The sequence below is a fragment of the Cyanistes caeruleus genome, chromosome 4 (assembly GCF_971803275.1).
Source record: "Cyanistes caeruleus chromosome 4, bCyaCae1.hap1.1, whole genome shotgun sequence".
NCBI classification, from domain to species: Eukaryota; Metazoa; Chordata; class Aves; order Passeriformes; family Paridae; genus Cyanistes; species Cyanistes caeruleus.
In genome coordinates, this window is record NC_141704.1 from 53,324,347 (window position 1) to 53,811,933 (window position 487,587).

A 487,587-nucleotide genomic window follows, 5' to 3' on the forward strand; every position below is an offset into this window, starting at 1 on the left:
TATAGGCTGAGACCCCCACATACCATGGATGACTAAGTTAAGAAACTTGTAAGTGTCAATGTTTATGTTTGACAGTGCTGTCCTGTGCTCTCCCTGGCATGCCTTTTCAAGCCTCAGTGTCCTGTTGTGGTAGGCTTTGTGGTTCTGTGAACCCTTATCCTAAGTCTAATTGTGGCTTTTGGTTGAGACTGAGATCTCAGGTACCATGGCTAGCCCAGACCAGAAAGATGTGGAGAGAGCAATATTGGTGCAGTGAATGTTCTCCACGTCTCACCTTTTTGAGACCTGGAGTCCCTGGGACTCTTTGTGGTTCTCTGAACCCTAACCCTACCCTTTGACCCTAATGGCAACTTGGGGTTGAAGCCAATGTACCAAGTACTTTGAGTGGCCCAGACTACAAAATGTGGAAGGAGCAGTTTAGGTGCAGCATCCTGCTCACCATGGTATCCCTTTCCAAGCTCCAGTGTCTGTAGAGCTGTATGCCTGCTGGTTGTCTGAACCCAACCCGAAACCTAATTGTTTAGGTTAAACCTTAGGATGAAGGTTCCAGGTTCCATGAGTGGCCCCAGGTAAGAATGATTCCTTCAGGAAGAAGGAATATTGCTGTAATGCTGTGTTCTCCTTGGCATGACTTTTTCAGGCCCAATGTCCCTGGAGCTGTGGGCTCTGGGGCTCTCTGAACCTTTTTCCTTGCTAATTAAAAATGAAACATACCACACAGCAAAAGTAAAGTTTCACCCAGACCGTCTTATGGAACTTATTGTCTCTTGCTTTTAATTCCCTGGATTTCCCACTGTCCAGGTATAGCTGTGGCATGCTCATATGATCACTGATGTTCCTACTATTCACTTTATAGGGGTAATATTAGCTTTACAATACTTCCCTAAAGTGTTATCTTTGATAACACTGGAAACAGACATTTTAAGGTTGCTTCTGAACTCAGGTTTTGTATAGCAACACCATTCATCAGCACATCTAAGACACTGTGATTCAACTGTCCAGAAATAATTCTTCCAAGCTCTTTACTGAGGACTTCATACTGATATGGCTGCATGCTGTTAGAGATCATCCTAACTATGCCTACTATGACAACCCTTTCTTACAACTTTTGAACATCAGAGAATGCTTATATAATCTGTAAAATCATCACCACAGGTGATTTTTTTTTTCTCTCAGTTTCAGACTTTCAATGTACTGTAAGGAACATAGAGTACTGGTGTGATTCTAGTATGTGTCTTCATATAGAGATCTGAGAGAATGATTCAAAACTTCTTTGCTTTGTACATATCAAAGTTCAAGATCCTTTTGTATGGATTGTAGGATGCATCACCAAGGATGTGTCATAGGCTGCATTACCTATCCTTCAAGTACAGCACTTTTTCTGACAATTTACTGATAAAATGTTTTAACTAATTTTTAACTTAAAATAGAAAGCAAAAAAACCTAAACCAGTCACTTCAAAAACTTTAATTTGCCAGTCTCTTATTCCACATCTCTGCTAGAATCGTACAACCATTAAGGCTGAAAAGACCTCCAAGATCATCAAGCCCAACCATCACCTAGCACCACAACAAATTCACCAGCAACCCATGTCCTCAAAAGCTGTATCCACATGGGTTTTCTGAAAATTTTTACCCAGCACCTATCCACACCATGGGAAGCCAGTTTCTGCAGGAGAACATTGGAAAATGATGTCCAAAATTGTACTAAAACTTTAGGTAGACAACATCTGCAGCCTAAGACCTGGCTGCATGTTTTTGTGGAGCTCTGTCTGGGTTGCCACATCCTTTCTGGTGCATGCCGAGGATGCAACTTTTTTGTTCATTATTTTGTTCAATAATGTGAAAATGTAGGAGCATGCAAACTTTCCTTTGTGTTAAATCTACTGAAATGTCACATGTAGGTTTCATATGGAGGACATACATTAATAGTATGGTATTAACAACTGCTATGGAAGCTGCTATAAGCAATAAGCAGGTGCAGATCTATACCTTAGTGTATATATGCATCTCTGTAGATGTATCTATACACATACACCTGGAGATAAGAGTCGAGTGTCATGCTTCCTCACTTGCATGATCAGCTTATCTGGGCAAAAGCAACTGGGGACATTGGCCTCATCTGTTAATAGCCCTCCCTGACAACACACATGGAAACCACCTGGTCCCCAAGGCCACTCTTGTGAGCTTGTCTGTGCCTGCCTGCTGGTCAAATGATGAGCAGTCTCTGACTGGTGATAGTTCACACAGTAATGCAAAGCAGCTGATCAGCAGACCTGGCCTAACTTGTATCTCCCTTTGCCTTGGTACATAGCAGCACAAAGACAGTGCCCACTGATGAATCTGGCTCAAAACTTCAGGTGTTTTTCAGCTGAGACAAGATTCCACATTTATATCTTCAAGTTCTGTGAGGTATTACAGTATCTTTATTGTGTCTTACTGGGTTTCCTCACAGACTTTCTGGTTAAATATTCTGGATTAATAAACCAGAATATGTAATATTATTAATTTATTTCTGGTTAAATAAATAAAAAACTTTGTGAAGAAATTATTAGACGAAAAAAAAAGTTAAATTGGAGTTAATATTAAGAATATATATCACTATTATAACTGAAAGTAATCCTGGAAAAATACCAACTTCAGCCACTTATGGCTACTCTTATCAAAATCGGACTCACTTTTTCCCAGATTTGGTTGTATCTGCAACCAATAAACTGAATGTCAGGTCCTTAATGAACACTACCAATGAGACTACAAGTAAATCCATATTCTTACACTGAAGTCTACTAGGTGTTTTATTTTTGTGAGTTGATATCTCAAATGTAAGAATGCTTTGAATTGTAAACTGAATAGTCTGTTTTGTTTCTATACTATCCTATGATCAATGGATTACAAATATTGTTAAGATACACAAATCTAAAAATCTCTTAGGTTGCATTTGTCTTTTTTATTGGTCTTAATAAAACAAGCAGTTTGTTGGCAATTACAAACTGCTTATTTTAACTAAGCCTATATTCAGTCATGCATATCAAGGCAAGCTGATGATTGAAAACTCCTGTATGTCCATCCCTTGTCCCAGTCAAGCCAACTGAAAAATCCCAGTGCTTTGTCCATTACCAGCATGCTAAATTGAACTTCAGCTTTTATGTCATGTTACTCTTTGAAGCTATACCACCCTTTGATTGTTACAATGTCTAAAATAAAAATTGTAAGGATGATACTTACTGTGGAACACAACCAATTCTATAGTTTCAAAGATTATGGATTATGTAGATTTGTTTGGAAGATTGGTTTATCAGTAATGTTAGCATTAACAAAATAATACCCTTCTGCCTTATAATGGGCTTTCTTCCATGTCTATTCTGCTGTCCTTCTTCCTCATACCTAAGAAAAAGGCTCCAAACATCAAGAATTCCATATTCCAAATTCCATTTAAATAATTTATTATCAATGCTATTTTGAATGCTTGTTTTTGAAGCATTCCACGTTTTCTCTGCCTTGAGTGTTACAGCGCCCTTTATTCTTTTATATTAGTCCAAAGTGCTTGCTCAATACATTTAAGTGCTCTGCCAGAATATCTCATCCTGGCAAATATCCAGCTGGTATTTCATTTAAATTTACACAACAGAAACCATTACAATTTGAGCTCCCTTCACTCAATTCTCATCACACAAACCCACGTTTGTACCCCAATGCCAATGCACAACCTTCTCACAGCACCATTTGAAATTAAGGGATAGTTAGCTTAAGGACATGCCATCAAACTGTAATCCATCTTGAAGCTACAACTTGAATAAAACTCAGTTTGGCAGACCAGAGAGATTATGATTCATGCTTTAATTTTATCTGTCAGGTGCTGTTGTAGTGCTATTCTGGCTAGTGTCCCAGGCAGACTCCTAAGAAGACAGATCAAACAGCTCTTAGAATACACACACTTTTTAGACTTTGAAGCTTCACGACTTCTCTTGTGTTTGACCTCCTGAAGTTACCACATGAAGACAAAGTCAATCCATTTTTTCCTGACACTTCTCTGTGGAACTGCTTCTTTCCCATGTCTGCTATACAGTTAGCTACCTTCTAGTTACACAAGGACAGAGTCTTACCTGGAATTGCCTACAGTTTGAACGGCTCACATAAGGATGTGATGGTTAACCCAAGCACAGTATTTACTGTGTTCTACTGCACATTAATGAGAGACATGACTAAAGAGTTTCAGATACACGTCTCTCTTCTTAACTGTGCTACAGATTTTTTCCAACAAATAAATCTGATTACAGGATTTTTTTCTTGCAAACAATTCCACTACATCTAAAATGCCTGAATTTGTTTAAAATCTTATATGTTGTCTTGGGTTGCAATGCAAGATGTAACCAAAAGTATGTATTCTATTACCATCTGTTAAAACCTGGTGAGGCAGTGTTCTTTTTCTCTTCCATGACCTATCCCTCAGAACTCCAGTGGGATGTCTTCTGTTAATGGGCCAGCTGTTAAAACCAGGTGGGGCAGTGTTCTTCATCTCTTCCATGACCCATCCTCCCTCCAGGGGGATATCTTCTGTTAATGGGCCATTGAGTCTCACTGCATGACTGATAAAATGACATCATCCCGTTGTGGGATGCTCCACCCAGGGGGAGGAGCCAAGCATTCCTACCTGGATATAATCTGAGACTTGGAACACCACAGCAGCCTTTCTCCACTGGATTCCCAGGGGAGAGACCAGACCCATCTACACCACCACTGGACCTTCAGAGAAAAACTACAGCATCACTGCTTCAGCAGAACCACAGCTGTCACTCCAGGAGGACTGCAGCCACCATTTAATCAGACTGCTACCAACACCCTGACCAATGGGGCGTCAGGCTGTGTTCTGACTCTGTCAGTGGGTTGGTTTTTCTGTACTACTGCATTTTTGTTTTAATTCTCCTACTAAAGAACTGATGTTCCTATTCCCATATCTTTGCTTGAGAGCCCCTTGATTTCAAGATTATAATAATTCAGGGGTGGGGGTTTACATTTTTCCATTTCAAGGGAGGTTTCTGCCTTGCTTAGCAGACACCTGTCTTTTCAAGCCAAGATATATGTGCAGCTAACAAATATTCTGTTGTTAACATATGAGCTAGTATCTCACGTTATTAATTACTTTATCTGCTTAAGTACTTCCTCAAGGATAATGGAAATGCCTTTACTATATATTCTACTGAAATGGTAAAAAGGATATTCAACACTTCACTCTTAGAAATATTTATCAAGGTTTATATTAAAATGATAATAACTATATAGATTTGGTGAGAACAAATTTGGATATTAGAGTTGTCTGGAATGCTACAGAATATTAAATTAATTAAAAATATAAGATTCTAGATAGTCTTTTCATAAATTCAATCTTCAGGAAAGAACAGTTCTTCTCTGAAATATGTAATTTAATAGATATGTATAAAGACTTTATTCTGGAGGAGATACATTAAGGCAATGAATGTCCTTATTTATTTTGCAAGTGGTAATGAACAAGCTGAGACAGATCTGGTGGGTATGTTTGAAACCAAATCACAAGCTGTCACTCAAAGCTGACTTAAAGCTTGTGCTTACACTGCCTTGATCTCAGGGTTTCTTTGAAGATTTCTTTGTAGGGCTGTAAGAGAGCATTCTGAGGGTAAGTCAAGAGTGTGTAACAGCTACATATGATGATAACTCTGATGTTAACTCTAAATACAGAATTAATCATAGAATACAAGGATTTGTAAGGGATCCATCAGGATGATCAAGTCCATCTCCTGTCCCTGCATAGGACACCCCAAGAATCACAGCAGGTGTCTGAGAATGTTGCTCAAACATTTCTTGCACTCTGTCAGACTGGTGCTGTGACCGTGTCCCTTGAGAAGGGTGTTCCAGTGCCCAACCAGCCTCTGGGTGAGAAACCTTTTTCTGATATCCAATCGAAACCTACCCTGACTCACCTTCAGGCCATTCCCTCTTGTCCTATCAATGGTCATAAGGGTGAAGAGATCAATGCCTGCCCCTCCTTTTCACCTTCTGAAGAAGTAGTGATTGTAGTGAGCAGACTGCAATGAGGTCTCCCCACAGTCTGCTCTTCTGCAGGCTGAACAGACCAAGTGACCACAGTCGCTCTTCAAAAAAGGCCTCAAGGCCTTTCACCATCTTTGTTGCTCTCCTTTGGACACTCTCAGATAGCTTTATATTTTCCTTGCACTGTGGCACTCAAAACTGCCCCCAGAAATCAAGGTGAGGCCACCCCAGAGCAGAGCAGAGAGGGACAATCCTCTCCTTTGTCCTGGCTGATGATGCTGCATCAGCCATGCTACATGGTTGGCCCTCCTGGCTGCCAGGGCACACTGTTGACTCATATTCAACTTGTAATAAAATTTGTCATTTTTCAAACTCCCTTTTGTGTAATTATGTTAATTACGTGTACTTTTTTTCTTTTTTTTTTAATAGCCAGAGGGCAGCAGTTTATCTTGGGAACAGAGCTTTTGCATCAATGGTGTGCCTTTGCAGCATTAGCCATGCAGCATCATGGTCATCTCCTGGCTTGACAGCCCTAGTCAAACACCGTGGAGTAGCTACTTTGTGAAGATATCATCTTGTCTTAGTGTTCAACTTCCAGTGATGGTGATCTGTGATGATCATCTTGCTAACTGCAGTATTTTTTTTCCATGGCATTTTTAAAGGTTTGAGTCAAAAACAGCAGCACTACAAGGTTCAATCGTCTTTTATACTGATACATTTTTTTGAATTCTGAACAACTTGGAGAATCTTCTACATGAGCAATTACCTAACAGGAGGAATCAACACTGATCTGTGTCAACTGACAGGTTCCTCTGGGAGATTTCTTCCAGCCCTAGATCACCTGTCAGTGCAGTAGGCTCACTGTAAACAGTGTTCTAAACCTACAGGAAAAGCCTGAGTGCATACTCCATATTAATTAAAGAACCTCATTTATCTTTCTTTCTTTCTCTCATTTGTATACTAATTTTTAAATTAATATTTAAAATTTATTTTGAAAAATAATCTCTGTAAGATAGTTTTATGCAATATTGAGTCTACACAGTCCAGCCCTGCACATGGCAACAGTACAAGTCCAAGCAAAAAGATGGGAAAACAGGCAAAAGGATAGGAAGAAGGACAAAAGGGTGGTAAGATGCAGTGCACAGTTATTTAGGGATACTGGCATTGCCAAACCAACAAAAAATGGAAATATAACACTGGAGCAGGAGGCAGAGGATACTGATATAGATTATGTCACAGGGGGTGTAAGCTTTGGCAAACTGAGACCAAGCAATTAATTCCAAGCCAAAAAAGAAAAGTGAGATCCTAACTAGCACTCCTGCATTATCTTCCTCACCTAGAATAATATGGAAATTGGGAAAAAAGAGACTTGTGAGGATGGAGATCTCTTACCTCAGAATATTTCACAATATTTCATAATGAAAATGTAGTGAGCTGATATGGAATACCTTTCAAGAAAAATTTGCAATTCTCTTGAATGTTTAAGTACCCATGTCTCTGTGTTTGTATATGTGTATATATAATTATAAGCAGTGAAATATGCTTTTTACTACAGACAGAAAAGGTACGCTTCTCAAGGAATAATCATCTTTGTGTGTTTTTTTGTGACAGAAGGTTGGTTTGTTCATTCATTACTTCTGTTACATCTGAAAAAATCAGTACATCTGCAATATATTTTTTTCCTACTGATCCCACAATGCAAACACATTCACCCTTTTCCCATTGTTAGTCAAAGATAATGCCTGTAAGTCAAATTCTGATCTCAGAGTAAATCTGAAGGAATTCATAAAAGAGATTTATGGTGAGAAAAATTGAACAGCACTTTTGATCCAAAGGCAGCTTATGGCATTTGTAAATCCAGACATTGCAGTAGGTGTTTGAGTGCTGTCTTGAAACGATGTTGGAACACTGAACTAAGCATGGAACTGGCTTAGAGGCTTTAGTTCTAGTATTTCATTTATTTCTCTGACAGCCTTTAAAAAATGCTATGTAGGACCAAGAAGCTATGTGACTTTTAGCCATATTCCCTAATCAGATTCAAAATGCTTTAAATATTGATGTAAACTGTGAAATCTCCTTTGGGCTGCTGTTCTTCCTTTGGCACTAATTCCATGGGAAGCCTGCTACCTGCGTGACACAAAAATTGGAAACTCAACCTCCTGTCAAATTTTAACACTTTAAAACAACTTCTAAAAGAGAGAGCATCAGTGCAAGTGAAAGTCAAGCAAAAGAAGAGTGAGACATGACAGAAAAGAAACTTGAAGGATGGACCATGCAGAATTAGTAATGCAGAAGACCAGACAGAAAGACAAATCTCAGACATAAAGACAAGGAGCAAAAGAAAACAGGAAGGAGAATGAAGTAACACATAAAGAAGAGATGAAAAAAACACAACCAGGAAGTTGACAAATAGCAGAAAAGGAATGAGGGAGCAGATTAGGAGGGATCAAGGCACATGAAGAAATCAAGGAGCAGACATGAACAGATAGCACGGAGAGTGGGATTTTTTTTTTCTCTCCTATAGGCCCGAGAGAGCTTGACCTGTTAATTGAGGTATCTATGTGTTCACACCTGTAACCAGCTAGATCTTACCCTGAAGTCAGCAAGAGATTTTTTCTGTTTAAAGGAGCCTCAGCAATATATACTTAGTCCTCCTCAGGAAACTGGCTTTGCCCAAATAAATCCCCCTTTGGCACAGGGTGTATGGGACACTATCTCAATTCACCTTGATGGGAGCAGATAGGGAAAAATTCAGCCCCAAATTTAAATAGTTGATAAGAGCAGTTTCACCTGGGGATCCAAATTCACAGATGCTTGTGAGCCTTGTCTTCCTCTGCTTCCTTTATAGATGGTTCAAAGCAAAATCTGGCTTTAGCACTTTGAACGATTTGCCCTGGAGGAGCCATTGTTTCACCATTTCTTGGGTTGAAAACTTCCACTGCTTCCTCAGGTCCAGACAAAGGGTGTGAAGACTGTTCCAGTGTTTGAAGTAATTGCCTGGCATACCATCAATTTAACATTCACAGGCAGTTTTTAGCAAACCTCTTCTGCATGAGGTATGATAGAATTAAGTGTCAGTATTATTTATTAAGTCTGACCTACCCAAAATAACTTCTTTTCAGTCTAAAAGACTGCCATGTGTGCTACCAAATCCCAGCAGAAGGACCAGAAATATTGAGTGAATGTTGAGAATGTTCTTTCATTCCTACCAGTGATCTTTCACATCTTGAATTACCTCAGGGAGAGGCTAAATAGAAAAAGAAGGGAAACTTGTACTTTAAGAGTTTTCTTTGATGAAGCAGAGGATTTAAAGAAACTATAGAGCTGAATGACTTTAAAATTCACTACAAAATCTGAAAGGAAAAAGGCTAGGCCTGAACAAAGAGAGTGAATGACAAATAAGCAGTTACTGAAATAATTAGTTGATAATTACCAAGTACCTGAAAGTAAGTGGTTTGATAATTTCATCCCAGTTCACAGAGGGGCAAATATAAAAAATAACCATTATGATCAGATTTTTATTGATCACATGTAGCTACTGCTGTGCTGTAACCTGCAGGTGTTCTGTGTACAATCCTCTGTCATATGAATTTGGAGGCTAATTTGCATAAACATGCAGTCAAATTATGACCCTAGAAAGACTCCTGGACTTAATTACCACCATGTTACTCAAGGTTCATGACAGCATATCCCTGCTGATGTCAGGGCCATTCTAACAGTGTGAAACCTGAAGGATATGGTGATGAATCAACTCTCATAAGTGCTATAGTTCCCTAAAAAATACACAGTATGTTTAGGTCAGGCTTGTACATGCAAGGAAGTGAAAACTCTTTTAAAATAGCTTTTAGGCTCTCTGATATTATGAAGTATTCTAGGTGTCATCCCTCTCTGTTGTGGCCCCTTCTAAAGCAGAATTTCACTCTCCTGTTTCCACATACTAGTAAGAGGAGCATGAGTTGTCAGGACCCACTGATACCTTTTGATAGCTTGGGCTGCACCCGAGGCTGAGCAAACTGGCTGAGCAAAATTGCTGGAGGGGCAATGCTTGCTGTCATCAATCTTATTGTCTTTATTATCAAGTCTGCAAGCAGCTTTCACTTTTCACTATCTCTGATTTTTAATTCCCACACCCAGGATCATATAGAAACCCAGACAGGATTCAGACCTTATTATACCTAATATATCAAAAAACCCTTGCCAGTCAAATTCCCATTAATTTATTTAATTGTATTAATTTCATTACGTCAGTGCAACCCAAGCAAAACAGATACACCACGGTGGAATAACATGCATTTGTTCTAGTACAGTTTTATACTTACGTAGTATTCTTTTTCATGAATAGGGATTAAAATGTGGTTTATCTACAACATAATGATAATCACCTTTATGGAGAGCTTTTTAAGCTCAAACACTGACAAAGTGATTACTTAATAGCACAAGATGCTGATAATGCTCCTGCATACTGGGGTAGGTTTGATGTGCACAGGGATGGTTCAAGTATTGACTAAATGGCAAGCCTTTGTATAGATTTACACAGCACCAGCTTGTTCTTAATAGCCTCTTACGTGAACACCTTTTTTTGGGAACAACTGTAATTTTCTCTACAGTAGGAATTTTTACACAATAGGTATTTAAAAATTGCTACTCTTTCACATCCTCTTCATTACGACAGACTTTTAGCTGAGAAGTCATGAATGCCAGAACATTTATACCATATATTGAAATAAATAACTTCCACAAAGCTATCAGCATACATAATTTTCAATATCATAATCATACTATGAGCATTTCCCTTGTACAATGCTACAAAAAAAGGTTCATTTAAAGATAATAAGAAACCAAACACTATCTAGAGAGTGATACCTGATGTAAAAAGATACAATTATATTGCCCATTCCTTCTGCCTTAAATATGTGTTTACTTTAGCTCAGCTGAATTAAAGCAGGGGACAAATAATAGCTCTGGAACAACTGCACTAGACAAAGTCAAAATTTAAGGGTGTTCAAAATTATAGTTCATTCGTCCCTTTTCTTTCCCAGAAATATTTTTTACAAGACTGCTAATACTGATACCATTAATTTTGTCATTCAATCTTTCTAGATCATGTGCCATAGAAATATTTAGCAAAGACAGATGAGTTTTCTGGGTTCACATGAATAGAACTGGATGACAAAATATCTGACTATGGAATTCTTGACTTTTTCAGTTTATCAAAGTCCCACTGAGTCTCTTCAGTATCTGACTATTACACACACCTCTTACACGTGCTCTTCAGCATTGCTGCTACATAATGCCTTCCATCACTCTTTCAGTTGCAGAGATGACATGGGATGCCTTGATGCTTTAGGTGGTCTCCTCTTGTGTTCCTATTTGAGGACAGAACAAGGATGCAAGGAAAATAGTATTTCCTTCCTTTTCATCATTGTGCAAGAATAAGACTCACACTTGCACAAACCCATGCGACTATGAGTTGCATCATGACCCATACACCTGAACTTTTGAATGTACCATCCAAATCACATTTCAGCTCCCAAAATGAGGGTTAGCTGGAGCTCAGGGGAAACAGGCCCAATGCTGCTGGGAAAGCATGATGATTTTTAGGCATGGTTGGTTGGGTGATGACCTTGAAGCAGAAGGTCTGGAATGCAACAGCCAGAAAGATTACTCTTCTGTTAGGGATAACATTTATGGCTGGCAGTTGCATTTCCTTCTCCTGATTAGAAATGGTCCTCTCCAAGAACGGTTCCTGAGGGATTACAACATATCTCGGCATTTTGTAACCATCAGTGGAAGTTCTGTTTCCCACAATCAGTATGGAGAAAGGAGGCTGTGACAGGGGAAAGGCCAAGAGAAAGCAGTTATTTCAAAACAATTACTTTCTAAAAGTGGGGAAATAATGTTTATTTATACAGTAGAAAGAGAGTGCTGTGGAAAAGGGCATAAAGAGATAGGTTTCTTCACTGCTTACCATCAAGAGATTTCTACATACTGTCAGGTTCAAGCACAGATGAGACACCTCATTTAATTCTGTCACTTTAAACATCCACTTTTGGACTACTGGTGCAAAGCACTCTTTATAGTCAATGGAAAGAAATATTCTACTTAAAGAAATAAGTGAGAAAATTGTATTCCTGTCTTAGTATCAGATCAACCACCTTCATATCATGAAGGGGTGAGCTTGTTTCTCCTGCTGAGAGCTGAGTCCAGGCTCCTAGTTCATGCAGATGTCTAACAAAATGCAAATGAACTCAGGCCAGCTGTCTGTGTGTGGCATGCCTTGCCCTCAGACGAGCAATCCGTACATTTTATTCATAATTTAAAGAAGACTGCATAAGAACCATAAAGAGATAAGGGAGAAAGAAATTGCAATAGAGGAAGAAAGGAATAGGTCAGGCAGATACAGAAAGAGAACTGTAACATGAAGAAACTGGCAATACTGAAAGCTGGATGTGAATGCAGAAGGAATTCAGGATAAATGGCCAGCCACAAGTAAATCCTACACAGGATTCCAACCGTTGACACACAGCATTCCTAGAGAGACAGAGAATATTGGGAATATTGTAAAAGTGTTAGTTCTTTTGCATAAATGTTACGTTCCAATTAAGGGGTCTTTAATTGCTTCCCGAATTATTAATCCCTCTCTATCCCAGTATTTTTAGCTGAAATTTGTCTTGACAACTATGCCTTCAGAATCAGAAAGTTTCTCTGTTGTCTAGTTGATTAATTTTTAAACGCGTCTATCTATGTCTTCACACACTTCGCTAAAACTCCCCTTGGGTGTATTTTGTTCTAGAAATCCCATCATTTCTTGGCAATGCATCAGTAATAGCTTTGGCCGCTGAGATGCTGACCGGTATCATTTAATTGTCTGCTCGCATTCTGCTCTCTACCTGTGTCTAACTGCTGTCTTTGTTATGTACTTAGGACATGTGCTCTTTGTTCTGTTTGCACAGCATCCTGCAAAATGGCATCCTAGTCTGTGACTGGGGTCTTGTGCACTCTGATAATTGAGGTGATAAACAGCCGTGTCCTTTCTGAGATTGCTACGATGCATGAGAAAGAACCACGCTGTACTTGCAAGCTTTTAAGTGCAAAAGTAGCGCCCTGCACGCGGGTACAAGGTAACACCACTCTCTCCTGGTTTTGTATTGGTACCCACGGTGTTCTCCCTTGGCCTCAGGCCAACGGGATGCTTTAGACCAAGACTTCTAAGCAGAAGTTCGTATTCAGTTTATTCCCGTTTGTTTCTTACTGTAAACCACGGCCTGGAACAGTTTTCTGCGGGAAGAAGCACAAGGCAATCCGGGCGCTAGCGCGAGCAACCCCGGGAGAGAACAGAGGGGCGGCTTTAAGGCAGGAGCCGCGCAGGCCGGCCGCAATCCCTCTCACTGCCGCTCTGCCCGTCCTGCCCGGCACCGCCTCCCCGCCGGGGCCGCCCCCCGGCGCCGGCACCGCCCCCGCTCCGCCCGCCGCCCCCAGCAGCCCCCGCGTTGCCCCGGCCCCGCCGCCGCCGCTCGCAGCGCCCGAGCCGCCGGCGGAGCGAAGGTGCCGCCGTGCGCGGCCCGCCGGGCGCCGCGGCCTGCGGGCGCCGCTGGTTGGCGGCGGGGGGACACGTGAGCGGGGAGGCGGCGGCAGCGGCGGCAGCGGCGGCAGCGGGAGTTTCCCCGACAGCTGGAGGTTGCGGCGGCGGCTCCTCCTCCCCGGGTCCCCGCTAGAGCCCAGAGACCCCCCGCGCTCCTCCTTATTGACAAACGCACAAAGGGCCGCGCCGGGGCCGGGCCGGGACGCGTCTGGAGCCGGCATGGGAGACAAGAAGAGCCCGACCAGGTAGGGGCAGCGGCGGCGCTTTCTCGTTCCCCCGGGCCCTCCGGGAGCGCGGGGCCGGCGGCGATGGCGGCGGGGGCGCCCCGGGGGCGGCGGGGGCGTCGCGGCCGGTGCTGCCCCTGGCGCGCGTGTGTCTCCGCAGGCCGAAGCGGCAGCCGAAACCCTCCTCGGACGAGGGGTACTGGGACTGCAGCGTCTGCACCTTCCGCAACAGCGCCGAGGCCTTCAAGTGCTTGATGTGCGACGTGAGGAAGGGCACCTCCACACGGTGGGTCGCCAGCGGGGGCGGCGGGGGAGCGGCTGTGCGGCCGTGACAGGAATCGGGGCCGGGGGAGCCGCGGTGCATCCCCAGGGTGTGAGGGAGGGGCGGCCGTGACAGGCATCGGGTCTCGTTTATCAGGGGTGGGGGCGGGAGCACACAGCCTCCCCCGGCCCGGGGCTCCTCGGTGAACCTGACCCAGCGGTGCGCTGGCGTGTGTAGAAACAGCAATAATAAATACCAGGAAGGGCATAACTGCCTGCACATCCTAACCCTGGAGAGATGCCCCTCTCACGGAGAAGCTAGGGTGTGCCTGCTAACTTACCCTCTTTATTTTTTTATTTTAAATTATTTTTTTTCTACGAGTTTAACTTAGCCTCGTACATATCCCCTTTGTGTGATTAGCATTAGTATTATTTTAATTCGCTTTTCATCACAGAACATCGCCGTGCAGGTTTCCGAGGGCTATAGAGAGGGTGGATTATAACCCTTCAGTGTTTAGGGAGGAATTGTTTGCTGAATTGCACTTTATGGAATTGCCTCCCTGTGTAACTGTGACTTCCCAGGAGGACCTTTTCTCTGTACACCAGTCGCAAAGCTTGCTGTGGATTAACTGGTTCCTGTGCCTGCCAGTGGCCTAAACATGTGTGCTTGGGGAATGGAGGCTTTATACAAACGAACTTGAGTGCACTTGTAGCCGTGCATGCTAACGGAAGAGAATGTCGCTCAAGAATCCTTTCTTACCACCACCATACCTGTGGGTTAATCCCATCAACGAGAGAAGTTTAAATGGCAGTCAAGTTGCAATCCTATCAATCAAAAGCTGCACGTAAATTATAGATATTGGTCAAAGCAGTGCTGAGTATGACTTGCAATAAATGTTACGTGTTTGAAATTTTACGTGCAAGGTTGGGTCCAATTACTTGACAAAAATGATTATTCTTTATTTCTGGAATTGGTTTCCCTGACTTCTGAAAAACAGAATGGATATTGGAAGGACTTCTCATAACTTCAGTTGTGAATATTAGTTGAATGTTTTGGTTCAATTGTTTGGGGTTTTTTTTTAACAAAGGAAATCAGTAAGGTAAATGTGACGAGAGGGAATTGTATCTGTCACATATATTATGATTTCCAGTTATAACAATGGCATTATGTTTGTGTCACAGAGAGGTGTGTACAGATTGGTAATGTTCAGCAAAGTAAGACTGCTGAATTAATGAAAAAGGTCTCCTTAACATCCAGTCAGTTTGATAAGAAAAGTCAATTTAAAATTATGTTTTACTGCATTGGAAACTCAGCTGGATAAAGGCTTTGAAAGTTAACAAACAAAAAATTGAACTTCTGAGAAACAAATATTTTCATTGTCTTCTAGTCTCCCTACTTGAATATTTCATATTTTAAATAATTTTGCAACAAAATGTCTTTTTTCTTTCTTTGGTTTCCACTTTCTCCCTGACAGTAACCTGGTATGCCAACTGTAGTTGATTGGTTGATTTTTGTTTCTCTACTTAAAACTCTGTTACAATGTATCCCTGAGTAGGTTTTTGGGACTCTTTTTTCCCCTAAGGTTTAGATGGATTGCATCTTCAGATGATTGCAAAATCCAGGTTTTACACATGGCATGAGGTAGATAAAAGTTGAGGTTTTAGGCCAGGCAGCTTTTGTCTGCAGTTTTGATATATGATTTGAGCTAGCAAGTAGACCTTTGTGTCCATGAGGAGAATCATTAGGGTGCCAAAGAAACACAAAAGGCCAGCTGGGTGGTTGTTTTCTGTTTTTTCTTTTTCCCAAGGACCTGGAGTCCAAGTGGCCAAATTATTACGTTGTTGAAGAATTTGTTGTTGTTTTCTATAGGACAGAATGGTTTTCATCAATGTGGGACAGGATAACAATACTGCCATGTTTCAATGGCACTGAAAATGCATTATTTATTTATTTCAGTCTTCCATTTTGAAGCTCAATGTTAGATTAAGTTGATGCATCAGCATGGTTGTTGCTGTGCAGTAGTTCTTACTTAGAAGCTTTAACTGTTTTTTCTGGTTTTTTTCTTTTTTTTTTTTTTTACTGATTAGAGCTTTGTCTGTAAGACATTGTATTTTTTTTTTAAATTGAGAGAAATCTCTTTCTTTGTGTTGAAATGTATAATACCTGATTCTGCATGTTAAACTTCACTAAACGTGACCAAATTTGTAGGTGGGAAAACAGGCAATTGTATTGAAGCTAAGTAGGTTTGAAGGACTCTGGAAATCAGGTGCAAAGTTGATTAAAACTTATTTTTTTAATTATGCACATTTACCTTTACAGAAGTATTTTCAGATACAGGTAGAGTTTGTTTTCACTGTTGAATAATTTCTTCTCTCTGAAAGAGTTATCTTTTGTGCTAGAGGCCAGAAGTGGATTTTGTTCTGTAGTTACTGATAGAATTGTTAAGAGTAGTGCAAATAAATTTTGCAATTTCTTTATTATATTTTATTTCTAGACTGAATTTTCAAAGCAGGTTAGATTATGGAGTTAAATCAACTTTTTGTCTATGGCAGTATTGCATTGAGTGGTTAAGCTGAGCTGTCCTTGGAGGGTGATGTCCCGAGGGAAATCCTGGATGCTGCAGGAAATGTGTAACTGATTCCCAAGGTGGCACTCTTTGGTTTAGTACTGAAGCAGTGCCCCAGCATGGTGCCAGTCGATGTGCCACAAGTCAGCTGTGAAACTAAGATCCTGTCTGCTAGATGGAGATCCCTCTACCTTTTACTCTACAGCTATTGTCAGATGTTAGCTTGGTAATGTCACTGACCCTGTACACGTGACTTTAGTATTTACTTTCTAACCTAAATTATTTTTTTTTTGTTCCTTGGGTACTGAGAAATTCATATGTTCCTCTTCATAGGAGACTGCACTGTGTGTAGTAATTTTCTACATGTGACCTCTAAGACATCTTGAGATTTTTCAAGATGAAAGATGTATATAAATGTAAGGAACATAGATAGGACTGTAATAATTACTCCTTTCTTGAACAAATCCCCTGCTGAAGTTAATTAGAAGCACAAGTAAGGAGTACTGAATAAAACCCTAATGTACTCTGTTATAGAGGGAACTGGTAGCAACCTCTATATTTAGGTTGCCTAATAGTTTCCATTATAAAGAAATTGTATGACCTTTTTGAGAAGGTTTCTTGATTGCAAAAGCCATTGTAGTTAGGCAAGAGGATAAGTTCTTGGGCTAAATTAGTGGCTTGATTTTCTTGCCCCATGAAATTGTTGAAGTTTTGCTGAGACTAAATCACTTGAAAATATTCATTTCCCCTCTGTCACTCATGTTGTACAGAAAAGTCTTTGCTAGAACATTGAAAAAGCCCAGGCTGGAACTGTGTAAAAGCAACAGAGGCAATGATGGTATGCTGAAAACATGGAAGAGAATATTGTGGCTCCTGGAGAGGTTATAATGGGCTTGTTAAATTTGGTTTGATTCTCACAATTACTGCTTTGTCAAAAGAAAGTTGTCTCCATTGGCAATTTCTTTCTTTCCTTCTGTTCTTCATGGCACTATCTGAATTGGGAGCGAACCAATACTGGTTGACCTTCAAGAATTGGGCTGGATCCTTGGACAGACCTTATTGGAGCGAGTATTTGCTCCCAGTTTGTCTGTCCTTCAATAGATGTTTGGATTTTGCTTTCTGTGCCAGCTAGCACCATTAGTCACTGTAATTTAGATGAGTTGTAAAGCTGAAGATTAAGAGTTTGTGTTGCTGGGAAGAAGTACACAAGAGGTTTGGCAATCCCTCTAAAGGAGTGTGTGTTTCCTACTCTCTGCTGCCTTCCAGGAGGCTTTGTTTACTGCCCTGTTGTTACCTCTCTGCTTTAACTTCCTCGAGTGTTGTTAATGCTCTTCTTATTCAGTTAGCAGTAGCATCTAGATTTAAAATTACCTGTTGCTTTGCTTTCCTTCATGTGGATTTTATGCATGTGGTCTGATCTTTAGTTGCAGGATCCTATTCTTTTTTCCACATTGTTACAAACCACTTCTCCTTTCAGTGTGAATGATGAGCATCCAGGGCAGTGTAGCGAGAGCTACAGGAGGAGCTGCAAATACTGGCTTTGTAAACATTGAAGTGCTTGGAATGTTATTCTACTGTGTAAACAAGTGAAAAAAGGATGCAGGGGCATGCAATCAATTTCCCCTTTTCAGACTTGATAACATTCCATTTTATTCTTAAATTAGAAAAAAGGACCAAATTCCAAAGGATATTTTTTCTAACAGTATTCTCTTAGCTAGTAATAAGGGAAGATTAGTTATACAAACTTATATTTTATGATTGTTATGGTTTTGTTTTATTTTTAAGAACTATTTTCATTACTTGCTTTGGATTCAATAAAAACTTAGTGTTGCCAATGAATCTGGTTCTTAGTAGGTGCTGTTCAATTTCTTTTGTGTGGTTTTTTTTGGGTTTTTTTTGTTTTTTTTTTGTCTGGGGGAAAGGGAGAATAAAGAAAGGAGACAGGTACAAATTACTTCTGTGAAGTTTTGTGGGTTTTTTTTTTTTCATAACTTGGATTTAGGATGGTTTTTTAAATTATTCCTATTTGATACACATGTTGAGTGAGCTCTTATATGCACTGTAATTTATAAAATAGCCGCTGAAATTTATAGCCAGAATAAGAAGGTAAGGTTTAGTCAGGATGAATTTTTGTGGATTTGGGATCTGTACCTCTTAATGTCCTTTACTGCTGAAGTAGAGATAATATATAACCAGCCAAATGAGGGCATGGCTTCTGTGTTCTGTGATCTATTGATCTTCATCACTGAATCATTCCTTTTGTCACAGGCTAAGGTATGAAAAGCCCAATTTAAATCCCACCAGATACCTAAGAGTGTGAGATACAAAGAACTGGGATAGAATCTTTGTACATTTCCTTGGTATTTGGTCTATATTCCTTGACTCTGCCTGAGAGTTTGGCTGTGTAATGTATTTTGTAAGCATATCTGATCATCTCCTAAGTATGAGATACAGGTCTCTACTTGGACTGCCATGAGTTTGTTTTGTGCCTTGAGACTCATAAATAAAATGTTTAATTTTTTAACTTGGATAACAAGGTCATTTTTCTTCAGAAAACATGGGCAATGTGTTTAGTCATGTACCATCTGGATGTTTATAAGCACAAATCAGTTACATTTAATCAAATCTGGTATTTGTATTTCTGTTGAAATGCGTACTGCTGATGACAGAGAGTTGGTACTTCTCTTGTATATCTGGTTTAACATATCTGTTTCACAACAGCTTGTTAAGGACTCTTCTGCTTTCCAGAATGCAGCCTCTGTGTGTGCACATGCGCGTGCATGTCAGGGGGAAGGTTGGGAAGGAGAAAAAGAGGAAGAACTGCCTGTCATGCTGATTTTACAAATACGTGACTGACTCAAGCTCAACAGACTCAAGAGCTTTTGTTTGTTACTTGTGGTAGTTTAGAGAAAGAAATATCTGCAGGAATGAAGTGAGTGGAAAAGTCATACAGAGCTTCATAAAATATGGGTTACATATTACAAATTTTATGGTTTAGTGTTCATATTAAATTATGAAGAGGAGCAAGAATAAATAGTTCTCTTGCTCTGTAGATGGCCATTGAGTAACCTAGTCATTCTGTACTTCCAGTCTTACTTTTAAAAAGAGTTTGCAAAAGTAATATTTGAAATTGTTTAGGAATTTATTTAGGCATTGTTTTCTCTGAAAAATATAGTGAAACTTGAGAGTTCTGCACACATCAATTTCAATGTTGTTATAAAACAACAAATGAACTTTTATTGATTGGATGGCTCTGTTGGATGTTCCTCATGGGTGTAGCTTGTATGGGTAATAGAGAATGCGATGGACTGCCAACCAAAAGAAAAATCAAGTCTGTATTTTAGAAAGGAGTAAGGGGAGTGTTGTTAACTTTTTTTTTTTAAGGTTAAATCTCACATTAAATCTTCATAATTTTGAACCTGACAGGTATTTTAATTAGTTACTCTGAGAAGCTCATAAGAAATTATAATCTATTTGATCCACTACAGTCTGATGTCCTTTTGTATCTTGGTACTTAAGTAGGGCTTTTTTTCCCGTAGTTGTGGGCCTGCTGTGCTTTGTACTCTTTTTTGGAATTCATAATTTTCATTCTGAGTCACCTTCATGCAAGATTGTTTTGTCAGATAGTTCTCACCACCTCTCAGCTTGATTCTTGTTCTATTCCTTATACCTTTGTCCAAAGGGAAATTAAAAATATTAAATAGTATGCCTGTAGAATCTCACTGTAAAGGCTGTCCCACAGATACATGTAAATATATCTACAGCTGGTTGGTTGGAACTATTAAACAAGCAAACCCAAATTTTGAACTTCATTCTGCGCAACTTTGTCCTCATCATAGTTTAGCATAAGTGGGAGAATGTATTTTTGACTGTGTTGCATGCAAGTCAAGACTGGCAACATGTATTTCTTTTCTCCTAGTCAGCAGGGCTACTAGTCCAATAAAGTAAGAAACTGTCTTGACACAGAAGACTGTCAAGTCAATTGGCTTTATGCTTTAATGCTCCCCATTCTTAAATAATTTCATTCTAGTATCTTTCTGAAATCTTAATTAGACTGAGGTTTTTATTTGCCCATCTTATGATTTTTTTCCATTTTTTTTATTTCTGCAGTACTTGATGACTTCTTTCACCTTTCCTGTAGTTCTCTAAACATTTTTTTCTGAGGATGAATTTCATTAGAAGCTGTTGACTGTCATAAATAACATTCAGTGGTCTGTTTATTTTTTTTAATACTAACTTGAACTCATACTCCCTTGTTTAATTTGGTTATATGGAATTAAACTTTTGTGTGGGTACTGAAGCAGAGAAGACTTTATGCCATCCTGTATTTGCTTTCTTTCCACGATTAAGTTTTTTCCTTTGGGGCATAAGTAGTGGGGGTTGTTTTCTGGGGTTTGTTTGGGAGTTTTTTGTTTGTTTTTTTGTTTGTTTTGTGGTTTTCTGTGCAGCTTTTTTGGGCTTTGGGTGGAAATGATCTTTGTTTTTTAGTGCCATCAGTGTTCTGAATTCTTATTCTATGCATCTTTTCTAGGGAAAATTGTCTGTCCTAGACTAAAATCTACCAGGATGTGAAAAAATACCTAAAATCAGATGAAGTATTTGAAAGGGAAGATTAGCTGCTAAAAAGAAAGCTCTTGTGTCACTTGTAAAGTGATGAGAATTTGCATTTTCTGCCCCTAATTTTTTATCCAATTTTCCCTTGGTTGCTGTGACAGCCCACTATGCCTGTTCCTGTTTAAAACTTAATAGAAATATCTGCACATTTCATCTTGAAAGTCAGGTTAGGACAGTATGCTTTGCAGAACATTTTCTCTGAGTATCAAATGATGTCGTCTTGGCTCATACAGTCTAGCTACAAGATACTTTTGAAGTAGGCTAGTTAGAACAAAATAACTAAGTGTTCAATTTTTATACTTTCACACAGTAGCTTATCCTGGTTTAAGTAGGACAGAGAGATCCTGAGGATTGTCTGTTCTCTGAAGTGCATTCCACTGGTATGTGGTGCACTGATGTAGAGCAGGCTTGAACTTGGAGAGTTCAGCTGCAGAATGTTGTTGGGACGCTTTTGGCTGGCAGACTTTCCATCAAAATTCAGACTGAAGACTAGAAGATATGACCTTGACATCTGCTACAAGTTTTTTCTTGTTTTCTTAGGAGTTGAGGGGTGGGGAGGAGATAAGCAATTGAAAGTTTTCCCATTCTAACTTAATGAAGATTTGAAACTTATCTTTAAACTTTTCCAAAATGTTTGAATATACTTTCTTTGTACTCCATAGCTTGTACGACAGTGCCTAGTAGGAGAAAACAAAATGTGTGAATCAGTAGGGGTTTGAAAATTCACTATGGAAATGGAGTTCCCAACTCTAAAAGCTGAAGAATGTTGATTTGGCACATGCTGTGAAAGGGAAGTTATTTTTTATGGCTATCATTGAAATCTGTGTTTAGGGTCATGCACTAGAAATTCTGTAATTGAATAAGAAGGATAAAAGAGAATGTGAGGATTCATTCTGTAGCATCTTTTTAGATTAATATACATCTTAATGGAGGACATTATGGAGATTTGAGTTTTTTAGGGAAAGTGTGTAGCCTTTTCTCCTACTTAAGATGGACATCTTTGTGGGGCTGGCTCTGAATGGAAGAAGTTTCTAGATTGCTGCCAGCTGTTGAGAAGATGACACTTGCAGTGCAGAGAAAGTAAGATGGGTCAGAAGCAAGCTCCTTCAGTTTGATCACAAAACCAGCTGTACCAAATGTTGGCCGTGTGCAGTGTAACAATGACTGTGCTGCTGCATTAGTGTGATCCTCATATTTTACCTGTTTTTTTGCATAGGTGCAAGAGGGTTTCGGTTTCTGCAGGAAAGAGAGAGAGGAGCAGTGTGAAGGATTGTGGGGCATTTGGAAGAGGTCACTTCCCCATGAATCCTAAGGATCTAGGCGTCTAGGAGACTAACCACTCCTCTTTCTGTAAATACTTTCTCAAACACTGCCTCCTTAGAGGAAATTGAGCTTCCTGACCCCTGCTCATATGTAGCTCATCATCATCTAGGAAGCATAAATTAGTTGATGCCAATATGTTTCTCAAGCAGAGTATTTTCAATATAGCTTTCACACTGAGCATCGGTGCACCACAGCCTGTGGCATATGGGGAAGAATTCTAACAACAGTATGCAAGAAGTTGGAGCTTTTTAACTGGTTGTTGGAGAAGTAGTGTTTGATGGCTGCTTTGAAAACTATCCATGGAGATGAACTTTGTCTTTCTAAAGGTCCTGATACAGATATTTCTTAGAGCAGGCTGTTGTGAACTGTACCAGTTGTCTTCAGGAGAGTTGCTGGCCTCAGCTGTTAAATGTCATCTGGAAAATAGGGCATTCCCTTTAAGGGAATGATTAAATAGGGACATTGCCTCAAGGGGTACTTTTCTGCACATTTTTACAGTGACTGATAAAACCATATGGGTCATGTGAGTCTATTCTAATTGAATCAGCTTTGATTGAAAGATGGAATTGCTAGAAATGCACTGAATGGATGAATTCCAAGTAAATGATTCATGCTGTAAAACAGCTAAAAATATGAAAGCAGAAATCAGAGCTGTCTGAAAGTTAGAATTCAAATATAAATAGGATGTGTAGAAATTGCATTGCTACTCTGCTATATGCAGATGGATCTGTATAATGTTTTCTCATACAGACCACTAGCTCCATTGTTTGCACTGTGGTTATTACTCAGTTGCATTATTTCAGAGACAGTGAAATGGCCAGTTAACACTCTAGTATATGTCAGAAGTAACAATAATGAGAAAAAATAGTTTTGGATAGCAAAGTGTTGAAGTTCATATAATCATGAACTGCTTCAATGTAGCAATAAAGTAGTTTTTCACAAAATAGCTTTGTGTGGTGATTAGTGAGGGCATATTCATGTGACATGGAAAGCTAAACATAGTTTAATCTGATAGTTTTTATTCGGTGAATAGCTTTATAGAGTGCTGATGACTGAGGGAGAGTGAGCTGATCTGTGTCAGAACCTAAAGACTGCTTCTGCTGCTAGTGATTTAATTTAATTACTAGCAGCTTATACTTGCATTACAAGAACTGGCAGTAAGAAATATTTTTTACTTTTCATAGGACTTAAACTGTTAAAAATCAGGAGTGGCATCATTCGGTGAGCTGCTTGCTTCTGTGTAGGAGAACGTTTGCAAGATCTAACTGGCCACACCATTTGCAATACTACTTAGTATACACAGTGTCCCTGATTATTTACTGTTCACTTTAAATAATATCACATCAGTGATATTTTAATAATCACTGATGAGAACATATTTTTTTTATTTTTTTTTTTTTTTAGTAGGAGGTAAGCTGGGGCTTACTGGAACTTGATCTCAAAAATCAGCAATAATAATGGAGCAAAGGTTTGTGCTGGGTTTAAAGTGAAGTTGAAAAAACAACTTCCTTTGTTATGGAATGTCGCTTGGCAGAACCTAAAAGCTCTTGTATAAGGTACTGCAGGAAGGGATTTTGGAGTAGATAAAAAGTTCAATGTAATTTTAAAAAGCAAATTTTCTTATGTTTGAAATCTAGAAGAAAGTGTTAAGTTAGTTGAAAAATTGCCTGATAGAAGAAAATAAAATCTGAAAATGTTGTAGCTACTAGTCTGCAAATATATGCAAGGATATATTAAAAGCTGTTGTGCATTTTGTGCGTATAAATGCTTAACAATTCTCTAATTATTTGGGAATTAATGTTTTATATTTGACAAAAATAGTGTCTTTACTATTGAATTTTTAAAAATACTGCATGCTTTTAAGTGTTTACTGTCAAGCTAACGCTTGAAAATTTCATTGCCTTGAAGCACAAAGAAAGATTGGTAAAAAAGGTAGGGAATTTTTTTGCTTGATTTCTGTGCAGCCAGATTGCATATGCTTACACCATAATAGTACAGATTTAAGCATGAACTTGAATGAACAACCTAAAATGTAACAGTTAAGCTTTTGCCTTCTTACTTGGAAGTTTAATAAGACTCTGCCACTCTCTATATATCACATTGGGTGTTGACTGCCAGCATTATTACATTAGGACAGCTGCTGCAGTGCCTTAATACATGTATGTGTGTCTTGGTTGTAGTTATTTCTTTCTGTATTATAAAGAATTCAGGTAACAATTTCTTGACTCATAGGAAATTGTTTTGTATTTTAAGACTTGATAAAATTATGGTGCAAAATTTAATTTGGTCCTGTTTATTTTATTTAACACTGTCAATACTATTTCAACATCTATACAAATGTAGGCCTCAACCTTCCTACATTTTTTGTGAGTTCCTAGTCCTGAAAAGCAGTCTTTTTGAAGTTAAGCTCTTCTTACCTCGAAGGAAGGAAGGGTCAGGTAGCTATGGATGTGCTTAATTTTTAGGTGAATGTTTAGGTGAAATTGCTTACATTTTTTTTGTCCTTAAAACCAGCTACACTGGGAGGGAAAAGAGACTCTGAAAGGGACATAGATATAAAAATCACTAGTGTCAGTGTTAACTGTTTTGCAGAAAGAATTCTGAAAAAGTGAAAACATGCCTGAGGAATTGGGAGTGTTAATTGCTTGATATAGTAACTTGTTATCAGTATATGGGGGTGGGAGAAGGGAGGTAACCCTCAAAAAAACCTGGCTAAAGCGTGGGAGGAAAGTTTATTGACTGCTTAGTAAGTTTTACTTCAAGGTAACGTGTTACTTATTGCAGAAGCTAAACTTGAAATATCTTTCTTTTGTTCTGAAGCCGTTTAGATGTTCTGACATCTAAATCTACATCATCCATCCAAAATGGAAAGTCACATTCCAAAGCTGCTGGTTGCAGCCTGTTCTGTGATCTGCTGAGTGAAAAGCTGTCTGAGCTCTATTATGAAGTTAGTGTTAGATCTTTGCATAATTGTCTTTCTGAAAATGCACAGGAAGTTTACTTTTTATACGCTAATATTGCTACAATACTCAACTACGGATGTGCCTTGTAAAAGTTACTGAAGTAAATGCTGTAAGAATTGCTCAAACAATTCATATCTGTTTGAAGGTATTCTAATTAATATGTGTTATTCATTCACATATTAATTCCTTAGAAAATCTTCTACTTAAAACCACTTTTTCACATCCTTCAATTTGTTTAAGAAGCTGCTTATTGTAAAATCATGCCTTTTTCTATTTTTCTCCCTGTATATATCTGCTTGCTTTCAAGATTAGGAACAACCTTTTATTTTTAAATTAATTGCTCTAGTTACTGTATTAAGAGATACTTGAGAATGTGGGCCTTGGAGAAATGAGGACATGGTGGAGATTTGAGTAGAGACTAGCTAGAATATGATGATGAAGTAGAAAATATGTGAAGATAATTTCTTGAGATTCCAGTAATGACTGGAAAAATGGACATTAGAGTATTAATGTGGATATCAGATTAGCTTCTTGAGACATTAATATTTAGGATAGATGTGAGTGGAAAATGATCTTCAAATAAATTATAAGATATTTAAAGCCTGTACATTTGTACTGTGAGATGACCCAGTGTAGTAATGAAAGAACAGAGTAGAATTTGAATGATTCAACTTCATTCCCAACAAGATTTTAATGCCTTTAACTGTATTCTGTTTCAATTTTTGAAAGACATGTATGAAACAAACATCAACAAATCAGGATTTTTATCAAGGTTTGGAGTGTTTATGAGGCATTTCTGAAAGCATTACTAGATGAGGGAGTAGCAAAAGCTGGTGAAGGAGGAATACTAGTATATGAATGATGCTGGAATTCCATTTGGAAAAAAATAATAGGTGATTTATCTCAGTTAGAAACACAGGAGCAGATGGAAAGGAGATAGATAAGTCTGTAGGGCTTGAATGAGAGAGGGATACGATCATCTATTTGCAGAAGGTTGCTTTTTAAGCAACTGTCCTTCATAGGCAGTAAATGAAGAGGAAGGTGGGATTCAGGAAAACTTGAATGGTTAGTTGGAGGACCTGATTGACTTTCTCTGAAGCCCAGTGAGTAGTTCTAGGTATTTTTTCCTGCAAGCTGGTTGACCTTGTTCTTTTGTGCTTTGCACAAAGATACTTAATTGGGAATGCCTGACACTTTGATTTTAGACTTTCTGTTACATTAATCAGAACTGTAACACGTGTTCTAAGTTTAATCCATAATACATCAGCATACCCTTTGTTTACAGTGCAGCTTTTGAAATAATCTTCAAGTCTTTCCCAAGGAGACACCATGAAAAAAGTCGTGGAAACTGTAAAGGCAAAAGCATTTCTTTTTTGTACTGATTCTATTCTACAGCAGCCAGCTTCATGAGTTTGACCATAGGTGACTTATATAAATAGATTTACTACTCATGAGACCTTTTGATTATAGCAATTTTGCTAATTCCTGTAAAACCCTGGAGGATAAAATTCAGGGTGCTAATTGACTAGGCTATGGGTTTCCAAGGAATGAGTCCTGTCATGCCATGGTGGTGGAACAGAAAGAAGCTGATGTTCAGAAACATGCTGAACTCATTGCCTAAGCCCTGTGCAGTGAGGGCCTAAAAGCAGCAAGAAGTTGAATAGAAGATGTGGGAACATACATTAGCTTGGAAGCATTTATTCTGTCCTTCTGAATCACCTGAAAGGGAAGAATACTTTAAATATAAAGATTTTTCTTTTTTAAGGAAAGGATTCCATGACCAAGGGTAAGATGAAATCAGTCAGGTTTCTGTTCCAGATATTTCTTCTTTTTCTTGAGGAATGAATCTGCTGTCTTGAACAAAAAGTCAATGTCTCCCTGCAGGGAAGTGAAGTGTAGATAGAGGGTACTGGCTAAGGATTAGGGGTACCTTTGAATAAAACCTCTTTAAATCTCTGAAGCCCGATTTGGTTTAGTGGTGGGTTTTTTTTCCTAAGAAGTGGAAAAAAGGATGAAATTAATTTGCAAACTTGAAATTTTTAAATGTATGATAGACCATGTAGAGATGTTACATTAAAAAAGGTGAAAAATTATGAAGAAATAACACAGGCTTTGTTTTTATTGGGAGCTACTTTTTTTTTTTTTTTTTTCTGGGAAGGAAAACATGGTAGGAAATAAGATGTTGCTGATCAGTCTTGAACTGTTCTGATGAATTGACAATTCCAGCTATGTAATAGTTGCCTCTTCTGTTTGATAGTATCATCATGATCATAGACGTCTTTTCCAATCTAAACAATGCTTTGATTCCATGATATTGCCTCTCTCATTGAATCCTGCTGTCATTCCAAAGGTAGTGATTAGTATTTGCTATAGAAACTTGAGTTCATGAACCCAGAATAAATCAACAACATCTTGGGCAGCTAGGACATACCCTTCTGTATCAGCTTTTTGATAGCTAAGTAGTACTGTACTAGAGTATTCTCTAGTTATCAGAGGAAAACTGGCAGGTAAGTTGACCAGAGCTCAGTAGCAGACCTAAGTATCAGGCCTAATGTGCTATTTTAAAAGTTTTAGATAAGCTGAGTGTGTCCATAGCTTTAGGAAACAGATAATTCAATCCTTGAGACAGGATTATTCTCTGGCAAGAGATGTTGGCCTGAATTGAAGCCAGGAGGTGGTTGGACTTAAGAGGAACAGGAAGGAAAAGATTGCATTAAAATGGAAGCTCTGCTTGACTGATGTTCTGGATCCAGGTTTTCTGCTGAAGAGCATCTTTTTGATTGAATGCTGAGGAGACAGCATTTCTGTAATCTAGACCCATTGTGTTTCAATTGGGAAATTGTAATTTTAGTACTTCTGCAGTAGTAAAATAGACAAAACAGGGGATAGAACTTCAGGAAAGAATGTGCCTTTGAGTAAGTTGCCAATTCTTCAGGATGTCTGAAGCCTCTGAACTGCACATTATAGATGACAATACACTTCCCTCAACAGGTTGGAGAAAGCACTGTGCTTTCAGCAGTCTCACTTGCTTGGCAGCACTGTGTGCTACTTGGCAGTCTTATTTGCTGGCTCTGGCCATGCAGGATATGTGGCACCAAATGGACAAATCCTACTCCGAACTTTACATGCAGGGGTGCCTCATGCTAACGTAGGACTCTCTTGAGAAATAGGTATGTTTGGGGTTGGTTCATGGAAAAACTGTCACAGTTGGCCCTGTAATGTTCCTTGTTTCCAGACTGTAGCAGATGAACCCTAAAGCTGATTGACTGATAAGTAGTTCAGATCTGTCAGCATTGGAGCTTATACTCTGAGAAGTGCAGAAGACATTAGATGCTTTATGGACCTGTGATGGCTGCAGAAGCAGCACTGTGCATATGTAGTTGTGCTCTATGTAAATTAAATTCAGCTAAACACCAGGATGTTTCAGCATTAAGCCAGTTAGGTAATCTGCATATTTGAAGCACAGCTCAGGCAACGGAGAGTTTACTGTTCTTCTGGTGTATGTGTTGTTCATCGGTATTGTATAGATATTTTTTGTTTATTTTGGTTCTCAAAATGGATCTGTTTTGCTGTAATGAGACCAAGTTATTCATTGTATCAAATTAGTCAAAATACTGTTAACATAGGTTATTGGTGAATAGTAGGTGAGGGAAATCAAGGAAGCATGTGAGATTTCCAAAATTATTTATGTGCAGGAAGGTATTGTGTTGATCTCTGGGTCATGGGAATAATTCGGGGCAACAGTTCCAGATTCCATGTGGTCTTGAGTATTTTTTATCTCTAGGCATTTAAATTGCTGTGCTATAAAATTTTTTTTTAAAGGATGTCAACAATGAAAACCAGTCCATGCTTCACAGTATTAAATACTTCCTTTGAGAGTATCAGTACTGAATGTCTGCACAACAATTGCTAAAGCAAAGACAAGTTTCTGCAGCCTGTATAAATATGTTTTCTAAACCAGCAGCTAGATCAAACCTGATAAGATAAAATGTAGTTACATCCTGCAACAAGAATATTAGCGTTAAAATGATGCATCCTTGTTTTTGAGCATTTATGGAAATTTTAGGGAAGACAAAGACTTGTATGTTTGTCTTAATGGCTGTTGGCTGTTTAAAGATTGAAAATGTTAGTTTTCCTAGTTTTTTAAAGGAGACTATGAAGTGCATATCAAGTAGGACCTTGTAAACAACGTTAGAATTAGGTAATAAACAAAACTCTAATGAATGAGATTGGAATAGAAGTGTTGGTAGAAGTATGGCTGATACCAACTTAGAAGAAAGCTAACTGTCTGAAAAGGAAAACTAGGTAGTAGAGAAGGGGAGGTGCAATATTCAGAGATGTGATGTTTAGAGATCTCTTGGAAGCTCAGTAAATCAGTTTTTTAGTATGGCTAGAATGCTTAAACTGTGAAGTTCACCTTTGGAAAGAATTGCTAGCTCTTCTGTAATAGTGTATGCGTTTCTTAGTGTTCTCCTTCAAATGGCTAAAGTGGAATTACAAGGTAAAAATACAAAGCTTTTAGGGGCTGGCTAAATAATAGGTATTGTTTTTATGAACATTTCTGCTTGTAGTTCTGGATTGTTCAGTTGTGGTAGTCCAACAGTGGTCAAGTGATTGAGACAAAAATGTTTGTAATCTTAATGCAGAAGATTTTAGAGCTTCTTTCTAAACATCAGTTAGTTCAGGTGCTCTTGAATATTCTTAAAGATTAAATTACTATAAATACCAACAAAAGGCAGTGTTAACATCGTGTCTACTTAATCTGTAGCAGCGTATTAAAAGAAGTGTTTAACTAGGTTTGAAAACAAGTAATTTAAAATGTAATTTGGCAAATCATCACAATCAATTTCCTGTTACAGGGATAGTTTCTCTAACTTTTATATTCTCTGAAGTAGCCTTTTCTCTATGAACTTATTCATGCTTGAATGACACGATTCAGCTGCCACTAAGCAGGAATAATTCTATCAGGTTCAAGCTTCATGGACACAGTGGAGTTATCTCCTGACACCTGCATGGCTTGTGAAGTGCTTGGTTGCAGTTCATTAGCCCCTTTTGAGTACCTGGGGAAAAAAATGAGCACTTGAAAGGCATTCCTAGTGTTGAGAGATGAATTACTTTTTTTTCTCAATATTTTTAATAACAGGAACCTTGAATACCTCATTTAATAAATTGGGACATGAGAAAGCAGATAATAAAATTTAGAACAGAGATACAACTGATAGCTATAGAAAAAAGTGACAACAAAAAGGATGGCTAATAGATGGATTTAATAGGGGGAATATCTTGTCACAGCAAAGCCACATAGAACCTCTTGATTAATTTTTAGTGCATCTTCCAAAACATGATTTCTCTGTTTTTTTTCTCTTTAGTGACTTCTGTTCCTTGTTGCAAGGTTATTTTTTCAGCTTCATTTGTTTTATGGCATTAGGAAAAAAGTTCCAAGTCCAGGATTTAGAATTAAGCTTAATTTCCCAGCTGTACTCTAATAGAAATTATCTAGTTTGCCCTCAGGAACCGAAATTGTTATAAATTGAGAATTTACTTGTCTAAGATTGTTTTTTCCCCTCTCTACTAACCCTATTTAACAATTTTCCATAATCATGGTGTTGTCCACTCTCCTGGGAAACAATTGTGTGTCAAGTTCACTAGTGTCCTAGTTCATAAGTAACATGTCCAATCATACTCTCGGGTCACTGTGTAGTAATGATGGGATTGTCACTTGACTGTCAGGATAAACTGTATCTCCTATCCCAGAGCAATCTTCCAACTCAAGACAGATCATCAGTTTTCTTTATGCATCACAGCTCTTTTCCACCTGAAATTATAAGCTTGTGCATCAATTGCACCTTGATGGTTCTTGCTCTGTTATGAGCTACATAGGTGACAAAAGGTTGAAAAAATTCTGAGATAAGTTTTCTTAAAAATGTCTTAAGTACTGTGTTAACCTAGACATCTGTAGTCCATTGAGTCCATTTGAGTTGTGCACTGTGGGCTCAATACAGGGTGTGCTTTGCAAGGTCCTATTCTATAAGCTGGGTAGTTTTCACTGTATTGGTTTGTTCCTGTTCTTAGTCCCTCCATGAGTCAGCATAGGCTCAGTTCCTGAGTGGGTAAGGGGTAGTCTGGTTTTTATCCCAAAGTTCTATTGTGTTGACAATTTATTAATAGTCTTTCTTTAATTTGTTTTAATTCATTAAGGACATACTGTGAAGATGCATGAAATACCAGCTGATTTATATTAACTGTCTTTCCCACACTTTATGAATTCTTTTAATTCGGCTGTCACTCTGTAACTTGAACTGTTGCAATCATTACTGAAAATATAACTTGTTAATGGTAGCTGCCTTGATTTTCTGCATTTATTTTTCTCATCTCCTCACCCAAGTAAGAAGTGCCAGTAGTGTGATCCTGTGGGTTGGGATAAATAAGTATGTGTGTGAGCTGATAGCTTCTGTTGCTTTAATAATGGTTTTGTATTTTCAGAGTATCACAATGCATATAATTTGTGCTTTTTCTAGTTTAAAAAGCTTAACATCACAATCCAACTAACAAAACCCAAGAGCTTGGCAGGGTAAGCATTCTTGTGGAGAAGAAATTTAGATCTTCAAAGGCTTAATAACAGAAACTTGTTTATATATTGTGACTTGAAATTTCTTAATTCCAGAACTGCAGAAGAAGTAAATACACTTGCAATGGAATGAGTAAAATGTTTCATTTCACACTAGGATCACTGTATTCCAATACAAAACAGAATAAAAAAATTAATCAATTTCAAAATAATATTTTGGAAAAAGTAAAAATAATAAACTGTTGAAATTCTTTCACCTGCCATTGCTCTTCTCACACTGGTTTCTAGTTTGGATCAAAACTTGGAAACCTGCACTGTGTATATACTAATGGAATGTCATCTTATGTTTCTGTTGCCAGCTTCCAAAGTATATGTATTCTGACAGCTATAGCATACTAATATTAATTAGCAGTGTATTTTTTTCCAGTGGACAACATGATAAAAATGATACACAGCAGGATTTATTATTGCCTCCAATAAATTCGTTTGAGCTGAAAACGCTTAAGTTCTATTCTATAAGGCAAACAATAGTTCTAGCTCCCATACCTCAAAGGTCAGCTTTTTCCTTTTTGTGATATGGATTGTCTGCTTCTGTATTAGAGTCAAACCAGACCATTTCAGCATTTGAAGGGGCTGGGAGTGGGTGGTAAAGTAGAGTCTGGAAGAATTGTCATTTGGAGCTTACTCTGAGGTCTCTGTCTGGATATGACAACTGTGAGAAGAGGGCACATTGCAAATATGGTCTCTAAATCCCTATAAAATAAAAAAAAGGGAATCTCATTTGTTGATAATGCAAGTAAGTGAAACTCAAGGCTATAATGGGTTTAAATTTTATATGCTATCTTAATGAAGTATTAGCATCAAGATATGTTTAAACAATATTTCTTCTTACAGTGATGGTTAATGTTGATAACTGAAGTGTAGACAGTTTGAGACTTGCAAAGTCTAAGCATTATGCATGTCTATATATATGTGCACACAGGAAACCTCGACCTGTCTCTCAGCTGGTTGCACAACAGGTTCCTCAGCAATTTGTGCCCCCTACACAATCAAAGAAAGAGAAAAAAGACAAAGTAGAAAAGGAAAAAAGTGAAAAGGAAACAACAAGCAAAAAGAACAGTCATAAGAAAACCAGGTAAAAAATTTAGAAACTTTTTCAGTAGTGGTAAAATGTAATTTACAAATAAAACTAAGAAAATGTTCTTTGATTTTTTTGCTTTCCAAGTACTGTGGCAAACAGATTATATATTGGTGCGAAGTTTTATTGGTTCAGGCTATCTATAAAATATGAAGACCCGCAGTGTGGAGTTGTGGCCAGAAGATGGAGATGAGCTGAACAGAGAAAGACAGACTGTTTAAGGGTTATTTCGGATATTGTTTTAAGGGTTCAGACAAGTATTTTTCATACCATACAGAACTGTTGATAGGCAAATTGATGATATTAATCTCTGGGAAAAAGAGGGGATGGGTGTGATTAGTTTCTGTGCAAAACAGTAGTGGGAGGAGAGAGAACCAGTACCAGACTGCAGATGAGGAGGGAAAATAACTTGGTTATTGATAGCCTTGTAGAACCCTTCAGCTTTGAAGGGCTGAGCTAGCGCATAAATTAATGTGACAGGATAAAGTATGTGTATTACCTAGTGATAGAAATCTCTTTGCCACATCTGGGATGCTGAAGGACTCTTAACACTGAAAACATGAAATACTGCAGTACAGACAAGCAGTTGTAAAAGCCTTGGTCTTGCTGTAAGGAAGGAGGGTGCAAATTGCTAAACAAAAGCAGCTGGTTTAACCCCTAATTCATCATAATCTAAGCATAAAGTTATTGTGGCAAGAATGCTGTGTCAAAAAAGCTGAAAGTGTATAAGACATGTAAACTAAGCAAATGTGGGAGGAACTTTTTTTTTGGAAGCCTGCCAAAATAGCCCAGCCAAGAAATATCCTTTGGGATTAGTTATGCATAGAAGCAGCATATGCTTCTGTTGTGCCTGAAATAGCATCATTAGGATCAGAACAAGGGAGGGACTGAGAGTCAGTAGAGAGCAGTCATTAAGAAAGTCATAGTTAGGATTAAGGACACTGAAGTGTTATTTCCTTTCCTTTTTTGTTTTTTAAATAGTCAAATTTACAAGCTTACCTCATACAGCTGAAGTCCTTCAGTTATGAAGCATTTGATGTTAGCACAGTGAGCTTTAGTTATGTCAATTAAAATTATAAATTGAAATATTAATGGATAAATTGCAATAATACAGTAAAAATGCAAAAAGCAAGATAGAAAAAGAGTAAGGAAATTTGAAAAATAAGTAAAATAAAATCTTGGGCTGAAATACCAGTATTATCTTGCATTAAAAATAGCTTTTTTTTTCTTTTTTTTAATGCTTCAAACATTCAAAGTTAATTTTTTTCCAAAAATTGTTTCACTAGGTGGAATGGTAAGTTAAGAATGCTTGATTAGTTTAGACATACTTCTTCAGCATTCTTTGAGAAAAGGATATCCTCTTCTTTTTGCTTTTAAATATGTATATTATTGCTGGAAACAACTATAAAAATCTTCATGCACACTTACCATAATTAATAAGCTCCAGGTACATAGCACTTGCACAAGTTGATAATTCTCAAGTTTTTCTCTCTATTCCCATGATGCAGATCAGGAGATTCTCATTCTTTTTCTGAGGTGCTTCAGTCATGCTGCTTCAGCCTCAGGGGGAGCATGATGTCAAAGCCTATCTCAGTTCTAGTGGAGAAAAGGCATGACTTATTTCAGCTGAGGTGAATGGGACCCAATTCTACATCAAACAAAGTTGATGATAGGGTAAAGTTTATAACTTTACTATTATCACACCTGCAAACATGTGATGTCATTATTTTATTGCAGCTTGTGCCAGTGGTAGCTGTGGAGACAGTTAAATGCACAAACTGTGCTGTTTATGACTGCTTGTATGAATTCAACTGTCTGGTACCAGTTTTCATGGTGATTATAGGAAAGGACTAAATTGAAAGTACTTTATGCATGTCACTAGCAAAAATATAAAGGCAAAATAGAAGTCAAATTGTTCTTTAGTTCTTTTTGTTGTGAAAAATCAAATAATTGAAAGATTGAATGAAGAGACTTACCTGTCAACACTGTGAACACAAAGTCCAGTTCAAATAGTATACTAGTGGTCCTGGCGAGGTTCTGAAATTAGGTAACACCTGCTGCAAGTTAACACTGTCATTGAATTCAAAAGACAGACACCAACATCTTCATTATAGAACATAATTTTCTACTTAGAATTGTTGCTTCAGGCTGTTGCAGAGATGGACATTGCCCTGGATCAAATTTATTACTTTGCATAGTCACAATAAAGGCAGACTTGGGTTTTGAAAGTAAATACCTTCACATGTGCAGCACATACATATTGCTGCACAGTGACATTAAAAAATGTCAACTTCTAAATAGTTTTAGGATATGGTAATGTGTTATATTCAACTCTTTCAATGTAAAATATACTAGGAAACACTCCATCGTTAATACTTCTGGTACATTGTTTTCCTACATATTACAGGTTACAAAAAGAAGTCATATATACACATTTGTTCTCCAGAGCTTCTAAAAAGTAGGAGTGAGACAAGATAATAAGATTATTTGTGTGCTTTTAATATGATTATTTGCTTTATTTAGGCCAAGGTTGAAAAATGTGGATCGAAGTAGTGCTCAGCATTTGGAAGTTACCGTTGGAGATCTGACAGTCATTATTACAGACTTTAAGGAGAAAACTAAGTCACCACCTGCTTCCAGTGCTGCTTCTGCAGATCAACACAGTCAGAGTGGTTCTAGCTCTGACAACACAGAGAGGGGAATGTCCAGGTCATCTTCACCCAGAGGAGAAGCGTCATCACTGAATGGGGAATCTCATTAAAGTTTATTTCCTCCTGTTTCTTTAGTCTCTTCAAAACATGCAAATACATAAGTTCTGTCACTTGTTACCACATTTTCATGACAGATTAGTCATGCATAATTAATCTGTCAACTTGAACATATAATGCAGTTTAAAAAAAGAAAGAAAAAAAGTGCAGTGGTAGAAACAATAACAGCATGAAGCTGAGTCAAGGGAGGTTTAGGTTAAATACCACAAAAGGTATCTCCCCCAGAGGGTAGTTGGGCACTGGAACAGGCTCCCCAGGCAAGTGGTCACAGCACCAGCCTGACAGTGTTCAGGAAGTATTTGGACAATGCTCTCAGGGCTCGTGGTGTGACTCTTGTGGCTCTCTTGTGCAGGGCCAGAATTTGGAATTGATGGTCCTTTTGGGTCCCTTCCAACTCAGCTTATTGTGTGATTCTGTAATAATTTAAATGCCGTCTACAAATGCTTATGAAGCATCTTCAACTTTTTAATCTACATTTGTAAGGGTGCCATGAAAATGTGGTTTGAATGTTCATTATGCAGTGTTATTGGTATGTCCATTTTCACTTTTAGTTTAGTGAATTCTAACACAACTCTTGGAGTCTCTACTATTGGCATGTACTGAATTTAAATTTTTATAACATAGTTCAAGCTGCCTAAATATGTATTATTTGAGAATTGTGAAACATAGTTATATGTATGCAAGTCAGAGATCAACTTAATCAATTATTGCTGCAACAGAATTTTCATAATAATAATTATCTTCTTAAAAACACCTGCTGGTACTTGGTGTGGTTAAATAGGAAAAATGTTATTAAAGAAAACATTTGTATGGATTTTTGCCAATGTTTGACACATTTTACTAGATTACTGTTACTGAATTATGTTGATGGTTTTACCAATATTTTTTGACACTTAAAACACTTATTGTAATGTTTACAAGCAAAATAGAAAACACATTCTAAGCATTGATTAGTTAACCTTGCAATTCAGGTAAAGTACTGCTTTGTCGCTGTACACTGGTATTTTGTGTTGTGTAATGAATACTGAACCTCAGATGGTGATGCATTTGGCAAAAACTATTTGAAAATATGAAAGTTTGGAAAAGCTTTAAAAAGAACAGAACTACAGTTCTCATTTTTGCTTAGTGCTGTTTCCTTGCCCCAGTTTTTTCTAGTGTCACATAGTCGCTTATCATTTCAGTACAGGAATATCAGATGTTGCACAAAGATAAGGAAATAACAATGCTATTGGTTTTTTTTTGTTCCTGAATCAGTTTCTTTAATATTGAATTGGCCTATTAGAATATATTATGTCATAAATAATTTGAAAAAGACTCATTATCCTACTTTATGGCATAAACTGACAACATTTACGCACTTAGCAATATACTGATCAAGAGCAGAGCTATTTACAGTACCATCTGGTATTATGTAAAATTACCAATAAAATATTTTTGTGAATACAAATTTTGCATTTTTGTTTACAACCAATAAGTGTTTTGATACATACATACAATTCATGTATAGATTTTAAATTATATACTCTGGTTCAGTACAAAAGTCCATTTAGCTCCTTTTAGTGAGGTAGGGCACTTACACTCCCGTGAGCCTTTTCTTTTTCATTCAAAGTAAATATATTTTTAAGCCTATGTGAAAGTTGGATGGACCTTCTTGGTAGTGAATCCAGCCCCAAATTATTACCCACATATGATATGTCTTCTTAAAGGCTTAAAAACAATGGATTTTTGTAGCCCCTGACAATTGTGATGTTTGGTGGTTTCTTGTAGTAATGTATTTTTCTGTTTTTAATGCAGTACTTCTACAGGCACAATGGTACTGTTCTATTTTGTAAGATGCTAGTTGTGAAATACAGTTAGTTGCATAAAATGAGAGTCTGATGTGATATCTGAGAACATACATACCTCATTCCTTGGTGTTGCTGTTTAAAATTTTTAGACATCAAATGTTAATTATAGGCTATTTCAGATGGATAACTACTGACCTGTTTATTATGTATTCTGCTTTATCTTACTAAATAGAATGTCTGTTCATTGCTGTTACCTGGCCAAATTTAGTATCTGTAAAACAATGCTTTTTAAGGTTCTTAAATGTTTTTGGGGCTGGGCTAGTGTTCAGAATAACATACACTAGTTTTTAAAAGAAAAATACATGCTTCTCAACTTTATTTTTTTATATTTTATTTTTAGGTGGGACTATTTGCAGAATATACTGATGTAATGGATTACAAAAGAGCTGAAACTCTTTAAAGTAAGCAGTTTAAAGATAATAAATCTCATTGCAAGAAGTTTTATGAAATGTGTTTCTAATTTGAAATGTAATGAATGCTAACACATTTCAGAATTCCTTGCAAAGAAATAATAATCTATTACCAGTAATTCAATAAATGGAAAATGTATTTTTATTTATGTGAATAAACCACCCAGCACTGTAAACAAAAGGACTCTATCTTCAGAATTAAGTGGCCATTTGTTTTGAAAGGAAGGATGGAGTAGATTTTACTATGATTCAACTGTCTCTAGAGAATAATCTCAAAATGTGGTACAAGTCTGGTTGTCAAAAAGAATGCAAAAAGTCTCGCTGTTCTCTATGAAACAAGACATTGAAGAGCAATTTCTACTACAGGTGCTGTGGAAGTCAGCTAGGATCTTAAAAGCTGTGGTGGTTTTAACCGAGTTATTAGGTTGCCAGAGTTTCATTGCAGTGATGCTTATTTTAGCATTAAGCAGAGTTAAGTTTTTGTCTGTTGGTGATTAAAGGGATATGACAATACTGACAGCAGAGTAGACAAATTCTAAGCAAAATACTGCATTTGACTCCGTTCATAATATAATTTAAATGAACTTCACTTTCATAATTTTTAAATAATTTTGACTTGTAGTAATCCTAAGTATTTTTTTCTAATTGTAAATATATTTAAAAGCATCTTTACTCCATTTATAAAAAGTGAAAATTTAATGTTGTAATGTGTTCTGATTAGCTAATTTTTCTCTGTGATTGCTCTCTGCATAAGAACTGTTATTTGTTAAATCTATATATGCACCAGTCTTCAACAGCCATACATCCTGGGATGTTCATGAAATGGTGGCCCCACAAAGACAAGTGTGATAGTGTTCCATGTAAATGAGTTCCTTTATGTGCTGGTTGATTGTCTGGTTTCAGAAAGGAAAAGGGGAGAGAAATGGGGGAAAATTAAGTATGAATAGTTCATTGATAAAGTGTACAGTAATTCAGTCTCTTATCTTCCTAACTTTGCCATTAATTATAGGTGATATAAGAAAAAGAACAAATATACAGTTGACTGATCTCTTTTTTTCATTAATTTAAATCTACATATTGGAGATAAACAAAAACTTTTCTACTCAGTAGCAGGTTGAATTATGCCATATAAAATCTTTACTCCAACAAAGGCGGTAGTAATAAATTACATTAAAAAAATTAAAATTCTTGACATTAAGAGTCAATAATTAAGAATATGACTAAAGTTTTAACCTATTATGTGTTTATTTAGATATTTGATGTTTTGGGGCATAGATTGTAAAATCTCAAAAATGGTTTGATTTTATAATTTGTGCACTTCTTTTAGTATTATGAACAGCACATTTTCAAGTAGCCATGTGAGACAGTACTTTCTAGAATTTGTGTTGGTTCACTGTACTCTTTAGGCAGGTCTTCTGAACTTCACATCTTGCATCTTAAATTCTTTATTCTTCTCCTGTCTCAAAAGTCTGGCAGTTTCCTACATTTTGCTGATTGATTTTACTTTGTTAACAGGATTGATTTGGCATGGAACCATCTATTGTGTACTTTTTAACCAGGGTTCTTTAACTGTATCTGTTTGGGGTTTTTTTTCTGTGACATGCCTTTATTTGGCTCTCCTCCCTGCTAGGGAGTCTGGGTATACTTAATTTAAAATCAGAAACTATAGGGAAATAGAAAGGCATTTACATTTAATTTCTCCAAAGGCAACAGCAAGTGCTATACTTGTAATAAATTTAGCCTGTGCTTACTCAGGAATAAGATAGATAAGATAAAATGTTAGTCCTGGTTTTGGCTAGTGGACCAGTCAGTCTAATATGGCATTTTGCAAATGCATGCTTCTGTCTCAATGTTAAGATTTGGGTGTGCTGGAAACACAGTTTGAGCTTTCAGAGGTTTTCCTAACCTGAAATTAAGCCCCAATTTATGTCAGAGTAGTCTCAGTTTGAAAGGTTATAACTTCAAACTAGCAAAAACTACAGTAAAATCAGTCAAACTGTAGAAGCTCAGATAGTTTTCTTTTGTGCTGTCAAAGTTTTAAAAAGAGGAGAAACTATTAAAAGAGGCTTAGAAGACTTGACTAAGACAACAATCAGATATTGAGCTTAGCTTGACATCTAAAGAACCCATGTTTTAACAACAATTAACAGAATTTGACCATTAATTAAACTTGGAAAAGTACTTCGTCAGTTAACTACGAATCAGTGCTCTATAGAAATTATTGTAACTTCCTGCCTAGAATGGAGTAAATGGTACAACAGCAATGGAAAACTGCATGCTTACTGGAAAATACTATTATCCAACAGCAAGTGATGTTTGTATGACTTTCTTAAGACATTATGCTAAGACTGTGTTATGTCTGTGGACCAGGCCTAGGAATCCAGGTGTGTCTCCCCCTACCTAAACTGTACCATTAAATTCAGTGAAAGAAAACGCAGTGAAAAAACATTATTTTCACATCCTAGTGTCTTAGTAATGCTGGAGCTGATTACAGTCACTATTTAACTTGGTTGGTAAAAGTTATTAAAAACAAACCACCACTGAATCACTCTGATGTATTAAATCCTAATCTTGCCCCTTTTATTATGGGAGACAGACAAAAGTCATCAGAATGAACTTGCTCTGTCTGCTTATGGCAGATTTTAAGAACAGACAGTTTAATGGACACAGGAAGTTTTAGGTGTACTTTTAAGAAGTTAAACATGGAAGATGAATGGCAAAAGCATTTTCCATAGCTCTTAATGATTATTATTAACAATGATTACAAGAGATTGCTCTCCCATTTGGGGTCTTGTAAAAGACAAAATTGTAACCTTATGTAATCACTCTTTGTCTCATATGTTTAAAAAGAAAATTACCACCAGAAAAAATATTGTTCAGTAACAACATTCTAAAAAGTAGTTCCAAAATGTTACTTATTTTGTAGAAAGTATGACATATCTCAGCAGAGGGAGGACTATTTGAGACAGGACTGTTTTCACGATCTAGACCACCTGGCCTAGATTACATTGAATTACATTTGATTACATTGTTTTCTGCCATGGTTTAACCCCAGTTGGCAAGTAAGTACCACACAGTCCTTTGTGCATTCTCCCTCTGAGCGGTGGGGAAGAAAATTTGAAGAGTCAGAAAACTCATGCATTGGGATAAAGACAATTTAACAGGTAAAGCAAAAGCTGCACATGCAAGCAAAGCAAAACATCCATGACTTCCCATGGGCAGGCAGGTGTTCAGCCATCCCCAGGAAAGCAGAGCCCCATCGTGGGTAACTATGACTGGGAAAGACAACCACCATCCCTCCAAACATCCCCCTCCTCCTTCCCCCAGCTCTGTATGCAGAGCACAGCACCACATGCTCTGGGCTATCCCTGTGGTCACTTGGGGTCAGGTGTCCTGGCTGTGTCCCCTCACAGCTCCTTGTGCACCCCCAGCCTCCTTACTGGTGGGACAGTAGAAGAAGCAGAAATAGCCTTGACTCTGTGTAACCTCTGCTCAGCAACAGCTGAACTATCTCTGTTATCAACACTGTTTCCAGCACAAATCTAAAACACAGCCCCATGCCAGCTGCTGTGAAGAAATTAACAATCCCAGCCAAAACCAGCACATCTGTGTATAAATACTGATCTTGGTCAAAGCAAAGTGAATGTGCTTCCTCAGGCTTTAAAGACATGTAGCTGTAGACCAATGGAGCTCTAATTTACAGTGGGGTTACTGAGAAGATAGCTGAGGAACAGAGACTGTTAATGTATTTTTTGATAACCTGCTAACCACGTGCATGTAATTTTCCACTTCTGTATGATGAAGCAAAAGGATGCAGAAAAAGGAAATAAATGTAACCCAGGCTAATGAAATGTGACTCTTTACCCTCTTCCCAAGATCACTAGAGTCTACAAACTGCAAATTCTGTTTGGTTCAAAGATAGTCCCAGGTATTTGTCACTAAAGAAGAATGGAGTTTTTCAATCCCTTTGCATCTGTTAAGACAAGTGAAGGGTCAGGCCAATTCTGCTTTCTGAATACCCACTCTGGGAACACAGATCTAATTTGCCATTTATATGCATCTAATATATAACTGTCATCCATGAATAATCTATTTCAAGCTGATTCTTCTTTGTACAGAATAAATAAAAATGCTTCAATGTCAAGCCCAGTTCCTGATGGCACAGATCTCTGAGCAGGAAAATCTGGCATCTGACTGATCATCTCTTTCTGTAACAGCCTTCAGCTTTGAATTAATCTAGGCAAGGGAAATCTCTTCAGGTTACATGTATTATCATTACTCCCATCTCTGAAGGAAACACATTCTGATTCCTGATTCCTTCTTCTCCCTTTCCTTTAGTTTCTCTTAAGTACATCTATGGTATAAGTCGATGCAGTGAGTTTAATTATTTATTAGGCTTGCTTTTTTCCGTGGGGAATTTGACTGCTGTTCCCAGTTCTTCAACTATATTTTTGTTTCTTTTAAGATCAACATGGTCATACAGAATAATAGTATGTGGGAGCTTAAAGGTTAATATAAACTTTGTCACTGTTGTCTTTATTTCTATATAATTGACTACCTGAACAGATTCTTGCTGAGCAAACTTAGTTACACTGTTCCTGTACCATTCAAGCACTCTGAGGTACCTGGTATTCTGGGATGCCAATTATCTGTGTCTCTGTAAATAGTATTATTCTATGGCATGAGGCTTCCAAATGTGGCAAAATAAGCAAGTTTCTTTCCAGCTGATGGAGGCAAATGTTGCCAAGTAAAATGCTTTTAGTCCCTACTGGAGGAGAGCTGAAGAGCATGCACAGATACTGAGTGCTTTCTCTGCTTTCCTACAGAAATTCCAAGTAGGAAGCTTCTGTTTCTAAAATGTCAAACACCTTCAAAAAGCCTCAGTCTAACAAAAGAGAGTAATGAGGGGGGAAGGAAGAACAAAAACTGTATTTTCAGAATAATCCCTAGAAGAGCCATATAATGGCTTCTTTGTCTTTTTTGTCTGTTTAGTGTTCCCTTCTCTGTGTACTGTATTGGAAGTAGGCAACATGCACGCTTCTTACGTGTGTGTCTTGCTTTATAATTCTTGATGGCTGTTGGTTGAGTAACCTTTGGTCTAAAGATGTAGGGTTTTGTGAATTAAATAGTAAGTACCATGAATATTTCACTCTTGCATACAAGTTATTTATTGAAAGGGCGGAAGTTTTGATGAAAGAGTTAGGAACAAAATTAATTCCTCTCTTACAATTAGCTACTACACAATTTTAAAGGGTCTAATTCCTGGACTGCTAAGAAAAGGATAGCTTTATGTTGCAAGGGTGATATGAGCCTAGACTAGAATGGATGTGGCTTCTGAAGAGTTTTGTGGCCAGTAATTCATATGGCTGTTTCCAGTGGTTATTCCACACCTTAACCTGTTAACCTTGAAGCATTGTTAGAGCATCCTCACAAACAAATCTAAACTACCAACAGTACTGTCAGATGCTCTTAAAATTTACTAAGTGCCTTACACAGAGCATCACTGAGGCAATGATTCAATTGCAAGGAAGTTTGATAAAAGATTTACTCCTCTGGTTGAAGTCACAGGTTGTCAGTTGTAACCAAGGTGATGTTCCTGGTTATACACATTAGAATCTTACATTTTATTGCTGATATAAGTACCTAATAACAAACAGTCCAGAAAATTTTGAGGCTTTCAATTTGTAAAACATCCATTCTTTGGAAGAGATGTTTTCTTCTAGACAATTGTGATGGTCTGCTGGAATATCACAGAACTGAATAAAACTTGTATTTCTGGATGCTTTCGCATTTCTCAGTTTCTCAGTCAAGGACAATATTACCTTTCTTGGGAAGGGGTACCTAAGTTGGTTTTGTTCATAAGGATTATGTTTATCCAACTAGTTTTTTAAGTGTTTTATTATTAGAAAAAGGGCTTGTTATTTTGAAAATAAAAATCTTACCTGCCAGGTGTCTTCCCCAAAATGAGTAAGTGCCTTTTCTGTTCTGACTCTTAGAAGTATTTACTTTGTCAGATTGAAACTGAATGTCCTGGATAAACCAACTGTTAAGTACCAAGTGTTACCAATGGCTTGAAGTTCTTTCACTGAAACAAGAGACAGATTGTAAGCCACTTGAATTGTTTTGAGACCTGATGTTATCAGAAGTTTTATAACTGCTACGAGTAGTATACTTCTAAGAACAATGTAACTTTTCAGGAACTTGGTATTGATAGGAAATAAATATTTATTAAAAGAAGTATATTAAATAAATATTTATTTACCAATTTGAGTAAGAGAAAATGTTACACCATGGGGGCAACAGTCTTGCTGTTAGCAGTCCTGACTACATAATGGAAAGTAAAACTGAGGCCCTGGACTCTTAACTATTAAAAAAAGGGTAGTATTTGGTGAGAGATTGGGACTGTGAATCTTATGTCCAAATTCTAATAAAGTGATTTTTCCTACCTAAGTTTTTACCAATTTTCAAGCAGAAAAGAAAGCATGAGCAGATATCAGTAAGAGGCCCTCTGGTTTAATTGGTGCTGCTTCCTATCTCTAGTGGATTTTTCTTTAATTTTTTTTTTAAACTTTGCTCAGGACTGGTACAGCTGAAAGTATATTTTCCCTTCATTCTTAAGCCTAGACTTTGAATGGAGTTTCTCTGAGACACTTTTGTAGTGAAATCGTATTCCCTACAAACATTGAAGACAAAAATAAACATCTCTGTGAATGAAAGATCTTGTGTGGTTGTAATTTTTTAATATACACAAATTTAATTAAAAAAATCTAAAGGTCCTCTAAGAAAAAGATAGTATATTGATCTACGTAAAAGGTCTTTGTGTAGCAGTCAGAAAGTACAATTTGCATCGTGAGATGCTGCAAATTTTCTGTCTGATAAACTATGTTCAATTCTATCTTAGTGCTCCTTTAAAATGACCATAAATTGCATTTAGACAAGCGTATAGTAACCCATTGGGAAACTGCCTCCAACTGACCTCTTCCTGACCTCAGTTCAAAGACTATATTAAACAATTTAAAATTCTGAAAGCTTGGCAGGAAAGCTGAGGGAAATGTCTGGAAAGAAAGAAACAGAAGGAATCACAGTGCAAAGACTTTTTTTCCTATGATAAACATTACACAATTTATGATAACGAAGTTGTTTAAAAATTTACATCCCTATAGTTATTTCACATTGATGACATACTGTTGGTTTCAGATGAGCATAAATAGATGTTAAATAGAATAGTGACATGTGCCTTTCCCAGGAATAAATTAATACTTGCCTGAACAATCTGAAAATAAGGTATTTTTGGTGAAAACTAATGTAAGTGGACTAAAATCTTGGCTGGCATTGGTGATGTTTAGGGTCTGTTATGATAAAATGGTAAATAAAATTACTAAATTGTTCAGAACCCCTTTCCGAATATATTATTTGTACTGTCTAGGAGAAAGTGCAAGAAATACAAGTGGGCAATTTGGGGATAAACTTTGGGAATTTGATCTCAAAATGCCAAGAAGCTAATTTATTGGCAGAGATGATTCATTAGCACTTTAGGTTATGATAGAAGTTGCAGTATTCCTGGGAGTACTGTGTCTGAAGCAAGAAACTATGAAAGCATCCATGCTTGCAAATTAAGGTAACAAATGAGGTAAGAAACTTGAGAAGGGGGCTTTGTCTAAGGCTTCATCTCATTGTATATAAAAACTGTACTTTGCTACTGAAGCAGATTATAAAACAGTGGTCTGTGTGGATTCCTTCATCTTGTCTTCAATTCTTCTGTTCACTGAATTGTCATTTGTGTTGCTTTGCAGTGTGAGGCAAAGGTCGTACAAGGCATTATTGAAAGAAGCTGATTCTTTTGAAAAGACCATCAGTTTCCTATTTGTGTAGCAGGTAACTGAAGTGTCAGCCATGAGTATGGGACTGCTCCAAGGAGGCAGCATGTGAGGCTGATACCTACTTGGATGCAGAATGCATTAAATGCCACCCTGTCATTATTGGGCAAAGATCCCCAAGTGCAGGCAGCAAGTGTTGGGAAACTGTTGACATAACTACCAAATTTGGTATTAGCAGAAATACTGACTAAATTGGCATCAGATATCAGAATAGGCCTATTGTCACTTATTAAAGGGGTCTAATTTGGTCTTACTTACTCATCTATTTTTTCAAGAACAGAAAGGATTCAAAAGAGGAGAGCAAATTGTTAAGCCCTTCTATCACTCTTCTATTCATTTCTTTCCGCTATTGACTGTTCGGCAAGACTGCTACACAATTATGAGTCTGAAGATCAAAACAAATTTCTTAAATTCCACACAAATGTTTTGGCAGCCATGGGAGATCACAGCATTCCCCTGCAGATATGGGCCTGGTGCCTGGAGATAGTTTAGGACAATGTCCAACTTTATTTTACCCTTTCTTGTCCTGAGGAAAAAAAACCAAAAAAAACCCCTAAAAACTAAATTTGTAAAGTTGCAGATTAAAGATGGGCAGAGGAAGGCTGAGTTATGCGTAAGTACAATCCTGAGTTAGCAGAATTTCAAATTATTTTGGGTGTTTCAGGCTCAAAGTTCAACGCTACACACTATCCCAACTACTCACTGGCTCTGCCGCCACTTGTGCAGCGGAATGTTCTGAGAACAATCCAATTAACACCATAGATAAGGCAGTGTAATATCTGCACACTCCAGGGCAGGCTGACTGCTCACAGCCCTTACTTCTGTGAGCTTCAGGCGTCACCAAGGCTGTCACCAAGTGTGAGGGTGCTGGGTACCTTAGGCACTTGTCTGTCATGTGGCTGTTGTATTCAGTGTTAAGCAGTCAGTAAAAAGGGCAATATTAGTGTCTCATTTCTTCTTCCTGATAATTCAAGTACTAAATGCTTTAAATTGCATTTGAAGCAGTTATGGTTTTGAATTAGTATTTATCAAAATTGAGCAACACTTAGGGAAAAAGATGTGGAGAGACAAATAGTAGGATTTTATTTCTCAGTCTCTGACATTGACTCTACATTGGTTTACATGTAAAATCCTACTTGAAGGGGGAGTAAAACCAGGGTACAAATGAACAAAATAAAAATGTAAAAAAATTGGCAAAGTCAGTCAACACTTTACCTGGTTTGACTGATTGACCACTTTCCAAAACACCTCCTTACTGAATGACCATCTGTTGTCTTTTCCATTTGAAATGGGAGCTACTGGCTCCAGTGTATCATCTGGCTTGCATTGCTGAATAACTCTTAGAGACTTGACAGCTCTCCTGTACCTCTGTTTCCACTTATAAGAACAGCTGGCAGTTGTCATCTAGTATTTTTTTAAATTTTAGCTGTTTGCTAGATGGAGTTTTGGAGTTTCACTTTCCAAGACATAAAGTCTTTTTTGAATGAAAATAATAAGATGCATGAAATTTTATATCAAATATGAAAAAAACCACCAAAACCTATAATAAAAGCAGTGGGTTTTTTTCTGTTTATGGCCTGAATATTTCCTGGGCTAATGCATTCATTTTAAGGATCTTCAAAAAAGTGAGTGGGATAACATACTTAGTACAAGTAGTATAAATTCACTGTGTGGAATCTTCACTGTTACTGTGAAATGGGAAAGGTAAAAAATACCTTAGGTAACTACTTTCAGACATTTCATCCTAAAAATTTAACTTTCAAAGCAGAATGTGGAGTTACTGCTGTGCATAGTTACTGCTGGTAAATATTTTTTCTATTAGAGATAAAGAAGTATATTGTAGAAATTTAAAAACCCTGATCTGGGTATCGGGACTCAAAACACCTGATGCTCTAGCAAACAACAGCAGGACACAATAAGGACTTTTAAACTTCAGTATATATGTATAAATAAGCAAAGAAGTAAAAACCAGCCCTGCTTGCCTTATTTCTGTATTTTTTGTATAAGGTACGTATTTGCATAAGTAAGTTTGCTTTGACTATTTCCAAAAGTACTTTAAACAGAAGTCACAGAATCACAGAATCGTTTGGGTTGGAAAGGACCTTAAAGCTCATCTAGTTCCAACCCCCCTGCCATGAGCAGGGACACCTTCTACTAGACCAGGTTTCTCAAAGCCCCATCCAACCTGGCTTTGAAAACTTCTAGGGATGGGACATCCACAGCTTTTCTAGGCAACTTGTTCTGTTGTTCTGTGTCTTCATAGTGAATTTTTTCTTTCTCATATCTAACCTAAACCTACCTTCTTTCAGATTAAGGCCATTCCCCCTTGTTTTACCAATAACATGCCCTTGAAAGAAGTCCCTCTCCAGCTCTCTTGTTGCCCCCTTAGGTACTGGGAGGCTGCAGTTAGATCTCCCCAGAGCCTTCTCTTCTCCAGGGTGAACAAGCCCAGCTCTCTCAGCCAGTCTTCATAGGACCTCTGGTCAACTTCATAGCTCTCCTCTGGACTCTCTCAGCAGCTCCATGGCAATTTATTTAACACCTGTAGTTTATTAAGATAGCTTTTTTTTCTGGATTTAAGCTATTCTCTGGAAGTAGTAAATAGAATTGAATTCTAAAGACACAAAAATTACCATGGCTAAATAACTAAATTCTAGTCAAGAAAAGGATTTAAAGATTTGGAAAAGATAATAAAAGGAGAGAATCTTGCATCCAATTGTAACTCTTCATGTTTTAAGTTAAAGAGTAGCAGACCTTGTAGCATAAAATGTTACATGTTATTCATAAACTATTCACGATTAGTAATAAAGATACACAATTATTAATCTTTAAAGAATTTATAAACTGTATTGGGTTGTTATACCACCTGATACTGTTTATACCACCTGAATAATGTTTTTTTTTCCTCAGTGATACAATTTAGGTATGGTATTTCAGTAACTTGCTTATCTTCCTTACTCACAAAGCCAAGTTTGTAGTAAGAAGCATTTTACTTTCTATCACACCAACTGGTAGTTAGATTAAATGGACAGATTTTGCAGTGTGAAAAAAAGCCTTATATGTGTGTAAGTTTAGCTGTTTTTTTCTCCCCAGTAGCAACAGAGAGCTTAACAAAGATGCTTTCTCTTTGACCTTGCCTTAGTTATATTCTTAGAGCACTGCAGATACATTCTCATTCATTAATTATTCACATATTATTGAACAACATTGACTGAAGAGAAGTCCTTAAATTCATATTTGGGTAATGACATGGTTGATAAAAAAAAGAGAATTCTCCCTATGTCACCTCTTTACGACTCCTTATTTATTCTTTGCTCCTCTAAGAATATAATTTCTTCTACTGAAGCATGAGACCATTATTACTACTCATGCCACATTCATTCTTGGTGCCACTATAACACCCTTCAGACCTCATTTTCCCTGGGTGGAACACTCTTTCATATAAAAGACAAGTGTCACACCTCAGCAGGGAATAAGTGGTCTCTGCTTTTAAGCCTGCTGTCAGTAAATACTCCGTTGTATCTCTCTACTCTGACTCATGTCTCTGTGTTACTCATACCCTGCCATATGGACTTGACAGTGTGTATAAGGGGCTGTGGAGTGGGAGAGTGCAAGAATTCATGATACAGGCGAGCAGGTAGATATGCAGTGAGAACAATGAAGCTGATTTTGAGCGCAGACAAACACAAAATCAGGGAAGCAGAATGGCAGGCTGTGGCAGAAAGCACTGAGAAACACAGAACAGAGGCAGAAAGCCCAGCTAAGACCTTTAGTGGTGCTTTCAGAGCTAGTTCTTCCTGCAATGCAAGCCAGTAATCTCTCTACAGAGTTCTTTTTATAACTCCTCTGCCATTTCATCTATGACTCTCTCATCACCACCCTGCCATCTTTGGCCCTGATTTCTCTTGTTCCTCCCTACTTCCTTACTTCTCTGATTCTACGTTTTGTTGGTTTGCTTGTTTGTTTGTTTGTATTTTCCTCAGCCCCAATTTCCCTGCTTGTATCTCTTAATAATCATCCCATTATCTCCACTGCAAATGGAATTGAGTATTCTATATTTTCTGAGGGCCACCTTTTCTCCTAATTTCTTTTTTATTTTCAGGAAGAGGTGATGAATAATTTTGGCATTACTTCTATTCCAACTACCACAGTCGCCAGCTGGCATCCTGCTTTCCCCTTCTTTCAAGCACAGCCAAGAACAGCAGTAAGCTATGGCTCAGTTTTTATGAGCATTCACATAAAACATACATCCTTAGATCACAAAAGCTGTAGCATAACTATTTTTTTTTATGGTTTATTGGAAACCATGTTGGCATTTTTCTTAAAATGCAGGGTCCTGAATGGGGATATTATCACTTATTTTAAAAAAGGATGTTTCTAGTCTATAGAAAAAATGTGAGCCAAAAGCACTGTAAAGACAAAGAAGTAAACAGAATTATTCCAAGCTTGTATTTTTCTTTTTTTTTTAACCAGTGTCAGAAGCTGAGAGAGCAGCACTGAATGATGACTTTAAAATACTTACCTTGGCAATAGTATAGGTTAATTAAGCTGTTAGGCTTTTGCTCAGTGGTCTGGGCTAGAGAGAAAAGATGCACAACTATGTTGGATTCAGCTGAAACCCAACCAATATTCCCCCAGTCTAACAAGATGTTCAGTGTCACTGTTGGACATGAAATGATTCACACAGACGCGTCTCGAGTTGTGGTGAAAGAAAGAGAGTCATTTATTTGTTCTCTCAGAATTTATAGGTTTCTGACCATGACCAGGGATTGGATGGTCAGGTTAACACCTTCCCAACCGCACTGGCCGTGAGAGACATCCATCAAAAGGCATATCTTTAATGGAATGTATAAACACCTGTGTTTATAGTTACTTTCCTGGGAAAGTGGCTAGAACTTGTAAAAACAATATCGAAGGCCTGATTCTCAGGGTGACAGTACAGCTATTTCTTCTGCCACTTCCCATACCTACATTTTGTTGTCCAGAAGCATGCCTTGGTGAGGTAAACTACCCGTCTTTGCCAGTGACTGCAAACAAATCCTTCGGGCTCAGTTCTCCAAGCTTCTCTGGCCCAGCAGCACCCACCTGCTCCTCCAGCCAGGGTGCCACAGTCACCTGGGTGCCAAGGCCAGAGGAGGGAACAGGGCTGGAGTCCAAAGTGATTTGCATGCGCAGACTGTGTCTGTACAAGGAGAAAGGATATCTGTGTAACTTCAGCTGCCTAAGGAATGAGTGGGAATATCACAAAATGGGTAAAGGTTGGAAGGGTCTAGAGTGGGTCATTGTCATCCCTCCCTGCTCAAGTAGGGTCCTCCTAGAACACTTTCACAGGATTGTGGCAACACAGCTCTGGAATATCTCCAGTGAGGGATACTCCACAACTTCTCTGGAAATCTGTTCCACTGCTCGGTCACTTGCGCAGTAAAGAAGTTATTCCTCATATTCAGGTGGAACTTCCTGTGTACCAGTTTCTTCTGTTGCCTCTTTCCTATTGCTTGGAACCACTAAGAAGAGTTTGTCTCCATCCTCTTGGCACCCTCTCTTTAGGTATTTATATGTACAGAATATCCACATGCAAAAGCAGCTGTGCAGATTTCACGCAGGAAAAGTGCAACAGAAACACTGAGAGCAGGGAAAGAGTGTCATTTTGAGGGATCTTTATCCCCATTTTTGCCCTTGATGAAGACACACAACCTCTAACATAGCTTTACATTCTTCTTATACTAAGATCCTCAAAACTGCACACGGGATTCAAGGTGAGGCCGCACCAGAGCGGAGCAGACCGGGACTGCCACTGTCTCTACTTTGGATATTTCATCGCTCGACTTCTCTCGGGGAGGCCTGAAGGGACGAGACCAGGGCCGCGACAGAGGGAGGGATAAAGCGGGAAAAGGGGGGTGCGGCTTCTTTCACTTTTGGGGCAAATAAACAGCGGGAGCTACCACGGCCCCGCCCTGCGGCCCGCCCGGCCCCGGCCCCGGTCCCGCCCCTGCCCGCCCCTCGCACGCCGGGACCGCGCCGGGGATCGCGCCGCGGCCGCTCCCGTGGTGCTCCCGCTGCCGCCGGAGCCGCGGGCCCGCCCGGCCGTGCCGGCGCCGGGCGGGAGGATGCGGCGGTTCGCGCGGGTGGCGCTGCTGTGCCTGGGCTGCGCCGTCTGCTCGCTGCTCTACGGCCTCAGCCAGCTGGCCCTCTCCCTGGAGCAGGAGCCTGGCGGCGGCGGCCGCCAGAGGCAGGCCCGAGACCCCGCCACGCCCGGCGCCCGGCGGCAGGCAGGGAGCGCGGGCCGGGGCGAGGCGGGGACCGAGAGGTACGCGGCGCGGGGGCCGGAGCCGGGGCCGGGCGCGGGCGGCGGAGCCCGCCGCATTCCTGCGGGGAGGGCCGGGAGGGTGGCGGCGTGCCGCTCTCCGTCCCGGCCGCGGGCGGAGCGGGGCGCGGGGCCCCCGGCTGCGCGGGGCCGGCCGGGCGGCGGCGCCGAGGCCTGGAAGGCGCTTTCGGGGGCAGCGGGCGGCGGTGTCTGTGCGCTCCCTCCCGGCGTCCCGCGGGCTGGCCGGAGAACGGCGGGTGGGGAAGCCTTAAACAAACAAGAAAAACTTTGGGGAGTGGCGTTGCCGGCGACCGGGGCCGCCCCCGTGCGCGTCCCCGCGGCGCGAAGCCCGTCCCTGGCTGCTGCTTGGTGGGACAGGGCCAGTGAGGCGATGAGGGTTGCGTTTCTTTCTTCCAAAAGGAGAAAATTTCACGGTGCTCCTTTAGGTCTGAAACTTAGTAACTTTATGATTATCAAATATAACTTCAGTGAAGTAAAACTGTTTATTATGGGTTACCTTTATACAGCCAGTCTTCTCACAGAAACCAGTGAGTTCAGTTCTATAATTAAAGGGGTGCATATCCGAGCATCTCACACTCTGCATAGTTCTGTTGCCCTCTGTCAGCAGAAATTTTAATGTGGCCAAGTGGTGAGTGAGATTATGGAATGGAAATTACTAGTTTGCCTTTAGATTATAGTTTCATAATCCTGTTCACCTGTGGCTACTGGAATCCTAAAGAAAGTAAAGAGGAGTGACAAGAAATCTGTTACTGAACATGGAGGAGAAATAGGAACCAGACCATTCTGGTCTAGCTATAAGGCTGTTGAGATTCTACAGCAGTTTGCTAAAGCGAAGTGAGTTTGTTGGTTTGGCGATAGTCACTGCTTCCCAGTGCTGTGCAAGTTCTGGTGGACCCCAGTCCTTGTACTGCTTGTGCTCCTCTGAGCACATGAGCGAGTTGAACTCGTGTGGTGACCTGCTTGAAAACTACCTAGTTTTTGGCCAACTCAGCTCTCTGTATTGCCTCATCATGTAATTATAAAAGTGTCGATGCTGTTGTAAAGGACTTGCGGAGGATGGCAGGATGACAAGCTCTGACTTAATAATCTTAAAATACCATGAAAAAGCATTCTGAGTTACTAGGGGTGGAGTCAGCTGAAATGTGAAACCCAGCTTTCGACTGGTAAACTACTTAAAAGAATTTTTCCCCTGTGTTTTTGCTTTACTTCAAGTTAACACAGATTATAACATGAAAAAAATCTAAGGATGATTGTGCCTCATTTCTAGTTCATGATTAAAAATTTCTTGTGAGTGGTTGAAATCTGCTAGTTCTAAATATAAATATGATTAAAAAGTAATATATTTGCTTTATTAAAGAAAACATGCAGTTTAAATGAAGCAAACTTTTGTTGGGTAGAAGATGATCATGTAAATAAATTATTTGTACTATTAAACACTAAAATTACTTTAAGCTGCATCATACTGTTAGTAAACAAAAGAAGAACCAAGTTTATTTTAAAAGCTATACTGTTACAGTATTTGTACTAAGAGTGTAGTTTTTAAGTTAAATATACGAGTGGAGAAGAACCTCAGCAAGATGCAAGAAGCTTCTTGCTGCAGTGACATCAGATGAGATATAAATCTGCCCCGTGCTGTAAAATGGAAGTTTTACTAACTGAGAAAGTTCTTTCTTTAAGGTCTCAGTGCCACAAATAATTCCACTGTATACAGTGTCGTGGGGGCATATCGCCATGCAAAACCAGTGTCTGTTGTCACCTGTGTGGGAATTCTTTACCTATAAACTGCTGTCAAGCTGAGGGCTCAGGACAAACATAGTTTAGTAATAAGTTATTGAAACATGCTGTTTTTGCAAAAAGTAACTTATTTGTCAGACTCTTAGAAAAGTCCCTAGGAGGCTTTTGTTTAAGGAAAAGCCCTGTCCTGTGGCAGTTAAGAAATGTCCCACTGAATGTTCCTTTAGAAGCATTTTTAAATTATTCTTGATTGTTAAACTGCATGACATTCACTTTTGTAAGTGATACACACATCTTGCTGAATGTATTGGTGGTTTTCAGTTTTTATACATCAGCTACTTCTTCAGTAGAGGCTGAGCACTATGGCCACCTATCTGTTTTATGCCCACTTCTCACTGTCTTGTGATCATGTAATATCCTGAAGGGTGCATAACCTTACAGAGTAAATTTCATTTAGATCACCTTCTAATCCTTGAAATTTAACAGTTTATGTGCATTAGTAGTAGCTTTCATAAATGGGTTGCTTCAGCTGTATTCACTGATAGCTTAACATAGATTTCAGCAGAGCAAATCTATCATCTGAAGGCATTTGTGCACTCAGCAGGGTTTTTCTTTAGCCAAGAAGTGTTTTCTTTGCCTGAATAGTCTAGTTTGTTATATACCACAAGGGGAGAAACACCTGGATCATGCTCTGGGATAGGGGAGGGAGACATTGAATTTTCTGTTAGTTTTTGGAAACATGCAAACATGAAAACTGCAAGCCTTGGATAAGGGTTTGGAATGCTTCACCTGAAATAATTTAGCAATGGTGATGCCATGTTTAAGAAGAAAATAATTGAAAAGGAGGTTCCATATTGAAACTAGAATTACAGGTTGAGGCAGGTTCTTCCAATAAATGTAATAATTAACAGGCGTTTATTGGGTAATCAGTTTGGTAAGGAGTTGTTTGTTTCAAACACTGAACTGGCCTGAGGAACAAGAGGACTGGAGACTAAAGGCTTGTATCTTGAGACTTGATATAAACAGCTGAAGAACACTAAGAATTTAATAGCTAAACATCTTCATAAATGCCTTGGAAACAGATTTAAGGGGATACTGAGCAAGTTTGCAGATGATACAAAAATGTGAGGAGCTGTTGGCTCCGTCAAAGGCAATATTTTGGTAGTATTGCCACTTCAGTTAGGCAGATAATGTTCATCTTTCTACTCAGGTCCAAAAAAGTGCTATTTTAATAGCAATTTTGAGATATACAGAAGTCTGTTGTCAGTTCTATGAATTTAGTGCAGTCAGTGAATTTGACCCTATTAAAATGGAGCATGTTTCCCTTATGCTGTAGTTTAGCATTTTTGTGCTGCCAGCCGTACAGTTCTGCTACATGTGGCACTGCTGTTTGATTGTACCAGTCTTTTGATCTCTAACTGGTCTGGCAGAGGGAGAGTTAAGTGGATTATAGTGCATGAAAAAGGGTCGAAAGTATATCCACAAGCTTAGCAGAGGAGGGTGGTTATGCCAGGTAGCTGGTTTTTTCCTTGGCCTGTACACAGCTATTTTCATTGGTATAAGAGCTTAAGCAGCAGTTTCACCAATTTGCTTCTCAGCTATTCTTATTTTAAGAAATTAGTCCAGAACCTGTCAAAGAACTTCAAAATGTGTGGTAAACTTAAAAGGATGAAACATTGAATGATTTGAAGTTGAAACTTCAATTTGATACTCTGCTAAATTTGACAAGCATTTGACCAGCAAATATTATTTTGCATAGAAATGTTGTGAAGCAGTGAAATGCTATCAAGATTTTTCCAGTTAAAAAGTTTTGGTATCAGACATCTAGCATTGCATTGACTATATCCTAATAAAGCCTCTATGATGAAATATGTCATAACAGATTTGTGGTATTGCTGCAAATGTTCAGAAAAAGCTGTTGAGGAGAATTAGAAATTCTTGGTGCATTTGGAAGTTGAATTAAGCGTCTTATCACCCCAGTTTTTTACTCCTGTATGATTATGAGCAGGAAGGAAATTCATCCTTCCCGTTTTGCTGCACTTGTGGGCTATGCTGTAGGAAAGACGTGAGTCTGTCTATTGGTTGGTTCATGCAGTTAATAAAATATAGGTTGTTAATGAATGGAATTATTACAGGAATGTAGTCATCAGGGCTGCACCCCTCACCATTTGGACATTCTGTGAAAGTTTGCTGTGGAGTTACAGTAGTACAAAAGATACCACATGGATTGAAAAGTATTTCTGAAAACCATGATCTCCATTAAGAAAAGGAGGTTACTACTGATTGTTGAGGGATTTCTTGTGGTTAAAACTTGACTTGCCAGAGGACAGGGCCTCAGTCCTCATGACAGCAACTTATGCACTGCTGTGTATTTTGCACACTAATTTGAAAGGGTCCTTTCATTCTGAAAAGCTTTCAGGTCACAATATAGACACCTTTTCTATGTCTGCAAATCTAAAATTACTACTCTGTAGGGGTGTTGAAGCTAAACTAACTGATAGAGGTAGTTAAGAGATGGCTTAAGTTGCTTAAGGGAGAGATGCTTTGAGTAGGCAAAAAGATCACTGAGAATGCTTGTCTCTGACACCAGTGATTTTTGAAACTTCATGTTTCTTTTTTATATTTTTGACAGTGGTTGGTGTTAGAAGTGGTTCAGCCCAGTAGTGTGATGGAGGCAAGACTGCTGTATTTCCATGTTCCTGGGTCCAGGCAATAGCAAAGCAGAGCATTTATTCCAGTGGGATTTTAGACACTTAGCACATACACACACGACTGTCCACAGAGATCAGCACACAAGAAACAGTGCTTGCACAACCACAAACAAGTGTCCTGATCCTGTTCCCTTCTCTGACTGATCAGGGTGAAAGGTTTTAATGAAAAACACATCAGTGTATGTAAGATGGATCCCTGCAGTAACTGGCCTTAGACTCTTGGTCCATCCAGGAATGGACTCCTGATCGTCTGGCCTCCACTGTTGCTGACCTGAGTGTGAACCCTCTAGTCTTGCAGCCCCAATTCAGTTTGTGGTACTCACACCCTCTTGGATGTGCAGACACATGTACAGGTGAATGTGCTGGATCTCTCCAGTTACTGGCCTTAGCCTTGTGGCAGCTGGCCACAGGATTGCCTCATGAAAGGGAGGGAGTCTTTTGGATAGCTAGTGCCTTAAACATTAGCCACTCTTCAAACCCCATGTGGTCAGCTCAGACTTTCTGGTGCTTCCAGTTGCCATCCCTCAGACCCTAATCTCTTGTGGCCATGTAAGAGAGGTTCTTTCAGTAGCTCAGACTCGCTGTTCTCTGCACAGTCTGGCCCAGTCTGACACCTGGCTCCCGAGCCTCTTGCTCTGCTTGCAGGCTAGTCTGGCAGCTGGTGGTTATGTGCACAGCATGCACACAGCCACACGCTGTGTGCACACACTTCTCCCCATCCCTGATGCAGGCTCTTGGGTCCCTAGGATCTGTGGCCATCTTCTCATTTGCAGGCACTTTCATCTCTGTATGTGCAGATGGAATGGAGCCACTCTGTCATCCAGGAAAACAGAAGTCTTCACATGTGACTGAACCCTCTTCTCTCTCTGTTTTTTGCATTCTCCTTCCTCCCCAGTCCACCTTTGATCCCACAAGGAGTGCTACGCCCTTTCAGGCAGTACCTCCATTAGTCTGTCAGTAAACTGGCTTGGGGAGTCTCTCCTGTTACCTAGGCTGTGGATGGATCATCTGCCTGGTTCATGTGCTCTCTGCCCTCGTGAATTGGGGCTGGGTTAGGGAACTCCATATGCCTTGGTTAGTTTGTTTCACCTTACATTCTTTTCTGCTTTCTATTTGTGGGGACTGGCCTTTAATCATGTAACAATAATAGAGGTGAGCAAAATATCCCTCTGTAGTACTGAAGGTGACTATTCCTGTGTGACTAGTAACCTCTGTGAGGTAACAATGACTGTTCCTGTTTGTGAACAGGTACAATGCATCTCCCTAACTCTGTAAAGCAATTTTTTGTAGCCCAAGCTTTCCTCAAATTTTATTTCAAGTAAAAAAATACCTTAATGAGTGGCATTTTAAATGATCTTATTGTGAACATCTAGAAGAAAATGTCCAATTATTCCAGTCTCTTAATTCTTTATATGAAAAGCCTTTGGGGAATATAGTAGCATGTGGTCAATTGGGAGAGATTGCTGTTGACAGGAGAATGTCTTGAGCTAACATTAGTCAAATTTCATATGTACATATCCTAGTAACACTTTTGTTTTAAACATGCAGTTTATGAATCAAACCCAAGGCTGATAATCTTGCAAAATGGAATATTGGAAAGGCCTAATGGGTCAGAGAAACAACTTAGCCATTACATCAGATTTGTCTTGTGCCTTGGTAGTTTGGGTAGGATAATACTCAAGACAGCTAAGAAAACTCTTGTTTGACAGCTCTAAGAGGAGTCCCCTGTAATATTAGCATAGTGAACTTCCAAACCAGAGAATTCTTTTGGAGAGATTGTGTATTAATTTCTCCTGAAAGTAATGAGAAACAGTTACTTCAAAAAGCTGATAGTAGAGATCGTAAAGATTGTTCTTCAGATAAGTGCAAGACCTTACGTGCCTTGAAGTTTTTATAAAACTTCAAAAGCCACAAAGAGTAATGTAAGAAAGAATCTGGCAGAGAGAGCTCATGGTTTTATGCTTTGGTAAAGAGGAGTGCAGATGTTCCCGAAATAGAGTTGCAGTCTATATTTTCGGGTTTTGTACCTGGGTATTTATTTGTGGAGAGCATTCTTAAGTCATGAAATAAAATTACTTGAAAATTCTTGCAAGCACAGTTATCTACTGAATATAGGGATTTCCTGTGATCTACCAAAGAACTGCACCATCCCCCACAGCACGAAAATGAGGCTTTGTGAAACACTGTGTTTATCAGGTCGTTTTTCTCAAGTGTTACAAAAAGCAGAAATTACACAGCTTGACATTTTTTGATGCTACATTAAGCTATTATTGTCTGGTATTTGCAAAACATTGGCCTGTACAGGTTTCAGATTACACTTCCAAGATGGTACTGATGAATTTCAAGCTTGCAAAGCCAGCTTTCAGTAGGGTTCTGAGCTATAGTCCTTAAATACCTTTTCATCAGCAGCTTTTGTGTCTGTTTTCTTCTTGCACGTCTTTCATTCACAGATACAAACTTTCAAAGGAGAATAAACACTACTGGCTTTGTATCACGAGGGCAGGGAGCAGAGAAGGTTGCTCAAGAGAGTATTTCTTGCTTTACAATATTCTGCTTACTCTTTTCAGATTGCAATTCTTGATGTTGATTTTGTCACCAGAACCTTTGGAATAGACACTTCTGTTTCTTTTTGAAAATATTTTCTATATTGTGGTTGCATAAAATGTAATGGTGAACTACTAAACCCTGGTTTTTTTAGCTGCTAGTGTAGCACTAAGTCAATAAATTGTTAGTCTTGCTGTTAGTATGAAGAAAGAAAATTTGTGAAATGTTGTGATTGTTTCTGTGTTACATTAACCATTTGTTACAAAACAATGGAATTCCTTGGTGCTGCTAAGTCCTGTTTTTTATTAAAAATCAGCTTGCACTGACTAGAGTAATGGATGAACAGGGATTGTGTTAAATGGACGATGTAACTTCGAAAATGAAAAGTTACAGTTGCTCCTCTGCTTTGAGTAGATGAAGGTGTTGAGAAGGTCAAGTTCTTTCTAGCAATAAGGGTTGTCATTCACTCATTACCTATGGGCTTAATTTAATCCTAGAACATAGGAGGATCCTAAAAAATCTCAGCCCCTCTGTTTTTCTCATTCGAAAAATTTTGAAGAGGAAAGACTAAAGGATGTGGGACTATTCTACCTTTAAAAAATATTGATTGGCATCTAATACCTTCTCCTTAGTATTCAAGTTGCATTACATAACCAGTTTTCTGCCAACTGATTAACTGTTCAACTTATGCTTGAGCTAGGAGACTATCCACTGAACTTTGCCATAAAATCAGTAACATTTATATAGGTTATTTTTGTCTTATTCTGTTAGGTGTAAGAATTTGTCTGTATCTTTCTGGAATTCCTATTGGATGCTGCCCTCTGATGTTTGTGGAATGAACTGCTTTTGGGAAGCTGCTTTTAGGTAGGATGTTGTTAAATAGTACTTTATTGTTTGATTGCAGACAGATGAAGCTGATGTTTTTTGGCTCTTGAGCAAGTTGGCAAAACAAAATGGTAAATGGTTGTTGATTATTTCACATGCATTTCACCTGATTATATTATGGTTGCCTTTAGCTGGATTTTTTCTTGTTACATTATGTTCTGGAATTATAGACTCAAGTGTTACTTGAGTAAGAGTAGATTTTTAAAATTATATTGCTTCGTTAAATAGAAATTTGCTAACGTCTGTTAAAAACCTGTCTGAATATAGTCTACAAAGTTAATGATAAATTATTTTCCTAAAATAAAATTTGCTGCACACTAATATCCATGATACAACTTAAAATAAAATGATATACTTAGAAATTACGTGTGGATTTTTTTTTAATTCAAGTTCCATATTTGTAGAATTTAGGAAGGTACTTCATCCAAAAGCACTGAAGAGACCATTTAGAATGTTGTTTAACATTTAGTATGTAAAGAGTAGACTGTCTCCTTAATGCTGCATCTTTAACAATAAGTTTAAATATTTTGATGTGGTGGCTCAGATGGTTTAGACTGTTTGCACATTATGCAAGTAGCTTGAAAAGAAGTAAGCTACTTGTCACATTATTCTCTAGCCAGAGACTGTGGTCTATGAAGAGTTATATACTCTTCAGTATATAATTTAAAGTTTTAAGTCAATTTTTCTTACATTTAAAATTTTGCTAATCATCCTTTGATATGGTTATCTTTTCCTGTTAGTATGAAGCTTGAATATTTCTGGGAAAGCAAAGGGGAAAAAAAGTTTAGCTTCAACAAGACTTAGTATTTTTTGAAAATTATGGTTGTGGAAAGGCTGTAGATCCCTTATTCCTCTCTGCTTGTGTGTTGTCAGTGCTTTTGAAGCTCATCAGTTGTCAAGACGTTCCTTAAAGAGGTTACTTAGATTGATTTTTATTCTGTTAGTGAAATTCATCTGCTATTTGGGTCTGATGAGTTTTTCTCGTTGCCATTAGTAGCAATCCATCCTGTGTCAATCCATAGGGAGTCACCTGACTTTGTTAGGCAGATTTAGCTATCTGAATAGACAGAAAAACCTTTTTTTTCCCTTGCAGGCTAGCTTTTGGGAGTTCAACTTTATGAAGTTTAGCACAGTGGGATAAATCAAATGCTGTTGATAGAGGGTGTAAGGGCTTAGCTCATGCTAGGTGGAGGGACAGGATGTGATTGTATGCTTCATTTAATCCTTGGACATCTGGGCCAGTTTTACACTTGCAGTGCGGAGAGAGGAGAGGTCTTGCTGTCTTCTGACCCCACTAAGCATGAAGAAGTCCAGTAATGCACAAAAATAGCAGGAAACTTCCTTTCTGGATAGGCTTGAGGCAAGTGGAACCTTGGAACCAGAAATGGACAAATCCCATGCCGTTTTTTTGCGCATACCTTAAGCTGTAACTTATATTGATCTATTAAGAATTCCATATGTTTCTGTGAAGACAATTCTGTTGAAGTGTGCATTGATTATGACTTTACTGGATGAGTCCACTTTCATGATGAAATATGGTTCACGGTGAACGCCTAGTGTTTGCAGAATGTCATGTTTATACATTTTGAAATTGGAAGAAAAAAAGCTGCTTAAATGAGTAAAAGGTGTGTGGTGTTCAGATTAAACATTTCACATTAAGCTGGATTGTTTTATCAATATATCACTATTAAATTAATCCCCCTATGTTGTGTTGACTTCAGTGCTTGTTGAATTCCTCAGTGAGATGCTCTAAGTTAGAGTGGGTCACCATGCTTCTTCCAAACTTACTCATACTCTGTTTAGTAAGTTCACTTGGAGTCAGAGGAGTTTGTGTAAGACAAGAAGTGGGGAAGATGTCAGGGAGAAGGAGAAAGTGCTCGCTCTTTGGATAGCAGCAATTGCTATCCAGCAATTGCTGGGCCTGTATCCTAAGCCTCATTTCCCTGTATGGGCTGGAATAAGAAAGAATTGCAGCTTGGTTTCAGCTTTGGCTATGAGTTATAATTGTGTTTAATTCTCAGACAAAGTGTGTGCATTGTACTGGGTGCACTGAAAAGCTGAAGGCTGCTTCAAGTACAATACTTATGAATTGTGTTTTGGTTTGCAGTAGGATTTTTGGAGGAAGAGGAATGAATTTAATTGCATGCATGTTTATTAACCACAGCAAGTTAATTAATCCAGCATTCTTGATTTTTGAGACAATACCTGTAGGGCCACTTCAAGATTCTTAATGAAGATAGTCTGTTGAAAGCTTTTTCCATAAAGAAGCAACATTGTGGTTCTAAATTTGGTATCTTCTGAAATGGGAAGGAATGATTGTTCTACCATAATAATGTCTTAGGCCAAGTAATTTCATCCTGGATTGACTAAACCTTTGTCATAGGTGTGATTGTTACAGTAAGGTACAGAATACAGCTGAACTATGAGGAGACCAGGATAAGGGAGAGGGATATAAGGAAGACCTAAGAGTTATATATCTGATTGAAATCTGAGGATAGCTAACTTCATTGCTTTTAAACGTGCCAACAAAATAGTAGGAATCCCAATGAATTTGCTTTTAACAGACATGGCCGAGTCTGCTTGTTGAAATGCACTAATAAAATCTTGAATCTATTTGGGCTGGTTTAGTTCATGAGAACACTCAATCCATGAGACAGCACTGTTTAACCAGATTTTAAATGAGCTTGTGAATGGAAATTCTGATGTTCTATTCTTGCTCTTTCAATAAACTAACCAAATGAGTTTGTTTAGAAGAGGAGATCATACAGCTGGAATAACTTTGCTAACAGTACAGTCATAAAATTTATCTCAGAGTTAGAATATCTCCATTTTCCACTGAAGTTTTGAAAACATTGGGAGCTTTTTAAATTTTAAGTACTTTTATTGAAAAATCTTAGCTTATCTCTCTGTTTCTAGCTTGTAATTCCACTTAGCTTTTTTGTCCTTTGTATCAGAACCACAGGGATTTGTTTACCCCTCAGAGACCTTGGCATAGACACTTTGGAAATGCAGTTTTCTACGTTATTTCCTCTAAATAGCTCTAAGTGTATTAAGTGAAAACTAATGCTGTATGGATTTTTAAGATTCAGGTATGTGCATAGAAATGTGATAGTATGTAATAGAAATGTTGAGACATACAGAGGACTCTGAAATTTGTGTATATAGACTTCAGTATAAGTCATGCAGTAGTTGAAGATCATTTGAAGCTGATGAACTCTGAACAGGTGCTGGTTCTAACAAGGAATAATGAGGATCTTCATGTTAATCAGTGTAAGATCAATTGCTTTTACTGTATGTGGGAAGGATTTTGTAGCTGTCCTGCACCCACATTTTTTCATGACTATTCTGATTATCAACTTTATTGAGACTGTCATGTCTTGTGCTTGTGACACAGATTATTTGTTATCTTTCACTTTGACAGAAGAAGCATGAGATTGCTTTTACGTACAGTGGTATAGATTTTACCAAAACTTCAAAAATGCTGATAAAGATAACATGAGGCTCAGATTTTGCATGGTCTAGATGATGCTTTTCTTTTCTAGTACAGCTTTCAAGGTGCTCAGTGTTGTCTAGCTGGTATAGCTGCTTTTATCCTACTGGGACTGACTAGGAGGAAATTCTTAGAGGTCATTACTATGGTTATCTGACCAGGCTGATTTCAGTTGTTGGATCTTGCAGCTTTAGTGGGTTTTAAGTTGTGTTGTCTGCTAAAGTATAAAGTTCCACTAAGTTTTTGGGTATATTGAGCTTCATGTGGTATAGTTATATTGAGATGAATTAGTCCTGAAAATAGTCCTGAAAAAAGGAATTATTCTAAACTAGACGGCTCATTGGAGAATGGGGCTTCTATTTTTATAGTCAATTTAAAATTACTCATATATTGTAACTTCAAACCTAATCTACTAATTGAGTTGGCATTGAGAAGATTACATTTATACATCATATGCAGTGGTATCATTAGCATACTTTTACAAAATAAGCTCTTGATTATGGCATGTTTTTCATGCAGTGCTGTAGTAGAACGTTAAGCTAAGTATAAACTAGTATTTTCTTCACTTTCAAATCCAGGTAATGTCTGTAGTTATCTTGATCCTACTTGTAATAAGTGTGGGAGTGATTTAACAGCTGCATTTTAATCAGCGTAGATTTGCTGCCTTCTTACTCTGCCTGTTTGCTTTGTTTTTTTTCTGGTGACTAAAGGCTGCTGGGTTAAGCTTAGTAGTCAACTGATTGATTTAGATCAAACAGGGCATTAAAAGGAAAAAGGATGCCAAAAGTAAGCCATCTGTATTGCACTTACTATTTGATTTTCTGAGGTATACTGTAGTGTCAGCTTTGAAATAATACAGTTTGATTATATGAAAATACTTTCCTTGCATAATTTATTGCATATAATTAACACTTTCTATGCTAATTATGAAAACCACTTCTATTACACCAATTCGATGGAACTGTATACAGAATGTTCCTGAGGCTTTGATACCCTCGCACCTGTGCTTTCCATGTGTTATGTGAGAATACAGAGAACTTTACCTTTATACAAATAAAGGTGACCTCTACTACAGTTCCTTGCATCCAGTCTAAAGGACAGAGCTAAGCTTTTTGTGGAACTGCTGGGTATTTTAGTGCCAATAAAATTAGTGTTGATTTTTTTTCCCAGGAAGTACAGCTGGGATGCTATGAAGGTTCTAGAAAAGTATAACCTGTCAAAACATACTGCTGTAGCTTGCTATCAAATTGCAACTTCATAATTGTAATTGACCTAGAAATGCTAATTTAATATACAATATGTCATGGTAAACATCTTTAAATATAAGGCAGTTCTTGGCAGACACTAGAAAACCTTGTTGTAGCAGATTCACTGAAGGTATCCACCTGTGTTCTGCTCTCAGAAGTTATTAACAGCATAATTAACCAGTATAGAGTGAAGGTCTACACTTGGCACAGAAATACTTCAGGCCAAGGCTTGTACCTGGCCTTTTGCTGCTGCTAAGTAGTGTTCTAAATTACATGTTTTTTACTCGCATTGTTAAAAGTGAATTGTTTCAAATGTGTTTCCTAAACTCATGGGAGTATGCATGGAGGTTTGTCTCAAGTATTTTGTTTACTTTTACTGTCCCTACCTCTCATGTGTAATTAGTATCCTCACAATAATGAAATTCTCTTATTTCTTCCTAAAGACTCAAATCTGCTGTCAAGGCATCCTGCTCAACATCTTTTACTGGGTTACAGTTGCCTTCTTTCTCTTCCATTTTAGTTACCAGAGGTTTTCCTTTCCCTGCATTGCTGGAGATTTTTCTTTTTAAATTAGGTGTGTCAAATTTTCTTTATTAGTCTATCCAACACTCTTAGTAAAATACAGTTTGTATTTCACTCTATTGTTGCTTTTTTCCAAGGTTTTCCACTAGGTTCTCCCACACCAAAAAATGAAGCTATTAGTAATTAGAAATGTGCATATAAAAATATTAATTTGTGTTTTTCTGCCTCTCAGCAAGTTTTTTGAAAGTATCACCTCACTTTTGAAAGCATCTTAATCCCTTTCAAGACCTGTATTTGAGCTTCACTAAAGGTTCATACCAGAGCTGTGATACCTGATACCAAACCTGCTCAGGTTCAGACAAGTTACTATTCCTGTAGAATGATATTTATTTTGCTCATTATCAACTCAGCAGCTGGACTGCTAAAAAAATTGGTATTGCCAAAAGATCTTGTATCACTTGGTGATAACAGATACCAGACCAATTATCTAACTGAACATGTTTTTCCTTTCCCTGGCTTCCAGTGAGGCAGCTGCACGCCTAACTGCAGTGGAGAAAGATGGGGAGAAAGGTCACAGAGGTGGGAAAAGAAAGGAGCAGTTCAAGGCAGAAAATTTGGGAAGAAATTAGTGGAAAAACTAAAGCAATATAGGCATAATATTAAGGGAGTGAAGCAAGTAACGAAAACCAGAATTAGCTCTGTGGGTGGAACACATTCACATTGAAGGTGAGACTGCACAGCTCAAGCTGATAAGCTCTGCTGAACAATTTACACTTCATGCTGCCTCTTGCATCAGGATGAGGAAAAAGCGATGAAAGATGCTGGCAGCTGAGGGTTATCTGTAAATAGCGTTCCTGGTGAAGGTGGCGGTAGGACTTCTCTCTGGCAGTGGACAGAGGTGTGTGTGAAAGGGAGAGGAGCAGCACTGAGGCCTGGTTGCCAAATGAAGGCTGTGGTTCCCTGTGGTCTGTATGCAGAGAAGTCAAATGCAGCTTTTAATCACTAAAGGATGTCTTTTTATGGAGTCTGGAGTAAGGACCACAATTCTGGAGTTTCCCAACTTCTGTCTTAAAACATCTGATATGTCTCATTCCCTTTGTAGTGGATAGTCCACAGAGGGAATGGTGGCCTGTTCTTTCCAACATTGATGGAGCTTCTTGCTCCATCTGCTGCAGAGATAAAGCTTTAGGTTGGGAATTTTTGGATCTGAGTCCAGCTGTTTCCCATTTGGTATGAACTGAAATGCAGTTTTCATTAGCTTTTTCCAAGTGGTTTTTTTTTTTTTTAAGAAATAATTTTTAAGCACAGATTAAAAAAATTGAACTCAATAAATCTGCAACTTACAGAAGAAAGAGGTTGTGTGAACAAAGTGACTATAAAAGCATTATGGCGTGATCAGTCCAGTTTTTTGTTGTGTAGCTTGAAATGTTCTTTTATTCACAGAGGTCACTTGATGTAGAAATAATAAAATATAGTCTTTGAATCTTAGTGCATTTTAGAGTTTCTTCAGCATAATTTTTATCATACTTTATTAATGAAAAGCTGTGTGTTACATGTAATTCAGGAGCTTGGCTTTCAGCTATGCGGTTTGTGTAGGTTTTGCCCTTATTTATCACATGACCTTGTAATATCACTGTAGGCTCTCATGACTTCAGGGTTTAATTATTGTAATTCCCTTTTCAGTGGATTAGTGGTGAGGCTAATCTGCTGCTTGCAGCTTGTTCACACTGTGGCAATGTACTTATTTCTGAGTTTAAACTACCCTCATCATATTCAGCTTGCGTTGTTTTTTCCATTACTGCTTACTGCATGGTGTAATGTTTAAATTAGCTTTACATATAAAGGTCTGAATGGACATGTCTTGATTGTATTTCAAGATTCTTATTTTTAGTGAGTGTGTGTGTTAACCTGAACTAATTTTTGATTTTGTTTCAAGATTTATAAAAGGTTTCAATCTTAAAATTAAATAATCTGATACAGATGTCTGCATATTGGTGTCTATGTCAGGTAGGTCTTAAACAGTCTCTAAAATTGAAAGGGCATAGAGGATGATCCAGATGACCAGCCATTTAGTTGCTGAGATGTAAATGGTTGTTGTTAATCAGGAAGCACTTGCATATCCTAGACATCTTTTTAGGACTAATAGACACAAAATGATCTTTGTAGTATGCAGTGTTTTTGGCATCTGGAGATCAGGTAAGATATTCTAGAACTTATTAAGTGTCACTATAGCTATGTTAAAAATCTATTCAAGCCTTAGGTGTTTACTTTGAAATAAGATTAATTACTCTCTATACTCCATAACCTGCTCACTAGATCTCTATTGGATTTAATGTGACTTTGGACACAGTTCAGGTTAGTATCTTCATTTAAGTGCCCTATTTTGGATCTAAATCTGACCTATGAGGTCTTTGATCCCTGTGATTTTTAATAATGCCCTGAACCTTAAGACTGTCTGCATAATCCAACTAAAATTTTATTAATATTAAATTCTTGGATTTAAGATTGAAAAAAATAAAATAAAAAAATGAGATTTTTAATTCCAGGGCATTAAATTCTTTCAAAAGTCAGAATGTTTTTTAAAGCAGCAATCATTTATTGCATTAAAATTCAGCAGTTTTATAGAGATAACTTTGCTTATATTTTGCTTTGTGGAAGTGAAAATAATGTGTGTAGCTCTTCTGTGCCTTAAAAGAGGCATATTTGCATATTGCAAATTTAAAGGAAAACTTGTATGTATTTACATGGTTGCATAAATTGGGTGGAGCTTATGTGCTAAGAATCACATCTGGTAATTTCTGTTTTGACGCATCCCTCTTCAACAAGTTTCTAAGAATGGGTGATTTGTCAAGCATTTCTCTACCACTATTAGTTTGGTAAAGTATTTTCTAACTTTTAACTTCAGGATTGGTTTTGTCTGCGTAATTTGGCATTAAACATGCAATTTAAATGTTCAGATACTTTTGGTTTTATTGGCCCCCTTCTCCCATAATCTGTGCAGACAGCTCAAGGGCATAATATTGTTTTGCAGATGGGCTTTGAGTTGATGTGTGTTTAAAAGCTTTGAAAGCTTTTCTGACTAAATCTGTGAAATCTAGGAGATTTTTAGTATAGCCACTGTGTTTGCCACCAAGCTAACAGTATTTACCTGATAACAATTCTAGTCTATTATATTAAAATAGTGAAATAATTTTTAAGTGTTCCCTGTATAATACATTCCAGGCACATCTTACCGTAACTGTTGCACTGGTGTCTTCAGAAGTAAAGGATTTCCCAGTCCCCAGTCCTTGCAGTGATCTAGCCTCAAGGACATGGAGAGTGTGTGTGGTCAGTGTACCCAAGGGATTTCCCAGAACCGCTGGGAGCACCAGGGCATCCCACAAAGCCATCTGAGCTATTATTTTCCCCCCTCATCCAGCCCATGTTGTACTCCTGCAAGACAGAAGGACAGGAGAAGGCTTTCTGTGTTTTGTCAGTGCTTGGGCAAAGTGCTGAAGGGTGTGTTTGGCAGAAAAGGACTTAGTGGGGCAGAAAATGGATAAAACCTAGGTCAGTCAAAAATATTCTCAACAGAACTTTGTGAAAGCAGGGATTATTTCACTTTTGCTGTTGAGCTCAACTCTGCTATATTTGTAATATTTTCCAATATCTATTTAGTCCAGGGAAAGGGGGAAAAACTCATGTATAGACTTAATGTGCTGTCAGCCCTTGACATTTTGATGTAATTTCATGTAGTCTTTCTTTTAGCATAGCTACTTTGATGAATTTCCTTGCTAGTAATGAATAGTAAGATTGTAAAGAATAAATGTTTGTGTATGGATCTAGACCTTTTTTTTCCTTGTAGGCTGGGATGGTGGGAGTGATTATGAGAAAGATTCAGGTTAAATGTAAGCACACATACGATGTGTAATGCTATAGTTTGCCTGTTCTGTTGAGATATACTTTGCTGGTTTAAGGATGATAAAGGGTATTTTGTTAATTACTTGCTGTAGTAAATAGTAGAGCTTTTGTTTAAGCCTTAAATAGTAGTTTGATTAATTCTTTAAGACTGTGCTAGAAATAATGTCAAATGAAAAATTATTTTTGTATCAGATATGATTACATGAAAACACATTCTTCTGAGAAAATGCATCTAGCAGTGGTGGCCTGTGGTGAAAGACTGGAGGAGACTGCTACTATGCTGAGATCAGCAATTATTTTCAGCATCAAACCTCTCCATTTTCATATTTTTGCTGAGGACCAATTGCATGAGAGTTTCAAAGACATAGTAAGTATTCAAAAATGTATTCAATCAATTTGTAGCACAATTTCAGTAATACACAGCAGGTCTACTTGTTTGATAGAGTGGCAGAAATGAAGGAGTCTAAAAATAAGGTAATGAGGCATTTGTAGTGTTGGATGGGGATCTTTGAAATTTTTTCTTGTGGAAGAATGCCAGATGTTTCTCCTAGAAACAGACCAGTACTTTCTGATTTGTCACCTTGAATCTGTTAAATACAAGCCTGGTGTTCTAAGCACAAACCAGTTACCTTGTGTGAGTTTATTTAGAGTTGACTTTACAATAAAAAATTAGAGATCTGTCCTTTTTTTGTCCCTGTGCTTACAGCATGAGTCAGTCTTTTATTGTTTAGAGGAAGTGAAACACCAGTTTTTGAATATGGTAGATACAATTATGTCTAATTTTAGTACATTTCAGTTAGTGAAAATTACATTATGACTGGAGTAGCAGTTTTAGAAGCTGACAAGGCTATAACTGTGGAGGATTTTACTATTTTTGTGCTTCAAATGACTTATTAACTGTGACTTTAGTATGTTACAAATGTAAATTTATATACACTTATGCAAAGAGTAGCTGTGGCAAAAATGGAGTAAGATTAAATTTTGAAAGATTTCATGGGTATTTGTTCTGTGGTAATTAGTTAAAAGGGTTTTAATTAATATACTTACTTTTTGTAAATACTGATTTATTTTGCTTTCTTCCTTTTGAATGTGATCTGATATGTTTTCTTCATAGTGGCCTGCAGGTGCCACTTTTGTTCAAGTCTTTTGATTAGCTGATAAATTCTTGAATTTCTATTATGGAAAAGAGTCATTGGACTTGTGTTCAAGTATCAGTTTGAATGGTTAATTGTGTTTTTTTGGCAACAGAATTGAAGTAATTTTTGTGATTTCTTATTTTCACATAGCTTGATGAATTCCCCTATGAAGGAAAAGTTAATTACACATTATATCCAATAACATTTCCATCTGAGAGTGCAGCAGAATGGAAGAAATTGTTTAAACCATGTGCTTCACAAAGACTGTTTTTGCCAGTAAGTTACTTTGTAATAAGACAATCCAGAAGTCTGTTTATGAAGCATCAAACTGTCCTTGTTAATCTGATTCCTGTTTGGTTTTAAATGAAGAACTACTACTATTCCTTAAAGTTACTTTTATGATATCTGAAAAAACCCTCTGAATTTAACGTTCTTCTGTGGCACTAGTATCCTTTGGAATAAAAGTCCTTTTCTCACTTGATGCATTATGGCACAGTATCCTCAGAAAGAGGTTTAGCTCATGTCATCATCTCAGAGGTAAGATGGATTTACCTCACCTCATCTCCTCACGCAGTTGGAAATTCTCCTGCATGCGTGGGTCTGAGAAGTCTTAGAGAAAAGGAAACATTCATGGGCTATTGTTGCCAGTGTTATGTGCATATGCTCAACTAAAACTGTTAAGAAAGCATACTTCAGGCTTGGTGAATTAGAGCAGTGGGAGCTGTCTCCCAAAGACAGGCTCTTAATGCTTGTTTGATTAGCTGCATGGGAGCAGGAGCAAGAGAGCAGCTCCTGTTAAAGTTACACCTGGCCTCCACCTACTCCTAAGGAGCCCTGACATAAAAAATGTAGAATGAGTGCCTTTGCATTGCTGTTCTATATAAAACTTATTTCCATCTACAAAAATTCTTTAAAATGTGAGAAAAAGAAATGATGACAAGTTTATTGACTGCAAACTGTCAGCGTAAAGTGAATTTATTGCATATGACAAAAATTTGTTAAACTTTCTTGTGTTTTATGAAGAGAAATTCAGTAAAACTTAAAATTCTGGTTTTAAATTTCTTTCCCTCGCAGTTAATCCTCAAAAATGTGGATTCCCTACTCTATGTTGATACTGACATCTTGTTTTTGAGGCCTGTTGATGATATTTGGTCTTTTCTGGGAAAGTTCAACTCCACACAAATTGCTGCAATGGCACCAGAACATGAAGAGCCTCGTATTGGGTGGTATAATCGTTTTGCTAGACATCCCTATTATGGAGTAACTGGAATTAATTCTGGAGTCATGCTAATGAATATGACACGTATCAGAAGAAAATATTTCAAGGTATGTGTGTTGCCTCAATTGCATTTTCAGGGGATTTCCATATTTTAATTCTATTTCTGTTTCATATTCATATGTATTTTTCAAAATGTTTTTTTCTGTAATTGTAATAATGCTCTCAGGGTACACTGTTTAAAATAGTATCTATTTTTAAATGTCATTCAATGTAAGCCTTGAATTTCACGTGTGCTTGATTGATTTAAGTTTTCTTAGTTCTGAGAAATCCTTTGACTTGATACAATTTGCTGGGAATTACATTTGCCAATAGATATGCCCACATTATTTCTTCACTACAGGCATCCCAGAAAAACAATTATTGTCAACTTGTAAAATGTGTGTAGGTGTATGACCAGGAGATGGTGCTAAAACATTTTATAAGTTGCTGAAAACGAAGATTTCCAAATTTTGATCTTTTACATTGTAGCCAAGTGATTATCACCCTAAGTATCTTTTTATTTGCTTTGAAGTCCTAGCTTTTGTAAACAAGTTTGTCATGGAAGTAGCTACTACTACATGCATGGAGGTGATGCACAGTGCAGTAGAAATGGTCATTGGTTCTCAGACTTGAAGTTCTTTCTTAATCTTAACTTGAAACACAAGTGCAAAAACAGTGCTATGTGATTATGCTTGGGAGACAGTGCATCTCTGCTTAAGACAAGCTTGATTAGGGAAAAATAATCATGCAGTCAAAAATTTCTGGAAGATGCATCCATAAGAAGAGCAATATGAACTTGCAGTAGACATTACTTCCCCCCCATTTCCAGTGTAATAAGCAGCTTTCATCCTAGCATTCTTGGTATATATTTTCTTGAAGGAAATTCAGAGAATTTAAGAGAAATGGAGAATGGATTATCTCAGTTGTAGTTAAAAGTAGAAAGTTATAGTAGCTGTCGTATATGGCTGCAGTTTCTCCAAGAAAACTTCTCAATCATATATATATTATTTATGTATATATATATATATAATCAGTGAAATCTTGCATTGTCTAGTTTGTTTTACTTATGATAGCATATGGAGAAATGAAAATACAGAAAAGTATAAAGGCAAAAACATGGGATTGAAAGATACATGTATCTTAAGCACTGACAGTGCATTTCTGTATAGTGATTTATTTTCAGTATGGTAAACACTAAGATAAAGTTGGTCTTTTATTTGTACTGTACCAGAATTCTGGATTGGCGTCTCAGTACAACTTAGGTTATCAATTCATTGAAAACTTTATGCATTTTTGGAAAAATAGGAGTTCAAATTTTCAGAAGCATACAGATTATGTAGGATACTAAAATTGTCACTAAAATGAACTGTAGTTTTCTAGAGGACAACATGAAGTCCTGTCTCCTTAACACTTAAAACTGGTGTTTTTAAATGTGTCTATATATACTTAAAATATAAGATTTAATTAAGTGAAATAATACATGAGTATTTTGAAATTCAAAATAAAAACACTTCACTTTCCCTTGATTCTAGAGGGCTAGAATATTTTTCCTGTGATTCTGTGAGATCTGGGCTAAGAGAGTGCTGAGCAGGGGAACCATTTAGTTTATTCTGTCTCAGTACCTAGAGCGTGGTCCCAGAAGCTTGCAGAGCATCACAGTGCCTAAAGATGCACAAGCTATATTGCAACAACTACTGTTTATGGAAACTTGCAGAGACTGATATTTTCGTCTACAGGTTCCTTGAATGTCTTTATAAAGAGACAATTGGTCAATAGGAAAAATTGCAGACATCAAAACAAAACTTGGAAAAGGATTTAGTGCAGCTGAGTCTGTACACGGATTGTATGACTTTAGCTTGTGATTGATAGCAAAGGAGCTACTATTCCCAAACCCTTGGAAAAAAGGTAGACCAAATTCAGGGGTAGGGACTGTCCAATACCCCTTGCCAGTGACACTGCAGATGCTTTTGTAACTTAAAGGTAATAGTTCCATTGTGTCCCATTAATTATTTCAGTGAAATACAGTGGAACTAGAAAATGCTTCATTATGCTGTGGGAAGGTGTGAATTTGTTTATATTCTTTCAGGAGGCTCAAGGAGTATATAAGTTCTGGGAAGTTTTGTATCTTTTTAAAGATGTCTGTAGACCTTTTTGCACAATACTGTAGTGCTAGAGCATTTATCTGAAGTGAAAGTTTTTGGATCAGGGTATTCCTCCAGTGCTATGGATTTAAAACTGTGGGTTCTTTGTCTGTTGTAGCCCAAATTACAAGCTGAGCTGCTTGAGGCCTTTAAGCATCTTTCTTCTGTTGTCACATTGATTTTTAGGAGTCAGAAAGATCCAGAGGATGGATAAATAAAATATAGAACCAGAGACTTTAGCCAATGGTTATAATGTTCATCTGGGTAGCAATAACTGTAGTTCCATGTACTGCTCCAGGATTAAGTCATATTTTATCCACTTACCTATTCGAGCCTCAATCTTCTCAGGACTGTCAGGTCAGGCCATTTCAGACAAGCATCCCAGCTGCTTGGCTGTTGGTAGTGCCTAATGGATGTCTGGTCCTATCTCATTTGTCCTGTGTGTTGTGAGTATGGCACAAATACATGCACTAAATGCACACACGTGTGTGCTTGTATACAGATACATGTGCATGCACAGAGGTGTTACTGAATGTAGTGTGGTCATTATGCTGCATAACTGCACCTGAGCCTAGAATTCATAATGAATCTTCTGATGGTTAGTGCCTACATGTTGTCTCTGCTAAGCAGCAGTTAGAAAATGGGAATGTAAAGCATTCAAGACTATTTAGGATATGGAAGAGGTAATAGTAGGTGACGTTTTTTGTGTATGTATACATATAGATGTAGATTTTTTTTTTAAACTGGGAGAGATAAATGCTACAGGTACGGTGCTTTTTAACCAAAAGACTGATGAGAAATGTGAATAGAGAGGAATGACTTCTGTCACATTTATTAAGAAGGTTAGTTGTGATACCTGAGATGCAGGCAGCCAAGGAAGGGAACAAGCTCTTAGAAAATCAAACAAGCCCAAAATAAATTAACTTCAGATAGAGTGTGTGAAGTAGAGGTTCATGGGTATGCTTTACGGAAAAAAACCCAAAGTTCACAAAGTTCATAACCTTTTTTTCCATTCATTGCTGCTTAGGACTGTAGTTATAAGAAATGTGGTGAGCCTGCACAAAACCAAATTACTTTTAAAAGGGAGGTTTCTGTCTCTTACCAGCTGCTTTTCTCTACTTTACTTATTTACTTGATTATAGCCTTTGGTGTTTGGTCCTTTCTGTGATTCAATTCAATTTGCTAACAGTAGAAAAAAGAAATCCTTGTGCTGGGTTATTGAAGTACATCAGCTTACATAAACATGCAGTAAGTGTTAGCACTACACTGTTAATGCAAGAACAGGGTAAAATCATTTAAGTAGGATAGGGCTGGCTCTCCCCTAGCATGAAGGAAATTTAAATTGGTCAGCTGTTTGTGGGACAGCTGCAGTTTCTTTAGATATTGCTGTGTGATTTGAGAATTTTTCCTCTGTTTTATATTTTCTTCCTAGAATTAAAAAAAAAAAGTAAAGGCTAAATGTGACAGTTTTTTTAAAGTCTGACTTCAGCCTTGGCCAGACAGAAGTTTTCTGGTGCAGAAATGAGGAATGACCAAGCTAAAAAGACAAAAAACCAACCCAAAATGTCAGAAAATAGTTTGATGTTCCTGCATATATTTTGTTCTTACACATTTTCTTCTGCTCAAGTCAACTAAGTTTTGAGAGTTCTTAAGAACCTGTGTCAGTTTGATGTTCTCACAGAAATGCCTACTATCATTTGGGGTTTTTTTCTCAAATCGCTAACATTCTTTGAATGTTGTGGAATACTGCAAAGAAGGCTTTTATTCTGGAAATCTAAAAATTATTGTAGCATTTGCTCTTTGCGTTTCTTACTTGAGTAACTTAGAAAAAACAGTTCTATCAGCATCCTACTTCTTGGGCTGTTTCACCTCCCTGCAAGTTAGAATAGAATATTTTAAAGAAGGAAAACAAGTATTTAAGTAGTTTCTCTTGCTCCTACACTGGTGTCATTATATATCACTGCTATTTTATTAATATATAGCTCTTTTCTATTTATGCAAAGGTTATGGAAATATTACAATTTCCAGTTCTTTAATCTGACAGCACTATTTGTCAAGTAGTATTGCTTCTAGACATGCGGCTATGTAATGCATGCTTTCACCTGCTTTGCATCTTCTTGGGATGCAAATCCTCTGGGTTTCTCTGCTATTAAAACTACAAGTGAAAAGAAAATTCTACTAAATAACGACTTTAACAATTTAAACTTTTATTTCTATGTGTTGCTCTAAAACTATATTTGTTACTGTATATTCTCATACCATGATTTGCCTGCTATGAGTGAGCTAATTTAATTCTGTTTTTAATTCTTAGCATTTTCTCTAAACTTAAAACTTAGGTCAGTATTCTGTAAATTGAAATTTCAAGTGAAGGAATAATCTTTACTGGCTGTGAGTCAGTATTATTCATTTGCTTTTTTGGATGGTTTTAGCTTAGTGTTAAAGCCTGTGTTTTACTTTGCATTGAATCTAATGATAATTCCTACTAGTGAAGAATTTTCTTATGCCTGGGCTCATTGAATACTTGCAGGCAATCATAATCATAACTTTTTTCTGAGAGAAGTGACTGTAAATATTCTTTTTGGCTTCTTGCATAATATAAGGTATAGATATTTTTTGATATTCTTGTCTGAGATCTTGTAGTATTTCTTGGTTTAGTCTTCAGTTCTGAAAGCCCTTGATATTGATTACTGAAACGATTTGAGGGAAGAGTAAGAACTGAACTGCAATTTTGTGCACTTTCTACTTTGCCAGTGTAAAGCTCAGAGAAAGAAGTCTTTGATATTGTAAATCTCAAACTGAGTATTTTGCTCCAGGTAATCTGTCTCTTAACATAATATTCCTGTATGCAAATCCCAAACTATACTGGAGTTTTAGTAAGATTTTTTTTTTTAACAACTTGCTTAAAAAGAGGCAAGGATGCAATGCTTGTACTTGTTCAGGAATTTTCTCTCTATGTGACTTATGTATGTACTGTTATTCCATCCACAATCTCAAAATTGGGAAGTGCAGGGTACAAAGTGAGCAGCCTTTTTCCTTTTCTGTTCTAGTTGACCTTAAATAAGGTGTAAAGACAAGAGATCAGCTTTAGACTATGTAACCATTTAAGATGCAGATCTGAATCCTTTTGTTAACATGGAATTCAGTGTAGGCCAATTTACTCCAAGTAGCTGCTCCTAAACCAGAACCTTAGAAGAACTCCTTTTGTTTTGAAGTGATTCTGCTAAATCGAGTGTTTGGGAATTTGCTAACTGCTGTTGTTTTGGTTCTTACTGATTTTTTGCTAGTTGTCCTGTCCTGTTGATGTGGAAATTCAAGTTCAGTGACAATAAGTTCAATTTGATGAAAATGCTTCTGAAAACCTTTGAAGGATTTTTGTATTTTTGCACACTGCTTTGTAGCCAGTATTTTTTATCTCTATGTGTTTGGAACCATTTAAGAATTAATTTTATATTGAACTGGTTTGAATTTTTGCAGTTAACATTAGAACCTCTGTATATTATAATTCTGTGATAAAGAGAGAGATTACATGAAGGGGAGATATTTAAATACTCCCCATCTGCTTGCTGCATGACTTAAATGCAATTTTAGTGTTAGATCCTACTGCTGTATAAAAAATCCCTTGCTATTCCTAGAATTCTTGGTTTAAGATGTTGGAGGGAAATTTTTCAGTGAGTTGATTGAGAAATAAATTGAGAAAAAAAGCATTTTGGAAATGTCCCTATAACTAGTTTCCTTAGATAGGCTTGGTGGTTTAAAAGAAAAAAAAAAAAAAAAGCATTTGGGATTTTTACCTTTGAAGTGCAAGCTACTGTGACTCTGTAAGGCATTTCCTTCCCTATAGATATAAATGTCCTGAATGTGTATTGTTTTGCTTTGTTTTGTTTATAGAATGATATGACGCCAGTCCGGTTACAATGGGGAGAAATTCTGATGCCACTACTGAAGAAATACAAGTTGAATATAACGTGGGGTGATCAGGATCTATTGAACATTATGTTTTTCCACAATCCAGGTAAATCCACACTGATTTTCAGTCTAACACTGTGATCTTTTCCATGGGAAAAAAATATCCAGGGAAAAAACCCAGGAAAATATTCAATTAGCAGGCTTTTGGGTGAAAGCTTTCAAGGGGCTATTCGATTCTTTAATTCTCTGAAAGTGTTTGAGAGACAATGCTGAAGCTTGCTAGAGTGTAATTAACTTTAAGATTTCAGAAGATCTGTACAGAAATTTATAAAGCTGTCCTAAATAAATAAAGAGAAGGTTGGTTTTTTGCCTGAAACAATTTTGATACTTAACCCAGAGTTCTCATTTTTCTGCACAGAAAGTCTTTATGTCTTTCCTTGCCAATGGAACTACCGGCCTGACCACTGCATCTATGGAAGCAATTGTAAGGCAGCTGAAGAAGAAGGTATATTTATTCTTCATGGAAATAGAGGTGTTTACCATGATGATAAACAACCGACTTTTAGGGCTGTCTATGAAGCAATAAAAAATGTAAGTGATTTTTGCATTGTACTTGTTATTCTTTCATGTATGTTTATCTATAGTGGTACAAATATTTTGTAGGTATGTTCATATCCATCCTCATTGCAACAAAGTAATTTTTTTTCTCTCTTAAGTAATGTCAAGTGTTTTATCACTTTTTTTTCTCCTTTATTGTTTGGATGGAGTTCCAGTATATTCCTGTTTTGATGAGCATCTTTTTAAACAGAGTATAGACTATATCTAGGTTAGGATTCTAAGACAATGCCTCTAATTCAGTGTTTATTTAAAAGGCTTTATTCTCATTTATTTAATAAATCACCTGATAAATTGTTTCCATGAGCACTTAGACATCTTAGAATATCTGAATAGGAAGAGCCAACAAGGATCATTGAAATCCAAATACCTGACCCTGCAAAGGGCCATCCCTGAGAGTCACACCATACACCTGAGAACATTATCCAAATCCTTGCACTGCGCCATCAGGCCTCGTGCTGTGACCACTTCCCTGGGGAGCCTGTTCCAGTGTCCAGCCACCCTCTGGGTGAAGAACCTTTTCCTGATATCAAACCTCCACCCTCCCTGACCCAGCTTCAGGCCATTCCCTTGGGTGCTGTCACTGGGCACCAGAGGGCAGGGATCAGTGCCCTCCTCTTCCCCTCACCAGGAAGTTGTAACTGCAATGAGGCTTCCCCACAAGGCCCTTCACCATCTTTGTAGTCCTCCTTTGGACACTATTAGCTTTATATCCTTCTTATATTGTGGTGACCAAAACTGCACAGACTACTTACCCAAGGTGGGGCCACACCAGCGCAGAGCAGAGAGGGACAATCTTTTTCTCCAGGCTGAATGAGCCATCACGAGAAGCTTCATTTTTCTGGAGATTTTAAAGTGCAGAAAAAAATCCCTTCTTCCCAAAGTTTGTTTGTATTTATTGCAACACTTTAATTCCTAATTGTATCTAGATTTGGATTGTAAAAAAATTTTTTTATATACTATGTTTTGACCTTTTCCAGAAATTCAGTGTATTAATATGTTGCTGTTCCTTTAAATACTAAGCACAGTGACTTCGTTTCATTCTGCAGATAAGTCATCTAATAAATAGTTTATCACTACATCAGTATACTCACTGAAGAGCTGTAAAACTTAGCACTGATGCACATTTTAATGTAGCAGGCTACTGTGTGTGTATAACCTACAAAAATCAAGAGTATATTTTAATGTTGCTTTATTACATGTTGTCATATAGATATAAAAATGAAGAAAAGTACTTTTGGGGGTCTGAGAATACATTGCAGGGAAAGTGATTGTATTTCCACAAAAATATTACTTCTTTGTTTCCTTTGAGTATTGTCAAAAATAGAAGAAAAAATTATTTCCCTTTATTTATGATCCTATTTTATACATGAACATGTCAGAGAAGGTATGTAAACCACTACTGATTCAATGGTAATAAGATGAACAAAATTATGTTACTTCAAAATGCTGTTTTAACTTATCATTTGTTTATAAAAAACATTGCAGTGTTGAGCTAATGATAACTTTATTTCATGCTCGTGTTATATGTGGTATGTGTTTGACCATTATTCAGTTTAATGAAACTTTACCACTTTTTATACTGCTGTTTCATTATAATTTGATAAGAATTATATTACTTAAAGGTTATATGTCATTTGAGAAAGTTACCATAAAGAAAAAAAAAAATAAAAATCCAGAAATCATTTTAGAGTTGTAGATTTTTAATTGGGTAAGGTAATTTTAAATTTCCTCCTTGTCTGTCTGTTCATTTGCTTAACATTAAAAAAAAAATAAATCTTTCTTGTTAGGTTTATTGAAAGTATGAGAGTATATTTCTGTAATTTAGAAGTGTTTTTAAATTACTGGATTCAGAAGCACTCATGAGTTCTTAAATAATGAATATATAATAATATAAATAAACCTTTAAACAGCAAATATCGTGCTGAAAATAATTTTTATAAAACTCTTATACCTCTGATTAATGACAATCTTCCATATTAACCTTAAATTTTCTTAATCTCTTTACAGTATTCCTTTGGAGATGACCTGGTTCATTCACTGCTGCAGCCCCTAGAATGGGAATTACAGAAAACCACGCATACATACTGTGGAAGAGTATACAAAGTATTCATAAAGCAGCTAACAAAAAGCATAAGAGACTTGCATGCCAGAAGATCAAAGGGAAGGTGATTTTTGACTCCTAGCTGTCACATCAAGAGACTGAATTAACATAGCTGGTCAATAGATGCAAGAATTCTATTACAGCTTGAATGGGCTCTTAATGTGCCCAGAAAAAAAGGTTTACTAGCATACATAAAAATGAAGAAAATATTCATGTAATGAAGAACAAGAACTTTTTTTTCTGCAAAGGTGACTTTTTGGTTTTCTGAAGTTTAATCAGTGCTAGTGTTTGTCTCATGTCTGATGATTTGGGTGTTACTGACTTCTATGGTCAGTACTTTTAGTCTGCATAATTCAGTTATCTAATGATAAATGAGCAAGGAAGAAATGAAGATGGCTCTCTTTGGGAGTGTACCTCATATATTGTCTAAAATTCTCTTAAACTGTGAATGTAGCAATAACTGAGTCAGCAGCACTAACCTCACTTTAAAGGTGTGAGCCTTTATGTAAACAAAGTTGTTTACAAGTGCAGAAAATACTCTCTTGTCAAAGAAGTGTGTTGTAATCATTGACAATCTGTATGTGCCTTTATATGTTCATCTCTTACATGTTGAAGTACTGTTTTGACAATCTTGTTTCGTTTATCTCAGATGTAAACTGCACACTATAAATATGACTTTCTGAGAAATTAATTACTAGTATGTGATACTAGTTTTCTCTGTTAGTAAATACAGAGGTTTTATATTAAAAATAATTTGTTTCAACAATTAGTAGAGCTATTAGCACCAAAAGGTGGAGCAGAACTGAGGGGGTTTTAAGTAAAAATCCAGTTTGAAGTTGCTTCTTACAATACTTTTCAAAAATTTCATGGTTTTGCAGCTTTATAGGGCATTTTGGAAGTAGAAAAAAAGCCCAATGGTGGAAAGCTCTTGCTGTTGTATTTCCATACCAGGAATTATTACCTGATTATTGTTGTAGAGTAGGTAGTACCTAAAAGTGAGGAGCTGTAGTAAGAGTCCTGATACTTCATCAGACTAAGTAGTAGATGGGTTTTTTAGAGAATATATCCTGTTAAAATATTTTTTTAATAAATGGCTTTAAAATAGTTTTGGGGCAGACCCTTAACTACATGAATGCATTACTGTCGATAGGTTGATAGTGATTTGCAGCAGGTAAGGATTAGGTTTCCTCCAATTATCTTAGTGAAATTAAGTAATAAAAAATTTTTTTTTTCTCCAGAGAAAACCATGAAGGGCTGAATTCTAGTGTTACAGTGAAATATTTAAACTTGCATGGTATGAAATGTATTTGCAAAGTATGTATTAACTTAGATAACCTGTCTAAGTGAGATGAAGTCTTCATAAAGTGAGCTCTTGGATTCCAGGAAAGTTCTGTGTGTTGAACATGGAGGATCCACTCACTGACTTGCACCTTCATCCCAAGCCGATTTTACAAGCTTAATTTTTGTAGCTGTTTCCTTGTCAAAGGTAGACTGGCTCTGACTTCCAGATCCATGTGAGCTGGACAAATGCTTTAGCAGTACAAAAACAAACTTCACTGTCAGCAGAGTTTGCATCCTGCTTCTAATTTCCCTGCAGGCTCAGGGTATAAATTTTTGGAGTGGAATCTGGGAAGCAGTCTGCCTGTCATGTAGGACTCTTTTCCTTGCTTTGTAACCTTTTGAAACCTGAAAATGTAGAAATCTCTGTGAAGGTGAATACTGTAACTGACTGATTTTACAATATGCAGTGCATTATTTTTTTACATAAATACTGATTTTTATATCAATTTGTCTTCATCTTTCCTTTTTACTTGTACCATGTGTTTGTATTTAAAAAAATCTTTCCACTTGTGTTTTGTGTTTGTCTTTGCAGAAATTTTCAGTTTTAAATTTTAGTATGTTGTAGGCATGTCAAGATACTCTTAAAACTTAATGGGGCATTTAAGAAAAAAATTGGGGAATGTAAACTTCAGCATCAATCTTTCCACTTAAATTTCAAATTTTGTGGGGGAGTAGAACAAAAAGAATTAAGATTGATGCTCATTGTTGGACAAAAATTCTTACTTTGTGCTTATGTCTAGAAATGTTTACATAGCATATTACAAATAGAAGACTATGGCCTTATGCCATAGGTTTTGATTATTTTTTTTTTTTTAATATAAATGAAAACTCCTCATCTCAGGTCACCTCCAGGTTGCACTCATGAACAATTTAGAAAATTTAAAAAAAGCAAATAGCTTCCATTAAGTAATTCTCCAGAGTATTTGTCTGTTTCAAATACATTTTTATTCTCTAATCCCTCTGTTTTAAATTTAGAAAAACAACCTACCTTTACAAACAAAACCCCAAATATGTCTTATAAGAGAAACATTTGGAGACACTAAAAAGACTGGGAATCCAGATAATGTGATAGGAACCAGTGATGCTCCCAAATATTTCAATACCTGATTTGTAAGGTTAGATGCTTAAAAGTGTAGACCTTACATCTAGCGTGGGAATTCTTATTGCTGTTTAGTTTTAGAAACACAGTGAGTATGAACAAATTACCTTTAGGAATCCAATTTTTAATGATTTATGTGTTATAAAATTATTATGAAGTGTAAAGTTTGATGGAAGAATGTAAACATCAGGAAATATACATTCAGATTAACTGAAGATAAATCTGTCTTCCTCACGCTTGATTAGACTCTATGTCATGATAGCATTAGTCTGTCTCTTTTAAAGGGATCACAGTCTCATGGTAAAGAGATCTGTGTAGAGATGTTATCTTATTTCTGGTTTCTTCTGCCTGGTTTATAAAGGTGTCTGTAAATGTATAGAAATATATGGAATTTCTACTCCTTAGAAGACTTAAGTTATTTTTCATTGTCTGTTTTTTAGTTCAAATGTAAAATTTTCAACTGTCAAACAGGTTTAACAATATACATTTACTGACAGTATGATTATTTTTTTTTTACTTAAGTGGAATATTCATGTATAATTAAAATGAATGTGTAGGCTTTTTGTGCAGGTTTTTTTAGTAAATTATTAATTTTGAATAGTTACTATTTTAACATTCTCTCTCATGATATCTAATGTGATTGTGATAGTTATCATGGCTTTCCTGCCCACTACACTACTTTGTGAATGGGTAGCATTTGAAACAGCTCCAGTGATTTTGTGTGTTAAAATGAGCTGTAGAGAACTGCAATATGGATTTATGACCTCCACTAGCAGAAACTGGATTCTTCTGTAGCAGAGACAGTAGAAGTAGGAAGAAATGGGACGGTACTTCTCATCATCATGGATCTTACAGAAGATCTTGTATTTGTCTTATGGGGTTGTTGCTGTCAGTCTGAGCATTTTTCTATGCACAGAAACTTAGAAGTGATTTTTCTGTTTAATTTCTAATCTCTTTTGAATATCTTCTGTTTCTTTTTTGGAAGTTCAGTTTTGTCCAGCTGCATTTTTCTAATTCCTACAGAGTTTTGCACAAATAACAGCCAAGTTATTTATTCAAGTTGTCCAAATGGACAAAGTGTGAACTCAGCAGGTAAAAGATAACTAAACATGAATGTAGGTGAGCACCCTAGGTTCCCTTAGGAAAATAAAAAATGTTGTTGGATCTTTTTAACACTACAGAGGAACATTTGACAACTTGATTTCTGTATTCGACTGCCAAATCTGAAGTAATGCAGGATAATTTCCTACAGAAATACAGGTTGCCTCACAGTTGCATTGTAGTCCTAGTAGGATATTCAAAACTATTACTCAGATTTCAAAGCAGAAGATGTTTACAGAGGTAATAGTGAATTTTCCACTTCAGGAAGTGAGGAAATCTCATTTTAAAGTAGCTCTCAAAATCTCTCTTGTAACCATTTAGTGGATCTTTATAAGAACAGCTTGTCCTGCAAAGTTGTCATGAAATTTAAGATATGTTGGTCTCCTATGTCTTTTCAAGCCTTCATGGGCCTATTAAAATTTTAAGTTTCTTGAAGGAATATTGAGTAATTGGAAATTCTTGTCTCAAAGTTCAGTTTTGTGGTTGCTTCATGCACAGCTGCAGTCAATTCTTGAGAGAGTCCTCATTTAAACTTATGAGGACTTATGTGCTTCTTCCTGTGTATTTGCTTGCAGATTTCTGCAGGGCTTCTTTATGCTCCCTTCTGCCTTTTCCCTACACTGCTTTTAAAAGATAATCACTAAGCTCTTATTTCATCTGAATGCTTATAAAAATTGCAGGAGGTATTATTACAGGTCTCCTTGCAGAAACCTGTAATTAAAGGAGAACCTGTATTCCTGCTGTGGTTGGGTTTTTATTTTTTCTTTTTCTTCAGACTGCTATTTGATGATGTTCAGGTAGGAGGAAGTTTGCAGCCATTAGTCAAGTCGTGTTCCTGGAGTGTTCATCTGTAGTTTCTTTCCTGAATATCTGTTCTCTTACAACAGATGCATGGATGTTGCCTGCCTACTTCATCCATGTGATTGAAAGTTTCTTTAATCAAATCAATGCACATCAGTTGTGTTAAATCTGGATTTTAAATACTTCTTTTATATCTGGGTGCCACCTTAGTTGTACAAACTGGAGATCCTGTGTATTTCCACTTACAGATCATAGAATCAGAGAATGGTTTGGGTTGGAATGGACCTTAAAGCTCATCTAGTTCTAACCCCTTGTTCTGGTCAGGGACACCTCCCATTTGAGTAGGTTCTTCCAAGCCCCATCCAACCTGGCCTTGAATATTTCCAGGGATGGGGCATCTACAACTGCTCTGGACAATCTGTTCCAGTGTCTCACCATCTTCACAGTGAAGAATTTATTCCCTGATACTTAACCTAAACCTTCCCTCTTCCAGTTTAAAGCCATTCCCTCATCCTGTCACTAACGCCTTTGTAAAACGTCCCTCTCCAAGCTCTCTTGTAGGCCCCCTTCAGGTACTGGAAGGCTGCTCTAAGGTGTCCATCTTTTATTTAATTTCCTTGTTTTAGTTGCTAGCTAATCCATAGGAATAGAATAGAGAGATAAAAGGGAATGCATAATTTTTCACAACAGGAACTAGATAACTACAGATTTCTGAGATACAGTTAACAATTTTGAAAAGTTCTCTATCCTTGAATCTAATTTTCGATTTGGTGGATGTAAGGGTTAGTGTCCTTCGTTCATCAAATTATTTGACTTTTCCCTGTGTCAGCCCCTTATGTGGAGGGATGGGCAGTAATTCTTAGAAGACTAATTCCTTGTTTACTGTGAATTTCAAGGAAAAGAACTGTAATTTGTCACTCTAGATCCTTACTATCACCCTGTCTAAACTCTGAAACTAGGAATAACTGCCCCCTTGCTGCTGTATTGCTGTACTGGTTTTACTTGTTTCTTAATGGTCATGCTAAAAGGAGAGGAGAAATGCAGTTATTTGCATCTCCTTGTTAGCTTCTGGCCTGCTGTCTTTGAATTCCACATGACCCTTAAAAACCAACAAGTAAATCCAGTTTCAGAGTCTGGGTCAAAGCCAGAGGTCAACACGTTAACACCCTCATTTAAGAACAATTAAATTAGACATCAGGATAGTTTCTTTGTGCTGTTTTACCAAAACAGGTCTGCAAAAGCTTGCAGGATTTCTCAAGTCTAATACAGTTTGTTACTGTTTTAAGAGTGCCAGGCTTATAAAATACAGGCATGTTATATTCCAAAAGTCTGTTAGAAGCCTTTAAGCATATATTCTAACTGAATAGTCTGTAAGTGTTATGACTACTGTTCAAGGTATCTGTTGGTCTAATCTTCTCACTCAAAATCCCCTTCCCTCTTTTCCACATATAATTTATTGATTTTTTTTTGTCTCCTTAGAGCAAAGCAAAAATTTGGGAATTTGCTTTAAGAAATGTTCACTTGAAAACAAACAGAGTTTTTCAAGGGGATAAAAGAGCTAGTTAGTTTGCTAGGGATTGTTTCTGCACTTCAGACCTCTCTAAGGCCATGGAGTGCAAACTTAGGACTTGCCTGTGGCTTTCTCACTGCTTGGAGAAGTGCTGCTAGATTGTGCTGTCTTTAATTTTCTCATTACTACCATTGAACACTGATAGCCAAAAATGCTTTTTGTGCCTTCATTAGTGGCCTTCCTATTTTATGCAGCTTGTATTAAATGATTAAACTGAGATGAGAAATTTATTAGCATTTTCTAGTACCTTCATATTCTTTTCCTCCTGTTCTTCCGTTGGGTCATTTAATATCATGCCCTCATTTTCAGAATTATAATCTGGGTACAACAGGTCCATTTTTCCTTCTTTGTCTTACCTAAGTTAATGTTCTGCCAGTCATTTCTGTACACATTTTACTAGAATAATCCACATTAAATCAGTAATATTTCTAAGAATAGCTGAATCATAAGTGGATGGAAAAGTTATCCTAAAATGCAAATCTTTGTGGTTGAATTACTGAGTATTTAAGGCATATTTGTTTTTGGTTTCCAAGAAAATTAAAGCAATATAATCAGTTTTAACTAATGATTTAAGACTAGGAAATCAAATTTAATTAAAGTTGATGCTTTAGCCTTGTAATGCTGACTTACTGTGTCTTACTGAGTAGCTGGTGTCCAGAAAACTCTGCTTGCCTATTGGATTTCATGAAACTTCTGTCAAGTATTCAATGCACTTCTGACTAGTCACTGGTATTGCTATATTTTTAATTTTAAAATATTTTTCCTGTTTTACTTTATTCTTTTGTTTTACATTTTTATGTCATGGATAGTATTATTCAAGGTGAATTTGGATTGCAGATCTAAGCCCAAGAAATAAAAAAAACCCCAATTTTGCTACCCAAAGTGTGTTATATATGTTTGTCTTTTGATTTGTTGTTATTCACCAGTCATTCACCAGTCACTTGTGGGTAAAATTGATGTATTGGGGATTTACTGCCTCTCATCCTTTCTGCTTCTTGTTCCTGGTTGTCTCCTTTCTTCACTGCCCCTCTAGTCTACTTGCTGCCTGCCTTCTCCAGGGCTTGGTGTCACTCTACCTTTCTGATCTTCCTGGATCTCACTGGTAGCTGTATGTCTTTTGCCACCAGGTCTGTGCTTTCAGATCTGTTTGCTGTAACAGGGTAAGTGTATTCTGGTTGAATTCTAGTGTAATTCTAGTCGAAGCCAGAAGGGTTCCCTGGAGCAGGCATGCTGCTTTCTCCACGGCACTACAGCATGAGCACCACATCTGGCATCTAAGCGTGTTCTTGACCCAGTGCAGTTCATAAGCAGTGCTGTGTGTTTCTTGATTGTAACTTGGAGAATAAATTTTGTTTCAGCTTTGTATAGACTATTACAAAATTTTAATCATCTTTATTTTTCTGCAGAGATAAAGGCTTTTTACCAGAGGCATGCTTTCAGGAAGAAAGCTCCGCTGTTCTGAAGCCATTACAGTTGAAAGGTGGTCTGAGCCATTCTGCTTGCCTGAGGCAGGCTCAGCAGGGCTTCTGAAAACAGCATGAGCACCCGCCTGCCAGGGCACCTGGTGTCAGAGAAGGGCTTGGTCCCTGCCCTGTTCCTGTAGGTGCTGGATAACCTCTAAGGAAGAAACAATCTTCAAACAACTTCTCTTTCTGTGAAGGTACAAGGAGAGAAGATTGATTTATGACTTCAAAGGGCCCAAACAAAGTTTTAGAGGGATTGCTGAATGCAACAGAGTGCACAGTATTTAATTTTTTTTTTCTGGCTGAAAAATTAACAGCTGCAAATAGGCCATTGAAACACACAGGATTTTGAGAAGTACCTTCTTTACTGGTCCATAAAAACAATTAATAAACTGAGCAAAAATTAGTGATGGTAGGATACTGCTTAAAAACTAGATCAATATCTTATTTTTGCAGTAATCCTATTTTGCCTATTTTGGTTATTCTTTGCTCAGAAGGATAGGGTGTAATTAATGAAAATTGATTTAACTTGAAGAATAAAGCATTAACAGTTTGCTGTTGTAAGAAAAATGAGGCAGCTAGCAAATTTGCTGTATTTTTTATATGTTAGACTACAAGCAGTCTCTAAATTAATTAGAAGTCAGTTTCTTAGTGTACATTTGTCAAATAATACATTGGGAATTTTTATAGATTTGTACCAAATAAACTTAAGTGTTTTTATAAATTTTAGAGTCCAAGTTACCTTTTTGCAACCTTTTTGTGAAATACATGTATTTTGAGACCACCATATGACCTATGTCATAACTTTATAACTGTTAGATGTGAAAGTGCTTGTTCTCCACATAGAATAGTATCGTGTCTCTGAAAAAGTGTCATTTTTAAGGAGTGTGTTATATGGTGCCTTGTGCATACCGGTACTCTTCATTTTCATCTTAATTATGACTCTGAGGATGCAAGTTTTTTTTCTGTGTCAGTAAAGCAAGTGTCCATTACCCTTAACAGCACTAGAAAATGAAGAGTTTTGTCCTGATGCCCACTGGCACCTTGGCAGGCATAGAGGAGACAAACTGAACTGAGTTTCTGAAACAGAACCATTTAGCAGTACTGTGCCTGACTGAAATCATTGGCTCACTGCTTCAGAATACTTCATAAGCACAAAGGAAATACAGTAATACACAGTCTTTAACAAGAAGGATAAATACAGACCTTCTGACCTCTTCAAAAATCCTCCCCTAATTAGTTTTACTCCTGAAAGTAGACATTTCAGAAGCTCCTTGAAGTCCATTAAGGATTTTGCTATTGATTTAATAGGAAAGTGCTCAGATAACCCAGCAATGGATGGCAGCATAAAGCACTGATAAATCAATTAATAAAGTTTGGCCTTGCGGGGGGAGTATGTTAGTTCATCTAGTCTCATCAGTCATATATCACAAGCCATCAAATTCCTCTCTGTTACAGCTGTAATGAACCCAGAAATTTAGCTGACCAGAGCATAACTTGTGTCCAGCTAGCTTACACCTTTCAGAGAAATGTCCAGTCCTGGTCTGAGTGCCTGAAGAAAGAAAATGCTTCCCTTTGCCTGTTTGTTGCAATGGTTCATTGCTCTCACAGTGATGAGTGTGTGCCTCATGTCTCATTTGAATTTTTTCTGGTATTAGGATTCTGCCATAGATTCTTTTAATGCTTCTCCCCACTGGGGTAAAGAGGTCCTTAATATCCTGCAGTTTCTCCTTGTGGTGATGCTTAAATATAGCAATCAAATCACTTCTCAGTTTCATTTTGGATAAGTCAAACAAATTGAGTTCATGAACTTTTACTCAAACACATCTCTTAGGTTTTTTGGCTCTTTTTAATACCTTCATCAGTTTTCCAGAGGCCTCTGTAATATATGGGCACAGCATAAAATATAGTGTACATGATTTCAGTATACTATACAGTATAGTTAAGGATTTTGTAATTTTAATACATAGGTAAAATTTTCCTAGTAATTTCTAAATTTGTACACTGAGTGCTTATATTAGCATACTTTCTATTCCTGGGCTTAGATCTTCATTCCTTGCTGTGGGGACATTTGTCTTTGTTAGGGTGAGCTCAGCCTAATGCTGTTTCATCACAGTAATGCAGATTCAGCTGTGGAATTGCTGCTGTTCTCACTCTTTATCATCTTACCAGGTATTGTCATCTGCAAACTTCACCAGCCGTGATTTTATATTTACTTCCAAATTACCAGTGAAAGCTTTTAATAATGTTGTCCTTCCTAACATCACTGGAAACAGCTCTTTGATAAGGATTTTCTATCAAAAATTATTTGTTGGGAGTGCCCAGTTAATCTTGCAGGTTTTTTGTGTTTCTGTTTTTTTTCTGTATAGCATAATTTCAGCTTCATGGAATAAAAACATATATTCAGGAATAAGTCTGATATTGTTTGACAAGCTTTACTTTCTTGGAAAACACATTGATTATTTTTGATTGTAGTATTTTGTTTTAATTTCTTTACAGATAATATTGTTTCAACTTCTGTAATATTTTTTTTGTGTGTGTGACAGTACTCTCATAGTACTCTTAACTAAAAGTTACTCAGTATTTTAAGTAATATTAAAATGATTTAAATTGTTTTGTGGAGTTCTCTGGAAATTCTAAGAGTTGTTGAAACTATTAACAGAAGTGTTCTTCCATAAATTCTTTCATGGTTTCCTACTGTAAATTGTCTAGATCTGCTGAATTTGAAATGTTTACACTTGGTCAGTGTTTGCTTAACTTTCTTCTGGTTTGCTAATGGACATGAAAGTATATCAGCACTCTCATGTGATGCAAACATATTTTATTGCTGAATTCAGAAGACCTACTTGAATGCTTTCACATTATCAACAACATTAATTAGTAATGAAGACAGTTTTAATTTCTTTTCTTAATTTATTCCCCAAAGTACAGCATTGTATCCCGCTTAATTGGGAAGGGAGGTGGTGGGAAGAAGTGTTGCTTTTCAAATCAATTAATTGGTAAGCACAAATACCATAATATCAATTTAGAGCTGGTATCTTGGAGATGTGTTAGAGTGGTGTCTTGCTAAAAAAAAGAGATACCCCAGTCATTTATTTGCTTTGGGATCATGCTACAAGGTTCAGAGAGGCAGTTACACAGTATTGAGTCAAACAAAAAATCAATACCCTTATCCCTATATTTCCTTCTCTCTCTCTCTCTCTCTCTTTCTGTCTTTGTTTTGTGCACAAAGTTGCCTGTACATGTGTAATACAGAAACACAGGGAAGAACATTCCTTCCCTTATCTTCTAGTTTTTTAATATCCAGATTGAACATAGAAATGAAGAAGTAACTTTTGAGACTTGAATGATGGATGTTGCACCCACTTTTCATGGATGTGAAATAGCTCGTAAACTGAATAAGAGTACCTACTATCTCTGCTACTAGTAGTGTATTCAGTTTATTTCCATCAGAGTGCTCTAGCTTTTGTCTCTGGTGTTCTTGAACGGGCCTGTAAGTTACTTTTTATAAGGCAATCCCTTGAGTTTCAACCTTGTATTGATACAAAACTGCATTTTTTGCTAATGATCTTATGTATAGTCATATTGGATAGTAGTTCTGAAGTAGATCATAGTTATTTCAGTTGCATTTGTGTAAAATTTAGGTGCAACTCAATTCTTTTTTATCACTGTAATAATACTGAACCTCATAACTTTGTAATGTGGAAGAGAAGGATTTTTGGTTGTTGTTTATACAATATGCCAGGTACTACTTGTCAAATATTCTTTGGTGCTACCTGCTAGGACCTACTCCTGAGGCAGATTAGAGCACAGCATCCTGCTGCTTTTGGAAGTGGCCTCAATTGTTTGAGTCATTAACCTTTTACATTTCAGTCCCTCACACTGCCTTAATAAGGGATTCATGCATCAGGAAATTTATAGCTCCTTTACTGAAAACATATGTTGGATTCATAAAACCAAATTCTCTGAATTAATGGTTCTAGACCACTATTTAAAGGAAATTCTGCAGCTTTTTTCATCCTAAGGTAGACATATAATGTAAATCAGAGAAATTTTACTCTAAAAGCAGTTTTTTTCCCTTCCTGATAGAGATTAGAAAGTGGTCTTAGAATCAAGTGCCAAAATGCAGATTCATAATGTGAGCTTAGGTCAATCCCAGCCAAAGCCAGATCCATTTAAGGTTTATTTCTTGCTATTCCAAGTATTTGTGAACATGTCCAGGAAATAATTTTTTTTCCCGAAGCACTTTTTGAAATAATTTAAATGCTAAGTGTTGGTCTGTGGCTAAAGAGAAATCATAGATAGTAAAGTGATATGTGTTCTGCTTCCTGGAAGCATAACATCTTGTATTAGGGGCAATTTTTTTCCCCCCTAGCTAATATACATGGAAAATCCACTCTGTTACTCTTGCTAGATACTCTTGTTAGCAGCTTCTAAGTTGATCATCATCAACAACTGTCAGTGAAGTTTGGATTGGGCATTAGAAGCAGGTTCTTCACTGGGAGGGTGGTTAGTCACTGGAACAGGCTCCCTAGAGATCTGGTCACAGCTCCAGGCCTGCCAGAGCTCAAGGAACATCTGGACAGTGCTGTTAGCATTTTTGTTTAGTTAGTCCTGTGAGGAGGAGAGAGGTGAGCACAATGATCCTTATGGGTCTTTTACAGCTTGAGATACTCAGTGATTCTAAAGAAAATTAGCTTCAGGTCAACTGACTGTTGCAGCATCTACATATTACATCTGTAGACTATTGCTGACTTGAGAGTTTTGGCTGATATGTGAATTATGGTAATCTCTACGTCTGCTCCTCAGTCAGCATTTCTAATTCCGGCTGCTGGTTTGTTTCCCAAAGTCCTTTTGATCACAAAAGAAGGCCTTTGTGCAGGTAATGCATAATTAAAAGAAAAAATACTGAACTTCAGGGACTGATAGAAGACCCTTCTGCCTTTCATTTATGGGAAGTAATCCGTCTATGCCAACAAAGCCAATTAGGAAGTTTCCACAAGTTACTGTCTTTTCATTTGTGCTCTGTGTATGCTCATAAGTACTGGCTAGACAGCAGCTTGATGAAGTCTCTGCCAAACGCTCACATTTGAGATCTGTGTTCATTTTCAGCATTGTGGAAACCATATCCACTACCTTGCACCTACTGTGATGCAGGGTTGAATAGACAGAGAAAGTCAAGTAACTAAATTTCTGGTCAAAGGTAACTGCTGAGGTGTCTCCAGGGAATGACAAGCCTTCAGCCTGACCTCCATGCCAAGGAAGGGCGTGGAGCAGAGCATCTTGAGTGCTGTCATGCAACACGTACAGGACTGCCAGGGAATCAGGCCCAGCCAACAGGGGTTAAGGTAAGGAAGGTCCTGCTTGAGCAACCTGAGCACCTCTTGTGACATGGCAATTCACTTAGTGGGTGGGGGAAAGACTGAATGTCATTTGCCTGGACTTCAGTAAAGTCTTTGAAACTGTGTCCCATGGTGTTCTCCTGAAGAAACTCACTTCCCATGGCTTAGATAGCTGCAGTCTTCGCTGGGTTAAAAACTGTCTTGATGGCCAGGCCCAGAGAGTTGTGGGGAACAGAATTACATCCAGTTGGCAACTGGGCACCAGTGGGGTTCTCCAGGGCTCAGTACTGGGGCCAGTTCTGTTTAATATCTTCAGTGATTTGGACAAGGGATTGATAGTACCTCAGTAAGTTTTCAGATGAGACCAAGTTGGAAGGGAATGTTGATCTGCAGAGGGATCTGGACAATGGGCTCTCTGATGGTATTGAAGTTCCAGGTATTGAAGTTCCCAGTAAGGCTCAGGGCTCCACATGGGTCACAATAACCCCAGGCAGTGCTACAGACTGAGGGAAGAGTGGCTGGAAAGTGGTGCAGTGGAAAAGGACCTGGGGGTGCTGGTGAGAGCAGCTGAACATGAGCCAGCGTGTGCCCAGGTGGCCAAGAAGGTCACTGGCACCTGGTTCTGTATCAGGAGCAGTGTGGTCAGCAGGACCAGGGCAGGGATTGTCCCTCTCAGCACTGGTGAGGCTGCACCTCGAGTGCTGTGTCCAGTTTCCCCTGAGAAGGAAGGAGCAGCTGAGACATGTGAGGAACTGACTGCAGCCCCCATTCCTCATCCCTCTGTGCAGGGGCAGAAGAAAGGGAGAATTCAGGAGTGACCTTGAGCCTGGGAAAAAGGGGTTGGGGAAAGGTGTTTTGAGATTTGGTTTTATTTCTCACTGCCCTACTCTGATTTCAGTGGTAATTAATTTTTCCCCAGGTTGAGTCTGTTTTGCCCATGACAGTAACCGAGTCAGTGATCTCTCCCTGTTCTTGTCCAGACCTACGAGAATTTTCTGCTATTTTCTCTCCTGTGTTCAACTAAAGGGGAGTGATCTGGCTTTTGGTGGGTACCCGCTGTCCTGCCAGGGTCATGCTACCACACGAGGTCTAGTGACAGTAGCCCTTCCTCATTATTTCCAGTCCTGAGTTTTATAAGGAGATTTTGGGGGTGGTTTATGAGTGGATTAAATATTGTTTTTCCTTTGATCCTGTCAGGCATTTTGTTTTCCTTGGGGCTGGCTCCACTGAATTCAGAGCTTCCCCTGCCCCATGGCCATGGTTGTCTGTGGCAGCTCTGCACACCAACACACCTTGTGCCCCACTCCTCTTCCCCCCACATGGGGGGTGAACCTGCAGCTTCCCCCAGTCCTCCTGGCTCTGACAACAGTGCCCAGTGTGGGCCACAGTGAAGCTGCAGTGAGGCAGGGTGTCAGCACCAGCTCTGGGTTTAGGGGGTGGTGTGAAACCCCTTCAAATCATGGCTGTGGGAACTGAGGCTCTCTGGCTCCTAGCAACCTTAGGAAAAGGCAGGAATGCCCACCAGATTTCCTCCTCATGGTCCTGTTTATCTGGTCCATCATATGCTTGAGGGCATCCTTGTGGGATATCCCATGGCAACAGAGTTTTAGTCTCGGCAGTTCTTTTTTCATCTGGAGATTGCAATAAAACACTGAGGGTTTTAGGTTTTTTTTGCCTCTGGAAGATGTAACATTTATGTTTTGTCACTGAAACATTCATTATCAATGCCTGTCTGGGTCTCTTGCTGCTGGTCTGTTGGGTGTCAAACCAGCTTGCTTTTTAACAGCTTCTCCATTGGTATCTTGCTGATTTGAATAGCAGGATTTATTTGCTTTGCGTTTCAATAATGAAGTAGCTGAAAGTCACCTTTAGTATAGTCCTTAAAAGTAACTAATCTTTTGATACCCTAGAGCTTTGAATCAAGGGTTTTAAATCAATATTTTCTCTATAAAGTTCCTGTTTTTCTTCACCCTGCACTCTATGGACTGAAAATTGGTGGGCTGCATTTGGGAATTGTGGAGAACATGGAATAGGCAAAGAATTAGGTGTTCTTTTGGGAAATGCATGAAATTAAGAAAATTAAGTGGCTCTCTTCTCAATAAAACCTCTAGTATTATCATTGTTTTCATGCAGCCTTGTTCTTAACTATCTCTTGGGCACTAATTGAAAAGGAAACAGAATTTTATTTTTCAGGATGCAGTGAAATCTCAAACAGCAATTAAAACACAGAATGGTTTGGCAGTCTGTAATGTAATTGGTTCTGTGGACAGGAAAAGCTCACAAACTGCTTTGCATTTCCTTCACATTTAGTCTCAATTTTAAGAGACCATTACTGCTTGCAGTTATCTAGGAGCCCTAGATTCAGCAGAATCTCAGGGGAAAGGAAGCACAACAGTGCAACTTAAATAGCATCAGATGTATGTTTATCTCTAGCTTTTTAGTTTGCTTTCTAAGTCTGTTATATTAGGTGTACTACTACAAGCTGTGTTCTTTGAACTTCATGTGTATGTTTTTGAGAGAAGTTACTTGGTGCAAAAACTGTATTTTCTAAGAAAACATATTAATTTGACATAACGTTAGTTTTGTTTTTTTCTTGTGTGAATTCAAAACATTCCTGTGGTCTGGAGTAAAACAGAAAGAACATGGCCATGTTTTTGATGCCCCAAGCTTTAATTTTATTAAAGAAGGTTTTCATAATGGGTTGCTTTTTGAAAACAGTTGCTGTAGACTTTCCACTGGTCACTCCCTCCAGTGAAGTGATATAAACTCAGAAAGATAAAAAAACCACATGCAATTCAATGGCTATGAGAAATAAGATGTTTCTAAATCTCTTTAGCCCCTATAGTTTCAGTTTTTGCTGAAATTGCTGCAGAATGATAAAATTTTGATTTTGTTACTTCAGCAGAAGGAAAAAAAGTAGTTTTCATCCAGATATTTTCATGACAGACTAGCATGAAAGATCACAGTACTGCATTTCTCTAAGGAAGGAGAAATGGCTTTTCTCTTGGACTTACTGAACCCTGTGAAAGTGTTCACTGAAGGGGGAGAGACAGAAGAGTGCTGAAATGTTCTGCTTCCTTTTTATGTTGGGGGCTCTCACTTTTAGAGTGAAATCTGCCTGCTTTTAGTGGTGTTCTTTTAGTCTAGTTGTTTTCGCTAGTCACTGACAGCTTAAATGTTAAAGTAAAATTCAGTAGTTAGTCTCCCCTTGACTGTTATTCTTTTTAATCTCCTCTCTGGATTTAATTGTGTATTCCTTGTTCCCCTGGCTGATGGGTGCTGCTGTCTGGGCCACTTCCACAGCAGGCTGCTGCCCTTGGGACTTGTGGTGCTCCCCTGCCAGCATCTGCAGTTCTTTCCACCTGTGTCACCTTCACCCCACCTGTGCATCCCCCAGTGTGGTCTGTCCAGGGCTCCAGACTCACCAGACTCTCATCCCTAGGGTCACCCTGATGGGAGTGTTTCCACTGACTCAGCCTGTTTGCTCAGGCTGTGATGGGGGCTGCAAACCCACCTGTCTGCTCCCCTCTGCTTCTCATTTGTTTCGGCCTCTCCTCATGTGTTGCCATCAGCCTAATTCACCAGTTCATGGCAAAAGACAGCTCTTTACTGCTTTATACAATTTCAGCTGCTGGGCATCAATTCTGAGATAAACCAACCATCATATAAATGGTATCTTGACACAGCAGCAGCCCACAAAGTTCAAATGAAATGGCACTGACAAAAGCAGCTCTGTCAAAATTAGGATGATGATGGCAGCTCCATCCAGTTAAGGATTCCCTACAGACCAGACCGTGACTGCCCTTTCATTCTGGGATCTTATCCAGGTGCTTCTGTAAACTGGACCAAACCATGGATTGTAGTTCTCTGCAGGCTGTTAATAGAGCTTTCTGTCTTGCTAATGATTGATATAAAGTAAGTTATGCTAGGAACTCTAATTTCTTATTTACACAGGTCTGTAGAAGGGCAGTGACAGTGGCAAAGTATAGCCTTTTTTCTTTAAGAGGAGGAGTCAGAAATGGCTTGTGGTTTCTTCTGGCTGGTTGATGCAGTAAAATATCCTTACACATCATGGACATAATTTAGAGCTCAGAAACAATCAAAACATTTAAGAGCTGTAGCTCTTAAAAGCAGAGAAAGGTTGATTCAGCCTTTTTTTCTAATAGATTTCACTGAAACCATGCTAAGCGAATGACAGGGCTGAAGTGAGCCCATTCCAGCAAGTCACAGAGATGTTCAGTCACTGCTTCCAAGTGTGCATTCATTGGTATCTCTCCACCTGAAAAGCTGCTTAGACAGTCTTCTTTTCTTCGTTCTTGCTCCTCTTGTGAGGTTATAATAAATACGTAACTCCTCTCTATTTATATCACAGTGTTAGGTTGGTGTTGGTGTGGGGATTTTTTGAGCAGGTTTTGTGCTACCATCACTTTGCTGTCCTTCTCTGGACATGTACCAATAGCTCAATATCCTTTTTGTAATGAACAGCCCAAAATTAAACACAGCACTGGAGGTGTGGTCTCACCAGTGCTGCATACAGAGGGGCAATCACTGCTCTGGTCCTGCTGGCACACTTTTCGTGATGCAAGCCAGGATGCCATTGGCCTTCTTGGCTACCTGGGCACACCCCGGCTCATGTTCAGCTGAGCAACACCCCAGGTCCTTTTCTGGTGAGCAGCTTTCCAGCCAGTATTCCACCAGCCTGCAGCACTGCCTGGGGTTGTTGTGATCCAAGGGTGGGACCTGGCACTTGGCCTTGTTGAATCTCATGCCCATAGATCCAGCCCATCTGGATCCCTCTGCAGGGTCTTTGTTCTGATCCTTATCCCCATCTTCTAGTTCCGGGAAGATTCCTCACCTCTGTAAAAGTCTTCTCCCACAACAAAGAAGCAAAGCCTATTTGGTAATACTGTAATTAACACAATCATGTGCTGATTCCCAGAATACTCCTGTTCCCATTAGGGCTTTTTCTTGAACAGACAAGGACAAAACTTTCTAAGATTGTGACTCAGTCCCACTGCCAGTTTCAGAGCTGCTGTAGCTGGGTAGAGAGACCTCAACAAATGAGAGAGCCGGGCAACCGCAGGAAGTTCAGTAAGGGAAAGTGCCAAATTCTGCACCTGGGGTAGGGCAGTGCTGGATGCACAGACTGGGAAATGAGGTGCTGGAAAGCAGTGCTGCAGAAAGGGACCTGGGAGTCCTGGTTGAGGGCAAATTGAATATAAGTCAGCAGTGCCCTGGCAGCCAGGAGGGCCAGCCCTGTCCTGGGGGCATCAGGCACAGCATGGCCAGCTGGGCAAGGGAGGGGATTGTCCTGCTCTGCTCTGAGCTGGGGCAGCCTCACCTCCAGTGCTGGGGGCAGTTCTGGGTGCCACAATAAAAGAAAGATACAAAGCTGTGAGAGAGTGTCCAAAGGAGGGCAGCACAGATGGTGAAGGGCTTTGAGGGGAAGTTGCACGAGGAGTGGCTGAGGTCACCTGGTCTGTTCAGTTTGGAGGAGACTGAGGGGAGACCTCATTGCAGGTACAGCTTCCTTGTGAGGGGAAGAGGAGGAACAGATACTGATCTCTGTGGTGACCATTGATAGGACCTGAGGGAATGGCCTGAAGTTGTGTCAGGGGAGGTTTAGGTTGGATATCAGGAAAGTTTTCTCACCCAGAGGGTGGTTGGGCACTGGAACAGGCTCCCTGGGGAAGTGGTCACAGCACCAGCCTGACAGAGTGCAAGAAGTGCTTGGGCTATGCTCTCAGGAACATGGTGTGACTTTTGGGCATGGTCTGTACAGGGCCAGGAATTCGACTTGATTATATTTGTGGGTCCCTTCCAGCTCAACATATTCTGTGATTGTGTGGTTATTGCTCATTTGTATTGCCCATTATTTAGTGAGCAATTTAGAGAGCCTCAGTGAGTCTTCTGAGCAATTGATAAAGGGAGATGGTTGTATCCTGGGATGTCAGGCTTATGAAGAATCCCTCATTCTCTTCAGGACTGGTAAGGATCCATTCTTCTGATGATAGAGCACACCTTATGTGCTCTATCAGTTGGTGACCTTGAAGTCTATAGTCTTTAAAAGGGGTAGCTTTTCCTCATCTTCTGTGGGAGATGGTGTTGATTTGGGCATTTGGAAGTCTGAAATGTAAAGTTTCTTTTCTACTCATAGGACAGAAACCAATCACTTTCCATCAGTACTGGTTAATGGTTCATGTTGGATGTGTTGAAGACAGGTTACCCTCAGGCGTGCTGGGTGCTTCAGGAGTCACTGGCATCGCTTTTCCTAACTCAGATCCTCTGCAGCCTGTGACATGCATGCCTAAGCCTTGTCTGCTTTTTGAGATTCCTTCAAAGAACTTTTGCAAATAAAGGCCCCTCAAAAGGCTTATCTTCAAATGGCTACTAATCATGAGGAGGATATGCACAGAGATGTGGCCCCTGAGCATATTATTTTTCCTTTTCCTGAGGTGTAGGCATACTAACACAACTTCTGAGTGGTTTATCATAGCATTGTTTTAGCCTGAGCTAGCAGGTCTGCCAAATGACAGGTCAATATAGTAGCATATAGATATACATACATAGGCTGTCAAATTCTGTACTTTTAAATATCACAGCCATGCTAGGCCCTCCAAGGAAACAAAACTCCATGCTTTGCTTTCTCCCTGTAGCTTTTGACAACTTTCTGTGAGCACTGGGTCTTCATGTGTCTCTCTAGTTTTAGGCTCCCTCCATCCAAAGATCATGGTCATGCATTATTGGATGACAGTGACCTTCTACATATCGTATTTAGAAAATTTAAGGTAAAGATGGTTTTCCTGCAGCTTTTGTTCTGAAGCATTTGCAGGGCTGTACAGCAGATGGTGCTCTGTTTCCCTTTCTTCTAGAGGCTGTTGTCACTAGCTAAACTTTTCAAACTGGAGATTATAAATAATGTTTTCTGTACTGGCTGAGAAATTAGAGCCACATATTTTTAGGGATGGTTTACTTAGCCATGCACTGGCTTTGTTTTAAGGAGCAAGAGAGCATAAAGTATGTTTGTAGGTTAATTTACAACACTAATCTATCTCCCCAGTGCAGTTAGAGCAGAGAAGTGACTTACATTTATTAAGGTATTCTTTTCCTGTTTGAAAAATCAGTACTTGTTTTAAATGGGTAATTCTTCAGCAAAATGAATGAATCACAAAGGAAAGTACGGGTTTAATTTAAACATTGAATCAGTAAAACTATAAGGATCTCTAAATCCAGCAAAAAATTTCACAGCTTAATTAACCAAAATGTTTATCCAGGTACCTGAAGTTGGATGAAGTAAGAATGTGCTTTCTGTTTTTATGGTGAATAGTTGAATTCCTGCTCTAGCTCTTTCAGCAGAGTAAATTCTGTTTTCTGATACTTGGCCCAGGCTTTCAGGGGCTTGTTTCACAAGTGATAGCTCTTAGATGACTAGAAGTGGTGTGGAAAGTCAAATCCTTTTTGAGGATTTGGTGAGATACAGCACCATAAGCTCTGAAATATTGCAGACTGCAGTAATACCATAGTAATCTTCAACAGCATTAACAGCTTAAATAGACAAGCCTATATAAATTGGTTTAAAATCAATCAGGTAGAGAACTTCACTAATTCAAATTAATAATTCTATGGGCTGTACTGTGAATTATCGGATTTTGCAAATTAGAAAGTAAAAACATGATGCAAGGCTCATGGAAATCAAAGTAAATACTTCCATTAGCATTGCTGTGCTGACATTATCCCCTTACCTGGATGTAACAAAGACACCAAGAATACTGAAGCACAACAGATAACTTGCTCCTATGGGCAATTTTGCTCTATTTGGGCTATCATTTTATGATATTACCTATTTCACTCTGTGGCAATGTATTTGATAAAAAAATGTATTGCTCTTCATGTGGTATTAGAGCTGAGAACACCAGTCATTCACCAGAGCCAATGGTAGATGCTGTGTAAACACGAGCTGAAAGGACAGTGCCTCACCTGTTACTCCCCAGCATTTTGCCACTGGGAGGCTTGTCTGGTCAACAGCCTACCCACAGGAAATTTTTCTCTGAAGTTCTGTGATTCTATATATAGTATTTTGGATAGGGATCTCTACATTTGTAATTCAACCAGAAAGAACAGCCTTATAAATTTATTATTGCTTTTCCTCATTCAGAATCTTGAAGTCAGTCTACCTATGAAAAGATAAAGTAAAATTCTATATCTGTTGGTTGATATCTACTTGTTAGCAGAGTATATATCTCTTAAATAGATCCAAAGTGTCTGTTTCTCATGGAAGATTTTATTTTCTAAAAATATATTAATTTTTTTTTTCCCCTTTTAAGATGTGAAGAAAGGTGGTATGAAGATCATCAATGAGAAATGGATCAAAATTTGTATTTCTCCTTTCAAGACCATAAAAAAAAATCGTTAAATTTGTTTTTCTGTCTCGGAGAACATTTTCCCCAAGCTGTTATGTAAGAAATGTGTCTTTAGATTGATAGAAAGTGAACTATTAAATATAAATGTGGTTTGTCCCTGAATTAGAGTTATGAGGAACAAGGTATACAGAACAAGGATTAAAAGAGGAGGTCAATTTCTTTTCCATTTTAACATGGTTTCATGCAGTCATATAATTATCAGGTGATGAGTTACACCAGTGTATAATTTCCACACTCTGGGGAGCCAGGACAGCTAAAACAGATTAAGACAACTCAGATTAAGGTAAAATCAATCTGGGCTGGCAACAGATGGAACGTGGGGGAAGAAACGTGGCATTTCAGAGTTCAGGAGGTGGCCAAAATTAATCAGGCATTGAGTTCATTGCATAGTGAACCGAAGGGGCCTGGATTCTCCCTAGTGCTTAGCCTTCATTGAAACCAGCTGAAATACAGTAAAAGTTATATATCTCATATACAAGCTGTACTGGGGCCCTCAAAGAAAGTACTAAATGGATAGATTGCCTCTGTCACCCACAAAGGAAATTTTGTGGAGAATGAGAAGGGAAGTCTGATTCCCTTTGAGGCCCCTTGAATTCAATGCCAATATGTTTTAATCCAGCAGAAAATCCTGATAGCTCTATTCCTCCTTCCTCAGTTGATTTGACGAAAATTAACTTTGAGCATCCACATCTGATCAAATCACAAGCTAAAATTATGTGCAAGCATGAAAAAGATGACGGCTTATTCCATAAATACACATTTGGTTGTAACTTTCAAATTATGTTAGCAGAGTTCACACAGTATTAGTCAAATCCCTGTCATTAAGAAATGGTATTTCATAAGAAAGCTGATAATAGGATACAAAGATCCTAAAATTATTAGATGATGACTTGTTAATGGGAATTCCCTTTTGTCATAACCAGTGATTTTCAGTTTACTCTAACAAAGATGATCTCTCTCTGAGGGAGATGGTAGTATAATAAAAAACTGGAAATTATGTAAAGAAAAGAAACAGAGGATTGAATAATAGATTCAGTGATTTTGTAGAACCAGGGTGATTAAATTTTAAAGACATTGTTGGGAAAAATAAGGTAATTCTAAGCCAGAGCCTATGCCACCAGCCATTGCCTATGTGTCAAAGTCCCTCTCCTACTCTTTTCTCCAATTATTTAAGCTGACCAATATATCAGCACAACTCTCTCATCAACATTTTAATTTTAGCTTTCTAAGTATAGGTCAGAATTTCTGTGTCTTGCCTTTCTTTGTTTGGGTATACTACATTAAATATCAAGAGGTCAGGCTTCATTGACAATTTTCATGTGTTTTTGTGCACTGGTAACACAACATAAGGTTTGTGAGGGCAAAAGAAATGAACCTTCAGATTTTCACAGGAATGCTCCCCACTCTCTGATGTCCCATCTCAGCACCTACTGGGGCTCAAGCTAGGGGTTAAGGAAGGGCTTTTTCTTTATAGCCTGCACACACAAATAGCATTGGTGCATCTTTCTTCCTCAGTGGAAGTTACCTGCACTCCTTTCATTAATTTGCTTTAATGTGGGAGAAGGAATGTCATCTAAATGATTTTGGCTCCTGGGTGAAAACCTATATGATTTTTGAGAGAAAAACACTGTAGCCACTGAATGTCAAAGCTGTGATTAAAGAGCAAAAAGCTGACATGCTGACATGGATACCACTGTAATAGGGGATGTCTCAGTGGGAACCCACTGCCACCATCAGCTTTTTACTGTTTTTGTATTGCTAATATGAAACGAAATGCACCACTAGGAATACTGTTGCATATCAGACTATCTTATTTCATAAATTATTACTATATTACCCTTTAAATGTCCCAGTGAGCATAGCAGCATCAAAATAGGATGTAAAAACAATAAAACCAAGCAAACAGCTATTATTGAACTGTTAGATATGTACAACAGTTTTTTAATTTCTTTCTCTTTATTTTTATCCTGAAGAAATTAACAGTTTGCAACAGATAGGGTCATTCAACCACCTCTGTGATACCCTTGTTTCTGAATTGGAACAGGGTAGATAATTACTGCTGGGAATGTGTTGTGACAAGCTCTAAGAGTGGGTAAACTGGAGAATGACTTTTGATATTCAAATTTCCTCTCGTTTCCATATTCTGCTGCTGGCACTTACGAAGGAAGATGTATGATGTGTCTCATCAGGCACTTGGAAGGGCTGAGAACTCACACATCTTCTCCCTTCTCAGCTCTCCATCTATGAGCCAGTTGGAGCAAACTTTATGCAAGAAAGATGAAAAAAAAATATATATGCAAAGTTATATTTTCTCATTTTCAGGAAATCATGGAGGATGGTAGTTCAGAAGCCATAACCTCTGTGGGAGGAAGGTTCATTGGTCAGTGGCCTCATAAAACTGCCTATTCTATTTCATGGGAAGCTCTGGAATTTGAAACAAATTCCTAATCAGAGCAAATATGTTAAAATTAATTTAATTAAAATAAAAATTCTGGATAATTTATTTTTTTACTTGTTTCTTCCATAATTTTACTTCATACTGGCTTATTAAGTCACTTTACATATTTGAAAAGAAGTTCATTTAAAAAAAAAAATTCTGCTCCAAAAAATTGAATATGTTCTGTTGTTCCTTATCAGAGAGTATTTCCAAGGGAAATTAGAATCAAGTATTGTTGAAATAATCAATTAGACCATTCACCAGTCAGCATTTTTCAGTGGAGAAACCCTGTATCATGAGATTTATGAGTGTATCATTCATTCAGAATAATTTCAATAAAAACAGGAAGGTTAAGATTTATATGATTTGTCTGAAGATGAGATACTCTATTTAAAACTGTGTCAAAGTTCATTTGGGAGATACTGTCTGATCTTTACAGATAGATTAGAATATAAACAATGTCCTGGCAAGCAGCATTAATAATGTCTTTGATGGAGATATCATTAATAATCATATGGCTACAACTCCAAAAAATAAGGTTATCATGGTGCAATAAACCAAAGTATACTCAACTACTTTATGACTTAATTAAAGTGGTGAGCTATAATCACTATCTTGCAATCAGCAAATGCAAATGCTCTATTTGTAGTGCAGTCAGTTTTATTTAGTGTATAACTTTCTCTTCAGAGAAGAGAAGCTTATCGTATTTTTCTTGGATTTCAGTGCACTGAAACTTTATTCTTTGGAAATATATTAATAACACAGAAATGGAATTGGAATTATGAAGTATCTGATGGCCTTTTTGCACATTTAAGATGTGCCTCAAGCAAGAGCACTGCTTGTAAAATACAAAAGGGCTAAAAAGAATGTAGTTGTCATGACAGTATATGTGTCCAGATTGCAAGGCAGAAAACTGTCACCGATAGTTGGGATATAATTGACCACAGTATATGATAAGCACATTATTGATTGATTAATGTGACCTAGTTGTATTTGAAATGTCAAAGAGGAAAATTGAGTTGTCATTTTATATCATGTTCTTTTTCAAGTAGCAGATAAATACTATAATTAATGACTTTTCATGAAGGTTATCTAAAAAATTTAGGGAATATTAAGCATCACATTATTCACAGTCACCATAGGCAAATATATTATTGATGAATATTGATAAATCTTTGCTTAGGTGAAGGCATCAAAAGAAGTTCATATACTTTCATACTGCTTTTTAATAAGACAGCTCTTCTGATTACATTTTTTTAATCATTAAGCTAGGTGAATTGACTCAATTCACCAAATTACTTTTACAATTTAGTAAGGATTTTTTTGTCTGTGGCGAACTGGAATATTGAACTTGAAGGTACTTGAAGTATTGAACTTTTGCTACTGTTGAAATCAATTGTGAAACTCCTGTTGTCTAGAAGAGGATTTAGGGTTGACACCTTGATACATTTTTTTTCCCTATTTACACAAAAGAGCCTTGAATTTTCTCAGGTAGTTGAAAAAATGTGCTTTAGCAAAGGAATTTCCAAAAAACTTTCTCAGCTTTGCTGTAGATCTTGAAGAATCCTTGAAGCTATTATGGATAAAACAAAGCCAGAAAGCATGTGTAGCAAAACACTCAAATCTTATCACTCACCATTTGTCTAAAGCATACCTGCAAAAGGAACTCCTTGTCCCTAAGGGACTTCTTCGCCAGAAAATGCAGTCTCCAGCATTTTGAAGGAAAAGGAAAGCATTCAAGAGTAAAATGTTTAACTGAATTGTTTCAACCTTCATATTTAATTTTGGCAAATTTTGATTTGTGTCATGTCTTTCAGGTCAGATATTGTTTGGACTTCATAGTAACATAATAAACTAAGTTGATGGTGGTATCTTATGATGTCTTATGAAGTCCCTGAGTGTCGTAAGCTGTTTCAATGTTTTGACTGATTGATATCAGTGTAAATGCTGGATTCTTGTCTGAATTCAAGTGGACCTGGGGTTAGAGTTGTGGCACTGGAACCCTGGGAGATATGTGCCCTCCAGGATCAACACCCAAAAGGCAGCTGGGATCCCCCAGGGCTCCTCAGGTAGCTCTGAGCACCTGCATTCAGGTACAGAGCTGAGCCTTGAAGTGTCCATAGTACAGTGGCCTTAATCCTCCTTTTCTCACGTGAGTGTATTGACTAAAACTGCAGAGATAGAAGGGATGCTTGGCCACCAAGTTCACCTGTAAATATGTATTCGTAGGCATGCAGATTCTCATGTTTTAATCTGGGGCTGAATTCCAACCTTTGTTATGTGGGCAAAGAGCTTTTCTGGGATCATTTTAGAAATATGGGGCTTGTCTCCTTTGGCAGTATCCTTGGGAAAGAAGTGGGCTTCATCAGAAGAGTGAGTGCGTTAGAGAATAAGCCAAATTTACCACAATACATTTTAAATTTTCTTAGATTATGCATTTTCCAAAGCAAAAAATACCAGGTAGAGGCTTGCTAACTTTTTCTCTTAAAAGCAAAGCCAAGTCAGTCTGCCTTCTCAAATCCTTTCAGAGTTTTGGCCAGGCAGTAAGCAGGAATCAGTTGGAAGTGAAACAATTGCTGCTCTTATCCTCAATCCCTCACCAGGCTAGAACGTAAACATGGGAGGCATCATTATGGTCAAGGAGTTGTGTTGTCTGGTAGGATAAGGCCATTCCTTATCTAAGAGATGTCTAAAATGCATACAGTTTATGGTGAAGATTGTGGGGATCACAGATACTGCTTCACTGGAGTAGAGGTGCCACTGACAGATACCAGGGAAAAGCACAGAGGTCAAGTCTGTTCCTCTTGACCCTGAATCACCTCATCATCACCCCTCAATCATCTGCAGCTAAGCCAAAGGACTTGCCCCAGGGTATTCTCCAAAATAGCTGATTGCATTTTTACTTCTCTGTTTTTCCAATAGTGGGATGTTTGCGTGCAAGCACGTGTGCAGGAGTGGCCAGCAAATGGAGCACAGGACCCCTTGGGTGGGAAGGAACAGAGGGACACCTCACACAGCCTCCTCCCAAGTGAGCTGGTGAAAAGACTGGGCAAACAGGTGCTTATTCTGCCTCTGAACTCGATCATCAGGAGCCAACCTGCCATAAAGCTCCCTAATCTTCCAAAGACTTGGAAAACAAAATCATATCTTTCTAAAGGACAACCAGTTGTTTGACACAGTTATACACTCTGGGTAATGTTTTGAGCAAATGTTTAATTACAAAAGGATGGTGCCTAAATTGCCATAATTAAACTGAACCTGCGCTAGAGTTCACAGCAGCCAGGACTTTTTACAATGTTGAATCACTCTCATTGAAACACTCTGTCCTTAAATAGCAGGAAAAGCTGCTATTAGAAATCTCTGTAATAGCTTTTATGAAAGCTATGGCTAATTTAGAGCCCAATTAAACTCAGAAATCCAATTATTTCTGAATAACATAATTGCAAAAAAGTAACTAACATTGTAAGTATGCGCTAGCTATTATGGAAGATGCTTTAATAAAAGAAAATCAGCTCTGAGCCATTGAAAAGATATGTTCTTATCATAAGGATGGTCTGCAAATTTCAAAATTCTTCTGTGTTCACTGATTTGTGTTGGGGGTATGTAAACCTTGGTGCTCTGTAACTGCTATTACATGCATTTTATGGGTCCAGTTGGAGAGCAGATAAAAGATGCTAGAGCAGAGCCATTTATACAAGTGCTTGAACAATCTCTCTTGAATGAGACAGTAATTTTTAATTGGCTGTGGATGTGATTTATCCACCTACAAAAGTAGTGAGTTTGGCCACCTACACACACAGAAAGGTTAGAGGAAATAAGGCAGACCAAGCTCCTAGCACAGACTGACAGATTTGCTGCTGATGGGAGCTCTTAGGCTGCCCATGGCTTTGCTGCTCTCTCGGAGGGCAGTGGGGGCAGCCCAGCACTCGACTGCTGCCCCTGTAGCCCTTGGCTGTGGCTGGGGAGCTCATGGGGCCACTGGCCTTGTACCCATTTGCCTCTGCTCTGCAGTGCCTTAGCAACATCCTGCTGCTCCCCAAAAGCCTCCTCACAGGCAGGCAGAACAGAGAACTGCTTTCTCAGCGTTGTAGGAGATACTACCTACAGTTTTGTGCATTCAGGACTTTGCATGGATTAATGGCATGGATGAATGAGAAGGAATTTTGATGGCATTGGAAAATACTTCATAAACTCAGGGACAGACTGTTGCTTTGATATTTCCATGGAGGTAAATGAAGAGGTGGTTCACTTCACCTAACCTAGCCACTTGCAGTAACTGTACACTTTTTTACCCCCAAAGCAACAGTTCAACTTTCAATTACTATTTAAGAGAAATTTCCTTCTTAAATCGACTGGAGTTCTGCTGGAGTGAACATTTTCCTTGCTAAAATTTAGCTTACTGATTTCATTGCAATCTCTGTTGTAAAAAGACCACATGATTAAAGCCCTGACCCTAAAGGAAGGCAGAAGGAGGAGAAAGAATGGCTTGCTGAAGGAGTAAGGATTTTCAAGTTGCTATATATGTTAATCTGCTCAGTTGTATGCAAGGGAAAAATATTTCATTAAATGATTGAGTTCTATTACAGAAATTCTGCTAAAAAACCAAATAACTTCAAGTGAGTAGAGGGCTGGTGCAACAAGGTTATCAGCTCAACACTGTACATGAAGCTTTGCACACAGTGTCTCCCAGTCTGATGGAGTTCAAGGTCATTCAAGACAAAATATTAAGTTTCTTTAAAGACATCTGAATCACGAGCACTTAAAAAACTATCTGAACAAAGCTGACAGAAGGAGTTTATTATTTCAGTTCTGGAAACACAATAAAAGAAATGAAATAAACTCTAACTCCAGAATACGAGTTAAGAAAAGAAAGTGCTCATTTTCTGTATAAGCTCCTGTCAATTTGGCATGCTTAGACACAGTAACTTTGTTTAATATGAGTTGGAAAACAATTGCCTTAAAGGGGATCATCTATCTATATAAATATATAGCTATATATTTATACAGAGTTATATAGTTAGATAAAGATATATAGTTTTACATTTTGATTTTAGAAGGTTAGTAGATGTTTAATGTTGACACAAATAACTTACTATTAAGTAAGTTACTTACTATTAAGTGTACTATTTAAGAATGGAACTCATGATCTCAATTTGAGACCATTTTGGTGGTAGAAAAATACATTTTTGCTAATGATGCTTTTAGCATGAGGGCATCTTTCAAAACTGCATTTGCAAATATCAAGTTTAAATGAAGGATTTCTTCAAGAATTGTCGAATCAGTGATCATGTAAAGATTGCACAAATAGAGTGCATTAGCATTGTCGCCTTGTGAAATCAACTAAAGAAATAATCTCAGAGAAATTGAATGATTCTGCTACTGCAAAATGTTATGATTTGTGTGGTTGGAGGAACTCAGCCAGAATACAGTTTGAGTGAATTATAGGTCTTTATAACCAAGTACTTAGTTGAATTTTTTTTTAATTTGGTTTTGCCATCATATCAAATTTACATGTTTGAGGTATAATTAGCCAGTCTGATTACAAAAAAAAAAAAAAGGCTATAATTTAAAAATATAAATTAACATAAAATTACAAGCATTAAAAGTTAATATCAACTCAATGTTCATTCTTTTGCATTCAAATGAGTCTTATTAAGTTATTATGTCCATCTAAATATCAGTATAATTTTCAAGTAATACACAATGTGTTTCATAATCTGCCTCTCTCTCTAGCCTTCTATTAGCTCTATTGTTTCTTACAGTTTGTTACTCCAAGAAACCATTCTAGAATTACATTGTTTCATTTATTCCACATAAAGTATATAACTTGAGCTTAGAAATACAATTCTGATGCTCCCTAGACCTTTAGTGACCATGTGTTGGCTCTAAATATACTGGTACGTCAATGGCCTTTTTTTTGAAATGCACATAAAGAAGCAATAACTGAATTTCAACAAGCAAATCAACCCAATTGGTTAAGAATTATGATGCTTGGCTTTCTAATGCATATTCAGAGTGGTAGAAAAGAAAGTATGAAATTTAATTGTATCATAAAGCTGTCATGAAAAAATATATACTGAATATCAAGCAGGATTGCATTTCTTCAGCAGTGATCATCTGTGGAAAACTTTATTTAAAGAACTGCTGCATTTCTAATGCTATATTTCTGGTCACAGAACAGTTCTAAGAGCTTCATCACTGAAAAAAGTGACAAAATATGATTAGTTTGGTTCATCCTCTAGAGTTGAATGTTTCTGCAGAAACTCTGGTACTAATGTCTGTTTTGTACAAAAGGCAGAATACTGACAAAATTAAAGCAGCTCCTATAGTGTTTTCTGTTCTTACAACTGTAGCACAAGACCAATAGCAGTCTGGAAGCTACAAAACCAGAGAAGTACTGCCTGATATCTGCAACAACCCTTTGAACAATTTGTATTATTTATTTGCCAGAGAGTGTAATCATAAAATTTATACTCCCCCTCATTACATGTGGAAACACACCTTATCATAATTTCTATTACACTGTGAGCAATTCATTTTATGCACATACATGAATGAAGCATTTGGAACTATTTTTTATCTTCATACCTCTTTAAGAAAGTAAAATGAAAGGCTGACATATAAAAAATAGAATCATTGTATACAACATGGCATGTGTACGCATATGTATCCCCCAAGACATCTCTGAAAAATGAGGTTTTATATCTTAGTGAAGTGTTTTTACATCTGCCAATGGGCATGCTGCAGAAAACTGACTCAAATGACTTGGAATCCAAGGAAACAATCCCGAGCTAACTTGGATGGCCTTTAAACTGAGTCCTGCCTGTTGCTACTGATTTCACCAAGCTGAAGACAGGGATGAGCCCATTAGGGAATCAGTAAATTAAATTTACTAATCCTACTTCCAGTTACATGCATTTAAGTGCATAACTAGTTAGTGCAATTTACTATGATGACAACTAATGATCCAAAGCCATTAAAGAACAATAATATTAATGAGATTGTGCCTTGTCACTGCACCAGGAGTAAGTTTAAAGAAAAGAAGATACTGTTCTCCTGATTATTTCTCTAGGCATTTTTTTATCAAGAAAGAAGCTCTGCTATGGAGCCAGTATTTGTAGGCTACTTGTTCTTTTTTATTTTTCTTTTCTTAAGAGACAGATATATTCCTGTGCCATTTTTGTGTATGACAGTATTGAGAAGATGTTCTTTACTGCTGTGCCTTAATCTCAAAAGCACAGGACTCAGTTTGAAAATCTGCCCGAATAATCTTTTGGTAAATCTTTTGATATATTCCTCCTCTTCCCAATATGGACACATGGCAGGAGAGAAGTTTTGTTTGTTGTGTCCAACTCTGCTTCCAGAGACAATTGAAAATAGGAGGTGCAGGGGTGGATAAAAACATTCTCTCTGCTGTTCACAAAGAAGTAAAATCTGAAGTCTTTGGTCCAGCTGGTGCTGACACAGTAAAGTTTTCATCAGAAACAAAAATCCACCATGAAAAAAAAATTGTTACATGAATTTTCAGGAAGACACTTATGAGGAATTCTGTCATCTGTCTCCAGCTGACAAGTGTCCTCATCACCTGCCAGTGACCTTGTTGATGACCCCTGTGAGCTGTGGAAGATATAGTGAATATCCCAATAACCAAAACTGGCTGACCAATTAAAAAAAACCAATTTAGTCAGTGATGATCTTAACCTTACCGACAGAGATCAGTGTGTTCATAGTAAGTGATTTAACTAGTTTGCATAACTTTCTCCTTGCAGTGATTTGCATTACTTGAACTCGAAGGCTGGCCATGCCTAATCAAGTGCCTTGGGTCTTTAGACCCCTGAGGGATGTATTAAATGGTGAAACTTCTCATATGCTCCTTGCTTTTCAGTATGCCAGACCAGAGCAGTCTCCCTGTCAAATCAATGAAAAATAATACCTAATACTAGGACACATGGGTGCTTCTACCCTCAGGCCACTGCTTAAAATCCAGCACAGTGTCCAGTCCTATTCTGCTCCAAAGCCTGTTACCAAGCGACAGGTGTCAAGTGGCCTGGTTTCACTGAGCAAGTTGTATTGGCCCTTTTCTAGGGAAAATGTGATTACATGGCTGCTGACATGCCCTTCTCACAGCAGAAATATGGAGTACCTGAGGGACTCCAGAGAGTAAATTGCCATTTCAACCCCAAAGCAAGTCCTTCCACAGTGTGTTTTGTTTTAGGCACAGGCCTGTGTGCCCCAATATTGGTTGTCTTATGCTTTTTCTGAAGGACAATAGGACTCTCATCAGGGAATTTTGTGAGAACACTGAATAGATTTTAAAAGAAAATACTTCCATTTTTCCAACACATACTAAGGAAATATTATAGTGCCTACGATACCTATGCAATTCACCATTTATATTTCTAATATCCTTTTGTCTATATGCAGTGTTAGGGATTTTGAGAAGACCTGTGGTCTCCTCCAAGCAGGTAAGAATCTGAGAGAAGCAAGAGGTGCTGTGAGAGAGATGAGGAGAGCTGGGAGCTGGGGCAAGACCAAAGTGAAATAATCTACTCACGGTAAATTGTGTTTTGATCACATGTCCTGTTTCCTACTGTGCAAGTGGTTTTGGGTTTTTCTTAAACATATAGACCATTGGACCACAAGTTTCTCTCATCTGCCAGGTGGAAGATGAACCAAGGAGATTGGGGAAGGAGATATATAGAAAAAAGTTTGCAATTACACTGTGTGATGTTGTAACATACGTGTGCTAACAGAGGTGTGGGAGAACTTCCTTAGTACCTCCCCAAAGAAGTCAATTCTTGCTCACTACATTCACACATTCCTCCACTCCCCACATCTGTGAGAGAGGACACACACAAATACTCATTTTTCTTCCCATATTTGGAGTTGGATGCCTTTTTTTTGAGCAAGTCTTCCCCATGAGTTTCAGCAGACTCAGGACAATGTGGTGTGCTAGTGAGCCAACACAATTGTCAGCTGGGTAAAGACTCCCCTTAAGCTTCCTTAAAAGTAAACTACAGACCATTACCAGCAAAACAGAATTAGAGAAACTGCCTTGTTAAAAGTGTGGTAGTGTGCTTGATTACATTTACATTCACAGTTAATTGCTGGCACTGCTGAACATATGAAAAGATAATTATGACAATGGTGCTGGTTATTTTTAAATGGCCATATGAATATACATTTTTTAAATGACAACATTAAGCGCATGTCTTTATCAAATGAAAAATGTATGTCTGCTATTCATTCATTAGCAAAAAATTTGCATCCATAGTACAATATTTAGCTTTGACTGAAAGAAGGTTCATTACTCTTTTGAAGCAAAAGCACAGAATGAAGTGGAAATACTCTCTGAGTTTTTGCTGGCAGTGTGCTAGAACGGTGAGCAGCACAGCTGGGAGTGCTGAGGGCCCCAAAGATTCCTAGTGACTACGAAGAATGTTGTTCATACCTCCACTACTCCCATCAGCAGAAGGTAAATGTGTTTGTGTAAAGAAAGGGCAAACAGACCACTCTGTGTGTATTGAATTTTAAAAAATATATAATTGAAAATGTACACTGAGATCTGTTTCAAAGCATACTAACAGGGCACTGAAAGCTGTATTCTGAGACTCTCTTAAGCTTCTTACTTCTTAATCTGCTGTCAAAAAGATTGCTGACTGTCCTTTCAGTGCAATGCAAGAGTTAGAAGGCTGAGTGATAACACTCCTGATGTCTCTGACACAGATACAGACATTGAACCAAAGGTAAAAGGTGTTTGAATACTTAGTTTGGGAAAAGAACTTCAATGTCCAGCAAGAAGAAATGAAGAAATCTCAGAATATGCATGTTTCAAAGAATGCAATTGAATATTTGTGACTCTCAGGAAGGCAAATGAGCAAAATAGAGGAGATGAGCAATGAGTGTATAGGGTGGGGGTACATCATACTGGACGACATAATGGAAAGGATCTCCAGCAGTTCAATTTCTATTTGCAGTGCTAATTTCCTATTTTGGAGACTCTGAGCAGCAGTAACTTAAAAAAATGTTCTTCAAAAATTTCTTTTTTCATGTACAGTGAACTGACATGGGGCAGGGAAAGTGAAAAACAGTTGCCCTTACACAGTTACGGCCAGCATTCAATGCACTAGCACTATTGTCTGAGAACACATGCATTTCAAACCTTCAGTTATTTCTTGGTTTTGAGTAATTCTATGAAAAATTGTATGCTGGGGGAACTTTTGGCAAATTCCACTTCAATATTTTTCTTTGTGATTTCTCTCTCCAGACAGTCCTATGATGTACTTGGTGAGACAGCAAGACCCCAACACCGAAAATGTGGGTTTAATTAGTAACAGTGAACTTCTCCTACATGCTGTCACTAAGCTCTCTCTGTGGTGTTTTATTGGTGGTAGAACTGCTTTTATCACCCCAAGGATATGTGCAAAGCCCATTGAAGTCAGGGCATATTAACAGGCACAGTGAAGGCAAAAATGACATCCCTTGAAATGGGAGCTAGTAAGACACTTCTGAAGCTGTCATTCTGTGTTATTTGCTGAAAGCTGGAACTTCTTCAGACTAGGTGACAGTCCAGAGGGAACACATATTTTTCAAAAAAGTTCTTCATTTCTATATCATGTAATGATAACAACAATAACCTTCCAGTGTATTCTGGCTGACAAGTCACTTGCAGTTTTGCTAGAGACATTCAGTGGCAATTGTATCAGCCTCACAATGAAGGAAACCTAACAATAGCAGCTAAGAGAAATAAGAAGAATGAACCCTTCTTGTCCCTAAAGACTTTAAATCCTCCAAGCATTTGCTTTATCCTTGTTCTCTTTTGGAGGTGAGTGGAATTCATCCTCATTCCTGGACTTGCAGTGGAACTCCACTACCTGGGTGATTGCACAAGGGATTTGGAGATCAGTCGGGATCCAAACCAAGCCTCAGCATCTCAGTTCCTTTCTGCAGTAAGAGCTTCTTTTATATGAAAAGACAGAAAGCTATACTGTTGAAATCAGTGGCAAAACTCCTGCTGCCTTCATAGAGGCTCATTTTCACTCCAAAAAGTGGTGGCATGTTTAGTGCTACTAAACAAAAAGTTTCAGTAGGAATCTCTTAGTAAACCTCGTGTTGATGGATGCTGGACAAAATCTTGAATAAAAACTTATTTCATGATTCAGATCACAAAGAAAATCAGGTGACCTTAAAGATCCAGGGAAGTTTAAAAGTAAATAAAGAGGCAGTCACCTTCTGGACCTGGAGCTATTCAGGCTCACATAGTTACTCGCTGAGAATGCCCCCTTCACTCAAGAGCACTATATACTTGCTTATCCGACAGAAATAAGGAATTTGCTTTCTAGCAAAACCATGCAGATCTAACACTTTTAAACTAGTGATAAAATCGTGATGGCTGGCAGTCCACGAGCCCCCAGGTAACTAATTTATCATGAGCTCATGAGTTGTGCTCCTGAGCACAGGGAGAGGGGTAGGAGCATTGCTTCTCTGCTCCAGTGCTCACACTTGGCTCTGGGGAGGAGGAGGAGGATTATGGAGTGGGATGGTGGGAACCAGGCCCCTCATGAGGAGCAGGTCCTGGGACAAAGTGCCTGGACAAGCAGGACATGCACATGAGATCCTGAAGGACAAGGAAGACACTGAATAAGGGTAAGCTAGGGCATGTGGGGAGGACATTAGCAGGACAATGACATGCTTGTGAGGATTTGGGGAAGTAGGCCCTGGAAATAGATGGGGCCCTGCTGTGAGTATTACAGGACAATGAACACAGATACCAAACTCACCAGTTAAATGTGTTCTTCAGTAAACACAAGGGCTGCTGGGGAAAGAAGGAGGCAATCTAGTTGTGAAAGCAAGTACAAGCCTGAGCTGATGATTGCACAGTCAAATCCACCTGAAATGTGAGAGCTAGGACTCTTGACACAAGCTGTGTTCCACTCAACACACTGCCCTGTGTTGAGGGCATATGTCCACTCAATACACATATGTGCTGTGGGCTGACCCTGGCCAGCAGCAAAGCTCCCACACAACTGCTCACACCCTCCTTTCTCAGCAGGGTAGGGGAGAGAACAGGAAGACACATAGCAAGAAAACTCATAGATCAAGATAAAGACATTTAGTAAGTGGAAAAATCCCAGACCAAACCAAGTGATACAAAGGCAGTAATGCCTCATCACCTCCTACCAGCAGACTGATGCCCAGCCGGTCTCTGAGCAACATCGGCCTTGGAAGCCAAAGCCCCTCCACCTCTTTTTTACTCCAACCCATTGCTGAGCATTTTATGGCATGGAGTGTCCCTCTGGCCAGTTTGGGTCAGCTGTCACAGCCATGTTGTCCCTTCCCAAATTCTTGTCCAGCCCCAGCCTACCCACTGCAAGGTAATGAGAAGGCAGAGCAGGGAAGAGAGAAGGCCTTGATGCTGTGCAAACACTCCCCAATAACAGTCTAAACATTGGTGAGTTCTGGACATTTTTTTAGCTACAAATCCAAAGCTTAGCACCATACAAGCTAAGAAGAAGGTTAACTTCCCTTGGGGCAGACCTGTTACAGTATGACACGATGTTTATAATTGTATATGCTATATATTTATAATTGTATTATGCTGGGAGTGAGAAAAGCCTTACTGAAGCCTTATTAATTCAGAAAAAAAAAAAAATAGAAAAATTGATCAGTTCCTCTGTGGAATAAATAGAGGAGACAGTACTGTTGTACCCCAGAGCTCAATGCTACCTTCAAATCTGGCAGACATTGAGCCAGAGGATCTCAAATGTGTCTGCTGTGTGTCTGCGGGATTTCATGGACTAAATCTGTGCGTCGTTACTCTGACACTTTCAGTTCACATCATACTTACTGTATGTACATGGACCATCTGTGTACCACACATGTCATTAATTTGGTAGACCCTGGGGCTGCCAGATTTCTGGCTAGTCAGATGAAGCTACCGTGTAGGTATTCCCATGAGTTGCCACATGCTGGAAGTCCAGCATATGCAACGATCGCTTTCCTTCCTCTAATTCTTCCCAGCTAAAGTTTCCAGAAAATAACCAAATACAGCCAACAATCTCATATATGGTATCACACTTTCAAGAGCATTTTCTGTTTTACAGTTTACTGTTTCAGGGGAAGAGATTTTTGAGAGACAGTGAAAAAAAAATGTGTTGCTCTATACCTGGAAACAGTGTTTACTTCAGTGTTTTTTAGTTGATGTGCCCAGTATTCTCAAGAGAAATTTTTGTAGCAGACTTTGGTGAATGTTGAGTGTGCATAATGAAGGCTTGAGAGAACAATACAGGACAAAACAAGAACAGGACAGATTTCTCACTGCAAAGATAAAACTAAGAAAAGGAGACTAATTATGTGCTACATGTTCAAAACCAGAAAAATGGCAATAATGTTGTGTAAAGCTTTGTAATTTTCTCTTGTGTGCTGCTTTGCAGGTGCTCTGTGGTTGTCTGTAAGCTTGAGTAACTAGTGAAACCTCTCCTAGCATCTACTGCTGGGACACACCAGAGCATAGCAGCTCTGCTGCACATTTATCTAACTTGGTGGTCAGTATGAAAGATCTGTTTCATTCTGCTTTAGCATAAAGAAGAATGGGAGTACATAATTGTACAAAAAATTCTCATCACATACTTCACCAGCCTGAGTGCATGAGCACTGGGAATTTCTCCTTTTCTCTTACTGATTTTCCTGCCTAGGTTCCCTTGTGCCTGTCTAAGTAACTTCGGGAACAACTGGAAAGTCCTGCAGAGAACTGATGTGCAGATGTCACGTACTTGCAGCTAGCTCCTGTGGGCTGCAGTCAGAGGTGTCTCTGCTGCTCAGTGTCAGGGACAAAGCTGCATTAGAAATAGGAATGGATGGACCCCACTGTGCCTAGCTTAAGAAATTCCTCCACAAAGAAAATTAAGACAAGTTAGAGTCAGCCAGTAAAACACTACATGACTCTGGTATAAAATTAACAGTGATATTTAGGGAACACATTGCATAGTGAAAAGCAGGCTGGAATATATATTTGATCATGTATAGGAGAAAATAGGAGAAAAGTAGTTTGTTTTTTTTCTGTTAGAGAGACTTAGACAAATATCTGTTTCCCTCTTTAATTTCTTCTGCTCCTAAACAATCCACCAAACCCTTGAAAATTTGCTAGCAGCTTAGGCTAACAATGACACAGTCAGAGGCAGGGTTTTTTCCTAGAAGGCCATGAGTCCATGCAGTGCAGAGGATAATAGTGAATCAAGGCAAGAAAGAATATACATTTTTCCTGAAAGGGTTGTAGCTCATTTGTTAGTCTGGTCATGCTAGACATCCTGTAATGCAGGTATGATCCTTACCATCAGCTTCAACACCTTGTGAGTCTGCACTCACTGGTTGATTATCTGTAAAACTCCGCCTTTTGGCTTTCAGGAGCTGGAAAAAATCATAGAGCAAGGTCTTGCAATTGAAGCTTGCAGCATGAGATGCAGGCAGGAGGATGGATAAACTGAGGTTGCACAGAAGTATCATAAATCTCTTGTTTGCTGATTTCTACCTTTTTTTTTTTTTTTTTTGGTTAACATTTTTGTAATGCTTTAACATCACTAAGGCAATGGCAGAGAGGGGGAGAAATGAAAGACTAAGAGTATCCAAAAGTTTGGAAAGGTCATTTAGGAAAACTTTTCCAAACAGAGTTTAACATCATTGGGAGCAGGTGTAGGGCCAGCAGTTGGCAAATTTTTTCTTTTTTTGTGAGTGAAAGTCAATAAGCACTGCTCATATAGCAAACCAGTGCTTTACTAGATGGTTGTATCTTTGTTTGTTTACATATATTTTTCACACTGTTCATGAAAGTTCCATTTGAAACCACTTTTCAAAAGGTGGCAATGGATTACTCTTTCATACCCAGTGAGACAGTGTTATTGATCCATAAAATTAGGGCTTTTGATTTCATTGAATGTGAATGTGTGTTGATAAATATTTACACACAGCTCTGAGGTGCATGGAGCTGTGTAGACTGTAGAGATTACAAGATCCCTGCCCTAGGATGCTTACAAAAGAGACAATACAGTGAATTACATTGGCTAAGAAGGGTCACAATGGGAGTGAAAGAGAAAAGGAAACAACAGAAAGCAAAAGAAAGGGAATTTGTTTCATGAAATACTCATTATTTATAAAGCATGACCATCAGGTAATTTGATTCCATTTGGCTTTTATTTTGGATTTGTTTTTCACTTTGTTTTATTAGGTTTAATGATCAGGCATGGGTGAGATAGTGCATAACAGCAGAGCTGAGATTAATGATGAAAGGCCAAGAGAAAGCTGTGGCTCTTGAGGAGGGATTTCAGAAAGAAAAGCATTTGGTTTTGCACTCATTAGAAGCAGGCAGGCTCAGGCACAGAAGAGTTTCACACTTGCTTGAAACTTTAAATTAACCACATGTGTAAGTCTTTGTGGGAATAGGGGACTAATTGGGTAGATTAGAATACAATTAACTGTGAAGTCTGGCTAGCACTAACTGACAATGTTTAAAGAGTGGAAAAGCTGATAAAATCCTGCCTAGTTAAAAAAATAGCTATGAAGACATCTGGGGAGAGAAGGGGACCCTTTGCGATTACAGGATGAACAGGAGTACAGATGAACCTGGTGCTCTCAACTGTTGCTATAGCCTTACTCAGCTTCACTGATTTTTCTTCCAACATCCATTTCAATTATCTCATATCACCTAAGCCCACTGCTGACCTATAGAAACCTTCATCATCCTCGGACTTCACAAACAGGAAGATGCTGTGTTGCCCCGCAGCTGGCAGGGTAGGGATGGCTCATAAGCACCTTCTCCAAAGTCTAGCACCACTTCACCACAAGGTCCTCTGAAGGGTGTTAAATTCTTTTAACTACTACTTTAAGACATGGCAGCAGTTATCCAATTGTTAAAACTTTGTGGGTATATTTCCTGAGTGTTCAGTCATCTAATGAAACATAGATAACAAGGTCTGCCAGAACTTTCTGAGGGATACCAGGTAGTTTATCTGATTCACACATAAAATTTAGTAACACAATAAAAAGGAGTCTCTTTCCAAAGTACACATATTCCACTTGTCAAAGATGTAAAAACCCTTCTTCATATTTTTGAATTGTCTCAAATATTATGAATTCCTAAATGAAAGGCTGACTGTCCTAAGGTCATCCATCAGATAATATGATTTATAAATACAGTTTACATCCCGGTATCTGCAGAGACCTGGACTTCATGCATTAATTTGCAAAACACTTTGTGAAAAGTGTTTAAACATTTTATCTTTTGGAAGGATACCAGGGAAGAGTTGGACCCTGTATTTTAATCTGTTTGGCCTTCAGTGGTTAGTTGCCCTTCACAATGCAGTGTCTGAAGCCCTTTGTGTCTAAGTGGGATCTCTGACTGAAGGAGTGTGTTTGGTTTGCTTAGCCAGGTCTTGATGTGTGTGTGCATGGGAAGCCCACACAGGAGCAGGCTCCTGGCAGGACCTGTGGCTCTGTGGAGAGAGGAGCCCGTGCTGAAGCAGGTTTTCTGGCAGGATTTGTGATCCACTGGGGGACCCATGCTGGAACAGCCTGTTCCTGAAGGACTGCACCTCATAGAAGAGACCCACAATAGAGCAATTAATGAAGAACTGTAGCCTGTGGGAAGGATTCAAGTTAGAAAAGTTTGTGGAAGGCTGTCTCCCGTGGGAGGGACCCCACGCTGTAGCAGGGAGTGTGAGGAGTTAAAAGAGCAGCAGAGACAGTGTGTGATGATGAACTGATCTCAGCCCTTATTCCCTGACCCCTTATGCCACTGAAGAGAGAGTGGAGAGCATTTGGGAGTGAAGATGACCCCAAGAAGAAAGATCGGTGTGGGGAAGATATTTTAAGACTTGGTTTCATTTCTCATTATTCTACTCTGATTTGATGAGCAGTAAATGAAATTAATTTCCTGAAGTCAAGTCTATTTTTTGTGATGCTAAATGCTGAGTGATCCCTCCATTTCCTCATCCTGACCCTCAAACCTTTCACGATGTTTTCTCTCCCCAGTCCAGCTGAGGAGGGGAGTGATGAAACACTTTTGGCAGTACTTTGCACCCAGCCAGTGTCAGCCCATCTCAAGGAGGAAGGCAAATGTTGCAGCACCTCCAATAATGGCAGTGATTGAAGTGAGAAACTTGTAGTTCAATACTGGTAAAAGTTTAGATGCTTGGAGTTGAAAAAGAATAACCTACATGGATTTTACTCTGAGTACTGTATGTTAATGGCAATTTAGGTATTATTTCCAAAATAACAAAAATAAAACAGCACATATAAATGTATGACCGATACAAATTTTCTTCTTTTTATAGATAAATAATTAATCCTGATGTCTTTTTTGCCTTTCTTCCTAAATATGCATTCAGCAGCATATATATGACAGTACAGATGGTCACATATACGAGTGTGTGTTCAGATATGATCAAAGACAACCATCTTCTGTTCTTATATCCCAAGTCAAGGTTAGAACTATCATACATCTAAAGAGAGGACTATATGTTCCTGCACAGAATTTATATAATGTTGAAAACAATAATTACAACATGTTTTAATAAAGCACAAAAATTGTATAATCTGAAATACAGGGTCAGAATTACTTCAGTTGTCTCCTCTACCCTCACTGATACCTTGACATGAAACATTAGAAAATTTGGCACTTCAGTTTCACTGTGGATGTTGAAAAAATAATTTGAAAAAATGTTTCCAACAGAGTTTCTATTGTTTATGAAGATTTTTCAAAGAGAGTTAAAAATCTGGCTTTGTCAAACTCCCCATCTTTTGTAAAAGTGGAGCCTCAAGTGTTATGTATTAATGGTGCTTCATGCTGACCTTTTTGCACACTGTCAGATGAAGGGTCAATTTCAAGAACTTCTTTGCCATGTCAAGAACTTACCCATCTAAGAAATATAAGGGAAACCAGGGTGCTTCTTTCTTCAATACAGGCTGAGCAATAAAGATAAGAGCTCCATGATCTAGTCCTGAGGACTAGTTAAAACCAGAGAGGAAACAAAATCATCTGAATTTTATGATAGTGTGCTGGTTTTGCACACCATCTGTGATGGTTAAAATTCATTTAAGAAGTCACCTCTGATTTTTATGTACAAGATATAAAGAAATGTAGCAAAATGATTGTGTTTGTATAACATAATATAAACATGTTCATGAAGGCAATATCCATAAATGTAAGCTGCTGTTGAAGTAAATGCTCTTATTTTAGAATATTTCTGTTGCTGTTTTCTATTTCCTCACTCCCATTTGAGCCTGCCAATCTCCATCCTCTATGCTTTCCAAATTAAAATAACTTCTTTATGCCAGAATCTTTATTAATTACTTATCATTAGGCTGCTTGGTATTATATTGCTTAAAAAAAAAACCAAACTCATGCAAAAGATTAATCTGATATGAATTCAAATTATACTAATGGACACAAAAGGCCTGAATATATTGTGTGTGCTCTAGAATATAAATCCCTATGAGTAAATATTTCACCACCGGATTCAGCTAGAGTAACTTATATACACCCTGGGTGCATTCTCATTTTAAGCACAGTTTTTCCATTGCTGTCAACAAAGGGCAAGATGTTTACAGTTGAAGTGAGTAAAATTCTTGTCCCTCAATTTTTCACTCACTTAAAATATACTGAAATATTTTTTTTAAAATATGCCTTTTCACAATAGACATTAAAGAAGTCTCCAAACTCTGACAGTCTTAAATAGGATGCTTTCTCCTTTTGCTGACAGAAACATCAGCTCTTAATGTGGATTCAAGCACTTGACTAATTTAAAATTTATTTTTAAACTGCTGTGAGGTTTATATCTGAAAACAGCTGCTGAGCATGGCCCTGTAGCTACCTTTAGCAATGTTTTATTATCTTGACTAAGCTTGTAATGGTGATTCTCTGCTCTACCACTGACATCTTAATGGCTGCCTCACCAATACTGATGTGGTAGGAAGTATGTGGGACTGACTTTTACATCTGTAATGATATGGTAATGTGAATCATTACACTGTCAGTGGTGGTTTATTGGCATTATGGTTTAAGATTATGAGGGTATTACAATGTCAGTGCAAACAAATACTGCTGCTTTTAAAGTAAGCAGATGAAAGACAGAAAAGTGCTAAAATAGTTGCAATATTAAATTCACAATAGCAAGATAGTGTTTGCTTAAGGCAGCCCCTGTCCTAAATTCATATGTTATCTGCATAATTCAGCAATGCATACTGTGCAGTCATCTCCTGGTGGTTCCACGGCACCAGACAGCAATAACAAATTAGCCAGGGTAAATATGTTTGCCCATTTTGAGCATTATGGAATTCACCCTAATTTTAGACCCTATCAGCTGGAAGATCAGAGCCTGCAGTGACAAACTGACTGATTCAGGGAAGAATACCTCTGAATTTCTAAAGCCAACACTGTATAAAATAGATTTGTTATTGTTTTGTTCCTGACTTTTCAGTTCCAAAAGGAAGCTGGTTAGAAGCGGAAATAGAAAACAGCAGAAATCAGACAACACTTTCTGATAAGATCATTTTTAGATCTAAATGTCAGATCTGTGAACACAAACTTTGGTAAGATTGCAAACTGATCTGAAATTCACATATTAAAGTTTCCAGAGGAGAGTTTTGAAATGCATTTGAGAAAATTCTGTCCCCATGGAATCACTGTTTGCATGATCCGTCAGGCTTTCTTATCTAAACTCTTCCCACAAAATAAAATGAAACGGAACAATTTTCAATAGACTCGATAGTAAGTACTTTGATAACACTTTGCAGGATATTTCTGGGAGACATAGTAAAGAATTGCTAAGAAAGGACTGAAAAAACATCAGTTTTACATAGATTTTGTGTTATGAGTGACACTGTAATTTCCATCTGACAAGAATAAGCAGGTCTATCTACACAAGTAATACTGTGGTGCAACAGGAATCAATCTATAAAGTAAATCAGTTGGTGCTGTGGATCCAGCAACCCAGCCCCACTCTTCACATTTTGGAGATTTGCTGCGGATTAGTTTGTACCAGGCTCGTCTGGTCTCAAGGACTCAGCAGTGGTTATGATGGGAGAGTATCCATGTACTTCTAGATTGCATTCTCTGGTTTAGCTTTATCTGAAACGAGTCCAGTTCATGCTTGTATGGCTCTACACACAGTAGAACACTTCCAAATTGGTACAATCAGGAGGTTTGCTTCATAGATGTGTTACTGACCTGTGCTAAACACTAATAGAGATCACAGAATCACAGAATATTCTGAACTGGAAGGGACCCACAAGAATCATCAAGTCCAGCTCTTAAGTGAATGGCCCATACAGGGATCAAAGCCACAACCTTGGTGTTTTTCATTGTTAAAGCCTGGATGGACTATGACTGGAAACTAATCCTTGACACTGGAGATATGGAAAAGGTCTGTGAACAGACATCTTTTGCACATCATCATTTTCCTTTTGTCTCCTGCAGTGGTTCTCAACTCTTTAGAGGTGCAGACTGACTAGATGTGTGAACCTCTGTAGACATCTTTCATATACACCTTTTTCTACAGCATGTAGAGTTTAGCTTTCTTAATTACCTTTTGCAATCTCTTCAGAAGCTGGGCACAAACTCCTAGGGGGTCTCTCAATCACTGGCTGAGCTAACCCTGTTTGGTAATGAAGGTATTTTATGTTAAGGGATCCTGTTTTCAGCTTAGAAGGTAATTATTCCATCATAGGCTGAACACTCACGTAGCATAGATAATAACAAGGAAAGGCAGACTGTGTTACTGCTCTGGAAGAAGGAAAAGACTTAACCTGTGAGGCCAGTGAAACTGGAATGGTTCCTGCTCTCTGAGGATGGCAGAATTTTGATTATATTCCATGCACTTACCATGCATCCAAGAAAGGAAAGTTCAGGACAAGAGCAAATTATGAAAAGTAAGATTGTAGTTATTGGGAGGAATTAGACTAAAGGAGGAATGTTGAGAGGAGCAAAAGGAGATAGTGCATCCTTTTTCAGAAATGTGGGAATCCAAGTGTCTTCTTGTCAAGAGGTAGAAAACATATCTATGACACAGCTTTGTAATATTTGATTAGAAATTATATAATTTTAACAACTCATTTGTGAAAAGATTTATACAGCAAACCTCCAGGCAAGATCTAGGGAAGCAACAGAGGCAGGTGTCAGCAAAATGGAAAAAGAGAGGTTCAGAGGCTAGAGTAGGAAACCTACAGAGTGGCATAATATGCCTGGCATGTAGATACATATGTATAGCTCATCAGGTCTTTCTCTTTGCTTTCTGTCTCAGTGAGGGGTAGCTAGTTATCTCACCCACTGACCTGTGTCTGTCAGCAGGCTGCTTGGCACAGGCAGCCAGGAAACCAAATCTTCACCGCAATGGGAGAGGTGGGAATGCTGTGAGGGACTGCGTGACACAGTCAAATAAAATGCACAAGCAGAGTAAGAGCCTGTCTGCAATGCCTAGAAAAGCCTTCACCGTTTTCTTCAGCCATTGCATCCAGCTGAGAGCAAACAGCCCGAGCTCCGTCAGCTCAGCCGGGGGCGGTCTTCAGCAGAAATTGCTGCATAAAGTGCAAGGGACTTGGAGGAGGGCACCAGAGGGTTCTAATGTGTGTCTGGGGTACCAGAACACTGACCTCCTATTCATTTCTTAGAGAAACAAACTGAACTTGGCAGCTTACAGTGTCCTTTCAAAGCCCCAAGTTGTCCCTAGCACACAAACACAGGTTTGCAGTATCACTTGCATCTGGAAGCATTGCTCTGTAAACCTGTTTACATGATATTGCAGCTAGCTTTAGTAGAAAATTCATTTTCCCAGAAAGACCCAGCTAGCATATCTATTTTTATTGACTGAGCCAAAGAAGGAGACATTTATAATCTTCAGACCTCTACTGACTCCAAGCAGGTCAGATGGACCAAGGGCATGGTACTTCCAGGGACCCACAACCCTCACCAACAGGATCTAGGCAGGGGAAGCATCAGGTCATTTCACAAACCAGGAGGCCAGAGTAAAGACATTGCACACCAACAGTTTTAATAACTAACAAATATGATTATATTCCAACTACTGAACTTAAGTTCAAATGCTTTTTAGCTCCTCAAGATGGCTCTTGCTCTTATTGCTCTGGTGGACATGATGTGCATAACCATACTCTCATATGGATAAGCATGCAGAAATACATCAGGAGCTAATAGTACAGGGTCAGCATCCTACTTCGTCCAGTAGATGAAGTATCCCTCCATCTGAGAGTGCTGCCCTCGTCTGCCAGACCCTAACTCAACTCAAGAAGAGATGCAGAGGTCAGGCTGTGATGGTATGATTTGCTTGGGCATACTGATTAAAGAGTGAGCTGAGGATTTTCAATGCAAATCTTTCAAAGCCTTCCAAGGGTAGGGTGCCTAATTCTATATAATTCTAATAAGGAGTGACTTTCCAAATCCCTTAAGATTACAGTGTTCCTAAACATCAAAGGAAAATCCGTTTATAGTTTACTCCTGAAAGCTGTTGAGACAGAATTTTGATGTGGAGTTGTCATTAGGTTAAGAGCATTCAGAAAAAAATTTACCATCTTCGTTATAATATCAAGCAAATTGTCTTGCTTATGTTTTGCACCTCTTCTACTCACTGTTTCAAATCTACTCCATAGCATTATTAGAGACTTCCTTTTGGGATGTATTTATCAATGATCTTCCCTTGTATTTACCTTTGGTGCATTTGTATGCCTCTGGTCTTTTAGTGCCCAGTTTGATTTTAGAATTTCAGTTTGACACAGAGTGCTGAGAAATAATTTGTTGTCTCTGGTGAGCAGGGCTTTGTGAGACAGATGTTCCAGGAAGAGCAGACCTAGAAGGACTGGAAGCTTTCTACAGTCCTCTACATTTGTTCTATGGACTAAACAGTTACTCCATAGTGTCCTTGATTGTGTGATCTTTTGCAGACCTACGCTCAAGTATTACCATAAATGCATGGAGCTTTTAAACATCTGCTTCATGCCTGAAACAGCAAACACTTCCTGTCCCTCTCATTCTACCCTATGAATTATGACTTTATCAAATACACCAATCTCATAAGTAAAATGGCTAAAATTTCAAGTTCCACATTTCAGTAACAATATTAACCATGATGCTGGTGGTTAGTCTGGATAATGGCTGGCTAGTGAGAGCATTAACAAGTTGTGGCAAATCTTGTTAGCTCTAAATATCTTGAGAAAAGACTGCTGATAATGACTGTTTTGTCAAGAATTATTGACAGAAGTATTTTAAGGAATAAGAAAAGGAATGTGAATGAAGATGGTTTCTTTCTTCCATAGAATTATCAGTAGTGTTGAAGATGATAGTGAAAAATTAGGAAGTGGGAAGCTGGAACTGACAATAGTTTTAGGGTTACTGAGTTGATGTGTAAGTGGTATGGAAGCTGGTCTGTGTTGTGTCACAGCTAATAGATACATAATGCTCATCCTCTTCCTTCTGTACTCTAACTCAAAATTAAGAATTGTAAATTTTTGAAATGAGAAGTTAAAATATTAAATGTGTTGAATTGCTTGAAAAGTTGTGTTGCTCTTCACTGTAGCTACATATATCTAGAAGTCACATTTGCAGAATCACAGATTAAGCTGGGATGGAAAGGAGCCACAAGGATCATGGAGTCCAGCTCCTGGTCCAGCACAGCACCATCCCCAAGAGTCACACAATGATGCCTGAGAATGCTCTCTAAACACTTCTTGCACTCTGTCTGGCTGATGGCATGACCACTTCCCTGGGGAGCCTGTTCCAGTGCCCAAACACCCTCTGGGTGAAGAACCTTTTCCTGATATCCAACCAAATTTTTCCCTGATACAGCTCCAGGCCCTCAGGTCCTGTCACTGGTCACCACAGAGAAGAGATCACTGTCTGCCCCTCCTTTTCCCACAGAATACCTGTGCTGATGCTGATGCCCAGAAAAGTCTGGTTGCTGATACACAATGATGTTTTTGTCTCTTGGGATTTTCAGGTCAATGGTTAAATCAGAACATAAAATCTGTGTCTAGAATTCAGCTGAAGAGAGCAGAATAGGCAGCGAAACTAGATATTTATTTTATTGTTGTTTTCCAACTCTTTCTACATAGTTTACTCTTCTAGACAGCTGTGATAATGTGGTTTTTACACAGAAAGAAAAAAGATGCTGTCATGAACAAAAAGCTACAGAAATGATCCTTGCAAGTATTTAGACAAATCCTTCAAGCTGCAGGTGGTGTGAGCTTTTGACAGAAATGTATTGGAGAGGGAAGAGAAGAAGAGCAAAGCTCCTCTGTTTGGAAGTTGCTTTCCATGATCCAAGGACTACAGACAGACATTTGCAGGAAGCTGTTGGCCACCCACTGCTGCCACTTCAGTGGCCCAACACACCAAAGAGCAGGGCTAGGATTTGAAAAAATACTGTTTCCAAGAAATCAAAGTGGTGATTCCTCCTCTGTTTGATTTCTGCACTTTTCACAGAGAGAGTGGGTTAGATTGCATTACAGGAAAATAACATTACATTACAAAATATGTATTTGAGTGAAATTACTATAGATTGTTTAAATTTAGCAAAAGCCCAGGTAGGGCTTTGCAGCTAAGCAAGTTCTTGCTGTCTGAGAAATGAAGTTTGCATCCCTAATTTTTTTTCTGCTTTGATAAGGCACTCTACAGCAGTACCAATGGGGATCCTTCTGTCAAGACATTTGTTCAGAATCTGTCAGCTGTAACAAGCATGCCCAATGATTGAATGGGACAGGGGAGCTTTGCTAAATGGTTAAATCTCTCTCACATCTGAATGACACTTGGCAAACACTGACACATTCTCTTATTGATGTGCTTACTAACTTCCTTGAATGCTATTGGAAAAGACATATGCTCACTGAGGAATGAAAAAAGGCACAGCTCATTTAAAGGAGAACCCCCACTCTTGTTGTACGTATTCTAACACATCTCATCTTGCAGCCAAGAGCCACAGGCTTGCCCATGTCCTCTGAACTGGCAAACTGTGACTGGGTTTCTCAGGTAACATGCTGCCTAAAGTTGTATCTCTCTGGGTTTCCTTGCTTTTTGTTTTCCTGCACCACAGGTTAAATGTTACTAATTCAGTATTCATAAAATAGCTTCAGTGCCCTCTTTCATGAGTGTCTCAAAGATTGCTGTCTAATATTCTCTAGCAGCATGTATGAACAGGGATTGACTGGATTGACTGTGTATCACAGAAGAATTGGAAGTCGAAAGTTGAGTTTTTGAATTGAAAAGTTCAGTTTTTTGAATTGAGGACTTGAAAAAACCCTCCAAGTCATGGGTAGGATTTTTGCTTTCAAAAAGTTTAATTGCAGCCATGCTTTTTTACATGACCTTTAATTTTGAGGCTAGTGTTTTGCTCTGCTGAGACACTAGGCTACATTATAAAATGGCAGCTCATTCATGGGAGACCCACCTTTGCCCACAATCACATAGACCTGTCTCCTGTTTGAGGCAGGCTGTAATTTCTCTCTCCCTCTGACCTGATGAGCCAAGCAGCCATGCTCATAAGTACCATGATTTATGGAGCATCTTTGAATTGTGAGTCCAGCAGGCCTAGATAAGCTTCAGAATATGAAATGAGCCTCCTGACTGGTTAGGAAATGCACTCCTGGCTGCAGTGCCTGTGGTCCTTGGGGTCTGCTTCCTTCCCTCCCACAGCTGGCAGGCAGGAGGAAAGAATTTGCAGCTTCAGGTCCAGCCCTTCATCCTGCTGCCTGGGGTGGTGGAGGAATGCAAGAGCCACGAGAGTTTGCTGTCACTGCCACACAGAGGCGTGGGGATGTTGGGTGAGGTGGAGCCTTGTCAGGAATGCATTGTCCTCCCAGGCAGGGCAGCTCTGGAAACCACAGCTTCCTCCAAGCCGTGGGTAGGTCTCAGTCTCTCCCCACAGGTTCTGTGAAACGTGGGAGAGGCATGTTCCCAGCTTCCAACTGCCAGAATGCACACTTTCAGTCTAAAATGGACTCAGATGAGATAAAAATAAATAAGGTAAAAACAAATGGAATGAGTGCACAGGTGAGCCATGACGTCAGACTATTTTTGGGAACCTGTGTTCTTGTAGAGCTAATGCCTCTTGGTAATATTAAGGGCCCCAAATCTTATCTGTATATTCACTTATTCATTAACAGTTTGTGTGTATGAATAATTCACCATCTGCATACTATAGCTCCACTTTAAATGCATTGCAAAGCATATATTAGACAGAGATTGACCTCTACTGTGGTTAACATCAAGATTTATTGTTCGAGGAAGCTCCAGATATATTGACTTGAATCAAAGCCTGAAGGTTCAATTAAAGTTGATACTGTATTAACAAAAGGCCACAAGTCACATTTCTTCTGTACTCTGCTTTGTGAAGAATGTCAGTTCTCTTTCTTTAATTTTTTTTCTACTGGGGCTGGAGTATAGCTGTGATCATAAGCTGCTTGTCTAGCTCAGGCTGGCCTTCCTGTTTTATTTAGCTGCCTCTGGGATCCTTGCTAGAACATTATTAATGGGATGTCTTGCTCTAGCCTGAAAATAGTATTTGTGTTTTCATCTATACTAGTAAATGTTTTTCTTTCTAAAGCCATTATTTCAGCGTAATGTGGCAGATTCTTTGCTTTTTTCACTTTAACCCAGGAGCAAGCCTACATTGAAAAAAACACAAAGATCCTATTCCAGTGTGCTAAAATGGAATGGGATTGCTAACAGTAAGGCAGGAGTGGGAACAAAACACTTTGAATTTGCCTCTGCTTTTGTACCTCAGAGTTGGAGGTAAATGAGGAAAGAATATTTCACAGACAGGCTAGGGAGTATGACCTCCTCTCTAGCTGCTGCATCTGATAATGTTCCCATTTCTCTCATGATTATTAGTGTAACCTTTTTATCCCTTTCCTTTTTCCTTTCTGAAAAAACACTCTGGTATCTTTGCACCATCACCGCGTGCTGCACATTTCATTGCTAAGCAACAATCAGCAGTGCACAGCCTGGGCACCACACATGAACTTTTACTTTCATATCCAAAGCAGAAAAAGTTTCACTCTGTATTGCTGAAGCTCATCCTTGAAGGATGAGCTCCTGAGATGGGGGTGTGTGGGGAGCCAGCACTAAAGAGTTGCATGAGTGTGCACTCCAGCTCCACAGTGAGCAGGAATTCTTTGTTAATTAGACAGGAACACACACACACACCCAGCCATGCTTCGTTTTGGAAGGGCTCTTAAGGACTAGAGTCACATCCAAAGAACCAACATAACCCAGATCTGAGGACAGAATATTCTTTCTGTCATGGAAAGAATAATTATTAAAACCAAGGAAGAGAGGAAAGTAAAGGCACTTCAGTTGCTTTCAATCCAAAGTGCTCCTAAAGGTGCCAACTTGGAGTTTGCATGAGACCTTCCTGTACTTCCAGTGGCACAGAGCTAAAACAGGAAGGGGAAAATAAGGAGTGTTCAAAAAGAGGTGGACTGAGCAGGATCTTGAAATTATGGAAGGTAATTATGACATTTACAATTGTTAAGGAGAATGGATGTTTTTTAGTGGATGAATATAAATCTCCTCGGAGAGAACTTACTCCTAGACACAAAACACACAAAAGAGGGTAAGGGGTAGTATTATCATGGCAAATACTTGTTCTCCTTGAAGGATCTACTGAAAATGCCCCAAACTACAGGTCACTCAATGTTTTGAACTTTCCTAGCTTTAGTCCTGGAACAATAGTATTTCCTCTGATCTAGATTCTGAAATTTAATTTATTGTGCCACAGAGAGGACACAGAGAAGAAAATGAAACTGACTTTCCAAAGAGATTGTCATAGCCTCAGGCTCTGACACCTGATTTTGGTCCAGAGACTCCAATATAAATGAATGTGAGTGCTGTATCAGGGGCAATGAGGGCAGATTAAAGTAAAGTAAACATGATATAAACATCTCTTCCCACACTGGTGGCTTCTTACAATGTTATGCACATGATATACAGTGACACGGTATTAAAAATATTGTCCAAGTAAAAGGTAGCCAGGAGTTGATACTAGCTAATAGAAATGGGAGAGCTGCTGTAAGCAGTAGTTGGTTATCTACATGAGGTCACTCACCATTACACTTAGCTAGAGTGCCTGAACATATCCATAAATCTTACTCAAAGTTCAAATCCTGGTCTCACAGCGAATGCTTATGAGTCTCGGTGGGAACTGGTGTAAGATCCTTTGTATGGGACTATAGGGAAAAATTCACCTTCTTGCCCAATATAAAGCAAGCAGGAGAAATTCCAGTACCTGCAGGACAGATTCCTGGTAATGAAGGGTGTCTGATATATTGCTTGTTGTAATGGATGGCTCCAAGCAAAGTGTACTTAGGCTGCTTTTAAGTATCTGCTTTAATTGCTTCATCTTGCACTCAGCTTGTGGCATATGTGGCATCCCCCTGATTGTACAGAACTAGGAGCAGATAACTGCAAACCACAGGACCATTATCTATAGCTTTTCTTCATGTTGAGGGCAGATGGGGAACTCCTGAATCCATTCCTTCTCTTCTGGCCATGACATGTCCTTGGAGAGCAGGTGTTCGCACTGTCTCAGCTAGAATTTAAGGGTGTGCTAATGGTTCTTGCTTAGTACACCAAAGTGACAATTTCTAAAAACCTGCCCTTCTGAAGGCAATGCCCCTTAACACAGCTGGAGCCGGTGGTTGCTCTTGCTGAGGCTGCACAGCAACTGTTTGGCTCCTGTCCTTTGTCCTTTCCTCGAAAAAATGAATGCTTTAGTATTTGGCTCATTCTTTAAGATATGAATTCCCATCTACAGTGGGCATGCCAGTACTTTGGATCTGATCATAAATATCCCAGAAAGCATGGCTTTTTGAGTGGCATGATGCTGGATCTGCAAGAGCCCATTAGCAAAGTGATGGTATTGTTTCTATTCCTAATAACAATTTGAGTTAATGTTTTGTGAGAAAGAGGAATATAAATGATAAATTCCTGTTTTGTTGCTTCAAACAAGCAGCAGTTTCAAAGTCACCACCACAGTCACTTCTGGCTAAAGAACAATGTGCGGTTCTTCTATGTCCAGTTTTTAGATGGAAAGAACAGATTGCTCTCTCTAAAATCAAGAAACAGGCATAACCTCAGTTACCTGTTGCTTTTGGTGCAAGTGACACACAACAATAATCATTCTTTTGTCTTGAACAGCTAGTTGTGCTTTGCAAGCCGCACTCCTAACAGGCTTTGGCACAGCACACAGTGGAGGCCACCTAACACCCAGAGCTCCAGCTGGGGAGAGAGCCTGGCACAGGGTCTGATGTGCAGCATGGGCCTGAGGCCACACCGGCTCACTCAGCACATGCTGATTTTATTAGAAGTAACCCAGGACATAAATATCTGTTTGCCCATGGCTGTGTGGGCATTGCAGAATCTCAGTTTAACATGTCATTGATAGGGAGGTAGCTTGCTGACCTGTGAAGCCAAAATAAAGTTTGTCTATCAGGATGTGTCTGACAGGTGCATTAACCTTTCCCAGTCCTTTCCAGAAATCAGGAGCCATAACCTCCTGCTCTAAATGGGCAGCTGTGCTTTGTGATTTCTGTATAAGATGAGAATCAAGGGCAGAGAGTGTAAGGATGCCACAACTCTTCATGGGTTGAACACACAGATGAAAAAATGTGTACTACCTTCAGAACTGCCAGCAAACTAAAAGCTTTAAAAACAATATTACAGGCTATTTTATTCCCTGGGCTCTGAAAAAATTGAGGTTGGAAGATCTCTGAACTAAAATTGATAGCATTCTTTGTCCAGCTTTTCTCTACACATCTGGGGTTTTTTTGCATTTTTTTACTTAGACTTCTGAAACAAGAATGCTATTAGAGCCTTGACTTCTTTGTTTATATAGAAATATTCACTGACCCTTGACTGCAGAGGTGCTCTTGCACTGCTGTAGTAAATGCCAGGCACATCTGACATATGTGTGAGCCAGGAATGCTCTGGCTCCTTGCCAACAGCCTACTTCATGCCTGGTTTCTAATACTGCTACGGCTGAAACAGTTGGGGAATTAGATATATTGTGAGCAGTTTTTCTCTTTAGTGGGCATTTGTGGATCTGAAATGCTACTTGTTTCTACATTTTAATTGTTCTGCATAAGTGAGAGTAATACGTTTACTTAGCACTTTTAAAATTTTTATTTGTCTTTCTAAAGCTTTTTAGTACTCTTCTGTTCTCCCATAGAAATTAGCAGGAAATCTTTCTCAAGATGTGGCAAAGAACGTCTGGGAGCTCCTGTCGCCAGTGAAGCTGTTGGGAATTCTGCCATTGTCTTTCATGGAGATAGATTTCTCCTTGGGACTTTTCTGCACTGTTTGATAAGCTTTTCAAATCACTGTAGCTTAATACTTCTTTCTGGCTGTGTGAAATGGTGTATCACTTAGGGTGAGCTGATCTAAATGGTTGGTGTTTCTCCATCCCCGTTTCCTGGTTGCAGGGTGTGCTCTCCTATGGATTCCCAAATAAATAGACCAGAAAACAGACAATACCTCCTGCCCTCCATGTTTCTGTCATTTTAGTGAGATGAATGGTCTTACAGAGGCATCTAAAAATTGCAAGACACAAAATTGGGGTTTGGAGAGTAAGTAAATTGGGTATTAGGGATGTTTTATAAGAGGCACCTAGCCATTGTGGCAACTCCACTGACACGTGAAGCAGCACCCTTCAATACTTACTCATAAAGGCATTTTCACTGCTCTTAACTGTTTCATTTGTATAAGGAGTACATGGATGTCCTTAGCTATGTGTCCTTTTTAAAGTGGATGCTTGAGACCTGAGGTCTGTGTTCTGGGTGCTTCGCTCCTCTCAGGTCTCTTCTGACCCACAGCCCTGCATGTGATGGGCAGCTCCTGAGCTGGCGTGAGTGCTGCCCCTCATCAGCACTCGAGAGCTCTCATCCTGTCTCTTGTGTGTGGAGCAGAGCTGTGCACTGCCAGAAATGCCAGTGTGTAAACCATATCTTGGTCTAGAAGCTGGCAGGTGGCCTCTGCATTCACTACCACCAAGATACATCTGGGACTTCAAGAAGAGCTAGATGCTGGATCTGGGTGAATTTCACCCCTTTTAGTGTCTATAAGCACCTCACATTCCTTCTGCTGCCTTGTATCTGTGCATATACATAGAAGGGTCTGTGAGTCTAAGGGACAAATCTGAATTTGTTCTCAAGGGTTTATTTAATGAAAATTTTAGACTCCCTGATTTTGTGAATGTTTTACAAATGCTGAACACATTCACCTGGCTGTGAATTTTCTGATAGATTGACATTTTCAGTCTTTTCCACTGAGATGAAGAAGGGTTGTTTGTTTTCACCAGCATCTAGAGATCTATAGTTTCTTTACCCTATCTGTAGCTTGGGCCTACAAAAGTACAGATCAAATACTGTTCAATCAGCATATATATAAAAAATACCTTCTCCCCTAGAATTTGTAACTGTCATAATGACCTCAGCCTTGGACCTCTCTTGAAGTTTAATGGCCGGTTGGGTTTAATGGCCCAAAGTTCCACCGCAGGCTATTAACACTGTCAGCAGTCGTTAATTCTCACAAAATGCCCAGGGTCTTTATTGCTGTTGCTGAAGTGATGCTCAAATGACTGTGAATATTTACACCCCTGCTGTGGGTGTAAGAAATAGGCCCAGGGCACAGTATTTCAGATTTCTTGCTGCTGAAAAAGTACCTTCTAATAATCTCTTACACATCTGAGGTTAATAAAGTAACTGAAAACTAGCCATCAACACTAGTAGTCTAAAATGGTGGCTGCTTGTAGAGATGAGTGCTTTCTTTTAAAAAAAGATAAATGTACAGGCAGACTCCTTGCCCTGAAGAGTTTACATGCCAAAGTCTGTGTAAACATATGCTTATCTTTGTTCAGAATAATTTCAAGGGGTAGCAGGCATGTGCTTCTTGTTATACAGATACTTCTAAATATATGTCGATGACACTTGCAAAATTTTTTCATCGTAACACCTTATGTTTAAAGCTTTTTCTGAGATGAGATGCAGGACTGAGCTGATCAAGCTTCTCACCAGAGCATAACCTCTTCTAAGAAGAAATGAAAGAAATCATAGCACTGGTTGACAGGTTGTTTAAGCAGTTTTTGAAGAGAAAATTTTGATTTATTAATAGGTATTATTATTTAGGAAGAAACATAGGACAGGAACCAACCTTGTGGGACATGAGTCGAGTTTCTGTTCTTTTGAATGTTAGATCAATGTTAATAAATGGACTGATTTCAGCTTGAAGAGACTCAGGTTTTCATTCAAACATCCTTCTCTGTGACTGTTTATGGATCTCACTGCTCTGAGGATTGGACATTTTCTTAAAATGTCCAGTAAAAATGTATTCATAGCCAGTTTGAGTCTATTTGTACTTGTGCCAGCATTGGCTTTCAGACTAAAGAGTCTTTTAAGCACCAGTCCTTTCCCTGGTGCTTATATATTGGATGTGTTTACAGAGAGGCATGATATCCTCTGTCAGCTTGTATTTTCCCAGGATTAACAGACACACTTGGCTTTCTGTTCCCCTGATTATGATCTGCACTTGCTCCTGGCTGACACCTCCAAAACAGGCTGGGGAGCTCTTTCCAATGCTCTGGGTAGGGAAGCTACGAAACCAGGTGAAGGGAGATGTCAGTAACAGATGCAACAAAGCTACCTGAACACAGAGATGGAAGAAGTAGGCTTATTGATGCATGACATGAAACAGGATATTAGAGGGATAAGAGAAACATGATAGAATACTAATTGCAACTGGAGTGCAGGTATTACAGGGTGCACACTGTGAAAGGAATGCAGAAGGAATTGTAAAGATTGTGTGGTAGCATTATATATTAAGAATATGGCTGGCAGTAAAGAAATGTTAATTAATAGTATGGATAAGACAGTATCAGGTCATGTCAAAATGTGTTGGGAAAGGCTTCTGTAGTGGGAAAGGGAATGGGTTCTACAAGGAATGTTGAACTTGGGGTTACTTTAGCGTCATGAGAGAGGTAAAGCTACCTGGTTATTGTATCATTGTGTGCAAGTTTAAATTCCATGTTTATAGACTGGAGAACAGATGTTACCTCCACAGAAGAATCTAGCAATTTTTCAGAGTGGGGATTAAAAACCTCCTATTTGAAGAAGCTAATGGAGCTGCTAAGGGTTTATAATATTTTAAGTTGGTGATGGGCAAGTTGCAAAGTTATTATACAGGAAGCAATAGAGAAATTATTGCACTATCAGGTGATGACATTACTGGTCCAATTCCAATTTAAATGAAATAGCAGTATTTACAAAGACAAGTTGGTAGTTGTAGGTAGGCTGTAAAGGGGAGGGCTATATCATAGCAATTCACTCTGAGCAGCAAAGACACTGAATGGGGGTAGAATGCTGGTCTGAAATTTGTTTTCTTAGGCAATGGAACTCCAGACCTCTCTAGAAAAATAATTCTACTAAACAAACTGTTGAATTCTGTCAGAAGATATTTGAGACCAGATTCAGAAGAGATTGGCTCAGAAAAAGGAATCAGAACTTGGAGGATTGAAAGTGAAAGACCAGAATGTGAACAGTGGACTGCAGGGATAATTTAGACCTTGAGAAATCAGAAGAAAGTGTTAAAGATTCTCCAGCTGTAATTAATAAAGAGCTAGGAAAAAAAAGTAAGGACACTATCCAAGGCTAGTGTAGGGATGGTCCCCAAACAAATAATACTTTTTCTCTACCTCTGAAGACAAGCAGGTGGAACAGAAATGTGACAGCAGGACTCTTTATGGGAAACAGGGTAATAGAAAGTGGAAATGGTTCCACAAATGTTGGCTCAGAACACACCGAGTTGATATGCTCATCTGAACGGAGCAAGAGTCAGTTACAAAAATATGCTAAATGACAAACTTAGCAGCCACAGACCGGCTATTCTGCTATGCAATATTTTAGGGAAAATGAAAACCATGAGGAATAATAGACAATTTCCTAAAATTCGATACTACCTTACTAAAGGGACCAAGTTTTAGGCTTCTTTAATGACTGAATTTTTTTTTTTTCCCCAAGGGAAAAAGTAGCAGAGTAACTGTAGCCTACCTCATCTTCAGTAAAATATTTCATGTAGCAGTTAAGTATTCCTTGACATGAGAATTCGTACAAAGAACTCTTCAAAGGGCAAACACTGATGGATTATGCTGAAAGGGAAACTAGCACTTTAAAACAAGATTCCAAAAGATGTTCCTTAATTACTTTTATTAGTGATCAAGAAGTCAATGTGCAATAATTAAATTTGTTGAAGGTATAAAGCATATCAATAGGGCAAATTCAGTAGAAATCTGGTTAACTTGATGCCAGCAATTATAGGGTGGAATTAGATAAACTAGAACAAAAACCAAGGTGATTTCTTAAAGAAGGAATAACAAGAATGGTTTCTACCCACTGAGAATGGGTAGGGAAAAAGAAAAAATAGATGGGTTTGTTTTTCAGCCACAGGATGTCTCTGAGCCACTGGTGTGACAAAAAAAAAAAAAAAAAAAAGAAAAAAGAAAGAAAGAAAGAAAAAAAAGAATAAAGAAAGAGAAAATAAAAAACCTAAAAATCATAGACTAGGCAGTATCAGGAGAAGTATTTCCAGTAGAGAGGGGAAAGCATCCATGCACTGTCATATATTACTTGGAATCACTATGCACATTTATGTTCACCAACATTCAAGAAAGAAGAATTCAAAAAAAAGAAGCACAGAAAAGTGCTGCATCACAATACAACGGGAAAAGAGAACTCACAATACAGGAATAAGGGACTTTTGTTGTGTTTGGTTAGTCAGACAAAAGCAGAGTTAGAGGAGATAAGAGCACTGCTTATAAATTCATTGATGTGGTAATAAAAAGACAAGAAAGCTATTTAGCTGAAACTAAAATGTTCACAACACCCAGCCCCCCAAAAACTCCATAAATAAATTTATGCTACGTGTTAAAAGAGGGCTAACTATTTACCAGGGGAATTTGTAGTGCACAAAATCCTATCTTTTTTTTTAAAGATGGAGCTTGATAAATGTAAGAAGGTGACTATGTAGGTAGCCAGAAATATCAAAGGACTGGATATATGACCCAGGAATTCCCTCCCAGCTTATCCCTGGATTTTCTAAATTTCTGTAATGAATAAATTTTGTACTTGGAATCTACACCAGGTCGTTTGACCTGGGGGAAAATGTTATTAAGTGCTCAGTTTAGCTAAGCTTGGTTTTAGCCACAATATATGCACACAGGACTAAAACTTGCCTGTGTTGTGCTGGGGAAACCATGCAATGATATTTCTCTGTGTAAGGTTGAAGTCAGAAGAATTACTCCATTAGAAACCACAGTTCCTAGCTGCACATCCCCTCATGTGCAGATGGAGTGCAGAGCACTGTTTCCTAGCAACTACTAAGGACCACTGGCTTTATAAATCAATCTCTGCCAGGATATCACAGAAACCACGATAAATGGGAAACATTTAGTAGTCAGAAAGCTTTCTATTTCCTCCACTTTCTGGTCTGCACAGAAGAGTCTTTTCAAGAAGCAGATAATATCAGCATTTCTTCATAAGTGGACTGAATTCAAATCCTTGTTCAGGTGACTTGTTTTTCAGCTCTCCTGAGGTACATGTCCTCATGTCCATTAGTGGTTCTTCCTTAAAAAGACAGTTGCTGGGCTTTCTCAAAAACAAAATTACTTGAAACTTCATTTGGGAAAAAAAAAGAAGAAGGAAATGAAATGCAGATAAGGAAGGAATGAATAGCAGTAGAAAAAACTCTAAAGAGCCCTGGGAAGATGGGGTGTGATAACAGTCAAAGGCTGCAGATGCAACTCTTCCCTTCTGTACAGTAAATTAACTTTCAGTGTCACATTCATCTATAAAATTCAAGTAATATCTGATTGACTGCAACATCCAGTTAATTTGATATTTTTCACAAGTAAGAATTTCTACAGATTTCTCTGTTTGTTTATTCTCCTCATTTTTCAAGTTTCCAGCATCTTCTGTTTCAGCTAACAGTGTGAACTGGAATGTTCTAGGTTGTTACTACGTTGGAAAATCCCATTTCCCTTTTGTGTAAAGCACAGGAGAGGCAGCTCTCTGTTCAGCAACTTTCATTAGGGTTTTGTATCAGAAATAAACCAATGGCTTTTTCACAAAATCCTAAGAAGCTCCCAGCAATATGTAAGGGGAGAAAAAACCTCTCAGTACACTTCAAAAACAAATATTACTGAAGGGCTCATTAGAAAAGCAATTAATATTTTAGTCTATAGTTTGATTGTTATATGTTTTTACAGCCTGTTGTGCCAATCTCACTTGTAATTGGGGAACAGTATTGATTATTTAATTTCTATCAAAGAGTGGTGGCCATTGTGAAATCATAGCATCAATCTGAGAATGCTCTGTGTGTCATTTTTTTCCATGAACACTAACAGAACAGGAGCAGTGGGTGAGTTAAAGATCAGTTTCAGAAAAGGAGCACTCAGGATACTAAACTTCATGACTGATGGCATCATTTGAGAAATCTGATGCTTAGACTGTGAGCTCTTTAAAGTCTGAAATTGCTTATATATCACAGAAAAGAAGCCATGCACTTTTGTGATGTCATATAAATAGTGTGCAGTCTTTCTGCTTCTGAATTGGAAGTAAATTTAAGAAGGCCAAATATTCTGCATTTCAACTTTTTTTCTTGCGTTTTTACAAACATTTTAGAAGTTTCTTTCACTGAAGGATTTCTGCTTTGTTATTATTAATAATATATTGTTGTCATCGCACAAGTTATTTCCTCTTTTACTGTTTGTAACTTTGGCTGAACCATTCTATTCAGAGATGGGTTTGTGTTATACTACCATCTCAGATTATTCTTTGCCTTTTTTGTTGAGTTCTTTTGAAGAAGATGTGCTTATGTCCCTATTGTTCGATGAACAAAGTATGCAATTACATATCTTTGGTCTTCTGGTGTGTTTAGCAAATCTTTTCAGTGTATGATTTACCACCTGTGGCTTTTCTTCATCTCTTGAAAATGCTATTATCTTAAATGGCCTGTTTCTAATTGCAGTGGGTTTAATTGCTTGGATACACAAGGGTCTGTGTTGGCTACTGCTGTTTTCTGGACATGTAGAGAAAAAAGTGGGTGTCTGTGTACAGATGTTTCCAGAAGGGGAAAGAATTTTAATGCATGTTTCCCCTTAATAGGAATGGATGTCAGCAGGTTGACAGCAACATTCCTGGAATTATTGCCCTCCTGAGAAGAATTTCCATTCCAAACCATCTTTGTTGAAGATGGCTATAAAGATGCTGCCCTGGCCATATTTCTTGTGCTTGGTACTCTGTTTGAAATGTATGGTGTCACTGGAAAACTCTGTCTTGAGCCAAGAGTGCTGCTGCTGTTTTCAGGAAAGTGTTTGACAGTGGCATATGTGATAGTATTTTTTTAAGAAGTGAGACGAAAAAATCATTCAAAAGGGAGAAGGTTTGTTAACAGAAAGCACCTGGAAGCATGCAAAATTGAACAGTGCATCTATATATTCTAATTTTTTTCCAGAAATGTATGGTGTCATCTTTATTTGTAGAGTCATGTTGCTAATTTGCAAACATTTGGAAAACTGTCAAATGTTTTTGTGAATATTTATGAGTCCTTGGTGTTTCACTGCTTTTAGCACAGGTGGTCATTCACCCAAAAATTCCTCTAGGAAATGTACTATTTGCTGTTCACCATTCATCTTTCTATTGCTTGAAAGGTTTGTCATTCAGTTAGGGGGCAAAATAAGTGGGCTGTGAGGCAGGATTCAGGGTAACCCTTGCAGTGGACAGCTGAAATAAATAGCTTCAAACAAGGCACGTGAAGAATATTATTTCTTTAAACAACTAAGCAAATATTTATCAACTGTAAGACCTCCAGGGCACACATTATCTTTTTTATTTTCCTATTTATTCACCATCTAGTACAATAGAATTGAAAATCTTGTAAAGGTCTTCAGGCATTAATATAATAAAAATATACAATAACAGAGACAACAAATGCTATTTAAGGAATCTGTGTTGGGTAGTAGACAACTCAGAAATAAAGCTAGATTAGAAACAAATTTCCTGCAAGTAGGCTTACTTCAAAATAAAAATATTGCCATATCCTTCTTTCTTTACTCATATGAGTCCTCAAGCTGAAGAAAAGCTTCTAAGGCAGATTATAAGATTTCACTCCATAGACTGGGAATTTGTATTTTAACAAACCAGAATGAAGTATTCACAACTGTGAGCTGCATGCAATTAGCTCCAGGAAGTATTTTTAATGATCAAGAAAAAGAGAAAATATTTCAGAACACAGACTAAAACCTTTGAAGTTTATTTTGGTGTAATGTTTTAATCCTAAGTTTTGATTTTCATCCAGCTATTAACATTCAATGACTACAAAGAAAAGCAGAAAACTATTTAAAAATATTTTTTTTCTGGATAAACCTAACACAGGGGAGTCTAGTGCATAAATTGGGCTTGCATTGTAACTACTCACATGCCCTATGATGACAATCAGAGATTAGGTATCCCTATATGTTACATCCTGTTGTTTCAGTTATTAATACTTAACAATATTTACTGAATTAGTTACCTCCTGTAGTTTGTGAATTATCGTAGTTCTTTTGGATTTATCCATGTCTTTGCAGCAAGTTAAAAATTAATTTTATTTTTAATTTTTCTATTAAAATTCCAAGTCCTTGTTACCCCAGCTTGATTTAAATCTGTGGAGAAATTCTGTAATCACAGATGGCAAGAGTGATCAATCAGGCTTTTATAAATCTTCCAGAAAGCCAGATCCCACAGAAAAAAGGCACTTAAATAAAATCACTTAAAAGATAACTAACTTCAACTTTTACCTTGGCAATCCCCCACTCTTCCAAAGGAACCTGTGGTATGCAAGCCTTGTTCTAAGTCCATTCAGAGGAGCTAATGGCTCAGAGGTCTTGGCTTCCTTTCTTTCAGCTGTATGGCTGGAAGACATAGTACCTTTGGTAAGATCAAGATCTTGAGGCCTCCTGGGTCTGGCAGATGTCTGGTTTTCAGGCTTTCCCCACTCCAGACAATTGTGAGGTGATATCCCAAGGGATTTCATGAAGTCAGTTTTTGTAAATGAGCTGGGTTTGTTATCTGACCACTGCTGCCCCTACAGAGACAATGTAGACAAAGTCCTTTTCTGGTATGTACCTGAGATTAGCACTGAATAAATGCCCTTATGAAATGCTGCTTCTGTGTTTTTTTTCCCCTGGGAGTCCTCTACAGCACGAGTCAATTCAGTTGTGTGATCATAGACATCTACTTGAGATGTCCTGGGGTGCCTTGGCATTTGCTCGAGATGGCATTTGCTCTGCCCAAGTGCCTGCTGGGGACACATGCCTCTGGGGAGCAGGGACAGCCCAGGCCATCTCAGGTACCACCAGACACTATGGACACGTAACTCAGTCCCCATCAGCACCAGGAGGGGAACTAGAGAGACTCTCTTGGGCTGGGTTTCTGTCAAGCAGTCCCTGAACCTATTAGGTGTCTAGGGCAAACTGAACTGGTCTCCAGACTCCCAGGGTCTCCTGGATAGATCTCCAGGGACTTCAAAGGGAATTTATATGCCCAGGGCACAAACAAATTCTCCTCATGCTTTTCCCCAGAGCCTGCTCTTTGCTCATTTGGCCACTTATAGTGTACTTTTTTGAGATCATAGAATCATTAAGGATGGAGAAGACCTCCAAGATCATGAAGTCCAACCTTTGACCACCATGCCCACTAAACTGTACTGTAAAGTGCCACATCTACTCAGTTTTTGAACACTTTCAGGAATGGTGACTCCACAACTTTACCAGGCAGCCTGTTCCACTTAATTCTTAACCACTATTTCACTGCAGATTTTTTTCCTAATATCCGAACTCAGTCTCCCTTGGTGCAACTTGAGGTCATTTCTTCTTGTCCTCTTGCTTGTTATCTGGGAGAAGAGACTGACCCCCACCTGACCCCAACATCCTTTCAGGTAACATGATAGTACAACTGTCTATGTCCTCACAGATATATAAGATTTGTGAGTTTGTTAGGCCTGTAAGTATGTTACTGTTGTGTTTATAGTAAATTATATAGAAACTTTAGTTAAATTTAAATTAGGCTGTTGATTAAATGTTAAGTTTAAGTGCTGTTAAACCCTGTCAAATCCAAGGATAAATTTGGCAAGAAGGTTCACTTTCAATTTTGTGACTCAACAGGAGGGTCTCCCTTATTTCTTTTTATCCTTACTCTTTCCCATCCTTATCCTTTTCCATCCCCAGCCTCCACGCATACAGTTTTTGATTGACTTAAGTTTTAGATTGATTGATTTTAGATTTTATTTCAGTTTTTCTCTGTAGCTTTGACCATCTTGTAATTAGAAGTGTGAATGTTGCCAACAACTTGTCACACTTTCACTTTTATATTAAGACTGCTTTTGCTGATACTTTTGCTGGAGATTCTTTGAGCCACTTAAAACTCATTCATGACAGGCAGTTGTGGAGAGTAATAAGGTCTCTCCTGAGCTTCCTTTTCTCCAGACTAAACAACCTGAGTTCCCACACTCCTCATAGTTAGTCCTGGATGCCATTGGCCTTGCTCACCTGAGCGCTCTGCTGGTTCATGTTCATCTGACTGCTGGTCACCATCCCTTTTCTGCTACGCAGTTTTCCAGCCACTCTTCCCCAAGTCTGTAGCACTGCAAGGAATTGTTCTGACCCACATATATGCTGGAACTGATGCTTTGCCTTGTTGAATCTTATACAATTGGCCTTGGCCCACCAATCCAGCCTGTCCAGATCCCTCTGCAGATTCTTCCTTCCTCTGGCAGATCAACAGGCCCACCCCACTTGATGTCATCTGTGAGTTTGCTGAGGGTGCATTTGATCTCATTATCCAGATCACTGATAAAAATATTAAACAGGACTGGCCCCAGTACTGATCCCTGGGGAACACCACTGGCCACCAGCTGGATGTGGATCCATTCATCACTACTCTGGGCACAGCCATCCAGCCAGTTCTTAACCCAGCAAAGAGTACACCGTCCTAAGCCACAGGCTGTCAGCTTCTGCCAGGGAATGATAGAGGAGACGCTGTCAAAAGCTTTACTGAAGTTCAGGTAGACAACATCCACATCTTTTCCCTCATTCACCAGGTGGATCACCTGGTCATAAAAGGAGATCAAGTCAAGTCAAGCAGGAGATACTTAGAAAGTTTTACTTCGAAAGCATAGTATTTCTGCACTCAGTTTAGATGTACAAATTGGTCCATCAATACCTATTAGGTGCAAATGTCTCATAAGACAATTTTTCCTTCATGGCTTCAATTCTTCCACATCCAGTTCCACATCCAGCACTGTGGGAGTCTTATGAGCACCAACATCAGCAATAACCTTACTATTACTTAATGTGCCTAGCTCTACTCTCCTCCCTGTTCCAGGTCCCAGAAGGTGATTTCTGTCTTAGGCTGAGGCTGGTTGGGAAGGCTGCAGGAGCACACTGGGTACTAGAAATATGAATATGGAATGTGCAGGTTTCTCATTCAGCCATACTCTTGTTTATTAAGAAAAAGGACATATTCTAGGGGTGGGATGGCACCCTTAGCAATGCTGATCTAACTGCTCTGTATGTTGCAGGAGATGCACATCAGCTGTGCAAGATACTGTAACGCTTCCAGAATAGCTGCTGCTTCTGTGCAGCTTGGGGAAAATGTCACCTTTCTCACTAACTTCCTCATGCTTCAACATACACAGCCAGCACGAGTTATTTTTGTTGGAGCTTCTAAATCCTACTTCAGTTTCATGTAGCCAGACTGAGAGTAGCCATTTTATCCACACTTCTTGACAGCTTCGGAGACTATTGCATACCACATTGTGGTTTTGCATAGAAGTGGTAAAATTCAAATTTATTGCTTTTTTAAGGACAGGGATGCAAAAGCAATGCAAGGATATATTTGGAACACATTTCAAATTCACTTGAATGTTGCACAAAGGCGGGGATGGATAGAGAAAAGATGTAGGGCATTTCTCACATCTCAAGTGTGATCTCAGTCCCACTGAAACTGATGGAAATCTGACTGGTTTCAAGGCTCATTGAACCTGGGCATACTGAAGAGCAATTAAAGCTCAATATTTTTTACAGAAGATGATCCTGCCCTGAAGCCAGCAAACAAACCAAACAGAGGCTAGTAAATCCTCTCCTGGATAACAATGGCTCTCCGCTTATCAGCCCTTCAGAATTCCTGTTTATCAGTGCCAGGTTGCTGCTGGACTTTTTCGATTCTGCTTGTTAGTGTCTGATCAGAGGCTGCCTTTGTCCAGCTTTAATTATGCATGAAACCCAAACAAGCATACCATAATGGGTAGAATTTCTTCCATTGTTTTAAAAAGATTTGTGTAATCTTGCAGAACAAGAGAAAACCACAATTACTACCTTACATCAAACATAAGAAATACAGCCAGGTTTGGCTGTAAAAAAAAAATGTCTTTCTATCTTTTATAACTTTTTTTCATGTTGTTGCAGTTTCTGAATTTAACAATCTCCTGGTGAGGCAGATAAGACTAATTCTATTAATGTTGTTATCAAAATTTGTAAGGTAAGTGAAGTTTACGATTTAGTGGTTTATAATCCTAAGACATGTAGGTAGAATGTATCTTTTATGTTCTATAATCAGCACTAGAAGACATTACACTCCTAAGGAGAAAACTTTCTGCTTACCACATCTACTTTCATGAAACTCTTGATCAAACAAGCAAAATTTTTCTCTTTGACAAAAGATTGCTTTTAAATAATAAAGAATCCAAATAAAAAATTATATAAACATGGACTCTGCTGATGTCCTTTTGTATTGATGCAAGGGCATGTACTTTTCTGAGAAGTCAGAAATGCATCAGATCTAGAAAATACTGTTAATGCTTAAAATTTGGTCACGTCACATTTTCAAGCTCCCCAGTCTGAAGCAGGATTAGAAGAGTCAAATCTAAATCTCCTTTGTACATGCTTTTCAATCCTCTCACATCAGGCATTTGCTAATGTAACTCCACTGGTTTTACAGACATATATTAGCAATATAGGAAACAAGGGAGTGCTCTTAATGGATAGCTCTACTGGGCAGTCCTGAGAGACTAAATAAACTCCAGGAGCTTTAAAAATATTTTATTTAAACTTCAGTTATATGGAGAGAGAATTCTAAGGTCTAAGGATTCTCACAGACCTTGTGATATAGGCATCATAGTCTAAAAGGACTTTGGTTTGAATTATGATTTGAATTGGTATTGAATTTGAGTTATGCATGGCCAGGTGTGTGATCAGGTCAGAACTACTTTGACACAGCCACAGAATCATCATAGAATTATTCAGGTTGGAAAAGACCTCCAAGATCATCAAGCCCAGTCTGTGTCCAAACACCAGCATGTCAATTAAACCATAACACTAAGTGCCACATCCAGTCAATTCTTAAATACTTGTAGGGATGGTGACTCCACCATTTCCTTGGGCAGCCAGTTCTAATGCTTGACAACCTTTCAGTGAAGATTTTCTTCCTGATGTCCAGCTTGAACCTTCCCTGACAGTTTGAGGCCATTGCTTCTTATCCTGTTGCTACCTGGGAGAAGAAGCTGACCCCCACCTTGTTGCAAGCTCCTTTCAGGGACTTGTAGAGGGTGGTGCGGTCTCCCCTGAGCTTCCTCTTCTCCAGGCTAAATAACCTCATCACCTCCAGCTGCTCCTAATATGACTTGCTCTCTAGATCTTTCAGCAGCTCTGTTGCCCTTCTCTGGACATACTCCAGCACCTCAATGCCCTTCTTTAAGTGAAAGGCCTAGAACTGGACACAGCACTTGAGCTGTGGCCTCACCAGAGCTGAGTGCAGAAGGACGATCGCTCCCCTGGTCCTGCTGGCCACATCATTTTGGTACAGGCCAGGATGCTGTTGGCCTTCTTGGCCATCTGGGCACTCTGCTGGCTCATGTTCAGCTGCTGGCAACCAGAACCCCCAGAGTTTTCTGCTGATCATGTGGAGATTAGTCAGACAAAACTGCTATTTGTAAAGGATATACAGTGCCTGCCAGATTACGGGAAACAAGCCCTGATGGCAAATTCTAAACTCATAAATTTAATGTTATCGATACTTGGCATTTTCTTGGGATTGTTGTAAAGTTCGGGAATATTTGTTGAGACCCTAGTGCAGCAGCAAATATAATCACAGACATTGCCTCTAGATATTGATTATCTGAAGAACCATCTTTTTTTCTGTGTTTTTGTTGTGTGATGAAGCTGTACAAAGTCCAGCCAAATTTGTACTGGTATTTTCCACACGTGTTGGTATATGAGTTTGTTGACCAAATTACTCAAAATGCACATGGGCACACTAAATCTTTGTTTCTCAGCAAGGAGTAAATTAAAAAGTCAGATTTTATAGGGTTAATTCTCTGTACAGAAGGATGATATTGGCTGATTTTATTTATGTCGATAATTCATACTAGGAATGCCTTAGACATTGGATATTTTTTATATGCAGGGATCCAACCTATGTCAATTGGAGTAGATGTAAAATATGATCTCCACTATTTGTGGTCACTAAAGGACCATTTTTTATAAATCTGCTGATGTAAGTTTCTCCTTGGCTTTAAAAGTGGCCTGCCTTAATTGTGCCTTTCATAATCAGAGTTTTCTAAATTATTTCCCAACATTCTCTTTAAAAAAATTCTATGGCAATATTTTTGTTACAGCTGTTCCAAATATTTTAATAATAATCAGAAAATTTCTATACATGTAGCAGTTTGGGATCTGTCAGATGGGAGGTACTTCAATAACAAAAGGAAGCATTTTTATAACTGTTAATGTGCTTTTAGGGGAGTGGTATTACCATTTCAGAAAGTTCTGACTTTTCACATGCAATATGATTGCCTTCTGTTGGTATGTTATATTAAATAAAACCACTTTCAAGTCTATAATGCATTCTCTTTTTAATGGGATCCACATCAAAATAGAAAATGAACACTTTAAGAACTGAGAGGAGGTAGAAGTACTTACAAAATTGTACTCATAATTCTTACTGCATTTTTTTCTGTGTCTCAGTGAGGTGAATGCAAAGATGAAATTATCTTTTACAATCAGCATTACTTAGAATCTTGAGTTCTATGCTATATTTATTCCACTGTACCTCCAATATACAATGATTTAAACATTTGTTTTGGCTTTTAATCTTTGCTCATATATATACACCTCCAAAATAAAAACCAGTGGAGTATGCATACCCATAAATCTGTCCAGCCTTCCACTCTTCTGAGATATTTCAGTAAAGGCTTGACGCTTGTAATCAGAACTAGATGCTGCCTTCAATTCATTTAACAAACCCCCTTCCCCCTCTTCTACATATTCCAGTCTCCCTCTTTGTTTCATTTTTAATCCTGGAGGTTTCAAGGACCAGAGAACTCCTTTGAAGGTGCCCGAGGAAGAAGCCTGGCAGCAGTAAGAGATGCATTCTTAGACTAAACACCAGTTATTTTCTTTTGCACCATAAGCATACTGATTTAATATATTTAATTTACTTGTGCTGTAGTGAACGTTGCATAGTTTTTACTCCTCAGAGGTTCCCATCTCTAAACACTGTGTGATGCCTACTTCATCTTCTCAGCTACTGCTACCTCATAGTGCCTTCTTAGCTTTGCCCTGGGGGGCTCTGCTGCTCTGGTCAGCTCTGGTGAGGTGCTGGGACAGCCCAACAGCTGCCCTGAAGCTTAAAGCCAGTTTCAGAGGTGGTGATGACTTCCTCATGAAATTGTTAATGATACAATGCAGGGCATTGGCCACAAATCACAGCTCATGAGGTTTGGTCTGGACATTGGGAAAAACATCAGGAGAACATTGCAGCACTGAATACATCAACCAGAGAGAGACTGTGAAATTTCTACACCTTGCATCTTAGCACTGTAAGAGAGCAGAAGTATGAACCAGTGCTTTAGCACAGCACTCAGCTCTGCATGCAGGAGGACACCACCAATGCCTCCCAGGCCAACAGGAGACACACAGCCATGCCAGGACAGTGTGGTTAGTGGTAGAAAGGGCTTGTGGGGTCATGGGTTTATGGGGATCATTCCAATCAGGTGTGGTTTTGAAAGCTGTTGGATGATTCAGAGATATATTTGTCTGGGAAGGATGGGAAAGCTTTCGCAGAGTTTATTTTTTCACAGGACTCTTCCTTGCAGTCTCACTTACTTGTATTTAAATAGCATTGAAACTGAAATAGGAAAAATAAAATTGTATTCCACACAGAGAAGGACCACATTTAAAACATTATAGCAATTGGGCTGGCTAGGCAAATTTCAGTTAAGCCAATGCTATGCGGTGTGTTCAGTAAAGAGTGGTCACGGGTTGAAACATGAAACTGACCTCTGTGTAATCTATTTGTGCCACTCCATTGGTCAATAATTTCTATTTAACCCAGAGAAAATGTATCAATTGAAAGGAATGATTTCAGCTGAGTTACTCTGGATTTGAACAGAGTATCTGAAATCAGAACCTGGCCTAGAGGCTATAGGAATAAATGGGATTGGGAAGATATATTGTTTTGAAAAAGAAAAGGTAATTTGATATACTGGGCAGCAGGAGAACTATTACTGTGATTAAAGGCATTTTTCCTTCTAAGTTTGTGTTTGAGGGATATATTATTTATTGCTGGGATATGGCAGATTATTAGATCTTTCAAATTATTTTGGTATTTGATTATGAAGCCAAGTTTCCCTTTTGAGATTTTCCTGGCTATAGTGTTTTTTTTGTTCAGCACAGAATTTTCATTGGTTTGTGTTCTTAAAAAAATAAATGTTACTTTGTTATTATTTCAAATATCGAAGAATGAAAGTTATAATGTATTGGGAAATGTTTCCTTCTTCTAGGATGACATGTTCTTACTCTTTAAAAGGTAAAGGTAAAAAATAAGCCCAGATGCTATTTTTCTTAGTTCCCAAAAATTTTAAGTGTTAATTAAATAAATGATCAAGTGTTAAAAGCTTTCTTCCTTTAATTTTTCAAAGTTGTAATTTATTGCCTCTTAATTTTTTTCAGATTACCTATTCCATATCCCATATTTTTCTTGGAATTTGGTCATATGGCAGATGATTCTGCTGTAATGGACTAATTTTTAGTGACAGCTTAAGAATATCACTAGATTTCAGTTGCCATCACACAATAAGCCTTTTAAGTTCTTGCCACATAGAGCAAACAAATCATTAGAAGTTATCTGACAGACACCACTGTCAGAGCACCACAGATTTGTCTCTTTCATTTGCCTTTGGGTAAAAAAAAACTCACAGAACATTTTCTGTCAAAGCCTGCTATGACAGAACTGGACAAAAACAGGTTGATGAACAGTCTTTTCTCAGATCAGTTCTATTTCCACTGAAACACTCTGTGACAACTCATCCATTTCTAGTGTTTCTTTCTCTGGGAAAATTTTGAAATTATGAGGTTTGTCTTTACCATTTCATTTTGTGGGGATTTCGAGCTCATGCATTTTACATTGCAGATGAAGTAGCCTAAGAGTGTACATCCAGTTCAGTATCACTTCTCATCGGACACACAGCACCTGGCTAGATAAAAGGAACTTGATCGTGTGTAGTGATCTCAGAGCCTCTGTCTGTGCTTTTGGAGGACAGGGACTCCAACTGGTCTCTTCAGAGCTCCCAGCACTGATTGTCCATGAATGTTCAGGACTTAAAATGCTCTCTTTTCAAAGAGAGGAGAAGGGCAAATCCTCTAAACCTGGGGAAGGGGCTTGGCTGTTGCCTTGTTTAATGTCATACATCTGCTTGGTGCTGGAGCCAACCTCTTCCCCTGTTTGAGAAGAGCTTTACTGGTGTGTGTTCCTGAGTTTTTTGTGAAATCACCAAGAGACAATTTGGAACTTTAAATTTACTTCCATATAAGAGAAAAACGTGAAGGGCAGTGGTTAAAGCTGATACTGAATTAGCTGTACCAGCCCCAAGCTGCCTGCCTGTGCCAAGGGAGGCGGGAGAATGGTACTGGCAAGCTATCCCAAGCAGCGAGCGGTGGCAGACTGACACTGTGGGGACAGCTGTGAACAAGCAGGCCTGAAGGGATCCCACTTGATGGACTCTGGAGAGCTCCTGTGATGCTCCTGCCACTCGATGAAATGGACTGAGCTGCTTATGTGGTTAGGCACAGCCCTGAGCCTAAATCCCTAAATCCCTTGCAGGGCCTGGGAGCCTTGAGCTGGGCTGTTTTCCCCCCAGAAGCAGACTTTGCAATCTGTTCCATGTTCTGTGTGTGTGTTTGGAGAGCAAATGGAGTGAGCAAGATAAAGGAAAGCAATTAGTTTGGGCTAAGGTGCTATTTGCATGCAATGTTAAAGAGTCCTGCTATCTCTTTATCTATTTCTAGCCACAAAAAAAATACATGCAGTATTGGAGAGAGATTAAAGGAGAACTCCTAACCTTTGGTACAACAATAATTTAATTTTTCAAATATATTTATAATGCATGTTTCATCTACCAATAGATCTTTTCCAAGAGGCAGAAGGTACAGGAGAGAAAAGGAGAGATAAAGTCATCGGAAAAAGATCACAAGTTTGATAACAGAAAAAGCTGCAGTCAAACTTATGTGTTTACACACTAAAAAAAAACAGGAGTGACATTTGTTCCCTATGCTTCAGAGATCTTCACTGTGTCTTTGTTACTTCAAAAAAGAAGTCTGTGTTGCTTCTCTCAAGGCACATCTGCAGCCTGCTCTTTCATTGCAGAATGTGAGATCACACCAGGGCAGAGCAAAAGAGGAAAAGGAAGCTGGAAACTTGGCAAGAAAACATGGGCGAGGTGAACTGAAAGAACATCAGTTTCAGTATTTTCATGGTTCTCTGATCTACAGTTTTATGCTCCTCCAAGCCCCCAAAGAGACCTCTGTCCAACTTAGCTGTGGTGGTTAACCACCTTCTGCTTTATTTTTCTCTTTATTGCTCCTTGAATTAGATCCACCTGTTAGCTTGAGGTGCTAATGTAGTTGCTAATGCTGATGTTCTGTCAGGGTGCTGGGGAAGGGGGCAGAGGGTAAACAAAGCAGAGCTGTGCTTATGCCTGCATCTATATCTATACGTGTATTTGTCTATTCTTATTTCTATATGTATGCAGATATCTATTATCTATGTCTATAACTCAATCATCTATAACAACATACCTAAAACTTTATGTATAGCTGGATAAGATAAGCCCTGCTTTTTACCAAAATAACAAAAATAGATTTGCCAGACAATGCAGAGAATAAATGACTAAGGCAGGACCTGCTTTTGATGGCCTGAGAGGTGGGACATTTTTCACTCACGTCTCTCAGTACCTGGTAGCAGTACTGCACTCACTACAGTTTCCCTACCCAGGGCTCATCTCTCCTCTGAGTGTGGCAGAGTGAGACTGTCTATGTGTCCAAACAAGCAATGGGAGAATTTTTTCAAGTGGCAGAACACCACATTGGGACCTTATCTCAGTCTGTATAGAAAAAACATAGGCAAGACCTTGGTTACTGACCCATCACAGCACGTTTTTATAGAATATCCCACTATACATCTCTACAAAAACAAGTTTCCCTTTCCCACAGTTAGTCTTTTCATCTTACTGAAAGAAAATACACATGCTAATGTTATTCTTTATTATTATTCCCCCTGAAAGCAGTGCACAGAAACTCTGTATTGGTGCATCACCAGCGATTTTGTATTGAGTAGTGACTAACCTGTGACCTGATTTGCACTTGCTGTCCTGCAACAACATAAGATTTTCAAGTTATGTTTTCCACAAGGCACATTTCATGATTCACCCATGATAATCCAAAATGTTTCAAAATTGTAATATCATCAGTGCAGGGATTATATAGGCAGTACAACATTATATGTTTTACAGTGTTTATAAGTCGATAGACAGCCACATAAATTAAAAAAAAAAAAAATCAGTCAGAAGTTAGCACATTAATTCCTGAGAATACTCTTTCCCAAAAATGGCCTAGTAATTTTTAATTAAAATGTGCACATTTCAAAGTTTCCTGCATGAATTTGTATTCAAGTTAGAGGCATAGGTTTTACTGGAGTAGAGCAGTGCCAGTGCCAAAGCAGGGTCTATTTGCTTACGAGCTGCAGACACTAGATTTAATCTCTCCTACATGTAATATATATATATTGTATAATTTCAGCTATGCAGGTGAATACTGCAGAAAAAAATGTTGCTGTTCAAGGAAATATAGAGACTCTTTTGCAAATACCTTTTCTAACCTGAATTTTATCTCCGTGGTCCTATATCTCTTCTACATGAAAGAATCTCTTCAGAAAAAGAAATACATTTTTGAAAAATATATTGCATCAATCAGTCTTGAGTTTTAAAGTTTCTAGAGCTTGACACCAACCCTTGCAAGAGGGAGGCAGGGAGGGAGTAAGAGAGAAGTAAGAGAAGGAATGGCAGAAAGAATCTTGTTAAGCCAGAGCTCCTCTGAAATCCTACTTCAAGATTTGATGAATGTTTTCTTCACTCTTCTGCCTGGGCTGGATTGAAGTAGCCTTTTGCAGGGGCAGGAAGGGAGCACAACAGTTTTGTGTTTTCCCAGTCCCTAAAGCCTGATAATATTTTTATATCTAAAATCACCTGAATAGGAGAGGAAAAACGTCCTCTTCTTTTTGCCTACCCCTGGATCTATTGAAAACAGAGCAATTTGGTACATGGTACATTCTGACCTACACTGCTCCGAGAAGTGATATATTGCTTCATGAATCATTTGACTTATGTACATATTAACCAACTTTATTCTATGTATAAAAGAAGACTGATAACAAAGACTGTGTATTATACAAACATTGCTCTACACTTGATCACTTTTAGATCCCATTAAAACAAGCTGTGTTTTCCTGTATGCAGAATAACTCTCTCAGAAGACTCTATTTTGTTCATTGTATTTGGCAGTCACAGCCACATAGTAAATGATCACATTATATGCAGCATCCTAATGTGCAGAATGTAAATGCTGAGGAGGATAATGAATAGGGCAATTGGAGAACAAAATTACATTTCCTGCTCACGGCTCTGATCAGCCCTAGTTAACATGCTCATAAGTAAAGAGTTAGTTATGGGAAGGTGGTTGGTGATTAAATGAGTGAAAAAACACATCCATTTTAACCAGCAGAAGACTGCTAAATAGATGTGTGCATTAGAGCTCCCAGTGGCTGGCTGCAGAGGTGAATATCATTTGGGGTACTGAATAGCTGTAGTTCATTGAAAGGTCTTTTCTATTGTCAGAGTGGTTTCTGCATACCACTCAACATATTTCTTCCCATGCATCTCCTCCAGAATTCAGATCTCCCACTTGACCTCCACAGAGATTTTTTGTAAGAGTTTCCATTTAATCACATTTCTTTGAGATACTTAACTTCTGAGCAAATGTGGAGAATCAAGGAGTGTCAATGCTGTTCAGGGAGAAAAAATTAAACTGACTCCAGTGTTACTTTGGTATTGTGATCTCCAAAATGACTCTTCCACTTGTGAATAAAAAAATGTCCCCTGATTTCTATCTACAATATATTTGTGTATGTGTGTGTGTGTATTTGGGTTTTCCTTGGTTTGTTTTGGTTTTTGTTTTTTTTAATGTTAATGCTCAATACATGATCCCTCCAAGTTCTCCACTCTTCTGAATTCTTACTGTTCACGTTTTTAGCCAAGAACCAGAAAGTCAGACACATAAGTTAGATCTTTGAAAGGGGGTGAAATGCTTCACATCCTCATTAACTACTGTATTGCTACAGCAACAAATTGCATATGCTGTCAGATGTGACAGATTTTATACAACAAGAAGCTACCTTTGTGTGGGTTGGGATGAGGGAAGGAAACAGAAGAAACCCTGAAGAATAGTAGTTACTGTTTTTCATCCCATCTCCAGCAACCATAGCTAGCTGTGGCACTGCCATGAATGTGATGGAAGGTTTATATTACATAGTAATCTCCTACACAAATTTATTCTTCTCAAATACCAAAGGACTGCTTTTCAGATCCAATGAAGTATGTGTTATGGACATGTAACGGTGGGGCAGCAGACCTTGACGTGCACCACCCATCTAGAAGAGTTTTGTATGTAACCACCCTTTAGGCACTGATGGTGTCTAAAATGTGTTTTCCTGATGTACCATTCCCTGAGAGTTCCTCTGTGTGGGAAGAGCTAGAAAAGTAAATGTGAATGAAATAATAGTATTGTGTAAAATGGCTTTGTTAAATGGCATTGATCCTCATTATAGACATTCTTATTCAACCATAAAGCAGCTCTAATTCAATTTAGTTTTATCCATTTTGGCAGTGAAGTAGAGAAAACTGACTTTCATTCCTTAAGTGCCCAGACACTGCCAAATTCAGGCACTGAGCATGTGCAGACATCCTAGACATTACCTGCACACATCTAGATTCCTCTCCCAGAGAGGATAACCCTTAGATCAGCTTGGGCCATTTCTCTGTTTGAAGTGTCTGCTGGGGTTTTACACGAGAATGTCTCTGATGATTGTCTGTTTACATCAGAAAAGATTAACCAGTTGAACTGCTATGGCTATGTTATTTATCTTACAGACTGTTTTAGCCTCATTCTCTTGTGAAGTGTGCACCATAGAATACTTTTTTTCTCTTTATTATAAGAAGATTAGAGTAATCCGATAGATGTTTATACTTAAACGGATAAAACCCGAGCAGATTGTTCTCACAGAATTCAAGACACAAAAAGACATCAAGAGAGATCATGAAGCCTTCAAACATCTTGACTCTGTTAAGACATTTTGGTCTACCATGGGGCAGTTCCATCCCCTTACAAACACACTACTGTGAGAGAGCTCATGTTACAGTGGAGGATGCTGTGCTATGACACTCAGATCACCCTTCATGGGATCACCATTTGTCCCAGCACTGATTTTTCTCATCCATTTTTCTTGGGCCCCTACATCATATGGATCATATCTGGAGGTAGTGCTGCTCTTCTCCCCCATGTTAGTGCAAAGGAGTTATCTTGGCTGGAGGAAATAACCCCAGGAAATCAGACATAATCTGCTTCCAGTCCCTTCCTTTCCCCAGTGATGGAGCAGAAACATACAGGCAGCAGCAACCCTGCTATTGATAGAGATTCTGGGGTGTAATGGAGTCAAAGGCACAAGAAGAGAAAGGCCAAGAGAACTGGAGTGCGATGGGCTAGGTTACAGAAGATTTTGTAGGATGGAGCATAAAACTAACAGTTATGATATTGCAGTGGTATTGATGTTAATTAGTTTGGCTATTGTTTGGATTCTAGGAATTTAGAACTGCTGCTACTATGGAAAGCTTTTATAACTGTATGAATGAAAATACCCAGTTTCTCTTTCTGAAACATCTAAACAAATAAATTCAGCTCAAACAAGCATGAGAAGATGCTATTTTCAACTGAAGCTAGCAGCTCAGAAGCAGGTTGCTTTTGCTGGTAAATTAGTAGCTGCTCATGTAAGAACTTTTATGGTCTCCAATACTCCTCATATTTTGTAACAGTAATTATGCTGCAGATGACAGGTAATGCCAACATGTTAACTACTTGTTCTTTCTCCTTCTGATTTGTGTAAATTAAATTAGGCACAGCAATTTATATTATTTTTTCTGCAGAATTCTTTCCTCTTTCTAAAATGCATAAACTGTGCTAATTTTTGCTGCTGAGATCTGACAGCTACCCCTTTCATGGTGCCTTTGGATTACTGTTTTCTCTCCACTCAGTGGGGGCTACTGTTAGATTGTCTGTGGTCACAGAAACTGCATTCACACTTCAACAGATAATGCTCTGTATTATCATTTATTGGTACCCAAATGGGAAATGCAAGACAATCTAACAGCAAAAGCAACTACACGTTTCATACATTTCCATAAAGGAACACGAGAGAATTAAACCCCACAGGCCCGATCCTGCCTCCAGAAAAATCAATATTCGTCCTACCTTTGTCTCATCTATCCTTTCTTTCTGTGCCACAATGAGAAATGGGAACTCACTTGACTATACTTATGCTATCTCTTCTGTCTAGAAAGAGACTTTTATGTCTCCTGTGCTTGCAACAGCTCCCTTCAGACTGAGTCCAGCCAGGGAGTATCCCAAAATCACTTTTTAGGCTTTGTTCTCAAACTTTTTCATAAGCCTCTCAGCCACTAAAGGGACAACAAAACTTCTAACAATATTGTTTTTGCATTTCTCTGTTTTCGTAAAGACATTTTTCCATTTTCCAAGTAATTTTCAAGTGGGTATGTATCTTTTATCTTTTAGAATTTCTTGCAGCAAAGTGATGGAAAAAAAAAAATCCCAGAAACTGTTTTCAAATGTATGGAGGACTAGAAGCTGATTGTGAATAATCAGCATGGGTTTATGAAGGAGAAATCATGCCTGATTAACCTGATAGACTTCTGTTACAAGATGATTCACTTTGGTTGTTTATCTTGATTTTATTAAAGCTTTCTGCACTAAAAGTCTGCCATAAGATCTTCCTAGAAAAACAACATAAATGGACAGTGAGCTGAGTTGAAAACTGGCTGAGCTGCCATACTCAAAGAACTGTGTTCATCCACACATGTCCAGCTGGAGGCCAGTCATTAACCCTGAAACCCTAGGGGTAGCTATTGGGGTTTAACAGCTTCATTAATGATCTGGATGATGGAGCAGAGTGCCCCTTCAATATGTTGGCAGGTGATACAAAGCTCAGAGGAGTGGTAGATAGACCAGATGTCTGTGCTGACATTCAGAGAGCCATGGACAGGCTAGAGAAATGTGACAACAGGAATCTCCTGAAGTACAGGAAAGAGAAAGGCAAAGTCCTGCAGGTGCTGAGGAATAACCCCAGTCCCCAGTACAGACTGGCTGGAAAGTAGGTTGGTCAAAAAGCACCTGGGGGTCTGATGGACACCAGGTTGAATGTAAGTCAGCAATAGTCTTGCAGCAAGGAAAGGTAAGGGTATTCTGGGCTGCATGAGGAGGAGTGTAGCTAACAGATCAATGGAGGTGATCCTGCCCCTCTATTCAGCTCTGGTGGGGCCACACTATGAGTGCTAGGTCCAGCTCTGGGCTCTACAGTACAAGACAGACAGGGACTTACTGGACAGAGTAAAGGAACAGCCCATAAAGGCGATGGGAGCGTATCTTCTGTGAGAAAACACTGGGAGACAGGTCAAACTTTGGAATGGTTTGTCCAGAGAGGTTACAGAGACCCTTTGGGAATCTATAAAATAGGTTAGACTACATGATCTCCTAAGACCCCTTCCAACTTCAAATATTCTGTGATTAGTGATTCTGTCAGTGTATTTCATATGAAGAAAAATTCCCAGTAAGGTACATTTTTTTACTCTGTCCTGGTCTGTTAATCCTAAATTACCAATGATAAGCATACTAGAGGACAACTTTTTTCTACCAGACAAAAGTATAACTATAGTTGACTAGCTGTTAGGCTTATGGTAAATTATTTTGCAGAAAACAATGACTAAATGAACATATGAATTATGGTTCCAAATAAATACATTATTTACATTATGATCAATAACATAAAAATTCATTTTCTGATATTGCAGGAGTCTCTGATAGAATGTAAATGTTATGTAGAAATATGAGCGGAATATAAGGTATGCTTGTGATAGACTGGCTATAGAAGACAGCAGTATATTTAACAGCATTGTCAGATTTTAAGTAAGTACCTCAACATATCTGAATGCTGTTAAGAATATGAGCTTTTAATTTGGACACTCACAGATGTTGTTGATAAGTGTTTAAGCTTCTCTCTGTATAACCAAATTTCTTTACTCCATTCATTTCAGCAAGTCTCTCTTACTCGTTTACTCTTTAACATAGAGGCCTTCTACATATATTCAAGCTGTCTTGGCTAGTCATCCCTTTCTGCCTCTCCTGCAGTACCTTGTGACAGAACAGTTTCTTAGTTCAGCATCTCTTACTTGACTTAATGGACATTACTTTCCCTGATCAGGGAGTAAGGAAATGTGATGAGAACAACTTGCTCCACTGAGCCAAGGTACTGCACTGTTAAGATTTAAATGATTATTTTTTGGGGACTCACAAAGATGAGTTGGAGAGAAGCTGTCATGTTGGAGTTGACTAAGCTGGTACCCAGGAATGAATAAACAAACGGCAGTAAATTGCCTTCTCACTACACTGGCTGAATTAAATTATATTGTCAGTTGATTTGTCTGCTGGTTGCACTCCTGATCCAATTAAAGCTCTTGTCATGGATTTAAAAGAAAGGATCACCTTATTGAATTGTGGGAGACTTTTCTTGCCTGAGTTATTAATAACACCTTATATTATTAAATCTGGAAGAAATTTTATAAACTAATTCACTATCACCATGGATGCTGCAGTTAATCTGTTTTATCAGTAAATGAACATAGCTCATTTCTTGATTCTCTCTTGAGTTGCTCTTTTGGGCCCAGTCTATCTGATTCAAAAATCAGGCTAAAAGTTCTGTTCTGAATGGATCCTGATCAGGCCAATGGTACTACTCAAGACAGTACTCAGTTGCAGGATTAGTCCCTTTCTGGCTTGTATCCATTGGTGCAACACTGGTCCTTCTTCACCAAATGCTGTAGTACATCCTAACAACCCTATTTTCTGTGTAATTTATACTTATTCCCAATAAACTGAGAAAAAAAGTAATACAAATTTTCTCCAAATGAAATTTCCAGAATTAAATAGCTCTATCCAAATCCTTTTAGTTGTGATTTTAGTGATATCTTTCACTTTCTTCCAAACTACTTTTTCTCTTCTTCTCAATTTGTGTTTGAAGTACAACACGGTTAATTTATAAAAAATTAAATGTGGGAAATGGATGCAAACTTAAGATCATTCAGGGAAAATCTGAAATTAAAAAGGAACTTTAAAGCATAACCCAAATAAACCAAACATTAATCTAAGGAAGAAAATATTAATAAGCCTTTATGAAGAATGCATCCCTTTCATTTCCAAGCTCAATCACAGGCCTACCTAGCTGAAAGGTGAAGATAGCTCATCTGTTAAATAGCTATTGGAGCTATCTGATATATGATGATTAAGTATAATATTCAAAATTTGTCCCAGGCATACAGACCTCATAAAGCTGAGGACAATACAAGTGCATTATTATTTCCCATCACAGTGGTAAAATAAACCAACTTGACTTAATTATCAATTTTTTTTAGTATATATATGTGTGTGTATATTTATGTGTATATTTTTAGTATATATGTGTCATATATAATGAGTATTCTGACAGTATGTAAAAAAAGAATTTAAATATTCATGTTTTTATCTGCAGTCTTTCATTCAGTTTAACTGGAAAATGTAATGCTTGATTTGCCAGCAAATCTAGAAAATGTGGTTCCAGACTCAGATGATTTTTACTGTATTACATACTGAGGCTGCCCTTGGGAAGGTATTTATTTCTTTTCTCCTTGTCAATAATGAATGACCCTACAAAGCAGAAACCTTATTAGAGTCTATGTTTAATGATTGCCCTAGTGATATGCGTGGTCTGGTAAGAAATTGAAATGTCAGATACTCTATGACCCTCTAATAATATTGAAATCTGCCAGCCTCTATTAAACTGCCTTCAAACTGTATTATCCTGTGGTAATAGATCAGCTACTTACCCTAACTAATACAGTTATCATGTGGGACACTGCAGAACAGTCCTTTTAATCAAAAGAGTCAAAAAAGAGTGGAACAGTGGATAGAAATGAAGTATTGTCATAACAAGTCATGACGAATCCACTGCATTAAGGTGGAAAACTACCCGTAAAAAAGGCTGTGATTGATCTTCATTCTGGTATGTCATCCTGTAAAAAGAAAGAAGTAACTTTCAAATTTGAATGAACAGGATTTTCTCTCTCTCATCTTCTCCCTCCCGCTGTCCCTGTTTGAACAAATTATCTTACTTCATAAGCTACTTTTATAGGTCCAAGTGCAATCCAATGTGTCCCTCTATTGCCAAAGGAAAACACTTCAGAAACAGAAACACTTTTTAGTCATTATTTCCAATAACTCCTCTGCACTTTTACATGGAGAACATGATATTAATTTTTTCCTGTTTTCAAATACATAAAATAAGGGGTATCAATAAAAAACATATTTTTCATAATTTTAACAGAGAAAGCAAAAGAAACAGAGATTGTAAGTATGGAAAAATAGTATCACATCCTTCTTCCTTAGGACTTGTCCCTCCCTTGCTGAATTATGTTAATGCATAGAAGGTCATATTTACATGGCATCATTAATTGCACTTGAATTGGAGATTTTTGCATACATTTATCCATAAGATTAAAATGATAAAGAAAACTCTTAGTAATCTCAGACTGTATTAAAGCACTTGATTTTCTTGAAGCTAATGAGATCCTCTTTCTGTTGAAGGCTCTGAATTCTGCTTGCCTGTGGGATTCTTTGCCCCATTCCTTGTTATGGAAAAGAAGAGGGGGTTAGATAGGAAGTCTGCCAAGTTATAGTTTCCAGGTCCTCCACTTTTTAAAGGGATGTCTTTCTGAACCAGGGTATAGCTGGCCCAAGATCATCTTTCAAACCTTGACTTTTCAGCTGAAATAACTCTGATTCTGACTCTATAACCACTCTTCTGAAATGTCTAGGTTGTACTTCGTTGTATACCCAAGGGCAAGCAGACTCCTCCTGCAACCTTCTGTCTTTCTCCTGCCCATTTCCAAATACCATATCAGCTGATGTGAGGCAAAGCAAATACTTCAGTGTTCTTCCCAGGGGAGTTCTGAGCAGAGCAAGAGAGACAGGTAGGAGATCTATGCTGAGTCTGGGTTCAGGTTTGCACACACCTGGGTGTGGGAGCACACTGGGCTTCAGTGCTGCAGGATCTGAGCTCTTAAAGTCTCTATATACCATAAACCCCTAGATGAACAATCAGGATTTATATATTAATTATATATATATATATATATATATATATATATATATGAACATGTACCACCTGTGCAGAGAGGAACATCAGCCTGGTTCTGTCTTCTTCCCTGTCCTGCTGCAACCTTCTCTAGCAGCACCTTCTACATTCTTTCTACCTTGTCCATGTGTCTCATTGTGTACCTCTACATTAAAGTTTTGGATGGTCCTTTAATCAAACTATTGAATCATAAATCTCAGTTGTATTTTCTCTAGAAACTATTTAAAATCACATCCCAGTGCAGGAGCCGTGGGGTCTCTGAAACTCTTAGTTATAACTGACCCAAATTCATGACTATAACTAGAAAGTTACAGCCTGGCTTCACAAAGATTCCCTGCAGGAGCAGAAAACTGGGAGATTTTGGCAGAAGTTTTGTGTGAGGTATAGATAAATTCATTTCTGTTCTGAAAAAAATGTGACTTTGTAAAAATAGCTCCGTGTTTATTGTCTTTTCATCAAGCAGGCATAGCTTACAAACAAAAAGATGGATTTTGTATCTACCATTCCTGCAAAGTCACCGTGGACTTTTGCTGTCAGCCTTAGCTTCCCCTCATTTTGCCTACCATCCGCAGCAATAAAGGCCTGCAGGCCAAATTAGTCCCCCTGAGATGACTGTGTAACACACTGACTCATAATTGTGCTCTCATTGACACCCCTGCAGCTCCCTGTCAGTGGTTTTCTGCCTGAGTTTAGCCAATATTTCACTGAGGACAATACAAAAGGTGTAGTAGCTTGCAGCTCTTTGCTGCCTTATTCTGTGGAGAAAGCAGTTGGGAAAATGAAGTAAGCTCTGGAAATCAGCTATATTTTCATTGTCTCGTCATGCATTTCATATTTGATAAATTCTGTAGAATTTCTTTCAGTTGTTTAACAAGCCTGAACTGCTTCTAACTATCTGAAAAATACATAAAAGCTTGATATGTTTTCCCCCAGGGTCAGCTTTTGATTGTGAACTGCATTTGGAAGGGTCCTACCCTATTGAGAAATGTGCCTGGGGACAGGGAGGGCCAGCATGGTCTCACTGTGGGGCTGGGACCTACTCTGACCTGACAGAGAAGCGTTCCTCAGCTCCGTTCCACCCTCTGCCAGGAGCTCCAGTGAGCTCCCTTTTGAGCTGGAGGCAAAGGGACCACTTGTCAGGCATAAAGGTAAGCACATGCATAACACAGAATCAACCTCAAGGTTCACATACTTATCCCACTGAGTGCAGATAATGCTAGTGGCTTGGACTTTCAAATTAAAATTTCAAATCTACCATCCAAGATCATTTGAGACAAAATGCTTATAAGTTTTACCAGCTGAGAATTGCTTGGGGACATTTTTTTCATAAGATGGGATATGTTTCCATTCACTTCTGCATGCAGAAATAGTTAAGCAAGGCATAAATAATGTCAGACAAATCAAGAATGCACTGGCTCATGGATACAATTTTTTTCACACTATTTGTTAAACTTCACTGAAACTCTTAATCTGCGTAAAATTGAAAGTCCAGGAAAAAATATCTTACTGTTTTGTCATGTACCTGATTAGCTTGGTTAGCAACCAAGGGATTTAATAAACATTCTTGTTTATTTTTGTATTTCACATTCTGTAGTAACCTGTGTTGTTGAACTGAACATATATTAAGTGTCTTCCAGGTTTTGTCATGCAGTTTTTCATACAGCATAATTTATAATTCTGAATGTCCTTCTGTTTTAGTAATTTCCTTTTATCCCCAGTGGCCATTTTCACTCTTGCTGTATCTATTGTGAGATGGCATATGCAACCTTTGGGCATGTAGGATATTAATCCATCTTTGATCAAATTCCCCTGTGTATCCTCCCCACAGCTTCCTGATTTTCCTCCAGAATGATCTCTGAAGCAATTCAACACCTTTATTTTTATTCTTATGATTGGTTCACTTTAGTTTTAGTTAACAACATGAAGTCTAAAAGTTTTATTTTTTTTAATTTAGTGGGGTTTTTTCATTCTTTTAGACGTTGCTCCTGTACTTCAATGTTGATTCCTTAGAAGTGTTTTCTTCTTTTATTGCTTTTGTTTTTATTTTCCTGAACCCCTGTTTACTTCATGGAAGTAAATATCAGAATACACAGCTGTGACACAGATATTCTAAACTTAATATAGGTATCAAAGAAGGAAAGGGTTTTTTCTGTCATCACCATCCTATCAATGCAGGGCTGCTTCTCCAAAGGTATCTTGCTCATCAGCTCTATTCAAAAAACATTCAAGTAACAACAACTAACATCTTCCAGATATTATGACTATTTTACTCTAGTAAATATTATTTTTTTTATAATATCTGTAGAAATTCACCTCAGAAATACATCTGACTTAAGGGGTTGTCACATATATTTGTCCTGAAGCTAAATTGGAGCCCCTCATAAAACCTGATGTCTTGAATCTCTCTGATTATGAGCCAGAGCCTCTGCATTTGCAGCCCATGATTGGGCTACCCTTTGCACCCATCTTTTTGGGAATGCTCCAATGTAATCTGTTGCCCACTGTAACCTTGAGGCTTTTGCTTTCTATTGGATTTGTGGCTTCTCCCAGCCCAAGTTATTCTTCCCTTGTGGAATGCATCAGCTTGCTTTTTTACAAGCTGAATCTCATTTTGGTATTCTCAGCCTGTATTTCTCTGAGCTGCTTTATATTATGTTTCTTGATCTTGATTTGTATAATGTCTCCCAATTTAGCATCATCTGAAAATGTAATGAATGTGGTTTTATTTTGCAATCTTCATGACTGTTAATAAAGGTGTTAAAGTAAATATTGGTCCTACCTTAGGTCTCTGTGGCTTTGCACTTCCCCCTTCACATCCATGCCCCATTCCCCTGCCCCTCAAACTCTCTGGATTGCAGTGCCTGGCAGTACCTTCTCCTTTGTGGACTTCCACATATATCTAGTTGGTATGATAATTTGCTATGTAACTGGTTCACCAAAACCCATATCTGTGAAACAGGCTGTACCTCAGACATCCAGAGATTTAGGAAATATCACAGAACGCAGTGATGAGTTAAACTGCTTGGACCTGCCACCCAACTCTCATGTAATGCTTGTGTTAGATCACAGTAGTGCACCTCTTGTCTTGAAACCAGTTAATTAGCCAGGCAATAAACAAAGTTTTGAATTCTTATTGGTTTTGATAAGCATGTGAGGTCTTTTCCACCATGGTGGGGGAGGCTGGGACTAGATGGTGTCTTCAAGGTGCCTTCTGCTCCACGATTCTATGATTTTGTGACCATGACCCATTTTGTAGAGGAGATGGTGTGATGTGCAGAGGGCATGGGTGTAGGCTGTTCATGGTCACAGACTAATTTGAGGCCTGCAGATAGCAGCACAGATAGGCAGTAGTTTTAACTTGAAGCTATCTACTAGGTCCTCCAAAAGTAAACATAGTTCAAGTAACTAATGTCTTCCCTTTCCTAGTAAGTCAAGTTTTAAGACAGGCAATATACTCAGAGATTACATTCCAATTATGCACAGATAAATTTCTAGATACTATTCCCAAAATATTCAGTCCCACAGTCACCCTCTGACTGTGGTGCAGACTTCTGCATCAACCAAATACTCATCACAGGTAGAAAGTACAAAAAAACCTGCAGAATTTTATGCCTGTGTAGTTCTTCAGCTTTCCTACCCATTATTCTATTGTGAAAAATAGATTAAACCTCAGCAGTTTATTTCAGTCACTAGGCACTTTGGTGCCTTGTTATTTTTAAAATATCTTTTTCTTTATTGCTTCCCTCAATTTTTTTTTTTTTTTTAATTGGCAAAGGATCTTTTCTTTACCTCTGTACCTATAGCTGGCTTTTACCCCAACTTTTTCTGTTCTCAGCTGTGGATGAATAATCTTGCTTCATTACCTCCTTCCTTCATTTCCAGTTGACAGCATCATTGTAAAGATGAGCTAAAAAGAAAATTGTAAACTCTGATTTCTTCACAACTATGCACTGAGTGCCCCAGCTATGCAGTCTCACAGAGAAGCTCACAATGAGAACAAGTTGCACCAGCAGACAGGTCTTTTCCCTGCAGATCTCAACATATCTTGCAGGAACAGCTGGTGTTTAGGATTGCTGTTGTGTTGCTGTGCAAAGGTGGCCTTGAGCAGATTGGTACAGGACAAGATTCACTGTATCACACATGCATTTCAAATCTTACTTTTTATTCATCCTCACTTATCACCCTTTTTATTCCTGATCCTCATCCTTTCCCATCACACATAATGTTTTTTCTGACTAAACTTAATCTATAGGGTGAGTTGAAAAAGACTTCTGGAGGCTAAACCCCAGAGTGGGTTGCAAGTATTTGTCACGGAGCTGTGTCCTGTTTCCAGGGGTCTGTGCATGGGGGACTGCAAGTCTAAGGATGTCTGATGGAGGTCAGCTATAAATCATCACAAAAATATCTGCTGCTTTAATGTCCTGCTTTCACTTTGGGAGTATTTCTGGTGCAAATAACAGAAGGAATGACTTCATTTTTGCCCAATCTGTAAGATCTGTATCTTTCTGAGCAGTGAGTTATTTTTAGTGAGTTGCATCACTGGCTCTTGGCAGCCATGGCAACTAAGATCCTCTTCTACCCAGCAAAAACAGGCAAAGGAGAGAAGCCAAACTTCACTTTTACCCTGGCCTCACTTTTCTGGTTTCTGTCCTCCCCCCTGCAACAGGTTTAAGTTTAGTACAATTGCTTTTGGAGCCTAACACATTTCTGTTGGAGTCTGAGACACAGAGTGTGTGCCCTTGTTTCTGATGCTTAGCTCTGAGATCCAGAAGAACACTGAATTTCATATAACATGAAATTCATGAGCATGTTTTCATGGTGATACATGAAAACAACTGTTAAAGTTAGATAGGAAAGCTAAAAGTGTGAGTGTGTAAATTAGAGATTTTTCTTAAGTCATTGGGTGAAAAAGATAGTTTAGAATTTAAACTAGTTTAAAAAGCAGAAGACAAGATGGAGGATTTAGAATGTTGTTTCTTTTCCTTCTTCTTTCTTCTTCATGTTCTTCATGTTCTTCTAGAGGTTTTTGGGTAATATTAAGTGATTGAACAAAAAATGCCGCAGTGCAGCACACAGGTGATGGGTCATTGGGTCATTAAGAAAAATAATATATGTGTCTATTGCTAATTGGATAAGAATAAGTATAAATATAAATGAGCTGCATAGTTCAGGGCCATTTTGTACCATCAGAACAAAATGAGCCAGGTTGCAGTGAACTGACCTTGTGTAAAAAGTCTGGAGAGACCTGCCAAGTTTTGTGATAACATCCTAATAAACATGAGAAACAAGATCCTAGCAGGCTTTGGAGTTTTTTGTCCTGACCCAGAGAACTGAAATAAGCAGGACTCCCCGTGAGGGACTATCCCCAAGGAGCTCAGCTTAGAGAAGCTGAGAAATCCAGGAGTGAAGAGAAGTGCAGGAGAAGTACAGCAGAATCAAGAGAAAAAAGAAACAGGAATTAAAAAAGTTATAATTTCCCCCATCTATTCCCAGCTTCACCATAACCTGGAGGAATTAACTCTAGCACTGAGGTTTTCCCATTCTGTATTTTTTTGTTTGCTGTGTTGCTATATGTATTTTATACAATGATGGCTTTCTCAGTCTTGGATTAACATTTCAATGAGACAAACACAGGACCACGAGGTGAAACCATGGCCTGTCCTATGATAGGTGTCAAGCCCAGACTTCTACTTATTCATCCAGAAGCCATAGCTTCTTCTTAGTGATCAAATTTATAGGTTTGAAAGCAAAGGGTTTTTGCCATAAAGTATTTCCTTTTAAAAAGCAGAAAACTAGATCCCATGGGAGTGGGATGAGCTTTAGTATTTCCTAGCAGAAGAGGGAAGAATGAAGAAATTCTTCTGTATTTTTTTTCACTTCTGTGCGTGCAAGTCTGCCACTGACTGCCTGTCAACACTTCCTTGCAACACACCAAACAATTTGTCCAAACAGAACAAAGTAATATCCTTCAGTCTCTACTGACTTGGAAGAATCGTAACTAACAGACTTGAAGTGAGATTCCTTGTCATATTGCCAGTGTCTTAAAGCATCCTTCCCCTCCCCCAGTGTAATAATTACCAGACTGCTATCAGTTAATTTATAAACCTCTCATACATTGTCTGTTAGCTGTGAATGTGTTTCTATGAATGATTTTTATTTTTTGCTGCATGAAAATGGAGTTATTATCTTTGAAAAAGCTTTCTTAAAAAGGACAGCTAGAGAAGGAGTTGGAGTTACATGCTATGGTATTTGGGAACAAATGGAGGCTGGGAACAGTCTGAACTTGTAAGATCTGGGTTACTGATGTATCTTTAGGAAGAACTGAAGCATCAAAGCCTGGACACAATAAAGTTGTGGATTTCCTGGCAGACATTGCAATTATCTGGGCTTCAGAGAAATCATGAAAAGGGCTGGTGGAAATATTTGTATTTTTTTTGTTCAATGTCAATTCTGTCTCAGAAGATCAAATATACTGGTTCTTTCATGCTTTTATTTTCTTGGCTAGAACATCCATAATGCACACAAGCAGTGCTTTGAGAGGCAGTAGGTGTCAATTGATTGTATATTCATTATTTGTGGAAGGGACCTCATGAATTCTCACATTTTTGTGTGAAATCATCCCCTATGAGATGCTAAAATGAGTGAGATTATTTGATTGACTCCTTAGCAGAGTGCCTCTTGCAGTGCTGCTGGGTTGTGTTTGACAGCATTTCTACCCTCAGGAACTGCCAGACCCAACACAGGAGACATCTATTGCTGAAACATTGCAGGATGGAGCCTCAATAGAACACCTGCCCACCAGAAGATTTATTGTTCTTGACAATGCAAAAGAATTGTGAAATCAGAAAGGAGGCATTGGTATGTCTCCAGAAACAGAAAACTGCTACAAAGACTTAACTTCTGTATAAATCTTGGATAAAATGGCCATTTATAAACATATAATTTATATATTTAATGAAGGTGAGAAAATAAAATAGAAAAATATGAAAAAAATTGGATATTCCTTTTATTGATACTATCTGCCTGTTCCTGGATCTGCTTTCTAGACAGTGTTAGATCCTGCTCCTCTTGCCTATGATATAAGTAGAGAGGCCAAGATTTTGTCTGTATCTTTTTTAATCCCTTTGTTGAGTCAAGGAAAGGACTGACTGCTTAAAAAGCTGTATTTCCAGTAGAGGTTTAGAGATGGGAATTTGGGAGTGTCATAAAACAGATACCATTTCCTTCCTGGCTAGCCCGATAGGATCAAAGCTGGGAAATACTGTCTCCTGAGGGAAAGCGATCTCTGCTTTCCAGAGGGGTAAGAGGCTCTTTATGTCTTATCTTTCTTATCTGTCTTTCCTATCTTTAGCTATATTCGTATGAACATGATATAGACCTGGGACTGTGCTCATGAAATATGCATTTTTGTGTCAACTTATTTCTCTGGAGTTATATGATTTAACCTTGCTGGGGAGATACCTGTAAAATAAATTCCAGTATTTTAATAGATACGGAGAGACAGCGTCTAAATATTAGGCTTACTCTGTGTACAGGTACAAAAATAATGTTGCCTGGAGTAAACTATATCTCTTTGCCCCTCAGAAGCTCATCTGAGAGTAATTGTACATACCCAGCTAAATCAAAAGAGAGCCACAGTTTGATGCAAGAGATTGGATTAGAGGCTATGACTGAAGTATTTCAGGCCTCCCTGATCAAGGCAAACTATACAGCAGTCATCAGAAAAGAAAGAAGGCAGGTGACAGAAGGCATGACTGACTATCAACATCACAGATACAATAATATAGGCAGAAGAGACCTTTTGCTGTACACCTTGTGAACAAATTCCATGAGAGATTGTGTTAGGTACTCACAGAAATGCTTCCATTTCAGTGTGAATAGAAATAGTTCTTCCTAGAGAAGCATTAGAAAGGATCAAAATTTAAAGTTAAAACAGTCCAAGCTTTTCAGAATATTTGAAATCATTAAAAATAGTTTATTCAAGCAATAATCTCCTTAGAATTGGTTATTACTGCTATTAATGACTTGCTAGTTAAAATATTAATGGGTCATAACCGAAAACTGCTGGCAATGTCTGATTTCAAGGGGTATTATCTCTTAATTAATGATACTTCATCTATTTGCAGTCAGTTTTGTAGGTATCTATTTTACTGTCTGTTGCAGGATACTAAAACCAGTTATTGCATATGAAGGAGACATTACAAAGAGAAACTAAATGGATGCTTATTTTCTTGGTGTTTTGCATTTTGTGGCCTGTCAGCTAGCTTGCATCTGAATTTACTTGTCTCTTACTAGTATATGGCTTCTTATTAGAAACTTTATGTGCTTTGAAATTGCATGTCGGAACTGCGTGTTGAAAAGCAATGCATGCTTTTGGGAGAGGCTGGTAGATGGAAATTTAAAATATTTATTTTAAATCATTGTTTTATAAATCACCTTGTTTTTTGATCTCTGATCTGAATGAGCATCTTTTTCACGATATTCCATTTTCACCAATTGTTTTGTCATATCCCATTTAGGAACCTTGTTTCATATGTTGATACCGTGTCTTTTCTAGCTTGTAATTTGTACACCACGTTGATCACAAACGAACTAGGATTATAGCTAGTGAAAATGCAGTAAGCTGAAAGGCTAGGTGGCAGGATGTATGGAAGGTGTGGTAAATGTTTGATATGATTACTAAGTATTCTCAGACTTCAATTTTGTTAGAGTTTTTGGGCGTCCATTGCTCTCTGTGTTTGTAGCTCTTTTGCTTAGGAGTAGGACACTAAGGAATTTCTCTGTAACAGGCACTTTCAATACCAATACCTAATTCCTTCTTGTCCCTGTACTGCCTCACATACTGCAAAAGAGAAGTGAGAAAAAACTTCCATACAGGGGTTTTACTCAAGTACAAAATTAACTGTCTTTGCACTGTGTGGTTTGGATACCTTCAGCTCTTCTATGACTCTGGTTTCTCAGGAGCTGGTGCTATAAACCCTTACAAGATTAATCTTCCTATCCTGAATGCTTCCAGGTCACAAGAACAAAAATATTCTGAGGGCTAAAAGATGATCATTCCCCCAATCATAAATCTGACTGTAACCTCAAGCTTTTAGATAGTTAGTAGAGCTTCCACTGAGCCATATTCTTCTCTAAAAATTCTTGGAATTATTGACAACTTTTCTAGTGTACTTCAGTTATTCATTCTCCTTTAATGGAATATTTCAGAAAGTAGAAAATTTGAGTGTATACACTTCACATTGAATAGTTCTGTAACTTTCCAGGTATTAAAATTTTCTTTTAAAGTCAATTTTGATTAGCTCTGCTGATCATCTCTCCAGCTTGCCTTATTTCTAGATCCCAAGTTGAGAAACTGAGAACCTTACTAAGAACACAGGGAGGAGTTCAGTAGACACACAGATGGTAAAATCTCAGATGAAATTAAAATTTAAAAAATATTTAAATTAAAGATAATCATTCATTGTCCAAGAAAATAGGGTAGACATGCTAAAATAAGGTTGTTCCTTGCACTCTTGTGGGTTTTACTGCTTTCATTTAAGCAAATTTTGGGCAACCCAAAAGATGATAATTTTAATTTGAAATGAAGGACTACCATCTGTGAATATAGTGTACTCCTTTCCCTTATGTATTATCTACGCAAATAACACCCATTTTATTGTTTGGGGAATGTGATGAAGATAATAAAAGTGAATAGAGACAGGTGCTGATCAAACAGATGTTATTTCAGTCTGATTTCTTCTATCTGGCTCATCAGTGTTCATCAACACAGACATGCATCACTGCTAACATTTTAAGTCTGAGCTAGTCCTAGTGGCTTGCATTGTGATTTACTGTGTAAACACAAAGGAGTAAACAGACAGTATCAAACAATCTCCAGTGGTATTTGTTACAGGTACTTAGAGGCAAAAAGCAGGCCACTTCACTTTTGTCTCTTGTAACAATCAGCCTTCCATGAATCTCATCCTTTAATTTTTTGTCTGTACTGATACATTCAAATGAGTGAAGTGAGAGGAATGGCATACAGATACTGAGGAATGTTTTCACAAGTTACTCTGCTCTACAAAGCCAGTGTTATAGTCTGTATCTGAACTTCTTTAGATACAGAATAAATTATCTCAATGTAACCCACGTGGAATGTAGGGTAAAGCTGATTTTAATGCTAAACTAAAACTCTTTTGAATCCATTTCAGTGATATGGTTTAATTAAACAGACCACTTCTTCTAGCCCTGTGTACTCAATGCAAATTAATGGCACTTGGAATATGCATTCTCTCAGTGTCTTGCCTGCTGTTTGCTGCCTGTGAATCCTATCTCACATCCCACACCTTGCACTTGCACAAGTGATTAACTACCTCCAGAACTCATTTCCTCCTAAGTGGCTTCACAATATTTTTCTTCCATGGAAGGCAAATATGGTGAGTGAGCCAGCACAAAACCATTTTCAGAGGTGTCAGCACTACTATGGCAGAGTATCGTTTCTAATATCTTGTGCTATAATGTAGAACACAGAAGAAATATTGCATTATTTACTTCATACTGTATCACTTACCTAAGGCCCCAGCTGAGGGGTCTGTTTTGTATCAAAAATATGCTGCTTGTGCTAGAAGGTGATGGTGGAAGTTTTTTGCAGACTCAGAATGCAACTTTTTTAAAATATGTCATCCAGATATAAGACAGCCTGAGAAATGACACAACTTCCCTGCAGGGAGTGTGAGCAGCCACAAATCATGTCAAGGCCATGATATGGACTTAGTCACTCTAGTATCCTCTGTAACCAAGAAGGTATGCCATTTAAAAGCCAGATTTTCTGCTTCATGAGATTTTCACATGTAAAACTTTTCTTGCCAGAAGGGAATGAATAAGAAATGGAACCATTGAAAATCCTTTCGAGTCAAGTTCTGACAAAATCCAGCCTTCTCAGTTCTTACTTGAAGAGCACTGTCAAAATGTCAGGTTGATATGAAGCTCTGACAGGTCACTTGGGTGGAGGCTGTAGAGAGACCTTTGAAAAGCTGTCTTTGTTTCCACATGCTCTTAAGCTTTAGTATTCCTGGAGGCCCCCAGCAGGCAGCGCAGCTTGCTTTATTCTCTGAAACAAAGACTACTGCCCAAAAGGACCTCACACTAAAAGGCCATCAGGACATTGGAGGTGATGTGAAAAAATGCTACTGTACTTACTAAGACTGAAATACAACCCATCTAGATCCTTACTTCTACCAACAGCAGTACAGGCTCTGATATAAACACATGATGCCTCAGCAGATCAAAAATTGGCAAGGCCCAATGTAGGTGGTCTTCAATCAAGCAGCTGAGTCAGGAAAGGCACTGCCTCACTACCTGGAGCAGTAGGGCTCCAGGTTCCTGCTAAAAGACACATCAACCTGGCAGCCTCATCAGTGCTAAGGGGAAACTGCTGTTTCCAGTACCATAAAATCAGGAGCTGCAGGTTCATAGCCTATGCTTCTCATCTACTGTGAGATCTGAAACCTCAGAGGAGCAGGTGGAGAAACTAAAGCTGATGGTAATTCACTCCTGGAAACACTGACTCACTGTGGTTTGCCTTCCATAACACCTGGGCTTCTCAAATGCTGGTGCTGTATTGAAAAGTTAATATGCAACTGGAGATTTTTTAAGAAAAGTTTGGGTACAAAGAAAATAATGCTTTTTTTGTCCTACTCTGCATCATTTTCCAGATGTGATCCTCGTGGAATCTTTCCTTGTAGAAAGAGTGTTTTGTCTTTACCTTTGGAAACTTCCTTTTCATGTAAATCACAAACAGCCTTGCTTGTATTGTTGAAATGTTTATATGGAATATTACTTAAACTGCCTGTTACAGAGGAAAACAGTGTTTCAGACATGAGAGTGAACCTCACACTTGAAAAAATGACCTCCTTTTGATTAATTCTACATCCAGGCTATGACCACCTGGGTGCTTTGCCTGCCCAACTGTGCTGTGGAACCCAGGGCTGGCTTCAGTTCTTTTGAGTGGAGAACTCAACTGTGTGTTCCCTGTAAGGTTGTGGGGTTTCCCATAGCCTTCAGACTCACCCCAACACCATGTGGGGGCAAGGATGGAGCAACTTTGTGAGATCAGCTTGCTTTTTAATGACTACTCTACCCATTGAGCAGCTTCTGCAAGAAAGAATAACAATTTATATCATCAGAGTTGTTAAATAGGGTATAAATTGACCTCTGTGTACTCTACATATGTACCCATTGCACAGTGGATACACAGAATAATCCAAGGCTCATCTACATTTGATGTTTTCCAAGGACTAGTGCTGAATGGTTCACTTAAGGCAATATAGCACACTTATTATTACTATTACTCATTATTATTACATACTTATTACTATTATTCCTAGTTAAAGCAACAAGTTCGGTGGTGTTTTATATATTTATTACCAAGATAGCTGATTTTCATGAAATAAAAAAAACCAAAACAAACCAGCCAATGAAGACAAATAAAGCTAGCTGAACAAGGTACACTCTTAATTTTTTAATGTTTTTTTCTTGAATAGAAGGGTGGGTTAACTATCTGTTGGAAAGGCAGCGTAAATCAGTTCACATCCCACCTTGTAGAAGAAGAGAAAAGATGTGTTTCTAGAAGGAAAAGCAATCAACAGAAGGGGTGGAGAAAAAGTATAAATCAGGATGGTTTATGTTTCCTTCCACCTTGTAGATTGCTTTTCCTTCTGTAACCTCCCTCCCTCCTTCTCCCCCTTCCTCTGTCCTTCAGTAAAAATGTAGCTTTCCTCTGCATATACCTTCTTACGACATTTGAATGTGTTATAAAAGCAAAAGCATAGAATGCTCTTCATTCTAGACAGGGAAATGTCCAATTCAGAGGAAATGTTTGATCGATAATAACTCACATTGAAATTATGCTTTGCTGCTGGTCTATGGACGAGAGCTGGATGATCTTTGTTTCTAAACTGTCTGAATCCCACTGAGGTGGATGTACTGCTGTGTGAGTGCCAGGCCACGCTGGTGGTGTCTTCTGAAGGGCTTTGTTGACTTTGTTATGGAGAGGATCCTAGTCTAAACCATAAGCAGTGAGAGATTGCATTGCAGATGTAACTGCTAATATGACTTCTCATGGGACAGAGGCAAAAAGTGAGATCATATACAATGACAGCTGCTGCTTTTCTGGGCTATATATTCAATTTGTGTCCATTAGGTGTTGAATTCCTGTTCCTAATCCTTTTATAAAGCATTTAAAAACCTGCTTTGAAGAGAATTGTCATGGAGATTGTACTATTTCTTTTTTTGCAATCTTCATTTGAAAGGATAATCTTAGTAGAGTTCCAAGTCTTAGTTCTGTCTCTGATATTTTAGAAATGCATGACAGCTGCAATCCTTCTGTTCTGGTAAACAGTTTAATTTAAATTTTGAGGAGAGAAATGCAACATTCATGCATGTTCCTTGTGGTCAAACTATAATAAAAAATCTTCTGCTCTGAGGATTATGTCTTCATAATCCTCTTACAAAAGCAGTGTATGGCAGCTTCTACCCAGCCATGTGTTACTGGTCAGAAATGCATGTTGGTGTTTCTGTGAGGAAGGATCTAGGGCTGCATTAAAATTCAAAGTTAAGGCACACAGTGATGGATGTACTTGTGCTAATACATCTGATAGAAGCACGAGACTTGTTTCAGAGGGGTTGGTGCAGTCAATGAAAATAGGAAATGCAGTCTGTGGAAATTGAGAAAGGTGATGTCAGTCAGACCTCTGGTTTCCTGAAAATCATGATTAGGTTTGCCTTGCTTAACTGGTGCAATCAACAAATTTCTGATAAAATTTTATAAATTTGTGGGTATCAGCCCAACAGATTCAAGATGTTGGGTAATAAAGTTTGAAAAGGGAATCCAAGTTTCCTTAATAATGCTTTGTTCTTTAATTCATATAACAGCTTCACTTTTCAGTCCTGTTTATTGAGAACATATTTCACAAAGCTGCTTAGGTGATACCAGGGTTTTATGTTGAAATGTGAACATAGCTGCTGTATGGTGGCCTGATTTACTGAATGTCCATGAGGACAAGCAAAAAAACAACATCACATTTCATGGGGTTTTTTTTATGGATTTTTTTTTTCCTGTGAGGTTATAAAATGATATACAGTGAAGTCACACACAGGACTGAAGGGTTTTGTCCTTTGTTATAAAGCCTAAAGGGTTCCTTTACTCCAGGGTGAAGATTTCTAGGTGGCTGATGATATTGGTGCAGAATGATGGATTAATCTTTGCTCTTAGTATAGATTTCAAGGGCTCCATCATGGGAAAATCTGTGAAGTGGCTGCTATCAGTGACAATTGTGCTTCCTCTGGGGTTTAGCTTTTGGCATTGTCATCCTAATCATATGGGTTAAATCTCTGAATTTATCGAAACCAATTTGTGCACTTGTGCACTCTTTTATCTTCTCTTCAGGTTCTCAAAACATTTCCAAATAAAAATGAATATAACTTAGAAGTAGGCAAGTGTTTTTATTCTCATTTACACATGGGCTAATTATGACATGAACAAGCTTCCTGATGTATGTAAGGATGGCAGAAGAAGTTTTGACAGAAATAGGAAAAGATTGCAGATAAACAGAAAAAGAACAGTTTCCATGTTACAGACACCTGAAATATTCACTTCTTTGGCATTCTCTTGCAGAAAAGAGCAATATGTTTAAGAGAAAATATGGAGAAATACATCGTTAATGTCTTTTTTTCCATTTGGCATCCAGAACACCCATATGGTTCAATTGTTTTTTTAACTTTTTAAAATTTGCATTGAAAAAATAAGGTTCACTAGAAGGTAATAAATATTTCCATTATGTATTTAATTGTTAAAAAGTGTAATGATTAATTATGTGGGTTTTTCCAAAAGTATTTAACCCTTTCTATCACAAGAACTATGCAGATAAGTAATCTTATAATAAGAAAGACACCAAGGAGGAAAGGAATATTTGTTTTATTTTTCATTATATGCTTTCAGAGATGAGACATAAATTACAGTAAATTTAACAAAGACCAAGACCCTTTGACATTTGACACAAGAGTCTTTTCTCTTTAATTTGGCATCCTAATAATGCTTGGAATCCCTCCTTTCAAGCAAGTCAGTGGCAAATGCTTTATTGTGTCTCTTGTTTCTCCTCTGGGGCTGTACATTAGGTTAAAGTATCACAAATAGCTGCTATTGAAGTGTGAGTCACAGTAGCTGTAATTTTTCATGACAGCCAAAGAAAATGTGACATGTTTAGGAAACTCTGTCATTGATGCTAACAGTTAGATCTTCAGGCAAGTGTTTAATGACATACTCAGCATACTGTGCAAACTCTGCTATCTACCAAACAAAAGGTTACTACCAGAGAACTATAAATACTTGGAAATGTCACTAAACAATAAGAGCTCTTTTTTTCCTGGTCACTGAAGGCAAGATAGAAATTGGACTTATATGTGAACTGGAAAAAAAAAAGAGGTTTTTTACATATACAGTTATTTTTGTTTGGCTCCTGTAAATACTCTGTTTTAGCATATCTACCATCTGTGGAGATGTGCAGAAGCTTGGCTTTCCTGTTTTAATTTGATTTAAGCTGTTTTCTGGCACTGAGCATCCAGTTCAACTTCTTTTATTCTACTCTGAAGGGAAGTAGGTAGCAACTAACACATGTATGAATACACCCTCTGAGACAGTATGGCAGTGCAAGAAATCCTTTCTGCGAGCAGGGCAGGGCAGTGCTACCCACAACATTTCTACTGAGATTTCATGGGCTCATGGCTCACCATCACCTACCTTCTTAAACTAGACACTACGTAGTTATTCAATCCTTATGATTACTGTTAGAAATGGGGCTGTTTTAGGAGTACCCAGATCACAAGTAATGTGTTGCAAAGACCTATGACTCACACAAGTAGTGCAAAGTGCTACATTTTGATTTAAAAGTCATAGGACATATTTAGTATTACAAGGTAAGTTTATGGTCATTTAAAGTCACTTGGGAATATCAGCAGAGAGAAGGAGATTATTATTCTGTTTCATCCACAAAGACCAGCAAGGCTGTGAACAGTAGAAGTTTGGAATACACCTGGTCAGGGAGCTGGGCTATAATGGCTAAATGGCTGTGGAAAATACCCACTCTGTTTCCTGTGGGGAGCAATTGATTTTGCCTTTCACTGGAGAGTGAGAGTGTCTGGTGAGGAAGCAGACATGAGCTTTCAAACTGTTCAAATGTATGATGGGTCTTAATCATGGTATTATGACAGGTTAAGGGTTTAAGCCTGCACAGCTTGGAGATGATGAAGCTGCCTGGGGATTGGAACTCACTGCAGCATATTAACACCTAAATCAGGGTTATGAGATCTTGGACCAGGAGAAAACTGAACAAAAAAAAGAACAAGAGCAGAATGCCTGTGGATTAAAGCAAAGGAAACAGTTTCATACATTTCTGTTCTTGGAGGTTGAGGATTGCTGATTGATTTCTTCATCTCCAGAGAAAGGGATAAGGGGTTTCCATGTTTTAATTTAGAGTGGAATAATATCACCTGTGCAGAATTCTCTCCTTTAGGCTGTGTCTATAGTTCCTGTGACAGAGAACACAGAAGCTGTAGGATTCATTGCAGTACTCTCACAAACACAGTCTCAGGGGAAAACAAGGGTCTTCGCAGCCACAGTCAGGGCTGGAATGGAGCACATGGTGTTTCCACCAGGTCAGAGCAGGCTGGTACAGCAGACACTGCCTAGACAGCTGTCTGCTTTGCTGTGTTTCTAGAAAGCACAGCTAAGCTGTTAGGCCACCCAAAGACCTGTATGAGCTGAGATCTGTGTGTGAGTTTGGGCTGTCATGCAAAGCACACTGAGGGATGCTCTTCCCATTACAAGTTTCTCTGCCCTACCTGGGTGCCTTCCTGGGCTTTGTATCCTGGTGTCAGAGTTGCTTCAGTGCAAGGGGTGCTGTTTTCTAAAGGGAAAATTTATAGCAGATAACAACTGTGATATTTTTCAGCAGGGTTTTAGCAGCAGGTCCTGCGGTGTCCTCTTGCACACTGTGGATATCTATTTCCAGATAAGTGTTTTGGGGAATTAATCCCCTCTGAGCTCTGTGTAGCTCACACGAAGACATGTGAGGTCCAGAGGAAGATAGTGTTTAGGATTCACCTGTCTCCTCAGAATTTCTTATTTACTCATTTTATATTATGTTTTCCTGAGTGCTGTAGCACTGGATAACTGGATGCACACTTTTTCACTTTGGCCAGGGTGAGCACATCAGGCTGCCTCATCAATGGATGAAGCATTTGATTTCAGTCTGGACAGGTAGTGGCTGTAAAAGAAGCTGAGGAGAGAACAATTTCAGACTGAGCATGATTACTTCAAGGAGATGAGTTTTGCAGTGGTAGTTAGAACACAGTGTAGAGAAGGGAAGGAAGAAGGCATTTCTTCTCTGCATTGGTATAATGACAACTGGGAAGAAAGATGAAGGCACAGATCATCTTCAAATAAATGCAGAATGCAGGGTTAGGCCTTTTGCCATATTCATATGGCAGGAAAGGCATCAATGAGTAATATGTTTTATCACAGGAGTCTGATTTTTGGCAAAAGAAGAAGCTTGAACCTGTAGATCTGAGGCTGGGCAGCTACTTTTACATGTTAAGTGGGGTTGGGACTTGTGATACATTTTCCTAAGCAATTCTATATTATCTGCATGTGAAAGTGTCATGAAGGTGCAGTCACGAGTGATGTGTCCCAAATTAGATCAGAGAGGGTAATCTCACCCTTTGCTAAAGTCTGAAAATGTAGGAACCTCAGAGAAGAAGTGGATAGTAGAGGCTATTCAGAGCAATAGGCATTTTTTGAAGGCTGTAGCAGTTATTCAAAGCAGCTATTAGTATGTCATTTCCAATTATTTTGGGAAAATGCAAACTACCCCAAACTGCCCCTCCTAAAATATTTGGTGCTCCCTTATGCCAGCTCCTTGTACAGAGATGCACTTCTGTGTTAGCAATACCTTTGCAAACGGCCAGAGAGGAGCACAGGGACCCCAGGAGGTCCTGGAGGCCCAGTGTTGTGCTGCAAACAAAGTACAGCAGAGGAAGATTGGCAGACATTAGAGAATTACTGTCTGAGCTAACATCAATGGAAGCTTTGATGCAAGCCTCTTTCAGGGAATTACAATAAAAGGTAGAGTGACTGAAGTTGAGGCAGGCTTAAACAGGCATTCAGATACAGTTACCGATAGAGATAAGAGACTTCATGATCTTGAAAGCAAAGACCTGAAAAATAGATAATTTGGAGAATTGAGGAAGAAGAAATAACACTGGGTTGAAAGAAATCCCAGACCTGACTGACATAAAGGAGGAACTCTTCAAAAAAGTGTTAAATTCTTGCAAAAGGAACTTTGGAGCAAGAGAGATATTCTGGATATATGTAGGTGGGGTACTTCGTACACATTGTAGAGAACTGTGGGCTTTTGCTCTAGTATCCCTGGCTTTTGCACTATGCTGTATTCTGGACCATACCAGTGAGAAGATAACACTTCACAGGAATGATTAAACTGTGAAAAAATTATAATCCCACTTTGATTCTATGATAAATGAACACAGGGTTCAGCAGAGTAAAAGGGGAAGCATTGGTTAGAAAAATATGATACCCAGGAGAGAACCCTAAATAAGCTTAGCATTCAGCTCATGGGGACTTGAGTGGCACAAAATGGCAAGTCCAAAGAGCTGAGACACTGAATTTGAAGCTTCCCATGGAGGGTAGGGGAGCTGAGTGTCAAGCTGCTGTACTGGGGCATGAGTTCCCTATCTCTGTTTTATCTGGGAGGTCACAGCCAGCTCTTCATGACAGAGACACACAAACTCTTTTTAAGAGCACTAAGCATGGCTCATTTCTTCCTGCAAAAATATGACAGCTGAGAGTAGAGAAGGAGGAAGAGATCATGTCCAACCATATCTGCCCACAAATGAGGAGATATGAGGTAATTCAATTTCACTTTTCCCAACCCAGAAGCACCATTCTTACCACTGCTTTGCAGTTTTCTATTAAAAAGTCACGGTCCCAGGAGCAGTGATTAAAATGTTGTCCTCTTCACTCCTGAAGAAGTGCAGGTCATTTTAGGATACAGGTGTGTTCTTTTTTTATCCTTTTCTCTGGCCCAATAAATCCTGAGATTTGAAGGAGATCTAAATCCCCTTGGACAGAAGGAGAAGTTTCCATTTTCCTCTGAGGATGTGATAGCCATTGGGACAATACAAACTAAGATCTCCCTACTGCATTTCTGACAGAAAAGAAGGTTTGGAAAATCTCTCTTTTATGAAACATGTAATTCTGTTTTTATGTTTAGACTATGCTGTGCATAGTCTGAGAAGATCTGCTTCTAAGGCTCTGAGCAGTGAGACATCTAGCTTATACGCCAATAATAATATACATCAATGTAATCATTTAAAAAAATGCTTTAGTTAACCCAACTTACACAGAGACTACTAGAATTGCAGTTTTTTGTTGTTTTCAGTAAGTTCTTCCTAGGTTTAGGAAGATTTCTGGATTTTGGCAGCTTAAAATCCTTCCTTGATCCTAATGGTTCCTTGACCATCCTCAGTATTCAGCAAAACTGAAGAAGTCACCATTTCCTACACCTGGAGGGATATTTTGATGTGTGTTAAACAGGGTATACCTCAGAGGTGTAAGCACAAAATGTATTTAATTTGCAAGTAGTTATTCCTATCTAGGCAAAACTGTTGGATAAAGTAGTTTTAAAAGCTCAGACTGCACACTAAAATTAATAGCTTACACTGAAGTAGTTCAGACCCTGGGTGAAAAACAGCTAGGAAAGTTTAACAGAAATAAATGTGAAGGAATATGTGAGGAAATGGTAAATGACTAAAAAGAGCAGGACAAAAAGCCTTGTGGAAGCATTACACAGAGTAAGGGGTTGACTTGCAGCTCTGTTTAGTTTCCTGGTATCCCAGCAAATTTCAAAATCAATAGAAGCCTATCTATCTAACTGACTTGAAACCTAACGAAGACAAATTTGATTTTGCCTCTCATAGCCCTGACTACTTGTTCTATATTGATGTTGAGATATTCACCAATGTACTGGCTAATAGGCTGGACTCCCTGCCTGATTAGTTGGTGGAAAGCAGAGAAACTGTTTCCAAGGGCATTAATTAATAAGTACAATATGAAGAGGTGCAATTGTATGAAAGTGATGTAAAGGAAGTCTTAAAAGGATCTGAATTAAGTGATTCAGCAAGGAGTCTTGGATTGCATGGATAATGGGAAAGCGTAACAAATATGGGATCAATAGGTATGGTTCCATTATAAAACTCCTTTGGCTGGAGTCAAAGTTAACCACAATTCTTTGTTTTCAGCATATACTTCCTTCACTTTTGCAGAAGTTAGCACAAAAATTCCATCTTGCAGGTACAATAGATAGCAGGTTTGTAGAATGAAATTACACAGAATATAAATGACATTTTAATGATGATTGCTGACCTACTTCTTTGCAGGCCACTGTAATGAAAGAAATTAGGAAAGAGTTCATGAAGTTTATAGAAAATCCAGGGCTTAGTCAATTAAGCCAAACTTCTAGCATTAGTATTTCAAACAAGTCAGGCTACTCACAAATCATTACATGACAAATGTGAACTCAGTGAGAAAAATCTTAATCAGCTCCTAAGGGGTTTCTAGTATCTGCCTCCTGGGAAAAAGATATGATGCAAATTACATTTCTCTATTGGAAAAAAGTGGAAAAGATTTCATACAAAGGAGCAAGCCAATAATACTGTGAACTGCTAGAAATAAATAAACAAATTTTCTCACCACGAGTATTATTTCAGATATTTCCACTGTCTCTCCTTATTCACTCGGAAAGGACTTGTAGTCCTCCATTTTAGCCAACATTCAGCAGAGGAGCATGCCATCTTCAGGTCAAGTATTTAATGAAGAGCAGAACTGAGGAGAAGAACAAAAGGTATTTGGAGAATTAGTCCTCACCAACTGTGAGTGCAGCTGGATCATAACACATACCCATGGAAAAGACCCCAGTACCAGACAGCCCAGGCAATTTATGCATCTGTTCCTGTATCAGCTAATACTTAACAACAAGAGTGCTAGAAGGTTGTCTTAAATACGTCAGTCCATTTTCTGTTTATGTCACCAATGCCAGTAAAGAGTAATTAAGTATGGATGTAACTGAGCTTTAAACATCTCCTCAGTGAGTCCTGGAGCACAGGCCAAAAAACAGAATGGAAATGTTTGGAGTATCTTTTGTGCAATTGATAAAATCAAGACCAGAACAAAACAACAAAGAAGACAAATATTTAAGATTCTGTAAAGAGAGGATGTTTTCCAAGCAGCGACACTGCTGTACCTCCAAAATGCACCCTGCACCCTGGCAAGCAGATGGGCACAAAGCCAAGCTGCCCATGCAGCACCTCTGAAGATAGCATGTCTCATGCCTGCAGTCTGACCTGGTGAACTCATGAACTCACCAATTATCAGGACTCACAAAAACAAGCAGAAAAGCAAGCAGCATTGCCTTGGATAACGAGCACTCCCCGGATACCTATTGTCCTATTGTTATGTGTAGTTTGGAGCCACAGACCTCACATGGCTCCAGAAACATTTTGGTGGGGAGGGTACACAGCCCTGATTGCTTCACACGTGCCTGTCCTTTTCCCTTGTCTTAATGAACTGAATATTTATTGTTCCCATCTGCATGATGGGAAGAGGAGAGCTGAAGCACACGAAACATTTCACTTCATCTGGCAGCAAGGGTGTGGGCTGCCAGTTTCAGCTACAAAGTTACTTGATGTGGACAGAAAACAGAGAACCTCACAGTTTTGTGACAGGAGGTGGCTACCAAGTGCTGATACACCAGAGAGGACAGTACTTCTTCCTTCCATCCTGAGGCTGCCGCCAACCTGATGGCAGGAGCAGTGACTTTGGGAGAGCAGCTGAGGTGGGAACCCCAGACCCCTAGGCAAGAACACTGGCTGGCCCCAGGAGTCAGGGGACATCTATCTCTGTCCTTGTGCCACTGTAAGGGAAAGACTTTTAAGACGCCTTTAAGACACACTCTGTGTTCTGTTTTTCCTCTTAACTACTTGAGACATATCCTTCCATCCTAAAATTGAGGCTATGCAACATTTACAGTGGATCTGGCTGTAAAACTGTTGCCTTCTGGATAGTAAAATTCTACCAAATCTTTAGCACAAATACAAGCAGCTCAGCATTGTTTTCCCATTTGCAGACAGGCTGAAATTGCACTTCTTTCATGCCATTTAAGATGTTAACCAAATAAGCTTTTTGCTGGCTTGTCTTTAAAGCCGAAGCATTCATAGTAAGTTCTGAATCCCAAGTCTCAAATAATTTCCCAGGGCTTCCTTCATGCCCCAAATCCCAAATTATCTTCTAGCCAGCGTAACTGCTGTTGCTGAGCCTGATAATTTTTTCGCTCTCAGCTCCTCATTTCCCTTACATTTCAGAAGCAGTGCAGAAATGTAGGTGCTGGGTAAAACAAGCTTAATTTACTGTGGAAAATAATGCAAGGGATTTCTTTCATGGATTATTCATTTTATACATTTATTATTGCACTTGAACACAATAATAATCTCATTCTTTTAAATTCACCTGAAGCTGCAATATTTGCAGTTTGCTGTGTTAGAAAGTCAGAGAATCCAGGGCACTTACTGCATAATTTAAGCCTCTTTGTCACAGACTGGACAGGTTCTTACCCATTGGAATTATGGGGAAACAGATAATTAGCAAGATCTATGGTAACTTCAAGGTGGTTACTGGATGGGAGCTAACTTCTAGCAGACACTAAAGAGCAGGGCAGTGAAGACCTAATTAGTATCCAAAATACTTTAACCAAGGGATATCACAGCCTGGGAAAGATGGGGATACTTTCTCTTCCATCTAATGGTATAGCTACATAAAATACCCATATAAATGATAATAAGCTCTATTCCACACAAAAGATGACAGCCATTGAATACAGAAGACACTTAATTGTACATGCATCTTTAAGTATTGGAGAGTATCTCTTGAACTTATCTGCATCTCACAAGCCTATTTTGGAGACTGAAATTATGATGAGTTAATGGATCAGTTTATTCATATCACAATTTTATTCATATCAAAGCCAGAAAACAACAGACAATTAAATTTTATCCATATATGGATACAGGAGAAAGGTCATGGTTAAAGTGATAGTTAATACAACACAGCAATTAATATAATACCTAAAGATAACAAAGGTGAATGATACCAATAGAAATAGAAGTCTCTATGAAGGTTTCTGAGATTACAATGTGAAGACAGAGAAGAAAAAAATCCCATAAGAATAAGCACCGGAGACCTGGATGACTCCTTTTCTCATGGCTACCCCAAGGTACCCTCTTTTATTTGCTTTGATATCATTATGTGAGACAGATTTAGTTGGGTTAACAGTTACAGACCATTACACAGCTTAAGACAATAATTATCTGCCTTTTTGCTGCAAGTAGAAAAGGGATGACAGGTTTGACTCAGTTTGACCATACTATTGGCTTGAAGAAATTTACAAGAATACTTTCATCAGTATGGTAGTATTTGTATCAGCAGATAGTTCAAGGCATAGAGTGCTATTACAAGTTAGATGAAGTGTGTGACTGGGAAAAAACAGCTTGGATTCATCAAGGGCAAGTCATACCTAACAAACCTGTTGTCTTCTAGGACAAAGTAACCTGCTTGATGTGGAGCAAGCAGTGGACATTGTCTGCCTGGATTTCTCCAACGCTTTTGACACTGTTTCCCACAGTCTCCTCCTGAAGACACTGATACACGAGGCTGTAGATAAATGGTAGATAATGAGCAGGGGCTGGGGAACTGTCTGCCAGGTGGTACCCAGAGGATAATGGTAAATTATCAAAATTCAAAATGGCAAATTTCAAACTGGCAACCTGCCACAAATTGGTTCCCCCAGGGATTGATATTGTGCCTGATGTTTTTTAAGATTTTCATATGTGGTCTGCATGGTGGGTTCAAGTGTACACTGACAGAGTTTCCAATTATACCAAACTGAGTGCAGAGGTGGACACTTTGGACAGGGAAGTCACCCTGCAGAACAATCTGCACTGACTGGAAGACTGGGCTAACAAGAGCCTTATGAAATCCAGCAAGGACTAATGTAAGGTCTTGCACCTGGGAAAACATAATCCAAGAGTGCAGCACAAGATGGGATTACCCAGCTGAGCAGCAGCTCAGTGGAAAAGGACCTGGGGCTCCTGATGGACAACAAGCTCCAGATGAGCAAATTGGGCTACTGTGGCAGAGAAAGTGAATGGAATGTTGGGCTGCATCAGGGGCATCTTCAGCCCTTATGACATTATAAAAAAGTCATTATCCCATGCAGTGTTTGTCAGGCCATATCAGGAATACTGTGTTCAGTTTTGGTCTGTGCTACACAAGAAGATGGGCAGGCTGCAGACCGTCCAGAGAAGGGCTACAAAAGGACTGCAAAGCCTGGTGTGAGGAAAGGCTAGGTGAACTCAGTTTGTTCAGCCTCAAGAAGAAAAGGCTTAAAGGAGATCTCAGCACCATGTTCCAGTATTCAAAGGATGGCTGTTTTTCCAAGGAATCACACGGAGAAGATGAGGGGTAACAGGTTACTTCTGGGGACATTTCAATAGGGAACATGTCAGAGACTGAAATGGTTAATATCTTAAATATTTTTATAAATTATTTTGGCCCATTATTGCAAAAACTGTGTAAACAAGCTATAATCACCATGGCCCAGCCCTCCCTGAAGACTGGAAATTTGGACTGTGAGTTAAGCTACCTAGATAAGATAAAGGGAACACTGTTATTCAGTCATCTCAGGTCTAGGGAGAAGAAAACAAGGCTGAGGGAAAGGAATACCTCCACAAGAAAACCAGACCCAGCAGAAAAATATTCTGTGGCTGGGTTTATAGGCCATAGCTCATGGAGGCCAGGTTAACACCCATCCTCCCTTACACAAATTGGCTCATCCAAGAAACCCCTGACCCCAGGAAGGCTACATCCATGGGATATTCAGGTGAGAAGCATCTCAGGGGGTGTCAAAAATCCCCTGAACAGACTTATTCCTGAGGCCTTGCTCCACAGGACTGCATGTGATGCAAAATGATGGAACAGGTCCAGAGACTATTGCCAGAGAGAGGCTGCATCAAACTTTCCCCCCACCCACCCCACTCAGGAGAGGTATCTGGGCATTCTCAGCTGACCTGAACGTATATTAATGATTGGATTCTTGTTTTTTAGGGGGATCCTCACCACCAAGAAGACCGGCTGGAGAGGACTAGGATGCTAGTGGGATCCACAGAGTGGTGATATTTTCTTAAATCTGTCTCTGTCACTATCTTTCTGTTCCCCCTGCCTCTTTTCTATTTTTTCTCTTCCTTTTTTCTTTCTCACTTTCTCTCTCTGTCATTATTTACCATTAAATAAGATCAGTAGTATTGACTTTGGCTATGGTCTCATTTGCCCCTTAATTTGGGTAGAGTAATTTCTAATAATTTTAAGAACTGGACCTTAACAGGACAAGAGGAACATTTTCCACGATGATAAATAGCCATTGGAATAACCTCCCCAAGGAAGTGGTAGATTCAGCTGGACAGACTATTGGGCCATCTTGTCTAGACAGTTTTTTGCCAAGAAAGGTTGGACCAGATGATCCTTGAGGTCCCTTCCAAGCTGGTATTCTATGACTGTATGAAAGACCATGTCTGCTCTCCACTTGCTGTAATCAAGATCCAGGATCCACGAAGAGCTGCTAAAACAACAAAGGTTTTTTTTCTTGCTTCTACAGGAATGCTTCCAAATAAAATTGTTTCTAGCAACAGGCAACACTTAAAAATGCAGGACCATATTAAATCCAAAATTATAGCCAGCTAGATATCAGTGTGGCATATTTTTCAAGAAATGGGGCTATAGGGGAAAAAATGAATGGGTTATGTTCCCATACCACTGCCAATAGTGTCACAAAATAATCTTAAATGTTATAATTTGTTTACTCAACATCATCAAAATTTTGATTTAGATGACAGTAATGTAATTTTGGACTTCAAGATCATCATGTTCCCCTGCTTCAGGCCAAAGACAAAGAAGAACATTTGCTTCCAAATCACTAATAGCTTGTGCTCAAAGGTCTGGCATAAAACAAATAAATATGCCAGAATGGCATTTATTTCCTGCTTATATGCAACAAATAAACCCTTGCTTGTTTAAAAGGAAACTTCATATTATTTTGACATTAAAAATTCTAAAGCTTTCTTGTGAAGCTGCACATATTAACCTCAGGTAAAGGTAGACCAACCATAGATGATTGAGTTCACAGATCTTGCAATAGATAAGACCTCATAATTTTTCAATGCTTATAGGTTAATTGTATTATTTACTCATTAGGAGTGCTTTGTATTTACAGAGATCACCATTCTGTGTGCACAGAGGCTCATGGGGAATAATGAAGTCCCCCCCTCCACTTGCCCAACATCCCTCAGAGGCAGCTCTGCACCCCACAACCCTCTCAGGAGCAGGGTTGGGTAGGGAGAAAGAGAGCAGAGGAGAGGGCTCTACATTACTGCTGCAGTGGCATTGCATCATTCCTCTGTCTACACTCCAGGTTTGCCATCACTGTCCACAAATAACGTCATAAATCCTACATCTGTGAGGGAATATTTTTTTTTCATATAAGGACTACATGGCACAGCCAAGAGAACATTAAATTGAAGTAGCATAAGGAAGGCTGGTAGGTGGTAGAGACTCCTAGCATGGGGACATAGACTCTAAGGGTTTCCTTCCACCAGTTGTACAAGACCACTAAAGTTACTAAAACCCCCACATTTGAAATGCTGTGAATTGAAAGAAGCTATCACAAATGGCAGAAATCCAATAGAGTGGAACAAAAGAGAGAAGAAAGAAACAGATAATAACTAAAATATTTTGGTAAATGAATGTAATTGATAAGAGAGGCTAATAACATCATGTCTCTGGGCAACACATAATGAGAAGTTTTTTTTGAAGTATAGTAGGAACAAATGAAATCCCAGAAATAATACAAGCCCATAACTAGAAATGATAATGCCAGTAATGATGAGACAGAAAATGCAGGAGTGTACAACAAATAAATCCCTGTTCTGTTTTTGAAGTGAAACTAGAGGAAGTTCTTCTTTCACATGAAGATGATAAAGTACTCAGTTAAGAGCTGAGAAAGATATTTAAAAAAAAAACAACTCTTGTGTAGGGGATAATTGCTTCAAATCAGCAGGCCTGAGCAACTTATACCTAGAAGCTCCACCAAACTGATCTCAAGAGAGTTGTGAGATTATTCAGGTGTCTCTAGCACATATAGTCTTTAGGCAATCAAACCTAGACAAAATAGTACTAAACCAAGACAGGATTCAATTCATTATGATAAAAAATATGATTCTGTAATAATCTCAACTACATGTGTGGGAATAATTAATTTTTTTGTTCTGGGTAAGCAGGCTTTTGTAAGGCATTTGTCTTATTACTGCCTGCCACAATTAATGCCACCACACAACATCAATGAAATGTGCATTAAATGGATTAAAGTCATGCTAATAGACAGACCTGTGTAACTTGGCACCAATAATCATCCATGAAAGTAAATGTTTTATAGACTCTTGTGTCATTCATTGGCACAGAAATAAACAAAAATGCCACCACTGACAAAATGTTGACTAACATAATGATTAAGTTGACCACCCCTAATACAAACTGAGGTGTAATACAGAAAATATGAAATTATGAAGAAAATATGAAAGACAGATCTAAAGAAAATTAGAGGTACCTCAATAACTGTGACTAAGTTTTTTAATTTACGGTCTCCTTTGTTTCTTCGTGTGCCTATCCCAAAGCACTGCTCAGAATATATCATCCTTCATCCTAAGCAATAAACAAATTGTAAAAATGATTTCTGTGTGCCCTTTGCTTCCCTTCCCAGGTTAGGCAAAACAAAAAACGAAAAGACTTTTCCTTTTGAAGGGATTATGATGTGGGAGGGTAGAGTGCTGTTCTTTAAACCATTACCAGGATTCATTCCATTAATCAAGATGAGGGATTCAGGTACCTTGTCTTCCAGAAAAGAAGACTCAGTTCTATAATTTCTCATTTAGTTTCTTACGCAGTACTTAAACACCAACAAGCCAAGGTGGAATTTGTAAAACGTATATTCAAACTCTGTTGATTCAACTATCACATCATTTGGTGAAGACTGCAAAACTTCTGGGGTCAGAAAGGCAGGATAGCTGCATTGTGGGGACTCCTTTGCTAACTTGATTGGTGGGAAGTACAAGCTGTGACCAGCCCCTAGGAAAAATGGATGGGCAGTACAGATCAAGAGCTGGAGCTCAGGACTGGCACATAACACATTTGAGTAAACTTGGGGTTTTTATCTTTCTCCCTTGCTCTCACATTTTGAAGGTTTGTGGGTTTTTGGGGGTATTCTTTGGGGATTGGTTGGTGTGGCTTATTTTTTTGTTTTTTTTTGTTTTGTTGTTTGTTTATTTGGTGGAATTTTTTTGGGGGGTGTTTATTTTGTTTGTTTTTTTTTTTTTTTGTTTTGATTTTGTTTATTTGTTTGGTTTGGTTTTGGCTTTTTTTGCAGATGGAGGAGTTTCATAAGGGCACTAGAATGAGGTATTTCTGTAGACATTGAGGAGCAGGGAGCTATAAGTCTAAATGAGACACAGCAGGAAGGAGTTTAGCTCCATTTCACACAGCCTGTTTTGGGCTGAGTTGCAGGTCCCCATGAAAAAGGGAAGATGTTATAGCTGTGTTTTCATTCCAGCTGTGGATTATCCTGGTTGGATGTCAGGCACCCACCAAAACCTTTCTATCATGCCTCTCCACAGATGGACAGGGGAGAGAAAATATACCAAAGGGTTCATGGGTTGAGAGGAGGACAGGGAGAGATCACTCATGAAATACTGTCAGTGGCAAAACTGACTCAGATTAGAGCTATTTATTGAATATATTACTAACAGAATCAGATCATGATAATGAAAAATAAAATTTGACCTCAAAACCACTTTTCCTCTGCCCCGCCTTCCCAACTCCACGTCTTACTCCAGCATTACAGGGAGACAGGGAATTAGGGTTATGATCAGATTATCATGTTGTTTCTCTTGCTGCTCAGAGAGAGGAGTACTTGCCCTGGTACATCATGGACTCCCTTCCATAGGAGACAGTTCTCCACAAACTTCTCCAACATGAGTCTCCCCCATGGACAACAGTTCTTGACAAACTGCTGCAATGTGGGTCACTCTTGCATGGATTGCAGTCCTTCAGGCAGGGTCTACTCCAGTGTGGGTCCCTCACAGGGCCACAAGTCCTACCAGGGAACCTCCTCCAGCACGGGCTCCTTTCTCCACAGGTCTGCAGGTCACTGCCAGGAGTCTGTTCCAGCACAGCCTCCCACAGCTTCACAGCCTCCTCTCTGGCATCCACCTGCTCTGGTGTGGGGTCCTCCACAGAGTACAGATGGATCCCTGCATCCCTGTGGGCCTCCATGGGCTGCAGGGGCACAGCTGCCTCACCATGGTCTGCACCCCAGGGTGAAGAGGAATCTCAGCTCTGGTGCCTGGAACACCTTCTTCCCCCTCCTTTTCCACTGACCGTGGTGTCAGCAGAGTTGTTCCTCTCACTCATTCCCGCTCTGCTCTTATGTCTGCAATTACAACTGTGCAATAACTCTTTTTTCTTCTTAAACCTGTTATCACAGAGGTATTACCCTCATTTCTGGTTGGCCCAACCTTGTCCAGTGGCACATCTCTTGGAATTGGCTGACACTGGCTCTGCTGGACATGGAGAAAGCTTCTTCTCATGAAAGCCATCCCTGTAGCTCCCCACTGCTGTTACTAAAACCTGGCCATGAAAACCCAATACACTAGGCTTCTGTTCACTACACCTACCTGAAGGAAACTGTGCTGGGTGGTGTAAAGAAATGTGATCCCCTTCACCTGGATGTGGTGAAGCCAGAGACAGACAAACTATAAAAGGCAGCCTCTTTTACATGAGCTAGTCTGAAAGTATGTTGCACTACCATTGCAAGATTGCTGATTGCCAGCCATGGGTTCTTCATGTGTGCTCTCCTGGCCTGTCACAGGCAAGACACAATGAGAAGCAACTGATGGTGGATGTGAAGAGTAGAATTTATCTAAGTACTAGCAAGATTCAAGCTTTTTCCCTGCTTGACTGTCTAAGCCTCACCGGCTCCCCCAGCATTGTCCTCACTTGATCTTGATTTCCCCTTCCCACAGGGTGAACACTGCTGGCCCAGGAATGTTGGGCAGAAAGTTCTGCCAATTCCTGTTGAACCAGTGCTCATAGGAATCCCCCATCAAGGTCTCTGTGTGTCTCTAGTATTCATCTTCATCCATCTCCCTCATCTCCTGAATCTTCAGCCCCTTCCAGGATCTTTCCTCCAGCCAAGGTCTTCATCCCCAGTCTTGTGTGGCTTCTTCTTTCCCAGAGCCAAGACAGTCTGTGTCCAGGAGCACAACAAATAATCAGCCCCCAAACTTATCTTCCTGTCTCATGTACCTTTATCAAGGAGGTTGTTCAAGACATGCTGTGTATTTCTAGTGCTGATGTTATTAAATCTGTCACTAGCCTTTACCAGCTGGAGATGGCAAGTAACAGGCTCTTGCTTTAGAGTGCAGAAGTTCAGCTTTGAGCATTCACTCACACACACATGTGCATGTGTTTCCTGTCCACATTCACCATTTAAGCTTTTTTTTGCCTACAATGCTCCCTAGTACAAGTCAAATTTTACCTTGCATTGCTTTTATCATTATACTACTGGCTGACTCCAGGCAGCTTCATGGCCAGAAGATGCTTCTTATTACTTAACCTTGACTCCAGTCCATCCCCTTGTAACCTATATCAGAGAATGTTATGGGACTGGACAAATAAAATACCTGCTTTGAATCTTGTGCTAAACTCAAAGAAGCTCAGAGGTTAGCACTCTCTGAACTAATCTTCAGATTGTGCATACTCACGTGGGAATTTGAAGCAGGAAGTTTTAGTTATGTTTTAGTTTGGTTATCAGCAGTTTCTTGGGGAGAAATGAAGGACAATTTTCTCTTCCTCAGTGTGTTTTTGTAGTCCCTTATTTTCTTTTATTATTTGTCAGTTCATCAACCAGAACATTTTTCATCATTGTATCTTTTATTCCAATAAGATCTTTGACTGAGCTGTACTAGACACATGCATCTATAAAATTCACATGAGCAGTGGAACGCATAAAATATTCTGGCACATCTCTAATATTAAAAGTATGTTGAACAAAGATACCAGAAACTCTGAAAAGTGTAGGTGGTAGTGTAATATTTCTACAAGCTTAACTTCTAATAACAAAGTACGATTTATGTAATAATTTAAAGCAATAATCTTTCACAAATTCTCCCTCTCCACTAATAAGTAGAATTCATCAACTAGAGTATGGAAACTGGCCAGCATGAGGAAATGTTTTGCATGCAGTTACATGTACTAAAAGTTCATGCAACTTTAGCTGTCATGAACAAGGTCTAATTAAAAAGAAAATCAAGAAATGAGTAACACCTTACCTAAATGTCTTTAGATTAACACATGCCATTGAATCAACAGGTCTCACTAACAAATGTTAATAAAATTTACTGTAGGATGACTCATACCAGTGAGACAGATGAGTGCGTATCAATAGGAGAATTTTGAAGAAGAGGGAAACAAAATCACAGGAAGCCTAAGGATCCAAGTTTGGATTTTCTCTAAGTTTGCAGTCATTCAAGAGAACTGAAGATGTTCATTTCTTGGCTAAAATTAATTGCTACAAAATGTAGCAGATGCCAAAATATCAATGCATTTTCAGAGCAATTGAAAACATTAATGAAAAAGGTCATTAATTAACTGCAGAGCTGTCTCTGCTGTAGAGGCTCTGGAAATTCAAGAAACTGAGGAAACATCGCTGGGCTCTTCCCTTGCTGTTATATTCCTGTTTATCCCAGATACAGGGAAAATGAATACTCAGTCTGATATAATAGAAGCAATCTGAAGTTCTTGTTATGTTTCCTATCTCCTCAGAGGATCTATGTCATGTTTCAATGAATTTTACTTCTAAAAAGAGAAATGCAGATCAGGTGTCAGCTGATATACCACAAGCTGTTTTCTGCTTTGCAAAGGGACGGGGCTTTCTTTGTAACTAATTGCACACCAAGCATGCAGCAAAGTAAGCTTCTTGGGAAGTAAATGATCCAAGAACTGTTTAACTATATCAGGATTACATACTCCAGGGATTTAGCTGAAGCAGAAGGATTTGCATGGTATGAAACTCCCTAGAAATCTCTCAACAAAAACATTTTTAGTTTCTTTCACATGGTGTGTGGTCCAGCAGCTGCTACTCAGTGTTTGGACTTTATTCAACAATCCAAATTATTGAAAGACACAGTATTCTGAAAGCCAGCTACATAAGCTCTGAATATTTTTTTAAGTGTATCTCCGAGGAAATGGCTGTTCAGAAGGGTTAGGCAGTGCTCCTTTTCTGTTGTTGAAAAGCCAGGAGCTCATGCACAGATGAGGATGAGACTTCTGTTTTCAAAAAGTGATGCAAGTATATATATTTGTTGAGAATATTTATGTAGCATAACATGAAGGGAGCTTTGTCCACACACCTTCAATTGCATTTTACTACTTATTCTAAAATCTGTAGGCATGGCAAAGTTGGCCAGTAGTGCTCAGTAGATATATTGGCATTCTTTGACAGGTCTGGATAACCAATGTAATGTGGGCATCATTCACCTCCATTTGCTTTAGGTCAAATTCTCCAGTTCATAGCTTCATAAAGCTGTGGAACAGCCTTTCTTTAGGAGAACTTTTGAAAAAAGAACATAGTAAAAAGGATTAGATGTAGCCATAAATATGATAAATGTCTTGCTAGAAACTACATTAAATAGCAGTGATATCAGCTCAGAGATGAGTTCTGCAACAGTCTTTTTGCAAACCTGTGTGGATAAATGATTCACCATGTGCTTGCTTTTCATGGACATCATTTAACAGAACATCCTATGTCACTAGTCATTTGCACTCCAAATACAGAAGACTTGTGTGCTGCTGCTTACCATTTCATCACACTTTTCTCTTTCTCTAGACCTTTATTAAATGATGGGAAAAGAAATCAGATATGGTACAAATTGTGCCTCCCACTCCTTTCTGTAGGACTTTATTCACAATCTTTTGGCTTGTCCTTCTTGGTTTTCTTTTCCCCTCTTTGCAGTTGTTGTTGGATTTATTTGTTTGTTTTCTTTTGTCTAGTCTTGTCCAAGTTTTTCCCACTGTACTTCTCTGCACCACAATCCCCCAGAGGGCAATTCTGGATACTCAGCTTAGTGCTGAGTCCTTCAGCAATATCTTAAGTGCTTGAGCACAAAGCATGCTCATATTTTGTGCAGCGGCTCTAGGGACAGGGTTTTTACAGTACTCCAGGGACCCTCACTGAAAACCTACACAGCAGGTAGGTTTATGAATGAACTGCTCCTTGTGTGCACAAAGTTACACTATATGGAGCTAGTCCTTGGTAGAACTCAGCCCACCACTGGATACTACCTACACACAAAACATCAAAAAGCCAAAGGTTCCACCAGAAATGCCTCTTGCTATATTTTTCCAAAATATGTGTCTACTAAACAAAACCATCAGTTATTAGTAGACTATAGCTAAAGAATCTCACACAGTTTTTAAAAGATCATTTGTCTGGCAGAAAGCATTACAAAGAAGAAAGAATAAATAGGAAAGCAAGCTTCAAAGATGAAACCAAACAAAAACTACCAGTTCCAGGTGCTTGTGGAAAAAAAGTTGTAGCAGGAAAGAAATAGCACTTTCTTTGACAGTGACAGCTAAGATTTGAAAATAGGAACAGAACATCTACTGACAGGATGGCTTTATTATAGACTATGTGGGGATTTTTATCTCTAAGTTGCTTGCAGCAATACATCTCATTCAGCTCCTCGGCCTCACTGATGCACCAAGCTTGACCCTGTGTCTTGGAAATGTACTCACTATCAGTCAAGCTTGTTTGCATTAATGTAGCCCACTTTTATTTATCATAGTAATATAGTTCATTTATATTTATTGCATGCTGCCTCCTTTAGTTGAGTTTTAACCCGAGATTGACCCAGATGTTTGTATATTGTACATGCAGGTACTGTTGCTTTTGTAGCTAACATTGACTGAGGAGCAGACCTGCAAAGACACTTGGGGCCAGGCTATGTGCAAAAAAACCCTTGTAGAACAGACATATAAAATTGCACTTAAATTCCAGCCAAATTATTTGCAACATCTCAAAAAATATTTTTGAACCTCAACACATTTATAGCAATTATTCAATGTGGAATGTGTATTTTTTCAACTGCTGCTTATAACAGATCTTACAGTCTGCATTGTAGCCTGGAAATCATCACTAAAGCTATCTTGTCTTTAGAAGTAGAATGAGAAAACTTCAGCCAGTAATGCCAGTCTGTGATACCAGCAGGTTTTTTTTGGCTCTGATTACCCACCTAGCATACCTTCACTGACGTATAAATAAAGAAACCAGACATTCTTTCGTGTTCATGCCATCCATCTGTGCTGGTGCTGGCTGACCCCTCTTGCCTGGCATGTGATTCAGTCCCTTACGTGACATCTTTCCACTGGGCTGGAAAGATGTGTCACATTAAAGAAGAGCAAGAAATCCTCCATGCCCATTCTCTCTTTTTGGAAAGGTTTCACAATATTCAGTCTCTGGGAAGTCTGCCTCCTGCTTCTTCCAAGCTATGGATATAACAGGACTATTGCTAGCAACCAAATCATTGAGACGTAAGGAGTTACCAGCTGGCAGATAAGCTGTGCTATCTATTTGCATGAATGTTCCATGTCTGTTACAAGTGAGAAGTAAAATGTGTTAGCTAAAATCATGGAGGTGGTTTGTACTAGACAGAAATATTCATTTTACCGAGCCCCATCTCAATTCTACTTACACAAAATAGCAACTGTGACCTTTGTAATGTTTTAAGCTAATGTTTCTTTGTTCTACCTATGGATTAGGTGACATGTACACATACATCAAGCCATTCCATCTCAATGACAAGTGGAAACCTGTGGAAATTAACTACAGAGACTCAGCTGCTTGTAGTTACCTTCTCATAACTGATATTTGATTCAGCTTGTGTCAGAAGTCACAAGAAAGAGGTAGGCTTTGAAATTAGAAGAACTGGAGCCATTTGAAAATTTGAATTGGGTTTCAATGTCCATAACCTGAATTGTTTATGGACTCAAGGACATAAGCAATATAGCAGAGACTGGAGAACACAAACATAAGATAATTTATTAAGCTCATTCTTATAAGCTACAATGTTGAACATCAGCTTTTTCTCCCCCCCATTGTTTTGAGTTCTTTATCTTGGCCTTTTCTGGGCCTAGGGGGTTTTCTCCTATAGGCTTGAAGATGGCTAGTAGTAGATCTAAAGTGATTTTTTAATTTGATTTTCCACTCTTGTATATTTATCACTTTAATGTATTTGTTTGCAAAATCCTTTAATAAACCAGTGCTTGGAAATATTAGTCAAAGCAGGATTGAGACTTCATCTTCTTCACAATGGCTGATGTGGTATATTACTACAGCTCCTGCAAGGATTTAAGACTTCACAAATGGACAGGATCTATAAAAGAAGTGAAAAAAGAAAAAAGAAGAAAAGTGGAGACATTCAACTAATATAGCACCTTCCTTAAGTGAAATCCTAGGGGCTAGATTCTATGTCACTTCACATTGTGTGCACTTAAGTTACACCACTGGAAATTGCAAAGCAGATGTAATTTGCTTCCAGCTCTCAGTACAGCAACACTTTACCAGACACTGCTGTAAGGGGCCATTGAAGAATCTACAAGAGGGGTTATTTCCCTCCTGTAAAGATGTGAAATGGTCTCCTGAAAGAAATGGTACAAGTGTTATTGAGTGGACTTTCTCTCATTAAATGAGCGCTGGGAAAGGCTTGAAAATATATAGCAGTCTGGCGACCTGGGAGTCTCCTCCAGCTCTAATTTCTGTGATCAAGGAGACAAAGCATAGGAATAGAATTGAATTATGCTTGAGGCACAAGGATTCCTGGAGCTGATCACCTCTCCCAGGAAAATGTCAGTCTGAAAGGTTTTCCAATACTTCTCACTAGTAGTTTTGACATGTGAAGTTCAGGTGTTTCTCTGAACTCGAGTTGATGTTATTGATAATATTTATTATCACAAATGTCAAGATACTGTCCCTGTTGCTTCATTATTGAACATTTTTTACATGACCTTCCACATGACTATTAGTTTGCAGCTATTTGTGAAACTTCAGAAGGCCCAGCATGAGCTTCCTGCGGTGACAGGACAGCAAATGATTAGAAATCCTCTATCTCCACCAGCCATATGGTCTGCAGTACAAGGACCTTTAATACAACCCTTCTGGAGCTGCTTTTACCTTGTTTTTTCTCTTTAATTTTTGACCCAAGCAGTTCAGGTTGAATGCTTGGGATGCCTTTGTCATAGGCTTTGGGGAGTTATATTCAGGTGAGTGCAACCTAAGGAACTCAGGTACAGAAGTTTAGAAACCTACCTCTTCAGAAAGCCCTTTCAAATCAAAGGAGAAATGCAATCTCTTCATTGCCCCCTTGACTCCAGATGATGCTACCAATGTAGTGATTGATTCTGCTTTCTAAAGATTCAGATACCCATTGAACACTTTGAAAATTCTGAGCAACAAAGAAGGGGAAGGGAAAATGCTTCTTTGATAACCATGTCCTAAAATAGTGTTTAACATTGTGGTAAAGAACTTGAGAATCTACTTCCACTCATCTTTTCTTTGAGACGGTCATGTGCACTTCTTCAAAGCTGCTGCTGAAACCACTCTCCACCTTGCTAGCATTTAACTTAGTTGTGCTTCATTTGGGTTTCCATAACAAAGCAATACAGGAGCCTTGAAGGACAAACACGTATATTTTAGAAAAATTCAATCTGAAATAATATAATTTGAAAAGAATCTGAATTTTTTTTACCTTTATTTGCTTTCCTCACATCCCAGCAATAACACAACCTGCTCTCCTCTGCTAACACTGACTGGTTGTAACAGATATTTTCACCTGTCTTTTATGGGTTTTTCTCAGATCTGACAAATACCTTAGAATCAGGAAAAGCACAAAGAGACATCTATTACTTTATGGTACTTCTTTAATTTTAGCTATTATCAAAGCTTCACTAACTATGCCTATATCTTTTTTGACAAGGTAATACAATCAACCCTGCTACTTCAGCTCATCTACTATCAGTATGGGAATATCATGTTCCCATGAAATTGTTAACCATTAATAGGCACAGTGCTGAAATATTAATCCATTTTGTCTCTCCAGGGCATTATAATCAACAGATCGAGTGGGACTAAAAATGTATGTGTGGAGATTGCTACAGTACACAGCACATCAAACTGTGACTTAAAACATGGTCTGAAGAGAACTCTTCTTTCCATATGTAATGTGGAACTGGAATGAGAATTAGAGGCAGAATGTTTACTGATTTTTCACATGAAGATGTAAGAAAAATGTCTACTGCTACAACATCAACTGTTTTATTCTGCTGCTCTGTAAGAAAAATAAGTTATAAAGGAAATACCATAATGAACTTCCCACATAGATGAGTAAAATTGAAAAAGAACTCCCACCAGAGTGCGTTATGCAGATTGCCTTATTCATGTCTGTCATATGCTTCTGCACAAACACCAGTCTTCTTGCCCTCAAATGTCTTGCCTTTGCTACCCTAGTCAATAAAATAAATTCTGGTGTAATGTGTGAACCTTCAGTGAGCTTCCACATTTCACAAAATCATTATAGAAGCTATGAAAAAGGTCATATTTTCTTAAAAAAACCAAAAATACACTCTTGCTACAGCCCAAAGGTGTTAGTTCTCCAATATTGTGTGTCTGCCATTAACTTTCACTCTGGATGGCCCCTCCTAAGGTATAAGCCAGAATTGGAATATCTGATATGTTAGCTACATTATTTTGCTGATAGCTTTAATTTTGTTTTAGAGGACAGTGGCTATTAACACATAGCTTCAGCAATTTCTGTGCACCTCTAAGCTGATTTTTGTTTGATTCTTTGTAAAAAGTGGATGCAGTGAACGTCCTAGGGACGATAAACCAGAGATAAGAAAAGACTCTTGCCAGCTTTCATTTGTGCAAGTTCCTAAGGAAGCCAGATAATTCTGCCAAAAATGAAGTAAATCATGAGGAACATCACAGTTTTAATGGTTTTTTGTCTTTCCTTTACCTGACAATGCCTTAGATGTGTTCAGATGCCATTATTTCTGGAATGTCCATGAAGCACAGCTCTGATAATTAAAAGAGATTTCTTGCCCTTAACTGCTCATTTTCACTGTGAGTGTGTTAACATGAAGCATTACCCAGTTGTTAAGTCTAGGTATTGATTATTTCAAGCTGTACATGGTCTAATATTGTTTTCCTTGTGGACAGACTAATGTATTTGTCCATGACAAAGGACAAACAGATGTACATCTTTTCTTCATAGCTCAGAGATTAATTTTCAAAAGGGAACTAGACAAAATGATTCACACTGCTGCTAAGCAGTTTCTTTCTCTATTTTCTTTCTTCCACTGAGGGGACCAGTGATAACACATTACTTCCATTTTTCCCACAAGAAAAGTAGGGAGCAGCTGCTTCCATGGAGGAGGAAACAGAAGCTTTGTAGAATAAAGAAAGCTTGTGCACTTTTTATTAAAAAATTGCTCTTTACAACTGAAACATAATCTAAGGATGAAACAGCTGATATGGCTATTTTGCTGGTTGTTAAAGAGTTTATACTACATTAAATTGACTCCCATGGGTTTAATTTTTCAGTGCTGTTACAATCAGCAACCTTTCTTATTGAGAAGGTCAGTAGGCACAACGTGAAGTCTTGTAAATCATTGCCTTGCTATTTGTGTAATATATAATGTGACCCTTTCACACACCTTAAAAATTATAAACCAGATCACACACTGTATATCAAAAAAATAAATCAGTTGCTATAAATACAGTCTTTCTTTGGTTCTGGACAGATTAATTCTACTGCATTTCATATGTTTTAAATTGTTTTTGGCTTCAGAGACAAAATCTGCTTTTTAATCAGAAAGCAAAGATCCTGGACTTAATCTAGTTTAAAAGCTTAATAGAGACAAACTGACCCTGAAAACATATTTTAAAATTATTCCACTAAAAGCCTTATAACTATAAACATTAAATAAATTAAATCATTAAAATAATTAAATCATTGTACTGAAAAAAATATATATTTGGTCAGTTGATAGAAACTTTCAAGTGAAATTTTGAAAAGGGAAAGAACAGATGAGAATTAAGCATAACAGTGACCTGATAACCTGTTTTTTCCCATAGGTGTATTTACCAGCCACGTTTCCTAAACAAACTGAAACTCTTGATGTGACATCAGGGGAAACTGAGTCACTGAAGAATATGCTTTATAATGGAAAACTGTAGTGTTATGAGGGAAAACTTGTTTTAACCAGGAGAATGTTTACTCAGCTACACAGAAAACCAGGATGTTTTTCCCCTCATGTTCTTGTGCAGTTTCCCTCATGCCTTTTACCACCTTCATTAAAGGATATCGGTTCATGCCCACAGTCTTCTGCATCAGTCAATAGTGAGAAATTGATGTCCTTGGTCAAGCTTAGTATCCCAGTCCTAAATTTCCCACTTTTCCTAGGCCTCACAGTTTCTGCCTCTGCTGTTGGAGGAAAAAGCACTGGTCAGAGGCTTTTGAAGGGGAATATATCTAAAGAAAGGGAAATTGTCAGAATTAAGGTGATACAGGTCTTTAAAAGAAAGAGCTGCAAAAGCTCTGAGACCTGTGAGGCTTTGTGTTTCTGCTGTGTCAACTCCAACCTGCAGAAGACATTTCTCAAACACCCCTCAGCCACTGTCCACAATGAAGTGACTTTGGCTTTGGACACATGCAATTTGGATGGAGGAAAGCAGGGAATGTATTTGTTGAACAGATGTCCTTCACAATGTTAGCAAATTTCACATTGTGGCACTGATGAGATGACGGGACGATGAGATGCCCCTTGAATTTCAGCTGGTGAATGTTCAACAAAGGCTTCATAGCTGTGTTCCTGTGATGAACAGATCATCCTGCTATTGACTTTGCTGAAGAAGATTAATATGAGACTGTTCCTGCTTCCTACTTACATGTTTTTATCTATTGTATCATATCTTCCTCACCTTATTGTTCTGATGACTCTCTTGCTCTTCATTCCTCTATTCCTTCAAGAAAGATTTTTAGAGTATTCGTTCTTAAAATAAAGATTCATGGTTTATGCAGTCTTCCAGGACTTGGAGAGACACTGCTCTGACTGAAAGCCCTGCAAGAATCTAGTGCATGAGGTTGTCTCACATGGTCCAAGACAGCTGGGAAGCGTTGTTTATTGGTGAAGTAGTCTTCTACCTAGCTCCATGAAAGAAATGAAATTTAAAGTACAGTACTTCCTGTATTGTACATTTACCCTTGTACAAGGCCAGACAAAATTTGACATGACATAAAATACTTTCTCATGAGAAGAACTGGATATATCTATAGATTAGGTATAGGCTGACAGCCAAGTTGTGATCTGCACTGCACAGTTCCCAATTCCTGGCTTGCATTCTTTTTTTTAGAAAAATATTTTTTGTGTGTGGCAAGTTATAACTGACACTGTCCTGCAAAAAAATTGTGATTGGGTTATGCTGGAACTGTAATTAGGGAAAAGGTACTGCTTTTTCTTTGTGATTTATTTAATATAAGGGTCAAAAGGGTTTGAATTCAATGACCTCATGATCAAATATTTTAGCATTGAATATTTTATGAATATTTTAATTCATAAAAATAATCTGTATGCTCACATTGACCTTTTTTCAAGCAGGATAACCCCTTTGATTTGAACATCTAAGAGTTTTCCTCTTCCTTTTCCCTCACCTCTTCAGAGAACTTCCCCAAAAGAGTTGTCAGATCTGCCATTCAACATCTAGCCTTTTCTCTACAGTTCTTCTGAATGGACACAGCTGAAAAACAAGGCATAGCCCCAAATATTTTTCTATCTCATCTCATCTCATCTCATCTCATCTCATCTCATCTCATCTCATCTCATCCTAAAAATTATTGAAATTTAAGTGCACATATAATAACTTTATGATAAAGTTAACTTTTTTTTTGCCTGTGGCAGTCTTATTGCATTTATTAGGCAACAGGCAGAAACAGATGCACAGGAAGTTCCAGCTAAATGTGAGGAAGAATTTCTTTACTGTGCACTGGAACAGATTGCTCAGAGTGCTTGTGGAGTCTCCCGTGCTGGAGATTCCAAGAACTGCCTGGACACGACTCTGTGCCATGTGCTCAGGGATGATTCTACTTGAGCAGGGAGATTGGACCAGATGATCCATTGTGGCCCCTTCCAATCTTATCCATTCTGTGATTCTGTAATATAAATGGGATGGGAAACGGCCTTTTAAGTCCATACTCACTACACCTGCAAAAACTGAGCTCAGCTTCATTGTCTTGTCTCTGCTTGTTTTCTTTATTTTTAGAACATCCCACTCCCAAACAAGCAAAAAAAATCTAACCCAAACCTAATCCCATAATCCTGAGACCTTTTAAGATTTTACTCCAAAAAAGTTATTCTGACATATTTCAGTTTCACAGAAAAACAGTACCTCAGTCAATGACATAACCTACTAATTTCAAATGTAAGACTAGTTGTGGGGACTTGGACTAAAATGCATTTGTAAATGTAACTCAGATAGGATACAATATAAAAATAATTTTACATGTTAGAGTTTTGCATGAGACTTTTTGTGAAAATATTTGGCAGTGTCTTATCAGTATAATATCTACCATGTTCCAGTAAGCCACAACATTTTAATTTCCACACAAGAAAAATAAAATAAAAAATTAAATATGTGAACAGTTAACACAGTAACAAAACTTAAGGTAAGCTTTATGGAAATCTAAACAAGGAAAATCAAGACCGGATAGTTCTATTTGCCTTCATAAAATTTCCTTTAGACAAGTGTTTTATATAATGAAATACACATGTTTCACTTGATGAAAAAATATTTTACTAACCATAAGACATTCAGAATCCAGCAATAAATACAGTCACATAAGTAGTTATGCTTTTGCCTGCCTTATCTTCAAGAGTTTCAGATGTCAGTAACAGTTACATAGTGTATTCATTTATTTTCCTATGTTAAAGAATATGCAATTTACTTTGAATGACATTAACAAGCCTGAAAGCTTGTTTAAGCTTTCAAAATATTTCAAAATACTGAAAGAATCAGTTCTTACAGTTTTTAAAACAGAATTTCAAGAACATTGGGGTTTTCCATTGAAAATAGGTGTTCTAATATATACAGTAGTATTGCTAGATAATTATGTAATTTAAAATGTAGTTAAGTATCTGAACCAACCTGCCCTCTCTAATCCACAATTCAAAGGATGTTGGATGTTAAAAGAATTTCATTAGTTGAAGCAATGTCATATTGATTGAGTGTAATAGTCTTTTGGGAAATTTCTCAGATGTTTAATCAAAATGGGAGTGCCCAGGGGCACAGGAAGTTCCTGCTCTGCCCTGTTGGTCATGGAGACCATGGCAAGATCTATTCGCTGATCCTGGCAATCATTCACAATGTGCATTTTATGTGGGTGTCTGAAATGGTGCAGTGCTGAAAACGTCCTATTACTCATGCTTTGATTTCCACTCCAGGGTTTTACAGGTATCAATGGTGTGGAGCCCAGAGCAGCTCTGACAAGGTGTGGGGCCAAGGGAATTGCAGAGATATAGGTCTCTGTCCCTTGAAGCTTTAAGCCCCTTTTGTCCTCCTCTCCTTCTATTGCTTGCACTCCTAAAGATACACACACATGGCACGTGGGCAGAATGCTTGGTAAGTTGTGTCGCATTGTACTTTCACATCCAACAAGGAAATTTGCTTTCCTGTGGACTTCTGTCTTCCATTTGCAGCTGGATGACCCAGAGCTTATGGGCAGTGGAGCTGAGGGCTCCTCCCTCCCTCAGTCAGTTACCATTGCTAGGGTCTCTGCTCTGCCCATTGGTCTTTCTCCAACACAACGTTTTGCTTTACTGCATTCTGCACCGCAAACTCAGGACAACACTACAGTGAGGGGTGATATGGCAGCAGGGCTTGCTGTGACCCTCTGTGTGGAACACAGGGAGGAGAGACCAGCAGAGCTGCACCAGGGGCAGCCTGCTTGCTCTGGCTGCCAAACAAGTGCACTGTGTTAAGGGGGTTTCCCTCTCTCACCTCTGAGAAGATTCAAATCAGTGCTGCAAGACTTCAAGCCAAATACTATTTGGGCTCAGATCTATGCTTGGATGGAGTTCTGATAGCCTCCTCAAAGAAGTTTTATTTTATTTATTTTTAGATCAACCAAAGGTGCTCTATTGACTGCTTTTGGTGCAATTTAGCAAAATGCGCAAAGATCTGTCTCCTTTCAACTGCAAGGGATGGAAAGATGATTGGAATGAAGATCCCTGCCAGCTCCCCCTCCCCATGTCAGAGAAAGGAAATATCCCACATCCCATGTGCTGGAAAGGCATCTGAATTTAGATTGCCTCTAAATATATGGGGGCTTCTTTTGCAGAGAAATAATCCACTGAAATATGAGGATTGCTAGTGCCAGCACTCTGCATGACCCCAGCCGCCATGGGTGAGCATATGGTGGAAGGAAATCCAAGACATTCAGGCCCCAGGCTATATTTTCCTTTATCATGAATAGAGACCACCCTTGGCATGGGAGTCAAGTGTAGATAGGAAGCCAAGGTTTTTGGTGAAAACTTGGCTTCATATGCTCAGCTGGATGGTGGCAGCTACCAGCAGGGCAGTGCCATTATGATGCATGTCTCTGGAAGTAAGGACAGCCCTTGAGAAAACTCATACCAAGGCACCCTTGCCTCATGTGTTCTGCTTGCCCTTGATCAGTGGCTGAAGCAGCGGGCTTGCCACTCCTGACTTGTTCAGTCACTTCCCCAGAAAATGTTAAGGACTTAATTTAAAACAAGAGACTTGAATTTGATTGCCTAAAGGGTGAATCAGGAAATTTTGGTTTTCAGAGATGCTGAACATCTACAGCCTCTGATGAGCTCAAAAGGCAAAGAGGGCAGCAGCCACATGCTGAGCTGCAGAATATTTTACTTGAAGCCCAGATACACATTTGCTGCACGGGGCTTGGATTTGGATACTTCATTTAGGAAACAAGAGATAAATCATTATGGCCTTTGACCATGAACTCCATGTTTCAGTTTTATCCTTCATGAGACAATAATAAAATTTGCCTACAGTATCTTGAGTACAATCAGGAAAAGGCAGTGAATAACTGCTTTGAATAATCTGCATCACTGTATAATTGTAAATTTTCATTGTATATATAATAAAAAAAAATACACCATGCAATTAAAGAACACTTCATCTTTTAAATCCCTGTGATACTGATTTCTTTCTCTTTTTTGTGGGTAAGCTGTGAGAGTGTATGCATATGTTTAGCAAAATGCCCTTGAGAAATAAAATAACATGTGAAACTCATTTTTTATTTTGAAACTTCATAACATTTTCTCAGATTCTATCCATGGGATGGATTTCCAGCTTATCTTACGTGTGAGAAATGACCTTATAACCTATGTGTGACAGTTGTTTGGGTTTTATAAAGTATCCTGCTCACTGTGGCATTACTCACAGATATTTGTGTGCTACTTCAGAAAGCCAAGGAAAATTATTATTCTTCTATATTTAACTATAGTGTCTTTCTTTAGTCCCATGTCACTTAGAAAAATCTTTCACCGGGACAGGTCTGCTTTTAAATTGGAAAAAGAAAACAGTTTGTTTTTGTTTTTTTTCTCTATAGTTGGCTCTGGTTTTCAGCGCTTTGGAACACCCAGCTTTCTTTTCTGAAAACAGTTTGCCAGACCTTTAATTGGCTTTTGTTTAAAGGAATATTTCTATGTAGAAGCTGCCACCTGTATGAATATTGAGGAGGTAAATTGACTTCTATGTAGAGTTCAAGGAAGGCTGTCAGAGGAGGAGGAAACATGTAGCTGGTGTTAGCCCTCTAAAGAATTCCTCTGCTGGGAGCCAGGGAAAGACTAAACCTAAAGGAGTTTACTAATACAGTTAATTTAAAAATTATTCTAAAGCATTGTTATTACCATTATTATGAGAGGTTTATAATAACTTCTCCTATTTTCAATCTCAAATGCCAGCATTAATGACATCTTCCAACAAGAATGATATTCATTATAGTGCCCTGAGGCTGTGCTCTCCTCACCTTTTTTATCTCTGACTCTTTCTTCTGGTTTTAATTCAGCATTAGGTACAATATGAATGTCCTTGCAGGGTGCACAAGCCACTGCACACATACCAGCTTTTCTGAAAGCAGTTGAGAGTCTGCATCTGAAAATGCACATTTGGTTGAAGTAGTGTCCACAGCAATTAAACTGCCAGGTATTTCATAGGCACCACTGATGTAAGAATACTGGGGAAACTACTCTCTAAATCACAAATGGGACCTTTGGCTGAAGGCAAAAGGAAGAGAACCATAGTATTTCCAGAAAAAAATGGATAAAACAACGAATTCTGCAATAGGTGTTCCATATTATTAAAAGGTACTGTGATAAGGTTTCTTCTGAAAACACAAAGGCAGAATTATGCAGAGCAGGGTTTTAATATAATTTATTTTCCATGCCTTTTATTGAAAAATAGCTAATGAAAATTACTCATATTTTCATTGTATCTTATCAAGCCTTGTTAATGAAAAACTCCACTGTTTTGCATGGATGTTGCAAATTTTCAGCAGCCTACGACTCAGTAAATAAAATTGTCACTCAAACCTCATTTCCTGCCCGACTGCAAGGAATCAAAATGGACACTAAGTTAATGCTGAATATTGTCTCCATTTGATGTCTCTGTCACCAATGAGATGGCTACAAACCTTCTCTTTCTTTTTATGCTGTTTCTGAAATGGCTCTGAATTACTGATATTTACTTACTTGTTTGTCTGTTTGTTTATTTGATGATTAGAATTGCAAGGACACTTAACAAATACAGTGATATCCTTCCAGCTCATGGTGCCATGTCATTATTCCCATCTTCCCTGAACAGTCATGAAGTACAAGATCTATCCTAGCTACATAATTTCAAACATGTTAAAAGCATAGTGAACTAAGCACAGAATTCATATGGCTCTGCATGATTGAGATTAGATATAAGGGCAGTGTTAGATTGTTTCCAGATTTTTACTTGGAGACAACGCAATAGAAATCACAATTTGAGCTCTCAGTTACAGCTGCATTATAGAGTGTAGGCAATCTCAGCTAACAATAAAAATATTTGATGACACAGGTCTTCTTGTTGGATAATATACACAAGGGGGTTCATTAACCATCTTGAGTTGTGTTTCAAGCTGTGTAAGTGCCTTGCCGAAGATATTAATTTTGTATGTTAATGTTTGTGTCATCGGATGTTTTTTATAGATTGGGCCCATGTTAATTTGCTCACTATGTTTAAAAGTACATTTCTTTGTGTTTTTTGCATTAAACATACAATCCTCTTACCTGCACTAGGTAAGCCATCTCCATAAGTGTTTTTTGGTCACTTTTATTTAGACAAAGCTCACTACTAGTCACTGCTTTTTTTGGGAAATCTGTGTTCAACATGATGTTCATGAGTCCTGTGTCACCAGTGGATGCGAAGTGAGACATCTTCTCACTTCAGGTGAATGTCCTCCTCAAACCCCCTCAAGAGAGCTTGGCCAGGACTCCTCAGGACTGGTCATACGACAGACTGTGGGCAGAAGGGGTGGCTGAAGCAAGAGAGAAGCAGCGCTCTTCAGTCACCAGAAGAAGAGCTCAGTGAAGAAGCATGCTTTAAAACCCTGGTGTATAAATGTGTGCCTGTGCCTATGCTGCTTTTGTCATACCTTCCTGAGGTAGAAAACTGTAATTCCAGAGAACTACCATATGGTCAGCCTTGTTCACTCCACCAAAGGGCCCAGAATCTCTTAGATATTGCACCACATGCCTGGAAATTAATCCACAACCTCTGAATCAGAACAAACAACATAGGTCTGTTGAGATGCAAACTTGGACACAGATCAGAGGATAATGTGCACGAGAGTCCTCACCCCAATAAGCACACACAGATGTGTGCAAATGAAAACTGATAGGCAACACTTAACTGGGGACTAATATGGACATATTTTGGAGAGAGTTGCACTCAAGTTAGTTGGTGAATATGAAAATAGATATTGGTTCTGAGGGTGAAAAGTCTAGGGAAAGGCAACCAGTAACAAACCAGTGCATTGAAGCAGAGGACACAGGGAAGGAGGAACTGAATCCTCTGACTGGTGAGGGAGCTCTCTGCCTAGGCTTCAGATCTGCATGTGTGTGTACTATGTGACAGGATGCAAACAACACAGCAGCACATCTTTTAAAAGAAGCCTTTTGCAAGAAGCTAAAGAAACTTTGGACTACACGGCTCTAATGGGCTGGCTTCTAACAGCAATCTGTCCAGCTAAACTGGAAATAACTATCAGGTGGACCACACTCAATAAAACATGCAAAGACCAAGCATAGAGCTCTTCTGATCCAGTCTTGGCTATTGCCTTAAACTTTTCAAGTGATGCTTATTTATTGCTGTTAAAACAACTACCTATTAAGAAATTGACTGGTAATAAGGCACCTTACCTTGATTTGTACCTCTTCCATTGCATTCCCTAGAAGCTCTAAACATGGTCTGGAGATGCCTGCTCCCAGCAAATAAATCAAGATCCACATGTGGTTTGATTTTCATGCAGCCTCTGAGGTAGAACTTGATCTGTGTTTGATGCAGTTCTCACAAAAATGAGAAAATTAGTATGCAGCAAAATGCAGGCACACAGAGAGGTGGACACTGTTCAGATTTAATGTTTGCCTGTTTCTGATTTATTAACCCAGTACAGATGCAACTGTTTATTTTCAGCAGTGTCCTATTTCTCCCCAGTTTTCCACTTGCACTGCCAGAGGCTGTGCAATAGCTGGCTTGCCAAAATGTGCACAATGCCTGCTGGCTGGGGAAGGATAAGGATCTCAAGCAGTCACAATCTCATTTAAACATAGGTTTACTCTGTTATTACTGCATCCTATAGTAGTGACTAAAAGCATCACACTTTATTGCAACACAGCATTTTGGCAGAGTAGACACAAATTTTTATTGATGGAGAAGAAAAGTAATCATAAGACACTAATTCTTCATGGTTCTTCCATGGGTTCCCTGTGTAACCTCAGTGAAATCACATGAAGCATGGTTTGCAACCCTGGATTCATATTCTCCCCAAACCACCAGCAGCTTGGCTTTACACCTGACCCTACACTGGGGCTTGAGCATCCAACATGCTGCTCAGCATTCTGCAGCTTTACTGATTGAATATGGATAGGCCAACACACTCAAATCATCCCATCATCCATGCAAACATATCCTATTGCCTAGGACTACTTGGAAAGAGAATTAAAAGAATATTTCTCTGGCAAGGACCAATATGACAGCTGACTTACAGAGCAAATTGTTTCTCTCTGTGTTGTTACTAATCACCAGATCAGGGATCTCTCCTTCACATCTCTCCACTGAGTGCTCAATGAAAACCAACAAGCTAAACCCAAGCTCTTTTAAGATTTTCTTTTAATGAATTCCCTCCCTGTAGTGTGTCTGAAATTCAGCTGGAATTGCCAGCCTTCCTAGTTTCAAGTCTGAACAACAAAGTTTGACATGGCTTACTGCCCATAAACAATCAGAAAATGCTTTTCTGCTTTAAAGCATTGCACAGCTTGTGAGGAGACTTTCTGGAGAGGGACTGTATCCCCAGATACCATGTCTGAGGATGAAGGAATATGTGAGGAAAGCAAATCAGAGGCACTAAACCTTTCAAGAGATTTAATTCAGCTAACATCCTTCCAACATTTCAAATAGCAGCAAGAACAAATACTGTGTGTTGGCCAGGGTCTTGAGGGCAGGCAGAATCCCATGGCCACCTTCCCTCAGGGGGCAGCTAGGGTTACTGGACCCCCAGCTTCCACTTTCCTTGTAATTCCTTCCACTTTCTCGAGGCTGGTGAGCAGCACTTGTCTCCTGCACCAGGTAAATCTGCTTGAAGGGTCACAGCCAGCACAGACTGTGAGCAATGCAGGGCAACGGTGCGGAGCGCGTGCTTTGTGCGTCCCCATTTGTCACATACTGCTCGTGCTAATGGAATTGTAATTCTTTCTGAGTGGGGATAGGATCAGTAAGCAAACTTACTGCAAAAGTCAGTTTAAATATTTAGTTATTTTGGTTATTGAAATAAGAACTCTGAACAATTTGTGAACATACACAGTATTCTTGTGGGAGAGAATGCTCAGTCTCCCGAATATATGGTTATTCTAGGTTGTTGTGGAATAAATACAACTTTCCTCTAACATTTTAACTAAAGATTTTCTGAAAAAATAACAGAATAAGCCATATTAAAAAAAAAACCCTTTACCCCAGGCTACTATAAAGAAGAAAAAACGTTCCAAAGGCGAACTAATGAAGTACTAAGTAATGAATATTTAATTTGCATAATTTACCAAAGTGCATGTAGGAATCCAAGCAAAATTCTTCATAAACAAGGTGTTCATTAGGCATTTACTGTAGCTTTTATGCAATCGTTACATTTTTTTCCCCCTATATTGCTATTACTATGGTATTCCACAAAGGTGAATGAACATCTCATGAGAGTGTCTAGAAGGTTCAAAGGAAAAAAATGAAACGAGGAAGGCAGTGGTGTCTATTAAATTTAAATAAGCTACCTGTTTACAGTGAAGAAGATAAAAGACTAAGCACAGCAGAAAAGCAACTGAGAAAAGGAATGGAAAAGGTAATTGAGTTTTACATTATAGGCTTCTTCACTTGGCAGTGTGAATATTATTGAATTAGCCCTATTACTATAAAGATTACACAAAAGCAGAACAGTGTGAAGGCTTGCTATGAAACTTTAACAATATCAATGGAGGTAAGTGCTACCAAAACTGCACACAGGAATGTATCAGAGAAAGAATACAGTGGGATTTTTTTTTTTTTTTTCAATAGAACTGAACTGCAGTGTGATGTGAATTTTAATAAGAGCATACAGAAAAAATGAAAATGGGGACTGCAAAAAATGTCCATGCACAAAGGGAAAGATTTCATAGCCACAACCTGCACAGTAAATATCAAGAGGTGAAATATTTGTATTAAAGGGAATGTCCTTCATACCATAGCTTTATTTAACAGACTATCCCTTGCCACATCCCCTCAGCCTCTAGATTACCAAGTTTCCTCTGGAACAAGGTCACATATTTACCTGAAATATGGATTTCACATTGCTTTATAGATTCTAAGTGAGAATCTAAAGGTCAGCAGATTTAAATTACTGAATGTGGATCTAAAAACTGCTTTTGTTTGACCGCAGAAGATTGAAATAAAGCGGTGCTGCATTTCTTCACCTTCTTTTCCAACTTTTCCTTCCTCACTACTACCCAAATTTATATCTTCTCCCTACACATTCTTTATTTAGCTACTGACACAGGTTTTTCTGTAAAGCTTTTCCATAGAGTGTTTGAATAATCTCTAAAATCATAGCATAACATACTCAATATTTCACAAATTTCTTCCAAAAGGTAACAGGGATATCCTGTAAAAATAACTGATTCAAAATCAGGCTGTTTTTTCCCTACCTCATTGAAGTGGGAGAATGTGGCTGCTGTATAGGAGAACTTACCCTGGCAACAGGGGTCTTGATTAACCACAAGAAGTACTAGTGCCTCAGGCTGGTAAGAAAGTCTAATTAGGTATTAAAAGAACATTATTTTGACAAATTATACATTCTAGGAGTGAATATAGACAGCATGCTGTGTTTTGCATTTTGTCTTCTTCATCTCTAAATGAAAGAGTGAATTGCCCTTGCCGTGGGTCACCTGCATCTATTCCCACTCCTTACTCTGCTCCGCAAGTTAGCAACACATCCCAACTGGAAGGAGTTTTGGACAGCTGGCAAGCACAGTCCAGGGGGATCTCCTGCCTGTTTTATGCAACTCCTGCCCACTTGAAGACAGAGCAGGCAGGTAGTTGCAGCCTCCCAGGAGCTCAGCCCTGGCAACTTCGGGTATTGGCACTGAAAGAGCCCAGCAGGGTGCTGGACCCACATCCCTCCATTTAGTGAGCTGTTTGCAGATCATGGGAATGCAGCATGGAAATGTGCAAATGATGATCCATGAGAGACTAATGACAGAAGGTGAAGCAATTAAAAAAGTGAAATTAGAGGAGAGATGTAAACATCAAAACAATCAGTGGTAGGTCCTGAACATAACTGTGTGTGAATAGACAATTTTCAGGTTTTATCACAGATGCTACTCTTGCACTCTTAGGGTAATCTAACAGAAAAGTGAGTAATTCTCATATTTTTGTTCCTCCAAGAGACCAGTAGTGACCAGTGACACTAAAGAAGCTGAAGTGAGGCACTAGGATATGGAAAGCAGACTCCACAGTAACTGCTATAGTGCAGGGAAATGTCATTGACATCACTGCTCAGGAGCCTGCTAGCCCAGTGCCAAAAGACTAGTTTAACACACTACCTCGATTTGTAGTGGACTCCATTTCCATGTGATTTACCTGGGCATATCAATATCTCCCCTGTGAGAACAGTGGAGTTTTGCTTGAGTAGCCAGCTGCAGAGGAAAGTCCATGTTTAGAACAGATGTTACACCAGAGGCATTGGTATGATTTTATGGAAGTCAAAAAATATTTGTATTTTATGAACTATGACACAATCATAAAAAAAAAATTGCTCAGATTTCTTCTGAGTCATTGAAGAATTTTTAGAAAGATGGAGGCTGGATGGTGACCCCTCTGAAAATCCATGGACTAGGTTAATCTGAGAGTAGGAGTGCTCTTCCACCACCCACAGGTGCACTGAGCAATGGGAAGGTTTAACTGTGACACCCTGTGGGTACCAAATGTCTTATAAGCTGCACCAAACCAAGCTGCAGCCCTACAATCTTCTGTTCCTCCTCCTCCATTCTTGTGTCCAACTTGTTCCTTTCCTTTATTTTTTCTATCCCTGTGGTAATGATTACTCCTCTATGCACGTTTGCCTCCAACCCATCCCAGCTTTGTGTATGTATTGGTGAGGAAATTACAGCTCTGATCATCAAGTTAACAGTACATGGGTTTAACTGGGACCTCTGACGATGCCAGTTGTTTCATGCTCTTGGTCTCATCTACAATCCAACATGTAAACACGATGAAAAGTGTTATAACAAGGATTAAACACTCTGAATATATCAAACGAGACTCAGGAAGACCAGGTTTTGCATGTTTCAGGGTGTTACCATGTAAAAGACAAAGGAAAGTTGATGACATGGGTGTGCACAGGCATCAGTGCTGAACAGGCTTGAACCAGGTGTGGTGAAGAGGGGAGCGGTGTGGGCAGGCCAGCTGGTGCCAGGTCAGAAAACAGCTATCCCATTCTGAACATTCACCTTTTAGTCAGCCCTGAAATGTGTTTCAGCCAAAGCCAAATGACAAAACTGGAGCTGAAGTGTGGTCAAGTGTCCATAAGTAGCCTTTTTCCTGCTGGAATAACTGTGTCTTGATGAGTGGAACAGCAGATGGACATTTCAGAGAAAAACCTAGTGTAAAATGACAAATGCTGTGCTGGCTTCAGGTGTGGTTAAGTATTATCCAACCATCAGAATCTTAAATAGTGGCAAAGAGAGGTGAATTGCTATGATGTGAGCTGTGGATCCAGAATATCCAAGCTCTTACAGGTTTGCTGCAGCACTGTACCACTAGCAAGAGCTGTGAATTTGACCTCTCTGCAGTGAACTATGTTCTTCTGGTTTCCCAAAAATGACCCAACAGTGATTGAAACAACTGATATCTGGTTCTACCTGGCAGGGAGTGGGACATTATTCTCTATTGTTAAACTGTGGATGAAATGTAAATATTTTCACTGTGTCTAGTAGATCGTTGACGCAGCTGTGCAGTGCTCCTCAGGTGAGCAACCTCCTGAGAGCAGCTCTTCGCTCTTTGGCCCTTGGGACTTTTCAGGGTCATGCTGGCAGCATGGGGATCTCCCCTTTAAGGTGGCATTATGATTAGAAATACTTCCCTACTACAGCTCCACAGATATAATGAATTAGACTGGGGAGTAAGTAATTTGTATTAATGCCTTTCCAGCCCCAAGAGTGGGAGGTCCCCTAATTCCCTGTCTTCTCCCTCCTGCAGAAACTAGGAGGAGTTCCCATAAAAGAAATGGGGTAAGAGTGCAGGCTTGAAGGTAAGCCTGGCTCAGATGGGAAGATTAAAATCAATTCATTATTCACATTGAAATGATTTTTGAGCAATGTTCTATAAATATTAGAAATTTCATCAGTTTATTTTTATCATATGTAAGCATATTCCTTCTCCTTCCTGAACATAAATGAACTGGCTTAATCTGACTCCTTTTCATTTAAGAGAATTATTATTCCTTTTGCATCTCCCCTGCTGCTTCATATCACTGGTGAGTATTTATTAAGAACTAGCAAAATTCATGGATTTTTCTAGTTTGCCAGGTACAGAAAAATACAGAAGGTAGGCAAAGGGCAATCTTTTGTGCTTATTTGGCAGCGAAGGCTATGGCTATAACACACAGATTATATAAAGAAAAGTAGTAAAATTGTTGAAATGAAGCAACAATTTTCCTATCTTGTGACCCTATCTTGCAAAGGGCTGATGCTGCACTTTTCACAAAAAACCTGGGATGATAAACAGGAAGACTGTGGCAGTTTCAGTTGCACAATACTACATTATGAGAAACACTCATGACCAGAAAATACAATTTTTCAATCTGGTTCAGTCTGGGGATAAGGCTAATATGTTTTTTCTGGAATACAGGCTTTGCATTGCAAATTGAAGCTCCTAGTCAGAATGCTGTCCTTAATCCTCCTTATGCCCAACACCAATTTTTAAAATCTTTTTTCCCCCCTACTTATTTTCTTCCATTTTTCTTTTCCCCCTTATTTTCTCATGATTCCTGAAAGATATTTCACTTTCTCCAGGGACTTACTCATTAAAACTCTATTCTCCAGAAGAGAAAACAAAGACCTTACTTCTCAAAGAAATCTGTGTGTTAACTCTCATCAAAAAGATGTGGGCTCATGTTAGCATGTTTGATATTTGCAGATTCAAAATGTGTCTCACTAAACTCCTCTGAAAAGGAGTTATATTCATTATGCACAGAATATTCTCAGTTCATATTACTGTAAACATTTCTTGCAAACCAGTAAATTATTTTGATAATTTTGTTTCAATTTTATGACTAGATCTCAATTATAATAACCAACTACCTTATATATAAAACCTTTAGCATGTTAAAAAAAAAACCAAAAACATTTGATAATACGCTGAGGTCATCCAAACAGTGAAAAATTTGGAGTCAAAACTTCAGAAATAATTGAGAATGTTTTATTCAGGTGTTAGTAACCTAAGTGAGCCAAAGATGTAAATCACTTTTTCAGTTTGGCTTCGTACTGAGATTAAACTCTCAAGCCTAGCCACTGGCTCCATAAAAAGCTAACTTTGTTTCTCACAAAAATGTGAAAATTGCCACATCAGGAAAGATAACATCTACATAGATTACTTGAAAGATTTCTCATTGCTTACAAAAATGGTAATCTTGGCTGTGTGCACTGTGAGTGTCTTCTAAAGAGAAAGGCACTGGGTTCCTTATTCTACCTGATTCCAGTGGAACTAAGGCTGCAAGTATGAACACAGAATGCTTCATGCTTGAAGACATTATTGTATCATTAAGAAATTATATCCTGCTGGTTCAGGAGAAAGTCTCCAAAATTACAAAAATAACAAAAGCAGAGTGAAACTCACTAATAGTAGGATTTATGGCTCTACATTTTCTTTTATGCTTGTATTTTGTACTTATAAACCAGAAAACCAGCTTTTTTTACTTCAAAGTGCCCCTTTGCATCTATAATACAAGATTATTTAAAGATATTAAAGAATGTATTCTTGGCCTGTGTGTTTGTGTTTGTGTGCATGTGAAGGGCTTTGAGGGAAAGCCATTGAGGAGCAGCTGAGGTCACTTGGTCTGTTCAGCCTGGAGGAGATTGAGGGGAGACCTCATTGCAGTTACAACTTCCTTGTGAGGGGAAGAGTGAAGGGACCTCTTCACTCTCATGACCAGTGACAGGACCTGAGGGAACTGCCTGAAGCTGAGTCAGGGGCGGTTTAGGCTGGATATAGGAAAAGGTTCTTCACCCAGAGGGTGGTCCAGCACTGGAATAGCATCAGCCTGACCAGTTTTATAAAGATCATAAAAAAAACCCATTGGAAAAAAAAATTGGAGGACAATAAGGAGAGGAAGCTGTGGCATGACCCTCATTTGCTCATCACTTGCACAGGATATATAAAAATCTATTATGGGACATATGGATCCCAGCTTACAACTTTCTGGAAGGACAGAGCCTGAGCACTGTGTACTCAGACTGGACCTGTCTCACTAAACTCAATCCTCTCACACTATGGATGACTTGATCTGGAGCAGCAGCTGAAATACCCTTTCACAAGGTAAAAAAAAGGTGCTGTGCTTATGTTCCACCTTACTCTTCATCCTACTGAGAAATCACTGCCATAGGTGAGCTTAAGGAAAGTAAATAAATTGTAGAATACCCAATCCATCTCCTGTCATTAAGAAGATTCAACTATATTTTAAATGAGTAATCACACTGAGAAATGCCACTGGAAGTAGGAAAGGGGGTATGAAAAATGTTTTGGGGTAACTGTAAAAGTAGAAAATTCACATAGAGGCATGAAATCAAGGGTTCTGAATCTGATATACTCATGGGACCCAAGGAAGAGGCTCAGAGATGAGGCAAGAGGAAAATGTGGCAATGACAATTCAGCTCATCTGGAAGAATAGGTGGCAGAGTTAGTAAGTCATGTCCCAGAGAGGTAAGGGAAAATCATGTCACTGATAGCGTGGGAGGTGTGGGAAGCAGAGATGACATCTAAGGCAGTCTTGAGAAATCTGTTCTGGGGATAGTGTGCTTGATATTGGATGGCAGCCAATCGAAGGTGAAACATCCAAGAGAAGGAGGCATGAGCCTCAGAGTATGCATATGCACCAGAAGAAAAAGTAAATTTGAGAATTATTAATAAAGCCAAATGGATGAATCCGTTCAGCAATAAGGATAACACTAGAGGAAGATGATGGGCACAGATGAGAAACCTACACAATCATTCATATTTGGAAATAACTTGAGTTCCCATTTATCAATACCTCATTTACCCAAAGAGCAGGTTCATAGGTGGTTAACATAATGAGCATCCTGGAAATGACAAAACAGAATGGTGAATGTATGTCTCTACAGGGGAGACACAGGCAAATAGGTGAAATGACCTTCACTGTCCCAAACACCATAAAAACTAGGCACTTCTCATTGTGTGAGTTTAGAAGCTGACTGCAAACTTTCATGCAGACAGAAGTGTGACATCTGTACAGAAAATGAATGTGGAAGCACACCTGGTCATGACAAAACCTTGATGCTGAAGTTACTGCTTTCCTCATTTTCTCAACACTGATTCTTTGAAGCAGTGTCATTTTACTTTACTTTCTATTTCAACCAGGAATTTAATAGCAAACAATTCACCACAGGATCTCTGATGAATATCAAAGGCTCATTTGTAACGAAATAAACTAAAACTGCCAAAAGTTAAAAAAGCAAATGTGTAAAACAAACCTTTGCCTTTGAAATTAATGAGTTTTGAAATATCTCTTACACCAAAGCAGTGCAAAGCAGGAAAGCAAAGCAAACAAGGAACCTGGAGAGACAAGAGAGGATGGAACCAGACCACACAATAGATCACAAACCTGGGAAATCAAGTAATATGCAAATAGTGGTAATCAACAAGGATAACAGGATCAAAGCTAAACTCTTCTGATAGAAATGACTCTTATGATATGCTAGAAGTGCATTAGCACCCTGTAACCACAATAAAAGAGCCTAACTAAGTAATTCGTATCAAAGAGTAGCATGCAGAAAGAAAGAATTCATTAAAAAGTAACATATGGTAAACAGGTTCCACCTCTTGCCTACAATTAACTCAAGAAAGTGAGAAATGGTCTCACTGAGATGTATGACATTAAAACAAAAATTAAGGAGGAAAAAGCCTCCAAACCACAATACAAAAACCGGGACAAAAACCAAACCAGCAGTGAAGATTCTGCATAAAAGTGTAGAAAAAAAATTTGAAGAACTGAAAACGTGCTGAAACATAGGGAGCCTCCCAAGACCATGGAACTAATCAGGACACATTTCCTAGGGATTGTCTGTATTCCTCATCTTCTTTGGTAATATATCTATCTGGCTCTTGTGAATTCCACCTCCATCATCTATTATGTACCCTTTTCAGTACTTCAAGTTCCATCCACACTGCCAAGCCCACCGTCTTTTGGGGACCCTTATCATCCTTCTTACAGTGCCACAGTACCCTAACATCCCCCTAACCACCCGATTTCCACACCCACATTCCATGTCTCTTATGGCCTTCAACAACACCCTCCAGCATGGTCTTCATTTCTGGCATCCCCACTTAATAGGTTGTCCTCATCACTTCCATGTGCCTTATGGTTCACCAAGTCACAGAATCGCAGATTGGAAGGAATTCTGCATGTCTCCAGTCTGACCCACCTTGCCCAAGCAGAGTCAGGTAGAAGAGGTTGCTCAGGGTCATGGCTGGTTAGGGTTTGAATACCTCCAGGGCCAGAGACTTCACAATCTCTCTGGCCAACCTGTGTCCACCCTCATAGTCAAACGGCTTTCCTTATTTTTAAGAGGAGTTAACCGGGCAATAACTTTCTTCACTGACCCTGAAGTATTCCCCAGTATGACCAGCTCCGAGCCATACCACATTCAGCTGCTCAAAGAACCTTTATCATCGAATCTACACATCTTACACCTACACACAGAGGTTGTCATCTCCCATGTCTTCTACCAAACATGTTTTGCCTGCTCTGGTCAGGCAGAAGCTGTGCCCCTGGCTGGAATGTGATTTGCCATGTGCATGAACAGCTGGCAGCCTTTTGGCTGCTAGGCAAACCAAATACAACCATCAGGGCTGAACTCACTCTGTTTACCCTTGGTAATCGTCTTAATAAGCTCCTCTCCTCTACACAATGGTCACTTGAGATCTCTCTGACAATGTCGTTGTCCCTTCCCTTGTCTCAAAACAGGTAGTGGCTTCAAAAACTTTTGATAGGTGCTAACAAAGAAAGCCCAAACTTAAACAAAGGTGCTTATCTTTTCCTATTGACAATGCTTCTAAGTTAGACTCTGAAGATACTTTTATGTGTCCAAAAGTGGGAAGAATTAGGCCTACAAATAAGATAAGCATCTAGCCATAGACTGCACTGAAAATAAAAAGAGATGAGACTAGATATGGTGGTATGATCCAAAGAGACATTTCAGATACGTTCATGATGGATATTATTTCCTCCTCTCTTCAGTAAGGGAAAATACTTGAAAGCAGATAATATAATTTCTGAAAAAAACAGCATACTTCAAAAATCTTTAACTACACAATGTATCCCATAAAAATCACAGGTACTATGTTTCCTGGGTACTGGTCTTTTTGACAAAGCTTTCAGGGAGCAACATAAGAGTTGAGCAAAAGAAAAAAAGGCATCATGCCAAATTCACATGATAAATCAGTGAACAGCAGGCACAGAGCACACCTTAAGCTCAGAGACCATTTTTCTTTCTTCCAAGGAATCTGTAGAACAAGATTCATATAAAAATAGCTTGTAATAAAAAAACAGGTTGCCTGGGGAAAAGAGTAAAACTGTTCTAAAATAGCATCTGAATCTGTGAATGGAATGAACTAATTTAATAACACTGAAAAATATTGCAGAGACCAACTTCCAGCTGAGACAGGTTTAGCAAAGCACCTCCTGGCTTAGTATTTTGGCTCACCTGGTGGAAATGCACAGAGGGTCTCAGCTGGAAGCTCAGCTGTGCTAATGTGCAGGACATACATTGGAAGTCCAGATACCAGATGGGGGATTTTGCTGATTGCTTAAATCAGCTCTCATGGCGGGCCACCAATTGGCAAGCAGAGGATCATTTTTAGGCTAATATTATGCTAAAAAGCACAATAGTGGTGGGAGGAAATGAAGAGCATGGAAACAAAGGTAATCCTATTCGCAAGGAAGCATAGAGGTGGTTGCTTTCTGTGTGATTGTAGGAGTCTTGTATTTGCCATTGAAGTCTGGAATGTAATGATTCTCCTGTTTAAGGACAATGCAAATAAAAAATGCAGTGTACATGCTACATGTACACACATATATGCTTCAATCCAATACAGGTGATGTCTTGATCCCTTTGATCCTTGATCCTGAGGCTCCTGTGGCATGTGGATTGCAGGTGATTCCTGACAGGAGCATCAAGCTCAAGATTTTTAGACCTATCTAGGGACATCTATCTCATTTGCAACTTTTTGCTAAACAGAGACCTCTTGTATTCTTTCAACAAAGTTACCATTTCAGAGAAAGGAAAGGACTTTTAATTTTTAAATATAAGAGCTTTTATTCTCCTCTGAGATGGATGAAACCATTAGGCTGTGGTAAAAAATACATAAACAGGGTAAATTCGAGACAGAAACCAGTCATTCTCTACAAAAGAAAGGTATGCAAGACCAGTGTCTCAGCACAAGATCTCAAAAGAAAACTCTCTCTTTAAGAGAAATGAATAACTTTTGCTGATAACTAGTTTTGTTTTTTGAGCCAAAAGGATATAATCATGAGGATAAGAGGCAAATAATCCTCAAGTGGAACAATTAAATTCCTATCAATTGTGACATAATAACAGAACAGCTAAAGCTCTGGAGATGCCTAACCTTTCTCTTTATTAAGTAAAGATAATCTGCAATTACACTGCTTAATTTGCAAAGATTCTCAATATTTTCTGTCTCTGCAAAAATTGCTTTCATAAGTTGGTTTGTTTTTAGCATGGTTATTTTTCAGCCCTCAAAAGTAAGTAATTTAGTTTCCTCATTCTTATGGGATGTTGAGCACTTTGGTTGTTCTTCCGGATCTACATGGCAGTACAGATGAGGTGTGTGGTACAGCCCACAATTCACACCAACTCCCTCTGAGTGTAACCTTTTTATGCTTCAGGTATTTGTGTATCTCACACTTAGAAAAATTGCAGTGAACGTTGCCTCCATGTTTAACAGGCATTAAACTTTTAGGATTTATTTATTTGTTTGCTTAATTTCAAGGTTTCCCTTTGTTAGTGCACAAATTTTCCCTTATTTTAGTACAGGTATTTTTATTTTCAGCTACAAGTCAATCACATAATAAAAAAAAAAAATCCTCTGTGTGATACATATGTTTTCAAGAGAGGCAAGAAATGAATTGTAATGTGTAGAATATTTGCATTTCTTCTTCCAGTAAAGAGGGGAAGGAGTATAATCTCAGCATTATCCTGATTTATACTTCATAGGCATGTATGTAAAAGAACATAAATACTATTGCTGCAATTTTATGTCATATTTCATGTGGGGGTTTTTTTTGCCTTTTCTTAATAGTGCTTCCCAGTTTCATCTGCTTACTGCTTTCCTCATGAAATAAATGAGCTTGTAGATATTACATCAAATACCTGTGAATATTCACACCTATTTCCAGGATTTTAGAAAATAAAGAGCTGTTTCCAAGCTTACGCTTTTCTATGGAGAGAGGGGATACAGAGCTTTGGTTAATATTTTTAAAAGTGCTGGGAGACATAAAAACATAAGCTGCCTTCCTGCTTCATTCATACATTAAAAAGGGGTTGGAAGGAACTTAGGAGCAGAAGGAAATGGAATTAGAATAGGGTTGTTTGGTGAAGTAACTAAAAAGTCCTAGGCTTTGGAGTTGGTAATAGTATTAGAATTAATGTAACTAGCCATATTGCCATATGTCTTAGTCTGCAGCTAAGGAAAGCCTGCAAAAATGAAAGGTTGTGTATGTTTTTTACATATAATGGCAGTTTCTTTCCTAATATTGCTGTTGTGGCAGAAACCATATTTCACATTAATATTACTTAATATGTTATTCATTGCCCTGGGCTCCAGAAACGAGCGGTGAATTAGGTCATGGTGAATAAATGCCTATCAGTGTCCATCAAATGACATTCCTCATCTCCTTTCTCCCTTTTTTGTTTCATGTGGTATCAAAATCTCATTCTCTTGTTTATCAGGCAGTACATGACACAGCAAATCTTTCTGGAGGCGTCTGTAAATATATAGCTTCCATTATGGCTAGCATCAACCTCAATAAAAATGGTAAGACTGATGTAAATCCCTCTCATTTTGACGAGGTATGTGCTGCATTTGGTCAAATGAGCACATTTTAAATGACCCTGAACTAATTACCTCTCAATGATATGGCATGAGGCCAAACCAAGGGCCGGCTCAAGCTGCTAGAGTTGAGTCCTGTACCTGTACTGCTCCATCCTGTACCCAGGTCCAGCAGTCTCTCTCCTTACCTACAGCCTTACCAGAGCTGATTTTAGAAAATGCTGGCATATGAGCAATGACTTCTGAAGCTGCTCATCAACAACTCACAGGTGCCCAATCCTTTTTTTTTTTTTTTAAATTACCCTGTTTTCTTTTTATCTCATGCACTGCACCTCAGACAGCTGTTGATATATTGCTATTTTGATATACACTGACATATGGCTCCCAAAGTGTTACACAAGTGATTCAGGCTGCTGCAACAGTTAATTTATAGCCTGCACACACAACCTTAGCTCCCAGTGATGCCTGGACTAGGTAAAAGTGACAGTCTCCATCCTGCAAGTGGCATTGCTGGATAATCGAAGTTCAGCAATCTACCTCATCCTGATGTGATCAGACCATTAAAATTAATGAGATAAGTAAAATTAGTGAACTGCATTTACCAATGCACAAGTGTTATGTGACTTTATTTGACACTGACCTCTGTCCCAGGCTCACCAATGGCCCCATGGTTGCTGTGTTGTGTTCAGCAAGAGCCCAGAGCTGAGTACCAGAATTAAAACTCACCAGACACTGCCAAAGAAAGTGTGAATGGAGGACTCTCTCTAGAAAGTTTTCTGGGAAAATATAGATATATGCTTGCAACCTGAATTAAAGAAGAAAAACGGGCCTTTTTTTCTGTGTGATAATTTCAGTCAGCTGATACAAGGATACTGCCCTTCTGTCACCTGGTAGGAATGACAGCTAGTTTTGGCTATATAATTTCCTATTAGAGGAAAATTCACTTTAAATACCTAGTTAGAGACCTGTTCCTATTTTAAGGGAATGCCCTAAAGGCCTTCACTTCATCCCTTCTATTTATGCATTTATACTGCTTTAGTTAAGACTGGGGCAGCAATGCTGTCAGAGATACTGTATTTTCAAAAGGCCATGGGATCTTTTTTACACTGAAATGTGGTCATAAAAATGTGCTTTGGGCTGCAACCTGTATTACAACATTTGAACCAATAAGGAGACTCATTTAACCAAAGAAATTCTCCCCATCTCAAATAGCTGGATTTTTAAAAATTTTACATGTGCAAAGAATGACCACACCTTAGTGACTAAGATAAAATTTTGCTGGACTACCTTTCAGCAAGAGTTCCTAGAAGTGCAGGGAATACAGAGGAGCATGCATGAAGCTATGAAGAAAGGTGTCTGCCTTTCTTTCATGCCAGGAAACCAGAGACAAAAAGGAGTGTCATCCTGACAGCACAGTGTCACTGAGCACTAGACTAAAAAGCTGAGCCATGATTAACCCCATCCCAGGCTGACAGAAATAATGTTAATGATGGTGACATATTTAGCTACTAGGATCATGGTTTCTCCTATATGTAGGTAGAATTAGCCTGTGTTCCTGGAATCTGACTTGGCTTTACTTCATTTATCTGGTGCTGCTTCTAGCTTTGCTTCATGCAGTGCACTTAAAATAATTGTCCTGCCTGAAACATAGAATAAACATCTGTGTCAGGCAGGAATTTCACTTCTGCTATGGCAAGAGTTCTAACAAGGACAGAAAAAAATTGTCTTTTTCCACAGCCACAACAACACAGCATTTTAAAGAACCTGTGGACAAATAGAAAGGGGGGAATGGTCATGGAAGTTGACATGAGACAAGGAAAGACGGGAAGACAACGTGAGTAAGCTACAGAGCATTAAACCATTCGTGGCTGCTTTCACTTGGAAATAAAATGTCCTTTACTGGCTGTGGATAACTTCTAGAAGGCATTCAATGTAAGAATTCTGACTTAACATATTTAATTCATGTGCCTCACCTCTTCAAGGTGGCAGAGGAACCCTAGTGAACACAGCTAGTGACTCTTGTCAGTTAAACTGGATTTCTGCAGGTAATTTCTGTCAAACTGACACTTCTTTTTATTTAAACTGTACTCAGATAAAGAATCAAACTTTCTAAGTTTCCACAGAAATTTAAGGAAGGACTGATCCAGACTTCAGATCCCGATCTCCAAAAAGAGAGGGTGTTCTTTTGGGTGAATGGGAAGGACTCCCAGAGTCAGTGTAAGAATGATTGGAAGTTAGATTATACACTTAAATATTGGGGTTGATAATGTTAGCAGGCAAATATAGTAAATGGACAAAGCGGGAATTTTGTTCTGATAAAAAGCAAGATAAATGTTCAATGAATAGGAAAAAATGTTCAACAATCTAGGCATTGGACAAGACTCAGGGCAGTTTTGAGAAAGAAGTTTAAGTTTTGACTAAAACAGGCTAAAGTATTTGTATGTTTTTAATCAATTCTCTCTTTCTTGAATATAGGCAATTATAGCTTCAGGGGGATATTCATGAGAGAGTTATGGCACCCAAGTCACATCTAAAAATGCAGTTATGCTTCAAGTAAGTCCATCCTCTGTCTGAACTATGTTGGACTACACTGACAACACCCTGCAAGGCTGGAATGGCCCAAGGTCAAAACAGGACAGGGAATAAGTGGAGAGATTAGCCATGAAGCACAGTGGTAAATGAAGGGCTGGTTGTTTTAGTGCTCATGTTTACTCAGTACCAATGTGTGCCACACTGCATAGCCAAGGAAAGCCTTTCTTTCATTGTGAAGGGGATGCTGGAGATAGTTACATATTTATTTACAATAATTTATGCTAGCATGTGGTGCCTCAGTAGTCTTTTCTACACAGTATCCAAGGGTCTGAACAACTTTGTACTGTCCTTGGAATTATCTAGGGTGCACAAAAAATCCAAGGGGATAGTGATTAAAGCTTGGGTAGCTCCAGCTGACAAATACATTACAGATAAATTGGTATTACTGATCATTGTTTAAAGCCACTGGACACTAGATTTGGCAGACTGATTTGACTGTGTTCTTTTGTCTTATCCTGTGGATAATTTTTTATCTTCTCTTGCTTCAAAAGCTAACTCGCTTCCTTTGAAGGACATTAAGCTTGACATGGTTCAAGCTAAGCTTCTTGAACTTAAATCCAGCATGGATATCCCCTGACTGAATCAGCTTTAACTTGAATTGTGTGTATCTAATATTTCACACCATTTAAATTATACTCCACAGCAGCTGAGGACTATGTGAATTCTAGTGCTAAATTTAATCAAGTGCTCCTCCAATGTGGAAGAGAATATATCTTTGGAATAGATATATTGGTATATATGTAAAGAGAAAAAATGAAATCAATCCCTGGGATCTTGGTTCTGTCCACTCTGCACCAGAAGATGTCCCAGAGAAAAGACCTTCACTGGCAACTGAAGCCTGAAGTCTGATAATGTGAGAACTTAAAACTGCAAGGTATGAGACCCATGAAGAATGGTACACTTCATCTGGACTGTAGAATCAACAAGAATTTAATAAGTTAATCAGATCATCACCATTTGAGTGCACATAAATTTGAATTGTTTCCCCATTATGAAGTGGTTGTCTGTAAATTATTGTCGAGAAAGCCATTTTCAAATTAATGTTTGAGCTATTAGAAAATACAGAGGGCATTTTCATTAATTGGAAGCAGCTTTTCTTCCGCTCTCTCTATCATTACCTTTGTTGCCCAGAATCAGTTTAGTGCTCAAATTTATTGATGTGTATGATTCAGTGGCATTATTTGTTTAGAATTTGTCCAATACCTGATGGAATAAACTCATTAAGTGCAAATGAATAGTTATGTAGTCATCAACTAAAATGAGTCACTGCAGTTCTCTGAAGTCATTACAGTGCCTTTGAAAACAGCTGGAAAGAAAGCCTCTGTGAAGGTTACAGCTTCCCTCTCAGAGGTAACCACATTAATTTTCATCCCTTTGGTATGGCTTCTTGTTTACAGAAGGCGAGAATCATTCTTCAGCAGAAGACAATGGGTTCTTCTTTTGTTCAGGAATGTATCAAACCAGCCTGTGAACAGTTTCACATTTTTGCTGCCGCAATGCATTTGTTTTCACAGCATGTAGAAGCTGGGATTTAGAAAGGGGAACATTGTTTAGGAAAATAGCTGCTTTAAAATCGCTGTTTTTGGATTTAAGTATGATGTACATCTCCTACAGCTGACAAACATTCTGCCACTGAAGGCTGAAAGAAGAGGAGGGCTTGAAGACTGCAGAACTCACTGTGTGGGTTCTCTATTTCAGTAAAACTGCCCACGAGAGCAGGAATTCCTGATTTCGTGTTACAACTCCTGCAAGGGAATGTACTACAAGAAATTAAGGTTAGCTCGTGCATGGGCCTTTCTCTTTGAGAAATAAGTGTCTCCACAAGCTTTACTTACTTGTTTGTATGCTTGATAATATAGTTAAATGGAACTCTGTTTTGTTGATACCCACACCATCCTAGCACTTATTTTGATGTCCACTATGATAGACTTGTAAGGTGTTAGCAGTAAGGAAATACAGCTAAAGGGAACAAAGGATTCCTACCCACTTTTTACTGGCAACTGGAGTATCTCAGTGCACCAGAGGTAAATATCTATAAAGTGATACAACCTTTTTCACAGTCAAAATGCACCACACTGTATTTAGCATAAGCCTTTTGAAAATCCTATTGCTGGAGAGCTGTTTCACTGAGAATGCTGTAAGAACCATAAGGAAAAAAATCCCACTAAAATTGACAGTATCTAATAATCTTTTTCACAGCCACAAACAGCTCAGTTACTTGAGTTTCTCATCAAAAGAGTCCTAATGCATTTTGTAAGCATGTTGTCTGTGTTTCTTCTCCCTGCTTGCTCTAAAGCTGTGTTCATTTGTTGTGAGGTTAGAAAAATCTATGAAGGGATTATCAGCTGTTTATGGCATTTTTAATATTTCCCTTAGGCCTGTGCATTCCAAAACACTTTGGGCTCCCTCTACCTATTTTTGCCATGCTGGTGGAGCATAGGTATGGTAACAACAGTGTTAGCACAAGACTGGGGCCAAGGCCCACTGAATTCAGCAGGAGTTTTTCTTTCAGGTTCTGGGGATTTCAGATCATGTCTGTGGTTGTAGTTATTTCACTTCAGACAATTTAATAGGAACTAGTTATAATTCATTTAATTCATTTTCTTATTTTTCTTTTTTTTTTTCCTGGTGCAGGTGCATAATTAGACTTGGGGAGACATTTGAAATGCAACCAATGAGACATTTGATGTAGCACACATAAAATTTTCCTCAATTAGGAATGCAGAATTGTATTACACAGCACATTAAATGGCACATTAGCTGATGTAAATGCTTCCATTGAATTAAGACTGGTTAGTTTGCTTGTTAGGTTAATTTTTGTTACAGTAAATGAGTAGTTTTCTGGTTTTCAACTGCACACATCCAACTTTTCTTCTCTACTTGTGGGTTCCTGAGGTGGACTGATAATAGCTTTTCTACCTGGACCACTGTGTGTGATATGGCACATGAAAGCACCTGAGACAGAAAAAGTTTTTTAAATTGCATGCTTCGTTCCTAGGGAAAAAAGGGTTTAAACTTCTAAAATTCTTATGTGTTTTAGATGTCTTTTGCAAACTTCTCCAAATACATAATATTATTTCTCCAATTACGTAATATTATTCTCCAAACACAGAGCATCCATAATTTAAGAATTCACCATTCCTGGAAGTAAGAAAATGGAAAGAAGAGCAGCTGAAAAGATATTTACAAGAGAAAGACAGCAATGTAAAATGAGTAACCTCAACTCAGTTGAAAAATACTGAGTTATTCCCCAAGAGATTTTCTCAGGGAAAGATATTTGTGTAGAAAGGCAGCTCTCCAGTGCAGGAGAACAAAGCAGGAGTCAGGAAATATGTGCAGAAGATACTGCTGGAGCAGAAGGACTTATTGCTGTGTCTCCATCTGCAGCAGATTATCTTGTCATAAAGATTTGTTTGTAGCAAAGCTGCACCTCAGGCAAACTGACCTCCCAGAGCCTTTTTTGTCCTGCACCAGGGTCACTGGGAGAGTCCAGCAACAAAACCCACAAGATGCCACTTGTTATGGAGGTCTGTTCTTTAACCCACATCATACCTGGGACACATAACTCCTAACCTCCCACTCTGATTCACCATCAAACCTAAATCCAAGCATTTGAACTTTTCATGGGATAGAAGCTCAAGACCTGCCGATATGTCACATGATAGCATTGAGCCATGAGCTACCTGAGTTGATTACCTGAATTTCTTTGGTCCCTGAAAGGCAAGGAGAGCATCCTCTTTCTGAACAAGTCCTGAAAAATCTTCCCTTGTTTTTGGAGGTGCAATTAATTATTACAGCTACTCAGAGACCCCAACTGAGATCACAGACCTTGGCAAAACACTGTGTAGCAGAATCTCTGGAGCACTCTCACCTTGAGAAAGTTCCACTGAAGGTTTTTCTAGTGCATCTCCTACAGCAGGGAAGCTCCTTATTCCCAGGCCAGACTCACCTAGGGATTGTCTCAGATATATCAACACTGTCTCTGAAGCCATAGGGATGGGCCAGGGGTGTTTTTGGCAGCCAGGACATTGGGTGATACTCAACACACCACAGGAAAAAACTGACACAGTTTTTTTCCAAAGCTTGTTCCCCTTAAATACCCATTCTGTCAGAATAGAATCCGAGTAGTAGAATAGAGTAGACCTGAGTTAGATTTCTGAGACACAGACTTGCAGACCAGAGCCACCTCCTGACATCTGATTTCTGCATGAAACAGTGCAGGTCTGTCATTACAAAGCACAGGCCCTGGTCTGTAGGACTGCATGAGGTTTCTGCTGTCTTTTCCAGTCCTTCTGCTCTTGCACTGCCACAGTCAAAGGCAGCCAGAGACAGAGCTGCCCTACCAGGATATATGAAAGAGTCACGATTCCTCTTGGGATGTCCATTTTTGCCTTCACAGTCCTCTGACATTCCTCACACAGCCATGAAACACTGCAGTATTTGCTTTCTGAGCTCTTCATTCAGTCAGGTTTGAGTCTGCTCACTGCACAAAGCATCTCAGTAATATTATCCCATTTTCTGACAACTTTTATGTTCATTTGCCTTGTAACCAAGTCACTCAGAAATGAAAAATGAAGAGTAAACTCTTCTTTTCAGAAGGATCATGAGAGACTTTTCATTTCCTGATTGAAAGACTTCTGATCTTAGGCAGTGGAAAAGCCACAGCAAAACCATACCTTTGCTCATTCATCTCAGTGTGTAAAATCAGATCATTACAAGCTGCAGCAGCTTAATCAAACAGCCTTTGAAACACAAAGGCCTCTGACTCAAATGGAGTTAATGGAGGTGGGCTTTTTTTGTTTTTACTACTGCTCCCCATAATGTTAAAAGTCATTCACATTTCCATGGAGTGCTTGCTGATGATTATAAGCAGCAAAGCTTCAGATCCAGTTATACCTGTGCTCCCATCTGTTGTGCAGAAACCAATTCCATTATCATTACTTTCTTGTTAATGGCTTACTTCTTGAACTCATTTAAGATACCTGCTCCCTTGCTCTCTTTTTCATTGACAGTGTCAGTGGAATCGCTGCTTTTATATTCAAATGTCCTGAGTACAAAAATTACCAGCTGAATTATGTCTGTCCTGGGTGTTGAGCTGGATAGAAGAAAACACATTCATTTTGTACAGCTTGTAACAAACTGTTTCTCCTGTTGTTGAAGCACATAATCTGACAGCAACTCCTGGTTTGGGAGGATGTTTTTATATTCACTATATGTCATTAATGAGCAATGTACTTTTGCATGGATACCCGAGAAAGGATCCGATCCTCAGCCAGTTTTTGCTTCACTTGCATGTTCACGGTGAAAAATTGATTTGTTCCAACAATACCCACCAGAAGATTGTTCAAGTGTATCTTTCCTTTTTCATGGATTTTGAAAAATGCAGTCGTATACTATTCATAAAGTTGTATACTATTTTGAATATATTCAAAAAGATGCTTCCTCCTGTCCTACTGTCTGAAGAATATTTTCATGTTTCTTTTGGATTTTTTTCATGATAGTCCTACTGTCTGAAGAATATTTTCATGTTTCTTTTGGATTTTTTTCATGAGCTGCAGTGATGCTTTACATTAACTCATTGCCCAGAGCATTACTGCATGACATTTGAAACTCAGAGATTTGTCTTTACCCATCATTAGTAAAACTTATGACCCCGTTCTCTCTGAAAATACATGTTTTCTCTTTTGTCCAAGCTAAATTACTGATGTCTCTTAAATGTTAATGCCTTTTATGCCACCCCAGGATTTGTTCTGCCTGCTGTGTTTTTTCTCCTTTGTGCACAGCAGCTGGGCTTTATTACCTGCTCCTGTCAGTGCTGCACGGCTAGAAGACAGGTCCTCTGTTATGTGCCCTCTCCTCTGCACTGAGCTGGCTTCCAAGAGGGCAGAGCAGAGTCCAGAGTCAGGCAGGTGTGGGAATCACAACAAATATAAATCTCACAGCAAATATAAATCTGCAGCAGGCTCTGTTGGAGAAGGTAACTTAATGACATTTCTATTTGGTGAAGAGATCCCATGTATGTGCTCAGCAACACTCCCCCTGCCCCACACCTTATGGCAGATGAACATGGAGTGGTAGAACTTGCCACCTATTCAATGAATACTACATATTCATTGTGCTTCTGCCCAGTGCTGAGCACTGCAGCCCAGCATCACCTCTCTCCAGCACACCATATGGTCAAAGATGTAGAAAGTAAGCAGGCATAAGAAGAAAGATCATCAGTGCTTACCTACCCCTTCAAACTGAAATGCAGTCTATTGCTGTCACTTCCCCTGACACTTTAATTAATGTCCTATGCCTACTAAAGCAGATAGGCAATGCAATGGGAAAAGAGAACTGATGGCCTGCTTTACTAGGGGAGAGGACTACTGTTATATATACCATATATATATATATATATATATATTATATAAATACCAGTTTATTTTTTGGACATGTTGATTTGCAGCACATGGATAGACAGGAGCTGTCAGTACTTTAACATCTGGGAAGCTGGAGGGAACTTTGCTGACTGGAATACCATAACTGAAGGCATTTATCCTCTCTTGGCTATAATGGCAGGAGAATTTTATGTGATCTCTCCTCTCTTTGTTTCTTCAAAGCAGACAGTTGAAAGAAATGTGTGTGTGAGAGAGAGATTATATTAATGTGGCTAAGGCTTGTAACCAGTTCATACATGTGCTGATATGGTAGCTGCAGTTGGGTGGAAATGGTGGTAGTGGTGAAGTTTTATGGATATTTGGTAAAACATTTTGAAGTAATAAAGTAAAAAAACTATTAATGACTCATTCATTTAGTACTGTCATTGTAAACAGAGTAATGGCTATTACACTGGTGTTTTTATGTTTGCATTTGAAAGCAGATTTTCAATAATAGCAAAGCTGGAATCAGTCCAAGTCAGATCACACATACAGTTAAAAAGCTCCATAGTAAAAGACAGAGATAAGACCTTTCATTACTGATGTGCAATAAAAAGTCCTAAGAAAAATGAAAAAATAATTTGATGTCTCTTCCAACCTCCTTAATCCCCTTGTGGAGATTGTGCTTGTTTGACCTGATCTAACTAGGTTTTGCTCACTTTGTTGTTCCTGGAATGTATTACTCCAAATGCTAATGCCAGTATATTCACTTTATTTATACAGTCTGCACCACAATGGCAAGAATACCCAGCTCTTGCACCCTGCAGGTCATTTTGCTGTTTCTTATCCTTCCAGGTATGCATCTGGTTTTCTGCCTTATTATTGTACACTTGGACTTCACAAACAGTATGAGAAAAGCAATAAAATGGGTGTATTGAAATTTCAGTATTAAGCCAATAAACACTGAATATGTAATGACTTTTCTCTTGTCTTCAGCAGTGGTACTGTTTCAAAGAATCAATAGGAAACACAAAAGAAAACTGTCATTTAATCTCCTGGTCTTGTCTGCCTGAAGTCAATCATTCACTGTCTTAAAGGTACACACTGGACAGCACATTCACCCTTGAAAAGTCTGCCCCGACTTTTCCCCTGGATTAGCTGCTAAATCAACAAAAGGTGGTTGACAGGCTACTCCAAAAATGAGGAACTGTGAATGAGAGGTAAATCTGAACCTCTGGCATAGTCCTGGTGCTTCTCCTGATGCTGGATACAAGGAACCAGCAGGTCTGTACAGAGTGCTCCAGCTGGGCGCAGGGTGCTCCAGCCTAGCTCTAAACTGTCTCGTACAATGCAGCTGGTTGAGTTGGGGTTTGGCCTGACAGTTTGCAAATAGGATTCTCAAGGAGTTAAATTGGGATGAAAACCTTCAGATTTTGGATCAGTTAGGTGTGCTGAACTGAATCAAATGGGCAATAAGCACAAGGAAGCATAGGCATCCATAAGCTAATAGAAATACCTCATTTTCATCTTTGTTTTTACTTTTCAAGGAGAAGATTCATATCTGCAATAATTCTGAACCTTTGGACTTCAAAATTAAGCCAGAGAAGAAAATGACTGTGCAGAGAAAAATCAAGAGTCAGCCCTGTGTTTATATTATTTTTAATTATGAAATGGCACAGCAGTGTACTGCATCCTGGAAGGTACCAAGAGCAGAAAAAGTTTTAGAAATGTTTTTCTGCACTGAAGATGAAGATTTAAAAAAATTGCTTTATACAGTTTCCCTGTACTGGTATACATGTTTTGAAAGGCTTCACTGAGGTTGTCAACCATCTTCATAATATTACTGACTATTAAAAAGACAACACAGTTGCATTTATTTTATTTGGCCACACTGTAAATATGTACATCCAAGAAAGATGACAGGCAATTTAGTAAATTAATGGTGACTGGGTTCATTTTGCGGTGTTTACTTTTTTTGAGATCATCATAATGCTGTACAGCATTAGGTGAAATTCCCTGTGGAAGGTACCAGTCCCTTAATACTCAATTTGTTTATCTATTCTTAGTTGTAGACATTTAGTGAAAATAATTGTAATAATAAACCAGCAACATCCTTTGCCACCCCGGTGAATATGAAAATTAATAATCTCAGTCTGTATTCAACCTGACACTGTGAGAAGTGCAAATATGGTACAAAGTCTATCTTTACATTTATTTGCAAATGTGTATAGATATGCTTCATATAAATTAATCCTCTATTTCATTATAAGGAAGGAATTATGTCTGTGGTCAAAAGGGTGGGGTACAGTTAATCTGATTTAGCACAGCATGGGAAAATTTAATTGAAAGTCAGAACTGCGTAGTGTTTATTATAAAGTAATTTCACACCAGCTCAGGATTAGCATGGTAACAGGTGACAATAGGTCATTACTATGTTAATTGAAAGACAGCATGCTTTTATAAAAAAGAAAAAAGAAGAAAAAAAAAGAAAAAAAAGGATAGAGACGAAATGAAAAGGAAAAAATATTAAAATGCAGTATTTTATCTGGGATTGGGCTGTAGTTCTCTGGGACATGTTCTAGGGAGAAGATAACTTCTGAAAAGGATTCATTGGCTTTTGGTGATAACCATGCATTGTTCACTGTGCCATGAAGCATGGCAGATGCCCGTGCACATCTCCTGCATGAGTTAAGCTGGCCACCTCTCTTTCCACAAGAACAGGCTGCATCTCCAAAGCAGTGGTGCCTGACATTTTCAGCCTGCTGACACTGCTCACTGGGCCAGGCACGTGGAGGCCAAGGTGGGTATGAGGGAAGTGGAGCCCATCTATTTACCTGGCTTGCCCAAAGTCGCCAGGAGCTATGAGATTTTGCAGCAGCGTTTAACAGCAGAAAATACTCTGGATTTGTTACTTGACTAAAGGATTAATAAAATAAAAAGGCTTTCAAACCACCAATGTAAAATTGCCTGTCACTTCAATAGCACGCTGGAGCATGAAGATGGGGCAAGCTCATCCTTCCACTTGAGCTGCAATGCCATTATCCCAGCTCTGAACGGGGATGGGTGCTGCGCTGCTCGGCTGCTCTGCTATTGTGCAGCTTGACAGACACCCATGTCTAGGCAGCTCCCATTATATGCTGTGGCCTGAGTAAGCAGTCCAGAGCTGCCAGCTTCAGCCTGTCAAAAGAAATCAGGAACCTATTTTTCCCCTTTTATTTGCATAATAGCAGAAGGTGTTAAATCAGTTTTGGGGGCAGAAGATCATTCTGAATGTTCTTCAGTTGACAGAATACAAAAGGCGCAATATGCACTTTTGCCGAGGTGAACAAGACAGAAAAGAACTCTGTATTAACTGTAGTCACTACAAAAGGATCTTTGCTAATGGCATGTTATAATTTAAGCAAGGATCCTTTCTGAAAACAAAACAATACACCTATGTAATGAAGCTAGCTCTTGTTCAAAGTAAATGGAAATTTAGAGGCACAGCTGGGACCCGAAAATGGGAAATTCTGATTTTAGTTCCTGGAAAAAGAATTTAACCTCTTCAGATACTCTCATGCAGCCTGATAGATGAGCTGATGAGGAATGTGACCTTTCTGTTCACCCTGCTTCAGAAAAGTTTGCAATTCAGTCTGACACAATCTGTTGTAATATGTTAATTTCAAAGCAGTTCTGCCACAAATACTAAGAGTGATTCCTGAGACCTTTACATCCCAGAATACAATCCTTCCAGATTTCATTCTCACCTAAAAACATCCTGATTAAGGTGTCTACTTATTTAATAAAGGTCAAAAGAAAGGAAAGTGTAAATGTTCTTTGATTTCTTGCTAAAAAGAAAAGAGCTCAGACAGAAGACAGTGCCCTTGCATTCCATGCACAATTCACTGGCATGTAGTCTGCTGAGTTGAAGAGAAAAAGAAAAATACTGCTACTGCTTTAGGTGACACACCATCATCTGCAAATCTAAACCACTGCAGAGCTGGGGTAATAATGCAATACAAGTACCCTTGCAGGTAGAGGAGGTACTTGTGTTCTCCTTCTCAACCACACAAAAAAGCAATATAATAGAAATATTTGCTCAACCCCAGCAGGAAAATCTCTCAGGATAATTAGGGCAAAACATGGTCTCAGGTCTGACTGTGCCCAGGAGAAATGATTTTCCTAATGATAAGACAGAGTAGTAAAGTAGTAAAGTGATCAGGTTCACATCTACAAATACAACATTTTAAAAATATATATTAGGACTGGTGGTTTCTTTTTGGCCATGGTCTTATTATTGCTCAATGGAAGCATCCAATTATTATTATTTTTAATGGTTTGTCATGTCTTTGCCTTTCAGTTACAGTGAGTAAAAACCCCGATTCAGGCATATGCAATAGGCATCTCTGCTCTGATGCTATTCCTCCTCTGCAGCCAAGATGAATCATAAGCAGCAGTGCTGCTCCCTTCTCATCCCTCAGCACCCTGAGGCCAAGCTGAGCCACCCAGTGCCAGGGTCTTCCCCTGGGGACTGCCAAAAAGTCACAACCAGCACGTCCCCTCCCCTCGGGTGGCTGTTGTGACGGCAGCTTTCTGGCAGCATGCAGGCAACACGTAATTGCTACAGGCAAAAGTAGAGCTGAGGGACTTTGAAGCAGCAGCAGCGGTGTTGTTGTCATCTCAAAGCGCCACTGATTCCCTTTCTGACATGTTCTCCTTTTTGCTCTCCATTTACTTAAAACAAAGCTAAACAAAAAAGAAATAAGAAGAAAACACCCAAACTCTCAAGCAAAGAAGACAGTGTTGTAAATCAGTTGGCAAAACTGATGAGACAAAATAGGAAAAACCTGTGCGTGAGTTGCAGCAAATGTAATTTCAAAATGTTTCTAAAAGTAATTTTCCCCTATTCATTTGTTCTTAGCTGTCTCTGCTGTTTACTCCCTGCTGTTCTGTGATCTTTAGCAATAACAGTTCCATTTAAGCTCTGGGCAGAAGGGTCTCTGTATTCTCACCTTTCTGTGCAGCTCAAGGATAGCTAACACAGCCGTGTTATGGCTTTGCCCTTTCCAGATGAGGAATATGTTGATTTGGTTTCAGCTCATTAACTCTCTAAGGAATCTCTTCCAGCTTAGCTGTCTGCAAGGCTGGAATCTCCCATACTTCAGGATAAGGGATTTTTTTCCTCTTTAAATTTCTGAATGGGTGTCCCAATAGGCACAGAGATTGCAAGGAAGCCCAACCAGCTGCAGGATGTACTTCACTGGAAATGAGCATCCTCTCTTGGGATGATGAAATTTTGTGTGTTGCCTTTGGTGCTCTGGGATTCATAAAGGTTATCAGTAAGGCATTTCTAATAAAAGTTCTTCCTGCTTTTCCTGGCATGCATGGGGAAGATGGGAATGTTATCATTCTGACATTTCTGTCAGAAGTGGTATTTGAACCACTGGATGATTCCGACAAATGCCACTGCTGTCATCTGCTGCTCAGTTTTAATTATATCTGACTGAGTCTTTCAATGGCAGCAAGCAGAAAACTTAATTACTTGGTTTAAAGGCTGATCTTCAGAGTTTGAAGAATCCAAGCAGCTTTGCAGCATTTATGCATGGAGACTGCCATTTTCAGTCTGATGATGCAAGTCAGAAGAATTAACGATCCCACTCATAAGAAGGAAAGACAGAAAGACTTACAAGAATATACATCTACAAACCCCACTGTTTTTGTACATGACATATCAGTGATGCAGCCTCGTTTCTGAGAAACTGCTGTGCTGGCTCACAGGTGGGTTTCAGACAAATGGTAGCAGAATGCAGGAAAAAGATTGGGTGCTCATGGGAACATACAGCAAATGAACATCTGTTACCTTAAACAGAATGTATATGTTTATTCTGCAGCGGACTGCAAGCACTGCACTATTTGGGAAGACTGAAAGGCTGGCATTTTCTCATACACCAGTGCACTGTTCAAACAAGCTGCTTGAAAGGAGATTGCATTAACAATTTATACTACCTCTGTGTTTGCTTTCACAGTGTTAATATGATTATATTTCTCCACTATATCCTGGAAAAACAAGCATTAGTGAGATGCAATGTCAAACTGCTAATATGATGCAATTAGAAGTTAACATTACATTCACATACCGGTTGCAGGTTGCCTGTGGGGAAAAACCCCAGCAACTGAAAATACATTGGTTTGTTCAGAAACTCAAGTCTGTGGGTTTGAGCACCCTCATGCAGATATGGACTGATGGGCTTTGCTTGTCTGTGAGATCATATCCTCTGGAATGGTTCTGTGTGTCCTTTAGGATATTGCCAAATTTCACCATTTGCAGGGAATGGGCTGAATTTAATACATAAAATGTGCCAAGAGCTCTGTATGAACTCTAGTCAGAAAGCAAAGCACTTGATAACTCATACAGCCCACATAACTGATCAGCTCTCATTGTCCTTCCTTGCATTCAAAAGCTTAGTGTTTGTCATTTAGTTGACCACGGAATCACAGAACCATTGAGGCTGGAATGCACATCTGGAGATCTCCCCGTCCAACACCCTTCTCAAAGCAGGGTCAGTTAGAATCCTTTGATCAGGGATGTGTGTGTTTAATTAGGTTTTGAATATCTCCAAGGATGGAGATTCTCCAACCTCTCTGGACATCCTGTGACAGTGTTTGACCACGCACATCAAAGAAAAGCTTTTCTTTCTGTTTAATCAGATTTTTCTGTATTTCAGTTGTCACTGCCTGTTATTCTTTTGCTGATCCCCACTGAGAGCATTCTGACTCCATTGTCTTTCTTCCCTCATCAAGTATTTATACACATTGATTAGATCCTCCTGAGATTTCTCTTCTCAGGCTCAGACAAAGCTGTCTCAGCCTGTCCTTTTTTGACAGGTGCTCCAGTCCCTTAGTCATGTGTATGGGTCTTAACTAGACCCAGTTTAGCATGTCCAAATATGTCTTGTGGGGGGAACCCAGGAGTGGATATGGCACTCTCCACTGACATTGACAGTACATGTTTCTGGTTCATTTTCAATTTAGTGTACATCAGGCTTTTCAGCAAAGCTGTTATCTAGACAGATGGCCTCCAGCATATACTGGTACATAGGCTTAGTCCTTTCCAGGTTCAGAGCTTGGCATTTCCCTTTGCTGACCTTCAGGAGATGCCTGTTGGTCCATCTCTCTAGCCTGTCCAGGTACCTCTGGATGGCAGCACAAGCATCTGGTGTGTCAGAAGTTCTTTCCAGTATAGTTTGTATAGTTTAAACTTGCTGAGGGTGCATCTTTCTCATCTTTCTTACACCTCATGCCCTGACCTTAGTGGTACATGGAAGCTAATCTAAGCTCAGCTAAATGGATTCTTTTCATTAAAAGTTCTTAGTTCATGTTCATAAGGAATTTGGTATTTTAACTCCATTTCGGTGGTATGTTCACAACTGAACATGTCTGTGCTGTGGCATCCTGCTGAAGGAGAGGATGTGGCTGGTGAGCAGCCCTGCAGAAAGGGATCTGGGGCGTGCTGTTTGGCAAAAAGCTTGATGTAAGCCAGGAGAGTGCTCTGGCAGTCAGGAAGACAAACTCCTTCCTGGAATGCATCAAGCACAGCATCACCAGCTGGTCAAAAGAGGTGATTATCCCACTGTGTTCAGCACTGGTGTGGCCTCACCTGGAGTGTTGTGTGCTGGACTCCACAATCCAAGCATAAGGTGAAGGTACTCAAATGTGTCTGAAGGAGAGCAACAAAGCTGGTGAAAGGACTGGAAGGAATATGAGGCATGGCTAAAGGCTTTGGGTTTGTGTAGTTTGGAGAAAAGGAGGTAGAGGTGTGACCTCCTTGCTCTCTACAGCTCCCTGAATAGAGGAAGTGGAGAGGGAGGTGGTGATCTCATCTCCCTGGGATCCAGTTATGGGACATGTGGGAATGGTGTAATGCTCTACCAGGGGAGGTTGAGACTGGACATCAGGGATCACTTATTTACTGAGAGGATGGTCAGACACTAGGCTTCCTAGAGATGTGGTCCATGCCACAATCATTTGAACAGTGCCCTAAATAGCATGTTTTATCTTTGGTCAGGCCTGGATTGGTTGGCCAGCTGGACTAGATGATGGCTCTATCTCCCTTCCAACTGATATTTCTCCTCCCCAGCTCCTCAGGGCCTCACATGCTTTGGTGGTTTTCTTTTCATAAACCTCCTGCTAGGCAAGCAACAGCATTCTCTCTCTCTCAAGGAAGTAGAATTGGAATTCATTGATAATTATTCAACCCTGATGAAACCACATCTTATAGGGCATCAGTGTTTTCAGAGGAACTCGGGAATGAAATGGACACATGGTCAAAGTGTCTTGTTGAGGCTACTAGGATGAAGTGAGTCTCCTCTCCTTCTAAAAATATTCAGGTAAATGTCAGTATCCTCTTTTTGCAAAGGCCTCTCGTGGCCCATCCGTTTGCTCATTGATGGCTGCAGTATTTGCCAGTGTGAACTCAGCCTTTTGACTGAGATGTCATTCTCCATCATCCAGCTAACACAATGATTTCTGTGTTATAGACCCATTATTTGACAGTGAAGATACCTGGTTAATACATTAGCTAAAGGATACGGAGAATAGTCTGCTGCCTTTAGTGGGGAATATTGGATGCTTCTGTCTTTGAAAAGTCCCACTGGTCTTTCCTTTGTAAAGGTAAATTACTGTATTGTAAAGGCTGTAAATTGCTTACTGGAACTAAAATGACACTTTTTCTCCAATTCTTTCTTGATTTTACCCATGAGGTACATCGAACCAGTTGATTAAATCTCTTGGTGCTTTTCTCTGTCTAAGACAGACACATGTGTCTCTCAGCATATGCATTTAGGATTATTTAAAAACAGCTGAAAGAGGAGCATTTCAAACACAGTTATCTGTTTTGTATCCTTTTTCTGAAAGGCATTAATATACTTTAAGTCAGACTTTTTTTACTTTGCTAAAGCTATATAAAAATTAGAGGTCCAGCTTGAATTAGTTGCACAAATGTCCTCAGTACATCTTACCTTAAGAGAGAAATCAACTGTATTTTGGAGGTGTCTTCTCTATATTCCTAGAGATAACTTAAACTCTTAACCTAGATGGCTAATTTAACTAGTATCCCAATTTTGAGGTCATCACACTCAGATGAGGTGATACCCACCAAAGTCTGCAAAAGTTTTCAATATTTTTTTCCTTTAGGCATTTTATCCCTCTTAATTTTGCAGGACAGGCAAATTCTAAGGAACATCTTGGTTTTGGAGAATCCAGAGATTATGATAGCTCAAAAGCAAGACAAAAGAAAAGAATAATGCTGACTTTTTTTATCTCACTCCCAAACCTGCCAGTAGGCATACAGTTGTTTGTTAGTGGGAGCCACTTTGGATCCACTTCCATTCCTCAGACAATGGGAGTACAAAACCTGCAGTGGATGTTAATCCTTTCTACACCCATAGAAATGGTGAGGCATTCAAATTTTCACTGAAAATTGAGATGAGGTGAAAGATGAGACATTCTGTAAATACAAACCCTTTAAAATAAAATAATACAGATGACATAAAAGCATAAAAATTGTGACTGACATGAATAATTCACTAACTATTGAATGGTATAAGTCACCAACTAATGTGTATTATGTGCCATTTAATAGTGGATGTATCTGAAGAAATATGGAAATTGGAATATTTTAATAACTTTATATATGAAAGATGATGAGACTGCCTAAATGATTAAGAGGAAGATATGTTATAATGAACTAAAGCCACTCGAGTGTAAGGTAATTTTAATTCAAATCTCCATCTGCTTATGTATAATTAAGACTCATTTAACAAGTTAATGCCTAACAGAGAGAACTGATAAGTTTGGTATTAAAGAGCTTAAGAGAAGTAAATTAAACTGTCGAGTTTGAGGAGCTTTCATTTGAATTCCCTGTACCTAACCCAAACACAATCTTCCAGGTGCATTTCTTTACCCTGACTACACAGCCAGGCCCCAAATTTAGGAAGAAAAAGGAGATGAAAATCCTAACATCTTTGTTATATTTTCATTTTAGATATCATGTCAAGTTGGGAGTTTGACAGCATCTTTGCTCATATGAATATTTATACTGCTCAACCTGCTCTCCAAATAGTCTATACACCATTAAGAAGATACTTTTCATTCCATCAGTAAAAATTATACATTGCAGAGATTGTCAATGTGGTTAAATAACTTATGAAAATAAGAGGATTGCCTTTGATGTGCAAAGAAAGTAGTATTTTCATCAGTGGTAAAATTTGTGTGCTATTCAGCCACTTAACTTTTTCTTTCAGTCTTCCTCCAAATATCTTTCCTGCAAGGTCCAGCAGTCAAAACAGTGGCTTCAACCTTTTCATCTTTCATCATGCAATTTTAATTTTCATCCTTTGGCTTCTTCTCCACTGTCAAGATGAGAGTTTCCTATATTCACTTCATACTTAAAATTCTCTGTGCATTCAATTTTTTTTGTCACTGGAGCCAGACATCAGCTTTGATTTGCTTCTAGTGCTCTGGAATAAGTTAGACACTTTTGGGAATGTATTGGAAGAACAAATACCACAGTATGTCTAATGCTTATGCAGTGCAGATGCTCCCAAGTGATGACAAAGTATTAAAGCTATGGGGTTTGATGACCAACACCCAATCTCAATTAATGCCTAACATAGTTTACTGTTAGGCCAAAACAGACTTTAGCATCATTCTGGTTTAGTATTACTGTAAATGCAGAAAAAATAGGGACTGAATTGTTTAAAATCTATTAAAGAGTAGAACCAAAGTCTTCTCAAATTGAGTTTTGGGCAAGAGAGGTTCTTAAAATTCTACAGCAAATGAAATACCTCTTTATGTACATATCCACAGATTAACACAAATTACTGTTTGTAGCAAGTCTCTTAATTCTGAAAGTATTAGGGTCAATATGCATTTTTGTATGTGTATTTCACAAATAAGTGAGCACATGCTTTAAAAGGTCTTCCTTTACAAATGCACTCTGTACTGAGCCATCACCAAAGACATTTGCAGCACTTCAGTAGAATGAACTTCAAGTGGCAGAGGAAATGTGCCAAATGAACCACCTAAATTGACTACAGATGAAAACTTAAAGTTGCAGTCAAAAGTCTCCATTTGTGTTGATAAGCTAATCTATGAAAAATAAATGCTTCTTTTAGTGAAGTCCTCTCCTTCAACATTTACTACCTTTTAAGTTCAGAATTCTTGCTTCCAGAAGAAAGAGGAAATGAGAAGGGGAAGGGAAGGGAAGGGAAGGGAAGGGAAGGGAAGGGAAGGGAAGGGAAGGGAAGGGAAGGGAAGGGAAGGGAAGGGAAGGGAAGGGAAGGGAAGGGAAGGGAAGGGAAGGGAAGGGAAGGGAAGGGAAGGGAAGGGAAGGGAAGGGAAGGGAAGGGAAGGGAAGGGAAGGGAAGGGAAGGGAAGGGAAGGGAAGGGAAGGGAAGGGAAGGGAAGGGAAGGGAAGGGAAGGGAAGGGAAGGGAAGGGAAGGGAAGGGAAGGGAAGGGAAGGGAAGGGAAGGGAAGGGAAGGGAAGGGAAGGGAAGGGAAGGGAAGGGAAGGGAAGGGAAGGGAAGGGAAGGGAAGGGAAGGGAAGGGAAGGGAAGGGAAGGGAAGGGAAGGGACTTTTAAATGGTTAAAAGTGTAATTTGAGTTTAGAGAGCCAGGAAATTAAAATTCTAAACTAAGATTTAAAATCTGAATTTTAAAAAAAAGTAAATAAAAATTCAGAAGCTCATACTTAAACTCATCCATACTAGATGAACCATCTCACACTAGATGAACTAGTCTAGATGAGGAGGAGGGCAGCACCTTTGTGAACCATTGTTGATGGCCCTCCCCTGGTACCTAAGTGTATCCCAGAACACATTGTAATCTCCTGAATGACACTGTCAAATTACAGATTTTTGTATGCAAGAAGGACATCTTTGTTTTGGGACATCTTGTACATTTACTGAAGAAAGAAGCTATCGGTAGGGAATATTGGCATAAGACAGAGTAAGAACTCAGTCCCCGCCATGGTCTAGAGCCTGCGAAAAGCAGCACATACATTTTACTCTACAGTTCATATCAGTTGTAAGCAATATGCCTGTAGCTCAGCCCCACAACCCAGAGCTGTCACAACCAGGGTGGTATATGAGTACACAAGACAATCCTATCTTTCTTTGAGCTCCATCTAAGCACTCTTTACAGTAGAGTTATTTCGCTTCTTAACCTTGCAGGTATTGAGGTTCTGAATCTCTACATAAATGCCATTTTTTCCTAGTTCAGAACCAGATGAACTGGGTAAGGGAGGCCAAGATCCTTAATTGCCATTAATAGGAAAAGCTGCACATGGCTGAAGGCTCTGACAGTGAGAGGTGTCCCTTTTCCTGGAAGGACAGGAACATGCTCACTCCTGAGAAGGACCCAGGGACTATATACTTGAGCTTGCTGCCTTGCCAGGTGCATCCCAAATCCCAGGCTGCACCTTGTCTCAGAGGTGTCATCCAAAACCACTCCATTATTCATGTAGTAGCTGACATTACAGAAAAATTAACAACAACTGAAAATCTGGGAAAAATCTATACAAGTCTTATAAATGCAACAATTGCCACCCAAGCACGTGGAATCCTCTTCTTTAAACAGAGAAACACGCTTCAGAGCAAAGGCATTTAAAGATAAGAAAACCTGCTCATGGATCCCTCTGCAATATCCTTTCCCCTCCTCCAGGCCAACTGGCCTCTCTGAGAGTAACACCAGGTTTCTGACAGCTGATCTGTGTTGCTGTAGCCAAATGCCAGCTCCCATAGACTTCATTTTATCCTCATTCCTGAAGAGCATTTGATACTCTGAAAAAGCAGTGGGTGCATAAAATGAATATTAATAGAGCACTTAGCACATACATGTTTGTGATCAGCAGTTTAAAGGTTAAGAACCTGGGTCAATTCCAGCTTTGAACCAGGAAATAATTTAGCACGACATTTAATTAACTAATGTAATGAAAAAAAAAAAAAAAAGGGTGCTATTCTATAGTTTGTACCAAGAACTAGAGGTTGAAAATGAATATTAGTTAAACAAAAGCAAATGAAAAAAATCAAGCATCATAATAGTAATGAATAATTTAATTCCTGAGAGTCCAGAAAGTGTAATGCTAAAGTTGTATCATCTCCTGTGAGGTCCTTGTGCCCTCTCACAGGGCAATGTATCAAGCACAGACTAGATTTCATCTCTGATTGCTTACGTTCAATACAAATAATGTTACCAGTCTCTTTCTTATAAGCAAAAATTCTGAGGCAGGTTTAGTTATTGTTATGATCATACCCTTTTCCTTTTTAGGATAGTTACATCGAGAGGATGATTCAAGGATTCCACAGATTTTAACCTTACTTATGGTGAACTGTGCTCCTAAATCAGTTGACAATACAGTTGTCAAGTGGTACAAGTCCTTTTATGAGGCCATTTTGTTGGCTTCATAGGAAAAATTGCCTCCCACTGGTCTCAGCTGGGTACCAGTGTTGGGGGAAGGATGAGTGGGACATTAACTCCTTTTCCAGCAGTGATGTGGCCATGGTAACATATCCATGCAGCTACTCTTCCCTGACTTTTGCTCTTTAACTCAGAGCAATCCTGCTAAACATGATCTGGTCTTGTTCCAGTTGGATAGCAGTTTTATGTTCCTTCATATGAAAAAAGGTCTCAACAGACAAGATTTAAAAGATTAATGACTTTTAACAAAAATAATTTTGTTCCTTCTCTTTTAATTTGCCTTAGTGCTAAAATGTTATTTTCCTCAGTAAAAATTACAACATTTTGAAAAAACATATGCAGGAATAAACCACATGTGGGATGTCAGCATTGGATTTCACTGATACAAAACTGCTGGAATGAGAGAGTGCAATGCTGAGTCCTGCCCTGTAGAGAAACCAGTGGAGCAGTGAACAATAAAACACTCACCTGCCATTCAGCCCCTGTACACCATCACCCTGGGTGGCCTTGCAGCCCTCCTGCTCTGGGGCTGCGTGCTTATTTTCATGCTAGCAGGAATGATCAAGGCATTTCATCAGGCAAAAATGAGTATTTCTCCCCAAAACTGCCCAGAGAAAAAGGAAAATGACACTTAATAACTGCAACTTTAGAAAAAAGAAAACTGTGGGCTGCTTGAAACCACCCAGTTAAGCATTAGGTAGGGGCATGATATTTCAGCAGGTGAAGAGGTAAGGCAAAGATAGCTGGGCTCTGGCAGGCATATGCTGAGCCAGAAATCACATCACACATGCTACCAACAGTATCTCTTTATCACCTCTTGGTTTTCTCTTTTGTTTTACTAGATTTCCATAGATCTCTCCAGATTTGGACATGTTTCCACTTACAGCCTGTTAGTACACTATAAATATTTTTTATTCTTTGTTTCTCTAATTATTATCTATTGCTTAGCTTCTCTCCTCCCCTCCACTTAGACTCTCCACCCCACCACCCTCCAGTCAGGACTTTTTGCTAATTAGACATGGATTTTCCTACTTTTATTTCTCAGTGGTGAGATAATGATATTACATTTTCTCAAGATTCATGTTGTTCTCTGAATTTGAGTGTCACACTAGCTTGATGGGAGCTCTGAGTCACGATTTAGTAATGGGAAAAAATCAGTAAGTACTGTATCTAGAGGAAAGGCATAACAGTGGCCATTGTCTTGAGCTGATAGCAGTTGAACTCAGATTAAGAAGGAGACCTGTATTTAAGTGTGATTACTGGGATGCAATAAGGGAAACAGACAAACCTCTGTGCTGTGATGTCTCCAGAAGAATGCGTACTTTCTTAGGTGACTTAGGTTGGTCAAAGACAATTCCTAGGCTCAGATGGAAAGACAATCTGGTATCAGCTCCTTGAAGCAATACTCTATGAAACCATGATCCTTTTTGGTCAGAGATACCACACTTTTTCTAATTTAACAGAAAACAGTCAAGGTATTTTTCATTGAGGCTGAGTAGATATACATTTGGTGAGGACTTAGCATGATGTCTCTCTGAGTCCTGAAGAGAGAATTTTCTGATTATCAGACTGTGAACTATCAGTGGCATAATTTTCCTAAGCACTCTGAGAGCAGTGTTCTTATGGTATTTACATGCCTGGAGATGCAAAGCGTACTGCTGATGTCAGCTAATGCCAAAAGTGGCTAAAAAACAAATGAATGGTTCCCAGAATTAGGTAGTTTGGATATACCATAATGTGCCCTTATGCAACTTTAATCATATCTTTTAAAGGCTGATGTCAAGTGACTTCAGCACGTAATCGTGCTATGGAAAGCACTACAATCAGCTAGGAACTGCTGTGAGTCAAGCACAGGGACAATAAAAATGGAGCTCTTCAGCCAGGTCCTCAAGCCCACTGACTGCCCAAGACTAGTCATTTCAGCAGCAGCTCAGAAGGTGTCCCAGGGGCAGCAGAGGTGCCTCGGCTGCGTGGAGAGTCAGGGAGTCCATCAAGCACCCAAACAAGTTGCCATTGCTCCTGAGCTCCAGCCAGCTCCCACTGAGGCTCTTTTAAATAACTTGGATGCTCCTCAACAATAATTTTACACCCTTAACTCAATTAGTTGCTTTTCATTCTCTGTTTTTCCTTAACTCATGTTCTATGAAAATGTCACTGCTAGTTTTTCTTGCATGAGATTTGGCTCAAAATTAGGCATATGCTGCGTTCATGTTTTGTATGTGGAGAACAAATAGCAAGCTTAGCCAGGGAGGGGACCCATAGCAGTTACCTAACCTCTTACAACACAGTAATACATCAGTGAATCATTTAATTAACTAATAATAGCAGGTAAGGAAAAGCCAGAAAGACACACTCATTCTATGTGTTCTGCTAAATTAAAAGCTAATTCATAAGAAATATCCTATGAAATTGTGTCCTTTGTTCTTGAAACCTCTATATGCTGTAAATACCATGCACAGTGAAATGGCTTATATTTAAAGGCAAATGCTCAAGCTAAATAAAACAATACTTGGCTTTTTTTTTTTCTTAAAGATAAGCAATAATTTATTTCTCTTTCATCTTCACAATTATCACATACTGCCCATCTACAAGACCAATGCCACTACATAACACAGGAGAATTGCCCACCTACACTTTACTTGGACAAATACAATTACAATTTACAGATTAAATGTACTGTAAAATATGCAGTTGGAAAAATGTCATTCTTATCTATACGATGGGATGTGGCATATGTTTTATGAACAGATTCAATCTAAGATGTAAAACTTTAAAACTTGTTAAGCCAAGGATACAGTACAAAGCATTTCGGTTTGGTATTGTATTGTTACTAAAGTAGAAAAAGCAAAATTAGAGAAATAAATCCAGATCTTAAGTTACAGGATATGTGTTAGGTTAAGAAATTTTTTGCTTTACTTTTCTATTTTTTTCTACAAATGAATAATATGAATATATTGCAGGATAAAGAAAGGCTGCCAGATAAAGAAGGTACTGTAATATGAAAAACAAATGAAAAATACCAGGTCATTTTGCTTACAAAAAGTTCAAACTATAAACAGTCACAAAATATATAAAAATGCCACATTGAACGAGGCAATTGTACTCTACCTAAACTGGTAGTATACTCTCTGTTAGAAGTTGTGTTCATACAGTAGTAACTGATAAAAAGGCATTGTGCACTCTTGTGCCATCTGGGGATTTAGCACCATGTGTCATCAGTTCTTGTATTGTCATCCAGTTGTCCAAGATTTTCTTGTTTCTCTTTTTCATCATCTTTTTGTGACTCAGTTCAATAATGTTGATTTCTTTTTTGCCCTCGCTGCCACTCTGTGGACTTTCCTTGAGACACTCCAGCCTGCTCCTCATCATGAACTCCCGCCGCCTCCTCTGCTCCTTAGCTCGCACCAAATGCTGCTTCCGCTCTTCTTTGCTCCAGTAGCGACCCATCTTCATCTCACTCATGGTATCATCATCTGTCGTCATCCCACTGCGTTCCTCTTTAATTTTTAAGGCACGTTCCTTCAGGATTCTGTCTCTAACCGGTCTCTTTGTGATGTACCTCGTCCCATCACTCCTTATTTTCACTTTCCATTCCATCTTGGGCTCCGCACACTTCTGCGAGTCTTTGCACATGCTGACCAGGCTGAGCTGGCTTTGGGCGTACTCCACAGCAGACTTCTGCTGGATCAGCTGCATATAGCTTTGATAGTGCTTTGCGTGAGCAGGTATGTTCCCGTACCTGTAAGAAGAGCTGTGATATGGAGACAAATAGGGAATGTGCTCGCTGCCTTGCCTTTCCTGGTCTGTGAATTTGCTGCTATCTGATGCCAGCACTGCGTTCTCAGCAGCACTGTTTTGCTCAGTGGGTTTGGTTTTGGCTGAGGTTGTCTCCCTGTTGCTCTGTCCTGAGGATGACTGATTAGCAACAATTGTGGTCCTCAGGTTTTTCCTGTTGGTTATGCTGATCACCCTCTGGAGAGAGTTATCAGGGGATCGCTCCACCGTCAGTGGAGTGCTCCTGCAGCTTTCAGCAGTGTTGTAGGCACTGGAGCTGTCCTTGTCAGACTTCTCAGGGTGCTCCATGATATCATCCAGTTTGCCTCTTTGTAAGTCTGTGCTGGTGTTATAATTCCTGAAACTTTCATCATGTAAAGCCCAAATGTCTCCATACTGATCTCTCACCTTTTGGAGCCGGTGAGCTTGCATAATATTCTGACATTCGAGTTCAATATTCCTCAGTTCCTCGTTAAGTAGCTGCAGCTCGTGCTCCACTCCATCTTGCTCTCTTCTGTTGCATTCTATCATGCTGCTTGAGTAATAAAGATCATACTCCCCATGGTTCCGAATCTTGCACTTCAGTTCCAGCAGCTGCCGAAACCTTTCACATTCCTCCTCTGGGTTCCTTATGAAATCAGATTCAATGTATTCCCCAGACACAAAGCTTTCATTGCACTGGAGCTCAACACTGCCTAATGTATCCTGGCTGTGGCCCAAATTCCGTTTGCTCTGCAGGGTAGCACTGTTCTGCTCCTCGGTTGCATTTTCTTGCTCTGAGCTCTCATCATTTCGAAGGCTTTCATCTGTAGGTCCCACCCCACTGTCCTTCTCATGATTATTGGATGATGAGGTTGCAGTATCTGTAGTGCCATCTTCCTCTTCATGTTTCTTTGGCTAAAAAAACGAGTAAACCAAAAGGATTATCAAAAGCAGATCATATTATAGGAGAATATTTTCCAGCTCTGTTTTGCTTAAACAGCTGGGAACTGATTTAAGCTGAATTAAAACAGATCACTAAACAGCAGTCCTACTGCTCATAGCTTTTAAACATTTCTGAGATTCATGCTGTGGTTTCCATACTGAGCAAAGTAAGTGAATTACAGTACTAGTGACATAGCTTCTGAAGTCTGGAAAGAAGTATTTCTCTCTCGAGCTAAGCCATGTCTTTGCAATGCTAAAAGATAATGATCACCAGATGGTGAGCTGTTTTTGATTCTGGATTATGGCCAGAAACTGGTGGAGCTGAAATCTTCTCAAACTTGAGAGAAAGCTTCTGTACTGGTATCACCTCAAACAGAGCAAGCAGCCAAAGAAGCAATGACTAGTACAAGATAACAGGGTGCAAAAAGACCACTGTTTCTTTTTTTAAACAGCGAACTTTTGTTTGCTCCATTACACCCTCCATGGCCTTCTTCTGCACTTGTGTTCAGCAGCCTTTTTCTGGAAAAGCATGCATTTTGGATTCTGGGATTTTGCTCACAAGGACCTCAGTCCACTTCATCCCTGGAAACTCTTTTTGAAAATTCATTTGTTTCCATTGTTAGAGTTTATGGTCCTTGAAAAGAAAAACAGTCTTTCAATATTAAGTGCAGAACAATACTGAATCCTTTGCCATGGGTATAATGTCAAGCTTTTTGACTGCTGTTTAGCACTCCACTCATACCTCACCTATTTATATTCTCAACATATTTATATTCCATAGAATGTGAGATAATACCTCTCTGAAGAGACAGACACTTTATTTTTCAAACCAGATAAGCAAAGAATCATGCAGAGTGCATTTTATATGACCAAGTACCTAACTACACACAGTACCAACCAAACACCATGTCTGTTTTAAGAGGTATATTTGCATAATTATATATAATGACTGTAATAATCAGGAGAGAAAAAAAGGTACAGTGCACCCAGTGAAAGGAAACAAACTGAAAGAGGCCACTGTCATGATTCCCTTTTTATCTACTTTGACAAACAGGTAAACAGGGTGAAAATGTGTCTCCTATGTCATCCCTTCTCCTCTCTTCATGTGCACCTCATGATCACATACCCTTCATCTAGTTTCATTTCTTCAAATGTTAGGAAAAAATAATGGCCTAGTGTCAGAAAAACTAAAATAACCTCCACCCCCTATTCAGTGTAAGAGAGGAATAAAGCAAATATTGAAAGAAACACACCACCAGGAGAATTCAGCGTCTGTGGCAAACTAGTTAAAAAATTCTGCAAAGATCCCTCTAGGAGACTTAGGTTTAATTTAGTATCCTTCCAGCTCATCTCCTCCAGGTGAGTGCTGCTACATATGCTATTCTGTTCTCTCACCCACTTTGGAGCTGCTTCAGCTTATCTTGACCTCCTCTGCCCCCAAACCTTTCAGCAGAGAAGTGACTCCAACCTGGGCAGCTTACACTTCACCCCAGGCACTGCAATGTGCAATCCATATTTCTCACTGCTCTGGAAAGTATTTAACTACTGGCAGGAGGGAGAACAGCCCCACCAGACAACAGCAGGGCAGTGCTGCAGAACAGTCAGGAATCTGGGTGCTTATTCCAAATGCAGGGCTCCATTCACATGACCAAACAAGGAGGATCTGATGAAATATAAGTGTCTATAGTACAGGCATCTGAATGTAAGACAGTGACTTTGTGTTCCCTCAGGAAAAAACAAGTGCCTATACAATCAGATTCTTTTCAAACTAAAGCAGACATCCATATCACATTAAATTTTCCCCAGTATGTGGATACTTGCAGCTAAGTCAATTAAGAAAATGGAAAGCAATGCATGTATTTATTGTACTGCATGTTTTTAAGATTTATTTTATTAAAAAATCCATTGTGACTTAAGTAAGGCAGCCCCTGGAATTTTTGTCCTGGACATTTCATGCTTGCCAGAGCTCCTAAACATGTACAGACTGAGCAGCCTTTTACAGCATGAGATAATTTTAATTTTATTTTGAAAGATAACAAGCCTAATTCCACGTTACATTTCTTCTGAAATACAAGAGAGAATCCACAATTTTCAGTGTGTTGCTTTTTCTGGTGTTATCTACTATCTATTTCAAACAGTGTGTTTGTTTTCAAACATACACTGTCAATCTCTTCTACAATTACTTCTGTTTGAAATACCAAAGGGCTCCTTAGGCCTCATCTTTGCAGTGAGAACTCAGATAATGAGAAGGTAAACCCAGCGGTGCGTACAATCAAGCAATAAATGAACCTCAAAAGATTCTGCATTTCAGCTCCAGCAAGAATTCCTGCCTATAAAATGGCTAATCTTGCAGGAATTCAGGCACTGTTCTATTACAATTTATGGTGTATATTGGGACTCAAAGCCCAGACTGCTGCTAAAGTCTGAATGCAGTACGATTCAGCTGAAGGCTCTAACAAACACAGTTGGGCTCTCTGGTCAGTCTGACAGTGAGAGGGAGACTGGTCACAGAGGAATCTCCAGTGCCAGGTTAACCATGAGGTGCTCAAACCATGAGGGAAATTTGGAACTGATTTCAGTGGTTCACTAAAAGGGAAAATGTTCTTCTGCAAACAATGTTGGTCTTTTAAAACAGGCTTCTCAAAAAAAAGGATTTTCCCCCAGATATTTTCTCTGTATTTCAGCTTTGAATGAACTAGAATATTTTATTTTATCCAATTCTTTCTTCTTCTTAATAGGTTCTGATATATTCCATGATACCAATAAGAATATCTTCAGGCAAATGTATGGTATTCTTCTGAAAATTATCTCTGCTGCACAATGAACCATGATGTTGTAAAGGGAAAGGAACACAATGAGTTATAAAAAAATGGAGAATTACATCTTTCCTTGAGGCATATTGGACTATTCCAGAGAAGATACAATCCTTGATTGAATTCTACAGAGTAGGTCAAAAACATACAGAAAATACATGACTATCTACTAGACTCCTCTATTATAAACTGTACCAAATTTTTTTTTGTGACAGCTCACATTAAATGTTAAATTTGCATTCTGTAAAACAGACTTGTATTTTTTGGAAGGGTATTCTGATAGAGAATGTATTCATTCCTGCAGCTCTCAAGATTCATGATAGATCATTATGAAGCCAGAGGACTCAGTTTTTGTTCACAAAAATCAAGGCTGGTCTCCATGTCCAACCAGGGAGCTTGAAGATACTCAGACTGGCCATTGGCAGCTGCAATGATAGTGGTTTCATAGCTCCAGTGGATGGTGTGATTCCCCTCAGGAAACTGCTGGATTTCCCAGCCTAACAAGGAGTAAAGAACCAGTTTTCTGACTTGACGAGTCACTACATAGAGTCTAGAGAGACAGTAGCTGTCACAAATTACTGACGCCCCATTACACACCAAGCTGCATTTGGTTGATTCGATTACTCATCAGACAGGCAAAGAAATGTCTGGCTGTCCTAGAATTACTTCAAGCAATGCAATGTCAGATACTGACAGATCACAAGTGACCACAATTTTTTTCCAGTGTAGTGTTCTTTTACAGTAATACAAAATCTCAATATGGGAAAAAAAATATGCTTGGCAAAAGAATCCAGTGGGGAATAAAAAATTGCAATGGGTTTTGTGAAAGCACATCACAGAATAGCTCTGTTTACTAATAAACACTATCCACAACCCAAATTCAGTGAAAAAGGCAAAGCTTGAAAAGAACTTCACAGTGGAAGGTCACAATTGTAAAGTGATTTCAGATGTCCCAACATGTAATGTGAGTGCCTAGTAGGAGTTTATAGATAGACTTGTTCAAGAATGTCTACCAGAACTCGGGGTTTATGTGAAAATGTCACCATGCAAATGAAATTGGTTTGCAAAGAGTAAGTGAAATATTTGGTATCCAAGACAAAATTTTGGTTAAAAAGAAGATGCCATATTTCAGCTGAAAGTAGCTACCATGCAGCAGTTTGCACATTTAACCTGGGCAACTGAAGCTTGGATCACTGCCAGGAAAGGAGAGTCACAACTAAAAGGCTGGTAAAAATCCTGTTGCAAGGCTCCCTGACCCTGGAGATATTACACGTTGTGTAAATAATTAAACGTTTATAAGATCAAATATTTGTAATCTGATCTATCATATTTCAGATAATTGACTTAATTATTCTGTCAGTGTCTCTGTCCCAATGAATATTTCATTGATATACAGGGAAGAGCTTTACTATGAGCTATCATCTACACAATGACCCAGTGTGAAGGATGGAAGGGAGGTCAGGAGGAAACAGACTAAATTCACATTCAGGCCCCCCCAATGTGGACCAAGTATTGAGGCATTTGAAGTCAAAGAAGCATCCTGGTATCCAGAAAAGGCTCTCACAGTCTTTCTCCCTCTCTTCATTTCAAAGAAAAATGCCTCAGGCACTGTTTCTGAGCAGTTCAGGATGGCGAAAAAATTGTAAGTCATATGGTTGTGTGGGTGGAAAAACAGTTTCTCTCCAGCTGCATAAATCCAGAACCCAGGAGAAGCTGAATTTTATTTCTTTGGCTCCACACAGGTGTGCATACTGGCAGATCATCTGATCCAGGATACTTATACCTTTCACAACAACGTACAACTGAGAAGACCCCTTGATGAAATTGTACGGTATGTTTGCCACAGTCACACAGCCTACAGAACATATGGGCAGGTAAAATCAGGATAGTAGCAAGCTGAGGCTATGCTAATGATAGCTTATTTGTCTCCATTAACAAAACAAATGCTGAGCCGTGTGCTGTCGGTGTAAGAGAAATATACGCGCATTAACAAAACACCTGTTGTTTATTTAAACACCTCTTCCATCTTGTTTTGCAAGCTCTCTGGTGCAAGGCTGCCTCATACATTGCAAGCATACAACAAGCAGGGCACCTAGCTCAGCTCAGAGCTCTAGGTGATACACTGATATTCACAGATTCACAGAATATTCTGCGTTGGAAAGCATCCCAAAAGGATCATCAAGTCCAACTCTAAAGTTCAATCCCCCATATGGAGTTTGAGCCCATGACCTTGGTGTTATTAGCATCAGGGTAATAAAAACTGACATGAAGTATAACATCATAAATCCCAAACACTTCAGAATTAATGAAGGAAAGCAATATTATTATTCTGAGAGTTCAGAGAAAAGGAGAAGTCTGTACTTATCACACCCACTTAAACTGTTTGTCAACTTGACATACTGGGCCTAAGCATGTATTTTTCTCCTTTTCCTTACATACAGCATGCTGGAGATCACAGCATTTGGAGAGACAACTCTGTCAAAACGTTTGACTCCATTTTACAGCATACTGTTTCATTCTCTATTAATAAAAAAGTATACCTGGAAAAATTTCAAATCATGTGTTTAGTAGTGGTCCTACCTGCTCCACCTCATTGGCTGTGTACTGCATCGCTTCATTATGTTGCTCTTCCAACATTTCCAAGTTTAACTCCTCTAAGAATTCATTCCTTTCATCATCCAGCCACCCTTCCTCCAGCTGCAAAGAATACATTAGTATGTTATTTTATGTTAGCAAGGACACATGCTAAAATAAAGTAAACCCAAATGGCAATGCTTGACTAGTTCTTTTTATTCTAATGATTCTCTTCAGAAAGTCAGGTGGTAGGAGTTCATGTCTCAAAAAAAAATAGAAAAAAAAAAGGATAAAAAGATGGGATTCATGTCTTTTATCCTTTCGTAAAACAGTATGACTGATTTTCTCTCATAATGAAGGAGACTGCACAGCACAGACATTATTTCCTTTCAAAAGACTGTGAAAGGCACAGCGCATCATCCTGAAGCTGTCATGTTCATTACCACTGAGAGACCCTGCTCTGCAAGAATGGCAATGTTACTAATAGGGCCAGGAAGCAACTGGGCTCTTCTCTCTAACAACCTCCATTCCAGCCCTGCTGCCAGCACCTCAATGGAAACCTTACGCTGCGTTTCTGTCACTATCTTCCCACTGATCTTCCAGGTGAACAAATAAACAGAACAGGGTGATAGAAAGATGAGGTGACTTGAAGGGAGGCAATTTTTGTTTTCCTGGTGTGTCTGGAAGCAAAGCTGATCTGTTTGCTTGTTTTTTTCTCCCCAAGTGTAAAATAGTACATTGACATTTGGTGAACACAGTGTTGCAAAAGGACAGGAGGGGATGCTATGTCTTCTGTCAAGTATATATCTCTTGAACCCATTTCACACCCTTCACATCTTTTGAAACTCAGAAAACAGGCACTCTGGCTTAAACTGCTGTTCCCATTTTATTCATTACGCTCATGTGTGCACATGGCACTCATCCTTTGTACCTGCAATCCCTTGCCAGATGGCACACTGCATCAAAAAGAAAAATACTGGTCAGTTGCCCTCTTGGCTATAATGATAGGATTATAGCAGAAGGAAACAGTTATTGTTTCGTCATTGATGAAGGAACCAAAGGAGGATGGTGACAAAAGCATGCTAAAAAGAAAAGCCTCAGCATAAAACAATTACAAGACTACCAAGTACTTGTGTCCCAAGACAGCAAAAATGATATAGCACAGGCCAACACCTAGAGCAGAATTACTACTGCCTTGTAGCCAGGACATGTCTGGTCACAGATGTCAGTCAGAAAAGTTACACCAAACCAGTAGTAGTATTAGTATGTCAGAGCTACACAAGGAGTGACTGATGCTGTGCAGTACTTCTAATGGAATACTGGCAGAACATCACTGTTTGGTTAACAAACTTTGATGTGGTTTTGCCCATGTCAACAAATCCTTTCCTCTTCTAAAGTACATAATAAGTCTTTCATTTCTGCTGATAAAGACAACCACCTATGGTTTGGATTAGGAGGAGACTTTTTTCCTAGATGACATATAATTTTATGTTTGTCTTTAAGGGGACTTTCAAATCATTCTATGAAACATCTGGTAGTTTTGTTTACTTGTCTTGTTTACTTATTTTTTCCCAAGGAAAGCATGAGCACAGCCTTCCTCTACTGTAAAGGACACAGTTTAATTCACCTCATGGGAGGAAACTGCAGAAATTAACAAATTTGGAGGATGAAACATGAATCTCACTTGGGCAAATCTGCTGATTTGATTGTGCCAGACCCAGCATATGACTAATGAGAGCGCTTATGTTATGTTACAGCTTTTAAAAGAAAGCTAATATGTGCCTTAGCATGCATGTGCACTATACACTACATTCACACATGAGAATGCACGTGTCTGGTGTGCTCCTCTGGTGCTCTGTTTCAAAACTTCATTATTCACTGCACAGATACGTGGTCAGAGGGGTTTTATTCCCTGTTACTGAGGGAATGTGCTCAGCAATCACCCTTCAAGGTTGTGATATTGCCATTATCATTTTCTATCTAAAAATGAAAGCCTGTTTAATCCTACTGTTTTTTACCAAGTCAAAGCAACACAACTAGCAGAAATCAGCTGACAGCCTCGTCTCTGACCTACTCTGGCTTTTTCATCAGTTTTGTATGAGTATGTTCTTAAAACACATAAACTAAACAAAGAAATCAAGCACCAAAGACCCAAACATAAACCAAATCACACTTATTAATTGTAAGGAGTACTCATGTGTGAAATTACATTGGTATACAATGGTATACAGTGGTTACATATGGTATATAAGTAATTCCTTATCTCATATTAATCTTATAATATTGACTCCTTTTTTCATGTTGACCAGTCTAAACAAATACAGAGACTGAACTTTCTCTGGGCACGTATTTTATAACTGGGTGAGTTTCTGTTCCCCAGTGAAAAACAGAATCCTTATGAAAAACAGTTGGAATAATATAGAAAAATCTTTTTCAAAATTTCAGCAATTGAGGACTACAGTTTTGCAGTATAAAGTGAGGTACACCAAGTGAGGCTGTCACTGGTTTTATAAGAATTGTTCAGCTTCCTGAAAAACATAAAGGATATTAAAGCTGAAATTGTGACTCTTTTATAACTACAGTATTCAAGTATAGATTCCAAGTGGCAGTGAAATACACTTACTTAATTTAATTTATACAGAATATGCAGCTAGTGAGACTGAAAATATCAGAACAGTATCATGAGAGACAAATGGCAACTTAACTAACTCTGAATTGTTGGCAGATAGAGAGAACAGTGACAATATAATGTCCTTTTGCATTGCAAAGGCCTACAAATAGAATATAAAGGGATGTAAAAACAGTAGTCTTCTACCACTCTACCTCTTCTTTCTCTGATAATCAATCTAACATCTGTCCCCTGCAATGATATTAAAAATTCTTGGCATAGCAAGATTCTTGGCATTGGCATAATTTTATTTTTAAAACCATAAAAATGTTTCTAAAAGCTTTTGAAAATGCATCTCCCAAGATGCAAGCTCATATTTGTGACCAGGGTGCTGCTGAAACAATTAGATTTCCATTTACTGAATGATAATGTAGTGAATGTCCCATAATTGATACATACATTAATCGTTTACATGCCTGTTTATAACCACATAGCATAAAACAACCCCTCACCAATGACAAGCTACCACTTTGTGTAAGTTCATATAAACTATAAACTTCATATAAAAGATAAAATTGATAAACATTAAGTATGGGAAATTTATCTCCTGAACAAACCAGAATCATCTAATGAGTAATGCACAGTTTTCAAGCTCTACTTCATATTTTACTAATATCTTATTGGTGCTGCCAGCTTTATTTATCTACCTGCTCACTCTGCTGGAAAAGGACTTGTTCAGTTTGGGGAAAACGTTCCCTAGCAATATTTTGTTTGTTGGATAAAAAAGGGCAGAGCTCTGCAGTTAACTGTTTGCTCCTTTTGCCAGTAACTTTGGCATTCCTATTTCTTGGCAGTTCATTACTTACAGTGACAGTGAATGCATGGTATAACCCAGGTTCTGGCTCAGTGCCTCTGCTTAGTCTAACCTGAATCTCTGGCCTCGCCACCAGCAACACAATTTTCCTGCATTCTTCACTCGAGAGCAACGCCACTGCCTCTTCCCTGTTCTGGACATCTTGGCCATTTATCTAGGAAACAAATGAAAGTGGCACATTAGTTTCTATTTCCACAAAGCAACACACAATAAGGGGCAGATATCAGCTCATTTGTGCTGAACGTATGGACAATGAAAATTGCGCAACGGGCTCATCTTCAGCCCCGCAGTGGTAAGTGCCTTCACTCAATTATGCGCTTACTGTAAGAGCTGTATTGATCGTTGAAGGATGGTGGACATCAGAGGAAGCAGTTATGTTCATAAATGTCCAACCTGCGCCCTGGTAACATACATCTAGCAACACAATTAACCAGCCCCTGACAGGTGACGTTCATCTTTCTCCGTTCAGAGTAATGGAAGTGTCACTCTGAGATAATAGTGCTGGTGGAAGAAGACTGGTAATGCTACAGCTGAAATCAGTCACACTGAATGCTGGTAGAGAGCCAATTAGAGAGCTACAGTATTATCTCTCACCAGGCAATACTTTGAGGCCACTGCTTGTTGCTGCTCCATTTAATCATTTCATATTTGTGCGGACGGCTTAGTACCACACAAAACATATGTATCCCTCTTACAAGGGGATAATCAAAATAAAAGCGGTTCTTCAATGAAACTCGTCTTTTCTTGCTACCTTTCTCCTATTCTGTAACCCCATAAAAACAACGACATCCATGACTACATGGCAACAAACACAATTTTCATTGTCCAGAAACCATTTATGAGGGAATAAAATAGAAATCTTATTTCCCATATGAATTCAGTTTTGTCCAATTCACAGCACAAGAAGTGGATTATTCTCATTGTGGCAACAAAACTTCCAAAATTAGCTCTATTTCAAAAAGAATGAGAAAAAACTGGATGGTAGAAATAATTTTTTTTTTTTTTGAAAAAAAATCTTCTAATGGTTCCATTTCAAAGTAGTAGGAACTTGTAGTTGAAAATCAAAGAGAAAGTTGCATTTTTGTACAGGTTTGTCCTGAAAGCCCTGATTCAAAAACACAGCTTTAAATCAGATTAAAGAAAACCCCAAATCACCTAACCAGCAGTGAGTGAAAAGCCTGAGACCCTTCAAAGCTTACATGATGGGATAGCCATGGTCTGTGGGAGACCAGGTAACACAGAGCTGCCCTAGCCTGAAAAGCAGAGATGCAGCCACAGGAGCAGATTTCCAGCCCGTACAAAACATCCTCAGACATGGTGGCTGCTCCAGTAACTCCTGCTCGCCCTGGACCCCAGCGGAGGTGACTGGGCTGGCCCCACACCACCTGAAGCTGGCCACCTCATCCCAGCTGCACTGTCATGGGGAAAGAGCAGGACTTCAGCCTGCCCCATGGACTGTGCTTAGCCTGGAGGTTCACAGCTGAAAATAGCAGAAGTTTAGGCAACAACCACTAGGATTGCCTTCCTAAAACTTTCCCTTGATGTTGTAGCATTTCATATAAAGTACTCAGGCAGTTTGCAGATGCTTAGACTGTGAAGGCTGGTGGTTTCTGAGAATGAAAAGGGGGCAGTTCTAGCCCCAAAAACAAGAGGAAACCAGCTGTCATTTTGTGAGGAATACACATGGGCATTCCCCCTGTAGCCTTAACCAATGCCACCTGCCACCCAAAGAAATCACCCCTGTGCTCAAGGATCTGTATCTCTCCCAGCCTCACTGTAATCCCCCCATAATGGCACCGTCACCTTCTATTTCTCTGAGCTATCTCATCAATAAGAGGAGATAGAGGGTCAATGTGTTTTCAGATATGAAAGTAAACCCCACATAACTCTCCAGGTATTAACTTTAATGATCAAATTCATAGCTATATATAAGCACTGACATTAAAGTAATGCTCCAGTCCACAAGAGGATGGCAGAATTATCTATGTTTTCTCTCTCCTGGAGTCTTTACTCAAAATTGAAATGAATTGAATTTCATTAGGAACTGGAAAACATTTGCCTGAACTGCTGTTGGCTGTCCACTCAGAAATTTTACAAAACGAGGAAAGGAGTGGAAAATGGACCTACTCTCTCTTTCCTCATTTTGACACACATAGAGTAGGAATGGAAAGTTGTTTCTACCTAGCTGAATTAAAAGGGGTGCTTTTCTGATTTTTGAATGTTAAAAATACTCTTATTCCTTCAGTAGGTATTTCACATAAAGACATGGAAAGCAGTGTCCTAACTTTCACTCTCCTACATGCAGCCCGTGGAATGATCCTTTCACCCCAAGTCCTGCCAAGGACATCACTGCCCTCACACTCTAGCATCTGTGCTTTCTGGTGGAGAACATCATCCTATGAATGCTTTTACAATCCCAGCCACACAGAGGAAAAAAACCAGCAGCCCCCAAGTGAGCCCTGACATTAAAATCTAATTTATTATTTCCTCTCTAGAAAATGGAACGCTTTGGTAAGCCAGCTAATAGACACTGTTGTGTAGCTAGACTCCCAAAGCTGATTTAAACTGTGCCAGGATAAGAGACACACGTTTTAGCAAAGATATTTCCTGCAGAAATGAAAAGATTGGAAGGAAGGAAGAGACTGATCTTGTGAAAACCTGAAAGCTCATCTGCTTAAATTAATGAAATGCAATTATGGAACATGTTACAGAAAACCAACCTGTCATCACCAAGAGTTCCTTCAGGGGCTTCAGTGAAAAAAAGCAGGGCAAATCAACTTGGAACCAGAATTAAAATGCTACAATATCACAAAAAAATTCCAGTCAAGTGATTTTTGGTAGTTGTTTAATGATTTTTCACTAGGTGAAAAATGCACTACCCATTGCTGGTTGGAAAAGGAAACCCACTGCCATTCTCTCTGTTTCCCTCTCTGTACAGGTACACTGCCCTGTGCAGCAGCCAGCCACCTGCACCCACCTATGCTGTATCTCTGGGGTAGGTCTTTAAGCAAGTGGATCAATAGAAACAAAAGGAGGAAAAAAACAAGACAACAAGGCAGTAGATTAGAAAAGAATTCAGAAAAGCAATGTATTATTGGGGGAGGAAAGAAAATATTAACAAAAACCTAATGAACCCCCTCCTTAAGTATGTTCAAGATCAGCCTTCTCCAGACAACATATTTTTGTGCGAAAACTCTTATTTCCTATGCTTAGCATAAATGAGTTTTACCCAAATTTATGCAATTGGTGAATGATCAGCACGTCTCTGACACTTATATTTATGTCTTCAGGATCCTGTTTAGAATTTGACACTGAGATGAACATAGTGGAAATGAGATTTTCTAATAAATATGGAAAAAAAACATGGGACGTAAGTGCATGAGCCAGAACGAGATTGTCAGTCTCATTTTTCAGTACACGCACTCTCGCTCCCAGCTATTGTGTTAAAAAACAGACAGACATGGATTTTCTCATCGATCACAGTAACAAAGAGAACTATCTTCCCTCATTAACAGTCCACAGAGAAGATGGCACTGCATGTTTGTCTGAAGAAAGAGTTTAAGGAAGAGTCTATTGTCACATACTTGCAAAATGCGGTCTCCTTCACGGATCCGTCCATCTCTGGCAGCAATGCTGTTTGGATCAACCTGCACAGGACAATAACCAGTAACTGAACATGAAAAGCTTTTAATGGGAAATTATAACAGCTGCACAATTGCAAGAGTTGAAAAAGTACCATTTTTACACAGTACAGAAGCAAGCTGAAGTTTCCTTTAGAGTAACAGAAACTACACAGTTCTTTAAATGATCGTATGAGCTTGTGTCAAATAAAAGCCTTAAGACAGAAAAGGTTGGGAGCATATGATTTTCAAATTAATACTTTCCTATGCCACTGTCAGGCACTGATTTTCAGCTGTCAGAGCATTAAAAATTAATGACAGGCACCCTTTTCTCTTGAAGTTCACTGTGGACTGAGAAGCTTCTGCAGCAGTTGATACCTCTATAGAAATGAGCCTGTCTTTGGACACGATTCTTTTTCTTCCATGGAAACATTTACTATTAAATTATTATCTTAGTAATCAATCTGTTCACAAGGAAACATCAAAAAAACCCTAAGGACACATATTGTACAGATCACTCACAGGTCCTGTAAATCATTCCTAGTCTGAACCAGTTAATTTTAAGTTAGTTTAACCTAAAAAGATATTTAGGGCTCCAGGGATAGTTTATCAAAGACACTACAGCTCACCCCTAAACAATGACCTACTGTTTGTTGCAGGACAATTCAATCTATCACCTTTCACTTAATGATATTAAATAATTTATTTTGCTTCATCATGACATACATTCTTTTTTCAAACCAAAAATTTGAGTTGAGCATTAAGTTTGCAGGATCCTCTACATCTGTAGGTATTATTTTCTTCTTGGGCATTGTCATAGAAAAAAAACAATGAATCTGAAGTCCTTAATCAAGTACAAAAGATAATATCAATACATTCACTTTCAAAGTTTGGAGAAAATTTTATCATTAGGATAAACAGAACATTTCAGATACAATCCTGGAACATATTAAGAGACTCCTGAACTTTCTTTGACCTGTTAAGACTTTAACAGCACAGCTTCCAACTGGTGGGAGATATATTCTTAGGTAATATATATTAATTCATCATTCTCGCTCCAAGGCTATGCTTTTCAGTTTGTTTAACATTAACAAGCCTCTTTATGTGCAATCTTGCTTTCGTCCCATTTACTGATACATAAGAGAATTTCTGAACCTCTCCACCCATGAGCTTCACTAAGAATTTAGAATCACAGAATCTCTCAAGTTGGAATGGACCCATAAGGATCCCATTAAGTCCAACAGCCTGCTCCCCACAGGATTACTTAAAACTAAACCATATGACTAAAAGCTTTGTCTAGTTGCTCCTTTAATCTGACAGGCTTGGTGCTGTGACAACACCCCTGGACAGTCTTGTTTCAGGAACAAACCAGCCTTTTAGTGAAGAACTTTAATGTCAAAATTTGTTTCAACGTGTCAAAAAAACTGACCAATTGGGATCACAGTTCATGCAGAATAATCAGCAGTGACCTGGGACTCAGAGGAGCTCTGTTTTACCCAGAAAGAAACCTCTCTTTGAATTACTGGAGACTCAAAGGGAGATAGTGTTCTTGGAAGTCTTGTGGACTGACCTTGTGAAATGTTAACAATCTGTGCTGGGGCATGTTTTCTGAGTGGAGCCAGTGAAAACCTGAGGATTCATCCCACATCAGTATTTAGAATGCTATATTTTGGTTTTCCAACATATTAATCTCTCAAGATACTCTCTCCACCCATCTGTGGTATGTCTGTGTCTACCACAACTGTAACAAACACAAAAATAATACAATAATGATTGCCACTGTTAGCATTATTGAGGCTGTGGCAGAGGGAGAATGCAAACAGGGTTGTGGAGAAGGCACTTCTCAAAAGCTCTGCCTGATCTCCATCATAAGGGCACATTTCTTTCAAAATTCAGACCATTCTCATACTGCTTTTTGCTTTACTAACAACAATGTTGCAGTTAAAAGCACTTATACTAAGGAAGCCCACTAGTAATAATTACTCTAATAATTACATGAGCAACATGATTTGAACTGATAATCCAAACGAATTGAGAGTGCCACGAGCTGGTTGATGGCCAGCACTTCTGCACTTCTGTCTAAGAGAACTTGCATGTTCATTCCCTGGCACGTGAACATGAACATCTCCCAGACTCCTCCCCAGTGTCACGTCCTTACCTCGCTGACATAGATCCCCGTGTCCTCCTCATCATCTGTTCTGTAACAGACAGTCAGCCCCAGCTTCTCCTGGCTGCCAACGCGGCACAGCTCCACCTCCTACAAGAAAATATACAGGCTTTCGTGGTGACTCTTGCCAAGGGTGGGAAAAGCTGCACAGCACAAGGGAGCGCCAAGCTGCTGAGATAATCATGCTGTATGACCTATTAATCCTGCTCAATCTTGAGACACAATGTTACGGGTGGATCTTTAAGGGGGAAATAATTCTGCAAATTAAGAAGGAAATCCCAGTATATTGAAGGCTCAAGCTATACAGAAACTGTTCAGTAAGACGCGACAAACTTTGAGAAATACAGCTGTGCATCAATTTTTCAGGTCTTTAACTTTTGGGTAATAGAAGCTGACTTACAGTAGATTACATAGTCCTTCTAGTCGCATCACACCAGCTGATTAATAGCATGTAAGACAGTCTGGCTACCATCAATCAATCCATCACACAAGTGCCACTCCCTTCTGACAGCAATCCAAGCCACAAAGCAGAAATACATGCTTCCATTAACGGCATCATTCCTTCCCTGGCCAGTGTAGTGGTGCTTCACTGCAGAAGCTGTTAGATAACAGAAAGATACTTCAAGGAATCTCCTGTGGAGCTAAACAGCCGTGACATCTTCCTCGGTTGTGAAATGACGCAGAAAATATATTTTTAGTGCCAGATGTCCCAGCAGTGGCATCTCATGAAAAGTGAAAGTTTTTGGGCAGATGGTAGAGTGGTAAGTATTACATACACCCATCTGAGTTAAGCATCTTTAGGGTTTCATAGGGGAGCCCTTCACAAAAATGCAAAACCGGACTTGAGCATTGTGAAATAAATAATTGTAATAAAGCAGGATGAACCCAATAACACAGAGTATTAGCTTGGTTGCAAGTGGGAAACTTTAGTTGGTATCTGTATGTAAAGAGAATCTTCAGGTCACATTTGGACTGTGACAGCTTCTGCTTCTGTGGCTATGCAATAAAAGGAGAGAGACTAACCTTTGCTTCGGTTCCCAGATACAGTTCTCTGTGATTCAGAGCTTGTTCCCCCAATTCCCATCTCATGACATAAGATGTAGTGCAGACAAATCCACAAACAGGCACAGGGTGCACAGCAGTGAGGACTCGCTGAGTCCAGCAAGTTGTTGGGCCCAGGTGCCAAAATACCCCAGCTTACAGAAAACCCTGTACTTCACACAGATGGGTTAGCCAACAAGCCTAGTGATGTTTTCATTTCAGCTGAACATCTTTCACAAAGCGCACTTCTGTGGCTTGCCCCCCTGCTCCCTCACAAAAATTCAAATCTATACAAGTTCACGACCTGCACAAGCCCTACAAGCTTCTCTCTGGACTTTGGACATTCAAAGTCCTCATTAAAACAAAGAAAATGTAGAAAAAAACTCATGAAACCAGTAGTATTATTTAGTTTTTCTTAGACATGGCAGGAGTTTTATGTAGGGTGGCGAAGAGTGGAATTATTCAACCGTACAGATTACACATTTGGTTTGAAAGAAGAAACACAGCAGTATGTTTTATTTGGGAAGGGAATCAGAGTGACCTGATTTTGGCATTGGAAGCAAAAGGATATGTACTGGAGGGAGACCTATTCAAAACCTGTAGTAATTGATGCCTCCAGAGGGAAAGACCACTTGACTAGAGCTGTAATATTAGGGAGAAATTACAGTAACAAAATGGCTTCAATTACAGCAACAAGGTATACTTTTAAGGAATAAAGAAGTTTGCGGTCCCTTGGAGGCCTATAAGGAAACCTAAATACACCATAAAGGACCAAAACTGGGACTTTAAATCAAGCCAAATAGGGAGCTGTGCGCAAGCTGAAATCCATTAACTTTCACTTTCCTGCTGGCACAGCCTCCTGTATGCCCAAGCTGAGGATGGACAGGGGCCCCAAGACTGCTCTGAAAACAATTTCTTCAGATACAAATGACCTTGAAATTCTCATGGATGATTTGACTCAAAATGTTATTACAACACTGTACCAACGTTTCAGCCTGCAAACCGAATTCTCTTAGTGTGCTGGCTCAATGAGCAGAAAAAAAACCACCCCAAAAACATTTAGGACATGAAAGAGCAAAGGAAAATGAGGATGTGCTTACAGGCGTCATCCTGTGTGTCTCAGAGATTTACCAAAAGCACCTGAGGGAACCAGCTGTGGCTAGTACTTGGTAGTCTTGGACCATCTCTCTCCTAAATGACTATATGGAGTCTAGTCTGATGACTGCACATGGCTGTGGCTGCTTAGAACCTGTAGATACCTACAACTGAGATCCTGGTACTTAATATTAAAGTACCCAACAACCATTTCATGATTTTCAGTCTAGATACAAGTACATACTCAAGTAATATCTCATTCATCATGAGGGAGAAGGTGGGTAAGGTCTGTTTGCACTGGAAGTCATTCCAGAGAACTGGATAGCTGGAAAAGGTAACTTTTGCCCATGGCACACCTGCACTACAAACCTCATGGCATCTCTTTTTTTACAGGAAACACAATACACCCTGGTGACAAGCAAACTAGCCAGAGTTGAAAAATATTTTAGGAAAAATTAAAAACACTTTGCGTAAAATAATAAATTTTCTCTCAGGGAAAAAGCCCACAAGTCTGATCTCTGTGTGTAACAAGCACATATGAAACAACTTCAACAGAAGAGCAGCAAGTGAAATGCAAGAGAATCTGAACTATCACAGTCAAATACATTTGACATAGTATTTACAACAGATGCTTTATAGTGTTGTGGAGTTCTTCTCCTCACAACTGGTCTTTAACAGAAGAAACAGAAAGTAAGTCTGGCAGCAGTAATGAATTTGTAAGGACATAATTTCCTTCTCTGAAATATTTTTTGATATATGCACACATGTGCACACACACACACAGTTGCTTCTCTTGGCTTTTGTCTGTGTGCATGTAGGGACTGAACTGCCAGTCTTCAAAACTCAGCATTTTCTAAATCCATGAGAAATAATATTTGGACATTCCTGAAAAGTGCTGACAGTCAGATGGTGGGAGGAGAGACACTGAAGCCCAGGAAGAGCTCAGGAGATGATAGCCTTCCCTTTTTTTGGGCACACTGGGGGCAGCCACCTCTCAAGACCAAGAGTACTTTGCTACCTAGTGACATTTAGCCAAATTGCTAAATATTTGACTTGCTGGTTTTTTTCTCTGTGTGGCCAGAACAAAAATTTAGTGCATTTCCACAGTCAAGACAATACTTTAAAGTGTTTTGCCATAAATTATTTGGTTGAAAGAGAGACATAGAAATTAGAATGACTATCCTTTCCTGAAAGACTGGGATGAAAGTTTACGAAGTAGCCAATTTCTGCAGACATAAAAAAGACAGAACAGACATGTAGATCATGTAGGATTAAACTTTCCCTACCTTCTCAAATTCATCATACTTAAAAAAAAGTAAATTAGGAATACCTTGCTTCATAAGACAGATTTTTTTTTAGCAGAGTTCCAGAAGTTTTCTGTTTTTAAGTCCTACTCCCTGTTCAATTGTAACTGCTTTGGTATGGTCACTTCATACAACTTTTTGTGACTTGTTTTCCTTATCTATAAGCAGAAAACAATGCAAACACTACCAGAGTAGCAGCACATTAAAGAATAAATGATTGCAGAGTGTTTGAAAAGCACTGTAAGAATACTATAAACACATCCTTCCAAAAAATCCCCATCTGCCTTTACAGCACTTGTTGAACCCACTTAAAAGGCCAAAACAGACTATCAAAACCATCACAGCTACTGAGCTTCCTTTACCCATACAGTATGCCAGAGTAATGGGTCCAATGAACTCTGTCACTAGAAGGGGCAACATCAAATCCAGACACAACAGTATTTTTCCTAAATGGATATTGTGTGATCAGTTAACATTAAACTCCTCATTACAATGAGAATATTATCTTGCCATTGAGACCTAGTCAAATAACAAATTAATTTTAATTAGTCTTACTCCCCAGTGTAACAGAACCTGTTATTCATAATTCAAAGTTTATATTTGTGTGACATGGTAAGGCAGATCCTAAACATTTGCAGTTTGTGATACAGTCAATTATGTAATTTCTGACCATTAACTAGAATCTACTCATCCCATTTAGCTCCATTATCTTTAGAGGAAAAGATCAGTATAGTCTAGCTTGTAAAACCAAAACAGTGTGCTTTCTTCCCTCTCCAGTTCAAACAACATCCTAAATAGAGGGGAGTTAAAAAAGACAGAAATGAGAAGGGAAGCTTTGCAACAAAAGGTTTTAAAATAAGAGCCAACATAACAGGCACACATAGGTTTTAGAAAAGGAAATTACCACAGCATACTGGAGAAGGATTCCTACCCCATCAGCAGAAAGAAAAAATGCTACCAGTCTGAAAAATTCCTTGTATTGTGAAGTAAACAATGCATTTCAGAGATGCTTTATCTTAATCCTAGAATGTTTGAATTATGGCTGACATGTTCCACCTACAAAGCCCACAGTAATGTAATGGTGTTTTAAGGCAAAAAATTTCCAAGAGATGCAGTTTGTAGATATGTCTGTGGATTCAGCAATTTTTCTGTACTAGTGAAAGATTACTAGTACCTTTTAGACCAAATCCAGATTATAATTCTTCCTAGCTGATATTATTGCAATATCATGGAAAAAAAAACCAACCAGAAAATAAAATGTTATCTTCATAGCCACCCAGAACAAAGCACCAAAAAGTGCATGACTGCCCATGGCTAAGTGGTCATGTGCAGATTCTGAAACAACCCCAGGTATGAGATGAAACATCTTTATGTTTTACCCCTTTAAAGCCCACCACCAGGCAGAGCTCCAAACTCTTTACACAGTTTGGAAATACTAAAATACACAAAGGTTTAGCTGACGGTTTTTTTGATTATGTCCTTTTATGTCTGTAAAGCTGTGTCTTGAGTCAGGCAAGTTATTCAGTAATAACTTCAGAAGAAATCGAGGCTTATTGAATGGAAAGAGGGGCCCAATATCTGATGATCCAAAGTGAAAAAGCGTAGTATTTAGCATACATTTTAAGAAAAAGTGACAAAATAATAAAGCAAAATAAAAAAAAAATTAGTTACTTTTGTCTTTGTTTTTCCTTTTTCACCTGTAGTAACTGCTGAGAAGCTGATTTTACTGTTCATCTTGCTAATGGTATTGACAGAATGAGTAATCGAATGAATGAAGCACAAAAAGCCAAGATCAGAGTACTTACAGAATAGCTCAGTCAGGAATTAACTGAGAAAGTACATTAAAGTCTGACTTATTTTAACAAATTAGTTACACTGAAAAAAAAAATCCTCATCTGTCTGAGCTGGTGTCAGTCTTCTGAGGCATCAAACAGAAGTACTAAGGGACTACATACACCTTAAAACTAAGTTTAATTCTGCAGTATCATCTTGATTCTTCATCTTTACGGGTGAGATCAACCTCCAGTTTATATGCATAGCTGAATTTTGGCTGCTTTTCACACTTTCTGACAGGGCTATTATATGAAGGTTCTATAAGTAAGATAATTTTTTCAACTTCTTGTTATTTTCTGTAAACTATGGAAGCTAAGCAAAGATGAGTCACAGTCTCATAAAAGTGTTTAGTAATTCCAACTCTTCAGTTCTTGTCTCACCACTTATCCTGCATCTCAGTGATGCAAGCATTGGGATCATTATCAGACAAGGCTTCAAACAGCCAAGCACCTGGCAGCATCTTGCTAATAGCATTCACTTTCTTGGTCTTTTCCTCCACATGACCTGAGGGATTTACCTTTTCCAGGCTGCTAAATCACCATTCATTTACATTGTTACTTTGTATAATATTTAATCTTTGTAATGCCACAAACTCATCATCACTGTCAAGTAATTCTGCTCATGAAATAAAAGTAATACAAACAGAACCTTAACTCTTTATACAGGAACAGTTCAATCTAGGAAGCTCTAGGAGGGCTCACGGTGGAGCTGCTAAACAGAAAAAAATCATCTCAAATTCAAAAGAGATGATGATGGCATTGCATGTTACATAAAATGTGTTGCAAATGAGAGTGGGTGTAAAACAGAGGGGCTTGTAACAAAACAAACAGCAGGAGCAGAATAAATGGTGTTCTTTAGACTTCATTTTAAAGCACAGTTTATTTCACCTCGAATTTGCACTGTGCAAGAAAAATTATGAGCGTCATGTACAAAGGATCAGGGTGCGTACAAGGGGTGAGATATTCACTTTAAACAGATACTTAGTGTTTCAAACAAGTATCACGTTTCTCATTACTCAAGTCATGCTTCCAACACCGAGCAGGGCTTTTTTCAGAGGTTATGTCTTTAATGGTGATCAGAAGCAATTTGAAGAAACTCAGAAGACAGAGAAGCAAATCCTAGCATTGGTAGAAGTCATCAAAACAATCTATTTCAGCTATGCTGTTTTTTTTTTTTTTCCTAAGGACTACTTATCTCTGTTTAGATGAAGAGAGTCTGTGATGCTTCTGCTGTATATTAACAAAGTAATTTCATACTAAGTTGGGTATTTTGCTTTCAGAGTTGGGGTGAGTGTTAAATATTTAATTCTCTACTTGCATGTGCATGTGTGTATGTGTGCAAACAAGTATATAACTATATAGGCACATGCAGTGCTTATATGTCTGTGTGTAAGTGCATTCCAGGCAGGTCAGTTACACCACAGAGAATCCTTCCAGACAATCATCTAATTTAAGAGCATGATTACAATTCTTGAAAACACAGTGACAGGGTATATGCTTATACTGAGAAACTGGAAATGTCAGATCACCCCACAATTCACAGAATCGGAGTAATGACATTTACAGCCATCTCTGGACTTCACTAACTTTTAATGACAAACCATATAGACTACCTATTTATTCATAACTGCAAAAAAGAAATGGCAAAAGAGAACAAGAATTTTCAGTTTCTAGAAGAGCTCTTCTGTCATAAGATAGATCAGTCCAACATAAACCCCTTCTCTCACTTTACCTCCATGACGAGTGTTTAGGGTGAGCTACTGTAAGGAAACAGCTCACAGGAGAGCCTGTGTAGGGGAAATGCCTTTCACTGCAGCTTTCTTAAGTGTGCCAATAAAAAAAGATCAAAACCCCCTGGGATTCTGGGGCTTCCACACAGAAGGCAAGTAATACTGCAGGCAAACAAAGGCATCCTAGACCTCAGAACCTATCCTAACACCATCAAGAGTTATGCTGTCCTGTCAAAGGGATTTTCCAGGAAATGCATTAATGTCTTTGTAACACAGGCTAATTGTAGGCTATGTTCCAGAAGTATTCAGTGTGAAACAGTGCAGTGAAACAGCCCTCCCCTTCACAGGTCACTGCAGGGTCCTATTGCATTCTTTTCACAATGAATAAACTTGTATTTAAAAGCTTGCAGGGGATTTAATTTGCAAACACTTGCCACTTTCACCAGAAAAACAATGATTCTATCAGAAGAGCAAAGCTCTTAACTCCTCTGGTACCTTCACCATGGAAGGTTACAAACACTGCAGGATTTTAGCACATTATAGATCAAATTTAGAACCCATTCTGTAAATGTCTATGAAGATTTGGTAGAGTTTAGGGTTTTGCTTTTAAAATGACTGACATTCTCAAGTTGTGAAAATAACCTAAAGAAATAAATTATTTTTCCCTCTCTCTAACAGTTCCAGTATGTTGTTACTCAGATTTTACACAGACTGGCACATTCACAACGTACTTGGGGGCTATTTGGATGTAAATAGAAAAGCTATGGAGCAAGACAGATCCAGCTTAGATGTAAACAAGTTGGAACTGCTGGCAGCTGTGCTGTTACAAATAAAATTGCATTCCCTGGTGTCTTCTCACTTATCATTTTTGACAGAAGACTGTCCTGACTTCTCATAAACAGCATCGAAAAGGACAAATCACCTTGGGTGTCAGATTTGCCAGAATGGATTTGGTTGGTAGCTTACCACAAAGAAACAGAGGGTTATCTCCATTCCACATGGTGGGGAAAAACAATGCTCAGTCCAAGGGGTGGGGGCTTTACCTTATAGGCTGAAGTCTCATATAATCCTCATTTTTTAAAGTCTGGTTTAGATTTAAGAACCTCTCACACAAGATTTGTTTACATCAAAGCAGAAAGTAGAAATATCAGTGACCATTTTTAAAGTGCATAATCCAATCCCAAACACAATGTAGTATGAGAAATACTTGAAAACAAAATCACTTTCCTACTGAACCCTGCTTTATAGCTACCCTTAGAGCCACATGCTGTTTTGTGTCCAGACAGAGAATGCTCTGCTATGGCAGGATGCTGTAGACAATGATGCCAGTGCTAGAAAACAAAACAAAAGGAAAAAAAAAAAGAAAAAAACCAGCAGAAAACCCCAGAATTGTGCTAACATATAGGCACCTATTAATGAAATATCATTGTGCAACTGTGGGAGCAGAATTTGCCCCTGTAGCTGCTGAATCCTTTGATAATAAAGAAGCTCCAATGGATGTGGGAATTCCCTCTTGCCCTGCAACTCTGGAGTGAAAATTTTTGGTGTGCATTATACTTCTATGTGAAAAATCAAGCACTGGAGAAACTTAAGGCATGGTAGGCCTGCCAGTGAGTATTCAGCAGTCTGATGTGTGATGAGCAGTAACAGCCTGTGAGCCATGAGTGGGAGGAGGAAGACACCCTGGTGTCAGTGAGACTCCCTTTGGGTGAGGACGGGGTGGGTAGCAGTCATGGAGCAGATGGGGCAACTGGTTGGGCTGGATGAATGATGGAGATGGACTACAAATATCAGAAGCCTGTGATCACTGTGCTATGAGAAAATTCAGTGTTGCAGTAGGAGGAATGCTCTAAAGTCCACAAGGCTGAGATAAACACTTTTAACTCTGTGGGCCTGGCAGACCTTGTGTGGCCTGTATGATTTGCATTTAAAGGATATTTTAGCTTAAAGACACATGGTGGACTTTTGAGTGAGTGTATGTCATATGGAAGTCAAAGAAGGAAAAAAATCCTTTATAAATTCCAGGCTTCGTGGCTGCTAAAGGCTCAACAGCTGACAGGGTACCCTCCTGGAAGTCACAAACCTCTTGAAGCTTAGTTAGTGTGCATGATACCAAATCTTCAGATTCCTGTCAAACCAATAAATCCAAAAATCATCCCTTATGAGAAATATTAAACCTAAAGTATTCTAAATGCTATTAAAAAACAGATTTGCCCTGTTGTCTGGATGATCACACTTACTGGAAAGTAAAATATTCACTATCTTCTCTTGAACAAACTATGGTCTTACTTTTCTCCCTGATTCTTCCACTTTCCTTCCTATTTGTCCCCTTTCATTCTGTTCTTTTCCCATGGTGCAGTATAAATGCTAATTTATTAGACATACTTAACTGCACACCTATAATTTCTTATTATATGTATGTATATATATTTTCTCCTGCTTGAGACCAAACACCCCTTCTGGTATATTGTGTATTTGGGAAAACCATGAATTCTTGCTTTCTGAGCAGAGAGATTCATGATGAAATGTTTATATGTAGTATATTTCAGCAGTCAATTTTGGTCCTTGCTACTGGTCTTTCACTCAATAGAAATGTGAATTTGCAAGGATACAAGAGGAGGTTAAACTATAATTAATTAACTGATAATATGCAGTGAAGCATTTCTTCTTCACTAATCTTAGATCCTACACTGTCACTTTCTCCTCATTACACAAAGTAGGTGGGAATAGCACAGATGAGGCAGAAGCTGAACCTTATGTTAAAATGAGATAAGCAGGCTGGAGTAGTCACTATTCCATTGTGCAGTGTGTGTGAACACCCTAAACTGTCACATTGGCTTGAGCTCCTTGAGGGTAGAGAGAACAAACCCATCAGACTTAACCAGTCCAATTTTTTTTTTCTTTTGGGACTTTCCAGAATTTCCTCCCCCATCTGTTTTCCAATGGAAATGGCTCTGACATAGAATGTTGTAATGGACCTTCTCTCGGTAATCAGGTAGGAATACAAAACTCCATGTATGACTAGAAGTCCATTAACTAATTAGAGGGCAGGAGTACATCTCCAGAAAGGGAAAGCTGGGAGAACTGCATTTGATTAGCCTTTTGAAGAGAATTTGCCTTCTCAATAAGGAGATATTGCTTCCTTTAGGTGCCAAATGCTAGAGAAGTCAGAACCGGACTCTTTGAGATGCATTGTGACAGCCACATGAGACAACAGACATCAGTTTCTACTTAGGAAATTCCAATTAGCTGTTTAGGGGGTGCTTCTTACTATGAGGGTAGTGAAAGACTGGAAGAGTTGTTCTGAGAAGCTGTAGACTATATCCTGCAAAACATAAACAACTGTATCATCTGTATAATCAGCATCCATTTATTTATCCATTTATCCATTTATCCTCTACAACAGGCTCACTGCAATTTCTGGATTTGCCTCAAGTAGGGGTAATTGAAATCCACTTGGAAAATTTAGTGGTGATGTCTACTGAAGGAAGTGAGACAACATTAGCACATGGCATTAGTGCTAAAATCTTTACACTGACTTCTACACTTCTATTTATCGTTTGTTGTGATGGAGATTAAGGTCTGAAAGGGATCCAAAACCTGAAAAAGCTTGTACTTGGAAACCAGTCTTCACATTTGAGACTTCTCTGTCCATGAATGTCCTCTTTGATACTCTGGAGTTTTCCAGGCCCTAATGGTATTAGAACATTCAAATCTGACACCCTTCACTGAGTAGAAGAAAACCTGTTGAAAGTAAGAATTCTGATAAAGTCAGGAACTTCATGTCCTCAGATGATAGCTATTCCCCTTTCAAAAATCATATAGGCCTCAGCTGTTTCTGGTTCCCAATTCCCTTAAGTTTAATAAATAACATCTTTATAGCTTACAGTCCTTTCTAAACAGTATCAAGCACCTTTTTCTAGACAACACACCTTAGATACTCAAAGTCCAGAGATTTAAAGGGCATCATAGCTACAGTTCAGATTAGCTGGAAATCACTTAGAATAGTTAACTTTCACAATACAATAAATGAAATAATAAATTAAAACAATACAGTGCAACAAATTTCACCTACTGCAGGTAAAATCATACTTTATATTTGCTGTATTTCAGAATGTTACTGCTGAGTACTTGGCTCTATAAACACCATTGTTACTGCTGCCTGCCTGCTCTGGGCCTGAAATGTGTCAGAAGATTTATCTGCCTCATCAGCACTTTCTAAACACCCAGGCAGCCAATCGAAATGGGGAGGCATAACAGATGTGCCAACATCTGCTGCAGCAAGCATTTATTTGGAAATTGGAACATATAGCTGTAGATTCAAACTCTTGCCCAGTTACAACTCCTTGTGTTTGGACAGCCTAGATCTACAACTGTGTGAAGGCTATTTTGGGATATTAATTGAAATCAAGTGGAAAATGTAGTTTTTCAATTACATTTGTGAGAAATGTACCTTCCTGTAATTCAGTTTATGCCTTTCAGACATAGCAAAGGCAAAATACTATGAAAAAGCTAATTTTAAAGTTGAACTTAGAAATTCTTAGAAAGCACTATTAAAATTCCATCCCATCCATGCTCTTGTTTACCTTGAGGTACTCACATATTAAAATATGTATAGTTAAAATATGCAAATTTTAATCACATATATGTGTCAATAAATCAAGCACATGAAGCAATAAGAAATTACTTTCGAAACACATTTTGATTTTCCTGGCACCAAAATGAGGTCTATGGGCACCATATCCATGCTGAGTTTCAGCTGTTCAAGCTTCTGTTGCACACGGAATGCCCTCTACCCCTAAACACATACTTGTGCAGATTGATAGAATCATGAGATGAAATACAAAGCAAACTCATCTTCTGCTTTTTGATGCACAATACATTTTCACCTGTATTCCTGCTCACCAAACCATGCCCTCTAGGAATGACTATCACATTCTCTTTGAAGAGATCCCTCATTAAATAAAAAAGCAAACTCCCATAGAAAGGGCCTCTCCTGTTTTTTTTTTTTTTTTTTTATTTCTCCTCTGAAGGCCCAGCATGCATAATACTGAAACCTTGTTTTAAGTCCAGTTTACTGTAAAAGGTTCCCTCTTGCTAGGGGGATTCAGCCCATGCTTCCTTGTGCTCTAGGATTTCCTAGGGTACTAAGCTTTAAAATAGCAACACTACAATAAACTGATTAACATGACTTAGGCTATTCTTAAAAGAATATATAAAATAAATTATTCCCTCCCATCTTTTGTCTGTATAGCTGGATTTCATGTTTCCAAGACAGACTACATGCACATTCAAGTAGAAGGCATATGAAAAATAGCATTAATAAAAGCCTTAGAAACATTTTGACTGTAAAGCATATATGGAAGTATGTGGGATAATAATGTAAGAACTAAACAAAGAATTTCTCCAAAACAGAAGATTTATAATCCACAGATTTCCATAAATATGAAAATATTGCCAGCACCTTTCTCTTCCTTCACTGACTGAAAAGCACATTCCATACATTGTAATGCTGCCCAGCAATAAAGTGTTGCTGAACCAAAGCCACTTTTCTTCATTTTCCTGGAAAAACATCAGCTCTGACAACAAGTAAGAATTTTTATTAGCTCCCAGGTGAAGTAAGGAATAACCTTGTGCTTGTTTTATGAAATCATGAAACAGAATGAATATCATTGACTTGATATATTTTTCTCCTGTTTTAAAACACAATAAATGGTAATAACCTTGATAAATTTGTTCGTGCCAATTTTGTGTCTTTTTCTTCCCATTTTCTCATGAGCCTCTGCAGCTGTGGACACAATTCAAACCCCTAAATTGGGATATTCATTACTTAGGGGAGGTGAGATGACAGCAACTTGATTCACTTTGAACGTCAGAATTTTGTGATGATATACAGCAATACACTCAAAATCAACGAACAACTGTGGCGGAAATTACCCTGACTGCCTTCTATCTAAATGACCCAATGACTAACAAGGAAGAAGAGTAATTTAATGGCCAAAAAAAGAGATGCATTACAATTAAAGGCTTCTGGCTTTTACTGCCAGTTCTGCCACTGATTAACTTGGCAAGTGTCTCAATTCAACTGTCCTTAGTTCACCTGCTTGTGAATCCGTGTAGAAATATAGGCCATCATAACACTGAAGAACCTCAATTGAATGGTTTTGTTTAATTTATTTATACCTGAAGAGTGACTTCAGTACTTAAAAGACTGAAAGAAAAGGGCTGCTCCTTTTATCAATCCTTTGCTCATTTATAGTGTACAATTGGCCACAGTTAGGGAGAAATTCCATTTACTACTGTCTGTGGGTAAATTATACTGATGTAAATTCATAGATATTTTAAAAATAAAAATTCCAGTGAAAAGACATAATATTATGCTGTTTTATGACAAATGCATGCTCAAACAGTCTTCTTTCAATTATTATTCAGTGTTATTCAAAGAAATACAGCAAAAGATATTCCAGTGCCACTTTCTGATCATTGTAGTGCTTCCTCAGGTCCAACTGAAAACAGTCTAATAATCTATTTACTTATCCCAGAGAATTCCTCACAAAAGAGCTTTAAAATGCAATCCATTTCTTCTCTTTATATTTGTGTGATAGAACAGGTGGAATGGGGGAAAAAAAGGCAAATCACCACAAGTGCCCCCAAACCAGACTCTCCTAAGCAACCAAGACCACAAACTACAGTCACACAGTGAACAGAAATCTGTTCACTACCTTCATTATATCTTTTATCAGTAGGTACCATATAATATTAAGAATTGCCACTAAAAATTAGAATAATGGTGTCAGTAAATGCCTCTATACTGTAGGGCAACCATGATTTAGCTATAAGTGCTAGGTCTGAACCAATGGTCAGAAAATAAACATAGTGTGCTAAATCTGTCTCCTGTGATAGCAGACAGAGAGTTGGGGTTGTTCAGCCTGGGAAAGAGAAAGCTTCAGGAAGAACTCTGAGCAGCCTTCCAGCACCTACGGGGGACTACAAGAGAGCTGGAGAGGGACTTTATACGTGGGCATGTCATGCTAGGGCAAGGGGTAAGGGCTTTAAAAAGAAAGAGGGCACATTTAAATTAGATGTTAGGAACAGGTTCTTCACTATGAGGGTGGTGAGACATCCAGAGAAGCTGAGGATGCTCCATCCCTGGCAGTGTTCAAGGCCATGGTGGATGAGGCTTTGAACAACCTGGTCAAATGGGAGGTACCCCTGCCAATGGCAGGGGTTGAAACTAGATTATCTTTAAGGTCCCTTCCAATCCATGCTATTCCCCAATTCTACAATGAAGTCCCAAATTATCTATGCCCACTTTGAGCTGTCAGTTCAGTCCCTTCACTGTTGTCCTGGAAACTGAAGCCTTCTGATAATTTTTTCATTGTTTTAGTTACTTTCCCATGAAAGTTATACAAATATAAGTTGTTTATCACATTCCTTCTAAGAAATGTCTTTTGATGGATGTTTTGAATGACCAGTGTGCTTGGGAAAGTGGTAACTTGATTGTCCAATCCCTGGTCATTGTCGAGAATCTATAAATACTGGAGTCAGAGAATAAAGGCACTGTTTTTTCTGTTCTGACACTGGGAAGTGTTCATGTGAATCATTTTGTGTCCTCTAGTGACACTTCATCACAGCAGCAGCTGCATAAGGTAAGATAAGTGGTGAGAGTCATCTGCTTTTTCCATTGAAAAACTGCTACAAACTACTACACAGCAAGTTTGTTCTTATTTCTCCTACTATACCAGTCAGGTCTGGTGACAATGGAAAGACATAACCTTGTCTACCATTTCAGCTCTTCTAAACTGCAACACCCATATCTCTATAAGGATCCATATTTCTTGAAGCCTTCTCTTTTAAATTATGTCTGTCGGTTGTTGAATTCAAAAACTGCTCTTTATTTCCTAGAGGCGCATTTTGTGATTTATCTCCAATTTTAAGAAGTTCGGGGTAACATATAAAGACTCCAACCGCAGTAGGAAACACAGTAAAAAAAACAAGCACAACCTGATAGCTGGCTTCATTGTGCAGCAACAGTCATCAAGGAACAAAATGAAAGGGGCTGACGGCAGCAATCAGCCGTGCTGGCAGTGTGTGCACAGAAGCTGTTTCCATAAAAACTGTTTGTTCAGGTGCTAGCAATCGAGGAGGAGTTCCAGTTGTGCTGCTGCAATCTCGGGTAATGCTCACACAGGGGTGTTTGCAGACTATCAGAGCTCTGGAGGGAGCTGTTACAGGCTATCAGCTCAGTAATCCTCATGTTAAAAAGGCCCTAAATATGTATTTACAAGATAGACAGACCTGTTTGTTTTATCGGTTAAGTAATCCACGTATTGAAAAGGTCTTAAATAGGAATACACCAGGCAGGCAGATCTCTTCTGGACAAATGCAGCAGTGCTGGGCTGTTCAGAACATCACTGAGACCACTCTTCAGTGGCCCATGAGACCTTCAACCCTTAAATACTTATAGGGGTTCAAGTAACTTCATTCAGATAAACAGCCTTGCTCAGACTGCTAATCTGAAATTACTCCTTCTTTATTTCTAAGGAAAAAATGCCAATAAAAATCAATCACTTCAGAAGTGTAATGTCACAGAACTGGTAAATTTGAATTTGCTTCTGAAATACCTCCCATCATCACAATGGGATGAGTACTACTGGAAGAGGGAACCAGTGTGTTGCACTGTATCTACTGCAGCGCTCAGATACAGTAGAAGAAACAAGGAGAGTAGGGTAAAATCTTCCCCTATGCAACTTCTAAGTGTCCACTGGAAAGACATCTACACAAAGATTTATGGCCAATTCTGAAAGGTTTCTGGCTTATCTCCGTTCAAGGCCCATTTTTAGTTGTTTGTGAAAACAGCTGACAGCATCTGATCCAGAAATGCTCAAGTCAATAGGAAACCTTAGGAATTTCAGCAGGTCTGGATCAGGCCAGTAGTAAACTTGAAGGACTAATCTAAATTTACAGTTAACAGATTTATGAGTGCAAATACTTAACAAAACATTTAAATGAATGGCTGTGCATAACCATAAATTTGCATTTGCATTCAACATGCATAAATACACATTTATTTCCTTATTCTGATGGAAAAATCTGTCCCTTGGGTCTACAAATCAGAACATGATCTTAAGAGTAATAATTTTTGCCCTGAAGTATTAACCAACCCTCAGAGCACTATGCATTGCTGTGCATAGGAGGAGGATGATGCAGTAAAGCAACTTGCATATGAATATTTTTATTTCCAGAACTCCTATTTTCTATAAAACAGGAAGAATCCACATAGCATGTGTGTAGTTTCTAGCTTATGCTGCAAGTGGGAAAAATCTCACATGGCTTTTTCTCAAAATACCATGTCTCTCGTGGCTGCTCTTTCTTCCAAGAATTCTTATCCTTTCATTCCCTGGACACAAAAGGCTCCATAAAACATGACCACAGAAAGATTTTACCTGCACATGATTCATGTGGCTGTCTGTGCATTTACTGACATGCACAAACTTTCTGAGCAAAAAAAGTAACATAAAGCGGCTCAGTGGTTTCTAAGTGAAGAGCATCAGAATACCTCAAAATTTCACAGAGGGCCAACTCTATCCTAAGCAACTTTTTACTGGTCTTAAAAGTGCCCCAATTGATCATTGGTGTGCATTAGAACTAAAGCCATCAGACACAGGTGGGCTAACACAATGGCTGCCATTCTCCCTTTTTAACTTTGAAATGTTTCCCTCCTGACATGATGGACTATTGATATAATTTTCCAGGCTCCTGAAAGCTGAAACAATCACTTGTACCAAAAAATGAAAATAATCAGAGCTGGAAAGTCTTTCAATTATTGTCCTTTGTGTATCCACATTGACTAACATCCGACCTTCCTCCAAAAAACAGCCCCTCAATGTTGACAGCAAATTTAAGTCTAGTCTTCCTCATATATGCAGCAACAGATAATGCAACCACTTCCTCCTCAAGGATGTCTGCTTTTGTTGTTTGGAAGAAGCATTCAGCTGGAAATGAGAATCTTTTCCTACCTGAGATATAAGAAGTTTTAAAAGCTGTAATCCCCTAGCAAAAAGCAATCACTTCCTATTCTGCTTTTGCTCAAAGGCTACTTCAGTACATACATGGTACGAAGGTCTCTGCCCTTGGATAAAGACCTGTTGACTAAACAATACTAACAGCTTGTACCTGCTTGTAACATCTTATTTTCTTGTCTCATTAGACTGAAAGTGTGGGACCAGTGATACTTCCTTTTGATCAGCTGTGTCTTTACAACATTCCTTGTTGGTTACCTTCTTTCTACAATTCCTTTTTTACTGTCCCATGATTTAAATTACTCTGACCCCTAGATTTCTGTATTGCTATTAATGTTCCAAACCTTTATATACAAACCTTTGTATACAAAGTTTCTCTCTCCTGGACAGTAGGTTCAGAAATGCTATTAAGTAAGTGCACATCCATTAGCTCATTTACTCCTCCCTAGCACCATTTTAGAGCAATGTTTAACACAGATTTACTGGGGAAATGCCTTTAGTCATTCCACCTCTTTGGTACCAGCAAGTGTGATGTATAACGTAAACTCACTTGATGAAATGAAAATATTTGAGCAGCAGAAAGGCACTCATAGTCAGGCTGGGTGGGTTTTCCTGAATATCTCTGGCTCTCTTTCAGTGATATTGACTGCAAGTCCAATGGAGCACTTACAGTTCAGTCCATTCCTGCTTCTTAAAATCCTCAGGAGTATCTGGCTATGCAAGAATTGCAAATCTTTTGATGCCTTTCTGCCAACACTCACTGATGCTGGCTCTGCCTTCATTTTAATATCTATCAGCAATTCATATTTCTTCTAGGACAATTTTTGCAGTAGCAACAAAAGGATGCTCAACTTGGCAAATGACAAGCCCCAAGCTTCATCATCCTCCCAACCATTTGTTTAAAGCATGGTACTGTATGGAGCCTGATGAACCTCCCTGGGAGTTCATCCTTCCAAGACAATTGGCTCATACTTGAGTTCATTGCATTGTGACAATCTGATCACAGCCCACTGGGCTTTTCTAGCTTACAGCTGGAGTAGAAGACTCTTACAAGTGTCTAATCCTACCACTTCAAGTAGCAGTAGTAGTAGCAGTAGTACTCCCCAGTGCTGGCTATTGTATATGATCCTCCTCTTGGTCTCTTATGGTGTAGCTCAGGTATTTAAACACTAACACATATTTGTAAGCAAGAACCAAAGTGATCAGTTTTTCAGGACATTCCCTTTCTTGGGAAACACTTTTGTTCCCAGCAAACCATTTGATAGTCATCTTATTTCCTTACTTCCTAATTTGGCTGCATATTTTGCGTTTGCATCTCAGAACAGATACATTCTTCATTTACAAACCATTTTTAGGAAATAATGAGGTGTTCTAGCTCTTTTTCTGCTCACTATCTTGCTTCACTTCCTTTCTGAAATCTCCAGGTTTAGTTTTTAATCCATTTAAAAATGTTTGTGTTTGCCATGGAGACCTGTGAGCTACTTATCTCCATCTTTTTGTACAATGGGAAAGCTAATCTGCATTTTGGAAATGGAACCATGCTCTTGACACCAGACTTTTTTTTTTGCTTTTTGATTTGTATGGTTATCTAAAGTTCAACTAGAAAGTTGTTAAAAATTAAAAAACAATGATAAAATCAAGGAACTCTCACAAAATCCTCCTTCTAAGTACAGCACAGTGATAACAATAAACCTCTTTTCCCTAAACACAGGAGAAATCAGTCAGTGTGAGGTAGTGAGCACACTGTGGTTCTTCCATCCAGCCTGCAGACAGAAGGGTGGCATGAGCAGGGCCTCTGCACCCCTTCTCCCTGCTGCTTTAACCCTTAGATGGTGGATAAGATGCGTTAAAAATCTAGAAACAAAGCAACACACTCACACTTTTGAGACAATATTAATATAGGAAGTAAAATAAAAGCTGGTCTTTAATTGGTGGCCTCCAGAGGAAACTGAGGAAAAATGCTCACATCACATAGGGTGAAAACATAGTTTTAGAAGTTTGGTAAATTAGCATATTGCCAAGAATCCCCAGTAAGAAGCACAGGTGATGACATAATTCCCTGACTTGGTTCAACCTCTTCTGGAGCCCCCTTCTTCTAGTTGTTTATAGGAAGTTCTTGGGACTGTAGCTTGTCCTTGGTTCCCAGAAGAAGCAAGATTAGGATAGGGTCTTTGGAATTTGTTTTGTCTTTCTTCAGGGTAGGAAAAATGCTGGAGTTAGGGACTATATGTCTGTACAATAATAGTCAACAGAGCTACAAATATATGAAGAACATATAATTGCAAAAATTATTTTGGCATCAGATGGACAGTGATCATTTTTTTTTAATATTTTGTCAGTTTTTCTCTTCCCAAATACTTGAGCATTATTTTCCTTCCTTTCTCTTCTGCTGCCACAACAGAGGAACTTGTGGAGCTATGATGGAAATTAGATCAGGCAGCAACACCTCTAAAATTCTATTTTAAAATAAAAATTGGATTAGTTCCCAGATCTGTTTCACAGTAAGTCCCTCTGCAGAGGAACTGAGTGGCCACAGCAGAGTATGCCTAAGAGAATACTGCTGTAGGGACCATGACAGCATTGGAGCATAGCTTCTACTCTACCCCCTGTCCTGCTGAGAAGTCTGCTGAGAGCTGAGAAGTCCCTTTTGACACTGTGACTCTTTTTTGGGATGGAGATATAACTCTGAGGACAATGCTCTCAGTTTTTCCAGTTCACTGGTTATTGCAAGGGAGCTTAATAATGTCTTGCAAAGATCTGAAACAGCAGATAATACAACCAGTGAGTAACCTAAACCATAATATTACCATATGGGCTAAAACTTTGGGAATGTCGTTCATATTTAGAACTCTGCTAATTAAAGGCTGTGAGATGTTCTTCTTCCTCCTATAAACTTACATATTTCATAGAAAACATTCTTCTCAAAGGCGTCTAGACAGTTTCTTTCCCATTTAAATTTCACATGAAACACTTTATTTCAGTCATAGTGAATATGCCTTGGGCAACTGAATCACAGCTGACAGCAAGTTAATGACTATGATGGTGTGATTAGCAGAGAATACAGGCAACTGAGGACCTGCCCAAAATTTTACTGCTGTCACAATATTTATGCCAGCCATTTTTAGGGATAAATAATGGCCACAAAGAGGACTTGATTGCACCAGGTAGACTCTTTAAAAATTGTCACTGATATTCTTATTAAGTGATGAAAATTATTTTACCATTATTTTAGCATGTAAAAAAACCCTCTTTCTAGATGCTTACATTACTAATTAATTTAATTATTTCCAGAAAAAACAGTTTCTATTACATTTCAGGAACAAGTATCATGAACAAACACAGTTGACAGAGAAATTTAATATTATATTACACAGGGGGAGTCAAAATAGGACTTAAAGTTTAGACTCTTATGCTGTGAGATACCACACCAAAATCCAACTGGGAAGAAATAATCATTTCATTTATCCCTAGCAATGATTTTTTGAGGAGTTCAAATAAAACTTTGCTTGCTCTGATGAGATTCACTAAGTAGATGTTATTTGATTTTTCAGATTCCTCTCTCTGCTAGAAGAGCAATGGGCTGAACTTGCAGTTGAGTGTTTTAGATGCTAAAGACACAATAAAAGGGAACTCACTGCATATTTGCCAAAGCCTTTGCCTTTCATTTAATTTCCAAATGCCATATCCAGTTATATGAAACCTTTAAAAAGGTTCCTTAAGGTAGAGCAAACAGGAGGATAGGATGTTTTTAATCTTGTATTGAAGATTTTTAATTATTTATAATCATTCTTATTTAAAATACAGTAACTTGAACTTATGAAAAGACTCAGCACTGTTTAATAATAAAAAGAACCATCTGCTTCTTATGCCTGTCCCTATAAATATTTTGTTACTAGATGACAGTGGAAAACATGAAAAGCTAATGACTGACTGACAAGTAGACTATTTAGATATTGAAATGAAAATCTAATGAAGAGCAGCATCACTAATCACATGTTATCATTTTGGGAAGTTTCACATAATGATTTTCAAGTGACTCAGAGACACATCCACCCTTGTCACTAGACAGTGCAATACATTAGCAGTAAAGAGAGGTTTGTGGTACAGAGCACAGTCTCTTTGCAATACTTACAATGTCAAATATCAAAGAGCAAGTAATAAAAACCATATTCATCTTCCAGTTTGAAGCGTGGTCCTACAAACACTCAAGCACATACCCAAATATCTAGAAGACTGATTTCTAAGACATGAAATACAAGGACAATTCATTCTTAAAATTTGAGGCAGGAGGGAGAAAGCAAGCAAGCTTCCAGTAACCTTTTGTAATTGTGGGAAAGCTTGATTTAAAGTGTTAAATCTACTAAAGAGAAACATTTGAGTTGCAGTCTCCAGTGCACAAAGACACATGTTTAAAAAGCCTCCTAGACTCATATGTAGTTACCCACTACATAATTCTGCTTTCAAATTTCACATCTTTAACCTAACCCCAGTAAATCCTGTGACAACACACAGGTATAACACAAAATGGCCTTTTGTAATGATTTTTAAGAAGTATTCCCACTCTTCTATTTCTCAGAGGAGCCTGCTATCAGGTGTGTAAATGCCATATCTGTAATAACAGAAAGAGAGGGTGGAGTGTGCCCATGATCTTACCTCATACTCAAAGTCCTCTGCTCTATCTGCATCAGCAGGCAGGCTGGAAAGATACTCATTACCTTCATAAAATTCATGCTCCACCGGGTGAAGAGAATGGCAGCTATGTGGAACAAAGCAGTACAATAACAGTAGATGAGACAATATGCTCTTTTAAAATTAAAAGGTGATAAGCCCACCTCATCCCCATCACCACTGTCACCTCTCCTCCCCCAACCCCATTCTGCTGCCAACCCAGCCTCATCTCATAGTTTTCTCATCTCAGGAGTGCTACTCTGAATGGCCTGACAGACTGAAAGGAACATTACCAAGAAGCAGCACATGCTGTTTTCTTTGCAGAAGTTAGCTCTGCAAACTTTTGCAAATTTGCAAAGCATGCTCTGGCTGAGTTAATTTTTCTAGGCTCATCTTTAGGCAGATTTACACAGGGTGATTTCTTAGAAGGGTCTGGTTTGGGCCAAACTACTTCACTGTGACATTTTTTGATTCCTTACACTCATTAAGTTACCTAACTCCAGATTCAGGCGCTGTGTCATGGCTGGGTGCAACTCACCTGGTCATAGTCTTGAACAATCTACAGGCCATAACAGGCTCACAAACTGTTCAAGAATTGCATAAAATAACTTGCATTATCCTCCTGTACTAAAGTGGTAACAACACAATGAAGTGCACTTGAGCAACAACACAGTTAAAAATGTCAGTAAACTGTACTGTGAAATGGGTTTGGAACACAAAGAGTTAGGTCTTTACAACATCTTTAGACCCAAGGCTGGATCCCAATCATGCAGTATCCTGTGTGGATCTATCTTAGTAGAGGCTGAAAACTCTTCCCCATGCTGAGGGCACAGGGACTTCAACCACTGTAGGCCACAGTTTAGAAATACCACTAAAAATTCAGAAATACATATATCCTTTTCCTTGCTGTGCAGCAGTCAGCAGTAAGCCAAATCCATCTAAACTAGAACTTCTAAAAATGGACCCACATCAAAGTCAAAAGTGGCACATTCTGCATTAATTCAATTTTGCAGAGACACACAACATGCAAGCAAATCAGCGAAAAAGCTCTAGGGCTATTATAGTTTTGCGAGCTACAGAGGATATGTAGGGCCACCTGTGGTCAACCATTACATGGTGTTATTTATGAGCTGGAGTCAAAAGAGGAAGAACCCTACACCCTACTTATGTATAAGCACCACCTGCTGGTGTTTGCATCCGATTCAGTTCCAAAGAGATAATTTAATTCATATATTTTTGCCATATGACAGCTGAAATGGTACTTTTTGATCTCTATATTTTTGGAATTCTTTTCCTTTTGATAAGGGGACCTTTATATTAAATCACTTGATTTTTTTTTTTTTTGTATAAAATTTGGAAGAAAACAAGACAAGCTCTTTCTAGCTCTGAAGAAGCCTTCTTGGTTTGGAACACAGAAGTGTTTTTCTTCTCAACTAGGGCTTAGCTTTGGATGAATAGACAAATAAACACAAAGTAAGCATGGCTGAGATTCCTTCCTGTAGCCCTGATCTACAAGCAGAGTTTAGGAAAGCTGTCACTGAAGCCTGAATGTGATAGTGGTTATCAACAACACGTTATATTTATTTATTTTAATTAAATAAATAAATTAATTAAATGTTCCCGAGACTTTTTTTGGGGAAGGCTAGAAGACCATCACTGCAACGCCTCAATCCCACAGGTAAATGGCAGAAAAAGATAAACCATACCTATCTGAAAGTAGAAAAGGGCAGATGTCAGGAACTGGTGGTGTGGAGGGCCTTAGCTTGGCCAGAGCCATAATATGCTCAAAAGTGATGTCAGTCTGAGTGCTGGCATCCATAAAGCGAACATCCTGAGAGCTGCTGTGAGCTTTGGTAGCTGGGGCTCGTCGTAAAACCTGAACTACAATGGGCTCCTTGGCATTGCGGAAAGCTTCCACCGCTTCCTCATGAGTGGCCTTGGAGAGGTCCTTCCCATTGACCTAGAGAAAAACAAGAATACAGCAAAGGTGAGAGAAAAGGCAGCATAAAAACATGGGGGTAAAATATAGAGGGATGAATTATTTGTGCAGTAGATCAACCCACTTTATGACATTGATGAACATATTTTAGTATCCATGCAGGAATGAATATAAAGCTGGGAGGAGAAATAAGTTCTTTAATCTTTGCTAGAAATTAGAAATGGTTTAAACTCTTACATAACTGTCCCACCCAATGGAATCCAGACACAGCAAAGAAACAACAATATTTAGAAAGTAATTTAAAATTATTTATCTTATCTTATTAATAATTATCTTATCTTTGTAAAATACAGCTAAAATAGGAAGGGTGCCTTTACATTTAAATTTAAGCATTTTCTGTGGCATGCAATTGTTTTAAAGGATTTCTGGCACAGTTATTAATGCAGATGTCAATAAACATGTATCTGATGTCTAAAAAGAAACAAGGCAAATTTTCAATGTTTTGTCACTTATCTTCTATGGCTATTACACAACCATTAAGACTAAAGATAGGAAGATTGACTAGCACAGTCAGCTGCTGCTCTTTCAAGGAAAGGGAACTAACTCAAGAAATAATTTGCTATGAACAGACAAATAATCAACCAAAGAAAATTACATTGCAAATGCAGCATAGTTTGGCAAAACTAAAAGACTGTGCCAAGGTTTCTCTCTGCTACAGGCAAAGCAGCAAATTCCTCCTAGTTTAGATGAGGTCTTAGGGTATTAAAAATGTAACCACAAAGTTTGATTATGCTAAATTTATACGAATTCAGGCGTTTGGGGCAAGATTTGCAAGCATCAGCCCACTACAAAATGTGAAGGCTGATTGGTCAACAGCAGGCAGTAGCTAAGCCCATGAATACAGGGCTGTGGAACATCCTTCCACAGACAATACCATTCTGCTGTTTCCAGAGCCCTGGGACCACTGCTGACTGCTACACAGGACCTAACTGCTGTGACCTACTGTGGAAATGAGATGGACCTGTGCTGGGGGAGAAAGGTTTTCTAGTAAGAAATGTGACTATCTGATGGTACCAAAACCATTAAATTAATTAAATTAATTGATTAAAATTAATATTCCTGGGAAAACTTCTACACTGCTGGCAAATCAGAAATAGGATTCTGCTGCAAGTTCATGCTCAAATTATCTTCTTTGTATAGACAACGACTCATAAAACTTCATAAAACTTAATGAACTAAATCTAAATCCTCCCCAGAAATGAGACTGACCCCATAAATTACTTTTCCCCAATGTTAGCAAATAGTGGTTGAAATGAAAATTTTTTTGCCACATCACTCCTTCATTCAAGAAATTCTTGGAAATTTCTTGTCAAAAAGGATAAAGGCAAACAGGAACAAAGGAGCAAACTCAAAAGGACCTCAGTAACTCAGCAGCCTTCAGTAACGTTTTGAAGCAACCTGTGCAACCATAGTCCCATCATATTTATGTGCACGGCTAGGATACTGCTGACCATTAATTTATATTGATATATAAATTTGTATTGATATCTACATTATTTATATATACATATATATATACACACATTAATATAATGTATATATCAACTGAGTACGTCTCCAGAGTATGTGCACAAGTGAAAGGTAGCATCATCTTTCCTGACTTCCAAAGAATTGCCATTTTCCCACCCATGTCATTCACAAGGACATGCAAAATAACTGCACTGTGATGTAGCCACCAATGTAAATGCCAGCTGATCTTTCTAGTTAGGCTATATACAGCAATGCTGTGTGCAGTGACGAGAAGGCTGCAAATTTTGAACGTATTTCTATACAGATAAAAGCTCAAAACTCATTATGCTGAATGCCTGGACACCCAAAAGTACCACACCACTGCAGCCTAGACTGTGACCAGGTAATTCAAAAGGCAGCTAGGTTGGTCACCTAAGCTCAATGCATATCTGTGGTCTGTCTGATAACTGAAGCCAAAAATATTAAGATTTAATGTTATAATTTTACCATTTAAACTAGCATCCATAAAATTATAACCTAATTACAATCTAATTTACATGGAAAAATATCAGTTGTATCTAAGAGGAAGAGCTAGAGCAGTCAAAGAACAAACTAAGTTATAAGAAAAAGAAATTTCCCCAAGGAGAGAGTTTCTGCAAACCCTCTCTGATAACACAAGCCACACTGCTGGAGTGTTGAAATTCAGCCCCATCTGATGGAGGCAATTAGAGCTTCAAGCCTGGGTCTTCTATCCATGCTTCAGTTCCAGTCTCTGCTTTATTCTTGTTTCTAACTCAGATCTATCAAAGACACAATTTTTCAGTTTTTGTTTTTGTAACAAGAGTGTCCTATAGGCTATCTGAGGGACTCTCATTCCTAAGGCCTTAAGAATAGAAGAATTATTTTCCTGACTCCCCAGTTCCTTTTGATACTTTTAAATCTTAAGATAAAAGTATATGGTGTTTCTCCTAAAAGTAAATGCTTGGGAATAAATACCATATAGCAATGTATCAATTTTTTTCCTCTATTCAAGCATAAAACACACAATCCTATCCTATATTCCTGCTGAGCTACCTGGATTTTGTTACAAGATAACCATTTTATCACATCAACAAATCTAAAAGATGCTTGGATAACATACAAAACCCTTTTATTTTTTTAAAACCAGAAGCTCTGTCTTTTCATATCAGTCAATAAGTATCACTTATTCTGAGGAAGTAGACATAAATTCACAATAATGCCATTTACATGCAAATTTTATTTCTAAAGAATAATAATATTTAAAAACACATGAACGTGAAAAATCACAAAAGATACACATTTTCATTTATCCTTGGAACCTATGGCTGACCTCTATTTTCATTTAAATGTATATTTAATTTGATGACTTTAAATACGTTCTCTCCTTTATTTGGTTTCTTATGAAATACAAGTACATTGGACCCAATACTTGTTTAAATTGTCACTTGGAGTTCATCAACACACTTTGTCGATCTACATAAAGGTCACCTAATTTACAAATGTCTCCTTTCTTAGAAGAAAATCTATAGCTGAATTACTCTATGCTGACAGCTGTCCTGCCCACTTGGGGCTGAGAAGAGAGAATTTTTAAAAAAACCTAAAGCCAGTACAAGAGATGGGGTTGGAAGCACTCATCATGCAGCTTCTTTAAGGATTTCCTTCCTCCTGAATTATACCCCAACTTAACACTCACATATAGTTACCCTGGGAGTCAAAGACAGCTGAGCACTTATTTACAGCAAGCCATTTACAGGTTCTTAGTGGATTATTAAATAAATTCCTTGCCTTTGAAAGGTTACTTTCAGTGGAATCCAGGGTACTATTTTAAGTGGATAGAGAAATCAGTCACTTTTAGCAGTCAGCACAAAGACAAGAGAATACATTTCTTGTAGCAGATGGGCTAATTAATCCACAAGCAAGTTGTGAATGTTAAGTAAAGAATATATCTTTTCTCATGTAAACCATCATCCTGCCCTCTTTGATTAAGCTTTTTTCTTAATGAACACTCTCTCCCCCTGTCCCCAGCTATTGGACACACTGCAAAGTCTGGGCCACTTGTCAACATCTCCCCCAGAGTGACTAGTGGCCACTGCCTGGATCCTTGCCATCCCCTTTGGATTCTTGCTCTAAACCCAGCCACATGCAGAACTTCATCAGCATCAGAAAATAAACAAGGAAATGGGCTTTGTCTTTCATGCAAACATCAACTGACATTGGCCAGCTGCCACTTCTGATGCCAGCACCAGTGTACACAGCCTTATTCCCACACACACAGAGGTGGGCAGCAGAGGAGTAAGGACAGGACTAAATAACAAAACAGTGACTACAAATTTATCAACATTTAAAATATATAGACAAATGGTTACGTTTTCTTCATGTTCTGTGTGTGTGAAAAGGTGAAGAAGTCTTCAATGAAGACTGCTTCCAGGATTTAACTGCCTGAAAATTTAAACTGCCTTGTCTGCCTTCTAACACTTTTCTGCACTTGGCCATTTAATGCTGGGCAGAATTTTTGAAACAAGAGAGCCAGAAATATTGATGTTTCCTGTAGTCTTTACTTTTTCCATATAAAGAGAAAAAGGAAAATAGCTGGGAAAAAAAAAGAAAAGAAAAATGTATAGTCATGTGAATGTAATCATCACAAAAGATGTTGCTTTAGCAGGTCTTGAGATAAGCTCCCATCCTCAGCAAATTCTGGCATATGCAAGTTTAAGATCACCTCTGCTGAAGTAAAATCTTTTAAGGCACTTCATTTATTCAGTAAAGGCCATGGGAAGAATAACTGAAGTGTTCTGCAAGAGCAGAGATGTCTAGACACACAGCTCTCCTAGCTAAATGACAGAGATGCTGTCTGACATGATGATGGAGTTCACACAAGGCTCACTGTCCTAGGAGATTTCAACACCCATGCAAAAGATGCCCCTGACCTGACAGGTGCTAAATCTGCTCTCATCACAGCAGTCTCTTCACCTTCAATCTCTCACCCTAAATACACCCAGGCTACCATTTCCTGGGTGCATCCTTGGACAGCAGACTGGCACAAAGATCAAACACTGTCCTTAAGTTTGACCAGTCCTTTAGGACAGGAATTGGAGCCCTTCCTAAATGCAGGCAACAGGGAAAAAAGGACAAAAACGTATCTGCTTCCTCCCAAACTTACAGCTTTTGGCATACAAAAAACTCCAGAAAACTCCTGCTGCTGAGAGCCAAGAGCTGTGAGGCTTCCTGGGCAGGACAGGCTGGCACTGCATGTGAGCTCCCAGTGACACACATGCTGGAGAGGACACTGTGAGTCTTCTGGTAACACAAATGTGATAGCTCTTCTACAGAAAGGGCATTTGACACACTGACATTTTAGGTTATAGTTTAGTACTAAGTCACATTTCTTCAGCAGGTTAATCTGAAAGATAGCAAATTCAGCCATTATCCAATACCACTATCTAGGTCAGGGTTCATGCAAGTTCAGTAAAGGGACAACTTTTATTATGCTGCTTAATGACATTTTTTCTTCCTTGGCCAGATGAGTTAAGCAACTCTTGTTCCAATTTGATCCTTTGCTGCCCTGACTGTGAAATCTTGTCATCCTTCCTAAAAGCTACACAAGCTGCTGAATGTGCAGGCTCTGGCTGCTTCCCTCAAGCTGAACTGCAGGCTTATAACAAGAATTACATTTCTATTACCTGTAGAGCTGAGGTTTGTGCTGTTTGATAGCTGGTTTGTGCAGCTGGTTCAACAATACTGGGTAGACTCAGGTAATACCCAGTACTCCAGCTTTCTGTGCATCTCCATGTGTAACCAGCACATAACTCCTATTTCCCAGTAATTAGCAGAAATCTACCATGGCTGGAAAGCATATGGATAAGCCTTTATCTGAGCAAGACAAAATAAATGTTACAAAAACTAGGAAAATAAAAAAATATACCTATTTCCACTCTGTAAAATTTCCTCTCAGAGGGAGACAACCCAGTGACTTCTTGGCAATTTTGATCATTTAAACAGCAGTTGTCAGAAAAAAAGCACCCTCCTTTCAGCTGATGTCAAGATGATGCTTCATTTTGTCAGAGTTGCTCACCGAGATCAGTGCATCTGTGGGCAGGTCTGAGGTTCTGAGAGAACTTCTCTCTATGAAGGACATGACATATTTTGGAAAGACTCCAGCAAAGAGCTAGACAGTGCCTGGAAGTATTGCCTAACGAGCTGTCCTAGGAAATTCGGAAGATGTTTTAAACTGGAATAGAAAAAATGTCCCAGGCAAATGTACAAACAGTTCTCATCACATCTGCACTTAATACAGCAAACTAGTGAGCAAGGTAACTAACACCTTGTGCTTGTGAAACTTTGGTTCTGCAACAAATAGAAACTCAGTATCTTTTTTCTTCATGATTTTCCCTTCTCTACCCAGCCACCTCTAAATAAAACAAAACCACTGCTAGAAGCATATCCCAAAATTCTGTGCTCAGAATCACACTCCATGTTTTGAAAAAACATTCAAGTCTGTTGTAAGCAAAGCCATCACTGAAGATCCCCCCAACTTTGGGAGGAAGTTTGGGGTTTTGAATCCCAAATGTATTGACTGCCTAATTGCTTTTATGGTGTTGAGTATAGGAAATGGATTGTGTTTTAGATGTGTGCCTGCTTCTAGCTGGCTGGGTGAGGCACAGTGATCATTCATCAAATGCCTGTGAGCATTTCAATGTTAACATTTTAACACTGGGACATTTCCATCCCTAAAGATTGTGTGGTTCTGGGCCCTCACCTTGGGACATCTCTTAAAAACCACTTGGATGCTACAATTCACATCTCCAGAATAACTATTCCTGCTCCAACAAGTTTTAAATCATTACTCAGCAGCTTTAATTTGTAGGCAAAACGCAAACTTAATTTCTGCACTGCATAACATGAGGCTTGGCAGTCGGTGTAACTGGAGAACATTTCCTCTAAACCACCACTGTGTTTTAGAGCAATGCACATTTCGCAAAGAGCCTTTCAAGTTCTTTAATGCTGATGTCCAACAATATCAGAACAGCTCAGAAAGTCCAGCTCAAAAAGTACAGCAAGAGCTCAGAAAAGATTCACTTCAGTTTTGAAAAAGAGAACATACTATTATCTGCAATTCTCTTGGTTTGTGTTACCTGTATTTGTCTTGTGAGTGAAATGAAATCACCAAATTAAATTCAAGAATTAATGCATCAGTTTCAGAGTGAGCTGCCTGGAGACAACTGCTGGTAGACACGTATTTGTGATCAGCTCCTTCTGTCTTTTTCCAACTCCCTCAATCTGCCCAGCAGACCTGTGACTAGTTGCAATCACCATCATTCTTGCATGTCTAGCTTGCATTTCCAGCCTCATTCCTCCTTCCCTTGCTTTGCTGCATCTGTTCTCTCTCAGGCTGTCAGCCCTTCTCACTCTGCCTTTTATTTTTCAGTGCAGACCCTTCTTTACTCCTTAGGACCCTCACGCCTGCTGATTCCAGAATCTTCCATCTTTCCTTTCCTGAACTCTTCTCTACAAAGGCCTCCCACTGCCCTCTCACTGAACCTGTCCCCTCCCAGCAGGCTGGGAACGCTGGCACTCGCCATCCTCCCAGAGTGACAGCTGGAGAGCTGAACACTCATGAGGTCTGCCTTCACCAGCACCTCCTGGTACCAACATGAATGCTCAACTAACCCAGATGGTAATGTAGCAAGGCTGGGGTATATTTACTATGCAAATTGCTTTTAATATTGACAAACAGTTTTTCTGATGATATTAAGATTCTGCCTGAGGGCAATAAAGACTAAACTAGCTGTGGAATGCATAAAATACGTTGTGTTACTTCTTGATTCAATTAGAACATCATTTATTACATTAATCATTGCAAACTTTCTCTATTTGAGGATAGGGCATTAAATAAATCTCTCAAGAGATCCACCACATGCAGCAATCCTTTGATGATGGGGAAAAATACAATCAAAGGCCAGTGTGTGCAATCAGAAAGAACACTTTTTATCTCTAAGCCTTTACACAGAATGTTACAGTCTCCTGTGAACTTCATGGTGTCTCTGCTCCACCACAAGCTCACTCTCCAATTTCTCTTACAGGGTATGTACTTTTCTCAGAGAAGAGGCTCTTCTAAAGGTAATTGCCATTAAAGTTTTAGGTCATCAAATTAATGACATTCTTTAATCATCTGCAGTTCCCAAAGAATAATGAAAGAGGCTGAATGGCAGATTTTAGGACTCTAAATAATGTGTAGTCATTTTTCCTTTTAGGGAATCATACACTATATTTCACTAACAGAAAAGTTTCTCTTTCACTTGTTAAAAAAAACCAAAACCCAACCACCCTTCCATGAACTCAGTCACTGCTGGCATTGCCACATGAATGTTACACTTATCACTGTCATAACAATTCATCCACATGCAGACGATTGAAGCTCCTGGTCTCCTCTGAACTGAGTAGTTTAAAAAGATAGATGGCTGCCTTCTGGCTAATTGTGGGAGTTCTTTCATTACTATAAAAAGACTTATTATATCTCAAGTGACTTTATAAGCAGTGAATAATGAGACTTAAAGTCTTTGGAAAAGAGTCCACTGATCAAATGCTGGGATAACTTATGGGCACAGTGACCTTTTCCTCAGTAAGATACTTCAAACTGCTGCTGTTGGCCCATTATTAAAATTCCCCATTTAAGGCATGCAGTTAAGCCCAAGGCAGACTTTATTTTTTTTAATTTTAAAATTCAATTTAAGGTAGCACAGCAAGTCCTATATCTTTCCCAGCGTGGAGGAGTAACTCCTGGCCGCTCCAGCTGTGTAGGAGCAGGACAGATGGCTGCAGAAGGGCAGGCAGCTGGCTGGGTCTCACTGCCCTGCTTCTGACAGCACTGCTGGCACCAGGAGCCTGCACCCCATGTGCCACAGCACTCCTCACCCCAGCAAGGGAGCTCCCTTCTGCCAGCTTGTCCACCAGCAAGCACCAGGACCTGGGCTGGCTCCTAGGATGCTGCAGAGAGGAGCAGTGACAGCCCATTGCCCCCAGTCAATCTGGTAAGCTGAGTTTGGCCCTGGGCAGGAGTGTGCCAGCACTGCACACTGCAAAACTGCAGAGACATTAAACCCAGCATCAGAGCACTGAGCCAGGTATTTGGCTGATACCCTGGTGAGTTCCTGGGTCTGCCACACATCCAGCACAAGCCAGCGTCCTGCTGGGGTGCCGCACACACAAAGTGCTAAGGTTAGAGTGATCCCTAAACACACCTGCACTTGCTTTTTTAATGAGTATACAACAGACTGGCTCTGCTTTAATATTAATTTCTTACTGTGCATTTGTTTCAATTTTGTCTTGAAGAAATAGAAAACATTCCTCCTCTTTGGAAACAGAACTTGGAGAGTTGCTTTCATTATTTTTCCATTTTTCTCTTATGCTGTCTTGAAACTAATTTGACACTGTTGTTCTCCTTTGATTTTCATGGCTTTACTCCAGAACAGGCATATTGGCAATTCTTTTGGCATAACAGTACTTTCAAAAATTCATTCCAGAGATTTACAGGACTAAATATTTAAAAAACACTTTTGACAAGCTCGCATGTATTTAGATTTTCTCAGTCGTATGGGCTGACAAAACAACAGATACATTAACTTCATCCTGCCTCTGGAACATGGCAACTTCCTAGATCTTTTTTTCAAAGAAGAAAATTAATGCAGAGGAACCACTCATTTGATAAAACAATGCAAGTAATGGGGCCTTACCTGCTATTCAAAAGTTCATCAGATGCTTTTGTACCAGAAAGTTCCCTGTAGCTTTTAGGAAGGCTTAGCAACAATTTTTATTGAGCATCAAGAATGCAGCTGTAAACTTCTAGCTACACACAATGAACACAAAAGAAACTACGTATAGACACATAGAAAAGAAATCTGATGAAACATAATTGTGACTTTCTTCCCTTTTGTTTCTCTCTCTCCTACTTTTATTCCTCTTTTAAAGACTATTTATTCATGTAGGATTACTTCAGTTTTTTACTGAGTGATGGCTTGCTGTGCTGACACAGAAATAAGTTACTTCTTTCTAAAGTTTATTTGCTGCATTTTTTTTTAGCAGAAAAATGATAAAGGTTGTGAACATTAGTACCAGCTTAATTCTACCGTATTTAGACAACACCATGACTGTGTACACACCTTACTACAGTAAGAGCTGCAGCAATTTTCTGGCTAAAAATCAATTACAGCTGCTATTTCTGTCCCAGTGTTTCCAACTCTATTCCTCCTTCTAGAGTCTTTCTCCTTCCTCTCTCCCTATTTCTGCCTTCCTTCACCACTTCCTTCCTGTGTTTTATTCCAGCTGCCTCTTTGGCTTCCCTCCCATATCTTTTGCTTGTTCCTTTGGCTCCCTTTATCTTCTTGGATTTGGTCTCTGCAGTGTTAGAAACAGCAGCAACCGCTACTATTAATGGCTGTAATATTTAACACCTGCAAAGGGAATCTTTCCCTGAATGAAGTCTACAGGAAGTCCCTCCATACAGGCTTTAGGAGAGAATGAAGTGGCTGACTCATTTCTCCAATGGACTCTCAAAAAATCAGCAAAGGGCAATTTCTGAGGAAGTTCATGCAAAGCTCACCAGTTTTCTTTTCCCAGGCAATTCCAGGTGTATTGCAAGGCTATCAGAGCTGCTGTCCCAGCTCTCCAAGGCATGTCAAGGCTGTTAAGGCTCAAATGGCTGAAAAATACATCAGTGAGCTTATGCAGTGCTGGTAGCCAAGGCTGTGCTGTTGACTGGCCACAGAATATGTTGCACCACTGCCTTGCAAAACCACAAATACCACTGAAATACAAACATATTTTGACAAATCTCTTCTGTTAACTCTTCAGGGAAAAAAAATGGCCTTTGGATACATGTGGGCAGTTCTTGCTGCTTTCAATTGCCTTGCACTGACATCAGATGGTGCAGTTTAGCATAGAGAGCACAAAAGACCTTTAATTATGAGGAACAGAGTAATTCTTTCTGCTCAGAAAAACAGAATTTTACTGTAATATGAAATGAAATGAAATTACCTGACAGGCTTTTGATAATCTTAAAAGCAACATGAACAACTTACTTAAAACACCGAAAAGAATATTGCAATCTACTATATTGATGTATTTGGGAAAAAAAAATGCCTAGGCAAGGCAAGTATTTTTGGTTGTAGAGTATCAAGCACCACAGAGTCTCAAAGCAAATAGGGCCTTCTAGATATTGCTGTTGTAAAAATAATGATTATCTATGCTGAGAATTTAGACAATGAATTATAATGGGACATAAATTAAAATAGACATGCTTTGAAATAAAGTTTATGGCCTAGACAATGAAAATACTTTAATCATGGCACATTGGGGATATCAAGACAAGGGCAATGTCATCTTTGTTTTGTCTCAGGAAGAAAAAGCCCTTTTAAAAATGAGGGGGTTTTTTTGCAATTTATATGACATTTCATGACATAAAAAAATAGATGCCACTGAAAGAAGAAATAAGGCCCCTTAATTTTTACATTATATATCAGAAAAGAAGTGTTAGGTGCACATGAATTCCTGATGGCAATATACAGATTAAATACAGAGGATTATTTTATAAAGGGAGATGTAAATTCCATATGTGTTTATAATAAAATTATTAAGAGTAGACTATCTAGAAATGCTTTTGATAAGTTATAAAAATAGCACAGTGTTTGTAAAAACAAAGTTCCTAGGCAAACAAAGACATTTCACCAAAATCAACAACACTGAAATGCTCCTCAGCTGAACTTCTTAACTAAACCTCACAGATTTTAAGATGTCATATTTGTCATCTTGCCATGACCCCTGCATTGAAGAGTTTGTTTACACTAACTTTGGCCAGTTTCTTCAGCAGGGGGCAAGAAACTGTGGTAAAATACAAAATATCTGCGTTGTGCACAAGTATAGCCTGGGAGAGGAGCGGCGGAGGAGCAGCGCAGCTGAAGCGGATCTGGGCGTGCTGGCTGACAGCAGGCTCAGTGTGAGTCAGCATCGTGCCAAGAGGGCAAACCCCATCCTGGGGTGCATCAAACACAGCTTCACCAGCCTGTCAAGGGACATGATTATCCTGCTGCATTCAGAGCTGGTGCAGCCTCACCTGAGGTACCTGCATGCAGTTCAGGGAACCAGCATTTGGAAAAGATGTGGAGGTACTTGCATGTGTTGCAGGATGGCAGCAAAGCTAGTGAAAGTGCTGGAAGAAATGTTCTATGAGAAGCAGTCTAGTAGTCTGTGTTTGTCTAGTCTGGAGAAAAGGAGGATGGGCACCAACCTTGTTGGTCTCTACAGCTCCTGAGAAAGGGGAGAGAGTGGTGTTGATCTCCTTCTATGCAGTCACAGGACACACAGCAATAGCGCAAAGCTGTACCACAGGAGGTTTCTGTACTTTGTGGTCAATCTGTACAGATTGTGGTCACACATGGGAACAAGCTTCCTAAAGAGGTGTTGAATGCCCCACACCTGTCCACATTTAGGAGGCATTTGAGCAATGCCCTTAACAACATGCTTCAATTTTTGGTCAGCCCTGAAGCTGTCAGGCAGTTGGATTAGATGATCACAGTAGGTCGCTTCCAACTGTAAATATTTTAGTCTATTCTCACAGAAACAAAAATATGATGTTGCAACATCATACTGCAACATCAGCTTGTAAAATTTTTGTTTGTTCTTTAAATAGGAGGCAGGCAGGGAGCAACAGCATAAGCTTGCAACTGGATCAATAAATTGTAGTGAAGTGCAAATTTCAACCAAGTCTTGTGTGTTCTAACAGCTCAGGTGTACTGGATTCAAAGGCTTCCTCTTGGCTTATTTGTTGAAAAGGTTATGTTTTAGAATGGCTCAGTTGAAGAAAAGTGTATTTTTCCCCTTGAATTTAAAGCCAAGGGGGCTCCTATTTCAAAATCCACATCATGTAGGACTTGAGAGTAGCTTTCTTGTTACTGCTCAGAGATAGATTCTTTAAGAAAGCCATGTTCCTTTAAACTTTCATGGTAAGCTGGCTTTACAAGCTAGTAAAGTAAAATGTCATAGAATAAAATTATTGGTGAAAAGAACCGCATCTGAAAAGCAGAGACTTCCAATAAATTGGGAAATGTCTGAAGCCAGCTCAAAATGGCAGGGCAAAATTTAAACAAACCTTCCCCACCCAAGGAGAGGCAGACAAGCATAAATCATTCCCAGCAATCAATTCTGCTATTTGAATTCATGCTGACACTTGTTGGGCTCGGTTGCTGATGTGGAACCATGGCAGAAAGGCCAGGCCACCGGGGAAATTTGGCTGGCCTCCACATCTGAGAGTGAACCACCCGACTGCAGGTCTCCAACACTTCTATCGCTTTTCTTTGTTCCAAGCATAAACTGTTTTGTCCACTGTTTTTCTCTTTACCTGCCACAATAAAGAAAATTCTTTGATTACTATTCCTATAAGAGATGGGAAATACTGGAATGGTAGATTGCTTTTCAGGCAGATAGTTTAAGAATAAACCTGCCAAGTGAATATTCATGATTTTGTTTCTCACTGTGGCTACTTTGCAGTTAATTATTGATATTGTTAGACAATAAAGAAAACATCTGAGAAAAGGGACTGCAGGTTTCTAATTTGTGAAAATTCTGGGAAAATTCAATATTTACATACATTGCAGACAAATATGCTCTTAATGAGGATTCTCAGAGATTTTCGTAGAAAATAATTTGTATACTGACCTTGAGTGCCTGCATTAATATCAAATGGAAATATCATCATACTCTTGAGTTGTCAGTGTGTAAGGCTCACCAAAACGCAGTCAAGGTAGACAGTACTCACAGATATTCACAACATGCATTTTTTCGCCCTCCTATCCCTCCAAACCCTAGCCTTAGAAAAATCTAGAAACAGCGAGGTCAGGTACCTGGCTTCCCCCTACTGATGTTGCAGTCAGTGGAAATAAGCTACAGGCCAGCCATCACATCCTGTGCCTCACACAGCTCTACTGGGAGAGAGAGGAATTGGATTGTGACACTGTGATCTCAGAGAGGGCAGTGCCATCCCATCAGACACCCCTGTGCGTGATCAGCAGCCAAGGTGCTCGAGCACCAAAAGTTATCAACATCCTCATTTCACCCTGAATTATTTGGGTAGGAGGAGGTACAGGGTTCCTCAAGGCTTGTCAGCAGGAGATGCACATGGTCCATGGGGCAAGCCAAGAGCCACTGTGCACAGCAGGCTGGAAGCAAACTCAAAATGCGCTTTTAGAGCTGCCATCAAAGCCTTACAGTTAAGCAGACATGTCTCCCTATTAGGTCTATTCTTCTACTCCAGGCCCAGGACAGTCAGACAAGCTTCTTAAAAAGTTAAGTCAACTAATAGAACACAGGATTTTCCCTCTTCCTTAAAAAATGAGGACAGAATGGATAGGGGGCAGTAGGAGCTGCAAATTCACACACTAGCCTAACATAAATTATCTGTCTAGAAACCAGAAAAGCTGAACAGAGCCTAACTGTATGAAATCACATCTTTCACTCTGCAAGGCAGTCTGTCCATCAGGTTCCTGGACATTTTGGAATGCAAGAAATTACACACTGCTTTCTGAAGCTTTAATTTAAAGTAATAAAATATAATCTAAACACCTATCAAATAGGGCTGGGTTTAAGGAGTTAAGTATACTGTTAGGTGAAGGTTACTCTTCTGAAATGCTTACACCATCCCAGTCAAATGGGTACAACAGCTGTTTTAAAATCTCCCAGTAGCAGAACAAATAGGAGAAATAATGGGACTAGTCTCATCCTCTTCCTTCTTCTTATTACACTCTAATTACTGTATTTCCATAAAACATGACTTATTATGGCATGTCTCTTTTTTCTCCACCTTCTTACCTCACCATTTAGCCTTCTCCCCTCCTCCCCTCCTTTTTCCCCCCAGGGTTCCCAGGTAAACCTCCCAGTCCAGCTGAAGCCATCTGTATTTTAAAAAGACATTAAGCATGTCATTAGGAACTGGCAGGTGAAGTTTGCTGATATTTTTGCAAATGTCACTAATAAAAGTATTAAATAAGATCACTGCAAAGACAAACTCTTCTGAAGTTCCAGCAGTAACCTCTCCCCAACCTTTCACTTTCCTTTTTAGTGCTACATGTAGCTAGATATACCTCCAGAGTCAACTCCAGGTCCTCCTTATGACAACTTATCTAAGTGCTTCTGTTCTTATCTAAGTGCTTCTGTTCTGTTTAGCTAACATTTTCCTTTATAGTATCAAGTCAGATATTTTTGTTTATCTGAAGCCCAGATAAAGAGGACCACATAGTTTTTGTCACGATAAGGCATTTTCTAATCAAAAGAACTGTCAGGTTAGCCTGGCTTTGCAACCATCCACCCCTGTTAGTCTGTGATTCCTTATGCTGCACTTACCTTTGCCTTCCCTAAGTGCAATCATCCTTTTCTCCTAATTGTACTTTAACACCTTCACACTGTCTATTATGAACCTAAAGACTGGCCAATCCCATAATGATCCTAAGCATAGGGACAGCATTTAATTTTATTCTATGAACTCCTCCATGCTAAACTAGATTAACAAATCTTCCTGTTTGTCCTGGCTGCTGTTTCTCCCAACACTTGTGAGTCTCCTGCCTCACAGTTTTGCCAGTATAACTACTGGAGGTTATCTGAAAAAACTGAATCACTGAAACACTGAGTAACTGAAAGATCTTGCTTTGAAAATCATCTTTATTAAAATGTTAGGGTTATTTACCCTACAGACAATTGCTTTCTCTCTCCACATTACCCATGGTCCCCTCAAATCCCCTCTCCTCCCCTTCACACTTCAGGTGCTTTTCCCACCCACTCAAAACATGGACCTGTGCAAATCCTTCTGAGAGGTTTATAAACCTTTCTATTTGACACATATTGTAACTCCCCAAAAGATAGAAAATCTTCAAAATGGTCAGACTGTGATAAAATGACTGCTTTCCTGGACACAAGGCACAGGCAATGTACAGTAGAGCCAGCCAGATCTTCAAGTTGATGAGGAGGACAGCAATGGCTCTTTAGTATTAAATACCTCACATTCGTGTGAATATTCTTTCAATTTACTAAATGGCATTAACTTTTGCTAAAAGGCAAAAAAAAATCAGATATTAAAATAAAATCAGTAAAAGACAGGATGAGAACAATTCAAAATGCTGAAAAATTATAAAGATTTACTACTATGGCATTTGTTAATCCAGGGAGAACATATCTATGAATAGATAGTAATATTCAAGGGTGTTGTAAACCTATTTCCCAGGATGAGGTCTGATTTATAGTCTTGGACAGAAATAATTCTTCCCATGTCTTATAAAAGCAGAGAAAAAGCTTTCACTCAGCATGGTTTCAAGTTACACAAGTAGAACACAGCGGAGACTCTACTGCCTCTTGATGCCTTCTGTAAGTTAGCTCAAAGATGGCTTTATTTTTTAGAGCAATATTTTACAGGCTGTTAATCCAGAAAGTGGATTATTGCCTTTGGGTATTTTGTGAAAAAATAAAATAGAAATCAACTGAGGTATTTCATTTATTACAGCTGTTGCTGTGCATGGGCAATCATTTTTTTCCCATAATATATTAGGCTTCTCTGCACTAGAACTTCCTGAAGCAGCTTCACTAACATAGTTCACTCAAAGCCCCTTAGAGCCTGTCTTGTCAATTATCTGTGAATTTAGAAAGACTTACACAAAAGATCATAATGAGCTGGGTTTGAAAGGGACTGTAAAGGTGTAAGGGACTGAATACTGAAGCTTAGGACAGCTATGGTGGAGATATGTATTGTGCCAGGTCCTGCACTCAGACAATAAATGGTTTTTCATTTAAAAGTTATGTTAAAGAAAAAGGTGGAAGCAGAGTTGTGAATTGGATGGGACAGACCTGGAAATGTCCAACTTCTGCCTTTATCACTGGCATAGTCTTGTCATCTTTGCACAGTAACTTAACCTTACTTAACTGTATTTTAATACTTCACTGTATTTCGACTTTTTACCTGCCTGCTGTTATGCTGAAGATGGTTGACTTCTACTGTAACTTCAGTAATAAACTGTTGATTTAAAAAAAAAATATATAGAATATAATTATTTTTCCATATTTTCAGACAACCATCCCCAAACGTGATGCATGCTTGTTGCACCACACCTCAGAAGTGCTGTGTGGCTGATTGCATGTTTGCAAAGCACCTCTGAACCTCAAAAAACAGCACATTCACAAAGCAAATTGTAATAAGGACAGATGTTGGAATTTGATAACAGCTGCAGCAACAGCACAAAGCAAAACCAGGCAAAAGTCATGACTGATATCTGACCCTCATTCATATATCTCCAAATGTCACCAATGTTTCAGACTGGTACCAAGAGGGGATCACAGCACAGTGTTAGGAGAAGTAGGACAGTTCTTGTGCCAGCATATCTGCATTTCCAATCCATTTGACAGCTGAAGGACTCCATTCAAGGTCTGCACATTAGTTGTCAGATACAGATGTAAATGGCTTGCAGGTACAGCTCCTGGAAATGATGATGACTGCAAGGAACTACTGCCACTGTGAGCACTTTGCATGACTCCATCAAGCTCTGCCTCTGGCATATTCCTTCAGCAGCAGGCTGGCACCAAAACCAGATGTACCCTCAGGTTTCTGACTCAGCCTCAGTAACACAGTGGATAGAGGCAGAGTTAACCACAAACCAGGGTCTCTGTGTACAGCTGGGTCAGGACACTGCCACACTGGTTTGCTTTTAACTTGTGACATGTAGCATATGCCTGTTTGTGCCTGGAGTCTGCTCTTGGTCACATGGCATGAGAGAAGCTTTTAAACCACCATTCACAGGATGTTTGACACTTTCAGAAATTCCCTTCTGTGTCAAAATAATAAAATGGAGAAGCCCTCAGAATAAATAGGAAAAAACTAGAATATACGTACTTGTATACACTGATTAACCCCATGGAATGCACATGTAAAACAAGGCTTGTGAATGCAAAATCAATCTTAATTAAAAAAAAAAAAAAAAGTTTTGTGAAAAAAAGTTAGAGGCGTATTTGATAGGAGGCGAGTATTGTTGCCTGAAGTAGAATGATATTTATAGACCAAAATGCACAAAACTGTAACGTTTTTGTCAAGTACAAATTAAGCTAATGTACCATTAAGAGCTAGAGGCTCATATACATTAAAATCATGAGGTTAGGACACAGACTGTGCTATGACAAACTAACGGTGCAGACATGATAGCGATGATCCAGCATCCAGCTAGGATCTTGGAAAGTAATTTGCTTCTTTTCCAGTGGCATATTTAGGATGAGCCTTCTGAATACTAATATTACTCCAAACCAAGATGCACTTTCATTTTTGTGAAAAGAACTAATAATTGGTAAAAATAACAAAAAGACATGAAGCCTAACGAGAGGTGAGGCACTACTTCTGGAGACAGTACGTATCATTTTGTTACGACGCACAGCTCTTCTGTGGATTTTTGTAGGAGCTCTTTGCTTTCTCAATCCCATTGGAAAGCTCAGCCCTAACTTTTTTCACGAATCATGAAAGAAAACATAGCCCCAAGCCACCTCCTAGCTGCACAACAGTCAGTTCAACAAAACAGGAGCGGGATGCAAACTGCCAGACAGCACAGAGAGATTCCCAAACTTTTCGGGACAGCCAACAAGAGACAATACCTCTACAAAGACAAGCTGCACACTGAAAAGCAAAGGCCTCCATCTCTCTAAGTCTCTGCTGCTGGTTTTTTTACCATGTATGGCTGCTACGCTGTTTTCCACATTTGCTTCATCAAAACAATTATCATCTGCAGCCTTTTGAAATTATTTTCCAAAGATAAAACAATTATGTCAAGGACTACTAAAAGCTCTTCACTGTTCCATATCTGCACAAATTACCTTGTGTTTCAGATGATTTTATGTACATTTAATCACTACAGATTAATTAGATGGCATACAGCAACCAGCAAAACTGAAGAGCTAACCTCAGTTTAAGTACACATGCAGTTAACTTGTGGCTTTTTAGAACAATTTTAATTAAAAGTTCTAGAAAAAGCATCCAGCTGAAACTATTGGGAGCTTTGGGATGGGCTTAGCATAGCTAATAATTTTATATTTAATCAAAGCAGCCGTTGGCTGTAATAAAAATCTATTTTCCTCTGGTAATAAATACAGTAATTCTGTGAAACAGAATACTTAATTTACAAAATTTCATATGTACAGAAGATCCATGCAGAAAAGAAATCATTGCAATCCCAACCTTCAGAGAGCAGGTTGTTTTCCTTTTAAATAAGCAAGGCTATTTTGAAATCAGCTTTAAATATTGTGCCGTAACAGCAATTTCTGAAAAAGATGACCCAAAGTGCCTCAGATTCCTCCAGAAGAGGAAGAATAATCCAAAGTGACAGTAGTTTTGAATGAGGCTGACTTTTCCAGTGAACCATGGAGAGACTGCAAGAAATGTCCCACCGGCTCAGACCGACCAGCTCCATCTTTGTAGCTTGCTTCCAGCCATGGCAGCGGCAAATGCTGTTCAGAGCGAGCACCTGAGGCCGGGCTGGCAATCCGTTCCCATGTACCCTCCCAGGCACTCACAGGATTTTGCAGACCATCCTTTAAAAATGTCAGTTGCACAGAGAACCTGAAAAACAGCCTTTCTCACTTTGTTTCTACATAGGACAGTGTAATAGCTGGCAGATTTCCAGGCTCTAGCCAGCCTGGCCAAATGCTGGATTTGATCCATGCAATCAGATGAGAACAGCCCCATTAATACAATATAAACCTTCCAGCTCTGCGAGTCACAAAAACACTCATCCGTCTACTTACACAGTGACAGCCAAGAGCTGCTACAGCATCTTTTCTGCTGGAGACTTCCTTTCATTTATATGACACAAATTCCCAGTTGTGCTGCTGTAACATGTTTTTCATGTGGTCCTGCACTGAATTATCTCCACTCCTTTATACTGGGTAGATGCAAATTTAAATAAAATAGCTACATTAATATAACATGATGCATCTTCCGCTCCTAAAATATCTAATGTTCTAAAATAAATAACAGCTTTGACTCTCTGCTTTCTTAGATGGGTCAGAATGCAAAGCATTTTTGCTGCATTGAAATAGTTCATTCATTTGTAGTTGTCAAAATACTTAAAATACTTTCTTACCTTTTTTTTTCAGTTAACACAAGAGACTGACTAGAAAGTTATTGGCCTGATGCACCCTCCTGATACAATTAAATTGGCAAACAGATTAGTTATTGATCTGGTAGCAAACATATATTGATGAATACCAACTAACTGGGAATTAGTGTTGAAATGAAAATGAATGTTTAATTTATAATATATGTGTAATATTGTGTGCATATGCATGCACTAATAACCTCTGGTCATTATGACTGAATTGCAGTAAATTTACAGATCCTTGCTTTACATAAACACATTCCAGTACAGCTGATCTGCATAGATTTTGGGAGAGATTACAGAGAGACTAGCTGTAAGTGCTTTTCCTGTACTAAAACCTAATGCTGAAGCTCTCTTTTGTTGCCTTCTTTTCTACTTTCTGTGTGTATTACAAGTATATTCTCTCCCTTTCATATCTAAGAATCAAAACCTTCTCTTCCTGATAGTCATGCAAATGCAGTCTTCATCAGCATGTTGCACAGATTCAAGATTGTTAAATTGGCAGCAGAAAGTTTCTTGAAAGCCTTTCCCAAGGACCTCACTTTCATGGCCTGCTCTTCTAGCAGGACACCAAAAAGCTTAGGTGCTGCAGTCAAATAGTTTAAATACATCTCTTAAATCATTTCTACATGTCAGCAGTATGTTGTCTGATGTGTTTACATCTCAGATGCACTTTGTCTAAAGTACCTCTTACAAAAGTATAGAATTTGAATGATTTTTCAGTAAAAGTGTGAAACACATTTAAGTATAAATGCTCTTATTGCCTTCCAAGATTTACAGTTAGGCCTTTTTTCCATAGCAAATAGTGCTAGTCATAATCAGCTAGTTCATTAGTTTTGTTGTTGTCCGTGCAAAAATGTGTCTGGAACAGGATTCTTCAAATTAACTACAAAGGAGCTTACTCTCCATACTTCCTTTGTAACCAGCATTTCCTAATAGCAAGTTTTTCTCAGTATCCAGCCACATCTTTCTTCATTCTTTTGGATCTCACTGTTGCTACCTGAGCTTTGGGACACTTTCCATTGCCCAACATATCATCATTATTTTTCAATACATTGCCCAATTACATGATAGTAGATATTTTGGAATAAAGACATAAATACATATGTTTGTTCTCTGCACCTAGAAAGTACAGAGAAAAGCAGAAGTCAACAATTTGTATTTGGGCTCCATCCTGATGCCAGGCTTTCCTAGTATTTTCCATCCAGCCCTCTCTTTAGATGTCACCCCAAGGATATGTTACCCTTACTCAGGCAGTTTTTTCTATGAACAGTAAAGGCCAGAAACATCTCTGTAGAAAAGACAGATGTTGAAGAAGAATCAATCAAATAATAACCACAGAATTTGAGGTATAAAACCTTTCATTTCCACCAGTGAATCTTCCAAAGCAAGACACTTATGCCAAAGTGTAATACCTTAGAGCTGATCAGAAGATAAGGATGATATTTTAAAGTAGTCACAATTAGCTCTATTGATCAACAACTGTGCATTTAAGAAGAGCAATAAAGACAGATGTGGTGATATGTTCACCTACACAGGATACCCATAGCATTTTGTATAGCACATCCTGAAATTATAGAAATCTTCATGTCTGTAACACTTACTATGAATGTCCTTGAGCTTTGCCTTCTGCTCCTTTGCACAATTGTTTCCCTCTGCATATTTCATGGGAAGGAGACTGGAAAGAGGAGTGTTTAATAAATGGAACCATTAAAAAGATTGGATTGCTCTTGCTTTCATAGGCATTATTGCAGCAGAAACCATTCATCTATTCTGCTCTGAGTAAATTCTGTACCTAAGTCTTAGTAAAAACACAAGTACATCAAGATCATAAAAATGGTAATCTGATTGATGACCAAAACTAATCAAAATGCTGCTTTATAGGTCCTTTTGCTGGTACATACCTTCAGGATCTGCTCCAAGAAGATACCAGAGCAACTGAACATTAGAAAAAAAATCAAAACAAAACATGTATACACAGTATGTCAGAATATGGAGTATGACTCATTTCTACTGGAAGAAAGTAAGTTGCACTTGATCTCGTCTCTGTTGTTCTCAATAAATGATCTAATAACAGAGCATTTTTCTGTTACAGTGACACACAACACACTGCTAGTCATGGTGTTATTGCTACTATAATCTAAAGACATCAGAGAAAAGTACATAGAATGTGATAATATATCTTGTACAAGAAAAGGTCATGCAGCAGTTCCACAATTTGCTGATCCTAAATATATGTACAGTTGTATCACTCTGCATTATAATCACATTTCTGACGTATTGCCAGTGTGCATGATAGCAAGTTTATGGTACAGTGCCAATTACATGACAATTGTGGGAGAATAGACAAAAGTTGAACCAGCATAAATTTAGGATGGTGCAGACAGATGATATCTGATTTGGTATTAAGCATAAGCCTGCTGTTAGGAAATTAGCCAATCAACATTTTTTTTCCACAAAATTGAAAGATGACTCTTAACTCAGTCAGTGGTATGTGAGATGTAGTCACAGAATTTGCTCTTTTGTATTTATGAGCCTTGGAGCAGAATTTACTGCATCACTGAATGCCAGCCCAAGAGACATAGGGAATATATATGGAATTTAGCCAGGAAAGCCTTTCCCCTCATCCAAAACAGGCACAGCAACTTTAATTGACATGAAGACTGGAGCAGTCGCTCTGATTTAAACACAGATGTATTAATTACACAAAGGCTAACAAAAGTATAGTTAGCACACGTAGAGCAAGAGGTGATGTAAGCAAGGAGGAGGAACCCAGAGAGAACAAGGAATCAGAAGGTTGGAACAGTGAAGGACTACCTTAGTCAGATGTAGATTATGAGATAATAATATAATATGCTCAAATGTCTGTATCTAGTTCATGATTTGGGGTATGACTGACATTTGTCTGTCTCCCACGCAGAGCTTCCTGTTTTCCTGGTCTAGTTATACAACAGACTTTATTACATTTGCAGAACAAATTATCATAGCAGTTGTTTTTTCATTAATTGATGGATTGGTTCCATCATTAAAATGGAATAAAAATTAGAAAGTCTTTCTCTAAGACTCTAAAAATGAAGTTTCTGTGTAAAAGAAATAGGAAAAAATAATCTGTTGCTATTACAGGACAATTCTAATTAAAGCTGGATTTAATAAATTCCAAAATAATATTGACTACATTGGCAGGTAATGTCAAACCGCATCACCAATTAAGAATACAGAAAATAATTGCAAAACTTGAACGAAGTATACAGAGATAATTAATCCTCTAATTAGGATGCTAAAATTAGATCAGGAATTGAAGGGTGAAATGCTTTAATCTTCACTTATCTATGCAGAAGAGTTTCCATATTTTACTTTTTAAAAAATTCTTCATATTTTCAATTCTGCTGTATCAATGCATTCTTTTCTACAGGTGTATGACAAAGACTAAAAATCACATATGCATACCTGATTTTGAGAAATTTCCTTTCTTAGTTTAGGAATGTACTCACTTGGAGATGCAAACATATCACAAACATTCTTTGGATTTAGCTCTAAACCAAATTTCCTGAACTTATGAGGAACTTTAAGCTTTTTAGGCTGTGTCTGAAAATCAAATCCTTTACATGTTGTCTGCTCAGAAAACATTAGCTTTTTAGCACCAGCTATTATGCAGAAGTCTTGCTCACGGAAGCTTGTGTTCCATACATAGATGTCCGCTGACAAAGACAGATGTTCACTATTGAAATTACTGGGTATAATCAGTCTTTTGTCATCCTTGAGAAAAAGGGTTTAAAAATAATGAACTGCAGACCCAGGCCTTGAAATCATCCAGAACTAGATCCAGTAGATCCAGTAATATAAGTCAAGGCAAGAAGTACCATTGTGTTGCTGGAGAGGGATTAGTATGAAGGCAAACAGAAAGGAAAGAGATGAAAACAACCAGAGTTTCTGCTACTTCATGACAATCTTGCACTAGGGAAAATGTTTCAAGTCAATTTTATCAGCCACAGTGAGCCCATTTTTTAGTCAAAGAGAAAATATAAGGGATTTTCTGCATCTTTTTACAATAAATCACATTTGAAAAACCAGATTAAGTATCCCAAACTTCAAACCTGACACGAAGGGGATTTGATCAAGCCAGAGTAATACTTAAAATGCAGGGCATACCACATGTTACAAAAAGATCGACTTCCAGCTCCTGCCCTGGTGGCTATGGCCTGGCTGGTACATAGGCAGGGTAATGGGGAGCAATGGGAAGCAAACTTTTAGGTTTTCTTCTTCAAACCAAATCCAGGAATAAATGTGTTTCAGCTTTTAACTCTCACAAGTTCAAAGCACATCTGTAGTTACTCTCTAAATTAGATAAGGCACCAGGATCAGATACAGCACATTAAAAAAGAAACCCTGTAGAGAAAGCCAAGGCTTGTTCATTCTTGTTATGGACCACTTATAAGGCCTTTTTTTGGTGTTCACATCTTTGTTAAGAGTTATTTAATTTTTTTTTTTAAGTTGCATGACTTTTATTGGTGAGTAAAACAAGAACAGCAGGATCCAGCTCCTATCTCTGCAACTCTTTCATCTGCTTAGCTGACTGTATTAGCCACTTTCCCTGAACGGAGAATGGGGGAAAAGTTCAACAGCAGACTGACATAATAATGAGGACACAAAATATAGATGAAAAGAATACATGCCTAAATGTCTGATGAACCGATATTAGCATATAAATGCAATATATGTACAACAGCAGCCTTTGAATTAAACCACAAAGAACACTGTCTACTTGATTAGTTGTTTATTTTTCCTTTTGAGGGAACACATCAGAGCCACAGATTGATACTTTAATAAGGAACACGAAAACCTTTAGTCAAGATTAAAAGGGCTAGTAGTTAGATGTCATAATTCATGGATACTGATTGTGCAGGACTTTGACAAGAACCATTAATTGTCACTGTGTAGCTTCCTTCTGAAGTCACATACTCAATTTAGTCCTAGTTCTTATAAGACGTGGTAGGATCATTAAAGGAAGCTTGGGGCTAAGCACTGATAATGGGAGTATTTTAATATTCTTAGTACTTTTACAAAGGAACAGCATGTCATACATCTGTTCCATGTATTGCACCTAAACTGTCTGAAGGAAAAAATATCCTTTTGTTGTCTCCACCATTACCTAAGACAGGGAGATGTTAGGGTTTTTGCACTCTTTTGCAAGTTTGTCTACTTTTCAGTAGAAATCTGAAAAAAGCCCACAAAAAGGCCCAACTCACAAAAGGCTTTCCTATTTCCTTTGTACCTTTTGGACTAATCTTACAGATTGACTACTCTTTCACAGTAAAAGAAAAAAGTAAAAACAAAGGGTGTATCTTTCTCTGAAGGTTTCAGGAGTTCTAGAAGGTAAGATCATTTTTTTCTTCAATGACAGTCATAATGGATAAATCCCCAGATTAATGTAAAATTAAACAGAAACTTTCCCATTCTCCTTTATTTCTTGTCTGCAGTTGCTCCAGAGCAGTAAAACAGAAACATGGCAGCATAAACAGAGGCTAAATGTGCCCATGCAGACACAAAGCAGAGGAAAAATTCAACATGATCAGAGGTCTCAGTGCTCATTATTAAGGCAATAGCAGGGTTTAGGTCAAATAAATAAGCATAAGAAAGACATGGAGGCAGAGAAGGTTCCCTCAGGCCACTGTGTCCCTCCTGCCTGAAGGACTGGCAGGTTTATTCCACTACAGACTTACACTACCATAAAACCACAAGATAGCATCCACCTCACCTGTGTTTTAGATCTCTGAAGCTCTAAGTGGCTGCAGGCTTCCTTTGAAATCCGTGGGGAAGACGGCAGCTTCAAGCCAATGCATCTGATCTATGTAAGCTCTGCTAAGGAAGAGTTTAGCTGCTCTCTCATAGTGCTTGTTTCTTATCCTGTTTTTCCCAATTTCAGACACATGGTTGAAATAAGGAAGATGAATCTTATTGAAGCATCACTCATTTCTTGACAGCTTGGCTGTTGATCTCAATAAGCTATTATTTCATCTAGTGAGCAAATGGGCATCAGTCTCCATGGAGAGGAAAATATGCAATTAAAAAATCCAACAAGTGTATAATTAAATAAAAGTGGCTTAACTAACAATCCACCAGAAGTTTTCATTCAGGTAGTCTTACTTCCATTTTGCTAACTAAATGCAGATGTTTGCTAATTAAGACCACCTTTCAGTGTTTTAATGGCTTAATATAAATACTGTCACTGTTCACACAGGACCACTTCCATACTTGCTTCAGACAGATATTGAACTGCCAGATCTGGCTCCATGCCTCAGTCACAGGGTTTTTGCTTTTTCTTTTCTTTCTCCTTTTCTTTTTTGAGAATGGGTGTGAGCTATTTTTCAAAGTGAGACAACAAAACTGGTATTATTCCAGGATGCTTCAAAACGGAAACTAATTCACTCTTCATAAAAAGGGAAACAAAACACTAGAAGAAGGTTCAGCACTACAGTATCCCCTGAGGCTGGCCAATTACTTTTGCTTGATTTGGAAGATTCAAACCCTGCTTTGTTTACAACTCATTCTATATTATTTAACATATTATTGCTGTTGACATCACATTAATTAAGTAAGCACAGAGACAGATTGTTCCAGCTCTTGAAAACAGAATGGATAAAAGACCCCACAAGAACAGATTTCTCTTCCTCACACATTGAAAACACCAGATCAGAGCTAGAAGTATTTCCTGTCACAAATTAAATTGGTACCTACCAATCTTTCAGCATCTGAGCAATTTCTGTTTTGATTACACACAGCACATGATAAATTAAAAACTGCCAGAAGTTTCACAAAAGCATTCCTGGAGCTAGTAAGTGCTTCCTGTGTAACTCTCTCTTTCAGATCACATGCACCACAAGGGGAATTAAGTGACTCAGAGGTCACAGGAAACTTGTGTATGAGGAGGGAGTTCAGTCTCAGCAGCCCCTGAGCAGCAATGACTCCAGACTGGAGTCATGTCCTCCTTCCTGTGCCCTGAGGAGTTGATTTAGAGCAGTAAAGGAGAAATGTAACTGGGAGAAAAACCACAGAAAGCAGTTTCTAGATAGTGAGAACCATCCCATTTAAATGTTTACCTGTTGATACTCTGGCAGGGTGCCCTAGGACAGCTAATCTAGGTACACTTACCATTTAATGGCTACTCACTCATCAGTTATTTCTTGATGCCACCAATGGAAAAGAGAGTATTTCCTTTGGTTATTACAGACTGTGAAGGCTGCTGCTGAGATTCTGTTTGGGATCAACAGCAAGCAAGTACCTTGTTGGGCTACACTGTTCTTAACCCCACCCATGCATCACAATCCACCCAGAACAGGACTGCTAATGTTTTGTCTCCTGCTGAAAAATTACAATTTCTCTCCTCAGTATTCTCATAATGAAGGTTTTTTTCTTCCACATACTGATTGTAAGAATCAGAACAACTGAAGATGTTTCTGTTGCACACCTTTTTCATACTTCCTTTTATGCACCTTTTTGTCCTAACTCCAACCCCTTCTCCCAAGCTAATACACCATCTCTTGTCCAAGGAACTCCCTCCATCACCTCTGTATCTCCAGATGTTCAACTGAAATGGATGCACTACAGAGAGTTCATTTGTTTCATATAAATGGACTGTGGGAGCACCTTGGAATGATCACACATATTTCAGGTGTGCTATTGATATCAAATAAACTATTTTAACACATCCTTAATCTTTCTTTAATAATCCATTCTAAGTAAATTATCTTGAAGCAATGCTGGACTATGATTGATGGGTCTCTCTATAAAATCTCGCACTTGGCTCAGCACAAAAGAAATACTGTACCAATTATAGAAAGCTCACCCTGGATATTCAAACCAGCTTCTTGAAGAAATAAAAGGATGGAAGAGAGACTGATATTCCTGAAAGTAGTTCAGTGAGTCTTGCATTCTCTATGAAACAAGATAGATGCCTTCCTCTGCCTGCCCACAGCGCTAACAGCTCACCCTGTATATGCATCACCGGAGTTATCGCCAAGTGCAGCGTCACTGTACATGAAGTACCAGCACTTCCATGCAAACATCCCTTATCAGAATTGTATTTGCACATCTATACAAGGTGACTGTTTTAAAGGCATGGACATTTACTAGAAGAGGCTGTGCCCTATGCTACTTGAATTATTGATCAATTACAAACAGATTACTAACAACTCTGAATCGTTAAAACCTTATAATAAATCATGTAGATAAATAAAACATGCCTAGGGTGAATAATCTTTCTCTCTTCCTCTTTCTGAATTCACTACCACAAGCATGGCACTAACCTATTTATAGCAAGGCTACCCTCTAAAAGCCCAAAGTCAATATTTAAAAAGCTGGTGGTCTTTTGAAGTGAAAAGAGCACTTCCTCAGGCTTTATTATCTCAGCTGACACACACTTCTAATAAGTTTACACTACAATATCTATGCATCTGAAAAAACTCATCATAAATAATTGGCAAATATGGTAACAAATTGCTTTTTTTGTTCCTTTTAAAGTCTTTTCTTCCAGCAATTTAAACAAACAGAGAATCCTTGAAAAATGCAGTTACATTATCTAGCAACACCAAATCACAGTGCCCTAATTCAACAAAGGCAACTGAATAATAAAAAGAAATAAATTAGGTCAGGTAAGGTAAGTCACAGTGTCTGAGAAATTAGCTTTGCTAACCTATATTTCAGCATTAGTATGTTTCTGATTTCACAAGGAATTTCCATACTTCATTGTAGCTTAATTAGTGAACAGACCTCTTTTTCCTTCCTGAGAAGGAAAACACTTAGATTCTGGTTCAAAGGCTTCCAACGCCCAAGAAAATAGAGAAAATGTAAAGTTTAAAAAATACTCAAGATCCTAAATAGTTTGCTGGATCTAGTCCATAGGGCTCATGCCATAGGGCACTACTTCACGTACCAGTTTTCTCTGCCTGCTGCTTTACTTTGTTCCACTAAAGGGTAAGCTGAATTTTACCTACTGAATAAGCCACCAAATTTGGGGTAGACCTGGATGGTCCCTAAAATTTTACCAGAGTGATTATCTATAGCAAAAGGAATGTGTAGAACATAGAGGCTAATACTCCAGATGAAGTGGCTGGCTTTCTAACTTCCAATTATAAAGATAAGTCTCTAACCTTGCTGACTGGAAGGGAGTTGGTGAATACTTGAAATAAAAAATTTGGCATGAATTTACAAGGACCAGTCATTCTTATTTCCTCCCAAGCCACATCAGTTTTTGCTCTGTGAAACCAGCATAAATCAAATCTAGCAGAAGACAAAAATCTCTTACTTCAATAAGTCATGATGTTGGCTGCTTAGAAATTCAACAGAGTATTACCAACTGTATTTTATTGTTTATTCTATTTTCTCCAGAGCATAACCCTGGCTCAGCAAGCTTCACATTCTTTCAACTCACACAGCAGTCTCTTCAATGGAAGATACCTTTCTCTTTATTCTACATATCACTGAGTCTTCAAATAAATGCCAGTGTGGATCCCACTACAGAGATGGAGTCCTTACCACCTCCCACATTGCTACAGACGCCTCTACAGTTACAGAAGAGCAGTAGGAGGAGAACAGTATTTGCACACCTCTGGCACAGAAACTGCCCTAATTTCTCAGTCTTCCTGGACATCTCAGGGCTGTGCCCTCACAGAACTAACATAATTCATCCCAAAATTTAAAGCATTTTTAAACTCAGCATAAATTTGTGTGCTGTAATCCAAGCAAATATTATGCAAGTGTGACTTCCACTACTTATTCTGCAATTGCTCATGCAAGATGCAGACTCAACACTGGAGCTGTCAATATTGTGACTGTCAGTGCCAAGAAAAAAACCCACACCAATGCTCTTGGGAACATCAAAATAAAAGAAGACTTCAAGCCTTCACCAGGACAAGTAAAGCCACAGCAGAAGCCTTCCCCAGCAATGCAGCAGACATCCTCTCTTGCTGATAGAACTCCTCCTTGCCTGATCTTTGAAGAGTTTTGACGGAACACTGGGCAGTAATAATTCGTCTTGTCTTACCCTAGTCATGATCATCACTTCCCTGTCCAAATTCATCTGTATGGGATGGTTAAACAGAAACAGCTTAAGCTGAGTGACCCTTTTGGCACTAAAAAGGGGAGGATTTGTTCAGTGGAGCATCCTGCAGGCAGGAGCAGACCAGTCTGCTAAGAGCAGGATGAGTGGGAGGTGTGACAACAAGGTGACAACAAGGCATGGGGCTGAGCAGGCTGGCAGGGGCTTGATAAGGAGGTCCCTTTCAAAAACTGAAATAGGTTAAAAGAGCATGAAGTATGCCTTCTTCTTGATGCTATAGATCGTAAGACAATAGCAGACTGCTACAAACACTTTGTGTTTTATTCTATTCTCAGGGAAGGTAGAAAACCTAAAAGTGCTTGTACTGTCACTCAGACACTGCTGCCCAAAGGTATTTGTTTTCTCATACACAATCAGGAAGGGACATGCTCATAAGGAAGCACAGTATTATCATTGTATGTTAACCTGTTAACAGCTACAGTGTGGAGGGTTTACCAGGAAACTGAAATATTCTCTTTGTATGAATGCATAACCAACAGTCTGTGCCCAGAAGAGTTTGGATATCAGTATATAAGCAAAATATATAATATAAGCAAACAAAAACAAGCAAAAAATGAACTAAAAGGAGGAACACAGATTGATAATGAGCCTGTGGAATTTCCTGTATCAGCATAGTATTTATGTCATCATCTCTTTCTGTAACTTACTACCGATGTTAAATCACATCTCTTTTTAAAGACTATAATTAGTGCCCCTGTAATGATTTAGGGAATTGTGTGCAACTTCAAGGATGAAATGAAAAGTGAATAACCTTCTAAACACTGGAGGAAACTGGACCTAATTTTCAAACAAATGTTTCTGACTCTTCAGCTAATGGAAAACAAACAAAATCTCAAATACTAAACATCTTTGAATATGTCAGCACTTTGATTTTAATTACATGAAACTCTGTCAAATTGAGTCAAACATACATCAGTAATCCCCAAATGGATTCCTTTTGTTACATTTCAGTAAACCCCATGTGGATTCCTTCATTTACTTGGGAAAATAAGGAAATAAGGAAATACTTTCTTGCCATATATTGCTTTTTTGGAAGAAGAATGATTTCAACTTTAAGATTGCTAGTTAGTCTCAAAATAGCATAAATTATCCTGCAAACACTATTTACACAAAATGAATATGAATTTATATCGTAAAAATTAGTGGCTTCTGCTAAGATTTAGGAAAGTTATGTGAGACATCAGGGAGTACTCCAAAAGCTGTTTTAACCAAACAGAGCTGAAATAATTTGCAACTTCAGTCCTTTGTGCTACATCCAGAGCTGGAAAGTCAGTCCAATCTCTCAAGAAGATTAAGGGTTACTTTACTGATGCCACCAACAGTGCAGAGAGGACAGAGCCAGGCTGTCCTCAGCAGGCATAAGTCAAACCAAGCAAAATCCCAGACAGATATCAGGTAAAAAGTTTTGCCACAAGGATGGTGGAACACTGGGACAGGTTCCACAGGGAGGCTGTGCAGATTCAATCCTTGGAGAAAGCCCTGAGCAACCTGCACAAAACTGGCTCTGCTGTGGGAGGCAGCTGTAGCTGGTGGCCTCTAGCCATCCTCTCCAACCTAAATACTCCATGACTCTGTTCACAGCATGCAACACAAGGGAAGAGAAATAAACAGAAAAAAACAACTCACCAGCCAGCTGGGCATTTTAAGGGAAAAAAATGGCCTTACCTGAAAAACATAAGAGAAAGCAAAAAAGCAAAATGTTACCAATTTGTCAAAATCAGCAGGGTAATGAATTGTAGTAACTCTTTGCACATAAACAACATACACGATTATGCATTCACAACATTGCAAACATTTCCCCCAACATGTTCAAACTCTGTGAAAGAAGACACAGCTACACTGACATGCATACCAGGGTCTCCCCACACGTCCACCTCCTGCAGCTTATGTCCACAGCTCAGGGAAACTAAGTTTGTCACCTGTAGGCTCTGTGACCTGAACGTTTTCATACTCACTTCCTCACTATTTCAATTTCATCATGTGCCAACATTTCTTGTAGACAGTTTTACCTTCAGTCCCTGCTGAGGATCTGTCCACTAATGACCATAATGAAACATGCTTTGTGTGAGAGCCTGTTCATTTATTTTCATTCCCGTGAGTGCCTTCAGAGACCAGTGCTGCAATCACGGCTACTTACTATTTAATTCCCAGCCAAATTTATGGCCAAATTGAAAAATGGATGCAGGCTGCCTGATGCAGGATGCTTTTGTCTGAAGTGTCCTCATGGAATCATTATAGTTGCATTAATCTTTAATCTGCAATTAAACAATCAGTTCTATGTAAAAGATAGCTGCAAACAGATCTCCTGAATGTGTACTATTGCCTAGTACACATTCCTATATCCTAATGGATATATCCATTATATCTTAATGGATGTATGCGTGCTGTCGAGGGTCTGCAATTAGGACAGCATCCATCACTGGGCCCCAGGTCAGCAAAAGGTTAGGGGACAACCAAACCTCCCCAAGGTGCTGAGCATCCATCCATGCTACCTGTCCTGCTCTAGGGCTGTGCCTGCAGCAGTAGAGAACATGGAGAGAAAAGCCAGGTGGGGGTGGGAAAGGAGATACAATGGATTAAGGCATGGCCTTGCTGATAAATCTGTCTTGGCAGAAGATGCAACCTGCTTTGAATCTGTTTCTTTCCAATTAAGAGACCTGCTTCCAGCTTGGGCAGATGCTTAATTGGAGACTGAGGCTGCCAGGCAGGCACCAGAGCCATGATCATTAACAGGTAGTTTGAAGCCATTAAGGTGCTCCTGCCTGTCAATTCCCCTCTCATATACCACTGACATAAATAAATGCATCTTTTTCCCCATGGCAGCAAGCTCACCTTGTAGGAGATTTGCACACGTGTCCTGCAAACACACCTTTGGTTTCTGGGACTGTGAAGTTATTGCATTAGCACCCAGGGCATGTGATTCAGCAGGGAATAAAAGGGGCCTTCCTGCCCAGTGTCAGTGTAATATTAGAACGGTACCAAATGGCTTCAACAATAGGTAAGCAGAAGGGCATCTGTTTCAGATTTGACTAAAATTGTATAATTAGATCTTACTAAGAGTTCCGTCTGCTCGAGTGTGGTTTTATCAAATGCTCTTGTCTAATCCATACAAGATATCAGTTTTCAGACCTCAGTGGACACCATTTCTGATGCAAACATGGGCATAACCCTAAGAAAATCTACACCTGTGCAGAGTATTCTGTATGAATGTATGACTGCACAAATACAGCAGGTTTTTAATTATAAACATGTTGAAACAAAACTACAGTGATACCACTTCTCCCTTGAAAATTTGTCTTAATAATTCCCTCACTGGTTAAAAAAACCCAAAACCCAAACAACCCCCTCCAAAAAAACCCTACTGGATTAATTTCAAGCAGTGAGATTAATTTTGGTTTATCTTACAAGGATATCCTGACAAAAATTCACAACTTTCTCATTCAATGATGTAAAGAATTCACTACCATGTACCATTTGCAGCTTACAAATTAGCTAATCTCGACAAATATACACTAATTAAGGGCAAGAAAATAAAAGGCACTTATTGATTGCAAGGTCTGAAGCAAGAGAAAACTGATTAAATATATGTTGTTAAGGAGTTAATAAATGAATTAACTCTGCTATGCCATGCTCCACGCACACACAAGGCTATGGTAGCTAAATGGCAATTCAATGTGATAGTCTTCAATTATTTCCAGTGGGCTAATAAGATAAACAATTAGACCATTGTCTTCACTTCAAACCACAGCATTAACATACCCACTTGTGCAAAGGAATAAATGATACCCATCAGGTGGGGACAAAACTACCATACATAAAATATTTTGCAAATAGAAGAGCCATTTGTTTAAAGAGAAGTCTAAGTCAGCTGCTACATAAAAATAATAGAATGTTACAGCTGCAGAGTGATCACAGGAACATCATAGCTAAGGTCCACCCGGAGGGAGAAAATTCCTACTTAAATATATAACCCTTCTAATGGATTCTATCCCCAAGGCAATGCAGACCATGATGGACTATAACAATGCAAAATGATTAACCAAGACCCTTCTCTTCTTCCAAATTGACTCTTCAACAACGTGCTGCTCATGGTTTGGTGAGCAGGGTCATCGTCCTGACATAGAAAACCTAGGGTCAGGTGCCTTTAGAGATGTTACAGATGGGAAACATAGGAAGTCATCTTTTGTGAGGTCATGCAGACACAAACATGTTCATGCCTGTCCTAGATGGTGTGTGGGTGCTGCTGGGCACGCGGGAAAAGGGCAGCCTAGCATCCTGCACCCACACCCCAAGGGCAGGGCAGTGGACCCTGCCTGAGGAGCTCGTGCCCTAGATAGATGCAGCTGGATGGGAAAACACTGGGCCATGGGATGGGGCTGCCTGGGGCTTCATCACCATATCAGAATTGATGCTCAGGCTGAGTAAGAATAATCACATAAATGAAGCCATATACTTACTACTTTACATCTCCTTCTACTTCTGAGTTATACTGCACTTAGCACGCTTCCATGCTGCTCTATAGAATACCAAAGGAAGATATGGCTTTCACTAATTTTTTTTAAAAATTGCCTATTTTTTTCCATTGCTTCTAGAATATATACAATTGCAGAAAGGGATCAGAAAATGGAGGGATGTTTTACAACTTCCTTATGAAGTAAAAATAATCACCCCTCCTTTTTCCTCACACATACACACTACACACACTCATGATGTAAAGTTATGGAACAACAGGCCTCAGATCACTTAAATCCACCCCTGTCTCATGGATTTACCTGAGAGGGGTTTATTATGCCTACTAGCAGCTCCCAGCCATCCTTCTTAATCTTGAAAGGGTATTCTTGGATTGTGGTGGTCCATCCCCTACACCTGTCCTTGGATCATTCTCAGACCTCATCTCAGAAGCTCTTGATAAGCCTTCACCAAACCATCTGAGTGGATAAGTAATTATCTGAAGGATAATTATCCTTTGTAGCCTTGGTAAACCATTTACCTGAACCCTAGTCCAAGTGGAGTAGTACCATTGTGAATTGTAGCCCAAGTGGAATGGTACCATCTTACTGCACTTTGGGAAAAAAGCCCAGTAGTTACTGACTTGGGTTATGGCCAGAAAGGAAACTTATTGATGACCAGATCCAATCATCTTGCAACCCTATAAACAGTGGTTCTAAGTGAGGCCTTTGAGCTCTCCTGGACAGCAGCAGCCTGGGCTAGCACCTCCCTAGGTGGGACATTTTTCAGAGCTCATGAACCCTTCAGCTTCTGATACTGAAACTGTCACTGATGATGAGGTCTAGGCTAACACTGCTCCCAGCACACATGCTCCATGCTCCTTGAGGTGCAACCCTTGCCTGTTGGGAAATGCAAAGGAATTTGATGTATGTTACTGAACCTGAGGGAAATTTTTGTCAGGTACCTTTATATGCAGAGAAATAGGTGTTTTTCATTTTAGCCTGTGTGTATATGAATTGATTATGGTATGAATGTTACTATCCCAAATCTCTAATTAAGGCACTTAATTGATAGTTAGCCCTATCAAACTGCTTCATAAAGTGTAAAGCACTCAGTGATTAAGTGCTGCTAAACCCTTTAGTACCCTTATCTGTGCATCCATATCCTTTGCACCCTTACCCCCTTTTGCATTTTGAGCTTCCACATAAATCATTACAAATTGCTTCTAATTTGATCTTCCTTTATATGCTTTAACCTGTGTAGTAAGTAATAGGGTGAACCTTGCAATCAAACTCTCTAAAGCTGCATTTTCAAAAATATTTGTTAAACCTGTAATTCTCAGTCACTTGCATATTTATTCTTCCTCCTTCTCCTGTTTTCCCCTTCACATAAATTATAAAGCTTTACACTGAGCCATGCTGCATATCCCTAGCAATAATGGACTTGCTCCAAGAGTACTTTACTATTTTGACAATGCCAAATTTAGAGCAAAGCATGTGTTGCTTTGCATCTGCCAGTCACACAGCACTCTTCTTTGAGGTCTATCAATAAGCAGAAAGTGACGGGTGGTCATCTGAACAGCACCTTGTGCTTCTGTACTCAGCTCAGCAGTCTACACAATTTTAACCAGGAAGCTGCAAGGATAAGGAGAGGAGATTTTTTTCCAATCAGGCTAAAATGTTTCAAGTGGCCCATTTTCACTTTCTGTATACTTCTGAAAGATGACTAGGAGTCAGTGTGAGAGATTAAGCTCTGTTGGAGGTGCACTGTATTCATAATATATTAATAACCAAGAATGCCTCAATTTTGGTTTTACACTGGCAGTAGACTAAACTACAAAAGGACACAGAGGTGAGAATGAAAACTGAAGGAAGTGACAATGGATTACTCTCCAGTAGTAGAGGACCTTAGGAAACTGTAAGAATAAGGTTCTGTTTGCAAAAACACTGTAAACCAGTTGTTGCTGACCAAATTTCCATGATAAAAAACTGCCTCTATGCACTTAGCATTTTAAGCTCTAGGAGAGTTCCACAAAAGCCTGTGAATGAGTTACAGCAATGGAAGGAAAGAGGTGCTGCTAATGAAAAAACTTCTTACTGGACTGTGTCAAAGAAAAGGCATTTCTTAAAGGATTGTGATATTCAGATTTTTCTGGCTGCTTTGCTATTATTTCCTTACTGTGACTGGGGAACTCATTGAACTGAAAACATATGCAGGACACTTTCAAAAATCTAGAGACATAACATTACTACAAAACACTGGCTTGAAGCATATCCTGCTTCCTTACAGAGGCTTCCAACTTCCTTTACCAGGTACTGAAATTCTACAGCAACAACCTCCACTAGGTATTTCTGCAGGCTAAGCAAATACCCACCAGATTTTGAAACTGACTTAATATGGATTTAGATATTATTTTACACATATTAACTGAATATCCAAACCATAAACTATATGCTCAATGACCAGGAAAAATCCAACCCAAAAAAACCAAAGTCCCTTGATCTTCTGTACCTTTATTTTGCAACTGCAAGTGAAGAGGAGAAAATAATTAACTTTTATAGCCGCAATAACAAAACACGATCATACAACAGTGAAACTGGAATCAGCAAATTATTGTATTGATCCTGAAATCTGTGAAGGATTGGTCATTGTTGTAGATTTCCCACAAACTGATGAGGTGCTTGTTAATGCAAATTTTGACCATTTCATTACACCATGCAAACATATGTTACATGTTGCTGGGAATTTTTTGCCATCACCAGCTTTCCTAGGAACGATGAGACACCGCCCCCCCCCCCCCCCCAAATTCTTAGGCCTAAGGCACTTAGTGTTCATAACTCTCTTCAAATGTCATTCTCTTGTCTTTCAACTTCCATTTGTAATTTTGCAGAAATATTCCAGCAACAAAGTACCCCCAACACAATAAGAAATTAAGGACCTCTTATAACACTTATAACAATATATATAATAATACAATAGTTACACAGGTAACTTTTTATTAGCTTTACTAATGTTTACCACCCTTCCACCTTCTGACACCACATAATTTTTTGTGCTGCCATCAGCTATTATCTGCTAGTGGAAATACTGAGCATATAAACATATATGAACTACAGACACATAAAAAGTGCCATATGAGTTCAGGAAACTTAATGTCCAGGGAAATAAACACTTAGAAGGGAAAAGGACACTAAAGAAGGCAAATGTTATTTATTAATCCAGGGTGTTCTCACCTTCTGTGTCTGAACATCAAGACCATGCATTGTAATGGAACTAACATTCAGATACAAGTCTTGTAAGTTCTGTGTTTTTTTTTCCATTGCAAAAGTGTGATCTATAGATGATCTACAGATCAGGGATCTGGTGGTAGATCATAACTTCAGTGGCAGATAAAGCCTGCATTTATCTGTGGGTCATGGATTTTTATATTCTTTGCTTGTGGTAGGTAAAGAATGAAATATGCTTTACCTGTATGATTGCTCTCTGACATTAGAAGTAATGATTTTTATTTTTTTTTGCCCTGGGGAATGAAGCCTGAAGAACAAAACATAGCACAATGTGTATTCATTTATGTTTCACTGGAAAACTTTATGGGCGTGAGTGAAAGTGAAAACAAGACAAAAAGGATACACAAGAAAATCTCTGATTTGGGCTAACTTTTTATACTGTGTCTTTAAGAATGTCACAAAGATTGGTCTGTTGATGTGTAGATGCTGCACCTACAGGCATTACCTATGCAGAGAAGCCATCAATTACCATGCCCTTCATTTGGCATTTGAAAGAAGTCACAAAATATAAACAGGAAGGCATGTTGTATACCGTGATATTGTTTCTGTCTTGTATTTTTCCTTTACATGTATACACCCTTTAAAACTCAAATAAGCCTATTTTAGCAATCTTGCCATTAACTTCCCTGAAGAAGGTAAAAGTGAGGGATGGGCTCACTATTCTTTTTAGGCTTTCTTTTCTTCTGCAAAATTTCAAAGTTCCTAACAACCTTTCCCCCCATACAATCTACTGCCACCCTTAGATGTCATTGAAACAATGTTAATATTTGTAGCTGGGTATGACACTCAGCCACCAGGAGCAAAGCTATTTGGCACTGTAATGCAAATGACTGCATTCATCAAATGAGCTTTGTTAGTTATTCATTGTGTTCCTTATCATTCCTTTCCCAAACCCCAGTGCTTCTGCAGTGCGCACAGAGGTGTGTCCACAGCAGCATCCCCGCTGTAAAACCCACCCTTATCAGGCAGAGCAGGGTGCCACCGGGGTGACCTGCCAAGTCACTGTGTCACCTCTCCTCTCCCTCACCCCTTTGTGCCCAGTCCTTTGCTCTTTGTCCTCATCCACGGGACCTGTCTCCCCCTCCTCAGATCACTGTGCCAGACACTCTCGCACAGCTCAAAGAATGATTTGCAATGAAAGAGACTCTAGAGAGGTGGGTAATTCCCTCCTTCTTTTACCCCAGCTCCTCATTTTCCTCTGAAATTGACTGCACCAACCAACTTTCTGCAGGGCTGGGCTTTTAAAAACAGCTACAGCAACAAAACAGCCCAAGCCCCTGTGTGTATTGAGGCAGCCCAACAGGCTTGCACAGAAGGAAAATGCTATTGACAGCTTTGGAAAGGGACAGACACAGACTCTCATGCAGCCAGACACTAGGGGCTTTTTTTTTTCATTAAATCTTTCACTGCTTAACACAGTTCAACACAGCATTCTGTACCTCCAGAGAAAAGCTTCTGGGGGATGGAGCCAGAGAGTAATCCCTCTGTAATTTCTACTGCTGCTGGCAGTACTAACTGCCAAGGGATTTTGGGGAAAGATAATGGCGCTGTTAACTCGTAACCTAGGTGTAAAAGTGGTCTTAATAAAACCGGGATGGTTGAGGCCCCATCAATAACCACCACACACCAATTTTATTGGATGTAACAGATGCAATCTGTTTGATGTGGTATAGGAGGCTCGTCCCAATATGGTAATTAATAGAGGTTGGGGAGCCACTCAAAAAATTGTCTGCTACAACGGCAAAGCATCTGAGACAATCCAGTCAGTTTAACCTCTGAAGGTAAAGATGCAAAAAGAGCTTATGTGTAAAATTGCATTTTACAGTGAAGAAAGACCCAGATCAATAAGAGAGTGGACTGGTCTGGACCTTTCTTCAATGTAAAATGCAATTAAGCAAGGTATAAAAACCTGTGTATAATTAAACTAGTTTGGAACGATTCTGCAGATATTCCATAATTAGTGTTTGTATAAGAACAGATTTTCTGTTTTGCAAGAATCAGCAGATAATCAGCAGTTGATTGTTAACCTGAGAAGATGCTGATCCCAGCATAATTATTTTTACATATACCTACCCTTCCATGAAAATATAAGAGACAATTTCTCAAGCCACGGAACAGGTGCAACAACACAAGGCATTATAAGTTGTTCCCAAACAAATCCAAATTTATTTTTCTGTTTATCTTCAGCAGAATTATTTTTTAATTTTATTTTGGAGTATGCAGGGGAAGAGGTAGAAGCCCTAATTTCATCTTCTTGGCACTACATGTTATCTTGAGAAAAACTTTCCTATACTTTTTTTTCCTCTGGTACTTCCTTGTCACAGATCAAGATTAATTTATTAGGCTGATGGATGCTTTGATACTACAGTTAGGGTAAATAGGGTAATAGACTGGAGTAGTACTATTACATGCCCTGTGTAATGTACTTACAGATGTTTTATCAACCAAGTGCAAGGTTCCTAAATCTTCTTGTTGAAAAAGAACAGTGCACAAAGATTTGTAGAAGGTAAAGGCTATAAGAACAAAACACTAGGAATTTATCAGTGTAGTAAAGGAAATGGGAGATATTTAATATCCTGATGCAGATTGTTTTCACTGGAATCCCTTATGCTTCTGGTCATCTGTTCTCTCAAATTTTCATGAGCCCTCCTACCTTCTTGGATCTTCAATTTTTTTTGCACTAAGGGAGCAAGTGTCAGTAGTAACTAGAATTTGGTTTATTCTAGCTTCTTTTAAACTTACCTATGCATTTTCTGTGCCCAGGTTGTCCAGAAGGCCAGTGGCATCCTGGCTTTTTCAGCATTAGCGTGGCCAGCAGGGCTTAGGGCAGTGACCATCCGCCTGTACTCAGCAATGCACGTCAAATCCCATGTTTAGTTTTGGGCCCTTCACTACAAGAAGGACATTGAGGTGCTGGAGTTTTTCCAGAGAAGGGCAATGACACTGGTGAAGGGCCTGCAGCACAAGTGCTGCATGGAGTGATTGAGGGAGCTGGGGGTGTTTAGCCTGGAGAAAATGAGGCTGAGGGGGGACCTCTTGCTCTCTACAATTACCTCAAAGGAGGTTGTAGTGAGGTGAGGGTCAGTCTCCTCATCCACATAACAAGTGATAGTTTGTCCTGGGGTTTTAGATTGGATATTAGAAAAATGCCTTCACAGAAAAAAGTTATTAGGCATTGGAACAAGTTGCTGAGGAAAGTTGTGAGTCACCACCCCTGGAGGTATTTAAAAGAAGTGTAGTTATGTCATTCAGGGACATGGTTTAGCGATGGACCTGGCAGTGTTAACCTTAAAGTTGGATTCTATGATCATAAAGATTTTTTCTGACCTAAATGATTCTATGAATTTATGAATAGTCATTATTAAGGAATCAGCAATCAGTTTCTAAAAGCTTCTCCTAGACTTTGATACTATCTGGTGTTATTACTATGTTTGTTCCCATTTTTGATCTTATCTTGCTGTGATTAGGAGAGCAGTTCTAATATAGCAGAGAATCAATTTACAATAATGATAAAAAATATAGCCTTTAAGGCATGCCTGTGTTAGTTCTGCTATATATTTTTAGTAACTTTCATTTACAGAGCTTCTTTCCTCTTCCTCTCATCTTTTTCCAGTCATGTAAAATTCACCACAGTGTAGAACACCATCCAAAGCTTGGACACTTTTTCAGGCTCTTTCTCTAGGACACATTATCAGAGAAAAGTGTCAAATGCCTGCTGTCACCTTCAGTCAGCTGCCAGGAGCTGGAGATGTAACAAGCTTCACCCCTACACCTGGCTGTGCTGTGATAGGACTAGCACAGCATTTTGGGAAAGATTGCTCAGGTGTACCTCAAAGATACCACTTTCCAATTAAATTTGGTTGGCTCCATCTAACAGGGTTCAAGACTGAAGTGTCCACAGAACACTAAGAAAATTGCTGAAACTGTTTGAAATTCAGTTCTGACAAACACCTAACTCTGGATAAGTGTCTTTGAAAATCCTGGACAAAAAGACCTGAAAACAGGAAAAGCAATAATATAGAGGTATAGAAGCACACAAAACCTATTCTGTCCAAAGCCAACAACATACTTTGCACTTGTATAATACTGATTAATAACAATAAAAATACTGATTATAACAAACTACTTATCAACTTACACAATATTCATTGTGTCTGTACCAATTCTAGTGACTTTTTAAACTACACAATCTATACAAAACATCACCACTGGAGAAACATCTAGGAAAAAGGAAATGTTGTTTAGAACCCTGGTACATTGAATTAGAAAATGATGCAGAAAACAATCTAGCTGCACATTTTTTACCCTTAAAAGGAGATGCAAATGTATTATAGTGCAGAAAAATCTACAGGTGTACTTTCTGCAGTGTGAGGTAAAAACCTGAAGCATTAGATACTCTCTTAGCAAAGGAAAAAATCTTTCAATTGGCCACAAACTCCTTATCACAGAAGATTAAATTTCAGTAGAAAATTATCAAATCAGCAGAAAATAAAATTGATCGTTCCCATGCATACAGCAAAAGCAGTATTTTACTGAAAAGACTGAATACCTCAAATACAACATAAAAGCTTGCCATAATGACAGATAGTTCTATTAGAAAAGGTACTGAGTGCATAATTAACCAGTGCTAATACCTATCTGAATATCTGAAAAGAAGAAAAATTTATTCAAGTGGAATATATACTATTCATCAAAGCTGGGGGAAAAAAAAAAAAAGAAAAAAAAAGAAATTGCTGCACTGAAAAACATGCACTAGTCAGGCTATGTTTATGATCCCCTGACAGAAATGTATAAAAAGGAAAAATTTACCACTCATTCACTAGGGGCTAATGAAGCAGAACTAAGACCACACGTTCACCATCACTCAAGTACAGAGCATTTGCAGCTTCCCAATTTTATATGGAGCTCCTGCCTGCTCGAGTCACACATTCTGTAACAAGGGTAATATTTTTTGTTTCAGTCTAAACAGTAAACTGTAATTGGCTCAGAAGTTTCATTTTTCTTAAACTAATGTTAATTTAATGAGTATTTTCTCCACCTTCCTGGATATAGGTGATGGAAGACTTTGCTTTCTCAGTTTCCCACTATCAATCAGTTACATATAGTAAGGCATAAAATGTAATATTTAATTGAATTTTCCTGTTCTGTAAAATGGTTTATATTCTTTGATAAACAACCATGGCTCTAAAATTTTGTATTTTTTATAGTATTTTGCAAAAATAAGTAAAATCAACTCTGCTATGTCCATACTATCTAAGCTACTGCAGCCATTTAGTTGCAAACGTGAAAACAGTATGTATTAACAATTTAAAAAAATGCTTCTTGAGCTAAAACATTTGTAAAGGACAATCAGAAGTTTATACTGTGTAGGCAGGCACAAGTAAGGTCTAAATTCTCAAACAATGGTGAGCTTCCAATCCCTGAATGTTCATTTGGAGCAAGGCAAGTGCATTACTTTGCAGCCAATTGAGGCATATGGACAATATTTCTGAATATACTCCCAGCTCTGAAAGTTGTAACACTTGCAACTGTAAACATATTTCTGAATTTTTAGCATCATCTTATTGTGATCTGTGCGAAATAGTATTTTCTAGAAGCCATTTGTGAATGAAGTATAAACTGGGGAGATTTGAAGTATTTCCCATGAATTTACTTTCTCAGAGGTTCTAGCAAAATTGCTGCCCTGCAATTTTAGTCAGGTGATTATTCCTAATATATTATTTTCTTCCTAATTTATTTACACAACCTATAATTTACTTAATAAAGATCTTAGTGTGTGAGGTATTCTATGAATTCTAAACAGATTTAAAACTATGGGTCTGTTTCAAAGAAGAGGAAACAAATCGTACTTTGTGCTTCCAGCAGCATGTTAGGAAAATGCTCTCTGGAGTTCTGCCTCTGTTCTTCAAATGGGTTCAACATACTGTCAATCTAAGAAATACAACTTTTTTCCTGATCTAAGCATAAACCTTCACTACACTTATAGAAGTGTTCTTACTGGAAGGTTTAATTCTGCACATTGTTTCCTGTAAGCATACAGACAAAGAGAAAGGTATCTTACAGCAACTGGTCATGTCTCTTTAACTTCACTTTGCCTACAGTTGCATATCTGGAAAGGGATGACCAACACAGACCTATTGAACAAAGGCAACCATGAGACTAGCTTGCTTATGGATCATCCTCTGATCCCCCAAGAGAAAAGAGAGCACCCTGTCATCACTTCAACCAGTGTCACATCCTGCTCAGCAGAGGCCAGGGTGACCCTGTCTTCCTTCTGCACGGGACGAACAAAAATCGTGTAGGGTGAGACAAGGCAATGCTGTTAATAGCAAGGTAAAATATGTTTAATAACAAGGTAAAAGGTCTAACTGCCCACTAGGTAAAAAAAAAACACAACCTACCCCTGGAATAATATTCACAGTACTTTAAATGAGAATAGTAAAGTTTTCTCTCCAGAATGTTGCACATGCTACTAATGCCAGTGTAATTTGTATTATCCAAATGACTACACATGCTGGGGAGTAGAAAGCAAGCTAGTCAGTCAGAGTTCAGCAGTTACCAGTATTGAATACATCCATACCAAACATATCAAATCTCTCACTAGAGGAAGAAAAATAGGAACCATAGAAGACCTTTTGCTTGACATGGCTTGAGGAGCATTTTCACAATATTTTGTACAGTTGGAACATTTCCTTGTGGATCAACTGGTAAATAAAGCTTATAGAATAGCTCATATTTTAATTCACATCTTTTAGTTGCTGCAGAAGCACAAGCAACAACACCTGAGATAGTCTAATTTTGTTTCACCAATGAACAAAGATCAATATGGAAGTCAGAGAATCAAATTAGAAAGAAGAGACAGGAGTAAATATTCTGTCACTGTTGTTCAGTGTTCCCGTGCAATAAAAGGAAATCCAATTTTCTCATCCCTCCTCTTGCATTCAGATTTTCCTCACTACAACAAAAAGATAAGCAATTCTCAGTATCTTCAAAAATCAAAAATGTGGGAACAGCAGCTTTTCTGAAAATCTGTTACCACAGCCTTAGAATAGATTCCAACTAAAAATCTCCCAAGGTATGGGGGGTTGGAAGGCTGAGAGTTATTATTTCTCAAGTCATACTAGAAATTAACAGCACTATTATTTGTATGATGACCTTTCTGTATAGTGCTAAGAACAGGTTTTCCTTGGAAACAGAATTAATTCATTGGGACCTAGTCCCAGCAGCTGCTGCAATCATTGCAAGCCAGAAGGGTAAGCTGAAATTCCAACCTTTTTCATATCCCATTGAAGACATATGCATGGGAAACAATTATCATTACAGGGGTGCAAATTTCAAAGCACCAGCTATCTGCTGCATGCTTTTGCCCTAAATAAAACACAGGGTGCATTCTTCCACAATCCCTTTTCCATAAGTTGTTTTAGCATAGAGTAAAAGAGAGGCAATATGAAGTTTATTCCTGTGCCTCTAATGCTAAGAGTGAGAATGTGCTTAAATAGTCCAGAGCTGTCCTGCTAAGATTAGAGTACTGAGTAGGATCTGACTACAGGTCCATTGTATTTTTGCTTAATGTCTACTCATTTCAGGAGTTAATTATCTGTAAGAAGGTAACTGTAAAATCATGAATCCACTCTCAGCTGGAGGTCAAGTAACTAAAGAGAGAAGAGACCTCACAGAGAAATTATTAAATTAAGATTCTTGAAGTCTTATTTGCCTATTTTAATCAAATTCCTCTTCACAAATTCTAGATGGGAGCAACTGTTTTTATGTTAACCCAAGCGAATGCACTCCCAACATAGAAGTATTATCCACTTCACAGTACACCATGTCCAGACTGTGAAAAATGTTGGACAAAGCAACAGGCCTTGAAGACTATCAGCAATCCTGAATAATTACAGATTATGGTGTAAGAAAAGACTCAGAGCTCTTTGAAGCATTTCCCAGGCCCACAAGCCAAACACACTTTATGAACTTGAGACAGAACACCTACTAAGCCTGAATTATCAAGACAAAGTCTAAGAAACCCAAATTCTTTGCACAGAAAGATACAAATACAGAACGTATTTGAACTTTAATGCATCTCAGTACCACTAGGTAAGGGACCAGAGCTGCAAACAGCATTTGCTGAAATCTCTACAAGACCATCAGGGAGCCTAAAGGGCCCATTATGTTGAATTCTGGGGCCATGCAAATGCCCATAGTCAAAATTCAAATTTGAAAAAAAATAAATTACAATCTCATTACTATGCATAAATAGGAAAGAACTGTTGGCTGCTATGCTGAGGAGGCTGTCATAAATCTATAAGTAATCAGACATACTGATCACATGGGAGATTTTCCTTCTGAATTCCCTCAGTGTTTTGTCTTAAGTTGTCAGTAAATATGTCATCTGTCCTCTCTGGCTGGCTAATAGCCCTTGTCTAACTCAGAAACATTGGACTAGCAGTTTGTGAAACCACCTCTATCCAGGAAATAAAGCCAATACTACAAAGTCTTTTGAATTTCTATTCTACCATTAATTTCCCTGAAGAACTTAACATAAGGTAAGCAAGCACTTACCAGGAAGGAGAACCTTGTGACATCCCACAAAAGTGCTCTCCCAGCACACATGAACTGTGGCCAAGCAATGGGTTCTTCCTCAGATGAAAGGCCTAGGCTAGTCAAACATATCTCCATCCTTTCCTAAGAGGGTAATTCAGGCATGCTAGCAATATCTCACAGGCAAGATAACCAGAGGCAGTTGATAAATCTAAGTTTGTATGTTCACTTATTGTCACAAAATTAAAGGAGAAAATATTGATGCAAACTTACTGCTCTCAATAGAATATTGCAAAAACAAAATAAGGGATCTATTGCTAATATTAAAATAAAGTAATATAAATAAACCTAGAAATAACTGTTCAATTTTTTCTTAACAGCAGTAGAGTCTCATTTGCTCTTTCAAAGGCATAATCAGTTGAAGGGCACATTTTTCTTCTTTGTTCTTTCCCATCAATTTTAATAGGTGCAGAACATCAGTCACATGAAATGTAATGGGACAAGAAGATGGATGAGTACATTTGAAGCCACTAGTCACAGGACAGAAAGCATCCTGACAAAGTGACACTGGCAGCACAGGGTTCAACAATGGAGCCTGGACAATATTTAGTAAGTGAAACTACAGTGCTACATGATTTGGTATTTTCTCACTGGGCAAAACCCCTTCCCTGTCACTATTCATCATATTTCTACAAGTCAGGCTTTCAGAGACATTCTCCTACTGAACAAGACCAAATGACATTTTTAAATCAGGGAAATACATAAATCTGGGGACAAAGAGGTCATTTAGAGATAAATTGGAATGACCTCCTATGTTAAGAACTTCAAACTACTTCATCGAGAAGGTTTAAAATGGTCTAGTAAAATTCACACCTGAAATATGAAATATATTGTGGTTATAGGAGGGGAGAGATTTGGCATCTATCTGGAACTGACAGCAGCAGAACTCCACTACTGATAAAAAAAAATACCAAAATCCCATATTTCTATTAGGATCTGAAGAAAACAATAGCAACAAATTAACAATTAGAAATTCCTTCACACTAAAAGGCCTCTGATATGCATAATACAACAAAATATATGAATAAAAAAGCAGCAATTCCCATTAGCTGCCTGTGAAGTAGTTCTGGGGAAATTGTAATGAAAATTCCTATCAAAACTGAAGTTTAGTGTACAGTGAAGGTAAAAACAGTCATCCAACAAACAGAGTCAAACCCTTTCTGTATGTTGAGGAAGCACTGGAAATGCAGGCAGGCCTACACACTCTACTGTAATGAGCCACTAGGGTTATAACCTCACCAGTAAATGCTAAGGGGCTCTGTCTAGCACTTTGTGATGGTTATTGTGATCACTATCATCATTATTAGGCAACGCTAATTCAGTTTCTTCATTTGCCATTTGCAGTGATCTCTACAGGTAATCTTTAAGCTTTAAACAATATCAAACTTTATACGAGAACTGGAAAAGAGAAACCAGAACCTCTTAAAATACACCCACAAGAGAAGGAATTAGAGCCAGACCTCCAAGTCCCACTGCTGCACCAAGCAGGCCCTACACCTCAATATACACCCAATGGTGTGCAATATCCAGAAAGCAGAAAGACAGTTTTGACAAATTCTCTTAAACAGGGCGACATTCCTCTCTGGCATCATAACATCAACTGCTGATAGGATGGTGCATTCTTTTTCTGTCAAGTACCTTATTGGAAGCTGTTTACAGCTACTACAGCTGTTTTTGCTACTTTCCTCCTCTCCCACAAGACAGAGACTGCTTTTGAACAAATCTCTACAAGTGTATGTTAGTAAATACAATTACACGTAGGCAGGAGTCTCTCCCAGTAAGTCACATATTCCAGAACGGGCAATCCACACAGAATGGAAATTCCACATGAAGAGAAGTTCTAAGATTTCTCAAACAGTACACCTAACTCTGGGAAGAGCAAAGCAATTTTAGATAAAGGAAAACTTGACTCGCTTTCGTCTTCCAAATTTCATACTACATGAAATAACTGTTTTACAAACTATTGAATGTGTTTCAGAAGTGAATCAACCTAAATATTCAATTATGATGATATATAAATAACGTCCAGGCATTTCTGGAAATTTTTGCCCTATGTTTTTTTTCTGTAAGCCCATGTTTGATGAAATATCTAAATTTTTTATGAGGCATTTTGATTTTTATGGAATTATATTTCTTAGTGAGAAGTAGACTTACTGTATTCCTCATTTATAAACTTCTGTGTCTCTGTCTTTCCCAACAGTAATAGTAGGCTACATGACAATTTCAAGTGAAAAACTATACTGCAATGAAAGATGCCATCCCACTTTTAGCAACCTTGACTTCTGAGAATACATTCCAAATGCTGAACTTTAACTAATAATCAACCTTTTCTTCCATTAAAATTTATTTTGGGCTGGCAGCTCCTATGACCCCAGATATCATGAGGAATCTGAATATTTCACATTCTGGCCATGGGGAAGTCAAAGACCTGAATAATGATTGTTCCCTGAGCAGCTTCCCCTGCAAATTCATCACTATAATATGCAAAAAGCACATTACAAATACATTCAAACATATAACATAGTTCAGTCAATTGCTCTGTTATATTACAGGTAGCCGAAAAGAATCCTTTTCTCCGATTATATCAGTTGTTCAGTGTCATGAGGATTTAGCTAAGTTCACCCTATCCCACGCTCCCTGTGGTCCTCAGGATGCAGGTTCTGGCACTGCAGGATGACATTTCTGCCATTACAGAGCAACTGAACGTGGAACAGGTTTGTGGCTCTTTCCCAGGAGCTTCAGCAGTTGGATGCCCATGGACAAGGAAGCCGCACTGACACTAGCAAGCAGGATGGTCCCAGGGCATGTCTGATCCTGGCAGGAGCAGCACGGGTCTGAGCTGTGCTGAAACAGCCGTGGCTGGCTCCTGTTGGCACTGATGTCTCTGGGCAAGCCCTGAGAGAACAGAGCCAGACCACATCCTCCTCCTCAGGGCCATGCACCGCTGACAATCCTGTGTGGCTGGGCTTCAGCCTCACCTCTCAAACAATGCTGCCAGCCCTAGATATGCAGAAGAGTATCAAACCAGAGTAAGACTGTTTCTAAGCATTATCTTTCAAGTCCATCCCAATTCCTTTCAAATTTCATAAACTGAATTATTAAACCGGATTGATACTAACAAGCTTTTCTTTTTTTCATGAGGGAGACTGATTATGATTCCAGGAGCTAGGAAAAACACCCAAACAAACAACCCTTCCCCCCTCCCCCCAAGTACTGAAAGATATGAAAGAAAGAATTCTCCAGCTGGGTGGAGAACCGAAAAATTAAGTTTTATCTCTACAAATTAAAGATACTTGTAGACTTTTTGCAGATTGAATCCTCTCAGGTTCAACTCTGACATTAATATACCTGAAGCACAGGAATTCTATGTGTGATGTGGTAGTTTGGAAGATTACTTGTTCCACTGTACTTGTTATTTAAGAGGTCAAAAGTCATGGCCAAAACCTCTAGAGAATAACCATTACCATAAAAAAAGAAGAAGATGAATCTTCTGATCCAGATGACAAAAAAAATTTGTTTATTTTGCTGCACTTTGCTGATTACCAATGTTTGGGTTTTTTCAGTTAAACATATAAACAAACAAAACCCCCGACCTTTATATTGGAGAAGAAAAGAATGTATTATTTTTTCCACCTGAGAGAAGAACATGTAAAATGTCCTAACTTCCTCGAAGTTAAACAATAAAATCTCACAACAGTGAGTGTCATGGAAGTCTACATCATCCTATTATGCAGAAATGGCCAAAGAGTCACCTTGTTCTCTGCCTCTCCACAGCAGTATTTCAAACTAAAATACAAACAATTATAGAAGACACTTTGAAGTGCTTTACACAAAGACACTGCAATTCCATTTCTAGGTCCAGTCCTAGAAATGGCAAACAAGTATTTTTAAAATTCTCTTTCTGACGCACTATTTGTTATAATAATATTATAGATAACCTTTGAACAGTAGCTGATTTAATATCCTCTCTTAACAGACTCATTTTTGTTACAGTTATTGAGCAAAGTAAAACAAAAGACAAGCTTATTACACAAAAAATAGAAAAGGAACTATCTTCACTGCAACCACAAAGTAAGTGTATCAAGAGTAATCAGAACAGAAATTCTTAAATTCTTTTGTGTCTTGATATTTTGAGGTGATGTTAGCAAACTCGAAAATCTTTCTGCACTTGAAAAAACAATCTACTTAAGAGTATCAGCAAACTACTTTGCAATAAATTAAGAAATGAGAAAAACCTTTGTGACTGAAATTAGCCAGGGGATTCAAAGTTATGGGGCTGAAAGAAAAGTAAATACTATTACAAAAAGCTCATGCCTTTTAAAATAAAAAGTTGAACATAATCTGAAGCTAAATAGTTTTAAAGCCAAAGATCCGATATTTTTTCAGTATTTTTAAAAATTATTTTTATAAGACCTCAGCAAATCTCTAGGGATGGAAAACTGCTAGTTTTCACCAAGCCCTTCTGTATATATCTCCATTAAACTCTCAGATCCTGAGAGAAAATTGGTGAAACCTACTGTCAGTTAACCTCACATACATGGTAGAGTATTTGGTTGACATTTTAATGCCCTTCCTCTTCAATGAGCCATAAAACAAAAATACTGAGCCTCTAAAATATGCTTCTTATTTGACAGAATGCTCAAGGTAGCAAGACTGGCTTCATCACATCACTGATGTACAGAACTCACATAAAGATACATTTTGCCGTAGGCCTAAGGATTATATCCACACCAAATCACATCAGGAAGCAAGCCTCAAGAAAGGATGGCTCTGTAAAAATGTATAAAAATCTGATCATTAAAAGAATCCTTAATCTCCATTGCTAAAATCAAGATGCAAGGAACAAACAGTAAAATGAGAGAAAATAATGCAATTCAGTACCTGAAACAGGTACTAATTTTTTTTAAAAAAAATTTCATGGCATTGCATATAGAATTGTAGAACCACAGAATATCCCTGCAGATTACAGATATAATCTCAGTATGGCTTTTTATAGCTGCCTGTGTTTTACCCATGCCCTGAATTCTTATCTCACATATATTGTCTTCTTTCTTATCTCAGGATGACTCTATCTTTCCTCTTGAGGAGCTATATGCCTTTTAAAAGACAGTAAATAAGAACAAAATATGAAAGCCTGGCCCATGAAGTCGGTGGTAACGCTTCAGAGTTTCCTGGATTTTAGCCAGTAAAAAAATGTGGTTTATCACCTGTTGGTTTGAAATCAAAAATAATACTTAGGTACTTGGCATATAATTCAGATGTCATGTTCAAAAGAATGATCAAAAAAACTCCTGCTAACAGGTTTAGGTTTTTACAGAACCAGATGACAACCTCCTTACACATATAGTTTTACACATGGATGCCTTCTCTACAGCCACTCTCCAACCAGACAGCCAGAGCTGGTTATCTCAAGCAGCCTGCATGTTCCCAGACCCAAATCCCAATCCTCCAGGACTCCTCAGGGAGCCTTCAGGCCCAAACAGAGCTCTGTGGTAAGAGCCTAAAGTCAGACAAGAGGTGACCTGAAAGATGTCTCTTCTCTTTTGAGCAATTGGTGTGTGGTGACTCAAAGCAGAGCAGAGGAGTGGGTGCCCAGGGCTCTGGGGACAGCTGCTGCTGGCAGCCAATGCTCCCTGAATCTGTGGCACACTGTGCAGAGAGAGAAAGTGAGCTCCTCCACCAGGAGCAAGTTGTTAGGAGTGCCATGACACTGCAGAAACATTATGGCAATGGGATTATTTCTATGATTTAATTTCTATTGTTTCATGCTGCTTAATTACTGGTGTGAAGTAAATAATCATGGAAACAAAAGAACAAGGAAACCACAAAGATAATCTATCTATAAAAGAAGTCAAATTTTTGAACTCATTTTTCCATCTTTTCATTTCAGCAGAGGTTCTTTAAAGAAATGCCAAGAAAGTTTTTAGGACATGGCTAGAAATATATGACAAGCTTTACTTGATCACATTTTTATCATTCACTACTAATATGAGACAGTACATTTTTGAGGGGAATTACATAAAGCAGGTCTCTAAAATTGTTTAGTTAAACTGAAACAGTACTTCCACAAGTTTGTTGACTTTTATTTTTGAACTTTTCAAATAGATAAATGAGTATTCAGAAGAGCTATTTAGAAAAAAAAGAAGAATCAGGGTGTTATCACTTATTTGTTTAAAAAATTTAGAGGAGCAAGAAGAAAAAGAAAGAAAATGCAGGAAGATCAAACCAGATCTACTTTTGCTACTAATTTAATTAAACTGAGATAATTCAGCTAATTTACAGAAAATTAAATTCAGATTTTTTACTCTTATATTCTCCACAGATAAAAGTGTGCTGCTACAGAATTTCCAATAAAAAGAGAGCTTAGATATAAACCAAAAATGTGTTTGTGCTGATGTAACACAAGCTATTACTTTCCCATAGCTGGTGAAATTCATAAGGGGCATTTGGAGGAGGCATTGATATACAGCAAACAAAGGCACACAGAAGTTGTGGCAGGTAACTACAGAAAAGGATGACAGCTAATGGCAACCACCACACTGAGGAGTTGTCATGTAAATACCTCACATGGAACAAGTACCAAAAGAGAATATTAGTGGCCGAAGGTTGGTTCAAGAGGAAAATCAGTATCACACCATCTAGTTAATTAATCTTTGGAAAAAACTCAAACTTCATCAAGACCAGAGAAGACAGGTCCCAGTGCTAAGGAGCACTGCTTGGCCCCCAGTCTTCCAAATTCCAATGCTAGCTACAAGCAGAATCTCCTGAAACTTGCAGAAGTGCCTCTGCTCTTTCAGTGGGCAGGCTTGATGTCTCTCTTGTGAGCAGCTTTGAGTTGGAAGAGATGTACCACTAGAACTTAGAACTTCAAAAAGCCCAAGGGATATCAAAATGAACATAAAATCAGAACTCTAAACTGGTAAAAATTTGAGCTTTATGGTAATTATGGAAACCAACATGAGAAGCAAACGGCATAATCAGTCTTCAGAGGATTTAAAAATGCTGTGAGCAAGCTCTACTATTATCCCAGGTCAAATATAAATGTGCAACCTTCCAGTTTTAATCCCAGCTCTATCACTGACTTTGTGAGACATCTGAGATAGCCTTTCTTTTCCCTTCTGGCTTTTCTCCTCTCTCCCTTTCAATTCTATCCTCACCTGAGCTAGATGTGCTTCATAACAGGTAATTCAAAAAAGAAGTTCGTATCATTCTTTGGTTTGCCTCTAAAAGCAGTGTTCTCTCTCCAGCTTTCCCCTCTTTTTCTCTTGGTTAATAGCACATTTTGAAAACAAAGCACAAAAATTCAAGCAAACAGAAATGGGAATATTGAAGAGCCATAATATTCTGAAGAAAACCTGCATTTTCTTGAGCCTCAAACAAAGCTATTGAAGATTACTGCTGATTCCCTTCAATCCTAGCCATATTTCTCTTATCCTGTCTGCCAAATGGGAAGAGTCCTCACCATGCTGCTAACAAATGACTTTAACTCACTTCTTTAACCCCTGCAGTGGAAGAGAAAATCAGCTGAGAATGGCAGGTCTGCTCTTAATGGACATGAGCATACACCAGATCCCACCCTCTCTAAGTGACTTGACATAGGCTTCCCGGATGCACACTCATTAGCTCAATCCTGCTTATACAGCACACAGGAAATAATATTAAAGTGCTCCACGAAGTAGCATGTAGGGCCATAAATTTCAAATTGAGACATCCTTCGTTTCTGGACTGGTAGACATATGGAGGAGAGGACCTGAGGGGTGTAGTATGCCTGATACCTTCCCCAGTGAAGCCCAGAAATAAACCTGAGCCATGCTGAGGTCTGGTGACGAGGCACTCAGAAGCACACGGGTCCTTCACCAATGCATAGTGGTATCTCAAAAGTTTTCACTCGTAAAATATGACTATTTGACTTTTTATTTTGATCACAATCTGAGCGTGCAAAACACAGTTGTCTAAATAAACTTATCTGTCACACGAGAAAATGATGCTTTTGGAGATGTTCCCCGTGGTCTCTGAGCTGCTATCTCAGCAAAAGACGAGTAAAGGAATGGGGGGGGGGGAAGAGTGAGAAATTATACATATTCTAAAGATGTCTTCGTTTTCCAGCAGCTCTACAACAAAAATCTCTATGATGATGATCCTGACCTCACTAAAACAATCACAGGAAACCTGCCCCATTGCAAGCATTTGCATGGTTTTCCTCTGCAAACATGCTTTCCTTTGTTTACTATATTTTTAAGTATACGAGTGCACAGACCACCCACACTATCAGGTAGCCTAGTATGGAAAAGGTGGCAGATGAGGCTAGGATTGCTTCTTTATTTGAATATAAATTAATCTATCTGATCCACGTATGCTAGTGAGCCACAGCTCATCCTCAGTCAATTCATGTCCCTGACAGGCTAACTTGTCCCAGGCTCTCCAGAAATCATGTAGATGAAAGAGCCAAGCCTGTGGTATAGGAATTACAGGACTGGAGAGTTAAAAAGGGATTTGCAAATCAAGTAGTAATGCCTGCCTTGGCTTAATTTAATTTATCATATTCTACTCCTTCTCCCCCCTCCCAGCAGCAAATCAGAATTGTACATAGAAGCAGTTATGGTGTGAGACACTACCTGATCTTTACTGCAGCACCTGGTTAAAAATATGCTCAGTATCCTTTGGGCTCTGACCTGCACACACTGAAACAAAGATAGGGACGAGTCTACAGATAAACACAGGATCTGGCAGTGAGCACACTAAGTCATTTCTCTGCTCTCCTTCTGCACCTTATCAGTGACATTTCCCTAACAGCACAAGATGCAGCACCAGGCTCACTGCGTTTCCACTCCCCAAGGAACCCCCCTGAGATCCTCCCAGGGATAACACTTTATCTGGCAAGCACCAGAGTAAAAAAGCAAAAGCTTTTGTTAATTTTGCACCTTGGTTGCTCACATCCACAGACACTCCAACTCAATAGTAGAGAAGATAGATAGAGGGAAGAATTTCTCTCAAATCTTTTAAAAAACTCACCTTTGGGTTTGGTGATAATTCCAATCACATTTATTACCATGCAACATTGCTAAAAGGAATATTTTGAAAATGCATTTGCTCTAAACCAGACAGTCTTTTTTTACCATACACACATTCAGCCCTTTAAGAAATGTCTAATTTCTTTCACAGCAAAACTGCATTTCTTATTCCCTGGTATAGAAATGCAGACATTGACCCACTCTATTCCATTTTACACTTTCAGATCAGTTTGGCAGTCCAGAGCTGGGGAGAGGGAAAGGGTAGAGAGGGAAATGTGCTGCTGCTATGTTTTTCCCTGTGCTATTGCTGTAAGAAAAAAATGATCATGGGATTACGACTAAATATTGAACTAAAGGGAAGTGTTCCACCTAGAGACCATCTTCACCAGGCAAGGCAATGGGAATGTTACCTGCAAACACACACTCATTTAGGATTGAATACACTTGCTGGTTCTGTGGTAAAAAAAATGATGCAGAGGTATGGCCCCCAGTAGTAATTAACAATGGTAATCTTCTTCTTCCTCTCTATGGTGATAAAAAGAGTCATTTTTATATTTAATTAATGCAGAGGATCATTCTGGAAACTGGCTAATGAGGCTGTGATCACATTACCATGAAAATGTGCATTAACACCACAACTGAGGAGGCTGCTTCATGTGTAGAGAATCCACTTTGTAATTAGCCCACTGTGAAATGAATCACGTCAGGAGGAACTCGGAGGGAACCAGTCGGCACTGGGCACTTAGCTGCTGCTGTGCCAATAGACCACCAACATTCTAAGCTTCTTTTTCCCCCCTGCACTGCCTGTCAGCAGCAGTGCAGTCCAAAACTGCCAGTGTTCAGCCTCTATCAATGGCAATGTGTCAGAGCCAGAACAAATTATAGAGAGGGAGAGAACAGATGCTGAAAGGCACTAAACTTTAGTATGCGAGAGTCTGGTATGCCAAGAGGAAAAAAACAAACAAAAAGCTGCAAATCAAATACTGATTCAATAGGATCTGAGCAAAAATTATGGGCTGTTATGGGGAAGTACTTGTTTCGTCTTTTCTCATCTTATTCTGAGGGAGCTGGGAGCACAGCAGCAGCAGACTGCTACTCTGCTATGCACTGCACTGCTAGGATGCTGAAAGAGACACCAAAATACCTAAATGGGATTATGATCTTTGTCTAGTTGTATACAGAAATAACACACACACACACAATGAATGAACAGGCAGCATATCTCACCCATGGAACCCTGCTGTGCTCAGTACCTGTTTAAAGGTGACAATATGTTTCAGAATTATTTCAATTTTAATTCATTAATTTGAAAATATAACATACTTCTCAGCCAGAACAGACATGCCATAAAAACTTTGTTCCTTAACTTAAAAATACCTGAGATCACAGACCTAAGGCTTTCAGAGGCAGCAGTGCAATTTATCTGAAATCAACCTGATTACCCAAGCCAAGGGCTCTCTTAAAACATCACCGATATGGTTCAGCAAGACTGCTGCTATATGACTGACATCTTGGCAGAAGATGCACAAAAATGTTAAAAGAATCCCACAGGAAGTCATCTGAAGGGGGAGTGGCATACGAGCAGAAAACAACAGGCACCCAAAATACTAATAATTACCAACCTCCCCCCAAACAATCTCACTAGCAATTTTGCAAAGGAAAGGAAAAAGGTAAAGCAAAACAAAAGCATCTCTACTTACTGTCTGTAAAGCACACAGATTTTTTACTCTGGAGATGCTGGCAATATCCTCTGCACTCACCTGTGAAACTTCATAGAGCAGTTTGTAGTGTTCCTCTCTCTTCTGAAAAGTGCACAGATTGCAGCCCATCCTAATAAGCAACACAAGAGCAAAGCCTCTAATTTTCCCAGCACTGAAAGGCAAATGCACTGACGGGGAATCACCCTCCAGACTTGTCTACTGTTTTTCATCAGTCACTCCAGCCCCGGCACACAGGCACGCCACTGTTAGCTGGAAGCAAAAGGCAGGGCAGTGCGTGGCAGCGTGCTCTTCTTCCCTTTCCCTAACTATCTTACACTCACGTATACACACACAGAGTTTCGACTCAGTTCATGGCAACACTCCCCCTGTCTCTGCATCAGTGCACATGACTACACAGATTCCCACTCATGAATATTAATAGCGTCTCATTGATTATTTATGACAGAACGTGTTAGCAGGGAGGGGTGTCATAGCTGCTGCTGATGACAGATGAATATTCACTAATTAAGAAGCAAATGTACTGTGGTTAAACAAAATTCACTTGTGTCAATACCAACTCTGTTTATTAAGGTTAGAGAGACTAAGCTGCATGCATTTCACCCACACTTGTCTCAATTTTTACAGTAATTGTGAGACTAATTCATTAATGGAGGTGGGAAAAGCACAAGTCAAGTCTTATGTTAGGTCTCCACCTTATGCAACAGGGATCACAGAATAGATTTAAAATATTTGTAAGCATTTTAGGGGAGTGCCTGTGAAACCTGAGCTGTTGTTGCTAAAAATTTAAACAACAGAAAGGAGAGAAAATGAACCCAAATGGCTATACTGATAGCTCCAACTCTGACACTGCCAAATTTAGCCAAAATTCCACTGTACTCATAAAAGGCATAATTCCATAACAATTCATCATGCATATATGGGATATGTGGAAATTCAAGTGTGCCTGACCTGGTGCTTTTTACATATAGACACACATTTTACTGTTTATTAAATAATCTCACATTTGGGTCACTTTCCTGCATGTATAACAGATTAATAGTAATTATAAGCCAAATTTCTCTCGGACTCCCAGGTATCAAAGCTATTATTTTAACATGTCACTATATCCAATTTTACCATTTCTAAATTAGATTTTAATAGTGCCACAATTCTCAATGCATGTAAAAAGGAAAAGATGCATTTAAAATTAAACTAAGCACACAAGTTAAATATTAAGGCCAATGAAAATCACATATAACTCAAGGCTGACATTAATTCCTGTACTGTACATCATATAATCCAATGGTAGTTATTCAAGATAAAAAGCCCAAGTCATAACAAAAGAGGATAGGAAAAGCAAAAGTTCCTTTTTATTTTTTTTAATCTATACTTTCTCAGCAGCTTTTCTCATAAAGAACTATATCAAGTGCTTGTTTCAAAACATCTTTAATCTGGAGAGGATAGCAGGTGGGATCCAAAGCAGAAATAATTACTTGGAAAACAATGAAACCAGTTAAGATTAACACTGGGCCCTAAAGAGTTGCATTTACTAAGAAGCCATGTATAGCTACTAGTTTTTTTGGGTGCAGTTTCCTAAAAGTGCTTTGCCAAACATTTAAAATCAATAACAGGAAATGATTCTAATGAGCACTAATTGATAAGAAATTGGCTTTGCATCTAGTAGCACCTCAAACACCAGCAACACTGGGGAGCAAGCAGATCAACAATCATGTGCTGCTTATCAGTTCAGCCCCTTGGGATATAATAATCCAATTTCCTGGGCCCTAATTTTACCTAATAGACAGGATAAGAGCCAAACAGAGAAACCTACAGGAAAAACTGGACCACTGCTGCACACTCTGCACAGTAGTAAAGTTTGCTAGAACCTCTAGGTAAATTATAAATAGGTTGAGACTAAATCTTAATTAAATTTCATCTCCTTTAATAAATGTGTGGAGTCAGGAAGAATCAAATAATGACCAATAATAGAGCAAGCTCTTCACATACCAGCTTCCAGCACTGTTCTAAAACAGAACAGTAAGATTAATTTTCATTTGGTGGAAGAACCTGAGCAGGCAGGTTTGGTTATGAATTTCCTACAAAGCCCAAGGATTTCAAAGACGAACCATGGAGGCAGGTTCATCATTGTTAGAAAGAATCAGCCTCTGTTCTACTCCTCCACACTCACATGAAATGCTGTTCATGCTGAGAGGTTTAAACCCATGTAGCAAACATCAACTCAATCTTTGAAGGTTTATATATTGTGAGGTGCAGAAAGATTCTCAGATGTGTAAATTTTGAACTTAAGAAAGTCAGATCAATGAACAAGACAACAGTCATGCAAGGACAACCATGCCTTCTTTCGATGAAAGTGTTCTCTTCTTCCACTCATGCAACTTCTTCCTCTGACACATAGCACAGTTTGAAAGCTAAACTACATTATTGAAAGGAAACATTATTTACCCTGGTATATTTTTGATAGTTTCTTAAAATTAGTTCTTAAAAAAACAAGGCAAAAAGGACATATTATTACAAGATTCCAGTTATACACAAGAAACAACAACAACAAAAACCAATAGACAAAATAAGCAGAGGAAAGATACAGTTAAGCTTTCAGCAGTTTCCCCTTACAGTGTCTATTTTATTTTGTTCTTTCTCTGGTTTTGTTTACTTCTCTGGAGACAACATAAGCTTCTCCATTAATTGATCAAGTGCCTGCCTTCTGCTCACACAGAGTAAAAAGGTTCTGTCTTCTGCTTCTGCAGCCACTAATGGGCACAGTCTGAAGGGCTGAATAGATTTATTAGAAAAGAAAAGGTGTACTTCCAGGTTCCTGAGCTCCATCTAAATATGTAAATTTGATCTTACATGTTGTCAAAATACTATGTGCAGCATAGAATGGCATTCAAGGAAAAACTTGGTGGAACTATTAACTAAAAAGAAGTATGTGATGTGCTTTGGCCAATTTGAATTTGACATTGCTAAGAAAACAACTTCTTACTTTCCCTCTTCCTCATCGTTATTGCCCTCCAACTTTTTGTAGCTAAAGGGATCAAAAAGGTAAAAAAAAATAATCAGGTCACTTTTATTTTATATGTAATTAATAGATTTTCAATAACATACTATTTCAATTGCTTTTCTTAATTGTGGAGTTCTTCATGATCATTGTCTGCAATTTAAAATTACCATAAAAACAAATATATACTATAAATAATAATTTACAGTCAAATCAGGAATCAATCATGCAAACAGATAGAGTTTAATTTTAAGAAAGTTACAACAAAAAATGTTAACATTTTCAAACAACATGCCGTTTTTTAGGTCCCCTAATTAATTTTAAGCATCTAGGAGATGACTTATATTTGGTATATAGTCACCTCACTGAGGTACTGCAATGTCTAATTATAAGCACCCATGCTTGAAAATGTCTTATTGCAAAAAATTCAAGACAATGACACTGCAAATTAAAGACCACTCACAAGTTTATATCTTCTTTATCATGCAGCTAAAAGACACATAGTAAAATATAACATTCGTTTTATGTGAGGATAGTGAAGCTGTTGGTCCAAACTCAGTGAGGCATATGTGGAATTCCAAGTTTTCTTTGCAAGCCCTTGAATTCACACTGTCCTCCTGATGTACCAACCCCACAGCATTTACTATATAAATTTTGAGGAATTCCCAGAAATCTGGCTCACAGAACAGATGGCAATGCAATTTATAGTCTAAGGGCTGCATAGCTGTAAAACAGAAGTATCATAAGAAAAATGGAGCTGGAGAAAGCTTTTGCATATCCCCAGTCTTCTGAGAAAAGGCTTGAACTCATAAAGTTTAACCTCAGTCTGGGAAGATCTTTTAGTCCATTGTGATATTTAATGTTTTTCATAAAGCCTCAGATGCTGGAATCAGGTGATCTGCATCAATCAGTTTGCATATCAGAAAAACAAGGAATCATCCAGACCTATGATTGCAGAGAAAAACTTAAAAACCTTCAGTAAATATAACCCAAGACTCAGAATTTGCATATAACCTAGCCAGCTTGAACTCTAAAATAACATATTGTATGTATTAACCAGTAGGCTAAACAAAGGTGAAAACTATAGAAGTACAAAGTCATTTAAATGGGCTTAGGCTTTGATAAAATGGATTTTTGCAAACTTAATAGACTAGAAAATCTTACCTCAATCCCTACAAGGTAGATACATGAAAGTCTTACTCAAATGTCTTACAAAAACGCTGTGTGTTTTCTGCAGTCATCAGAGCATAATTAAAAATGCATGAACACAAAAACTAAGAATTTGTGTCTATGACAAAATGCAATACTCTCTGGAACATTAATTTAGGAAAGATATTTGCTTAATCTCATATTCTTTACCACAGCTACCAAGATTTCATGCACTGGTCAAAGCCACGGCAAAATTAAAGGTGGCAAGAGAAGAGGCAGGACATGGAATTCCTATGTTCTGTATTTCCCAGGAGGACTGTAATTTCTCTGAAGACTAGACCTGCCTGACTGTAAATCAAATAGGCTCCATAAGTGGAATTTTCCATTGGGCTCAAATGCCCCCTGGAAGGCAGAGAGCAGCCATAACATCATATTGCACAAGTCCAGTCTATTGATATCTATTGATTGTCTTTCCCATCCATGATTAAATTGACATGGGATCTGTGGGATCCTATGGGATTTATGGGATTCCTTGTCCAAAATGCAAATACCTCTCTAAAGGGAAATGGAAAGGAAGCACATGAAGAACCCTCTCTGCCATGACTGCTTAGAATACAAGTTCTACTCGTTCTTTTTGTTCTATACAGGAAAAAAAAAAGTAGCCTTCCTGTTTTAACCCATTTATCTATCAATACAATGTGAATGAGCTGGCTAGCATTCTTTGGGAAAAGTACAATTCCTTCACCACATTTGCTAGCCAAACTTCAGGCTGCTCAGAGACTTTTTTCTCATTTCTTTCTCAAAGTGTCATCCAGGATATTTTTCCCCATGGTTTTTACTCTGAGTGGCTTCCTTATCCCCCTTAAACTGGTACCAAAATAATTAGGAAACAGTTGCAGAAGATCAAATGATGCCTAATACTGAATTTTAAGGCCTTAGGAATACATAAAGGTTGGAGTCAGGACTTGGTTAACATTTTCTGGAAGGACTGTGACTTTCTCTTAACTTTCTCTATCTCATTAGTTAGTCATAAGGAAACCATCTCACACAACTTCACTTTTTTTTATACCATATGATCATGTGAAACTGTGCTGATGGCTCTTAACTGACTGGAGAGTTTTAACACTATGGAATACACAGAGTAGAATTACTCATAAATAAGCTTGAAATGATTTAAAGTAAAAAAAAATTACTTTATTAATTTAAAATTAATCAGGATAGTCAAACCTAAAGTGTATGGACAAAGTTGCGGGAAAAAACTCTGATTATAGATAAATTTAGATGTGAAGTCACATGTCAATAAACATTAAGGGAACACTACTAAAATATTCAGTCATGGTCTCTAAAGTAACTATATCTACTCAGAAAATAGATTTGGAGTTGTGGATAGTTTCCTTGAATTGCCTGAGGAAAAGACTAACGATGGAGCAGGAACTACTGAAACTGCACAAACACCAGAAATATCCATATTTTATCCATACAGTCAGCAGTCCTGGTCTTTCCATCTCTAAATCATTTAAAGAAAATGGAAGAGCTGTGAAGCACAAATGAGAAATACAGATAATAGTTCACTTTCCCTGCATCTTCTGTCTTTATATGTATTCTCCTGATACAGAGCAAATTCCTTCCCACATTACACAATGAAATAATAAGATGATACATTTAAAACAACTAAAGAAAGCCTGGAATTTTTTTTTTTTTCCAAGAAATTTGACAGTGGAATGCATTACCGAACCTCAAAGGAAGCAAAAAGCAGAAAAGAGTTCAAAAAAGGTATTAGACAATTTTGCAACAGAAAACTGTTCACTAGTCATCCACCTTCTTAGGAAGCCCATAATTCACCGACTCCTGGGAGCTATGAGAGATAGAACAGCTCTGAGATTTCCCTCCATGCAGCCCCTTTCTGATAGCTTGCCTGTGTTTATTATTCTCCTCTTCAGAAATCTAATATTGGCAACATGATCCCTTTACTTTTTCAATTTTAAAGCTCAAAATTTACCAGTTCTTGCACAAAAAGCTAGAACATCTCTTCAACTGAAAGTTCCTTAGCTAATGTTAGCTGTTAATACAACAGACTCCAACAGCCTAATGATCCCATAATGACTTTGAACTTCAAACACATCTATAAAAGTACATTTTATTATTGTCCTAATCACTTTCAAAGCTTTTCAAGCTACATCTGTTTCAAAATTTATTTAAAAAAAATAAATAAATAAAAAAGATTTTCCCCAACAGCTGAGGATTATATATGAGTGTTTTTAGGCCTGTGTGGGAAAAAATAAAGACCATTTGGAACTGAGATTTGCCAAGTTCAGGCCCAGATCAAACAACGTCAAATATCAATGAAAAGCCTCGATGAGAAACTGAACTCACAGTACAAAATTAATTCAAGTGCTGAAGCTGCAGGGACTGGTTCAGAGGACAAGAACAGTGGTGAGGAACTCTCTGTTCTTTCCTCTGATACCTGCTTCATTAGAAAAGCTCTTCCTTTTTACATTCTTATAAAGTAACACCAGCCTTGCAAAGGCATCAATTCAATAAGCCTTTTAAGGCTTCACAGAGCTTTTCAAAGAATGTATTATGGAGGCCTGTTACACCCATCCAAGTTCTGCTGAGGCCACCCTTGCAGTCTCCAGCACTCAAATATAATTAACATATCTTGTGTGGTTTCTCAATTAAAAGTTTTAAGTTTCATACTGCTAATCAGGATGGAAGTACAAAATGAAAAATTACTCATGACTTGAGAAAGTCTCTTACTAAAAGGCCCTTTGAGTGTAAGTGCCATTAGCTCAATAAATCTACAAGAGTAATTTTGGTACACCCAAATATTTAAAAAGTGAAGATGCTGAGGACAGTTTGTCATGAATATCACACAACCAGTACAGAGACACATTTACCAATATGGACACGCCACCGTTCGCTTTCAAAGCTCATACAGGTGACAGTCTGGAAAAACTGTCAAGGGATACAGCAGTAAAATAGATAATTCTGTCTTGTCCCGTATAAATGGCCTAATGTGCCTTAGAAAAACCAGGATTAGGGAAGTTTTCATAGCCTTGAATGGATTTTCATGGTATCAAAGCTAAAAAGAAGAGCTATATTGAATCAGGCCACAAAAGCAGCTGCTTTTCTCCTCTACCACAGTATAAAGATGTTGTAATACAGCTGTCAGAAGTTAACATTACTATAGTAAAAAATTATTTCGTAACACAGATACGACCTATGTCTCTAAAGAAGGAGTTAGACAGAGGGGAGTTGGATGCTTGTGTGTAACTAATCATGACTTCGTCACCCTAAAGACGGTATTAGGTGGTGAATGTGATAGAATGTCAAACCTGGCTTCCAACACACACTTGACAGAATGATGGATGCAGGAGAACACCACATAATGCTGCAGGAGGAACTGCCCACACTACTCCCATGTCTGTCAACTAGTCAGACTAGCTGGGTTTGGTTTAGACTGGCTAGTTTGATCTAAAATAATAATTTGAACTACAGTCAACTCTGTTTGTTGATAGTCACTGACCACCATAAAAGCATCATTAATTCTGTTGCCATCAGCAAACGCTTTGTAATGATTTAAAACGAATGCAGCTTCCTCTTTAAAATCCCCACAGCATCAAAGGTTTACTTTGTACCCTCTTTGGGCTTTCTAAAGCTTAAAATCACTGCCAGTGCACCTGCTTTCTAGGATCATTAGTTAAATGTCCCAGCAAAGCCCAATCAACCTGGCTTTAGTTACCTTACCTTCTGCTCTAGACGAAAATTAATGTTATTAGATGTGTCTTTCCCTGAAAATTGCTGGTGTTTGGTTACTGTGGCAGCTGTCAGGGAAGTGCAGGGGTCTTTCTGCTGGATGCTAACCTGGCAGGCTGCCTGGGCACAAGCCTGGTCCTGGCCCTGTGCCAGCCAGCCCACCCGCGTCAGGGTGCCCTGAGCCTGCAGCACACCAGAGCTCAGCCTTGCCAGTGCGCCCTGCCAAACCCTGCAACACTCACCCACCAACAATCAGTATTGTCAGCTATGAGCTCAGGTATAAGGAGTTAGGGAGAAAAATGCAGAAAATGTAAAAAAACTCCTGCAGACCTATATGGATGGAGACAAATGAAATCTGGTTGATTTGACGCCTCTTTTCCTTCTATTTTGATGTCCTGTGGAAGAGAAATTGGCATAGCAAATCCTGCTTTATCTCTGAACAAGTTTTCAGCTTCTGAACCCCTCTCTTTTTCTCTAGAATAAAACAGCCAAAATGAAGATCTTGTCAGCTTCAGAGGGGAGATTTGTCACACATCAGTGGTTTGCAGGGGGGTGCCCACCCAGCCGTTGCTGCCTGGCCACAGGGACACCACTGGCACCCAGCCTCTGCTCAGCTCCTGCTACCCCTGTGCTGTGCTTCAGCCTTACTGCAGCTTGCCAGGACTCCTGGATTGTCTGAGCCCTCTGGACAGGGGCATTAAAGACTCTTTTTGAACATAGCTTCCTAAGATATTCCAAAGGAGAATATAATGTGGAGGGAAAGAATTCAATCACATTACAGTTAATGAATGGTGCAAATTACAGTGAAGCACTTAACTCGTATTTAGCATAAAAAACATATGAAACAATACAAACATCAAGATCACTTAAAAGAAAGCCTCAGGTGGGAAGCCAGAATTGTAGAAGGAATGGTCTCATTCATTTTGCCAAGACTGAAGCAGACAAAAACCATCACTGTGCTCTGAAGAAGCATCCTTCCTCAACAGGATGTATCAACTGAGGAAATAGTAGCAATACCAGTGCAATTCATCTGGGATTAAAGTCTGTCCCAATTAAACTTTTACACAGTGAAAACGTGTTTTCTCAGATGTTTTCAGTTTTAGATTTCAAAATATGCCCTTCTTGAAATACATGCCCAAGCTCTATAATTTATTTTGGTGTCAATATCAGTCATATATAAAAATAAAGCAGAGTTTAGACCAGAGAAATATGGTGGAAAATGAAACAAAAATCTCCTGTTCCAGAGATCTTTGCTTTGTAATTATCTACTGATGCTCTCCGGTACTAGTGCTCAGAAAAGCATGATCTTTAAGGATCCCTTCCAACCCAAAGCATTCTGTGATTCTGAGGTTTATCTAAACTTTCCTTACTAGGAAATACCCACCAAGCTTTGTCCAACAGTGCAGTAAGTGCCCTCAGTACCCTTATACATTATCAACAGCAAAAAATGCTATTTCTTAAAAACCATAAAATAAAAATATATATTTGCAGGATAGATATTTTAGGAGATGCTGTTTGGAATTCTCAGTCTCAAAAGGTTCAAGACCACTTGTACAGTCTTTCTCAACTCCTTCAGTAAGGCAGGTCTTGTGCTTGTAAGCATTTAAAGATGCTCACAGGCAGGCACATACCTTCCCTGTGTCCCCACACTTACCAGCTTGCCTGCCTAGACTAAAGCAGCCTGCTGCAATATAAAAACGGAGAAATGCAATATCATATACTCCAGAGCAAATTTATGTACCATTGAATTATGTATTTCAAAAGAAAAACAAGGGGCCTCAGGCCAGGTGGGCAGCTCCAGTGGCTAAATCTGTTCACATTTGTATTTGCCTATATTAAGTCAGACCCCACATTTTCAACTTGTCTTCAGAGAGGGAAATGAGACACTTTCATTTACTACTGGGGAGGAAGTAACATCTCTGAAAAAGGAATTAACTTATCAAACTTCAAACTACAGGCAGCAGGTATGTGAGTGATCATGATTTACTGGAGGTAAAATCAGTGTATTTCCAAAGCTCGCTTGTGTTTTTTACAGGATTAAACTTTGTATCTTATAAAACAGAAAGATCTTTTAATAAAAGAGGAAATATTTAACCTTCTCAAGGTCAATGTCTATTGTCTTCTCTATGACTCCTCCTGCAAAGATGTGAAACAAATCACATGAAAAGAAAGGAAAAAAAAAGGGAAAAAAAAAAAATCGAGGATTAGGAAAGGGTGAGTGCTTTTTCTGCAAGACCTTTGCATCTACTCTGAATATGTTTCATTTCTATTCAGTTCTTGTGCAGGACACTAGGATTATATGTATCAACTTAATTCAGTGATAAGAAAATCCTTACTATAAATCCTACCATGTGCGACAAATCTGTCAAGATCTTGATTATCAAAACAAATGAACAGGCAGTAAAATGTGACATACATAGCATACACTTTACATGATAAATTAGCCCTAGCACAACTGACACACATACTGTAAGGGGATGTTAAGGTTGCTATGGCAAGCAATGTCTTTCCTTCCCCAGCACCTCAATCACAAGTTTTCTGAGTCAATGACTTCTAGCCAAAGACAAAAAAAAAGTTCTGTAGTTAAACATTATCTGCATATCTGTCCCACTGTGGTCTCCTTCAAAAGTTACTGCCTTCAGAGTGACCTCACCCTGTCACTGGAGTCACCAGCCAGAAGCCCTAAGGTTGTTATTTGCCCCTTCAGCAGATGTGTTGGGGATTTATTGTAATGCTTTAGGGAACCCTTAGTGATGGCCAAATAAATTAGGAAACTCATGCAGTAAGCAACGACATTGTCAGCTCAGGGAAAAGAGAGTCCTGTCTCAAACTACAGATGTGAACAGAAATTCAAGTATTTTAGCTACTGAAAGTTCTGGATGTTATACATTCCTCAGAAATGGGTTGTTATGTAAGAACTGAGGTTTTTGCAGAAACATTCCCACTTTTGGTTGAAAATAAAATTCTAGGGAAAAACTCCAAGCCAATGGGATTTCAGCACACTTCTCATCCAAAATTGAGTTTGGAACTCCTAAAGCAGAAAATTAGAGATACATTTAAAGAAATGGAGTAAGCCCCAGTTTTTTAGTAATTTAGTAATTTAGCAATTTAGCAATTAGTAAATTTAGTAATTTTAGTAATTTAGTAATTTAGAGAGTTTAGTAAAGCATCGATTACAGCTATTTCTGTTAACAAGACATGACAATCCACCAAGAGCCCTCCTGCACAGAGACCAAAACACTGGAGAGAATATATTCCTGACACAAGGTATTCAGAAACTACATCAACCTTGCTTCAAAAAAATACAAACCTTATGCAGTAAGCCAGCTAACAGCTTCACTGCTTACTTCTCCCAGAAATCCACCAGAAATTCAAATTACATTAGCTTCTCCTACCTTTCTTAACAAAACTCATAAACAATGCTGTGTTTTGTTCCCATTGACCTCAGAGGATGTGTCAAATGATCAAAAACTCTATTTAGCTGCTAATTTCTGTGATTACAGTGTCTTTTTTCTTTTAAGTTAAAACATACATATATTGATCACCAGCAGACCCAGCTATGACCAGATCAAACTCACCATGGGAAATGCTCAAGTTTTTGTACGTCTAGGAAGGACTGTAGAGACACTTGTATTATCTTTCTACTGGCTACTGTAGTTCAATGCAAAAGGTTACAATTCAGCTGAAAAAAATGAACCATTTAGGTGCTTTTCTGAACAGTGCTATCCTAATGGCAAGTGATAAAATAAGAATGAGAAGCAAAGATCTTGAAAAACTGCCATCCTCAGCTAGTTTGTTTAAACCCTCTCTGTACTGTAGGTGAAGATTTATATAAAGGTCTATTTTCTGCTTGAAAATACTTTTTTATTCCTTCAGGTACAAGAAGAAGAGCAAACAGTTCTACGTAATTAAAAGAGGCGATCTAAAAATAATTAAATTTAACTTGTACCAAAAGAACCCTGGCAGTAAAACTTCTTACATAGCAGCAGCAGTAAAGTTTCACATAGAGTTTTTCATACAGAGGTATCAAAGTACCTCATAAAATCAGGTAAAGCTATCCCCATTTTATAATGTGATAATTTTATAATGAACAAATCTAGCAACATGTGACACTGAAATATGAGAAATAATTTTCAAAATTTAGCAGCGCTGTAAAAAACACCAGGAAACCCCATAGTGAGGCAGCTGCCCAGCACCAGGCAGGTGATGGCACACACACCAGAGGATGGCATCTAATGAGCTGTTTGGGATAACAAAACCATTTTGAGATTTTTATATACATTGCAAAGAAACAAAACCAGTACAATATTAAATCTGACCTTGAATGACAAACTCTTTGAGGGGAGCTCCTACAATAAGCTGCAATGAACACATATAAAATTCATATCAGCTTCCAGCCTGCAACACAAACCTACGCAATTTTATCACACTTTTCCCTTTCCTTCCTTTACTGTATGGTGAAATTTTAATTTTGCATATTCTGCTCCATATTTCCTTTTTCCTACTCCCCACATAAATTCATTTTCAATTTGATTTTGTTCATCATGTCCTGCTCCTTCCGAGGGAGAGGGAGAGGGAGAGGGAGAGGGAGAGGGAGAGGGAGAGGGAGAGGGAGAGGGAGAGGGAGAGGGAGAGGGAGAGGGAGAGGGAGAGGGAGAGGGAGAGGGAGAGGGAGAGGGAGAGGGAGAGGGAGAGGGAGAGGGAGAGGAGAGGAGAGGAGAGGAGAGGAGAGGAGAGGAGAGGAGAGGAGAGGAGAGGAGAGGAGAGGAGAGGAGAGGAGAGGAGAGGAGAGGAGAGGAGAGGAGAGGAGAGGAGAGAGCAAAATAAACCAGGATACCAGGGCCACAGGTTTAATTGATTCTTTTTGTCTTTCACCCTGCTTCAGAAGTCAGTCTGATCAATGCTATTTCACACTCTCCAGTGAAAGCTTTACTCATCTAACCTCTGACTAAACACAGATTCATCAAAGCAGCACCGGGGGGGGCAATATTTATCCTTTGCAACACACAGGGAATGTCTTGTTACAACTTCCTCCTGGCTTTCCTCTTCTATTAGGAGAGGAGGGGAAGGAGGAATGGGAAGGAGGACTTGCACAGCCAATGTGAGTGCCAGCACTGGAAACTGATGTTGTGTATTTATCCACTCACATTAAGTATGGAAGAGGCAGTCACAGTTCGTATTCCCTTGGCACTCTTGAAATTCTTTTCCTTTCCATCTTCCAGAGGGTGACAGAAAATAGCAGTAACTGACAAATGCTGGGGGAAAGCACAAGACCTAACCAATAAATATTATAGGCATCCATATCTCTAACACTCTCCTTTAAGTCTAAACAAAGTAAATATGAGAATCCCCATAGGGAGTCAAGGGAGCTGCCAATTCCTTTCAGAAAAGCAAATAAATTAATTTTCCTGATGCTTCCCTACATTATTTTAATAATCTGAATAAAAGCTGCCAGCTAGTTACTCAGAAGAACATGTTCATTTGTCCACACAAGCCAGCTTTTCCCATGTCAAATGCCCAGGTGTGAAGGGAGGTAATGGCTGAGGCAGTGGGAGCACTGCCCTGGCAGTGCCCACACTGGAGGTACCCAGCCGATGCTCACAAAGAAGTAAGGCTTCATCATCCTGCCACATGGGGGAGAAGAATACTTATATAAAAATTGATGTCTAGAGGGATTCCTATTTGAACCTGGTGTGAAAAGTTACTTCTACCACTTCAAGCACCTACTTGTTTCCTCTCCAGCCATCTGCTCTTACTCTTAGCCTGCTGTGTGGATGTACTTTTCTCAAGGGCAGTGTCTCATTTCTATTCAATGGTGGGGCTTTTGCTGACTCCTTTAATGCCTTCTCAATACAGACTAGATTGTTTTTCCATATGAAGTCAAAGAAAGGTTGAACCCCATCACAGCTTGGCTATTGTCAATCCTGCCAGCTGTTGATTGAATATTTCAATATTGAGCAGTTTTGCTGAGATAATATATTTTTAATCACTTCCTATTTAAGGTGCTCACCTTCACCAACAGAGACCCAGACATTAAAAAGCTTATCTGTCACTCTTTCCTATCATTGTCCCTGCTTCCACAGCCTGTACCTTAACTTTCTTAACTTTTTTTTTTTTTTTTAACTCATCTTTACTTGTTTTCTTAAAAAAGAAGAATGTATCATTCTTCCCCTTGCTTCTTTCTTCTGCGCTTTATGAAGCTCTTTAACCTGGGCATAAATATTCTCTTTTTTTCTTATGTCAGACTTGTGGGATCTCATTCCTATATCTTAATAAATCGGTTTCCTTCAGGGATTCCTTCTTCATCAGGTCCCTCACAATGAAATCTTGCCTCCTTCTCTGCTAAAACTGAGTTCTGAGTTTTTCAACAGATTTGTAGTGACCAGCAACCTCCTGAACCTCTCTCTTCTTCTCTGAACCCAGTACACTGGAGAACATGAAAGAAACAGGCCTCTTCTCCCAAACAGATTTATTCCAGGAAATTTTTTCTAAACCTGACATATCACTGGAGTACAAGCCAATCTAAACTTAAACAGCAAATGGATGATTTTAGAGACTTAACTAGCACAACTCAGAGCCTGAGGATTAGGACCTGCAGGTATTTCTGATGACTTGAGCAACTGGAAATGTTTTCACGGAGAACACACAGTGAGCCTGTAACTGAATGTGCTGTAATCAAACAAGTCCTCAAAAGCTGGGAGCAAGTGCTTACCTCAAGAAACCATAGTAGGGCATCAAATAATGAAGAGTTTGGAGTCACCACCCTGAGTACTCACAGTTCGACCTCTGGGTGCAAAACAAGAAGGATGGTTTTCCTTCTCATTTCCCACACTAATACCTAAGGTATCACTTCACATAATTACCAAGTACAACATTTCCAAAATGAACCACATATCTCCCTTCAAAAAGCATGTGCTTTTTGCAGACACCCATAAAAATTGACCTGATTATTCACCACATTCCCCAGCACAAACTACCCAAAGCTCCGGCCGTGGCCCTGCATGCATCTGTCCTGCGCTGTGTGCTAACTGAACCACAGACGTGCTGAAACAGTCAGCTGGAAAAGAGCCACCTTATCTTTCTGCTCCAAAAGAATTTTTAAAAGGAAAAGGAAACTCCTGTTGTGAATTATGAGAATGAGAATCCTTCAAATACTGTTAATGGAGTGATAAGAATTACCTTTTATTCATGTCTGTAATACTCCTATCAGCAAGGACTTACCCTCTCTCCCTAAGCTTCAATTTAAGATATTTTTTTTTATTTCCAGAATTACTTTCCAGAGATACATATTAGCACATTTTTTCAAAACAGATAAACACTGCCAAAATAATTACTAAACACATCTTTCCCTGCAAAGCCAACCAAGGTCTCAGTTCTGAAAATTTGTGTTATTAATGAATGGCACACTGCTGCAAACTAATTGTATGTAAAGTCAATGGGTGCGTGTTTAAGAATTTTAATTACTGTTCAGTGATTGCTTTATATTCAATACGTAACATAAAGGTAACACAGCCTTTATGATGATAAGCAGTTTAATTAGAAAGCCAAGATAAGAAAAAAATGCCTTTAAGTTACAGAATTTGTTGACACTGGCCATGTGATAACTTGAGTACATAGTTTTCCGTGGTATTTTAAAATATGAAAAGCTAATTCCACCTAAACCTTTGTTTCCTCACACCACTTGAACTGCTTTATCTGCCATTTTCTCCTCTCTCTTATGGGTGTCAACAGCAGAGTTTAATTAGATCACAAACCTCAGTCTCTGAGCAGGTCCACATGAGCCCCACGCTCCACGGCCAGCGCGAGCCTCCCGGTGAGCTGAGAGCAGCCTGGACTGCGCTGGCCGTGGAGCACTCACCCTTTCAGCAAACTGTCTCCGAGGATGGCCATTGATTTCCCAGTTATTATGAACATGAAATTATTGAATGACAGATGATAGAATGTTAGGTCCTACAAGTATTTTCCCAAATGGGTTATCCAGCCAATGTTGCCGTGACAACGAGGCTGTTTGACAGCGCTTATGACAAAGAAGTGTTTCCTCAGAATTCAGCTACAAAAGAGCTCCTTGCTTCCTACCTTATCCTCCCTGGTTTTATCCAGCAACTCCTTAATGCTTCCCCAGCCTGTGCCTCCAGTTGGCTGCTCCAACACCAGCCAAGGTATGGCATTGCTGCCAGCCTTTTGTCCTCCAGAACACCCTGCCCATGATGGGACATTGCACTTTTGCCTGAGATCATGTCTATTCTCCTAAGATGAAGTATTAAGTCTGACAGTCCCGAATCCACTGGCAACAAAAGTTCTGCATCAGGACACACAACTGAAAGCCTAGGAGGAATCATGCTCACAAATCAGCCATTGCCTTGCACAGCCAAAAGTTAAATAATTTCTATACCTGCCAGCCATGACTCTTTGTTTGCTTGAGTTTTTTTTAAGTCCTTTTTCTACTAGCAGGACAATGTCTGAATGCTTTAAAATAAAACCCAGCTGCCCACCTTCTCCAAGTGCTCTCATATTTATATCTATATATCATATTTCTATCTCAAACTTTTGGATGATTTCAGAAAATGCCTCTCTTTTGAGCTTCTGATTCCCAAAAAATAGCTGTTTTACAAATCCAAATTTACATGCAATAACAGGTTATTTCAGTTAAATGGGCTCACCGACCTTTTAATTCACTAATTTAAGTCTGTTTTCCAGAATGACAATGACAGGAGAGGGAATTACTGAAGAATGGCATGAAAAGCTCTGGCTGGTTGCAGCAAACTACCACAAAGCCTCAGCCAGAAAGGTTCACGTGGGTTTTGCTGCCTAGGTTGGTAACTACTCTTCACCACACACAGTTACCACCCTTTTCCACTCTGTCTCAGTCCATCATAAATTTTGCTGCGCTTTCTTCCCATGCTGGGTGGAGATGAGCAGCATCTCAGCTGCCATCGCTCGAGTTGAGATAGGTGGATAGGAAAAGATTTATGAAATCTACTTACATTTTCACTAAGCATCAAGTTACCTTGGCAGAACTTGGAAAAGTACACCTGGGAAAGCTGGAAGTAGGCTCCATTGGGAAAGTATAAGTTAAAAATGTGCCTAGATATTTCCTGATATCCTTAATAAATGACAGGGTTTTTTCTTCCTATCTCAAATAAAAATCTATCCCAAAAGGTGTGGTTTCTGTCAAGATGGAAAAGTACAACTAAAACCTCTTAAAGCATACAGCATTAATGGGGGCAGGTACTGATCAGATTCCCAGGAGAAACTGAGGACTAGTTATGGAGTGAGAAAACTGGGATATGTGTCTGTGATGAAGCTTAAATGTTCAGCCTGTGCCAACTATCTTGTTTCTGTCTGGAAATATTTTAGGTCTTAAAATACTTGTGAGTGCATTAAAAAAAATATTCCTGGTACAGCCACATCTGCTCATAGCAGCACTTTTATAGGAGAGCTTCAATTAGAGCTGGCTCTTGATGAGCCTCATCTAGGCTGTGCTGCACAAAGCAATAAACAAAGCACTGAAAGCACATGGAAAGCTGCAGCTTCATGCTGCCATCAGCCCCCACTGTCATATTTTGTCTCCTTTCATACCCTCCTTCTAGCATAAGCAAAGCTGTAAATGTTTTAGGGCCCTGTGATAGTCCCTGAGAAAAACAGGGAGCATATGTAATGTATTTTCACATGTAAAAAAAAAAAAATGGAGATCCTAATTTCTAAAATGTGCCTTCTGTCCAAACTATACCCTTGACGCTAACTCGGCTGTGATGCAAATCACTTTACAGAGATTACTCAGCCATAGATGATTCCAAGGTACCATCAGAAGGGTATTAGTCAACAATTTCTCATGAAGTCCAATTACATGTTTTCTATATAATTCCCTGACTACCCACTAAAATTTTGCTGATATTAGCCCATCTAAAAGGCATTCCAGGGACCAAGAGCACAGATAATATCCATTACAAAACCATTCTGTGGCTTCTGTCAAATCTAAGTTAAATGCCCTGTAGGGACTGGAAAGCTGCTACAAAATTGCAGATTCAGGATCTATATAAAACAAAGACACTATGTCAATATACTCTTCTTTTTAAACAGAGAGAGACATTCAAATATGTGAAGACTGAGATGAAAAGGATGCATCCAATGGCATAATATGCATTGCATTTGAGTTCCACTGTGATATAACTCTGAGGACCTGCCTGGATACCATAGACATAATTGATGTCATCTGGATTTACTCAAAGTTCTCATGCAAATACAAAAGTAGTACTAAATGCATGTAATTATCAACAGGTTAAAAAATGGCAAGTTTTTTTTGTAAAATCCTTTCCCCTTCTCTTTTTAACTAAATTGTCAAAAGACATCCCTTCTGAAGACATTTAAATAACTAGATGGTTCAAGGCACAAGTAATGGATACAAAGTCCCTCACCTGCAGGTCATAAATTTGACTTCAGCCTCAGCTGGTGGTGACTAAACTTTACCACAACCAGACAGCTGTTTAATGTTCTGCCTGAAACAAGCTGACAGTTTCAGGCTAGTTCTTACTGGGCAGGTGTTTGCATTAGTGAAACACACCACCTTTTACAATAGCACTGTTGGGAGTGTCAGCAAAGAGGCTGGATTGGATTTGGACTTGGGGACTGCATATGTTCTCCTGAATGAGATTCGAAAAAGCTTTGGCTGCTTTGAGGTTGATGTATGGTGATGAAGAGAAGATATAGAGAGAAACATAAACTGTCATTGATTCCACTGAACTTGTTCTAGGAACAAGATAGGAGTTCTCCACCTTATCGTAAGGAGACAACTCTTTCATAAATCTTCCAATTCTTATTGAGAGTTCCTTATCTCATATGAATTTTCATATAACAAAAAAAGTATCTGAAAGACTTCAAGGTAGAAGCAAGTCCCTTTAAAAAAAAGACCAGTATTTTGGAAGGGGAGTGGGATGACAAGGGCATTAATTTTGAGTTTTGTACTGCCCTTATACACTGTTTGCCAAAACAGAAGAGTCAAACTTTCTTATTTGTGGGATTTCCAGGGTAACAATTGTTGCTTTATTGATTTATGCTACAAAAGCAGTATAAGAGAGTACAGCACTGAAATGAAACTTAACAAAGCAAATCGACCTATCTAGTATCCTTAAATCAGTGCAAGCAGCTCATAGTGTCCCAGAAAGCAGGAGATCAGCTCCAGCATTTTTTGCTGAAGAGAACTGGCAAGCTGCTCATCAGGATATCCTGATGGAAAACTGCTCCAAATACTTATATACTCTACTATCTGCCCTTTGAATTCATGTAGAAGGCAGCATGTTGCTTCTGTCAAGATGAGAAATTTTGGGGCATTCGTGGGCCAAAGGAAGAAGAAAGTATGTTACTGGAGCTGTCTGGATACACACCAATTATCCCCATTTGGCTAAGATTTTAGAAGTAAGATTTTCAAGGATGTGAAAGAAAATAGTAATTTGATAGTGCTTGGCCAAGTTAGTGGAGAAAAAATGTACAGAGAATGGTTTTCAAAAGAGAGATTTAGTGTGTTCCTGAAGCTCTTAAGTTGAAAAAAATCACATTGCTAAGTCAGGAAAACTGGTGCTAAGGAATATCCCCCCTCTTTTGCTTCACTGAAAGTCAGTTGAACTTATTACATTTGATTATGACTCTGAAAAGTGAATGAAGAAAGTGAAAGGCAACTTCCCTCAAACACTTCAATTTTAAAATCCTGGTTACAGCCTTAGTACAGTGCAATCCTGTATAAACACAGTTGTTTAAAGATAACTCTAGTTAACCTTATTTTGCTATGGGCAATCCCAGCAAGCTTTAAAAACAAAAAGAATACATTTGCTCATGAGGCAGAATTTTCCTATAACATAAATAACAATCTGCTGTTAAAAAAACTACTCTGTTTTAAAAGCGATTAAGAAGGGCATTTTCCCCCCAGATTGACTTGTCAATCCTATTAGACCAAATTCTAATTAAGGGTGGAAAAGTGACTATTTTATCTGCCAAATGAAAATAATTTAGTGCGAGTTAATGAGGACTGGCTTATAACTGATTAGCCATTTTGATTCTGGCTTGTTACAGTGGTAGAAATTACTTTCAAAAGATCAGCTGTCATTTTCACTCATTTGAAAAACAAACTGAGCTTTCCTTTGTGACCAGATTAGGCATAAAAATATCTGAAAACAGGAACAAGATAGGTGCAGCAGTTTACAGCTAATTTCGAAAATATAAACTACTTTGAATGACAACAATAATATCTCAGCTATTAAGACCTGGCAATCTGTTCTCCATATCACACTTTCAACAAGTAGCCTTTGACTAACAAGGGCCAAATATCACTATGAAAGAAGAGAGACAAGCCTCACAAATCCTTGCTCTCCTGAGCAGCTCCCCATCACCATCCTACAATGCCACAGAGGGATGGTCACATGAAGATTTTTAAAATCAAGTTTATATGTGTCATCAGGTACATTTTTGAAACTAAACTCATTACAATGTGCAAGTGGAAAATGCTGCACTAGAATAACAAGCCCTGCTAGTCCTTCATGAATGGACAAGGAGTTACACAGCTGGTTCAGAAGGCACCCCAGGACAGTGGCATTCAGTGCATCAGGACACAGGACTGAAAAAAGCAAAAAGACCTTAAAATCTACTCCTGTTTTATTTCTTATATTCTGGGTAACTATGCGGTTGTGTAAGAATTTGCATTTCTCAGTATCACTTAAAACCATTCAAGTCTTTCATAACAGCCAATGTATTCTACTCCTGTGGCACCTCACCTGTCCTTGAAAACCACACAGAAATTGAGTGATGACATTTCACTTTCAACATTTTGTGTAAAGATAAAAAATAATGTCAAACAAAATCCTTAAGCCACATTATTGCATGCCTGAAAACTCATCTCATTTTCTCATATGGACACAGGTACCAAAATGATTAATGATTTCTGGCTTCAGAAAAATAAATTAAAAACAATTAAGTCAAGATTGAACCAGTCATTTCACTACCTCAAGAAACCAGATTTATTATTAATTTAGTTCAACTGAAGCAGACAAGTATTTTCACATAATTGCCAACATTGCAAAAAAGTAACTCTTCTACTAGGTCTGTAAAAGTCCCCAAGGCCACAGCATGGTTTACTCTTAACATCAACCACCTCTGAGACATTACTTGGCTGATATTATTCATAGTTAAGTAATTTTATTTTGGAATTGTGTTTTTTAGTAGCTGATCTTCTCCAGAATGAAAAAAAACAAAAAAACAAAAACAAAAACAAAAACAAAAACAAAAACACAAACAAAACCTAGAGAATGGAGGTAAGAAAAAACCCAAAACCTCTCTGGGTACTAGGAAGACAATCTTTTCAAGATGTTTAGGCTCTTTAAAGTTCAGAAACATACTTTAAGTTTCTGAAGTACATGACCAGTTCCTCCTGAACTTTAAACATGTCCCAGCATCTCAATAACTTTGGTATCAGACCACAAAAATTAGCTGCTTAAAAAATACAGTGGTAACCTAGTAAACAACATTCCAATACTTTAAAATGACAATTGATATTTTACCTGAAACAAATATCATTTGCTCTTGCCCCCTCTCAGCAATGATTCAGTATTTAGATTTTACATTGAAAAATACACAGTCTGCACTTAGTGACATAATGCATATGAAACTTTATTCAAAGCAAATCACATGGACAAAGGGAGTTTGTTGGACTCCTCATTGTGCATTTCTATATTCATCTGCACTTCTAGTTTAAAGGCAGCCTCCATAATAAGTCAAAATTAATGAGCTTGTAAAAGAATCAGAGAAAATTTTTGGATGTTTCCTGTAGCCTATTTACTTGCAAGCTTCACAAAGATGTAAACTAAAATAATCTAGATCCTTGCATAGGACTTCTTTAGGATCCTGGATCGTATTTACATATAATGTTGTATCAAGTTTTCAGTGTTAGATACATGTCCGTGATCACCATGATATGGTGCTGTCTGTATGCAGGTCACGCTCAAGGCTACGGTGGCACTCCACTGCACCCCAGAGCAAAGTGCTGAGCAGGGCCATGCCACATGCCCTCCTACCTGTCAGAAATCTCTAACTCCATCCGCCCTAGTCCACCTGCAAGAGAGAAATGAACTTTGCCACCTCAAGCAGGATATTTCCTAAGTACTAGTTTTCAATTTCAGTTGAGGAAACTGATTCTTCTGTTTTAAAACTGTGCAGCATCTTCATTGCTCTTTAATTTCACATAGTCCCCTGAAGCACTTTACTACTGAACAGCCTTTAATATGATTTGAAACAGATACCACTCCAGGGCTTTCTCATCTTCATCACTTGTTTGTTTTGACCTTGACATTTATTCAATTACAACTGATTTGCCAGTCATGCACAACGCTTCCTAAAGTCCATTTCCATACACCAGTGCATAGGCCCATCCAGTTAGCAATGATCAACACATGCCCAAAGTAGGAATCTACAAAACCAAGGAGCATACAAAACAGCTAAGGTGTCTGTCACAAGGCATCTGCTATTTTTTTTCCCACCACTGCTCTCGGTAAATGGAAAATAAGAGAAGCTATGACACTTCTTTTGGCAAATAATAAGCTCCAGCATGGCCTAACTGTCAGATTAATCAGCTTCTTGAAATTTGCCTCAGGAGGAAGCAAAAGGAAAAATGACTCACATTCAGGAAAGCAGGATTCATCCCCGTGAATATCATGGCAGCTCCTCCACAGCTGGGGAAGAGAGGGGAGCACGCAGTCCCTATCACATCTCTGTCACATGCTCAGGGCTGAGAGAGGAAGAATTGTTAAAATTGTCAAGTACCATTCACAAATTTATGCCTGTGGAGTTGTTCCTTCTGGAAGAGAACCAAATAACTCATACTTTTTGAAAATTGCTTATGACAGCTTCTCAGTCTGCTTTAGGCTGGCTCTCAGTGATGATTTGTATTTTCATATACTTCTCATACATTAAGAAATTTACACCTGTCAGGTCCTGACAGAGTGTCTCCATCTTCCACCTTTTCGGGGAAAATTCTTTGCTTGCAGACATTATCCAAATAAGTCTCTATCAGAAGTCTGGGTGACATAACAGGTGGGGGTCTAAGAAATATGCAGAAGGCAAGCACTGAATTTTAATGAGAGACAGGGGCTTCTGTGCTGGCATAAAAGGGATGGAAATTAAAATACTGATTCCTGTCACTTTAAACTGCTCATGAAGCCCATGGGTAATTCCTAGGGGAAGACATAAATGCCCACTACAAAACTTTCTTTACTACCCAGGCTGACATCAGAATTTTATTTCTATTTATGGAATCATACTTGGGGTCAAAAAAGGGAACTCAGAAAACAAGTCTTCTTAAATAAGCAGGAGGATGGTCATCCCAGCTGGTACACTCACTGATAACAAAATAAATGCCTGTTCCCCACAGCCATAGTGGCCAGAAGAGAGGCCAAAGCATGTGAAGGATGTGAGATGTGCTCAGGCATGGGACTCCTTGTGCACTCAGCCAAGCCCTGACCTGATAATCCTCAGAAAGCTGACAATGAGGAAGACACTATTCACCACAGGAACACTGTGCTTTTGAGTACCTGAAAAAAAGTGAATTTTATGGCTCAGATTCAGTGCTATGTCAAACACCACAGTCCTCAGCCCAAGTATTTTGTTGAGAAGACCCATAGCAGCATTTCCATCTCTGACAATGCATGCTTGCCACTTGGCCAGCAGCATCTTTACACAGACACTTCTTCAAAAAGCTCACATTTGTCTGCCAGGACAGGGGACATCTGTCTGCAGATCCTTCCCTTCACCTCCCCGTTCCTCAGGATGCCGGAGGTTTCACTCCATGACTGCTCCCAATACCTCATTTTCACAAGGGAGATGGAATTTGCAAGGAATGCAGAGTGACATGACTGCAAGAGGCAGTGGGCAAGAGATGACACCATTGCTCATGTAAGAAAAGCAGGGTGGGACACCTGGTCAAGACCACACCTCCACATGTCAGATGCCAACATAATTTGGGTCAGGAGCATGAGGAAGGGAAGCAAACATCACTCAGTCTTTGTTTCTGACCTCTATTTAGTGCTGGCTGAATGAAGACCTAGACAGGATGTCCAGAGAGGGCTCCTGGCTTCCCTCACCCTTTGGCACTGGAGGGATGAAAGGATATCAGCACCACTGGCAGCTTTGCTTTGCTCCAGTCAGCAGCAAGCAGAAGACAGAGCACACACACTGCTCCCCTGGCCCCCAAGGTCCTTTCTCACTTCCCTGAAAAATGACTCTGTAGGCAAAATAAAAAAAAAAATATGCTCCAGTTGGCAAGGACCACATGGCAACATCACACCTCTCCCGCCTTCCTCCCTAGAAGAGCAAACATTTACATTCTCTCTAACATTGTAAGGCAAGTTATTTCACACCTATTCCTGCTGTAACTAACCATAGTAACACTGCTGGACAGTAATACTTAATTGCCATTGCTTTTACAGTTTAATGAATGGTTGGATTACCAAAGCTAAAAGGACACAATTTGTCAACTGTAAATTAACATTATTCAAATTAACTTTGGACCATGAAGAAGGCTTTTAATGTCACTCATTTATTCCACATTTACTGCCCCTGTTCTGTAATTGATGTGCAAACTGCTGAATTATTTGATTTCTTCAATCTTTTTTAATTCTTTATTATTCAATACCTTCTCGATACTTTGATTATCCGATACCTTCTACTTTAATGATCTGCCATGCCCAGCTCTTTCAAATGAAGGACTCTGTTAAAAGACAAGTCCCAATTAACCACTCAACAGATTAATTTTTCTTCTTGTCCAGCCCCTACTTCAACCCTATCTTCTCCCTTTGATTGCAGAAGGAACTAAACCACCAATGTCTATATTAGTTCTTGAACCATCTTTCTTGCTCAGGCAAGATGTGAAAGATTTCTTGTTTCCAGCAAGTTCTAAGGGTAAGGGTAATTATAACATAGTGCTGGGGTTAGATGAGACACTCATGTATTTGCTTGAAAGTTTCCAAAAAGGTCACTTCAGCCCCAAAGGTAGTCAAACCAACCCCATTAACAGCACAGTCAGCTACTTGTTGGCATTACCTCTTTCAGAGACCTCTTTTCAAAAGCCACTTTGAGGTTCAGGCTACTGAACCAGCTTTCTTTCATCTAGAGATACTTAAAAAACTCCAAACTTTTTTTTGTGTGAAAAAAAAATTATGAAGTTAATTGTCACGTTTAGACAGACTTTTTATGAAAACACTGCTTTACCTAACTGGAAAAGTATTTCATCACATGCAAAAGGCAGCATTTCTGTCACGTTTCATTTTTCTTTGTAAAAGCACATAAATGAGCATCTTTTTTTCTTTAAAGATGTTGCCAACAAAACAAAACAAAAGAAGTTGCCAAGTACTGAAGTAAGGGGTGATACGTATCTGAATGCACACAAAAAATAAAACTGTATCATCCTGTGAATGTTTGCAATGAATTTAATTAGAAATTAACAAATATTTGTAAGTGGAGACAGACATTCTATTCAAAGATACAGCAGCTTGTCAGTCAAGGCACAGCTGATGAACACCTGCTCTAATTCTATATACAGCATAATGCTTTATTGTTTTGTCATACTTGCTTATTTAAGGGAGCCTCATCACAGGATTTGATGATGTGCCAGCATAAAGGCTTGGAAGATGTTGAAATTGGTCTGAACATCATGCAGTGAAAAAACTGGATGAGGACAAAAAGACATGAAAAGTAAGGAAAGTAAGAAATATAATAAGTATGGTAAGTACTTTGGGGTTTTAGCCACTTTTTTTAAAGTGGCATCTTTATTTGTGTTGGGAAAAAGAATGAAACTCCCTTTAAATGTCAAAGCAGGCAGAACTACATTGGGGAAAGTTCAAAGTACCATGAAGTGGGGAAAAAACAAGCATACATGCAAGGTAACATTGAAATGAAAATTACAGGCAAAATGCAGAGTAAATGAGAGCAAAAGAAGCTATGGTAAAATTAATTGTGGTTGAGAGAAGAAGCCAAATGCAAAAAAGTGAGTGAGATGCTTCTGACACTGATGTTAAAAATGAGTGCTGCAAATGAAGTCAGTGAAATCAGCAAATTTGGCATGTTTTGTATATAGGAGTGCAAAAACCCATGTTTGTCACTGTTAGTGATTGACTGGTGCACATTCACATCATAACAACATTCATTTCTTTTCTAATAAACCAATATCTTTCAGTTTCAGAAACTGAAAACTTGCTTCTGATTTTTTAATGGAGGTGACCTTCCTTTGTCCTCTTAAAATACTAAACCCAAAACTCCTGTAACAGCTACAGTGCAGTAGCTTGAGAGTGATCAGTCCACCCACATAGACTGGAAGGAAGATTGTAAGGCACCGGGGTGAAAGGCAAGATATAGATATAGTTTTCTTTTTTTTTCCTCAATCTTCACATGTTTAAATCAATCAAGACATTTAGGTAGCTTATTATTTAGCTAGAACTAAATCCTTATATTCTCCATGCAAATATCTCTACTACTTTGTTACTCATGTACTCAAGTACCTCATTACATAGTATCTGAAATGAGATTGTAAAGTTCACAAGCATTCACAGGTTTTTCACGTACCTCTTTTTCCCCTCTGATTATATTCCTTCCTAAGTGCTTGGTAGCTTAAAAAAAAAATGAAGGCAGGCAGAAATTTAGCAGTAGCTGATCATCCCAAATTATTTCTCCTTTTTCTATTAAATGTTTTCCACCAACCAATAAACAGTAGCTGAAAATTATCTCAGCACAAGAAATCCACTTCTAAAAATGGAAATGAATTTCAACATGATATTATTAATTACCATAAAGCAATTAAAAATTTCAGGGATTATTTTTGTTCAGTGTCTTGTGTTTTGTAATTTTGTTTAAGCCAGCCTACCAGGCAGCTAAAGTAGGTTTGAATAGAATATTGCCCCAAAGCCAAAAATCATGAACATCCTTTATTATTGAGCTTATTAGATGGATCACTGAAAGAGAAGAGCAATCCCAATCAGTGTTGTAAGCATCCCAATTTCGATTTGTTTCTATATCAGAAAGCGACTTGCTTTCTCCCAAAGTCACAAAGGCTCTTCAGGCTGCAGACAGAACAGACACAAAAGAGTCTGCTGGTATGGTTGTTTTCCTCCTCAGCAGCAAAGGCAGCCACGTGCCCTAGCGAGTGCCTGATCTCTGGTCAAGCCAAGTAAAGCCTCCTGCACTCATACTTGGACTCTCACAAATCCTCTTAGGAGCCACTGAGGGAGCTGGGGCTGTCAAGCCTTAAGAAAAGGAGGGGAAACCTTACCACTCTCTACAACTACCTGAAATGAGGTTGTAGCAAGGTGAGAGTCAGTCTGCCTTCCCAGGTGAAGTGACAGGACAAGAGGAAATGGCCTCAAGCTGGTGAGGTATCAGGGGAGGTTTAGACTGGATATCAGGAAAAAAACTCTTCATTAAAAGGGTGATCAAGCACTGGAACAGGCTGCTGAGTTCAGAAACCCTGGAGGTATTTAAAAGGTGTGTAGATGTGGCACTTTGGGACATGGTTTAGTGGTGGAGTGGTGGGCTTGGTAGTGCTGGGTTAATGGTTGAACTCAATGATCTTAGAGGTCTTTTCCAATCTAAATAATTATGTGACTGTATGATATCCTTGCTGAACTGCCTTTGACCAAGGCTATATTAGAGCCTTAAAACCAGATGCTTGAAATCAAGCGATGCTGGCCTCATAAGCTCTACAAGAGGCAAACCACACGTGACACACACATGCCTTGAAAACATGCTGTCCTGACGGAGCACTCTCCAGCAAGACTGTGAGTCAGTGTCAGCCCTACAGCAGAGAGCTTGCCTCATAGCCTCCACCATGGCCCAGCCTCTGAGTGAGCTTGGCCCTGGGAGACACCCTATTGCCCTGATCAGGCTTTCTTTCAAAGAAGCACCTTTATGGGGCAGAAAAAAGAGTTGTCCCATGCTGTGCTCCTGTAAAACATGACGCGCTAAGCAGCAGCGGCAGTAGGTGACCATTTTACCACAGCTTGGAGTGTGCTTGTTCATCAACCATCAGCATAATTCTTCTTCACACATAACTGTTTTCATCTCATTAACATGTCAGTGTGCTGCTACACAAACAGCAGGCTGGGGAAGCTGAGAGACCAGGTGGAACATGCATAAGATGGAACATGCACAACGGATAACCTACAAAGTAAGTGGAATATGTGTGTCATCAGTTCACGTGTTGAAAATGGGAAGTCTCGTCCTTCACCTTGCAACTCCAGTGTTGTGTCTGTAAGAACTACTGGGAAGTTCTCCCGTATCACTGTGCCTAAACTCCACTGCAATACTGCGGTTTCACAGGTTACAAAAATAAATGAACAGTTTTTGGTGAAAGATGAAGGAAAAAGGACATGATGATGACATATCTGCTTCCACCTTTTGTGATTTTTTCATCTTTTCAATTAAATTGACATAGTCAAGTCAAAGTTGGATGAAATAAATAAAAACCCAAGAAAGGGAAGAATATAAATACTATAAATTCACTATAAATATAAGAGGAAAATTCAGCACATGACTACCAGTATTAATTTAGGACTTAGTCTTTAAAGGAACATAAATGCACAGCTTGGGATATTCCACATTTATCCCTGTCTAATAGCTTCAGTGTCCATCATTCCCCAGTCAAAAATTCTGAGGGAATTCTTCAACTTTTTTCTTTAGCACTGGCTGTAGCATTTGTCTGTTCTTCATGATTTCCTCAGATAAAATTTCCTACAGAACTCACTCTCTGAAAGACATAAAAGTCTTTTCTTTGATGGCAGCTGAGAGTTTTACCAGGAAAAAAGGAACTACCTCTGTTTTGTCATACCCAGAAATTCATTTGAGGGATATAGAGTCCATTTTTCATGCCTGTGTCAGACAGCTAAAAAAAAAAAAGAAAAAAAGCTAATTATATGATCCCAAATGAAAAAGATCCCAAGCAGCTGGAGGAATTATTGAGATCTTCCCTCTCTGCTCTTAACACCACATGGGACAGCTAATGTGGAGCAGCCTTTATTGCTTTCCTTGCATGTCCTGACAATGACACTGAACTCACACACAGATTTAACAAATGGAGAAGCAGGAGGGTATATAGCAAAGGCCCCTAAACCCCCTGTGCACTCCAACCCCCTGTTTGCCAGAGAACACTCAGCTCTTCCTGCTGAGAGCCAGGACATCAGTTGCAGAGGAAAAGATGCCCCCAGGGACAGAAGCAAGCCCTTCTCTCATGGCTGGGTAGACAACCTCTCCAATGTGAGCCTCTATTCACCATCAGATCTATAGTCAGGCGAGTGTGACACCTCTGCTCCTCTTCATAACTTCTCAGAGGAACAACAGAGAGGAGTTAACAAGGCAAGGGAATGACAGAAGGATTGCTCCAATTTGAGGATACTAGCCTTGCTCAATAAAACGATGTTCAGCAGACACAGTAACTGGGGAAGGACAAATGGTTTGGGGTATAACAGCAGACTGTTTCTCCTCTCAGGGCAGTCAAGTAGTTGGAAAGTAAAATATTAGAAGAAAGTTGTTGATTGAAGAAAAAGAGAAAAGAGAAAAGAATTACATTTTCCCACTCTCCCAGGAACCATGGTAGGACTAGCTGCCCCTAGTCTGCTAAAAGCATACAGAATCTTTAGCCTTGCAGAGAAGTCCACAAATGAAAACTTAATAGAAACTTCTGAACCCATCTTATTCCTTAAAATGGAAATGAATTATTCAGATTTGGCCTTCCTAGTGAAGTTTTCGCTTCCTACTGAGGTTTTTCACTGCTTCAATCATTAGAAACTTTATTTCTTTGCCCAGCACATGCCTAATCATTTTTTTAAGTCTCAGGACAGTGTGAATGCCTCTCATGGAAATCTTCACAAGTGTGTATCTGTCCTTCCAGGAGATAAGCAGAGAGGCTCTCTTTCTCACTCAGAACACCACACATAGGGATTTTATAATCAGATACACTCAGAAGAAAACAAAATGTGAAAATAGAAATAGATAATAGTTTTCCCCTCAGAGTTTTAAGTATAAAGTAAAAGCCACCACATTTTTACAGGCAATAGAGCAATCATGATCAAAATGCCTGTGTCTTTACCTCATTCTTTTTTTTTTTTGTAAACTTTGCCCTGATTTAAACAATAATCTTATTTTTGTGGCTGATCTCTGTTTAGTATCAAATGAATCAATCTTCTATTCTTTCCATCTAAAATGGACTTGGTAATTGTTAATAGAAGATTCAAAGGAAAATAGTAAAATGCCATTTTTCATTTCTCTTTTCAGCACCAAACAAGTGACTGGGAAATGAAAAAACCCACGGATTATACAGAGCACTGATGCTGGCTTCATTTACACTTCTGGTCTTTACACAATGGTTGCTGTCCAATTCAGAAACAAGGATAAAAAAATTTGCCAAACACTTTTGAAATTCTTCCTCCAAAGCTACTTGCCACTTTTTTTTTTCTAATAGATTTTGAAATAAATAAGACAGGTTCTTAATGCAATTTAAAATTAAGAATCACATATTTTTGCTGAGAAAGTTAAGAAGCACATGCCTAAAAATTACCCATAAGCATTCCTGTCCTGGCAAAAAAAAAAAAAATACACTATCCATATTAAGCTAATGACTGACAGCAGACAATTTCATGATAATATTTTCAGATAGATTTTTTCCCCCTGTGACAATTTTGTGTGGTCACAGAATCTTCCTTTCACCAGACTAATACTTAAGCTTCTATCTTTCTTTGTCTGCTAGTTCTGCTCTGTCAAATCTAGTAATATCCATTATATTGCTAAAGTCTTATAAAAAGAAACAGGTTACCCAAAAAGGAAATATTATGGTCTATTCCATTAAACACAGTAAAACTTTAAATCTCACATAAAAATAGGTCATCCAATTACATGGCAAAAATGACATTTTTTCATTGTCCAGTACACAATATATTTACAGGAAAATTACCAGAAACTCCTCAGCTGTATCAGATCTGAACCTTATATTTAGATGCAGTCATATATTACTGCTGATAATGTGATGCCAGTGAATAGATTGGAATTTTTCACTGTCCTTTATCAAGATAAATTGTTCTGTCAATAGCAAATGGCTGGCAAATATTAACACTCTGCACACTATATGACTTTTCATTCCAAGCAAAAATTGTATTTAATGCTTTTTCACAAAATCCATGGCCGTGACTATCCCTATTACCTATTTAACTACCTTTTAAAAGGAGAATTTATTTCTGCAAATTAGGATCTGGGTAACAAGACGGTATCATGCATCATAAACTTTAAGTCAATACAAGGCAGGACACTTGCAGTTCAAATGGGGAAGTACCTTTCTCTCATCATCTGGCCATCCAATAGCATTATCAAGCTGTGGTGGGAGCAGCTGCTCAGAGCAGAACTTTATCTTGGCGTTCTTCCACCTACAACACCACCACATCCCACAGTAGCCATTTGCTCATTGGCCTATTACTTTCAATAGGTATTCCAGTAATTGGCTATTTCACACTTGTAAGGCTTGAACTGGCAGAGTGCAAAGGGCAGCCAAGCAGCCTGTCAGGGTCCTGCACGCCGGTCATCCATCAATTATCATCTGCTATTACAAGACAGAGCAAGTGCTCTGAAACCTTGTTGGCTTGGATCAGCTTTGCTACGGGTGTAATTTATCCCCAAACCATGTTAAGTTCCTATCTGAAGAATGAGGTGGTTGCTATGAAATGAGTAACACGTTTGATGGTTGGCATGTGCTGGGGAGGGAGGCAGCGGGGGAGACAGTGTTGATTATCTGGACGATTGTAGCTCCTGTTGGGTTCTGTGGCCACCTGCTGTCCTACACCCACCCCCTTTGCTAAGAAATACTCAAAACCAGAAAAATACAGTTTGTTTTGTAAATGATGACTTCAAAGGAAACAATAAAGGTCCTGGCTACAGGAGCCCAGAAAGGCTGAGCACACTGCTGGTATTTGCTGTAAATTGTTCTGTAACTGCATTTATGACAGAGAGAAACGCATCTGGAAGAAAAAAAGGGTCAAAACATTATGGTAGTTTAGAAAGTTACAGTGATTGTAACACTAATCCCTTTTCTGCTTTAACGTGGCAGTCTGAGAAGCTCCATTTGCAACGAAGTCAGATTTGATCTCTCACATCTCCTGCAGCATTTTATTCCGCATCTTTCAACAACAGGCTTTTTCATTACCCCCATTTAAATAGCAAAAAGGCATACAAATCTTTTCTCATCTTATTTCCTGTTCACTAGATGCCCCAGTTCTAGGTAATATCATTTAATGGTGGCTGGGGTTTATTATCTACCAGCTTCCTGTACAAACAACCCAGACAACTTCCTCCCAAAGGCCAAATTTATCTGTTAACCTGCTGATACACAAAGTGGTCTCTCACCTTGCAAGTACTTAACTTGAGCAAAGTAAATTATTTTAAGAAATAAACAAACTCCTCTATTATAAGTGCTAATAAAATCCCAAGTAATTAAAAAAGATGAGAAAAAAATCACATTCTTCTTAAGAGCAAAGTGATTTAGAAAGCTGGTAAGAGTGTTTAAAAATCAATTCTGAACTTTGAGAGGACATGACTAAGGCTCTTAATAAATCCACCTTCAAATAAATCTAAGTTATACACCCTTACTAGCTGAATAAATGAAGTGACACTGACGCATATCTAATTGTAATACATCACAAGATAATCTGTCAAGCCACAAGTGTTCAGGTCCTGTCACCCTTCTTCATCCATTATTTATACATAACCTTCATTGCCAGTGAAATCCCTATGAAGTATAGCTTGGCATCCAAATGCAGCCATTTTAGTCACTCAGCAGATACAGTCAGGAATTAAACCTGTACAAACTCTCCAAAATAGCTGTTACTCTGCTGGAGAGAGAGAAATGAGAAATGAACAAACATGCAGGAGTGACAACTGTTTTCTGCTTTTCTTAATGGACTGAAGAGCTAACAGCCCTGTGTCTTTGCAGTGGACTTTGGGGCATACCTTACTGTCAAAGTTTCCTTTATATTCATTTCAAGATGCTTTCTGGGCTCTCTCTAACCTTTATCTTATTTCAGACAGGGAGGCTCACCTAGAAACACATCTCAGTGCTCATAACAGCATCTGCTGTGGAAATAGGCAAGCAAACTAATGGAGCACTGCAGTATTTTTTACTCCAAACTTGCCAAAGATGTGTGAAGGGCAAACAGTTGGACATATTTACATACATTCATGATCCAGAAAGTCTCAGTTCAGCAGCTGCTGCAGCAAAGGCAATTCTTCCCTGTTAGCCTGCTCCACGAGCACAGCTCTGCTTCCCATCCTGCTAAGAGTGATGGGCGGATTGCAGGGAAAGCCACCAGAGCAATAGCCTGGCTGAGGCTTTTTCACTGGCGCTTATTTTAGTAACTGAAGCAACAAATTCTTAATCACCATTTTATTGAGGAAGAAACAGGGGTTCCTCTCCCTGTTCCTCTTCTTCCCCCAAGGCACACATAGACACTTTCTAAATGTGAGAATAAAGATGCACAATTCACAGTATTTCAGCAGTTCAGCCAGGACCTCTGCTTAACTCAGGAGGCTGCAATAACAACCACAATCTGTTCCAGGCATGCAGCACTAGAAAATTAAAGGTTCTGTAAATTACATGGCTATATTCCTCCCACAGCCCAATTAAAGGCTTTATTATTTGTCAATAAAGTACCAAATAAAAAAGGTATCCTCCAGATAAGGCAGCTGTTGCTATTTGGCTCTGGTGAACCTTTATTTATGTTCTGTAAGTTTGCAGCATGAAAGTTGCTGATAGGCCATGCATGTTATTACCAGGTGTCCCACAGAAATGCTCATGTCCCCAGGGCCAAGTCCTCAATAGCACACATCTTTTCCAGCACACACACAGTCTATTCACATGCCGTGTGATTCGTGTTATCACTTTCTGCCTTTCAAGCCCTGAAACAGCAGACACTGCCTCCCCTCTAACACAGCATCCTCCAGCATCGCCGACCCCTGTAGTGAGCCAATGCCTGCTCTAGCTGCCTCTTGGTATGACACTGGTATGCCCAAGGGTGTCCAAAGATATAAGCAAGGGTTTTCCTTGTATATCAAAAAGTATAAAGGATCAGGCCCCTGAGCAATACCCTCATCTTGCTGAGAGTTGTTATCACGAATTCCTAGACTAAAAAGTTTGGCTGATGTTGTCTTTGATGCCCATATTCTGGTCCCTCCCCTGCCCCCAGCTTCCCAGAAGTACCTTTGCAGAGCTGAAGCTTCTCTCTTCTTCCTTATCACCTTTTTTTTTTTTTTTTTTTTTTTTTTTTTTTTTTTTTTTAATCATTTAAAGAGCAATGGCTTATGGGCTTTTACTATGGTTGTATGTTTTCATCCCTAGAAAATGGTAACAGCACTCAGGAACTGAGGCATTAAGACATCAACACAGCACTCCCATAGCTTAATGTGCACAATTCTCTCCTCTTCCCCTGCTTTTTTAATTTCAGGCACTTCCGACTTCTTGTTTGGGCTTCTGAGTGATGCAAGTGTGTAATTAGTGAAAAAAAGGCATTAACATCTGCAAGGCACTCTTCAAATATCAAAAAATCAAGCTATGCAAGTCTGCTTGCTGTTTCTTGTAATCACAACATTAATTTCTTACTTTTGGGGAAAAATAACATTCCTCTATTTCACAGATGATGGCAGAGCTAAAAATTAATTTAAGATGATAATGCTACATGAAAATAAAAACCTCCTCTGATTGAATTTCAAGGACTCTTCTGTTTAACTAGCTTCAAGAGTCCTTTTTTTGATCATAATAAAATTATTTGCCATATGGTTCAGATGCTTGTGATCCTCTCTCAATGAGAGGATTATGCATGAGATATAATGCCTACTGTAGCTGCAGCCAAGCACACAGCTGGCTCTGATAATGCCAACAAATGGCTTCATCTATCTCAATGTCACGTAGGAGCTGGTGTGATGTGAATCAGCCTAGAGTACAATTAAAATCTACATCATCTGTGAGAAAGGTGATGGAGGTTCTGACATCAGAGCTGTGCCAGATTCATCCTCTTTCCATTGTAACAGAAGAAACATGTTGCCCCTTTCACCCTGTCACACTAATGATGTGCTTTGCACATCCCTTCCTGTGCACATTAAAGGTAGTAAATCAGGGAGACTCCTATTTAAAGGCTTCGCCTTTATCTGACATTCAGTAACGAGGACAATTTCTAAATTTAAGTGCATTCTTTTCTCCCCCCTCTGTGATGAGATAATGCCACTTGAAGTCTATGAGTGAAATATGCATAGAGGAGTTTATGATCCATATGGATGCAAATTGTGACAGTATGCAAGAATTTCCTTGTTTTAGTTCCACAATATCTAGTCACACTAATAAAACCAGGCTTGCAAATCTATTTCTTCCACCAAACCAAATTTAATTGCAGAAAATGGCCATAATTCACAACAAACAAGCTTGATATCAAGACACTGATGAACCTTCTCTTTTAGGGCCTTAAAGCTAGTGGAAACTTCGGCAATTATTTTGTTTTATTGTTAGACTCATTAAAGGGAAAACCCACAAATATGTTTTATTAGCATTTTCGACAACTTAACGTAAATATAAGACATAATTACTTATGTCTGGCTCTCAAATTTTATTACAATCTAGAGTTCTATTAAAATATTTTAAACTTTTGATTATCAGGAATATAAAAGCTTGTCTGGTGGAATACGGCAGGACACTAGCTAATGTTGTTTTGTCCTTTCTGTCAATTTAGCTGCATCAGTTTGTGTGGAACATTGCAAATGGTATTGCTAATCAATGCAATGTAGGCACTGGAAAATGAAGATATGCAGTTTTACACTCACTCATGATCTTTACTGAGATGTAATCAAAGTCTCTAAAAATCTTTAATCACACAATATACACACAGTTGACCATTTTCAACTGTCTCCTGCTTTGGACATGAAGACAAAATCCCAGTGCATGCTCCTGAATTACAATGATAAATGTGTTTTTAAATGCCCATGTTTTTACTAAATAAGACAAAATACATCACCTTTGGCCTTCTATTGTGTTAGTTCATCTTAATATCATTTGTCATAATGGTGTTACACCACCCTAAACCTGATATGTGCAAGTATTAAACGATTGTTTTATGCACCAACATCAAAAATCCAAATCTGGTAAGGCAAAGCTCAGTCTCTCTCTCCACAGGAAAACTAGAGCCTTGTTGCTTTCTGTTAAGCAGTCAGTGGTAACAGGAGGTTTTGCCTACACACCAGCCTGCACATCTGTAATGACACTGCTCTCTTAAGTTGATTTAGACAAAATGACAGCAAAATCCTCTTCCATAAGAGCTTACATGATACAAGCTTTGGAGAAGCATCCAGGTGACATAAAAATCTACTGTTTAATATGGCAAAAACTACAAAGCTTTAAAATTAAAAAAAAATAAATCAACTCAGAGCTTCTAAGGAATACATAAGAAATCAGATATCTCTAAAGTGAACAATGCAATCCTTGCAGTTGAAGTAAAATCTCATTGCTCTCGGGGGAAAAAAAAAAGAAAATCCAAGGAAAAGTTTTACTGCACCTGCTGGGTCTGTCTACATCTAAACTTACTGAGCTACAGATAAATGAAACAAAAAGCTGTGTGTGAAAGCTTCATGCCTCATACCATTACATCATTGAATAAATATTTGTTCTCTAAGACCTTACTCTTGCTTTTTTTTTCCCTTCCCGAATAATAAGCTGGAAATTGCATAACAATGCACCCACTTAAAATTCAGGTATGAGCTCTTCACAACTGTACCAAAGAAATTTGCCTTTGTAGATAAGACACCTGCACTATCTAAGTTATGCTTTCCTCCTTTACTTGAGTAGATAAACACACAGTAGCCTGAAAATAAATTGTAAGACTTCATAAAAGCAGCCATGCCAAATGACAAATTGTCATCTGTGCATCTTTTAATAGTTCTGAAACAATTGAAATCACACAAGGGTAAAAAATCAGAGTGGGAATTCATAATATCAGTTAAGGTGGCAGATATACTTCAAACTGGGAAAAAAACCTCCTCCCATCATGTGAAAATGCTATTGAAAACTATTAACACACTTCCTCTACAGTACTGAAAATCATGCTACACAGCTACCCCAATTCATCTTTTGTACACTCTTTTATATACACCACTGCAGAACTCTCACAAATCCAGGAATTTAAGAAAATCTAACATATAGAATCCTGAAAAATATGTATCCAGACAGTGTATTTGAAGAGAAAGACACTTTTAAAACAACAGAAATAACAGTTTTAGAATATTAAACCTAAGAGCAATAGAAAATCTTTAGCTAAATGTTCTGCTCTCAAGAAGACAACTAAATTATAATGCAAATAGAAGTAAAAGAGACACAGAAAGACCACCATCTTGACATATTAAAAATCTGAAGGTTAAAAAGCCATTGATTTGAAGGTTATAAAGACAATGGCAACTACAAAATTGCTAAAATATTAATTTGAAACCACAGTGCACAATTTCTAGAAGCAAGGCATCAGAAATTTTCTCTTCTATGATAAAGTGGAAGTTTTTGATGATATGTGACTTGACCTAAGCCACCAATATATTTTTAGTATGTTATAATAAAAAGCAACCCATGGTAGAATAATTGTTCAAAGAAAATGAAGACAGAACTAATCTCAGCATTAGCTGCAGGAAGAGGAAGAAACAAATGGAAGAAAAAAAGGAGATGAGATTGACTAAAGGAATAAATATTCTAGTAATCTCCTCCTTTAAGATTTTTCTGTCCTTTTACCTTGCAAATATGCACAAAAAAACTGAATTCTGCAAGTTACTGCACATACTGCCAGACCACTAAACTTTCCCTATTCCTAATAACCAGAAAAAAATACATAAAAGAAGTTTGCTTCTCTCCAGGTGTAAAAAGGCAAACCACTTAGTTAAACCCTCTCATCCCCAATGCGCATACCTACAAGAGAACAAAACCTAGCTTTAATTCTTTGAATGATTTGGTGAAAATAGGAGAAATTAGATTAACAACATGTAGGCAAACCAATGTTAGAGATGAAATAATAAAAAACTATTGTTTAGAAAACAGATGGTGGTTGCTGAATCAGTGAAGACCTTGCAGAGCCATATATTGGATTTATTATATATATATTTATATATGATATTATTAATATATTATTTGGTATATTATATATTTATTATATATAAATTTTGGATAGCAGGGGGGCGATAGGGGTGGCTTCTGTGAGAAGCTGCCAGAAGCTTCCCCCATGTCTGACAGAGCCAGTGCCAGCCACCTCCATGACAGACCCACCACTGGCCAAGGCCAAGCCATCAGCGGCTGTGGTAGCATGAGATAACCATTAAGAAGCCCTGTGCATTTTGCAGCCAGAGCAGGGAGTGAGAATATGTGAGAGAAACAGTCCTGAAGACACCAAGGTCAGTGCAGATGGAGGTGGAGGAGATGCCCTGGGCACTGGAGCGGACTTTACCCTGCAGCCCACAGTGAGGACCATGGTGAGGGAGCTGTGCTCCAGCACTCCATTTAGGTCCATGATAAACCCGACTACTAGTGAAGCGCTGAGACTGCAAAGAAAAAAATAGGATCACAAAAGCTACTCTTCTCATACTTGACCAATCTCTGTCTTGTTCTCTGAACTTACTGTTCTAAGTAAGAAGTAACAAATTGTATGGAAACCTCCTCTTAGTGCACTGAGCAGCTCAATTCAGTTTCTGGGTAACTCACTTCTAAACACCCAATATACTTAGCTACAAGATTTTACCAGTGCTTGCCACTGTTGATATAATCCATCCCTTCATGCTACTGAGGTCCTCACCACCAGCTGAGCACCAAGATGTAGACAGAAGCAAGAGGCACTACAAAATAAAACTTTTATCCTTTGAGTAAATCGTAGTATTTTAAGACCTTTTGTTGTTTAAGATCAGAATATAATTCTCCTTAGCATGAAATATTTCTTGACAGATTATTTCAATCAAAATATCTGCAAGTCTGGGTCCTTAAAAGGTACAAGAGGTTGTATGTAGAATTATGGGTATGTGCTGAGGTTATTGCTCATCTCCAAAACACACTTCCCATTTAAAAGATAATATTAGAATCTCAAAGAGCATGAGAAATGAGAAATGAGAAATGAGAAGAAAGATGAGGAAAAAAATAAGTTTACTTTTGAGATAGCTCCAGTGCACCTTCGAGCTTTGATATTTTCTGCTCACCTTCTCCTATATCCCTTTCTTCATTTTCCTAGAACCAGCTGTCTATTCATAAAGCCAGAAATATATTGCTTAATATAGCATCAGTATTCCTACTAGAGCACTGACAGATTAGAAAAGGTTGTTGAAAAGCAAATGCATATATGTAAATGTTTTTTTCTATATTAAATGGAAACATCCCAAAATCTCAAATGATCCATGTGAAATTTTAATTATAACTTAACAGCTGTTTCAGCTAATTGAAGGATATCAGAAAGGTGATTTCCTTCTCATTGTAATTAAAGAGTTAAGCCTAATTTACTGTTGTCAGAATAAGACTAAATGCCAACCTGGTCTGCCTAATTATATAAAAAGGTAAACATGAGAACTCCAAGACAGACAACAGAATGCTTCCCCCTACCTGGAAAAAACCCCAACACACTTCTTTTTTTGGCAAGAAGATGGGCAATGACCTTTAAAGCAGCTCACTCTAATTCTGCTTTGCCACCCCTTTATTAATTTTCCCTGGAAGCTATTTTCATTTCCATTCCCTTGACTTCCACCTTTATTGTCTAATATTGTGGCTATGCATAAGGTAAACATATGTCTTGCATTCACTAATGTGGTATTATCTAGTTGTCACCAGAGAAAGAAAAATGCAATATAGAAGTAATGCTGAAATACTTGCTTTTATATGACAATGAAACAGATTTCTCCTCTTATAACTCTGAAGGAAAATAGAGTGAACAAAAAAATCTTTTTGATCTCTAACCAAAATATTTATAATATGCATAATTTCTAAATTGCACATTGAATACAACAGTCTTCATGACAAACACAATCCTTCCACATGCACCTGAAAAAAAGGTGGAAGCTATGAGAGTTCAACGGTTTTGGTTTTTAAGCAGTCCAGTGATCCAGACAACATGAACATGAACATTTTCTATTCCACCTTTTCCCACCTCTCTTGCAACACAGGTGCCATTATTGAAGAGAAACATGTAAGACCAGAGACATAGAACCTGGCTACAAGTGTCAATAATAACCAGTGTAAACTTAACTGAAGTATGAATTATGTAAACAATCATGTATGTGTGTGTGTCCATATAAGAAAATTATGAAAGCATGTTACCTCCAAAATGTTATATAAAACACCAAAGAATTCCAAGTGGAATTTCCTCCTATCTAGGTATAAAAGCAAAAGTGGTGAGAGGTGAGTGAAGCAGTGCAACCTGGGAGCAGTATTTCCCTTAAGGAAATTGCATCTGTATATTTGATTCACATATGCACCAGACCTGAAATTCTGCATAGATCAAGTGCAATCAGCATCAGACCCAAGCAAAAAGGAGAATCACAAGCAGAGCCACTATGCTGGATATCAGCAGTAGATTAGGAAGCCAGCTGAAAAATATTAAAATCATCACAGAATGGGGATTTGGGCTGAAAGGGACCTCAAAGATCACATCTTTCCAATCCCTTTGACATGGGCAGGGACATCTTCCACCAGATCAAATTGCTTCAAGCTCCATCCAACCTGGTCTTGAACACTTTCAGGGAATGTTCATAGGTGTTGGACCATGTGAACCAAGGAAATCCAGATGCAATATGGAAAGCATTTTGGATGCCTTGAACAAAGGCCAGTGCTGGTGGAACTAAAGAGAGTCTCGGATTTGAGTAGAACCTAATCTAATAGTAAGGCATCATGCACTGAATGTCATCTGTTAGCAGACAGCTACAGCTCTCAGTTCAGTTAATCGTGGCTATTTTAAACAAACACAAAATACAGAGAGCCAACCATAGACTGAAAATACTAGAGACAAGTTTGCAGTGAGCACACTTTCTGCACTTTGCTGCACAAGTATCTTTACATCAATTCCAGTCACATTCTAAGCACTAAACACTCTGCTTTTATGCTCAATTAATGTGACTTAATCCAGCCATAAGCTGAATATTTCAGAAAACTAGATTGTGCTGGGATTCCCCTGCCTCCTTGTGCTCTAGTGCTTCTGCTGACCTTGACAAATCTCTTGGTTCTCCTCCATACAAGTTAATTTCCTACATCTTTTTAAATGGCCAAAATGAGTCAGTGCACAGCAAAAACTTAATGGAGAGTTATAAAAGCGTACTCAAAAACCATCTCTGACTAATTAATTTCAAAGAAGAGAATAAAAAAAACCCCAAATTTATTCTATACAGAATATTACAAACATAAATTGTACACATCTATTTCAGCTACTGTGCCCTCTGTACAAAGCAGGGCTTCACTCTGAGGTCAGTGGGAACAGCTAAAGGTATTACTCCACTTTCCTTCTGCTGCTTTCTCACTCATTCACTTGTGCTTAGTCCTCTGCCCAAATGTTGTGAAAAATCTTCATGCAGATTTATCTCAGGAACATTTACAGAAATATTTACCTTTACAGGTATCATCCCATTGGTTAACTTCCCCAGATAAGAAGCTACTAGAATCAAATTATTTTACTACTCATCTTTCTCTGTTCTGTCAAAAGTACATTTAACGCAATTTGCGTGATGAATGTGGCCTCGTGAGAAGTGGGAGGGAAAATTAATTTGGGGGGTCTGACAATGAAAAGATCATTTGTCATTACTGAGCTGAGCTCTGCCAGCAAATGACTGTATTGTTAGATCCCAGTGGCTGCTACCCATTTTCTGCCCCTTCCCGGAGCAAACTCCTCCTTCCTAAAGCTTTGGTATGTTCTGAATGAAGGTTATTAGCAACACTAACCAGCCAGAGTGGGGAGCTTGGATGCAGTGGGGGTGGGATGTGAATTTGTAAGAACTAATTTGTCTAATGTTTGGAAACAAAGGCAAAGCGTCTGTGCTGTGAATTAATACAGCATCAATCACTGACTAACTGTTTCAGTACATGTAATGAGAAAATTCCCAGGCCAACCCACTGGTCTGCACAGGCAGCTGGGGAGATAATACTCTGAATTGGATTTTTATTTTAATGCAACTTCCATCTTTAAAGCAAGGAAGAACCTAGGTAGACTACCCTTGGCATGTATGTGTGTGTACATGTATATATTCTATTTTTCTATAGATATTTTTTCATCTTAGAATGTAAGTATTTATTTTTAATTATAATGCCTTATAGTTAGTTCAGTTGATTTTAAGATTCCTGGTTGAATGAATTTTCTTCAAGCTGTTATACATCCTCTGAAGTAGATTTTTTAACCATATAGGCAACCATCTTGTTATAACTTTAGTTTGTATAAAAACAAAGAATAATAGGAAGCAGTTTAATATCCAGAAGAGGGATTCTTTTCTCCCTTTCACTTGCTGATCACATTAAGGGAAAAGAAAGAAACATGTATTTTAATACTTTTAGACTAAATGCAGTTACACTTGAGAAACACATCCAGTTGCATTTCTTTAACAAGGATACCTACTGTTTGCATAGCGACAATTTCTCATTGTTTTCAAGAAACAGAAGAGCAAATATATTTTTTTATATTAAAAAATATGAAAAAACCACCATAAATAAAAAAATGCATCTAGTTGATGATCAACTGGAACAATTAGTGGGTGCACCGGGCAACTCACTGAACTGTCACCTCTGGAAAGAATGAACTCTCTGTAGGAACAGATTTATCAGGGAGAGTTTAGGAGTGACAGAGAAGCCTAAAGGAGAAACCAAAAAATAAAAAATAATTAAGGAGAAGTTGAAGAAAGACCTTTATTACAAAGGTAAAATTGAATGTGCCACTTAAAACTAAAAGGCTCACTGAACTTGTCATACTGATTGCATGTTCCAGCACAACACACTTAGACTACTTCATCTTCAGCCCTCCCAACCTGAGATGGCTGCAGTGAAGTAATGATGATATTTTATCCCTTCCCAAGTCAGATACACAAAGCGTCTCAGGTCATTACCAAAGCACTCTTGTCACCTTCCCACTGCTGCCCATTTCTATTATTACTCTGCTAAATATTCTTCTGCCTCCAGCAGTGCAAGATTGCCTTACAGATATCTAGAATCATCTAGAATCTAGGCCTCCTAGACCAAACTGTGGGCCTTCAAAGGTGGAGGGTATGCTGCAAGACAGTCTAAATGCCTATACTGCACACTTCACCCATCTTGTACTGCATACATTGTTAGGAACAGGTCTCAAATAACACACACACAAAAAAAAAAAACCAGCCACAAACCAAAACCAAACCAAACTAAAACAGAACAAAACAAAAAAACCCAAAACAAAACAAGCAAAAAAAAAAAAAACCAAACAAACAACTAACAAATAAAAAAATCCCCCAAACCACCACAACCCGAAAACAACAACAACAACAACAAAACCACTAAAAACCCTACCAAATAAACACCCCAAAGTTAAAACCTGTGTGTTCAAGGCAAGTTTAGGGCCATATTATCCTGTTTGTCAGACAAATCCTGTCTCTAAGCCAGAATGAACTCAGGAAAAAACCAGGAGGAAGCAAGCTGTGACCTTCTGTTTCTGATCAGGACACTTTTGCAGAAATATTATGATGTGATATTTTGGAAAAACATCCTTGAATATGACTCTAGGAAATAGTACTTAAGAGTAGCCAGAAACAGAAAACAGAATTCCATTTGCCTTTGACAAAGCAACAGAAGGGCTGAGAGGGAGCCATGGCTGCCCAAAATATCACACAAAGAAAACTCCTCTTTGTTTTTCAGCAAAGAAAGGATGAACTGCAGCCATCCTCCCGCAACAGGCTTCAGAGTAACCCCTGGGAAAGGCTGAGTTTTGTATTCCTGTGGGAAAGAGACACTGGAACTAATTGCCACTGCACTTTCATTTAAGCTCATGTGCATTCATCAGAACAAAAATTATATGTTTATGTGTATAGGAATGGTCACACAGCATTCCAACCATGTAGGAAACCAGCGTAATGGTTAAATTAAACATTGGTTAAATTGAACACAGAGAAAAAGATTTACTTGTATTATTTAGCTGTGGAGCAATAACTTGACAAATTCAATTGACAATTATCTAATATGTACCCAAAATGCTCCTTTACCACTTGCATGTCACATAAAAGCCATGCCTGATAATTTTTATGCACACAAAGTATTATGGCTTTAATTAGATGGTGTACATACACACTATTTTCATTGCTGGAAAAAGTAGATCCTTTAGCTCCAAACTGAATTAATGGAGAATTTAAGCCTCTTTCACTCAAGATGTACAATAAACAGCCTATAGCATCAGTCCTAGATGAGTCCTAGGAAGGAACTGTGATTCAAATACAGAATTCCTTCCATTACCGTGACAGCGGAAGGAAGTAATTTATTGCAACTAAATAAAGACTGCAGTGTATTTCCCTTTTCTTCTACTAGCTGGATTGAGGCAGGTGCAGGGAATAAAGGCTACGTATGACAACAGCCCCTCTTCTTCTGCCCAGCTGGATGGAGAACTACATGCAACCTCTTACTCCAGACTTCAATTCCCAGGACAAGGAAAAGTATTAGGAAGATTCTGTCTCCTTGGCCTTACAAAATGGTGTCCCTGGAGTTCTTTTGCAATTTGGCTCCCAATGAAAACAAAAAATTAAATAAATACCAGTGACTCAGAGCAGAACCTCTGAATCACACACAGAAGGACTTTTTGTCCTTACATATCCTACTTTGTTTCAATCCTTTTACATAAAAAAAATAAAATCAAAGGAAATAAGAGGAAATAATTTTATTTTATTTAAAGGTATAAATGAGAAGAGCGCCTTACTTATTTGAGATGGTGATTGAATGGCAGTTATTATTGTCAGTATAACATTCCCTGTCATTATATATATATAAAGTATGTGGTACTCTTGACACCACCTTCAGACTATTTCTACATGCCTACTCATGAAAAATAATAAACCATTATACATCATGCAATGTTTATAATTAATACATACATGTATTTTTTTTAATTTATGCTATGCTTCACACATATGAAGGGAATAAAATCAGGGATAGTTATTTCTTGACACAAAATTATCACAGTGTGTGAGTGAACACAGATTGTGGTTATGTTCAGTACTTGCTTGTGGGAAAATGATAGATGAGATTACATTGTTATAATTTTTATGGAGAAACAGTATTTAACAGCCTTAATCAAAAGTGGGTTCCAAATGGCAATCAAAGCAAAAAAGAAAGTCACGCATTCAGACAACCTAAATTATCAGTTATCTTCTGCTGTTGTTGTTTGTTCTGTTTGGAGAGGCTGGATGGTTTTGAGGTCAGTTGAGTGTGTGGAATTAAATCCAGCTCCTAATCTGGTGAGTTATCTATGGTGTGCAAGGCAGACACCATCTATTATGTAGCATCAGTGAATGACAGTATGAATAGCAGCCTTTGCCAGTTAAAGCTGCGATAAGACCTGGATTCTGAGAGAAATTTCTGCTCCAGAACGATCTCTATTGTTCCAGCCATCAGTTTGGGCAGAAAGACCGATGAAAAGATAAGACAGCAATGATGTTGGCCTTTTACATGGAAAAATAGCACCAAATAATCAATTCACCTGCATTTAGAAAGACATCTATCAAGACGATTTTTAAAAAATTGAATCCAGTGCCATGTTTTTAAAATTAACAACTTATATGTAAGTAATTTCTTCGAGGCAGGATGTGATCCAAGAATAGCGCTGGCCGGGCAGGGCGGAGCGGCCGTTCAGCACCGCGGACAGCGCCCCGCGGGCCCGGGACACGCCGGACACCCGGCCCCGGGGCAAGCTCTGCGGCACTCGGTAGGACCTCGGCTATCTTCAGACCCCCCTCAGTAGCAACAGCAAGAAAAGATCGGCTTCCTGAGCTCTTTTGGAAACAGTTGCTGAAATAGCAGATTAAATGACCCGAGGCACTTAATTTTCCGGAGTTTCCAATGAGCTTTTCATAAAGTCCCTCCATTAAAGTCTTTTAAGGAAAATAAATAACAGTGGGGCAAGGGACAGAGTCATAGAATTGATTGAAAAATTGTTAAGTGATAGGAAACAATGAGTAATGGCAAGTTTTCATTTCATTTTGAGTAATGGCCCCTCAAAATGAAAAAATGTAGGAGTGAATGCTCCTGGGGCTGCTATTGAGATGAGCACTATTTATTAATGACTTGGAAATGAGACTGAACAAGTTGGGAACTGTGGTAGGAGGAGTTTACTTGGGTTTTTTACTAAAAATTCTGGAAAATTTTACAATCTTCAAGTAGCTAAAGAGCTGAGATGATACTAGAAAAAAACCTTCAATGATACTAGAAGTGGTAAAATGAAAATTTGTTAGGAAAAAAAATAAAATATGAGGAAACAGTGTACACTACAAGACTGTGAACAGTTATTTGAAACAGAAAAGTGAAAACACTGAGAACCAGCAGAGAGACATCAACAAATTAAAGAGCTGGGCAATCACCAACCGTACGAAATTCAACAAGGACAAGTACCAGATTCTGCACCTGGGATGAGGCATCCATACACCTGGATGTACACACTGGGGGATGAGGTGCTGGAAAGCAGAAAGGGACCTGGGGGTCCTGGTTGATGGCAAATTGAATGTGAGCCAGCAGTGCCCTGGCAGCCAGGAGGGCCAACCCTGTCCTGGGGGGCATCAGGCACAGCATGGCCAGCTGGGCAAGGGAGGGGATTGTCCCCTCTGGTCTGAGCTGGGGCAGCCTCACCTCCAGTGCTGGGGCCAGTTCTGGGTGCCACAATATAAGAAAGATATAAAGTAATCAGTGTGCGTCCAAAGGAGGGCCATGAAGCTGGTGAAAGGTCCAGAAGGGAAGCCACATAAGGAGCAACAGAGGACACCTGGCTTATTCAGTCTGGTGGAGACTGAGGAGAGACATAACATAGTTGCTTACAACATAACATGTAACATAGTTGCTTACAACTTCCTCACAGAAGCAAGTGAAGGGGCAGGCACTGATCTCCTCTCTGGTGACAGGACCTGAGGGGAAAGCCTGAAGCTGTGTCAGGAGAGGTTTAGACTGAACATTAGGAAAAAGGCTTTTCACTCAAAGGGTGGTTGGCTAGTGGAACAGGCTCCCCAGCTAAGTGGTCACAGCACCAAACTTGACAGAGTTCAGGAGGAGTTTGGATAATATTCTTGGGAACATGGTGTGACTCTTGGGATTGGCCTGTGCAGGACAATCTCTAACAGGAGCTAGATTCAATGAACTCTGTTGGTGTCTTCCACCTCAGGACATTCTATGCTTCTGTGATAACTGGGAAAGGGTTTTTTTTTTTTGCATATACTATATAGCATGCAATTATTCCATTTGCCTCTGGATATATGAAACTATACTTTCTCTAGGAAATATCTAAGAGAAATCATCTCTCACAAGAATTGACTAAATTGAGCTTAAACAGATACAAGGTGATGCAAATTAAAGTCCATAAACAGTCTATATCATTCCCATAATGTATCACATCCTGATTACTCAGACTCCAGAGATCTGTTGAAAAGACCTTAAATTTTAGCTGTTTAAAATATATAATTATTCCACAGCCATTAACTTTAAAGCAAAATTCTTCAGAAGACCTACTATGCATTCCTTTTCTTTTACTAAATTTCTTCAGACCATGAGGGAAAATAAGAGATATAAAATTGAAAAATATAGGCATCAGATCATACACCGGGTACATTTGAATGTCCATTAGTGTGTTCAGGACAAAAAAAAAAAAAAAAAATCACAGGAAAAAAACTGACTGGTTCTAAGGCTGAATCAATAAATGGAAGGGAATAAAACAATTAACAAATTTCAGAATTTTACAGCAGCCAAAATTATATGATACTTAGAGGGAATTTTGTGCAGACATTCATAATACGACAGGATATACTAAAACCTGATCAGGTTACACTCTTTATTAGATAAAATAAAAGGAGTTCTAAATGAAAGAACAGCAAATGCAGAAGCAATATAATAAAACATTTCTCTTACATAGTCAATGGAACTGGCTGTCAGATCAGGTCATCAAGATAAAAACCATAGCTACATTTTTAAAAAGAACAGAATAATTTTATGACTGATAATAACATTTGTAGCTATGCCAGGTAAGACAATAAGGGTAATCAAATCTTATGCTTCAGGGTATGAGACAATGAATTGCAAGGTTTAGAAAGAAATGTGCAGTGTCACACAAAGGGATAAGATGCATTACCCTTTTGGGAAGAGATTTACCTTCTTTTAAAATATCAAGAAATAGCCACTGCCAGAGGCATGGCACCAGACTACAGAGACCTGGTGTCTGATCTGCTGTGACAAATCCTTCGTTATTACGAGTTTGGCTTTGATAGACAATAGATTCTCCTGAGTCTTATGGAGCTGAATTCAAATTAAAAGCACATGCTCTATGAAAGCATAGCTTGGAGGAAGGATCTGAAGGACAGAACTGTTAGCCAGTAATTAAGAGTTCTGTACTGTGCTTTCTAGCAGCAATTATTTTAACATAATTCTTAACAGAGTCTATTAAAGAGGAAATGACAATTAGCAATAGCTTATTACACAACAAAATAATGACTGCCGATATAATTTACTGCCATAAACTACACAGGGAATTGACTGCTAAAAACAATTGGATGGTTAATTAAAAATGGGGGAGAGGAAGGAGAATCTATGTACATTTAACATGCACAAGTCTGATGAAACTTCAGTTCCTACACAGAAAGCTCAATTCAGAATCATGTTAAATTATCCAGGCTATGCATATTATTTAAACACCTTTCAAATTAGAGTGAAATGATGATGTTTTGTATACAATTTTTTCAGATTGTTCCTACTTGCCAACCAGTCAGTTATCCATTTGAGAGAAAAATTTGTGGGCACACTGGTATTCCCACACTTCATATCAACCAGAAGGATGTCAAAAGAAGAGGCTAAAAAGCAGTCTTGATCTTAGCCAAACAATCTGGTTTCACATACAGAAGACAATTTTCTGTTATAAGGTTTTCTAGGAATGCTGAAAATTACTTCCCTGAATTACTGACCTTGATTTTCCAGTCTAGCCTGAGCACTGTATTGTCCCTCATCCTGTTGTTCCATCAAAGTGAAATATGAGTGACACAGAAAACATATAGCTAGTGTTGCGCAAAGAAAATGTAGAGTTAGGAAAGTGTTGCTGTGCAAGACAAGTCTCCAAAAAGCTCTAAAGTGTGCTTTTCCAATTATAAAAGCGTAATTTGAACTGCAAGCTTAGCATAGATCTGCTAGTTGAGTTTGCTTATTTCTGTATATTTTTACCTTACAGAAAACGATGGCAAGCAGGAGAGAACTACCTTTAGTCTGGAGATTTAGAGCACCTGCACTATAACCTCTCCCATTAAGCTGACAAAACAAACCATCACAGGAACCTGGTATGCAGTGGCACTGATGCACACAAAGAGACAAGAAGGATGGGGTGAGAAATGTGAAGTTTGCAGTCAAAAGAGCTGCAGTCTTTTGCAATCAAGATGTTCAGCTATGTGGAAACACAGTTTGGCAGTGTCATCACCTAGAGACTTAGTTCCCCATAAGACTGAAAGGAAGGAAGAGAAAGAAAAATGACCCTCCTGCTTTCCCCCTAGAGGGTGGAAAAAAATAGAAATGAGATATTATTTTATGGTTTTATTTTTAAAAATTTTTTGTTAACATGATGGAGATCATCTGCAGACATGTTTTTACATTAATTTTTGAATATGTCTGATTTTGTTTACAAAAACCCTCTTACTTTCTCAGTTTCTAGTTTTAAGCCTTATTTGGGGATCTAAAAATGGAATCTAATTATTCAGGTCCCTGTATTGAATCTGAGAATTAATTATCTCTTGCCTCAATAAATTAGAAGCAATCTTTGCTTTTAAAAAGAGAACATAACTCAAATGTGTTTTGTCTACCTCAGAGTGAGCTCATGCTTTCTGAAGTTGTGGGTCACATGCAGCACTGCAGAAGATGGCATATATTTATTGATGAACCACCTGATTGATCTGGTTTAAATTTCAGAAGATGTTTAGCCTTCCTCTGGAGAAAAAATGGCTTTTCTTTTTCCTTTAGGCACATTGTCAGTGAACTTTTAGCATAGTTAGCTATCATAAATAAAAATGAAAAATCACCAAACCTGAACTTGGAAATAAATAATGATTATAAAGTATCTTATGGATCTGATTTGATTGTTAGTGAAATCAAGTAATTACTTACTTGACCTCATCTTCTCAGATGATGTGTTAATCCCCTTCTCATAAATTATTAGTGTACCTAGCAGGGAAAGTAACATATTACTTAAAAAATAAAAGATTTTAGATTTTTCACTTTTAAAATAGCACTAAAATCTTTATTTTATTTCTACATAAATATTTTGGTTAAGCTCTGGTAATATGTGTAATAAATAAGTGGGAGGTCTAAGAGTGTCTTCCAAATCCAAGAAGTCAGACATTTCTTTCCTATTAGACCCTCTCTCCAGACACACAGAATTTTATCAAACTGTTATTTTAATCAAAACTTCCCAAAAGGGATGTCTGACTCAGTTTCTGCTTCAAAATCTACTATTGTGACTGAGAAGATGAATTTTTGGAATGTAACACAATCACCATAAACAGTGTTCAGATTCACTATTAGACTTGCTCCAAAACACATTGTTAAACACTCTGTTAAACACATATATATAGCTGTTAATTCTTCTGCTAGTGTGCAGTAGAAAACATGATAGGTTTTATAAAAATAGATATTAGACAAATACAGACTTGAAACAAACATCAAGATGTTACCACTATATGCACAGAGAACTAGATATTATATTTCCGTAACAGTTCACAGCACAGATGCCTGGTATGAACATTGTAGATCCTTGGGAATGCAGATACAGACTTTCCCTTTCTGTTTTAAATTGGAGACTTGTTCCTAGTAAGCCTTAAATTTTACTGAAATACAGACTACTAAATACCTAAACAGAGCAGCAAGCTTTCCTCTAAAAAGAGATAGAGCTCTAAACTAGGATTATTCCAACCATATTATTTATAAGAGTTCCCATTTAGATTTTCTTTTATGCTAGTCTATAAAAAATGTTTTTAAAACTGAGTCAGCAAACCCTAACCTGTGAAATGCAGTTCTCTAGAAGAAAAAACAAAAGTTTTTTTCTTGCTGTTTGGTTTGAATGCTGAAAGGATGCATCTGTCTAAGCAACAAAAATAGCACTGGGTTACTCTGCAATGAGTAGGCACAACTCAAAAGTAAACTTCTCAAAAGCATTCTAAGAGATGTAATGTGCTGTTCTTATGGAAATGCTTCTTCAGAGATCTGACTAATATAAAAATATTACTCTTGGGCACCAAACCCTTTATCCCCTTGAATGTGCCCATTCCTCTCAGACCATAAGGAGCATCAGAAGACTCTGTGTATGCAAAAGCCTGGTTTTATCTCTAAAAATTTGTCTGATGCTTCCTTATAAAAACAAGTTGTTCCCATTATTGCACTGTGCTTTAAAATACAAAGCTATGCCCATTACAACCACAAAATTATATTTGAACTATTTTAGCTAAAGGTACAGGCTGGAAAAGCTCTTTATTTTCTCAGCTGTCCAGTGTTTTCTAATTACACATCATAGTTTTTGCTTGATAGTAGCATAGGAGGTGAAAGTATAGAGGTGATCTGTTGATCATTTTCCATTTCATTAAACATGATAACTAAGCTGCTTTTTGCCTATAGAAAATGACTTTCTGTTTTTCTCTCTGCACAAAGAAACTTGCTTATCCCCTTCACGCAGGCATTGGACTTTCCCAGATATGAAGACCCCAAGAATTCAGAATCTCCCTCTCTGTGGGAGGCTTCAATAGGCATTGTGTACTGGTTCACTTTGTTCCAGACCTGGCAGAGCAGCCAGCTTGGAAATAGGTACAGAATTGAGATATTTTGTGATCTCTTCAATGAAAACAAAATATTAGGCTTGAAATCAGGCATTTCAGTTCAGTTACTCTAACAAACAATGTATATGTTTATATATTTTTCCTTACGGTTAGTTCTTAGAATTGAACCTCAAGAGGTACTCTTACTCCTGAAGGAAAAGTTCATAGGTTAATATTCCTTGGCAATTTTCCACATTTTGTCCCTATCTTTTTTCTTTTTCATACAAAATTAAATGCAGATACTATCACTGCCATATCTGGAATAACTTATTGCTTTATCCTGACCAAAAAGCTGTTGTGAAGGGTTAGAAGAATACTACACCACCAAATCTTGCATTTCTGCTTTGAATATAGAAATGTAGACAGTGTTGAGTTTCACAGATATAAGAGACAGAAGTTCTGTCCAAGCTATATCTCTATCCTTGTATATATTATGACATCATAATGGCTCCATCAGCTATAATAAAAAATGAATTCCCTTGACATATATTACCCGTAAGTGCAGTGTAGTAAATAAATGATTCATGCAAGTTCAATTACAAGGGTATGATGTCTATAAATGTTAAGTACCTGCAAGATAGCAACAGTAAAGGAAATGAACCCATGCAGTGTTAAAAATGCCTTTCAGCTAAGATTTCTGACCATACTTTTCATCTCTTTTTACATGATTTTACATGTCTTTTACTAAACACACTCATGGTAACAATCCACTAGAAGGTTACATACTGAGTAATGTTTCCATCCTTTCGATGGATAAACTTAAAAATAGAACTAGGTTGCTCTTCTGCTCCAGCGGCAGTAAAGAAATCTTTTTAAGAACTGGAATTCCCATTGAATTTAAGACTCCACCTCTGTTTCCTGTAGGTAAAATTACTAAGCCTTTAAAATAAAAGATCTTTACCCATGATGATTTACATACATGCAGTCTAAACACAGTATATTTTATGTTCATGTATTTTGTTTCCTAAATATATGTAAGATGACATGATGAACACAGTTTATTATATTTTAGAACTATTTATAGGAAACAATGGCTCAGGGAGTAGGTGATCTACTCTAAATCATTTATAGTTGATAATCCTTGGCAAATGTGCTTCTAAGTCCATATACATTCTACAAGACAACCACTCAGGGTAGTAATTTTTGAATATTATTATCAAAAACTAATTTCTGAATGGATTTGGAGTAACACTGTCATTGTTTCACACAGGTTTACAGTTACCCATTCACCTACAAATGAAATAAGAACTGTCACAAGGACTTCCTAAATTTACTCCCCACCTCTGCTAGGAGACAGCACTAGAGGGGTTAAAGAGGTCATCCAGGAGAACAGAGTATCACTGGTAAGTCATTACTACATCTAATCTTGTCCCAGTGTTAAAAAGTGAAGAACATGTTTAAATGTACCCTCCACAAGTGCATATTGTCATAATTAGAAGCAACTTGCATATTTTGGGTAGTGACTTAAATGAAGTATGAACTTTCACTAAACTCTCAGTTTTCACAGTTTCCTACAAAACAGGTTTCAGAGATAAAATAAAACCCCCAGGCCTTTCTTCTCTAATTCATTTACTATTCTTTTCATTTGACTAAATTTTAATATATGCAAAATTCCTCAAAACACTCATCCAGTACTAGCAATGCAGCCACAAGACTTTCTGAGACTTTCTGACGGATGAGGGTGAATTTGTATTTTTTAGGGTTCTCAGCAGCATATTTTAATATTTTCTATGTTATTGTGTTTAGTTGCACTTTCAATACATTTAGAAAAATCAACAATAAATTGGGAAATTTCCTGTCTTCTGGACAGGGCATTGAAGCCTCCATGTTTTATTGCAAGAGTTTTACAAGCCTACTTTTAGCAACTGAGTCTTGAAATGTCTTTCACCCAGCCCAAAGGGCAGATGCCTGCAGGGTGTTGCAAAACTTCACAATGCGAGAAATGAGAAATGCAAATGTCAGTTTGCTTATTTCACTCTTATGGCCATGAAAGTAGAAAAAATAATTTGTCTAGCACAGGAATCTCTCGTTGTGATAAATGTGTGTGAACAAGGACAGACAGAGTTCAAAATGACACTGTACAAGGAAATGATACACATATTTACATTCAAAATATTTGAGTCCACAAGATCAAGGACTGACATTCTGAAGTCATTTTTACCATAAACAGTATCAAGGAAAAAATACCTCTTCTTGGTTTGATGCTCATTTGATATCAAAACAGTATAAGATAGCTGCTGAACATAAACAGAAAGTTGAAGTACATTTTGTTCACTTTTTTAACATATGACTATAAACCATTAGAACTTACAGCATTCCCCCCCCCAAAAAAAAAACTAAAATCTTAGAACAAAAAATCCTTAAGTCCTTTTAAGTAGAAGCAACTAAACCTGTTGTCTAAGACTAAAACACTTGAGTATGCAATTCCCCTATACTGCACCAAAAATATGCTGGGAGAGATTATTCATAAAATATCAAGGCATCATTATTTATTAATGAATTTAAAAGTGGCACCATTGCCTTCAACTCCTCTTTTCACACATGCACAGCTTGAATCTAAGGAAAGATGCAAATAAAATAAAGAGGAGGCAAATGATTTGAACTCCTTATTTTACAGCAGCCAAATGATCTGAACTGCAGGGCAGTGAAGTGTTTTTATACAAGAAACATGCATCAGGGTTTCTGCCAAATTTTATGAAGTAGTAATAACAATATTGTCTGACATGTATATTTCTCCTGAACCCTTAAATGGATTTAAAGGTTGATTCTCATACTCACCTCCCTTGAAAATTCTACCATATTGCAGCATTTATCTTTATGAATTCCTTCAGTGGTTTTTAATTTCACTTTTTTTTTTTTTTTAAGCAGTAAACATTACTGTAGAGCGGTATTAAAAATAGATATACACTATTAACTTAGACCACAAGTGTAAACAGAAGCTACCACTAACAATTCTGCATACAGATTTTTTTTTTTTTAATAATTATGCAAAAAATATGGGCTTTACTTCTAGTTTAGTACTGTGATTAACTTGGTGTTTGTCTAAGAATATGAGGCCCCTAAATATCTTTACAGGGATGGTTGGAAGAATCACATTACCGGTTCTTATTAAATCAGTGTTCTCTTTGCAAGTTCCAGCATATGCCATTAGATCCACAGAGTTAAGAAATGCAGAAACACAGATGCTGTCCACTCAGAAAAGCACCTTTACTACCCACACTCATGTTCTTCACAAGTCTGTGCTTGGACAATGAGAAGCAGCTCAGGATTCAGAAGTACCTTGGATTCTTGAGACACTTTGTGAAAGAAAGCATATATCTGGTACCAATACCACACCCTCAGCTTCCCAGAGTGCTGCAGCTGTGTCTCCTGGAACTTTTATCTCTTAAGCATACAGCAGCAGGGTTACAGGAAGGTTTTTTGTAGTCAGACAACAAAAGGCAGAGCTGCTCATACACGTCTGTATTGATCAAGATGCGCCAAGACTGTTCAAGACACAGTCTGCACTACCAGTTGTGGTAAAACTGCAGCTCTGAATCCAAAATCTGAGTTACAGTTCTGCTCCTGATGTCCACACTCAAATTCTATAGAAATATAAGAAAAAAAGGTCAATCCCCAAAGAAGCTGTTCCCACAACCCACTCTAGGAATAAACGTAATTTCTAAAATGGTAAATACAGCTTCCTGTTCACTGAGACTGAAACAACACCAAGCACTTACTGCTGTAATGGAGAAGGAGCCTGCCTCAGCAATTCTGCTGTTAGAAGATTTGTCTCTTGAGTGCCCCTAAAAAGGTCAGTGAGAAGGATAAACTTAGCTCCTCTAACACATATTCTGGAGCAGATGCTCTCCATTCCCCTCACTGAGGAGAGAAGCTATGACGATCGGTCTCACTTGGTGAATACCCATTGTAAATATGCAATATAAATAGATATTACTGTAGCTTGAGCAGACCACTAAGTGAGAAGACTCCAACTATCTTAGGAGACCATGGCCACAGAAACTCTCACTTCTTGGATCCCCTTGTTCCCAAAGTAGTCTCTGCTAGCCAGTCTTAGGCTCTCACAGATGAGTGCATATAACCAAATAAAAAGCCTACATTATTTTAATATGTTCTATTAGCCAGAATAGCAAATAATGTAAATAATAGCCCTCTAAGATCTTTCTTTTGCAATTCCTTTAACTCCTGATTATTTTTCCTCTCACTTGGCTATATCTCTCAGTCTACATTGTATTTTTTCAGATTAAATTAAGGTTAGCAAAAATAGGACTAACAGATTTACCAGGTTTTTCTGTTGTCTTAAGATTCAATGATCAAGCTCTTCACAAAAGAATACTTCATTAAAATACAACACATAGAATAGAACATAAAAAACTTATGAAATTAAAATTTGCCAGACAGGTTTGAAATCCAAGTTTCCAAACAGCAAATATCTGGTGATATTAAGACCAGAAATACTTCAGGGGAAATAAAATTGCTCTAGATTGCATTTTTCACATGTTGGCATCGGTGATCAGATTGCCAAATGATTCAACTAATCTCTTTAATGACACCTTGCAACAGGCAATTGTAAAGATGATCCTGCTGTTGCAGTAATGGACAATCTGACTCCTGCTTGATATGGCGGCTATTTTCTGAACCATCATTATATCTGTAAGGGTATCAGTTTTGAAACTAGCAGTTTATTGCTACAGATGACCTGTTTCAAATGTGATAGATATCATTCCCTCACACCCATCAGATTTGCATCTCTATTTTCTTCTTGTCCATTTTTCTTTAGCATCTCGAAGAAACCTTGTGCATTAGTGCTATTCAGTATGGCAGAGCCTCACATTAAAGCATCAGTATTGTAAGTGTGGATTTGCCACACAGTTCCATCTTTGAATAAAATATGCCAGTATTTTACTAAAATAAGTTCTACCACTAGAAATAAACACCAAGAGCAATACTTTTCCATACAACATTCCTTTTATTTTCCAGAGCCCTACTTAAGAAAGACCTGCAATTGACTGATTACTTAGCAACCTCACCGAGTCTGATAGACTCACGCTGTGATAATGGAACTATCAATGCAGTTATAATGTACTTACACACTGTAGATAGCTGTTTCAAATGTAGCAACATTCCCTTCCAGCCCAATGCTTCTCTGCAAGGCTGGAAGGCCTGGTAAAGATTCAATAGACACCCTTAAAAAGAGCAAGTTAATACAAGGTTTCACTGACCACTGGTCTTCTGTGCTACATTAAATGTTGCTGATGCCACTTTTTTTTCCATTCTATTTTCTCATTTAACATAAAGTTTAAACTGTTTTTCTGTGGAGAAAAGCAAATTAATAAACATCTTTAATGTATTTTCCTACTTAATGTGACTTCACAGTAACAACATAGATAACAATTAGTAAGGGACTATATTCCATTCTATTAGCATGTTATACATGCCAAGTTTTTCAAAGAGATATTTCAAACAGCAAACTAGACAGTCTACATCATGAGGATATCATTTAAGTCCAAAAGTAACTAACTTAGTTGTAAAATAATGTGACAAAAGGGGAAGCATTTACAGAAGTGCATGAACAGCAGTCAGATCCAAGACCCAACTTCACTGTCTATATCTGAAACACATTACAAAAAAACCAACCCCAAACAAACCAACACAACCAAAACCCTACACGTGCACATGCCCCACAAAACCCCAAACACAACTAAAACCAAACAAAATAAACAGACCCACATCACCTCCTCATTGTAAGGAGCATGGGTGGCTCAGCACAAACCCAAAAAAGCACTCCATCCCCCAGATAGTGGCTTCATTCACCATGCCTCCTGGGACCAAGCCCTACTCCATGAATGAGATGGCCTGAGAAAATGCTAATTGACATGGGCCAAAATTGTGCCCTGTAACAATATATGTAGTGAAGTTATATGTCATGTTCAAAAAATAAATGTCACAGGGCTCAGGCCATAGCCATACTGGCATCATTAATACAGTCACAGTGGGGCTCACAGAAATCTTACCTAGTTTTAAAGTTCTTTGACATATAAAGAAATGAACAGATGTACTACTTGCATGTCAGTACCAGCATGTCATTAGACACCTGTGCTAAACACCTTCATTCCCCCAGTGCAACCTTTATCATTTAGGTACCTAAACACACTCATCTAGACTTCACAGGTACTCTCTGGGGACACACAGGCATCTCTGGAGATCATTTCATTTTTACCTCAAATACAGTGCTCTGGAAGAGATGGCTGTTGCCTTAGAGACTTTACACAGAACCTGGTTTAAACACATTTCAAAACTATAATGTCTCAATTTGGCCTGTGAAGTCATGCAAAAGGAACCATGACTCAATAGAACCTAAACTTGTTTGAAAGCTTGATCTATAATCAATTTTAGTTTTATCACAGTAGCAATTCACAGTGCATCTGAGTCAAACATCTTCAATGGGCTATAATACTTTTTTTTTTTTTTTTTAAATACACCCCCACATCCCACCTTCAAATTAGCAGATTACTGGCACAAAATGGGAAAATAAAATCAACATAGCTGTACAGACTTCATATTACCAGGGGAAAATAAAAGTCAAATAATGTTAGTAGGTCAGATGTTCTTAGGTTGGCCAGGCCTGGTTGTGGCCAGTATAGTATATAATGAACCAACTGAAGTTTGTTGAGAATTTAGAGAGAATGAAGAATTTGGAGACAAGAGATCAAGCACAACACCTGTCCTTAAAAATGGCAAAAGCAGTTAGAAAGGAGTGAAAAGCAGTCCTCTACTTTCAGTAACTGGAAAGACAGTAAAACAAATTATTAAACAATCAATTTTTAAAGACCTTAAGGATAATACTGTGATAGGGAACAGACTATTTGGGTTTTCCAAGAAGAAATCAGTCAGGCCAATCTCATTTCCTTCTCTGACAGACCAACTGCTGTAGTGGATAAGGAACAGGCAGTAGATGTGATACAGCCTGACCACTAAAGCTGTTGATGCTGTCACACGTGACATTCCCAGAAGCAGAAGAGAGAAATATGGTCAAGATTGAATTGCACTCAATTTAAAGGATTTATCAGCTCTTCTCCATCAAGCTGAGAAAAGGTATAAAGAAGATCTGCAATGACTTGTCTCAGGTCCTGGAAAACCTGTCATTTTCATGAATGGCTTAGATGAAAGTAGTTTGTATGTGTATAAACCCTGCAATGACAAAATTTTTGCGATTTTAAGAACCACTTTAAAAGGTCAGGACTGGACAATGCACATGCACATAAGTATATCAAGAAAAACTGACTAGACATCAACAGAACAAAAAGTCTGGGGTGATAGCATTTTACCAGAAGAACAAGAGAGACAATAATAGCCTTCTAGTATGGGAAATTGTTACAGCCAGGTGACCACTAGTTGTTTTCTGTGTTCACTGAGAATAGAGCGAGTTGCAATCACCCTAATCTGCTCTGTGAGAATGGACTGGGAAAAAAATCCACAGCAAACCAAAACATAAACCCACAGCTATAATAAAAACTCTTTCCAGTGCTTTTTAGTCAATTGAGATTGGGAAAATATCAACATAGGAGGTTTTCTAGACTCATAATCTGTTAAGGATGGTCATGAGGCTCATCCTATAGAACAGAGACTTGAATGAGAATAAATATTGATGCTTCTTCTCAGATTTCATTTCCTAATATCTGGCAAAAGTAAGAACTGTCATTTATCTCTGAGTGCTCTTTGACTAGGCTTTCATTTACATTTGGTATGCACCATCATCATCACCACCCTTATTCATTTATTTCTCTTTCCCTCCACAAGCCAGTGAAACCAATCAAGATAATAGAAGCTCCATTTCTATACGTATCTTCAAATTACTGCTAACTCAGTATTCCATTTTAGCTGCAGAGGGTCAATATTTAAGCACTGGAGAATACTAGAAACCACAGTGGTAACTTGTTAAAACTGGCTGGAAGATAGCGAGTTGTGGGTTTGCATTAAGAGGTGATGAATTGACTTGACTGCAGAATCAAAGAAAATACACAAAAATCCTTCAACAGAGCATAAGTACAAAGTCAGCAAGGAAATTAAATGAAGCTTGCAGCATTTCTCTACTCACCATACACTTAAAAAAAGGCTTTCATTTTATGGGTATCAGATTGAAGCTTCTAGAAGGAACTCTTCCGTAAAATTTATGTGAAAGCTTATGGCACAACATTTATGCATTGCACTGTGGGGTTTTTTTCAGTTGACAATATCTATGTTAACCTCTTGCATTCAGATAATAAATATGTTGACAGTAGAGCATTAGGGTGTTTATCTGTTCTGTGATGGATAAAACTATACACTGAACAAACAGCTTGGAGGACTGACCTTGTGCTAGCCACATGTAAAGAGCTGCTCACCTGCCAGAGAAATATTCTTCCTTACAGGGAAGGGGGAGACAGCTTTTCCTTGTCAGGGTAGTTTTTCAGTGGGATATTGATACATACTGAAAAACAAGGAACTGAGGGAAAGGACTTCATACATTTATGACAGCTGCCACAATATTCCACTATTTTCTGACTTAGTTGAAATTGGACAATAAATCAATAAACCTCTAGCTGATTGTTACCTTCAGTGAAATATGATGCAACATAATTTAGAAGGTGATTTTTAAAGAGTAATTCTCTGGAGATTTTATGACACATATTTGAGATTTATTTTATTTTTCCCCATGAAAAATGCTTTAAATCCATCTGTAAAATTGAGAAAGTTTTCATCCAACTAACCTGCTTTTTTCCTCTTTTTACCCTGCTTCTGTTTTCAGTCGTATCAATATTATTACAGGGCACTCCTTTCAGATTCAAATTTATACTGACTTTTGTTGTGGAGATTATAGCACAGAGTTCATACATGCAGCTCAACTAGTTCCTGCTTTCAACATGCTTTTTATGAGTACATCTCTGCATCCACATGCTTCACCCATCAAAGTGCACACTCTGTATTCTGAAATCGAGCTCATAGCAAAAAATTCCTGACTTCCTTTCTTACTGAAGTAAAAAAAAAAAAATAAAAAAATTATGTTTTAAAAGTGTAGTTCATTCTATTGCAATGTTTTAAGTGGTTTTATCATACAATTTCATGGGCTAGCTGCTGTAAAACCAATCAGGTTAACATTTTAAACACAGCTACTCAAGTGACCTTATGCAGTTCTGCTGCATACTTGAGTCCCATCACCTCATTCAGTGATATAAGCAGATAGGCAAATTTTGGATTTGCATTTTAAATACATCCCATAGTATTTCAAAATTACATCTCATGATCTCTATCAAATAAGATTATATTCATAAAGAGTAAAATGCAACCTAAAAATGAGAATGTAAGTTCATGTACTTAAAATCCAGCTGAGTCCTCTGCCATACTCACATATACCCTTAAGTAGTTGCATTTACCATGTAATGCTATCTTCACTTTAATTTTTTTGCTAAACTTTGCACATGACTTGTCCTGATCCAACATCATGCCATACTTGATATACCTCCAAAAATAAACTAGATCTGTTAAAGATTCATGATGTCACTTTGTCTATAGCTATAGTCAACAAGAGATGACCTTTCAGTCCCATATATTCCTAGGAGTATAATTAGACTTACCAAGCAATCTCTAGATTGACTTCAGTACTTAGCAGGGTATTAGTAAGAGCTGAACTCAATTCAAGCTTCAGCTGCTTTAATTAATATAGAGTTTGAAAGCTTTCATTTAATGTGATGGTACAGAGAGACATGATAGAAGTGGAGACCTGGCAACACTCAGCTGTCTGCTGTCTTAGCAGAGAATATAGTAAAAGTGTGGCAAACAACATTAATTATATAGAAAACAAACTGTGATTAAGAAATGAAGGGTTTCCTGCAAGTGTACTGACAGGTGTGATGCTGTTAATTCATTAACTGTAAGATGTGGAGGAATAATTATACAGGTAATTTTGATCATTCTCTGCAATGCACCATGGCTTTACAATATTTGAAAATCCCATATCATAAGCACTACAGACAGATATGCAGACAAATCCTTAAAGAGCAAACCTGTAAAGAGTGCAAATTTTCCATTAAGCCACAAATCTAAATTTAGAGTAATCCACAGCCACTGCATCTGCAAGTGAAGCGACACACAAAACAATGTCAAACAAGCTGATAATCTTCAAAAGGCTGATGTGATCCTGAGACAATTTGCTTCATATACTCAGTATCACTGGCCACCTTTGCTCTAGGTTACCAGACAGAATCTGCAGAACAAAGATGTGGGTCAATCCCAAAGGTCAGATTTACTTTGTGAGAATATTCATGTGAGAAGATAATTGCACTTTTCTTCTGCTTTCTCTTCACACTTACCATCCCAATTGCTTTAATGTTTTATGAAGATATTGTAGGAAGGTATTAATATTCTTATATGTGTAATGTAATGCAAATTTAACCAAGACTTAACTGGCTGCAAAGTTTTAAAACAGTTCAGCTGAACAAGGACAAAATTTGGAGGTTGCTCACATTTTGATTTAAACTACGCTAATATACAGTAATTCATACACCACAGTAGTTTCACTACTGTGACAGTTTTAATATTAATAAGGAACTGGTGTCCCACAAATATAAATTGAATTATAAATCAAATATAAATTGAAGCACAAATATAAATTGAAAGAAGTGAAGAAAGAAGTGAAGAAGAGAAAAATTGAAACTGCACTCTTTCACTATACACTTTATAGCATGTATTGGGTTTGCATGGTCAGCTTTTGGAGCAGGGGCTACAAGAGATGGCTTCTGTGAGAAGCTTCTGTGAGGTTTCTCTGTGTCCAGCAGAGCCAATGCCAGGAGGCTCCAAGACAGACCTGCCACTGGCCAAGGCTGAGACAATCAGCAGTGGCAGTAGTACCTCTGGGATAACAGAATTAAGAAGATATTGCATAGAAGTAATTCTGACCAGAGAAGAAAGGAGTGAGACTAAGTAAGAGGAGCAACTGTTCAGAGACCAGGGTCAGTGGAGAAGGAGAGGGAGGAGACACCAGAGCTGAGGTTCCCCTGAAGCCCATGGTGCAGCCCACGGAGATCCACAGGAGATCCACCTGCAGTCAGTGGAGGAGACCACACCAGAGCAGGTGGATGCCTGAAGGAGACTGACGTGTGGGAAGCCTGCACTGGAGCAGGCTCCTGGCAGTACCTGTGACTCCATGGAGAGAGAAGCCCTCACTGGAGCAGGTTTAGGACTTGTGACCCTGTGGGGGACCCATGCTGGAATGTGCTGCTCTTGAAGGACCAACCCTGTGGAGAAGGACCTACACAGGAACAGCTCATGATGAACTGTAGCCCTTGGGAGGGACTCACACTGGACAAGTCCATGGAGGACTGTCTGGACTGTCTCCTGTGTGAGGGATACCATGCTAGAGCAGAGCAAGGTTTCCTTTCCCTTGAAAGGAAATGAAAGCAAGAGCAGAAAAAAATATGTCATAACTGACTGTAACCCTCATTCCCAGTCTCTCTGCCCCACTGTGTGGGAGAAGGAGGAAGAGGTTATGGGAAGGGTGATTTTAAGATTTATTTTACTTCTCATTATCCTGCTCTGATTTTGATTGGTAGTAAATTCAGTTAATTTCCCAAGTCTGTTTCTGTGACAATAATCAGTGAGTGATGTCTCCTCATCCTTAACTCATCAGCCTTTCATCGTATTTTCTTTCCCCTGCCCAGCTGCAAAGGGAGTGACAGAGTTGTTGTTTTTGGTGGGTACCTGGCATCAGCCATGGTCAAACCATCACAAGCAGTCAGTAAGTTGCAAAAAGGTCCTACTTTTCATGAAAACAGGAGCAATTCTCCTTTAATTGTGAACTATTTGGTGCAAATAAATTTGCATAGTACACAACCCTGAAAATATCCATTCTAGCCAAGCGGCAGAACATACAGGGAAACATAAAAGTTTTAATTTTATCTGCTTAACATCAGCATCAGTGAAACTGCAAGTATAAGCTGAAGGCATATAATCATGTAATGATTTCTCAATGCATCCAGGGACCAGTTTTCACATTAAACATGAGCAGATGGAAAGACAAACTACTCCAAATATGAAGCAGAATGTTCCAGTTTGGGAAGGTTTTCCCCACACACAAGTTTTTACCTGTTTAAATAAACAGGTTCAGTTAAACCACTGTAAATCTATTTTCAGCATCCTGGGTTTTATCTCTCACTGTGAATATGGCTGCTTTTTGGATCTTAGAGGAAAAGGGGCATTATTCGGTGACTAGTTTTTGACTTCTGGAAATATCTTCTGATATTAGGTATGAGCTCTTGGGGACTCCTAGAAGGTTCTGGACTTTTTTTTTTTTTAATGGCTTCCCCTACCACTCCCTCATATTCTTAATAAGGGACCTGGCTAAACAAATCTTTCTATAGTTACTTTCAAAGAAATCACAATGATCACTTGTAGAAGTTTCTTGGTGTTTCCCCAAGGCAAAGAAATACTGCATATCACAAAGGGTGTATAACAGATTTTTATTTTAATTAAATGTTTTCTAGAGCTCCTATTTCTAGTTAGAGAATCATTTTAATTCTAAAGCTTTACTAGAAACTGATTGCTGGCTTTGCAAACTGGTGAGTCAAGTCACAATTCATCATTTGCCTGGCAAAGATAGTATCTACATGAGGCATAATTACCTAAAAAGGTATTATTCCATCCAAATGTATGTATTTGAAAAGGAAATTGTTCTTAAAGAGGTCAGTGGTGGGTCACAACAAGCAGCTCAACGAATAAAGGAAGATACACATCCAGTCATTACATTTGCTAATATAATATCAACCCATTGTTCTGCACAGCTTCCCCACTCAGAACATCATTAGAAACTTACACTATCTCCTATATTGGGTATTCCAATCTGGAGACAGAAAACATAAATTATGCAAGATATCAATAAATAAGAACTCCTAAATGGTCTTTAGCAATAAAAACTGCTGACCTTATGCATGGCTGAGTTGCAAATCCAACAGAACAACAACCAGATAAATAATGCTAATAGCTATAGTTTAAAAACAAAAAAAATAAAAATGCCAAAGACCATGACCATCTAAACTATGCATGCTTTTTGTTCTTTACATGCCAATAAATCATCTCAGTGGTTATTTGGTTTAGCCCTTGGTAGCTGAAACTTGGGTGTGCATAGCATCTCCTCCCAAGATATTTCAAGACAAAGAATGTGTTCCTATCTGAGCACAGAGAAGGTGGCACTTAAGGCTCTGGTTGCCTTGAAGATTTGAACCATTTGAAATGAACTGGTTGTGATGGACCAGGCTAGGCAGAAATGTCCATATTTTTCAAGTGGGCATTGGTAATAGATTCACCAATTGACAGCTCACTGTCCATGCTGAGCACTGCTAGAAGAGATATTTTGTTACAGAATTAAGTCTCTAACTTTGAACTCCTGCCTTTATGGGTACAACTTCAACACCTTCAGGCATGGCAATACTGAAATGTCACAAGAGCTCAAATAAACTCCTAATAGAAGAATGGCTTGGATAATTAGAAAACGGAAGTTTAAACATAAGAGCAAGCTGAACCCTTTCAGGAATCTATGTCCACACTGGAACCAAGACCAGATAGAACCAAATTACCTAGAATCAATGTTCTTACACCTATAGTTAACAACAATCTTTTCTTAGTATTTTTTTTTTTTTCACATGAAAATATAAAAATATCTTAAATAAAAAGGCACTATATAGAACAGTCCATTTCTCTAATATAAACAATAGTCAAATTATATGTTTTGATGGATATAGGAAATTAGTCTAGTCTCTATTTGTCACACATTTTAAATGGAAAATTGTCCTTTTTGTAACAGTGCTTTCTGCCATTCATTTTAAAATCCCCACACTGTGTAAACTACAAAGAATTAATCCCTTAGGCACAGGGCTTTTAAACATACTTACGCAGAAATTTAGGTCATAATACTCTGGCCTTTCCTAGCCTAAGAAAATTCTATTATCAAAATAAAAAATATACTTAAACAATCCTACTCCTTTTTTAAGGGTATCATATTAGCAAAAGCTTTAAGAAACTTCTGTTACCCCCCCTTCTTACACACAATTCTAGCTATGACTGTTGGGCCACTGTGTTTTCACAAAGGCAGTGCTGCCTTTGTGAAACAGTTTGGAGAACTGAGAGCAAGAGAATAGAGAGATACTGGAACTAGGAGGAAAAAGGAAGAATCTGGCTGCAGAAATAAATCATAAAGCTACAGGGCAAACTTTGTTGTGATATGATACATATATGAATCTTGAAATAATTCCAAAGATTTTAAAAATGGCTTTACCAAAAGAAATGGAAGAAGTTTTAAAATAATGTATTTGAAAAAGGACTGGGGCAATTAATGATTCTTTACAGGAAACAGAGAGCAAAATGTGAAGAATGAATTATAGCAATGAACATATAAAGATACTGTAATTATTATGTCTTTTTCCAGAAAACTCCATCTGCACAGGAATGAAGTAAACCCAAAGAAAAAATTTATTTTAATGTTTTCACCTGTAGGTAAACCTCCTTTTACCTATCAGCTAGAAATGATCAGATGATGCAACTGACTTCAGAGGGAAATCCAAATATATGTACTCCAGTTGTGTAGTGATTTAATTAACTTGCTTTCACAAATAATCTGGACACGTTAGCAAGAAAAGGAGACAGTAAATTAACAGCAGAGCAAATATAACCTTGCAAAAAACTAATTAAGTATTTTTTTTATATTCACAGTTTGAACCCAAAATATTGTAACAAACCAGAATTTCAAGAACCATTTTGGATTTGATTTTTCTCTACTGTCACTGCCACCTAGAACAGACCCCTTGTGGGCTATAAACTATCAATTGCCTTGCAGATGAAAGAAGCTGTGTTGAAGTATTAGTAAACTTGCACATGAAAGAGGATAAACTTTTAAATACTTATTCGCAAATACCATTGAAGGAACAGCCCCCAGTGAACTCTTGCATCTGTACATGTAGTTTGGGGAATAGTCCACCAACTTTCTATATTAAAAGTTTGACTCTAATTATATATTGTTATACAGAATCTTTCCCAAGATCCTGCTGAAGATTTAGAAGTGTTTAGGGATTAGGAAATATTTATTGTACTCACATAATACATTATTCCTCTCAGTCTACTCCAGTGCAAACCAAGTGTTTATAAAAGACACTGTTGGGCATGCGTTACATATCTTTATTTTTGCATGCAAGTTTTACAGTTTTGGATATTCTTTATCATGGATATAATATCAGGTAATTTGTATGGAAAGCTTAAGGGCAAAAACTCCAGGGCAGGAAGGGAGCTAGTAGGTTATAAAACAAACAACTTTGATAAAATGAAAATAAATCACAGGAAGCCAGAAGTGGGCATTTGTCATTGTCAGAGCCCAGATTTACATCTAAGCTGAGAAAGTTAAGTTTTGAGGCAGATTTTGTAGCATTAATATTCTCTATTCATTCTTGTTGTTCTCTAAAATTATTCTGAAATAATTTCCAGTAGTCTCTATAGATAAAATAATTTCCATAAAATTACTCTGAAATTGAGTTTAAATACTTGACTTTTACAAAGTTATATCCATGTGGAAAGAAACTCCTCCTAGTACCCCAAATAGGAAGAAATCCATGAGGAGTGCTGCCACATCATGGTGTACAAGATGGGAAGCATGACCACCTCCAAAAATCCAGACATGATATTATCATCAAGGAATTATGTCAGACTGTGTTGCATCATGGAGGAATGCAACCCAGCCACAGCACCACACAGAGGAAAAAGAGCAGGAAATCCAAATCCAGGTCTGGTAAGCTGGTACATCCAGCTGCTAGCAAGCCTTCTTCATTAGCATCAAAAAGTTCAGGCTGTGCCTCTGAAAATGCTGTTAGCCTCTGTAAAAATCAAAATTATTCCTTGTTATTGCAAAGACCTCTAACTCCTGCTCCATGGCTTCCCAAGACAGGAAGCTGCTGATCCAGGGACTCTTGTCTCTGTTCTGCATTGCTGGCCATGGAGGGACTTTTCTTTCTATTTCATATTTCATTTTATTTTTGCCTGCAGTAACCTTTATTGTTAGGAGTTAGTGGGGTTTGTCAGCTGTGGATCCTATGAAGAAAGCTCTCTGTATGTGTGAACCTGCCTTCAATGCTGAGCTGGAGACTAGCACAGCTCCTGGTGTAATGGAGCTCAGCCCAAGTCCTGGCTCTGCACCTTCCTTGGTTCCCTGTTGTTTCTCATTAATCCTTACTGATTTTATGTACCTGCTCATAGTCTTCTTTCTTCCTCACTTTGAGATAAACCTGTTCTCCTTCACCTTACACCATCTAATCTAGCACCTTTTCTCCAGCCCCTTTCCTGACTGATACCTGATTTCCCCCCCTCACTCACATAGCATGAACTTTACCTTTAGTGAGTTATTTCTGTAGTTGTTTTTCCCACTTACAATAAGACATAGAAGCTCTATGTATTTCAGTAATTTGCTTAGAACCTTTCCCCTCAACTTTCAAACAAGCACTTGATTCACTTCATATTCACTATTATACCCTTAAATTTGAGGAGGAGTTATTTCTTCTGCTTTCAGGGAAGCTTCTGTAAGTTAATACATTAATTCAGTTGCTGGAATCAAAAATCTCATCAGTGATGGCAAATACACGTGATGTCTTAGTAAAACATACAGAAAGACCCTTGTTTTATTTGTGCTTATTCCTTCCTTGTCACACTTGTGAAGATTATGTATAGCAAGTAGAGAATTTATGGTCTGACAAAGAAAAGCTGAAATTCCCTACAGACACCAGGGAAAAACCAAATGCATTCAAGTGCCAAACTCCTCAAACTCTGATCTGAAGATTCTGGGTGTTTTATTCTCAATAACAGCTTTGCAAAGCACCTGTAAGAACAGGTCTGTCTGTGATAAAGCTGTTCATGTGCGATAATGCTCTGCAGCTTCAGTTTCCAGCATTAAAACTTATGTCACTGACTTCATTTCTGCAGCACTGCATTATTCTGTACAAAATGAATTCTGTACATTAAACACTTCAGAAACGTGCTTGAAGAGGACAAATGAGATCAAAGGACAGACTCTACATCACATTTTGTTGAAAGCACATTCAGCTATGAGATCAAATAGTCTATGTCAGATTCTACTGTAATTTCTAGAACAACTTCTTTCAGGCAGGGATGAAGCAGTTTTTACGCTTTGTGATGTGTTGTGATAAACTCAGCTTGATTTAAAAGATCAATTATTGCTTCACCAAAAGCCCACAGCCATAATCAAAGACTTCACAATGTGTTAGTGATACAGAAAGTATAAAAAGTTATCCCAAGACATAAAATTAGAAACCGTCAAGCAAAATGTGGTGGCCAAAGTTCCAAAGGAAGTTAATGAAGGCTTCAAAGCAGGCTCAGTGTTGCTGGGATCATGCAGTGAACCAGCAGGTGTAGGCAGGACCTCAGTATGACACAGGATCTCTGCCAACAAGCACCTTTGCACACTGGACCGTGCACACCAGGCTTCTACAGGGAAGAGACAGGGACACGTTCCCCACAGTTCTTTGAACCAACCCAAATACAGCTTGCTTGCATCAATTCCCAGATCCACTTAACAAGGAAATTAGTGTTTGTTTGGAATGAGGATAAATCAAAATGAAACAGAGGATTGTTCAGAGAGTCTAGAGGCTTTAGGGATATCTCTCCAAGTAGAGGGAAATTATGATTGACAGTTATTGACATAATCATTACAATTTGCAATGCCTTTCAATTTTTCTACACATCGGGTTCCCTTTATTTTCAGAGGAAGCTCCACACAGCAAGAAGTAACAAAGCTTGTTCTTCAAATTATTCATTTCCAGAATCAGACAAGACAGGCTACAATATTTCATTGATTCTGTAAGAAGGTCCTCAGAAAATTACACTGACCACATAGAAATAAGAACTTCAGGTTAGGCATTTGACTCCACAAATAAAATTGCAATACAGGACTGTGGTAACAGCCAGTGACTGTGGCCAAGGTGAGTAAAACACAGAAATAAGAACACTCTACAGGAACTTAAAAGGGTGAAAGGCAAAGTACAAGTTATAGCACACCACTGATTTAAAACAAAATAAAGCCCCAAAAGGTACCTTATTTTGTTTCCTTTTCTGTGAGACAAGGCACACTGCTGTTTGTTAAATACAATAATATAACAGTAAACTGTATAAACAGTAACTGTAAAAACAGCAACTGCTCATTATTATTTAACTTCTTAGCAAGAGGAAGAATATTAGTCACAACATTGAGTAATTTGCAGAAGAATATTTTTAAAGACACTGTCATTATTTAAAGTACACAATACTTCTGTGAACAATTCCAGAGTAAAAAAGTCACTACATTATTTGAAGATGGAAGGTTTACAGATCAGTTACCATAAATATGAGACTAATTACACCATTCAGAGCCCTGAAAGCACAGAACAATTATTCTGAATGGATGTAATTCAAGAGCCACAAAACCTTCCAGGGAGAACTTTAGCTGAGGCAATGTAATTTCAGTAGACAGACCAGAATACAGAATGGTGTGCTCAATTGTACCAACCCACAGGAAAGACTGAGTGCTGCTCTCCATGGAGTACAGAGCCAAGCTACTCCTATGGGCTCAGAGGCCACTGGCACTGAGGGCTACTCCAAGAACTGTGTTGTATCCTGGACCAGGGAAACACCAGCAAGGCAAATGGAGTCACAAAGTCCCCATGTAAACACAGGCAGCTTCCTGTTCCTCCCGACTTTCTACAGACAGCACAAAGAACTGATGCTCTGTGCAGCCCATGCAGAAACTCTGTTTTCTCCACTGACAACTGAGCAGTGATAGTTTGTGTGTGGCACCACACAGGGCCAAACAAGCAGCCAGGTCCCCCTGAAGTGCCACTGACCACCACGCAGATCCAGGTGCCACTGCCTTAGCAGTGGGTCAGAAACTGTTCTCTGGGCTTGACACCGAGATCTTCAAACCAAACTGTGCAATGGAGAATTGTGTTCCGTGCCAGGACTCATGCAAGGATGAGCAAGAATGGAACTGGCAGCTCTGGAAACCCAGCACTGCCTTTGCTGGAGCACACTGCTCTTTGCTGACAACAAGAAAAGGGAAAGGAGGTTGTGGTCAGAGTGCCAGTGGCAGGTGTGAGTATCTGCAGCAGCTGGTGGCTGCTCCTATGCAATGGGAACTTTATTTGAGGTGTCTCAAAACTCACACCTTAACAACCCCTTCACAAATATTGTAAAGTATAGCCAGAAATACAGAACTCATCTTCTAATCACTTGGGATAATAAAGTCCATTAAAGCTTTGTAAATACAACAAAAAGTAATAGCCAGTAATTCATAAATGTTTCTTCAAGTAGGAAGCATACAAAATAGCAGAGAGTACAGTCACATTCCACATGATATTAGGCAGTTTAGATATATATATATTTATAATACCTTGTATTATATGGTATTATATGCATTATTATGCTATACACACACTGTATCATATTTTGTTCAGCTGATAAAACTTTTTAATAACATTTTGCTATATTTTCTGCTGTTATTTCTTGGCTAGAAATTGACTCCGTCATTTTAAATCTAAATAATGAATTGTGCAAATTATGAAAACATGGATTAGAAAGACTATCTTTCCTAAGAACACCACAACACAATGCTCTGAAAAATCAAACCGAAATTAATGAACTCAAGATAACTCACATATTTTAGTGAAGTTTACACAAGTAGTTTTTCCTCTAATCTTGCATAATCAGCCCAGGTCTGCTTCTACTACTCTGTGTTGCCATCATCTGGGCTGTCTGCAGAAATATCAGCTGATATGCATGCAAGCATAGGGAAATTTAGCTTTTTACTATGAGTGCCTACAACAGTGCTTAGGCACATAAAATGAAAAGAAAAGGGTAATTGACATTTGCCCCCTCCAAAAGATGCCCAAGGAGAAGAGCAGGCTGTCACTCAGTGTTCTCACACCCTCTTCAGAGAGACACGGAGACCACGTTGCAAATAGAGACACAAAACATCAGAGAAGAGCTACAGTTCCAATTAGGACAAAATCAGCCACTCTAGGCAATAAAACAACGGGAGCCATCACAACATCGATACCTGAGAAATACTGCCACTTGTTATCTAACCGTATCGCTCACTCCAAACATCACCCAGGAGATTCAGAGCCAGCCTAAACACTTCAGAAACCATCCAGAGCCGTATGGCACTGCACTCTTTCATACCTCAGGAGTAAAAGTTAGCCAGAGCCTTCTGACAAACTAAAGTGATTTATTATCACATAGCAGAACTAATGTGTTCTGCTTTACAACTCTCCTGGTAGACTAGGAGTGATGTTGCATTTATTACCTACAGTACATAATGCCCACTGCAGATCTCTGTATTATTCATAAGACTGGCTTTTTTGTGCCATCATAATGCTGATAAATTATAAAAAAATGCATATTTTATTTTAATTTTTAACATATTTTGCTACCTATATCAATCCATCATATTGCTGTAGGAGAAATAAGCATTATTGCTGACAGCTGTTGACATGTTCACCTCAACAGAGACGAAACAAAAGGGCTGCAAAGGTTGCTCCCACTCACAGCTACCTCTTCACTTCATTAATTTTCTGTGGTTTTAATATTTAGAGAAGGCTAAGTAAAAATCAGTGCCACCAGAACTGACAAATGCTGAGGAACAGAACAACAAAAAGGATTAAAAAAAGCTATCAAAAGAAGAAAGGGGAATTAAATTTTTGCTTCAAAGGTAGATTTCTGCCAGATGAATGGCTCCAAAAGATAAATTTCACTTCCCAGATGAAGATGAGTTTAATTTCTAGCAAGCCTAATTCAGATGCTACTGAGTAACACAACTAGAGATGCAGGTGGGGCTAAAACAAGGGTTATTTCAGCTTCACTGCTGGAGTTCTGTTTCTTCCTCCCTCAGCTGCAAGTAACATGAGCACATAGCACAGAGAGCACCCTCCACCACACTGCTCATCAGTCCTATCAGATGATAATAAAACCATCTCACTAAAAATATTATAAAATCTGAAAATACAACACTCTGCACTCAAAAACATTCAGTTACTTTCAAATGCATTGTCTACATTGATAGATAGATGTAAGTTTAATTATTTGCCTGTTATTAAATTGTTTTATGTGAGTCTTGACCTTATGTTGGCACCATCCATTGATGTTAGTGCCTTCTGCAGAATGTAGGTAACAGGGTTAGCCCTAAACAGACTAAGGTACCATGAGACCTGTAAGATTTTTCTAAAGCTATTGGTTAATATCATAAGACATAGAACAGACATGAACATAATAATCTAAACCATTAACTTAAAAAAATCCCAAAAATTGTTTTGTTTTCACAAACACCAAAACCCCCCAGCTCATAAGCTATACTCTCTTTTGGAAGGTTTAAATAGTACCATTCCCTATCCTCTATACTATTCTCTTTTGATTTCAACATGAAACAACTGCTATCAACACCATTGCAAATCAGTTCTCTGCTACTTCATTAAAACGTTACTAATATTCATTAGCATGTTACTAATATTTGCTGAGTGATCACAGCACAAATGCAACAGAAAGTGTACGACTTTAATCTGTGGCAGGCACATCTCGTATGTCAGGCACCCTTTTATCTGCACACACACAGTCTGTGTGAGAGGCCCACGCCTGACACACGGCCTTGGCTTTTAGATCTATGAGACCATTAACATAATTGGCTCTGGAGCAGATGAAGGGTTGTTTGCCTTAAATCCCAGCAGCAGGCTAAAATATCTAACTAACACTCACCTTTTACACAACCTTCTTTCTAAAAAAAATGTGCTCTCTCCCTGAATGAAGGGGAATTTCCACATTGAGCTCGGCCAGTTGCTTAAATCATTAAAGGGGAAATGGATTTCCTTTAACTAGCGCTGCCTGCCCAGCACTGGGCATGGACACAGCCCTACCACATGGTGTGACCTTCAGCTCTTTGAAAATCTCAGCAGCATCTGGAGAACAAAGATCTCCTTCACCTCACAACCATCCTCAGCAACCTGGCACAGCCAAGGTGGCCCTGGCAAGTCTGTGACCACCCACCTGCACAGAGCACCTTTCCTCCACTGAAGGAACCTGGGCACCATCTGCTACCAAAAGCCTCACCTGAACCTGGCTCAAAGGTCTGTGACTCAGAATATTCCAAAGTAAGGTCACTCTGCATAAAAATTTCATAGAAGCAACAAACAGAATACCCCATGGCCTTTAAGGCAGCTGCTCAAATTAGCAGTATACTACATTAACTCAGGGACTATATGAAAAAGCATAAATGCACAGAAGGCAGCCGGGGCTGCACCCAGTGTGTGGCTGAATGGGATAAACTGGGATATCCTGCCATCTGCTGGGAGCAGACGGCTTGCTCCAGCTCTGCAAGCCCTTCATCGCTGCATACGTAATTACAGACTTCCAAAATCCGCCAAATAAAGTTATGAAAGATGTGCAAATCATTCTGTGCATCACACAGGTTTTTTGTGAAATATGCACTGTTGTATGGACTTTGAAGGCGTATTTGTTTGCCAGGATCTGCTCCAAGTGTGCATCATTTTGTACATTACCATACTATTTTCTTCTAGTAATATCAACAATGTTAATTTGAACAGACACATTAATTCTTGCAAAATTGAATTAGCTAATTACTTAAATAATAAAATAAATATTTCAAAATTCCAGTAATCTAGAAAGATTTGGTGATAAACTCTGACTTCATAACTCTCAACAGCAGTTTCCTTATTTTTAGAAACTTGTTCCAAGTGTTTTGGTATTTTGGGGGACAAGGGGGTGGATTTTGTTTCTGTTAAAACCCCAGATGCTGGATTCAGGAGGTGTCACAGGAATCTGCGCATTTTAATTATTTTCAATCAAATTTCAAGTAAAAACATTCGAGAAAACTACAGAAAACGAAGGAGGGGACACCTCCACCCCCTCCCCCCCCCCCGAAGGAAGTGAGGCAGAGAGGAACACAGAGAAAATGTAAGCAGTTTTATTTAACAAACTTTTCCTAAAAACTGCAATATGAAAAAAAAGCCCAGTATCTCTACATGCTGATCTATTAAAAATTGTTTGCTTAGCACTTTCCTAACTACAAAAAAAGTTTAAGACACACACACAAACCTTTCCCCACTGCAGCAGCAGCAGTCCAATTTATAATCAATGAAGAATGCAACACATAATTTAAAGAGCAAGGTAACACCAGAGTTCTCAGCTGACTGACTGAGCATGTACATAAGTTCCTTCTAACTTAATAAAAACCTCTAAAAGGCACACAAATCTTTCTGCCTAAATCAGTGAAGGTATGGTGTCAAAATAGTCCTGTTATTTCTAATATTTCTCAAAATACTAGTCTATTCAGAGAAGTGCACCATTAAATATTATGGGCTATGCCTGTAAATATGCACACTCCTATATTAACCTAAGAGAGGAAATAATACATATACACATAATATGTTATAAATAACCTGACTACCAAGGAACCTCAGCCACTTAACAAGTCTACTATAAACAGATTTATTCATAGTGATTACTTCATATCCACACAGAAAGGCTGCCAACTAAGGGAAAAAACAGTTAAGCTTGCACTGGGGAATAACACAATAACAGCATAAAAAGCAAAGTGGACTCAAATATTGGATCCAGTTGAAATAAGTAGCTGAGCAGAGCACAACTGCTTGAGCTGGAAGCCAGCCAGGATACTGGGAATGACGCCTGTGGTCCAGAGAAAGCTGCTAAACTAATCACCACTGCAGTCCCCCCACTCAGTTTTACACTGAACATATGAAGTTACATATCTAATAGCAGTGTGCCTCTCTCTCTCTTGATGGCTTAAAGGAAAGGATGCTTAAGTGCCAGCCTTAAACATACATAAAACTCTAAGTGCAAGTAAGCAGTTTAAATGTACTTCAAAGGGAATATGCTGAAGCTGTGCTAAGCAGCTGTGCATTTTTCAGTAACTTCAAACTGCACTTAAAAGAGCTGCCAGCAGTAGGCAATAATGAGGTACCAAGACAAAAAAAAAAGAAAAATACAGCACCTATAGATAAACACATCGTAGGGGAAAAAAAGAAAATTTTAAAGATGAAGCTTAAAGTGATGAAGAAATGTAATCTCCAAATATGTACAGTATAAAAGCAGACCAGAAAATAATTGCAACTTAGCTCACTTGGGTAGCCAATGTTACTCAAGACAAACTGATCTCATCAATTCTGGAAACTAAAAATACCACACAAAAAATGACAGTATCACACTTTCACTTAGAGACTGATTTAAAATTGTCCTTTGAACTACAAAAAGGACCTTTTATGACAAGTAAGAAATAATCCAAACAAGAACCACCACGCACAACATATTTCCCACAGTGACTTTCTAATACATTGTATATATGTGAATCTCCAACTGTGCAATAAAATTCAGCAGTTAAATAGATTTTTTTTTTTTTGTATTGAACAGATTTTGGATAGTGAAAGTGAATTTTGGGCAGTGGAAGTGAGGTAAGTACGTCCAAGAGGATGGTGCCAGAACTCAGTGATAACTCCTGTTCCCAAGATGGACATGTGCTTTCTTCTGTACTTGCTCTCATTCCATGTCTTGTAACAGTTCCTTTACATCTTTGGAGATGTGCAAATGAGTGATAAGGGGATGCATAGATTTTTTTAAGTGGTCTTCTTTAAGAGGCACTTAGAGCAGTGACCCCTTAATGCAATTTCACATAGTTGTCAAGATTTAACATTTATTTTGCTAGACAAATAGCCTATTATTGGCAAATTGGCTATTCTTCTAGTATGCCAATCAGGCCAGGCTTAAAATCAATGCACAGTATTTGTCAATTGTGTTTCATGTGTCTTCAGCCTGATTATATTCATTAAGAAGGAACAGACTACTAATAACATGCACTGTAAATCAGGTTACAGTGTCAGAAAGCAAACAATCTTACTGCAAAATAATGAGCTTAAAATCTTAGCTGGAAGAGCCGTACAGACAAAGCTCAGCTGTAAAAATCATAATGCATGTAGTCTTTAGTCTAAGATGACCTTCAGCCTGCAAATTCCCAGAACAATGTTGCCATAAGTATTTTATCAATCCATGCTTAATATCAGTCATGAGAGGAAAGGTAAGCCCAGTGAAGCCCTTCTTAAAAGGAAATCAGCTTATATCCCATGGTTTTGTCCCACCATTATATACACTAATATTTGAAAAGAACTCATTTCATCTTCAACCTTCCAGTTACCAGCAAAAACAGACACACAGCTGATTAAGTTCCTAAAATTACCTTTCAAAACCACTTTTATTTCTTCTCAGAAACACAAACTGATGAACATTAGTGCATCACATACACTCATCTAACACATTAGGCTTCAAAAATTGGCTCAGAGCATTTTATATCAATTTGTTTCCAATGCAATTAAAAAAGAGAGAGTGGATCCCCCTCTCTTCATCTTCACCTGAACTGCATCCCAGCTGATTGTGTCACCCCTGATGACTGTTCATTAATCACAACAGCAAGTGCAGGTAAGCCCTGCATGGGTTCCAGGCTGCAGTTTGTGAATAGGAAAAATCACAACTGGCACTTGGAATCAAGCTAGCAGAATATGGAAAAAGAGATGATGGTTTGGAATGAGAAAAAGGAAGCAAAGAGTTAGAGATAAGGCATACCCTAAATACCAAACCCCACAAACAAACAAACAAACCACAGGTGGAAAAGCCTTTACATTTTTGAGAGAGGAGAAACCAAACAGAAGCACAGTGACGGCATTTATAACATTCCCACTGTTTAGAGGCAGCTGCACCCAAGAACCAATTAAATTAGTGTTACTACAGGATTGTCAGAGTTCTCATTTTGTTAATTGAAAGTGTAACCACTAGCTGAAGCAAAGGTTTAAAAGACTCAGTACAGTTACCATGGAAGCAGGGGGGAATGACATTCAACATTTTAGAAGCTTTTTAGAAAAAAAAAAGGACATTTAATGGTATTGATTAATGGCAGTTATTAACTTCTATAGACTCATACATGACAAACATTCCCTTTGGCTCTGTAAGATATCAAATGCATGATCAAAGAGGACAACAAAAGTACATTAGAGAAAAATTCTGATAATTCATGAATTTATTCAATCAAGACAACCAAAATATAAGCCATGGTGTAAACTTCCTAGAAGCTTGGAAATTTTTCTACCACTGTTAAGAAAGGACCAGCTATATATTACCATCTTTTTCACAGACTCAGCACTCCACTGGCTTGATCTGTCTAAACATTTTACACTTTTCTCTGCAGCCCACAGAGGACAGAGTGACTCCAAATTTCATTGGCAAATGGCAGTGTTGGGTAAGCTCAATCAGTACTGCCACACCACTCTTGATAATGCAGTTAATACTTTGTGTCAAAACAGATTGTAATACCTGTTTGGAATCTTTCATTTTGCTCTGCATCTTGCCTTCCTTCAGATATGCTGATGCAAATGATACAGGAATTAACATATTTCTGTATACAGCTGAATGTTAACATGAATTAATTATTAGGAAGACAAGCTAATGACTAAATGATACTGACTTGACAAACAGTAAAGAGTCAGTTTTAGATAAGTTTTTATGTCATTACATGTTACCAAGCAATCAGACTTGATTACCGAGATATTCCTCCAGATAAAGAAGTAGAAGCTTTGAACAGTGAAACATCTGGAAATCTTTTAAACTACTCAATAGGAAAAAAAACCCAAAAAGCAAACAAAAAACCCCACAAAACAAAACCAAACAAAAAACCACAAACAAACAAACAAAAAAAAAGAAAAAGGGCCAAAATCTCTTACAGAATCTTTGTATTCAGTTACCTAGACAGATATTTAGATATATTTATGTATTTACCTCTCTGCCCTGCTTACTGTTCACCAGCAGTACATTACACAATTACCAAACAACCTCCCTTTTAAAAAAGATTTACATAAGCCAGACAATCCCAAATTGCATTCATTCCATGCCCACAGTGCCCATATATAGGAAAGTAGGGCCAATGCAGACCTACAGAAACAAGAACAAAAAGCCTGAAATGGGTAGGTTTCAAGGCAAGAATTAACAGATATTCAAGTAATTATTTTTCTTCATTCAGTTGGAAAAGGTATAAATCACTTTATAAAACTGGTTCATGATGAGTACTACCTAGCTCTGAGGTTTTACAGGAGGAGGAGACCTGCACTGCATAGCTCAGGCTTCCCAGTGGACACATAAAATATCACATATGCCTGTCTAGCAGGACATGCAGCAGAAGAGAGAACATGTTCAGGAGCACACTCTGGGCTGTCACCAAGCCACAAACACCCACAATCTCTGTTGCAGGTCCTTCAAGAAGAAACCCCTTTAAGCAGCACTTCTCCCCATGAAGCCATGCTTAAAAGATCAAATACCCTTATTTTTTTTTTTTTTTTCAGTCTTAGAATTGCAATGGAAATGCTTATGAAACTTACTTGAGGTAAGATTTTACATCAACAGATTACCTAAAGAGTATAATCATTAATCAATCACTAAGCTAAGAACATTATCCTGAGTAACTTTAATGACTTTCAACCATCAAAAAGAAGGAAATAAGCACACCTGTGAAATGTGTGTCTCTGTAGTTAGAGAAGCATAGTTTCTTCTATATCCTACTGTATTGACAGTGTCTATGCAGTTGGTAGGTATTGACATTTAGATTGAATGCCACCATTTGTTGCACACTTGATTTTTTTTACTGTAGACCAGGGAACCAGAACTGTGAGCTGTACCCTTCTAGATGCATTTTCCAGTTGTGGCTTTGTGGAGTCCTCCAAGCAAAGCGATGGTGTGAACAGGTAACTCCTTACAGAAAACTGCCCAGTTGTCAAATTTGCATTTTCCCACTCCATAATCCCCAGGAGGAGGGAGGAGTTGAAAAATCAAGCTTGGTAAACTTAGCAAGCATGAGTGCATTTCATAAGAATTGCCTTTCCTCCTCCCTTAGTTGTTCTGAGGAAAAAGGGTGGGGAAGAAGAGAATGACTGAATGAACAGGGTAAAAAAAAATCTGCTATGTGTATTAAACATTCAACTTACTTTAAATAATAAGCTGGTTGTGCTCTTCTGGAAGAACAAGTTGTTTCCTATATACTGCAGCATACATATCATACTTTATACTTTTTTTTTTTCCAAGGCTTGTAAGGAGCAATTACCACCATAGCTGTTTAAAACAAATACCCAGTCTGAGCCTGAGCCAGTCATTCACCACAGATTTCCCCTCTCCACCCCCCTAGCTCCTCCTCAGCTGGAAAAGTCACTTATTCAGAAAAACCATTCCCAAGGGTGGCCCCAGCAGCACGCCAGGGAGGCCACCCACCTTGAACCAGAAGATAGGGCACACTCATGATATCATCAGTCTCAGGGGGGAATCACTAACTACCCAATTACACTGAAACCAAACTAAATTCAGTCTCTGCCTCACTTGCTCTAGGTGTGCTTCTCTCCAATTTGTATCAGAGGGAAGGGCTGGAGCCTGGCTCAGGGCAGGCAGCAGTGGGATCAGCCTTGTGCTCTGCAAAGTTCAATGTCACCAGCAGCCTTTAAACACTGCTCAGTATTGCCTGGACTCGTGAAAATGGAAAGGGGCCATAAACCAAAACGACTGACATATTTTACGAAGCAGTTTTTTAACTTTCAGGTACTTAAACCCCACTCATCAATCCTACTAAAAACCTCTGACAGCTCACCAACAACAGCGTTTTCCACTGTAAAAGCTGAGTAGGTTACTAATGTTGTTTATCTTGTTAAGATGAAATTCTGTGTATCACGTGCAAACCACCTAGTCATATCTTGTAAAAAGATCTCTGAGCAAATAAAAATCTAAAGCAAAATGCCCTGTTAATGGATCTTTTCTGAATAGCCAATGGAATGTTCAAAACAGATTTTTATATTTTCCTGTGCTCCATCTATTTAAAGGGAAAAACTACATAAAATGCACCCTCTGCAGCAGGCCATCCACCCTGAGAATCAGAGCTTTGCTCTTCTGTTTTTCTGGGAGGAGTCCCCCTCCCAAACCCACAGGATGCAAAGGGTGTGACACTGTCAGACAGCCAGTTCACCCACAGAGAAAGCTTTGATTTTCAGTTTTTCAGAGAAACTTTCAGTTTCTCATTTCTCTGCACTCCTGTGCAGCAGTCATGCAGAGGGGCAGAGGGGGTGGGTGGGTGTATGTGTGTGTGTGGGGGGGGGTGTAAAACTGAGAAAAAAACCCAAACAAACACATTTTACCTTTAGGTGTCATACTTAGCCATATTCACAAGGTAACAGCATGTTTCTTTCTAGAGTATGTAAACCCTCTGGGAAATACATGCAGACATTTTCATAATGGAACCAGCACTAATCAGAGGCCGCTGGCAAAAATAGCACTGATGAGAAAGTTAATAGCTTTGAGACTATTTATATGTGTTGTCTCTGTGCAGCTCTGGAAAAAAATAAAGGCACTTAAAAAAAAAAAAAAAAGAACATGAGGGAGTGTAAGTTCCTCATCTGTGTACAATTAAACACTGGATCATTCAAGCATGGGCTTTGGATGGATGCCCTAGCTCCATTTCAGTATTTCAGAGCAAAATAAAGCACCTCTGCAGTGTCACTCCACAGGGAACAAGCACCACTTGCTGTAGAAACAAACATACATACATGCATACTTAAGGTAGGAATAACCACAGCTACCAGTTTACTTCATATTTGCAAAGGAAAATTAAATAATAAAAAAGGCTTAAATTTGTGGGATAAATAGATTTTTTTTTTTTTTTACTGAATTAATGAATGGAAAATAATTTACTTAAGCCTAACACATAAAATGTACTTATTAATATACAATAAAAAAAGTTTATTTGAAATATAGAATGATACAGTTATCACTGAGCAGTACACCATTGTCTGTGCCCATGCCTGCTCCCTTGTAATAGATGCCTTGCAAGCCTTTTTAAACATTCTCATCCACACCTAGGGAATTTATCAACCTAAAACTTCTCCAGAACTGCCTTTGAAGTCTGATAATCACATCTGCACTTTTGAACCTGCATAGGAATCATCCCAATCCACTGACTTCAATTAAGTTAATCACTGCCCTAAATCTAGGAACAAAAATATAGGTCCCTAATATGAAAATGAAAATAGGAAACAGAAAGTTCATGTGACTATCTCAGTATAAGAGGCACCATATTGTGTCACCTCAAAAGCTGATCCAAATCAGTGTTCTGTTTTCATCAGTGTGGCTAACACGTGCTAAGAAACAGAGAAAATATAAAGCAGTGTTTTTGCTGGCACACCTCACACTTTCAAGTGGTTATCAGGAGATTACAGAGAGCAAGATATGAGAAGTTTAGAAACCATTTCCATCAACAGTGCAGGCAGTGACATTACATTTACAGCAGTGTGTTTATGGGACAATATTTTGCTTAAGTGTTAAAATTGGAAACATAATTCTGAGGTTTTATTATTTACTACCTTTGTAAAATCTGAAAGAACAGAGGTAGTATATGTCTGAGCTGTTAAAAACACATATTAAGTGCTCCAATTTCAGTAGAACTTTTACTTGAAGTTACTTATTTAAAAAGAATTTATATTCCTAGCTTTTTCCTCAAAAAGGTTACAAAATTCTTGCCTGAGAAATTTGGCAAGTAAACATGATGGAATTTGCTTTATTAAATCCTTTTGCAACTTCTCTAACTAGAAAGAATTTAAGGAAGTTCTATTATAACAACAAATCCATTACATCTAGTAAAATATCTTAACAATATCAAGGAAATTTTTTTTCCTCGTTCTTCCACTGAGCTAACATACATCCTGCAATTATACCGGGTTAATTTTAGGAAGACTAAATTCAACCTTATCAAACCTACACCAGTTGTATTTCCCCTGATCTCTGTTGCTTCATCCTCTTTCCAGTGCAATATCACATTGCCCCCTAATGGATTACCTGCACAACTGCGCAGGCCTATTTCTCCTTTTAAAAGTAAGCAAAAAGGTTGGATGAGAAATGGGAAAAGTTGTTTTGTTCCTGCTCCTGTTTAATCATCTTTTTATACCTGAATTAAGCTTTGCAAAATTTTAATTTTCAATCTTTTTATTTAAATGTATTCAGCTGCAAAATGAAGTAATATGTGCTGTAGGTTCAGGTCTTTGAATGATCTCAGGAATTTGAAATCTAGAGACAAAAAACTGCTTATAAAAGATAAAATAGAAGCTGACCCAGCAAAGAATTTCTCAAGAAAATTTAATCTACTCCAACTCAACTTTTGAAATACATTTACCTACCCCACGTCAGATATTAAATTTGCCAACTCCACCAATGCCCTCCTGTCTCAGCAAGCTGACATCAGCACAGCTACCTGCCTTTCTGCCTTTTTCTCCCCAGAAAGTGCTTATCTCTTCCAGATGGAAAACAACTACATTTTACAAAAAGAACCTGAAACTTTGTGAAGAGATCTAATTGTATCTAAAATCATGTCCAAAGTATACAACAGGCACATGGATTTACCCTACATAGCACATGCAGTTTAAAGTGAAAGGCAAGGGGTTTTTTGGTGGTGGTGATGGTAGCTTAATGCATCTCAATGCTGCTCCAGTAATTTTTAATTATCATCATTCTCAAAATGCTAAATATTCATTCTGTATATCACCAATTAAAAAGACCCAAATAAATTTCAAGCAAATTTCAAATTTATGCAATATTTAATGCATTAAAAGAGTAAGACTGCACAAATTTTAGCACAGTAACTGTCATCCTGTCATTGTCTAGCTTTATCCTTAAAACCACCAGAACCATCATCTGTAAATCAAAACCATTTATCTTTGAAGTATGGGGAATCAAATTTGATAAACATGAAGAAAGTGGAGACTCAAATCTCTGAATGCTACTGTTCAATCAAAGATCTTTTTTTCCAGGAGTAACAGGACAAATGGGGTTCAAGGAAAGAAGAGACACTTCTGGACTGCTAAATTAATTAAGCAAAAGCAACATGCACACAAGTGTCAGCACCCAACAGTGGAAGAAAAAAAGATCAGCTTAGATCTGCATCATGAAACTAAAACAAGTCCTAGCAAAAACTGTGGATTAAAGAAGTTTGAGTAATTATGTTTCTTTTGCTGCAAGAGTTATTTGATTTTGATGATATCAAAGAAAATTACATTTTCTTTTGTTCTTATAATGAGATGAGAGTTAGTTCAGTCTGAAAACACATATATGTAGAGACAAACAAACAAATAAGCCTTTCTGATAATATCCTACCAGTGTGCCATGGGACAGAGATTTCTAGCTAAAGCTCTAATTACTCACTTTGGAATTTGTTCTCTAAAGCTTATAAAGGCTAAGCATCTTTAGCAAAACTGTGTAATTTCAAGTAATGATTCTTGTCCTGTTCTGGTTGAACTGAGCAATTTGGGCAATTGTATTTAAAACAAACAAAAATGGAAGAGAAGTCCACTAAACTGGCTACATTTTCACCCATGAAACTGGGTCTAGCCTGTACTCCTGAATATAACAACTCCTGGCACCTGCACACAGAAACAATTTTTACGCCCAGACCACCCAGCATCTGACTGTCTGACTAGGGCAGAAACAGAGACTAAAGCACTGAATACAATATATATCTCCACATCCAAGCACTCAAAAATACATTTACTCAAAGAAAAGTGTAGTTCAGGGAGGTTATTTCTTTCTTTGTCCTCTTCAAATCATAGCTTACATAAAAACCAATAGATCAGTTTCTGATGAATGAAGTTTAACTAAATGAGCCAGCTGACTACAAAACAGGGTGAAAAGCAGTATTAAAAAAAACAAAAACAAACTATAAACCCCATTCGTATAAAGCAAACAGAAGCAAAAATTTCTACTCTCATGAAGAAAAACAAGGATTTAAAATTAATTAATGAAGAAAAAAACTTGAATGGGCAACAGGTATCTCTATTCAGGGATATTCAAAGGCTGAAAGAAAATATTGCCAAGGATAGAAAACCAGTTTGTGTGAAGATATTATAAATGCTGACTTCCCAATTTCGCAAAGCTATCTTCAAAGTAAATTTGAGATCAAGAGGAGAAAACCCCGTAGTGAAGAGAGAACTCTCAAACACACAAACTCAGTCAGATTTTTCAGCAAAATGTTTGAAACCCTGTCTCAAACCCCAAACCTGACTACTCACTATAAAGGCAGAGATGCTAAGAGACCAAAGAAAAGGTTTTTGGTGTAGTGGAAGGTGTCCCTGCCCATGGCAGGGGCCATGAAACTAGGCGACCTTCAAGGTTCCTTTCAACTCAATCCCTTCTGAATAATACCATCTGAAAGGTATTATTTGGTACCAACTCCAGAGAGGGTAGAGAAGTGTAAAGAAAAGGAGAAAAAAGCATTGCAATGCTAACAGATGTGTAACCTCATGATTGTGACCCTGTGTTTTGCAAAACAAAGCAGGGAAGATTACATGACCTGCTCTAGAAAGGCTGCAGATCGGTCTCTGTCCCTCAGCCTTCTTGTCATTATTTAAAAGAAAATACCGGAAGGGGAAAAAGGGATTGCCTAGGTATTTCCCAGATCAATAGGAAGCAGAAATGTTTATTCTGCAAACAGTAGAGGAAGCAGTCTGACTCCATGGGAAATGGTGAAACACCATGACATAAGAAGTGCTGGGAAATAAAGCAAACAGATTAAGGGAGTACCTTTTTTCTATTGTCTTTTGGTTATAGCACCTTTTGTCTTTTTTTCTAAGCAGTAGATTGTTCTTCTCCTAATGATACTTCTTCCAAAGAAAAGACAGCATTTTTGAAACCATTATGGACTACTGTGGAATCTGGTTCTGTTTTGGGATGACAGAAATTGTATTTTTATTTTATTCATGAGAATGTGCAGTAAAGTCTAAAGATAATTTTTCTTCTCCAAAACAAACTGCTAAGGTTAAGTAAAACACAATAGACACATCATTAGCATCCGTAAACAAATTCTAATTAATTCCTTAACACCAACGTGCTCATTTTGAGGAAAACAGGAATGCCTTAAGGATGGAAACTGTAACTTGGGGGAAAAAAACCCAACCTGGAAGTTAAGCTGATTGCCTGATTAGCAAGTCACACTTCTCCTCACCAAGCTCTAGCAGAAAAAGCAATTACTCTGCAGAATAGCTACATGTTCAACTAGACTACTAATTGTACCATGTGTGGGTTGAAGATACCATCTCTGAGATTTTGTTCAGGTTGCATTAGTTTTCTCCTGTTAGAAATGCATTCCTACATTTCTCCCACCTCATTTCTAGATCCATATCTAATGGTACTACTAAGGAAAAAAACCAAGGAACCATTGTTTCAGCATCCCTGTGTGTAAACCTGGGGATGACATAAGGGGCTGCTTCAGAACAAAGGCTTGCTCTGGGTGGGAGCAAAAATCTGATTTGCCTTCACCTCAGCCACTGTCTTCTAACTGGAAGGGAAGGGAAAGGACTATCTCTCCAATCAGCTGATGAGCTTGGAGAGTCTTTACAAGACAGGTGAATATTAGAGATCACAAATTGTACTGCAGCCATGCAATTCTTAGGAACTAAGAAATGTATCCAAACAGGAAGGAGCATCTTATAGTTTTCGCAACAATTCTTGCAAATGTCAGGCAAAGATACAAAACTACATCATCAGGTGATGAAAGAGAAATGATAGGAAAGGAAGAGAGAGCCAACAGAAGTATATACCTGTAAAGAGCTGCCAGGTAATTTAAAAGGAAATAAAAAATCTGTGCATATTTGTGAGGTGGAGAGAAGTGGTGGAAGCTGTTTGCAATAATGATGGTTGGAAAAGAAGCATTTTTTAGGCACATCTCTATTTTTAAATTGGAATTTTTTGGTTAAAAGCTTATTACACCCACTGGACTCTAATATTTAAAAGTATTAACTTTTTTTTTTTTTTTTTTTTGCCTCAAATCCAGTTCACATGGGCATGAACTCTTACAATTCTGGAGGTGTCAACAAGTATGTGCACAGCAAGGATGGGCCCTCTGACCTACAGAGAAGCTGGCTTTGTGAACAATCTTTTTGAAAGGCTTGTTTTGTATCAAACAAATTGTATATAACTAACCATGGCATTGGTCTCATTAAATTTCTGCTTGTATTTATTTCCAATGAGGATAAATGTTCTTTCTTTTCTTTTTGCTTCAGAAGATTTTCTCCAACCCCACTGCAGTTAGGTTTTACTTTAAATTACTCTTTAAAACTCTCACTTGAAACAGAAAAACAAACAAACAAACAAAAAAAAGCACAAAATTTAAATTGAGATATCTAGCCTAAAATTATCTATTTCACCATGCTTCAACATTTTTACCCTCTGTAATTGGGCTTATACCTGAATTGCAAGCTGAAATAATATTTTTACTCTGCATTTGCATTGCCAAACCCAACAGTGTTAATCATCATTTCAGTTCCAATAAATTACAGTAATAAATACTAAGAGTTTTTATTTCATTTTATAGTATGTAAGGATTTTTTCCCATTTATTCAGCCTTCACTAATAAAAATCAGAGGCAACAACCTTAACAATTAAGAAAAATACTTCTATTTCCCTAAACTATTTCAGCTACTTCTTACAGAAAAATAAAGACAACTATGAATTTCAGCAAGAGTTGCATAAAAATATACAAAGAGGATGCAAATTCACTGCCATCAAGGAAGAGTCTATCATGAAAAACCACAATGAAGTTGCATTTCAGACTTCAGACAGTTCTCAGACATTTCATTAAGTAACACAAGCATGCAGAAATTTCCTTTGGGTGAAATCTTGTTTAAGTGGGCATATCTGACACAACTGGGAAGAAACTTTCGAAGTCCATTCTTTAACAGAGAAGAGTTGTTGGGGTTTATGTTACCTTAATCTTCCTGGATTTTTTAGTATTTTTTTTTCTTTTATCCCAGTGAAATAGAAAGGAAGAGAAAGCAGATACATACATCTGATGGAAAAAGTTGTGGCTACCAATGTAAGTCTCCCCACACTGGAGGTACTTAATCCTCCCAGTAAAGGCACTCTGCAGCTCACAAGCTGAGATGTGCCTCAGCAGGTATGTTTTGTTAGTGGCAATGAAGAGGTGTTAATGCATTTATTATCCCTCAAAGTGCTAACATCAGTCAAGGCCTGTATGCCTCAGTATTTGCTACAGTAAAAACACCAGCTTTCTACTCATGTTTTCCTCTGGTAAAAGCTAAAGTTGACATGACAGATTTAGGGTTTGTCTTTTTTGAGACAAGAAGGTGCTCAATATTCTCATGAGACAAAGACAGGTACAACGTCTGTCTAACCAGTCACAAGTAAGGGGATGATTTTTTCTGATGTGAGCTGTATATCTGAAGTGCTGCTGGAGGCACTGCAAAGAAGGAAAAAAACAAACAAAAAACAAACCAGAACAAAACCAAAATAAAACAAAATAGCTGTAGGCAGGTTTTGACCCTGTGGTTCAGAGATAATCATTAGAGATTTGGGAAGAAGCTGTAAAATCTCTAGTCAAAATTATTCCACTTTACTAAATCAGAAGACAGAAAAACAAAAGCTTTCAAATTCCCTCTGAATTGGGAAAAATCAACCTGAATTGGAACCTGAATGCAATACAAACTTGAATCTTGAGCAACTTCACACTGTCTCACATTAAACTTCAGAAATGCAGAAGATACACTCCCTTGTTACCCTGAGAAGCACACCCTAAATCTCCAAAAGACCTCTCCAATAAAAAAGCCACTGGCAGTAACTCAGGAAAGCCTGTTCTCTTTAGTTCTGATGAAATCGCATGAAAAATCAAGTCAGGATTTTTTCCAAAATGGCACAGGTTAATGAGCATATGCAGATTAAATTAATTAAGATACATCTACAGGTGATGGTGTTCCTGGCAATACCAGAATTACCATAATTCTGAAAAAAATATTAATAAAAAAATAACTGACAAATTTTTTGTAGTGAAGAAAAAATGCCTCCTACTACACATCAACCAAATGGAACTAAATCCCATTGCTAAAGAGGAGACAGAAGATCAGGTGGACTGTTGCTGGATTCCAACAGCACTGCACCATTACTCACTGCAGCTTCTTAATATAGGTTATCTCCTGTGTGCAGGAGATAAGTCTTCAAATTACTTGGCAAAGAAAATAGCACTTCCATGATGAAATCAGTTAGTGTAACAGCAGTAATTAATCCCACCTTCAGACACTCTTGGGAATAAGTCTTTTTAGACACACCCCTCAAAATTCAAATACTGAGACACTGAAGTCACTTTATCATTTTGGTTTTGTAAGCACTTTTAAGATACCTTCAAATTATACGGAAAGCTTTGACTGTCTTGACTGTCTAGAGCACTTTTATTCAGCAACTTTGTTTTCCTTAGCAGCTTGCCCCAAGGACACAAATTCCCAGTGATGTGTCAGTTCATCAAGATCATGAGGTACAATGCAGCAAACACTCATTTATCATCCATATCACCAGACTGCAAAAACATTTCTTTCAAATGCAGTATTGACAGATACAGGACATTATAACGGCTTATCCTGGCATGTGTCACTCCTTCTTTACAAACTCTGTCAGCTTCAATTTCTGGCCATGAATATCAGCCCTTTTTCTGGCATCATACGCATTATACATCTGTAAAGAGCAAGTGATTTCAGATAGCAAATAAGACAACTGACAAAATGACTTATAGCCATGGAATTGAAGAGGTGGCATGTTTGTTTATGTGGGCCATGGCTTAACCCTCCAATCTATCTGGAATTTCAGACTTGCTGTTATGCATAGATGGAATATCATGCTATATGTAAATTCTGGAGAGAAAAAATACCCAAAAGCCCCACAGCCTCCTCTCCCCCCAAAAAAACATAACAAAAAATTAAAAGCCAATAAATGTCTATGTGTACTCTGTAACATTGCAAACAGAGGGAAGTGAAAATCAGAAAAAAATACACTTCTGTGTACACTTATTTGAGTATTATATTTCTGAAGCCCTGCAAGACTTATTAAAAATGCTTATGTTGGATTTTGCCTCCTTTTATAATTGTAAGAATCTTCCACAATATGTAAGAGAGAACTGAAAATACGCAGTGAATCTGCCATTTAAATCTAGACTGACAGTTTAAGTCCAGTTCCTGCATCCCAGCCATGGGGCCATAAGACTTACAGCCCAAGGGGGCACCACCTTCTGGCTACTTAAACTACTTTGCCTGTATCTACAACACCATAGCCATGAGAGTCTCAACAAGAGAAATTAATGAAAGATAGATCCCATCACTGAGGTTATAAAATAATAATAATATAATTCATTCAATGTGTTCTTGCATGTTCCAGTTCCAGTGAGAGAAACCCTTTCTCTTATTTGTTTTCTCAAGTTTTTCATAAGCGAAAGCTTATCTGCTGACCTTCAGAGAAATGTGCAATAGCTGTAAGAAACACTGTGCCACTGAAATGGCATATGGCATAACCATAAATACTGATGGAAATCAAACACAGTAGTCCCGAATCAGGGGTCTGGAATTTGATTAACTGCATTTTTTTTGAACTTCAGTGATACAAAACTGTGGCGAAAAACAGGGTCCCTGATGTGGATAGAATCCCACTAGATACAGAAGACACAAATGGGTTGTTATTTCTTTCATACAGTTGGAAGAAAATGCTACCATAGGTTCCAATTAGGAATTCCAATTAGGAATTAAGAGCAAGTTTCATCTTAAAATGTGTTAAGAAAAAAACAAAACAAAACCACAAACAAAAAACAACCAACAAAACCAAAACTACCCCATCACACATTTTATATCTTGATGAATTCAGACTGCTTAACAGTACTTGACTAACAATGCTCTCTAAATTGCTCATAATGCATTTAGAATACAACATTTTTTCCTGTAGTAAGTGCACAAAATATGTTAATAAAAATTAATGGCTAATAAAAGCAAATTGTAAACTAACAAACCTTATTTAATTTATTGTCTTCACAACACATTTCAAAAATGCTCATTAAAGTGAAAACGTATCATTACGGTTTCTGACTTAAAGCCCACAGCATGGATTTACTCAAGCTACTTAACAGGATGTATCTATAACTAATTGTCTGCCTTTATCATGAATATACACACTGTAGGTAACAGCACTGATAACAAGCTGAGCTCTGGCAGCTGCTGCCATGGTGTGCTGATCCTGACTTTGGGGGCAGCCTCTATTTAGAGAAACAAATTAAATTCTGGAACAAAGGCCTAGCAAAATAAAAAAATTAACCGGGGCACCCAGTTAGTGATCAAACAGATGCACTTCAGCCAAGTTAAGCCTTGCAGCAGGAGCAAGCAGCATTTGAGGTTGTCTAGAAAAGCAGTTGCTGAAGTCTGGGGGCACCCACACACCTGGTACAGAGAGCATGACCGACTCTTGATGGAACATTTGTTAAATCCGTTGAACTCATGCAGGTGGAGCAGCAAATACCATGTTTACCTTGGATTACTGAATTAAGGCAGAAAATTCGCTACCTGCTTGACAGGAAATCATTTAGTTAGCCTTTCCTGTTAGTAAATTAGTATTCTGTACTTTTGGAAATACTTTAAACAGGAATTTTAAATTTTAACTTGGATCATTTATTTCTCTCCTGTAACAAAAAAAAAAAGGCAAACAAAAACGATACAAAAATTGTACAGTTAGTTCAGTTTAAATGCTGCAACATGACAGAGTATGAAAGCATAACACTGAAGACTGTGTCAGATCACCAAATTTAGCAAATTTGTCAGTTAAATCTGACACTGCTTTATGGACTCCATGTGACAGAACTGTTTATGGCCTTGTGGCTCTCACTAACAGCACTTTTCTTACGAGCAAACTATTGATGAAGGAAGGTAAGGTACCCCAGAGGTGTATTCTAAATGTAACAATGAGATTCTACCCTCTCTTCCCACTTTCTGGAGCAGATAATTTCTACTGGTATCCAGTGATCAAAGAATTCACTATCTGAGATGAGAATGCAAAATAGCAAAAAGCCTACAGCAAAACACCTCTTCTACTTTAACATGACTTAAAATAAATGTTTCAAAGCATTCCCAGAAAACACATGAGTAAAACAAATCCCCTCTATTTAAACTGTGGCCTATAAACACTTCCTGACCATTACCCAATGAATGCAATTCTTGTTAGGTTTACCACTGACAAGATGGAAATCAACTTGCAGAGGACAGTTTTAGGCTATATTAATCACTTAAGCTATGTTTCCCAAAATTTTTAAACTCTGAATGGACACATACCTTCCTTGCAGTAATTTGATAGTCTCTGATCTGTTTCTGATCTGCTTTTCTGTAAAAATTCAGCCTTTCTTCCATCTTCAGCTAGTTATTGCTTATCAAGTGTTAAAGCTCATTTCAGTCATCAAAAAAATTTGCACTCCTTAACACAACCTACCTTCATCATCTCTAGGTACTTAATGATATGAAATAACAAAAAAAGAATGCCTAAAGTGGCAGTGATTCATTCAATATTGAATCTACCCTTGCTTAAGGCTATCTTAGCCCATGTATAAAAAGATGGTACATTTTCCCTGTTCTATCCTGAACATCTGTATGCATTTATACATACATATGGAACACTATTTTTGGGGCTTGTTAAAATGCATCAAGTCTAGTCATAGACTAGTAGTATCACAGTGCAACTTTCCCTACACCCTGAGTACACTACAATACATGCAGACATTCTGCATCTCTGTCTTTGCAAAGAGATTTCATCAAAACACTGTGACATCAGCCAGCTTTTCTCAGATTTCATCCAGCTTAAAGTTACACTTATGACAACTTTCAAAGGATTTAGTCAGAATTCAGCAGTATCATATACAAACACCAGATGGGATAATCTGCTTGACTTTTACAGGATAAGGTTAACTTTTAGAATTACAGCCCCTCAGCTGTCCCAGAGAAGCGTAGCTCACTCACATCTTTCTTCTTTAACTGCCTGTTCCATACAGGTCATTTCCTGGCTGCCTAAAACAACAGTCTGCCTAGCTCACATCTGTAAAATCTTTTAGCAAATGGATAAGTGCCAGCCCCTCATGCAGCTGCAATATTCAGAGATGGTTCAAGCACTCTAAAACCTTGTGAGCTGGAGTTCTCTTTCTGCCAGGGGTTACAAAACAAGCCCTTTCCCTGAGAGTTTCTGCCAGCACAAGAGTTACTGTTTCTTCCTCTAATGCATCCTTACTTCTTAGTTTCTTTACAAGGATTATAGTACTTTTCTCCTTCATTTAACCTGTACATACCCAGAGGTCAATACTATTAATTACAAAATTACTTCGGATTTAAAAAAAAACCCCAACAGTACATTTTAATTACAGTAAGATTAACTCTCTGAATTAATCATGTTGAAGTTACATTTTCACTGAACAAAGCTCTAATTACATGTAATTTTCTTTTTCAAAAAAAGGAAACCTACAAGAGTCTTGCTGCACCGGAAATAGTCCCTAGTGCTTAACAATTTCTATTAAATAGAGCAATAGATAATAGCTATAGCTTATATGGTTTATAGCTAATAGATAATAGATTAATTAATTCCTGACCAGTTCTTAGTTGCATTTCTACTCTTATGAATTATCTCAGCGATGAGGAAAAAAATGTAACATCACAAAACTTCTAGGTTTTAATACTTCCAAAGAAACCCAGGCAGAAGCTATAGTGCTATTAGCATGTGTGAGAGGACAAGATAGAAAAGACAAGTTCCTGAACCTGCTGCTTTCCAATGGTTTTTGCCAGGACCTAGACCACCACAGTCCTAGTGTTACTATGGGGAGCAGAATTATACCACATATAGGACTCAGCATGAACGTGGAGAATTCAGGCACATTGCTCAATATATGATTAAAAACATCTACTTGTAGCACTGAGGATAATCATTTTAGGCTTTAAGATGACTGTTGCAAGAGCCTCAAAGTCTCTACAAGGCCATGGATTCACACTCACAGAGAAACATGAAGTTATTAAAATTGAGCCAGAAATACTGCAACAGGGATTTAAGCTACAGATTTGGCCAGTAATGAAAGGCATGGTGATGAACAGCAATTACAGCAACTCAGGACTGAGTTGCAAAAGGCCTGAATGCTCAGCTCAGCTTTTTACTTGCCAGATGACGAGACCCAGGTTACACAAAGCCCAACACACACCCTTATATGTTCTGAGTACAGGAAGGATGAGAATGTCTGCCTGACCCATAAAAGGAGGGGGTTATGTGTATTATTGCTGTAGAACACATCAGTTTGTCTCCCTCCCCTTGTCCCAAAGGCTCATGAAGGGCAACCAAAAGCCCTTTGCAAGTGCAGAGAAAAGATTGCTTTGGCTTGGAGATGTGCAACTCAACCAGATCACTTCCAGCCACAGCTTGCAGCTGTAGCCCCTTCATGTCCCCAGTTTGAACCAGCAATGCTCCCTAGAATGCTGCTGGGGAAGAGCTAAACTTGTCAGACAGCCTTTACTCTCATGAGCAGGCCAACAGCTTAATTGCTCATCACAGACAACAGAAACCCCCTGTATCCTGTTTGCCTGTCTCCAGACTCTGACAGAAGAAAAACACCAACCTATCAAGCAGGGACCTTTTGTTATTTCATTCAAGTACAATGAGATTTTCATCTGGTAGGTGCTGAAGTAAGAGATTTATTGCTGTATTGTTCTGAGGAAAAAATATTTGAGTCATTCAGTAAGATCTGGAAAAAATCTGGTCACTGTTGAGTAAAGAACTTTGCATGACCACCTTTATCATTTCAAAAGGCTTTAAAGTGGAAAAAAAAGAGACACTTATTAGATGAGAACTGGATAAAATTATTGGAGTGTTTAAGAAATTCTTTGGGTTTTTTTCCTCAAAAGTTGTTTCTGACAGCATGAGAATAAAGGCAGGTAGGAAGCAGGTAAGTGCTACGTGATGGACAATAATGGGAGTGGGTGAAGAATCCTCAGAAGACAGGCACTTGTTCAAGATAAAAAAAAAAAACGAAACATCACAGATGTCTTGAGAAAAATCAGACATTTTCTTGTAGGATTTCTTTCTGAAGAATTTAGGCAGCATTAGATCAAAGGACTAGTCTGAAAAACCCTATGAAGAAGAGGCAAAAAGCAAGAGCAGAAGAGACTCCAATGCTTTGTGTCTTGCACAACTGCATTTATGTAAATATCCAAAGAATAAACAAGCACATACAGACACCACCTAGAAAGAGGTAGGGTCAGATCCTGACAAAGTGCTCCTGCCATCCTACAGCCACTGGTATTGGAAACACAGCTGCAGATTAAGTGCCATGTTCTCTTCATCAGAGATGACATACTGAATATCAATATAGTCTTTCCTTTCTTGCATCTCCCTCTGATACAAAATACCATACACTGCCCAAAGCAATTGGCATTGGTTTGGCATCTTCAACTTAAAAACAGGAGAGAGAAGGAAAAATATGATCACATATTTTTGTGCCAGAAGGAGAGTACCATAAACAGACACAGATGGGGTCACCTGTTGGATTCCACTAGCACATGCAGTCAAACTACAAACCACAAAGAGGGACAGACAGTAAAACCATTTCCAGAGCTCCAGGAACTTCTCTTTTCTAGTGCCCATCGTGGGGTACCTCTTTAATTCCTCTCATATAACAGTAGAAGTTTAACTGTTCAATTAGTGGGTGTTAAAAAACTGCCAGGAAGATATTATATGAATACAGAAAGAGAAAGTCTCCTTGCTGACAAATGGGCAGATACTCTTTATGCACCTTGCCATGGAATCCCCATCATGTTGGAGGTGCTTCTGGATATCACAACAGAAAATTAATTATAAAATCAATACAAAGACATTACATAAATTACAGATGCTCTGCAAATTTTCAAACATTAACTCAACAATCTAAAAGTTGTATTTTCAAATGTTAACTCACAATGTAAAAGTAGCAACAGTTCTTAAAAAGTCAAAATATAACTATGCTAATAGTTAGCAAGCTAGCAAGTAGAATAGTAAGGAAGATTGTTTGCGGATGAGAGGCCACTCAAACAGGGAGGAGTGGGAAAGAAGCCAGCACCTTTAGAAGTGGTCAACAACAAGCCAAAAGAGTCCAGAGGGTGTGTAAAGCAGCAGGATTTAGCAATATCCTAAATTGCTGTGAGTTAGCAGCTGTCAGGGCATAATAATAACCAGGAGATTAATGGATTTTTCCAGTGTGAGGTCAGAAAACTACATAAAATAACATTATAGTGCTGACATTTTAGAAGAGACAGTGAAGCAACAGGTATTAAATGAAACCACTAAAGTGGGAAGTAGGTGCAGGGCAGGGTCATGGTCCTGGTGGACACTGCTAAAACTCCCACTTCAGTAGACTGTTCATTCCCTTGATTTTCAAAAGTAACAGCAAATCATGAATACCAACTCCTGGCCCAAGTTGGAAAGCACTTTCTTTGGCTTTAGCGAGACAATATGCTTCTGTCTTCACCTAGAAATTTTTATGGCATGGAGAAATTCAATGGAAGGATGAAAAATAATCAGGTCACATACACATTTAGCACCTATCCCTAAGAGGAGTAAGTAAGAAAAAATAAATCAGGAATTTCTGTAACAGGAACAGAGCAAACAGGAAAAAAAATATACTCCCTGAGTTTCAGACAGTTACAGAAACACACAAGTACTATGTCACTGTTTACTTTGTGGATTCTTATACACTCTCTAGTAGTTTTATTATATATTTTTTGTATCCAAACCACTATTCCTCTGCACTGTGGTACCTAAAAGCTGAACTATAAGTTCTTTTGACCATAGCCAACCACAGCAGAATCTCTTCACTAGTGACTGCTACACTTCATGCCCAAGGTTTCAACATTGACCCCCTTTTTCGAACAGCAATACAGCAAGAAATTTTTTTGAGCCCCAAAAAATCAACATAAACTAAGAATGAAAATATATGATTGATTGTATGTTATTTTCAATAATTGCAAAACTCACTACTTCAGGAGTTAAAAGTGAACTGAGAGATTTGTGACTACATGATAGTGACAGATAGGAGCATGGATAAATTCTGTGTTTCAACTCATGTTGAGTTATTGGTCATGTTGGAGCAGAGATGTAGAGGTGTGCAGATGATACCAAAATCTCTTGTTTGCCTCTCATCTTTATGGAGATGCTGCTTGCCTTCATGCAGGCAATATAGGAACAGCATAAGAGGCTGTAGAGATCAACATTGCTAATATCAACAATGCTAAATCAAACACTGATTCACGAACATAATGTTTACAATCCTATAAACCCCCCTCATATTCCTAGACAGGTTTTGATAATCATTATGGTATGAGAGGCTGTCTTTTTGCAGCTTGCACAATAGCTGAGTAGGCTGAACATGCACACTCAGAGTGCTACAATAAGGTGGAGAGGCAGGATGAGTATTAGTAGGAATTAATTTCTAGGACATTTCTAACTTTTTCATGACTAATAAAGATAAGCTTACTTGCTGTTGCAAGTAAAGAACACATGGTGTTATTAAAAACTGGCACAAGGAGTGCTTAAAACATGCTCTGGCAGCTCATTAAAGAACTGGATTAGTCCTAAAGAAAAAAAAAAGGATCATCAATCAACTGCAAAAGATATGAACTCAGCCTTTTCTATGGGTGCATCAAGAAACTGATTATCACACAAGCACAGATGAAGAAAAATTAGCCGCTGAGTTATGAAAAAAGTTGCAAAAGCAGCGAACCACTTTGAAAACATCCAAATGTGAAGCAAATTTATGAAAAGAGCCAAGACATAGCAGGACATCTCAGCCCCCTCCATCCCCCATCCCTTATGGCATAGGGCACACAAATACAGTTAGCAATGAGAGAACAGGAAAAGGCAGCTCACTTTCCAGCTAAGATCCCAGGATCCTTCAAATTATTGCCACAGGCAGGAATTTTCTAGGAGAAAGATAGGCTAGAGCCCACGGAGATTTTAGTGTCTCATTAGAAGGTTTCTTCTGTGTCAAATAATCCACAGCCACGCCCCTTCCCTTCCCTTGAAAAGAGAAGTGTGTGATCCTCAGCTCTTTCTCCTGCATCCAGTTTATTCATGGTGTATTTGGGTAACAAGGTACATGCCACAGCAGTGCCCAATGGATTTGTCTACTAGTTGCAATTGCACATGTGGTGCCCAGATTAATGGCAGCTCTGTGAAGGTGCCCTCTGCACCATCTGGCACTAGGGACACTGCTCCCCCTCCCTGAGCACCTGCTACTCAGCCTAACTACCAGTCCATTATATGCACAAGGGTTCTGATCCAGCTACCCTAAAAAAAATTAAGGCTCTAGGCAGGAAAAAATTTGTGTCAGAAGGAAAAGCTATTCTTTCAAGTCTCTGGAAAATGAGAATGTCAGAGATCTATCATATACCTAAGGTGAAAAAAAAAATTATTTCACTTTCATAAAGAGTTCTTCAGATGCAGCTGCAGCACTTAACTGACTTAAAGATACATAAATGTAATATCCAGAATCCATGAAAGTGTAATCTTTAATAAAGGGCAAAGCTTCAGAAGAAGTAATAGTGTTTCATAAATCTAAATTCTTCTGACATTTTTTGGCTGCTAAAACTATTGAAGCTTTATGAGTCCAGGATGCTATTTTCTCCCTTCATAGCTACCAAATGTGAAATAAATACATATCAGTAGGGACTGCAAAACAACACTGTCTGTGCATCTGGCAAAGCACCTTCAAACACTGCAGGACATGGAGACTGTCTCCTCTCCTTCTCTGAGGGCAGATCCACAGCTCTAGTCCACATCAGGCTCTCAAAGGGATCTCTTCCAACACTGAAAAGAATAATTCAAACACCATCTTGTAGGATGAAAACAACATTGATGCTTTTACCCATAACTCAGGGTACTTCCATTTAAGCTCCTCTACTTAATAACAGAAGCCAAACCTTCAAGATTACCATAGAAGAGGACTGCAGAAGGTGCAAGTAGAGAGGGAGGAAGATTGTCATTAGAACAGGGAATTAAATCTTTCAAGTAGCAGTTGAAGATAAGCCTGACCTGTCTATAACAAGTGAAAAGGTTTCTAAAATCTCTTGTCAATTACTGGATCGTGCCATTCCTCTGTTATCATGCAACTGCAAGGTATCACTTCAGAGCAGCTGGTCCCCCCAGTCAAGATGTAAAAATTGTGCACTAAGTTGAAAAATTAGAATTGGTAGAATTAGTTAATTTGGACCATCTTTAGTCTTACTTTACAACATTGCAGCTAGTCAGAGCTTGTATCCAGCTCAGATGGCAGGAAATGTTTATAGAGTTCAAACAACATTCAAAACCTTAAACATGTCTTTGCACACTTGCCTTCTACCAGTGTAGCCCTAGGTCAGTTGCCAGTTCTTTAAAATTCAAAAGCTATGGTCTCACCTGATCCATGGAAGTCAGATACCATATCTCATTTTCATAAAAAATCTTTTTTTATTATTTTTTTATTTTTATTTTTTATTTGAGGTGGCTGGCTATGGTAAAATCCATTTAACAGAGATAAAGAAATTATCTTGACAAATCACTTCAAGAATACATTTCCTTTACAAGCACTTTTAACTTTTTCAGAGATTCAGCACAGCTATGCGTTATTTGATTTGTTTTAATTTAGGTTTTGCTTTCCTGACCTTTTAATCTCTTGAGTAAAATTATATCACTGATGAGGTTAAAATGATGCTGCTACTTACTTGTCAGTACTCAAAGATTCTTATTTGAAATAAAATGGATGTTGGGAATAAATTCTGCAGTTACAATGACCACAAAAAATCAAGTAATAGCTTATGGAAAACTCATTAAAAGAGTTCAGTAGTGCTACTGCTGTAATGATAAACACATATTGTTAGCTTAAGCATTATTTGGCTGGACTTTTAGCCTTTGTAAAATGTTACTGTGGTTATAAACTCCCCAAAATTGCACAGATTTAAAAAAAATGCATTACATATTTCTTGATAAATCTTCCAATTAAAATGGCAATTAATTCAACAGTCAGGTCCTCAGTTCACTGCCTTTATGGCTGTCAAACCTTCCCACTTATTTAATTCCAGCCTTATAAACTTATGATGATTCATGAACGATTACATGGCAATATATCTTTCTGTGAAATAACTATACTCATACAGACATACAGAAGAAACAAGGAAAAAAGTTTAAATTCCCTTTCAGTTCCCTCATTAAGACCACTGAACATAATACGTCACAACTGGTCCTGCTTCTGAGTATGGTTTTCAAAAAAATTTTTCTTTTGCCAAAAATATTGCAAATTATTTTTTCAAGCACAAGTAATAAATACTTAATTGCTTTTTTCTTTTTCTTTTAACTTCCAGAATTGACCTGGAGCACTCTGTTTCTTTGATAAAAAGAGGAAAATAGATAATGGGCTTTTCTTTAGGGTCTCTCACATCTCTCACTGTTATCAGGACAGGAACAGAGATCTTGCATACTGCTCTGCTGATAATTCAAGGAGTTTAAGATGTAAGTGGCCTTCAGTTCAATATGTTTGTTTAGTAGAAAAGATTTAAAGTTCTACAAGAAAAATAAACGCATTCTTTCAAGCTAACTTTAAAGACTCAAGATTGACAGTTGAAAAGAAAATTAAAACCCTCAAGCTCTGCTTTCTGTGATACCTTAAGGGAACTATTTTTTCAGCTCATCATGAGCTAAGCTATCTATGTGAAAGTTGTGTGATTCAGCCAAGCTTTCTAGTTGATTTTCACTTATTCTTTTATTAACTAGCTCTTGGAACAGCAATCAATTTTAACTTCCAATGGAAGCCCTGATTTTAGGCAATGTTCTGCTAATCGAAATAGCAGTAGTGGAACAAGTGCAAATGGGCAGCTGAAAGACAGCTTCAGGACAGAGAAGCTGCTTGTAGGCTAAGCCCCTGTTAGCACCTCTAGTCCTCAAACCAGGAGGTCAGAGGCCTGTGAAGGGGTCTGTGATTTCCCTAAATCCACGTCTAGAGTGGGAGGTGCAGAGGATGTCAACAGAGACAGCAAGCACAGGTCACTGCATATCTTTAATGTGCTGGGATAGGGAGGGGAAAAAACATTTTCCTTCACAAGTAGTTTCAGGTAGCCTAGCCTCCCACCTGCTGCTGGAATCTTCCTTTACCAGATCTCTTTAGGCAATTTGCCTGCTTCATCTTTACAAACATAATCATCTATATTCACACAACTCTTGTACACACAGGCAGGTGACTCAGACAACTTGCTGCAATGGAAAAGGTGCAGCAAACTCTAAATCATCACTCCAGGAGGATCTCTGGCACTTATTGATGGTCTAAACCACACCTTCAGCACTGCACCCATGACCACTGTTCCCCAGATCCCTTGTGCTCTCCAAAGCAACATTAAACCCATCACACAACAAGACGGTAGATGATGTCTGGAAGCAGACAATTTAAACTAAGGAGCTGGAAAGTCAAGATATAAACCATCAAAAATAGCTTTGGTAATCTGGTTGAACACTGTCTCTCAGATGTCTCTCAGGATGTATTTTATGCCATATCAAGATATGGTGCAAACGTAGAAGCAAGGGACAAACACACAACATCTGCTCAAAAATCCAAATCAATACAAAAAAAGCTTCAATTCAGTAGTTCTCTGTTTTCAAAGCAATTTGAAATCTAGTATAATCTGTTCAACCCTACAGACCACAATCCCTTTTCTCCAAAATCTCACAGCTGTAGTCCTATAACTGAAGGCCAAATTATGCTGTATGTTCATGAATAGAATTTAGAAATCTGACAATTCCTTAACTCCTGGTTAATTGAGTTTTCAACTTCCTCCCCTCATCTTTTCTCAGTATAAATAATATATAAAATTGGTACAATAAAAGTTTTAAAAGAAATTGAAGACCACCCTACTTCAAAGTCTATCATCTGGTATCACATATTTCACAGGAATCAACAGCAGTGCTTTTTAGATTCATTACACTTATCCTTTTCATTAAGTCTAACTGAGGACTGCTGGAAGTTGTTGAGCTCCACAGCATTCATTATCAGGAGAGTAACAAAAACACTCCAACATGAAGTTTCACGGACAGGTACTGACACCATGAAATGGAAAGACACAGAATCCTCTGTCTGCTCCAAACACCAGAAAGGAGGGAGGTTGAATAGATAATACAAGAGCCTTCACTGTCTAGAGGGCAGGTCCCAGTACATCTCACTCAGATTGTCCTAATTCCTGCTCTAATTCAACATTATGCTTCATCTTAGCCCAACTTTCTTGCCTAGACAAAGACCCAGTTCTAAATTTTGCAAGAAAAACAGAAGAACCTGCTTTGTTTGATGTACCAACATCAGGAAAAGCTCTGAGTGTTTAAAATGACTTTGTAGCAACAAACTGTAAAGACAGGAATCATTTAAGCTAAAAGGCTGATACTGACAATAATGACTATAAAACCACTTTGGAAACCATCTGGTAGACCATCTATGAACTTCCATACCAACAAAACAAGGCTGTGGAACAGGTTTGTAGTGGGAGTCTTATAGACTAGGTCATTAATTTTAAGCATCATCTCCAATAGTTAAAAGGATGTTATAACCTGACTGCCTAAGTCCAGTCCATAGCTGCCTCATATTTCCAATAATGAACAACATTCAGCATTTCAAAGATACAGAATTTAATTTTAATTTAAATTTAATCAAGATTCTCTTTTTCCTAACCAGGTGAGTGTGTTTACTAACAGAAGCCAGAGGAAACCCTCAAAGTATATTAAAAACTTCAGCTTACTACCAAGTTACTTACTACCAAGGTCAAATCGTAAAAGACAAATTGAGATCATTTAGTTCATCCTCTGCAAGAAGAACAACTTTCTTGTCATTGTAACAAATTCTCTGGTTAGGTCCCTGAAAGGTTTATACAGAACTGGGCATTTATCTAACCCTCTAACCTCTTTCAGCTTAGGCTGTAGAGGTCACTTACACAGACCAGTAGCTGGCTTCAAAGCTGATGGCTAAAAAAAAGTGTCAGCAATGTATCCTTCCTTACCCCCTCTGTATGCCCACTCCAATTATTCTCACATTTACTGACTTCTCTGCTCACTCACATTTCATTTTTTCTCTCTTTGATGATACAGACATCCTGGCTCCATCTGTCATAGGGTTAAATAATCATCTCTGATTTCAGTAGATTCCATGAACTGCAAACTAAAACTAGAGCCCTGAACCAATTGAGATTTTCAAGAAGACTTTTTTTTTTTTTAAAACCTGTCCCTTCCAAGCTGAAGGCAAGCAGACCTTAACCTGAGTTTCAATAGACATAGAAGGAGAATTATATTTATCATCATGAGAGCTGCAAACAGTAAGCACTCTCTTCTACTTTTTAAAAGCCTATAACAAAATGTTATTTTAGAAAAAGAAAGTCAAAGAATGCTTTAACTTCTGTGGACTATTATTAATTATTGCTTACAAGATGGAAAAATATGTTTTTCTAACTTAAGGAAACATCATAAATCTGATAATGTGTTTGGCTACTGAGCCACTCTGAAGGCCTTCAGAAGGCAATTCTCTCTAACAAATGTTTACCACAGAAGTCTGGTGAGTTAGGGTATCTGTCCCTAAAACCATCCACTTGTCTGCCTCTTCTTAATGATATTTTAGTGTTTGTACTCACTATGCACTTTCCCATCAGTCTAACTTTTCATACATTAGGTGACATAACAGCTTGGATATCCCAGCACAGACACAAATGCTCTTAGCTCTGTAATACAGACATCTTGCCATCCATTCAGATCCTGATACTCACATTTCACTAACATGTATACATAACATTTTTAACCATGAACTGTGAGAATAACACATCATAAACACTTAGGGGTTTTGGAGCAGAGGTAAACATTTCCAGTGAATCTGAGGGCATCATTTATAAACTGTTTTCCAGGGTTATTTATTTAATGACAAATACTCCTGCCCAAGACACAAAGTAACATCAGCCTCATTGTTAATCAGTGTCATTGCTCTTTTGCTATCACTCCCCATAAGTGAGTCAACAGCAGACTGGTTGTGAATTGCTTGTGCCTTCTTGAACTTTTCCAGTGCACACTACAACGTGGCTAGTGCTGCAGGATGTCACCCCCTTAGGCTTTTTTCCTTCTTCTATAATTTTTGCCAATTATATCAGTGAAACATCAGCCTCAATAAGTGTGCTGAAGTCAGCAGACATAGAATAAGAGCCCTTAGGGTTCCTTCAAAGATAGCTTCCAAACTCAACAGGTGTTATATATAAGAGATCTTTGCCACTGATCATCATTCTCAGTTATCACCAGACAAAATTCCCTTACATCTGCTTTAACATCAGTATCTGCAGTCAAGATTTTAGGAGTAAGTTAAAGAGCAATTATGTATTAAATCATTTTGGCACATTTGGCTCAGCAGAATGTAAAGTATAATTTGAGTGTAGCCTTCTCAACAGAAGGTCAGTCACTGTGCCTGGTTTATCTGAAATAGGCTATGGACACTACTAAAACATAACACAAAACACACACACAAAACAGGAAACGCATCCAGAGAAAAAAAAACAAAACAGAACACAAAATCCACAAAACCCTCAGAAGAGAATATGTTAATCAGCAAGCCTTAAAAAGAAGTTTTATCAAACATGACAGATTAGGAAAAAAATGCAAAATCGTTTTAATACTTTCAGTAACACCCCAACAAAGAAAATGTTTTTGTATTTTTTTAGCCAACATAGAACAAAAAAGCAAACAAACATCCACGTAGATATCATGTGGGGTTAACTAGGAAAATTTAAATCATGGGCACTGGAAAGAGTGGCCTACAGAAAACATGGATTTTTTTCAAGGTTATCATAGGTTTACAAAAGGAAGACATTTGGGCTTGACTATGATCACACAGTGGAGGCAGAGCTGGGGCAGGAAGCCCAGCTGTCACAGGAGGATGTTGGGCTCTGGTGCAGATACACCCTGGGCAGCAGCTTGGACTGCTAATGAGTGTGACTTGACCAAAACCCCAGCAAACACAAAATCCTCCCATAAGAATTGTGCTGACTGAAGCCAAAGGACCATCAAACTCAAGGTCTGCAGCTGATCAGTATCCAGACAAGGGAAAAAGTCAGAGTTGACTAGAAACACATTCCTTCCCCAGTTAGCTTCTACTGGGAAGAGGCTTACAGTAGAGTTCATAGCTTTTGAGGGTGTTTTATTCTCTTACTCTGTTGATTTCTTTTTCATTTATACCAAGTGAAATTAAATACAGTAAGAAATTTCTCATGGTGGTTTTGAAAAATGCTGGAATGAAATTGTCTGTATTCTAGACAATGTCTTTGGTGTTTGTAAGACAAAGTTTTACAGTTTGGTATAGAACTTTAACGTCTTGAATCACAAAACAGATTTAGTGGCTCCACGCAGCAATGTAGTGTGGGGTAAAATAATTGGCACAACAGGTTAAAATACAGACAAAACATGGATTATAACAGTATTGTCCTGACAAAAGAAGAACTTGGATCTTATTGTGACTAGCTGTTATATTTATGAGTTATTTAGGTTTTATTTATAAAAGACAATTTCCAAGACTGTGCTTCTTCTTCCCCAGGAGCAGTAGTTTAACACTGAGTTTGAAGAAAATTTATCTTTTCAGGCTACCAGAAAAATGCTCCTCTAAACCCACAGCTCAAAGGCAAAGTAAAAGAACAGAAGAAATACTGCCACTATCACCAACACAAGCAGACTTGATAAACAGAGAACTGTAAAGCACTTTCTGTCTATTCATGACCAATTGTCATAGTCTTGTGCCAGGCAGGGGTGCTCACAGCAGATTCCTCTCTTAAGAAATGCTGTAGGTGAAAAATAGGAAATAGTGATATGGAGAAATCAGAGCTCTGATTTGCAACTCCAGGCACAGAAAATTCGAGCTGTAACTTACCAGGTAATGTTTGATACTGCATACACAGCAGAAAAAAATTCAAACTTGCCTCAGGTTTTCCTTACAAAAACTCAGTCCCCCTACATTTTCAACTGAAGGATTACTGGGAAACATTTCATATTACTTACTACAGGGCTAGAATTTTGAGGCTTTTCCTCACTACAAGCTAAATTTTGCATGTCAAAACACAGATTCAACCACTACTGACATAAACAGGAGTCCACACTCTTCTTTCAGACTGGTTATGGTCACATCTATCAATTTGAACATAATGGTCTGAAAATTGCTGAGAGTTAGTTTTCTGAGGTACCATTTTTTCTTCCTCAAGAAAATTAATTTTCAAGTAATATTTTTAGTATGTCTTTAGGTCTATGCATTACAATATGAGATAAATGCTGAGATATCAACTACAATTGCAATCAGTTTAGTCTGAAGTACATCACTAACTGCTCCAAAGGCACAATTGGTGCACAATGAAACAGTATTTCTTTTCACTTGAGACAGACTTGAGGCTTCCCTGCTGACTGCAAGAGGTTATCCTCACTTTTAAGTCATGAAATGGAAATTTCATGTAGCAGGTAAAGGCAGTCCATATGTGTGTTAGGATGAAACCAAAGATATTTCAGGAAAAAAAACACAACTTTTTTTTAATGTTAATTAGGAATTTAAATCACATTCCTAAGTGCAGACAGCTACAAGATGTCACTTCATGTAAAAATCCAGCAATTTTTTTTGTTTCATTATCAGAAAAAATATATTCAGATAATACCACTCTGACTTTTTTTGTTATCTTAGGTTTTCAAAATGTTTATTGAAAAAGCATGCAGTCAAACTTCTTACCGATCAATGTGGTGCAGTTAATTAAAGTTAACCCAAAAGCAAATTCATCAAACTACGAATTTCATTAATGTATTGCAAGACCATTATTATGAAAAGTAAATGGCAAGATCACAATGACTGGCTGCTCCTGTTCCAGAGAGAGGAGAGAGCTTGAAAACATTCTGTGTTCTCTGGTAGAGGCAGATTAAGGAAAGGGTGGATTATAACATTTCATATTACTCTCAAACACAGGATTCATTCTGTCTGGCTCCGTGCTGTTATTATTGCTTCAGTCCAGGCTATTGTCTATTCTCACAGCATTAATGAAAAAAGGAAAATAAATTTCAGGCATATGATTTTTGGCTCCTTTTACAAGACAAAAGTGCCATTAATAGCCTCCTGAATGGTTCACAAGGAGATAGATAATTTCACTAAGTCAAAATTATAAAAGTCAACAAATATGTTCTGAATGGTACCTACACATAATAGGTTGATATCATCTTATTTTGCAAGTAAATTAATAAAAATCTTTTCTCTCACTATAACAGGTAATGTAAAGAGGTGCAGCTTAATAGTGGAAGTTTGTAAAGACTAAAAAGTGAAATTTGTAAAATCACATTAAAATAAACAATTTTATCTATTTTTCATTCTGATCTTAAAAAAACAAAGAGCTTTTTCTATGCATTATTATTTTCTAGGTTTCTTTATCTTAAATATAATAGTTCTTTTCTGGTCTGTTTTACTCAATGGCTTTCTTGGAAACAACTGTGAAAATATAATGTGTTCAGATTCAATTTTTGAAGAGGTGGTTTGATTTCTTTGTGGGGTTTCTTTGAACTTCCAGAAATATTCATTGTTTTCATAATATCCATTTAGTACAAATTTTGGATATCCAGGCCAAAATGAAAAGGTACAGGTTAAAAAATCATTTACTTCAAATGAAAATTGAGGAAAGTCTACAACACTTTCAGCCCTCCTATAAACAGGAGAAATATGTATTGCTGTTTGCAAATGAAAAGAACAGACATGCATGCTTGCCTGTGATTAGAAATTTTTACTTCATTATAAATCTTCTAAAGGAAACAAAGCAATCAATCCTGTTTGTCCTTCCTAAAATCAATCTTTTTTAAGGTAGTATATCATTACCAGATCATTTGTAAAGGTGCTTGGCAACCTGATTTTGTAAAAAGAAATCCTGTGGAAATATTTAACACTGAGATTGTTCATGTCCTATACTCTAATTTTACTTACCTGGTCCCAAAAGCTATACATGACTAAGTAGATTATCAACAAACAAGCACAGGGTGAAATCTCAAAGTAGCTACAATCAATGTTAAAACTCTTCTCTTTAACAGGCCAGAATTTAACCAATAAGCAATAACAGGTTTCACGTTGCATAGTTTTCACAGTGATTTTACATGACAGATCCAGAAGAGTTAAGATATATATTTATATATGCACATGTTTTATAACATATTCTGTGTAGATACAGTATATTCTGAATACACCCCCTCAAGTGTCTGTACTGGGACCAGTTTAATGCCTTTGGTGACACGGACACTGCCATGGAGCGCACCTCAGCAGGTTTGCTGATGACACCAAGCTGTGTGGTGTGCTCACCATGCTGGAGGGAAGGGATGACACCCACAGGGACCCTCAGCCTTGAGGGGTGGGTCTGTGCAGCCTCCTGAAGTTCAACAAGGCCAAGTGCAAGGTCCTGGGCCAGGGCAATCCCAAGCACAATACAGGCTGGGCAGAGAATGGGCCGTGAGAAGAAGGTCTCAAGGCTCCTGGCTCATGAGAAGCAGGTGAGGCCAAGGGCAGCAGGCAGCAGCTGACTGCACAGCCCTGGAGAGGAGCCCTCCAGGGACTCCTCCATAAAATGAGAGCTATCTAAAGATCAGGCAAATGGCATACTCCCAGCAAACGACAGCCCTTGCCAGGAGCAGTGACCAACCCAGCAGTGGGACTCCTGTATGTTGCACACCAACCTGCAAATGCAGACTATTTGCAAGCAAACCACATAGGTTAGACACTGCAGGTACTGGCCCCAAAAACCCAGCTAAGGGCTCTGACGTGGCAGGCTGATGGAGCAGGAGGGAAGGCAACTGAGCTTGACTCACCAGGATAAATTCTCTCAGCTTGCTCTCCATGTCCTTTTTGTTAAAACACATTCATTAACCCTTTCCGTATCAACGGGTAAATCTGATTCACTGAATGACTTAATAGCATAGCTTTATCTCCCGGTTTTTTGGATCTCCACACCCAAAGAATTCAATTGTTTCCTAATTTTCAAAGGACCCCTAGGACCTGAAACTAACCCTTGTCATTCTCAATCAGTGCTCACTTTTCAGGAAATATATGTAAATGAAAACACTCAACTTGATTAAGCATTTAAACTATTATCAAGTGTTATTATCTGGATTTCCCAGACTCTTACAATATTTTCAAATTTATAATCAACTATGAGCCAATATTAAACAGTTAGATTAGAAATCATCTGCATCAACCTAAGGAAATCTTTCCTGACAGGATCAACAACAGTAATTAAACTAATTAAACATCACCGGCAGCTAACATTATTGAATAAAGTAAATCAAAGAAGAGGAGGCATGTTTGCATTATGAGGAAGTCACAATCTTGTTGAATTAGCATTATGCACCATGGCCTGTAGATCTTGCTTCTGAAAAAGCCCTGAACTCTTTAATGACAAAATACATGGAGTGAAAGCTCTGATTAGACACAAAGATCAGCAAGAATTAGTCAGTAGCAGAGTTGTAGGAGGGTGTAAGTGGCAGCATTGCCTCCTGAGCAGTTTCAGCACTTGAAAGAGCAGATGCAGCAGGTGAGCTGTACTCCACACTATGCACGGGAGGCCAGAGGAAAGAGCCATCATCCTTTGGTTACCACAGCTACAGCTCAGCACGTGAAATCAGAGGATACTATTCACTGCAATCTAAATAATACTGCCTTGTGCATTAACCAAGCTTCTCTATTTTTTGGACCTTTTATCAGTCTCAAATCTGTTTACATATCAATTCTGCAAATATATATATATATATATAAAACCAAGGATCTGTACATTTTGATTTCATCTCTCCATACAAATCCCTTGGGAGCAAGAACTGATTGACCCTAATTGCAGTGCTGCTGGTGGCAATGGGTGCTGTCACAGAGAACTGCAGCAGCTTCCAGCTCTTCCTGGAGGCTTCTCCATGCAGCAGCTCCATTTCACACTTACAGGCAGTTCCTGCAGGTCAGTCACTTGCAACACTCAGCACCTAGTGTGAAACAACACAGACCTCAGCTGGCTTCCCATGAAATGGGGTGGTCTACATCAAAATCAGGTATGAAGAATAAGGTACATGATACAGCTTGCATGTATATACAAATATATGGATTCAATTAATTATGCATACTTATTTTTCAAAGGAGGAGACAATTGTTACTTTTGCCATAATTTTTAAAACAAGTCTCTGATTTCAACAAAGCTTCTACAATAAAAATAGACTTACAAGTCTTATTCATAAAAAATTAAACAACAATGTCTGAAAAAATATTTCCTTTGGAGTTTCTTGATGGTAATAAAATTACTTATAGTATAAACTCCTCCTATTGAAAGGGCAAATTTGTTCATCAATACTAGAGTATTTAATCATTCAAAGTGAGGAAACAGAATGAATGAAATATAGCCACTTAGCATTTTATCACAAGTCAACTTGTGCAATAATCATTCAAATTTTGGAGTCTACAACCAGCCAAGAACAGTTTTATAGAATCACCTCCACCACTACTGCAAATATTTGCATAAGCAGCAGCCTCTGAACACCCAGCATACTGTTCTTTAAGGAGCAGTGTGTAACACAGCACTGAGGAAAAAGGAGACAGATCCTGCAACAGTCCTCATCTTGCTGGTGTCCTCTGTTTCTTAGTGCATCTGTTCAGGTATAGCAAGGAGTCTGTGTGACTACTTTCAACAAACAAGCATTCCATGGACAGAGTCACTAATAGAATATCCAGATATGGGTAGCATACCCAGCAGTGGGGAGTAGCCATGGCTCTACTCCACAGTGTTATTTATTATCCATCGATCCAGCCTTTCAGCTCCAGCTGTTTGGGATCCAAATCAATTGGGTTTTCTTCAGAGGAATAATCTCTGAATAAGTTTACATGGCACAGACTCCAGCAGCTGCTCTTCAACCTGCCTCTACACTAACAGTGCAACTCAAATATCAGGAACTAGCCAAGACCTCTCCACCTGGCAAGGCTATGAAGCCTTTTTCACTTGTGCTTTGACTTATGCAAAAATTGGAGAAAACAATAAGGTAAAACTTCAATGCAAAATCCTGAAAGCATTAAAAACCTTGACACAGTAAAACAAAGTCTTTGCCAAGCAATTAAGATCTCAGAAGATAAGGAGATAACAAGAATTAAACTCATTAATTAAGTACATAAAGCTGCTGATAACAAGACTGGAGAGTGCTCCAGCCTTCTCCAGCTGCTGCTGCTGCACAGCCCCTCCTAGCATCTCCTGCCCCACTCTTCACACAGAAGCATGACCACTTTCCACTTCTTACTGACTTTACTGACAGCAGCTCATGGCTTCAGCCATCTGGCCCTTGACTTTTAATACCTTCTCTAACAGCCTCATCAAACAGCAGCAAAGAAGTGCATAAAAATTTAGAACAGATAAGAATGGCAGAACGGTTTCTTTCAGATGATTGTGGTCCCTGACTCAGAGCTGAAGGTTTCGGCACCCAGAACATAAGAAAAGATGCCAGATGCATGAGGAGAGGAGAAGAAAAACAGAGTTAGTCTCCAGGAAATAAAGAAATATACAAATAGAATACAGTGAAAACGTCACTATTTCTTCAGTTCACCTAATTGCTATTAACATGCAGTGGTATGAGAATTATGTGAAAAACAGAAGAGATTACAGATGTGCAAGAAGGAATCAAAGTTTTTGAAATATTTTCAGCAGGATTTTACAGAGAAATACTGAAAACATTTTCTCTATTCTCAAAATCAAGCAAGAAATATTTCCTACAGTAAGATTTCAGATAAAGGTATGAAGTAAGAAGAAAACATCGATCTACTCTTCTGTGCATTTGCCCATTGCCTTCAATTAGTATAGAGCATTTGTGTGTAACAGAACAATGTTATTTAAAATTAAAAAAGCACTGATTGCTCTTTTTTGAAAAAAAGGATTAACAAGACAAAAAAAAAAAAACAACACAAAACAAACCTTTCACCTAATATGCAAATTGCCTGGAATTTTTATTTTTTTTTAATAAACTTGAAAAGTAAAAGCAAAGATTTACTGAACTTCCTCAGCTTGCAGGTGATTTTGGAAAACTACATGTACACATATACATATAAACATCAATTTGTTGCATATTTACATGCCATCATGGATATATTAACAATTGAAATATTTCAAATAAATGTTAAAGTGTGTCTGATTCACATAAAGCTACACATTTGCAGATGATTTCACTGCAGTTTGCTCCTCTGTACAAGTCCCCAACACCAAAATGTACACAGATTCTCCAGAAAACTTTTCAAAGACCAACACAGACCTGTAACCTCAGGAGAACACATGCACTTTCTTGGTTACCCTTGGTTATCCTCCAAAAGAAAAGTTCTAATCCCTGCATTACTATCTCAGTTTGGAGCAACAAGACAAGAAATGTTGATTTACCAGAATTCTACAAAACAATTTAAAGATCTCACAACTTCTTGGAGTGTTGCTGTAATGAGTAATGAGTACATACATTTAAGTCAATCCCTTTTGCTCTCCACTGCTCCTTATGGATTGCCCTGAGCTGCATTGCACAGAAGGGAGGAAAAGGCAGTCATCATTCACCTTCTTCACCTCGATGATCTTTCCTCCCGCAAATATATTTAACAGTGCTCTGGCTGCAGACTGATTTTCTGCAACAAGTTGTATTGCAGTATTCATGTAAACAATGGAATTTGGAAAAAAAAAAAAAGAAATCCTTAAAAGTGATTACAATTTTAGACTTTGAGAAAGAGACTCTAATATACTTTAGCTTTTGTTCAGCACTGAATTGGTCAGGCAACTGGACTAGATGATTGCAGTAGGTCTCTTCCAACTGAAAGTAGTCTATCCTAGTTTGTTACTGACAGTGCCTTTTAGATCTTAAACACTTCCAAATCCTCACACGTGAAACAGTAGATTGAAAAGAAATAGCAGTTGCCTTCTGAACACAGAAAGATACAACTCACAAACTGTAGAAAGGAATTTTAAGTCCCATCCCAAAAGCACAGTTTTACAGTCATATAATAGCTGAAGCTGGAAAACTGTTGCAAGGGAAAGTTAAATAATATCCAGAGTGCACATATGAAAAACCATGTAAAGGAAAAAAAAAAAAAACAGACTGGAAAAGTCTGTTTCATAGATAAAACTTCAGCTGTTCCCTTTATATTATCCCCTTGTGTCTGACATCCTAGCACATTAATATCTTAACTGCATAAAATAAAATGCTACAAGCCCTTCCACTAAAGTGTATTATAGGAAATTCATACTGAACATTGAACATTTGTAACTTTCCTTTAGTCTGACTCATCTTTTAGATTGTTATTTCATTATTATAGTTTACACTAGTGTTTTTGCTTTTGCTGCCAAGTGTTTCCTGTTTTCTCTGTAGCCTCCAAATGCTCCAAGGCACTGCTACAGCCAACATGTCCTTCCAAATGTAGTTTTTAATGCCTCCCCACAGAGGCATCCTCAGAATCAATGCATCTCACATGTGTGTATCCTAAAACCTGATATGCTAATTCAGTGCTCAAATATGCTTGTTGAAACTGAACGGAAACACCACACTGTGAAACTCCAGAATGAACTCTGGATACACAAATCTATGAAGATGACTAAGAAAAGGAAATGTTATTTTGTAGGAAGCAATCCCCACATCTCCTAATTTCTCAGTCCTGGTCTAAAAAACCCAAAATCAAAACAAAGCACACAAAAAAAACTCAGATAAACTTATTTCACATAAAAATACATGATAAATTTTTCCATGCCAGTTTCACTGAAAACATCATTTGCCCAAAAGCCTTCCCAAATTTTATAAGTGTCTTAGTTTGATTAAAGGTGCTGCCTTCCTTCCCTTTTGTAACTTAGATCTCCATACAAAATACTAAACCAAAAGTGCAAATAAAAATGTCTTGCTTTGAGCAATAACTTTTATTGTTCTCTTGCCAAAAGGATGTCACCAGTCTCTCAATCTTTTCATGGTCTGTTTCTCTGAACAAACTCCATCTCTCTGAAGACTGATGAAACATGAAGCACTGCTCTGCTGCTTTCGATGGCTGAGCCATTTCCAACACACATCTGCATCTTCACTTGCTAAAACTCATCACCAAGGTTCCACAAACCCCTACTCAGACTCCTCCAAAATTTGCCATTATCAGAGTTTGCTGACTTCTAAAAAAGCACAGTCAAAGCTGAGACCTGGCACATGCTCTCAGCTGATGCAGGGTTCATTTTTCCACTAGGGCAGACTCAGCTAAACCAGAGATACACTGACCTTCCCCTTAGGGGGCACAGACAGCCATCCAACACTTGGGTTTACTTTATTCCAGTCCCAAAGATGTAGAGATCAACAAGACTGGATATGACATGAAACCATATGTTAAGTGATTTCAAAGCTAGTCCCTAAAGAGGGTGGGTTTACTGGAACATTTCAAGTTGCATCTTTTTCATGTTAATTCCTGCCAGATTTTGAGTAACAATGTTCAAAATTTAGCAATTGACATACCTGAAACTTGGAATAAGCCTTGATCTTATTGCTGAATGCCTATTTTGTTTGGTTAGTTTAATGAAAACTATAACATTGAGTCATTAAGACTACTGAGTTAGAACAGGCCACCTCAAACAGGAGTACCAGACCATAGGAGGTGGATTCTAAGACCAGTTTTGTACTTGAATTTCTCTCTTTTTACTTATGCTGGCATTTTACATATTATTAGCTTCCATTTAATTAGTGAAATATTGAATTCCAGAAGAATGGACTATCAGACATGTGAAACATAATACACAAAGAAGAATAAACCAAATTATATTATTTCTTCTTAAATTTTATTCATTCTGGAACAACTCAAGATTCAAGATTCCGGCTTAATAGTGAAGAACTCTGTACAAAGAGTTTTATTCTAACAATGTAACCTTAAAAGCACTAAAAAGTGTTAAAAATATGCTGGTTCATGTGAAAATTCCAAAGAGTTTAAGATGTTATCACTAACACTTGCTTCAGTTGAATCTCATCCTAACTCAGATATCACTAAGTGAAATATTTCAGATTGAACTAATCACCTTTGCTAAAAAATACATGCCCAACTCATCTTCAGTACTTGGAGAATGAGAAAATGTTAAGATATTTATCTGTAGGCAGTATGAATCTCATCTTAAGTGTCCTGTGTGCTCTAGGGTCTAATTTTAGCTCGGTTTGTTGATCTTTTTGCAGAGCTTTGTACCCTGTTGAACACACGATCAGCACTCAAAAAAGAGAAACATCAGGCAGATGGCTTGGCACAGGCTGGTGAACATCACTTATAATTCTCCTACTTAACATGGATTCATCATGGTTTGGCCAATCATTTATTGGTAAAATCACAATACATGAATTTGGGGAAAACTCAACTCATTTAAAATTGGAAAAAGTAGAACCAATGATGGTGCTTGCGATCTGTAATTTGACTCCACTGTTTTGTAGTAGTCTCCTACACATTTCTCTATCCACTCCATTAGTCTCTAAAGTCTCATTTCATTTTTAAGTGGCTGATTCAAAGGAAAAACTCAGCAACTGGACTATGGAGTTCAGGCCTTTCCTGCCAGAACAGATCTTTAATGGCTCAAAGCCAAATAGACGAGTTCTTTGAGAGGGAAAGGCTACTTATACACTAAGAAGCAATGCTGATTAAGAAAGCAGAAGTGGTTATTTTTCTGGTTTTAGAGTACATAAAAAGAGAGAGACAAATACAATGCAGTAAGTCAATAATGTACCCATAGAGTTCATAATTTTTTTGCTACAACTCCCTGAAATACTTGTTAATGCCCTCAGGAGAATGGCTGTAATGGACTGCAGGGCTCTGACCAACATAAGACACGAGTTTAAGGAACTGGATGAAAACTTTGTTCTTAAGTAGTTCTGCAAAGATATTAACAGCAGTGTCTGAATACTCTCTGAAAGGTATTCTGAAATGTCATTGTGTTCTTTAACCTTTAAAATATTGTCCATGGTTAGTGCCAATTAGAAAATACAACCTCTGGGCTAAGTGATGAACAGTGCTCCTTCAGATTTCCATTACCTCATAGCAGGGAGGAAACAAAAAAATACATAAAAATCCACACTCTTAGTATAGGGTACAGTACTTAAGTGACTTAGAAAAGAAGGCTGAAAACAGTGGTCTACATCAATGCAATGAGAAATTCTAGCATTATTAAGAGTTCTTTAAAAAAATAATTATATGAACCATTTTTCCTTCTTCCAGTTTCTTTTTATATTGAAAAAAATAGAAACATTCTTCCTAATACTCAGATTCTCCATGCTCTATTTTTAAATAAAAATGAAAAATAAAGAAATCATTAAAAAACCTGTTTAAAAAAAAAAAAGGGTATTTTGAGTATTTGGAAGCACAGAAGAATCCCTGTATTTTGATAAATATCATACTTCTGTCTACCAGAGACAAAAAAAGTTAAAAGCTGTGCTAGCAAGAGAATTATGGCTTTAACAACATTCTCTTGATTACTAGAAAGTAAATTTCTGCTTAAAAACTTCTCAAAACAGTCAGTTTTCCATATAATCACATACTTAGAGCATGCTAAAACCAGTTGTGCTGAGCACTTGGAGATTTTATGGAGAAATTTAATAAGCAACATGCAATGTAAGTGCAAGTTAGAAGTGTAAGTTAGAGAGTTAAAGGTAGAAAGTGCTGCTACACATCTGGCACTAGCACAGGGCGTCTGATTTGGATCAGGGCTCTGAGCACTGCAGGGGAAGTGAAGGATTCCGCTTTCTGATCCAAATGCTGGACATTATGTCCCTCAAAAAAAATGCAACTAATCTGCTCAAGAAGGGCATAACAGCCTGAAAGCTCCTGGAACATTTATCTTTTAGGTCACAGTAGCAGCTACCAGAGAAAGCTGGGGGACAGGCAGAGGTGTGTGCTCAAAAATGTTGCTGACAGCATCAAGACCATATGGCTCCATATTTGGCATGTGCCAAAGACTAGCCTAAATCAATCAGACTGTAACAGAGAAGTGTAGGGATCCAGATGTTCTTATTCACTCAAGACAGAAAATCCCTTCCATTTAAAAGAGCATGCCTTCTTCCCACAAGCTGCTGGAAGGACTTCAGATATTTACCCTCTTGATCAGTGCGGTTAAAGAAACAAATTCAAGATTGAGGGACTGTACTTGGAAACAGATGGGCAAGCTCTGAGCCTCTGCATCTCTCAAATGCTGGATGCTCCAAAAAGGGAGGGAAAGACAGATAAAGGGGAAAAAACCTCATATTCTCTATCAACCCATTTCAGAACTTCTCCCACATTAGGTGACCTCTTCTAGACACAGAGAATCATAATTTATCCAATTTTAAAGCTGTTAAACCATTTAATAGGTGTTTGGAATACAGTGATCTTCAAATAATGTTTCCATATTTAAAAATCGAGTAGAAATCAGCAGGATGTCAACAGTTCTGATTTTTTTTTCCTGTCATTTTTCCCATCCCCTCTCTATTTCCCACTCTTGTTACTTGAAAGACAAATATTTTCCTCAAAGAAAAAAATATGTAAAACATATCCTGTAAATAACATGCATAAACTTTCTATGTAAATAAACATAGCAGCCATGACTTATTTTGTCAACAATGTCATAAAGAAAATGCCTTCCAAAATAATCTGAATTAAGAAACAGTGTTGAGTCATTCTGCACTCCTTTCCTGCAGCAGCTGTAATTCAATCAAGTTGGTTCTACATACAAAGCTGTAAAATTACATTTCCAATTCTAAACAAGACATATATTTACCAAAATGTCTGTGTATTAGTAACAAATGTACTTTGCTCAGTGTATTTGATTTTACTAAGTATAGTCTTTGTTGGTGGTTTGAAGTGACCACATCTGCTCTTGCCAATTTGAAAATTAGTTTTTCCATAACAGTATGGTTTTAAATGCTGCAGAATTTTTCAGTTTGGAGAGGTTACAATTTTTTATTTTTTTATTTTTAACATGATCACGTCTATTTTCAAAGCATTTGGAAAGCACAGTGCTGTACATGTTTCTTACTACTCCTATTCAAAAGTTCTAAGGAGGAACATTCTCCCACTCAACACATTGAAGTATTTCACAGCTTCTTAAAAACTGAGCTAATTTTTTAAGAGAAGCACTGAATAATTACTTCATTTAGGGCATTTCAGCACTGTCAGACACTAAAGGCTTTTTTCATTCAACCTCCAATTATAGACAACAGTGATTACCTACTCCTTAAAAATATAACTAGCTGATTATGAAGAAGAAGAGATCAAAACTCTTGGGGCACATACCTTTGGGATTGCAACAATCAGTTCAGTGACTTAAGAAGATAAAACACTGCATTCACACAACACATGCAAGATGTCAACTCCTCTGACTGTAAAGTTGTCTCAACCACAATAAAGAGCAACCTTCATGAAAGGCAGAAGAAAGCTCTTTTCACTTTCTGAAAATGCCAAGAGCTTCTGGGGTGCCAGCAGCATGTGCTGTGAGAGACACGGCTTCCTTGCACATCCTTCAACTCTGACCAACAAACTCAGCATGGTCTCAGACTTTATCAGAGCCTTCCATAGCTGGGCTTACCATCAATTATTCTCACTAGTCTTGATCATATGAGCCTCAAAGGGTTAGCTCTCTTTGATACATCCTAAAGTCCTCTCTGAAGCTTCTGACCTTTTCTGCTCTCTGTGTAATTGACAAGGCTAAGGAAAGTCATTGGAGAATGCCTTTCCTCCTCTCAGATTTCCATAGCTCACCAGGTTTGGGTACCTAGCTCCACAGCAACCATCAAGTTCACCATACCTGTAAGAGAGTTTTGGACCAAGACCAAGGCAATGGTACACAACCTACAGCCCAGCTGCCATGGAGATTTATCAATGGATGAGAAACCACTTTCTTCAGGGCTGCCCAAGATCATTCTAAGAGCACAGATCCATGAGAAGGGTTTTCACACAAAACCTTGCCTCTCCAGAAATAAAGATACATTTCTATGACCTTGTCTTCCCTAACATAAATAGATACCAACATGTAAATATGCGTGTATGCAATTATATGGAAAATTCCTAAACAAAACACTCCCCTATAAATGCTCTTCTCTTCCTGGGAAGGGGATGAAAGCGATAGCATTTGACAGATGTTAGACAAGCTGTTTAATGCATTCCTGAAAATGTTTAATGAACACCTCAAAACAAAAATTTTCTCTAAACCTACTGCCTCAGCTAAATATAAAACTACATTGCTCCGGCTGCTGGGTAAGATGGAAGGATGCTTAAGTCTTGTTGTATTGCAAGGTTTATCTTAAAGCTTAAAAAAAAACCCAAAAATACTCATGGGAAGGAAGAGAAAGATGACATGCAGCAAAGTCAAGCTCAAACAGGGCATCTAGGAAGATGTCATGCTTCAACTTGCCAGATTTCTGACACATTATACCTCAGGGGTGAGATCAGCCACTTTCTGAAGGAGATGGGTGTGAGCAGAACTTCACATGATGTCAAGGGTTCTGCGGCCCAAGGTAGCAACACCATTTATGGGATCTTGCAGGTTCTTACATTAGTCAGCTCTTCCACAGGTTAACCAAAATCCTTCCTACCTAACAGCACTTCTGAGCTGCCAATTTAGCAATTGCCTAACTCTGCAGACCCAGCACAGTTAACATAGTTCTGCTAATTTACCTGTCACAGCTCATGACAGTGTGTATAGATGATCTAATTTGACAGTTCAGTTACCCCTAGTCCTACATGCCCTACATTTCTTCCACACTCCCTATTTATGAGCAGGCACTAGGAAGTGCTGTAGAAACTTGAGGTTGGTGCTTTGTACTCTTTAATTGTAAAGTTTCCTGTTTTTCTTTTTTCTTACACACTCCACTCTCCTACAGTGATCCATCCATCTGCTGTAGAGATCCCTCACAGTCAGAGCAAAACAGGAGTTCCTCATGGGAGAGCAGGGGTTATGCACATTCATGTGCATGCAAGATCCTGAAGGCTTTTTCATCGTGCCTAACCTAAATCACCAAAACAAAAAGCCAGAATAGTAGAAGTAGCATAAAAAAAAAAAAAATTTCCACTTCACATACTCTCTTGACTTTTCATGCTGAGTCAGATTTCAGAAATACTCTCACAATGTTGCTTTTTCCCCATCTGCCTTGTGCCAGTCCAGCTACCACAGCATCAGGTTTTTTTGCTCACTGGGAGCACCTTGCTGACCAAGACTTATGACTCACAATCTGAAGAGACTTACTGAAAAGGACAAAACTGCCTTATCTGTCAAATATACCAATTCTGCAAATAATCTAGTTGGAGAGTTCATCTGGTGGTCATATTCCAACTACGTTTGGCATTTCCGTCATTTTTTTAGATAAAAGCACTGTGAGCAAACGTTTTCACAAAAACAACGCAGTATTATACTTGCCTGGATTCTCTGAGAGTACCAGACCAAAAAAATACAGATGGAAAACCTTCCTACAGGCTTGGGGCCCTCTAAAGCTGCATGCACAGCAAGTTCTCAGTTTATATGACAGATTAAAAGACCCCACCTCTTAGAAGACAAAGCATTTTAGAATTTTTTCATGATGCTGTGCTACACAAGTATCAAAAAGGTATCAAAAATATTTTGCCTGTTTCTGGATGCAAGATTTCATTCAGGCAACTAAGATATCAAATAGTGAATTTCTGTTCATAAAATCTTGTCATTTACTATTTACTCTATTACGCAAATGTCACCACTTCTTAGATATCATTTTGTTTCATTTCTTCCTGTTCTTTATGACAGAAAGCATTCTGTAACATCTTAGTAAGACTAACATACTTCCCCACAAAAAACCCCCAAGATGTTATAGGTCACAAAAAAATAAAAATCTCATTTTTCTTTTTAAAACAAGACAGTGAATTTCTAGAATTTTAAATGCTTTTTGGAAGGAACATAACCTATTTCTCTAAACACAATTTTGCATTGTAATTCAGTGAACAGAGAGGAATGCAGGCACCTCTAAAGACCTGTAGCAAGTCCAGTTAAATTTAGGCTACTGATCTGTGAACTGAGGCAACGAATTACAAAATTTAGGCAATGTAACCACAGTCAACTTCTAGAACAGACAGCACCTTGAACACTAAGTTCCTCCACCTACAAGAGATCCAGCCCTCATGGAATTTTGATAGTGGGCACAGCAGCCGTAACCACCTTCCAGGTAGCACTTGAAGTTTGAGTTAAAACACAGAGGAGGAAAACCTTTACTATTGGTACTTACTCAGTCAGGGAACCCCATCTAGGAAAAGTGTCCTAGAGAGAGGATTTCCTGATTAACAGCATTTGCTACCTCCCCTCTCAAAGTCAAGGCACTATGAAGTTAGAAATGCAAGTATCATTAAACAAAGTGTCATTCATGTAAGACACAAGACTCTGGAAGAAAAAGGGAAATTCTTGTGTGCTGTCACAAGCTCTTACATGGAAAAGGGCAGGACCAGTATTCCAGAGACAGCCCCCTGGAACTAGTGCCTATTTCACACCAAATTACCACTGGATAATCCTGACTCCCTGAGCACCTGCTGGCACCAAGCTCTGTTTGAGGAGGATGGTTGCTGGTCTACCACAGGAAAGCATCTGCCTTAGTAACAAGGGCAATTACCTGGAGAGGTAAATTCCATCCTTTTCAGGCAGAGACCACAACCCAGACTTCTTGCTTTTTTTGGAGAAGCACTCTAAGGCTTTCTGTTAAATAAAAAGTCAGTGGGGGCAGTAGCTCCAATTCAACTGAAGTTATGTAGACCTGGTAACATCCAACTATAAAACTTCATTCAGACAAAGATTTCATTGGGTGTCCAAAAACCTCTATCTCAACAGGTAAGGGAGAGGTGAAAAGATTCTACAGACATTTCTAAGCCTGCAGTTTCACTAATTTATTATGCCAGGGATCTTTCACACTAATTAGGAATTATCTAATGATTGCAGGTGCCAAATCTGGTTACCTGCAACAGAATATTATGAATTCGTTACAGATTTAAGAGAACTTAATATAGCTAAGGCACATTCAGATGCACTGAAACCTACACCACTAAAATTAGCCATATTAAGTTTTCTTAGCTACCACACAGATCCTACTGCCACATCTTGTGCAGCTTTATTTCAAAGTCATCCCAAATCATCTGGCTCTGATCCCAGCAAGACATTTTAAGACTCACTACTTCTACAGACATAATCTGACACTGAAGATTCTTAGCCAAATAAACATGACTAGTATCAAAGATTTTGCTTGAGCAACATAGTGAGTGTAATGACAGAAACATGCAGAAGATAAAACATCACAAGACTGACACACAGCACAGTCAGCAGTCTGGCAATAGTTAAAAAAGTCTCTGTGTAGGCACTTAGCAGATGTAAGTTACTTCTGCCAGGATAAGCCTTAAGACTTCATCTTTATTGAAACTGGCTTTGCTGACATGTGCTTCAAAGCCATTGTGCGAATACTCTCCAAAAAACTGGAAAGAACAAAGGGAAACATGGAATACAGGATGAAGCCTTATTTATAATCCACTTACGGAGCTCAGGCTGCATGAACAAAATACACTGTCATGACATATAAATGCATCTTCCTTATTTTTCAGACTTAAAGATCCTAGACTAAAAATGTTTGCCTTTCCCTTCTTCTCCATCATGCCTGCTTAATTCATGAGAATCCACTGGCTAAAATGCAGAAGGGCCAATATTCTCACTTCACTTTAAAGAACAGAAGCCTTTTCCTTGCAGTGCAAAGAACAGAAAAACACTTGAGCCTTTCAGCTGATGATGTGCTTACAGTTCCATATATGAATATTCTGGACTTCAACATATCCCTTTTTATTTGCATATTTTCATTCCTTTTTTTGTTATCTGGCAAATCTACTTTGGCAGCGTTAATTAACAGCTGCTCCTTTTCCTCAAATTGATGAAATAATGTTCTTTTTAAGAAAAAAAAAACCCAAAATATCAGAAATTCTACCTGGATTGCAAATTCTGTCCTGGTTATGTATTTTCTGTACAACACTGAAGTGATTCAAGAGTATTCTGCAAGACACTGTGACTTGCAGAATGGAAGACTGTGAGAAAAACAGTCACAGAGTTGTTTTTAATTCTAAAGTTGGACTTAAAAACAGGGGACATGATATACCAATTTCTGTAAAATTTATATCATACAAACAAAAAACCCAACTCAGATAAATAGATCTGAATAGCTCAGTAGCTAGGCATTAAGTACTGTGCTTGGAGATCTGGCCACTCTGGTGCCATACTTATGTGAAGCTGAGCTGACTGCAAATTGAGATACAAGTCTTCCTTCATATGGAAAGAGCTGCTTTCAGCATTAACTGCTCAGAACCATAAGTATGGATAAAAAAAGCAGCAGGTGAAGCACTTGTTTGTATCGGTAACATTGCTAAGGATCATAGCTGTTTTATGCCACCTTGAGGAGGTAAATCAAGCATGAGCAGAGATGAACAATGAATTTACCCAGTAGGAATGATTAGCATGCAGTGAGGGGGAGGTAAAACGCCATATAACTGTGAACCATTCTAAACATACTTTAATGATATAGTTTTCTCCTAGAAGCAAACAAAATTGTTTGAACTAGCACAGACTAATAAAGAGCCCCATGCACAACTTGCAGCTTCTCTTCTCTTGACAGGATTCCAGAGGCAGGGTGGAAAGGAAGAAGACAGAGACCCAAAAGTTAGAGCTCGGGTGGCTTTATCCATTGCTCATATCCAAGGGTTTCATGTTGGGAGTCACAGGTATCAATGCTGCATCTAGAGATGCATTTTACATTTTGCATTTAGAATGCAAACACTTGTAGTCCTTGAAAACATGATGCATTGTCAACTTCAGGGAGCTAGATTTTTGGATAAAAGCTTCTGGAAGCATCAGACGACCATGATACCTGCAGGAACATGCTACATAGAAGTAATTCAAAAGGGTTTATTATTAATGAATAAATAATGATCATTTGGGACTTGTAATAAGATTCCTGGATATATTCCTGGATATATATATATATATATATATCAAAGTGTTGCTTGTGCACATCACTGTCCCAGGTCCGCCTTACACTGCATAAACAAGCAGTTTTTTCACAGAGGTGTTAACCTTCAATGAAGAGGGTAATGCTGTGCCTCAAACCTGTTCTTCAGCAGAAGAGTGAAAATGATCAGCAAAGGTCCTGTGACCATCCCCCCATGAAGAGCAACAGTCCCTTGACATAGGGGATCTGGAGCTGTCACCCTGTCACTCTCAAGCACCACCACCCTGCCAGCACACAGGCATCTGTTTCAGCTTTCATGTCCTCATGCACAAAATATGCTTCTCTGAGGGCAAAGCCCAAATAAATACCAACCTTATTCAAATGAAACTGTCAGAGGGTCTATGGCCTGGGCAAGTTGCTCTCAAAAACTTCCAGCAACTCAATTCATTTGTGTGGCACTTTTACACTTAGAATAAACACCTCAAGAAAGAAATTGGATTCTTTCCCTTGGAATTCATCCAAATACCTTAATTATTTGGCAATGTTGCTGCATAGATAATCATATATATTAAATAAAAGGCAACACTACTTATGTCTGCCAGCCTCGGCTCTCAATTCCATCTGCCAGTGCCATAGGACTGTGAAATCCATTCGCTGCACTAGGTTGCTCACGAGATGGTCATCTGAAATGTGCACAACTCACCATAGTCAGCCATGTGCAGTTAATTTTTGCTAAACATGTGATAAACCACTGAAACAAATTACCTTCTTTATTTAGCAATATGCCTTGAGAACAGATTTTCTGATTTAACGGGATATTTCTGTCCGTTATCCCATTAGATACACATTGCTAGAAACACCCCGGGCATCCCATTGCCAAACAAATGACTTAAGCTATTAAAGGCTCTTCAAATATCAGATCCTTCTGCTCTTGATTACTGAAGAATGGTCCCATAAAATATCACCCATTAGGTCAGATCAGCAAAAAAGTGAAAAGCAAACAATAAGAAGTCTCATTTCCTATCAACTTCTCACCAAAACTCATATTCCATACATCTGCCAAGATTTTTGAAATAGTTACACCACCCTGATTATTTCCTCACAGCAAAAGTTTTCAGAATGCTCTTCCACAACAAACCACATCAGAGCTGGCAGGGCATCCCACTGCAAGAGGGCAGTGATAGCTATGAATGGACAATAAAAAAATTCAGTGTTCTGACTCCAGCTGCTTCCCGTATCTAGCTTGGAGGAATAATTACTTCTTTTCTCCTCCTCTTTTTATTTTGGTCTAATAAATTTTGAAACACGGAAGCATATACTGGAAATTTTGGCCTAGCCCAAAATATTTTTAAATTCTTGCCTGAATACAAAAGTTACCTACAAAGCTGTTGGATATTAATACGGTGCTCCATTCAGAGCATTATGAATACTTATGCTAGATTGGATCTATAACATCACATAGAACTGAAATCTGTTTCAGTATGATTTTATGCAGCCAGAATTTTTCAACAAGTAAAAATTAAGCATCAATTACGGTGACATTCTGAGATATGACATCACATTTAATAAATGCTGGTTTGTGACTTTATTCTTCCTCCTTCCAGAAACACTTCATTTTGTCTTAAAAAAAACCAATGCACTATAAAAGCACATTAAATTAAAGCAGGAAGTGTTGAGCAAATGCATGAAACTACATAGCTGGTCAGTCTGTAAAAAGACCCCAAAACACAATGTGGGAAGTGAAATAGTAATGTCAGAAGAAAATAGATCTTTACAGCTTTAGGCTGCTGTTCCAAAAAAAAATTTGGATGTGAAAGCTTTTGTATACCTTAGGGAAATAAAAGATATTGTGCAAGTTCAGTTCTGCACAGCCCACTTGGTGTCTCCTAGAAATGCATCTATCTGCCAGCTAAGAGCATAAGCTTTATTCTTCCAAGAAAATATATTCATTTGATTCCAAACACTGCTCTAAGCTCCCAACATTAAGAGCAATGCCAGCATTCAAACACTCGCAGCTGGCGCTTTTAGTCCTTAACAGGGACTTAACAAGAAACCAGCAGCAGAGTTCTGCATTTGTCTTCCAATCCCCCAGTTTCATGTGTCTTCGTTCAAACACCCATCCCACTGGCAAGTTCACATCATGCTTCTAAGCCTCCCCTAAACTTGCAAAGCTGGAGTGAGGTGGCCTAAAGGAGCGCAGCAGCTAGCAGTACGTGCTGTCACTGCGGCATGTGTCAGAGCTGAGATGGGAGATGCTGTCCTGGCAGCACCCTAAGGAGCCTGTTCCTGTCACTCTTGGAAACTGCTCCTTGGAGATTTCTTACAGGGCTAATTACAGGTACACAAGTATGCTAGACATCAACCTATTCTTCCAACAGACTTACTGATCTCTTTTTTTATTTATAGTTACAGTTATTTTATGAGAAAAACTGCATACAATGCAGGAACAAACTCAAAATTCTAGGCTAACATATTACACGACCAGGAAAGTGCTGTAGTGATCCAGGTAAGAACAATAGATGATCTCTTTCTGATCATTCAGTAGAAAGTACTTCCTCTAATTGCTTAGGAAGTTTCACAGCAGTGTTTACCAAGCCATCTTCTCTGCTTTGTCCCAGAGCCATGAAAGTAATAGTCCACACACGGAACAAAATCAGTTTCACTAAACCTGTGAATTTTCAGTATTTTTAGTTTTTTCTCAACTTAATCTGTCTTTTTTCTCAACTTAATGAAAAGAAACACAAAATGCTTCTATTGCTTGTTATTTAAGTGTTGACACCTTTGCTTCACCTAGATCACCTTAATCCCAACACCAGTAAATTTATTACTTGTTGGAAAAATCCATCTCATGTCTTTAATTCTATGAAATGTTCAAGCTGGAAGTTCAGTGTACAAGAATCATGTTCAGACACAGAAAAAGAGGAAAATTACAACATACTTAGGGTGAAAACCATCAAATCCTTTATTAATCTGATAATATGAGAGACTAATCCACTGGTGTGGGTTCTTTCTTACCTCAATAATCTTGTCATGAATTTGCAGGCCTTCTGCTTTGTCTGCAGGTCCATTTTCCAAAATCTTTGACACATAAATTCCCTCAGCAGACTCCTCCTGATTCTTCTGTACCAGGCAATAGGGAAGTTGCAAAAAGGGCCACATTAGTACAAAAATTGAGATGGCACTAAAATCAGTAGCAGTGAAAAATGTAAATCCACATGAAATATGCAGCTCATTTTTCTAGCTAAGAATTAAGCTCCTTGGGATTTTTTTTTTTTAAACTTGCTTAACACAAAGTAGTTATTAATCAAAAGGACAGAATTAATGAACTATTCCAGCAATTTTTATAAGATTATCCATTTACTTCCGGTTATTTTAGTCCAAATGAGACACAGCGTGCAACAGTAATCCGATCCCAGCTAAAATACTTGGAGCAAACCTCAGACTTCACAGCAGCCAGTGACTAGCACATAAATGCACAGTGGAAGACACTCATTAAAATGGATACACAAGTGTTTCTCTCTGAAGGAAAAGGGCTCCTGCAGCACTGCTGCTTGCAAAGTGCCTTACTGCATTTGAAAATAAAGCTCCAAGGAACAAAGTGACATTAGTTAGCTGGCATGTAACAGTGAGAGGATTTGGTTGGAACTGTTGAACCTCATAAATCCTATTCACATGGGAGATTGAGAACTTGCTCAACTATGAAATCCATACAGATGAGCTGTGGACAAAAAGAGAATCCATCTCCAACTGATCTCTATGCAACACTAAGTACAACTCACACAAGGTCAAATTTAAAACAGACAAGTTATCTGGCACAACTGCAACAATATAAATGATGTTGTACATGATGGAATTACTTTATTTCATCACATGATAATTAAAAGTAATTTTAAATAATTACTAATAAAGAACTAATGCCAAGCAGACTCTGCCTCCTTACAGGGTTTTAAGTGCTTATACAAATAGTAACTTAGCTAGCAATAACTGAAGGAAACTTTTTCCAGCTGATTTACGCTTTTGATTGCAGTTTGTATGATGTTCATTTGCCTTCTGTGACTGGTGAATCCCTGACCAAGAGCACAGTTCATATGTGCACAGGTTTCTAGTCTAAGTCCTATACACTCATGGAGAAAACACTTTATAACTTTTTCTATTAAGAAAACTGTAAAGGCATATGTAAAACATACTTTACACAATATGGCAACAGTCCTTTGGAAACTTGACCCAGGTAGATTGAAGGTCAATAAATATTTGTTCAACACAATATTAGTCAGACTATGTTTGCATAAAGTATTTTTCTCCCCTTTTTCACACAGACTCATACATGTCAAGTACTAAGCAAAATGGAAAAACAGCAACAGTTCTAGAAATATTTTGAAATTATGAACAAATAGACTTCCACTGACCTCCCATCTAAGCAGTGAGAAGTGAAACTCTGATAAAAGAAGCGCAGGCCATTAGTGAAGATACAAGAGGGACATGGCTTGGTTTTAACCTTAGAAAACAAAAATCTAGATTATAGCACCTTCACCCATATAAAAACTATATTTCTTTCCATCAGAAATCTCACTGGCTTTTTTTCAAAAGCAATGTATGGCCTGTTAAAAGAAAGGGTATTTCAGTCTGGCTTGTGGTCCCCATCGGTTACATGTGCTGGTACCCAGCACTCCTGACAGGAAAACACAGCACAAGGCGTACTGAGCTCCAGCACCATGTCACACAGCCCAGGGGATGTGCAGCAACTGTGCCTGCAGCACACCTCCCTCCAGCCTGGCTTTGACGTGGTGTCCTCAGGGGAACAGTCCCCCCAGCCAGCCAGAGCTGGGCCCATCAAAGCAGCCTTGCTCCCTCAGAGTAATGAATCACCTCTCAGAAACACACCTATGAGAAGCACGTTCCTTTCTGACACAATAAAAGATGATCCTATGATGAGTTGTTCCTTTCCTCTCCTCCTTCCTTCAGGTAGAAGGGAAACAGTGGGGATGCCTATTATGGACTGAAAATAAACACAGCCAACAGAAAGTACGTATGTACATTACCCAAGGCACTAAGAGTCACCTGCTTTCCAATGGAAAAAGCTGCATTGTACTTACAAAACACAAATAACATGTGATGAAGAACACATCCCCAAGCACATGACTAATATGGAAACATCACTGTTCTGCTCTTCTGCTGCAAGGACCAATGTTTTAACCAAGGGCACTTTTTTCCCAGACAGCTTGAATGTACAGAGCACCTTCATGAGCTCTTTTTGTCTTGTTAACAACTCCTGTTCCACTATTTAATATTCTGAGAAGAACTTTGTGTTTTTAATATTGAGTCAACTCAAGCATTTTTTCCTGTTCTATCCTCAGCTCCAAATACACTGAGTCTCCCACTGATACTGAGAAATGCCAATCAAATGCCTGTGGTAGTCACATTTGTCAAAATACGAACAAAACACAAAGAAATTTCCAAACTAAACTTCAAAGACTGAAAGCCACCTGAGATCCACCCCTGCCTCACAACTTCACCAATTTTTCTCCAAATATGAGTGTTAAAAGAAATTAATTTTCTTTTTTCTATTTGGCAGTTTTCACAACACACAATGCTATAGACACATTATATAGTTCATATATTTATCATTTACCCCTTAAAATTACAAAATATTAAGTCAAAGCCTGACAGTTCATGACACATATCACTGTTGAAATGGTGTGTCCACATGGACTGTCAACATCTAAGTCCTTTAAAGAAGCTCAGTTGCCATCCCAAGAAAACTAAGCACATGCTCCCTTTTCCCTGCAGTTCTCCTATGGATGTAATTAAGAAATGTCACAATGAAATCCAAACTAAAGGTTGCCTGAATTTTTTTACTGTTCCAAATATTATACCAAAAATATATATACTACAGTATATATAAAGTGTATACTACAAATATTAATACTCCAAATATTAATACAATCATGGCATGTGTATTTTAACTTGTAGCCACCTGTTGCCTCATCCTTCCACTAGAAAAATCTAAGAAACTCTTGCTTTGGATTTACAGCCCCAACATCTGATAACTGCAGGTCTTCATATTCACCCACAGGGAACAGTAAGTCTGCAGCACAGACAGTGGACTAATGGGAACAGACTCTTTGGCACCACTAAATATAGCTTTAGAGCAGATTACCAAACTAATATACAGGGTCCTACTCCCCTCCTCAGCAATACTAGAAGGCTACAATTCTCCCACTTAAGAACCTGATCAGCACATAATTATTACCAACCCTTTCTAATCAACTATTAATTTTCCAGTTTAACAGGTTTCTTTACCCTTCATATGCAATGACAGTCCTGATTAATGCTTTTAGAAAGATGAAGTAAAAAAAAATCAAGCATATTCATGTGTATATTCTGTATATTCTAAGTGGGGGCTAGTGATCCTTATGCATATTCTATGGTTTGCAATGAGCTTTCTAAACGTAGTCTGATGAGATTAAGATACAGCATAGGTGAAAACCATTTCAGTTCATAAAGAAAAACTGGAAGCAAGCATGTGAGAACAGGACATGTGCTTAAACTATATGAGCTTCAGAAGCAAATTTTCTCCTCTACAAATGAAAAGAAATTAAAAAAAAAAAAAAAAAGGGCAAGCTGTTTCACAAAATTCCAAAGGCTTAATCCTGCAATAATGACTTTTAGAAATAGTCCCAGAGATTTCTATTGGACAGTTTACATGAATACATATTTATTACACGCATGGGAACTGAGTGTAAACCAGCCTAAAGTTTTAAAGCAAAAACACTGTGAACACCCTTCCAAAAAAATGAGAATAATACAATTCTCATGAGATAACGCCTTCCAAATGATTACTCCAGTTATACCTGATAATAAGTAGCTCTTCTGTCTGAAGAATAGACTCCATACCTACTGTCACCAAAAGTCACTCTTAATTAACAGCGTATACAATAAAAGTAGATACAGACAAAATCACCTACAGTTACTTTTCTCATTACCTGATTGGGTCGTCCTCCTATAATATTGAATCCCAAAGTATCATTTTCTCGGTGTAGCATGATCATTAATGGTTTGCGTTCTCCTCCCTAAGAAAAGATTAAATATTGTTAAAGAACACAGTCTCAAGAAGAAGTTATTAAATTAAAACATTATTGCAAACACAAATTGTAAGATTTTTAGCTAGAGAATGTATAAGATAAGGCTTGGAGGAAAACTAGGATGAAAAGACTTGGCACTGGAAAAAAAAAAAAAACCAAAGGAAAAATCATGATTCACTGAAAAGTTAGCAGGTAACACCTGATTATCTCCAGTTATCTTCAGCTGAACAGAAAAAATGAGAGTTTTTTGGTGTGAGGAATGCTTGGCACCACTGAAAGAAGTCAGAGGTCCAAATGTCTGGAAGTCTCTATAAACACAAAATCCCTATAAGTGTTAACATTTCAAACATTAAACATACAGATTAAAACACACAACATTGTAATTTTCAGACCTCAAAGTCGTACCAGTACACCTTTTAAAGCAACTTTCAGAGAAGACACAGAAAATGAAAAGCAGCTCTTTATCCCAAACTTTTTTTCTCCAAAAAGAAAGAATCCAAAACGACATTTGCAAAAATATGGGTTTTTTTTACTGAAAAAATGCTAAAAATATAAAGCAAACATTGAGAAGAATAAACCGAGTAAAATCTAAAAATCATAAACAAAAAATCCTTTCCTTCAATGGACCAGGTAAATAATTAAAATTTTTGAAAAAAAAAAATAAAAATTGCTTTAGCAGAGCAAGTTACCATATTTTACGCTGTTATTGTTATATATATATATTATATATATATAATATTTATATATTATACATTATATATGTTATATATATAGTTATATATATTATTTTATATATATATAGTTATATATAGTTATATATAATATTATAAGTATTGTTATATTTACATGTTATTGACTGTGTCAGTGACGTGCTTTATATATATGTTATATATATAGTTATATATATATATTATGTTATATATATAGTTATATATAGTTACATATAATATTATACGTATTGTTATATTTACATGTTATTGACTGTGTCAGTGACGTGCTTTATATATATGTTATATATATAGTTATATATATATTATGTTATATATATATATAGTTATATATAGTTACATATAATATTATACGTATTGTTATATTTACATGTTATTGACTGTGTCAGTGACGTGCTTTATATATATGCTATATATATAGTTATATATATATTATGTTATATATATATATAGTTATATATAGTTATATATAATATTATACGTATTGTTATATTTACATGTTATTGACTGTGTCAGTGACGTGCTTTATGTCGGAACGGCACATTTGAGGTTAATCCCGTCTGTTTTGACAGTACTGATGGTTTCTGCCCCCGGCTCACGGCATCGCCTCTCGAGCGGCAGCGCCCACAGCGACCCCTCCCGGCGGCGCTGGGAGCGGCGGGTGCCCCGTCCGCACCTCGGCCAGCTCCCCACCGACAGACAGACACCTCCTCCCCACCGACAGACAGACACCGCCTCCCCACCGACAGACACCTCCCCTCTCTTCCTCGGACACCGCTTTCCCCGCACCGGCCACCACCAGCAGTCCCACTCCGCATGACCTTACCTCATCTGCCAAGAGATGAAGCAAGTGTACGAGCACACCTCTCACAGGCAGCAACCTAAGCCTCACGGACTAGCTAACCAGAGGAAACTTTAAAATAAAAAATATTCAAGTTTTCAAACAGAGTTTTCAGCGCCACGAAGACCTGTGAGATCTGTATTCTGAGGCATTCCGGTGTCCTGTGAACAACGCCCCCTTTCCATTTTCCATGCAGCAGGCAGATGCCCAGCACACTACATTGCTTCAGGTGTGAGTTTCACTGCTCAGACCTTTTCCACCTGGGATTTTGCTTCCCAAGGGCTCATGTAGATTTAGGTAGAAAGACAAATTCTTTGCATTAAAACACTCCTCACCACGGCTGCAACCAGCAATGCCTGAGCCTGCACAGTGAGCTTCCAGGCAGAAATTAAAAACCAACCAGTTCCATCACAGCAAGCGAAGCCAGCTCACCGCAGCTCTCGGATGGTTTGTTTTGCCTAAGGAAGCGTGTCGGTCTCTGGGCAATGCCCTCAGATCTGCGCGGAGAGCGCAGCACCGCTCCATCCTCTGCTTATAAACAGCGGTAGCTGTCATTCCATTCTACCAAAGCTTTGCTGCACTTTCGCCATCGTTTCCAAAGTCAAAGTCTACAATACTTTTACACTCAAGTTTTTAAAGACAACTTCTCGGCTGCTCAAATAAAAGTTAAAAGCCAGCTCCACGCCCCTGAGCTGCCGCCAGTACCAGCTGGAGCAAAATGAGCAGCAAGAGTAGCTGGGTCCCTGCTGCATCAGGCGGGGCGGCCCGATGTGAACACCCTGATCGGAGGAACCAGCACCCGTCTGACAGCTGCCAGCCCAGGAGCGAAGCCATCTCCTCTCCCCATCGTCTCCGGCCGAGCAAGGGCTCGGTCGCAGTCTCTGCCAGGCACTGCTGGGCTCACGGCAGCACGGGGTTTCGGCTACCGAAGGGCGTCTGAAGAGGGACCGACGAGAAGCGTGTCCCCAGTGGGATGAGTGTTACCAAAAATCAGTAAAAATATAACTCTTCATCTGGCATCAGGGTCCGGCGGCTATATCTCCCCGAAAGAGGCGAGGGACGGGCAGGGCTCGCACCGCCCGGGGGATGCGCAACGGGATCGGGCTGGGTCCCGAACTGCCGCGGGGGTGACTGCCGGTCCCCGGGGACACCGCCCGCCCCGTCACTCGGCCGATGGCTCACAAGTTGGGAAAATCAGGCTGGAGGAGGCCACAGCTGGAAGGGAAGGGTGCAGACCGGGGCGCGCTGCCCCGCCGATCCCTGCCGCCGCACTCACCTTGCCGGCTTGGCTGCCCGCCAGGTCCCGGGCGATGCTGCTGATGTGGCTCATGTACTGGCCGAACTTCGCCTGGTACCGCCGCGCCGTCAGCTGCACCTCGCTCTGCAGCGCAGACAGCTGCGCCAGCAGCGACTTCTCCCTCCTGCTCCAGCGCTGGGCCTCCCTCTTCAGCTCGTGACCCGGCTCCGGGCCGCCGCCGCCGCCCCGCAGCGCCCGCAGGCAGCGCTGCCCGCCGCCCGCCCGCGGCTGCCCCGCCGAGCCGCCCGAGGGGAGCCCGGCCCGGGGCTGCCCCGCCGAGCCGCCCGAGGGGAGCCCGGCCCGGGGCTGCCCCGCCGAGCCGCCCGAGGGGAGCCCGGCCCGGGGCTGCCCCGCCGAGCCGCCCGAGGGGAGCCCGGCCCGGGGCTGCGGCTCGGCGGGGCCGGCCGGCCCGAAGCGACACGCCGCCAGGTGCTCGGGCAGCTCCCGCAGCCGCACGGTGCGGCCGCAGCCCCTCGGGCTGTAGTCGCACTTGACCTCCAGCTTCTGGACGAGGCTGCGGAGGGGCAGGACGGGGCGCAGCTCGGCGGCCGCCAGCGGCCGGCAGCGCAGCGGGCAGCGGCGGCGCCGCGCCGCCCAGGGCAGCAGGCAGCCGGCGCAGAAGACGTGCCCGCACGGAGTGGACAGCGGCTCCTCCAGCACCCGCCCGCACAGCCCGCACTGCAGCTCCGCCGCCACCGGCCCCGCGAACCGCGAAGGGTCGAAGCCCATGGCGCGGCCGGACACCGCGAAACTTTCGGCGCCGCGACCCCGGCCCGGCCCCGGCGCCGCTGGAGCCGCTCCCGGCGGGCGGCGGCGAGGGGCGGGCGGAGGAGCGGGGCTGCGCCGGGGGAGGCGGGCGGCAGCGCCGAGACGGAGATCCCGGCGGCTCCCCCCACCCTCTCGCATTAGCTCCCTCTCCGCGGCGCTAGCAACCCACGCCCAGCCCCGGCACCACCTCCGCCCTCCCGGAGCATCCTCGCTGCGCCGCGGGGCGAGGGACAGAGGCGAGGGGCCTCGCTGCCGCACCCACCGCCCTTCTGTCCCGGCGGGACGGATCTGTGCTCCTAGCGGCTCACTCGGGACTGGGCTATGGTCCCGGAGGGAGGGAGCTGAAGGGCTGCGGGACAGCGAAGCGCTCGGGCTCTGACAGATGCACGCTTGTGCTGGTAAATAACGCGCACGTGTGAGCACGCCTGTTTCGTGCCTTTTCAAAAGGCTTCCTCCTCTCTTTTCCTCCCGTTTTGGGATATCCGTCAAGGTGCAGAACCCTGCAATCCATAGTATTAGTGTTCTCTTTGTTGCCACACCATAAAGGAAATAAGTCAGGATAAGAAAATTACTTGCTGAGCTCCCTTAAACTGCAACGTATGTATAAACAGCACTTTCATTTAAAGAAAAGCTAAGGCACAGCAAAATCTGGAAAAGCATAGTTAGGATCAATAGCCGCCTGGATTCTACCCCTTCATTGCTGTACAACCCACACCATACACTGAAACATGAAACCCCTAACACATTCCCCACATAACTTCACTATTGAAAGCACAGGGCCAGATTGCTGCCCCCAGCCCTGTGGACAACCTCCCAGAGCAATGAGGGATGGAGCTCTCTGAGGGGTTTCTTCAGTGGGCTCCCCCACGTGTGGATCAGACAGCATCGTTTCTGGAAAGGATGGCAGGTTTGGTCTGTCCAGGCTCAATCACAGGTTATTTCCTGGGCTCAGAACTTCTGAGGTAGAGCCAAGGTGTGTCCCCATGAGTTCTGCAATTTCTGCTTCAAACTCTGAATCTCAGGATCCCTCTGGGAAAGCCATGGGGGCTTTTGAGACCCACTAGTGAATGGTTCTTTTCCATGACTAAAAAGACATCATGTGGTCAATACAGCACACTTTATTTTTCTTTTCCCCAAAGCAAGAAGGAAAACTCTGCACATACCTGCCCCTAGAACTGAATCTGAGATAGCAGATCTGTCATGTATACTCATGATTTACTGAACAAAAGTTTGGCAATGCGTCACAGAGCACCAACAGACACAAATATTACTGAGAAGCACCACCGATCTACTCTTTCTGACTTGCCAAACAGAAACCCGCACTTTTTGTTGGATTACCATGGCCGTGAAATAAATAAGCAAATGAACTGCACCGTCAAACAGTCTGTCATCTTGAAGATAATGCACTATAATCCAAATTTCACTGCAGATCAAAATCACATTCTCTTACAAGAAAAAGGAAAGCAGATATCTTCAGTAACTAATTGTGCTATTCATACTGGTTTTAATCATCTATCCATTGATTTTAATTGCTTTGCTTATGGGTTCAAATCAATGTCATTCAGAATGTTATAGAAGATAGTTTTTAAATACTGTCCTCCTCTCCATTTATGAACATAACTATTTATTTGGCTTTATTATTTGTTTATATCCTCTTCTGTCTCCCAGTGTCCCAGTGTTTCTCCTTGACCTCATTATACCTGGCCCAGAACTTCAGGTCCAAGCAGAGACAGTAATGTCTTCATTCATAAATTAAACTAGGCAGAGAAAAGGCCCTGACACTGGTTCCTGATCTGTTAAACTGGTATTGCTTCTGTTGACCTGTTAGTGTGGTGCTTGAAATAGTTTTGACTGAGGCATGTGAGCAGCCTCCCAAACCACAGCTGGACGCAGCATTGGTGCTACAGGAGCAAATGCCAAGAGATAGCTTGAGGTGGCTGCCCTCTTAGGGAGGTGGAGGCGTAGGGGCAAGGCTCTAAGTCCTTCTGGAGCCCCTGGCACATTTTATTTACCAGGATAAATGCAGTCATATGAATGAGGTAGCCAAGTTTGAGCCTTGGAGCTCTTGGCTTCTTTTAGATTAGGTGATTAATTAAACAATGGATTAGGCTTCCCATGGTAGGCATACTTGAAAAAAACAGCTTTGCCATTTTGGCCCACTTTGGGCATTGGTGAAATGTTAATGCACTGGCAAAACAGTTCCAGGCCATTGCCTTTTTCTTTGCTTGTGCTCGACTAAGAAATAGTCTTTCTTTGCCATGATGTCAGCACAGATGGAAGCACAGACAACCTGGTTTATAGCAGAAGCAATTTTCCAGTACAGGAACCTGTAATACAGACAAATATACTAAACTCACCAAAAGACAACAGCTGTCTGCATACAAGACCTCCATGGAAATGCATACACATGGATAAACACATGCAAATGTTACCAATGGACTTACAAATGGTGATTCCTACAATTAGTCCTATTAGTTCTGATGTAATCAGGAAATGAAAAACACAGTCCTCATACTGTCCGAAAATATTCTTAAAGAGACAACATAATTATAATTTTGTTTGCTCCTCCAAGGTCTCAGCACCTAGAGCTCCAGGTTTCATACAGCCACTCAAGTCATGGGTTCACTGAGGTGGTCAAAGAGGGAGATGCAGATTTAAGGAGATGAGGTGAGGTTGAGGAGCACAGGAACAGCAGTGCTCTCATGAACACTGGGGACAGCTGTGAGAGCACCACACTGGGACTGAACCCAGTCATGGATCAAATAAATGTGCTGTGCCTTGTCTCTGGATCAGTCCATGTCTTCAACAGCTTCTGACACATTCATTTTTGCTTTGCTTGGTAAGGCAGAAAAAGAAATTTAAAATAAGAAAGCATTTTCTTCCTTAGTCACAGGTGCCTACACATAAACACACACACACAAACACACTTTGATGGAGGATTTTGGTGGGGGTAGCTGTGCTTGAAGGAGTTCTTTACCAGCACAGAAGCCCAGCTGCTCCTGATCATCAGAGATGGGAGGAACAGCTATTTCTATTATAAATAGAGAGTCATATCTGCCCATAGTTCTTTTCTCATCCTAAGAGGATCTGCAGTTTAAAGGATGAATTATACAGCTGTTTCCAAGTCTTCTGAAGAAAAAATCAGAAGAAAGTAAGAATTATTGCTCTGATATACTGAAGGTAACTTTAAGGCTCCAGGCTCCATTGAAGACGAAGGGGAAAATCCTGTAAACTTTAAATTCACATATGTGGAAATAAAATATATATTTTTGTATTTCCCCCCTTATTTTCATAAAAAAATTTGGCCTATTATTCATCCATAGGATTTCACAGGAAAGTTCTTTTTCCAGTCACACTAGTAAAATGCTGTAACTAATCTAGAGCTAGAAAACTCAGTAACTTCACTCTGAGATAAGAACTTAGATCTGAACATTTGCTATTAAAATCTGCTATCATCAGAAGTCTGCAAAAAAATTTGTCACTGTACTTTGGCAAAAAAAATAAAATTATTAACATAAAGTTAGACCATATTATGTTTTATTGAAGAGAATCACCTCAGGAGGGTTACAATTTTTAAGTCAGCAAGCAATTTTTCTGTACCACAGTTTATCATTTAGCGCAGTTAAAAGTGTGTGAGGAAGTGTCCAAGTATAAAGAGTACAGATTTTTCTGAAACCTGAGCAAGTATTTATTAATCAATTAAGCTGCACACATTCAGTGAAGAAGATTACATCCAGAAAACATTTGTAATCTATGTAGTTCACCAGCACACTGTATGAACTCTATGTTTGTGTAGCTATGTTTGACATCAAATGGACCAACAATCAGCTCTGGCCACTAGAAAAATGAGAACAAGTCTTAAAAAACAGTAAATGGGAGGTCTATATTTTTGACCCACCTCTTTTGTCCAATAAATAGCCACAAGCCACAAGCAAGTCCTAAAACAGCTTTTCACTTTTCACTTCACCCACTGCTAATGCTACCCAGCAGAATTCATAGCAGCCAGCTGAAGTCCCTATACAATGCCTGGAGCTAACAAAGGTGACTAGGGCACCTTAGGGCAGTCAGGATTGAAATATGCACCTTCCAATGTAAGAGGTGGATAAAAGCACCTTCCAGGATGTGCCTGACCTGGGTGGGAAGAGTGCTCTGCAGTCACACCCTGCGGTTTGAGCCTTGCAGAGAGAGGCATTCAAGGAGTACCGAGACTGTGTGTGATCTAAGAGTCAATCTGCCCAGTCCTATAAAAGTCAAATACTCCTAAGAATGCTTGTTTAACCTTTTAGGAATTTACCTGATAGAAATTAACCATGATATCAGCTTTGGACGCCTCCAGCAGCTGAACAGGATTTTTTTTTTCAGTATTACATTTGTACTGAAGTTCTTGGTACAAAGTTAAAGTAGATATGAGAATTTAAAGGTGGTTTTTCCACACACCTTTTTCACAGAACATTTCAATAGTAAATGAAGGAGGAAATCGTTCCTACCCCTGTTTTGTGGATGAGGAGGTGGATAATTAAATTCTTTAGATTCTGGGTCAAAATCATTCCCATAAAATAGAAGTATGTGTCAGAACAGGGAACTGGGACTGCTCTTCTCTTTAGGAGAGTATGAGCAAGGCAAAGCCATCTCCTAAACTGGAAGCCCAGGCAGAGAAGACTATGCACTTGACCTATATCAATACACTTGTTTGAGGGTTGAGGCTGTGCTTTTTCTTTATTCCACTCTACCTTTTTTTTCCCTCCTCTCTTGCTCAGTGTTAGACATAAGCTACTCGCTAGTGTTTAACATGGGAAGAGAGAAGGAGGCAGGAGAGGTGAGGCTGTGGCTGAGAGGTAGCAGACTGTGTGTGTTGACCCCTGGTAGCTGTCAGGTCTGTGCCACATCCCCCAGGCAGGCTGTGCACTGCCCACCCGTGCCCGGCACTCCCGCACTGCCCTGCACACCGCGGCGCTGGCTGCAGCCCCAGCAGAAGGTGCTGGCACTGGATATGAATGTAAAGGAACATCAGAGCCTTGCCTTGCCTTGGGCACTTCCACCTCATTTCCCTTTCCAAATCCAACTGTTGCAACCTCCAGACATCCCAGGTTTTAAATTTGTCCCTGCAGAGCCAGTCCACAATGCACTTACTCACTGCAGACACCTCCTTTCCACACAGAGCTGCTCCCTAAGGGTATGCAGACACAAAAAGCTTTCTATTTTAGCACCCATTAAATCAAGGAAAAGAAAATCTAAGGAGATAATTTTTCACATTATGAAGTCTCATCAGTTGCTGTCACTGAGAAGAACCACTCACTGTTGCCAGGCTCTTGGGAGACGACAAAGCCCAGACTGGGTTGGAAAGGGAACACCTCCCTGCTGATGGCAGTCCCTCCTGAGAAGGGTTAAGTCCTCTTGCCCTTGCAGTGCTTAATCAACCAGCAAACACCTAGTGGCTGTTCCTAGGGCTTCCTTTTCACAAAGCAAAATGACATAAACACTTAAGATGGAAAAACTGTCGCTCCAGTATTAGTAAAATAAGGTACCGCAAACTGGGATAGAAGCAGAACCTCAGTTTCCAACTCAGCATGTCTCAGTGAAGGCTTTGACAGCTGTTCAGTGTAAAAGAAATTGTTTAGGGTATTTCTACCCTTTTTCTCATCTCTTTCATGTCACATTGCACAGCCTTTAGAAAACTGCCTTCACCTAATTTCTGTAGCATTAACTTACACATCAGCTGATAAGGGAGAGAAGTAAAATATTTAAAAACATATATGGAAAGTTCAGAGTTAAATATAACAAACTAAAAATAAATAAATGTGCGAATTTTGTGGTAGGATTTTCAGAACTTTTATTTAAATACTTGAATTTAAGCCTTTGAAATTAAAGTTAAATATCATTGCCACCAGAATGTGGTTGGTCTAAGTCTAAACAAGGTGAACAGCCTAGGAAATGTGTGCAGAGA

The 487,587-nt window shown here is 38.7% G+C and overlaps 3 protein-coding genes and 4 long non-coding RNA genes across 11 annotated transcripts; 5 read left to right on the forward strand and 2 right to left on the reverse strand.

Moving 5' to 3' along the window:
* Positions 1 to 10,221: 10,221 nt before the first annotated feature.
* On the reverse strand, positions 10,222 to 13,425 carry LOC147653642 (uncharacterized). The gene is made up of 2 exons (XR_015285620.1): positions 13,276 to 13,425; positions 10,222 to 12,554 (listed from the first exon to the last, which is right to left on the reverse strand). It is a non-coding gene; the product is annotated as an uncharacterized LOC147653642 (long non-coding RNA).
* A 133-nt stretch (positions 13,426 to 13,558) lies between these two features.
* Positions 13,559 to 45,004, forward strand: YAF2 (YY1 associated factor 2). Of its 2 annotated transcripts, XM_086884677.1 has the most exons (4): positions 13,559 to 13,850; positions 13,990 to 14,115; positions 33,108 to 33,260; positions 35,787 to 45,004. In XM_086884677.1, the coding sequence occupies exons 1-4, from the start codon at positions 13,825 to 13,827 to the stop codon at positions 36,022 to 36,024; spliced, it is 543 nt and encodes a 180-aa protein (XP_086740803.1). In that variant the 5' UTR covers positions 13,559 to 13,824; the 3' UTR covers positions 36,025 to 45,004. The 2 variants fall into 2 exon arrangements, with proteins under 2 accessions (XP_086740803.1, XP_086740802.1); XM_086884676.1 differs by lacking the exon at positions 13,990 to 14,115 and having other exon boundaries at positions 13,695 to 13,850; positions 35,787 to 39,319.
* Positions 45,005 to 52,240: 7,236 nt separating this feature from the next.
* Positions 52,241 to 82,470, forward strand: GXYLT1 (glucoside xylosyltransferase 1). Of its 2 annotated transcripts, XM_086884674.1 has the most exons (8): positions 52,241 to 52,472; positions 60,251 to 60,343; positions 69,716 to 69,890; positions 70,810 to 70,935; positions 71,734 to 71,985; positions 77,947 to 78,070; positions 78,383 to 78,555; positions 80,590 to 82,470. In XM_086884674.1, the coding sequence occupies exons 1-8, from the start codon at positions 52,273 to 52,275 to the stop codon at positions 80,749 to 80,751; spliced, it is 1,305 nt and encodes a 434-aa protein (XP_086740800.1). In that variant the 5' UTR covers positions 52,241 to 52,272; the 3' UTR covers positions 80,752 to 82,470. The 2 variants fall into 2 exon arrangements, with proteins under 2 accessions (XP_086740800.1, XP_086740801.1); XM_086884675.1 differs by lacking the exon at positions 60,251 to 60,343.
* A 140,012-nt stretch (positions 82,471 to 222,482) lies between these two features.
* LOC147653643 (uncharacterized) lies at positions 222,483 to 227,246 on the forward strand. The gene is made up of 3 exons (XR_015285973.1): positions 222,483 to 222,565; positions 226,450 to 226,546; positions 227,188 to 227,246. It is a non-coding gene; the product is annotated as an uncharacterized LOC147653643 (long non-coding RNA).
* A 22,387-nt stretch (positions 227,247 to 249,633) lies between these two features.
* PDZRN4 (PDZ domain containing ring finger 4) lies at positions 249,634 to 481,604 on the reverse strand. 3 transcript variants are annotated; one of them, XM_086884679.1, is made up of 10 exons: positions 480,855 to 481,604; positions 477,911 to 477,997; positions 473,943 to 474,047; positions 289,872 to 290,125; positions 288,151 to 288,253; positions 266,465 to 266,563; positions 264,271 to 264,333; positions 260,739 to 260,840; positions 257,211 to 257,327; positions 249,634 to 251,790 (listed from the first exon to the last, which is right to left on the reverse strand). In XM_086884679.1, exons 1-10 carry the CDS (start codon positions 481,602 to 481,604, stop codon positions 250,264 to 250,266), a joined length of 3,207 nt encoding a protein of 1,068 aa, XP_086740805.1. In that variant the 3' UTR covers positions 249,634 to 250,263. The 3 variants fall into 3 exon arrangements, with proteins under 3 accessions (XP_086740805.1, XP_086740806.1, XP_023794084.2); XM_086884680.1 differs by lacking the exon at positions 473,943 to 474,047 and having other exon boundaries at positions 480,855 to 481,020; XM_023938316.2 differs by lacking the exons at positions 473,943 to 474,047; positions 477,911 to 477,997; positions 480,855 to 481,604 and adding an exon at positions 347,015 to 347,321.
* On the forward strand, positions 250,768 to 256,455 carry LOC147653644 (uncharacterized). Its single transcript, XR_015285621.1, has 3 exons — positions 250,768 to 250,844; positions 256,223 to 256,272; positions 256,373 to 256,455. It is a non-coding gene; the product is annotated as an uncharacterized LOC147653644 (long non-coding RNA).
* On the forward strand, positions 372,530 to 377,331 carry LOC111931985 (uncharacterized). Its single transcript, XR_002865868.2, has 3 exons — positions 372,530 to 372,602; positions 374,977 to 375,066; positions 377,169 to 377,331. It is a non-coding gene; the product is annotated as an uncharacterized LOC111931985 (long non-coding RNA).
* Positions 481,605 to 487,587: the final 5,983 nt, after the last annotated feature.

Coding starts and splice junctions, on each gene's coding strand:
- YAF2 (XM_086884677.1), top strand. CDS start 13,825: ATGGGAGACAAGAAGAGCCCGACCAG. Junction 14,116..33,107: donor AGGAAGGGCACCTCCACACG/GTGGGTCGCCAG, acceptor ATGTGCACACAG/GAAACCTCGACCTGTCTCTC. Junction 33,261..35,786: donor AACAGTCATAAGAAAACCAG/GTAAAAAATTTA, acceptor TGCTTTATTTAG/GCCAAGGTTGAAAAATGTGG.
- GXYLT1 (XM_086884674.1), top strand. CDS start 52,273: ATGCGGCGGTTCGCGCGGGTGGCGCTGCTGTGCCTGGGCTGCGCCGTC. Junction 60,344..69,715: donor TTTTGGGAAGCTGCTTTTAG/GTAGGATGTTGT, acceptor TTTTTGTATCAG/ATATGATTACATGAAAACAC. Junction 69,891..70,809: donor ATGAGAGTTTCAAAGACATA/GTAAGTATTCAA, acceptor ATTTTCACATAG/CTTGATGAATTCCCCTATGA.
- PDZRN4 (XM_086884679.1), bottom strand. CDS start 481,604: ATGGGCTTCGACCCTTCGCGGTTCGCGGGGCCGGTGGCGGCGGAGCTG. Junction 264,334..266,464: donor CGGGGATCTATGTCAGCGAG/GTAAGGACGTGA, acceptor TGTCCTGTGCAG/GTTGATCCAAACAGCATTGC. Junction 260,841..264,270: donor AAGGAGACCGCATTTTGCAA/GTATGTGACAAT, acceptor TTTGTTTCCTAG/ATAAATGGCCAAGATGTCCA.